Source organism: Lepisma saccharinum, chromosome 16 (assembly GCF_977018435.1).
Source record: "Lepisma saccharinum chromosome 16, izLepSacc3.1, whole genome shotgun sequence".
NCBI lineage: Eukaryota > Metazoa > Arthropoda > Insecta > Zygentoma > Lepismatidae > Lepisma > Lepisma saccharinum.
The window spans coordinates 19,635,459-20,209,360 of NC_139244.1; the positions used below are offsets into that span (position 1 = coordinate 19,635,459).

The window sequence follows — 573,902 nt, forward strand, 5'->3', positions numbered from 1 at the left end:
TAAGAGAACTAAAGCTAGGAAGTCTAACCTAGCAACTTAGGCATTTAACGTAACAATAAAAGCATTCCGACGTGACGTCAGAACGCCAGGTTGCTCTCGCGTTGTGTGATAATGGAGAACCGGTAGGGTCGGCGTTCTAAAGAGGTAATTTCCTAGTTGAAAAACAATCACGTGATTCCTTCCGCGCCAATAGCAGGTTAGTTCCTTCACGGTTGGTAGTAAGTCATATTTTCGAGCGGAAAACCACTTCAGCCACTCAGAGATTTCTATGTCATTGGAACAGACAAACGCCGCAAAAACGCACCCACATATCGTTCGTTCTCCCTGTTCTCTACGCTCCGCGCAACCGTACGACACAGGCTGATAAATTGAATTTTCTTATTGCATCATAAAGTTCGTGGGAACGCTTTGCACGTATCTGCAGGCTGAGAATTAAGGGTTTGTGTTGTGCCAAGCTACATCCGGTTGTACTTGATCGTGTAATACGATGGAAGGCGACAAGAGAAATTCGAAATCAGACACGGAGGAGAATGTAGCTGAGAATCAGGATGGCCACCTGTCAAGTGAAGAGAAACCTAACCTAAATGAGCTAGATATGGATGAAAAGCGACCAACTGAAGATGGGAAATTGCTTCTCGATCAAGACCCAGCATCGGTGAAATTTATTTCTACAGATTCGCAAAATGGAGATGCAAAGATTGATCTTGAAAATGTAAAAGTAGCTTTTGCTGGAATGGGCAAAGACGAATTGATGAAATTTGCCAATGATCCTTTCTGGGTTCGCATGAGATGGTTTCTATTTATTCTATTTTGGCTTCTCTGGGTTGGAATGCTCGCCGGAGCTATAGCAATAATTGTGCTGACTCCAAAATGCCCGGCACCACCCCCACGCGAATGGTGGCAAAAAAGCCCGATGTACAGTGTGTTTGTCAGATCTTTCAAGGATGGAGGACAGGAACAGGATGGAGTGGGTGATTTACAAGGTATGCTGAATTTTATCTGTGCAAATTTGCAATATATCTTAATAGTTTGTGCATGCATGTGTACTTTTTTGTGTTCTCAATAAATAGTCTGATTTTTTTTTTAATAAGGGTCTGGGTAGCCGACAATATCAAACATAATCAAGTAAATTTAAACAATTCGGGGTTGATGTCCACATTTCAATGTTTACAAACCTTCAGTTCAGACTAAGGTCCAAGTTCCTGTTTAGTTCCGAATTTATAATAGTGCACAGGTCATTTTCGCATGGTTCGATTTCTAATTATATGTCTTAACATATACTTAAGAGTCTTGGTGGTTACTTACTGTGCGTTTTCTGTACTTGCTGTGTGTTTTATGGAGAACGATTTTCCCCTCCCGTATACTCCTTAGTCTGTCGTCTTTGATACGACTGCTGCTGCTATCCACTTTATATGCATGGAGTGCAAAGGGTTATTTCGTCACTAAATGCTTTGTTATAGTGGAACCACAGGCAAAAGTACCTGCGCAGACCCGCAACTCTTGTGCATCATCCTCCCACATGGAGGGGAGTGGGGCCTTATGGCCTGAGTTGAACTGATGGAGGGGAAGGTGCACAGAAACTTTTGGTCGCAGGTTCTTTGTGCTTGTTAGGTAGTTCTCTTAGCATTAATAAAATATCCCTAAATTCTGATGTTGCTATGTTAGGTTGGTCAGTTTTAGTGCTCTCAGCATTAAAATAATGACCTTAAGTGCTTTATATACCTGATGTAATATCTGGTCTCGAAAATTAAACTCCCTTCGAACCTCGCATGAAAATCCACAAAAACTCATGCCAGAGTCGACCAGAAACCAAGAACGCCTGCTTGTGCAAGCTGCGTTTCAAATCATAATTTCTCCAGTACCTAATACTTAGCGGGGTGTATACCAGTCTGGAAAAGTCAGGGAAATTTAGTGCGTTTCCGGAAAAGCCAACATTTTTGTTGTGCAATAAAAGTAGGTGTTTGAATAAAGAATAAAAAGGACAGGGAAGAATTTTTTAATTTGTTTGAACAAACTATACTTCAATTTGATATACTAAATATTACCAGTAGTTCCAGAAGAAATTGCATGTAAAATTCTGTAGGAAAAGGTATGTTTTGAACTACTTAATTTCAATTGGAAGTATACTAGAGGAAGTGGCTATTGGCATTTTTAGGGTTGATACATACGTTACTAAATTTTACTATAATTATGCATTATTTAGGTATGAATTTACAATACCGGAAGTATCTCGAATTGCTTTCAAATTTGTCAATACTCGCTTAATTTGGCCTCCTAATCACGAATTTGCAGTTAAAATTTGGCGATCACGTCTAGAAATTGCAAAATAACCTTGTCAATTACTGCTATGATTCTCCATACACTAATATGGAAACCATGTCTTCTGATATGAAGACGTCTTCCTTTCCGCACAATGGTCTTGCTACCGTGTGTTCTGACAGTCATAACACAACGTTGCTCAAGTGTTGTGCAATAAGTGAGACCCATTGCCTGGAGCATTGATTTGCATGTGAGAAAATGGCATCTTGCGTAAAGGTGGAAAACTTGTTTGCCCCACGAACCATTCACCGTTAGGTTAGGTAAGCATAGTTAAAATTAAGGGTCATCGTAAACATAGTTTTGAAACGCTAATCATTGCAACAATGGTTGTTTTCTTCATAAATCAAGGGTGTTTACTCCGTTCACGGACCCACATTTTTCGACCTATTTTGCAATTTCTAGACATGACCACCAAATTTTAACTGCAGATTCGTGATTACGACGCCAAAATTAGTGAGTATGCCGAATTTGAAGGCAATTGAAGATACTTCCAGTATCGTAAATTCGCTTCATTATTTATGATACAATTGATATTTTTCATTAAAAAATCCTTTTTTTACCGTTAGTCAATGCATGGAAAGTATTATGTAAAAACTCACCCCTGATGCCTGTATCCAACAACCAATTTCTAACAATCTCATTATTACTTTCAACTTGGTTTATTGGGATTCTAAGTGTGATGTGTAACTAAAATGTAGTGACTTCTTTCATACACATGTTTTTAAAACATGATTTGCTCTAATTGCTTGTTCTGGAAAAGTCCGGGAATTTTGTTTTTATGAAATTGTAGATACCCTGGGTAACAGTTCAGATTGATTTATGATTTTTTCAAATTTCCTTAGCAGAAAGACTAATTATCTTCGACTTTTGGCAATCATTGTTGGGACATTCCATATCAAATCAACCAATTTTAAAATAATTGGTTGCATGACCATTTTAGAAAAAAAATCATTTTTAGTACATACATACATTTGTACAGGTTTCTAGATATCATAACCAATGTTCAAAAAGAAATTATTGTCTTTAGTTCTCCTGAGGCAACCATTTTTCCAACATGGCACATGGCTTTTTTTGCTCATGTAGCAGTTTATGGAAACGTTAATATCTTAAAAACTGTTAGAGCTAGAGATCTGTCATTTTGAAACTAATAAAACATACTTTCTGTGATATTCAAGTATGTTTTGCTTAAAATTACATCCTAAGTATGAAAATTATGGTGGAAATTTGGGTAACAATAGTTAAAAATTTGGATTTTTAAGTCTGATTTTTTTAATGAAGGAGTTAAGTTTAAGGCTTGAATGTTCATTAACGTGTAGACATACCTGCAGGGTGTCTGTAAATAAAATATCAGTGCTTAGAAATGCACCCCCTTTTTACAGCATGGGTTCAAACATGGCCGTTCATGAAATATTGACTGTTTTTGGGATTAAATATCTCGGATGGGTCCTCTTTAAAAATTCTGAAATTTGGCACAAAGGAACCCTGCATGAACCTAACTCACAGTAAAAATCTCAACTTTTAGATTCAACTCGTTTTGGTCAATATGAGGTAACGTATGTCACCTAATTTGTGACATTGCGAAGTAAGGTTAAGTTACATGTATAGCTACAAAAATTGCATCTTTTTATTTTTAAAGTTGGGTTAAAAAAAGCCTCAGAGTGATGGAGGCCCGCCTCCGCTCCTCTCCGGCTACCCTGCTTTCTCTATAGAGTCCCTGTTTAAGGCATGTTAGAAATTGGCCAGAGTCACCTGCCCCCAAATGAGCCTTATTCTTTTAAATTTGAAGAAATCCGTTTCCAGGATACGGAAAATTTGCCTGAATTTCACAACGCATCCACGACACGTCATATTAGGCATATACCCACAGCCCATTCCTTCTAACGAGTAGCTTACATTCACTGCCACATTTTCGGCATTCCTTTCCTTTCTTCACAATCCCGTGTTCAATTAAATTAAAAAAATCTACTGGATCTTCCACACCTGGTACGAATTTCACCACGCATCCACGACACGTCATGTTTCGTTGCAAATACAGACAGTTCAAAACACTGGATACCCCAATGAACATGAACAAGACACTATCACGATGCGTGATGTACGAAGGTGTACGTGCAAAACTCTATTGTCCGTCCGATAATTAATTTTCAACAAAGAACATGAATTTCCACTATGAAACATTCCCACATCACACAAAACACCTTCCAGATGTTAGACAATGCTACAGGAACTTATTACTGTAAGAAGTTTCTTCTGTAAAAATGAAGAAATGTGTCCTGGGAATATCAGATTAGTACCAAATTTTCATCTCTGGAGAAAGTGGCTCACGTAAAAGCCAGAATGGAAATGATGTCCTTGTGCCACCCAAGAAGGAAATGGATGAAGTGTGTTCTGTTTTCGAAGTATCTCCTATTGCAAAACAGAGGAGGCTGATTGCAGAAAAATTCTTAAGTGATTTTGCTCACAAAACTATTTGGATCATACAAGGAGTGCAAAGGAAACTGGTAAGTTGTGTTCTAGCAAGTATTAGAACTGAAGAACAAGAAGGCACGTGTCACATCTTTGCACAGAGAGTACAATTATTTAATTGAAATGTTTAAATGAAAAATGTAATTAGCAAAAATTATTGCTGAAAAGGTTAGAAACATCAGTTTGATTACTACCACTATTGTGTGGCCGCGGTGGCTCAGTCGGTAACGCGTCTGACTACCATGCTAAATGTCCCGGGTTCGATCCCCGGCTGGTTCAAATCCGGGAACTTTTCTAACGGTGGAAGCGGCCCCGGCGCCTACCCAGCGTCGAATAACATGGGTACCTGGGGGAAACCCTGGGGGGTAAAGGCAGTCAGGGGCGTGATGCTGATCACATCACCCCCACTCACGACCGGATCAAGAAAGTGTGGTGCGTTACCCCCACACCCCCTATACGCCTTCATGGCGTGGTGCTATGCACAGGGGAACACTTTACCTTTTTTACCTTTACCTTTTATACGTGATGAACTGAGAGTTTCTGATCATTTAGTGAGAAGAAGAACTTAGTGAAGGAAAAAGGATTTCTGCATGATTTGACAAAGTAAATCCGTAGGAAACTGTAGCAAATAAATCAATCCCTTTGCAATGCGATTTTGCAGATCCTCACTTGTCATACCTTGTAATTTTAATTTCTGGTAAGTCAAGTATTAAAATCCTATGTTACTATATTTTCTGAAGCTTTTTTTAACCCAACTTTAAAAAGAAAAAAGAAAAGATGCAATTTTTCTAGCTGTACATGCAGCTTAACCTTACTTTGCAATGTCACAAATTAGGTGACATACGTTTCCTCATATTGACCAAAACGAGTTGAATCTAAAAGTTGAGATTTTTACTGTGAGTTACGTTCATGCAGGGTTCCTTTGTGCCAAATTTCAGAATTTTCAATATTTCATGAATGGCCATGTTTGAACCCATGCTGTAAAAAAGGGGTGCATTTCTAAGCACTGATATTTTATTTACAGACACCCTGCAGGTATGTCTACACGTTAATGAACATTTAAGCCTTAGACTAAACCCCTTCATTAAAAAGATCAGACTTAAAAATCCAAATTTTTAACAATTGTTACCCAAATTTCCACCATAATTTTCGTACTTAGGATGCAATTTAAAGCAAAACATACTTGAATATCACAGAGAGTATGTTTCAGATCTCTAGCTCTAACGGTTTTTGAGATATTAAAGTTTCCATAAACTGCTACATGATCAAAGAAAGCCATGCGCCATGTTGGAAAAATGGTTACCCCAGGAGAACTAAAGACAATAAATTTTTTGAAAATTTTTCTGATATCTAGAAACATGTACAAACGTATGTACTAAAAATGATTTTTTTCTAAAATGGTCATGCAACCACCATTGGATGGTTTCGTATGGAATGAACCTACACATAACGATGTTACGATGCTATAATTAAAACAAAATCATTCATTACTTCAGTGTAACATGTTTCCACAACCAAGGAAATAAGAGAAAATGTTAAAGTAAAGGAAATTCCTTCTTTAAGGATGCTAAACCCACCTTCTCCAAGGGTATCAGTTCACTAGTACTATTTACTGTATTCCTTGGAACTTGTAAGTGCTTCTGATTTTTTCCGACATTAGCCTATTTGTCTTTTTCTTCTGGTTGTAATTTTTTTGTAATGTAGTATTACAATGATTCTCTTTTTTGTAGTTCTTTGCTGTGGTGAGAATGACACAAACAGAAGTGTCACAAAGGAATCGGATTATTTTGTACTGGTGTGAAATGTTGAGTTTCTCATTTTATTTCAGGATTGAACGAAAAGTTGGACCATTTCACAAACTTGGAGCTGACAAGCATCAAGCTCTCGCCTATCCTGAAAACTGACAGTCCCAATTCTGATGACAGCATAGTAGACTTCAAAGAAATCAATCCCATTTTTGGAACCCTGGACGATTTTAAGGCTTTGCTGGCCGAAATTAAAGCAAAAGGTAACAAAAATATTTGTGTTTTTCAAATGCATGTTGTATAACTAGGGTATGGAAGGTAAGGATATAAGAATATAACCAATGAGGTTACTTTAGTTAATAAAGCATTAGAATTTTTCATAAATTACAAGAGTTGTGCACTTGTGAAAGTATGTGATTTATTTAAACAACTAAGTTTTGTACTTTTTTTGTTTGCAGCTGTCCGCAGTGTTAGGACTTTGATTCCTTCCTATCTGTTATTATCTGTGACCAGGCACAGACAGCCCCTTATCTCTTTCTCTTTACATTTGAAACAAAGAAAAATATAAATTTTCTATTGTATGGGCCACAAATATTTGATAGCAGGGTAGAAAAATACATGATGCCCAGTTGTCGTGGTGCCTAAGAAATTTCACCTGGTGCCTGAATTTTGAATTGAGTTCTAAAAAAATATACATATTTTAAATATTATAAGTTCACTTACGAACATTCCATTACTGTTTTTTAAAATAAGGAGGACAGTTTGTATTTTTTAATGTTTGCACTGTTAGTAGACTGATTTTAAAATCTGAGGTGATATGGTAGAGTCTTGCATATATTAGAATGCATTGTGTAGTTGTTCATGCTCTTATCGGTAGAGTGTTCTTTAGGAAGACCACTCCAGCGTAAGAATTAATTACTTTTAATTAGAGCTGAGCAGATACCACTTTGAACCGATACTCATACTGATTCTCACCGATACCGATAATAATAATAATCCTTAGCGCGACAGCCCATGAAGGGCCTTGGCTTACCTACCGACTGTCGGTCTCCCTCCCACACTTTCCTTCGTCACCTCCTAAGCGTGGAGATCTTCAACCAGTATTGGAATAGTCGGGGGGTCAGCCCGACGTATCCCCAGCCGTTATAGTAGATCGTCTCGACCGGATTACGCTCACTCACTCGGAGCTCCCCAATTTCCTCACGATGGTGGGTTGCCACCGGCCCTATACGTAGGCCGAATAAATTCCGACCAGAGCCGGATTCCAATCTACGCCGTCCCGCAGGGAACGATCTCAAGACGAGTGAACGCCTTAACCTGCTCGACTACGGAGGAGGACACACCGATACCGATACATTTGAGAATTGCAATAAATGAAAGTTGTTCAATATATTAGTTGCTATTTGTGTCCAAGTGTTCCACTCTTAATAATTTGCATCAATTTTCCAACATTTTTGCTTAAAATATTCAAGAATTACATCAGATTATTAAATTATTTATTTTATTACAAAATTCAGCTTTTTAACACAAAACTGGTGTAAAATAAAAATAAATTCGGATTTTGCCTAATTTCCAGGATAGTTGCACTCCACGAAATTGTCATGAGGCATTTTTGCGGAGTACGTCAAAACCAAAATACCGGAAAAGTATCGGCCGGTATTGGTAAATAAATTCCAAGCGATACTTTCCGATGGCACTCTTCTCTACTTTTAATGCATGTATTAACTAATAAATTAAATGTTTTAAGATTGTATTTCAAAATGTGTAGCTTTGTTAGTTGGATTCATGGCTTAGACTGCTGGTGCCTGAATTATTTTAAGTTTTTCTTACCCATGGTTTATAGCCTAGTTGTATAGTGTTTGAACACCAGAGTACTAACCAAATTTTCTTAACTTTTGACTGCCATTGTAGCATCAAAATCTGAATTGATAGCAAAGACTGATAGAATCCTGCATGTTTTTGTTGTTAGTATGTATAAATTTTGTGGCCGCGGTGGCTCAGTCGGTAACGCGTCTGACTACCATGCTAAAAGTCCCGGGTTCGATCCCCAGCCAGTTCAAATCCGGGAACTTTTGTAACGTTGGAAGCAGCCCCGGTGCCCACCCAGCGTCGAATAACATGGGTACCTGGGGGAAACCCTGGGGGGTAAAGGCGGTCAGGGGCATGATGCTGATCACATCACCCCCACTCAGGACCGGATCAAGAAAGTGTGGGGCGTTACCCCCACACCCCCTATATGCCTTCGTGGCATGGTGCTATGCACAGGGGAGCACTTTACTTATGTATAAATTTTGAGTGGGTGGTTTTATTGCCATGTAAGAAGGCAAGAAAAGCACTTGAGAAATTGGTAACATAAGACTGCAGTCACGGAAAAGTTTTGTCGAAGTCCACTATACATCCAAGACAAGCTAATCAGGACTGGATCTACAGTTAAGAATAGTATCTGAACTACTGTTCTGTGTGCCTCCACTGTGAATCAGACCCCTTGATTTCAAGGGATCTGCATTACCCGTATGTTATTGGGCAACATTTTCGTAATGTACTTTTCACAATATAATTTCTAAAATAACAATATTTCCTGCGACTTAGTTTGCAAATTATTTTCTTCAAACTTGTTCCACAGTCAGAAATTTCATATTGTCTATTCAGTCACATTCATATTAGAATACATAAATACCGTACTTTTCCTTTTAGTGACTAAATGTTCAGGACCGTTGACCCACTGTAATCCCTTGAGAATTACTTTCAATTTTGTTTTAAATCAACAGATTTTCGAATGCAGATAACACAAGTAACAAATATTTGATCCCAAAGTATGGCCCGCAAAAATAAAAACCTATCACTTTGGAGTACTTTTGCTCCTTTTTATTAGTAAAAACTGTTTGCATGCACGCAAAAATAGTGAAAGAACATGTCGGAAATTGCTGTCAACTCCAAAGCTAACACTCCTAACTTAACGTTGTAAAATTTTAGCTACTGTTGTGGAATGTCATGTTGGGTGCTATGTTCACTTGTGTGAAGCCTTCAGGGTGTTCTGCTTCCGTGTAAGGTAACAGTCGCACTGTATTTGACAATAAGACATCTCTGCGAGATAAAAAAACAATGTAAAACATTCATAAACAACATAATCTTCAACCATGCAAAATATTTCACTTTCTCGAGGGGTTACAGTAGGTTAAGGGTACCCCCCAAAAATTTTGATTCAGTGTAATGTTGAATCTCAATGCAGTTTTATTGTTCAAAATGGATTTATTCCATCAAGGTTCATATTTCTAATAACCTAACCAGGAATGTTTTCTCCGATATTACAGGACTCAACCTGTTGCTGAGTTTCACCATCAACCATTCGAGCGATCAGCATCCATGGTTCGAGAAATCCATCAAGAGGGATGGAAATTATTCAGATTACTATGTCTGGGCCAGTGGAAAGGGGACAGATTCAGAAGGAAAGAGAATACCACCTAATAACTGGGTAGGGTAAGAGTACACCTTAGAGGCCCTTGAAGAATGTATGAGGGGATCGCCTAATCAATTTGGCTCTGTAGCATAGAGAGTCTTAACGCTACAAAGGTTTACACATTGACTTTTTTTTTTCTCTACCTCTTGCGGTAATCTCTACAACGAGGCTGAATGATGAACTAATGAAATTGATGAGACAAATGTGAGCATTGTTTTTCAATGTGCTCACATATTAACAGCATTTCATATAATTTTTGATGTTCTTAAATTTAATTTTCATCCAGTGTCAGTCATCTCATTATTTTTCTTAAATTTTGTTGCAGAACATGAAAAAGGTAGTGTAAATACTTTTCATCAGATTCTCAAACATGATTTTTCATTTTTTAACCTAAATAGGAAAGTGGAGATAATTTCCCTCCAGCGAGAAATTAACCTTTTCACTTTTTCCCTCTGGGAGAGTGCAACACTTACAACTACTAAGATGAACAAATATTCATAAGAAAGGAATGTTTATCTTATTATGATATAAATATTAACAGAATCGAGAATAACATTGTAACTAGATGGAAATTAATGGAAATTGCCTAAATACTACTAGCAGTAGGTTACGATTTCCTAATATAAATATGGATTTCTGACATTTGAAATTATGATATTTGCATGGCTGCTCGAGAGCATGAATTTGCAATAATTAGGCATATTAATTTATGCTCTTGACATTTTGAGTTTCAATACATCTATTCATTATTATATTATTAAAAATTAAATTTAAGTACATGAAAAATTACAGGAAAAACTGTCAAGATGTGAACACATTGAAAAATGATGGTCACACAATCACAGTAATACATCCATGACTTATGTTTTACTAAAAAAAAATACAAGGTGGGTGAGAAGTAACAAGGCATTGAAGATTTTCTGTAGTTTTTGTAATATTTAAACAATCTCAATGAAACTTTCTGTACATATACATTATGGAATAGGATTACATATGTGCATACGAATTTTGCAATATTATAATGGCTTGTTATCTTTTCAGTGAGATGACCAAATAGTAGAGTATGCTTCTACACATATTTTGCATTGACCATTGTTGTACATACCATATTTTCTCATGTATAATGCACACTTTTTTCCAAAATTTTTGCCCCCAAAAAGTGTGGTACGTGTTATGCACGGAATAATTTTTTAAATTTTTTTTACGGAACCCTATCATGTTATATATCATTGTAAAGCTTGAATTCTGCAGTTTCTGAATATGGCAACAGCATTCCATTCAAAATGGCAACATTTATTTGCAATGCGGTTGAAATAAGCTCATTACAAAATGAAGGAACGTTCTGATTTTTTTATGTATGAAAAAAAAGATAAGGAAATAGAAAATAATTAAAATGCATTACTGGCCCAATAATATGACATATATTAGGGATGGGACCAATTAATCGGTACTCTATCGGTATCGGCCAATATAGTCATATCGGTTTATCGGTAAAATTACTGATTATTTTACCGATCAGATATATCGATAAATATCTTATAATTTAGTGCAAAATTCTGCCATTTTGTTGTAATTTTTATGGATAATCTCGATGCCCTACTTTTTAAAAAAGTAATTGTCTAAATATTCAACTTCTTTTGCACTGCAGTCGCCTCGAAACACATATTTATTAAGGAGATCAATGAACATTTCAGGTTCTTCAAGAACCATTTCTAATTTATATCGGATCGGTAGAATATTGGTTATCGGTATCTGTAAATTTTATATCGGTACTTTATCGGTATCGGCCAAAATTTCGTATCAGCCCATCCCTAACATATATAGAGTGTGTAAATGCCTTAATGGAGGAAATCTTATGCTGCTAGCTTGAGGGTCCTGAATGTGCCTCCTATAAATGTTTCGTTAGTCATAGAAAAAGTATATGTTTTGAAGTTTTTCTAGAAGTAAAGAGGAAATGAGCAAAACCACTTATAAAAGTTTAAAGACCATGTGCTAAAAATTTTCACTTTGTAATGTAATGTTCTCATCTTGGTCCACATAGCAAAAGGTGGCTCATTGAATTGGAATGATGTCATTCACTGTTGATCGGCATAGCAACAGCTTTACGACCTACAACTAAGAAAGCCATTTCTTGAACCTGAATTGTACTGTGCATTATATACGAGATATAATTATTTGTCACTTTTCCCTATCAAAAACCAGGGTGCACATTATACACATGTAAATACGGTATTAGTTTTATTATTTATTATTATTATATTTAAAAATAGCAACTATTTAGAAGACTGTTCCACTCTGTGTTTTTTTACTTGGGACAGTTGAAATAATTTGATGATTTTATAAAAGTCAAAAAAATAATAATATTGCATTCTAATGCAAAAGAGTCATTTGCAAGCCTTTATTTTTTAAGTACGTTACTAATCTTTGTTTTCTACATTTGTAGGTTAGTTTGCACAATGGTTCAGCCTGGGAATGGAATGAAGAACGCCAGGAGTTTTATTTGCACCAGTTTGGAAGGAATCAACCAGATTTGAATTTCAGAAATCCACATGTTTTAGAAGAATTCAAGGTCAGTTCTTGTGGTATTCTTACTTGCATAGTAGTTATTCAAAAATTCGAATTATTTGCTACCAACAGTTTATTTTTCATTATATTATTGTCAGTGGTGCAATTCTTGTAACAAAAATTAATTTTTTTAGATAATTTCCAAAATCCTGGTTCTGAAATTCTTAGGGTCAAATCTGTTTGTTTTCAGAATTCATAATGATATTGTATGTATTGTACAGAATACGGTACATGTGTATCATAAAGTGTTATAGCTAGAGGCATGCATATTTCGTTTTTGACGAAAACACGAAATATGAAATAACACATTCTAATGTTAATTTTTCATGTTTCTGAAAGGTGTGAGGTGCATTTTTCTACCCTGTTTTGTCACTAAATGATGCCAAATAAACTGCAAAATGTGAAAGACTCTTAAACACGAAATTTACAGTTTATATATCAACGTGACACTTTCTGAAGTCTGAAGTATCCTGAGAGTTATTCAATACACGGAAAATTGAATAATTCTGCTGTAAATATTTGAGAAGCTAAAATGGACTCCTTTATACAGGAATAAACTTAATGGTTTAATGTGCTATTAGAAGGGATATGTTTATTTTGTGTAATAGTGCAGTTTTTAAATCAAATTTGGGATTATATTCACATTTTTTAAAACCAAAATGTCATTTTATATGGTGCTTTTTCATCGCTATAACAGCGAAATTTCATTTCATTTACTGCTTTTGAACCCGAAATTGACTGTTTTTGTACCGAAATTTTGCTTTTTTATTTACCAAAAATATGTGCCTCTAGTTATAGTGAATACTCTGATAACTTGATAACTACATAAATGTACTATTAGAAGGGAAATGTTTAAATGAACGGCCATGAAAATAGGCAGCTGGTTAGAATTGCGCTAGTGCCACATATGGGAAAAGCAAAGCAAAATCGGGACAAAAGTTGCTGATTCCTGTGCACAGGGTTGTGTTGCCTAGTTTGAGCATCAGACTGATCTCTCTCCGGTGCATACAGCTGTCATCCCTGACCTTTCGAGCAAATACTGTCAGTTTGTATCACATGGATTGCAAAGACCAACTCTTAAAGTTCAAATCACCAACCCTGAGACCTTCTGTAAACAAAACCACGTGCATGCAGAAAGCATTGCAAACTCATAGAAGTAAAATAATCCACACAAAAATCCAGCATTGTTACAGGACTCATTACGTAAGGTAAAACAACTGCCAATTTGTAGTATGGGATACGCTGCCGCAAATGGCATCTCACTTTAAACCCAATCAATGCTCTTTCTTTTGTACTTATTGCTTCACCTTTATGGTTAACTCTTTGCACCAGTAATCATTTCCCATAAATTTGGCTTCTTTCTTGCATGCGAATTGAATATATTTTACTTGCATTTTTTTAGACAAAATGATATAACATGCTAATGTATATTTCTAAGGTTTGATATGGATAGGAGTGTATTTTAAATTTGTTTGTAGATTTTATGTAAATTGTATCTTATGTAAATAGAATATATAATGGCCATTAACAGCCATATGCAATGCTGTAAGTCCAATAAAAATATTGATGATGATCAAAATGAGACAAAGAAAGTTCGTAAATTTATTGAGGTTGGAAACTGACAAGCATCCTAATAACGATTTTTGTTCCGCCAAATATAGTGCACTTCGTAAAATAACTTTGTGACATGGCAAGGCAAGATAAGTATTAACATTTTGTAGGAATATGCATTGTAACTTTCAATGAGTGTAGAGATTTGTGTATAATGATACTTTATAACATTGGTTATTTTCTAAAAATAATCATGTGAACAGCAAGGAAGTAGTTCCACTTTCAACATGGCGAGTTCTATGTGTGCGGGAAGGTCTCCTTGTTCAGTGATACATCGAATCGGCGAGACTTTTTGTTTACAGAAGGTCTCAGGGTTGGTGATTTACACTTTACAACAAGATATTTCACACACGGGGTTCTGCTCCGGTGTGACAGCAGCACAAACTTGTGCCACCTGCCTAATTTCATGGCTGTCCGTTTTAGTTTGTGTAATAAGTGTAGTTTTAAAATCAAATTTAAGAGTTATATTCAGCTTTCTAACACCGGAATGCTATTTCATATACTGCTTTTGATCCTGAAATGTGCTCAGTTTTGTACTGAAATCGTGATCTTTTATTCACCATAAATAAATATGGCTCTAGTCGTTACATAACCGAAATTTAATCTATGTGTACAAGATACAATCTTTTTTATCCTGTGTTAACTTTTGACTTGCAGAATATCCTGAGATTCTGGTTGGATATGGGAGTGAGTGGTTTTGAGCTCCACGATACAGAGTATCTCCTAGAGAATCCAAAGCTTACAGATGAATCTGCAGAACTAGGTACACCTGGCTCTGACGACAAGGCATACAGCTACTACGGACACTTGCAGACGTACAACATAAAAGATGAAGAGTCTGGTCTTGTACCACAGGCAATCGGCATTTTGAATGAACTCAAAGGTGTTCTTAGCGGTTACAGTGATGATTCTGGAAAAAGGTATATGAGTTTGCTATTCATACTCTAAGATTATGAGTCTCCCTGATGGCGCAGTGGTAGCGTCGTTGCCTTGTAATCAAGGGGTCCCAGGTTCCATACCCGGTGGAGGCACAAGTGGTTCGGATCCCACTTTAAACTGTAGATCCAGTCCCGATTAGCCTTTCTGTGCATAAAGTGGACTTAAAAAAACAACATCAATCTAAGATTATGAGGGCCTCCCCGATGGCACAGTGGTGGCATCGTTGCCTTGTAATCAAGGGGTCCCGGGTTTGATACCTGGTGGAGTGGTTCGGATGCCACTTTAAACTGTAGGTGGAGTCCCGATTAGCCTTACAGTGCATAAAGTGGACTTAAAATACCAACCATTCTAAGATTATGATTACAATAATGTGTGTGTGTGTTAACCCTTCTGTCCTATCTTTTTTGTTTATTATACACACACGCACAATGGAACCCATTCCAATAAAAATCTGGGTACTTTAATGTTATACGGACTACCTCATTTGTCACTAAGCAATATATCTTTGGAAAGAATCTATATTTTTATCAATTGTTGTGCTATTTCCGTGACACAATTTGAAATATCATATAATAATGTGACAACATGTTTGGTAGCACACTTTCCACTCGTGACGTTCACTTCAACAATATTTATGCTAAGAAAACCTAACCTAACAATGTAGGTATTCCTGTCTGGTGGTGACGCTTTCAATGAGCTTCTCTGAGACTTTTGGGAATGACAATTAACAAAAGGCTAATTGTATGAATTATATATTGTAAACTTTCAAATAGTGTTCCTATTATGTCCATAAGTGTTTCTTTTGCTTTCCCAGAAAACAGACTGTCTGAAATGAGATAGTCTGTACAATACTAAAGTACCAAAATCTGTTTGCACTCTCAAAGTCTGCAAATTTTAGTTATAATTCAACCAAATTTACTACTCACTCTGTTCCATAATTATTGTCCGGTACACCTTTGTTTGTTGTCTCATAATAATTGCCTGATATTCAAACTGTGACATTGGTGTATACAGAAGAAGAACATGAAACAAGGGAATGAGTCATACAACTTTACTACTCAAGGATCAGTACAAATTGGGCTTTCCATCTGCCTCTTTGTCTGTCATTTCTGTACTACCATTTTGGCATACCGGACTATAATTATGGGACAGAGGGAGTACTTAAATACAGTGGGACCTTAGTTTTAAGTTTTTTAAGGGAGAATGGTAAGAAAAACTTAAAATGTGGGGAAACTACAATCTGTTGGTTTTGTTTTCTGCTTTCTTTCTGTTGGTGGAGGAGATTGGAACCATGATGATACCATGAATGTATAATGTAGAAAAATGTAAAACTGAAGTTTCACTGTATCTGCAATTTTGCTTTGAAGTATTTGGATGCATTAGAGATTTTGATATCAAACCAAAGATTAATTAATTTAATATGATTTATTAATTGACTCAGGAGTATGGTGCTGATAACATCATCTCCCAAGAAATGTTTTGGGCCCCTACCTCTACATCCACCAACATGGAGGAACTTTACCAATTAAACTCAAACTGCATACGCATAAGTGACATCAATGTGTTAATTTGAATTTTGCAGGATATTGGCAACCGTAAACAATCTCCCAGTGGAGGACATTCTGGAGTATTACGGCAAAGGAAACGAATCCCGCATTATCGACCTCCCACAGAGTGTGAAACTTATCAACCAATTGGAATCTGGTTTCACTGCAGAAGATCTTAACAATTACATTGCACAATGGTTCGGAACCAATGGTTTTTGGAAGAATGAAGATGAAGGTTTCTGGCCTGCTTGGGTGGTAGGTTTCTATTTATTACTTGAAAAAACAAGTAGTGTTTATTTTGGAACAGGGAAGTGTGTTTTGGGATTTGATAGAGCTGAAAATAATGTAAGATGTTAAATTATGTATATCTGGCCTTTATGCTGGTATTAACAAGGGGTGGAAAATGGTCAGTATAGTCACTTTTTATCTTGGTCTCTGATGGAAAACTGTCAATATAGTCAGTAAAAGTGAGTTTTCTTCTTGGTCTGTAATTTCTCAATTTAAAAAAAGTTTGTAAAGTCTGTATTTTTTGTACTTACTGCAGTTCATAATTTTTTTATGCAGAAATTTCAGTGAAAAATGCAGGCTCAACCAGGACTCAAACACAGGTCTCTAGCAAACTGTGTAATTGTTTTTGTTATTCTTATTGTATTTTGGGGCATTCTTGGTGACATCCCAATACCGTGACTAGCAGATTTTTTCAGTGAAGTTAAAGATAAGGCATTCTTCATAAAAGTTTCCTAACCTAGCAATAATATTGAATATTTGACTCTCCTAAAAAAAATTGTATTCTTGTTTTAGGGATAGGTTTTTTCCTCTGCTTTGTCTTACTAACAATTTATGGACAGTTCATTATTTTTTGAGTGAAAACATTGTTTTATCTTTATAAACAAAAAAAAAAGTTATGCTATGACGGGCTAAGTGAGTGTTGGATGCCACAATTTTTTTTCTTAACGAATACCAGTTTCACTTTTAAAATGCTATTTATCGATAGGTTCTAATTAAATTTGTTGCTAAGTTTGAGTCGTGGACCAATTCATCTTCATGGTAATTTGTAAAAATGTTTAGGTATGCAATTTGTGCTATTTCTGTTACGTTAATACCCAATTTGGGTTATTTATCACTAATCCCAAATAATGAAAACAGGACTATAGTGGTGTAGTTGAGAGTATTATGAAATATTGTTTACTTGTTACAGGTTGGAAATTCCGGAACGTCTCGAGTAGCAAGTAGGTTCTCTCCGGATGTGGTAGATGGATTAAACATGCTAGTGATGATGTTGCCGGGTACCCCAGTGACATATTACGGTGAAGAAATAGGAATGGAAGATACTCAAGTTGATAGCGTCACTGTTCCAACAGTGAAACATGTTTCCAGAGGACCCATGCAGTGGAAGAACACTACAAGTGCAGGTAAATTGAATGTTTGGAGTTAAAATTTAAGCAAAGAATTACATCTCTGTCTTATGGAATTTCATTTTATCACTTCTTTCAAGCATGAAATCCATTAAATTTCTTCTGTGCCTTTTATATACCATGCTCATGTTTTGGACTGATAGTTAGGGAGATGCATATTTTGTTCCTGGGGAAAACATGAATTGTGAGATTGCACACTGTAATGTTTATACAGTATTTGAATTTATTGAAAGGTGTTAGGTGCATTTTCTTACCATATTTTGTCACAAAATTATGCAAAATAGTGTAAAAATTAGAAGTAAATTCTTAGACACAAAATTTAGAGTTCATTCACCAATATGACACTTCAATCTGAATAATCCTACAAGTTATACAAAATCACAGCAGTGGGCAATTTTTTCTGCAAAATTTGAGATGTAAAAATGTGTTTATGAAGTAATATTTTTTTCTGTATGTATGCATTGCTTTCATTGTAGAATTATTTCTCTTGTAGTCTACGGTTATTAGAAGCATAAAAACACAGTTTTCGTTGTGACGTTTCAGGAGAACCCTTCATCAGACATTTATTTTTAGTATGATTAAAGATAGTTACAACAATGGTTAAAAAATTTCAACAAAAAAAAGAATCAGGTATACAATGGATCTTGCAAATGTTACATTGTTGTAATGTAGCAAACAAGCAGTCTGTTTTATTATTATTATTATTTTAGAATCTTTAAAAATTATAAATCCCAAATATCATCAGGCAATTCAAAATCATCATTGGTTTTCTTGATCATCTTTTCACCATAAATATGTACAGTGAAATCTCGATTTCCAGAAGACCAAACTGAAAAAACTTAGATTTTTAGAAGTTTTAATTTCAAAATTGTTTTTAGGTTACCAAACAGTTTGTAATGTACATTTAATGAATACAAAATGAGAAAATCTGTACCGGATGTGGAAACCATAGAAATATATAATATAAGTTGTTGATGTTCATAGGATTATGTAGGACAAACAACAAGGAAAAAGGCAATAAGATGACACGAACATGATTTGGATATTGTAAATTTTAACCCAAGAACTGGTTTCTCAGCTCGCATCCAGAAGCATATGCTTAAAAGGAGAAGGGTTTTATGTTGCAGATGAACACTGGTGAAAATTAAATAATTAAAATGATAATTTAGAATCACTATGGAGTTTTCTTTTTCACAAATGGTGTAGGCCACGATCTTCAAAATTTAATGTAACGGAAAACATCAAGAATCTCTGTAAAAGCAATGATGATTTTGAATTGCCTGATAATATTTGGGATTTATAATTTTTAAAGGTTCTAAAATAATAATAATAAAACACACTGGTTGTTTAAGTTGCTACATTAGAACAATGTTTTGCAAGATCTATTGTATGACTGATTCTTTTTTGTTGAAAATTTTTAACCATTGTTATAACTGTATCTTTAATCATAACTAACTAACTCCCTAGCCTTCTTAAACCCGAAGGTTCATGGCTGCAGCAACACAGGCCTTCCATCTTTCCCTATCTTGAGCAAGTTCTATATACTCTTTTCCATCCCTACCGATTTCCCTTAGGTCCATCTCAACGTTGTCCCTCCATCTTCGTCTTGGCCTTCCTACAGGTCTCTTACCATCAGGTTTCGCAACAAGAATCCTGTAAACTCTTCTTTCCTCTCCCATTCGTGCCACATGGCCTGCCCACCTAAGTCTTCTTGATTTAATCATTCTAATAATATCTGGACATGAATACAAATTATGTAGTTCTAAATTATGTAACCTTCTCCACTCACCTGTCTCCTCATCCCTTTTAGGTCCAGATATTTTCCTAAGGATCTTATTTTCAAATACTCTCAATTTATGTTCCTCTTTCAATGTAAGGGACCAAGTTTCACATCCATATAATACTACAGGCAAAATTACTGTTTTGTATATTTTAACTTTTAGTTTCTTAGATATTAAACGAGGAGACAAAAGTTTATGAAGAGAGAAGTAACATGCATTTCCTGAATTAAGCCTACTTTTTATTTCCTCTTTATATCTTTAAATATCTTTAATCATACTAAATTTAAATGTCTGATGAAGGGAGCTTGTGTTCTCTTGAAACATCACAACAAAAAACTGTGTTTTTATGCTTGTAAGAACCATAGACTAGAAGAGAAATAATATGTATTAATAAACTGAACATACTCCAATAACTACACAATGTGAAAAAACACTACATATGCTGACAAAGCATTCCATGTTTTAGTAAAAAAGACGTGACGTTTTCATCCCTCTATCAGGATCTTCCTCAAGCTTGAAACAAAACTTCCTTTTTTGTTTTTGATTATTTCAAGTTTGAGGAGGATCCAGATAGAGGATTGAAACGTACGTTGTTAAGTGTAGTCTACCTTGGTGAGCATATGTAGTGTTTTTCTGTCATGGAAACAAGGCTTCATGAGGCCAGTTCCGAAAGTCGCACAAGTTGAACACGTTAAACGAGTTATGGTAACTGGCTGTCCCATAAGTGCTTCCGTGCATCTCGTGAAAGAACGAGATTCACCAAACGCACGGGCCAGGAGGCTGGTTTGTTCTGTGGGAATCGTCTGCTGCTTGCAGACCTCGCGCGTGCATGATGACTTCAAACTGCACTAGTTTGGAAAATTTCTTATAATTTTAACAGAGCGAAATGAAGCAACATGCGCAAGATGAGTGTGCCATAACTGTTCTTACAATGGGATTAAAATGAGTAATAGTGTTCACAGCAGAGTTTATTTCTGACAGGACATGCCTTCCTCTAGAAGCCATGTGGAATTATTTTAACACCAAAATACCATTTTATATACAGCTTCTCATTCGGAAATGTGCTCAGATTTTGTATTGAAATCTTGATCATCAACCTCGATTCTACGTTTTCCAAGGGGACCAAACTGAAAGAACTTAAAATCGAGGAAAATTTTATAGCATTGTGCTGTGTTAGGACCATCAAGATTGAATATAATGTAATGTAATGTAAAATCGAGGTACCACTGTATCTTCTAATATTCATCTTTGAGGAATGAAATATACATGTAAGCAAATTACTTTTTCCGCAATAATAACTTGTTTAACTCGGTGAAACTACAAATTCCCATGGGGATGGTTTCGAGGCCCACTGAAATTAATAGAACCATTACAAGTTTTGTGGGGAAAAGTGAGTAATTCACTTAACATGCATTTATTAAATCAATTCATGTCCTCAAGTTTTGAATCTTGAAAACTGAAAATGCAAATATTGCTCATATGACAAGAGAACCAATTCGTAACTCCTAATGTGCTGATTTTTCTTCCTTAGGTTTCTCTGCGAATGAATCCACATGGTTGCCAGTTAATCCAAATTACCGTACAGTCAATGTCGAAAGTCAAACAGGCAAGGATAGTAGTCACCTCACTATATATAAGCAGCTGATGAAACTTCGAGAGTCTCCTTCCTTAACATATGGAGAAACCGAGATGTCAGTTGTCAACGGTTCAGTGTTTGCCTTCACAAGGTATGATTTTTTTAAAAAGGTTTTGTTTATATTTGTGTAATGCTTTTATTTTCAAGGTTTCCAAGAGGGTTGTCCAGATTGGAAAAATTGTATCATTATTCATTAGTTAAAACTAGGAATGAAACAGATTAATCGGTGCTCTATCGGAATCTGCCGATATAAACGTATCGGTAAAATTACCGATTATTTTACCGATCTGGTATATCTATCAATTTCTTATAATTTAGTGCAAATTTCTGCCTTTTTGTTATTTTTATGGGTAATCTCCATGCCCTAATTTTTGAAAAAGTGTATGTCTAAAAATGCAACTTCTTTTTCAGTACAGTCACCTCAAAGCACACATTTATTAAGGAGGTCAATGAGCAATTCAGGTTCTTCAAGGACCATTTGGAATTTTCTATCAGTTTTTTACTGGTATTGTTCAAAATTTCATATCAGACCATGAAATATAAAGTGAAAATGTCCATTATCCAAATTGCTTGCCTGCCCCTAGTTTTCAAATATGGTGCCATGTCATTTTTATGTAATGATAGTGAACAAATCGTTTATGATCAAATTTTAAATAATTTTTTACTATACATCTTAGCTGTAAATAGAAAAGTGTTGATGTAATTTAGTTGGCCAAAGTATAAAACTGTTTTCATATCGCGTAAGTTCCAAATATTTTTTCATACCATACAGTGGTGACAATCACGAAGCGTTAATAGGGCTGAGCAAATACCAACAGACTGTCTCCTGGAGTAGTCTGCAACTTTGCGGAATCTGAATATTCTGGACATTATGCAAAATCCATATTTTTCACTGTTGATGTGAGCAGAAATTGATTTTATGATTAAACGGTTATCTAATGTATAATTCCAATGGATGAAATTATATATTATAATTTATAATTTCTGAACTACTTTGAATTGCTATAATTTTCTAGTATCTCTATTGTCATCAGTGGAAATCTGTAAGAGAACTGGCATTGGTATATGTTCAAAGTAGCATCGACTCAGCACTAGATACTAGACATTCGTTTTACACATTTTGTTCAATATTTGTGATTATTCTTAATTGGTTTAACTTTGTCATACTATGCATTGCCTTATATGTTTCTTTCTGTCTTACTATGCTATTTTCATCGGACATCATAGACTGTGGTAAGGATATCCAAGTGTTAATGGACATAGGAACTGGTAGCAAATAGAATGCTTTCATTCTGTGCAAGCATGGCTGAATAATGCTCTTGCATGTACTGTTTTTAGCTGAACACGTACCATCCTGTTCAGATACCAGTTTATCTGAAAAGAAGCGTATGTATATACATGTAAATCATGGCATAGTCATATTATAATAGTGATCTTTTAATAACAATTTATGGACAAAATAATAGCAAAGTGCTCTGTATGACTAAGCTTTCATCCATTCAGAGTTCAGGTAGACCGGTATAAAAAGATATATACGCCAATAGCAACAAAAGTTGAGTAAGCAAAAATCCTATGTTCTGATAGAAAAGGTAACTTCACACTCGTATATTTAGAGTGTACATGTTATATTCTTCAATATAACACATTTGTGGATATAGGTTACACCCTATTAGCTATTAATTCGTACTGTATCAATATCAACCAATAAAAGCATATAATGTTACTTATCCGATACATGTATAAATAGTTGATATTTGTGTGCACGTTCCTGTGCTTTTGTTATTTTTTTAAGAATACAGTATATAAGTTTTATTCATTACCATAAATTATGGGGTAACCACAAAGAGTAACAGTTCAGTTATATCTAGGCTTGTTGACAAATATAAAATTAGGTTTGTTTGTTGTCAACCACTGGATCTAATGAAATCTTGTACGAGGGTAAGTGAATATATTAGTCGCAACATGGAATAGAAAAAGTTGAAATAGTTACCTGATGAAATGTGGTTTATTTTTCAACATTTAGGCACTTGTCCCAGCATTTCACGAGTCCCTCAAAGCCACAGCAAAGGAGGTTTGTGGTTGGTGTCGTAGCCAGCTGGTACCCTCCTGATGGACCTCCTCCATACCCTGGAACCGTTGGACCTTTGAATGCCTGGACTTTTATTTATTTATTTCCAAATTTTCCTCTTTCGAAAAACCACTGTAATATTCCAAAATGTGAATACGTACTGACTACGTAAGTCTATTAAAGTATTGACAATGTCTAGACAAAAGCAAAAGTGAACCACACGAAAATTTGCCAGAATGCTCTTTAACCCCTTCCCTGTGTAATTTTCCGACAAAATGCTTTCCCCCTTTGTGTACTTTTTTTTCTGAGTTTGCGTCGTAATATTTTTAAGTAGCTACTGCTTCAGCACAATTCATCCGAGTATCATGGTTCATACGTCGTCTATCTCTTCAGAATAGAACAGGCTTTCAAATGGTACCATGCACATGTGTACATCAAATATGAGGAAGGGAAAATCGGGAATAATTAAGGAAATTTCCCTCCGAAAAATCACTTTTGGTAACTTTGGGGCACCCTCAACAGTCTACCTTGAAGAATACTATGGTGTATATGTAATGTGTCCGCCAAGTTTCATTGCAATATCTTCAATAGGTATGAGGGATGAGGGGAAAAAAATATTTTGCAATCCTGTTTGACAATACTATTAGATACTAATCGGGGATAATTTGGGAAATTTCCCTCCAAAAAATCCCTTTAGGTAACTTTGGGGGCACTCTGGACCGGCCCTGGATATAGGTACCCGATTATAATCTAAGTTGAAAAATACTATGGTCTATACGTAATGTGTCCGCCAAGTTTCATTGCAATATCTTCAATAGGTATGAGGAAAAAAATATTTTGCAATCATGTTTGACAATACTATTAGAAACTCAAAAACAAAAAATAAATCGCCAACAGTTCAAATAACGCAACATCAAAGAAGAAAAAAAATGTACATAAAGCAACTGACTAAATGCGGCACACAAACGAACTCACATTTGCACTTTGTCAGCATAACACAAAAATAGTTTCTTTCCTCTGAACTACTACTTCTTCTTATTATTATTTGTCGGCACTGAAAATCGTGACTAAATAAAAGGTCGTTGTTTCTTCAATAGCAAAGCACATGTTTCACCAGCAAAAGACGTATTATTCCGTTCAACACGGTTACTTCAGTCAGATGTTCACGGGCGTAATATTACGCCCAACACAGAATAAGCTATAGTGACCAAGGGTGTAATATTACGCCGAACACAGTGAAGGGGTTAAAGTATTGACAATATCTAGACAAAAGCGAAAGTGAACCACAGGAAAATTCACCAGAATGCTCTTTAAGTAATTCAAAGCTCATGCAATTTATCAATATCAATTTTTCGAAAAGAGAGGATTTTTTGTTTTAAAAAACTGCCTTGGCATTAGCCAAAAATCCAGTTGAGTCTTAATATGTTGGGGAAAGTCAGTAAATTTCCTAGTAACTAGATTGCAGTCGATTTTTAATGTGTCTGACAGCCTAGTCATTAAGAGAACTTAGCAACGTGCTGCACATATATCAGATGCTTATGTCTTCAGGGAATTAGAGAAAAGTTTATGAATATCTTCAGTTCATGCCAAATGTATGCACACATTATTTTAATGCAGAGGTGCTGCTTTTTGTATTTGGTAGCTTTCGTCATGTGAGTAATTGCATACGTAAAGTTTAGTGTTTCCGCAGACTTCGTTAACTGATGTGACGTTGGATGGAGATGGCAGGGCATCACTGCTTTGTTTATTCCCAGGTGGCAGTTACAGTGACACACTACCTTCTCCATCTCAGATGCCCCATCGTCAGTTAATGAAGGCAGGGCCTTTGGAATTAATCAAAAAACATCCAAATTTGCAATGTGGAAACACTGACCTTTACATATGCAATACTACAACTGTGTTTACCGCATCCATCATGAATGTGAACTTTCATTTGTTGCTTGTTTAGTTGCAAACTCCATTGTCTTGATTAGCAGAATGTGATTGAGCATGAATTGTAATTGTTTCAGGTTTTAGCAACTATAGATGGCCATAGTAGATGATAGTAAATAGATGTTTTATCATTTCTGTTGTGCGAATTGTGTGTGATCTTATGTTACACCAGAATGTTGTAACTGCTTTTGTGACTTAGATAAGTCAGTGGTCTATTCATAGCCAGCGAACTTATACATGACGTAGTGATATGCAGGAACTACTTTCATTCGGTGGTGAATGTTTTTGTGGGTTGCATGAGGTATGTCAGGGCCATGGAAAAAATACATACATATTAGAAGACCTGAACTACCAGCTAGAAGAAGATTAGATAACACAGTATAAAGTAAAAAAAGTTAAATCGACTAACATTATTCATTTAACCTCCCCTTGTAGAATGACCAAAACTTAGTATTTTGATTTTAAGATTTGAGATACAAGAAAGAAGGCTGCAATGTTCAGTTTGAAATATAATAGTTTTTACTTTGTTTTATTTGCCATTTCGTCTCTATTTTATGCATGGTCTCATCTTAACGTTAAAGTATTTGGTCTAGGAATTAATTCGTGCGGTTGTTACGCACACATTGAAGCTGTAGTTCAAACACAAAATACATAAATACCTTAAGAAAAATATTGTCCATCGCGAGCCACCACTTTCGCCTATCTGTCAGGCAAGTTACGGATTCTGTGGCGAAAGAAGTCCTCATCCTTTGAAGCGATCCAGTCAGACCCCCATTTTTCGATATCTTCTGAAGAAGTTAACCGCTGTCCAATCAAATCGTTATTCATGCAATCGAACAAGTAGTAGTCCGAAGGAGCAACATCTGGTGAATACGGCGGGTGGGGTAAAACTTCCCATCCGACATTTTCTAAATAGGTTTTGACCGGTTTTGCGACATGTGGACGAGCGTTATCATGTTGAAAAATAAGTTTATCATGTCTGTTCTCCCATTCTGGTCGTTTCCTGGCCAGAGCTTGCTTCAAATGCATTAATTGTCGTCGATAACGTTCTCCATTAATAGTTTCACCCGGTTGCAGCAGCTCATAGTACACCACACCTTTCATATCCCACCATATGCACAGCATAACCTTTGCACAGTGAATATCTCGTTTCGGTTGTGATGGACCTGGTTCAGATGGCTTCACCCAGGCCTTTTTTCGTTTCGGGTTCTCGTAATGGATCTACTTCTCATCGCCAGTAACAATGCGATGCAAAAACCCCTCTCTTTTCTGTCTTTGAAGCAGCAATTCGCAAATGGTTTTTCGTCTTTCAACGTCTCTGTCTTTCAATTCATGTGGAACCTAATGTGACATCTTTTGAATCATTCCCATGGCTTTGAGGCGTTTGGAAACTGTTGTTTGATCAACGCCTAATGCTTCTGCAAGTTCTTCCTGCGTTTGACACGAATCCTGATCGAGCAATGCTCTCAATTCTTCGTCTTCAAATTTTTTTGGCTGTCCAGGTCGCTCTTGGTCTTCCAGGCCGAAATCACCACTTCTAAACCGTGCAAACCACTTCTGATACGTTCGCTCAGCTAGCGCATGGTCACCATACACTTCCACCAAAATACGATGACTTTCGGTAGCACTTTTCTGCATGTTAAAGTAATGAAGCAGAACACCCCGCAAAAACACTTTATCTGGCACGAACTGCGCCATGTTCAGTTGACTACAAAATGCTGTTGTTGACGCGTCAATCAACTGCCCTATACTACGAACGATACGCTCATTACGCCATCTCTTGTCCAGGTGCACAAATTAATTCCTAGACCAAATAATAGTATAGTGAAATTGTTACCTTCATATTATTGAAGCATTATTAAAGTGCATTTTTTGTTTTCCCTACAGGTTCAAACGAGGTTCTCCGGGCTACTTAGTGGCATTCAACCCAAGTACCGAGGATGTCAGTGTAGATTTCTCCAAATTCCGAGGCATATCAGAAGAATTGACTGTTTATGCTTTAAGCCATCATTATGCAAATCTTGCTGCTAGTGGCAAGGAAGTAAAAGTCAAGTTAGTATATTATTTCTAAACAATTTTATATTTTCAAGCATTTAATGCATGTTAAAGTTAGTATACACCAGTATAATAATTTTTATTACTAAGTATTAACTTTGTCTGTGAATTGATCCCTTGATCTTCAACTACATGGTGAACTACAGGTAACCTCTATATCAGGGTTTATTATTTGTTCTAAAAATGTTGCACAATGTAAAGTTGTGCTGACCTCCATGGCAGAATGGTTAGCACAGCATGCTACAACACCAGGGGTCCCCAATTTGAATCTCTGCCTTGACGTGGGTGTTCTATGCAAGTGTCCCTTCATCCATTTCATCACTCATCCTCATCTTTGTGATTAGCCAAAAGTGGATGAAAAGTGAAGTAAAATAAACAAAATCAATCAATCAATGTAAAGTTGTGCTACATGTTTCTTAAACTATATGTATTTGAGATTTTTAGATCTTATAAAGAATTTCTGTAAGACTTATATGGATTGTAAGTCTTAAGGTTGTATATTTTGCTTGTTTAATTTATTATAATTTTGCCAAATTAGCTTCAGGTATCATAGAATTAAGTGTAAAAAAATCATTCACCATCATAAATACTCAAACCACCTTAATTCTCGTGCAGCCAATCTCAATGTAGGCTGGCAAACCATTATTCAAATAGTAAATAACAAAAAAAAATGTTACTTGTCCATCTGGAACAACAGCACAGTATACAAATTTAGGTTACTGAAAATTAAACAGCTGGGTGCACTATTCTCACCAGTTCTGTTGATTTTTACATGAAACTTCTTTAGAAACACCCTGTTCTTTTACTTGGGCCATTACACTAGTATGACGAAGAATAACTCCTACCTCATTTTGAAGTCTAATTGCAATTTGGTGTAAACTCATTCCTCTGTTCTTCAGTGCCATGTCCTTTATCTGCCTTACTTGTACCTCAATTTTGGTCCAATGTTTGTAGGGACAGCATGTTTTAACCTTCCTATGAATTCTTGTTTTTACATTAACACTGCAGTCTCCCAAGATGTAAGCGTTCAATATCCCAGAACAAGCCAAGTGAACTTTGCAAAATGTAGGCTTGCAAGTCCTGATTAGCCTATCTGTGCATAAAGTAAAACAAACTATGACTTGACCACCTAGCAGAATGCCTCTGAATTGTGTATATGTACAAGGGTCGTTCAAGGTTGACCAAGACTTTCGTGCGTAAAATATTAATGAATCAATGTAGCGCTGCATTACTTTGGTAGGACAGACCATGATTCCTTGCAAGTAACCATGATCCTTTGCGACGCATTTGCCGCATGCGCACTAGTGTAAACAAAAATGGCAGCAAGTAGTGTATCTGTTGCTGTGGAACAGCGGTGTATAATGAAATTTGTCGTGAAGGAAAAGGTGAAACCTGCTGAAATTTGGCGTAGACTGCAAGCACAGTATGGTGAACAAACACAGTCATGGGCAAGAGTGTACGAATGGTGTCATAAGGGTTCCCCTCCAACCCAAAAAAAGCAAAGTGCTGCTGTCTGGTGGCAAGATTTTGGGATTCCGAAAAGGCCTGGAATGTTGTCGGAAAATGTCATTCTTCTCCATGACAATGCCAGGCCACACGCGGCCCATTTGACTCAAACAACATTGGCCAACTTGCACTGGGAGGTTTTACCACACAGTCCTCAAAGTCCAGATTTAGCCCCAGTGATTTCCACTTGTAAGGGGCTCTTATAGAGCATTTGGGCAGGATGCACTTCCAGACAGATTAGGAACTCAAGAACGCTGTCCTGCAGTGGTAACGACACCAACCTACTTCTTTCTACGCCAAAGGCACCAAGGAACTTCCGCAACGATGGCAACGGTGTCTGGATGTTCAGGGGGAATACTTTGAAAAACTGACATAGCTTGGTGCTTCTATGTATGTATATTTCCTGTCTAGAAATAAATGTCTTGGTCAACCTTGAACGACCCTTGTAGATTACATGTTCCACATATGCCTTGGAAAATAAAACAGTCCCAAAATATTTCTAACAAGTCTTGTGTACATTTAATTCATCAGTGTATTGATACTAATCCTTTGACTTTATTTTTTCCTCAGATCGTTGGTGCCCACCAATACCGTGCCAGTGCCAGCCAAAGCATCTATTGTCTTCACGTTTGTCCAGAAAAATGAATAGTAATAAATGCACATAAATACATATATAGAACACAATACGGAAAGATAAATCTAGCCAGTAATTGTTCTTTTAATGTTCCATTGAATCAAATGGATTGAGCATTTGAAGTTGTTCAAAAATTTATTTTAAAAAATATATATTTTATTAATTTTTATAATGCATGCGTAATTTTATTGAGTAATATTTTTACACTATGTTGCTTTTCCGCAAGAGAAAGTAAATAGTACTTTTAACTGCCATAAAGACATTCCTTTGCATTGGGTATTGATGGATTTTGTAGGAACCTTTTATGTATGCTTTTGGAAATATATATTGGTGGTGCAAGCAATATGGCTGACTTTCATTGGTTTATTCCCACTGAGGTTATGTTGCAATGATTACAGTACTTGGGTGTGTGTTTTCTGGAAAGCAAACAATTGGTCTTCCCAACTCTCATCAATATTCATTTTTGTGGAATAAATGACGTGGTTGATAATAATTAGATGTAGACCCAAGCAAATTAATAGAATCTCTAAAATTAAGTTTCGCGGAAGAAGTTGGGAACTCTCTTCCGTCTAATTACTATTTTCATTAATATGTTTGGGTGGATTATAAGGTATTAAGGGGAGCCTTGCCAATGATGTAATGAAAATGTCCCAGGTACAATTCCCAGTGGAGGTACATACTGGTTTGACAGTATGACTAAACTCCAGATTTGTAGTATTCTATCAGGTACTTAAGACTGCTACAGTGTTCATAATATTAGTGGTCAAATCTTGATAATTTTAAAGCAAATTTCGAGAATTCGGATATCTGGTAATTATTTATCAGTCATCTGAATATTTAGATTTAATTTAGATTATATCTTGCTTCCAAGAAAGATACAAACTTCTAAATGTAGATATGTCATAACATTTCTTGTCCTATGAATGGGGAGAAATTGCTGCTCTCTTCTGGGTTTTGTTCAGATTACAAAGTACTTTTTTTTATTATTATTTGCTATCCAATCGTAATTTATGTAGCTACAACCACTTTTTGCCTGGTGATACACCTAACTTTTTATTATAATCGAGATTAATATTTAATACCCCTCCTTTTCCCATTCGTGTTAACAGAAGTAATTCTTATATATTCAGTGGAACCTCGATTTTACGTTGAAGAAGCTGAAAAACTTAAAATGGAGGAAAATTTTATAACACTTTGCTATGTTGTGACCATAAAGATTGAATGTGTAATGCAGGAAAATGTAAAATCTTCGTTCTGCTGTGTATGTATGATCACAAATTAATACACCACAGTATTTTTGTAGCTCTTGACGATTAACTTGACACCTTTATCACTTTTATCATTATAGCAAATCAACCTAAGAGTACCGTATTATGTACGGAATAATTCGGACAGCCAACATGAACCCATACAGGGCCATTCCATGATTTGGGACACTTGCATTGATTTTTCATGTTTACGGAACCTTATGTTGTATATCATCGTAAAGCTTAAATTATGCAGTTTCTGAATATGGCAACATTATTCCATTGACGCTAATGTGCAATGCAGTTCAGAAAAAGAAAATAATAATTAAAATGTATTACTGGCCAAATAATAAGATACATATGGAGTATGTATTACTGCCCAAATAATATGATACATATGGAGTATGTAAATGCCGTAATGGAAAAAAATCTTGTGCTGCTAACAGCTGCTGCTCTTCGGGTGGAATTCCTGTCACATGGAATGCATATCAGCAGTATTTGTTTGGCGAGAAATAACAGAAAATAACTTCCTGATCACTGCAAATTCATAACGTAATTTTGAACTCCCTCTCTGCTTTTACAGAATAAATAAGGTGGTTAAAGAATAAAAGCTTTGGGATGATAAACACAGTGAGGAGGTGGCATGGGTTGGTGACTCATTGTATACACAAGATGATATGCTCCCATTGGTCCACATAGCAACAGGTGACTCAGGTGTCATTCGCTCTTGATTGGCATAGCAGCAGCTTTACAACTTACAACTAAGAGAGCCATTTGTTGAACCTGAGCATCCTCGATGGCACAGTGGTAGCGTCGTTGCCTTGTAATCAAGGGGTCCCGGGTTCAATACCTGGTGAAGGCACCTAGTGGTTCGGATCCCACTTTAAACTGTAGGTCCAGTCCCGATTAGCCTTACTGTGCATAAAGATGACTTAAAACACCAAATCAATCAATCTTGAACCTGAATTGTACTGTGCATTATGTACGAGATATAATTGTTTGTCGCTTTTCCCCAATCAAAAACCAGGGTGCACATTATACACGCATAAATACAGTATTTTTGTAAACAAAAGCAGTGCCTACAGGTATAAAATAAGTACCCAGTGGGGAATTTATATGCGCAATCAGTTTAGCACCGCTATTGGGAACTATTTTAACTAACTATTTTTGGCAGCAGTTTGCAATTTGAATAAGTACTGGCATTGACATGTTGAAAATGACACTGGCTCAGTTCTCGTATATAGGTGGATGCGTGAGAATATAAATCTGAAAGCTGTACTATATATACTGGTGAATGAGTAAACTTTTTTTTATACAAAAATTGTATTTAATACTTGCAGTATACTATACAGTTGGCATTTTTCTAATACTATATGTAATACTTGAGGTTATGCTATGGGGTCTTGAAAATCTGGTATAAAATCGAGAACAATTCCATTCTTGCTTCCAAGTGTTACATCTGCTGTTTCAATGCTTGACCTGGAAATACAAAAAAGTTATTTTAGTATTTTTAAATTTAGGGCACTCAAACATGATAATCAGTGCTCTGTGGAACCATTGTTTATATGATATCAGTTAGGCTTGAATTAACTGATTCCCTCAGGATACTGACCGGGTGAGTTCTGGAAAGGTTTCCAAGCTTCCGAGAACTAACGTCACTTCTCTTCTGGGTAGAAGATCTGAATAACCTTTGTGGAAACATTTCCAGAACTCACCAGGTCGATATCATGAAGAGAATCTGTTCATCATTCATAGCCAGGAAAGCCTCAAGACTTATTATATCCATTCATGATATACTGCAAATGTGGTTGCTATGAAACGTATGAATACCAGTGTAATACAGAAGGTTGATCCATCTATATGTGTCAGATTTTAAACCTTCACCCCTGCTCACAGAATCAACCGATCTGAATGATTCAAACAGCAGGTGAAAGCCAAAGGCCTCTAGTATCGCGCCAATTTCGTGTGTGTGTGTGTGTGTGGTGTGTTCATCATGGCTCCCAAGGTGAACCGGTTTTGGGGAGGCTACGTCGTAGCACTTTTCCACGCCAAGTTTTCCGTGACACAGATTCAAAAACAGTGCAGGGAAAATGGATGTGCATTGGGGTTAACGACCATCAAGAACATAATTAATCGACATAAACACCACGATGTTCCAGCACTTCGTTCGCCCACAAAGGGGAGTAGAAAGCGACAGTGTACTGCGTTGACTCCACCTGTAGCTCGGAAGTTGCGCCAAATGGCCCTACAGGAAAACCCTCCTACGCAACGTGTGATGGCAAGACGAGTGCACTTGGCACAGTCAACTGTGAACCGCAACCTACGTGACAAATTAAAGCTCCGGATGGTGTTTAAAAGTCGTGGACACTTCCTCACTGCGGCCCATCGGAGGGAGAGAAAGACTCACTGCAGGCGCCTCTATGAACGCCATCTATCCGGGAAAAGTGGAAGTTTGTTGCCACACTCGATGAAGCATGGATTTATCCGATTGTGGCAAAATTTGACTTCATCCGTCAGTGCAAAGCAAGTTTCGCGAAGGGATTTCTGGTTGTCAGGGGTACTGCTATGAAGGCAAGTTAACGATTCGGCAGGTGCCTAAAAACTGCAAATTCAACTCCGCATTTTATCAGCAACATATCCTCACACCAATTTATACAGACGATCTGACCCGTTTGTATGGAAATGCAATATATCAGGTCCGTGTGCATATAGATAAGGCCTCATCACATACATCTCGTTCTACACAGATTTCTGCAACAAATTGCGGCAGACACCGGCATCCAGGCTATTCCCTTCCAGGACATACCAGTGAAGTCACCTGATGCCAGTCCCATGAATTTTTGCAGGTTTGGCCTATTGAAAAGAGCACTTGCATGTCGTTGTGTCACCACTGTCCGTGGCCTCTGGAAAGCCTGCCCAGGAGGAGTGGCTCAAGATTCCTGTTCCTGTACTTCAACGGAGCCTCCTACAATGGAAGTTACGGTGCAGGGCTATTGCCAGACCCATAGTGCTCACATCGAGGGCAACCGCTGGTGGTCCCGTGGTTTTTCCTAAAGTAGGTGAGACGTCAAAATCTGACACATACAGAAGGTTCAACCTTCTGTATATCTGGAATGAAGATAAAATCTTACACAGATATATCTAAGTCCCAGCTTTGAACCCTGGTTGAGCTGCAATGTTTTCGCAACAACGTCATGGGGAGAAATGGATTTTGTGATTATACGTATTATTATCTCAAGTGAAATTATGAATATTTTAAAATATAAACTGTTGGAATGATATGGTGTATAGTGTCTCAACCTTAAAAGTCAGTATAGAGTAAATAGAGTACTTCCCTCTCCCTCTAATACATGAGTTTTGCCAATACCTCTGTCCTCAACCACCGCTGCATTGCGAGATGTTACAAAATTTACAAAATGTAATAGTAAAAAATTTCAAACAGTGAAATCATTATCCTGTAGAGTATTTTATGCTCTATTTTCTGACGGCATTATATAACCTGTCATAAATTAATGTGATCTGAATTTTTCATAATTATGCAATTTTGCAAAATGCTTAATTTTTTTCTAGTAAATACTTCAAAAGCCATAAATATTAAATCGCTTGAACAACTTCGCCAGTTTTTTTTCTACGGGATCTATGATGTTTGTAGATATGATATTCTTCGCCTGAGTGAATTAATTTGCTTACTAGGAGAGTTTTATATATATACATTGGATATTTTGTATAAATCATCAGACCGTAACACGAAAAAGTTGGTTAGCGAGAAACTTTTCGGTTTGTCGCGATACACATGCAGACCAAGCGAGAAAAGTGTTGACCATTGTTTGAAGTTATTTTTAGAATGCATTGTTACTCCACAGCACCGTTATTTATTCTGCAATTGTAGTTTGTTTATGCGAGCTGTCTCACGTATCAAATTCATTGCGTGCCACCAAGGTTACAATTCAGTTGCAGGCAGGTGCCCCGGTTCGTAGTAAGTACAGTGTGCTTTATTTTTCGTGAAAAATGTATCTTAATGTTTGTTTTTGCATTTATTTAATTTTGTTTATGTAAAGGATACAACATTCAACGAAAGAAGTAACAATAGTTGCGTCGTGTATTACACATATAATGCAAATGTAAAATGGTAAATAGTTACGTCGAAATATAAACATTTACATGCAAAATCTTGAGGTAACTATAGTTTGTTTTTTTCCAAAATGCATCAAATACATAGATTTTGATGATTTCCTATACGATATTAAGGAAGTAAATTTGTCACAATCATTAGCGATTAACAGCGACTGGCAACGCCGCGCTCCATTTAACCCATACTGACTTTTAAGGTTGAGATGCTCTATAGTTCCAATTGAAACCTACATTAAAATGTATAAATACTTGGGGTTGCTTTGAATTGTTGCAAGGATGAGTCAAATGAAATCCTTCATTTGTTTTTTTGTTTCTTAGCTAGTAGATTTCTGTATGTAGGGTTTCTGCATTTTAGCACAGACCTATCGCTGATCTACATATATTTTCAAGTTTGAGTTAGTGCCTTATACCTTAAGAAAAACAAGTCTTTGTGGTCCACGTGCAGTCACACATGAGACACTGTGAAGGCTTTTTCACACATCTGCCTGGGATCTGAAGCCATTGTTGAACTTTCTCCTCCATTAGTACACTTGCTGCACAGAGATATTGAATTTTCATTTGCCAAGAAATTTCTGTAAGTTTTAGGCTGACAGTGGGAAAGAAACCACTCCCATCACTGGTGCAAATGTGTAGAGAAGGTGCCATCTTTAAAATGACATTTTGAAGTTCACTTGATTAGCGTTGCAGCCTTGAGGTTTTTTTGTACATAATAGATCAGAGTGGCTACTCTTTTCTTCCTAGACGTGAAAAATTGCAAATTTTATGAATCCCAAATCCCATTGAATTCATAAATATTTATAAATGCCCTGAGGCAAGTTTTTCACTGTTTAGCTTTTATTTTTATCGAGGAAGGAAAAGGAAACTGCATGGAGAATAAAACAGAATTCTATCAGTCCGTTTGCTTTGTCAGTGTTCTTTGCAGAACAATCTATCTGAAGATTATTGCAAGATAAGATATCTTCAAGTTGATAGTTAAATTTTGAGTTCTCATTAACAATTTTTCATAGATTAGTATATCCCGTAATAGAGAAAACATCTGCTTGTACCCTTGAATTTTTGGAAAGTTCACCTTGAAAACTTGGAATTCTACTTGAATTTTATCATGGTCCTAGAGGGGCCACCCTATAGTTGTTGATACCTCATGTAAATTTGAACTGTATACAGTCCGTCCTACAATTTTTATTGGACATTGAAGATTTTCATTTGACTCTTGTAGTACAATTTCAGATTACTGTCATCAGTATCGGGAATAGGTAGGAATATCAGCACTGGTTCAAAATGGAATCTGATCATTCCTAAATTATTCTTAATTTACGAGGCTTATCAGGAAAATAAAGATTCAAACACATTTGCACGTTAGAGGAAAAATGTGTACCAAAGTTGGCAACACTAACAGTAATCTTGATCCATACGAGGAGGATTGGGAGCGAGTCGTCAGTGCTGGGCTGAGTGTTGTGCGAAGAACACGCATTGGAAATGGCAGCAGCAGTACCGAACTGTGACTAATGTTTTTGCAGGTACAAGGAAAGCATCCATCGTAGAAGAGGGAGATGCATTCCTGGACTCCATAGTGACATGTGATGAAACATGGGTGTTCCACTATACGCCTGAATCCAAGCAGCAGTCACTGCAGTGGCGCCATACCCATTCTCTAAAAGCCAAAAGATTCAAAACCTCACTTTCAACCCGCAAGCTGATGGCAACCATTTTCTGGGATCGCCACGGCATCCTACTGGTGGAATTCATGCCTCCTGGAAGAATGATTAATGCTGAAACCTACTGCCAGATTTTGAAACATCTTCAACATGCAATTCAAAACAAACGGAAGGGCATGTTGCCACGTGGAATCCGCTTTATTCATGACAACTCCCAGCCCCATTCAGCAAATGTCACCAAGGATCTGCTTGCACGTTTTCAATGGGACGTTATTGAACATCCAGCATACAGCCCCGACTTCGCACCCTGCGATTACCATCTGTTCCTGTACCTAAAGAAACATCTTGGTGGGAAACAATTTGACAGGGACAATGAATTCAGGGAAGAAGTCACAACTTGGTTCCAGATGCAGGCGGCAGATTTTTACGATTCTGGGATACAAAAACTTGTTCCGCATTTGAACAAATGTTTGGAAAATGGTAGCAATTATGTGGAGAAATAGCCTCTGTACCAGTGTATCCAATGTAGCTTTAGTTGCGTGTAATACATTTCTTGTATATCTTATTTTTTGTTTGTATCTTTACTTTCCTGACAAGCCTTGTACTATAAGAAATTGAATGTTTTGTAGAATGTACTACAAACTTTACCTGTTTTCAGTGATAACTATTTAAATATTAAAGCCAAGTTACTTGTGAAAAATATAATTTTATTTGCCTGTATGCCAATGACTCAAAACATTCTTTTGTGGCAATGAATAAAATTATATTTTTTTCAAGTATCACAGATTTACGTAAGAGGTGAATAATTATTTACCTATGCAACAGGTTTTGTTTGAAGTCACTACTTAACGTATAGACTTTGCCATATTGTGCCATATGCGGAAAGTCGCTGAAGTCAACTTGCACGTCTTCATCTCCAAAATTAACAGCCACCAAATACCCTGGCAAGCCTTTCTTTACCCTGTAACAGAAAGTCAGTTTTACATTTTAGCTTTCAGGTGGCTTTAAAGGTGATGATTTGTGAATCATGTATGTATAATTTTTGTAAAATATTGAATTGTTTCTTTCTAGTGACATGTCTAAACAGGAAATTTACAGATCTTGATGTACTCTCCAATAATTTTTTTGAACCGATTCTAAGAATTTCTACATCATAAGCATCACAAAATATTTTAAAATGATACAGAAACATTTTCTCATATTTATGAGAAGAAATAGATCTATAAGATTTCAAATCATTACAAGAGAATAACTTCAAAACCACATTTGTTAGGTTTTCTCCTTTCAGCATGATACTGTACTGAATTAAACTTTCCAAAGGTAAAGGTACCCCTTTGTGTGTCAACACATGCCATGAAGGCATATGGGGGTGATGTGGAAGTAGAGAGCTCCACATATTTTTGATCTCAGGCCATAGTTGTGATGATATGATCAGCATCACTTCCTGTCACTTTTATCCCCCAGGTACCCATTTATATGAGGCTGGGTGGGCCTCGGAGCTGCACAGAAACTGGAATGACGGGAAAAATTCCTGTTTCAGATCACCTGCCTTGCAATTCAAACCTGTGTAACTTTCCAAAACTAGATCAAATATTGATTTGTTCTCAATAAATAAATAAAAATAAGGAATGGAATATCGAAATTGGTTTAAATATTAGAATTTTAACAATTCTGATACTGCTTTGAAAATGCTTTTTTTTTCAGACAATGGAAAATGGATTCATCACATCTCTAGTTATATCTCATTCAATGTGAGATTTTTCTTTTCTCATAAATTCTAATCATTTGTTGCTAATCTCAGGCTACTAAATAGAATGAAGCTGATATATATAAAATAATTCAAGCACCAGATATACATATTACCCACAAAAACGGTTCGAAGTTACAGTGGAAACTCGATTTTATGTTTTTCAGGGGACCAAGCCGCAAGAACTTAAAATGCGGGAAAATGTAAAATCTAGGTAAATTTTATAACATTTTGCTGTGTTGGGACCATGAAGATTGTATTATAATGCGAGAAAATGTAAAATCGGGGTTTCACTGTATAGCAAAATGATGAATTTATGAATTTTTCATGCATTTTGTTAGGAAAGGTTAAATAAAAATTATATCTATGGATTTAAAATTACAATTACCTTGTATATGCAAGCACGGTATTGTTTATAACTCTCACGTCCAGAGCACCGTACATGAATGTGTCTGTATTTCTAGCATGGACAAGACGTTTGTAGACTTTTAGGTGACTTCTTTCAATATTCTGTTGCATTTTGACATTCAAAGTTTTGTAGTTTGGATTTACAGGGAGCCAGGTCTCGTTAGCTTCTGAGAAACCTAAAAAATGGAGCAGAAGTTGAAATATACATGCGATATTAGCTCTTTTTCCAACATAAAACTTTTTATTTTTCACTATTTAGTATTACAAGCAGCACATTCCTTGTTTTCACAATTGTTGCCAATTGTAACAATTAAAAGTTATTCAAAAATATTGATTAATAGTGCAAGTATTCCACTGTGACTATATGCGTAAATTTGCCAGAGTTTTCCTTGAAAGTATTCAAAAATTACGTCAGGATATTAACAATACCTGTTATGTATCACAAAGTCCACTTTTTTACATAATGTGGGTGAAAAAGAAATGAAAATTTTCAAAATACCCAATCTCTGGAAAACTTCTGTGTGGGTCTCTCCAGTATCATAGTGGTAACGTCATCACCTTGTAATTAAAGGGTCCCAGGTACTATACCCGGTGGAGGCACATGCCACAGTGGTTCGGATCCTACTTTAAACTGTAGGTCCAGTCCCGATAGACTTTCTGTGCATGAAGTGGACTTGGCAACAACAATTCGAAAACTTTTGCATTTCTTTCCAAAATAAATCTTCCGTACTGATTTACGTAATGCATTCTTCCTATTGATGCTGCATATTCCTGTGGGTATTCCTTTTTAAAATTTTTATTCAGATTCAAACAGTACATACCTGCATTTATGCCATCGCTCCATTGCATTGGTGTTCTTACTGAATCCTGATGTAGGTAACTATAGGCATCCAGTCCAGAATTGTCCTCCGGGTCAGCCTCGTCTGCCAAGAAACTGTCAGCATCTTCCATGCCAATTTCTTCTCCATAGTACGTAACAGGAGTGCCCGGTAGAAGAAGGACAATCATATTAAGGCCGTCTACCAATTCGTGTCCGTAACGAGAAGCCACCCGGCGATTTTCATGGTTTCCAACCTTAAAAAAGTAATGATAGAGGGAAGAATTACAAATTTATGTAGAGAAAACTTGGTTTCAAGTAATGTAAGGTGTATATTTAAATGGTTGTGGTTTTTATTTTTCAATATGTCATTGATAAAATCTTTCATAATAAAATTCATCAGATGTTTGGGGCTTGCTCATTGTTCAGGATTCTGGAAATTGTGAAATGATTTCCTGAAATCAGGATTGGGGCGGTTTTTTTTTTTCTTTTCCTTTTTGTGTGTGCATTCTGAAAATCTGGATCCAACACAACCCTATGGACTTGTCAAAACTTGTGTAATCACACACTTTTTCATCATTTCTCAGGCAAAATCGAATTAGTTTTTTCTTACTGTGCATGTGAGTTGTACGATTTTCAAGTTAGATTCTGAATACTTGAGTAAGTTTTAATTTTAAGGAAGTTTTTTCAGTACAATACAGTGTAGTTGGCTGTTTACATAACATTTCTGCTCCTTCTGTAGGTAAAAGAAATGAGTTTTGATATTTATATATTTGGAATGTAAAAGAACGAAAGTAAGTGAGTCATTTTTAGTAGAGTTCCAGCACTGTAAGAGGGAAGATGGCTACTGGCCAGCCAACCTGTAGGCATGCTGTCTTACAAATTTCAGAAGACTCTTTTTGTGTTGATTCTGCATTTCTGCAAAATAATAACATTTTGGAACTGATTCCAATGCCAACAAGTGTTTCGTCTAACTTCATTGGGTCTGATAATGCAAATGAGAAAATTGTGAAACATTACCAATTATAAAATAATGATCGTGCTCAAATTCTAACCAATTTTGTTCGTGAGAAAAAACATTGTGGCTGGAAATCGATAGAAGGTTGGGGGTGAACAAACAATTTTCTCAAACCATTTCAAGTTCTATGCTGAACCCATTTCGTTTGTTGAGCCATTGTACTCAATTTTGTGGGAAAATTAACAATATTACATAACTGTAGTGAATAAAAAGTACCGCAAGTTTGAAACTCGAAAAGTAGATGCATAATTAAACTGAAAACTACAGCAATAATAATAATAATAAATCCTAGCACAATTTCAGAATTTAAGCAGCACTTATTATCCTCAATCCACACAGCGACAGGGAGGGGGGACAAAATCAAAATTCTTGCAAAATCTACAATATCATCAATGCTATCATCGTACACTTTTATAGGTTCACATTAAAATATTTCATAGTTCTAAGGGGGCAAGGGCCCCTTGCCTTACCTTGTGCATGGGTCTGCAGCTAACATTCTAAATTAAATGGATAGTACAAGCGATATGTATGACTGTAACTGAACACATTTTTCAAACCTTCCTCGGTTTACCCTAACTTCTTCCTACACCCCCAAAGCAACGAGTAAGCCACTGACGTGCTGTCAATAATAAAACAGCAGAATTTTTTACACTAAATTACAGGCTGTCTATAGAAATATCAGATTTGAAAGTAACTTTGTATTTTTTACGTTAAACCATTTGATATTGATTTCAACCAATATTGGAAGAGTATTTGTAAATCACCAGTTTTGATGTTTTTATTTCTATACCATGGATCAATCTAGAAGGTAACTATTCTCGTACTATGTGAATCCTAATCCAATTTATGAGTAAAATAAATAATGGGCATTTATGTGTGTACCCATATCAGTAAAACATTAACACTGATACATCCATATTCAGTGTGGATACTAGGTATATTTAAGTATTGTTTTCCAGTGCTTTCTTCATAGGTAATAAACTTACTACCCAATTGGGCCAGGCACCATCTGGGATGCTGTCTGTCCAGTCTTTGATCACATCATGTAGCTTTTTAGCTGTGATTTGGTCTCCAATTTCCGGAATTAATTCAAAGTTGATTGGTAGTTGAGTCTCATTGCCGTAGTAGGTGACTAGCTGATCCACAGGAAAATCCCCTTCAATCATTAGTGCCCTAAGAGATACAGAAATATATTTGTTATATATATTTTATAATTACCTTGACCATTTTAATATGCTTGTATGTGTGCATGCCACAACTGCTAATCTAAGTTTTGAATGTCAGTTGCTCTAGTCCAAGAAATTGCCACCAGAGATGCTCATCTTAATTTTTACTGAAAAGCTTTTGAGCACATGCAAGCTTGTTCATGTTAAATTGTGTAATGCAGAGATATTAATTTACTATTTGTAGGCTGTAAATGGAGAGATTTGCAGTTTAAATGTTGCAAAATGAAACAAGTGAACAAACAAAGCAAATCTTGCATGTTTTATTTTTAGTTCTACTAATTTTTGGAGGTGGGATTGAATCCCTCCTCCTCTCTTTTAGCACACCCTTGACCAAACTCATTATGTGGAAAGAGAAAAAAAATGTTCCCTACTTTGATTGGTTGGTTCATTTATTTCATGTTGTGTATTTGTACTATTATGTTAATTGCAATGAAGGAGAAGAGTGGGTTATGAGCAGGATGGTTCAAGAAAATAGAGGAAAGCGAATGTTCTTTGTTAAAAGTATCGATCGAAGATTGTTGTTAGTATGGTAAGTTCAACTTATTGTTTAGAGCTCTCTCTCTCTCGTTTCCAGCCAACCTCTGTGAAATAGTGATTATGACAGTATGCAACAGTGCCAGGGGTTTCAGGTTCAAATCCTGGCCTTGGCATGAGTGTACTTTGTGAGTGTCCCTCCATCAATTTTCATCATACCATCACTGATTCTCATGTTTTTAGCTGTAGTAATATGTCGTAAAATTAAATTTAGTATGTTGACCATGGATGTTGCAATGCAAAAAATATAATATCAGGAGTAGGAAGAAATATTCCCTTTCTCAATAATTCAAAATATCACCCTTGTGTTGAAGAATACCATGTTCCAACAAAAGGTTACAAAGTTCTGTGAGTATGACTTCACATGAATATTTATAATTAAATATCACTAACACATAATAACAAAGGTACCTTGTGTCGTCTTCTGTAGAATAGTTGCTGAGGATGCTTTTAAATTCTGCAAGAACATCTAATGCCTTGAACTTATTTATTGATTCAGGGTTATCTGGGTTGTTTCTCTGTAGGGTAGTTGGAACACTTTCTTCTTCTTTAAATAGCTGGGATGCCGAATGAATACAGAATCCATCTACTCCCATTTCGAGCCAAAATCTTAAAATATCCTGTAATCAAAAGAAACAAATCTACTGCATTTTTTCTTATCAGCTAAAATTCAGCTTTATTTGACACAACTACAAATGGTTCTAGTGAGCAAAAACATTTCAAGGCCATAATACTTCATGCAAAATACTAGTTAATTTCATTGCTATTTACCTACATTCAGGGTGTGTACTGGGAATTTCTTGAATTCCAAGAATTATGCATGAATTATTGGCACTAGTAATTTTGTGTGGATTTCTTCACAAATGTGAAAAACCCATGAAATGTAGATATTCATAATGACTTTGATACAGTTGTGTTGCTTTTATTTTTATCTAGGAAGAGAGAATCTTGTTAAAAAGAATCGGTGGCATTTATGGTGGAAAAACCAAACAAAACCTAAATTTTGTAAAAGTTGCTTGCCACATGACTTTACAGTATGCAGTCAAGCAAGTCATGTGATACTGACAACTCTAATTTTTTTCTGATCATCTAATATAGGAACTGCGTAACTCAAGTTATAAAGCAAACAGTTAGTATTATGCTTTGACTTTAGTAATAAGTGGAAGTGGAACGAATTACACCATGGTGAGATTTCATGCAAGGAACTGTTCCAAACTTCTGAGTGTGTAGTTTCATGAATGCAAGTTTGCATATCTACTGCAATTAAACATATATAGATCTCTTATACTTTATTGACCTGATCATAGACGTCCACAGGATTTTTCAAAGGAGGGGCAAGGCAAGGAAATTTTTTTCCAGGGGGCAAAGGAGACATATTTTCCCCATAATAGTGATGCCCCCTCAAAAAAAACACTGCTTCAGTCTGAAATTATCATGTTCCTTCAACACCCTTATAATAATTAACATAAATTACTGTGACTGAAATGAAATGGTGTGTGAAATATATATATTTTCAGGTGGATATTCATGTCCCCCTTTCCAGACTTCATGGACCTGATGTATGCATAATATAAATGTATTGAAAGCAATGATTCCACTTAATTCACAAGTTAAATATGAGCTATGCAATTCCAGTTCACATTCATTCTCCAACCAACTCACACACTGCACATGCACAAGGCTGGCAAGAAAATATGACGAATTACAGTTTGTCCCAACAGGGAGATGATTTATTTCCCTCTAGCTTTGTCAAGGTTTAGATATTCCTTTGAGATGACAAAAATGAAAAAGAAGCAATGTTAACAGCAATTAATTTCAATTATAGCTATTGTTATTAACTTTCCACCTTGATTTTGTGGAAGATACTCCTTAAAAACTGAAATTATAATTTATCTGGATACTTGAATACCAACCCTGTGCATTGTTCTTTACCTTGATTTCATCCAAGACTAAAGGATTTTTTAGATTCAAGTCTGGTTGCTGATCAAGGAATGTATGAAAGTAAAATTCTTCTCTTTCATCATTCCATTTCCAAGCAGGTTGTCCAAATATATTTTGCTGCAGAAAAAAGATAAATATATCAATCACTTATTCTACACTTGGAACAGGTAATAGTTTTTAACGTATGCTTTATACACACACAAAAAAAGAAACAACTATGTTGACAGAAGTACTACAGAAATATAGGTCTTATAAACATAAACTCGAACAGATACATACAGTGACTAGAAATCATTAGTACATCATGAATTTTATGTTTAAAGTCGTTTTCCACAGAGGCAATGAACATCATAAAGTGCAGTAATAGTAAACATATCATTGCATAATTCATTAATTATTTGCACTAATGAAAACTACATGTGTGAAGAATATATCAAATTCACAAAATGACACATTAATGAGGTGAAAAATGTCTTCATACACCTTTGATTAGTTATTGCGCCAATACTTTAATACAATTGAATTCATGATGAAAGTTGTGCGAATTACTCACAAGTTTAATGTATATACAAGGTAGAATCAAAAAGTAAGGTAACAAGTTTTTTTTCCACAGAAACCTTTATGTCGTGGTTGCCTAAACTGTGACAGGGTATACATGACACTGCACACTAACATTCCACATAGTCACCATATTTGTCTAAGCACGTGTTCCAGCGGGTGACCAATGCATCAATGCCACGAGTGAAGAAATCAGTGTCAAGGCTGTCCAACCAGGTTTTCACTGCATCCTGTGCCTCTTGCACTGTGTTGAAGCGTCGTCCTCGAAGATGCTTCTTCATTGATCCGAACAGATGGAAATCGCTGGGTGCAAGATCAGGGCTGTATGCGGAGTGTTCCAAAACCTCCCAGTGGAAACGTGTGACATGGTCACGGGTGAGCTGCGCTGTGTGAGGTCGAGCGTTGTCGTGTAACAACAATACACCCTCCCTGAGTGCTCCAGGTCGTTTCCGACGTATGGCCTCTCTCAATCTGTCCAGTGTCTGGCAGTAGGTCACAGCATTGACAGTGGTACCACGTGGAAGGAATTCCAGGTGAATCACACCAAGGTGGTCCCAAAAGATCGTGGCCATTGTTTTCCTTGCACATCTTACTGTTTTAAACTTTTTGGATGGGGGCCATGATGGATGTTTCCACATCATGGAGGAACGTTTGGATTCCGGTGTCCACAATGGCACAGGTGTCTCATCACCCGTGATGATGCGATACAGAAATGACGACCCTTCTTGTTGATAACGGATCAGGTGGATCAGACTCATGCCCATTCGTCTGCCTTTGTCATAATCAGTGAGATTTCTTGGTACCCAATGTGCATACACTTTGCGGTAGCCAAGCGTGTTGTGCACAATACTGTGCACAGAACCATACGAAATGTTCAGTGCATCTGCAATGTGTTACAGTGTGATTCGCCTATCCTCCCTAATCATTCCCTCCACCTGACAAATGTTCTGGTTGGTAGCTGAAGTTGACGGTCTGCCACTTCGCTGATCATCATTAATGTCAGTCCTACCATTTTCAAACTCCTTACATCAACACCACACTTGTTTCCTGGATAACACGTTGTTTCCATACACTCACAAGTTCCCGATGGATCTCGGTTGGTTTCTTCCCCTTTGCATGCAAAAACCTGATCAGACTTCGCACTTCCACATTTGACCATGTTTCCAGTATCCCTGCCATCTTCGAACTGCGATTCTCTGCAACTGTGTCACCGTGCTGCTCTCTAGCGGTCACCAGGGATACTATCCATCAATACCTACAACACACACAAAAAAAACAGTTACTAGCATATCGTTGTACATTTTCAGGGCACTTGTTACTTAACTTTTTGATTCTACCTTGTATATATATATTATTAACTTATGTTTTGCGAGTATCGAGGTAACTCCTGCAACGTTTCGGGATGCAACTGCTCCCTTCTTCAGGCTGCTCACATTTCATTTAGGTTATGTATAAACCTATGGAGAGTTCAACGTGGTTATGATTTATACATAACCTAAGCATGAGCAGCCTGAAGAAAGGAGCAGTTGCGTCCCGAAACATCGCAGGAGTTAACTCGATACTCACAAAACGTAAGTTAATAATATATATATATAATACAATTTTAATACAATTGGCACTGATATTAATTAGGATACGTAGGATGTACACCATACCTTATTGTTCGGAAGACTTGGTTTTCCATTTATATATCCTGAAGGTGGACTCCATATGTAATAGTCATTGTATGGTTTCTCTTTTTTAATTGATCGCAGAAACCATTCATGCAGATTGCTGGAATGGTTTGGAACAAAATCCATTACTAATTTCATTTCTGCAAAGAGAACAGCCAAAAATCAACTAAATTGTCTGTCTGTGCTCAAGGTAATATTTACTGATGCACAGGCAATTCGTGAAGTGTAATCAATTATGCTTGACCTTAAACTTGTAGAACAAGATCTGATTTTTGTTGCTCTTAGTGAACAAATGCTGCTGAGGTTTTGTGAGTTATTTCTCTGTAGGCATGGAAAATTCATGAAATTTTCAAAAAAGGAAAATTTAAGATCATTATTGTGCTAAATATACTTTTAAACCCATGAAAAATGTCACTACAATCTGCAAATCAATCCCAACATGTAAGAAAGACTCAAGTTGTCATTAATTAAACATACTGTTTATCATAAGTGTGTTCAAAATAATTGGTTTACACTGCTTTATTCATAACTTTTTTTTGACAAATTATTATTCTTTGTCATATAATTACCTTGGGCATTGCATGAACAAATTATTGTAATTTTCCAATATATTTTTATTGCGCATGGCTAATTATCAAATTTATCAATTTCTAAATGTTTGTACTTGCATCACTGGCTTACAAGAGTAAACAGCATGCCATCAACGTATCTGTAATGTTTTCTGTGAAAGCAACTTTACGAGAGTTCAGAATTTTCTACAATAGTTCATGCATTACCCCTTGGATTAAAAAAAAATCATTCTTTCATAATCACACACATATACACTTCAGAGTAGTCCTAAGATGATTGGTATAAAGTTGCATCATCATCTTTATCAATGACTCTCTTTAAAAAAAAAAATTAAAAAAATATGCCACAGCTACACAGTGAAACAGAATGCAACGTAAACGTACTTATTTTTAGGTCATCAGAATACAATATGAAAATTTGATGTTATAACTTCAGAAAAAGAAGATTGAAATTGCTTTGTGTCTTCCATTTGTGAAAATGAGACAATGCTTTGTTCCTGAATTGAAAGTTATGAAATTGGGAAAAGAGGTATTACCTTTCTCTTTCATTGATTGTAGCAGTGACTTGAAGTCATCAAATGTTCCATAAGTAGGATCTATATCCATGTAATTCTCAATCCCATAACCAAAATCCTTTAGTGTTGATTTGTATATAGGAGATAATCTCACAGCTTTTACTCCTAGCTCCTGAATGTAATCAAGTTTTTCTTCTACACCTGTAAGAAATATAAACAGTCAACAAACAAGAGTAATAACTCCATTTCCATTGTTTGTTTTTTTTAAATTTATTTATTTAAGTTTGGGGGACCAACACATTTAGCTGCCCAATTATAGGTCTCCGCTAATTACATTTAAAAGTTACAGCTACAAATATACATGTCACACATATACAAGTAAATTTATGGTTGATTACATTATCAGAATTCAGTAGCGTACGCAGGGTTTCATGAAAGGGGGGGGGGGGTTATATTTAAAACTTTCTCCAAATTTACATTACCATTGTTTTATTATACTTTAATTAAATAATAATACTTATAATTAATTAATTAGTTGAATTACTAGTAATAATACTACTAATACCACTACTACTATTAAGTAGTAGAGATCTACATAAATATAGTATGTATGAAAGAAATAAAACGAAATTAATTTCTAGTAATTCGATTTTTAACAAATTCTAGAGCATTTTTTCTTTCTTTCTACTCAACGAAATGAGACATTTTAAAGGTGAAGAAAATCCATAAAAACAAGAAAATATATTAAAATAAATTGAAATAATCAAAGTACGGAACTCATCCAAGAAGCTGCGGGGGTCTGGTCAGTAGGGCATCTGACAACCATGCGGGAGATCCGAATTCGATTCCCGGAATTGATTGGAATTTTTCGCCACATTAATATCCCCGATAATTCACATCTGGATTGTCTCACTGTTGTTACCAACAAAACATTTTACAATAGTTAAGCTTATTGTCATTTGAATTCAGAAATTCAAACGTGCCGCGAGAAGGCAGACTGGTGACAGTTCTTCTTGCCACCCTAGTCTTTGTCTATACATTAGCCGCTTTCAACGAACCACGAAATTTCTTTAGTTAATGCTCATTGTTCACACAAAAAATAACATTGTTGCAGCCGAGATACAAAACAACTTTTTTGCTCTTTAAAATCATAGTTGACCTTATATATTATTTTCAAGGCATTCACTCTTAAAGACGCGTGTTTGGAATGCTGTGCTTTTCTCCATGCTGCATGGGAATAATAATTCAAATTATTATTATATTATTATTTGTAGTAGTAGTAGTAGTAGTAGTAGTAGTACTGTCGCAGGTCCTTGACAGTGATAAATTGGTCATTTTTATTTTTTCCACAGCATTTTTCATAATATTTCAAAAGCTCAAAGGGGGGGGGTTAAACCCCGTAACCCCCCTTGCATACGCCACTGTCAGAATTTGACATGCTAATATAGAATATGCTCAGTCGAAAAATCACATAATATAAAAATAAAGCAAAGAATTTTTGGTATGTGCAAAAAAAATAAAAAAATAGAAATTCACCACACAAGTATTACAATAAGTGATCATTATTTTTTCTGACAGCAGAATTCAACTAATGGTTGTAGTGGCGAAGCATCCTAAGAGGCCCAGAGGCCGGGCCTACCCTAATATATTTGTCTATTACGGATTATTTTATTACTTATAATTTCATTAAATGAAACTTAATTAAAGAAATCTGAAATTCTAGTTCTTCCGATAATTACCGCAAGTTTCCAACCCTGCCTGGAACTCTATCTGCCCATTCAGCGAGGCCCGCCTGAGAGCGCCTCAGCTGGTCCCATAACAACCTATGTGATTACTCTCAGATATCTAATCGAGACTAGATTAAAGTAGAATCTGAACCAATGGCTCCAAGGGGAATAAAACCTGCTACTTCTTGATTATAAGGCGAGTGCGTTATTCACTACATTATCTTTTACAATCCCTATCTCGACTTTTTTGAACAGTAGATGAGATTCAGGCAATATGTTATCTTAAAAAATTCACAGCCCCCCCCCCCCCCCTGCCAATCCCTGCTCCGTCCTGTGCATACTCTTCCAGAGACAGCACGCTTCGCCACTGAATGGTTACATGTAATATATTCAATATGGAATATGGATATGAGAATATTGTAGTATATTTCGGATGCAATATTATCAGTGCAAATTGATGTATTTTAAAGTTTTACATTGCTTTTCTTCTTGTTTAGGTTAATTGAAATGATGAGGACGAAGGAGCTTTTGAACAAGGAAAATGAGAGTAATACAAAACACTTTTTGAGTCAAGCAACACCTCATTTACAATGAGCTAGCTGGTTGACTCATGATCTTGCCTCTGAAAGTGGGATGGAGTCCTAGACAGCAGTGCTCCAAGTGGAGGGGAAGGAAAATTCATGAAAAGGTATCCCTGTAAATTGTCTTCATTGTCACCATGTTAAACATGCGAGCATCCTCCAGCTATCCCAAGGCTTGAGTAAATATCCCTCGCCCTCATAGTTACTTTCTAGTCCATAGGCTGCTGAGCAGAGCATTGACTTCATCTAATCACCCTCATCGCCAGAAAAGTCTTTGATTTAAGACGTTACAAAGTTTTCTTCAAATAATCTCTCTCACACACACATACACACGTGTGTCCAAGGAGGAGAATGGCCAGTCACAACATGATTGAGCCTCAATGGCCTCAATGGCCTTCCTCTATGAAATCTGCAAGATCTGCATGCTTCCACTAGCAAAACACTATGCACATTTTGAAAATTATTATTATTATTTTTTTTTTTTTCAAAATACTGGTACAACCAGTGTTGTGGCTAGGTGGGGAGAGGGGTACCTATATTGCCATCTTTTCCTGCCTTTGATGTTCTTTTTTTAGGAACACTGATCCAAAATGGGAGGGGGTATAATCCACATCCCCTTGGGCATGCCACTGGTATAACCATGGAACAAGTTGAAGCTATAGAGAGCACATTCATGGTTCATTCGACTTTTCATTTCTTCAGCTTTCTCAAAGCTCTGAACTATTCTCTACCTTAACCCATTTCTGAATTTAAAGCTTCTTGAAAGCTCGGACACAAAAATCTTCACATTGAAAATATGTTAGAAATCTTTTTTTTTTTAATGTAAATATTACTTCCTAATGGAAATTGCATGCTTTTGGAGATAATATTGAATATATGAAAATATATTTTTATTAATGAATCTACTTAACTAACTATTTGCACTTGTCAGACAAATTTTCAGGGTGGTGCCCACGGGGATACTGGCGTAGAATGAGCCATCAAAATTTTGGGGAAGGGGGATTTTTTCCTTAAGGTAATATAAAATTCAAAATATATATAAAAGGAGTTTGCACCGTAGCATCATACTGCAATGTGTGTGATGAGGCAGGAGAGGGGGATTCAGAATACATATCCCTTACTAATTCATTTACTTTAGCTGGTTTCAAGTTACTTTTGCTACTAACTATGTTTTATCCAATAGACATGGCCGTATTTAGAGGGGGGGTTTCTAGGGTTCAAACCCCCCTCCCAAAACATCTGACATGTTGGATTAATGGAAGTTCAGAAACCAAAATCTGTAACTATTTTCAATTTTTTTTTCGAAGCATCACACAAATACAAGGAGACAATGTTGAAACGATAGAGCTAGAATTTTCATACATTTGGAATTCTGAAAGTTGAGTGAAACAGGATTTATTCTCGGAATTGCAGCCCACCCATGACCCCTGCATTTTCATTTATGCTGTCCTCTTTCCAGTTTAGTTCCTGCGTCACAAGGAATATACACTGAAAATTCCCTTATGATTATCCCAAAATTTTCTTTCCAACTTTTAAATTCCCTGTCCGATAAAGTTGAAAATCCCCCTTGATAGGAGTTCAAACCTAGGATCTCCAGTGTCGTAGCGCATTATGCGATTGAGGTTACAATCCATGCACCAGGCTAAGTTTTTAAAGAGAGTAACTGGTTCCACACTTTTCAAAATTCCAAAAATTAAGTTATAAGGTCAAACAACAAAAACTTTAAGACTAAAATTTATATCTAAATTTTAGAGCTTTTTCTTGAATGTATCTTAAAATTTGATAACAAAGTATAATAATTGTGCATTTCAGTACACACTGTACGAAACGTAAAAAAAAGAAAACAAAAACAAAAAAAACTTGTGCTCGATATTCACTCATCTGCTGAATTGAGTAAGCCCCCTTAAGGATATAATAATAATAATAATAATTATTATTATTATTATTTTGGAATAAAATTGTTTTATTATTATGAAATTTTAATTATTATTGTATAATTATTGTTATTATTTCTATTATTCAAATTTCTGGCGACGCCCATGGGAACAATTATGAATGAACCCCCTCCCGAAATTTTTTCTTGCCTACGGCCATGCCAATAGATGAAGAGAAGGAGGAATTTGGAGCGGGTGGCAGGGATGCAGATCAAGGTAAATTGTTCAATGAAGCTAAAATAACATGATTTTCAGTAGGAGGATAGCAGGAAACGCTGTCCTAATTAAATATTCTATGGGGATTATGACTTGACCTGGGAGGGCGGGGGCGGACGCTCTATTGGCTCTGTAGCGGGGAACCCTTGCCAGGGCAGGGGGTACTGTACCCCTTCTAAATATTTGAAGAGGTACAGTCAAGACAAGGACAAAGATAATAGTAGGGAAATTGTCCATCGCTATTTTGATTATTTTGTTTTACCCTGTGTTATTTTAAGGAATGTAATTTTGTTGATTTGAAGCAGGTGTTTTTCTCTACTCCACATTGTGAAAAACAGACTGAATGAAAATTGTGATGGACAATTCGTCTACAGTTTCTTTTGACGTTGGGTGTACAATGTACAGTGGGATACATGAGTATTACCGTGCAAATTGTCCATGACTATTTTCATCAATTTTTCTCTTGTGACGGATTTTTATGTATGCTGGTGCAGAAGTTGTCAACGCCTTGTTTTGAGTTTTCTTTTAATTCTTGAAGCTCTTATTGGGTAAAATAAAGTTCACGAACATGGTGATGGACAATTTGCACGGTAATACTCATGGATCTGTGTACCCTCCAGTTCCTACTACACTTAGCTATTGCCACTTCCGAAAACTGGAGCATAAAACGTGTCGCAGTCGTGACTTTTTTTTTTTTTACGTTCAAACGACCCGTTTGGCTTTAGGCCTACACAAGGCTTCATTCTTTACGTGCAAGGGGTGTGTTCACAGCTGTTGGCAAATCACCCACGTTATCTTTAGCTTCGTAACTTGAGACAGAAGAAACCCTAAAACGCTATCTGCCTGATTAAAAAAAAAAAGCTTTTTTGGCTGATGCAACATTCGCATGAAATTACACCGAATAAACTTGTAATTTTGGGGGTCAGTTTGCATTTGAATTTGAATACAATCTTCGATTACAGGAGGATTGACGACTACTCCTCTATTGAGAATGATGCGATGACCCGCTTTTTTTAGGATGTTTCATTATGTTCGTTTATTGAACTTCTAAATATCTTGGTCTGAGGACGGGGGAGGAGGTAATCGCGTTCCCCCCCATATCTTATTAATCGGCCCATGATAACTATTAGTTAATTAATTCATTAGCACAATGCAGGAGCGCCAAAAAACTAAACTTAACAACTGTTTGGGGGGGGGGGAAGGACAGCGCCGTTTTTTTTAAAAATATATGTCTTTCTTTCCTACTTGTCATTGACCTAGGGTTACCAGACGTCCGGTTTTTTCCGGACATGTCCTACATTTTAGCCTTATGTCCGGTGTCCGGGAGGAATTTGAAAAATATTTTTGAAAAACATTTTGAGCATCATATAATATTAATTAGGAAAATTAAAAAAAGGTAAAGTGCTCCCCTGTGCATAGCACCACGCCATGAAGGCGTATAGGGGGTGTGGGGGTAACGCCCCACACTTTCTTGATCCGGTCGTGAGTGGGGGTGATGTGATCAGCATCACGCCCCTGACCGCCTTTACCTCCCAGGGTTTCCCCCAGGTACCCATGTTATTCGACACTGGGTGGGCGCCGGGGCCGCTTCCAACGTTAGAAAAGTTCCCGGATTTGAACCGGCCGGGGATCGAACCCGGGACCTTTAGCATGATAGTCAGACGCGTTACCGACTGAGCCACCGCGGCCACCATTAATTAATTAGGAAAATACGTAACAAAAAAAAATCATGCAAGTTACAAGTCTACGGACTGCGCTTACAAACTCGATAGTAAAATTTATTTTGATTCAGTCATTGCCCAAAAAAAAAAAAAGTTTGTCCTGCTAGAAAACAAACGATAAAACGGAAGCAATTAATGAACAAAGTTTTGGGACCACTTTCTGATGATGTCACTGTTCAATGCCTAAGCGGAATTTCTTGGCGTTTATACTGATGAAATAAGGTGCTTCCCATTCTTATTCAAAATTTTGATTGTAAAGCAGGGTTATAGAGAACAAAGTTATTCAGGGTGCCTGCCAGTCAAGAGAGTAATGGAAGTCAAGAAAAAGTAAAGAAATCAATAAAAAGGCAATAAATTATTCTTGTGGTCAAGAATTTTTGCTATCACAATGACTGTTTGGTTGATTTAGTTTATTTTACTTCACTTTTTCTGTCTCTTTGGCTAATCGCGAAGATGAGGATGAATGATGGTAAGATAAGATGGAGGAAGGAACAGTTACAAACATATAGGGACAACAGACACAAGCCCCACATAAGATTATACTGTCTGTGAGTCCAGACGCCAAAGGGTACCGGGTTCGATACCCGGTGGAGAATCATAGTGGTTCGGATCCCACTTGAAACTGTAGGTCCAGTCCCGATTAGCCTTACTGTGCACAAAGTGGACTTAAAACACCAACTCAATCAATCAATCCAGATGCCAAAGCCTTGCTAGTCTGCAAAAAACAGTCCAGGATGCATTAGATAATAGATAAAGCAGATCTAATTCTCTTCTTAAATACAGCTTCAGTTTTCATCTAGGGGTTTCCATTATATAAATATTTATTTTCTTAATTACAAATTTCCAACTTTACCTAAGTAGGGTCGAATAAATAAACGTTAAGAAAAACAGGAAAAGGTCTAGAAAAGTCCAGAAAATGTCAACAATTCTGGATGTGTTAATTTGGTAGACACCCTGTTATTGAACTAAAAACTACCCAAGATGAAACTTGGTAATTACGGTAATTGCTGAATATTTGTTTGCCATTACAAGTCATAATGCAAATGTTGAGAGAGTACTTTCATTACCATCTGCACAACAGACTCACAAGAGAAATAACTTTTTTCATAAAGTCTGTAAAATGTTTGGTACTGGTCCCTATAATTTCAAGAGTTTGACTGTCCATTCTAACCTTAATATATTTTGACTAAACCTGAAATTTTGAGAAAAATTGGCTCCTCTGAGAAGTATGACTTAAATCATGTAGTAAGAGGTGCATAAGTTTTGAAATTTTGCATTTATGAATTTATTTTTTAAAACTGAAAAGTGTCATTTTTCAATTACTTTCTAACGTGTTCTATAGAAATATGTATTATTTATTGAGAATGTTTTGTGTCCTACATTTTGACTTAATGTCCTACATTTTGGGACAGCATGTCGTACATTTCCCTTATAGCGATCTGGTAACACCCTAGTCATTGCCAATTTCCTCATTTGTGACTTTCATCGGGTTGTTTTATAACCGACACTATTGACGCTTCTATTTCTACGTGTTGTATGTATGCTTCTTCTTCTAATCCACAGTATAGCGGAATCAAAAGTCCCGCCTTCGAGTCTGGTCTGGGCATGGTGTTCCCTTGCGAGTGACCCTTAATCACTTTCATCTCATCGTCGCGACTATCCAAAAGTTGCAGACAAGCGATGCAAGATATGAAAATGCAAATCGTAATCGACAATAATTTGTTAATTTGCTTCTTTTCTGTGAACAGGAACTCGGTGTTGCACGTTCAAATTTCCACTATCCTCGCCGACCTCCGTGGTGGAGTGGTTAGCCCGGTGTGCTAAGACGCCAGAGGTTACGGGTTCGAACCCAGACCTGGGCATGGGTGTTCTTTGTGAGTGTTTCTTCATTAACCTCATCTTCGCTATTAGCCGAAAGTAGCAGAAATGCGAAGTTAAAAAAAATCCTCACTGAGGTTTTAAGTTATATTTTCCAAATTCGGATATTTACTTCACATCTTTTTGGTAATTTGAGACCGTCAATAACCAGAGCAAAGAGATAAAATAAATATTATCTCCCTTAGTGGTGACGTAACATAAATGTGACCAGCGTGACATTTTAGTAGCAACTAATGTACGTTCCTCTGTATGTAGTGGTCAGACCTTATTCAATAAATCTTGAATCCTTTTCGTGCACATGTGAGAGATTGTCTGATTTGCAACGAAGTGAATTTGTGTCAATTTGTAGTCAGTGTATTTGTTTTAAGAGTATGGTTACTTGATGCTAAAACTGTTAATAACTTTTCCTAATAATGTATAAATGTATTCTTGAATAGTAGAAATATGGAAATATGTGAACCAAATATGGGGTGTACGAGAATTACTAGTAACCTGTTATTCAGTGAAAATGACTAGTGCTACCAAAAGATCTACACCTAAAATGAGAAATTCTTACAGTATCTAGTTAACTATGAAAAAGATGTTTGAAAAGGGCGAGAGCAAAGATAGCATATTTAAAAAACATAAACGGGCTCTTGGAAAGGTAGTCAGGGAACTTGAACGCGAAGAAAGAAGATTGAAACGCCAGGAACAAACTATTCAAGAAGACCTGAAAAGAATGGTAAAAAATAACGAAAATTTGAACGTGGTCAAGATTAGGGCCGGAGATTTGGTGAAAACCCGCCAAGACGCTAGGAAATTCACCCTAATGAAAGCCAACGTCGAAAGCGTCAGTGCAAGAGTAACAGCGTTACAATCTGTGAACGCCATGTCAGCCGCCATGTTCAGTCTCACCAAAGCGTTGCATGCAATGAATGCGAGAATGAAACTTCCTCAAGTACAAGCTATGTTGTCAGAGTTCCAGAGACAAATTCAAATCGCAGACGTGAAACAGAGTATGTTGGATGACGTCATGGACGATAACGAAGCAGAGGATGATCAAGAGAAGGAAGAAATTCTGGCACAGGTATTGGACGAGCTAGGTCTTCAGGTCGAAGAAAAACTTTCTACTTTGCCTCTTGCAGTAAGTGGGGCATCCACAAGTACAAAGGAGCCCAAAGTACCTGTGCAGGATCAAAATGTAGATATTGATGACTATTTGGAAGCCCGTTTAAATAAATTACGCCGCAAGTAAACATATTTGTAAACGCATCGTTGTACAGAAAGTGAATTTGATTTGAACCATGCCAAATCTGCAAAATAAATGTACGGAATAACGGCAAATATAAACCTCTATTAATGCTTAACATACGTTTGTTGGAACGCAATTAACATAAAATGTTAGTGCATGCATACAAACAGGCACGTATCCAGAAATTCTTTTCGGGGGGGGGCTAAACATCATTTTTTTTACAGGGGCATAGATAGAACCTCGCAAAGTTTAAGGTCGATGGTGGCGATTCAGTCCCAAAACGGGGGGGGGGGGGGGGGGAGGCAAGAAAAGTTTACTTTCTCTTGGTAGACAAAGGTTAGCATTAAAAAGCCATAGTGTTGGGCCAAAAATGGAGAGCAACTGTCTCCTAAATCTGCCACTGTTTAAGCGGCTGTTTTTTCCTTCTTTCAGAACGTGATATCGTTACATTTTGTATCACGTGACTCCTCTGTTGCAATGTACGAACGTTGTGTTTGTGCCGAAACGATCTCAGTATGTGTATGTATGTCCGTTTCACGAAGCTGTTATGCAATGAACAATCCATTCGAATGTGTTCTCCCAGGTTTGGATATGATCCTTTATGGCCTTCGAAACTTAACCTTAACAAAAATCCTAATTTTCCATCCTTGTGACTTGGATCTTCAAGATTTAGGAAGAATTCAGACCGAAGGCACACACATGTCGTTTGCAATGAGTGACCCAATCAACAGAAACTTTTCACGCCGTACCGGCACAACAGGCTGCACAAGCCTGTGTTCGATTTGTGAAATCCTCAAGCGACACGTATAGCTTGTAGCTTCGGTGTGAAACCTGGTGGGTCAATCTCATTGTCACCTTGAAACGGCAGCTCATGTTGACCACAGAAGAAAAATATCTTGTCAACCGGTGGTAATGTCCCTTAGTTTTATTCTATCTCCTTTTTTCTGTGCTTGTTAATTAAACAGGCAACATCTTACGGTTGGGCATACACAAGAGATGTGCCATGCAGAAATTTTAGCGGAAAATGCTGACTCCACCAGGCATACCGTGCCATTTCTCTACAGCGACCAAGGAATATATAAGTATTTTACAGTGACAGCAAAAGATCAAGCGAAGCCAAGGGTGACTCGGTAGCTTACTTGGTAGAACAAAGAATGGAACGGTATAAGCTATGCCAGAGACCCGGGTTTTGGAGTCATGGTCGAGCTTGCTTTTTCCGCTAAAATTTCCAGATATGCAAACATCTTCTTGCTTTCTCTTCTCAACATTCATAAAATTTTTGGCCTTCATGGCTGCCCCTCTGTGGTAGTTAGTGTTAGATTGTTTTTTCCAAAACAGTTGACTTAAAAGTCCTTTTTTAACCCACGAAACTCTAGGACTGCATACACGAAACTTGGTCCGGTCACTAATAAATCGTCACTCAAAACTAAGATTTTCAGTCGATCTGTGCAGCTTATTTCCTTTTTTTTTTTTTTTTTTAAAAAAAAAAAAATGATGTTCCAATGCCCATTACTGCTGAAATATTTACTTTAGAGACCTTCGATCTCTTCGGCTCATGGCCCGAAACTAGCAGCACTACACTGTCGGCAATGTCTTCAGCTTTGGACCCGAACTTGTACTAATAGTGGTAGACTTCAGCAATTTCTAGGAAAGTGTGTCACTAGTCCTCTTCCCCCCTCTCCCCCTGAATCTCTACATATATTGACATATAAAACTGTCAATGGATACTGACTGATTACTAATCGACTGTCACACTTACTCGTGAAGTCTTATTGAATTATTCTGCTGTGACAAACTGTGAAATTGAATCCGCATATTTATATCCATATTATATTCTGGAATGTTCCGCACTTTTTTTGTAGTAATGCAACGAATCGCCCGACTCATGGCGCTACCTTTAACAGTGCTTTGTTGTGCAACTTCCAAATGCTGACAAATCTTTAAATAATGCTAAACTTCATTTTGACAACACCGAAAGAGCAAGAAAAGTTTACATACAATACTATCAATAACAGGCTTATCCTTCAGGGTTCTAGAACATTCTCCGCCTTTCCTCGATAATTATATTTCTCCTTAAATTATAATCACAATATTTTATTTCACACACACAAGCCAAAAACCTCATTTTATCTAGTGTAAATTGAAAAATTTCGGAGGGGGCTCGAGCCCCCTGAGCCCCCCCTCTGGATACGTGCCTGCATACAAACCTAAAGCACAGATTAGATATATTTAGATTAACAAGTCTAAAGTAAACTAGCGTAATTAAACTAATGTAAACAATACAAATGTTAATGTGACATTGAACTCGATAAATTGACCTCACCGAACAAAACTTAAGATCAACATCGAAACACCAATAAATCATAGTGTAATATATCAAAGAAGCCTAACCTAACTTATCCAAAACTACCAAACTTAACCCACCGTAAACAAACCTAACCTAACCTAACCAACCTAACATAAAAGAACCTGACCTAATTTAACCAAATCTACCATAATTAATCATAATGCAAATTAATCTAAACAGGTTTGATTGCCTCGTATTTTTTCATGTTCCACAAATGTCCTTGTGGTAAAGCTTTCAAAAGCAAAGTAAGCCATTAGATTGTGTTCCCAATAATATATTTCTATTCCTGCATCTTGCAAAATTACAAAGACAACGAAGAGCAAATTGAAAAATTTGGCTAGTGATGATCTATTCCACTTTTGCATTCGTATTTTTTGTTATTTAGCGTCACCTTTCTTCCATTTTTCGCCTATCACGACGAAATATTTGCATCTTGTCTGAAAAGAAGTCGCCATACACTTATACACAGCCGTAGTTGCCATGCAAGCTCTGTGGCGCCCAAAATAATCCCTTCGCCTTACATTGGACTTTTCTACGCACTTAAACCGTTTCAAACCATTCTAGCTGTTATCCCCCTCCACTTGAATGTACAAAACAGAAATGAATAAACTTACCTTTTAAATCACCAATACCATTGGGAGGAGTTTTTCCATCACGAAAGGAGGGCACAAACAGATGATACAGGGGGCTTTTCTGCCACCAGTCCAATGGCTTGGGTGGGTAACACTTGGGGGAGACGACCACCAAGAAAATAGCAGTGAGAAGAGACAATGTCCACAGAAACCAGTACATAACGATTAAGAATAACCGTAGCCTTCGCCAAAAAGGTTCATTCGCATACTTGATCAGTTCTTCCTTCGTTAGACCCGAGAATGATCGCGTCAAAACTATTTCTGGATACTCCATTTCCAGTTTAACATGTCCGTTTGATATCGCCTTGTTTTCGTCTGTACTCGATTCAGAACTCATGGTGAGTTCGTCTCTGTTTGAATCTTCTGATAGCACCATGCAGAAAAGAACGTCGAGACGCTGCGTGCAGTGAGGATTGAGGGTCTTGCGTCACTGAATATCTTCGTGCGAGAGACCAACTGTTCTGGATTCGCGCCAGTAGTCTACCCCCTTGTGTGGTATTTCTGGACGGAAGCCTTCACCTAGAACCACGTGCTGAGCAAAAGAACATAACTTCCATCCTGCATGGCCTCCATGTTTGGCAGGTTCTATTTGGCTGTCGCGAAGAAAGCCGCGTAACTTCTTCGGATCGAACGTTTAGGCTGACTTTAGTTGCAGTCTTTGAATTATTGACAGAGTGATCGAACCACAATTGATCTGACTTAGAGCACATTGCACACACACTTAATCTTCAAGTGGAATGTTATTTTATTGCGTTTGACGCACCAGCAATGGCGGTGATTAGGGAGGGAGGGAGGGACAGTTGCCCCACTTTTTGTCAGTTTTGCCCCTGCACTATAGCATCTTAATGCTGAGCCTTGTCTGTCAGGAGAAAGTATTGTCCTTGCCCCCTTACTTCTCTAATACACAGCAAGGGGGCTCAAATCTGTGTGTGAAAGTGTTCTCCTGAAGTACATGGTGGAATAAATTTTCAAGAATTGTGCTTACAGATGTTTCAGAACAGTAGAGAAAAAAAATCACACACAAGTGAAGGAGAAAGTGTAGAAGAAAGGAAGAATAAAAGGAAAGACAAAAAGAGGAAATAGAGAAACAGTGGACGAAAAAAAGAGATAAACAGAGGAAGAAAGGGTGAGAACAACTAGAAAGAAGGAAATAAAGAGATCTGCAGAGCAAGTAAGAAAGAGGAAGAAAAGGAGATAATAAGGGAACAGAGGAAGAAAGAGAGACAGACATAGAGAAAAGTGGAGAAGATAGGTTAAAGATAATATTAAATGCTATGAAGACAGGGGCTTAATTCTTTCTACTCAGTTATATTTACTGCGTATCTAGAAATATATTTCGGGATGGGTCCTGTTGCGCTAATCTTGCTTGGTCCTCAAATCTTCTCGCATGAATAATTAAAAATATGGTCTGGATGCTCACAAAGAATCAGGGCCGTATTTAGGATCTGTAGACCCCTAGCCTGAACCTGTTGTGAGGGTCCTACCGGGGAGAAATTTTTTTAAAATAATATTTCAATTGAAAATAATATTTTAATTTTAAAAATAACATTGTAATTTTAAGTGAACATGTTAGGAATTTTTTTTGAAAATAATATTTCAATTGAAAATAATATTTTAATTTTAAGAATAACATATTGTAATTTTAAGTAAACATGTTAGGCAAATGAAAGATAAAAAAAGGAATGTAACAAACAAGCAAATTTTATTTATATTTAATTCAAATACAGTACTTTCCCAAACAATCAGACTTAAAATGAAAGTGGCAGATAATCTTAGTAGCTAATTGGTTTGCGCCTACACTTCATACTAATGAAGCTACTTATAATATCTTCATAACTTAGTTGTCTTAAAATATCACTTGCAATGCTGAGCATAGCCAAAACGTTGAGTCTGTCTTCTAACATGGAGGTTCGAAGCCTGTTTTTGATCAACTTCAATTTTGAAAATGACCTTTCTCCACTGCTGTTTGTGACCATAAGAGAGAGGTACATTCTTAGAGCGACTTCGATATTAGGAAAATAATCTTTGACGTTTTTTTTTCTTTCCTAGGAGGATTTTATACATCCATCTCTTCGACGTATTTTATGATTATAAGAGGGCCCGCACAACAGTATTAAAACAAAGCCATTTCTTATTTTAGTCTATTCAAAATTAAAATTTTTAAACAGTTTTCTCTTGTGATGCGGGTCCATAGGCTGCAGCCTAGATAGCCTGCGCATAAATGCGGCCCTGCAAAGAATAATGAACACCTACTAAGTTAGAAGACCTAGACGTAAACACTTGTTCGAAGTTCACTGATCGAGATTTCAGCTTTAAAAGCAGACTGTGGGTACGCAGTTCTAATGTGCGGAAGTTGGTAACGTTTCCGAGCTTTGTTCTTATTCTTTCAGACCTTTGCTTATTTTCCTCTCTTCACTGGAATCAATGACGCAGTAATCATGACCAGGCTAATGACCTAATCAACAGTGGCGTGCCCAAGGGGAGGTTAATGGGGGTTATAACCCCCCCCCCTTTCGCCCAGTATTCCTAAAGAAAGAACGTCAAAGGTAGGAAAATATGACAAAATGAGGGCTGAATACCAAGAAAAAGTATACATAACCACTCCCTTTCGAAAATCCTGGGCACGTTACTGGGAGCAAGGTAATTTTTTAGGGGACTAGATAGGCATAAACAATACTTTATATATGTAAATATACATAAAATGTGTCCTTCTACGTGCATTTGGGGGGGCAGAAGTGCCTTGCCCCCCTCCCAAAGCCGGCGCCTATGTTGTTGTGTATTTTTATGCTGATGGTTCTTCCTGAATTCAGCCCAGTGCATAATAGGAACTTTGCAAACTTAACACTCTGCTGACAATCGCATGGCGTATTTTAGGGGTTGGGGAGCGTTAAACCCCTCCCGAAACATTCTCGCCATGAAAAATTACTATATTTGCCGGCGTATGCGACATCCCCTTTCTTTGAACACTGAATATTATAATTAATTTACAATATTTCAAAATATACGTGGGTTTACTTTCAAGAAATATCTTCGTAATCAAACTAGGAAAGAATGCATTTTAATCTTCGTCAAAACACAGACATTCATCTCCAGAGCTAAATGAAGAGTCGCTTGAAACCTCTTCTAAACCAGAATCCGAGTCCTCATAGGTACATCAAATAGTCCTCTGTACCTTCCAGTGCATTACTAATGCCACACTTGTTAAATGATTTAGCCACTGTCTTAGTTTCACAGCATCCCATGACCCATTTACAAACTTGTGAAAAACTGTGTAAATCGGTGTGTAAGATGCACCGTTTTTCAGACCTATTTTTTAAAGAAAAAGTGCGTCTTATACATCTGCAAATACGTTAATTATTATAAGTATCATCTTGGAACTGAAAATAAGTTACGAATTATAAACTTTATATTTACCCTTACAATTCATTACATTTTGAATGACAATATTTCTAAAGTACAGTGGGAAACAAGTATTACTAGGTAATTGTCCATTACTGTTTTCAGCCCTCATTTTACTATCTTTTCCTGCCTTGTATGTTATTTTTTAAGAAATGCTGGGCCAAAGGGACGTTATAGCCTGCACCAACCCCTCTTGGGCACGCCACTGGCAGTAGAGGGTGGTTCAACTGCTGAAAAAATATTTCAATGTCATTATAGGTAGGAAAGTAGATCAAAATAATTATATGAACTGTTTTTGTTTCTTTTTAACGAAAATTCAGTCTGAAAAAGGGGGGGTTCTAATCCCCTGGTGACCCCATGAGTATAATATGAACACGAGTGGATGAGCATGTGCGTGTCAATGTTGGAGCTTCCGCTGCCACAACATATCTATTTCATATTTCATATTTCTTATTCCAAATACAATTGTAAATGCGCACAATGACGTCCGGAGAGGAGTCAAGGGGGCCGATGCCTCCTTGGAAAAGGAATGTCAGCCGGCACACACATGATGTAATTTCAGGCACGGTAATTAGCGTTAATTCTAAAAAAAATACAAGTAAAGACTGGTACAGAATGTTGAAGGGGTAGAGTTAACATATTTTCAAGCAGCGGGAACTCTTGTGTTTGATATGTGCAACTGTTGCTCGGTTACTTCTGTCAATTAATGAGTAACGAAGTAATGTTCATTTTACACTTACTTTTCTCTAAGTTTGATGTGGGGCTCTGCTTGTTTACTTAGCTGTGAAATGGTTTCCTTGCTATGTTCCTGCTCTTATGTGAGTGACCCTTGAGATTGGTATTCTTACTCTTGGATTGCTCGATTTGTAGTGTTCAAGTCAGGCCCGTAGCTAGAATTGATCTCCAGGGGGGCTTACGGGTTATCATGGGGCTTTTTAGACCAACTCCATTTTCAATAATTTAATAATAGAGGAGAAGGTCTAAATATGGGCGATGGTTTAAATATGGGTTTTAGAGTTATCAGCGCTCCCGGGTGCTGCAGCTTGCAGAGGCTATGGGAACTGGTTATCTGTCAAGGAAAAAGGTTGCGGTGCCAATTCACAAGAGAAAGTGGTGGTTAGTTTCGGCCTTGGTCGCTGTTATAGAATTGCGACCTCCGAAATTTTTTTTCAGGTATGTTTTAACTCAGCGTTTTCTAAATTCTCATATGCTTTGTATAGGTTATGACATTAGCGGTACATAAAACAAATGTGGGCTTTTATAATGCCATGGGGTAAGGACGGGGCAAACGGACACTCTAAGGATATATTGCAAAATAACTATCAAACTGTTCATTGAAAAATTACAAATATGGTCGATACAGAAAGTGTGAACATTGAGTTAACAAATAGTACAATGTATAATTCAAAATAATGAAGTTGGCTTCCAATTTGTTAAATGAATCAGTGTGTGTAGCAGTGTCCGTTTGCCCCACCATCGCGGGGTAAACAGACATGTGAGAGGGGCAAACGGACACTAGCTCATTTCTGAACTGTCATCATTCTCACAAGAAGAACACTCAAAGTATTGGTCATTTCCATTCGCAACGTACTTTACGTGGAACCAGACAGAACACACTAAGCACTGCACCCAGTGTTGACCCTGCGTGTACACACCGTTGCATACACGGCACACATCTTTTGCGGTGCGTTTAACATGCTTTACCTTTCTTGTTGTTTGATTTGCTGCAGTCAGTTTTTTTCTCTTTGAGGCGAGCGATGAAAGAAGGATCCGCTAATAAGTGCAATTCCCCCGTTTTTCGTTTCCTGTTCGAGGTCCTAGAAGTTGATGGCAAGGGGTTGAGTTCTTGAAAACTTTCTTGGGATGAGGCATCATCGTCTGTCGCTAAAGGTTCTGGTGATCGCTGATCTTGACCATTCACTTCATGGACAGTTCCAGGAATAAATGCGTGCTCAGGCAGGCGTTGTGGATTAAATGGATGTATCCCATACGCATGAAACCCATTTACTGCATTCCCCACTGTGGCCGCACGATTCCAAGCCTCTGCAAAAATGACACCAAAGGCCACTTTATTGATACCTTTCCCCGGATTTCTTCGCACGTAAACTCTACAGCCGTCGTTGTAAAATGTTTTAAGTGACCCAAAGAACGAAACGAACTTTGTGTTTGCTGTGTGGAGGTAAACACAGAAGGTACACGTTATTGGCTAATGCCTTCTCCAGAGTTGGTGGATCTGAACAATGCGATCCGTGTCCATCAAGAATGAGCACTACAGGGCCAGGGGGTTTGATACTAATGAAATGGTCCATAAAATGAGCAAACTCTTCCCATTGCATGTAGCCACTATCCGAAAGAACTATTTTCGTCTCAGGAGACATGCCAATTTCATAGTTCTCATTATAGCTTTGACCCTTCATGATAACAAAAGGAGGCACATACTGGCCAGTTGAAGATACACATGCCATAACACTTACTGTTTCTCCCTTTTCACAATTTGTTTGGCTCACGACTTCTCTTTTGCTCCGTATTGATATGACTCGTTTTGGTTTGTAGATCAGTTGCAAGCCTGTCTCGTCACAGTTGTATATGTTGGCAGGTTTGTCCCACATATTGTGTTCGTCTGGCAACTTTGATAAATTATTGTAAAATATGTTAACATTTGTCTTAGATAGTCATTTAGCGCGAGCATATGACAGAGCCTCTGCAACACGCAAGCTGAGTTCCTTGTGACGAGCTAAAAATCCTTGTATCCAGTTCTTCCCTGCCATTTGTAGATCATTAAACGAGTGTGGCACACCATTTGTATATGCATACCGATATACCAAACTGCGGAGTTCCTTATAGGTCAAACCATATCCTATAGAATGTAGTTTCAGAAGGTGCTCCACCAGTTGTACCTCCACTGCTGGCCAAATTTCGGAATTTGCACGTTGCTACCCACCCGTCTCCGTAAAGTGTTCCGCGGAAAAGACAATGTTCTTTCGGCTGTAGCTAGAGGCATGCCATCTTGTACTGCTTTAACAGCCCTCTGCATATTCTCATCTGTCCAGGAACAGTGGTCTGTGGTTCGTTCACGATGTCGCACCATCCTGTAACAAGGACACATTATTTTAGAAAAGCATACATCTGAAGGGTAATACATGCATTACATACAATTCACACATGCCCTTTCGATTTTGAGTCAAATGTAGATTAGTTGCTGAATTACATAATACCTTATAGTATTTAAATGATATGCACTTTATGCATGTCCGTTTGCCCCAACACAAGCCTGTCCGTTCGCCCCGCCTGTAGCCTTGCGCTTTACATTTTCGAAAAAGCCCACCACTTGGCAGCAGCATGTTGACACAGGCTGTGTATGTCGAGGAAGCAAGCCGTATCCACACTACAAAGCGCAACTTTGGCGGGACCATCATAATCCACGCAATCCTTATGTTCCGCACACAGATTTTTACTGCTCAGGTTTTTGCTAGTACAATTATCCTTACCTGGTCAGGTTTTACGGCTGGATTGGCGTTCTTCTTCAAGATTTCAACCGATGTTCAACACACCTTCTCGCCAATGTTCCGCTTCAAATCACAACGCCAACCGATGCACTGTTGCAAACTTCAACGCCAAATTATTCTAATTTTTCTTAGGGACTGTCCGTTTGCCCCAGTGTCCGTTTGCCCCGTCCTTACCCTGATTTGTTTGTGAAATATGTACCACAGAGAGCGAAAATAAATTGAAGAAGAAAAATAGCGTGATGGTCTAAATATGGGCTATGACATGAGGTCTAATGTTGAGATCACATTTTCAACAAATATTTGGATGTTTCTCTTAATTTCGATTTTTCCCATTCCGCGTGATTTTGAAAACAACAGATTATTCATAAATATGAATTTTATAATGTTTTAGCGATAAATTACTGTTTTCTTAAATTTTCATTGATTTTTGTATTATTGCCACTAGTAGCCCATATTTAGACCACAATTTTGAAATACATCATTTTACCATTTTTTGGAAATTGCTTTTTTTTTTAAAAAAAATGGAGACCTTCTATAATTTAGGATGCTATTACATTTAAGTATATATTTCATATATATGCATTTTAAAGGCAGGTTCTTGATATATTAATTTTTTTTTCTTCGAAAATGACAACATAAAATGCGGGGCACATATTTAGACCTTTTCCTCTATTAAATGAAGGTAAATTATGTGTGTGTGTCGGGGGGAGGGGTCATTAAATATCATACAAATACTACTACATTTTTCTACATCTTTTAAACCATATCTTGAAGTGTTAATTGACTGCTGCTGACATCAGGCACGTATCCAGAGGGGGGGCTTAGGAGGCTCGACCCCCCCCCCCAACGTTTTAGGTTTACACTAGATAAAATGAGGTTTTTGGATTCTTGTGGTGTGAAATAAAATAATGTGACAATAATTTAAGGAGAGAAATAATTATCGAGGCAAGACGGAGAATGTTTTATACCCCTGTTATTGTTAATAGCACGTATCCAAGGTGGGGATGAGGTGGTTCGAGGCCCCCCCCTCTCAGGAAATGTTTCAATTTACACCAGATAAAATTAGATTTTTGGCGTCTTGAATAATGTGAAGATAATAAATTTATAAATCTGAGAGAAATAATTATCGAGACAAGACGGAGACTGTTCTATAACCCTATTATTGTTAATAGAACGTATCAAAGGTGGGGTTGAGGTGGCTCGACCCCCCACCCAAGGATTTTGTTTTACTTTTCACTAGATAAAATTAGGTTTTTGGCTTTTTGAATAATATGATGATGATTTAAGGAGACAGACAATTATCGAGGCAAGACTGAGAATGTTCTATAACCCTGTTGTTGATAATATTGCATGTAAACTTTTCTTGGGCTTTCGGTGTTGTCGCAGCGCACTTGAGCACTATGTAGAGACTTGTCAGCATTTGGAAGCTGCACAACAAAGGTAGCGCCGCACGTAGGACGATTCGTTGTAATTTCTAATCTCTGGAAGGCGGGAGAGGGTACGTTCTTGAATGAGAGAAGGAGTCAACTACTGGCAATATTAACGAATCGTTTTATCTGCGGAACGTTCTAGAATATAATGAGGATATAAATACGCAGTTTCAATTTTTCGGTTGATCTTACAAAGAATCGGTTAATGAGATTTCAGAGGTAAGTGTGAAAATTCATACAGTCGATTAGTGATCAGTCAGCGTCCTCTGGTTGCTTTATAAGACATAGTGATTCGAAAATGAAGACATTGTAGTGCTAGTTCGTTTCGAGGGCCGAAGAGATCAATGCCTCTCTCTCTCTCTCTCTCTCTCTCTCTCTCTCTCTCTCTCTCTCTCTCTCTCTCTCTCTCAATTGAATAATTATTTCAGCAGTACCGGATATTGGAGTGGTTTATTAAAACAGAAATAAGCTGCATAGATCAACTGAAAATCGAAGTTTTGAGTGATGATTTAGTTTTGCCAGAACTAAATTTCGTATATGTTTAAGCCTACTGGGTTCGAAACACATTCAAACACTTAACTTCCATAAAGAGACAGCCGAAAATTTTATGAATGTCGAAAAGAGAAAGCAACAAGATGTTGCATATGTAGACATTTTAGGCGGAAATTGCAGGCTTTATCAGGACTCGAATCAGGGCTCTACCAACTGAGCCACCTAGCCAGCCTTGACTTCAACCGATTTTTCGTTAAAATGTCTCCATAGTACACGTCCTGTGTATATCAAATCGTAAGGTGTTGCCTGTATAGTGAACAAGCACAGAAAATATAGGAGAGAGAAGGAAACTGAGGAGCATTCCCACCGGTTGAGGAGAAAGTTTTTCTTCTGTGGTCAACAAGAGCTACTACTTCGAGGTGACAATGACAGTGGCCTAATACGGGAGATTTCACACCGTGTCGCCTGAGGATTTCACAATTCGAAATTAGGTTTGTGCTGTCTTTTGTGTCGCTACGGTGTGAAACGTTGCTGTTGATTGGCCCATTCCAATCGATATGTATCGCCTGTCCCTTCGGTCTGAAACCTTCCTAAGTCATGAAAATCAAAGTCACAAAGATGGAAAATTAGGGCCTTGTTAAGGTTAGGTGTGAAGGCAGGCAGACGACAGCACCCTAAAGGATCATATCCAAACCTGCAGGAAGAACGCATCTTATTTCAATCTCCAATACCGAATGATAAAAACTTCTGGTGAATTGATTTTAAAAAATGTGTCCGAGTTAAAGAGTGGAGTGCCCAAGATTTTCGAAAGTGAGAAGGGTTACGCATACTATTTTTGGTGGTCAGTCCTGGGCACGTCACTGGAGATAAATGAATAAGCATTTGATCATACTGGGAGACGAAACATATGTTTTGGGAACGGAAGGGTTTTCACTGTGCATTAATTGTTTCGTGATCCAGCCGTATTCGAGAAGACTTCCTTTGTTTCGTGCCGATATATGACAAGACAGCGGAAGCTGTGACAGGCATTTTTGAACACTTGTGAGTGCTAAGGCCTGAATCTGAACAATTTGGTGAGTTTCGGCTTTTATAAGAGCTTAAAAAATGGGAGGACAAGACACGTTAGTGGTGTTCAGGCTCGAATCAGAGAGAAATATTCGAGAGCTGTCTGCGTCCAGTTTGCAACCCACAATTTGAATCTCGCGTTGTCGATTGGATTTTCCATCCCGTGCATGTGTAACAGCTTCGTAAAAACACTCAAAGACACCATAGATGTTTTTATGCCTGATGAGAAGAAATGGACAAACACACATACTGAGATGGTTCCGGCACACAATGTTAATGTATGGAAACAGAGGAGTCGAGTGGTAAAAAATATTCCGATTTCACGTTCTGATTAAAATGACAGCCTTCCAGTGGCGACGATTTAAGGGATTGTTGCTCCCCATTTTTTTGCCTCAACATTATGGCCTCTTAATGTTAAGCCTCGTCTACCAAGAGAAAGTAAACTTTCCTTGCACCGCCCCCTCATTTTGGAACCCAATTGCCACCACTGGTCTTAAACATACAATTGTGAGGTTCTTACTACACCCCTTAAAAAATGGTGTTGAGCCCCCCCCCCCGAAAGGAATTCCTGGATACGTGCCTGACATCGTCCCTTACTACACGCTCCATACTACTTTTGATGATGCAGATATTTATGTCATACAAGAAAAAATGCACAACATTCAATCATAGTGCCTACCATACATTCCACCCCCGGCCGAAGCAATGAAACTCCCCTTCGTTGGAACTTGGAGCTGTTGACCTTTGATGCAGATGAGAAGGGAATTTGCATGATGACATCAAAGTCACAGATTTCTATCTAAACGGGAGGTCGCAACAGGGACAGTGAAGGTACAGATACAGAAGCTCCCCTATGAAGGAGCTTTCTAATGTATAGTGAATCTTCTAAATACTTGCAGCTATTTGGCCTTCAAATCATAAACAAGATGAGAAAATGTGATAGCTGCTGTTCATGTTCTATGCATTTATTAAAGTTGTGAGACCTCTACATTTTCAATCTTTATTGCAAACAAATTACACAAAATAGTTTTACCTAATGTCAAGGGTGCTGATGTCAGTTCCAGGGGCGGGGCTCAGCCCCCCTTGCCCCTGCCTGACTACGGGCCTGGTTCGAGTATTTCTCAGTGTAGTGTGGCTTACTGTACGCAATGATATTTAATTTACAGAACTATCCACCAGGACATCTAGAGGTTTATTCTCTCTATTCCCATAATGTACGTTATGAACCAATATGTTAATTCGAATAATATTAAGGTTGCTGGAAGAAATCTACTAATGTGTATTCACGTGGAGACGAGAGGATAGGTGCTCTCTTGACATGTATTGCTGTGGTGAAATATAGCTGAAAGGTATATAGACACTTGATAACTATTAACTACCAATTAAGGTTACACGCCAAAATTGATAAGCGGTAGCTAAAAAGTTGTGGAATAAGATCTGCTCTAGATTTTCTAGCTGGTTAATACATAATATGAAACTACTTCATCGTGTTATTTCAACGAACTTCACGGCACTGTGGCTAGAACTTGCAAAGAAGAAAGTTCGTACTGATTGGCCGTGTATGCAAAGGCGCATCGTGGTGTGGGTTATGGGGTCAGAACTTCTTCCTCCCTCCCATTTGGACTTAAATATCTTGAAAAATTAAATCGTCATTATTATTATTTCGTTCCATTTTCCCTGGGAATTTAATGTTATCAATAATTGGAAATACAGGAACAATACTAGAAATTATTGGACTTTCAATATTAATTTCAGGATAATGACATTCAAAATGTTTTTTCAGCAGGCTGACTTCGTCTGTTTTGATTGATTTAGTTTATTTACGTCACTTTTCTGTCACTTATGGCCAATCGCGATGATGGAGATTACTGATAATATGAGATGGATGAAAGGACAATCACAAACATTTATGGACAACAATACTACGAACACCAACAGATATTATACTGGCTGTGAGTCCAGACGCCAGAGCAGGCCCGTAGCCAGATTTCTTTGTAGGGGGGCCAAGTCAATCCTAGAGGAGGCAAATTTTTAATATATTGTGTTGCATTGGCAGATATAGAAGGGTACACAGAGGCACTTGCCCCCTCCCCCAAAAGAGATAAGTAACAGAAACTGCAACAAAAAAAAAACTTAGAGCAACATCAAATAGCAATATTTCGATAATGAATGACCTTTCCAGATTGCCAAAGAATATAAAGTTTAACTTAAATAGGCTAATAGGGACTGCATGTAGGCCTACTTGATATTTACGGGTCGATAATGTTAATGGACGATTAATATGTACCAACAGCTTTGGGCCTCTCTGCAGAACTGATTAAGAGAGTCCTTTATAAATCATGCTTCATAATAATTCCCTCTTAGTTTCCAGTATGCAAGATTTTTACGCACAAAGGAATCTAACGAGAATCCAACAACACCATTGTGTTGTGTTATGCAAGAAAAGTCGAATTAATTAAATAATAATGGTTACATATTATCTACACTTTGATGTCTTGTGTAAAAATTTGTAATACATTTTTTGTACTTGCTAAAACATTAAAACATGGGTCCCATAGTCCCCCATAGACTCTATTTCCTTCAAAGGGGAGAGAGACTCTTTCATCACTACATACAATGTTTGCCTACTGGTTACGTTAACCATTTTGCACAATAATGTGTGAATTGTACATGTTTTGACACCTGACAAACAAAGTAATCCCTTGATTGATCAATGACTTCTTGGATTAGTGTCATCATTAATATTTCATATTAAGTTTCATAGAAAGAAATTGTTTTAATAGGGCTCAAATAAGTTTACGGGACGCATGGTATTCTCTTTAACATTTCTTTTTTCACATAGATTGTTTGGCTACCAGGGTCTACTCCCGCCGCACCATAGCTATGGCTCTGAACTTGGACTATAAGAATAGCAGAGAATGCGAGCGAAGCGAGCAAGAAAATTTTACAAAATGTATTTTTATTTGCATAAAATTTGAAATCGAAGGTGGGGGGGGGGGCAATTGCCCCTCTGTGCCCCGTGCACGTGCCCTTGGTCGTCTGGAAGAAAAATGTAAGGAGCACATAGAAACTAAATTCCATCATGAGTACCCAATTGTCCTACTATTCTTAGATTCTCCTAGTCTTGTTTCTTTACTTCAATGTTTGCTTCCCCTAGATTGGACTTCCGTCCAAGGTCGGGGGGGGGGGGGGGCAATGCCCTCTGCCCCCTGTGGTTGCGGCACCGTTTATGAGTGTCTCTTCATCAATTTCACGTCATCACTCATTGTTGCGATTAGCTAGAAGTGGCAGAAAAGCAACGCTAAGTAACAAAAATCGAATATCCTCTCCCTCTTTCTGCCACATGAATCAATTATCAAAAGGTAGACTTGGGAAACAAAAATTTAAGCAGTTCAAAGTCATAGCAACAGATCCAACAAAAACACCCAAACACATTAGGCACCTTTAATACAAGACTACTCAAACTGTCGCAACTGTTCTAGATACTAAAAATTGCAAAATCATTTCCCGAAGTCTGAATCTGGACGGGAATTTTTCCTCCCAATCCTAATACGACATTAGACAGAATCCCATACACCCTAATAAATCACAAAATCAATAAGTGTCTTTGTTATGTTGCTAGAGTAACACATGATATAATTGTAAAGATTAGTGAGAATTCCAGGTAGGAATGTGTTCTGTATTTTTCACAGGCGGCAAAGCAGGCTCTCGGGGGAGACAGCTACGGGCCTTCTCCAGAGCATCGTTAGCCCGCAAAATGCAGTCCGGGGAGGTTGACATCTGGAAAATGTATGGCTTGCTGATGGGAAACTAGGACCGGAAGCAATATTTTATCATAAAATCGATGATACCAGGTCGGGATTCGAACCAGGCCCGTAGCCAGGAATTCTTATTAGGGGGGGCAAAGTCAATCCTAGAGGGGGCAAATTTTTAATATATTGTGTTGCATTGCCAGATATAGCAGGGTAGCACTTGTCCCCCTCCTCCAAAAGTGATATGTAACAGGAAAGGGATGATATCTTGAAACTCCAATGAACAAAAAAAGTTCGAGCAACATCAAATAACAATATTTCGATAATGATTTTCCGGAATACCAAAGAATACAAAGCTAAAGTTTAACATAAATAGCGACTGTATCTACTTTATATTTACGAGTCGAAAAGGTTAATAGACGATTAATATGTACCAACAGTTTTGGGCTTCTCTGCAGAACTGATTAAGGAAGACCTTTATAAATCGTGCTTCATAATGTTTCCCTCTAGTTTCCAGTATGCAAGATTTTTACGCACAAAGGAATCTAACGAAAATCCAACACCACCATTGTGTTGTGTTATGCAAGAAAAATCGAATTAATTAAATAATAATGATTACATTACATCTACACTTTGATGAATTGTGTAAAAATTTGTAATACATTTTTTGTATTACAAGAGGTTAAGGTACGTATCTCCGAGCAGCTTGTTGTAATATAAGCAGAAAGGGTGTAAGTTTCGAATAAGTGGAGGTTTACGGATTTCAGCTGCGTGGCGGCAGTAGCATGCATGTAATACTAGAAAATTTCGCATACCATACGACATACTGTTCCCGCTGTTGTGACGTGATCACCACCTTTGTATGCACATTAGTCCCGCCATGTGGCTGAATTCGAAACTAACATCCCTTCTGCTTATATTACAGCAAGTTGCTCGGAGATACGTACATTAACCTCTTGTGTATAAAGGTTTACTTTTCTGACATCTCAAACGGATCACCCGGTATTTTTCCAACATGTTCAATTTCATATTAGCTAATAATGGAAAACAAGCACACAAACTGTATTTTTGAAAGACAGAATATGCATACGAACTTATTTTTTTTGTACATATGACACATAACTTTCATGTACAACATATATTTTACACATATGCAACATGTTAAGGCTAAATTGTGTACGTATTAAAAGTTTCTTTAATATATATATATATATATATATATATATATATATATTATTTAAATACATTACATGATCAATTCATACGCCAAATTGCCTCTCAGATGTGCTTGCTCCTTTTCCTCAAAAGAATTGTTCGTGCATTTAAGCAGCAACAATCTGAAGTATATATTTGGCCTTACTTCTCTCTCTGGTAATTTAGAATGCATTACAGAGAAGAATCATATTGGATCGAAGCGAGCAGGAAAATCTTTAGATCCAAATATTTGCAAACTGAAAACAATATTGATTTAATAGGGCGCAAATAATTTCACGGGGTGCCATGGCATTCTTTTTAACATTTTTTTTAATCAATTATATCGTTTTGGCTCCCAGGGCTTTAGACTATAAGAAAAGCAGAATCCATACTTGCGAGCGAAGCGAGAAAGAAAATTTTACGAAATGTACTTTTATTTGTATAAAATTCGAAAGCGAGGGGGCAATTGCCCCTCTGTGCCACCTGCAACTGCCCTTGCCCGTCTGGAAGAAAAATTCAAGAAAAACTTGAAAACTAATTCCATCTTGAGTATCAATTTGTACTGCTATTCTTAGATTCTGCTAGTCATGTTTCTTTACTTCAATGTTTGCCCCCCCTAGATTGGACTTCCGACCAAAACTGGGGACGGATAATGCCCCCGCCCCCTGCGGTGGTTGCAGCACTGTTTGTGAGTGTTTTTTTCATCAATTTCACATCATCACTCATTGTCACGATTAGCTCGAAGTGGCAGAAAGACAACGGTAAGTAACAAAAATCAAATATCCACTCCCTCTCTCTACCACATGAATCACTATTACCAATAGGCAGACTTCGGAAACTAAAGATTAAGCAGTTCAAACTTCATAGCAACACATCCAAAAAAAACATCCGAACACATTAGGCACCTTCGATACAAGACTTCTCAAAATGTCACAACTGTTCTAGATACTAAAAATTACGAAATCATTTCCGGAAGTCTGAATCAGGAAGAAATTTTCTCCCCCTAATCCTAGTACGACATTATTCGGAATCCCACACACCTTAATAAATCACAAAATCAATAAGTGTTTTTGTTATGTTGCTAGAGTAATAGAGGATATAATTGTAAAGCTTAGTGAGTATTCCAGGTAGGAATATATTCTGTATTTTTCACAGGGGGGGCAAAGCAGGTTCTCAGGGGGGGCAGTTGCCCCCCTGCCCCCCTCTAGCTACGGGCCTGATTCGAACTCGGGAGCATTTGCGTTGTAGCACGCTGTTTTAATCCTCCGCCGCGGACATCAGCTTTTAGGGGGAAGGGTTGCGAATTCACTGGTGCACCATTCCTTGCTGGTGCACTTTTACTAGATTTCTTCTTGTTTCAGTTTCATAAATGTTTAATTTGCCTGAAGCCCTATTATGTGAACAAGTAAAATATTTGAATGAGGAAGCATGACCTTTTAACAAGAAAAAAACATGCTCCTCGTACATTTCACTGAGCTGACTTTTTTATCTCCATTTTCTACAAAGCCGATTTTCTCAGTTCCTGCTGTGAAGAATACAAAGGTAAACACAGTAAATCTTCTCTTTGCTGCCTGCGCATGTTCGTATTTATGCGAAGCTGCTTGACTATTCCATACGCTGTCGCCATCTGACGAGCAAACTTCGAACAATTTTCGTAGCTACCAACCTAGTCCGCTAAAAACGAACGTTCTGCTTCGCCTGACGTCATATCGCGGCATGTCGTACAGTGATGGCGGACGGATGCTGCGTAAAGGCAGCTCGAAGTCGCCAAAAAAGTCACGAAAATCTGAAGAGCGAACGCCGAAGCCAGAGCCTGAGAATGTGCACAAGAGGAACCTATATTTTGTTTCTTTTCCGGTGATATTTGTGTTTAATATCCTCCGCGCATTAATTTATCAGCTTTTTGTGATTTTTAAATACTTGTATCAGTCAACTTCTCGTGTGGTGGTTCGTTCAAAAACGAAACCTCAGAATGTTGAAATTGTAATACCAGATAGTGACAGTGAAGTGCAGGAATATACACAAGACATGTCACAACTTGAACCAAAGCATCCTACAGGACCGGGGCCAGGAGACCCTCTTTTGGCTAAACAGAAATATCACCATCGTAGGGCATTTGAATATATTTCTAAAGCCTTGAAAATAGACGAGGAGAATGAAGGTAAGTAATTTTTTCCTTTCGTTTTCGAAGGTGCATGGTTAGTAACAAAATTAATGTCTAGTGATGCTAATCGAAGCAATTTATAGTATAAAACTTCTGGAGCGGAAACATTCCATGTGTTATTTCCAGATTTTACGCGAATCAGACTAGCATGACGGGTGGGATGCGTTTGACAGATGATAGTCAATGCTGTCCATGTACACGTGGATTTGATTTTTTTAGTAATCTTTCACAAATGGCATCATGTTTTATGAAAATACTGCCATGCTAGTATACTCATTCTGTCTTGACCAGCAGAGCTTTTGTTTTCAATACAAACCGGATACTAGTATATTTATAATGTCAATTAATTTGATTACGAGGTTACCGCCTTTTTCTTTCTTGGGCATAATGCCGACAATTCATAGTAGCCTAGGAACATGTTCTAAACATCATCTTTTGTTGTGCACTACAGAAAAAAATCCATATAATTTTTCTGGCAAACTGGTAAAAAAATAGCACATGGAATTCAGTTTTTTGACATATTAGTAATATGCCAATAGATTAAATTGTAATTTATCCCATAATTGACACTAAAAATATGAAGTATAAGAAAAATTTAGAGCAGCTTCTAAAGTTGGCCCTGAATGAAATGTCTCTTCAGACCATAAAAATAATCATTCAGGAAAATCAACTTAGGAAGGAACAGGCGATGTGGAAGTCATACAATTTTGGTAAAAAAAAATATGGAAAAATCAAGTGTTTTGTATATGCCACGATTTTAAGTATATAAAAAATCACTTCCTTAAACAGCTTCTAGATGTGAGATAAAAGCCCTGTCTAGTTTGCTGCACTTTTTGACTCGCTTTGCATCGAAGTGTCTAGTTGGTTACACGATGCAACACCGAGTCGTCTAGTTTGTTGATTTGGAGTGAAGTAATGTATTTGGTGTTTGCACTATGTTCTGGGTCGGTGTATATGTGGTGTATGGTCATGTGGTGGGTGCTAACTAATCAAATGAATGTTTAAAGCAGCAGACAGGCATTTGTTGAATCTTCTGAACTTGAACACCGCTTTCAGTCTACTTCGCTGAACATCATTTCCTTGCACCACCCTCACACAGGAATACACCTGTACTACACCGAGTGTCTAAAAGTGCAAGCGAACCAGACTGGGCTACTATATGTAAAATATTTTTGTAGTTTAGTTTTGTTCATTTGTTTTGAACTGTGTTAACTAAACGTTTTTATCTTGAGTAGAAAGTGCAGTTTAACGTTTAAAACTTGGTTACTGGCATGTTGAAAAACTAAATTGCCTGATAAACCTGGAAAAGTCAGGAAATTTGTATTGATAAAATGAGTGGGAAACCAGGGAATGCTTCAAGTAAGTATTAATGGTTCTCTTTCTCATCATTTCTTGTCTTTGCATGGAAATGTTGCAGAAATATTTCATTAATCGTTAAGAATACTTGTGAACAGATTCCACTTTCTGTCTATATATGAATGCCAATTGCCATGGAAAAAAAATTGAAATTAAGGTAGATAACAAAATTTTTGTTTAAAATTCTACAACAAAGACAAAAGAGACTATATCCACATGGCATATAGTTACAGAGTTCTTATTTTTTACATTTGCATCCTCTCTGGGAACCCTGCTCACATCCCCCAAAGTTCTCAATGATTACAGAATGGGTTTTTACATCCCTTTGCACCTACTAATGTGTTCTAAAGTCATAATCTTTATACCCTTCAGTGCACACACAACCATTGCCAGCACCTGTACTACATTTGTAACCTATTTATTTTTAAATAATGGCAGTTTGTAATGCCATGTTTTGCATAGTAGCCAGGAGACTACACTCTATCCCAGGTATCTCTGGAGCAAAGTCACGCATAATGGTACATACGGTGAGACAGCTAGTGGGCGGAGTTAAGCAGTGTGCTGCAAAGGCTGGTAACTGCAGTCCGTTTCCCCCCCCCCCCCCCCCGGAATCCTGTTCCCTCGCACGTGCTCATTGGTTGAACCCTCTCAAGTCGCTTCTTGCTCTGACGCTTTCTTTCGCTCGCTCCAGAGATTCCTGGGGCTACTAAATTGTTTAGCCTTACATGTGTGTGTGTGCGCCTACCCAATAGTATAGTAGTTTGGACATAATTTTCAAAATGTTCCCCAGTCCAGATTAGCTTATTTGATCATGAAATGGACTTACACATTTTCTGATAAATATTCAGGTTATTCTTTTTTTATAAATGCCATTGGCAGCCAATCTACTTTTAGTTTCTACCTTAGTTTTAGGATGACCCTCCACTAGGTGCCATTTGGGTGCACACTATCTGGGGCAGAATATTAAACCATTACCCAATGAATGATGTGTGATACTGTCTATTAGTGAGGGGTTGGGTGCCATGATCTGACCATGTGTGTTTGAGAATGTTCCCTTATCCATTTCATCTAATCATCCTGCATCATCACAATTAGCCAAACGTGCTCGCAAAGCAACAATAAATCAATCAAATGAACCATGTATGTTCATCATTGTTGCGATTAATACAGAGAAATGGCATTGCATCGTAAAATATCTAGAATTAAAAAATATCAAAACATTACTGATGCTCAAAACAAATCTTTGTTTCTCAAAATATAAACTCTGGATATCAATTTACTTCCAAATTTATCATGAAAGTGCTCCACTTTTGGTAGGATATAAACAGCATAGCGTTCCACGTAGATTTTGTCATAAGATTTTTTTGCTATATATTTTTTATTTTGTTACAAACTTCTTGCTAATCCTGAGGAAAGCCTTGGAAACAGAACAACTTGAAAGTTGTTTTTTTTATATTTACATTTTACGCAATCCATTAGTGGTTCATATTTACATGAATTGAATGTATGAAGAATTACATGCATTGTATCATGATGCAGAGCTTATGTTGTCTTTTTTCATTCTTGGCTTGCCACTCGCTCTAAGGTAATTCACAATACTAAGCTACTCAATCAGGTAAGTGGTTACAACAACATGCTTGCTGCTAATACACATGGCCGTATTTAGAGGGGGGGGGGTTTCTAGGGTTCAACCCCCCCCCCCCCCCGAAACATCTGACATGTTGGATTAATGGAAGTTCAGAAACCAAAATCTGTAACTCTCTTCAATTTTTTTTTTCCGAAGCATCACAAAAATACAAGGAGACAATGTTGAAACGATAGAGCTAGAATTTTCATACATTTGGAATTCTGAAAGAGTGGAACAAGGTTTATTCTCGGAATCGCAGCCCACCCGCGACCCCTCCATTTTCACTTCTGCTGTCCTCTTTCCAGTGTACTTCCTGCGTCACAAGGAATATAGACTGAAAATTCTCTTATGATTGTCCCAAAAATCCCTTTCCAACTTTTAAATTCCCTGTCTGATAAAGTCGAAAATCCCCCTTTGATAGGAGTTCAAACCTAGAATCTCCAGTTTCTTAGAGCATTACGTTCGCGATTGAGGTTACAATTGATGCACCAGGCTGTTTTTAAAAAGAATAACTGGTTCCACTTTTTTCAAAATAAAAAAATTAAGTTTTAAGGTCAAACAAAAAAAATTCATGACTAAATTTTCCATCAAAATTTTAGAGCTTTTTCTTGAAGGTATCTTAAAATTTACTAACAAAGCATAATAATTGTGCATTTCAGTACACACTGTACGAAATGGGGGGAAAGCAACCTTGTGCTGGATATTCACTCATCTGCTGGATTGCGTAAGCCCCCTTAAGGATATAATAAATAATTATTATTATTTTGGAATAAAATTGTTTTATTATTATGAAATTTTGATTATTATTGTATAATTATTGTTGTTATTTCTATTATTCAAATTTCCGGCGACACCCATGGGAACAATTATGAATGAACCCCCCCCCCCCTCCGAAAATTTTTCCTGTCTGATACATGTGTGTTTTTGACTGAAAATATATTATTGAGTATTGAATGAACTTGTCCTGCACCATGGCCATGTGGTCTAAAGTGCAATCTTTGGGTTCCGGCTGTGAAACGCATGAAAGTTTGTGTCCCCCGTGTGAAGCAAAACTAAGATTTAAGTGTGTGACCGGGGGCCACCCAGCATGATGAGATAATTAAGGAGCTATGAATGAGTAGTGTAACCGGGTCATATAAAACCTACGGCAAGGACTGGGGTTTGTCATTTTGGCCACATGTCACCCCATAACTGGTTGGATTATCTCCCACCTTTGGTGGCAGTCTGTATGTACATGGCCGTATTTAGAGGGAGGGTTTCTAGGGTTCAAACCCCCCCCGAAACTTCTGACATGTTGGATTAATGGAAGTTCAGAAACCAAAATCTGTAACAAATTTTCAATTTTTTTTCGAAGCATCACAAAAATATATGGAGACAATGTTGAAACGATCGAGCTAGAATTTTCATACATTTGGAATTCTGAAACTTGAGTGAAACAGGATTTAATCTCAGAATCGTAGCCCACCCGCGACCCCTCCATTATCACTTCTGCTATCATCTTTCCAGTGTTGCTCCTGCGTCACAAGGAATATAGACTGAAGATTCCCTTATGATTGTCCCAAAATTCCCTTTCCAGCTTTTAAATTCCCTGTCCGATAAAGTCGAAAATCCCCCTTGATAGGAGTTCAAACCTAGGATCTCCAGTTTTGTAGCGCATTACGTTCGCGATTGAGGTTACAATCTATGCACCAGGCTAAGTTTTTAAAAAGAATAACTGGTTCCACACTTTTCAAAATTCCAAAAATTTAGTTTTAAAGTCAAACAACAAAAACTTTATGACTAAAATTTCCATCTAACTTTTAAAGCTTTTCTCTTGAAGGTATCTAAAGTTTAATGACGAAGTATAATAATTGTGCATTTCAGTACACACTGTATGAAACGTAAAAAGAAAAAAAAAAAGAAACGTGCTGGATATTCACTCATCTGCTGGATTGAGTAAGCCCCCTCAAGGATATAACAATAATATAATAATTATTATTATTATTAGTATTATTATTATGGAATAAAATTGTTTTATTATTATGAAATTTTAATTATTATTGTACAATTATTGTTATTATTCAAATTTCTGGCGACGCCCATGGGAACAATTATGAATGAACCTCCCCGAAATTTTTTTCCTGCCTACGGCCATGTGTATGTAGGCACTGTCACCGTTCCTCAATGGACTGTTACTCCATGGGTTATTATTGAATAATCTTATCCATGTTTGCTTTGAATTTGTTAGTTTTAAAATCAAAAACCATGTGTTATATTTTAATTCTTAATGATCTCCATTTCTGTCTTCAAAATCGCAAATGGTATCCCACTTGTTAATGTGTAGTGTTTGCTGTAAAAAAAAGAGTACACGATTTGGGTACACAAACTACTCAAAGGGGGTATGTGATCAGCTTTGAAGAGAAATATCGATAATACCCACGCAACAATATTTTTGCTGCAGGTGTGTAGAGCAGACTTCTTAGCTTTCTAACTCAACAGGAAAATAAGTGTTTTGGTCACTCACATGTTTTGAAATAAAACTCTCGTTCGAAATCTGTATAATAGACTAAATTTGGAGCCGAATCTCCACTTGAAAGTTTCAAGTGCACAACCAGACATCAAGAAACTGTGTGAGGCTATGCAGTCACTTCCTTCACACTAGAAACTGAGGATTTACAATAAAAATTCCAAAGTTGTGCTTGACAGTTTGTTTACAAACTTAATTTTGTACTTTACTTTTTTCAGTAACTCTGGAAAAATGTGTGAAAATTAGTTTGTGTTTCACATTTCTATTTTTGTGACTAATCATAAAGATTTTAAACTTAGGAACACCCAAGAAAATCACAAACTTAGGATTCTGATGCTTATTTGTTTACAGTCTTTCCACATACAGCCCTGCTCTATTGTAGATTCACTCCTCCAACATATCAAAAACGCCCCACTGAATCAGGCACCCAAAAAAAAAAAAAATCCCCAAACCCATTATTTTGAGAAACCCTATGGTGGAGAGAAGCCACACTGGGCTGCAAGAACAGTTGCATGCTCATATATATCTTAATAGAAAAGACTGGAGAAATAACAAGATGGAACATCTAGATAATATATAAAGGACAACTTTAGCATATTTTAACCATTTCCTCAACATATAAAGCATATTTTTGCTTTTTCGAGGTATAAAACTTTCTTATACACTAACTTCTTTGTGTCGGTCATATGAACTTCCTGAGAAAACAAGATGAATTTCCAGCAACTTATTACCACACCATGAAAAACAACCTTGCATCCTGTATTGTCTACCTGGCTTGTGTGCTGATAACGATTGTAAATTATAGCAATTATAGGATGTGTTTTTATTGGTTCCTAGTCATCGACAATTTACTTCTGACTGTTGGCTGACAATATGCTAGCATTTACATTTGAAGAGGTTCAGTAGCCATGTGTTCATTGCAAATGAAAAAGAAGTTAGTTACTTACTCCTTGGCTGGTACAGCCCCTGAAGGGCCTTGGTCTCTTATCGTAGCACATGGTATTGATATTTGGCATAAAGTTAATAGTTCTTCGGATTTTTGCTTTTTCTTCTGTTTTTTAGTTAAATAGCCCCCCCCACCCCCCCTATGAAGTAAGCAAAGCTACATAAGAGAGAAAATACATGTTATGTTGTTGTTAGGGCGTTCTTTAAGCCCTGCTGAAAGTTCTCTTCTACTGTGTTCAGAATATCAAATATATATAATAATGAATTGTTAAAATCGGGAGGAATTAAAAGTTGAGTTAAGAACAGTACAGAACTATATGAAATATAATACTGAAGAGAATGGTATCACTTGCACTTCTCAGTAGCGTAGCATGGACATTTCGGGTGGGAACGCCAAGTCCGAAGGAAGAGTCGGCCCTTTCTTGCTTAATAATTTACTTATGGTATTAGTCGCCACAGGTATTATTTGCCTGAAGTAAGCTGGGTTTTCAATAAAACATCATCATTGCATGTTTTAGCTAGAAAATTAGATTCCTCACTATGCCACAGATGTTTTGAACTCTGGTGTTCTATACCTTTTTTTATATCTTTCTGCATGACGCAAGTCATTAAAAACCTACCTGAATCACAAGCGTCTCTGCACAACAGTAGACGTCATTGTTGTGGGCGATCCAACTACTGATTGATTTGGTTTATTTTACTTCGCTTTTCTACCACTTTTGGTTAATTGCGAATATGAATATGAGTGATGATATTGATGAAGGGACACTGACAAAGAACACCCGTGCTCACGCCGGGATTCGAACCAGGGACCTCTGTCGTCTTGGCGCACTGTGAAAAGCAGAGTGGATGATCCAAATATCGTACACTCTACTGACGTAACAGTGCCGATTAGTAATTCAGACCACTGTTTATTACATCTTGAGAATGCTGATAAACATTTTAAAATAATTTTCTCCAGAGACCATTCGATATTAAGAGTTTTCAAATGAATGCTAAACATTTCCATTCACACAATATTAAGTAGTTAGATAATAACGAAAAAATACAATAAGAAAATAATAGTTTTGCGGGTTAAGTGGTAGAGCAGCCACAGGCTGAATTTCTACCACGAGGACTTCACCAACTTATTTGACAAAAACTGTGTTCATCTTTTAGTTTCTAATACACATCGCTGTTCGTGCGATAAATTATACAATGGAGTGGCCATTAAGCAGCAGTATATTTGAGATTGGTAAAGTTACGTCAGTCAATATTGCGTATTGTAGCATCACATAGCACGAGTTGCATGAGCGCGAAGAACCAGGTAGGAATTCTGCCGCTGTCGTCTGCTTCAGAAGGCAGGAAGGGTCACATGAACCAATCACGGTAGACCTCTCGTACGCTGGCGTAAGAGAGCCCATTTACGCGCGTGCTGTAGAAATGGAAGCTTTCCCTCCATAAAGGCAGCAAGGAATATAGGAGTCCTGTACGCCGAACCTGCTCGGCGTCCGGCCGGGAAAGGTATTGAAAAGAGATGCTAGAACGAGTGTTGAGAGTGGAGCGTTGCAAGCGGATCGCGAAAAATAGCCATTATAATGCCATGAAGGTCAAACATATATGAAATTAGTCACGTTTTACTTTATAATCACAGCATTTTTGAATTTTAAATCTGGGAACGCCGGGCGTACGGGCGTACTATAACGCTACGCCACTGGTACTTCTACCGTACGTGTACTGTAGTAGTACATTAGATCTGCTGAACACGTTCAGTCTGCGCTTGAAGTGGAAATTTCTAGCTGAGATGTTTGAACCTTGGGGTAGCTGGATGGATGCTCCCATGGTTTAACATGGTCACGGCGAGGCAGCCGGGGGGATGCTTTGCAAAAATTTTGCTAACTGGGGGATATCAACCCCCGCATCCCCATCACTTCGTGCACCGTGTTAGAAAACCATTGGTATAAGTAGATATCAGAGACCTCACTGTTTGCACGCTGCAAACAATATAACTTTGCAGCATTGGAAAACATATTTAGGTCATAAAAATCTTACACACACACACAGATTCTTCTCACATAATTACATTGACTAGCTATTTCATAATGATAGATAAATCTACATTTTATTTGAAATGTCCTGGACAAAGAAAATTAGGCATTGTATTTACTTTTTGATTTATTTGTGACATGTGCAATACCATGGCAACGGAAGTCGGCATCCCCACTTTTAGACCTAATAAATCAATTTTCATTTCGTTCGCAGCCATACATATTTTCCATCCTCCCCCCATCCCTTGCAGGAGCAATTGTTCCCGCCAACGTTTCAGGAAACGCTGCCGATGGCTTCCCCCCCAAAGCCATTGAGGTTCTATCGTTATTGAGCCATTCCGTGTCGCTTGTTTGCTAACCCAATTTCCGCTCAGTCAGCCGGGTTTGCCGCGAGTTCGTGGTCGCTCGAGCTACGAATCAAACCCGCAACTCGCCGAATTACTAGTTTGTCATGCCTTTTTTTTTATGACGTTCCCCAAATTGCGCTCGCAGTTGCACAATCACCAAACTCAGCCATGTGAGCCGAGGCAATCCATATTTGATTAGTGCGAGAAAACCTGCTCCTCTTTATTTGGGCTTCCGCTTGGACTTGTGATGCATAAACGGTAGATTAAATATTAATCTTGGGCTGCATCGGTGGTACGTTTTGTTGGTCGTAGCCTTTCAAGCTATTTTACAGCAGAATTCACGCAGAAAAACTGTGTTCGTAGAGCGCGAATGATCCATTTTTCAGCTGCCGTCCACTAGGTCTATTTGAGTTATATTAGTTTTAGACTCCGTTTTTAGAGCGATCCGTAATATTAGATGCCTCACGGCTGGTATGGCTTGGTAATGTCGATAATGTTATCACAGCTCGCTAAGACTCCAAGGGTCCCGGGTTCGGTTCGAATTCCAGCCCGGGCATTGGTGTTCTATGTGAGTGTTCCTACATCAATTTAATGATATCAGGACTAGGATGTTGATGACCTTAAAATTGCCCCAAAAAAATTGCATTTATGACTTAATAAATTCAAGAAAATGCCCTATAAACTTAGAAAAGTGACCTAAAAATTCTGAAAACAACAAATTTATAAACTACCAAGAGAAATTCAAATTACGAATTAACGTTGCAGTATCTATCACATGTTCATTGCGTAGTACAAGTAAGAAGGTTCACTTTTTGTCTTCTTTTACACTTTACACACACAATGAAAATCATATGCAAATTTTCAAAGCTGAATGATTGTCGGTTGTCGGACAAGATAGCCTTGTACATGGAAAAACTTCTCCAATGTACTTGACTTGAAAAGAACAATATCACTTGCTGTTAAGTCACTTTCAATTCCATGAAGTACAAATTGTTTCCCTGACAAAAATGTCCGATACAGAGCACAAAACTTTGTACCCCTTGTTTTTGAACAACAATCCGTTCGGCGACAATGTATTTACTGATAGAGGGGGAAATCACATTGTTTGAGCTGATTTGTTACACAACAGCTTGTATCAACAATACTGCACAGAATTTCTTTGTTTCTTCAAACACAATCGTTCAGAACTGCGCTGAACGCAATGAGACGAGATCGGGAACCTCTCGCCTTCAAAGGGTTACATTTGCATGTAAAATGCCCCCTTCTTTCACCAAAATGTAGAAAAATGCATAAGATGAGTTTTATAAGGCCGAAAAATGACAAACTGTTTTAAAAAGTTTAAAAAAACTACCTTTACTCCAAAAAGGGTCAAAAAAAGCAAACAAAAGCCCTAACAAAGGCATCCCAATTTATTCACTTACGTGTAAAAGACTTTCCTATCTACTTATGCAATCTGCCTTACCAAAAATAAGACTCATTTGCATCAAAATCCTAGCCCTAATCATCACTCATCCTCATGACACTCAAATGCCACCCCCCCCCTTTCCACGTAGTGCACCCTAAACTAGCGAGGCACTGGCATCTGGACTCTGTGGGACTCAAATTGAGTCGTCTCTGTGTGAATGTCCTTTCATATTATCACCAATTTATCCTCACCATCACCTTCCTCGCGATTAGCCCAAACTGGCAAGTAAGCGAAGTAAAATAAAACGAATATCCTGTCGTCGCACACATTTTTAGTGTATACCGGAAATTAATGGAGACATCTTTTTCCTGATATCAGTTTTCTATGTGATGCCGCTTTTTGGCCTTGAGCCCTCCAATGATGTGATGTTATCCAGGATATATATGCAGCACAGGCTGCCAGGAATGGTTTTACTTTGTATTTACTCTAAAATAAAATACGACTTATCCTTAAATAACCAGGTTAGGTGCCCATTTGTAACGTAAATTTTTCAAACATAATACCGAAGTCACGAATTCTGATACCAGAATCTCTTTCATCAATTCAGATTCCTTGTGTGGGTTTCTTCTGAGACATTTGTCTCTTGTGGGAACGAAATGACACAAAATCTGCGGATTCATCCGTAAGGACGGGTTTTTAAAAAATGCTGGCCAACCGCTTTCTATAACTTGCAGCTATTGTTTCTTCATTAAAGCTTCTCTTGGTCATATTAGTGTTAATGTATTCTTCATGTTGTTTTACAGTCATTTCCTGCGTAGAAATTTATCAGTTTCACTCTTTTCCCGTGTTGGACACATGCCTCGGTAGCTTTCTTTCCTCTTTTACCCCTATCCTTACTTGCTTTCTCTACCAACCATAACAATACATTTGATAGGCTTCCTCTCATTGTTCATCCCTCCATTGTTCACGTCAAAAGAAGGTCGCGCTTGATGCACAAGAGCCGGACCCTGTGGCTGAGTGGTTAGCACATCGCGCTGCGACGCCAGGGGTCCCGGGTTCGAATCCCGCATGGTTCTTTGCGAATGTCCATTCATCAATTTCATCACTCATCCTCATCTTCGCAAATTAGCTAAGAGGCACAAAACGCGAAGTAAAATACAATCAATCAATCAATTGATGCGCAAGTTTTAGTTTTTTTTACACGCCATCTTTATTTCTGCACGATCAATGGCGAATTCATACTTAGATCGCGGTTAATAGGTTCATTGAAGGTTTATTGTTTTAGAACAGTGGTTCTGAACCTTCGTGAGTCTGTGGCTCGCTGAAATTAGTTTTTTAGTCGATGCTCCGGTCCAAAACAATATTACTCGTAAATAACTTTCTATTTTTAACGGTATACGTTAATTAATATGCACCCTTGAAATTTAATATTAATAAATAAATTATATCATCAGTATTAGTTCGATTATGTCTATACCCTGTCCCGGCTAACTGTGGAGTAAGGCCGCGCATAGATAGCGGGGGAAATCGATGGACAGAGCGAAGCTGTACACGCTGCTCAAAGGCTGGTAACTGCAGTCACCCTCTTTCACGCAACACCGTTCCCTCGCGCGTGTTCATTGGTGGAACCGTCTCGCGTCACTACTTGCTCAGAGACTTGTTTTCGTTCGCCTGCTCCACAGTTACCTGGGACAGAGTATAGGCTTGTTGACAAAAATTTGGTTTAAATTAGTTGACAACCACTGGATCCAATGAAATCTTTGTTTCCTCTGGCCGATTCGTTAAATTTATTTGGTAAGTCCTGATTTTCATTAGCATTTCCATTTCGAACACCAAAAGATTACAATTAATCAGAATATTTCCACTTCGATATATCTGTTAAAGAAGGTTGCTGCGCAAAGTATAGTCTACGCGTTTACTTCGTTAACGTCGAAGAACTGAAGAAAGCCGCCGCCACGAACGTGGGTGGGGATAAATAGCGGGCGAGTTGTTTTCGTCCAATCACACTCAACCTTCAACCAATGGGCGCAGCTGTCATTCTGCTCGTCTACTGCACGTGGAGTCTGTCACATGACTGCAAATACGCTGTTGTCGTACTTTGCAACTTCAATGTGGAGACCGTGGGAATTTGGTTGTGCGCGGAGGGTCATGGTGGAACAAGATGTGTGGCAACACTGTGCGTTGAATGTGATTGTTGCAGCTGGTGGGCGTGCTCCGTGGACTTCAATGCCAGCCGGTCGTTAACGTAGCTAGCGCGTCGACTATAAATTGACCGCGGTGCCCGTCCGTCAACCTCCAAATTTAGAGGCGGGAAGCAACGCGCCCCCCAGTTAGATAGTTTGATCGCCCATTTCCTATTTTCGCATTCGAACTCGAAAGGCTATCTTTCCAGGCGGTTGCCAGCTTGGGCTGCAAGTAGTTACACCCTTCCGGACCTTACTGAAAATGGCCTGTACGTCACCCTCCAAATTTGGAGGCTGCAGGGGTAACAGTCTCCTCTCAGCGGCCTGGACTCCTCACCAGCACTGGCGCTGGTGAACGCAGAACGGAGAGGCCATCCTTCCAGATGGTTGCCAGCTTGGGCTGCAAGTCGCAATCTTCAGGAGAACCTCTCCCGGCCACGTATAATCGGACCGCGGCCAGGCTGTTCAGGAACACTGCTTTAGAAGTTTTGAGGGTGGGCGGGAGACACCTTACGTTTTAGCGATCCGCTATTATACCGGCTTTAGACGAAAGCATTTCCTTTAGCATTTCTGCTAGCATAAATGCTATGTAAATGCTTCCAAAAATCTTATAGCAGACAGTATTTTACACGCAAACATTTCATGTAACTTTTCGGCTAGCTTTTACGATTACAATGTATGACATACACCATCTATCATGAGTGCACAGTGTTTACATTTGAAACAACTAAAATATTCTTTCATACGTGTACAGTAAACGTAGTAAAGTATGTATTTAAGCAGCGCCATTGTTTTGCACCTAATAACGTTTTACACGAAACATTATACCTCTCGGTTGAATAGTTATCTGCTTTTAAAAATGTGAAGTGATACATTGTTTACATCTCACGCGGCCGCCATTACAACTAGAGGTCTCTTCTCATTGGTTATGCTAGGAAAAATGCTACGGAAATAGGACGGGTCCTATCCTTGAGAAATGCCATGAAATATGCCATGGCATCTGAAAAGCCATAAGATTTCTCACTTTACACTAGCATTTTGGTCGTGTCATAAATGTTAAGGAAATATACTTACGTCTAAAGCGGGCTTTACTCTTGACATCTTATTACAAAGAGGGTTATCGTTTTTTCATACGTTAAAGGGGAGACCCCCTATGCTGTTATTGATTATTGTTTGTTTTTAAGTGTGGGGTAGAGAGGGGTGCGATCACAATTATATTAATTCGTTCTTAGTATTATTTTAATCCGCCTCGGTGACAGAGTTGGGCATTGCTGTTTATTCGTGAACGTATCAGTTCCATCCAGTCACCATTTATCCATTTCTCCTTTTAATTGATAAGTGAAATTCTCTTGCCAGCGACGACTAACGCCTTCGCCTTGTTTCCAAGAGGTCCCGGGTTTCTCTCCCGGTGGAGGTGTAGTGGTTCGGCTCCCACTTTAAACAGCAGGTCCGGTGCTGATTAGGCTATCTGAGCGTAAGGTGGACTTAAATGCCCATCAAATGTTTCCTGGTCCACCTATGGGACCTGTTGTCGCGTATGAATGTTAGTTCAAACATTAATTTCTCGGGAACCGGTCTTACGGTGGTTTGTTTGCTCACCATCAGGGTTAAGGAAGTGGTGAGGCTATGCTAATTGCGTGTGCAATTTGAAGTTTATGACCTTCGCATAATGTTAGCGGAGCACTCTTGCCCTATCTTCAGTTACAAGTAGTAATGCAGTTTCAAGGTGAAATGTATATAGGTGGGCCTGTTGGACACATTTCGTGTGTTGGAGGTCCTCACCAATTTACATAAAAGGTCAGTTCTTGAGGTTTTTTACCCTTCAAGTAATGATAAGTCAGTGTAAATTAATGCATATGTTGGTTATTAACTGCATGAAACCGTTTATTTTTACTGTTATTCTTCAGAAAGTCAGCCAACCATGTGTTGTCATTACTTTTTTTCAAAATCCAAGAAGATTCCCTACAATATGCTTTGTGTTTAAAAATACACTGTGCGTTTAGATATTTACTTCATAAAACTAGGGTATATTAATTGGCCATGTTAAGATATGTAGAATTGGTAAAGTTATCGTTATTTTACTGATACACCTATATATCCCTATATCGTCTGATACACCCATTGTTTTGTACATACATAAAACCATGGCGGAGCGGTTAGCACAACGTCCTACGACGCCAGGGGTCCCGGGCTCGAATCTCGGCCTGGGCATGCATCAGTTTCATCATATCTTCACTCAAACTTATCGCCGCGATTAGCCAAAAGTGGAAAGAAAGCGACGCTAAATAACAAAAATAAATCCAACACTTTTCAAAATGACATGAAGGCATAGAAGGGGATGTGAAGCAGATCTCCACTTAACACAATCTCGGGCATTTTGTGGAAGTGATGTCATCAGCATATGTATATGCTCAAAACAGCTCTACTGTATGGCACTATTGTTAAACCTTGCAGAAAGAAATAGGATATTCATGTTGGGGGTAGTAATTATTGTGGATCTCGACTGTGAATTCTCCTATTCGTTCCACATCTTTTAAAATGAGTAGAATGCACCCCAGTGACGGATCCAGGAGGGGCAATTTTCCCGCTGAAGTCAATTCAAACCACTAAATAAAAGGTTTTTGCATAAACAATACGTAGCACTGTTTCGTGGTTTACATGGAGTAACCTACACAGGATAAAAATAAGGACACTGGGTCCTTGATATATAGAGGACGTTTGTTATTTTCTTTCATTACCATATGTTTCCGTTGTGATACACCTAACGATATAAAGACACGACAAAAGAGTTGAAACGAAGAAACACATTTTTTTTCTCTAGATTCATGTTGCCCCTGTTGAGCTACGAGAATAAAAAAAATATATGCATAAAGCATTAGGAACGTTGTTTATTTTGATTGGAAATGTAGCTTATTACCAGAAGAACCTAATGCAGAATTGGTAAAAAAATAATAACTTTGATGATTGAGATTGGGTTTTACAATAGACCCTATTTAGAATATATTCATAATAACCACGCATAATGTTTTACATCAATGAAGGCTACAATACTGGGATGTAAATAAAATGTAGATTAAATACCAACGTGAATTGATTTAAATCGGTGATTTTTTGAAAAAAAAAACAACAACAACACTGATTTAAATCACTTTAAAGAAATAATTTATAGAATAATTACATGAGGATTTTGTAGATAATCAGAAGCACTTTTGGTGAAAGTACATTAATGTCCTAATCATTGAATGGGGTTAATTATTAATTAGGCTCTAATAAAGGAAAGGAAACAAAATATATGCACATATTGAAGGTATCAAGTAACTACATGAAATTGTATTTTTATTATTATGTATTACTTTTGTCTTTATTATTACTTATTATTTTGTCTTTTATTATTACTTATTATTTTGTCTTTTGTATTTGTAGTTAATTATTTTGTGTATCTCTTACAAGTATATATGTATTATTTTACTTGTAGCTCACTGCTCCACATGCAGTTTATTATATACAGGGTGTACCAAAAGTCCAATTACCCTCCCCCCTTGAATTGTAGACAAACCTGCAAAATGTTATTTTAACAGCATGCATATGATGTGAGAATGGTGTACCATTAAATCAGACCAATGACCACCATTTGCTCCAAAGGATCTGTGTGCACACCGCCATTTTCATGGCACAGTATTATTCGCCTCCAAGTGCGATGTGAAATCCTCCGTAACATAAGATGTCAGATCTGGATTTCAGGTGGCCATTTTAAGAGAATACCTCAATGATGTGTTCAGATACAAATGTATTGGACGAGGATCGCCAAATTTACCAGCACCTCTAAAATGGCCACCCCAAAGTCCAAATCTGACATCTTGTGATAATGCGCTATGGGGACACATCAAACAGAAAGTCACCCATAATCGTTATCAGACAACTGAGGCACTTCAAGAAGCTGTTCGGAGTGCGTTTGCTTTCCTCACGCCATCCATGTTACGGAGGATTTCACATCGCACCTGGAGGCGAATAATAGTGTGCCATGAAAATGGCGGGGTGCGCACAGATCCTCTGGAGTAAATGGTGGTTATTGGTCTGATTTGATGGTATACCATCCTCTCATCATACGCATGCTGTTAAAATAACATTTTGCAGGTTTGTCTACAATTCAAAGGGGGTAATGGGACTTTTGGTACACCCTGTATGTAACATTACATTGACAAGGGTTAGGTGGCAGAGCAGCCTATAGGCTGAACCTCGCCCGCTTGATAAGGAAATTTATTATTATTACTGATGGGGTGAAGCTCATAGGAAAGGAAATGTAATTTGTAAACTGTAAGCACACTTAAATACTCTTGATTTAAAAATCAATAATTTTTATAGGCAGAAAAGCAAACATTGTGTGCAGAGAAATATTCAAAATACTGATCATGTTAATCTGTAAATAGTGTCATTATCATTAAACTGTAAAGAAACATGGTAGGTGATATTTTGCAAACTATCATTAAAAATATTGCCAAAATTGAGCCACAAGGACTATGAAAAATATTTTGAGTAACAATTATATAGTATTATACATCCAGAATGTTTTATTTTCACTAGAAGAAAAGTTACTGATATGATGTATTATAGTGTCCTTAAGGGGGAGAGGGACAATTTCCCCTAGGTCTTTCCCTGTGCGGCAGCTGCCTAGCACTGTTGCCAGCTTCACTCTTTTGGAGCCAGGTCTGGCTCTTTAGTGCACTCGTTTGGTTGTGAACTGTGGCACCCGCCTCCTACTTCACTATGATGTTCACTGGCCCACAAAGACCAACTTTTGCCATGAGTATCTATATAATTTGCACGTGATGTGATATTGTTGTATTGGCTGCATCGCCCCATCTCCTCTTACCTCCTGAGGTGCTTTTTTATAGCACCGTAGCTGACGTGAAGATGATATAATATTGTTATCCGGGATTCCTTCATTTCCAATTTCATGCAACCATTGGTGGATTGAGATGGGTGATGTCGCCAGATCTAGATGGTGAAAACTAAGAATAACTTGTCATCACTTTAAAGTTAAAGGTAATAGCAGTGCCCCCAACCGTCTAACACCTAAAATTACCCTAGGAGGCACTTTATGCAGCCTTCTTAATCTAGCTCCTTGAAGGTCAACTTTAGCTCTATTTAAGGTGAAATTTAGCTCTCTTATGCACATCGGGTTTGGCAACACTGCCAGGATAGCCGTAGGAGGCAAGGAGAAATGCATTATGCTTATGGGACCATTATTTTATTGGTTCTCTCGAGAATATACAATATCCAAGGGCGTAGAATAGTACATGGACGGAAAAAGAACACGTTGAACTATGTCTTAGTCGTAGGAAAAATCGAAACTTCAATTTGATTAGCCGTAACTTGAAGTTGAAGTTGATTTCCCATAAGGAATACATGGGATATTGTAAATACTTATTGATCATATTTTTCAAACATCGTTTCTAGCTTACTAATCGCCTTAGAAAACTGTTTCCACTTGCAACATGGAGAGAAATTCATACTCTCTTGTATAGTCAAGTTTTTTTTTAGTAGTAGTGCCCATTCCAAAGATATGAAATAAATGCACAACTGGTGCGTAATTGTCACTCTTCCGCTTAACACTCTCAACAAACATTTCCACATTAGGTTCATCAGAAACAGAAGTATGTATATTTAAATATTTTTTTTTTATTTGCTTTAATCGAACTGTTCAAATATTTTAGAGCCGTTTATTAGAAAAGGCCTTTCTACAAAATATATATATATATGGTCCCAAAAACCATACCAGCAATTTTAAGCGTGTTTTCAAAGCATAAAAGTATCGATTTTAATAAAAAAAATGTTTTTTTAAAATTAGAAATCTTGATTTTTTCCACCCTGTTAAATACCCAGTCCGGGCATTTGCAAGGAACGATCGCCCTCACCACGTATCCGCGCCTGGTGCACCCCGCATACAGACAGCACGTGCCGTGTAGTATCGTGCCAAAGCAGGCTGTCAAACTGCCAACGAAAGGGGCTTCTGGCATCCAACCTAATCGTAGAACGGCCTATTCAAACGCAGGGAGCAGCATCCCAAGAAGTACAAAGGGACACGTCTTTTGAAGGGAAGCGGGGGATTTGGAGAAGCGGTATCGAAGTGGCCAACTCCGCAGGAGTCTGGTCCTGTTCCAAGTCAACTGCATTGTGAACCATTCCTCATCGGCTGGAGGCATTATTCTCCAGGAGTTCCAGAAAGCCAGCATTTCCCCATTTAACCTGCGGGCCTCGAGTTGGGGGAATCCGATTTGCATAATGCCTCGCCTTAACTTTCGGCAATGTCTCCGCGGGAGTTTGCATATCATGCGGATGTCACGGTGCCCTCCTACAAGAATTCCGCAAATGTATCTTCTGTTGCAGGCTGCATAATGGAGTTACGGTCATGTGCACTGCGGGGAAACTTACATTGCAACGAGGTGAACATCAACAGATCCACGTGTCTGAGAATTCATGGTGAGGCGGAGATGCTCAGGTGGGTTAAGTGATTGATCACTTGGGATTTGCCATTTTTGTTTGTATTTTAGCCGGGATCTCTGGCTTCGCAGCGCGTTAACGTTAACCGATAGACCATAGAAACTATTCACAACGGTTTTTGTGATGTAGTTCTAGAGGTATAGTCGACGCGCGAGCTTCGTTAACGACCGGCTGGCTTTGGAGTTCACGGAGCACACCCACCAGCTGCAACAATCACATTCAACCACCACTTTGTCCCTCCCGCGCACTAGCACCTTCCCACGGTCTCCGCATTGAAGTTGCTAACTACGGCAACAGCGTATCCGCAGTCATGTGACTGAGACTTCACGTGGAGTATCTGCGTCCATTGACTGAAAGTTGAGTGTGATTGGACGAAAACAACTCGACCGCTGTTTAAACCCACCCATGTTCGTGGCGGCGGCTTCCTTCAGTTCTTGGACGTTAACGAAGTAAACGCCTGGACTATATCAACCACGGTGGCTACTCGCCATCGGGGGTTCCAGGTTTAAATCCTGGTGTCGTTGAGAAAGATTTGTAAAATATGATAAATAGACCTCGGATTTTAGGTGAAAAGCTTATTTTTATTTTACAGACAAATAAGTAACAAGTCCCGTCACCGTTTCATTAAAAAACACGACGACTGACAAAGCTTATAGTGCCAGAGATAACCTGTTTTGCTCGTTAGAACCTATTGTAGGTTTTCCAGGATTTCTGTATCACACAGAGTTGTTTGTTCTGTTTGATGACGAAAAGTTGTATGCCTACATTCTCTCTGTCGATTCCCTCCCTCCAAGTCCATGGTATTTTTTTCTGACCGGAATTAATCTGCGCCACTTGTTGGGTGCATGCTTTACACAGACAATGTGATACCCTGAGAAGTGAATTTCCTAGGTTGATTAACTTAGCACCGTGCTAACCACTCTACCACTGTGGTCGACACCTCATTATTTATTCCAAGACCTGGTTGGCAGCAATGGTGATATTTGGAGAATTCACCTACAACTACAACCGAACTGAATTATCAGTGTGTGATGATTTTTATTTTCTAACACGAAGAGGAAATTTGGACGAGAGAAAAATGGAAAATTTTACACCTTTCCCATTATGCAACACTGCCTCGAGAGCGCTTGTGTATTTTTTTTGTATTTGTTCGCTTCCAAAAATTTTCAGAAATATCCGACTAAACTTTTTTGCTGAAATTCTCGACCTATTTTTCAAAGTTTGGGCAGGACAGGGTGAGACGTGAAATACAGAGCTGGCCTCGCAAGTTGGAAGTGCCAATTTTCCTCGGAGAGTAATAAGCGCTCTCTCGAGAAACTGCATACAATCACGCCCTCTCCCTCCTCCTCAGCTCAGGCGGTCGCAAGGAAATGTTCTTTCTTGCAAGTTAGAAATGTCGACTGCAGTCTCAATCCGAGAGGTGCCGACTCGCAGATTTCCAGCATCTCTTGCGTGGAACTGGTTTTAGGTATCGATCTGCAATGTCAAAGGGTAGCGGCAGGCAGGGAGCCGCGGGGCTTTGGAGGGGAGGGGGCAGATGGTTCCTCAAGGAAGTGAGGTCCTCAAAAGCCCAAGGGCCGACACATCTGGAGAGGAGGAAGAGAGGGAAGCCAGAAATGCGAATGTGAATAAAGGACTCTTTTCCCAAGGAGAGAAGAGGCAGGAATTTGCCCTTCCGACTTCATTTGCATCACCAAGACGGCCGTTTTTCAGAACCACCCCCCTTTGGGGTTTCGCCCAGTGCGCTCCCCCTCATCTCACCATCGACGATTACTTCCCCGCTTGTAACAGATTTTTGTCTATTGAGAGAGGAAGGGGGAGGGTGGCTGTTGAATGTGCTTTTTGAGAGTTTTGATTGCTTGGATCCAACCCATGGCGGAGTGGTTAGCTTAGCGCGCAAGGGGTCCCGGGTTCGAATCCAGGCCTGCGTATTCTTTATTAATGCCCCCCTTCAATTTCATCGTCATTTATCCTCGTCTTCGCAATTTAGCTGAAAGTGGCAGAAAAGCGAAGTAAAATAAACCAAGTCAATCAATGATCTTTTGGCATTGGCATGTGAGGGTCAACTTTCAGCCAAATGCATCGTCGCCATTAGCTTAAGAGGCAGTGGCTGCCGTAAATGTAAAATTGCAAATGTTCACCTCCTTAGTTATTGTATGTAACAGAGAAGTTGCAATAGGTATTGCCTTGAAAAAAAAAATACATATTGATACATTTGCTTCAGAGAGCTGTGGCATATAAATTATGTTTTTACTCAAAATAATAACAGAATTTTGTGCTAAATTACAAGGTATTGTAAATTGCTGGTAATTTTACGATAAAATGATACACCGATATGCCTATATTAGCCGGTACTGATAAGCAGGGAACGGTTTATGTAAATACATATTTATGTATGAAGCTGAAATCAGTTATATTTTGTATTATCTTTGCGCGTCATGTCATATCGACTCGAAAAGTGAATTTTTTATTTTCCATATTTTTACATACTTTATATTAGGATTTGGTTCATATTTTAGTTATTTTTACGTATTATTCCATATTTCAAAACTTTTCTCGACATATACTCCATATTCGCGCAATAACTACATGTCCCCGTGTGACCGAAAGAGTTGGTGAATTTCTTGCAAATAACTAACAAATGAAATACACTCCCATTACTTAGTGCGATATTGAACTCAGTTTTACTCAATATGAACCCATTTTAAAAGACAACAGAAGAAAATTCACGTTCGAACACTTAACAAAACAACAGTAAATGAAAATAAATTTTGTGTTGTTTTACAATTAATGTCAATGTAAGCGTACTGTATTTTATGTAGCTCGTGCAGTGTCTTATATTATTAAAAAGGTAATTTTTTTGCAAATTTAAGTCCATATTTAACTCCATATTTTGGTGAAAATAATTAAATATGTATTACATACGTTTTACTACATATAAATCCGTTCCCTGATTGATAAGGTACGAGGGGCGTTCAGTATGCTCTAATACTAGTCCCCTTCCTCCTTATGTAGAATCATAATTTTTTCATCTGTAGAAAGTAGATATCTTGTGATGACTTTATGCTGAAATGCAAGATGTTTTACCATGTACTTTTTTCTTGGCCGGTGTTGGCAGTAGAGCATCTGTAAGAACGTGGTGAAAATGGAAAATAATTAGGTTCGTGCTGTCCTCAAGTACTTGAAATTGAAAAACCTACAGCCAAAGAAAATTCATGAGGACTTGGTACAAACATTAGGGCAGTCTGCTCCATCATATCCCACCATTGCAAGATGGTGCCATGAGTTCAGCTGTGGCAGACAGTCATGCGAAGATGCCCATGCAGGTGGGCCACCAGTAACAGTGACCACCGAGGAAAACATTGAGAAGCTCCTTGACATGGTTATGGCAGACGGACGAGTCACCATCAGGTATTTAGCAGAGAGTAGAGGGTTGTCAACCGGCACAGTACATAACATCTTAACCGATCATTTGTGTAAGAAGAAAGTTTCGGCACAATGGGTCCCGCGAAACCTGAATGCTGTTCAGAAGAGAAGTAGAGAGAGTGACATGTTCAAGGCAACTTTTGGACATGTATCGCGCAGATCCAGAGGACTTTTTGGCAAGATTTGTGACGGTGGACGAAACATGGGTCCACCACTTTGACTCCGAATCCAAACAAAGCTTCATGCAATGGAAGCACACCAGCTCCCCAACCCCGAAGGAATTTCGTGTTCAACAGTCAGCCAGAGAGGTTATGGTAACTGTATTCTAGGATGCCAAGGGAATACTACTGTTCTATTATCTGGAACATGGAACCACCATTACGGGCCAGTATCATGCTGACGTTATGCCCAAAATGTGAGCTAAAATAAAGAGCAAGAGACGAGGAAAGTTGACACGTGGAGTGTTGCTGCAGCAGGACAATGCTCCCGTTCACAAGTCCGGTGTTGCTATGGCTGCAATTCATACAGCTGGAGTTGAATTGGTGCCTGATCCACCCTATTCACCTGACCTAGTCCCAAGTGACTTCCACTTGTTTCCACATTTGAAGCAGCATCGTGGGCCGATTTTTCGGGATGACAATGCCGTCATGTATGCTGTGAATGCATGGTTGCAGGACCAAGAGGACATCTTCTTCCAACAGGGTATGGAGCGGCGATGGACAAAGTGCATTGAAAGAGCAGGGGACTATGTTGAAAAATAACCATAATTTCATTTCTGTTATATTTTGTTTTCTTGGTATTAGAGCATACTGAACGCCCCATATACCAATTAATCTGTCCAGTGGCGTGACATTTACGGTGGGGATGCAGATCCCGAAAAATTAAGAAAAACCAAGAATTCATTGCTTCTACATGGTACGTTATAATGAAAAAAAATAGCACTCTACCTGATACTGTTTCCATAACGTCTAAGGGAAAGATGAATATTCTGGCGCAGTTGCTCATTTTTTCGAATTTCAGTTGGTCTGTTGTCAAACGTATTTAATGCAACAGACGATCGCGGATGATTGAAACAATTTTCAAGATTTTCACACATTGCAATATTCACAAATCCACTTTGGCACCACGTAGTTCTTTCCGTAATAAATAGTAAACAATGCCAACACTAAAGTTTTTGAAGCAAACAAATAGAAATTCACCCGCCTAAAAAGCAATAACTTTTCACCTCGCAAAGCGCTTGAAAAAGTGTGACCGCGGCCAGCGAGTTTTACCAACTCTATTTGGCGGATGTGTACATGGACATGTTAGCTGTCTTGATAGACCGAACGCTCGGAAACGTTTATCTTCACATAGAATATATCATCCGTATGTCAGTAATCATATTTTTGTGTTTTTCCTGTGTTTTGAAACTTTATGGTTTTGAATGAGTCCGGTCACTGGACCAAAATGATTGTTTTGTGTGTGGCCACTGATGAACCAAAATGTGCTTGGCTGTTGGGCCGAGATGGGTCTGTCTAATTTGTACGATGCACGCCAAAGAAAATGATAGTACTTACTGCGTGTCGCTGTCACAAACCCATACCTCTGGAGTGGAGGACCATATTGAATTCCATAAGGTGATTCGACTCGGATGATTGCAAATGACACTCACTGATAATAACGAGGATATATTGAATAAAACAAAAGATTACATGTATGTACAAACTTGGTGCAATGCAACGCGATGGACGGAATGAAACTACCACGCACACTCGGCCATATTGTCTCGCGAACCGACTGAGCGTCACTCTCTCTCTTTGTTCGAGATTAAACATAAAACAAAACTGAATTCCCCTGACATCTATTGTTAAAAATATCAATTATGACTTGAGACATATTCCCCCCTCTTGGTCAAACAACGTTTGACCAACTAAATTCACTCATCTCCGTCCTTATTGCACTGAGGGAGTGGAACTAGTCTGTGAATCGATCTCTTGAAGATCCCTGAAGCTGTATGCACTGTGGCCACTCGCACTAAGCCGTCTCTTCCTGGCTGGACGCTGGTGACTCTTCCCAATTTCCATGATAGGGGAGGCAAGTGGTCGTCTTTGATAAGAACTATCAAACCTGGTTTGAAGTTTTCTTGTACGCTAGTCCACTTGGAACGTTGCTGAAGACTGTTTAAATACTCCTTGGACCATCGCTGCCAAATGTTTTGATGAAAGCTTTGGAGTCTCTGCCATCTAGACAGTCTATTTCCTGGGAGGTCAGTGAGGTCTGGCTCGGGAAAGGAAGTAAGGGCTGAACCAATGAGAAAATGTCCAGGAGTGAGAGCACTTAAATCTTCAGGATCGTCGGATAAAACAGTCAGAGGCCTTGAATTTAGGCATGCTTCTATTTGTGTGAGCAAAGTTGCAAATTCCTCAAAATTCAATGTTGACTTTCCTACTACTCTGACTAAATGATACTTCATGCAGCGTATTCCACTCTCCCATATTCCTCCGAAATGTGGTGAGTTAGGTGGAATGAAATGCCACTGGAAGGATTCAGAACTCGCGTACTCATGAATATTTTGTGTGAATTCCTGCGACGAAAATAAGCTATGTAGCTCTTCAAGTTCGTTTCTTGCCCCGACGAAATTCTTGCCATTGTCACTGTACAGATTGGCACATTTACCTCTACGAGATGTAAATCTTCGCAAGGCTGCGATAAATGCGTCTGTGGTGAGATCGGAGACGAGCTCTAAATGTATAGCCTTGGTGGCTAGACAAATGAATAAAGCCACGTATGATTTACGATGAACTTTGCTGCGTGGTGAATGCGATTTAAATAGAAAAGGTCCGCAATAGTCTACACCAGAGTTGAGAAATGGCCTTGACGGTGTGACTCTAGGTGAAGGAAGTTGACCCATGAGTTGCTTGGCCGTGGTTGCCTTCAACTTGTAACAAGCGAGGCAATTGTGAATTACTTGCTTGATTGTACGCCTTGCTCGTACAATCCAGTATTGTTGCCTGAGGGATGACAACAATAACTGTGATCCTGCATGAAGCTGTCTCAAATGTTCCGCTTCTATTATAAGCTGTGTCAGGTGACCTTTCGAAGGTAGAATAATTTGATGTTTTGTTTCATACGTCAAATTGCTATTCTTGAGTCTTCCTCCAACGCGAAGAAGGTTGTTGCTGTCCACAAATGGGTGCAGGCTCTTCAATGTGCTGTTGGCTGAAACTTGTTGGTGCCGTTGAAGATCTTGAATTTCAGACTTGTAGCTTGATAGCTGAGCAGTCTTGATGCATGTATGCAATGCTGATTGCATTTCCTTTGTTGAAAGCCTTCCTTTTACTTTGTTGTTGGACTTTCTGCAGTTATGTATGAATCGCTGACAGAAAGCTATCACTCGAGTTAATTTCGATAATTTGGAGAATCGTTCGATTGTTTGCTCAAGCGAACTCTGGCAAATTGATACTGCCGTTATGCTTATTCCCTCCGGTATTTCTACTTTCCTTGGCTGCTGCGTAAGTGGCCAATGATCTTCTGTATCTGTTAACCAATGTGGCCCATGCCACCATAAATGGCTATGTTGTATTGAAGTGGGTTCAATACCTCTTGAGATTATGTCTGCCGGGTTATCTGCTGAAGGAACATGTTTCCAATCGCTAATTTGCGTAATGTCTTGAATCTCTGCTACCCGGTTGGCTACAAAGGTTTTCCATCTGTTGGATGGTGCTGCTAACCATGCCAATACAATTTGTGAGTCCGACCAGAGATGTATCTCGTCTACCTTCAGACGTAAAACTGGTAATACCTTGTGGACTAATCTTGCTAGGAGTAATGATGCACATAATTCAAGACGAGGTAATGTCACCTTCTTGACTGGCGCTACTCGTGATTTAGCACAAAGTAGATTTACTGCTGTTTCGCCTTTATGGTTAGTTGAATGCACATACAAACATGCACCGTAAGCATATTGAGATGCATCTGCAAATCCATGTATCTGGATATTTCTAACTGTTCCATTAATTAGAACAAAACGATTGACTTCAATGTGTTTAATTGCAGGGAGTTGTCTGCGCAACTGTTGCCATTTCTGATTCAAGTCTTGTGGAAGTTCTTCATCCCACTGAACATTGCATGTCCACAATTGTTGAAGAAATGATTTGTATGTAATAACAATTGGAGCGATGAGACCTAAAGGGTCAAATATTGACGCAACGACTGATGCTACCTGTCGTTTAGTGCTTGATATTTCGACGTTATTCGCTACTTCAGAAGCTTTGCTGTTGATCAGTAATTTATCTGCAATAGGATCCCAAGATAAGCCTAAAGTCTTCACTTCTGAATCGTGAAATTCGACTGGAAGCTTCATTTCACGCATGGCTGGTGGAACTGCTTCTAGCACTGTCGTGCTGTTCGAACACCATTTACGCAAAGTAAATCCTCCACGCTGCATAATGTTAATTAATTCTGCCTGAATCTGCAATGCTTCAGCTACGTCTTGTGCTCCGCTCACTACGTCATCAACTAACATGTCTTCCTTGATGATACTACTGATGCGAGGATGCCTGCTGATTTCGCTGTCTGCCAGTTGCTGTAAGCATCTAGTAGCTAGGAATGATGCCGAAGCTGTGCCATATGTAAGCGTTCGTAGCTCAAAAACTTCAATTGGATGCTTGTTGGAGCTTCTCCACAATATTCGCTGTAATGGATTGTCATCTTTTTGCACCTTAATCATTCTATACATTTTCTCTACATCTCCTGTGAATGCTATAGGATGTGTGCGAAATCTTGTCATGATGGAGAATAAATCTTGTTGTATGGTGGGCCCGACCATCAATATGTCATTGAGGCTTTTGCCACTTGTGGTTTTGGCCGATCCGTCGAAAACAACACGGACCTTGGTGGTGGAACTCTGTGGTTTGATTACTGCGTGATGTGGCAAATAGTAGGCTACCCTGTGGTCATGAGACATCGGTAATTGTCCTACAGGCACCATGTGACCTAGCTGTTCATATTCATTCATGAATTCTGTGTAAGGAATCCTTAGTTCCGGTTGATGCTCAAGTCTTTTCTCTATTTGGAGAAATCTCTTGGTGGCATGTTGAAGTGAATCGCCCAATGCTTCTCGACTTTCCTTGAGTGGAAGTCTAACGATGAATTTGCCTGTTTCGTCCCTCACCGTGTTATCACAATAGTGATGCTCACAGCTCATTTCTTCCTTTGTTCTATGCCTGGTATATATCTCCTCAAGGTCCCAAAATCGCTGAAGCTGTAGGTGGAGACTTTCTTCCGTTCGAAGGAAGCATGATATCGATGAATTGTTGCCACTGCATTGTTGTGGAATGCGTCCTGCGACTATCCATCCGAATTCAGTGTTTTGTAGAATCGGCAAATCAGCTGAACGTGTTATGCGATCAGGCTTGAGAATTTCGAAGAAGATCTGGGTGCCTATTAAAAGATCTATCTTCGCTGGCACATCAAATGTCGGATCTGCCAATGTTACATGTCTTGGTATTTTGATTGATGCTCGGTCGACTCGATGTGAAGGTAAGTTGCTTGTGAGCCGCGGCAATATTGAGCATTCAATGTTGGAACGCCATGTGTTTATTCTAGATTGCAACTGAATATCCACCTTGAAGTTTGCTTGCGACTCAGCATTGTTTATGCCTTGAATCGGTAAATGCTGAGGATGTTTCTTCAGTTTGAGACGCTGAACCAACTCTTCAGACGCAAAGTGGCTCTGGGATCCACTGTCTAGCAAGGCTCTACAGTATATCCATTGACCTGCATGATTCTTGACCTTTACTACTGCCGTGGAAAGTAACACGCGTGATGTATGATGCCCTTTGAGTGCACAATAAGAAGCTTGTGGAGTTTGATCTTGATTCTCGTTTTGCGTTGCTTGAGAATTTTCATTCTTGCCTTCTTCCGTAGATTCCTTGCTGGAAAATGACGTTCTTGATATACCATCATTATGCAACAATGTGTTATGCTTGCGTGAACATTTTTTACACGAACCTGCCTTGCAAAGACGCAGTATGTGATTTGGAGATAAGCAGTTCGTGCAGAGTTTATTCCTTCTAACACAATCATACTTCTGTTTGTTAGTCGCGGCAATAAATGATGCACACCTAAAGAGAGCATGCGGCTCTTTACAAAAGAAACAAGAATTCGCACTAGTGGTACTAATGAAAGATTTCGAAAAACCCTTGTTTGATCTTACATTGTAATGTTGAGGTTTGATTGATTGCTTATTTACTTCACTTGGTGCGGGCTGAATGCTTTCCAGCGCTTGACATCGTCTTTCCAAAAACGAAAAGAAATCATCTATGCTGACAAAATCTGTTTCACTATTTTGCAGTTCCCACGCTTTCCTAGTTCCTGAATCTAGCTTAGACACAAAATGCTGAGTGAGTAACATGTCCGCCAAAGGTACATCTGTGTAAAGTGCATTTACTGCATTCAAGTTGCTTGTCGCACATCCCACAAAGGAACGCAATTCCTGAGCACTTTCCTTGCTGACTGCCTTGATGTGCAATATTTCATGAATGTACGATGATGCGATTAGCTTCTTGTTTGAATATCTACTCACTAACAACTTCCAGGCCACTGCGTAGTTTGCCTCCGTGATGGGTAAGTTTTGAATGAGCTTGTACGCCTCGCCCTTGAGCGACGAACGTAGATACTGAAACTTCTGAATGGAAGCGATGTCTTTGTTATTATGTATTAAAGACGTGAAAGTGTCTTCATAGGACAACCAGTGCCGATAATCACCCTCAAACGTTGGCAATTCTATTGTGGGAAGTTTGAGCCGGGTTGCTGTGACATGCGATGTGTTGACAGCATCATGCTCCGCTTGAACCTTATCGTGCTGCGATAATAAAGCTTGCATCCGGGCACTCAACTTGTAGTACGCCGTTTCCAATTCGTCTCTGACGTCATCCTGCGATGAACCAGTTTCAGCTTCTAACTGATCTTGCACTTGCTCAATGTCCACCCAAATGCGAGACAATGCATTGAAACGAGTACGCACTTCTTGAATGTTTCCTTCACTTTCACTGAATTGATTGACGAAAGTTTCCATTCGAGTGATTTTTCCTTTTAATGTCCCTCGTTGTCTAACGAGACGCTGCTGCACTTCGCTCTCACTCATTTTTATGAAGAACACGAAAGGTTATAAAGGAAATAAATGCAAGGAAATGAGCCAGACAAAGTAAAATATACTTACCGACCTCCTGCGCCGTTGTCGTGAAGAAAATGATGCATGAAACGTATCGTCCAGCTGTTTACAATCCTTTGCTGCGAACGACAATGGAGCTGCATTGTTGGCAATATGGCTGCTGTAAGAAACTGTTGTTTCCGCACTGCACTAGCACTTGACCTTGAACTTGAATAGAATGTCACGTAGCTGAAACATCCGGCCCGGAGGACCAAAATGAATGAGTCCGGTCACTGGACCAAAATGATTGTTTTGTGTGTGGCCACTGATGAACCAAAATGTGCTTGGCTGTTGGGCCGAGATGGGTCTGTCTAATTTGTACGATGCACGCCAAAGAAAATGATAGTACTTACTGCGTGTCGCTGTCACAAACCCATACCTCTGGAGTGGAGGACCATATTGAATTCCATAAGGTGATTCGACTCGGATGATTGCAAATGACACTCACTGATAATAACGAGGATATATTGAATAAAACAAAAGATTACATGTATGTACAAACTTGGTGCAATGCAACGCGATGGACGGAATGAAACTACCACGCACACTCGGCCATATTGTCTCGCGAACCGACTGAGCGTCACTCTCTCTCTTTGTTCGAGATTAAACATAAAACAAAACTGAATTCCCCTGACATCTATTGTTAAAAATATCAATTATGACTTGAGACAGGTTTATTTATGAATATAAATTTTAACCAGCTTGGTGGATAATCGCTGACAGTATACAGTACACTTAATCGTGCAGTTCGCAACACTGAGGACATCAGCAGGCTGACCGATGGCAGTCTCTGCTTTCTTCCAGACCTTACGGGTTGGAAAACAAGCTTTGTTTCCACACAACGTCCCCTTCCATTGGATCCCTGAAGGTCGCCGGGGTATTTTTCGGGTTTCTGATGGCATTGGGCGCCTCCAGGATCACTCAGCAACCCAACATTGTTGAGTAGCAAGAACCCTGGAGGCGCTTGCTACCTGGTTGTTGAGAAGGAGCGACCGCGGCTTCACTCAACATAAAATTCTCTCGCTGCCTGCGGTCAACTGTCGTCTGCAAGTCTGTGGTAGTCTGCTTTGCAACATGGCGCGGCGGAATAAGATGCGTGGAGTGAAAAGTATATACTTGCAAGTTTGATTATGTAGCCCAAATGCACCTCTAGGTCGCGCATCCGATAGATTTAAATAGTAATAACTATTTCGCCACTATATTCTCGGAGAATGAGTCATCTGTCAACGGATAATTATGCACTGGCTTCACCTGAGGTATATTTGAAAATTCCAACCGAATAACGCAGTTAAAAAGAAGTAATGAACATTAAGTTTTTTTGGCAAAACGGGTGAGCATGCTCTTGCAAACACGTGTCCAGCTTGAAGTCGAGAGCACCTTTTATATCGCTACCTAAGTTCAGGATTCGAGTTCCGGTATAAACATGGATGTTATTTGATTGATTTAATTCATTTTACTTTGCATTTTTGCCACTTTTGGCTAATCGCGAAGATGAGAATGAGTGATGATATGGTGAAGGAACACTCACAAGGAACAGCATGCCCAGGCCGGGATTCGAATCGGACCCCTGGCGTCGTAGCGCGATGTGTTAATCACTCCGGGATGTTATTGTGAATGTCGAGTACGTGTCCAGCTTCTTTTTGCAAGAAAAAATGGCAACAAGTATCGAGGCTATTTCCTATGTGAAATATATACTTTTTAAGGAAGCGTGATATCAAAAAATGCATCGTTTAGGAAGTGTGATATTTGAAAATCCATTGGAAGGAGGGTGGTATTACAATAACTTAAACGATGATCATGCAAAGTTAATCACTAAGACAACTAAACATATTGTGGCATATTCATGTATAAACGCCAGTTCGTACCTGTTTATTTATATTGCTTTAATTTACATTTTCTTTTGCAGCTACGAAAGCATAATCAGTAATTCATAATTTAAACTATATCAAACATTATTGCGTGAAAACAACGTGATTTCTTATGGACACAACATCGTTATACAATTTTGCACACGTTTTGCAACTTATACTCACTGTTTAACATTTCTGTTCGTAAGCCGACCTCCGTGGCTACCACGCCAGGGTCACAGGTTTGAATCCCAGCCTGGGCGTTCTTTGTGAGTGTCCTTTCATCAATTTCATCATATCATCACTCGTCCTCATCTTCGCGATTAGCCAAAAGTGGCAGTAAAGCGACGATAAAAACAAAATTACTGTTCTTAAATCATATTTATTATTGTCCTATTAACAATGGCAGATTGATTGATTTGTTTTATTTTACTTCGCCTTCGTGCCAGTTTTGGTTAATTTGCAAAGATGGGAATGAGTGATGATATGATGAAATTGATGAAAGGACACTCACAAATATTCATGCCTACCACGGGGGCCTATTAACAATGGTATGAAACTATTTAAGGAATAATGATCTTATTTCAAAGCACATTCTCGAAATTAATCTTTCTTTCACTTATAGTGTAGCGTATGTTATAAGTGTTTTAACAAAGGTTTACAACCAATAAGGTCACACGCACACAAAAAAAAGCAGAGTATTGTGTCGAACTTGCGCTCCTATACGAAAATAATCTTTAATTTAAACATACTTATATATCCTTAAATAAAATTGGCCACAACCTTTCTACACTCAATGTCACTCCTCCATGACCATTACATATTATTTTGGTCGGAGAAAGAAAATTGTAACCACAGAGAATCTGTTGTAGCTAACCAAAGTTCTCAAATCAGGAATATCAAATTTCCCCCAATTGTATCTCTAGTAACAGATCTAGATCTACTCATGCTTTACTTCGAGATTAACCACACACGTTCATTTGTAAAATAGCAACCGATATATATGTCATCATCCATTCATAATCCATGAATTCAACAGCCCAATACGTCCTGCCATTTTCGCTGCAGACGCTACAAGGCAACGCCATACGATTTTCGATTGTTATCGGCTGGAACGTCGCTACTTCTCAACTCTGCATCCAGGAAAGGCCGTAAAACTGTGTGACGTAGCAGGTCAACATTTGCTACCATGTTGAGCGATCCTGGAGGCGCCCATTGTTAGGGTGGTGATACTCCGCAGATGTTTTGTTAACAGACCGCGAGAGGGTGTTGATGACCCCATATCGGAAAAGGACGAACCTTGGACGCTTGCAGGTTCATATTCTGTTGAGGCAACCTAGAAGACAAAAAGTTAAAGAATTAATTTGTAACAGTTATGCTGTGTGCCACCACTGCTGGCCTTTCTATACCGGAGTGCACGCTTATGAATATCTCCCATTCCTAATAAAAGTAATATAAAACAAGGTGAGGATGGTGTGGCTATGAGGAGAAATGGTGGATTCCATTGTAAAGTAAATTTAAAATAGCAGTGAACTGTTTACCAAGTACTCTGAAAAAGAGTATTGTAGAAAATTCAGGGTAAATACATCTGTAGTTTATTGTGAGAACCCTGATATATGCGTTTCGGTTGACATTCCCCTCCCCCTTCCGGACATCTAGTGTGCAAGACTGTTGTAGAAGCACGAAAACCACCTCCGCAGAGGTTTTGACGCACCCCATTCGTTCACCCCCGAGTTTTGAGCTATCGCAGCAACAACTCACGTTGTGCTCTCCTTTGAAGAGTACAGTCACGCTATGCGGCTTTTCGCACACCCGCCTCTGAATAGAGACTTAAGACTGCTTTCTTCATGGTAAGCCTTTTTGTACGTAGGCAACATCCGAGGTAGGAAGATGCTACCAATTAGCTGGATCATCTCAGCCCTTCTCATCTAGACGACTCGCTTCACACTGATGGTAACAGCTGCGACTGGTGATTGCGTGAAGCCACGGTTAACAGTTGAGTACTGCTTTCTCGTCTAGGGAATTGGGGGATGGCTGTTTGGGGGAAGCTTCCCTCGCGAAGCCAATTACCGTTCGATGTTTGCTCCGCTCACGAATAATCATCTCTGAGTGTTGGACGCAGGATGCGGGATAAGCCATGAGATCGTTAACTTGATTGTCGCTGCAGTCTGGGACGGCAACCATAGTGTAAATCTTAATTTGTTTACCGTTTGGCACTCTTCTCTCGTGTTTTATGGAACAGATGCACTGTTTTAGTCATGATCGGGCATAAGGTGTTTTTGTTCCGTTGGCTACACTGTCAAAAACAGTGTTGCTACGTGTTGGCACTCTACTCTCATGTTTTATAGAATAGATGCACTGTTTTAGTCATGGTCGGAGATGTGTGTTTTTGTACGGTTGGCAACACTGCCACACACAGTGTTGTTGTGTGTTCCACTCTGCTATCATGTTTTATAGAATAGATGCACTGTTAGTCATGATCAGGGATAGTGTGTTTTTGTTCCGTTGGCTACACTGACAAAAACTGTGTTCACTCTTTTCTCGTGCTTGATGGAATAGATGCACTGTTTGTCATGGTCGGGCACAGTGGCCGTTGGCTACACTGCCAAACACAGTGATGCTATGTGTTGCACTTTTCAATCATGTTTTATGGAATAGATGCACTGTTTTAGTCATGGTCGGGCACTGTATTTTTGTTCCGTTTCTAACTGCCGAAAACAGTATGTACTGTCATTATTGTCTGTACTTATTCTTCTCCCCTGTGATGACCGTGGAAAAAGAATATCTTACGGCAGTTGCGGATCCAGAGACAGATTTCTGTGCTAATCGAGGCGAAATCTTGTGATTTTTAAAAACATGACACGATTTGGAAGCCTTTCCTTGAACCAGCCTCCTGATGATTGATATTAATGTAGAGTCCCGATAATTCTGGGCGGACGGGACAGATACTACCTCGAAGAAAGAACAATTACTATACAGAATAACCTTCACTGTAAAAAATAACATGCAACCAAATTGCCACCGTGGTGGCAACAGGACAATCCTTTAGGTGTTGAATGCATATTTGGCTTTGTGTAGTGCGTTTTGGAGCTCTCGCGCTGGATCGAACTCGGGACTACTCGCAGCAAAATGGCGGGTTAACCACTCTGCTAAGAAGAGAGCTCTTTTAAAAGCAAATATTGAATATGAAAGTAAAAATAGGGTCTGATTTGAAATATTTTCGTGCACTTTTTTGAAACCTGTACACGCGCGCGCAAATACACACACACATCTATAATTTGAACCTCATCAAATCTCCCTCCCCTCACTTCATGGTGTAATTGTAATGGGCTTATGATACGGGGAGATATTTGGTTGGAAAGTAGAAAATATCCCTCTCCCCGTAGGCATTGTTTGTACTGGTACAAATAAGAATCAACTTGTTCAGTACCGAAGAAAACAGGTTTCCAATTTGGAAATTTAATTAGCTAATTTCAGAGCAGGAAATTCAGTTTCCAGTTAGACGGTGTGCATTGTTAGAATTCGAACGCGTTTCTCGCAGTGCAGTACAAATACGCTGATTCCTCTTGGTGCATTCGAAGGACGGGGGAAAAATGACCTACTTCGGGAAACGAACCAAGTGGCTGCTGCATCGTGGGCATCGATTTTTTAACTAACTGCTACGCACGCATCCCGACTGCTTGGGTTGCCGTGAGAAATATTTTCGCAGAGCTGCAGCGTCTCTTCCTGTTGCGCTAGAAGTTGTATGCAGCCTTGTAATTAGTATTTAATAATAAAGAAAAAACATTAAAAATATGTGTAAGTGCGTTTGTCTTCGTTTCTAGGGATAAAGAAGTTCGAAGATTGTTTTTTGTCCTTAAGTATCGCAACATTATGTTTGCTGTGTGTTGTAATGCTTACCTGTAAAATAGTGTCTGCTATAAAAGTTAGTTATGACTAGAGCCCGGAAGTTTGGCAAAATGCCTCTTTTTATCTACTGCATATATTGATAAAATTTTTCCGGATATACGTTTCTTATGTTGTTTCGAATGTTTTGGAAGACTTTTCATTTTGCCTATTTGGGACCCCACTGCCTATTTTTAATTATAATGCCTTTTTTTGCCTTTTTCAATGAAATTTGACATTTTTTTTAAAAAAAATGTGTATATAAATTATTTTTCTCCCAAAAAACGTTGTTGGCATTTATTTTTCTTCCGTTTATTATGTGAATAATTTTCGCCTTATTTAAGTAATATTGAACTCACGCATGTTTCAACATTGCTGAAGGAGAAAAGTGTGAGAAAAAAGTATTTTATGCTGAGTCAGGATATTGGCTTTCGGTTAACATTTCTTGTGCATGATTGACTGCTGAAGTGGACAGGTTGATTTCGAACACAAAGAAAATATTTCTGAAATCTCCCTCTCAAACCCAAAAATTTCAGGAAGTTGCGATTGAGCTTAGTTTACCTCAGCAACCAGTCTTGACGAGATAGGGAACCTGGATATCAGCAGCTATATATTATGCTAACAACCAGGGCATGAAATTTCAAGTTTGAAGTCAGTCGCCGGACTAAAACCTTTGGTCGCCACTATTTTATATTTATAAATAATAAAAATATGAGCAATTATTAAAAAGAACATACCTTAGGAATTAATGTTTATGTAGCACTGTCGTTCAGCACTGAAGTACCACTTAACAATCGCAACTGCTGGGTCAAACACTGACGGGTGGGGGGGGTGTTCATTTACGGAAACTCTGAGCAAATCATCCAGTGTCTCAGTCTTTAGAGAGTTCCTGTAAATAGTCTTGAGTCTGTTGTAACAGCTGAAACCTCTCACACATGAAGCTGTGCTCACTGCTAAACAGCTCAAAATGTCAAAGTCTGGAGCAAATTGGGGAATCTTGCTGAACACTCCTCACTGTGAATCTTCTCCAGCATCTGATTCAAAGTCAGAGAAGGAAACAAAAGTTTGTATTCTGTCCACTCTGCTAACAGAACATCCATTTTCTCATTATAAATGCTCGGGTTCAAGTACATGTAGAGCTTCTTTATTTCTTCTATCCCAAACTGAAGAATATTTTCTTTGGGAGGCCAACCCAAGTTGTGGAAAACATGCAGAGATGCAATCACATCTGTTGATATAGATTGCAATCTTTCTGTGATGTACACCTTCTCATTGTTAATTAAGTTTCCTCTAACAGTCTGAAACTCTTGCTCTCTATTTTGAATGTTTGTGAGCTGCACATCCCTGATCTTTCCTGAAATGAATGCATGGTCCAAGAAATCTTGTTCGCTTGGTCCAACATTAGATTCCAGGTCAGCCAAAACTGAAATACAGTGTTCAATTCTTATTTTCAGAGATGAAATCAAAAGACTCTTATTTTGTAGTGCCACGCTTAAAGGGTTCAGTTTCATCTAAAAATCCAAAAGGAAGTACAGAAGCTTAACAAATTTAAATTGCTTCAAACTTTTCAGCAAACCCTTTGGTTTAGTACTTTCATTGTCTTTTCCATGGGTCACAACAGCTTTCCATGATTGCAAGAGATCTCTTACAGCACTTTCTTTGCTGGCTAACCACCTAATAGCGTGGATATCATTCAGTTTTAGAATTTCTTCTATAACTTCTGCCGTTTCTCTAAAGAGGTGAAGTCTTTAGCAGAGCCATGATAAAACTGAAAAATATTCCTAATCACGGAATCAAATGCTCTTAAGATATTAACTCCAACACAGCTAACTGCAAACGGTGTGCAAGGCAGTGAATATTTATAATTTTATTACAAATATTTTTCATTTGCACACCCAATCCTGATTTGTGCCCGACCATATTTGCTGCACCATCAGTACCCAAGCCTACAATGTAATACTTGTTTCTGTATTTATTTGAACCTATTGCCCAATCTAAATACTAAATAATCAGTTATGGCTGTGAAGTGACCAGCAGAAGTAGCGTTTGGGAGCTCTATTACTCCTAAAATGTCCTCTTTGATGTAACCATCAATTGCATCCACATATCGAACATACACATTTGCATGCTCGACTGACTATGTATCTGTGGATCCATCAATCAGAAGGCTGATGTATGTACTTTTCTTTATTTTCTCCACTAGATCTAACTTCAAAGTTTCAGCTATGAAATTAATAAATTCTCTGCATTGCTTTTTATTGCCATACTTAGGTAGAACACTCACACTTAATTTACCTGCCAAGGACAACAGATCTGCAAAGTCTTTAAATGGCTTCTCATGTTTAGCTACATAGTATGCTACATTAAATAATTTGTAAGATGGGGTCGGCATTGAGTGGACACGGGGTTTTCAATCGGCTCGCTTTCCAAAACCATGTATCAATGTTGGATTGAGATGTTCGGGCATGTTTGACACACATTTGAAACAACAAAATTTTAGTCGCCAGCCCCAAACTTTTGGTCGCCAATGGCGACCTGGCGACCGGAAATTTCGCGCCCTGCTAACAACCTTCAAAAAATCAGTGAGGTGATCGATGCTCTGCCAGAAAATGAAGCGGCTTCAATTCGTGAAGTGAAAACACTCATGTGCTATTCAAGTTTACTTTTGCACATTATGGTGCATTGCCAGAGACAATTACAATTATAGCATCCATGAAAATCTTCGAGGAATCTATGCAGCAGTAGGTTTTTAACCTATTTTTCCTTTACAGGGATGTAAGAAATAATAAGTTATGTCAGCGTTTAGTTAAAGAACGCAACTGCTGATGAAGTTTTATAGGGCCTAAAAGAACCTATTTTAGGTTTATGCGCCTCGTTTTAGGTTTTTATGTCACACAGAACCATTTGCTTTGTTTGGTCACGAAAAAATTCAATAACCAACGTGTTTGAAACGTACTCTCTGCAGATTTCCCTTCCTGCAAGTCCATTTTGATTTTTTAAAGCTCTAAACAAAGCAAAATGTCTGGTGCCACAGTTACCTGTACACAGGGACGCCGACTTGTCAAAATTATTGAAATAAATTAGTGAATGACTCACTCCCTCCCTTTCTTAAGTTTTGGCCTCAGTGTTCGGAATCTCGTAAAAGCCAATGACTTCCTCAAAAATATCAAAATTTTCATTCACAGTTCGAATACAGAATGTCAATTGTTCACGGATGGATATGTCACGAGTTTAGTCAACCATAATAGCAAAATATTCCAGACTTTTAATATCTGCTACCACGGAGCGCAAAACAGATCTCCCTAATATCAACGACGTTCTGAATGTCATGTGAGAGCCATGCACATCGTCTTTTGAAACTCTTTTTAGTAAAAATGTTAACAATACTCATAATTATATAATTCTTACTTAGTATATAGTAATAACTAGGGCTCGGAAGTTGAGGAAAAATCCTTTTTTTCCCTAGTGTCCGAAGACGAGGCCCAACATAATATATGTTCATTTTGGGTCATTGTAGGCCAGAAAAAGGTGGGTTTTATTTGTCCTTTTTACTTTTTCGGCGTTTTTTGACTTATTGGTCCTTTTTTAGCCTATTTTTAGGTCTTAACGGCTTTTTTTTTGCAACTTCACCTTCTTTCGACTAGGTTTTTACTGACCATTCTCAATTCGAATCATAGTTCATTACCTCTTAAACATCCTTTCTGTATTAAAGAAAAAAAAACAGAAAAAAATATATTTGAACCATCCCTGAAACGAGAGAAAAACATTTTTGGACGACTGAAGCAGGTACGGTACAAGGTCCTTTAACCGTAACTTGTCTGGAAGGTGTAAGTGGCAACTTTGTTGTTTTGAAGCTTTCAGCACGGTGTATACGACCAGACAGCACGCGCCTGAAAAGATCTCAAGTCAGATAAGGAGGTGCCGCGCATATTCAGTAAATATGTAATTAGAACTGAAGTTATTAATTAATTTGGATCACATTTATCCGTCTTTTTTTTCGTTTTTAGGTCCTTTTTGATATTTTTAGGTCTCTTTATAGGTCTTTTTTTTTTGGCAATTTATAGGTCTTCAACTTCCAAGCCCTAGTAATAAGTCATGTGTTTTGCTGTCTCTGGTCATAGCCCCCCCAAAGTTGATGGTTTAGCGGTCTCAGCCCCCCAAAGTTGATGGTCTAGAACATTTCAAATGTGTATTTAAAGTTAAGTTGATGTGGCACAATTCAGAGTAAACTTTACAAGAGAAGCAAAATAATACATTAGATCCTCTTAAGCAGAATTATTTAAAGGCTCTGCCCCCACATCGTTAACACCCCCCAAGCCCCATGGAGTCGGCGCCTATGCCTGTACAATCCAAAGTGGTCTGATCTGTGAGGCCTTGCTCACTTTCGCGTCACTTTGGTGCCTTGTGGCATTCACGCCTTGCAAACTAACATTTCGGCATTGAAGTTTGCACCACCGACTATGTTTTTGTTGAAAGATTATTTTCAGCATCCTCACACAAAATTGCGGAGTTTGACTGTGGATAACATGACAAAAGATTTATGCCTAACTATACGGCGAAGAGTGGATTTTAATAGCAAATTTCTAATGGTAAGTTCTGCCATCGCCGTGGGGTTAGGCAACGCACATAACGTTATGCAAGATAGTGCGTATTTCAAACGGGGCTACTTGAATAAAAGAGAGAACTTTCCTCACCATCTCGTACATAAATTGCAGGAAATTTATGGCAGTCTGTTTAATTTAACCAAACTACAGAATGAACTTTATGTTTGGTATGCTTCCACTGAAGGATCAGAGAAAACACCAATTGAGATTGAAAATTATCTAGTGGGTGGGTTTACGGAAATATATAAATTAGCAGTGTTGATCGCAACAATTCCTTCCACGACATCATCTGTCGAGAGATCGTTCTCATCACTGAAGAGGAGCCACACATTCTGGCGATCTACTCATACTCAGAACCGGATGACGAATTTAAGTCTTATCTCCATCCAGAAAGAATTACTTTCTAAACTGCGAGAAGGGGATAAATGCAAATTTTATGAGGCGATCAGCGCATTTCTCTCTAAAGAAAGAAGAATAGAGCTGGAATTCAAGTAACTATAAGTAATGAGCAGTTGATTTTTCAAAATTTACTTTTTGGAAAGATAAGTGAAGGGTAAGGGGAAAAACCGGGTATGTGCATGTGCATTTTAGCGATTTTTCAATGAACGGGTCATTCTTATGTCCACAGTGTTTTTTTAGGGGTGTTAGGTAGGAGTTCCACCAACCCCTCTGGTTGCAAACTCGTGCGTTAAAAGTTATTGTATTGTAATATTGGTTCACAGATATGAGAGGGGGAGGGGTTAACATTCCTTCTTTGCCAACGCCTGAAGTTCAGGGTCAGGAGACACCACTGCTTTGTGCCACTTTTGGTTCATCTCGAAAGTAAGCATGAATGACGAAATTGATGGGACACTTCACAAAGAGCACACATGCCCAGGCCAGGATTCGAACCCTGGACCTGCTGGCGTCAACCATTGCGCAACGGAGGCCGGCCCCACAATTGAGTTAGAAATTCTGGACATAGCAACTAGTGCATGAATATAATATTCTATTTTGCATGAAAATACATATATTTCACTATTTGATTACAGTCAACACATTCGGCTATTGTGAACTTTATCACTAGTCCTGACCCAAATACATTATCAATTCCGTTTATAGTGAACCTTCAGCTATGGTTTTAGTGAACTGTCAGTGAAATTTCATCCAATCTGTTACTTAAACATAAGTACAGTGCTAGAAACAAACCTACTCATAGTAACTTCAAGAAAATGTTATTTCCTTCCTTCCTTTTTTTTTTTTTTTGTAGCACGCAGATGCACTGAAATGAAGGGAGGGGGCGAGAGCGTGGACTATTGGGGTGGGGTGATGATGAAACATTTGTTCGAGGCGAGGCACAGTCTGTGACCCTCTGCATTGTGGCTGTCAGTTTGTTAGAAGTTTTGCATAGAGTGAAAGCCTCAGGTTTCAGGTTAAGGAGAGACATTTCGGTTTTAGTGAAACTTTAGGATGCAGTGAACCAATTATCTGAAACCGTAGGGGTTCATTATGAGCGGAGTTCATTACACATTTTGCTTTCAGTATTTGGTTATTACATATCGAACTCACTTTGCTAAAGAAAATCCTAGCAAAATTCTGTACGTCGTAAAATTTTGATTGAACTTTGTAGAAAGTTTATACATTTTCATTTTTTGCAATTCTACTAACTGGAATTATTACTTGGATTGAGAGGCGATTATGGAAAGTTAAGTTTCAATATACGAAGCTGAATAGAATTTTCTGTTTTCCAAATATATCCCCACAGAACCCCCACGTAGCCGATTGGTTAGTGCTCCTACCTTTGGTGCAATGGTCCTGGGTTGGAGTTCCAAAGTTTCTGTTTTGATCCATCACCGTGAAGGCATTTGGGGGATCAACTTGAATAAGAAACTGTTGACTCCGTTCGGTCTCGAAAGCCTGAAAGCAGTGGTGATGGAATTCGGACCCCCAGACCATGTCTTATCGGGCGGAAAGCCACCTGCAGGCTTTGGACGTCAAAGGTCTATTGCGCCATTGAATTGTGAGTTCTAGTTAATATACTCTCAAGCAGTGAAATATCAAGAACATTTGTCCTATATCTATAGGGGGGTCGGGGGGAGGGGAATGCAGTTGTGTTGCCACTGGCATTGCATGCACTGTCTACATCACGCACATCTGTCAGAATTGAAGCAGACAACACCTGCTCTTATGAAAGCAGTTTCCTTGTACTGGTTTTAGCATAAAATAACGTTTTTTTTTTTTTAAATGTAGCTGTTCCTTTGTTGATAAGATTTCACTACCTTGGTCAGGGTGGTCAAAAAAGCTGATTTAAATCACTCTAAATAAATAATTGATAGAATAATGTACATATGGATTGTGTAGATATCGGAAACACTTTTGGTGAAAGTACATTACTCTTGTAATCATTTAATGGTGATTATTGGGTTCTAAGATAGGAAAATAAAGGAAATAAAATATATGTACTGGTGGTGCAGGCACGTATTTAGAAATATGTTTCGGGGGGGGGGGGGCGAAGCAAGTGTCTCAGGACTAATAATATTAATAATAATAATATTGTTTATATTAAAATAATTATAAATCAAATTAATACTAATTACAATACATAAATTAATATTATATTATTATTACACGATTAGGTAAAAAGACTGTATAAGAATAGATATAAGAGCGAATATTCATTACGTAGCTTACCTGTAGTTAAGATCGGAATAATTTACATAAAAACAAGTGCCCTGGCAAATGAAATTGTCAAATAGATGAATAATTGAATATTTATGGAATAACAATAATGATGTTACATGTAGTTGGAGAAAAGTTAAGTTTCTGATTAATATTTTATGCATATTATTTTGAGTAGTAGTGTACATTACTTAATTTAGTACTTGGTGAGTCATTCGGGGGGTCCGCACCGAATGCAAATTTAAATATTAGTTTAATATTTAATGATCCATCGCATGAAACTGGTCTCTGCGAGGGAACCGATTCGATACCCGGTGGAGGCACATGGCATAGTTGTTGGGATCCCACTTTAAAATAGAACTTCTGTCCCGAATAGTCTTCATGTGCATAAATTCCCGAAGGAACAGTTCAAAGCCCCGGGTTTTGACGCTAGGAGCATTGCAGATGCCAGACCATATTGCACATGAACATTTTTTTTTGAATTAACACGTTTCGTTAAATTTTTTGAGAGCCAAAAAGTAGTGTTTAATAAAATTGGTAATTTTTGATCTTGGTTTTTGGTAACTTTAAAGAAATATGCACAATTTCTAAGAAACATATTATGTTTGTGAATAATCATTAGTTTGTCGCCCATGTAGACATGCATTCCTTTATCAGAAATGTTTTTTATTTTTATTTTTTGTGTGTGCTAATTTCACTTTAAGTAATTGTTTGTCTTTGTGAGTGGTGTTTTAAATCCACTTTATGCACAGATAGGCTAATTGGGACTCGATGTAATTGAACTGACACACGCATTCATTAGGTCATTTAATTTGGTTTATTTATTATTATTTTGCACTGATATTACAATGCAAAGTACCTTCTTTTTATTGCGATTATTTTACATAACTTTTCTAACTCTTGACCTATTCGCGACGATGAGAGAAACAATTATACATTCTTGTCTTGACCCATGGTTTGAACAGAGGACCTATGGCTTCATAGCGCGTTACGATGACATCTCCGCAAGGGAATCCAGTTCCATCATAAAATAAATTTGCTTCTGTGGTACAGAGAATTTAAGTTCTGTAATCTAATCCTCAGATTAGATCCTAAGATCAAAGTATTTAGAATTGAGAGTTAATAAGTTTAGCTTCCTTTCAGCAAAGCGGCTTCCATCAAAGTTGCCGCAGGCTTTAAGTAAAATCGCATGTAAATTTATTCAAAGCTTTGTTAGTACGCTTCAACTTTACACCTTTCGCTTTACCCGATGTTGACAGTTTCCCAATCTCTCCGATGGAGCTACCGAACGCAGTAAAACAACTTTAGACATGGATAAAGGTAAATTGTGTATCTTACCAGCGTTTCAAAATCAAATGAGCGCATGCAAACAACTTTTTTTCAGAAGCGCTTTCTCTCTGTTATTCGAGCATGGCATCACAATACATTTTTGATGTGAATTTCGTGGAAAAGTAACGGCGTTGGTTATTCTGTTTTGTAAATTAACATTATTGTTGTTAATTTTGTTGTTTGAGGTTCAACTTACATTTAATTTATTTTTTTAATTTTCTAAAAAGGCTTTCTTTACGTACATGGAAATATGAATGCGCACAAAGTATTAATACATTATGCTCGTCTGATATCAAGTTATATGTGGCCGACATCATTCCCCCTTTCTTTCTTTGTCGCTTTTGTTCCAAATTTGATTAATCGCGACGAAGAGGATGAACGATGATATTAAATCGATGTAGGGACATTCACATAGCACGCCCACGCCGGGAGTGGAACCAGGATCCTGGCTTTGTAGCTCGCTGTACTAACCACTACGCCACGGAGGACGGTTTCTTCCTTTGAGGATATCTAAAAAATAACACATGTTAGCATTTAACATACCACACAATTTAACATTCATTTCTGAGAAAACATGCTCACATTACAAACATAATTTTGTCGTGTATGTTTGTTAACTGTCCAGTATTATTCATAATTAACACCTTCGCAGATTTAATAATTAAAATTATTTAATGTACACATGTTACATACCATACATGTTTCCCCATAAAGTTGCATTACTTTCTGAACATACTCTATCAGCAATAACCAACCACTTGTTTCCTTTATTTCAGGTGCAAAGTAGTTTCGAAAACTTTTATTCTCGGTGGCCGAACGCGTGGAGTGCTGGACTCACGATCTAGCCGCAGATGGTCCCAGGTTCGAATCCTGACCTTGGCATGGGTGCTTCTTTGTGAGTGTCTCTTCATCAGTTTTATCTGCCATTCAACCTTATCGTCGCGGTTAGCGAAAAGTGAGAGAAAAGCGACATACATAATACACCCTACCTCCATGGCGTAGTGGTTAGCACAGCGCGCTACGACGCCAGGGGTCCCCGGGTTCGAATCCCGACCTGGGCATGGATGTTCTTTGTGAGTGTCCCATCATCAACTAAGTCATATTGCCACTCGCGCTGGCGATAAAGAATCTAAGGAACACAATTTCTATACCCTACTGGTTCTGGTTTCCAGAATTGACCTTAATAGGCTCCGATTTTCCAGCTCTAAATTGAATACATAACAAAATTCTCTGTCGCATAAAGAGGCTGAACAAATGACAAAAGTTAATAACGCTGTTTTAGTCCCCAGATTAGCGGGATCAACCACAATTAATTACGTAAAAGCTGATAATGTTTGTATTTTTCTTTATACATTTTTACTATGTATTGCACTATATTATATATTGTAAAATTGAACCAATAAATAAGAAATGTAAAGGCGGGGAAACCGAAAAAAAAAATCATGCAACGACATCCTGGTATATTTTAAGGAACCAGGACAATAAGCGCAAACCCTCGAATGTTTGCGGGAGGAGGCGGGCTTACTTCGGGGGTTCCCCCTTCTTTTAATCGCCACTCATCCTTATCTTCGCGATTAAGATTAACCAAAATTGTCAGAAAAAATAAAATAAATTAATCAATCAAAACAAGAACACATTCGTACCAAGAAGAGAAAGACCGCGGCCAACTCGCGAACTAAAGTGGACAGTCATTTGTTTACTCTTGGGCAGTCACCGCAGACGAGAATATTCCTCGGCGCTCGTGCCAGACTTCTCTCGTGTTGCCATACACCCTTGTTCCGTTGTCAAGAATTGTAATAAATTTACATATTACGTATCTCTTTTCACTGCGTACAGGTTTCTCCTTTCATGGTTATACAAGCACTTGATACTGAATAAGGGTGAAGACAATGCGTTGAGAAACTCCGAATATTTTGACAACGCAGGGGCAGGATTACATGGCAAGCAGCTGTTTGCATCGCCCACACCTCCGCTCGCTTAAGATTGAAAATTCGAAAGCAGCTCCAGGGGTTTTTATCTTTTTGCTAGAGCGGTACAAAATCTTAAAATCGTATATCCCTTTTAGCGTAAGAAATTAACATTTCATCCTTTAGATCCCTTGATCTTAGAGGAGAAGACAAAGTTTCTGAACAGAGGCATTAATTTCTTTCTTGCAAGAAATAAGGCGAGGTGGTAGGGGAATCGAGCGTTTAACTTGATGGAAATTCAACGAAAAATGGGGCTAATTACCACAGCTCCTCGAGCGTGCTTGAGGGGTTTAATGGAACACCAGACTGCTTCAAGTGTCATGCATCTGGAATCGATCCTGTGACTGTTCCACCTCATTTTATGCGTGCTCCAACGCCTTGCCGTGACCTCGTTAGTTCTCCACGTGACCCGGTTGAAGCAATCGGTATCTCGGGATTTTTATCTCGTGCATTTGCCTGCGTGATCCTTGTGCCGCGTTACAAAGCAGTTTAGGAAAACAACGGGGATTCTAATGTCGCTTGAAATTGAGCTGCGTTTTTCGAGTACCTCTTGAGAAATCGTAATGAGACATTTTTTCTAATGCTATTTAGGGTCTCGCTGATACTGCTGTTGGGACGTCGTCGCCTTGTAATCAAGGGGTCTCTGTTTCGATTCCTGGTAGGCACAGTCCTGTTCATATAAAGTGGCACATTTTATAGAGAAACAAATGTGAACAGGAGTGTATATGGTGCTTCGGATCCCTTTTTGAACAGATTTCGAGCCTCTTCTGGTCGTGGAGTTCCTTTGTGACCTGCCATTAATTGCATGTAGTCATCATTCTTCCTCATATCTGCGATTAGCCGAAAGAATAGACAAAATGGACCAACAATGGGGGAAATACGAACATAGATATGATTACTATTCACGTAAGGTATTTGGGTTTTGGAAATGCCACATGAGAATGGGATCGACGGAAAAAAAATATCAGTATGTGATAAAATACAGTTTTACAAAGATGTGTATTTTCAAGCAAATCATCACATCAATTAGAAAAATCTCAATATAATGGCATGCTTTCTTGATTGCCAGATTGCAGCAAGATTAGCATTAACGACCTCATAAAATATACTTCCATAAAGTTGTGTACAGTCTGTTATTTTAATTGCTGGAGTTGACAGGTGAATGCAGTGTTACAGTTTGGATGAAAGGTATTTAAGGTCTGTCGCAACTCTTATGGAAGATATCGTCTTGAAAGAAAATAAAGCCAATCCATTTCAACGTGGCTCCAGGAACGTGGAGTTGATGATCGCAGATTTCTTAACAGCTTGTCATCAAGGCCGTTGTTAGCTTTTCCTGTCTGGTTTATGGAAATTTCATGACTAATAGGAATACACACATACTTCCTGTTCTTTAGCATGTTGAAGGTGAATTGGCAGTCGTGGCATATTTTCCGTTATAAGGGGTTTTATGTTACATCAGTTTAATGTTGTACGCTTTTCTATTCTGTGCAAAGAAATCAGTGAAAGGTCGTCGCTCTCCAGTCGCGAAAATTAGAAGCACTTACTGTTATACAATTAATCCATATGCGAGGGATGTCTTAAAAGTAGCATATTTTGATGAAGTTTTCAAAGTACCCACTTGCACATGTACCAAAGTGGTACGAAATAGCGCGTGCGAGATATTTTTAGCCAATTATGGGCGGATGTGACTAGTTTTCTTAACCAATATGTTTTGTTAAAAGGTGCCAAATCGGGACAGTATGGGTGGCGGTCCATTATTGTTCACTCTATCGAATAGTTGTCGTGTAGGCTGTTCGTAGAGTTACATCGTTTGCTTAGCCATTCATTCTTGCCTTAGTGCTTGATTGCATCTTGGGTCCGATCTAGCAACGACTTAGATAAAGTGTGTCCGTTCGAAAAACCACGTTCTCTTACAAAATCAGCCTGTTTAGAATTTTGTCCTGGAGCATTTGTAACAATCTTTGTGTGGGTACGACGTACGCGATACTTCTGAATGTATTGGTAAAAGTTTTCAATGATTGCTTTCGTAGCCCGCTTTATATTCTGTCCAAGAATTTGCCATCTTTTTGGGGGAGGGGGAGAGGGACTTGAGTTTTCCGAAAACGTTCATAAATAACAAATGAGTGGTCACTCGCGGATATGAAATTTCAAGCTCAAAATCTCTCGTCTTTCAATTTTGTGGCACTGAAAATTGATAGATATGATTCCCCGGAATAAACTCGATTTACAGAGGAGCATTCTTGGGAGGGAGTTGAAATGCATCCAACTATGTATTTGTGTTGTTCTTTGTTGGCAAAATTTCAGAAATCAGTCTTTGACAAATCTCGCTGCAGGAGAACTTGGAAGGATGAAGACTTTGTTTTTCTCTTCCGCGAAAGTTCAGAGCCTTTAATGGGCCCCGAATAATGAAGATGGTGGAGAATGAATAAGCAATGTGGGGAAGTTTGCGAAAGGAGTTTTAATCATGTCGTGAAGGGATAGGAAGGAGTTTATTTTCACATCGTAAATATCGCCAGCTGTTAAAATATCGATGAAATTAAATTTGTTTACAATTTTTGTTTTTGAGGCATAGGGCTCCACCAGGGTGCAAAATCATTGAAAACTGGTGGGGGAGGAGAAAGTTCTTAATCTTTAAACCCCCTCCCCCCACAAACATAATGTGCAAATTATACGATATACATATTTTTATACGATATACATATTTGTCATGTTAATAAAAGTAAAAATAAATTATTCAAGTATATCAAGTGGCCCCGGTGGCTCAGTCGGTAACGCGACTGACTACCATGCTAAAGGTCCCGGGTTCGATCCCCGGCCGGTTCAAATCCGGGAACTTTTCTAACGATGGAAGCGGCCCCGGCGCCCACCCAGCGTCGAACAACATGGGTACCTGGGGGAAACCCAGGGGGGGGGGTAAAGGCGGTCAGAGGCGTGATGCTGATCACATCACCCACACTCACGACCGGATCAAGAAAGTGTGGAGCGTTACCCCCACACCCCCTATACGCCTTCATGGCGTGGTGCTATGCTCAGGGGAGCACTTTACCTTTTTTTTTTTTACCTTTTAAGTATATCAATCAGATAGTGTAAAGCAGCTAACTAATTTCTTTAGTAACTGGTTAAAGATGTTAATAAATTATGAAATTGTTGAAGTGGTTTTATTCTGTGTAAGTTTTTATTTTAGTTTCTGATTTTATATTAATATAAATCAATTAGATTTCACAGTTGTTGTTATTTTGCATTCTTGTTTTACTTTTATTGTGCGTATTGATGTAGATTTGTTATGATCTCTTGACAGAGAGAAAGCATTCAATAGTCACAACTACACTAATTTGCTTCTGTTTTCGATATTATTCTTAGTAAATGAAGTATATTTGAAATTAAAAGTAATTACTTATCTTTTGTTTGTTACAACAAAAAGTGTTCCCCGGAATTTTTTGGTGGGGGGATTTTTGAGGCCAACATTGCTGGTGGGGGAAATTGCCCCGTTTCCCCCAGGATTTCGCACCCTGGGCTCCACTGGGCAAAGAACTGTTTGCTTTTCAAGCTTGCTTTTATAGGCTAATTGGTATTCGATCTGCAGCTTACAGTGGGTTGTGAACCACTGTGCAGTGTGCCTCCACCAGGAATCTATTCCGTAAATCTTTAGTTGTAACGTTAGCAACTACTTGATTTATTTAATTGATTCATTGATTTGTATACTTTTACTTCCCTTGGAGAGATAACGTTGAGATGAACCTAAAGGAAATCAGTACGGATCGAAAAGATTGGGTTGATCATGCCCAGGATAGGGACAGCAATAAACCTAGATAGTTGGTTAGTTCTCTACCACTTTTGGCTAATCGCGAAGATTGGGATGAATGAGCAGATGAAATGGACGAGGAAACAATCACAAATACACATGGGCATAGCACAAGCCCCACAGACAACTAAACTTGATATGAGTCCAGATGCCAGAGCCTCGTTAGTCTGCAAATGTAGTCCAGAATGAGGGTGATCCTCGAACCAAGTTGACTTAAGGTGAAGTTACACCAGACGATATAAGTTTTCTGCGATTTGGTAAGATGTGGGTAGAATTTTACAAATATGATTCCATGAATGTATAAATAATGCTGTTCGTAATTGAATTATGACATTTTCAGCTGTTCTATTAGTGTCATTAAAGAGAAAAGTCTGTAATGAATCTTATTGATGCCAAAATGGCTAGTCGGCCATTTTCTTTGCAATGAATGCAATTGAAATCAACAAAATTCAGTCTTTTGATGATGCATAATATTATGTATGCATTCATGCACTCGCGTTTGGGAGAATGTCAGTTGTAGGCTGGCTAATCGCGAACAAATTGGTAACTGAAAGTAATATTCTGTGTGTTAACCTCACCTTAATTGTTCAGCAAAGGCTAACGTGTGTTCTTGCAATATCTCTTCGTCCATACCTACACTCGGAGACAACGAAATTGGAATGATGGTAGGAAGTACGCTGTTATCACGTGGATGTCAGTGAACCTGTCCACAGCAAGATTTATTCGGAGGGGGTTTCGACGATGTTTGTTGTTTTCAGCATCGGTTTCCTGCTCAGCGTTTATTAAATGGTCTTCTTACAATTGCAACGTGAATTCGGCTTGTTAAAAGTCCAGGAACCCATAAATTCTAATAGGTTGAACCTTTTTCCCCGCACAATTTAAATTCGATCCAAGTTGCGTATTGTTTAATTGAAGAAAGGTTTCTGTACCAAATTGCAGATAAAAAGGTTATTTACGGTCCAGAACCCAATTACGCTTGCTGATTTTCTCTCCTGGACAGGAATTGAATTAATTTAAAATTCCTGGACTTTCAAAAACCCTGCTTTGAACTAGTTGTTCCCTTTTTTTCAAATACTCACCATGATTTTTAAAACTGAAATAAATGTAAGAAACCTTACCTCATCAGCTGAAGAGTGGAAAACTAAAACATGAAACATCGGCGCTATTCTGTGCTATGAATTATTTTCGTTAAGGACTGCACATGAAAGAAGAACCCATCCTACAATTGCATCGGGATTTCAAGTAGCTGTGCACTTTGGCACCGTTCCAACCTACTCCTATTGTCTGCTATGGATGGAAATAACTTTTTGCATCGAATCTTCCAGAGAGAGAGAGAGGAAGAGGAGGAGGAGGAAGCGAGCTCCCGGCAAAGCTTGTTGTTTATCTTTTGTCCGCGTAACTTACGGCCTCCGGGTTAGGTCCAGCGGAAGCTGGGTTTACGATCTCGTTAAATGGCAAGCAAGTGATCATCGCGGTATCTGATCAATACGCCCGCCTTTCCTTGGTAATGACTGCACGACATAATGTTAAGTAAAGCACAATTTGTAATGAAGCACAATGATCGTCGTTCATTCATTTACGAACCATTTTTATCACTTGTGAAGTTGACAATGTTGGGTGAGATTGACAATGTTGGGTGAGATTGTACTGTGTGGTTTCAGTATCCAGGTTTTGCAGGCTTGATGACTCTGGCGTGGGAATAGCAAATACATTTAGGGCAGGCAGACAACGTGGGTTCGAGTTTAAAGTCCACTTGATGCACGAAAATGCTGTAGTCTGTGGATCTACACAGTTTAAAGTGCGTTCCGAACAACCATGTGCATTCTCCAGACATTGAACTCGCGACACCTTAATTAAAAGACAACGTTACCACTAAATCATCTGGGAGACCCATGTTCTTCTTGTACATATCGTATAAAATCCCTCGTTTTTTACGATATGTATGCACACACACACACACGAGAGATAGAGGGAGAGAATGGATGAAAGTTCACCGTGCCATAAATATTGTATTGTTGTTATTGCATGAATAGTTAAAAAGATGGTATCTTGCTTCCGTGTAGTTATGGTCGCCAAAATTGGTATGAAAACAACTGTCCTGGCAAGGAAATTAATGATGTAAGCCGCATGACCCCAATTCCTTGCCTTCCAATAAGTTCCAAACGCTGTCCTTCAAAGCCGCATGATCCCAATTCCTTGCCTTCCAATAAGTTGCAAACACTGTCCTTCAAAGCCACATGATCCCAATTCCTTGCCTTCCAATAAGTTCCAAACACTGTCCTTCAAAGCCGCATGATCCCAATTCCTTGCCTTCCAATAAGTTGCAAACACTGTCCTTCAAAGCCACATGATCCCAATTCCTTGCCTTCCAATAAGTTCCAAACACTGTCCTTCAAAGCCGCATCATCCCAATTCCTTGCCTTCCAATAAGTTCCAAACACTGTCCTTCAAAGCCGCATGATCCCAATTCCTTGCCTTCCAATAAGTTCCAAACACTGTCCTTCAAATCCGCATGACCCCAATTCCTTGCCTTCCAATAAGTTACAAACACTGCCCTTCAAAGCCGCATGATCCCAATTCCTTGCCTTCCAATAAGTTCCAAACACTGTCCTTCAAAGCCGCATGATCCCAATTCCTTGCCTTCCAATAAGTTCCAAACACTGTCCTTCAAAGCAGCATGATTCCAATTCCTTATCTTCCAATAAGTTCCAAACACTGTCCTTCAAAGCCGCATGATCCCAATTCCTTGCCTTCCAATAAGTTCCAAACACTGTCCTTCAAAGCCGCATGATCCCAATTCCTTGCCTTCCAATAAGTTCCAAACACTGTCCTTCAAAGCCGCATCATCCCAATTCCTTGCCTTCCAATAAGTTCCAAACACTGTCCTTCAAAGCCGCATGATCCCAATTCCTTGCCTTCCAATAAGTTGCAAACACTGCCCTTCAAATCCGCATGATCCCAATTCCTTGCCTTCCAATAAGTTAAACACTGCCCTTCAAAGCCGCACGATCCCAATTCCTTGCCTTCCAATAAGTTACAAACACTGTCCTTCAAAGCCGCATGATCCCAATTCCTTGCCTTCCAATAAGTTACAAACACTGTCCTTCAAAGCAGCATGATCCCAATTCCTTATCTTCCAATAAGTTGCAAACACTGTCCTTCAAAGCCGCATGATCCCAATTCGTTGCCTTCCAATACGTTGCAGACACTGTCCTTCAAAGCCGCATGATCCCAATTCCTTGCCTTCCAATAATTTCAAACATTGTTCTTCAAAGCGGTATTGTCCCAATTCCTTGCCTTCCAATAAGTTCCAAACACTGTCCTTCAAAGCCGCATGGTCCCAATTCCTTGCCTTCCAATAAGTTCCAAACACTGTCCTTCAAACCCGCATGATACCAATTCCTTGCCTTCCAATAAGTTGCAAACACCGTCCTTCAAAGCCGCATGATGCCAATTCCTTGCCTTCGAATACGTTCCAAACACTGTCCTTCAAAGCCGCATTGTCCCAATTCCTTGCCTTCCAATAAGTTCCAATCACTGTCCTTCAAAGCCGCATGATCCCAATTCCTTGCCTTTAATAAGTTGCAAACACTGTCCTTCAAAGCCGCATGATCCCAATTCCTTGCCTTCCAATAAGTTCCAAACAATGTCCTTCAAATCCGCATGATCCCAATTCCTTGCCTTCCAATAAGTTACAAACACTGCCCTTCAAAGCCGCATGATTCCAATTCCTTCCTTCCAATAAGTTCCAAACACTGTCCTTCAAAGCCGCATCATCCCAATTCCTTGCTTCCAATAAGTTCCAAACACTGTCCTTCAAAGCCGCATCATCCCAATTCCTTGCCTTCCAATAAGTTCCAAACACTGTCCTTCAAAGCCGCATGATCCCAATAACTTGCCTTCCAAAAAGTTCCAAACACTGCCCTTCAAAGCCGCATGATCCCAATTCCTTGCCTTCCAATACGTTGCAGACACTGCCCTTCAAAGCCGCATGATCCCAATTCCTTGCTTTCCAATAAGTTCCAAACATTGTCCTTCAAAGCCGCATTGTCCCAATTCCTTGCCTTCCAATAAGTTCCAAACACTGCCCTTCAAAGCCGCATGGTCCCAATTCCTTGCCTTCCAATAAGTTCCAAACACTGTCCTTCAAAGCCGCATCATCCCAATTCCTTGCCTTCCAATAAGTTCCAAACACTGTCCTTCAAAGCCGCATGATCCCAATAACTTGCCTTCCAATAAGTTCCCAACACTGCCCTTCAAAGCCGCATGACCCCAATTCCTTGCCTTCGAATAAGTTCCAAACACTGTCCTTCAAATCCGCATGATCCCAATTCCTTGCCTTCCAATAGGATCGGCGGAAATAACCTCATTATAGAAGAAATGCCAAACAAGTATATTTTGATCATTTAATTTTAGTACTTTGTGCCCGAAAGTCATAAGAATTCAACCCACTGGTTGCGAAAGGTTGCATAACGAAGGAAAACTGTACTTCTGTATATGGTCTTGTGTAATTCGATGGTTGTATTTATCTTTACGTAAGTCTTTGGCGACATTTACGTTTCCTTGTACGTAAACGCGTGCTCAACCTGTGAGACAGTAGTCGTAGGTTCGATGTCTAGTGGCGATTTTCCTCCCGTTTCTAGAGGTGTATGCATATTTCATACCTAAACTCTACCCTAATTGCGACCGAAGAACACTATTCACGCCGCACTTTGTGATTTGAATATCAAATCTCCTTCCGCAATCGCATAAACTTTATTGTTCTGTATGTCGCATATCTTTATTTGTTGCTGCCGCATCAACCTTTTGCTACACAGAGACCAAGTAAACCAGCGTTTCATGCAAGTGGCCTTTGAATGAGCGTATACCCTGTACCAGCTAAGTGTGGAGCAAGACGGCGCGTCAGAGAAGCGAGGGAAATCGAGGGACCCGAGCGAAGCAGTGCACGCTGCTGGGAAGGCTGGTAACTACAGTCGCTTTCCCCTACTCCATGCAGCCCCGTTCCTTCTCAAGTGTTCATTGGTGGAGCCGTCTCGCGTCACTACCTGCGCAGAGACTTGTTTTCGTTTGCCTGCTCTACAGTTAGCTGGGACAGAGTATGTCATTTAACAGCAAATAAAAGTATTTGTGTAATATACTGTTATGCAGTGTTATGCTGTTGCGATAAGGTGTGCCAGCTGCACGAACGCGACCGAAGAAGCCTTCTGCCTAGCTCACTCCCTCACAACGCTACAGTACCTATGCTCGCTGTTCAGCCCACACATGCATACGCCAGTGCCCTTCCACATTTACAGCGGGTTGACCAGACCTGGTTTAGCAAATAGAAAATTTTCAGTTCACGTCCACCAGTTCCTTTCAGCAGAAAATAACAAAAGAGGCCAGTTTCGTATTCCTGCTGGTGTATTTGGTCAATACGTATGGAATAGCTAATTTATATTTAAGAAGAATCAACATGTTCACTACTTTCGGCTAACTTCAAAACATATTAAATTGAAATAGTAGTTATAATTTATCAGTACTGTGCCTCCCGCGAACCTAAATGGGTAGCGCTCCAGCCTTCGGTAAGAACGGCCCCAGGTTCGATACCTACAGAATGTCGGTGTTGACAATTAATGAGGTATCTGAAGAGAAGCGATCCAGTAAACAGCGGGTATGTGATTCATTCTGCTAACCATGCGTACGGCAGTGAAAGGCCGCTTGCCAGGTGTAGGCTCCCAAGAAGTTGTTCCCTCCACGCAGTTTAATTTTGGTTTATCAGTTCTGTACTTGCACTATGTTGTCAAACCAACAATTTTGCCCCTTCTATCGACTGCCTCTTTTCCAGGGATTTATCCACGCACTTTCAACACTGCACCCAGTTTTCCAACAGGGTCTAATTTATGTTAACTTATTGCTAAATTTACATTTACACGCCCCTAGAAACGTTCTCTAGCTGAAAGGAGTGGAGAGCTTTCAAGAAGAAAAGGAGTAGTGAAGCTAAAACATTAACATAGCGTCGGGCATACATTGCCTGGAAGTTTGAAGATTGTAAAATTGAAATTGCGGAGAGAGAGGAAAGAAAGAAAGTGATGGATTGAAGTAGACTGGAAAACGAGAAAAAGATTGAGGGAAGAAAGATTTCTCTCTCTTTCCCGTTTCTCTTCCGTTCTTATCTCTCTCTTTCTGTTGTATTTCCTGTAGTTTTCGTTCTGTTGACTGCAGGATGTTCCAAAAACAGTCAATTTATCCTCCTCTTTAGTGTAGGGACTACGATTCACATCCATACAAAGTTGCAGGCATAATTACTGTCATGTACACTCCTGTTCACATAAAGTGGCACTCTTATAGGGTTGAACAGGATTCATCTTAACTCACTAACCTATCTTTATACACTACAGAACACTTCCATAAAAATATAACAATTACAAGAGGAAAGGAAAAACAAATCCTATCACCTTCTCCTCCTCCATGCACACGTATTCTAACTGGATATCGATAATATCTTTATGAAAATAAAAGGGGAGACTCATCATCATAGGATGTTTTACTTATATTTTAAAAAAAGTATCTCTTGGTGCATCTATCTATTATGAAGAATGTTCATTTAACTTTGGAAAAATATTAGGTGCGTTTCTCCAAAAGTAGGCAGAAATTACTTCCCCAACGGGTCTTACAAACCAGTCGTATTTAGCGACTTTTTTCTGAAGGTGGCAACTGTGTCGTGTCAACACTGCGAAAGTTCCCTCGCCAGGCCAGGCGAAGACGGGCACGGTGTCTTATGGGCTAACCCCGCCCCCTGCCACTTTGTTCTCGGCTCATGGTGGAAATGTTCCTCGCTGAGACTTCTTCAACCCTCTAGACGTGTGTCAACTTGGTTAGGTCCATGGGCTAGGCCAGCTCTTCCGCGGCACGGACTGTTGCCTCGCGAGGGCACGAAGGAAACAGCTGGCGATGCAGTGAGGAGGTTGGGGCGGTCGTCACGTCAGCTTGACCGATTGCAAGATTCGAATCTCCTTGTCTGTAAACTATCAATGTATTCATTTAACTTTACTTGGCGACGTATGCGTATCTTCTGCGGGTAGTGCCATGGCACGGAGGTTCTACCCCTTAGGCCGCCGCTGCCTGAGTGTACAGCGTGGAAGAGAGGTTGACATTTGGACGCCTTCAACAAGGGACACCTTTAAACCCCGGAAAGATAACGAACAGACAGATACATATAATGCAGTCTATTTCAACCTTGGTACTGTGATCATTAGAGATCGGACTAAAAAATTCAAAATAGGCAAGAAATAGGCACTAAAATAGGCATTAAAAACTTGTACCAAATGAAATACATCATTTTGTATTTAATGTGGACAATATACCCGATTACACATAACAAGATACTTTTATTTTGTCTTCTATCCGACATCACATTTTTCAGTACAATGCAATTTCGAAAACTAGGTAAATAAGCATTCATAGGCATTATACACGAAAATAGGCTAAATGATCTTTTATTTTCAAAGACCCAGCACTCCAACATGATATACAGGGTGTCGCAAAACTCTTTCAACAACGCTTGGGAGCCTGTAGATATCACAAAAACAAGTAACTTTTCCCTATAAAGTTTACCTCGAAAGCGCTTAGTTTCTGCGCTATAAGCGCTTAAAGTCTATCCTGTACGTATGCAACCCAACACAGCAAACGCTTGCTCTGACATATCTACCAGGGGTGCGTGGCAAGGTTGCCACTAGCGTTCCTCGTTTAAGGGAGACAACTTGAAAACAACATATTGGTAGTCTTCCCTGAGCAAAATCCAAAACATTAATGGTACTTGCGATGTTGTAAGAAGCATTGACAGTATTTATAAACTGACGAAGACAAATAATGGGCAGACTGAAATTCAAGATTACTCATTCTAAAATATCTCCATAATTGATTGATTGATTTGGTTTATTTTAATTCGCTTTTCTGCCACCTTTGGCTAATCGCGAAGATGAGGATGATATGATGAAATAACAAATGACACCAATGTCTAGACCAGGATTTAAACCCGAGACACCTGGGGCCGTAGCGAGCTGTGCTAACCACATCAGCACGGAGTGTTTCGTGTATCATTAAATATCAACAATTGCAAGGAACACGTGAGATAGAGGAAATCCACGAACGAACAAATGTAAGCATGATGTGTTTGAGGCCTCGTTTCGAACACGCAGACTGAAATGTAGAAATTTTCAGCGAAAAATGCAGGCTCGACCAGGACTCGAACCCGGGTTATTACAATTTATTTGAAAATTATTCCTATCTGTGCTAGTGTTATTGCTAATCGTGTTGTCTCGTAAGGAAATAATTGCGAGGCTCTTTTAATTTAATGATTGATTGATTCATTGCTTGATTGATTTGCTTTATTTTACTTAGCTGTTTGTGCCACTTTTTTTTGTGCTAATTTACGAAGATGGTGATGAGTGATGATGATATGAATAAATTGATGAATGGACACTCACAAACATACATGCCCAAGCCGGAATTCGAACCCAAGATCCCTAGCTTATTTTAGAAAGCAGTGGCAACCTATAAATTTTACTGACAACTGATATGCATGTAAGAAAAATTATGTGTTTTAAAAATTGGTATCAAGAAAATTCCAACGATTCTTTGCAATACTAGGAACATGCGAATTAAAAACTCCCCCCCCCCTCTCTCTCTCTCTCTTTCTCTTTCTCTCCACTCAAACTGGTTAATCTTGAAAGCTCTATTAAAGAAGTTGTAGGAAGAAATTAATATTGAAAGGAATTACATTGAGTTCGGTGTATACTTACTGCCTGTACTAGTTTGTTCCACACTTCACGATATTGTTTGATATTGGTACATCAAGAGAAATCCTTGTGATTTACACTCTTTTCATGTGTGCGAATTAGTTTTCTCATTTTGTGTGTTTGCTTTGCATTCTTATCATGGAACGTGAAAAAGAATAGTCAAAAAGAAACCATTGAGTGGACGTCGTAAATTGTACATATTTATTATTCATTGTAGTAACTTGATATCAACATTGAAATGTAAGAGTAATATTTTCGGAAGGCACCAAAATGTCAACTTTTAGTTCACCCTGGAAACAACGTTTTGTAGCAAACAACGAGAGTCTGACATCTAGATGAATTTTCGGAATAATTCTTGTGAATTTATATTATTCTCATTGTACGTAATTTTCCTGCACTTTCGGGCAAATAGTAAATACGAGGACAAAAGATCCGGTGACCTTTTTGTCCAGGTAGGGACTCGTGTCCGGAACATTTGGTAGAGAGAGATCATGTGTTGATCACTAAACGTACTCAGTCACCGAAGTGGCTCAAGAATATTCATTCATCTGCAGGAGATTTTTCTTTCTTTTCAGCCTGCTTTTTATAACGAACTCGATTTGCAATAGCGCTAGTTCACAATTTTCTAATAAATAAATTGTAATAACATTACAGTCTGCTTGTTCGAAACGAGGCCTCAAACACATCATGCTTACATTTGTTCGTTCGTGGATTTCCTCTATCTCACGTGTTCCTTGCAATTGTTGATATTGCATGATACACGAAACACTCCGTGCTGATGTGGTTAGCACAGCTCGCTACGGCCCCAGGTGTCTCGGGTTTAAATCCTGGTCTAGACATTGGTGTCATTTGTTATTTCATCATATCATCCTCATCATCGCGATTAGCCAAAGGTGGCAGAAAAGCGAATTAAAATAAACCAAATCAATCAATCAATTATGGAGATATTTTAGAATGAGTAATCTTGAATTTCAGTCTGCCCATTATTTGTCTTCGTCAGTTTATAAATACTGTCAATGCTTCTTACAACATCGCAAGTACCATTAATGTTTTGGATTTTGCTCAGGGAAGACTACCAATATGTTGTTTTCAAGTTGTCTCCCTTAAACGAGGAACGCTAGTGGCAACCTTGCCACGCACCCCTGGTAGATATGTCAGAGCAAGCGTTTGCTGTGTTGGGTTGCATACGTACAGGATAGACTTTAAGCGCTTATAGCGCAGAAACTAAGCGCTTTCGAGGTAAACTTTATAGGGAAAAGTTACTTGTTTTTATGATATCTACCAGCACCCAAGCGTTGTTGAAAGAGTTTTGCGACACCCTGTATATATATATATATATATATATATATATAGTGATAACTTTCAGAGTATGTTGGTGAGGTGTAGTTAATGCGAATCAAAGCACCTTCTCCCGGTGTGCTTTGCATTTGTATTCTGTACGTGTCCTTTGCCATTTGTTAACCTGGTTTCTCTCTTCTCTTTGCAGGTAAGCTAACATCAGAACCGGAGGAAAGTGTACCTTGACGAGTTCATTAGCACCAAGGTGAGTAGCTGGCATTACGGCAGCATCATAGACGTAAGAGCAGTGACGTAACACACGCTGTTGATATTCCAGAGCGTCTGTCCTATTACGACAATCTCTTCAGGATTCTCGTAGCTCTCCGTCATTTTGGTTCTCAGCCAGCTGGTCTTAACTTGTTCCATTTTTCTTGTCCTCTCTTCGTCACGTCCTCGTAGCATGCTGCAGTAGAGTCGCGCGGCGCATGCGCAAAGGTAACATATTGGTTAAAGGTTCGTCTTGTTGCTTCTTTTCTCGACGACCCTTGGATCGATGCGTCCTTGGTCGAGATGAGAAGTTTCCCATCCTTTGCCGCATCTCTCTTTCTTTTTACCATCCAAATTCACCCTCCGTTATCCTTTTTCTTCACTTTATCTTGCTTAGGAAAGCGACGGTGAAGTGTGTTTGATCCCAACAATTTGTCTACACTCTTCTACCCCTCTGGCCGTGCGGATAATCTAGTTCTGGAATTTTGCTTTTCTCCACAGACTTTCTTCTAGACTCGTTTCTTTTCCTTGGAACTTCCTTGGAATTGTTGGAAACAAAAACGTATCCCTGGAGGTTTTATCATGAGATTTGTATTTGCTTTGTTGTCGTGGTAGTAAGTAACTAGGATATTTGTATATTTACTCACATCGTCGCACCGCTAAAACCACGAATCTGCTAAATCTTACTTTGATATAAAAACATTTTAATATTCAATGTCCTGGGGGAAAAAAAAGATTTACATTTGGATAAATGTTGTCATTGGTAATATATGTACCTACTTATTACCGCTAATTAGGTGATATAAATTAGTATAGTAATCTTATCAACAAAAATCATAAAGCATGGTCAGAAACTGCTGTAGGCGTAAGTGTCCAAGTTTCCACATTGGTGCGTCATGTGAAACCAGTTCTTAGTTAAGTTTATACACAGGGTGTGCGAAAAATAACCCAGAGGTTTTGAATTCAAGTCATTTTATTACATTCCGAATCACGTGTATGTAACGTATTTTCTAAAAGTACAATGTTCAAAGTTTCATTATAATTATCTTAGTGTAATTCAATGTGTGCGTCATTTAGAGCCTTACAGACATCAATCTTACAATCCACTTCAGCCCACACTCGGGCAAGCGTGCCTTCAGGGATTTCATCGATGGTTGTGGTTATTCTTTGGCGCAGGTAGTCAAGTGACTGGATTTTATCTTAATGCAGTGTCTTTTACGTAGCTCTAAAAATGAAAAAATAATTGGCGTCAAAGTTGCGGTGGTCAAGAATTTGGACCTGCTCTGGCTATGCATTTTTCTGGAAATCTGTTGCATGACTTCCATGAACAGCTTAGCCTGTATCTACTGCTATCTGGTGAATGTGTGTCGTAAAACTTGCTTGTTGTCGCTTCACGATTACGCTCAAAACACCATTGTATGCTACAACAAAAGTACGGTTCTATTCTTGTGTTTGACCTCCGGAGGTTTTTTTCCGGACATGCTGTGTAAATATTTTCTCATTTTACTCATCTGCTAAATAAGATAGCCAGAAGTCTGCCGTGGTTGATCAAACTGTCACTCATATTACTGCTCTACCAAGAAGAGAAAAACCCTCTTGGGCAGTCGTGGAATTTTTCACCCCTAACCGAGCGAAGGGAGCTGTTTGTCATGCATCTGGCACCTGCGTTACCAAAGTCTGCATCGTCATTATTCGTCAGTGCCGAGTGTTTTCCTTTCGAGGCTAAATTTTGAGCGTATGAACCTAGAAGCTGGCCCTTCTAAGGACCAAGAAGGACATAAAAGTGCCGTCTTAGTGAGAAGGACCTTTCATTGGCCACCATGGACAACAGATCTCACGCGAAGTTCTAAGAAAGAGCACTGTTTTTTGTAACTTCTTGCATTAGAGAGCGAAATACTGGTGATTTTGCATCTCTTCCCTCAACTACTTCTACCTACTTTCGCTGTACTTTCTTCCTTAATCTCGTAGCAGGTTACCCCAACGTAATGTGCAGGTTTATTAAACAGCCTTAGTTAAAAGCCAGCCACTGAAGTTTGTAAAATCGAGACATGCTCCCGGCCATTAGATTTCGGAGTACACTCCCTTCCTATCTCTCTCTGTGGCTGTTACTTCAGTGCAGCTCGGTCGTTTTTTTAATATACAAACGAACCCCAACGTGGCAATATAGTGCCCTGAAGCCTTAGCAGCAATGTAATGAAGTTCAGAGGAGTACGCTGCCAACTTTGTGCCCCGGAGTCTTTTATCAAATTCTGAAAAAAAAATTTGTAACTAATGGCTTCAGGGCAACTCCGCACTCGGGAACCAAAACCTCCCTTACATTTGGATTACAAAGATAAATACACAACTTTTCGAACAAAATCCTCATTAAATTAGTGGTTGCGGATTCGATCTCCGGTGGAAACCTCAACATTTGTGTTGGCTCATCACCTTTAGAGCGGTAGGAGCCATATATTAAAAAAAAAACCACGAAAAAAATCGAAAAAGGTGTAGCCTGTCCCTTTTGCCTTGCACACTGCCATGAAGGCATCACACATTCTGGACCTCGGTCGAGGTATACCGACAAAGGTACCCATTGTATTAGAAGTTGGGTGTACTCCAGGCTAGTTTATGCAGGGACATCGTCCGAAAATAATCCACCTAGAGAGGAACCAACCCGGCACATACAGGGTGATGAAAAAAATCTTGACACTTTCTGAACTTCGTCGAGCTCTCATGAATTGATACGTACTATATAAATGAATGTACGAGTAAATAAAAACTCTGCTTCATATGATGGTCACGGACGATTGATGGATTGGCACAGCCTTCGTGGAAAGTGCCTTAAACTTCCTTGGCACCACAATGTTAGGGTTTATCTTGGAGAACTCAGTGATACAAAACTCGTTTCTACATACGGCGCCATTCTTACTTAAATGAAATGAAACTTCGAAGAGTTTTCCTTTCCATTTCTGTATAGTATGTTACTATATTGCAATTCGTTATGCAGTCGTGGTGTTGTAAATGTGTCATGATGTTTTTGATACACCCTGTTCTTGAAAGAAATAATATTTAATTCTCTAGAAAGCCCAGCGACATTGGGACTCGATGTGCTGACCACACGTCGCTTATTGAAAAGCGTGGCCCTCAAAGTGCCTCTGTGTCATGGAGTTAACTTTTAAAAGTACATTTTATCCTTTTTTTATCCTTGGGATACTATTGCCAACAAATATCAAATTAATGCAATGAAAATTATATATTGATTTGAATTATTTTTCGACAGTTATTGGTATTGGGTTTTCCTTTGTCACACAACACAACGAGAGTGTCTACAGTGCACAAAACAGCTGCACCAGAGTGAGGTAAATGTTACTGGCCGAACTCTCAAGACCAGTGTTAGTACTCGGAGAGGCATTGCTATCATTCTGCTCATGCACGAACTGAAGCGAAGTTGAGTCGGCCGCTCATCATGCTAAATGTAGAATGCACATCATACACTCGCAGACAGAAAGGTGTACTTTAACCCGATAATTGCAGAGCAACCTTAAAATACTTCGCTCTCATGTATTTTCTGTTCTCTTTCTTTCGACTCTTACTGGGAATGAAGGCGTGACAGTCTGATTGACAACTCCCCTAAATGGAATGCGATAATAATTGTTCATAAGGTGAATGCGCCGGCGAAATTTGTAGAAATGCATCACAGCTGATGGATTAAGAGCGTTCTATCTTTCTTCCCTAGCACGGTTTGTGATGGATGAGGACGGATGGAGAATAGTTGCGTGCTTTATGGATACTTCGCACTTGTGCTGCTTTCACGGTAATTCTTTTCAAAGTATCGTTTCAGGCTGATCCTGAGAAATTCCTGGAATAGCAGAAATTGGGGAAATTTCTTTGTTTGAAAGCAGCTTTCACCTTAAAAAATGTCAAGGTTCCCACTGACCTGGAAAACCTAGAGAAGTCAGGGAAATAGAGCCTCTTCACAATTAGCCACAAGTGGCAGAAACGCGAAGTAAGATTAGTTATTCATCCAAAGAAAAGGTCTCCTTGTAACCTTGAAATAGAAAAAGAATCTATAGTAACGAATCTTCTCCGTAAGACTCGCTGACCAGCCAAGGCTGCAGTGCCTGCTTTGTGGTCTGGTTCCTTCACTATATCTAGTCCAGTGCCGAATGTGAAAAGTCGTAAATCTTCTTCCAGTGTACTTGTTTGTCAAGCTGAGGAAACGAATCAAAAGAAAACAGAGACCCTGAAATATAGATAGGATTTGCAACGAACGTGGATGCGTCAGTGTAAAACATTCAGTCGTCTGTAGTGCCCTTAAATTTTAATGACTGCCTTTTGTCTGCACGGCAATAAAATAGGACTCGACAGACAGTGAGCATCGTAAAGTGAACACTCGTAATATATATTATCTTGGAAGAACAATAAGGTCTTAGCATCCAGATTTTGACTTTATGGCGATTGTTTCGTGTCATGAGGATGGCTTTTGTGAATTGCATATCCTGAATTGCCTTTTGTGTCGTCATTGTGTGTGTCTTCCTGCAAATTTAACCCCGAATGTAAAAATGACCGAGCACCACATTCATCTCCTTGCAAGTGGAAGGTTGGAATCTGTAGACTTCTTTCTTGATCGATAGGTGATAAGTGGGTCATGCTTTTCGTTTTAAGGCCGCCACGCTGAACTTTTCGCGTTTTCGAAGATTTCTCTCTTTCTGAAAACCGTCGTAGTTACAAATTCTGAAGAAAAGAAAATCCTCTCAGATTTCATCTTAATATCTCTCTCTCTCTCTCTCTCTCTCTCTCTCTCTCTCTCTCTCTCTCTCTCTCTCTCTCTCTCTCTCTCTCTCTCTCTCTCTCTCTCTCTATATATATATATATATATATATATATATATATATATATACACACACACACACACACATATATACACACACAAAACACAAAGTTTGTGCTTTTGTGTGTTGTGTCCCCAAACAACTCTTTGAACGTTAGTAACAAACTATTAAAGATGAGTGGACTTTTTGTATTTGAAACCTCAATGGATACGTTGAGTGTGTGTGTGCAAATGCGTGTAGGCATTGAGTTAGTTCCGTCATAGGCACAATGAGTAGGCACGTAGGTACATAACAATGTGTACGCCACTAAGCCACAGACACTGGATGACATGAGACATACGATTGGGACTACCTGTACTTCCCTTTCCGTGGAAATCATATCTGGTGTTTGTCGATCTGTTCATCGTTGCAGACAATGTAGCGCTGCTAATGGCGGCCATTATTTTCCCCTTAAATTCCAATAGCGGCTACGGACCTCTTGTTTACTTCTCATTGTAGGCGACGGCAAAGCAAACTTTATTCTTAACGGTACAGCACCGTAAATTTTATGATAAATTCTGTCAGTGAATAGGTACATTAGAATTTATAGAAGCGCCCCCATTGTAACAATTTTTTATCCTTTTGGCGCTGCTTGCTTATCTTGACTGGTGCAACATCTCCGAACCTAATCAATAGCTGAAAGCGATCAAGAAGCTTAATTGCTTTTATTGGACCTAATGGAACGCTAGGTGCATCGCACGAGGCAATAACTAATTAGAGCTGGCGTTGAAGCGGATATTTTCTTCTAGCAATTAAGGCATCTCTCAGCCTTTTCATGGCTGCGGCATTGGCTATTTGACAGAGGTTAATGGACAGACCCTTTTTTTACCCTCTTGAAGCTTACCCTTGACCGTTCTCAAGTGCCTAGAGTTAAGGCTTCCATAAATTTAATAGTAGAGTGGCTAGCAGAAATGATAGCGTTGTTGGAAGAAGGGATTTTGTTTATGTTCTGTAAATGTCTACTTCCAGATATGTGTGTATTTGAAGCACGTGCTCGAAAGGTCGAGCTATAGTATATTACTAGTTTATATACAAGAAAATTCCAGATTGCTAGTACTTATTTTATTGACAGACTACTGCTGGAAATAAGAATGTGCTCTCTGTACACTGTGCAACCATGAACGAGGCTATCCTGCCCGTTAATTGTTCACTTAATGCCCACAACGTAAACGAACATTTTACGTGTATATTTATGTAACGTTACAAGGTGCACTTGCGAGAGCACATGTGTGATGAGTTAGATCGTCTTATTTTTCACCATTATCGGGTGTTGTTTTCTCACGGAAATGCATTCTGAGTGTGTTCTCGATTGCAGTTTCTGCCTGAAGAAAATAAAGAGTATACCTGGATTTGTAGCTGTACGAAGAAGGTTAAAGCAGAATTTGTATCGCGCTTTAACGTGTCTAGAGAAGTTTTGAGACATTTATCAGTCACTATGTTTCAGCCATCACATGTTTTCCAAATATTCCTCCTGACGTTTTACACAATGCCTAATTCTCCAAAACCATTCCTGAAAGCACTGGTGCTACTGAGTTCCATCCACCGTGCATAACTCTTCTTGGTAGGCTGTAACAGTATGTTCAGGTGTAGGAAATCGCTGTCTACCAATTCTTTCCTTCACCATTGGGAACAGTAAACGTCACACGGTGCCAGTTCTGGACTGTAAGGTGGATGCGTAGCCAATTTAACGGAACGCCTTCCAGGAAATTGGTTGTCGCGTTGGCAGAATGCGTTGTCATGGTGCAACAAGTCAAGCTAGTTTTCGAACGCTTTCCCCAGAAAAGATGGCTGTGAAGAATCGTCGACACTGCGGACTAATCCTCTGGACTCCTTCAATAGTACCGTAAGTGAATCTTCTCCACAGCATCATTGTTTCTCACAGTCTTCTTCTTACTTGGCACTATAACTCTGAGTTTTGGCCTGCTCAACACTATTCTTCCATTTAATTCTATCCTGGGCATCCTTCTTCAAATTTGAGATCTTCATTATTCTAATATCATTTCTAACATCACCTTCCCATCTAAATTTAGGTCTACCTACTGGCCTCTTGACAAATGGTTTCCATTTATATTCCATTTCCCACAGTCATTGCTGTCAATGGTCTTTCACTACACTCTTCACTTCAACTGTCAAAAATTTTGAGCTTACTAAAATTCAGCAAATCATCGAAACAGTGTTGCATGCGACGGTGCAATATTGCCAAAACCTCGTGACAACCGTTCCATTGACAGATTGTGGTTTATGCGTACAACTGAATATAGCACATAAGTTTTTATAAATTGTAGTTGAAATCCCATCCAAAGTTAATTTTATTTCTAGCTCTAGCTGTTTTCTAGATGACACTTTGTATAGCCGTGGTCTAGTTCAGCTGTTATGCCTGTCCTGTCGGGCCTCAGAAGTTCATATTTTGGTAATTGGTTTTGACCGGCATTAGTTTTGCCTTCTCGTGTCTGACTGGTGTTTTGGTCACAAGCTGTCATTTCCACACACTTCTCTCTGAAATGCGAGTAACCGAACTCGGGGTGGTCAGTTAAAGCTAATTGCAGGTGGCAGCACGAATGCGCTTGTCAGGCAACTGTATTATATGAAATTGGACGTTTAATTTGTCTGAAAAATTATGATTAATAATCAGGGTTTCAAAACTAGCATTTTAAAGAAAGATGATCATTGACAACAGAAAAGATATCAGAACTCAAAAAACAAAGTTTGCACTGTATTTGTTCGTCATTTACAATTTTCACAATTTAAGTACTCTATTGTTATGAGTTGGTGCGTTAAATAATAATACACAATAATTCTGTACGACTGTACTTTTATTTCATATTTATTGTTAGTAATTGACTTGTAAATGATATCACACTTTTCGACCTGGTTAGTGCCCGACCCTGTGGCCGAGCGGTTAGCACATCGCGCTGTGACGCCAAGGGTCCCGGGTTCGAATCCTGGTCGGGCTTGGTTGTTTGTGAATGTCCATTCATCAATTTCATCCTTTCATCACTCATCCTCATCTTCGCAAATTAGCCAAGAGGCACAAAACGCGAAGTAAAATAAACTAAATCAATCAATCAATCAATCGACCTGGTTAGTGAAAATGATCCTCTTGTTTTAGGTCTACATATAAATCTATCGAGAAGAATAGTATTTTTTAAAAAAGTAACTTATTCTTTGTTTCAGTTACGTAACATCTAAAGGGCATTCATATTTACAGCAATTATAATTTTGAAAATGTTAAAAAATTAGGAGGAAATACATTTGACAATGTCTGTTTAATACGAAGAAAGCACACGTTAACATTAAGTTATTGGAGAGGGCATAGTGTATAATAATAAACATCATATGCATACGACAGTTATTACATTTTTCTGGAGTATTTGGGGAGTTTCTCAGATTCGAACTTCCATCGTTGAATACACATACTCGCAACCAAAAAGTAACATAAAACGTAATATAGAATCTGAAGTTTTGCATTGTGTCTACGGCAGCTGGAAACGTTTCAAATGACATCAATTTTAGTTCTCTTTGCATGAACAAACGCTATTAAGCCCGTTCGAGCTACCCCGCCGTTGCGTTTTAATATATGAATTCGTAGCTTCACAAGAATCTCATTTTCGTGAACTTATGACTTGCTACATTATCTCAAAAGGTGTACGAAACACATTTTATTATCGATTTAGACGAGAAACTCTAATAACGTTTGAATATCAACACTCCATCGCGTTCCAATACAAAGCTACGGGCAAACCAAACGAGAAACGAAATTCTGTAAAGAGACAACGAAGGTGGCGCCGCCAATGGAGAAGTTTGGCAGTGAACAACCCCATTGCTCTTGGGATGCAAAGTCCACGAGAAATAGCTGCTAACCTTTTGCTCGGTTAGGAATTGTACCGAGACGGCTTTGTAATCGAGAAGAGACTGGTTCTTGTTTCACCTAGATACCATCTCTAATAAGATGCATCTCCAACGTAGAACGTAATTCTTGTATTTTTTGGAAGTGAACAGTGCATTGGTGCATCGAGCTGTTAGTAAAAATAAACGGCAACGATATATGTAAGAGCATTTAGATCCTTTCCTTTTTTTGGGGGTGGGGTGGAAAACCGATAAGTAGTATATTTTCGTGTGCCAGAACTGTCACAATCCGGGACCCTATATTTCACAGAACAGGAAGAATGGTAAAGGAAATAAATGGGTGTTTTCCCAATTTCATATCTCATCACACTGCGCTATTATTTGCGAGGGTTTATTTTGGCGGGTCTTGATTGATTGAATTGGTGTTTTAAGTCCACTTTATGCACAGTAAGGCTAATCGGGACTGGACATACAGTTTAAAGTGGGATCCGAACCACTATGATCCTACACCGAGTATCGAACCCAGGACCCCTTGATTACAAGGCGACGACGCTACCACTGCTCCATCGGGAGGCCTTTTCGGCGGGTCTTGAGCAACGCACAGAGGAGTTGATAGGGAATTAGTTGGCCTTCCATTGCCTCTCATATATTTGAAGAAGGAATGCTCAATAAGTAGACGTGGCCAAATAACACTGACTAGCTGAAAAGGGGGTGTACCCTTACAGTCATGTGAGCCGTGACGGTGTGCTTATTGTACGACGCTGCAGATTCAGAGTTCGAAGGTTCGAATCCTGGTTAAAGCATATTTATTCTTGAAATTCGTGCACTCGTGGTCTTAAGAGTTGTAAAAACTATTACAGAGTAATAGTAGATGCTTATATGACTTGCTTGCATTTTCATACTTAGCTCTGAAATTTATCCCCGAGAATCATGGAATTCGTTGTAAAATTCGAATTCCGATATTTCCTATGAGAAATCAACAATCGGGGATCTGGCAGTTCCAACTGGAGGGGTGTAATGGTAAATATTCACAAAAAATATTTTCAAGAAACTGGCATTTTTTCAAAATTGTAGATGTGATGTTGATGGAAATTTGAGACAGGTTTTTGCGTGTGTCAGAGTTGGAGAAGGTACTAAAATAATTTAACGCGTTGTTGCAGGCCAACGAGGCTCTGGCGCCTGGACCCACGTGCAGGATAATCCTCTGTGTGGTTGTGTTGTATGTACTATGTTTGCCCTTGTATGTGCCGAGTGCCTCTTTACAGCCTCAGCTATTAACAAGGATATGGAGATTTTATCCGGAGACAGTATAGTTTGAGTTCTTGTTAAGTAATGAATGAATTAATTTTAGGAATTGATTGAGGACATTTTTTTAACATTCATAATATATTTTCTTGTGGGCCTTGTTCTCAGTTTTGTTTTAGTTAAGGGGCGTATCTTCGTATTTTGTGAAGAGCTGGTGCTGATATGCCCACAATATAAAAATCAGCCAATCAACAAGTATCACGTCTGTTTTCCCAACGTAACTTCGCATGCACAGGTTCAAAACAACACGACGAAGCATGATTCGTCCCATCAAATAAACCTTCCACGTCTAAATGTATCTGAAGAAAGTACGCTAACGAGGCTCTGGTGTCTGGTTTCACTCCCCAGTATAATCCTCTGTCGTGCCTATGTTGCGTCCTGTCCATGCGTGTTTGTGATTCACCACTCATCAGTTTGATCTTATCCCCTTTCATCTTCATCTCCGCGATTAGCCAAAACTGGGAGAAGAGCAAAGTAAAATAAACCATTAAATCGTCCAAGTGTAATTGTAATTTCGGCAACGCGTTACCACAGAATTACTGCGGGGATGCGGTAATCAAATTGGGGGAATTTCCCCCATCCCCCCTTTCAGAACACAACTTTTGATATTTTGACCGCCCCACTTTTTTTGTGTTAAATTTACTGCAGGCACCCGTAAGTCTTTCATAACGTTATAGCCACAAGGGCGATGTAAAATACACATTCTGGTCTTGGGACATGATTAAGAAAACGGGCGTGGGTAATCTTGTGGAACGAACCAGCTTCAGATTGCCGTGTGAAATTTCATTCACGCGAAATGTTCTCCATGTTGATGACTTTCGAAGAGAGCGCCCAGGAGAAAATCGATAAAATCTCCCGTTTAAGCACAGTTTTCGACGCAGCCAACTTTGGCCCGCGGTAAAGGAAACCGGAGAAAAACACACTGTTTGGCTTTCGTCGGAGAGAGCAAGCAAGTTAATTTTTCGCTGTCGAAAAAGAAAACACTCGCGGTTCATGTGCTCCGCCGTAGAAAGACCAAACCGGGACTCTCTCATCGCACAATCAGCAAACACCTTTTTTGTTTTGTTGTGTATGCGTGTGTGGGGTCAAGGCCTGGCCTTCGTCTTCTGACGCAAGCGGCGATTGCTTTCGTTGGTAGCAGCGGCGTCGTCAGGATTAACCATCTAAGCTCTGGGGGTTTTAAGGGGGGGCGATGCGGAATAAAATTTTGAGGGAATGAAATTTTGATTTTGTAAATCAAACTGTTACTGTGGTTACTTCCTCAATTTTTCCTTGCTTTGACAGGATGGCTACTCACCGGGAATTCTGGGTGAATTATTGGCTCCGGAAATTATGCGTGAATTCTGCTTGAATTTTTCTCCGGAGACGTGAAAAATTGCAACTTTTATTAATCCAAATCCCATTGAATTTATGCATTTTTATAAATGCCCTGAGGCAAGTTTTTCACAGTTTATTTTTTATTTTTATCGAGGAAAGTAAAGAAACCTGCGTGGAAAATAGACTTCTCTCAACCCGTTTGGTTTGTTAGTGTCTTTTGCAGAACAATACCTGACAGACGGAAGATACCTTGAAGATGATTAGGTAAATTATAGTCTGAAATTCTCATACAATTAACAATTTTTCGTAGATAATATAAACCGTAACATTGTGACTTGTGTTTGTACATGTATTTCGAGTCTGGGTATGTGAAGTGACAAATTTAAACTCCGCACCTTAAATTAAATATTTTAAATATAGCCTATATACAGTTTAATTTAATTTAATTAAATTAGAATTTTTGGATACATTGGAATCACACACTCCCTTTATATTGTTAATAAATTTGTGTGTGGGTGGTGAGAGGCGGTAATATGCAAGTTAAAATGAGAGAAAACATGTGCTTTTTTAAATCTTGAAATTTTGGAATTATACATGAATTTTATCGGGGTCTTATAGAGTACCCTGTTTGACCACAACAACCACATGTTTTGTAATTTGAGACGAACAAAGCTTGTTTAGGCAGGCAAATGACATATATTGTGTCTTATAAAAGAAGAAACAAGTCTTATCAAAAATAATGACAGAAAGTCAACAGTCCCTGATCGCCTTAAGTACAAAGTATATGCGGCTTCTCTTTCAGATTATTGATATGATTTGTCTGTTGTATGCAGTAACAACGGTCTCACTTTAATACCAAACGTTCGACGCTCAATATGACGACCTGGTTTTAGTAAGTCTTAACGTAATTTATGACAATGCAAGAGGTAATGTTTTCGGTTGAAAATAGGTTTTGAAAAGGGGGTGCGGAAGAAAATTATGGCGTGCGCACCCCCTCCCCTGGCGCTGCCCCTGGTTGGTAGATTAGATTTAGGTCTGTTAATATAAACAATCCATTTTTGGTTAAGCCCGGAAAAATTGGTGTATTTATGTTAAAAGCTAACATTCGTAATCTAAAAACGAAATCAATCCACGATTACGTTAGAAGACGAGTGCTTGACCTAAAAGGTGTTTGGCAAGTGTGCGATAAGTGAGGGCCCCTCCCCCCCAGAAAAGCTACTGGGATAACGTACAAAAAAGTGACGCCAACAATTCTCGAAAGTTTAACACCAGTTCTTTTTCTTTTTAGTAAATCTCTAAAGATGTCAACGTTCTAACCATCGGAGCATAGCGCCAAGTGTGTGTCGAAAATGTACTTTACATAAATGTCCCCTCCCCCCCCCCCCTCTACATTGGCTGACCAGAACAGTTCGACTGAAATATGGGGGATACGGAGAGCGCGCGATCGATACTAGTTCCCTGACTTTCCGCCAGAGGGAAGCTTCATCTCGCGTTTTTTGTCTCTTTTTTTCGCGAACGTCCCGCGCCCGCAATGTCGTGACGTGCGTTTCCTGTTTCCGAGTCCTGTCCGTCACATGAGTTGAAAGGGCTAGCGTACGAGTGAGATTTGCATGGAATTTCTGCTCGTGCGAACTGTAATTAACGGTTGAAGTTTTGTGCGAAGTACCGCGACGTAACGTTCGTCCAGTAATGTTTTCAGGACGTTGTTTAACGTCCGTTAAATCGTTACCGTTAGGGAAGTGTCGCATTGTCACGAATTTTATTTACATACATTTGTCACAAAAATTGTAGAAATATGAATATGTGATTAAAGATCAGCTTACGAAACTGCACAATGATTTGTCCACACACACACACACTAAAATGTCCTCAAGACACCCCTACAGTTTTTTAAGAAAACTATTTTTTTTTTGTTATTTTGGCTCGAATTGTACTCGTACACCCCCCTTGAATACGAACTTACACCCCCAGATGGAAAATTCTATAAACCCCTGATGACTTAGATTGTATACATTGCTTTATTCGTGTTTCCGATGCAATTTTATTTTGAGGGGGACCCCTTAACACAGAGTTCAGAGCTGAAGTCCACTTTATGCTCAGATAGGCTAATCCGGACTGGTCCAACAGTTTAAAGTGTGCCTCCATCGGTGATTTAACCCGGGACCACAATGCGGCGACGTTAGCTACTAGGTATTGGGGAGGTCCAACACATTAGATGTGAAACGCATCGGTTCTCCGTATCCCATTCCCAAGTAGTCGTACTAGTCAGGATTTGTAAAAAAAAAACCGGGTTTTTTCAACCTGGGCCCAGGTGGGTTTAATCTGGTTTAATTGTTTTTTTTTCGGATTTAATTGGGTTTTGTCGAGCTTTTATAAATAAAATGTGAATACATGTAATAATTCACATTTGTAATTGCCGCTCAAACTACCCACTATTATGTAGAACGTAATAGTTGTGTTATTGTAATAATGTATTAATCATGTAATTCTATGCTATTTGGTGTACAAACTGCAGTAACGAATTCATTCAATATTGAGCAAACATAAGTACGTTGCTGTTCTTCAACATACATATTGGAATCTTTTGTCTAAGTACCGGCAGAATCTACAGCTTAATATAGGCCTATGTAACTTCTTAATAAAGATTAAATGTTTGTATTGGTGTACTGAGCTCTGATATTTCATTCTACTTCTTTTCAATATAATGTTGTGCATTTTATATTGCAAAATTAATCTAGAGTTATAATGACAGTCGTGATCGCATGCTAAGAATCTGAAATGCAATCTTCATTAGTATACACCTCTATGACATTCCTTCATTTCAGAAATGACTGAAATACCAAAGTTAATGAAAAGAAAACACTGGGTTTTAAAATAGTTTTTTTCAAGTGGGCCCTGGTTTTTTCGGGGTGGGGCCACCTTGGCGAACCCTGGTACTAGTTCGTGGGATATAACCGAAGAGATACAGGAGATTCAATAATTAGCTTCTCTCGCACTCTTCATACATGTATATACACGCATGTGTACCGTATACGTGTGTTCGCTAGTTCAGTATCAGAGGGAAAAAGAATTAATGACAAGATAGTACGTTGAACGATATTTTATGTGTCATTGTGCTCTTACACAAACCTGCAATTCCTACCTGCTGCTGTTCGGTGGCATTTTCTATTTTGACGATGCATTTAGACCTCTGCATAACTTTTCGAATAATGAAACACTGCTACAGGCTTCGAACGTAGAGTTGATATGTGTAATAAGGCCTACATGTGGTCCATTTGAAAAAGAACCACCACCTTGTTCTGAGGTGACAATATCGTCGGCTCTATGATCAATATTTTTTTTATTATTTTTTTTTTAATTTTTCCTCTCACGTGGTAATATTCCTGCCGAAACGGAACGTCAGTATATACTTACGTCAGTTTTGTTTTCGAAATATCCCTATAGTGGATTTTAGGCGATTCCTGATTTGGTCTTCAGCGTTCCTTTGTGTTCCTTCATCAGTTTCCTGTAATAATTCTTCCTCTTTGTAGCTCGTGGAAGAGAAGAGACGCTAAAATAAAAACACACAATTTGCTGGCCGAATGTTAGTTTAAAATAGATAGGAATTTGTCGTTGCCTTTACTACGTATTTATTATAATCAGTGGTGGTTGTGGGACTATATTGAAAAGCATAGCTCTTGTATTCATTTCTGCATAGTCACTCTCATGGACTTGAGGCATTAAGCATAAACAAGTTCGGCCAGCTTAAACAAATTGCTGATATTAATTATCGCGATTCGATTACAATATAGAAAAGTAAAAAAAGGAAAAAAACAACAAATAATGTTAGTTTGAAAACAAGAAATCTTAAAACAAATTATTGAGATGACAAAGCTAATATCAAAGCATGTGAGAACGCAGAAGACGGGGAAATCGGAACTTGTCAGAACATGTTTTTGTTATAAGCAGTGAATTTATAGCTAAAAAAAATGCAAAGTTGCGATACCAAGAAAATGAATTTCATAATTGTAAACGAAAAACAGCCTGAAGATCATGATTAATTATTTCCACACGATAATGAAAATCTTGCTCCAAGTGAGAAGGAGGAAACAGGATGAATTAGTCTCAAGGAAATGAGTTTGTTTACTTGCAAACATAGCAACAGCCGTGAGGTTTCCTTGTAAATCTCAGAAGCACCTAATTACGAAGAGTTTAGCTTGCCTCGCACAATATTTGCACGACTTGAGATAACATTGTGAAAAAAAAGACAGTGTTTTCCTTGCTACTGATTTCGCTTCGTTCTTTCCGGAGAGAGAACTCCGAGCGGAAGCTGAGGCGATGATAAAGAAGGAAACTCGTCCTGGCAGTGATTGGCAGGTCTTGAAGGCACCGCGCCGCGCTTCCGAATGATATTTTCTTCCTGTTGCGATCTGAAATCCCTCAGGAAGAATTTGTGGGAATTTCGTGTCTTCTCCGTGGATTTCTTGGGAAATAACCCAGGTGTCAATCTCATGGTGTCAGGAGTATGGAGAAGTTTTTCTTGTCACGTACTTGCAGATTAGTATTAAATTCGATTTAAAGAGTTAAGCTGGAAATCAGAGGTATGTTGGTGTGACGTCATCAGAGGTCAGTGTTACGTCATAAACGCCGAGGTGCAGGATATTAGATAGTCTCATTCAGGATGAGACTTTTCAGAATTATTTGTTCTTGATCATCGAATCTAAATGCATATAATATGAAGGACTCCGGGGGTAAAACATGTGGCATTTTGGCCATTATTGAGTTTATTAAGCAGAAAGATTATTAGATTAGATTATTATTCACTGTTTTGCTCCCGAGCCCTTCAATTAAAACACATTGAATCCCATGCTCGTGCTATGCACGAACATCCTGAATACGGCGACTGTCCCATGCACGTGCATAGTGCGGGCAATATTACTTGAATGTTTGGAGTTACGAGGAGCCCCCCTGAGAAAACTCCTATTGGCGCCCTTGAGGGGGGGCAGTTGCCACTTTGTCCCCGTTCTATGCTATACCTTATGTACCAAAGAAAAGTAAATTGCTCTTGCTCCCCCTAGTTTTTGCCGCCCTAGTTTTGGAACCCAATCGCCGCCACTGCTTAGTATTAGAAATACGGACTTTTCATTATATGAAAAACAAGGACTATGTTGAACATCTCTAGCACACGCAAGAATACACCGATTCTAATTGTTTCTTTTTTTATCGTGTAGGCAAGGAAATTGCCTTTATTTTGATGTATACCACATGTATAGTAAGACCCCAAAATAAATTGTTTCACATTGCTGAAAATCACATGAAATGCCCGGGTTTCTGAGTTATTGCCAATTTAAATACCCTGGGATTCAATGTGTTAAGTTCGTTGTAAAACGTCAGTTTTGTTTTGAATTTTATGTAATCTGTTACTAGTTTTGGCTTGTAACTTTTTAATGGCGCGTTTCCGGACTGGTGTTAACCTCATATTGGTACTTGGGTCATTCTCAATCCACCCTGCAAATTTGATTCAAGGGCACCTGTATAGATTTTGAGATATCTCTGATCTAACTACTATCTCCCTATCCTTCTTAAACCCGACAGCCTTAAACACAAGCCTTCCATCTGTTCCTGTCCTTGGCAAGATCAGTCCAGTCTTTTCCATCCTTACCGATTTCCTTTAGGTCCATATCAACGTTATCCCTAAATCTTCGTCCTGGCCTTCCTGCAGGTCTCTTACCACCAGGTTTCCCAACAAGAATCCTTTCCCCTCCCACTTCCATTCTACCTTTCCATTTATTTTCTCTCTATGATCTGTATTGAGATCAACGAACGTGTGAGATATTGGGATGTGAGGCGACACACACCTTTCACCGTACTTGGATGTGATTAGCACCACGCTCCCTTACCCTTAATGCAGATTTCTGGCCGTGGCGACAACGTGAAAGAATTCCTATCACGTCCCGAGGATCGAACGGGGGTCATACGGAGACTGGGGCACATGTAATATGCTTTTGAAATGTTCCTATGGGATTGACGGACTTTTGGGATGACCCATATATCTCGTAGAGACCGGGAAGAGTGGAGAGGAACTGTTGCTCGTAATGGGTGGAAAAGCGAACGCGTCCCTAGCTAAAAGAGCTGTAAGAGGAACGATGGGACATTTCCGAAATTGCTGCAGTAAATTTCGCAGCACGGACAGCGGAAGGATTGCACGAGGGAAAAAAATCTCTTCCAGGAGGGAAAAATCTGGGAAAATTAAAGTCTGTGGAAGATAGGAGGATAGGATTAATGGAAATTGAAATTCCCTTAGGCTCATGGATGATGTTGGGGAGGACTAAAAATTGATCGGTGCCTGCAGGATGCCGGCCGAGATATCCATAGATTTTGGGAAGACAAATCAGTAGCTATTTGAATGAGCCCCTAAAAAAAATTATAAGCCTGCTCTCGACTGGAGAGCGAAATTGGAATTCCTGGATGGAAAATCTGGGTAAGAAAAAGTCACTTGCAGAGTCTCTGGGTAACGTACTTCCAAACTACGTGTAGTTGAAGGCCTGATTCGAACGCCACTTTACTTCAAAGAAGTTCAGAAAGACCAGTTTCCTCCGTTACGGGAGTCAACTATTCGTCAGATGCCCGGACACAAGTAACTATAGTGTGGATGAATGGTGAGCATGGACACATGAACGTACACAGACCAGTAATACGAAAAGGGAAGTGCAATATGACTTCACTGCAAGATTTAACAAAGAGGTCCCGCCGAAACAATCTCACTCAGGACGTGGAGACGAATTATTCGTGTCAAGAAAATGGTGGATGTCATGTTGACGTTCTGGTCAGTAACTTTGTAAATTTTCGTCAGGTGGCGACAAGATATTCTAGGGTGTCGACCAGTCAAGAAAAAGTAGAGAAATCAACAGGTAGGTCAAGAAAGTCAAGAAATTATGCTTGTGGTAAAGAATTTTTGGTATATTTTTTTGACAGTATAGTAAACTTGCATTGTTATATACGCCTACTTGTACTGGGATTTGATAAAATTGAATATTTGGAAATTTATACGTAATTGTATTGAGTAGTGGTTAAGATTTTTGTACTTTATTTCTTAACAATTACATTCTTGTATACATGAAGCTTTGTAAAAATATTAAAGTTATGTGGCGATTCCCCATCCAGGATGAAGTCCGAAGCATTAATTTTTACATGCATTAATAATTAAAGCAAGTCTAAATCAGTTTTAATCATTGAATAAAAATATATTAATATATTTTCTTAATTTCCAATTATACCTAAGATTAAATTAATGTTAAGAGAAAGGAAAGAAACGTCATGAAAAAGTCAAGAATTTGGGATTTGTTATTTTGGTATTCGGATCACCCTGTATCAGGCCTCTATGTGTAACATACATGAGTGTTTTATGATTCCAAACAGTTACCGACACAATCCTTACTCCTCATTCTTGCCACAACACACAGGTGACATGTATGCACCTGCACACACACACACACACACACACAGACATACACTCACTCTCTCTCTCCCTCTCACACAAATGGTTGCATTCTGTTTTTGTAAGCTGTAAAGTTTTAACGGTAGAGCATTCCAAATTTTACAGTAACCCATACTTGATAATGAAGAGTTTAATTGCAAGAAACTGTAGGATGCATCTACCGTGCGTCCATTTCGATCTGCAGCCGAGAGATCGGGAGAAGCGTGGCGGGCGGCGCTGACGGAGATGCCGACATTTGCGGCCTGAAATCCCCGGTTATTTTTATGGACATATGCAGACATTTATATAAATATTGCAAAACGAGCACTAACCTGTGTTATAAGAGTATGGTTTTAATTTTAGTAGCTCAGTGACTGTATGTGCCGATGATTTTGACACGCCCACCTCTTGTGAAACACGGCGTAGAGGTTTGTTTGGAGAACGTTCTAACGCTGCACCAATATCATCGAGTTTTGCTTCGGTTAGAATCCGTCGTTTTTGCTTAGGTGTTTTAAAATTTAACGATACAGTTTCTCGTAATTTAAGGACAAGATGTCTAACCGTATCTCTGTGTGGAGTTGAAACGCATGGGAATTTCTGTACAAATTACCTACACACGTCTCGACACGAGTTTGTTTTCACGTACGTGTCATACATAAAAAATCTTTGTTCTAACGTGAATCTTGCGGCTGGCATTCCAATCGTCTCACTGACACGTCACACATACACACTACAATAACACAAACAAGTAACTGCAAGTAACCAAGAATAACACTCTTGCGCACAGTACGAAATTAACACGCTCTTGGTTTACATTGCTCGCCACTATATTTACAACTCTGTCTTCATCTAGTCGCGAAGGAACAAAAAACTCGAGCTCGGATATTTCGGATTGCAAGGAAGCTCACGAAAACCATTCACTTTTATCAGTTTCGTCTGCAGTGTAATCCTGATACAGTGTTGCACATTCGAAACCTCCAAACGATTCCCATGGCCACAAAACTCTTTCAAGGATATAAACTTAAACAGGACGTTACTGGTCAAAACTATGATTAAAATGCTTTATTATCTGTGGCTCTTAACATCGTTTCTATAGCGTATTTATTTGTGTATATAAGAGCAGAACTTGGATGAATTACAGAAGAACTTTTGCGTGTTATAACACAGGTTAGTGCTCGGTTTGCAATATTTATATAAATGTCTGCATATGTCTATAAAAATAAGCGGGCATTACAGGCCGCAAATGTCGACATCTCCGTCAGCGCCGCCCGCCACGCTTCTCCCGATCTCTCGGCTGCAGATCGAAATGGACGCACGGTACTAGCATCTATTCCCAATAGCGAACATGGATGTAAGCAGAAGTCACTTTTCCATGAAATCTTCATTGGCAGTCCTCCTACTGTAGAAGCACTGGACGGTGGATAATCCCCGATTAACAATGTATGCAAATAAAGAACCATTTCTGACATCAAGGGAAGCAGAATTGACTTTGCCTGTCTTGACTAATAAATTTTATCCTGAAATTCAACCCGCTATGTATGAAGGTTGCTCCTGCGTGGATGTTGTCCGGAAAACATTGAAATTAATTCACAATCCCTGGAAGCGGCTGGCAGGAATTGTTTCGTGTAATAGTTTTGCGAGCCGTGAGAGCGACCATAAATGCTAATCCTGGCGAAGTGGCGCAGGGCCGCCGGGGCAAGAGGGACCGCTCGTTAATGGAGATAAGGGCAAAGTCGTGTTAGTGAAGGGTTATTTGCAGTTTTGAACCTTGATTCTTGCAACAGGAAAGAGCACTTGGCGGGCTCGGTTAGTTATGGCTAGTTTAGTTAATTTTAGTTATTGTGAGCTTTCAGTGTCGGGAGATGCCGCATCACAGGGTATGCTCAAGTCCACCCTGAAATTATCATTCCATTCTGGTAACTTACATAAGATATTTTCATTTAGCATTTTAACGTGATGATTGACACGCATAGGGAAAGTGGAAGATAGAGGTTGAGACGAGGAAAGACAGAAAGAAAATGAAAGCGAAATCTCGAGTGGGGGGGGGGGAGAGAATCAGAATAGTGGCATGGAATTAAACGAGAGATGTTGGAAATATTTGTACGAAAATTGTGCTTGCATCAAATATTACCATAATACCTGTAAATATTATTCGGGAAACAATGCTTTATTCAGTTGTAATTTTATTAAATATGACGTGAAAATTGCTGCATAGTGAACAAGACAGATGAAGTGAATGGCAACAAGGGCTAAATTAATACACGTTAGTCACATATGTTCACGTTTACATCAACACCTGCGCGAAGAAGAACTCTGGTTTACAATCAAGAACTTGTTCAATAAATATAAATTTAGACGTTCATTAACGTTTTAATACACTTTTTTTTCCTTTCGCATCGTAAACCCATTTGGTCAATCCTTTTGACGGGCACAGAATTTCTGCTGGGTCTATCTCTAAACCGCTTTTTCTTCTAAAATTACAATGGCAGTGTAATTGTGCCTGCATCCTAGAGATCCCTCGAATCCCGATATTACCCGCCTCGTTGTGACGTCATCAGGCAATTTTTGAGAAGAAGCGTCAGCTCATCAGGCCGTGATGACACATTTATCCAGATCTACTGCGTAGCTAGGGACGGTGGGGAAATAGAATGAAGAGGCGACGTTCCAGCCGGAATTCGCGGTACTCCCTGCTTGCGTCAGCATTTTCGCGGCATTTTGCGAGCGGAGGATTCCATTCTGGCAAATTACGCCCGTCCCTTAATCCACGTAGCGCCGCTTTACTGTTTCCAGAAGCTTCAAGTGCAGCTTAAGAGGATCTTCTGCCTGGATACTCGGAATGGCTGCCTGCTGACCGGGAATGCCGGGAAGTATTCGGGATTTATTGGCGTCGCGAATTAAAACTTGATTTTTTGTGATAAACGTGAACGATTTCGCGACACGAACGCCCGAAAGAAAACATACAATATCATTCTAATGATAGCATTGAGTTTAGCATTTTTTCACGTGAGCAAAACACTGTTGTAAAGTGGCAATCCCTTCATCAATTTCATCTAATCATCACCCATTCTCATCGTCGCGATTAGCCAAAGGAGGCAGCAAAACGGTGCTAAATAAAGTTACAAATGCGAGAGTAAAACGAGGCATTGTTTATTGAAGAAGTTACATATTTTTTTGACTTAGTCATTGTTATATACGTGCATATAACAACGCTCTTACATATTAATCACCACTTTCATGTATGTATGATTTAGTGCCGAATTGCCAAATAGTTAAAGAATGAATATGAATATATATATATATATATATATATATATATATATATATATATTTATTGGAAGTCAGTTTTTTTGCCTCTTCTGGCGTAATGACACTAATGAAGATGAAAGGTTATTAAGACAAAAATAATGAAGAGAGACTCGTAGTTAAAGTTGTTTAAAGCTATTGTTCAAATGCAATAATCAACGTACTGAACACCCATATGTATGATTGTGTATGTGTGTGTGTAATAATTACTGATTGTTGCTGAAAAGTTTTTAGAAATGTCAGATATTTTATTGCACATTGCATACACAGTTTCACAAGTTTTGCTATTACAAATCCTCAGTGTGATATTCAGTATGGAAGGCGGTTAAAGTATTTTGAAAACCTGCTTATTTTTAATATTATTTCAACTTTTACTTACGTTATAAACTAAATCCAAATGTTGTACTAACTTAATTAAAACATTCCGTTCCAAAATACCAAGCGAACTTTTATGCTGGGGTACAGGTTGCGTTTTATGCTGGGGTACAGATTGCGTGTAACATAGAACAAGAAAAGAAAATGTGTAAAGATTGCAGACAATTTTGTAATAATCTTATCTAGCACATCGAGGAGCTTGTAAAATAAACTTAACACCATTAAGCCTTGTTTCCATGATATGAAAAACTCAATATAATGACCAAGGCAGAAATTTATTTTATTATAAAACATAAACTAAACGTAATGTTTCAACCTTCTAGCAAGGTCTACTTCATATGTTTAGCCTTTTAGGTGAAAGTACAGTTGACAAGGGAATGTTCCAGAACAACTTTCTAATAGTCTGCAGGGGAGTTATGTTTGTGTATATATATCGTCCTGTTTTGTACCTTGTTACATTTGTACTTGGTGCAGAGTCTGAAGAAGACCTTGCTAGAAGGTTGAAACGTTACGTTTAGTTTATGTGTTATAATAAAATAAATTTCTGCCTTGGTCAGCATATTGAGTTTTTCATAAAATAAACTGTTTCTAAAACATACTCTTTTCTTAAATTATTGTTTCTCCTGAAATTCGTGTTGTGGATGGGATTGCTGTTAGTGTTGCCCACGGGACGAGACGGGACAGGCTTTAAAAAATTCGAGACGAGACGAGATTGATCATGTGTCCCTTTGACAAACGAATATTTTCGAGACGAGACAGCATTTCACAGCATTTCCACGAGACGAGACAGGCCAAAGTCTCGTCTCGTGGGCAACACTAATTGCTGTTTTCTAGTCAAGGGTTTAATTTCCGAACAACGAGTTCTGTTTTATTCACTTGAAGCTTTTTTCTCTATCATGGATTTCCATCTTGCCATGTTATTTAATGTCGCCTTTTTAAAATGATTTTTGTCCATGTTAAATATAACATTTACGAACCTTCGTTATACCCCAAGAAAGGAGAGCGTTATTGTAGTCACTTCTTGGGCTGCCTAAATCCTCTCGATCCACAGAATGAATCGTCCTCATTAATAACTGAATGTGCAATTTATGAACACCCCATAGTTCTCCCAAACTCGGAGAAATTTGCAATTTAAAAGCAAATGCCGGATGGGAAGATGCTGTGGGGAGAGCCCGCAGAAACTTCAGACGGCTGCCTGGCAGAGGGGAATTATTAACAGTCCACCCATTTGTGGAAACTTTTGCTTAATCCCTCTTGAAAGGAATGAAGCTGTTTTAAGCCATGTAGAAGGCTTTTGATAATATTTTAAACTTTTTCGTGTTCAAACAATAGGTTTTCTTCTCTCCTGGATTATTTGTAGGAAGCGGCCTGTCTGGCAGTGTATAAATATTGAATATCCTGCGCGTTATGCAACCTAGCCAGGCGTCTGTGAATTCGGGCTGCAGCGAATTAGGATACGCTGAGATGAAAGCACGTAAGGTAATTTTTCATTCTCGGTTTTTTACGACTAAAAACATAAAATGTTATTTGTATAGAAACAGCGCTGATTTATGCTCCCCCCCTCTCTCTCACACACACAACTTGATTAGATTTATCTGTGAACGTGACAGTTTTATTGAAGGCAAAGCAACTACCCGACCTCCACAGCGCAGCGCCCTGCGACGCCAGGGGTCCCGGGTTCGTATCCCGGCGCGAAGCATGGGTGTTCTTTGTGAGTGTCTCATCAGTTTCGTCATCACTCAGCCTAATCTTCGCGATTAGCCAGGAGTGCCATAAAAGCGAAGTAAAATACACCAAATCGAACAGTCAAAAAGCAAAGCAACTGTCTTCAGAACATTAGTATGGCGAGAACTGAAGTTTATTGTGTGTGTTAGTTGTGGGATAGCACTTTCAGAAGACGTCCAAATGTCAACCTCACTTCCACGTAGTACAGCCTTGGACTGCATTCTGCAGACTAACGAGGCTCTGGCTTTCGGGATCCGTAACCAGTATAATCCTCTATGGATTTGGAGCTGTGCGCTCCCCATATCTGTTTCCAATTATCCTTTCATCCATTTCATTCATCCTCATCTTCACAACTAGCCAATAGTGGCAGAAACGCGAAGTAAACTAAACTGAAGCAATCAATCATATTAGTTCTACATAGTAACAGTGGTGCAGTTTTTTCTGACTAGCTCGTTCCTCGTTAATATGTAGTTTATTTTTATCGTTTCGACTTTACTCACACACACACACATATAGATACACACTGTAATGGTCGGTTTGACCATTACTGGTTTTGTATTATTGTATTAATTAATCCTGGCCAGCTACAAGGTGTAGGGTTAAGTAATATGTTTCCATGAGTGTACTTTTATGTTATTACTGGATGCAAGTGTATGTGCTTATTGGATTGTGCTTTACTGGATATTAGATTCCCCTGCTTTTTAGCTTCCCGCTTGGGGGGAGCTAGCTGTCTTTCAAAAGACCGTTGCACTGAAAATTTTCCAGTGCTACGGGTCCACGTTCACGGACGTTTACCCCAACTATAAGAAAATACGAGTTTGGCTTTAGAAAAAAAAACAGTGTTTCCCCATCGATTCGACGACGAGGAACGTCTCCTCGAGTTTAGTCCACTTTTGGTGGCTAGACTGAATATAATAATGTAGCATTCGGTGTAAGCCAACCCCTGTTTCTGTCCCAAGTCCCCCTTAGGAAAAGCTTTGAATATTTGGATATTTCCGTATTGAATAATTGATCCCCAAAAGAAAGAGTGAAGGCGTTAGGAAACGCATTTGTAATGAACGGAATATCATTTAAGCTGAGGGTAGGCCCGCAGAGATAGTTTTGCTAACTCTGCGGTAAAGGAAGTGCCGATGGTGTAAGCCATAGGTGCGCAATTTTGTTGATTTAGAGTTTTGTTAATTTGGTCTATGCAAGACACACATGGAAACGCTATGTAAATATGTAGCAATAAACCAATCTAATCCTACTAGAAATGTTATGAATTGCTGAATTAACTCCAAGAACTACAGTATTGTCCATTTTAAACCAAATATTTATTCACTTTCTGTACCTGTGTAACGAACCAGGGACTAAAAAAATATGAATTTATGTGAAACCCCCCTTTCGTAATTCCGGCGCAAATATAATCTGCTCGGTTGGCACCCAGGGTGAGGTGGAAGGAGAGATTGAAAGGATTTTACAAGGAAGTAATCCAGAGGGCCGGATAGAAACCAGCGATAGGGGGGGGGGGCGATCTTTCACAACACACAGAAAAAGAGGGATATGGAGAGTATCCATTTTTCTATCTTCCAGCCATTTTTTACAAATCCTCTGAAAATAAAGTGTTCCCAACATTATTTTCATCCCTTAAATTTTAGAAAATATATCCTGGAAAATTTGGATTGATAATATCGCTGGGAGTAGCCTGAATAGAGAACGTTATAGACAGTTTTAATATTAGAACTTTCGCTGATTGATGTGTAGGCACTTATCCTTAATGGTGTTGAAAGGCTGAATTCCATCTTGATCTAAAAGCAGTGGAGGTCTTGAGTACTAAAAATGAAGACAGTCCTTTCCTCGTCCCCAGTGAATAAATCGATGCCAAGGGCCCTTGGGGCAAAGACGTCCACCTTGGAAACGGAGGGGAAATGACAGCTACAGAGGGAGATTATGCCCCCTTTCCCCACCATCTCCCCATCCCTCCACCGAATGGTTGCCAAGTGCACTTCCTTATGATCATGGCTGGCGGAGACACACCTTTAAACTGAAACAAATGAGACTAAACTTTGTCTCCCCAATTCCCAAACCAATGATTATGGCTTCCGTGCTCAATACATTTTTTTGTTTGTTTTGCGAGGAAGATATTGCATATTATGTGCTAAATCTACTCTAAAAATTCCAACTGCTGTTATACAGTGATGTCGCTTTCAGTTTAAGTGCTGTGTTAGCACCATTTGGTAAAAGATGTTGCCCCTTGGAAACTGATGCTTCGACTTCGAGACGAGACTTGTAAACGTGGTACTGAGACAAGGTACCTCACATTGCGGATGATATCGAGACAAGACCAGATTTGGCAGAATTTCAGCATCGTCTCGAGTTTCTTTTCTCTAATCTGTCTCGTCTCGATCATAATTCTAAATGCATTTCTTGGTCTCGTCCGTAATTCTAAGTACCTGTCTGAGTCTTCCCTGGAGTTTTAAATGCCAGTCTTGGTCTCGCCTGGAGTTGTAAATACCAGTCTTGGTTTCGCCTGGGGTTCTAAATGCACGTTTTGGTCTCGCCTGGAGTTCTAAATGCACGTCTTGGTCTCGCCAGGAGTTCTAAATGCACGTCTTGGTCTCGCCAGGAGTTCTAAATGCACGTCTTGGTCTCGCCAGGAGTTCTAAATGCACGTCTTGGTCTCGCCAGGATTTCTAAATGCACGTCTTGGTCTCGCCAGGAGTTCTAAATGCACGTCTTGGTCTCGCCAGGATTTCTAAATGCACGTCTTGGTCTCGCCTGGAGTTCTAAATGCACGTCTTGGTCTCGCCAGGAGTTCTAAATGCACGTCTTGGTCTCGCCTGGAGTTCTAAATGCACGTCTTGGTCTCGCCAGGAGTTCTAAATGCACGTCTTGGTCTCGCCAGGAGTTCTAAATGCACGTCTTGGTCTCGCCAGGAGTTCTAAATGCACGTCTTGGTCTCGCCAGGATTTCTAAATGCACGTCTTGGTCTCGCCTGGAGTTCTAAATGCACGTCTTGGTCTCGCCTGGAGTTCTAAATGCACGTCTTGGTCTCGCCAGGAGTTCTAAATGCACGTCTTGGTCTCGCCAGGAGTTCTAAATGCACGTCTTGGTCTCGCCAGGAGTTCTAAATGCACGTCTTGGTCTCGCCAGGAGTTCTAAATGCACGTCTTGGTCTCGCCTGGAGTTCTAAATGCACGTCTTGGTCTCGCCTAGAGTTCTAAATGCACGTCTTGGTATCGCCTAGAGTTCTAAACGCACGTCTTGGTCTCGCCTGGAGCTCTAAATACACGTCTTGGTTTCGCCTGGAGTTCTAAATGCACGTCTTGGTCTCATCGGCAATTCTAAATGCCAGTCTCATCATGCTTCTTTGACGCTAGAGCTCTGTATGTGTGTGTGTGTGTGTGTGTGTGTGTGTGTGTGTGTGTGCAGTATGAAGAACTTGAAAATTATGTACCTGTTACGGAGCGTTCGGTATCGTTTTTTTCTTTTGTTTCTTCCACAATAAGCGTTAATTAATCTGCCAGGGCTTGAAAATTTGCAAACCAACTCCGCTTCAGTTGTTGATGCCACGTCACCGATACCAACGTGACCTTAACGCTGATCCAAATGTCAGCAGGAATCAATGACAAGCTTTCTCCGGCGTTCGTTTTAATTAACCCCGTGCCATGCGGAAAATGTTTTCCCCAGCGCACGAGAAAACACCAATGCGAAGGCTTGAAAAGGCGGCTGGTTTGGCGATGTCCACAAAACGATTGAATTGAAGTCTAATCAGAACATGAGGGTTGTTGCTTCACCCCGAGTGGTATATTAAATGTTCATGTTTCATTACAACATCGATATATTAACATATTAGTTATATCGTTGTACACAAACACTTACACATAGCCTTTCCATCAACATTTATCTAGACGAGTGTTTCTCCACCGCAGGGCCGCGCCCGATACTGGTCCATGCAGCCAGTTATACCGGGCCACGACAGTTCTGAAGTTTGCGACTTGCAGCCCGAGCTGAAAAGATGGCCTTACGGGGTTAACTAGCCATTAGAGGAAATCCTTTCTCGCCAGTGTTGGCGAGGATTCCAAATTTGATTACTTTTTCCTACTGTGTCTTTCTTGAGTTAGGGCCGGAAGAGTGAAGCGACTTTCATCCCGAGCTGGCAACGATCTGGAAAGATGGCCTTACGGAGTTACCTAGCCATTAGAGGAAATCCTTTCTCGCCAGTGTTGGCGAGGATTCCAAATTTGATGATTTTTTCCTACTGGGTCTTTCTTGAGTTAGGGCCGGAAGAGTGAAGCGACTTGCAGCCCGAGCTGGCAACAATCTGGACAGATGGCCTTACGGAGTTAACTAGCCATAAGAGGAAATCCTTTCTCGCCAGTGTTGGCGAGGATTCCAAATTTGATTATTTTTTCGTACTGGGTCTTCCTTGAGTTAGGGTCGGAAGAGTGAAGCGACTTGCAGCCCGAGCTGGTAACCACCTGGAAAGGTGGTGGTTATAACCGGATAACCAGAAATCCTTTCGCGAGAGTGGCGGTGAAAGATCAAACTTGCTAAACGGACATTGCGTTTCTTCCCGCTTCCAAGTCTGGAGGTTGACGAACGGGGATCACATTAATTTAGTGTGTGCATCAATGTTCATTAACAAATATATTGATGTGGATATAGGAATTTTTCGCTGTCCGAAATAGAACATTGCAATGAAAAACAGCACTTAACCGAATTGACAATGGCCAGAGGAAATAAAAATATTCCATTATATCCATTCATTCACAAATTTAAACCAAATATTATATTTGTCAACGAGCCTAGACATAATCTCTATGATTATGTAACAATTTATTATTAATATTAAATTTCAAGGATACATAGTATTTAACGTCTAAAGTTAAATAAAAAATATATTTATGAGTAAAATTATTTGGTTCGGGTCATCGACTTTTAAAGAAAAATGAATTTACCGGACCGCGGGCTCACGAAGGTTCAGAAACACTGCCATAGACGAAGTCATCGACTAACTACCGCAAAGACACTTATCTATCTTTCTTCGCATCTTTTTGTACAAATCGCACTTTTATGTTCATTTGTTTCGCGTTGTTGGTCTCCCAACACGTTTGCCATGCTCCGTTGCGTAACTAAATAACGTAGGGATTAAGGTCCGAAGTTTATGCGTATTTATACGAATATTGCTCTTGGATTACGGCAGTTGCAAATGCTGGAACGCAAATTAGCTTGTGCGCATTTGAAGTGATTCACCTTTCCGGTAGCTCGTCTTGAACTCTCATTGTCAGACCATCCGAGAGTAATATTTGCGAGTGTTAGCTTCACTTTGCAGTCTTGTCTTGCAACACTGCTCTCGCCGGCTTCCGTGGCAGAGTGGTTAACACGCCAGAGGACCCGGGTTCGAATTCTGGCCTCGGCATGGGTGTTCTTGTGAGTGTCCCACACAAAATTTGATCATCTTCACTCATTCTCATCTTCGCGATTAGCCAAAAGTGGCAGAAAAACGAAGTAAAATAAACCAAATTAATTAATCGGTGAAATATTTCGTCTTAGTCGAGCATTTCTCATGCTGCTCCTCTTCACTCTCTCTCCACCCCCTTTTCTCTCATGTGCGGTTTTTCTCATTTCTCCGTCTCTATTATCCGCCTCTTCCTCTAGGTTTCCTTTTCATTTTTCTCGTGTTTGTGCCATGCTTCCTGGCGGAATGGTTAGCACAGCGCGCTACGACGCCAGGGTTCTCGGGTTCGAATCCCGGACTGGGCATGGGTGTTATTTGTGTGTCCCTTCACCAATATCATCATATCACCACTCATCCTCATCTTCACGATTATCCAAAAGTGCAGAAACGCAAAGTAAAACAAACCAAATCGAAATCAGTTTTTTCATATCTTTGTCTCTTTCTCCACGTTTTCCCGTCGCTCTCTCTATCTTTATATTTACATACGTATATCTGTATATTTTTCCATACTTGTCCGTATTTTAGTTGTCCATATCTCTCTCTATCCCCCCCCCCAATCCTAGGTGGTCCTTCACCGTCTTCGCAATCAGCTTTAACCCTTTTCTATTCTCAATTCACCTCCATCCCCAAATGTCACTCCCCAAATCCTCAGCGCTGTTCTTCATATATTTTTTTGACCTTTGTCTTTCGTAGCTTTAGGTGACGTTCCTTTCTGGTGTTCGCCACTGGATCACTACGTCACGGTAGCTACCCAATCTCCCTGTGCGGCGGAGTTATGAGACACTCCTTAATGTTATGCTACACTGAGCATTCTTAGGACGTAACGATTTGAAAAAGAAATAGCTTCTTGCCATTTTTCAAATTGAATATCGCATTTTACCTTTAAACAGTCACTGCAAAATAACAACAATATTCACAAACAAATTCACATTTCATAAGCTGCGGCTTTTCCTTTATAACAGTGTTTTTCACAAAATTAACATCATCTCACGCAACTCAACTTACTTTTTCCTTTTCACGCACTGTTGTCCTGGCAACGGAATCAATAAAAGATTGGAAAGTTCTACAAATGTTTATAAACAGGAAATGACTTCCAATATTGCGTGTAACAAATATACAGCAAAAATTACAAATTTAAATCAACACAAACAACAGTATTGAAACTAACAATTAAATCAAACCGATTTCTGTGAAATTAACAGAAAACAAATAAAATATTACCTATGGCCAAAATAAACAAGGCGTATCATTTATTTGTTGATATAGCCATGTTATTTTAGTGATCCTACATGTCCCAACCATTGTGTTGTGCTTTTGTATACCCACCCGGAGTCTAGCCGTTTAATGGTTTCGTATAACTGCATAATGTAATTTCCTGCAATTATAACCTTTTCTTATTGGTACATATATTTGCGGTGAGGTATAAATAACCCTAATTAGCCCATCTACGCCTTCAGAATTACATTGGGGGTAGGCTGGAAGAGGTACACACATTCTCGGGTGGAAGTAGTACTCCACACATTCTCGGTCTCTGGCAAGTGTAGGTTGTGAAATCCGCACTACACTCATGCCACCTTTGTCGTCTCAGAATTACCCTCAGATACCCAGGATGTCCAAATCCGGTTAAAATCCACCTCGGATAAAATTGTATCCGGATATCGGATATTCTGATGTTCGGACTGTCTGAATATTCGGATTTTCTTAAATGTACGAATATCCGAATGTGTGCATTATCCGGATAGTTTTATCGTTTACCCGGTTTCCTGGGCTATACGCATATTGTTTTATTCGTCATGTCGTAAGCCACTGTATGGATTTTCTACAAACCCATCATACCCGAAATATTCAGATTATCTGGATATTGGAATGATCTGGATGATTTTGTGGTCATAAATATTCGGATTATCTGGATATTGGAATTACCCGGATGATTTTCTGGTCATAAATATTCGGATTATCTGGATATTGGAATTACCCGGATGATTTTCTGGTCATAAATATTCGGATTATCTGGATATTGGAATTACCCGGATGATTTTGTGGTCATAAATATTCGGAGTATCTGGATATTGGAATTACCCGGATGATTTTCTGGTCATAAATATTCGGATTAACTGGTTATTGGAATTATCCGGATGATTTTGTGATCATAAATATTCGGATTATCTGGATATTGGAATTATCCGGATGATTTTCTGGTTATAAATATATTCGGATTATCTGGATATTGGAATTACCCACCACTCGCAGAACTCTAAATGTGTCAATTTACACAAATAAGTGGACTCCAGTATCACATTAAAGTGCATAAACTTTTTGTGCATCGAAATACACACAGGAATGCATCAAGGGGGCACATTTATCAGCTGCTTTCCCTTGAGACGCACTAGAACTGCATCCATTGAAAATATCATGAACAGTCATTTCAGAGAAACCAAAGGAGACGTTTGACAGTGTCGTATGACAGGGTGGGCCCAGTTTTCTCCACGCGGGTATTTTCTGAGAAACCAACCTTGGAAAACCCCACCATAAAACCCACTAAAAATGTTTTTTTTTCTTTTCAAAAAACGTTGTAAATTATTGCTTTAAATAATTGTAAGGTTCTAGAATTGTCAACATTTTCAGAAAATTTGTAAAATAAAAGCTTAGCCAAACTTATAATACTCAAAATAATTAATGTGTTACAAGTCACAATGGTTTTTTTCAGGATATTTTTCTCAAAACAAGCTAGAAATAGACTTTTAACAGAAATAATACGAACATATATCCAAGAAACATAAATCAAGAGGGTCTGAAATATTTAGATAAAACATTTGAACGAACAAAGCTTATAAATTTCAAATGTGGTAGCACTTTAGATATGTCACTTCTCTGTAAGTGCGCAAGCCACATAGTTTCACCTGTGACGATCAACTTTTACAATATTGATTTCCATGAATAAAACATTACAAAGAAGAATTGAATACATTTTATTGAAAGCAGAATAAAGTTAATTATGGTATAATTAAACCAAACACTTTTCAAATGATTAATTTCATTTCTAAAAAATTAGTATGTGTGCAAATATTCTGTTATCTTTCCAATGCCTTCCACTGAGACAGTGACCCCTCCCTCCCTCCAGTTCAGTGCATTGATTGAACGTAATGGGTGGCTTGCCCATATAGGATAAATGTTATTTGTTGTGGTTAGGAGCCCGATGCCCAAGAAGTCTAGCCCTGTTATAATCTACCACGATTTCTTTTTATCTTAAATATAGGGGATGTGGGGTACTCAAGTAAATACATACAATGCATACATATACTTTCATATTTTGACTATTTTTGACATTTTTAAACCTTTTTACAGACTACAATTTCTAGCTTTGTGCATAAAATTTTCAGGATCATTGTGACATTACTTGCACTGTAAATTCACATCGAAACATAATGCACGATTTAGGAGGAGCATGGGTGGAGTGGATGGGCAAAGAAAGACAAGTCATCTATTTAGTGACAACTATAACATGTTTCTGCAGCTAGAAAACTTGACAGACTTCAATGTGACATGTGAGTGAAATTGAACAATATGTTTCAAGATGGTGAATGAAAAACTGATTTTCCTCATGTTGCACGCTCGCTCTATACCATGCTTTTCCCCCAAAATTGTCTATAATGCATTTTCAGAGTATTGTAGATAATCCGTCGGTCCGCAATTTTCCAGGAAAACTTTTAAAATTATAGCTATTTCATAGTTTAATAGAGGAGTGGTGATAAAATCACAAACATACATTTTGCCATAAATGTAAACCTTTTTGAGTTGCAATTTTTCGAGTTACAAGATAACATAAAAGGATTGTTTCATATTGCATTTGAATAAAATTTGTCACCATGTTTAAAGATGGTGGACGACAGACTGATTTACGTGCCTTGCGAGAGGTTGAAGTTAAGTGGTAGAGCAGCCACAGGCTGAACTTTCTAATTCTAAATATTTGAGGTTAGATTTTCGTAGATGAAGAAAACCAAGTCTCAGCTACGTTAGGACATTACTTGAGGTTGAAGTTTTTAATAAAGAAAACTGTAATATAGTGTGTGGTTTCGGAAGGGTCACTAATTTTGAGACCACGATATCTTTAGCAATTTTAGAGCTTTTAAGCTGAAATCATGTCGCAAATAGATACACCCAGGGAATGATTTTATTTTGCATTTGCTGAAAGCATTTCAAGATGGTGGATGAAAAATTGATTTTTCATATTCTGAGGTAGCTCCAAATTCTGATGTCACTGATGTCACTAAACTACATTTTTGGACATTAAGTAAAGATACTTAAATATTTTTGGACATTTCTTAAGCTATGGCTTGACAAATATTTTTTTAACAATATAGTGCGTATATATGTTGGGATCCAAATGCGGACCACCAATGTTTTGTTCATGGGAACTGCTATTTTCATAGCACCCAGATATTTTGGAGGATGGATACGGTACTCCATTTGGATGAAATCAGTCCAAGACAATTAAATGTGTCAGCCATATAATTTTGGCATGGTTAATACACAGAGGAGATATTTAAACTTGAAATATCCACAAAAATAATGGGAAAACACAACTGTGAACAAACTGTATTGAAGCAGATTTAAAAGTGTGTGTGCAGCTACCGTATGTTGTATAGTAGGTAAAGGTAAACTTCCTCGTGCATATCCAGGCTGGCTGCTCACCAGGAATTTCTTGAATTCTGGTAATTATGCCTGAATAATTGGCTCCGTGAGTTCTTCGTGAATTTTTCTCCGTAGACGTGAAAAATTGCAACATTTATAAAATCCATATCCCACCGAGTGCATCCCCGATGGTGCAGTGGTAGCACAGTTTCTTTTAATCAAGGGGTCCCGGGTTCGATACCAGTGGAGGCACATAGTGGTTCAGATCCCACTTTTAACAAGCTCCAGTCCCAATTAGCCTTTCTGTTCATAAAGTGGACTTAAAACACCAACTCAATCAATCAAACCATATCTCATTGAATTTATAAATGCTCTGAAGCAAGTTTTTAACCGATCAATTTTATTTTTATCCAGGAAGGAAAAGAAAGCTACGTGAAAAATAAAATTGAATTCTCTTGTTCCGTTTACTTTCTTAGTGTCCTTTGTAGAACAATTTATATGATAGATGGAAGATGATTGCAAGATAATATATCCTGAAGTTGAATAGGTAAATTTCAGCTTAAAATTCTTATACAATTAACAATTTTTCGTACATTAGTATATTCCGTAACATTAGTAATTGTGTTTGTAGATGTATTTCGAGTCTGAATATGTGAAATCCAAATGTAATCTCCGCACCTTAAATTTAATATTTGAAATATACATATATGCCGTTTATTTGAATTGATTTAGAATTTTTGGATACATTGGAATCACACCGACCCTCTATATAGTGTTAATATATTTGTGTGTGTATGCGTGTGGGTGGTGAGAAACGGTAATACGTAAGATTGAAAAAGAGAAAACATCTTCTGGTGACCTTCAATTTTTGGAAAGTTCACCTTGAAAACTTGGAATTATACTTTGATTTTATCATGGTCCTAGATTGGCCACCGTGATATAGCACCGCACCATGAAGGCACATTCAGGGGATATGGGGGTAGGGCCCGACATATTCTTGAGGTGATGTGATCACAACCAAACTCCGGCTGCCTTTACCCCCCAGAACGCATTGATTTGAGGCTGGGTGATTTCCACATCTGCTTTATGCAGGGACAAGACCGGAAAAATTCCAACCTTAGCTCACCCACCCCAAGATTCGAACCCGGGTCTTCTGCATGGCAGTCAGCCAGCCTGTTTACTTTTTTTACGTAATAAAGTAATACCGCTAAGCAGTATTCTGTATTTTCTCTATTATCATTGGGACAAACATCCACGTCTGAACCCGGGACCCCTGGCATCGCAGCTGCTGTGCCTCTACCACAAAGGTTAACTAAATCACCACAGCTATCGAGCATTAGTGTAGTATTACAATGCGCAACCCTGGGAACTGATCACAGATCTATTAAGTGTACGCCATCCAGCAAGAGTAGAATCAAACTGTTGGTCAAATTTTTCAGAACATAGTATTTTAGATAATTTAATCATTTGTCCCACACTGTGGCTGTGTGGTCATGCTTTGGGCTCTGGCTATGGGACGTGTGCGGGATTGAGTCTCCTTGGGGAAACGTAACAGCTTTTCTCCCGAGATTTCGTCCTGTGTACGAGACTGGTAGCTACGAATGAGTAGCGTAAGTAACCCTGTCATGAAAACCTACGACGACGATTGGGGGTTCGTCGTGCTGACCACACGTCACCCCGTAATTGGTTGTATGATCTCCCACCTCAGAGTAGGATCAGGTGGAATTGCGGCCGTCAGTCGGTAGGTAGGCCTGGGCCCTAAATGGTATGTTGTGGCACGGGTTATGTAAACTAAAAGTTTAATCATTTCAAGGTGTGAGACCTTGATTGTCACTTCTTAACTATGTTAACAAAAAATATTAAATAGTGAACTAAAACAATACAAATTGGATGTTCCAATATATTATTATCAGGGAAAATGTATTTCATTTTTAAAATATATATATTTATAAACATAACATGAAAAAAAAACCCAGTTTTGCCCGGGTTTTATAGGGTTTTATCTATATAAAAAACGAAAAAACCCACCCGGGTTGGTATTTTTTTTTCGAAAAAAAAAACCGGGCAAAATGCCAACCCTGTTGGAAGATGCACCAAAAGTACATCAACATTGATTCAATGCATTTCGAGTTGTGTGCATGATGGGAGGATGAGTGACGCCCAGAGCCATTTGTGCAAGCGTGTTGGTTGAACACAGTACTGATCGGACGCCCGCGATCCTGATTACATTTTGTGAATATGAAATTACATTGTCCGTAACAATTTGTCATGATGTACAGGATATATCCGATATCTCTCGTTAATGCACAACACAATACTGACGTCTGGTAACGAAATTTCAATGTGCTATTTGCCTTCCATTACTACTCAATGCTACATACCGACGGTTCGCTGCCCAAACCGCACACGAGAACGTGAATCCAATATAGCCCCAGGTGTCGGTGTTGCGGCATCTGTTTAACATCCAGATATTGATTTATTCTGTTTGGGGGACGTAGTGGCCCGTTTCCTTGTAAAATTTATCTCCACGGGCAGTTGCTGCAAATGTAGGAATTTACTCGCTTCGGAAAACTAGGAAGTATAGGAGTTTGGCGCGAAATTGTGCTTTTAAAATATTAAATACCGACCCGCAAATAGGAAATTTATAGTTAATGCTGAGCATGAGTTCTAATTGACAGCTCTCGCTGTTATTCAAATGCAACCTGGACTGACATTATACCGTATCGTACCCAAGGCGTTGGGTAGAAGTGACAAGTCTTCTGTTATTCTTAACCTAACAGGAAGCAGACATAGGAATGCTTAATAAGTAATTACTCAAACGTTAGGTTATTGACTTGAGAGGCTGCTGTGGAAGGAGAGGTGGAATCGAGAGGGAGTGAGCGAGATAGAGTAAGGATCGGGGTTCGAGAGAGCAAGGAAGTTGGGGGACGATTATTGAACAGTGCTGCGTGAACAGGAGGGTCAGACATGTGACAATGAAGTTGTTGAGAAGACAATCTGTGGAAATAACCATCATCCAAACGTGAGGCAAGTAAGATCCTTTACCTGGTAATGTCCATATCGATTCAGTCGTGGAGAGTATTACATCCATTTATTGTACATGTCAATTCTCTTGCCATTCCTTTGAACGTAACCTCTCGCATATCTCACTCTTTGGCCAAGCGAGTGATAACTTTCAGGAGATGACTGATGAATAGCTACGCCACCCAAGAGACAACTCAGGGTCTCTGGTTCGATCCCGACGTAGTATTAAGACTGCGTTACGATACAACATCTTGTACATAGGCCTGTTATTGTAACGTTCCACAGTTCAAAAATGGTAGAGGAGGGGTGTGAGGAGGTGTTAAAATCTCCTTCTGAGTGTTGTACAGTCAAAAATATATTGCTGTGGTTAAAGACTTGTTGAAAAACACCTTGAAATTCCTACAACTTTATCTCATCCAGAAAAATAAACTTGCATCGTGTATTGAAGCTTGATTTTTACCATTCCTGGCTTGTCCGCCAAAAAGTAAATACAAATTATGCAATTTTTGATTTTTGGTATTTACCGTCGCTTTCTGCCATTTTTACTACTCGCTACGATGAGTGCTGATGTGAGGATATTGAAGAAGGGGCACTCATAAAGAACACCCATGCTCATGCCCGGATTCGAACCCGTGACCTATAAATCTCTTTAGTCTCTGTTCACTCTTAATTTGGCGCAAACAATGCATATTCTACATTATTCGGTGTTCCCACTGTCCTAGAAAATCTAAAGTTAGGGAGGTTAACGTTACGAGTGAAGAAAAAAGAAAAATGGGATTTGAAAATATTTCCAAAAGATCTGAAAACGTCAGAAAATAAAGTTTTTTTGGTTTTTTTTGTACTTAGCAGGATTTGAGAATGGCAACCTTTTTTCTTGAACTAGCTTCTTGATGGGGTATATTCCATGTAAATATATTTTTATAGTTAATTTTTGGTGCGATTTATTTTGAATATTTCTCGCTTGAGCGGCAAGAAAAGAACATGTTATTTAGCATGTTAATGCATCACAGAATGATCTGGAATTTTATTTTAAAATTGGCGGAGTCGGTTTTTTTTTGGGGGGGGGGGTAAAACGAGTAGGAATCATCCTCTTTCCTGTTCTTTCACGAACCTGAAATTTTGGCAAATTGCAAATTCGTTAGTAAAATGTCAATAAAATTTCAGTGTTGCTACGAATAACTTCATCATAAGATGAATCTCGGTGAGAGAGAGAGACACAATCTCTCTTCCCTCACTCTCCGTTTCATCTTCGGTCGTCGAGTGGACTTTGGAAACTGCAAGACCATGAAAAGAGCCCACTCAGCCCTTCTCGAAATTGGCATACTTGAATGGTTAAGTCAGCAGAGTACCCTTGGAAACTCCACGAGTGGCCTCTGGAGCACTACGCAAACAAACCCCTTCTTCGAGTCCTTACATCTTCCGAAGCCCGTTCAGTTTTTCTTCCAAGTACGCACGTGAATCATAACACGCCAAGTATACACGTGAACGAAGCGATGATTTTGAAATGGACGAAAGCTTTAGACGTTTCTTCCATTATGATTATTATTATTATTATTAGAGGAAAGTCACCAAAACTGACATAGGGGTCCTAAACCGACACACCACTATTTCACAGCCGAGAAGTCCTGACACTTTGCGGTAACAGGGTAAATCTATTCTTCAGGCTTCGAGGATAATGTGCGGCCAGTGAAACGAGCGCCGCTGACTGTTTTATTTTTCTAGAAAGAGATTTTTGTTTTTCGGTGATTTCAATACTTTTGTTTGTCTCTGCATAACACTATATTATTCATACTGGAAGGATGAGTACATTTTTTGTTTTAATAGATCATTATACATAGAATAACGATTCCGAACATGTATTTCTTTCAGTTGTGAAGATGTGGTGTTTGTCAATTTTTGATATACATACGTCAATAATTGGGTTCCCTAAACCGTTGCTCGAGATGACGACATCCTAGATGCTGAATGTATTTTGGCGAAGGACTTTATTCTGAAGATGCCAGTGGTGAAGAATGAATAATGTGTATCAAGTACAATCTTTGGCCTCATGTTCAATGTGCAGGTGCAGAACATGACCTATACGTCTGTATCTTCTGTAAATGACATGCCATTGAGGGCTCAATGGTTCAAAGAAATTGCATTTGTTTCATGATGATTAAAGGAATTGCTTTATTCTCTAATAGAAACCATTTACATATATTTGTTTGTGTTGCTTTGTAATTTAATCCCTTATTTAAACAGGTATGTCGGATTAGGAACGCATTTCCTCAGATGATACCTTTTGTACCTTTTGTGATAAAACTATTGTGAAAAAAAATGTTGTTGTACTAGCTCTTGTTACACAGCCTATACTTAGGCGTGGAATTAATGTACACATTGATGTATTCCACATCGGAACATTCCTTCCCTACTCCGAGTTAAGAGTAAAAAACTAAATGGTATATCGGTTTTGGTGACTTTCCTCCACACCCATCATGTATTAGTTTAGGAAGTAATCAAGATTTCCATTTCCATTTCAATTTTAGAAACGTTCGTCCTTATAATTTAATTCCCAGTGAGTAAAGTTTTTGAAGTAGAAACTCCGTTTCTATCATTACTACTATATAATAAAGAATATTTTAATATTCATCTAGAAACATTGGTCCACTTCGTCGTCGTCAAGGCAAGGGGCCTTTCCGATGGCGCAGTGGTAGCGTCGTCGCTTTGTAATCAAGGAGTTCTGGGTTCGATACTCGGTGGAGGCACATAGTGGTTCCCACTTCAATCTGTAGGTCCAGTCCCGATTAGCCTTACTGTGCATAAAATGGACTTAAACGCCAAATCAATCAATCAATTGTAACCAAGGGGTCCAGAGTTTGATTGCACAGTGGTTCGGATCCCACTTGAAGCTATAGGTCCAGTCTTATCTGTACATAATGTGGACTTAAAACAATTCATGCAATTCAAACCTTGGTCTACTTATCGTACACTTATATTTTGTACGTAAGAGTGCCTCCACGAATTCATTTGTTTTGTATTGTGTACTTACTGTCATTCGAAACCTAGAGATTATTTTCTCAGTGCAATTGAGATGCAGTAACACAGTTGAAAGTGCAGAAGAAAGGAAGACTTCGAACATAATTAAAAATTTGTATTATAAATCTTACACTCAGGAAACTAAATGCATCAGATCTATTTGATGCATCAGATACGCATCTATTGATGCACTAAAGTGTGTTTTTTGGCCTTTGTCAAGAATCAGGTTTACAGGTTGATATATATTTTTTGTATTTCTATGTCGAGTTATTATTTAATGCAGAAATCCTGTATCCTTGTCGATGATGAACTTATGCATTTGGTCCGAGCTACAGACTTCATGCTTTTTTTGTTTCAACCCATGCATTTATTTATTTATGTATATATTTTTTGTTACACTAAAACCGCTTCACAGTGGGAATAATTAGGCCAAATAAACGTGATGGTAAATCATACATACCCAGAATATTACGAGGGTCACTATTTATATTTTGAGCCTAACAATGAACGAACAGGAATTTGGCATTGAAAACTGCTTTATTGTTTTTCGAAGTATTCTCCTTTATGGTCAATACACTTTTGCATTCGTTCGAACCATTTGTCAAAGCAGTTTTTCCAATCTTCTTGAGACACCTCCATAATATGGTTTTTGAACGCATCAACGGCGTCTTCCGCCGACGAAAATCGTTGTCCACACACAATCGGGAACAAGAAGAAGTCATTGGGTGCCAAATCAGGACTGTACGGCGGATGACCCATCAATTCGATTTTTTGACTGTTCATAAAGTCGGTTGTTAGACGAGATGTCTTGATGAAGAATGATCCGACGGCGTTTGTTTGTTTTCCGTATTTGACCGAAGACCTCTGGCAACAAATTGTTGTGTACTATTCAGAGTTGACCGTTCTACGTTCCTCCAAAGGCACAGTTGCCACATGACCAGTTTTCCCGAAAAAACAGGCGACCATTTGTTTCGATGTGCTTGGAGCGCGAACAACTTTTGTTGGATTGGGTTCATCTTGAAACACCCATACAGTCGAATGCTGTTTACGTTCTGGCTCATATGCATATATCCATGATTCGTCACCTGTTACAATCTTATATACGTCTTTTGAAGCACCACGATTGTATTTATTGAGCATTTGTTTGCACCAATTGACGCGAGCGAGCGTCTTTTTGAGTTTTTGTCAAATTGTGTGGGATCCAACGAGAACATACCTTTCTCACAGCTAAATGATCATGTAATATTTTATATATGCAGGTGGAACTAATAACTATGGTTGCCTCAATCTCACAGTATGCCACATGACGATCTTGCAGTATTAGCATCAATGCATCAATGTTTTCTTGAACAACAACTGATTTTGGACGACCTTCGCGAATCTCGTCGGTGAGCGAATGACGGCCACGATTAAATTCGTTAGTATACCAGCGTTTCACAGTGGCAAAGGATGGGGCTTCATCGCCAAATGTGGAAGTAAGTTGATCGATTCACTCTTGTCTTAATAATCCACGTCGAAAATCGTAAAAAATCATCGCACGAAAATGTTCACGAGTTAATTCCATTTTATTGTTGTCGCGCAATCTCCAAGGCAACATAAACAACACAAATGAAGCTATTGACAAAATATTTGAAGTACGTTATGGTCAATAATGCCAGACGATTCCGTGCAAACGTCAAATCGCGCCTAACTTCAATGAGTGTTGCCAAGGCTCAAAATATAAATAGTGGCCCTCGTATGCAGCACATTATTCTGAAAATAATCTTTAGGATTACCGCACAAGAAAAGCTACACTTGTAAGTTAAAGTTCTAATCAGTAATTCCCGGGTTCGATTCGCAGGTTTTAAACTTCTAAATCCTATCGATCTTTGTCTCGAAGGGGGTTCTTGGTTCGAATCCCAGCCTGGGTATGGATGTTCTTTGTGAATGTCCCTTCCATCAATTTCATCACACATCCTCCATCTTCGCGATGAGCCAAAAGTGGCAGAAAAGCAAAGTAAAATAAACCAAATCAATCGGTCTCGAAGGTCAAGTCTCTGTGTTGTCTCGATTTCACAAAGGCCTGTGTCGCAAGTCGCGGTGGCATCCATATCGACCATAGGGTTACGTTTACAGTGTAATGAGCCCTAGTTTTGCCATGTTTTCCTGCCTTTGAGTGCCTTCAGCTTTAGCAATACTGGACAAAAGGAAGAGATTATGACCAACACTGGATTTCATGTCTGTTGGAAACTGGAAGTCTATAATTTCAGAAAGAAAAAAGCGCATGTACCGCGAGAAACAGAAATTTTGCAACAATATTTCATTTGCATATCGACCCAGTTCGCATCTTCTCATGACCGTCCACTTTCTAGTTTCCTGTAAAGAGTAAAAAATTCATATCTCGATGTGTGCGACCTTTTTCCTGTTACGTACATGACTTTCGGTAGGGTACGTTAATTAGAGACTGAACATGTTAGTGCTGAGGTAGCTACAAAGCTGGCACGCGGTTCACCACGTGAAACACAAACATCCCGCGTCTCTTTGATCTCGCGTCCAGGATGAAACGAGGGAGAGAGAGATTTCTCTCTAATGAGCCTGTGGATCCATCATGCATCCGCATATGCAGTTCTTTTTCCCTTCAAACAATTCATATACATGCGTGCGTTCCCTTTCCTTCCAGTTTTTACAAGGTATAAACGTGAAACCAGAGCTAACAAGTTCAGAATTGCAAATTTCCTGGAAATAAGGTTAATTCCTCTTCGTCTGCTTCGTAGAAGAAGCAAGGGTCGGAGACGTTCGCTGCCATCAACGAAGTTTTTCCCAGTTCAAAATGGCCGTGTTTATTTCTCTGGTTTATTGTTGGCTCTTTCGAGACTGCTCTTGTATGTCCTGCGGCGTGATGGATGGGAAAAATGTTTCTCTATTTTCCCTCCAGGAAATTTGCCGGCGTAAGTTCTTCCTGGAAGCAGAAATGAAAATTCCAGCGGCATTGTGTGAAAGTGGAGGCTGACATGCTGGACGAGTTATGGGTGTTCGCTGCCTTGAATTATGTCTGGTTCGCGTTGCTACTTTTTTTTTTTTTTGTTGCAGGATCGATGTACTGAAGGATGATATGATTAAGGTAGCTTTGTTTCCAAATTATCGCCGGTTTGATTTCTGTCACGTGGCATTTTTTTTTTTTTTGCAGAAATTCATTATGTGAAGCTTTTTTTTTTTTTTTGAGAAAAAAAATGTGATGGAATTATCGGCAGTTAAAAATAATGTATTACTTGGTAAACTGTATTTGGTATAAGATGGGATGCACTGAATACTCTTGGATATAGTCCAATTCGACACACAATTTCTTCATGTCAGTTTAGCAAACATTTTTCCGATCTAAAAAGAAGCACATTAGTTGTTATTGATTTGTGTATTACAGACGAAATATTACACTCAAGAAAATTACTACAGCATTGGGAAATACAAAATCCCATCCTCGTCTCCATATACAGTAAGACCTCGTTAAGGACCCCGATAAGCCGGATTTCGCTTAATCCGGACAGGCAAAAGCCAGCAGAATGCAAGGTTTTAAATGTGGCTAGAAGTCAACAAGAGAACTTGAAAGGCAGTCAACCACTGATAAAATTCTGTTTTCCGTAGACTTTGAACTGTACTGTATAGTGTATTTAGACCTATGCCCTTTAAATACACCATAATAAACGTGTTTTTTGCTATAAACTCGTTATACTGTTCTTTTTAGGTTATTTCAGTTAATCCGGACTTCCGTTAAACCGGTCAACTTATCCCCCCATTTGTCCGGATTATCGAGGTTTTACTGTATATATATGTCTGTCGTGTATGAACGCATAGGTTAATTTATGCACACACGTAGATACTTCATAATACAATGATTAACACGAGGATACATAAAAAAGATTTAATACTAAACTTAACAAAACCATTCTTAACATGGCTGGACTTGCAATTTCGTAATCAACAACTTTACAAACAATTGAATGTTGATTCTGATATTATGCACACTGAACAGTAACTGTGTTCGAAGATTCTGCACCGCTATCATTGGTTTCGTTATCTGATGCGCCAACGCGATGATTGGTTTACACAATTTTGTGGACTGAAAAAGAAGGGTGCGACGATTATGCGGTGAAATACAATATAGTGATTTTCATTTAATTTGCATCCACTTCTGTGAGCTGATCGTTATCATGAGTATCAGTGGTTAGATGAAATTACCAGACACACACAAAGGAACACCCGCCGGCCTCCGCTACGACGCCAGGAGTCCCGAGTTCGAATCCCAACCTGGGCATGGTTGTTCTTTGCGAATTTCTTTTCGTCAATATCATCATGTCCGCACTCATCCTCGTCTTCGCGATTAGCTAAAAGTGACAGAAAAGCGAAGTAAGATAAACGAAATATGAATCAATCAATCAACAAGAGAAGATCAGTGTCCAGACCATGATTCGAACCCAGAATCAGCGGCATCGAGATCATGAGCGAACCAAAATGTTTGGTCACCGAGGCGGCAAGTATTATTCAGTCGTCGCTTCTAACGTATGTAAGCATATATTTAAGAAGTGCAGTAACATAATAGTATAATTTCAACAATGCATTTCCCAGAAATCATACATTAATGACTTTTTTAAATAAGGAAGCGTGCGAAATTTCCCTTGAAAGCATGGAACTGTACTTGAATTTTTCTGTGGTCTTATGGTTGCTACCTCTTGAATTATACTAATGCTAGACGGCTGTACGTAAATACATTGCGGGCCTTTTCTTGTTGGAAAAGTACTGACCGCTTAATACGAACAAACGTTGCGTGACTGGAAATTTATGCAGATCTTTTGACTACCTCTCACGTCACATGATATCCTTATCTTTCATCTTTTCGGGTACTTAGCTTTCCTACGTCTGAACTCGACACGCAAAGTTCACGGGCGTCCGAAACAACAAGTTTCTTCTAGAAATAGGGTTGTAGAATTTATATAATACACTATGTTTATACGAGTATATACTCGCAATTTGAAGTATTGCTGTGGTGTTCGATTCATTCGTTCTTTTGTGACCAAATGCAGTAATGCGGGGAATGTTGCTATTTCATTGATTTTTACCGCATTTAGCGGGTGAACACAAGGTTTGGAGGATCGAATCCGAATCCTAGGTTCGTTATTTGAGGTCTTACCTGAATTGAAAACACATTATTACGCATTGTTTCCGTAAAGGATTGTACCTTTTGGAAAACAAATATTCTCGACCCCGTTGTGTTGTACGAGGGATGCGTCTATAACAAAACTCAAGATCATATCTCCAAGTTTTTTGAACAAAGAAACATCGTGATGCGACAGCAGCGAAATTCTCAGGTTCGAATCCCGGTCTGGAGTGTTTCTTCATAAATTTCATGTGATCATTACTCATCCTTATCGTCGCGATTATCCAAAATCAGAAGAAATGCGTCGTAAAATAACAAAACACCTTCTGGTGTATGGTGGTGCCATTTTGCTACATGCTTCTGCACACGGGTAACGTAAGAATAGCAACATGTTCATTCTTTTTTGGACAGTCTGTCTCTTCATTTCTTACATCCATTACCCAAAGCTTCAGGCTCAAATCCATTAACAACTTTCAGTAACTGAAACCACTAGGCGTAGAATACTATAATATGCACTGTCTAAATCCATTCGGAGAAATTTGCAAAGTCCTTTAGGAATAAGATACTCAAATTTTCAGTACCACAATCCATTGAAAATAATGTGCCTGAATGTTGAATGCCAGAATCCATTGATGATAAAACATCAGAATCTTCAAGGCTTTCCAGATGGCTCCATTATTCTGTAATCAAGGGGAGGATTGCACAGTCGTTCTTGACACTTTAATTTCAATTACATGTAGTCCATCTGAGGTCTGAGCATGAGTGTACTTAAACGTTGATTGTGGTTTTTGACTAGAATCTTCAGAGAAACGTGTGCTCGATTCTTGAGAACCAGAATTCATTAGGAATAATAGGTCTATACCGGAATCTGTTTATTTTTACTGGTTTTGCGGAATTTTGATGATTCACACAGCATGAACCCGAGTGTACCGAAATCTTCAAATTTTTAGAACGAGCCAATGGTAACTTGTGTTTGATTTTCTTTGGTTATTTTTCATCGCTTTTCTGCCACTTTCGGCTAATCGCGGCGATGTGGATGAGTGGTGATATAAAGTTGGTGAAGGGGCACTCACAAAGAACACTTACTCGAACTCTGTATCCCCGGCGTCGTGCTAACCATTCCGCCAGGGAGATCGGCTTAAGTTATGTTCCAAACACACTTTTGAAGTTGCTTCATTACAAGGTGAACTGTGCTGACTGGGTCAGGGTAACAATGCATTGTACGCGTCGGAATCTTACAAACAATAATGACAAATGAAATAAAGTTATTGTTATTTTGGGTGGTCGTATTTTTATTAAAGATAAATCACCATATCTGAGAAAATATAATACTAGGAAACAAGTAGCCGAATTCTCAGGCATTTACGAAGTTCATGTGCATTTCTTAATTACTGCAACTAAGTAATGCTATTTTAAATTCATAAAGGGGCAGATTTTAACAGGCCCACACGGTGGAATTTACTTGGTCTGGCTTCCAATCTTTTCCGTGCATGGGAAGTGACAAGAGAAGCTAATTAGGCTGGTGTAATTGGGTTTAAAGTACGTTGCCGCCCTGCGATGTCTCTTGGGACCCAGATTTGATTTCAGTGTATACCAAGAGGGATTTCTGCCGGCACATGTTTCTCGGTCATCAGATTACTTTCATCTGCGTTCATTATGCCCTGCACGTGCGCTGATATTCTCTTCGTACATTTACGAATTCGAGAAATCCCGAATACGGAATAAGTTCATATTACAATGTATATCAAGGTATCATTTGGAGTGTAATAAGATTTTGTGTAGTCTTATCCAGGAGGAATTTATCAAATTGTGGTCCATAGGCTATCCTTTGTTTTGGGCCCTGCCGACTTTATTCTTAAGCCGCGGTAGCTCAGTGGTTAGGGCGTCTGACTACCATGCGAGAGATCCGGGTTCGATCCCGGCGGGGGAGAACCGGGACTTTCTCAACCTGTTCAAGTGGCTCCCCCCCCCAGCGCCGTATAAAGTGGGTACCTGGGGAAAACTGGGGGGTAAAGGCGGCCAGGGGCGTGGTGCTGATCACATCACCCCCAGCTCGGTCGAGATCAAGAAAGTGTGGGGTCCTAACCTCACACCCCTATACGCCTTCATGGCGTGGTGCAAAACACAGGGGAGCACTTTACTTTAACTTTAGTTATTATTATTATTATTATTATTATTAACAGTTTTGTTATCATGGTACTTCACTTCCACTACTTGCACACACACTGTATTAATAAAATTTGTAAACTTTAAAATAGACATACATCTGAGCAAAAATAATTATTCAATAAACTTGGTTTTCGTTTATATGCATTTCGCCACTAATACCACACACACACACCAAAGGAAAGGAAACCGACACTACATTACGGTAGCCACATTGGACGCGAACTGAGGAACAAGGATGTTGATTTCAACCGTCAGTGTCCCTCCACTTGACTTTCAATTGTTTTCATTTAAATTGTTTTAGTTTTTTTCGAGGAACAGTTGTTTATATTCGAGCACGTTGTGTCCTCGCGCGGCGTCCTTTGCAGTCTGCCATACAGACTCGCACTTCAGTTAAAATACAGTAATGAAAATAGAGATATGATGTTAGACGTAATTTAAATGCTAGAAACTCCACCCTTCTACCTTCTTTTATTAAAGAATCAAGAAAAAGAACTTGACATGTTGTTTTATTTTGCATTATCACAATATCAATAAATTTTAATAGTGTATGGTCTTTGTCAACCCTTCAAGCTGTAACCTAGGGTAGCCTAGTGGCAAATCCCCCCTGGTTGTACAGTCAGGGACACTGCCGGCTTGTAATGAATACATTGACTTCCAATGGAATCGTGTCCGTGACTGTACCAAGGAAGCAGAAACAGGACTGATTTCTCAGAGGCTGGTCGTGATATTTCAACCTTTACAACGTTAATACGAAGCAGCTGCTGAAGATTATATGCCATGTGCAGACGAGCGTTATATATAAAACAAGAAACAAGACTAACTGTATTATTTAATCATCACGCGAGAGAGAGGAGAGCTAATAAACAGGAACTCTTCCTCGCTCCCAGTATTGCGGAAGTCTCATAACACGCAGTTAATGGACGAGTAAAATCGTGACGAGCGCCGTCGGAGTAGGCAATGCGCATTTTTAATAGCCGCTAGCGTTTCCCAGTGCTTTAATTTTGAAATGTGTGAGAAGTAAATTTGACGGAGTGAAGACCCATCACTTCTCGTACTAACTTTGTGCATTTACATTGCAGGAAACTAGTCGCAGAGTATGTTTATTGATATGCGTTCATTCCTCCATTGCAAGTTTACCTCGGTTCAATGTTCCTGTTGGAACCAACAGTAAATATCAGCTTAAGGCGAAGAGTGACAGCTCTGCACTAGGTATGCCTTTATTTCAATATCGGCGGAATGGGCACTGCTACTGAAGAAAAAAAAAAAGAAAGAGACGAAACGTAGTCGAAGGAATTTCTCCATGTTTAAGTAGAAGCTGCTTTTTAAGTTGATTATTAAACTATTTGCGATCTGTAAAAGAATATGATGAATAACACTGGTCGACATTTTGAGAAAGAAGTTCGGATGTTTTCAAATCAGTAGGTGTTTATGGAAGTATATTGAATGCTGATCACGGAAATAACATTCATTTTTTCCCATCAAGTCAGAATTTTTCACAACTTCTCAATCAAAATTGTCATATTCGCCATCACATTACATTTATTACATGAAGCAACAAAGGAAAATTTCAGTTGTTTCCAAAAACAATAAGTGATTCTGGAAGTATTTTCAATTCTGATCACGGAAATGACATTCATTTTTTCTTCATCACGGCAGGAATTTTCATAATTTCACAGTCAAAATTCTCATATTCTCCATTACATCACATTTATTACACAACGCAACAAAATATTAAAATTTATACAAGTGAAATTTCTGTTGTTTTCAAACCAATAGGTGATTCCGGAAGTATTTTGAATTCCGATCACGGAAATGACATCAATTTCTTTCCATCACGTCAGGATTTTTCTCCACGTCACTAAGTGCAATCAAAACACCATATTATAGCATTGAGTTTTGGAAATTTTGATGAGGGATTTCGAAAATAAAACTACATAATCAGAGTCCCATCCGTATATTGGGGAAATAATGGAACTACATATTTCAGTGTGAAATTAAGGCATTTAATATATTGCTGTTTTTTTTTTTTTAAAAAAAAACTAGACGTGATGGGTAAAAATGGATTTCATATCTGTAATCAGCATGTTGAAATTATTCAGAAACAACAGTCATCTGCAAGACATCGAAACCCATGTCGACCAGTGCATTTATTTACAGAATCCCATGTATTCATTATGGACAAACAACTTCAAGTTACTACTAATCAAATGGAAGTTTCGATTTTTCCCAACACAAACAAAATCTTCAACGTGTCCTATTTCCCTTTGTTTTTCTACACCGTCCTCTTGGGTATGTCTGAATAAGTCGCATAGTAAAGAATATTTGGTTTAGCTTAATTTGTCAGTGTTACACCCAAGTCTCGTATACTCAACCTCTGTTACTTCTCCATTTTACATAAACCTTTTGAGAAGGCATCCGAAATTCGTCACACTCACATAGTACAGTCAATGGCAAAGATAATGGTAGGCAAATTGTTCACCACACCACTATTTTCATTACTTTTTTATTCTACATCATGTGTTGTTATAAGGAATGAAACTATGTTGGTTCGAAGCAGGCATTGTTCTCTGCTTATTGACGTCATTATTTCAATTCATTGTAATCACATTGTGTAATACAGACCGAATGAAAATGGTGGTGGACAATTCGTCCACTGTTTCTTTCGCCGTTGGGTGTACACACGGTAACTGCAGTCTTACAGGCCAACGAGGCTCTGGCGTCTTGACCTACGGCGTATATAATTCTCTATATGGTTGTGTTTTCAATACACACACACACACACACACACACACACACACACAAAATGTCAATATATTTACTGAATCTCCCTTTACAACTTCAGCTTTTACCATGTTCGAGATTTCAGTCCTCAGAGACTCGTGTTGATTTCATTACGGTAAGGGGCCGGACCCCGTATAATGTGACTGATTCAAATAACCCAGGTAATGACGCACCCAAAAGAGTCTGTACGATCCCTACCAGCGCATTGGAATGTAGCATGTGACCAGGCGGTTTTGGTGGAACTGGAGAACAGCAACAATAGCGTTGTTTGTTCCCCGTCAGTTTCTAGAGAAGTGGAAAAACAATGATCGGATTCTTTCCCTGCCACCCGTTTATCTTGGCTCCTCTTTCAGACCTAAAGGAGATAAATTTGCTAACCACGTTCCCCGAAGCTGGAATGCGGATGACCCGAAAGCGATCGCCAGGCTGCGTGCTTTACTCCCATGTCCGAAACACTCGAGTCTGCTTGGTTGCTCGGTTGGTAACCCACTCGCGTTCTGGAGAGGATGGGTTTTCCGCTCTCCTAAGCCATTCTTTACTTCCCTCGCCTGCTGAAGAAGCGTTCTTTCTTTCCCAACGATCAGGAGCAGGTGACCTGCCTTTTTTTTTCTTTTCCTCTGACGGAAAAAGATTGCCTGGGACTTCTTGCTTCCAAGTCGTCCGTAAATTTAAATGATACTTTGTAGACTCTCTTCTCTGTGTTTGCGTTTTCCTTCTACTGTTGATGTTGGACTGCAACTCTCCTTCGGTTAAATATGAGCAATAGTATTTATTTTCAATTCATTTGGTAACTTCTGTTCGTTAATTATGTCAATTTTTTTTCCTAACATTTATAATTGGGAAGTAAAAGTACTGCGAGGTACTTCAATTGAATGTTGGTTTCACTTTATCAGCCACTAACTGCCTTTTTTTCCCGCCGTAGTAGCACCTACGTTACCTAACTGTCGAACATGTTATAGACAAGGATATTATGTAGAAGATACAATTTACGTTTACAATTAAATGGCTGTCTAAGTACACACACAAATAATAGCTATGGGACTGACAAATCGGTACATGGGCCGATATAGTTTTGTAAAGTAAAAAAGTTTAAATTGACAGTTTATTTTAGTTATCTATAGTTAATTGAAGAGGTTAATGTTCTTGTGGAAATTGGATTGGTAGAATGTCAGTTATCGGTAATCGTACATCGGTACGTACTTCATCGGCATCGGCAAAATGTAGTCACCAGCAATAAAAATGAGACACCTAGATCCTGAAATGCTGGCTTCAGTGTTATGTGTTTTGCCTAACTCCACGGCTATATGAGAACTTGCTATTGAAACGTTAGTATTGAAGTTCGCTCATTGCCCTGGAGTCATTACTTCAGGATCGAAGTGTCCCATTTTTTTTTGCCGGTGACTACATTTCGGTCCATCCCTAATATTTAATGACAGACGTTTAGTGAGAATGGGTGACTGAGGACTGTTAAAATCATATTTGGATTCTACAGCACAATTTTTGTACAACTGCAACGCGATTGGATTTCGATGTAGAGATATCATTTTGAGGTACCAAGGCAGTGTTATCTTTTCTGTGCAGAATTAATTTCCCAGAGATTTTTTTTATGTGGTTATAAGCTTACTATATGTAGATAGATCCATAATTCTTCACTAGCCTGTTACATACTTGTCACTCGACTCTTGCGCGATAACATGTTATGATATTTTAGGTAGTAATATATTGCTGTGGGCAACGAAGGTAAATATAGTGTTTGGATCAAACCATGAACTTCGATAACCTTGTAACTGCACTACAGTATGAGGAAAATTCAACTGGATGTGGATTGTTGCATGGGAAGGGAGAAAACGAACAAATAAGAAATGAAAAGAAACGACAGATCAAGGAAAGTGACAAGGCGAGAGAAATACTTTCTTCTTCTTCCTGCACTCTCGTCCTACCCAGTGTCTGTCTTTATTCATTGCTGAAAAAAATTTATAGTTTTCTTGCCAGCAACTTTTTTTCGGTCGCAATGTGGAGTAGGTCCTACATACTTCGTTCTCCTTTCACTGCGTGGGATTAGTGTCACTGTTGTGGGCAGTATAGTGAATGAGCTGGACAGATTGCCAATTCCTACATCTTGTCCTAGATGCCTTTTGCCGTCTCGTAGGTTCGATAGTATGTAAATGCTTCTTCCATTCTTCAACCGTGTATTTTCAAAGTTTCCTTGTGGTATGAAGAATGAATCGTTCTGGTAGCATTCGTGATCGTGACACCAGCAGCGTTCACAATCTCCCATAGAGAGAGTATCGAGGCGAGACTTGTCGGAGTATTGTCTCGTGAGTGAGGAGTTTCTGTTTCGTCTCTAGTTGTCTCGTTGTTGGTCTCGAATGACAAGCTTCAGTCTAGCCTGGAATCTCGACAACTTTAGCAGCACATACTGCAACGTATCACCGCACCAACTGCCACAGTAAAAAAGGTCATTAATAAAGTTGTTTGTTTGGGAACACGTTTCGACGCTACGAACCCTCGCAAAACACAATTTTAACCTCAATGTATGCAATCACGCTTCACAAGTTCATGGGTGACCTCTAATGGATTAAGTTCGGAATTAAGCTAAACAATATACATTAACTATGATCAGGAAAATATGCACGTAACTTGTCTGAATAAATAGCATAATAGTGCAGTTTTGTTTTTTCCAAATATCATACACTACAGTTTACGAAATTCTCGGTACGAATGACTGTCCCGTTCTAGACCTCGTTTGGTATCGTTCTTCCATTTTAAATGGATCGTCAATAAGCTGGTGAGAATAGACAATCATCAGCAAGCAGGTGGTAATAGACAATCATCAGCAAGCAGGTGGTAATAGACAATCATCAGCAAGCAGGTGGTAATAGACAATCATCAGCAAGCAGGTGGTAATAGACAATCATCAGCAAGCAGGTGGTAATAGAAAATCATCAGCAAGCAGGTGGTAATAGAAAATCATCAGCAAGCAGGTGGTAATAGACAATCATCAGCAAGCAGGTGGTAATAGACAAGCATCAACAAGCAGGTGGTAATAGACAATCATCAGCAAACAGGTGGCAATAGGCAAGCATCAACAAGCATGTGTAAGCATCAATAAGCAATTGATATCCATTTTTGGGGGACAAATGCCTGAAAGAGGCTGTATGATGTGCTAAGTGCACAAGAATATTCAGTAGAAAAGCAAAGTAAAGTCGTCTATTTCAAATGTATTTCCTGAAGATTTCCCCCTTTGATACAAAGAATTAACTGATGTGAAAGTTCATAAACTTCTGTAGTCTGAAACTACTCGAGTGTCATCAGACAGGAAAACCATTTTTGCAGCAGTCGAAAATACAAACGACATTGCAGTAGAAATCGATTTTAGCACCTTTCAAACCGTGACCGTTTCCTGTACATGTTCTTAACGCACGAGACCTGCCAAGAAGCGTGACCGATCAGCCGGGGACATCTCCCGGCTGCAAATGCGAAGGATATGTTCCTCTCGCTGTCATGCGTAAAAAATGGATATATTTATCCCATCTGCATCATCAGGGATGCCACACATTGTAGTGACACCTGTAATTTGGAAGCTGTAACAAATTGCCATATGCAGTTGGGATGTCCAAGGCAGTTACATAAGGACAAGAATCTGATGCAGAGAACAGACTAGAGATGACGTCATTTCCAGCTGCAGCAAATCAGTTTCATCTAATCGTTGTTCAACCTCATCATCGCAATTAGCCAACGGTGGCAGAAAGTAGCTTCTGTGTAAAAAAAATAGTCATTGTCTCGGTCTCGTCTCGAAATATACCCAACATATACAACGCATCATCGCAGAAACCAACATCGTATGGGTTTTAGTTAAACAGTTTTTCTTGACGGTTTTTTGTTTGACGACTCGTTTCAACGCTACTAATCCTCGAAAAACGGGATTTTTTTTTTTACCGGAATGAACATGAAACCACACAAGATGCTCACAGTTGACACTAATGGATTTACTTTTCAAGTACTATATATATATATAAAAAGTGACGTATATTAAATAATCAGATTAGTATCTGCTTGGTATGTGTGAAGATGTTTCACAGTAAAGTGTCTTGCTTTATCTATTTTCAGTATTGTAACAAACTTTCGACATGTGCCACAGGGTGTGTGTGTATATTATCTAAAATTAACCGACAAGGGCAATAGCTGGTGTGAATGTTAGCAGCAATTCCCTTGTCGGGATGTATACATGTATAATAAAATAAAACGAAAAGATCCATTAGGACAATAATATATACTGCTGGACAATGAAAACCGGACACTTTAATATTTGACATCTGAATTGCAATAACAGCTCGCAGGTATATTACAGAATGTTCGGCAGATCATGTAGTACCATATGCACCATTCATAGGCTCGGACTTTGTTTATGCATTCGTACTTAATTCAGTTTCTGCAACATTTAGTTAGCCCTTGTACCAGAGCTTTTATCGACCCATTGCGTTATCACAAAAAATGCAAGTGTCCGGTTTTTTTTTGTCCAGCAGTATAGTTAAAAGAAGCCAGAAGCCATACGCGGCATCATTTTGTGCTGGAGGAAGGCGGGAGCATTTGGTTTGAATTTTTACAAGCCCGTCTCGGACTCTGTACAGTGAAATGCACAAGTATAGCTCGGAAGATTTCCTCTTGTATCCTAAGTTTTTGTAAGGACTGGAATTTTTATGCTAATGCAGAGGTTTGTAGTTTTGTCTCAATTCCTGAAGATCTAATTGCGTACAGCCAACCATAAACATGATGATGGAAAATTTGCTTGGTAATACTTATGCATCCTGCTCTACCTCCCTTGAAATACAGACGCACATACATGTTTATCTTTGTCTGTAGCACATAACTTGTGAGGAGCTTTAGAGAAAACCACACACGTATCTGGCGAAGTTTGGATGATATCGTGACAGGCTTCTAATTGAATTTCCATTATCGATAAGTCAATCTGAACATTGGGTCGGACGTGATTGGTATTGTAGCAAACGCCGCGCTCTTAACGAGGGCAACTGGTGCCCTGAATTCCAATAGAGGACAGCCTAAGGGATGGAGGTTTGGGAGCGTTGATTAACTTTCGCGGTGGGATGTATCGGGCAGTGGGTTTCTGTTTTGTGATCGCAGGTCGCTCACCTAGTACAGTGCGAATGTTTCGCATGGGCTTCAGGGGCGTCGTCGCCGAGTGGGCTTTATGCACAGATAGGCTAATCGAGACTGGATGTAGTTTAATGTGCGATCCGTTCCGAACCACTATGTGCCTTCACCTGTTATCGAACCTGGACACCTTGATTACAAGGCGACGTAATCGGGGATGCCGGATCTGGAAAGAGAATCGGGAACCGAGAAAAGAAACGAAAAATATAAAAATGGAGGAAGAAGATGGAATTAAGGCAGAAAGGAAGAAAGTTTGAATGAATGTAGAAAGGGTAGGAAAGAAGATAAAGAAAATGAAATGTAGAAAGGAGAAGAGAAAGGCAAAGTGGAAAAGAAGATGAGAGAGAAAGAAGGAAAGATATAACTTGACAAGTTTAAAAACAAGACGCTGCAATCCATTGTTTGCGCACCTGATACCACATTTCCCCTCTTCATTCTCCGCGGCGACGTTGGTTCGCAGTGTTGCAACCTGGAGGGAGCGGAATGGTCTGAGAATTTTCAACGAAATTTGAATGTGAAAGGCACGAATTAGTATCCCGTCACCTACGCTACCTATTGATTACGCTAAATTCTAAATACATTTTGATATTTTCCCTTTAAACCTTAAATGAGTTAAGTTATATTAGGGATATTTCTTACCAGCATAAGAAATGTATGAAATAAAACGATAGAAAAATGAAAAATATATAAATGATAGAACTGAGATCACCTTCTAAATATTTTCCAGTTCTCCTTCTTCAGTTTCACTCCCCCACTCATCCGAGTCTGTGTCTATCGATGAATCTGTGTCCGTGTCTGAATCGGCTTCACCAAGCCCAATTATCAGTTCATCTACACGCTCGTCCGTAAGTCCGTCTCTTTCAAAGTAAGAATCTTCAATTTTTTTTTCACGTGTTCACAACATTAGTACAGAATATTCACTAAATAATTTTCCCAGCAATTCTTTTTTTGCGTCCAGTGAATCCTAAATCATTTATAGAAATGAAAGCTGAGACAGGGGGGAGAATAAGGGAAAGGTAGAAAAATAATGAGAAAAACAAAAGGTAGAGAGAGGAGGAAGAGGAATGGTATAGAAGTGAAAGAATAAAGAGAGGGAGGAGGGAAGGCTGAAAGAGAGAAAGAAGATTAGAAAAGATGATAGAGAATGTGTAGCCATGACCATCGAAGTAGAGCTCACTTGAAAATATTTCATCCATCCGAACGAATTTCCTCGGTTGAAGGGGGAGAGAGGTGAGGAAGAGAGTAGAAATAGGGGAAGGAATTGAGAAAAAAAGAAAGGTAAGTGAGAGAGAAGAGAGTTGCGAAAAAGTCTATACTCCATGAGGCCTTAAAAAGATCGCTTCGCGGGCTTGCAGCAGACGACAATATGGGGGTGTGTCTGCGAGAACCAATCAGATCCGTGAATGAGCGAGCCCGGTTACCACAGCTAGCTCGCTGCACCCTTCTGCCACTTGCTACCTCGGCCTGTTTGTTAGGCTGAGGAGCAGACGACACGAGAGTATCGGCAATAGTGTGCGAGCGACGTCTGCTGTTAGCCCGCGAAACGCATTTTCTAAGGCCTCCTGCAGTATAACACCAACAGATTATTGTCAGATTGCATACTGTGCAACTAAAGTTGAGGAGGACCAAGTTGTCACAACACTGCAAACTTCACCATGATTTGATGCACAGTATTTCAAGTTCCGTGTGTACTAATTCACTTTTCTCCCTTCGTCTCCCATTTGTTTTGTCTCTTTGTGTATGTATGTGTGTGAGAGAGTGCAAACTTGACTTCTTGAATTTAATATTTTTGCATCTTATTCAAAATAATTTTCTCTTGCAGGTGAGTTGGTGGACACGATCGTCACTTTTCCTTATCTGGTCACGTAAGTTTGAAAGAACATTTGGTGTATACTCGTGCTCTCCTGTACGAACGAATTTACCTTGGCACATGACTAAAATGTGAAAGCTCATTGAATACTCACACGACGCAACGACATTAATGCAAAATTGTATTTCCTCATCATGTTACATGGTGCATTCATGCATATGCAATATACAAGTGTGTTCCATTGGCCAGTGCATGCGCTATTATAAGTCTCACATTATTAATTCTATATGGATGTACATGCTCTGTGAAGCGAAAGCTGTGCATGTACCGGTAACAATGCCGCTATACCACTGAGCCGAGAAGACTTGTATATATTATTAATCATTATTTTTGTTCAGCACAAGTTTGTTCATCCATGTATTAAAGTGTGACCCTGAACTTAGAGAAACTATAAAAGCCAGATTACCCCGAATTCGACCGTCTTTTTGTTCGTGATTGTGGTCATATCAAGAAGTTCAGAGCTGTGTAGGTCAAGATTGGAGATACTTGTATTACAGGTATGTGTATTCCCGATCAGTGTTGCCACATTTTAAAAATATATCTAAGCACAGGGGTTTTTCTGTATAAGGAAGAGTGAAATTTTGTGTAGGGAGAATATTAAGCTTATTTACAATGTCGTTTTCTGTTAAAGTATTGCGTTAGATTTATGTAAGTAATAATTGCCAGGAAACACAAGGTGATTCAAAAGTACTATCAACATTTCCGTAGCTTATAAATTTCAAACTAGAAGGAAAAGATAAAGTTGCCCATAGAATATGAGAGAGTAACTCAAATACCAACGTCTCGGGTACTGCCACCTTCTCATCTCTCTACAATCCCTAGAACAAGTAGATGAAGAGGCAGTGTTTCTCTACAGACTTAGAACAGTATATACGGCGGAATTTAGTAACTTTTTATTTGATACTGTCAAGTACTATGGTCGTGATATAGAAGTTCAGTTAAGTTTGGCGTATCCTGTTAGTCTATTCCTGGTTTTAATGAATATCCTGAGTGTTTGCTTTTTTTCGCCAGGAATAATGGTTTTGCACTTAATGATATAGTTCGGCAGAAGAAAATTCTTGCTGGAGGAGGCATATACGCTATATACATACATTGCGCTTTGTTTTGTGTAAAATTACGGGTCTCTTAGATGATGTCAGGAGGGAAAATGGTAGGGTAAGAAATATATACTTTCCGAAAAAAAAACACTGTCGCCACCTGTAATCAGATTATGTAACACAAGTTATTGTCAAGGGCATGCATGATGGGATAATATGAAGTATTCATTCTACCATTTTGTATATCCTCCGGACATTGTAATCACGATGTATGTTTTGATGTAAGTCACGATTTAAACACTTACGTACATTTTAATGATCATGTCGGAGATTAATTTACCAACGTCATTTAGAAATATAGAAGAAGAATGTTCCTCTCAAGGTCTGATCCGTACAGGAAAACGTTCCAGCTGTCTTTGTTAGTCCTACCCAGTAAGATTGCAAAATAAGGTGAGTGAGAGCCAGAGGTGGGGCAAATATATGTATATCTCCACCCCCAGTTGATTCGCCACCCCCAGCCCTCCCAGGAAACCAGCCCTCGATATGATTTTCTTTGCGGTATTTTGGTCCTAGACCCAAATCCTGGGCATGGTCGTATTATTTTGTTTCTTATGTTTAATCATGGTTCTTTCTCATCACCGCGATTAATCTAGAGGGGTAGAAAAGTGACGTAAAACAAGAAGACTGTTCTCTAGTGTATTTCCATTTTGCCTATGTTAATAGTGACGATGGAACAAACTCATCCGTACCTTACCCAAGATATATTTAGCTCACTACAGACGCTAGTGGTATTGAGTTTTGCTGAACTTCCATGTGCTGTTGAGTGCCTGTTTTAATAGGGAGACGTAGGGAGAAAAACAGTGGGAAAAGTTTTGAAACTGTGAGACATAGAAGAAAAAAGGTATGGTAACAGGAGGACGCAGCAAGGAAAACAGTGGGACAGGTATAGAAACTTAAATTAAGCAGGAAAGGTACAGAAACAGAAAAACAGTGAGAAAGATATAGGAATAGGGAGACGCAGCAAGAGAAACAGCGAGAAAAACGGTGGAAAAGGTAATATCGTTTCCACATCTAATATCCTCTTTAGAATTATGCCAAGAACAGGCTAGTGTGGTCGGATATTGTGATTGTCGACGACCTATTTCCCTTCAAGGATTAAGGGCTAGAATCGATAATGATAAGGGCTGTTTGATTCATAAGCAATTTCGTACTGTTGTGGTAGCATTGTGCCAATATCTTGTAGTTTCTTGGTGTCGTGTTTCCTTCCCTCTGAACAACTGAAATTGATCAATAACGTAGCCACCGCTTTAGTCTGCATTGAACAACAATTTTCCCTCCCTTCGCTGTTCAATATTTAACAAGGTCTCAAGGATCCCCTGCGAGGAAGTCCTAGAAGGCTTTTGGGAAGCTACGAGGGGGCGATCTTTCCCTTCGTACCTTTACCTACCACCTCGATTCGCTCGCTGACTCATCAACAGAGAGGGAGTCCACCCCCCACGCCCCTTGGTGTCGCGCAGAGGTGTGATAGAAAACCAATCAGACGCCAAAGGGATGGGGACGCCACGTCTGATGATTGCTTCATTGAATTATCTAGTCTACTCTCGCTGCCTTAACGATGGCGGAAGTTTGACAGAGGGGTTGTGGACGAATTGTGACAGTTGCCAGCTGGACTTGCAATTTCCCCACTGGACGATGGGTTTACTATTTATTGATAAGTGCTTTCAAATTCCGCAAACCAAAGCGACATTACCAAATCTTGTCCTGTTCAACATACCGTGACAGTACGGTAACATTGGAGCAGGTTTTGGCCGAACTAACGACTAATGGCCACTAGCGACGTGGTGGTTAGTTTGAATCAGGATAATTGTATCGAAATGACCGACGAATCTTTTTGTTTTTGTTTTTCCACTTTATGCACATGCTAATAGGAACTGGGCCTACAACTTAAAGTGGGATCTAATCATCATGTGCTTCCACTGGGTACCTCTTGATTACAAGGCGACGATGTTACCACTACACCATCAACGAAATGTTACTCTTTGAAAAGCCTTCATTGAAAATAATTATTAATGAGGGTGGAGATAGTGGGTTAATTAGATTTTGAAATATTTTTGTTCGTGCGTATTTTTAATAACGAAAAATTGCAGTTAGCGCTTTGCAATTCTCCTGTAATTTTAGGCAACAGTTTCCTGCCTCCTGATTGTGATAGATATATTGATTGATGTGTCTGATACTTACGATCGTAAATCATAACTTTTCATTGTTCACCATTCAACAATCATAACGCAAGGGGTCGAAAATACAGACCGTACTTCTGGCGTATTCCGTCGATAAGTATGTTTTTTGTACGAATCGGTGGTCTGTGAAACCCGGTCGTACAAGCCCGAGGACTTATTTATGTGTCCGCTCACAATGATATACATTTTGTCCTGTCGTTTTCTGGCCGTGTAAGAGTTAGGCCGAAACCGGATCCAATGTGACCATATCCTGAGCTGTTACATACTGAGGAACAGAATCATTACCATCCTGGAAAAACCGCAGACATATCAAGAAATGTGTCATGTCTACTGTTGACACTGACCAACCAATGGCGATATTTGATATCGAAGTAAGTGAAACAGTGGGAAAGTATAGAAACAGGGGATCGCAGTAAGAGAAACAGAGGGGAAAGTTTAGAAACAGGCAGACTTTAAGAAAGAGAGCCGAAAGATATCGAAACGAGATGTTTCGACATAACGCGTTCATATAGCACGATGGTCGCGGTTGAAAGTGAAAACTCGCCGTGTCATGGCTAGATTCCCATGGCTGGCAATCGGAACCTTGTTGGAGTCGTTCCCAAAGCGATGCTTTCGACCTCGCGGAGTTATTACTGCTTTTGGTCACGGCGTCTGCTCTTGGACATTGCGTTTCCTCTTCCTCGGTGTTACCCACTCTTTCGCTCTTCTGAATTTAGTAGGTAATTTCCGTGTGACGGCCGCTTTTCACAAAGGAAGCGCAACTGGTCGTGGGAACCCAATTCCTAAAGTTGAATACGTTGGCCAACAGTTTCAACGAACTAGAACGTAAGTTCTTTCTATTAATATTCATTTTCACTATATATATTATGCTGTGTGCATATTTAGGAACGACGGCTGGTAAGAGCTACGAATGGGCTGATCCCGCTTTGATCCATATTCGGACACATGGCGAGATATTCGGATATCGGATCCATAACCAGAGAATTCGGTTATCGGATCCATGACCAGAGAATTCGGTTATCGGATCCACGACCAGAGAATTCGGTTATCGGATCCACGACCAGAGAATTCGGTTATCGGATCCATGACTAGAGAATTCGGTTATCGGATCCATGACTAGAGAATTCGGATATCGGATCCATGACTAGAGAATTGGGATATCGGATCCATGACCAGAGAATTGGGATATCGGATCCGTGACCAGAGAATTCGGATATCGGATCCGTGACCAGAGAATTCGGATATCGGATCCGTGACCAGAGAATTCGGATATCGGATCCGTGACCAGAGAATTCGGGTATCGGATCCGTGACCAGAGAATTCGGGTATCGGATCCGTGACCAGAGAATTCGGGTATTGGATTCATAACTAGATGATTCGGGTAACGTATCCTTGACTTGAGGATTCGGTTATCGGATACATGACTATACATTAGAATATCGGATTCAGGAATCAAGATCTGTATTCATGACTAGATTCCGATATCGTATCCATAGTTTTTTCATGTTGAATAGGGATGTTGGCATGATGAGGCTAAATTTACGTCAGATGTCATAGAAGTGCATGCCGATAGACTTTTGGTTCATCCTGTAGCTACTAACACGAACTTTGTTATCCGCCCTTCAACCTTCCCATCCAGATCTCCCTTGCCGCAGCATTTAAGGAACCGATAGAAGGAGTGTTTCCTTAACCACCCATCCCCTTGATGTTTTTTTTTTCACTAATCCGTATCATAGTGAAGTCTATGCAATACATGACGCAGGCGAGGTTTACAAGTCTGCTTGATTTATCCTCGAGACTTCCCTTCTCTGTGTTCTTGTAATCTTCCGATATCTGTCGTAATACTTTACAAAACAGGAGCCCATCATAATCGATCCTATGAAGCAATGTGACTAGTGCATGCTTGTATGATTGGAGGGCCCACCTCGAAGCATTGTAATCCTCCCTCCCTAACATTAGAATTTGAGTAGGGAAGGGGGTTACTGGGACAACGTAGACTCCTGATGTGATCCACTCTGTGCGGCGGACCTTGGTGTCGCATTTTCACTAATTTTCTTATTTGACTCATCATGTAGAATGAAAATGAAAGATAGAAGTTCTCAACGCCCGTTATTTTGCGCAGAGAACGGCGTTATGACCAAGGATATTTTAACACGTCGTTCGTGCGTTTGCTTTATTGCGTATAAGCTCATTCCCTATCTTGCCCCTAGCGTGTAAAAGTCCCGCGTTGGATGCTTGCATACTGATGAGGAAAGCTACTTGGGAAAATACCGATGCGCCCTTCTACTTTCACGATTTCGGAGCGGGGATTCTTGATAGTTTTTAATGCCATTAGTTCGTCTAAGGATTCGTGCTCCAAACAATTGCACTCTTCCAGGAAATGTGTGTAATTTGGAGAGAAGGCAGGACGGGACAGGTAATAAACTTGAGGAATGACTCCCGTGTAAGATCTACCTGCAATTATTCGTGGGATGTGAGGGAAGGGGTTTGCCTTATGCAATTTGCCAAACGACTCTCTAATGTCCTGGTGCTTCTATGTTAGAAAAAGTCTCATTGTCAGGAATGAAAGCAAGTTAGATATCCACTTACGGCGTGTCGAACAGGAATCTGCAATCTGAATTTATTGATTGATTTGGTTTGTTTTACTTCGCTTCTCTGCCACTTTTTGGCTAATCGCGAATATGAGAAGTGATATGATGAACTTGATGAAGGGACAATCCCAAAGAACACCCTGGCCGGGATTCGAACTCTTGAATCCTAGCGTCGTAGCGTCTGCAACCTGAAACATACTTTTTTTTTAAATATTATGTGCAGGCCCAAAAGTTAGTTCACACCACCACTCATTTATAATGCATTTTTGTTATCTGAATTATCGCCCCCCCCCGTATTTTTATTTTAGCCCAAAGCGCTTCAATCAATTATCCTGTGTTGAAGGGCAAGGTTCAGCCTGCGGCTCTTCTGCCACCTAACCTTCTTGCACCCAGAACTCGAAATGGACTCTTGATGCATCAATTGACCCAGATGAAAGTATAATTTTAGTTTCTTTGAAATGATCGTGTCGGGTCTTTTCAAGTGATGCATTTTAGTGCATCTCATGAAACGTAAGATTATAAAAGTATTATTTTATGCATTTCTGTTTATTTTGATGTATCAGAAGTGCATCATTAAAACTTTATGCGCTTTAATTTGTTACTGGAGTAAAAAGTTAAGCATATATGTGTCAGATGATACATTTTTGGGTTCTCTGTATACAGAAGGGTACAACTAGTTTTGAATCGTGAGCAAGATGAGTACTGGAAGTGGGGGTAGGGGAACGTGGGGGGATGTCATCCTCCAGTTAAGAATTTTTTCATAAAGTATCCCCCAGCAATACAACTTCCATAAGCATCTTCCCACCTCACAAAGGAGAGTGTGGCGTGAACGGAGAACCACTGCTCGAAAGATCCTTTTGTCTTGCCTCTTACGAGATGTAAAGATCTTGTTCCGAAATTTTTAGTACTGTTTGGTACTTCGTATGGATAGAGTCGTCCTGAGGGTTGCAATATCTGTAGTGTTGTTATATCCCAAGACATGCCATTGTCGGTTTTAGTGACAATTGATCCATGCCGACACACCCAGGCGAATTGGATGTGCACGCGAGGTGTACATCCTTGAACAATCGAAATATGATAATTAGATAGAAGGAATTGGAAAAGTTTTTAACGAAGGCAACACGAAGACGGAATCAGCTCTGAATCTCTGGAGCTAAGAAGACAAAACTTCCATGAAGAGTACCTCAAGAAAGATTGCGAAGGAGTGGGATGAAGAGAGAGAACTGGAATTACTCCCACTTGGCTTGTTTTATGTCAGAGCTGTGTAAGTTGGCCTTCTTACAAGTTGAGTGATTCGGCATTAGTTTGGAATGAGGTTTTTAAGGGGATTTAAGTTTGTTTTCAGGCCGAGAAATTTTGTTCCGCGCTCCTGATAACGCTGGATGTTGATGTTCATGCACACGCACAAATTCGTTTTCCTAATGCATGGTTCGCCACCTCGGTGGCAGAGATCGAGGGGTGTAATGTTTACCTCTCTTCCACATGGTACATCCCGGACTCATTTGTAGGCGAACGAGTCTCTGGCGCCACAGCCAGGATAATCCTGTGTGAAGCTCGTGTTGCCTCTCGTCCATATGTGTTCGTGATGTTCCTTCATCCATTTCATCACCATTCACCCCCTTCGTCGCGATTATCCAAAAGGTACAGGAAACGACGTAATACACCTTTAACCTCATTCAAATGAAATCGGTGTCCGAGAGCGGTGTCAACTTTCTACCAAGGCCGCCCGCAGGATCTTTTCTCGGTGCATCTGTGCATCTTTCCTCCAGTTAAGAGAATTCTCATAAATATTCCCCACCACTAGGATAATTTGCATGGTCACTTGATCTGCTGTCTTTCACGACACCCCCTCGTCTATGTTTTTACGCTACAATTTCACCATTCGAATTCCGAATATCTCAGGCGTGCAAATACCCCCCACCGGCACCCACTTCCGGGTATACCCGGTTCTCACCGGGTCTGGATATTTTTTGTAACTGGCTAATCCAGATCGGATTTCTTTTTTATCATTCCTAAGCCTGTGCAGATAAAATTTGATGGAGTGAAGAAAACTTTACTTAAAACTGCCCACATAATTGACTCTATGGACTGCGTTTATCCCCCCTCCCTTGTTTCAGATAGCATGAAACTGATGCTGCTTATACCTAGGTAGAATACTAGCTGATTACCCGGCGTTGCCCGGGTATTTTTTCATCCCAATCTTGTATTAGACAGGAAAATAATGAATTCTAACTATAGTGTAAAATGTAACTAATTTTAAATGTGATCGTGAATGTAATCAGTTAGCTTAGCGACTCCGAAAACTATGGATTCGACACTAATCTAGGTCATTTGTGGCATTTTATTTTTCACCCCCATGCCGATATGTGATGAACTTGGAGTTGAACCGTATTGGGAGTGTCACGAAAACTATGGATTCCATTCGCAACACAGCCTGAATGTTAGACAACCCGAGAAACACTATCGTTGTGCAGATTGCATAGAGTCACGGATGTTTGTTAGTGCATAATTTAATATCCGTGGTTCTGGATTATTTTTACATGTCACCCCTCCCCACCCCCACCCCTAGGGGTGCCAGGGGTGTCTTACCCCCACAGTATTTCTTTCCAGATTGCAAGTGATACGCGAACCAAGTTTGGTTGAAATCGCTCCAGGCGTTCGAGAGTTATGCCAGAACAAACAAGTACACACACACACACACACACATACATCCATTTTTATATATATAGATAGATTGCTTACAGACTTCATCTGTCTTCTCAGTGTATCCAGGCAGAAATGTCGCATTATACTACAAACCCTGCAGTGTAACCACCTTGGTTATCAGTATGAGTATATGGACAATTCCGTCCGTATAGCCACACCCTAAAGGATTTTTTTTTTTGAGTGTGTTGAAAATTTTGCTCTATTGCTCATGCAATTTGATACTGAGGTTGAGTATTGTAACTTGTCATATCATTGAGCAATTGTTGCCATTGCGCGCTTTGGAGCGGAAGGATATCAAGAACGAACCACGATTGTTGCGGTTGGCTAGGCGATGCGCATTCGCGCAGGATTCTTATATTTTTGGATTCCGAAGATGCGGCGACCCTAAATCTCGATTAGGGACTGACAGCTTGGGATAAGTTCTCTCCGACCCATGCCAGAGTTCTTCCCGCTTGTGCCGGGAACACATTTCCCGCCCAAGGGATCGATATAGTCGAAATCAGGAGATCTCAGCCCACCCTCCCCCCTACCATCTTCTCATTCATGCTCCCGGGGGTAACTGAGCGCGAAGGCTGCTACCTTTGTGAAAGAAATGTGGATCCTTTCTTTATCTTAAGTTGCTTTCGGTTGTTGGAAGATGGATCAATCTTGTATGAATAAGTAAGATCGGCGATCTCTGACTCTCTCTCTGATATTTGAACCAGGAGGAGCTATTATGGTTGTGGTCCCTTATGGATTTCAAGATGGTGCAATGAGAGGAGTCGCATTTGGATGGAAATGTCGGTGAACGTTTGGAGTTTGGAATTTGATCCTTCTTGGAGAAATGTGAACGTTACGTGATTGCATTTTGAATCACTGCGACTTACTGCGGTGCTTTTTTAAAAAGGCAATCCACAAGATTGTTTGGGTAACTGGGTACGTCCTAGTCTGTCTCATGGAACTCGGGGTCCTGTTGTGGGAGCCCAACCCTTACTTCGTGCCTGACATCATCATCCGAGTGAAACAGGCGTCCTCTGAACGGCTTCTTCAAATGAGCAAAAATATGCTAATCGCTCGGAGCAAGGTCCGGGTAGTATGTTGGATGATGGAGAACTTGCCATCCAAAAACCCGCCGTGCCAGGACGTAAGGGTTGGGCTCCGACAACAGGCATCATGAACCTCGGGATGCGCTGGAATGAAGCCATGAACCTCGGAGGGACCATGTAATATACTTTCATGTGAGTCCGTTTGTATTCGTCTAATAAATACCTGCCGGAATTTTCAGGGTTTTTTAATCACGTTTTACTTCGTAAATCTATATACGCAGGTATAAACATTCACAGTGTGTACAAAACATCAAGATGAGGATCTTTTCTCAGTAAAGTTAATGTTGTAGCCTCGTTTCGGTGCTACGACCCCCTTGAAAAACTATATTTTCTACACTTTTTCTATGTAGCAACGCGTCACAAATTCACTGATACGTCTATTTTATGAAAATATTCTCTCGGAATATCGACCAGGTGAGTTGTGGAAAGGATTCATTCCCTTTCACGTAGTACATCTCGGTACGAGCCTCGGGCGCCTGAACCCATGGTCCGTATAATACTGTAGTTCTTGTGGTTGGCCCTTCGTCCACTTCGTCTTATCGCCATTCATCCCATTGTCGCGATTAGCCAGAAGTGGAAGAAATACGCCGTTAAATAAAGTAAATCAAACAAGCAAGCATGTTTTCGGATAGAAAAAGTAAGTGTCGGTGGCATCGATGAATTTATGCTGCATGGCTGGATATATACGGGATATACCTGAGTGTTCCAAGTTCTCAGATGTATTTGTAAAACTTATGCTTTTTTCAGGCATGATTTCAGACCGAAGCGACAAGCGACACGTGTCGCTTCGGTGTAAATTCTCCGTGTCGCCTACCGCTTCGGTCTGAAATCTCCCATAGCTTAATTTTGACGACTGTCCCGTGTTTTGCAGGTCAGTGAGAACCATGTACAAGCAATAGAAATAAACAAAAAAGCATTAATATCTTATTAGCTATCACAAACAGGAAAAATGTAGACTGCTTATGTCAGATTCTTAGCACTACACCACCATGATCAGGCCCAAGGTCCAGTTTCACGCCTAACATGACCTAAGACCTCGCACAAAGAACAGCCATATGAACTTCCCTGTTATTTGACGCAAAGAAAAATCGCTTTCTGAGCCCAGCCAGGATATTTCCATCACAATGCGCTCTCGGACATATAAAAAAGGCGAAAGCAATAGCTTTTCAACCAATCCCATTTTTTCCCACGTTCCTCCCTCCCTCATTTTTCTACCTCATCCGCAAAATCCACTCTTCTTCAGCGGGGACATGCAAAAGAGACAGTTTTAGCGGAAACACATCACTTCCAGGTTCTTCGGTTCCGATAGGGGAAGCCTGCACTGGAAGAACACACAGAGATGAAACTTCCGAAAGAAAAACTTTTCCAATTCCCGAATGGCAACCAGAGGACAAAAAAAAGAAGGAAAGCAAGGGTGGGAGAGATGGAATTGAACAAGGGTTTCTTTAAATCCCTTCAATATTGCATATTAAGTCTCGAATGAGACTGGTAAAGAAGCACACGGGTCGAAGATACTCGCATTAACCTTTGTGTATCCCCCTTCACTATCCAGCCTCGCACATAACAGTCTTTCTCGAGTTCCGAAGAGCGACGAGAAATAGACTGAAACAAGCAAGGCAATTCAATAAAGAAAACGACCCCTAAAATATAGTTTCTCCCGTTGCCATTGGCAATGTAGCCTACAATTGTTTTCAATGTTAGAAATTCAGCCTCCCCGATGGCGCAGTGGTAGTGTCGTCGCCTTGTAATCAAGGGGTCCCGCGTTCGATTCCCGGTGGAGGCACATAGTGGTTCGAATCCCACTTTAAACTGTAGGTCCAGTCCCAATTAGCCTTACTGTGCATAAAGTGGACTTAAAACACCAACTCAATCAATCAATGTTAGAAATTCGTATTAGGATGTTCAAAATACCTATTTCGAAGATGTGCGAGCAGAAATCCAATAAATGTGTCATTTTTCATTTAGCACTTGTTGTCTATCGGTGAAATGAAATTCTAGTTATAAGCTGAACACACACCCCCCAGTTTTGGAGATGAAAATCTATCAGGAGGTCCCTTTTTTTCTTCATTTCCATAGTTCTACTTATTTAAATCCTTTTTAAGTATGCATTTCTTTATTTTAGTGCAAATATAGTGCACTATAATGGACACCTGTTAAAATATGGGAGGTGAAGAGCGTGGTACTGACCACATCTCCATATGACCGAGATAGAGTGTGTGTGAGGCCCTATCTCCATACTCCTATTTGCCTCTTACTTTCGTTTATATACTGTGTGTGTGTGTGTGTAATTAATTACATGCATGGCCCTCCCCGAGGGCGTTGTGGTAAGGTCGTTGCCTTGTAGTGAAGGGGTCTCGGGTTCGGTACATAGTGGTACGGATCCCACTTTAAACTGTAGGTTCATCCAAATTAGCCTTTGTCTGCATAGAGTTGACTTAGAAATAAACTTCATCAATCAACGTAATTGCATACATTGTATTTTCTGGCAGTGTGCAACGGTACGTCATACCGGCACTTTTATCATAGTTGAGAATAAAATAATATTATAATAACTGAACATACAACAGTAATTTTTATGAATGACTTTTCATGGTGTATCATTTGTCACCATAGCAAACCAACTTATGAAGAATATCGGAATCTTTCTACCTAGAAAAATTACACGTGTATATATGTGTGTGTAACTCCGGTAGTATCTAGAGTGAGAAAAAGATTGCCGAGGCTTTAGGAAGACCTCAGTCAGAAATCTAGGTAGGTGGAACGATAGTAATGTGGGGGGGGGGCAAGACCGGACACCATAATCATTAGATCCTCCTTAAAAGGTAGCAGTTGCCATAGTTCCCAGGGTGCAATGAATCCACCTCCATCCCTCTACCATTACATTGAAAATGGCTTGTTTTTTTCCCCCACTGCACATCTGGGAGATTGTTGTTCTTCCGGTAAAAAGCATCGGAGAAACAGAACAGCGTCAGCCCGTTTATAGAACCAGGAAGTGGGTGATCTATCTGTGATGCTCCGCGTCACCCAAATGAAAAGCCTATCAATCACTATTCGAAACAGAGAGCAGCGCCGCGCTTATCGGATCCACCAGGGAACTTGCACATGCTGCATTTCGTTTGCGATTTACATCCCGTCGGCGTACAAATGGATGGGGAAGTTTGCGTGGCCGGCTTGTGTCAGCCATGTGAATGGGTTGATGTTCAAGTGCCTCCTGCATCGGACGGAAGCTTACAAATGAGTACACTGTGAAAACAATTTCCGTAACGTTACAGTTATGACACCGTAAAATCTACTGGTTGTTCAACGTACCTTCAGTCTACATTTTTTCCATCAAGAAGAGAGAGAGAGAGAGAGAGAGAGAGAGAGAGAGAGAGAGAGAGAGAGAGAGAGAGAAACTGAATCCAAGTTCTAAATTACAAAGGGCGTTCAATACGTTTTGCACAGATGGTTATAATATTTTTATTAGTTGCAATATGGTGATGACATTTTAGGTGAACATACTTTGATCCTTTGGCTAGAAGACCATGTCACTCAATGTAGCCTCCATCTGCAGTGACGCATCTCGTCCAACGTTCTTTCCATGCCTTGAATGCACTTTGGTAAAATTCAGGTGGCCGACTTTTACACCATTGTTTCACACAAGAAATGAGGTAGGTCCTTGTCATTGTCGAATGTTTTTCCCCGCAGGTGGGCCTTCAGACGACCAAACAGGAAGAAATCCGAAGGAGCCAAGTCCGCACTATAGGGAGGCTGAGGGACGACTTCCCATCCCATTTTCATGATTTTTTGCTGTGGCATCATGGCTGTGTGAGGCTTGGCATTGTCATGATGGAGTTACGACGTGCTCTCCAGACCAAGAGACCGGAGCTGCAAGGTAAGGTCATCAAACTTCATCATGACAATGCCAAGCCTCACACAGCCATGATGCCACAGCAAAAAATCATGAAAATGGGATGGGAAGTCGTCCTTCAGCCTCCCTATAGTGCGGACTTGGCTCCTTCGGATTTCTTCCTGTTTGGTCGTCTGAAGGCCCACCTGCGGGGAAAAACATTCGACAATGACAAGGACCTCATTTCTTGTGTGAAACAATGGTGTAAAAGTCGGCCACCTGAATTTTACCAAAGTGCATTCAAGGCATGGAAAGAACGTTGGACGAGATGCGTCACTGCAGATGGAGGCTACATTGAGTGACATGGTCTTCTAGCCAAAGGATCAAAGTATGTTCACCTAAAATGTCATCACCATATTGCAACTAATAAAAATATTATAACCATCTGTGCAAAACTTGTTTGAACGCCCTTTTACAAGTACCATGACAAAAATATTTTACAATGTCTTGTAGAACTGTTGAATAATATTTATTGTAATCGTGAAGGATACAGATTGATACTAAAATGTAAACAATTATTTTTTAATTTTTCTGAATAAATGCTGAATAACGTAGATGACAAGCGCCGCCTTTGGCGTACTCCTCTCTCAAATCCATTTTCCTTTAAGCATATCTTACCCGGCGGAGGCACAAGTGGTTTGGATCCCACTTTAAACTGTAGGTCCAGTCCCGATTAGCCTTACTGTGTATAAAGTGGACTTAAAACAACAAATCAATCCAATCAATTCTTTAAGCATATCGCCCACTGAGACGGAAAGGGGGGGGGGAACGCAGCAACAGAACTTTTGTTGTCTGCTTCCATTGAAATCAAATGGTGTAACGCCCACTATAGCGAAACGCGCGGACCCGAAGAGCAGAATTTCCGTGCCAGATGCCTGCGGGTTTCTAGGGTGGACAATTTCCTTTCGCCGCGACTCCAAATGCCCTCTCGTGTAATTCCGCGTCTCCTCGTTTAGCTCCGGCAAGCGTCATGCTCCCTGTAGCCGAGCATGGAAATTGTTGAACTAGTTGCTTCATGTATAGATTGCTTAAGTCTCGTCTATTTCCAGTCTACACAATTTTCTTCAGTATCTGCATGTTTCATCCCATTCACTCTGTCAAATGCTCTCTCCACATCCTCCATACTCTATACTCGAGACGAGACCGACAAGAGGCCCAGACTGCCAAAGTCGCGTCTCGACATTATCCGTAAGTAAGCCTGAGGCTACATGTAAGGACAGGCCAAAATAGAAATGTATGTTCAACCATGTTGTCCAAAGCACCATTGAGTGGCCATGAACCGGGTGCGGAGATGCGGATTTCACGAGGCAATCACGTTGCGACATGTTTTTCCTTGCTCCGCGTCAGGAATACGAGATTGAAACTTCTAGGGAGTCAAATCGAAGAAAGTTCCCTTGGCCCTGGTTTGCATTGTGGCTGCAAATTCGGCCAGACTTTTCCCTAGGGCGCTTCCATTTGTTGCTCTCGACATCCCCAGGGAGACATCCCCCCTTTCTCCATCTGGAAAAAGGGGAACCCAACCTAGGAACACGAGATGAGGATTGCACTCTTAACATATGATCTACTCCGGAGCTCACGACCTCGTACTTTGCTGTGAAGCGCATCTGGCCTTCGCACAGACTGCAGCGGTAAAGCGGGGAGGAACCAGATTAGGCTGGAAGTGACTGATAAACGACCCTCACGCTTATCTGCATTACAATCTCAAAAGCGTTCGCTTCGAGACGAGATTAGGTGTGTGATATGTCTCGTTCGTGGTCTCGTCTCGGAATACGGTAGTGTTTCCATAATCCGACGTTCCGTGTACCGTATTTCACCAAATAATCGGGCTGGAAGTCGCTTCACCCATCCGACCCTACTAACTAGAGAATGGTCCCACTTTGAAATTCAAATTTGGAGGTACGCAGTCCACAGTCTGCTCTCAGCGGTTTTGATTTATCACCAGCACTGGCAAGAAAGAATTTATCTTTTTCGCTGGTGAACGAAAGACCATCTTTCCAGGCGGTTGCCAGCTCGGGCTACAAGTCGCAAGCTTCAGGAGAACCTCTCGGTTTCGGCGGTTGAGAAACACTGTTCCTGAGCATTCACGTGAATCTACGATTGGTTTTGCGCTGTTGTCTAAATATTCTCAACAGTTGAATAAGCTTACGTAGCCACGAAACTATTCCAAATATATTGATAACAGAGAAAGCAAACTACACGAAGATTCCCGTAAATGCTCTGGAAGGAATTGTAAGCAGATGGATTTTTCTTCTTCAGATTTTGGAATATGATACCTGTTTTTCGAAATAAGAGGAAATTTCGAAAATGGCTTCGCTCTCCCCAGACGAGCCTTAAGGCTGGTTTACATTGGTCGAGTGAGTGGGAGAGTTACTGGCCTGTCTGCTCGACTCGACCCTTCTATGGCGAGTAGCTTTTTACACACTTTCTACTCGACTCCAGCAAAGTGGGACAGTAGCTGCAGTTGTTTGGGGCTCTTTTCACAGAATGAACCCATCGACGTCGTTGTCGATTTAAAAAAAAAAAGTTTCTGTAACAGTTTACACACTTTTTCCAGGAGAAATGAATACAATAATGCACAAGAACATGTCTGGAAATAAAACTAATTTCTTTGATTTTTCTATTTTCGATAATTTTTGGTTGAACGTAAATTCCTTATTTTTAATTTTATTTCTCCTCCGCCAAATACATCAAGTCTCATCTCTTCAACTTCATACACCCGTAGTTTATTTTGTTTGTTCCTATAATCGACACAAATTCCATGGACACTCGCAGACACAACACAACACAGACTCTATACTGTCCTCAGAAAGCGTTTACTCGGTCGAGTCGCTGTCCTCCGTGGACAGCCACTCGATTGTCCTGACTACTGGAGCGAGTACTGGCTCCAGTGCTCTCCGCAGTTGTTTGCACGAGGAGAGTAGCTCGCTTTACCCTATTCGCTCCAGCTACTCGACCAATGTAAACCAGCCTTTAACGACTGTAACTCCCATTTTTAATGATAATGCTACTTAGGGAGCCTTCTCCAAATCTCACGTTACACCACGCCACACAAATTATCCTCGCCCATCTATGGAGGCCGGAGAGTTGAAATTGTGGCGTTGCCCATCCGAGAAACTAACTTTTCACCCATACAAGCCCTTCTCCAGTCCTTTCCCCCCCCCCCCCCTAGTTGTAGACAGGAGCGTGTTGACTTCTGCGGCGGTTGGACATTCCAGCGTTTCCCACTGTTTTTGTCCGACTCGACGGCCACGGAGGAAAGGGAGGGGGTACGTTGTCCACTTCCCTTGTCCCCCCTAACCCCAACCGGGATCAATACGGACCACCCTACATTATCTCTCTGCATTATCCTTCCTTCCCGTGCAGAGCGAAAATTAAACCGGAATCGTATTACACAACAGGGGGAGGGAGGGGGCATTAACTGGAATAGATGTTCATGTCAAAACGTCGCCGCTGGAAATGACCATCGATGTGTATGTGCGGGCAGTAATTATCACCTAGGAACAGAGAGCTCTTGCCAATGAGTGTTTTTAATAGTTGACAGAGTGATAATGACTACGGCTAGGATTTTTATGACTTAGCATTTTTTTTTTTTTGGTAAGGGTGATGTGTTCCCTAAATATATAGAAATTCATATTGTGAAGAAACTAATTGAATTAAGGTGCTTTTCAAGGGCATATTTTGGCATATTTGGCTTTTTCTACATGATGGATTTTCGGTCATATTCAGCATATTTTCGCTTTTTCAAGAAATATACAGTCATTTTCCAAGTGGATTCGTTCTTACTCCCATGCTCACTCCAGGTTTTTTTTTTTTTTTTTGACTGCAGAAAAATCTTTTTCATTTTTAATTGAAAATGTACAGAAAGTATTCATTGTGCATTTCAACTCATCAGGGCCCATAAAGTGAACTATAAGTAGTATGTAGCCTGTATGAAAATATTTCAGCATAAGTTAGATATTGATGTTTGAAACAGTCAAGTTATAAGGGCATATTTTTCAAATTAGAGTGCATATTTTGTAATATTTTAGGTCATAAGAGCATATTTTATTTTGCGTATTTTGGTGATTTTTAGGTCATAAAAATCCTAGCTCTTATAATGACACTATACCGCTCGCAATTCCAGCTGGCGGCTGGGAGACAACGAATCAGCGATCAGTTGAATTCTCTTCGACTGTCATCGGTCATTTTCGGGTCGCAAGGCACCGAAAGTTCCTGGCGGGACGAAACAATTGAGCGTCGGACACACAGCATGTTGCCAAACTTACTGTAAAACGAGAGAGAGAGAGAGTTGATCAACGCAGTTACTGGATAAAAATTGTGCAATAGTATACAAAGCAAGGAAAATTAGTACAAATATAACCAAACACTGCACAAAACAAGCTAATAAAAACTACTGACAAAAACAGACACGCTTGGCAACGTAACGGGAGAGCGATGTTACCCCTACAGCTTCGCAACACCCCCGAAGACGATTCTTGGACAGATAGAGCTATGCAGCAAAACGTATGTCAGCCTCCAGTTCGGCTTTCGATCAGTATAGTATTACCCTCTTTTTGGTGAAGTATAAGTTATTGTTAGCGTGATGCGTTGCGAAACCAAGTATCCTAGGCTCGAATCCTGGACAAGGCATGGATGTCACATTGTGCTTGTTCCTTTGTTCATTTCATCGCTTAGTCATCATCATCGTCGCGATTAACCCATGAGTAGTGATGCAATTCGCTTCTTTACACATTTTTATCCACTGTGCAGTCTAACACATTATTAGATTTTTCTTAAGTATAATTTCCTATTCCTTCGTGTAATTGGTCTTTAATTGTTCTTGGTGAAAATGAAAACTTTTCTAATTAATTTTACAAAACAAAATCAGTGCATCAAAACTGCGCTGTATAAATTGCACAGTAACACTAAATTCGTTGACTGTACGTACAGTGGGATGCATAATTATTACGAAAAAAATTGTATCCATCAGTATTTTTTTCTTCTTTGTTTTAGCCAATGAGAGCTTCAATAATTGGATCAAAGCCCCAAACAAGCAGCTGAAATCCTCTCAACCAGAGGACAAGAGCCCATTGCTTAAAAGCACGTACGGTGCAATGGAAAATTAATGAAATAGTCGCGGACAAATTGCTGAGCATTGCTTCTGCATCTCACTGTACATAGGACGGGTCCTCGCTAGCAAATCTTGGCTTAGGGAATAAGACAATAGCATCACTTGTGAGAATAGCGATATGGAAAAAATAACTCAATATAGATGTATGTACTAAACGCACAGCCATGTAAATAGGCGGCTATGCAGCATTGCGCTGGTGGCATATATGGGAAAGGCAAAGCGAGAGCGGGAGAGAAGTGTTGGTTTCCTCGCACTGTGTGGCAACGTCAACCGGGCTGCCTTGCCTAGTTCGAGCTTCAGACCAACCTCTCTCTGGGACACTTTTGTGTCATCCCTGAACTTGCGAGCAAATACTGTCAGTTTGTATCACATGGATTACAAAGACCAACTCTACAACTATTTCATTCTCTTCAACCTCCGAAAACACGGGGTTGTTCTCCGACGTGGCAACAGCGCGAATTTCTGCCACCCGCCTAATTTCATGGCCGTGTGTCCGAATATAAAAAAACATACGAAACAACTATTCTACAAAGGGAGTTATGAAGTTTTCAGGGTTACGGAAGTGTTGATGACAGCAGAAGTCGAATTCTATGCAATTTAATTTTTAATATCTCCATCGAAATGTTGCAAAAACACAGCATTAAAAGTCCCCTTCGTTTTGTGATTGCCAGACCAGGTCGCTGCTGAAGGTTCTGGATTATGTCTGCCAGGACATGGTTGTTTCATTACATCTGATCTTTGACCGCGATGAACTTTAACGAAGCAGAGAAGCGACGTAATGTTGTTTTACCCTCAGATGTGGAGATTTTAGTCCATAGATGACCTTATAGTTTTAGATGTTGGTAAGAGTTCGATAGCTGCACTAGTTCTACGTAAAAATTGACTGAGGACGCTTTTAACTGACATACTTCATTTCCTTGTTAGGGCTGTATCATCCGCGTATTGTGTGACGGTTCAAGTAGCCTATGTGCTGAAGTAGTCATAATTAAAATTCAACTCTCAAGACTAAAAATATATACTTAGGTACTTTGATTAAATGCGATATGTTCGAGTAGTTTCTGCGCATGAAAGTTTTTGGGTATGAACGCTTCTTCATCGAAGGTGTGGGATCAGCTGTTGTTCTAGAACGACTCTCTTCATTAAAGCTTCATTAGTTATCGCTAGTATCTAAAATAAAAGTAATAAAAACTTGTAGAACAGCTGGCAAACGAAATTGAATTGGCCACTTTTACAGTGGTATTACGTACATTGCGAACTTCTTATGTAAGAAATGAAATTAATTATAAGTTTTCGAGCTCGCTGCAGCTTCTGCGGTGGAAGAAAGATGTGATGTCAGAGTCACAGGTGCTTGTAATCTCTTCAAGTCTTACGAGAGCAATTTTCCCCATGCCATGCGGGTTTCCTGGGTACAGGAGCATTTCGAAACTGGTATTTTTCTTTGTGCGTTAATAGACTCTTCACCATCCATAGCAAGAATGACTTCGGAGACACAATTCCTTCACTGTGTTTGTGAGGGTGTTTACAGGCTACGCTGGGTGGCATGACTTTATCACATGCACTAGATTCCTACGCGCAAGATTACTGCACAGCTGCCTTTATATGATTTCTCACAACCCACAAACATGGGTTTACATTCCATTCTTACAGCGGACAGAGAAGAGACATTTGGGTCAATCCATATGAAGTCATACAACCTGGTTGCTTGACCATTTTTAAAAAAGTTTATTTTTTGTGTGGTGTGAGCCTCATATTTTGACAGTTCAGAACCACTGTTATTTTATTTTTACTATCACCGATTTGAAGATGGCGGGGAATTTTTTTATCATGGCGCGCGTCATTTTCTCCATTCGTAAGCATCAGCGCCAACTTTCTTTTCTCAGCTCTGGTAAGTCCTACAACAATGAGACAAAATCTGTGATGTTAAGCACATTATAGGCTACAATTATATTTCTGTGTAATTTTCTAGTATTATTCCTTCATAATAAATTTTAAGGTTAAAATTGTGTATTTTAATCGCTCAAAATGACATTTTCGGACATTTTTTTGGGGGGGGGGAAGGCAGTTTGTTTGACACTTGAATTTTTTTGTGCAAGTACCTGTGTACCAATAGAGTATGTCAAAATTATTTGAAGCTTGAGACTTTAATCCTTTATTTTCTACAGGGTCATAAACATGTACTTTTTGTTAAAAAAAAAATCCAAGTTCAGGGTTAAATATCTCTGGTGGGCAGTTGTTTAAAAATCTGAAATTTGTACATAATACAGTACTCCATGATAAGTAACTTCAGTAAAAATTTTGAGTTTGAGATTCAATTGGTTTAAGAGATACAAAACTCGTGAAAAATTCAATATTTTGCATTAAATATGGCATGCTTAATTTCATTTCTTATTAACATTTTGCGTTAAAATTCTGCAAACTGTAATTTGGAATGTCAATCAACAACATTACAATCCTGAAATGGATCTACAATAAAATATATATACGAGGGCGTGCTGAAAAGTAAAGCTTCCTACTTTTTTATTTTCTTTGTTACCTTGTAAACGCATTTTGGATTTTGAGCAACCATACATTGCACTTACAAGACTTTCCCGCTTCTCCATTGAAGGTTTCAAACTTCTATCGCCAGGGGGTGCTGAACTATTGCGAGGAAAATGGCAGCATGTAACCATGCAATGTTGGTGAAGCGCCTGAAGTAGCAGTGATCGAGTTTCTAACCACAGAAAATGTGCTACAAATTGAAATTCATCTGAGACTGAAGACATATTATGGGGTTCAATGTGTAGACATCAGCACTTTGCGATCTTGAGTTTATCATGCTCTCAAAGAAAATCCCAGCTGAAGAAATCTCAGCTATGTGAGAGAATGGAGTGAAAGGCCACGAACTGCAACTGATTGAGGTCATCGGAATCGTGTTCAGCTTGGGTTTTCTTTGCGAACATGAACATCCCAAGATCACAAAGTGCTGATGTCTACACATTGATCCCCATAATATGTCTTCAGTCTCAGATGAATTTCAATTTGTAGCACATTTTCTGTGGTTAGAAACTCGATCACTGCTACTTCAGGCGCTTCACCAACATTGCATGGTTACATGCTGCCATTTTCCTCGCAATAGTTCAGCACCCCCTGGCGATAGAAGTTTGAAACCTTCAATGGAGAAGCGGGAAAGTCTTGTAAGTGCAATGTATGGTTGCTCAAAATCCAAAATGCGTTTACAAGGTAACAAAGAAAATAAAAAAGTAGGAAGCTTTACTTTTCAGCACGCCCTCGTATATATATTTTATTGTAGATCCATTTCAGGATTGTAATGTTGTTGATTGACATTCCAAATTACAGTTTGCAGAATTTTAACACAAAATGTTAATAAGAAATGAAATTAAGCATGCCATATTTAATGCAAAATATTGAATTTTTCACGAGTTTTGTATCTCTTAAACCAATTGAATCTCAAACTCAAAATTTTTACTGAAGTTACTTATCATGGAGTACTGTATTATGTACAAATTTCAGATTTTTAAACAACTGCCCACCAGAGATATTTAACCCTGAACTTGGATTTTTTTTTAACAAAAAGTACATGTTTATGACCCTGTAGAAAATAAAGGATTAAAGTCTCAAGCTTCAAATAATTTTGACATACTCTATTGGTACACAGGTACTTGCACAAAAAAATTCAAGTGTCAAACAAACTGCCTTCCCCCCCCCCAAAAAAATGTCCGAAAATGTCATTTTGAGCGATTAAAATACACAATTTTAACCTTAAAATTTATTATGAAGGAATAATATTTAGAAAATTACACAGAAATATAATTGTAGCCTATAATGTGCTTAACATCACAGATTTTGTCTCATTGTTGTAGGACTTACCAGAGCTGAGAAAAGAAAGTTGGCGCTGATGCTTACGAATGGAGAAAATGACGCGCGCCATGATAAAAAAATTCCCCGCCATCTTCAAATCGGTGATAGTAAAAATAAAATAACAGTGGTTCTGAACTGTCAAAATATGAGGCTCACACCACACAAAAAATAAACTTTTTTAAAAATGGTCAAGCAACCAGGTTGTATGACTTCATATGGATTGACCCTTTTGTGAATTCATTTCTAAGGAGTCATTGAGGACGACATAGCCTTGTTTGCCTGTAAAAGTGCAGCTTCCAGGGTGTACCGCGTAAAATCGTGGTTGACATTTGAGTACCTGCCCCGGGTAACAGACGTTTATAGAATAAAGAGGAATACAATGTGTCTAAAAAGTCACAGATTTTGAACGTACATAATTTTTGTACAAAAAGCGATAGAGACATGAACCTTGCCTGTCTATGTGTATGTTTGTAAACATTAAACAAGAAAATTATTATCTACATACGTTCAGTATGGGGGGGAAGTTACTAAGATGTAAAAAAGTTTTTATACGAAGTGAAAACAAGGATGAATAAAAGACAGTTATGGAGTAGCTTCCAATAATTTTCGATGTGTATCCATGGTCTACGTGGGTATTTATCGAATTGTTGAAAGAACAATAAGATTTTAAGCATTTTGTGCATTACAGGACGATTTAAGGGGTTAATTATGACATATTCATAAAAATGTTTTTTTCTTTTTCTTTTCGAAATTACGAGGTGCACTGGCAACATTGGTCGTGTCAGAGGACAGTACCAGGTATGCCAAACATCTGGCTATGTTAATCAATCAATGCAAAGATGAAATAAAAGATTTGAAATTTATCTTTGTCACGTGCCAGTGCCGACAACACAATGAATGTTGCAAGGAGGAATGGTTTCTCGGAATCGACGAGAGATGGCAGCACGCTATATAAAAGGAGCAAAGGCAATTGTAAAAACTTGGAGCGGAGAAGAGGGATTACATATAGTCTAGTAAATTGAGAAATATATAAAAGAAGAGTCTAAATACTATAGAAGAAGTAAATAGAATGGTGTATATAGTAAATTAAGATAATTAAGAACATGCTCATATATGAAACGTTTAGGAAAGTTATTAGGTGAGCAAATGAATTCAGAAATGTATCTCTTTTTATTTTTCTGACGAGGAGAACATCGTCAGTGTTTTGGTTGTTTGTCCCCGGTGACGCTGTGTCAAATTAGACGCCCCGAAGCACTTTTCGGTTGCGCTTTTTCTTAGTCGCACTGGGCCATTGGCAGCGCTTGTTATTAGCGATCCTGGTTATTCCCCTTTGGTCGTTACATAGGAGGTGGCGCTATTGTCAGATTAGACGCCCCTAAAAATCCTCTATAGCTTTGGTTCAATTCTCTACAAGGAATGCAGCATAATGATTTGTCTATATTTTCGAGGAGAGATATGGTAAAGAGAAATATTTGCGATAAATGAGAGAAATAAGACTTTTTGCTGTGGAAAGAATAAATAGAAGAATTTATCGAGAATATAAGAATATCTCGTCGGAATATAGAAGATAATAAGAATTGCTGCTGAAAGAAGAAATAAGAATTGATATGAATAGAGGAAATAAGAAACAGCGATGAATAAAAGGGGATGACTATTTTTTGTAAATAGAAGAAAGAGATTGTCATAAAAGGTAGAAGAAAGAAAAAGAAGATTATCCTTTTACCAAAGAAAAGAAGTGGAAATTGAAGAAAGAAGAAGCCATTCATATATTTTGTCATAGAAGAAATTGATGAAAGAAGAAGAAGCCTTTATTTTATATAGAAGAAATTGATGAAAGAAGAAGAAGAAGCCTTCCTATTACCATAGAGGAGATTGATAAAAGAAGAAGAAGCCTTTTAAAAGAAGAAGAAACCTTTTGATGATAAAAGAAGAAGCAGCCTTTTCGATAATAAAAGAAGAAGAAGCCTTTTAAAAGAAGAAGAAGCCTTTTAAAGGAGGAAGAAGCCTTTTGATGATAAAAGAAGAAGAAGAAGCCCTTTAAAGGAAGAAGAACTTTTCCTATAGAAGAAATAAATAAAAGAAGAAAAGCCGTTTACATAATAAAAGAAGAAAATACCTTTTCGATTATACACACACACATATATATATTCTCTGTATTTTGTATTTGTTATCTGAATATAGATCCGCATTTTACTATATCCTCTTGGCTATAAAACGCTTTCTTATTTGGAATTCTCAAACAAAGAACCTATCCCCCTGAGATTAAGATATCTGTAGCCGTGGTAAATACCCACGAGGGGCGTAGCATCTTTCATAAGACTAACCTACCTAACTTATTTTTTGTATATAGAAATTTGCAGTATTCGAGTGACATGCGAGTCATTTTCAGTGTAGACAGGAAAAATCTGCAATTTCTGCTTTTAAGGCTTCTTTTTTCATTATCTCGTAACAACCCTCGTGATTTTAGAGCTAAGGTTGAAATATGGCTGCCGTATATCATGGCGATGGCGGCTTGAAAGCGAACCACTGCATTGGTCATTACAATTGGAGAACGTCATTGGAACAGATCTCGTCAATGGAGTAATGGGCTCTTGTAACTGGGCCATGTTTACTGGGAACGAAGCCTTCACGTAGCTGTGGAGAGCAGCATGTTGTTTACGATCTGTTGAAAGTTTCAAAGGCAACCTTACCACCTATACGGGTAGGGACTGTAATGAGACGATGTTCGCGCGTCTCGTCTCCTTCAAGACTTAAGGAAATTGCAGAACGCGAATCAAAATTGCTTGTTATGCGTCTTTTTCTGACATACCAAAGGCTTTCAGATAATAATTAATATCAAAAGTAAGTTTTGTGTGTTGTTAATTGCTTAAGAAACTGAATTTTTAAATGTTTTTCGAAAATAATTACGGTTTACAGTTACTTAATAGGCGACGATATGAACCCAAGAAAAACTGTTGAAGATCGTTCAGATCTTATCATGTTATTGTAAAATATTACAACGTAAGTCACACAAAAATTAGCACATTGGTTTTCAACTTTCGTGAAACAGCGGCCCGGTATATATGTTTCTTTTAAAGTCTATTCCAACAATTTTCCTCATAAATACCTTAATTTTTTAACTTTATACATTAATTAATAATATTAACATTAAAACCTAACATGAAATTAAAGATTAATATAAAAATTACATAATGATAGAGTAATAGTTCCATTATGTCTAGGCTTGTTAATAAATCTTAAATTAGGTTTAAATTAAATGTCAACCACTCGTTCTAATTAAATTTTGTTTCTTCAAGCCATCATCATTCAATTAATTTGTTAAGTGCTGATTTTCATTGGCTTTGAACATATAAAATTTTTCGATTAATCATAGGTTTTCCACCTGAAAAATATTTGTTATTGAAAATTTGCTGCACAAACAAAAATGACAAATTTCAGGAGAAGCTCTCGTTGCTGTCCCGCTCTCCGATGGTTAAGGAAGAATGGATTAGCAAGTTAATTAAGATGTCTCGAGAGCAAGCCACAAGTAACTGAAAACATTTGTCTTTCAAATACGATAATTGTTCAAGATACGTTAAAATTGAACACCACCGTGTTTCTCGTGAAATTCTATTCCATTGTGATGACCAATTGACTCCAAGATGGCGGATTTTAAGATGGCCGCCATGTTGATAATATACCGTGAGAAATCCTCTCACTTTCCCCGTGCACGTTTGTTTTATATGCGTCTTTTCTCACTTAACACCCTGTACAGTAGGATCCATGAGAATTACGTGCAAATTGTCCATTACTATTTTCAATAATTTTTCTCTTACATCCTGTGTTTTTAAGCGATGTATTTTTTATGTATGCTGGTGCAGAAGTTGTCAACAGCTTGTTTTGAGTTTTATTTTAATTTTTGGAGCTCTTATTGGGTCATATAAAGTGCACGAACATGGTGATGAACAATTTGCACGGTAATACTAATGGGTTCCACTGTACCTGGGACCACCGACTTCGAAGTTTCGAATCGTGTTACGGTAACCACTACACCAATGAAGACTCTTGAATCCCCCCAATCCCCCCTATTGATAGCTCCATTATTCAAAACCATCACAAAGATGGACATTTGTTACATGTCAGTTTTATTGATGTTCACGTAGCTTTTAAGAGAGCTAGCTTTTTTACAGCGGGATTTCAGAATGAGAAAGCTATATCATGTGACATAACGACAAAATAATCTCAAGAAATGAGGTAACTGTTCTTTCCAATTACGATAGCAATTACCTGTAGAAATAAACGATTTTCGAGTCCCTCTTTCTCTCTCGTAATCGTCTGAAACAAAGAATTAAAGAAGGACTTCCCATGCTTGTCAGAAGATTGCGAAACGCACGACATTAATGCTTATTGTTTTCCGTTGTTACTTCTTCACAGCAGTAAAAGAGGCCAAAGGGGCTTTATTTCCAGTAAGATGGGTTATTACTTATTACCTTCAAATGAAATGTGCTGGCGACAATCCCAGGAGCCGCAAAATCAACTTTCAAAGGGAATCATCGATCTTGTTAACACATCCACGCTTAATTTAATTAGATTATTATTTAATAATTAATTATTATCTCTGTTGATGTCTCGTAATTACTTTCCCCAACACAGTTTGCTCTGTATGAAGTTTCATCCTTAATTATTATGGAACCTGGTGTGATTCTGGGTTTTGTATTTCGTCGGATACAGATTTCAAGATAACTGTGGTACCCTGATAGAAATCGGTGTTTATAAATCGAAATGAGAACGACAGGTTCTCGAGACTTGTGGAGCCCCCTCCGAAATTTTGAGAAAATCTACATTTTCAAATGAAAGCAGAATGGTAGATGCAAATTCGTCTTAAAATGACCCTCCCCCCCCCCCCCCCCGGTTGCCATTTTTGAGAGTGGAAAGTTTTTAATGTACGAAATATCTTATGTATGGCGTCCCCCTAGAAAGCAGCTATGCAATATCCTCCTTTGCAATTCCAGCCCCTCCCGAAAAAAACAAATCCTGCGTACTCCAACAGGACCGGCCTAAACGTTTGCAATTTCATACCAATATATGTTATACCCTCAGAGATTATAAACACGTGTTTATTTTGACGAAGTTGATGAGCGAAATGGAACGCATTCGTCTCTTCAACAAGATTCGAGTGCCTTGATCACAGATTAGCCTTGACTGTTAAATTTGAGAACGCCATGCACCTTTCATATTCTATTTGCAACGGTTCAGCTAAAAAGTCCACATAATTAATTAAGCGCGAGCTATGTAACTAAAGCATTCGTGTCGGTTGAGCCAAGAATATGAATGCGCCCCGGGAGTCCGTTGATGCATTATCGGTCGGAGCATACGGACGGAGCCTTTGAAATTGCTTCTTCTCCCGGGTGACTGTTGCTGAATGCGGGAGGAAGAAGATGGCGCGCACTTTAAGAAAAACCGCTTGACATTTCGCTTTGAAGCGTAAGTAACGGCTGGCTCCACAAAGCCGCTTACCAGACTGTTTAAATGCCTTCCCTTTCATCGTAGCAATTTTTTCTGCTTCGGAGGAAGCACGAAGAAATGATGTTGCGAGTCTTTGGCTTTGCCTTCAATATTTCTGCAAGTGAATCTGGTTGCCAGGAGACGTGTTTTGACTATGTGTTGTTCCCTTTTCGTATGTTCTGCCGTAAATTTAAGAGCGACTGGATCAGTGGTTCTCAACCTTCGTGAACCCGCGGCCCGTAAATTCGATTTTCAAATGTCCATGCACCGATCCGAACAATTTTACTCCTATATATCTTTCTAATTTTTAAAACTTTATGCGTTAATTAATATGTATCCTTGAAATTTCATATTAATGAATAAATTATGTCATAGAGAGTATGACCGCGGTGGCTCAGTCGGTAACACGTCTGACTACCATGCTAAAGATCCCGGGTTCGATCCCCGGCCCGTTCAAATCCGGGAACGTTGGAAGCGGCCCCGGCGCCCACCCAGCGTCGAATAACAAGTATACCTGGGGGGAAACCCTGGGGAGTAAAGGCGGTGAGGGGCGTGATGCTGATCACTTCACCCCCACTCACGACCGGATCAAGAAAGTGTGGGGCGTTACCCCTACATCTCCTATACGCCTTTATGGCTTGGTGCTACGCACAGGGGAGCACTTTACCTTTTTTACATAGAGAGTATTAGTTCCATTATGTCTAGGCTTGTAAATATAACATTTGGTTAAAATTAGTTGACAATGGCTGGGTCTAATTTAATCTTTTAAGTTTCCTCTGGGACAATGGCATTAAATTAATTTGCTAAGTGCTGATTTTCATCCATTTCGGACATCGAATAATTTCAGTTAATCAGAATATTCCCACTTCAGTATATTTGTTAATGAAAATTGCTGCGCAAATTAACTTGACCCTGGTGTCCGTCGATTCACAATCACGGCCATTTGTGGAGTTGATGTGATCAGCACCACCCTCCGGCCACCTTTACCTCTCAGGCTACAGGCTGGGTGAACCCCAGAGCCACTTCATTGAGGGACAAGGCTGGAAAAATTCCCTCCTAAAATCATCGAACCCGGGTCTCCCGTGTGTCGTGGACTCTCTTTCTACACACACGCACACACGAAAGAGCTTTCCATTCACTGGAAGAGGAGACGAAATGTATTGAACCGTGTAATTAACGAGTTCTCGTAGTAGTCGATCTTATCCCCCCTCCTCCCCTTCGACAGCTTTAAACATTAGCAACTTTATTGACTAGCAATTGCGCTCGCTGCCGAACTAAACTGGTTCTCGTCTGCTGAAACTGTCGATGAGAAGAGAGTTCGAAAGCATGAATGCAAAGTGGGTTTTTTGTTGCTAGCAGGTGGAGGCAAGCGTTGAAACTGGGACGAAGAAAACGATAGTTCCAGACAAGGTCTGGGCAGGGAAATTTACGGAGGGAAATTTTCATCGTTGTAGGGAAATGGGGAAAGAAAATTTAGCCGAAGAAAGTAAAATTGGAAGAGGGGGGGGGGAGGATTCCTTGTCCTTTTAGTAAGCATTTTGAAAGGGCTTGATTTTTTTTAAATCAACGTTTTAATACTCACCGGGAATTATGCGTGAATTCTGCTTGAATTTTTCTCCGTAGACGTGAAAAATTTCACCTTTTTAGAATCCCTATTCCATTTAATTTATACATATTTATTAATGCCATGAGGCAAGATTTTCAGTTTATCCTTTATTTTTATCGAGGAAGGAAAAGAGAAGAAAGCTGTGTGGAAAGCAAAACGGAATTCTCTCACTCAGTTTGCTTTGTTAGTGTCTTTTGCAGAACAATCTATCTGAAAGACGGAAGATTATTACAAGATAAAATTTCTTGAAGTTGATTAGTTAAATGTGAGTTTGATATTCTTATACAATCAACAATTTTCGTAGATTACTGTATCAAGTAACATTTGCGACTTGCGTTTGTAGATATATTTCTAGTCTAAGTGTGTGAAATGGAAAATGTAATCTCCACACCTTGAATTAAATATATATACCATTCAATTGAATTGAATTATAATTTTTGGATCGCACAGACCCCTTATATTGTTAATATATTTGTGTGTGGATATGTGTGGGTGCTGATAGACGGTAGTACGTAAATTTGAAATGGAGAAAACACCTACTCGTACCATTGAATATTTGGAAAGTTCGCCTTGAAAGCCGGGAATTATTTTTGAATTTTATCGTGGTCTTAAGAGTGGCCACCCTGATTTAGTGTCTCAAATGGCTGCCCTTTTTCATATAACTGGAGTATATTTATTACATTGCTACATTTTGGTGTTTGTACAACTGTTCAAGAGTTCTGCTTTATGCATCCTATATACGCCGACCTACGTGGCGGGAGTGGTTAGCACCAGGCGCTATGACGCCAGGGGTCCCGGGTTCGAATCCCGCCCTGCACACGGATGTTCTGTGCGAGTGTTCCTAATCATTTTCATCATCAATCATCCCCCTCTTCGCGATTAGCAAAAATTATGAGAGAAAAGCGAAATCAATCAATGAAACCTATATACAGGCAAATAAATACTTTTGGCTACAGCCGGATTGCGCACACTTTTCCGGTTTTATCAGCGGTATCTGATAAGCCGTTGACAAGCTGTCACACTGTACAGGATTGCGCACAAATAAATGAGGCGATGTTGTCAGATGTAAAATGTTCTCAAGCTGTTCTCACTTCTGTTGTGTGTGTTTGTGTGGACTTAAACGTGTTTTTGCAGTCATTAACCTAACCTAACTTTTGGTATGGAGTAAATTGGTATGATTTACTATTTTATTTCTAATTTCTCTCTCTTCTTGTCTAAAGAAGAAAACAGTTTTGCGCACAGACTTTAAAGCTATCAAAGTGGCAACGTTCGATGAAAATCTGTGCGCAAAACAGGTCATTGAGATTTGTGAGCAATCCTGGATCTAAAGTGTGCGCAATTCGGCTGCGGCGATACTTTTCTATGATAAAGTGTTACGGAGAAGATATACACACGAAGTAGCCGTGCAGTAATCAACCACTGGATTTACCGAAAACTAATACATAAAAACTGATATTTGCAGGGTGACTACTCACTGGGAATTCCGGGAATTATGCGTGCATTCTGCGTGAATTTTTCTCCGTAGACGTGAAAAATTGCTACTTCTATTAATGCAAATTCCATTGAATCTATACTTAAGCAAATTTTTATATTTTAGCTTTAATTTTTGTAGAGGAAAGGAAGGAAAGCTGCGTGAAAAAAATTACCGTTTTTTAAAATTGAATTAAAACTTTTGAATACATTGTAATCATACATACCCTTCATATTGTTAATGTGTGTATGTGTGTGGGTGTGAGAGGCGGTAATACGTAAAGTTGAAATAGAGAAAGCACGTGCTTGTACCCTTGAATTTTTCTAAATTTCGCCTTGAAAACCGGGAATTATACTTGAATTTCATTATGGTTCTAGAGTGGCCAACCTGTTTTGATATTGTACCTTTTAAAAATATCATGAAAGTTTGAGATTTTCCTGGCGAACAATAGAGTTATTTAACTTATGATACACTGATATTTACATTCAGAGTTTAGAAGATATTTTCTTTAAGTACAACTTACAATTCATAATGGCGAAGGAAGCCTTTCATAGAAGAATAAGAGAAGTGTGTTTTGTGGACCTTTGAAAATAACTAAGCAAGGGGCTAATGAGACCTGTCCTCAGTTTTGTTAAAGTTTAGGGCAAAAATAGCCTATAGGCTGATGCCCATACTATAGAAATCAATCAATCAAAATGTAACGTTTGATACATTTCTCTGTGTATTTAGGTGTATCAAAAGTACATTAGTAGCAGTTTATATACTTTAATGTGCTACAGGAGTCAACATATTGTGTTAAATGACACGTTTTGTGTTCTCTGTGTGTCTGCTACTTATTATTATAGCTGGTTTCAATTAACGGGAAAAGAGGGAAATATTCCACCTGGCAATTTTGCTCACGGGTTATGGCAACACTGAATCCATTTTGTTCCAAGCTTCCCAATGGACTCTCATGCTTCCGCGAAAACACCTGATAATGCTGAGGTATTTTTTTTTTCTTTTCAACTGCATGCATCTGCATAGGAACGACCGACTGTTAAGCACACAGAATTTCACTCCCAGTTCTCACACGTTCGCACCTGTTTGCGGTCTAGCTGTCCGTGGACTTCTAGCTATTGAACAAGTTTCGTCGTTTTCTCCCTCCTCCCAGAGGGCTGTGCGTGCGATGAAGCGTAAAAAAGAAAGGGAAAATGTGGGTATGTGGGACGGTCGGTGGGTTTGTAAGCCTCTGGGATACCTCCAGGCCGAGCTGTGTTTCCACGAAGCACGGAAAAACGCATTTGCATATTCCCCCTCCTCCAAGAAGCTTGGCAGACGTTCGGGTTACCTACCGTGCGCTCAGTTTTTGCAAATTGCAGATGGTATTGCATGCTCTTTTATTTTTCTAGCTCCTGTAATGCAGAACAAAGCCTGTGGTGTGTAGTTTTCACTGCAAAAACCAGCCACGCACTGCGGGTATGCAGTTATCTCTGTCATTATGAGCATCAGTGAACCTCACGCACAGTATTATCGTCCCTTCGTGATATTTCATATCTTCATTAAAACACATCCACTCATTCACTCGCTCAGTCTGTCTAGCTATCTTGTCCAGACAAAGTGTATAGTCAGATTATTTCCATAACGCCCCCTGCTTACTGCGCGAGTCCATCCAGTGTGCCTACCAAAATAACAAATCCCAAATTCTTGACTTTTTCTGGATCTTTTTTCCTTTTTCTTAACATTTATTTATTCGCCCCCTACTTAGCTATAGTTGCAAAATTAAGAAAATAGATATTTTTATTCAATGAAAAACCCCTCCTGCAAAGAGAAACTGAAGCTGTACTTTAACAAATTATTTAACTTGCTTTTATTATTAATGCATGTAAAAATTAATGCTTCAGACTTCATCCTGTATGGGGAATGGCCACATTATTTAAATTTTTTACAAAACTTCGCGCATACTAGAATGTAATTCCTAAAAGAAACTGAGAACAAATCTTAACCCCAACTCAATACAATTTTAGATTTCCAAATATTTCATTTTAACAAATCCTAATACAAGTGTATAACAATGTAAATTCACTATAATGTAAAAAAATAGCAAAAATTCTTGACCACCAGCATAATTTCTTGACTTTTTCTTGACTGGTAGACACCCTGATCCAGCGAGCCTACCAACAGTTTAGAGCGTGCTCTAATACGTGCTTGGTTGAGATTACGTCAGCGTCTCGCCGGGATCAACGCTAGCGATAGGAGGCTCCGAGAAGTGAAATTCGCACTGAAGCTGCAAATGAAGAACAACCACAGATGTTTCAAAAACAGTCGTACTCTACGCAGAATATTGAAGAAAGGTTTTCCTGTTTCATAGAAACTTACGACCGATACATCGTTGTAAAATCGCATGTACCGTGCCGTTTAGTTCAGAGGACGTCAGAGTGCCACCCGCGTTCGATTCCCGGAGTAGGCATTCTTAGGTAAGAATTTTCTCAATAGTGTCCCTGCATAAAGCAGCTATGGAGCTTACGATCAGTGTGTTCCTGGAGCAACCCTGTGGGGAGGGTGGGGGGGGTGCTATAGGCGACTTGAACGTGAAGCTGATCAAGTAACTTTGACTTCACCTTCACACCTATGTGGCACACGGTTCAATACGCAAGGGATAGCTGCCACCTCGGTGGCCTCATTGTGCAGACTGGGGTCTAAGGGGTACCTTCCACGTCAACCTCACTACCACGCAGTACACCCTGGACTGCATTTTGCAAACAAACGAGGCTCTGGCGACTGGCACTATGGCCAGTATAATTTTGTGTGTGTTGTCCTGTGTTTTGTCTTTGTGTGTGCTGAGTGCCCCTTTACAGCCTCAGCTTTTAACCTAAGTCAGAATATTTTTAGATTTTAGTTGTAATTTGTAATGGTAAGGGGCTGGACCCCGTATAATGTGACGGGTGCAAAATAGCCTAAGTGCTGACGCACCCAAAATTTTAAATTCAAATTCATTGTGCAGACTAACGAGGCTCTGGCGTCTGGACTCACAGCGATATAATTTTCTTTGTGGTTCGTGTTGTGCCGTCCGTATGTGTTTATGATTGTCCATTCTTCCATCTCATCAGCATTCATCCTCATCCCGATTAGCCAAAAGTGACAGAAAGCCGAGGTAAAATAAACTAAATCAAGCAAGCAAGCTCGGTGGTCTTAAGTGGTCGACGTTCGATCTCTCCACCGAAGTATCTAGGTTTGATTCCTAGCGCAGTATCTCTCTATCATGTTTATCTAATTATCTTTCATAATTAGGGAGCGGAAGTTGATGAAATGTCATCTTTTTTCTGACGTCTCGGACACGATGCTCATTAAATATACACAATATTACACTTCGTCTAGAACCCAAAAAAGATCATTTTAAAGTGAATTTTTGCCAATTTTCAGGTTTTAGGTAATTTTCCCATCATTTTTCGCTATATTCGGTGTATTGTTTCGTCATATTTTATCACTTCTTTCATTTTGGTAATATTCTTGAGTCTTTTCACCAAGGTGAACATAGGCGTATATAGATCTCGCAAGATTGTAATTTACAAGGAATGCAGGAAATTAATGCATTTTACACCAATTCATTCAGTGTATACGACTTTTTCATTAAATTGTTTAAAAATTATTCGGTAGTTTCCTTTGGAAATCCTCGTTGCATATTTTGATTGAATGTGCATGTGGTATCATTTGGTGCCTTTTTTTAAAAAAACAAAAACAAAAGAACCAAGATTGCATTTTGTCATCAACTTCCGCTCCCTACTCATCATCATCGCGACTAGTCAAAAGTGGAAGAAAAACGACGTCAAAAACAAATACAAGCGATAGGTTTACTTGTTGAGGAGAGAGAGTGCGTGTCTCTCGTCGCGTCATACTGTCTTGCTGGCAGATTAAGCACGCTATTCTTTGTTCGCCTCTGCAGAGATAACTCGTGGGTAAAGTTCATGTGTTGCCCAACCATTACATCAAGTTTTGCAACGAGGAGTGCAGTTGTATGCCATCCGCCAGATGTTCTTGGCTGAAACATCTCTTGAGCATCTTCCTTGCACTACAACAGAGTTAACTTTTGCCCCAACCCTTCCAGCCGTAGAGATCGAATATAAATAAAGGTGGTGGTAACTCTCATGGCCGTATTTAGAGGGGCGGTTTCTAGGGTTCAAACCCCCCCCGAAACTTCTGACATGTTGGATTAATGGAAGTTCATAAACCAAAATCTGTAACTCATTTTCAAAATTTTTTATGAAGCATCTCAAAAATACAAGGAGACAATGTTGAAACGATCCATCTAGAATTTTCATACATTTGGAATTCTGAAATTTGAGTGAAACAGGATTTATTCTCGAAATCGCAGCCCACCGGCGACTCCTCCATTTTCACTTGTGCTGTCCTCTTTCCAGTGTTCCTGCGTCACAAGGAATATAGACTGAAAATTTCCTCACGATTGTCCCAAAATTTCCTTTCCAACTTTTAAATTCCCTGTCCGATAAAGTCGAAAATCCCCCTTGATAGGAGTTCAAACGTAGGATCTCCACTTTCGTAGCGCATTACATTCGAGACTGAGGTTATACAATCCATGCACCAGGCTAAGTTTTTAAAAAGAATAATTGGTTCCACACTTTTCAAAATTCCAAAAATTAAGTTTTAAGGTCAAACAACAAAAACTTTGACTAAAATTTCTATCTAACTTTTAAAGCTTTTAAAAGGTATCTAAAATTTAATAACAAAGTATAATAATTGTGCATTTCAGTACACACACTACGAAACGTAAAAAAAAAAAAAAAAGCCTTGTGCTGGATCACTCATCTGCTGCATTGAGTAAGCCCCCTCGAGGATATAACAATAATAATTATTATTATTATTGGTATTATTATTATGGAAAATAATTGTTTTATTATTAAATTTTAATTATTATTATATAACTGTTATTATTTCTATTATTCAAATTTCTGGCAACACCCATGAGAACAATTATGAATGAACCCCTCCCGAAATTTTTTTCTGCCTACGGCCATGGTAACTCTGTCAAGAACACTTCCCACAAGGCCTACGAAATATGGCAGTGCAGCCTTGAATGCAACGAGGCCGTGAGTCATCGCTTCTCCTTTACAGGTGTCTAAATGAGAGGTTAAGGTCGTTCGACCTTGTCCAAGTTCCTAGAGTAAACAAGGTACCTGTCCCTTCATGTTGGGATTGTGTCACGTTGTATTCTATAGAGCGACCACAAGGAAAGGATCCTTCGACGAAAAGTCTCCGCGCATCTTTTTTATTCCTCCGTTCAGCTCAGGCCATAAGGAAGCATGCTCCACCTCAACGCGGGAGTACAGTGCACAAAGTCGCGGGTCTGCGCAGGTTTTTTGCATTTAACCTTGAATGCGGCCTTTATTTCCTACACGCAGGTCGGGTCCTGGGTTCGAAGACTGGCATGGGTGTTCTTTGTGAATGCCCCTTTATCAATTGCATCATATTATCACTTATCTTTGATTGATTGATTGCAATTCAAGTTTGTGTGCGTCAGCACTTTGAGCTGTATGCACCCGTCACATTCTACGAGGACCAAGCCCCTTACCATAACTCCTTATCTATGCTAGAAGCTGAGGCTGTAAAGGGGTACACTCAGGCCGTAGATCCAGACGGCAGAGCCTTGTTAGCCTGCCACATTGCAGTTACCGGACTGTACTGGAAGGAAATGGAGCACTCAATCCTTATCGTTGCAATTAGCCAAAAAATGGAAGAATAGCGACGTGAAAGAAACAAATTCGATCATTTTTTTTACCTTGCTGATGTGCCTGGTTTACAATGGATGGACACAAAGTCCGGATAACGGATATCTGGATTTCAATTATCCGATATCCGTTTCGAATGCAACGGATAATCCGAATATCCGGATAGAGCAGATTTGTTGAAGGATTTGTGGAAAATCCGTACAGTGAAATACGAAAATGACGAATAAAAGAATATGTCGATAGCTCGTGAAATGGAAAACGATAAAACTGCCCGGATAATGTACACATTCAGATATCCGAACATTTCGGATAATCCGAATACTCAAAATATCCGATATCCGGATTTGGCTATCCCTAGTTTACATCAACCCGGGTCTTCCCCAGAAACGGCAACTTTGATGGCTTTCATACGTTGCGTCCGAGCGAATAGCATGGTGCGTTCTCGTATGAGAACTCTGATGTGAATGTTTACACCTATTCGAGTTCCACCCGGATGTACAAGAGTTGATCCTTTCAATGCCTACTCTTGGTTACAAGCCAAAGAAGGATGTCACAGCCCACACAACCCTTCTGCATGGAGAATCCATTCAGTATGCTCCAAATATATGAGGTTTACTGAGAAGGGATGTAAAACAAATTAAAAATATATGTTTAGATCTCTCTGTAGTACTTGCTCATCGTATTTTTAATACGTATTTTATGTCCCGGGACTGCGTTTTTCAAGGTTCTGAAGAAAATGACTAGGGCATCACTTGCAAGCCCAGATTTTGAACCAGCAGTCGATTGACTGATTGTTTTCTGTCACGTTTGTCTAATGGCGAAGATGAGGATGAACGATGATGTGATGAAATTGATGAAGGAACACTCACAAAGAACAGCCACAGCAATCGCAAGGATTGTCCACTTCACCTGTGGACATATTCAGGGTTCTATTTTCAGACAGAATTCATTTGCGGTCAAAGAGCGTCTGTGTATTAAATCCCTATAGCCTGGAGCGACTGGCCTTAACCTACTTACAGCTGAAATATTTAAGATAAAGGGCAAAGTTAATAGCTTGTAATTATTCCACTGCTTTAGACTGTCGTCCCTCGTGACCTCTTTCGCTAATGAATTCGCAGCTCTCCTTGTTCCCGAGTTGTTAACCTATTTTTTTTTCTGCTCGGAAACTTAAGAGAGCTTCGTTGTACTCCAGGACATAATCGGAGACCACTCATGTCGGATGCTGGGTACATCAGGTATTGTCGTGTCGTACATGTCTGCGGCTTGATTGAAGGTCACTGTTAGTGGCGCTCATGGCATACTAGTACGTGACGTAGCAATGAAATTAGTTAAAATTCACAAGTGTTCCCCATGCTTATGAGAGGACAACGGATAAGGAAATATAGTAGAGAACAAGTTTACTTTTTGAAAATGTTCCTCCGTGGTTTCGAAACCGTTGAAGCCGGAAGTTCTCGTTCCAGTCTGTCGAGATTTTCCCCCCCAACTCTCGGCCAAAATTCGTCTTTCTGCCAATCTTGATTTTGACACGTATGTCTTCCAGCTCTGGTTGGATAATCTCAGGAAGAGTTTTTCTCATCAGTATCCGTGTTTAAACGATTCTGCGGTTCAACCAGCCCCTCACCAATGAGTGGTACAAGGACTGGCGGAGCATGGTTCTGATCACATCACCTTCAGCGTATCCGAGATCTGGTATGTTTGGATCGCTGCCTCCACACACCTTATGAGCCATCATGGCGGGTGCAATGCAGAGTAGAGAGAACTTTTGACTTATTCATGCGTATAATACCCTTGTGTTAGGTACAAGGTTGCACAGAAAGTATGAGTCTTGTGTGGGGCGAGGGGGCAGTAAATGTATAGTCACAGACAGTTCTGGGTTGTAACCCAGAAGTGTCCGTGACTGTACAACCGCATTCACTGTCAAGTCCAAAGATATATATATTATTTAAAATTGAACTTTTAGGTCCATTTTATCCTTATGTTACGCTAATTGGGACTGTACATACATTCTGAAATGGGATTCGAACCACTGTGCAATGTGCCTCCACTGGGAATCGAATCCAAGCCCCCTTGATTATAAGGCGAAAGCGATACTACTATGCACAAATTAATATAAAAAATACTAAGATGAAAGCTACATTAAATATAATTCCCTAATAACTAGATATAAGGCGAATAACATTTAATTACAAGTAATGATTTTAATAGAAAAATATAACACTTTTACCTTAAAATCAACCTTATTAACTCCTCGCGCTTCGAGAAGAAGAATATTCAATTAAAATGTTATCCTCCCTTTTAAAATAGGTACAATTATTAATATCCTATAATAAAAATTAATATTTCATATATTTAACAAATCCCAACACTGTACTAATAATCTATCACAAAACAATTATTTTTATTAAAATATATAACCGAAGAACATAAAATTCCTTTTCGTATACAACTACAATTTAAAACAAAATAAAATTGTAATTGAACCCCTATCAAAATATGCCGGTTTGCACGACTATCTACTCAATGTAAATGAACATCCTAAGTAATTGATATTTTAAACCAGGCACTTTGAGACCCTCTTCCAATGGACCAGTTAATTTATGTTTTGTCATTATTTTGTCTTCAAGCCGAAAATCATTTGAGGTGAGTATGTGCTGCACGCAGGAGGGATATGGATGTAGTGCATAAAACAGTATTGCCTAGCAAGAAAGTAAAATATACTGTGTGCATATTTTCATCTTCGAAATTGAGAAATCTCTGCTAAAACCCTAGAATTTATGTAAATTTTCATTTGGCGTAGGTGTAGTCAGCGTGATTCGGTTTTCATGAAACAAGGAAATTTCAGCAAAAGTTAATGCACAAGTTCTGTTTCAACTCAAGTTGAACATAACGCGCGTGTAATTTATGCTGAGCTAATTTATCCACCCAGTCCGAATTACAATGTAACGGGTCGAGATGAAAGAGCGGTAGAGGTTGATCGTATTTTGCAATTTGTTTTTTTAATGCGGCAGGGAAGGGCAGATCTGATTGCGGTTTCACGAAGGGGCCGCTGCCATTTACCAGCAGCTTCGTCCGTTTGCGGCGAAGCATCCATCGCGTGGGAAATTGATTTCACACGTGTTTTGCCAAAGTGATCGCGTTAATGTACGGGAAATGTGTGTCTGAGCTGTGTTACACGACCGGTAGCACCGCCGTTGTTGATTCTTGTTCGCGTCCAACGAGTGTGACAATTTTAGTGCGGTTCTTGCTGTTAGCGCTAGTAATAACACATCATACTCTTATATGTGGCGCTGCGCTCGTTCGATAATAGTAATTGACTACATTTATCCAGTATTTTTGATGTGGTAGCAGTTATGTGGAATTTGGAGTTATATAAAGATAAATATTATACCAAATTTACCATAAATTTGATTTTTGTCATATTTTAAGGGTACGTGGGAAGGGGAGCTAAAGAGGTGTTGGGATACGTAATACGTTAGAACAGGTTAGCGCGATGCCAGGGTTCCCTGGTTCTAGTCCCGCCCAGGGCGTGGGTGTTCTTTCTAAGTGTCTCATACTCAATTTCATCATATCACTCATCCACATCGTCGCGATTAGCAATAAAGCATGAGGAAAGCAACATAAAATAACCAAATATATCACCTAATACCTTAGAACAGGGGTTCCCAAAATTTTCGTTTCACGGCACCCTTAGTGTTTCAAGATTTTTCCGCGGCGCCCAAGTCAGAATGTAGGCCTATCTAACAATTGCAAAGCTCGGTTAGTGTGGTTAGGTTGCTTGCCTTAAGTTAAAAAAATAAACCTATATTTTAAATTCAAAAACATTTTATGTGCAAAAAGTGCTTATATATTTGGAACAACCATGTCATTGGTTGAATATATTGGAACATTTCGCGGCACCCCTGTAAACCGGCCATGGCTCCCCAAGGTGCTGCGGTGCACACTTTGGGAACCACTGCCTTAGAACATGGATTGTCAACCTTTTAGAAACCACGGCCCTGTAAATCCTTTTAAACTGGAAACCCGAATCCCAACAATTTTACTCCTAAATACCTTTTTATTTTTTAACATTACATATTAATTGATATGCACCCTTGAAATTAAACATTAATTCATTGCATAATCATAAAGAGTAATAGTTTGATTATTTTCTAGGCTTGTTGACAAATATAAAATTAGTTTAAATTAATTGCCAACTACTGGATCTAATGAAATTTCAGTAGAACCTCGCTGCCTTAGAAGATGGAGGAAGGACTGTATTAATGCATGGAAATAAATTCTGCTTTGTCTTAGAATCAGCTTCATGAGGGAAAGGTACGTATTCCATATGAAAATATTTTTGTTCGTTTATTTTTTAAAAATAAATAAACTTGACACTTGAACTGCAAGTGCGGCGTAACACTTAAAATTTGTCTGGATAATTGTCTGGAAATGTATTTTATAATTGACGTGGGAACTTGGAAGAGTCGGTGTTTGTTTTAACAAAATGAATGGGAACCCTATGCTTTTTTTTTTAACATGGAACGAAACTTAATGTTCCTCCATGCACTAAACGCTCTCCGTTGAGAGCAACTTATTCCTCTCCCACTTTAGCATAATTCCTGCTTGCAAACAACCTACTTTCTTTATTGTCCATGGAATTACATAACATTTTTGTCCAAATTCCGAACAGGCGTGCTCTTTCCGGCCTGGTCTCTAGATTTCCATACGAAGCAAGTGATGAGCATCGAGAGTTAGGTAATATCCCGGATAGTAGGAGTAGTGGCGTGTGTATATCCCACGCATGCGTCACCTATGTGGACGGGTCAAGGCGAACTGGAGAAACTTGTCCCAGCATGCATGGAAGCAGCTTGGATTTTGTGGCTAGTATCCTGCGTAGTGATCCGATTTCCCCGGAAAACAGTGAAGAAGCGATGGAAGTTTAAAAATATGTTCAAAATCCTAAGTTACCGAATTTGAAATGTGTGTGTTGTACTTGCACTGAATAAGCCTGTTTTGTTTTTCACATGCCAAGAGATCCTAAAGCTTATGCTGGTGCTGTTATCATTCAATTAATAACAATTGTTGTTGATTTAGTATATCGTACTTCTCTTTTCTGCCCTTTTGGCTAATCGCGAAGATGAGGATGACTGGTGATTAGATGAGATGAATGAAGCGACACTCACAAACATATAGGGACGACGTAACAGAGGATTATACTGGCTGTGATTTCAGGCGCCATAGCCTCGCTAGTTTGCAAAATGCAGGGTGTACTGTGTGGAAGGGAGGTTGATATTTGCTTGCCATGGGCAAGTGTCACATCTTACTCCCCGCTTAAACAAATATGCTTTATTTTAAATTTGTATTTTTCGTTCTTCGCGTCGTTTTGCCTGCCACATTTCACCAGTCGCGACGATGACTAGTTGAAGTTGATGGTTGGGACATTTACAGTGTAACACCCATGATCAGGCAGAGACTCGAACCCAGGTCTTAAAGCACCGAAATGCCAACCTCTCTTCCACGAAGTACGCCCTGCATTTTGCAGACTAGCTAGGCTCTGGTGTCTGGACTCGCTGGGCTCGTGTTGTGTGCTGTCCTTGTGTGTTTGTGAATGTTCCTTCGTCCATCTTATATCACTTTTCACCCTTATCTTCCCGATTAGCCAAAAGTGGCAGAAAAGGAAAATAAACCAATCAAATAAATGAAACTAGGTAGCTGGCGGCAATGGGTCTGAAAATATTTTCCTCCAAAAACATTACCAAGAAGCTTCGCTCATACATGTACTCTCCTGTTCACACAAAGTGGCACATACTTCAACTGTTCAACCCTATAAAGTGTGCCACTTTATGTGAACAGGGGTGTACATTACACTCTTTGAGTTTTGCGCTTAAGTCCACTTCATGCACAGATTGGCTGATCGGGACTAGAGTTTAAAATTGGATACGAACCGTTGTCTGCCTCCACTGCGTATCGAACCCGGGACGCCTAGATTATAAGGCGACGACGCTACCATTGGGGATGCCTTGGTTCTAAAGGTAATGCTCTCGGATACTCTCTTCTGCATGTTTCGCTACCCTATAACTTTCTTTACATCACCCTTAACGTGCAATGGAGGGAGAAACCATTCAACCGTAGTTTTCCTCTCCCTGTGGCACCCTGTGAAGTAGACGGATGTCTGTTATTGGACCCTGCCCGAAGTTTGGATCGTCGGTCGCAGTTCGCATGTAGATGGTGGCGGATTGTGTTTTTTGGATCGAGGCGTCCATGGAGTTTCCGTCCGTCCCAATTGAAATTCCTCCGAGTCTCGGGAACTTTCCGTACTGCGGAAGAAACGTTGCAAATTCCGGTGTGAGGACGAGCGCTACTTCTCAGCCGGAGAAAGAGAGAGAGGGAGAGAGTCTGTTGAATGCCAAATGAATTTAGTTGCAGAAGTTTTCGCCTCGCTTTGGTGGATATTGCGGAAAAGCGTTCGGGAGAGCGCTATGGATTGCGAAAAGAAGGTTACAGGTTGGAGGGAGAGGGATGCTTGGCACACTGACTTTATTTGCCTTGAAAGAGGAAGAAAAGCACATTTATCACTACATTTTTTTGTTTTCCAGACTTCTGCAAAGAGGAAAATGCATTAATAATTCTTCTCTGTGCCATTGTTTTAGCGTTATGCAGCTTACCTTCTCCCATTTTCATCCTGTATATATTTTTTTTCGCATATCTCGGAACGAGGCTAGAAGAACTAAGAAATGGGATGACATATCCATTTGCTCAAACGGACAGAAGTGACTAGAGGCGAGAACGAGACCACGCCGTTCGGGACTTGAACGAGACCCGAGACCGATATTGAAAAACTTACCTCAACCAAATTTACTTTACTGCTAGACTAATTGATACTGCGAAACGCATCTACCTGATTTTTTTAAAAAAATAGAGAAACCGTATATTTTGTTTAGAGTAAGTATAAACTCAGTTCATCAGTATCAATTTTGAGCTTGTGCTGGATCATCATGATGATGATGATATGTGGTGCACGTGTGTGCATGAGCGTTTCTGGAGCCTAATTGTGGGGGGGGGGTTCGGAGCAAATGTACAATACCGGAAGTATCTCCGATTGCTTTCAAATTCGGCATACTCCCTAATTTTGGCGTCGTAATCACGAATCTGCAGTTAAAAATTGGCGGTCACATCTAGAAAATGCGAAATATGTAGAAATAAGTGGGTCCGTGAACAAAGTAAACACCGGTGATTTATGAAGGAAGGAACAATTTTGTGCAATGATTAGCGTTCCAAAACTATGTTTAAGATTACCCTGAATGGTTCGTAGTGCAAACATGTTTTCACCGTTACGCAAGATGCCATTTTTCTCACATGCAAATCAACACTCCATGGAACAGGTCTCGCTTATTGCACAACACTTGAGCAACGTTGGTAGCAAGACCGTTGTGCGGAGAGGAAGACGTCTTCATATCAGCAAACATGGTTTCCATGTTAGTGTATGGAGAATCATAGCGGTAATTGACAAGGTTATTTTGCAATTTCTAGACGTGACTGCCAATTTTTAACTGCAGATTCGTGATTACGAGGCCAAAATTAGAGAGTATGTCGAATTTGAAAGTAATCAGAGATACTTCCGGTATTGTCAATTTATACCGGTGGGTTCTAACTTGAAGCTTAACTTTGGGAGGCATAATTGAAAATTTTTGCATAAGAAAATAGCGTCGAGGATTGTGTCCTAAATAACTTACGTTTGCGAAATCACAAATATTACCCTATTACGTTTGCTCCTCAGGTTCCAGGAGGTTAACAAAAGCATCCGTAACTAAATTTTAATAAGCTTAAAAATTTGGGGGAGGGCTAGTGCCCACCTTTCCCCAGTCAAGTTACAAGCGTGTGTAGGTTAATATTCCGCTTTCGGAGGGCTCGCAGCGTCAAAACGAGATGTCAGATAGAAAAGCTTCATGATGAAAATTCGTTTGCCTAAATGAGGGCTATAAGGTGTGTGCTGTAATAGGCTCCTATGCTGTTTTTCGATACTCGGGACGAGACCGAGAATGAGACACTCGTCGTGTAAGGCCTCGCCGATAGCGAAGAGATAACGTCGTCGCCTTGTAATCAAGGGGTCTCGGGTTCGATACCTGGTGGAGGCACATTGTGGTCCGGATCCCACTTTAAACTGTAAACCCAGTCCCGGATAGCCAGTATGTGCATAAAGTGGATTTAAAACATAGAAAATAACTCTGTACCATTCCTAATAACCGCTGAAGTATATCTCTTACGCAACACACGTGGCAGCGATCAAACAAGACCTTCGGTAACGTTAAGAGAAAGCAGGAAATTGCATGCGACCAAAGTGTTGACCCTCCTTCGGCAAATAAAGTGACACCGAGAGTGTGCGTTGGAAGAGAGATGTCACTCAGCGTGATGGCTGCTGATGACACGGTCGAATATTGTGCTGGTTCGTTAGTAATTTCATAATGAAAGAGAAACAAAACAACCGTTGGAGATACCTCATGTAAAGTTGTTGTAGTATCTTTGCATTTCATGATTATAGTGCTTCATAATCGGGTTGACTTTCATGGAGATATTTATTATTAACCTAATGAACTTTACGATAGATTGAAATATGTAATGGTTATGTTGTTCTCTTGAATGAAACCAGAACTTCCAGAAATCGTTAGTTGTTACCCCTCCGCATAATGTTTAAAACCGAATATTTTTATTTTTAACGATTTCATCAAAACGATAAAAATTCATCTCTCTTAATCAAATAGGATAGTCAAGAAGAGACAGGCAGCGTGAAGTGACAATGTACGGATTGATTACCATATTTTCTTTCGAAACAATTTCTAGTCTGCACAGTGCGGCAATTTGAAATATTGATTTTTTTGCTCGGTAGGTGGCGCCACTGTGCAAGCGTTCCGTGGTGCGAACAAGTAACTGGTATCTCACAAACAATCGACGCAGAGCTCGTTGACCTTGAGCGACTGCCGCTTGTGGCATTGTTGAATGTGGGCACGTGTCGTGCAAGTGCGTCGTGATTTCAACATGGAACAAAGAGCAAACGTTTTGTGCGCTCTTGGGTAAAACTGCTGCGGAAACGTTTCACATGTTGTAACAAGTCTATAGGGACAATTGTTTATCCTGTACGCGTGTATTTGAATGTCTCGGGCGTTTCAGATAAGGACGGGGGCCAATTGAACACGACGAGCATCCAGGTGAAGCAGGGACGGTGAGAACACCAAACTTGGTGGAGAAAGTGAGGACAATCATTACTGAAGACTTAAATTTCAGACAGACTGTTACTGCTGAATTTTATCTTGAGGTACTGAAACATTTGGTGCAAGGAATAACACGTGTGAGGCCCGAGTATCGGGATGATGGCAGCTGGCGTCTACTTCATGACAGTGCCCCAAGTCACAAGACTGTGATTGCGAAGAACTTTTTGGCGCTAAATCGACTCTGTGTGTTGTCACACCCTCCCTACTCACCGGATCTGGCTCCGTGTGATTATTTTATATTTCCTAAACCAAAATCTGCACTGAAAGGTGCTTTTATGATGTACCAACAATCAAGAAGGCTACAACATGGATTTTAAACAGCGTTACACAAAACGAATTCCAGCAATCCTTCCATGCACTGGTAGGCATTGCGCTACGATGTGTGGATACAGGAGGGTCCTACTTTGAATGATCCCTGGTAAGCAACTTTCTATGAAGATTTATTTTTTACAGCACCAGTCTCGATTTCAAATTGCCGCACCGAGTATACTTTTCTTTTTATTTAAATTTTTAATAACAGCAGTAGGTATTCTACTACAACGTTCTTCAAATTGCTCGTCCATCTTTTTGTCTTGTCTGCTCTGCTCGATGTCTTACGGGAACAAAAGTATACCGACAAGTACGGTAAAAAGTATCGTATGAGCCGAAAACTAGTAGCTGAGCCAGTATCACACTAGTCCAGTCCAAGTCCAACTGGAAAATCTAGCAGAAGATGTAGCCTCGTGTTGATTCAGGTATTTCATCTTTGGTCCAGATGAATGCCTGTTTAGGCATGTTCCACTCCTTTTACTGCAATATTCACCATGGAGGAGCTTCCGTCTTAACTGCTAGAGTGCTACAGATTGGTTGCCTTGAAATCGAGGAAGGTAAGAGTACAGATTGCCGGAAGAACCGATAAAGTTAATAATTAATTCGCCGGCGTGCAGACCCGTACTTTCGGGCGTAATCCTCTTGCGAAACCAAGACGCATCAAGTTGTTGCTTGGAAACGTCTCAGCGGTAACCAGGATATCGACGCCCTCCATTATTAGTTCTCTCCAGGTGACGGCGAAGTGAGCACGGTCTTCAGTTACTTAAAAATCTTCTGTGTGTGTGTGGGGGGGGGAGGGGATTGACGTTTGGAAAATGGATGCAGAGATTGAAAATGTACTTTTGAAACTCGTGGGGGTGATGTTTCCGGAATCATTCACGTGTAGGGTGATGTGAATAACAATAGTCTACACCAGGAGTGGACAAAACTAAAAATAAAGCGCCAGCCCATTTTTCTGAGGAGCCAGCATTTTTTGTATTTGTTTGCAAATATAGCTAAGCTATGAAATGTGATCTTAAAACATTTAATTCATTAATTAATACAAAGTTGTATTAATAATAATCAATAGCCTTCTTAAACCCGAAGGTTCATGGCTTCAGCAACACAGGTCTCCCATCTGTCCCTATCTTGAGCAAGATCTATATACTCTTTTCCATCCCTACCGATTTCCTTTAGGTCTATCTCGAAATATTATATATATATATATTGAGGTGAATATTTTGAGGCGACAGGGCGCTCTGTATTTTTCTGTCCCTGATCTGCACCTATGTATAGATTGATTTGTTAAATTCCACTTTACTTTTCTGCCACTTGTGGCTAACAGCGAAGATGATGATGGATGATGTTACGATGAAATGGATGAAGGGGCACACGGACAGGACCTAACACGAGCCTCATAGAGGATTTTACTGGCTGTGAATCCAGACGCCAAAGCCTCGTTAGTCTGCACAGTTCAGCCCAGGCCGTACCACGTTGTGCTTTATGCCCTATACTCTGTCCCGGGGATCTCTGGAGCTAGCGAACGAGACCATGTCTCTGCGGAAGTAGTGGAGCGGAAAAAGCGACTGCGGCTACCAGCTGTTTGCAGCGACATGTACTTGCTTCGCTCCGCTCATTCGAAGGGGTTCTCCGCCGTTATGCGCGGCCCTGCCTCAGAGATTCCATGCATAGAGCATGGTAGTAGAGAATGCAATTCAATTTGTAGCTCGTTTTAGTACACCTAAAAAAGTAGTTCCGTGACATTATACGAGAGCTGTTCAATAAATAAGGTAGCAATACCTCGTGCGTATACATTTTCGTTACCTTATTTATCGAACAGCCCTCGTATGTACGAAAGATATAGTCGGTGTCGTGGAACGTAAAGTGTATCCTTACTAACAACGTGATACCTCACGGAGTCGTTGTTCAGGAAGAGCGATACGTGTATTCGCAAAATGGGAAAGTGAAAAGCAAGAAAAATGCGAGGAAAATTATTACTAGCAAACCGCAAGTGTTTTTTTGCTCGATTCGTTTCCCCCCACCAGCATTCGTGGATAACAAGGACATGAAAGCTCCCATGCTTACGGATGTGTGAGTTTTCATCCGCCCCTCCCCCCCTCCCGCTTTTCCAGCCATGATCTGTGAGAAATGCAGATGTACCGTGGCAGTTCACCGTGAGATGGAACCACCAGACCGTGGATGTCATCCGTGACCCGACAATCAAGGTCGGGATGACCTTATATCAAATTGTCTCCCTTTCGCCCTTGCAGAGTCCAACATGGCTCTATTGTAAGCGTAAGCATACGTCATAAAGCTAAGCGTAAGCATACACCATAAAGTTGTTCTCTGTGCTACCAGTTAACCACGGATCGGAGGCTGGATGAGCTCCAAACCCACTTTATATGCAGGGGCATTGTCAGGGATTGAAGCCGGATCATCCGTGTGGCAGTCAGACGCCCTACCAACAACTGCAGTTTGTAACAATATGTGACAAACCATATGGTAGCAAAAAAAAAAAAAAGTTTCTCCATTACTGTAATGATTTTTACCTAAACCTCTATACTTTTCAATTCGAAGAGAAACAGTTATTCCACGCAAAATATGTTACTTGGAGGTTGCCTTTTTAACTAGAAAATGTTTTCGTACTCGTCAACAGACCGTTTTGCAGAATTTGCACTATTGCTAATGCTGTTCCGGTGCACATACTGTCAAGCTAATTTCTTCAGTGATTTACAAAATGTATGTTCTTTTGTAGTCCGTCTTTGTGATATATGTAATACATAGGAATATCGATATGTGTTGTTAAGATCAGATATGCCAGTGCCTTTGGAAGCATGGTTCTACATAGTGAACGTTGCCACTTGCGATTCCTGGTCTTAGCGTACCATATCTTTCCCATATGTAGCACCAACGTACTCTTGCCCAGACTCATAACTTCGTGTTCGCCGGCATACATGCTTTTTGTACGAGATTGAGTCCGGTACATTTAGTACTGCATGGATGCTAAATTTGTAGGATGGTGGTAGTATTATTTATATGAATTATTATATTTATTAGGTTTTTATGTTTTATTTCTCAAAGTAGGCATATTGGAATTGTACAGGTTGTCCTAGAAGTTCCCGTACCCCTATTACATATTACTTGCGAACTTTACAGTGCATATTTTGCGTTGTTAATTGTTCGTGCATCCACACATGTTACTAGATGTCCGCTCACATCAGCCATGGCTCAACCGATATAAGAATTCAAGCGAGCATTCTATGTGACCTTCGGAGGAGGGATGTCAATCACAAAAACTAAATCATTCCCAAGCAAGGGAATGTCGGTCAGTTATTGAACACGGTCGCAACAGGATAGATGCAAGTTGGGGTACGGGAACTCTGACACCCTGAATATGTAACCGACCATTCCAATAACAACAAAGTAATCATCTCCCAAGAGCTAGTCGAAGTTTTCGGAATTGAAATTTGTGGTAATGTGTTCAAGGAAGATGTCAAAAGGTCTAAACCCAAAAGCACCGGTTGTGAAAAACCTGTATTTTCATTCCATTAATTTATTGCTATTGCAGTTGAGTATGCACTCCTTCTTTCTCCCTTAAAAAGTTTAGCTGACGTGAAGACAAGGAAATCCAGGGACTTCTTTTGTTAGACAACTCTCCAGTCGAAATCATTCGTGAGCAGCCAAGAGTAACTCTCATGTAACATTATGATTCTCGCACGCTTGGTTAGGCTAAAACTGGACCGGCTGCGGCGTATTGTGGTTAGGTGTTTCGTGAGTGCAGTAAACCATAAGAGCGTCTGCGGTGAATCTGGTCAGATGGCCTGTCGCTTCGATGCTTGCTCTCTGGACCTAAAACACTTGTATTTTCACTCAGGAGATAAGCGGCTTTTCCCCTTGAGAAATTCTGCATTTTTTATCAACACCCGGGAGACCAGGTTTCGACTTTAAAGGAGAGAAGTTCAAAAAGACAAATTCACGCCATCCTCTTTCTCTGTATGTTTTATATATATAAACCACCACTTCTTTTCAACTCTTCCCCTGTTTCTCTCTCTCTCTCTCTCTCTCTCTCTCTCTCTCTCCCCCTCCATGTCATGATTGCCCATTCAACCTATTCACATTGTTTTTTTTTCACCGTCTCTTGCCTCTTTACTTTCACCCCCACCCCACCCCACCCCCATCCAAAGAATATTACTGCTCACTCTATTCCCAGACTATGTGTAGACTTTGCGTCATTACCAAGGCCTCTGTTTCCATACCGTGTAAACACATTCTCGTGCAATTTGTTCTGAATGTTAGTTTCCCTCATTCATGTACTTAGTCTTATCTAACTCTTTAGTTACCACACATCTTAAATTTAGATACATGCATGGTGTTTCCCTTCTTTGTTGGTAGGTATATATTCTGTACAGAACTGCACAGTGCAAGAAAACTTGGAATCAGCAATGTGGGAAGTATTCTGTTTCCTCTGCTAGGACTATATATACTCTCATTGTATGTTGGATCACAAGATATTCTGGGGTTGTTTTCAGTCGTCATTTCTCCTTCCACTCCGTGCTGATCCACAGATACCATAGGTTTCCTTTTTATACTATATTTTTTACTGAATATTAATCCACAAATACCATAGGTTTGATTTTTCTGCTATCATTTGTGCTTCCACTATGTGTTGATCCACAGATACCATGGGTTTCGTTTTTCTGTCAACATATCTTCCATCGTGTGTTAATCCACAAATACGATGGGTTTGATTTTTCGCTGTATCTTCTTCCATGTGTGTTTATCCACAACTAAAATGGGTTTATTTTTTGTTTTTCTTCCATGTATGTTTATCCACAAATACCATGGGTTTTATTATTTTTGGTTTATCTTCTTCCATGTGTGTGTATCCACAAATACCACGGGTTTGATTTTTTGCTGTATCATCATACATATGGTTGTATCCACAAATACCTTGGGCTTGTTTTTTTCCCTGTATCTTCTTCCATGTATGTTTATCCACAAATACTATGGTTTTTCGCTGTATCTTCTTCCATGTGTGTTGATCCACAAATACCATGGGTTTGATTTTTTGCTGTATGTTCTTTCATGTTTGGTTATCCACAAATACTGTACAATGGAATTCATTTTTTGCTTTATTTTCTTCCATGTATGTTATCCACAAATACCGTGGGTTTAATTTTTGCTGTATCTTCTTCCATGTATGTTTATCCACAAATACCGTGGGTTTAATTTTTGCTGTATCTTCTTCCATCGTCTGTTGATACACAAATACCATGAGTTTGAAGTTTTGCTGTATCTTATTCCATTTTTTTGTCCACAAATACCATGGTTTTTCGCTGTATCTTCTTCCATGTCTGTTTATCTACAAATACCCTGGGTTTGATTTTTCGCTGTATCTTCTTTCATGTTTGTTTATCCACAAATGCAATGGGTTTTATTTTTTGCTTTATTTTCTTCCATGTACTGTATGTTTATCCACAAATACCATGGGTTTGAAGTTTTACTGTGTCTTATTCCATGTGTGTGTATCCACAAATACCATTAGTTTGATTTTAAATGTCTTCCACTGTATGTCGCTCCACTGATACAATAAGTTTGATCTTCCTGCTACCATTATTTCTGCTTCTATTGCGTGCTGATTCACAATATACCGCGAGTTTGCAGTTTATGCAATCTGTTTTTACTGTATTGGTTCACAACATACCATGGGCACGTTGTCCATACTGCTAACCACTTTACACGTGTTTTTGTAGAAACCCGCGTTACATTAATATTCTGGTCACCATTGAGCGCAGACAACAAAATTCTTGGAAGTCTTCAACGACTATAAATGATGGGTGAGAAATGTAGCTATAAATGGACGATACGACAGTCTTTGTTTCTGCAGGTGATCACCAACCATTCTATAGTCATTGTCACCTCCATCCAAACCGCTGCAATTCTCCTATATGAGCGTCAATATGTATCAATTCAACACCACTCATGCTAAATATATTCCAATGTTTTGAGATGATGCCTGCGTTATCTTAAGTTTAACGCAGGTTCCAAGGTATTGTCCGTTTCCTGGAGACGGCTCTGATTATTGAGATAGATATTAGCATCCTTTGTCTGTGTGCACGCCGTGATATAATCATCTCTTGATTTAATCCTCCGTGGGAAGTTATGGATTCTTCGTTCTACCTCAAGACACTTGGGCGTTCGATGACAATAAATCTTCCAGCTTCTGGATGCCTTTCTCTTCGCGTTCCAAAGCAGTTTAATAGAGTTGGGGGAAATTTTCATCGCGAGGAAACTTTCAACGAAGATATTTGAGAAGAAAAGTTAGCGTATGATTGTGATCCCCTTCCTGCTTCCCTTTATATTCCCCGGGAGACCCAAAGGAGCTGGGCGGTGGCTGGTCAATTGAAATGATTAATGGCGGGTTTGATTCGAAGCTTCTGATTTTCGAATCTTTGGGGGCTCCCACTCTCTCAGAAGGCGTTGAGAATGACGTCACCACATTTTTCAAAATTATTTTCCCCATTGGGTGGGTTTCGGAATCAAACGGTGGCGATACGTTTGCCGGGCCTATTCGTGAGATCCGCCGCGAGATGAATTGGTGATGTCTATTTAAGAAAGAATGGCGGCGTAAGGTCTATTCTTTCAGTTCTAGAAAACATAATGGAAATTGGCCATGCATTACCCCAGTGGAAGGTTGCTGAAAAGTCTTAGCCCCTTTATTCGTTTTATGTCCCGCCAAGCTTCGTGACGGGAGTGGTTAGCATAACGCGCGACGACACCAGGGATCACGGCTTTGAATCCTGGCCTGGGCATGGGTGTTCTTTGCGAGTCTCTCTTCATCAATTTCATCGCATCATCCTCATCGTCGCGATTAGCCAAAAGTGACGCTAAATGATAAAAATCCAATCAAATCATTTTTTTTACATCCAGAGGCTCCTTGTCGCGATGAGAATAATTAATCATCAATTGAAATAGATCTTTCGTTCCAGTGGTGCACGAACAGGAGGGTACAGAGGTATATAGTATTGTACACTCCTGTTCACATAAAGTGTAACCCCTTATAGGGTTAAACAGTTGAAGTATGCGCTACTTTATCAGAACAAGAGTGCACACTCAATTTTTTTTAAAGGGGTATTCTCCTAAAGTCATCGATTAACATTATACCCCCAGAAAATTTTCTTACAAGTGCGAAGAGAACAGTTGGTAGAAGATTTTAGTTATATAAAACATGTTTTTTTTTCTCACATCTAAAAGCACGAAATTATGGTTCATATTTTTACAAAAATATACAGTATACAACCACGCAACAGGATTCCCAATTGCCACTAATGTATTGAATTTGTAATTATTATAAACAATGTATATGACTTATCTATAAATAATCACAAAGATGTCTGAAGAATTCACAAGTAAAGGAAATTTGGTTTAGGTAAGAAATCAATATACCATAGTAAAGTCTCAAACGAGAGTCTCGATTTTACAAAAATCAGTCTCGTTCTCGTCTCAATTTTTAGAGGCCCTTTTCTATCTCTGTACGATCCCTACTCCAGCGTTATTTTGTGTCCTGTGTCCTCGTATACCCTGTCCCACCTAACTGTGGAGCAAGTCTGCGCATAGCATTGAGTGGCTAGAGCGAAGTAGTACACGCTGCTGGGAAGGCTGGTAACTTCAGTCTCTTTCCCCCAATCCACGCAATTCGGTTCCTCTTACGTGTTCATTGGCGGAGCCGTCTCGCGTCACTACTTGCGCAGAGACTTGTTTTCGTGTGCCTGCTCCACAGTTAGCTGGGACAGAGTATAGAGGGAGAACCCAAATACCTAGGACCGTACACCATCTAAGGGTGCGACAATAGTAATTTGAACCTTTTCATTCAACATTCTTTAAACTTCATCGTGAGAAATCTCTGACACGTTCTCAAGAGATAATTCTCATTTATAATTGTCGATCTGACTGAAAACAGAATAATTCGGATTTTTTCCCATATTTGCCGAAGTATTTCTGGCTCTCCGTGTCAAGTACTTCTTGCATGCAGTTGATTCATAGCTCAGGTATAAGTTTCGCAAGTTCGATTTTATGGATGACACGCTCATAAATCGCCACTAATATACGGTCGCATTATTATTTTGCACGACAGTTATTCAATCGATTTCCGTGGTCAACCGCTGTGACGTAGCAAATTTCATTACATTATGACCAATAGTTTGATTCTTAAGGCCGGTCCACACGCTACGTCTTATAGGTACGTCTTGCTTACGCAGTTGAAAACTGTACATTCCAAGATGTTGCAGTTCCGGTGCGTCTACACGCTACGTCTTGCTGTACAGTTTTCTCTGCTTAGTTCCTCGCAGTCTATTGTTCGTCAAATTTCGCAGTTTGTCTTCCAAAAAGAAGGCAAATTAAACGTGTTAAGAGCACGAGGCGTTCAGGATAGTACAGGCACTGCTACTGAAAACTCGCCATTTTTTCACTTGACGTTACTTCGTGAATTTCGTGCTGAGAAATATTGTGCTTATTTACTTATCACCTAATGTGAATAAATATACCTTCATTGTAAACGTATACTATTATATTAGCACTACCTAAAAACTAAGAGACTATTCCAATAGTTTGCGAAGATTAGTTTTCCTAATTCCGTAGAATACAATGTTCAAAAATCAAAAGTTATCATAAATACCCTTTCTTGATGATTCTCCTTATGAAAAATGTATTTACAATTCAGTTTGCTTAAAAATATTTTCATTACTTTATGCCGCTCTTTTACCTCTTGAATTAATCGCGACGATGAGAATAGATGACGAAGTGATGGGACGAACACAGTGATACGCACATGACCATGGTTCGAACTTGAGACTTTCGGCTTTGTAGCACATTATTCTGACATTAAGGAGATCGGGTAAGGTAAGTTATTAAAACACACTTCCTGCGGGTTTGATACGTAAAAGTATACCACCTTGTTACAATTTGTGGTTTGGCTTATTTTACTTCACTTCCCCGCTATTTTGGCTCATTTCAATGGGAAGGTGTGATGATGGACACTCACAAACACCCATGCCCAAGTCGGGATTCGAACCTGAGACCTCTGGCGTCATTGCGCGATGTGATAACCACTCCGCCACAGACACTAGAGTTGACGAGCTGTATCTTTGCGGGTGAACCTTGCCCAAGCCCGGCTGCGCAGTAACATGGGGGAGGAGCTACCGGCTGCGCGTCATTATCCTTGCGTTCTGTCCTTGCTGTCGACCACCCAAAGGGGGAGTAGGTGGCAACTACATAAACGCATCTCTCTCACACACTGCGCGGAGTAGCCAAGGCCACCGCAAAGATACAGCTCGTCAACTAAGCTAGGCTAATCCGGGCTGGACCTCTAATTTAAAGTGGATTCGAACCACTGATTAATGTGACCCTCCCCCAAGATTGAACTCGGGTCCCCTTGATTATATAGCGACAGACTTACCATGCCGTCATCAGAGACTTCATCGGTTCAGTAAAATCATCCTTATCGTTGCGATTATCCTGGAAAGGCAGAAAAGAATTCACACTATCTCATAGTTTCTTGATCAGTCAAAGATCCAAATAAATGAAAATACCTTAACATTGGCTTGTAAACATTATCATCTCCAGCGCCAGAACGAACCGATTGGTTTATTCACTTTGGCCAACTCTTTTCGGTAAACAGTCCTCATGGAATTTGTTATCCTTACTACTGTATTTCTGTTCGCTGAAGCGTCAACCTCTGTACTTTTGTATTAAGGTCTCATAGGTGTGATTCTTCTTGTCATTGTCGCTGTAGTTCTTTGATTTTACTCTCTACAAACACGGACATTTCTTGTAGAGTTCAATGAACTCCGCTAAAAACTCGCGTGGACACTGACGAAGGTTGGTCATCGTTTTACAAAAACTAAATTTATCAGGAATAAAAGAGAGCAAGATTTTCCAACTCCCGTTAATAGTGTTTCAGCACTAGGGTTGAAGGGAAACTGAGCAACAGGGGGAGCGCAGTCCTTGAGGTTTGCACACATATCTATGCTCTTGGGCTCAGTCTTTGGACGACAATTTCCGCATGTGCGCAGTTCTAAAATTTGCACAGTCTTCCTGTCCACACGCTATGTCTTGCATGCCCAGTTCTGATCTGCGCAAGCAAAACGTACTTTAAGGATGTAGCGTGTGGACCGGCCATTATAAGCGAAAATCAGGTGTATCCAGTTTTCACTTAATCATTTTATCTTCCGACAGTCGGAGCTATTGATTTGATCTTCGTGGTATTGTCAGGTAAATGGGTTTTCATTCGACAATGCATCGGAAGCATCGAGCGTAACGGGTTGGGTCGATTGCTTGTCATTTCAGTCAGGGAGAGAAGAAACAATGGAATGGAAGCGAATTGGAAAGATGAAAGAGGAGCAGGTGTTTTGGACGTCTAAGGATGAGGGTTAGAGGAAGGAAGAATTGTACTGCACAAGATGTACATTTATAACTACTGTGCCGATTTATAGGAACTTAAAAACGCACCATGAATTTATACACACACACACACACACACACACACACACACACACACACACACACACACACACACACACACACACACACATATATATACATACATACAGGGTGTCATTTAAATGGCTCCCACGGGCCACGGAAACGTATAGAGGACGTCAATACAAACAACTTTTCTCAGTAACATTTTTCTCGTTGGTGTATCGTTTCGGCGCTACAGCCGTTCAAAAAAAGCCGGTTTTGCCGCCTGAATGCTGGCAACCACACACAACATTTGATTGCATTTGTGACATCATATCCCGTCGTGAAGCAATGCGTTCCAGGGTTGCCAGGAACATACATATTTTGATATATATATATATAGCCACATTATGTACAGTCACCAGCAATAGAAAATGGGACACTTAAATCCTGAAATACTGCCGCCCCTGCAAAGCGTTATGGGTGTTACCTAACTCTGAGGCGATAGCAGAACTTTTTGTAAAGTTGTTATTGAAGTTTGATCATTGCTGTAAAGTTAGGCAACACACAACACCAACTTATGGCTGGGAAGGCAGCATTTCAAGATCTGGGTGTCCCATTTTTATTGCAGGTTACTGTACATGACTGAAAAGTGGGGGTCATACATTGTCATGTGCCCCCACCGTCCTTTTGTAAGGAAAGTTGGACCAAAAAGAGGGGTTATGTGTCCCACCAACCCTAATCGGTACACCACTGCACAATCATCATCATTTGCATTTTCGTATGTATTTGTAGGAACCTAAATGGGGTTACTTTCCAGTTTTCTGTAGCTGGGATGCCTCATCAGTGTAATGGTCGCATTTATATTCAGGTCTTTACCTTTATTTGTATTTGAAAACACGCTTGGTTCCAAGATCCCCTTTGGTAACTCCGGCCGAAAATGAGGAACAGGAAAGAATTTTCCAAGATCCTTTTCTAGGAAGAACCACCTCTTGTTGGGAGCTTAATGCGATTAAAATCGTGATTTAAGTCATGTTGCCCGAGATTTGTGTTCGTGAGTGAAGCGTATCATTAATGAACAATCTTCCATGAAATTTTCGGTCTCAGGTTTCGTGTTTATGGGTGAAGGTAATGTTTCTTAGGCCGACTACGGAGCTCCCGGAATGGTGGTGTTTCACTTCCACTTTTCGAAAAAGTACAGATGAAATTCCAAAATAAAAAGTTGTCACGTAGTAAGGTACAATTGAGAGATGATAGCAGCATCGATGGTCGAGTTTTCAACACTCATCCTACCAGCAAAGGCCCCGGGTTTGGATCTCACCCTGGGCATGCGGACACTTTGTTGCTTCCTGAAATTTCATCTAATCAGCATCTATCCCTATCGTCACTATTTACCAAAAGTAGCAAAAAATATGAAAAATGCAAGAAAGAACGAACTAGTTGATAAATGACACATTAAGAGAAGCGTAAATATGATCTGTGAATACTGAAGAACATTAAGTAGAATATCTCAAAAATATTTCGGTACGTGTGCAGTATCAGATAGAAACACGCTAGATTCATATCTTGGAGAAAATTTTTTTGAACCCTCAAGTTATGACACCTTGTTAACAAAATTCGATAAAGAAGAACGTAATATTTGAAAAGGGAGAAACTTCGATTTGACAGTGTAAGGTAAAGCAAAATGACAAGAATTATATACATAATTACATTGTACCCCGAAGGAAGAAACTCTTTCAGCCCGGAAGTGAAGAAAATTAATTGTGTTGGTAATCTGTCTGAACAACCCCTTCATTCTCAACTAAGTCCATGTTAGATATTTTTTGCCATTGGAAGGAGAATTTAATTACTCTTATACCCTTGCTAGGAAAATACTTCCCTTAGGGCCAAATCCTCTGCCCCTTTCCTTCCTTCATCTTGGCAGTTATTGGAGAGATTCCCCTTCTGAAGGAACATCTAGTTTTTGCGGAACCTTCAAAGGCTGTGCTTGAAGCTTCTTCAAACTTTTTTCTGAAGTTAGGAATTTCTGTAGTTGCATGACAGAAAGCCTAGTGGGCATTTGGCTATGTTTCTTGTTGCACCCATTCCCGGCACGGACCAGACAAGCGTCACTTCGCATGAGTGATCAAGTTCGACATATCAAAAAAGGTTAGTACTCAGAGTTGTACCTTATTGGATAAGCTACGTACGTATTTTCAGCTTCATTTTGAGTGTGCTTGAGAGTTATTTTTTTATAAACATTGCATTTGTACCGTACGACAGCTATAAGGGTAGTTCTTTTCAAAATAAGAATTTTTAAGTCTGTTTCATCTTTTGATAAAATTGATTCAATTATCATTCACTTGTTTTCTCAAGACTTTTCGAGGAGAGGCTGGTTACTTAAGCCCGTTGAGGGTAATGATTATGAATAGTGAACTGTAGGGCTTAGAAACAGAGGGTCAAGTCGAGGATCCTCCAAGGTTTAGAAGTCGATAAAGTTGTGTATACGTTAACATAAAACTTGGAGAATTTTGGAGTTTTAAGGAGACGAAGCCCTTAAACAGAGTAGGCTGGCTATTGACGGAAAAATGACTGTATGGCACTACTCATGACAGATGCTGTAAAATATGAAAGTATGAATTGTACATAGCTAGCACGTTGCACGTTGCATTTTCTTGAAGTTTTCTTCTAGAAGTACCGTTTCCTTGACTCCCATCTGTTTTAAAGTTGTGGTAGTGGCGTAGTATGATGATCTGGCTTCTGTTACCCCTGCAACTGTCGCTCGAGGTTCGGCGATAAGCTTCTATAATATTTGGGAAATGAAGCGAAACAGTTTCAACAACTTTATGAAAAGTGGTTGTAGCAGTTCAACCTCAATTGCATTATCTTAGCTCACTGGCCTGGTGGTTTAGGACGTAAACATGCGTTTTGCTTCTAAATCAGAACATGTTTGTCATTAACTATAACGCACAGGAGCCATTAACTGTAATCTTGCACAGTAGTGACATCTGTAGTCCGTCCGCGGAACTGGCAGCGTCCGTTTTGCAAATTATTCGAGATATCTTCATAGATAAACAATCTATGGTGAATGTACCTCGCCCTTTTGATTCAAGGCATGCCATTTGAAAGCTACAATAGTGTAGGTAGAACAGATATATATAATAACTAGCTACTGGCCTACTTTCTCCACGTAAATATTTGGGTGGCGTTGTAAGATTGCATGGCCGACGAAGGTGCCTTGAGTAATGTCGAGCAAATGTTAGAGGTTGAAGGTCGTTGTTCTGTGAAGAGATCAGTGACCCTTGGGTACATGGGTAGAAGAACCTTGGAACGAAAGTAACACGAATCCTATTAGTGTGTCGTGCTGGTGGAATTTCCATTGCAAGGAAGCACGCGAAACTAAAATTGGATCATTTGCTTTATGAACTATTCCGAAAGGGGGTAAGGTGATGAAGGGGGGGAGTTGATGGCGTAAAAAAAAATCTGCAAATGTTAGAACAAAAGAAACATGAAAACGCCTTGTGTTTTTCGTGCCATGAGAAATACGACTGCCTCTGAATGTAAGAATAACAAAATCTTCTCATTTAGGATATTTTTTTCGTCTGATTTTATGAAACGTTAAAACGCCCAAATAATGTGAAATTCTGATTTCTTGATCGCTTATTGCCAAGTCAATGTTTAAAAGTTATTTTTGGTTTCAGTGTTGCAGTAACAAAAATGTTTACATTCAGTTTGTATCATTCGAACTTCAAACTTTCCCAAATAAATTGCAATGTTTCAAGGTTATGCAGAAACAATACATACAAAAGACAGTTGTACCACAACTAGATGCAAACTTTTCTACGAGGGTCACTATTTATATTTTGAGCCTTGGCAACATTGATTGAAGTTAGGCGCGATTTCACGTTTGCACGGAATCGTCTGGCATTATTGACCATAACGTACTTCAAATGTTTTGTCAATAGCTTTATTTGTGTTTTTTATGTTGCCTTGGAGATTGCGCAACAACAATAAAATGGAATTAACTCGTGAACATTTTCGTGCGATGATTTTTTACGATTTTTGACGTGGATTATCAATACAAGAGTGCATCGATCAACTTACTTCCACATTTGGCGATGAAACCCCATCCTTTGCCACTGTGAAACGCTGGTATAACGAATTTAATCGTGGCCGCCATTCGCTCACCGACGAGATTCGCGAAGGTCGTCCAAAATCAGTTGTTGTTCAAGAAAACATTGATGCTGTGCAAAACCTAATACTGCAAGATCGTCATGTGACATACTGTGAGATTGAGGCAACCATAGGCATTAGTTCCACCAGCATATATAAAATATTACGTGATCATTTAGCTGTGAGAAAGGTATGTTCTCGTTGGATCCCACACAATTTGACAAAAACTCAAAAAGACGCTCGCGTCAATTGGTGCAAACAAATGCTCAATAAATATAATCGTGGTGCTTCAAAAGACGTATATAAGATTGTAACAGGTGACGAATCATGGATATATGCATATGAGCCGGAACGTAAACAGCAGTCGACTGTATGGGTGTTTCAAGGTGAACCCAATCCAACAAAAGTTGTTCGCGCTCGAAGCACATCGAAACAAATGGTCGCCAGTTTTTTCGGGAAAACTGGTCATGTGGCAACTGTCCTTTTAGAGGAACGTAGAACGGTCAACTCTGAATGGTACACAACAATTTGTTTGCCAGAGGTGTTCGGTCAAATACGGAAAACAAACAAACAAACGCCGTCGGATCATTCTTCATCAAGACAATGCCAGCTGTCCCACATCTCGTCTAACAACCGACTTTATGAACAGTCAAAAAATCGAATTGATTGGCACCCAATGACTTCTTCTTGTTCCCGAATGTCAAGAATAAATTGCGTGGACAACGATTTTCGTAGGCGGAAGACGCCGTTGATGCGTTCAAAAACCATATTATGGAGGTGTCTCAAGAAGATTGGAAAAACTGCTTTGACAAATGGTTCGAACGAATGCAAAAGTGTATTGACCATAAAGGAGAATACTTCGAAAAACAATAAAGCAGTTTTCAATGCCAAATTCCTGTTTTTTCATTGTTAGGCTCAAAATATAAATAGTGACCTCGTATTGTATGTTTTATTATGGAACTTTATACACACGATGTCATTGCATTCATTCTTAACCTATTCGTGCGTAAATAAACTGTAATTCAAATCATATTTCGTTCTTAAGTTTTTTTTGTCAAAAATAGTTATCTTCTTGTAGTACAAAGCGTACTGATGGTTTTAAAAGTGCACAAACTTTTAAGGAAGTGTGCATAATGTGTTCAATATGTGTATATATAATAGAAATTGTAGCTTTCCTGGCGACGTGATTCGAACAAGTGTTCTCGGGTTACTAGCCAGGTTAAATTGAAAATGAGAGCAATGTATGGAAACGTTGGAAGCTAACGCCAATTTAACCTGGCTGGTAACCCAAGAACACTTGTTCGAATGTGTATCTATGTTAGATTGTGTTCTAAGAATGTACAAGAAGTGTAGGACGTATTTGACTTTCTTTCATCTGGTACCTTACTTTTTGAACACCCCCCGTGACATATTATATAGAAGAAAGTGCACCATATTTTATCCACACACACACAAAATTAATAATACGTTCAAACTACGCTAATTTCCCGCATATTCACTGACTGTGACGCCGATATTGTGTTGCGATCCATGACCTACCAATGATGACGTCGCATGTAAACGAAGCGTGTGCGCGCAGGCCTTATTATAAGAATATCGTTCACGGACAGAATATAGTCAATTAAAAGTGCTTCGGGTACTATTATAGTATGGGGTGGGGTGATACCTGTAAATCATATATTTCGCACTTTCTTACATTGCTAACGTACTATTTTGGAATGCGGAACATTTCCTAAGGTGAAATAATGCATTTCTAAGTAAGATAATGTCTATTTCTTACATTTACGAGTACTTACCGTTACTTGTTATTTCGATTCTGTAACACATTATGGCGACAGTGTACTGGTTCATCGCGCGTTGTGCGAGTGTTTTGTCGATTTATGCAGTGCTGCAACCTCGTTCACCGGAAAATACCTACTTTCGTGCCCGGATTTGAAATTATGCTAATACCTCGCAAACCATTGACGTTAGCCCCAAAAACCATTGACGTTAGCCCCAGAAACCATTTTCCGTAAAGTTAGGTTAGGCAAGCATAGTTAAAAAAAATTAAAAATTAAAAATACTAGACACGTCGTGTTCTAGTGAAAACACGGCGAGTTTGAAACACTGACTACGGGATTACGTCATCTATTGTGCTCTCGTGCAGAAAGCAAATGGCGGCAGCACAAACAGCTTGTCGGACAGAGATTTTCGCAGAAAACAACATGTATTCGCATTAAAATGGATCAAAACTACATTCACAAACTTCCACAACGCTACAGAAAACAATTTCCGTAAGTACATTCTCCTGTAAATTTGAAGAAATCCGTCACCCCTATACTATAATGTTACCGTGCTTCGATTACGTAGCAGAAAGTGAGGTAGAGAACCGGGTACGTGCAAGAACCTATTTCAAAGTAGGAAGATTTTATTATTATTATTTAACCCTTTTGTATTGTCGCGTTTTAAAATTTTTGTGATTTTTCATTTAATTTTTATTTTATTTGGGTTTGGGTGGTAGACCAATAGCTGAACATTGTTCAATAATAAAGTGTATTGAATTCAATCGACCCCATATTGAACTTATCATATCGCATGAAACATGAAAGACCCATGCTAAGAAAAAGCACCCTTTTATGTTCTACTAATTGATTAAAACCCAGAGAGAAGCACAATTCTGTTATCCGTTAAGATGAAAGCTATAAAAATTCGCTCAGTGTAACCTACGGAGCGCTCTCGTATTCTCTAGTGAGATCGCCGATGCGTAAAAAAGCCCGTAGTAATGCCTAGCGAGGATTCGTGCTAACAGCATTGATCGATTGACCGATTTCGAAACTCGCCCGTTATTGCTTTCTAGAAGCTAATCGTCTAATGGGTTTACCAATTTCACCGCTGATCGCGACACAAATTAAATTTGGAGTATCTACTGCAAAACAGCCCTCACTTTTTTCTCCCTCCAGGTTCCCTAACAGCCGCTATCCCAGCTGTGTTTCGAATTGGAGACTTGTTGGTGGCACGAGTGTTGTGAACGGAGGAAAAATAAACCTGTATGTGTGTTTAAGCGTGGATTTTAAGCGGCTAAAGGTCAGTATCTCCATCCACTGCAAGAACGAAGTTAATGTAAACAAAACCACGTGACTGAGAAATTTCGTTTCCTGTGTGTTAGTTCTGGTGGTAGCCGCACAACTCATAATACATGGTCCCACAGTGTGGCTACTCACCGGAAATTTCGAGAATTATGCGTGAATTTTTCTTCGTAGACGGTAAAAAAAATTCATTTTATTCATTCATATCCCATTGAATACATACATACGTATTTATAGATGCGCTGAGACAAGTACAGTAAAACCTGTCTATCCCGGAACATGATGGTTCCGAGCAAAATTTTCCTTCTTATACAGGGTTGACTTTAAATACAGTATAGAGCGCTGCAGGAAATAATGGAAAGACAGATTCACCTTTCGCATTACTTACAAGGTAGAGTACTAATGCATGTACGTACATGAATAAAAATGCGATACAGTCGCAATAAGCATAGCAGATATTACAATTATGTAACTACACAACATGTTGGTACACTTTTTACAGTATTGTAAGAACATACATACTTATGTATCTTTTCGAACCCGGGACCCCTGGCGTCGTAGCGCGATGTGGATAGAGAGAAAGAGAAAGATTGAAAGATGGAATAAGAGAGGTGAAGAAAGATTGAGATAAAAGTGAAGGAAAAAGGAAGAAGCAAAGAGAGAGAACAAGAAAAATAGAAAGATGACGAAAGAACCGAGGAGAAATAGACAAAGGTGGAGAAAGAGGGTAAGAGATGAAAGAAAGAAACGGAATCGTAACAGCTGTGAGTATTGTAGCGCATTCTTTCATATCGACAATGTTACCGATAAGCGACTGGCAACAGAGGCGTGTTCCACTTACAGTATTGCATTGTTTTCTTGCGAGCGAAAAAAATAAAGGAAGAAATTTCCGTCTTACTGAGAATAAAAACATCTCGGTCTTTAAATGGTGTTCCGTTTCCGCGTTAAGGTTTCCGCCTTAAGCAGGTCATTTTCAGGTATAAAATCGGTCCGTTCTGGGGACTTTTTTCCCCCCGTATTTACAGGTTTCCTTCTTATAGAGGTTCCGGGATATGCAGTTTTTACTGTATTTCACAGTTTTTAACTTCTATTTTTATTGAGAAAGGAAAAGAAAGCTGCGTGGAAAATAAAACAATTCTCTCAATGCGTTTACTTTGTTAAAAGTCCTTTGGAGAACAATCTATCTGACAGACGGAATATTATTGCTATATAAAATATCTCGAAGTTGATAAGATAAATTTGAGTGTGAAATTCTTATGCAATTAACATTATTTTTTAGATTATTTATAATTTGTAATATTTGTGACTTGTGTTTGTAGGTTATTACGAGTCTGAGTATGTGAAGTGGCAAAGTAAAACTCCTCACCTTAAACTAAATATTTTAAATTTATATACTCTTTCATTGAATTAGAATTTTTTGGATACACTTGAATCTCAGACTTTTTATATTGTTTATATACTTGTGTGTGTGTGTGGTTGATGAGAGGCTGTAATACGTAAGGTTGATATAGAGAAAACACCTACTTGTACCCTTGAACTTTTTGGAAAGTTCACCTTGAAAACCGGGAATTATACTATATTTGACTTTTGCATTACAATTAATGTCATGGAAGCCTAATGCATTTTGAAAGCTAGGCGAGGAGCTTGCTTAATGAATATTGTCATTATCCACACTTTATAAGTCCATATTTAATTCCATATTTTGATTAAAATAAATATATGACACATATCCAACACTTTTTAGTACGTATAAATCCGTTCCCTGCTAACAAACCTGGAAAGGCACGTGACCCCCGCGAGTGATTGGGGGTTATTCAGGCACTGGCCTCTTTCGTGGCGCGCTTTCAATCACCTGTTATGTTCTAAGCCTAAAATAATTTAAATGTGCGGAACATAAGGAATAGGAATTGCGGAATTCTGGGAAGACAACTCGGAGTAGAAGCTATGCAAAATGCACACACCGGAAATTGAAAGCGACCGACTGACCGACCTAAAGTCCTATCGATTGATGCGTAAAGGATACGACCAGTAAATAATTGCCCCAGAGGTTCGATTTTCCTAGTTCGACACGGAGATCAATACAGAACGCATTTAGCAGAAGACTCGGCACAAGCTGCCCTTTATTCGGGCAGAGGGAAAGGGAGAAATTTTCATCCCGAAGCAAGGCATGGCCGTACTCCAGCCGTCATTCACATGAGCAAGTATTGTCTGTGACATGACTTTGACGACCTTCGTGTGCCCAACGGCAGAGGAAACCACAGCAGGAATCACCTACAGGTCAGGAGGAGTGTTGCGTAGGTCATCTCCCCCCCCCGTTCCTGTAAGTGCAGGGGAAAGGGAGGGGCAAGCGGGAGGTTTAAAGTTGGTTTGATCTGGCAACAACAATCAGCGATCGGCTGAAGTCGTTTACTTTCTTGTCCTAGAGTGCCGAACGTTGCTCGCGGTAGGAAACAAACTCGAGGCTGCCAAACTTATTGTATGCCCAGTTTTCTCTCACGCACCGTTGTAAACGCCATGCTCAAGAACAGCGTTGGCAATTTATCACACTTCATTATGAATGCAACAGAATACATTGAGTACTGAACAAAGTTCCTTCATCCATATACTATTCAATTGTAGACGTGTTTTATACATATATAAAAGAAACATTGTGTTTTAATCCTTCCAAACCTGCTCAAGAGTCATGTGGTGAGTTTGTTTGATTTTTTAAAGTCCATTTTGAGCACAGATAGGCTAATCGTGACAGCCTACAGGTTGAAATGGGATCCTAACCACTGTGCAATGTGCCTCCACCGGATATCAAACCCGGGACCCCTTGATTACAAGGCATCCTGTTATGAGTGAAAACAGTGGTCAAAGGGTCTTGGTTCACCGTGTCTCCTTTTTTAATGCACAAACATGGCGTTGTGGAAGTTTTACTTTTGAAGTAAGGAACACATTGATTAATGTAACCAAATCACATAGACAGAAAGAAGAAAAGTTGTAGAGGAACTGACCTTTACGAAAACTGCCGAAAAAGATGTATATTATTAATACACTCCATTTAACTTAATTAAGCAGAGTTATTTATTAATAATAAATTTAAAGATCCACTTACTTCCTTTTTTCCCAATACGTATATACATTTTGACAGGAAATAATGTACATCTTATGTAAAACTATACCTCATCACCTTAACATGCTTCGCCTTGTAATAAAGGTGTCCTGGGTTTGATACCCGGTGAAGGCACATAGTGGTTCGGGTCTCACTTCAAAATGTAGGTCCAGTCCCGATTAGCCTTACTGTGCATAAAGTGGACTTAAAACACCAAATCAACCAACCTCAACATGCTACTTAGTAATAAGTAATCGAATCTTCCGTAGTAATTTAGTAATTACTATAGATTGCTATATTTGTTGTAAGAGAGTGGTTAAAGTGCAAAATTAAAGGGGAAATGAATTTTTAAATGTTGCATACATAAAATCATGTTCTTGTAAGTAATTTCAATGCTACATATACCCTGGATATTAAATGTGTTATTTTTTTGTGTTTCCAGGTCAAAAGGATGTGGCCATTGAATTGTACAAGAAGGGAATAGCGGAATTGGAAAAGGGAATAGCAGTAGAATGTTACGGGAAAGGCGAGGTATGGGAAAGAGCGCAGCGTCTCCAGCAAAAAATGAAGACAAACCTCACAATGGCAAAAGATCGCCTAGATTTCTTAGGTAGAAGAGTGTTAGCAATAGTTTCTAGCTTTAGAGATAAGAATTTAGTGTTCATTTCCTAAGTGTAATGTTTACTGTGTGTGTGGAGCATGCATGTGTTATATGTGTCGACTGATAAAGTACGGAAGTAGAGAGACATTGTAGTGTGAATGTTTAGTGTTTTATATAGCTGCTTCTTCTAGATGCATTGTTACGTAAATATTATTTAATTACATTGTGATGTTGTCGTTTTACTGTTAGTGTATTAGTTTTTCTCAACTCTCAGCATATTCTTATCTTTATAAGTGACGCTGTTGAAGTTGAAAATTATTCTCATTGAAGTTATAAGTGATTTAGTTTTTTATTAAACCATTTCTATCGTGTGATATATATATTTTAATACACTTTTCTGGATTTGGGTTTAGAATCTCACTTAAGACATTGTATTAATTTTCTCATGCATATTTTAACATTTCATGCCAAAAATTGTAATTAACTAACATATGTATGTATGTGTGTGTGTGGCGGGGTTTAATTATCATGGGTGGAAAATAGCCCCCTGTGTTGATACACAATGAATAATAAAAATAATATTCATTGAGATAGAAACCCACAACCTGTCTGTTGTAATTCTTGTATAAGCCAGGATGCTTGTCTTTGTTCTATCATGTTCATCATCATCTTCATTCATGCTGCAACTTGCTACTATAAATATGTAATGTAAAAATTACAGGTAAAGAATATAATACAAGAAAATTTGGTTAGATACATACAAGGTGTTTCTGACTTTCAGGAATGATGGAAGGGGACAAGAACATGAACATGTGATACGGAACCCCGGTCCGGAAACTGTTTTTAGTAGGTAGCAGGTTCTATGTAATCTCTTAATCTTTTATGCCTTATGGGGTGCCTTTGAAAGTGCGGTTAAGGAAACCCTTAATAAGTAATGCCATTGCTACATCATATCTTGTCAAGCCAAAATGAATACATTACAGAAGTTCAAAATGTCATTTCTCAGCTTCGATGCAGACACAGCAGTGGCACAATAAGATCATCTGCTCTAACATCTGTACAGTTGTTCTGATGATACCACAGGTAGGAAGGATTTAGGCCAGGAATTCTTTATCATCCACAGGTGCCTCATAATGAAATATCAAGTTGGGTCAGATCAGGTGAATGTGCTGGCCAAGCAACAGAAGCTCCTATCCCTACCTGCCATTCAGGGGGAAAGTCTCATAAAGACGTTCATGAGCATCAGTTACAATGAGGACTGGACCCCATCATGCTAAACCAAGATGTGCTAATCGACAACAAGTAGAACATGTTGCAGTAACTGAGAAATCTTGACTGGGATCTTTCCGGATCACTTATCACATGTTCGTGTTTTTGAACTCGCCACTGAAAGTCTGAAGCATGTTCATGGAGACACCCTGTATGCGTGTAAATCATCTGGGAAATTAACACAAGGTGCTTGACTGACTAACTTGAATGAGATGGTGTGCATGCAAATATGTATGTGAATATGAGCCAGCACATGTTCATACGTAAAGAAAAACAAATATTCGTCACATTTGGGAAATGGAGTGATTGTCGATTTGGTAATGGATGGTTGGAGTGGGTTCTTTGTTTTCCTGTATGGTATGTCAGCAAGTGTTGTTATTCAAAGGAAACCTGTTATTACTTAAAAGTAGCCCGTATCTCACTGAAATATATGTTTAGCTCTCTATGTATGCTCCGTATAAAGTCAGTATTGCATTCATTTTGCTTATTGATTGATTATGTAAATTTATTTTTACTGATATTTGAAAACTAATCTAAATTAATGTAAAATGTAGTCCTATTTTCAAAACTGGGAAATAGACCAGTCTCCAGTGTAGAGCTTGGAAAGTAGTTATTGTGCTATTTACTGTAAAGATCTAACCCCATAAAAATAACTCAACATTTTCTAATAATATCCAATATGTTTTATTTTTTTTAATGTAGAATTTAAATTTTTTTCGAATCTTTTTTTCTTTTCTTACAATTGTGTTTTTGCTTGCAGGAGTAAGATTGACTTATTTCTTTTTCTGTTTTTAGTAAACCTAGTCCACCTTCAGCAGTTATCAGTGGACACAGAAACATCCGATATTAAAAGATCTAGTAGCAGGGGAAGGATCCATAACTTCCACCCACCCCACAGTCCTCAGCCACGTGTCCATAAAACCTCACACAACACAGAGAAAACCTACACCATGCATTCCTGTATAAACGGAGGATACCCTGCCAGGCAACAGCGTGATAACCGAAATTTGCCTCACTCGCATACCTTTGCCAGCAAGCCTTCTGAAGGTAAATAAAGAGCTGGGAAGATTTGCTTGTAGTTGAGCTTTTAGAAGGATGCCGTTTCTTTTTTTGTTTGAAAGCCATATTCTTTTGCCTGTGGTGCAGTGGTGCCCAATGCTTCAGGAATTCCTTATGCTAATTTTACTTTCTCGTTTTACCTACCTAATGTTTGTTTACCAAATAACAGAATGGCCACGGGAATTTCTGTAAAATTAAGTTTTATATTGGAAAATATAGAGATCACAAACAGGATTCCACCAAATCCATTTCCGATATCCTGTATGGACCTTTAAGTTCAGTAAATTATGAACTGAAATGCCAAAATATTTTGCAATTTTTATTTTTCGTATTTTCTTCTCACTTCACCTTTTTACATCATTCGAGGCCTCCCCGATGGTAATGTCATCACCTTGTAATCAAATGATCCTGCATTTGATATCTGGTGAAGGCACATAGTGATTTGGACCCCACTTGAAACTGTAGGTCCAGTCTCGATTAGCATTTATAAAGTTCAAACTATGTCATTCAAACTCGTACGTAGCTGAATGATTAGGCACACTCTCCATTTGTGTGAGGTGTCCTGTGTTCAATCCCTGGTGTGAGCTTCTAGTGATAACTCAAGAGAATATCATCATTCATCACCAGAAAAGTTTCAAGATTCATTCCATAATAATGTTGTCAAACATAAGAATATTCCATATGTAATAAAATATGTGAGTGGGAAAAATTTGATTGAAAATCCAAAGAAAATATGCTGGGAAGTTTAAAAAATTTTACAATTAGAATCCTGTGGATTGTCCCTTTCCCCAGTTTCTGTGGCCATCCTGAGGTAACCTATTTATTTTTCTTGTAATATTTTTAGTTATAAATATTTGAGCAAAGTTTCACATGCTTTACTCTCCCCATTGATTAGGCAGTATTTCTGATTATTTTACACTGGATTTACAGGTATGAATTTAGTGAGCATGCTGGATTACTAAATCTGCATGAGCTAGAACTTCTTCAACATCATATTTAGAATCCCCTCTTTTATTGCTAAAATGCTATTCTTATTGAAGCCAAAGCCCTTAGATCAACAAATACTATAAGATTGTCTCTTGTCAGAATTCATTAGTGATCTTTACATTTTTGTTTTATCATATACAAGAAAATAATTTATTAATGTTCATAAAACCATAAAGGATATAACTTCTATACATAGTTGAGCTTTATGCTTCAGTTCTATTGTTTTCTGTCTATTTTCGTCAATGTTGTCAAATGCTGGGAAAATGGTGCATTGAGGCTAAGAGAGAATTGATTGGACTCCTGTAAGAAATCTTATAGTTTTATAGGTGTGATTTTAACATACAAGATTATTCCATTTGAATTATTTACCCACCCCTCTCCTCCCTGGAATTATATTAGCGTTATAACCTTCTGCATGGTATAATCCCTATAGATGCCCACTTCTAATAAGTTTTCAAAAGTCAGTGCACCAAGTTAGCCTGAAATTGTTTCTTTTTCATGAGATGCAACCTTGTATTGTATAATGTCGATCAGAAATCAACTTTTGTAGTAACTTGGGGTCTATTTTTTATGGGGGGGGGCAGGGCAGAACATGAACCTTCCAGAAGGTTTAAAAAAGTATCCCTAACATGTATATTTTAATAAAGCTGGAAATGTGGGAGAGGGGGAGTATTTCCCTTGCACCCACCAGGTTACGTCTATACTATAAGCATCCATTTTCTTTGAAAAGTCTCCCACTTCGAGGGGAAAAAAATGCGAATTCGTTAAATAAAATTTTAATGCACCATTCTTACATGTGTAAAATATTGCATTCATACATAAAAGGATAAAAATGAGCACCACTGCAGTGTCAAGCACATAAGATTACTAACATAGATCTTCACATTTGCACCTCATGCATCACTTCTCAGATTTACTAACAACAAAAAATAATCACACATTCTGTTTTGCCAATATGCACACACGCGATTGCTTAAATCATATGCACAATCTGTAAATTATATGTACCTATCTGTGAGCTAATTTGGCTTTTTAATTGCTATTATCGTAACTTAATTTAGAGCATAAATACATTTAGAATATGAATTTCCATAATTATAAAGTATGTTTCATTAACATAATGTGGTATTGGTTTTAGACTAAACAGTTGTTTGTTATCTAAATATTCAGAACCAAGGTGAACATTGTTGTGAATAGTTATTTCGAAGACTTCATAATGTCTATTGAACAAGCTATTCTGAAAGCTTACAGTGTGTGGAATGATAGTGATTACAATGAAGAATTGGTATGTTGGTATAATTGCCAACAATTATCCTGTTTTAATATTTGTTTAAATAACCTTTGATTTTCTTCCACAATTCTGTTTACTTACATGTAATGCAAAATTCAACTATATTCTTCTTTAAATATTAAGTGCCTTGTAAGACAAAACCAGTCAGGTAGTGTGGTACATATATTTATTGTGGAAGTACATATTTCATTCAGGTTCGTTGTAAAAATTAAGCATTTCATATCTGATCAGCACACTATCAGTTACCAGTATTTGGTAATTGTATATATAACCTGTATATATATACACAATAGTCCTTTAAAGCACAATGCCTAACGTGCAGGAGTGCAGCAATCATTGTCACTACTCTCATCTAGTGCCGGCCTCCATGGTGGAGTGGTTAGCACTGATCTTCATGATTAGCCAAAAATGGCAGAAAAGTGAAGTAAAATAAATCAATCAATCAATTCTCGTATCTGGCTCTCCAGACTATAGCAGCTACTTCTTTTTCTGCACTTTCCAAACAGTGTGCGTCTGACTGGTGAAACAAAAATTTCATAAAAACTCACCGAAATCTGGAATGCTTCTACTGCAACAAATGAAAGTTAGATTTTGAAAGAGTGTATATATATATTTCTTTTAAAGAATATCAGTGATAGAGGTGAGATTTTAAATTATAATTCATGAAAATCGCATCCTCTCATCATTTTACATGTTCACTACAAATAAAATTGGTGGTGTTTTCAAAAACAGCAAAAACAACATGTGGAGACTTTCTTGTCAATTGCAGAACAGCATTTAACATGCAAGCGAAGTCCCAGTACTATTTAAGATATCACTAGTATGTCTGCATCCAGTTTATTCATCGGTAGTCTACTGAAATTGATGTGACATACCCTACTCTTAAAATTTTCCTCTCCTTTCAAAAAACTGCTTGATATTCCAAAATCTAAAAAAATTACTTATGCTTAGAACTCCTAGAGCATTCATGTGAATCTTCCTGTGGTTTGCTTTCGCTGTTGCCTATTTCAATAGTTTCGTGGATACTTAAGTCTATTAAATTATTGCTAATATCTAGACAACTATAATCATGAAGGTTCATGTGAATGGTCTAGAAGGAATTCGAAGCACATTTTATTTTCAAATTTTGGAATATCATAGCAGTTTTTTCGAAAAGAGAAGACAATTCGAAAACAGCTGCCCTAGCTCTGGTCAAAGGTTCAGCCAAGCCTTAAGAACCACAAACAAAGCTGTCCTAGCTCTGGCCAAAGGTCCAGCGAAGCCTTAAGAACCACAAACAAAGCTGTCCTAGTTCTGGCCAAAGGTCCAGCGAAGTCTTAAGAACCAGAAACAAAGCTGTCCTAGCTCTGACCAAAGGTTTAGCCAAGCCTTAAGAACCTCAAACAAAGCTGTCCTAGCTCTGACCAAAGGTTTAGCCAAGCCTTAAGAACCACAAACAAAGCTGTCCTAGCTCTGGCCAAAGGTCCAGCGAAGCCTTAAGAACCACAAACAAAGCTGTCCTAGCTCTGACCAAAGATCCAGCGAAGTCTTAAGAACCACAAACAAAGCTGTCTTAGCTCTGGCCAAAGGTCCAGCCAAGTCTTAAGAACCACAAACAAAGCTGCCCTAGCTCTGGTCAAAGGTTCAGCCAAGCCTTAAGAACCACAAACAAAGCTGTCCTTGCTCTGGCCAAAGGTCCAGCGAAGCCTTTAGAACCACAAACAAAGCTGTCCTAGCTCTGACCAAAGGTCCAGCGAAGTCTTAAGAACCAGAAACAAAGCTGTCGTAGCTCTGACCAAAGGTTTAGCCAAGCCTTAAGAACCACAAACAAAGCTGTCTTAGCTCTTGCCAAAGGTCCAGCGAAGTCTTAAGAACCACAAACAAAGCTGCCCTAGCTCTGGTCAAAGGTTCAGCCAAGCCTTAAGAACCACAAACAAAGCTATCCTAGCTCTGGCCAAAGGTCCAGCGAAGCCTTTAGAACCACAAACAAAGCTGTCCTAGCTCTGACCAAAGGTTCAGCGAAGTCTTAAGAACCAGAAACAAAGCTGTCCTAGCTCTGACCAAAGGTTTAGCCAAGCCTTAAGAACCATAAACAAAGCTGTCCTAGCTCTGGCCAAATGTCCAGCGAAGTCTTAAGAACCACAAACAAAGCTACCCTAGCTCTGGTCAAAGGTTCAGCCAAGCCTTAAGAACCACAAACAAAGCTATCCTAGCTCTGACCAAAGGTTTAGCCAAGCCTTAAGAACCACAAACAAAGCTATCCTAGCTATGGCCAAAGGTCCAGTGAAGCCTTAAGAACCACAATCAAAGCTGTCCTAGCTCTGGCCAAAGGTCCAGCGAAGTCTTAAGAACCACAAACAAAGCTATCCTAGCTCTGGCCAAAGGTCCAGTGAAACCTTAAGAACCACAAACAAAGCTGTCCTAGCTCTGGCCAAAGGTCCAGTGAAGACTTAAGAACCACAAACAAAGCTGTCCTAGCTCTGACCAAAGGTCCAGCGAAGTCTTAAGAACCAGAAACAAAGCTGTCGTAGCTCTGACCAAAGGTTTAGCCAAGCCTTAAGAACCACAAACAAAGCTGTCTTAGCTCTTGCCAAAGGTCCAGCGAAGTCTTAAGAACCACAAACAAAGCTGCCCTAGCTCTGGTCAAAGGTTCATCCAAGCCTTAAGAACCACAAACAAAGCTGTCCTAGCTCTGGCCAAAGGTCCAGCGAAGCCTTTAGAACCACAAACAAAGCTGTCCTAGCTCTGACCAAAGGTTCAGCGAAGTCTTAAGAACCAGAAACAAAGCTGTCCTAGCTCTGACCAAAGGTTTAGCCAAGCCTTAAGAACCATAAACAAAGCTGTCCTAGCTCTGGCCAAATGTCCAGAGAAGTCTTAAGAACCACAAACAAAGCTACCCTAGCTCTGGTCAAAGGTTCAGCCAAGCCTTAAGAACCACAAACAAAGCTATCCTAGCTCTGACCAAAGGTTTAGCCAAGCCTTAAGAACCACAAACAAAGCTATCCTAGCTATGGCCAAAGGTCCAGTGAAGCCTTAAGAACCACAATCAAAGCTGTCCTAGCTCTGGCCAAAGGTCCAGCGAAGTCTTAAGAACCACAAACAAAGCTATCCTAGCTCTGGCCAAAGGTCCAGTGAAACCTTAAGAACCACAAACAAAGCTGTCCTAGCTCTGGCCAAAGGTCCAGTGAAGACTTAAGAACCACAAACAAAGCTGTCCTAGCTCTGGCCAAAGGTTTAGCCAAGCCTTAAGAACCACAAACAAAACTGTCCTAGTTCTGGCGGCCAAATGTCCAGCAAAGCCTTAACAACCACAAACAAGACAATGCAATTTTTAGCACCATGTGCACACACACATTGGAGAATTCTGAAATTGCAGTTTCAAGAAGTTTGCCAGTTACCCTCGTCTATCTGGCTGCGAGGGAAGCCTTCTACCTTGACTAGTATTTGTAAAACCTAGATATCTTTATATTTTCCTCAATTAAGACCAATTGTATGCCAAACTGATGTAGGAAATTAAAAATATGAAGAAGAGCGTTTTCCATGTAACATTTTATAAACTTGTACCAACTGTATTTACTTCTATACTTGCTGTATGGCTTAAGTTATTCAATATTCCTTAGGCAGTATCAATACTACGTACTTTTTATGAAAGGTTTTATTCTTGCATGTTTGCCTGCAATTTTCAAATATAAATAGTACATTTGTTTAGCATGAATGGTGCCTGCGCTAGACAGCTTTCATTGTGCATGTATATTAGTTTTGTAGATAAGCATGAAAATGCTTCATATATAAGGCAGAATCAGAAAGTGAAGGCACTTTCAAGGTTAAATGTTTGCCCTAGTATGAAATATATTTACAAAGTGTTAGAAAAGTTGTTTTCCCTAAAAAGTTATGGGAATACTACAACTAAAAAAAGAAGAGATAGTTTATTCAATGTAGTGCAGTAAATCTAACGTTTTGCTGAAAACTGCAACTAAATTACTACAACTAAATTTGCCTTAACTTTTTGATTTTGTTCAGTGTTAACGATAAATGTTGTTGCAGTCATGAAATCAATGTTTCTTACTATTCTAGTAAGTTTTTGTTTTCGTGATAATAGTAATGTGAAATAGATTTTAGAATTTGGAAGTTTAGTTTGCATATTCCCAATGCTGGAGACTAGAAAGTATCTGATAGTGACATTCAAAACATGAATACCTTTCTGTTATTGGTTTTCTTAAACCATACATTTCCCACATGTATACACATGAACATCTGGTATAGACATAAATTATTTGAAAGTACAGCGTGTTCCGTTCAAACCTCCCACATTTCAATTCGTCATTGCTAGAAGGTTATGAAACATAATGGAATGCGAATGATACTAGACGAAAGAGAAACTCAAAGAATTTTATTACCTCGAAGTTCACCGTTCTCTCACTATGCAGTGCTACAATCGCATTAAGCACAATGGAGACTCCGCAGCAGCGTGCACAATCTGTATTCTGGTATGTAGAAACCAAAGAAATTACCGGAGAGAATATGGAGGTGAGCGCACCTGATGGGTAAACCATTAAGGCATGGCGTGCAAAGTTTTTGGCGAATGGAAGTGTTAATAAACAATCCGGAGGTTCTCAGATTGGATATTATTCATGCTACAAACGGTGCACACATAGAGGTGTATTAAAGTTCAGTGTAGAGGTGCATTTGTGTTTAGTGCTTCATGCAATAAAGTTCTTTGAGTTTCTCTAGTACCACTCGCATTCCATTATGTTTCATAACCTTTTAGCAATGACGAATTGAAATGTGGGAGGTTTGAACAGAACACCCTGTATAATAAAAATAGATATGGTTGAACAATCCACCATATAACTTTTTTCTTTCTTTCTTCAGAAACTGATAACTAGTTATATAACATTATATTATTGAATTTAATTCTATTGATCAAGGGAGTCTCTTTTTTATATATTATGGTACCTTCATTGTGTGGTTTGATTTCATTTTTACATTCCGTAACATTATTGCATTTCAATTTTTGCTCCTAGAATATAATAGGTATGTTGAAAAGGCACGATGAAAGAGGTAAGGCAAGAAAATTCTAATGTAAAATGTGCTTCAATCACAAAGCTTCTATTTTGTCAAGTTTGTGTGGCGCATTCCTCAAATTGCAACATACACTATCATGTGCCTACTGCTATATATGCTTATTAGCTGTGCACACTGCATTGTATTAAATTTTGAATTTATCTTTAAGAGCCATTTTAAAAATTTTTAATCACTGTAACTTATTGGTACATTTATAGAGATTTGAAAATAATATTCATTGTTTTCTGTTAAGAGATCAGCACATTGTTCATCATTTAATTTCTCTCCTTTTTCCTTTTGTCATTCATCATATAATTTTTATATTAATTTAGTTATGCTGTGTTAAAAAGACTGGAATATAACTCATATTAACATGTAAATAGATACAGACAATTAGAATTTTGAAAAAAAAAGAAAGACATGAAAGTAGGGATGTGACGAGGCTGAAAATTTACCGATGCCGATGTACTCACCAATAATTAATGGAACCGATGCCGATATTTAACCAATTCCGATCCATAAGATTATTAAACAGAAATGGGATGTTATTTTCAGCATGACAAAAAAAATAATTGCTATGTACATTTCTATTGCATATCATAATGTATGTGGTTATGTGAACCTTTAAGAAGAACACAGATTCTCAAGAGATTTAACATTAGTACGCAAGCAGTTATTTGAAATGCAAAATGAATTCCTGGTCTTAATGTTGGAAATTTACTGCTGCCAGATTCAACTTCAGAAACACGAGTTTTGGAAGCACTTCTGGAAGTAATATATGTCTTCTCTTATCGCAAATCTGTTCAGCAACACCGAGGTCTCATACTGATTCAGCAGCTATGACCAAGTATTTTCTCAGCACTTGCTTCAGGTTTGAATACTAATTTTTGAATTTCCAACACAACAGCATATCCTGGTCACGTGGACTAGTTGGTTCAGCAATGTACTGTTTTATTTCTGATTTTGAGTTAGGTTGATCCTCTGAATGAGAGTTTGCAATAATTTTATTACAAAAACTCTATAATGATGAAGAATCATAAACTAATTTTCAACAAATCTCACAAAACTAAAATATAAAACTTATTAGAAGGTAAAACTAGTATAATATGTACCGGTTTAAATATAGGATTTTTGCCGATGCCAATATGTCAATTTCTGCCGATTTTCATACATCTGCAATTGGCTTCGGCACATCCCTACATGAAAGTAAGAATGTGGAAGACGTTTTGAAAATGCAATAATGTAAACATCAGGATTTCCAAAAAAAAAAAAAAAAAAAAAAAATTGCAAGGTTTCTTTCTACCTGTGCCAATTACTTCCATCTTTTTTTTTAATTTTTGAATTACCTCATGTGTCTTCCTGTCATATTTTGCTAAAGATTTATTTAATTTATGTACTCCATATCCCGTTCAGCGTCACTTGAAATATGCACTTCCTCCAATTTTAACATTCAAATGTATACAGAACAGTTGGTTGGACATATGTAAAAATAACACGTACCCTCAAAATGTCTGCTTTTATTGATTATTATTATTAGTTTATTTTTTCATTTCTATTTGTTAACTTATATTTCACTTTTGTCAAAATTATATTCTTTTCTTGTTTGTTTTTGTATATCTTGGCTTTATTTAGTACTTGCTATTTTCTGATCTTTCTAATCATGTGGTTTGTTTTCTTTTACATTTACTAAGAGTTGTTTATATCATTTATATGTTCAAGGATATAAGGAAAAGAATAGATTTTCCAATCTTGCTTTAATGCTCATTTTAAGATTTTTAAAATTTTTGTTTTGTTTGTACATAGTATTCTATTCTACAATGTTTATAGTATTAGAAAAATTAATATAAGTTTGCAAATAAAGCAAAACTTGTCTTTTGTTATGATAGAGTTTATCATCTGAGATGCTTGTTAGTTACACTGTTATGAGGCTGAAATTTCGTGTTATGTAGATTCACATGCAATCACATTTTTTTGGTTAATCTTAACTTTATAATTTCCAGCAACTGGGAAGAAATTAAATGTTCCAGGCAAGAGGACAGGTGCCATAATGAATAAAAGTCAGACCCTACCTCGGAATATGGGTTCTCGATCTCAGTCGGTTGGCAACCGAGTCAAAGCAGTTGCAACGCCTCCCAGTGTCAAGAGACAGCTTTCGGTAAGTGATTTGGAAATATTTGTTTAATACGTTTAAAGAGCAGCATTGTGTATTTCATAGAAGATTTGTGTTAATCTGTTCATCCAAGTCCCGACTTTCATTTTTCTGATGCAAGATTTTTTTTTTTATAATTTAGGAAAGGTAAAATAAGTAAGTATAAGAGGTACAGCTTCTGTATAAAGCTGAAATAGAGGGAGACCTAAGGGAACATTAAATAAGGCACACACAGGAGATGTAGTAGCGTAGATTTTTCAGCGAAAAATGCAGGCTCGTCCAGGACTCGAACCCGGGTCTCTGGCAATCCGTGCCATTGCTCTACCACTGAGCTACCGAGCCGGCCTGGCTTCACCTGATTTTTCACTGGCGCTGTTTTACCTGTGTGGAATCATCTCTGCAAGTTCTACTGCAACAGGATCTGTTGCCTTTGAAACACTTGACGTAGATGTTGCCTGGTTCCTCCCAGTGGTAGCACTTGCAGAGATGATTCCACACGGGTAAAACAGCGCCAATGAAATATCAGGTGAAGTCGAGCTGGCTCGGTGGCTCAGTGATAGAGCAATGGCACAGATTGCCAGAGACCCGGGTTCGAATCCTGGTCGGTCGAGCCTGCATTTTTCGCTGAAAAATCTACATAACTGAACATGTTAATAAAAGTGGACAAATCACACAAACAGACCTGAAGTAGAGGTATAGTTATAGAAATATCAGATTGGTTAAATTATTGGCAATTTTTACCTGTATAGACTGGTGTAAACGAATCATGTGAAAGCTTAGATTTTACTTCACAAGGTTAGTATTGATATATATCTGGATACTTGGGCTGTAATTATTCTTTATACATTCATAAAAATTGTACTGTTACAAATGTAAATCATAAAATGTAAGGAACAGACCTTCAGTTGATAATATTCATATTTCAGTGAAATGAATAGGCAAACAAGAAAACTTCTGATATGCAAACAATGATTAGAGAATCAAGTTGGTAGAAGTTGGGCTGTAAAAATAATAAGTTTTTCTTATCGATGTAACATTATGCTGAACTATGCAGCAGTAAGAAAAATTTATAGAAATCTATATCAGATAGTTTCATACAGACATTACATTATCATGTTTAACATAATATACTTTAATTCATGCGAGAATTTCATATTTTTGTTTCAATTTTTGTGGAATTGCCCATAGATATACATGAGAAAAGGGTAAAGCTATCCTCAGTACATTGCCACTTCCGTGAAAAGATGTGGAGGTAGAGCCCACACATTCAGTCTCGACCATTTGTAGAGGTGATGTGATCACCACGATGCTCCAGCTGCTTTTACCATCCAGAGTTGCCACCCCCCCAGGTACCAGAGAGCTGCTGCTGAAATCAACCTCAGGTCTCCAGATGGCAGTCGGTTGCTCTACTGACTACATCATCATGCTGAATAATTTTTATTGCATGTGTCTTGTAGGATTTGAGGAATAGATGGATACTTTTGTCTTCTTGCAGGGCCCAAGTAGTTCGCCAGCAAGGAAGCCAGGGGTTGGTATGAGTCCATCGACATCCCGTGCTCCCTCAGCTAAGAAGACACCCTCTCTCAAGGGAGTCGATCCTAAACTTGCTCAAATTATAATGGAAGAAGTTCTGGAGGGAGGTCCTGCTATTTCATGGGAGGATATTGCAGGGCAAGAGGTAAGCTGTGGAAATAGTTCAGTCATGACATGTATTCAGTGCCTCGGAGGAGAATTGTTGTGTAAATTCTCGAGTCGAGCTCGTTACCAGTGCTGATGTATAAGTATTGGCTGACACCAGTGATACCTGAGTTTTATTTACTGATCCTTTTCCAGCACATTTTGATTTTTCATTGGTTCTGCAATAATTTCAAGAGACATTTTCGCAGAGTGTAATTATCCTGGAAGTTATGCAAAATTTGAAGTTTCCATTGATTTTGCACCAATATTATGTGAAAAATTAACTATTTTTTTTTAAATATGTAACAGGTATTTTAATATTCTGTTGTATTTTTAGAATATTTTAAAGTAAAAAAACTGTTTAGTTAATGCTTATAATTGGAGTTATATATTAAAATTGTGAACAACTTTTAAGCATGCATGGGTATCTGTATCAGTAGGCATGAGTTCAAAGTGGTGTCCACTCACCGAGTAAATTATACATATACAGGGTGATTAAAAAAGAATTTAAGGATTTTTAGTGGTATATTTTAGAAACTGTAAATATGTAAATAGCAAATGCATGACACTTTTTACATAGACTCACAAACACTACAAGTTTTATGTACAGATGTTCAATATGTCCTCCACCAGCAGCACAAACAATATCACAGCGGTAATCAAATTCGTCCCAAACTCTGGCAAGCATGTATTTCGTGACTGAAGCCACCGCAGCACTGATTCGATTTTTCAGCTCGTCCAGGTCATTTGGTAGTGGTGGTACATAAACGGTTTCCTTAATGTACCCACAGAGGAAGAAGTCACACGGAGACAAGTCCGGTGACCTTGGAGGCCAGCTGAAAAGTGCCAGGTCTTTAACTGCCTGATGACCAATCCAATGTCTTGGAAGAGTTTCATTAAGGAAAGTGCGCACTTAATGATGCCAGGGGGGATCATGTTGAATCTCTATCATGTTCAATGTTCGCATATGGATTTTGTAGGCCCCAAATTCTTACATTCTGTTTATTAATCTTACCACTAAGGTGGAAAGTAGCCTCGTCACTAAACAGAAGTCTTTTAACATGAAACTGCTATCCTCTTCAACAACTTCCAGTATCTTGCCAGCAAATTCCACTCTTTTTCCCTTGTCCTCATGCTTCAACACCTGTAAAAACTGTAACTTGTATGGCTTCATCACCAAACGACGCCGCAAAAAACTGCACACAGTTGTCTGAGGGAGTTGCAACTCCTGACTTGCACGACATGTTGATTTGGAAGGGCTACGTTGAAAAGACATTTGGATTCTCGCGACATTTTCTTCCAACACATGCAGCCTCCCGGTACTTTTTCCTTTACATATGCAACCAGTGTTTATGAACTGTCTATACCACCTGTGAATGCTCCATTCACTTGGTAACGCAAGTGAAAACATCTTTGCACTGTAATCGCAGAGTTACACTTACCGAACTCGACAACACAGGCTCTGTCCGAAAGGTGCAAAGTACATACTTGAAGTGTGGTTTTGACGGAAGTGACATCACCTAGTACAGTTCGAAAGCGCCAAGAACAGAGGCACGCAAGTACGCAGATCTCAGCACAGATGCTTGGTGACTAGGTCACGTGATATCCACACTCGTTGCTCATTTGTTTTGAATCGCGGAGATAGAAAGCCAGCAACATAGGTTAAATATGCGTTATGGGTCAGCAAGTTTTTGGTTAAAGTTCTACTAATGTGTGGAAATGTATGTGTATGAACATTTGAAAATGCTATGTGATTTCTATAGTTATAAACAAGTGTTTTAAACAAGTGTTTAAAACGCGAGGGAAACAACGTGTCCTCAGTTCTATCTACTGATTGTATTTGGTGCTGCAGTCGAAGTACAATTCGAAAGACTTTCACTTCCAGTCCACGACTTGAAGACCGCACTCCAAGACCATACTCTGAGGATGCTCGCTTCAAGTACGGTCTTGCACCTTTCGCATACGGCCATAGAATGCCTTTTGCTGCTGCGTCGCCATTTCGACTCGAACTGAAATAGCGGGATTGTGAGAGCACAAGTGCTGCACTCGTGATCTAGTGGCAATTGAACGAAACTACGTGATGGTACCTTCCGTCAGAAGCGTTGGACTGTATGTAATCCGAAGAGTAGTTTCAACAGCATACTGGTTTGTAATACATATATTCTTTTTGAATCACAGTGTATATAAGGTGAACTCTTTTTCATTTGAACTGCAAGGGAATACGAAAAAGTTCCAATTATCAAATATTCGAATTAACAACAACATGTATCATTAAAGATGATTTTAAGGGGACTAAACTCCTGTTTGAATTACAGAGTAATTCGAATTATCCAAGTTCAAATTAAAAAGAGTCCACTCTGTACTTCTAATAAAACATAGTACTAGTACAAGTGGAGCAATGATCTTAAAAGATTAGTGAAACTTTTTGTTTTTGACATTAAGGTGTTTTTCACTATCCTCCTCCAAGCTTGGCAAGTTTTTTTTATCGCCATTGTAAGAACTTTTGAGCAATGATATATTCATTACAATCTAGATGCATATCCATAACCAGCCAGGAAAGCTCGGCTCACTAAGATTAAATATAGACGTTTATCACTTTATTGACTAAGAGTTGTAATATTTTCATTCATAGATTGCCAAGCAGGCTCTGCAGGAGATGGTGATATTGCCGTCCCTACGCCCTGAGTTGTTTACAGGGCTCCGTACTCCGTCCCGGGGGTTGCTGCTGTTTGGGCCACCTGGCAATGGGAAGACACTGCTCGCTCGAGCTGTGGCTACAGAATGCAGTGCTACCTTCTTCAGCATTAGCGCCGCCAGCCTCACCTCGAAGTTTGTCGGGGAAGGGGAGAAGTTGGTTCGTGCCTTGTTTGGTGTGGCACGTGACTTACAGGTGAGTGAGTGGGTGAATGCTATCTGCCTTTTTCCACTTGTAGATAGTGTGTTTATTTACAGTACCCCCAAAAATTGTTGCATATTGTGAAAGCATTGTGTGGCACAACGTGCACTTATCACCACCCAGTTCCTGCAGGAGCACAGATTCCATCACATGTCGTGTCCAGCTTATTCCCTAACCTAAACTGCATCAAAAATGCACAGACACTCCTCAATCGTCTCAACCCTCTGATAGCTCACCGAGGCTGGCATAAAGGAATGGGACCTTATTCCTCAAGATACATTGGACAACCTGCTGTGAAGCATGCCATGCCGTGTAGAGAGGTGTATTCGTGTTCGGGGAGCCCATTGGTTCCTGAAGACCAGGAACCAATAAAACCGTGATAGCCATTGGGACTGCTGACACTCATATACACCTCGGTTGTATTGGTTCATTTTGTAACAGTGCTACTGCACACTTTTTTCCTCTTGTTGAATGTAAAACTGTTCTAATTTACAGTAATATAAAAATTACTGCTTTCTGCCTCATTTCTTGGCATATCCCATTCCCTTCTGTAAATATCACATTATGCAAGAATTTTTTTGAGCACGGTAATTATGCACTTTAGTTATTGCTTCCAGCATTTAAATTGACCAATTGCTTGATGAAGCTGATTGCTGTTCAGTGGTATTTGAAACCTTTCCAGTGGGATGTGATTTAAGTAATTTCTATTGAAGTGTGGGAAGTTTATATATAGTATGCCTGTAAGGGTTAGAAAATTTCCAACCAGAGGAAGGGCAATCCCCTGATCGCCATTTACAAATACAATTCCATGCTGGCTTGTTTTGAGGATTTGATTTCATTTATTTTGCTGTGTGTGTCTGACACTAATTGCAAAGATGAGGATGTATGGTGATAAGATGAAGGAGATGAAGGGACAATCACAAACTCATGTGGAAAGCACATAAGGTTAGTCCCACAGAGGATTATACTGAATATAGGTTCAGACACCATAGCCTTGTTAGTCTGCAAAATGCAGTCTAGGGTATATTATGTGGAAGTGAAGTTGACAGTTGTTGGCTTGATGGGCAAGTGTATTAATTTACTTTAAAAAAATATGAAATGGAATTCCATGTTTATATCAATAAAAGCCTTAACAACATTGCACAATATTCCACTAAATTGTAAGATATTTATAGATATATCAGACCAGTAAAATAATCAGTATTTTTTTTTACCCATACAGCGATATGCCTATATTGCCAGATGCCGATATGATACAATACCGATTAATATCTCCCATCCCTAGTATAAGCTGTATAATATGGCACATAACACCATTTTACATTTGTAAGATTGACTGTTTTCAAAAAGAAAAATTGTAAGAATTATGTCTGTTTCTTTCTAATATTACACAATGCAAGTTTTGAGTTTTGATTTTTACAATGCAGTCGGTTGTGACTTAGTGTTGTAAATCTACACACCAGGTTAAGCTGCTATCAAAATTTAATTTCAAGTGATACGTCTAGATGGCAGAGTGATCAATTTGCACACCACAACATTACCACTACTAAAATTAAACAACTAAACTATTTATAGGCTGTAGAAAATGCAGGTTATTTATTTCTGACAAGATTAACATTCCCTGCGAATGAACAAGTTTTGTACTGGCAGTGTCTGAACAAATTCATGCATAATAATAATAATAACATACCAGCAAATAATAATAAGGGACTCTCTCTTATCAGCTGGAGATAAAGAATTTTTTTTTTTTGTAAACCTTATAAATTGTGCATTTTGTATTTATTTTGACATTATTGTTTGCCTTCGTAGAGCAGTGATCCTACAGGGAAATAATTGAATGCATGTTGTTATATTTCTATTTTATGACATCTTTTTTTCTTTCATATAGTAGTAATGAATAATAATAATAACAATATATGTGTTAGTATCATCACATATGAATAACCCATGGCATAACAGCCTGTGAGGGCTAGTACGGGGCGATATGTGGTCAGCACGACAAACCCCCAGTCGTAGCCGTAGGTTCTCATGACTGGATTACGCTACTCATTCGTAGCTCTTGAATTTCCTCAAGATGGTGGGTGGCCACTGGTCCCATACACAGGCCAAAATTTCAGGAGAAATGTTGTTACGCTTCCCCCAGGAGACTCGGAACTGCATGTGTCCCATAGCCGGAACCCAAAGTTTGCACCTTAGACCACACACCCATGGTGCGGGACATCACATATACTGTAACTATTATTATTATTGTGGCGGTTGGTATGTCATATCTTTTGAAATTCATTTTTCAGCCCTCAATCATCTTCATCGATGAAGTTGACTCTTTGTTATCAGAAAGGAGGGAAGGTGAGCATGAAGCAAGCCGGCGGTTGAAGACAGAGTTTCTTGTGGAGTTCGATGGTCTTCCATCTCAACCCGATGAAAAAGTACTCGTCATGGCTGCGACAAACAGGCCTCAGGAACTTGATGAAGCAGCATTAAGGTATGTGTGGGCAATGGACACTTGATTTATCAATACACTATACAATATATATTTACCACTTTCAAAGTTTGGTATTCCCTACTGCCCCACAGTAGACCGAGCATACTAGGTAAGAGCACGAAGGACTCTATTTCTGTAGCAGTGGAATGCTGGCGGGTAGTTTATTTCCAACTGCACATACCTCTCGACAAACGATAGCAACTTTACATAATGTGTTCGCAGGCAGAATAGTATCATGTTTCTGGGACCTAGCATGGCCTGCAAGACCACCCGATGTGACTCCCTGTGATTTTTTTCTCTCTGGGTACCTGAAGGAAGAGCCACATTTTTTCAACACTTATCACTAACTTAGGGACCCTGTAGACTCTTAGAGATAAGTTCAGGCAGTTCCACCTGCAATGCTGATGATGATAAAGATAATTTTGTTCGTCGAGACTGTGTATAGCTACAATATGGAATAGTGACTATGTACTCGATGCAATTTTCGAACAAACAAGATTAAGTTAACAGTGTTGTGTTATGGTGTTACAAGTGGCATTATGTTGTCTATAGTACCACAATCTTACTTTACATTAGCTGTATTTTGTTACTATGAGAAATGTATTAAAAAGGTACATGTATATGGCCGGACTCTGTACATACGGCTTTGTATGATACTCTTACATCAAACATGAAATGAACAACTGTTAGCCCGTCACTCCCCACCTCTTTTAAGTGAAACATAGTGAAATGTAGTCTGAGGTTATGTTTTGTGTTAGTGTTGTTTGTGTCTCAGCACCATAAATCATTTCGAATTGGGATTTTTTTTCCAGAACCAATAATGTCTCACAGTCTTTGCAACCTTTGAATTTTTACCTGCCTTCTTTTTAGGACACACTCTTAGGGAGATTTAATACCAAACCAACAAGTGATGTCACTTGAGGATTTCACTAATTGAATGTAGGGCTGTGCATCCTCTCATGTTGTCATGGTGTGGAACATTGCTGTTGATTGGTTCCTTCCAAAGTAACAATAATAATAATCCGTGCCTTGACAGCCCTAGAAGGGCCTTGTCCTATCTACCGACTGCCAGTCTCCCTCCCACAATCATACCTAGAGATGTGTGGAGTTCTTCAACCAGTAATGGGGTGACATGGGGTCAGCAGGTCGAACCCCCAGTCGTTATAGGAGATTTCCGACACCGGATTACGCTACTCACTCGTAGCTTCCCAATTTTCTCACAATGGTGGGTTGCCACCGGTCCTATACACAGGCCGAAAACTCGACTGAATCCAGGCAGACTCGAACTCATGCCATCCCGCAGTCAGAGCCTAAAGCTCAGCATCTTAGACCACACGGCCACGGAGGAGGACAACATGACATGAGTCATGTGTTCATTTTCACTTCGTTGTGAAATTTTCTTTTGGCTCCAGTAGAGAAAACATACTAACAACAAGCAAAATACTATTTTACAAACTTAAAGTCCTTGGTACAGAAGCTCTCTCGGGGCCTTGGCCTACCAAGCAGCTTTTTCGTTGGCTATTTTCTGGCTTTTGAGACAAGTTCCAGCTACTGCTTCTTTTTCAAGTGGCTTCCTAGTTGTCCTCACAATGCTGGGTCACCGCTGACATTTTGGTGCTCCCACTGGGAATCAACGCAGGACCAGGACCGCCTACAAAAAATGTTAATTGTATAAGAATTTCAAACTCAGATTTACTTCAAGATATTTTATCTTCCGTCTGTCAGATATTGGTCTGCAAAGGACACTAACAAAGTAAACGGATTGATAGAATTTTGTTTTATTTTCCACACAGCTCTTTTTCTTCCTTAAGAAAATACAGCTAAACTGTGAAGAACTTTCGTCAGAACATTAATAAATATGTATAAACTCTGTTGGATTTGGATTAATAAAAGTTGCAATTTTTCACATCTATGGAGAGAAATTCACGGAGAATTCCCATAACCAATAAATCATGCAGAATTCCCATAACCAATAATTCATGCAGAATTTCCATAACCAATAATTCATGCAGAATTCCCATAACCAATAATTCACGCAGAATTCCCATAACCAATAATTCATGCAGAATTCCCATAACCAATAATTCACGCAGAATTCCCATAACCAATAATTCATGCAGAATTCCCGTAACCAATAATTCATGCAGAATTCCCGTAACCAATAATGCATGCAGAATTCCCGTAACCAATAATTCACGCAGAATTCCCATAACCAATAATTCACGCAGAATTCCCGTAACCAATAATTCACGCAGAATTCCCATAACCAATAATTCATGCAGAATTCCCGGTGAGTAGTCACCCTGGTATTGTGCAGCAAATTATTCATATGCGATTCATTCTTCATATCAACAAGTAACTTTGTGAGCACAAGTATAGTATTACAATAATTTGTGGATAATTTTGAAAGTGATGAATACAAATGAAAAATTGGGTTAGAAATTTGCTACTTGGTGGTTATATATACCTGTCTTACAGTTCTTTTGAAATTTTGTTTTTAACGATTGTAGCTAATCAGTATTTTTCAGGAATTTTGAAAACTACTTCATGATTTGTAGAGCCTAATTTAAGATTTTTAGGAACCGAAAAGCACACTTTTTAGAACCTAAATATCCAAGGTCTAATAATGACGCACATTTCTGTCTTGCAGGCGATTTGCAAAACGAATCTACGTTACCCTACCAGATCACCCTACTAGGGTCTTGCTCTTGCGAAAGCTTCTGAGTAAACACAGCAGCCCACTCTCACAGAAGGAACTGCAACAATTGGCAACACTTACAGATGGCTACTCGGGTAGTGATCTCACAGCATTGGCCAAGGATGCTGCCTTGGGACCAATCAGAGGCAAGTATACCATGTTATCATTCTACATCAGTGACAAGGTGTCTGTCTACCTGTGGGGAAAATCTTATTCTGGAAAAATCAACATTTTTCTAGTTGTGCAGTAAAGTAAAGATATGTTCTTGAACAAATAAAAAACGTGACAACCAAAAATTTTATTTGTGGGCAAACCATACTTCTGTTTGATATACTGCTACCGAGTATAGTTTGAGAAGAAATGGATAAAAATACTCTTGTAAAAGAGATATTGTTTTGAAATCTTTTTCATTTAGAAATCGACTACAATAAGTGGTTATTGATATTGACCACCTTTCTGGTGGACTTTTTGGTGGGGAATGCATTTGTTAGATAGTTATCTGGAATAGTATATTACTAAATTTTACTATAATTATGTACTATTTGCACTATAATTATATTTCTTAACCCTTAAAGGACTCGTGTCACAAGCAGCTTTGTCTTGTAGTATGTAACTTTCTTAACGTACTGTAACTTGGATAATGATCGGAGATACATGTTTTGAGTTCTGCATGAGTCTAGAGGTTTGTAATTAACAATTAGTAAAGTTTAATTTCATTGTTACTATTTGAGGGGGGGCGATGTCTGAAAAATTGTGATATTGTGCATGAGGAATTTCAAATTTCCTGCTGTAAACATGCTCGGCGTTAGTGCACCAAAAGTATTAGCAATAACTGCGTTAAATTTTTCCACATCAATGGCAAACATACCAGGCATTATGCGGGTACCTTTTGGAGATTCATGTCCTGGCCTAGCCTGCATGGGGTCCGATGAATTTCAAATTTCGTGCAAAAGAAATTGTTACTTGCCCTTTTTTCATCTTCATCTTCTAACTTATTACGGAAAATTTATTATTTTCCATCAGGATTATAGCCCAAAGTGTAGTGAACAAAATGAGGTATCATTTGTACCTCGAATGTTCTTAGTCCCGGAAATATAAAATTTCATTTAGAAGCATGCAGAATTTCAGTTTCCTACTAAAAACATGCACGGCGTTAGTGCAAATACCTGGAAAAAGGAACTCAGCCCTGATACTCATTTGCTTTCCTCCCCCTACTCAACAGTCAATTATTGTTTAGTTTTTCCCTCATTATTACCTGTACATATGATGTTAATATTCTCAAACCTGGTTTAGTGTAATTATAAATATGAGCATACACAAATTTTTACCAATAATTTAATCAGGAATATGTTGGTTCTTGGTCTAGAAAACATGCAAATGTTGGGAAATGTTGTTTTTTACAAAATTGTGAGTGATGTGTTTATCGTCATTTTGCAAGGCCATGCACTCTTTTGTGGGCAAGTATTACACTCTTGCCAGCATATTTTCTTACATGAAATAACAGGTGTCTGTGTTTACGGGGAAGAAAGAAATAAAATGTGAAAGTGTACTAATACTAATAATACCTGCTCCCTCCCCCTCTCATTTATTTTATCAGTCAGTCATCCACTTTTTATGGCAAATGGAGACAAGTGATGCAACCTAATCAAAATGCAGAGTATACAAGTGCACCAATTTATGGCCAAGATATTGTCATTTCATTTTCATATTTGTAGTTATGTAATGCTACTATCCGTGACAAAAATATTGAGCCCTCGGTTTACGCGCTTGTAAAATTGTACTCCGTGGGAGGAAAACAGTCAAATATACCTCATTGGAAAGCTTCAAGTATCTACTTTTTAATAAGCGTTACTGAAAATTAATCTTAACTTTGTTTTCTTACTATAATGAAAAATTCACTGAAAAGTGTATTTTTTTCCAAATTTCACAAACAAGGAACTTAACACCATACAGTTCATAATCGACTGTACATATAATCTTGAGATTTTGTGTACTTAAAGTTTGATTATTTTTGCACCTCTGTAGAAAAATCAAGTGCATATTTTTACTAGATACTTCAAAAATTGACATTTTAGGGAAACTAGCAAACTTGAAATTCATAATTACAATTTCAATGAAATTGCAATAAACTGTTGATATAACGCATTTGATCAACCAGATGTTTGGCGCGTGTACCTCAAATATGGTTCCAGATATTAATTATTCTTTCACACTCCTAATATGGTAAACGGGTGCATGACGTTTGGCGGGGTACAGCCAATCTCGGACTCCGCGGGCTGCAGGTGACTTCCAAAGTGTTGCCGCTTCGCTGCGAGAATCGCGCAGGTATGTTCCATCGAGCCAATCCAAAGTAATGTCACACCATAAAATAATGAATGAAATATGTCTCATACTGCAAATGGAGTACTGCTGTACTACATTTTTTTCCTAGCTTTTATCTTCATATAAACATCGTCTCCTTCGATACCCGGCGAAGGTACATAGTGGTTCGGATCCCACTTTACACTGTAAGTCCAGTCACAATTAGCCTACTTGTGCATAAAGTGGACTTAAAGAGAGAAAACAACTCAACTCTGCTCTTTATGAACATCACTTTCCCAGTATTATTTTATGTCGCACATTTAAACAGATATATTGAGTGCAACGATGTTCGATGAGGACGATTTGAATTAAGTCTTCTCTGTATACAATAATAACACACCTGCTGTATCCAGCGATTTCATAAGAAAGGGAAACAGATTGAGGTGCGTACTAGCGATAGCAATGCATATAAAAATTATATTAATAAAATTGCGCATTTCAAGCCTTCACGCCAACTAACATTTTAAAATATATTTCGAGCAAAAATGGATGTAAAAATTGTGTTTATCTCGCAAAATTCACTTGATCATCGTGTAGAGTAGTGGTGGTGGTTTCAGCATTTAACATGTTGCTATACATTCCACCTGAAATATTGCTTTTATATTTTGGTCTGTTTCACAGCTGCTACTCTTGTAATAAGCAAGGAGTTGTGGGTTCATTAAGAGAGACAGAAGGACTAAAAACATTAATAAATTTTCAATTAATTTAATGAGTGAAAGGTAAAAGTAAATATAAAATGCTGTTCATAATTGATTCTATTGAACTGGATAATTAAAATAAAAGTCTTGTATATTTCTTCTCACCACACCTTGCAAGAACTTGCCCAATAAAATATTGGGTCGATGCAAATTTTTGTTGTTCCCTTTCTCTTTACATACCTTTTTTACTGTGCTGACGTAACCCCCGTGGACTTGACACCTTGGTTTATGTCTTGAGATGAGTTTCTCCTGGTCGAAATATCCCTTGACACTGACTATCATTTCTTTTGCACCACTATGATATTATCGTCTTGCCATTTTAATGCAACAAAAAAAAAATCACTTCACAGAACCACCATCACTCAATACTGTGCATACGAAGAAACAAGCTAACTTGTGAGAGACAGACTGCCTGGATAGATTGCACGAAATAATTATTATGGCTATGTGGTGTTTCAGCTCATTTCCCATGTCAAATCTGCTTGTACACTGAGTTTAAAGGGCAAGCGGCAACAAGGCTCACTTGCTCTATGTGCATTCTTAGTAACGATGTGAATTGCATGGGAACTGGTTGCCAAGAAAAACAATTCTCTATTGTTTTCAATTCACACAGTGTGAAAGAAGGAGATGTGGAAATTTGATTTTTATTCCACGGCCATCATTTTGATATGCATTTCATGACCATTGGGCTGACATTACCGAGAATACAACATCATAATTAATCATTAATTGTGGCTGTTCCACAGATGATAGTACAATTATATTTGATATTTCCACATAAAGAAGCTTCAATCACAGAAAAAAAATCATATTTTTACGATGGTTTTAGATGAAGCTACACACAGTTGAATTCGACTTATGTAGAAAAAACACAAAAAACTACACTTTTACGAACATTTTTGTCTGAATAGAAAGGAGACAGAGTTAAAATCACTTTGTCTTGCTTTTATCTAAAAGCAGGCACTCGTAGCTTTCCAGTAATGTAATATTTGGCTTTTTTCCTCCCACGGAGTACAATTGTACAAGCATGCAAACCGAGGGCTCAATATTTTTGTCACAGATAGTAGTTTTCCTGATGGCTGAATTTTACTCAAAATCTGTTGCATGCAATATTTAAAACATAACACTCTCTAAACACACACCCATGAAAATAGGTGGCTGGTGCCACATATGGGAAAAGCAAAGTGAGTGGGACAGAAGTCGCTGGTTCCTGTGCACTGTGTTGCAACATCAGCCAGGCTGCATTGCCTAGTTCGAGCGTCAGATTGGCCTCTGTCCAGGGCACTTTTGAGTCCCATTCGATACAGAGCTGGTGATCGTGTGAATTGAAAGTTACAGGCCCCAGAAATGGTGACCCATACCTAAACGTCAAACTGCTCTTCAACTTCTGAACACACAAGAGTTGTGCTCAGACGTGGCAATAGCATGAACTTCTGCCACCTTTCCTAATTTCATGGCCATAAGGCTAATAAAGACTGCATGCACAGTTTATTTCAAATAACGATTTCTCGACCACTAATTGACATATGAGAAGGGAAGTCGTGGGGTGATGATCCTTCACCAAGGATCGAACGTGTGATCCTGTGGTTGCAAGAAGATATCATTCAACGATGCTATTGGTGAGGTCTCGTGCATGGATCTAAAAGATAAAGTAATATTCCTTTTTACCTATAATGGGATGCCATGGAATAGTTGGTTAGGGCACCAATACACGTCTGTCACAGGTTCAATTCCCACTACCATCACATAGATATTTTTTTTTTTTCATCTGAAGACAATGTAATAGTCAAAATGTAGTGTTAGAATAGGCATAAGTAGGGATGGGCCGATAAGAAATTTTGGTCCATAGTGATAAGGTATCGATATGAAATTTACCGATCTCATAACTGATATTCTATCAATTTGATATAAAATTCCAAACTTTAATAAAAGTAGGGCATGGAGATTATATGTTTATATAAAAATTACCAAAAAATGGCAGAATATTGCACTAAATTACAAGATATAGATAGATATATCAGATGGATAAAAGTAACAATAATTTTACCAATACACTGACGCCTATGTTGGCTGATACCAATGGAGTACCGATTATTCTGTCCCATCCCTAGGTATAAGTAAAAGCACTGTTAATACTTCATGCTGAAATTAAATTTGAATTTGTGTTCTGCAGAATTGAATCCGGAAGAAGTTCGATGCTTGGATCCACGCAGTGTTCGAAATATCACTGTGCAAGATTTCACAGAGTCTCTGAAAAGGATTCGCCGCAGTGTTTCGCCATCCAGCTTAGCAGCGTACGAAAAGTGGAATCGAGATTACGGAGATGTTAGCTTGTAAAATACATTCGACAAATATACGAGGAAGAAAGTGGTGGTGATTTTTCTTTTTTTTTTTTTTAAGAGAGGGACCTAATCCAGCAATTTTTTTTTAAGTTGTTAGGTGAAAAGAAACTGTTAAATTTAGATATTTGGAAGAAGTATTGTGTTGTTGTGGAAACAGAATATATATTTATGTACTGCAAAAGTCTCGTTCTAAGACTAATGTTGTGATTTTTATGCATCGGAGGTAAAAGAGAAAGAAACTACATTTGAATGAAAAATAAACGAAATAATGCTTCTTGTTTTATTCCAGTGGTGAACTGAAAATTTAATCAGTTCTACTTAGTGAGACCTTCCTCTCTTGAAGAGAGCCTAGTTTTTATTACGCAGAATGTTATTTTGTGAAGTGTAAAGATTTTGCTTGGCATCATGTCCTTTTGCATATACTCAAGTTTTAAGAAAGAAAGTGATGTGAACGCAAGTTTGTTTTCTATTTCTCGACACAATGTAAGAGGATAAAATTAATTGGATAAAACAGGTTTGGCGTAAATGCTTTTATTCAATTACTCATAGGAAAAAAAAGCTTTTAAGTTAACTTCAGACAAATGCATAATAATAATTTAATGTATAATTTTAAGTGTTGAATTAATTTTTCCCAAATTGTACAACATTCACACGTCTGTTAATTTGAGAGTTTATACTTTCGTTGAGGATATAAACTTGCTCATATTTTCCCAGTGTTTGTGTTTATTTTTAGCTGTGATCACTTACTGTAATGTTATTTACTGATGACAAGTTACTTGTAAAAAACATCATGGGTGATTTGTGTTAATTGTGTTTTAATTGCCTTAATAGATCTGTTTTTGCTACTTTTGTACAGAAGAATCCAAATGTATCTGATTGTAAATTTTGTGATACAAAGATGGTTTACTTTCTAAAGCACCAACAAATGTACATCGATCTATTAGTGTTTTTTCAGCTTGTTGCTGTGATGTAAAATTTTTTAAGAAGCTGCTTTGTAACGGAGTTCTCGTGCTGTTGTTATTAACTTAATGTGTTTATGAATCATGAATGAAAAGGAAATGTGACATGTTTGCAAACAAGAAAATTGATTACAAAATATGCAAGGTGACAAACTGATATATATATATTGAAAATTATGAATCTATTATACCTGAAATTCACATATATTTCAATTTATGTATACATATAATTATTTTTTGTTTGTGATAGCAATTAAGGTTCTTCAAAGTGTCCACATTAGCATGATATTCAAATAGAGCAAGTTTCAAAAAAAAGGTTGGAGTACTTGCATATGATCCTTCTTCAAGAACTTCACAAATCATGTCTATAGGGTTAAATCATTGTTAAAATTAGTGAATGGTAAAAGCATGTAAGAAAATATAAAAAGGAGAATTGCAACTCCAGGCATTCATTCATGTGGTATTGTAGCAGTGAGTAGGAGAATACTTAAGTTAGGAAAAAGGTTTGTTAATATTAGGGCTGAACCAATACCCATAACGGTACTTCTAGTCTTACAGATTCCCACCGATGCTTGAAAATTGTAACAATTAAAAGTTATTCAAAATATGGACTAATATTAGTAGGTGAGTATTACACCCCAATTATAAGAAACAATTTACCAGTTTTGCGTTAAAAAATATTTAAAAAAATTACATCGGAATATTAAAATACCTGCTATGTATTACAAACTACAGTTTTTGTCCCATATTAATTAGAGCTGAGCTGATACCACTTTGAACCGATACTGATACTTGAAATGTGCAATAATAAAAAATTGTTCAAAATATTGATCACTATTGGTGTGTGAATATTCTTCACCAATGAAGTGCATTTAGAAATTTGCTTTAGAATATACAAGAATTACATCAGAATATTAAAAATAGATGTTATGTAATCACAAAATGTAGTTTTTCGTTCAAAATTGGTGCCGAATAAAGAGAAAGTTTGATTTTTGCATAATTTCCAGGATTATTAGACTCCGCGAAAATTTCACGCGACATATTTGCGTACCCCATGGAAGACGAAAATGCCGGAAAAGTATCGGTAGATGAATTCCCACTGATATCGGCTGATACCGATACATCGGCATCGGCTCAGTCCTAATAATGATGTTACAAAATCAAAGGAAACTTAGAATTTTGCATAACTTCCAGGATAATTAAACTCCATAAAAAGTCTCACGATGTTTTTGCAGGCCCCATGAAAGATCAAAATGCCGGAAAAATATTGGCATGTATCAGTAAATCAAATTCAGCCAATACTTTCCGATCCCAATACCACTGATATCAGGCAATACCAATACATCAACGATACCCCAACATTATCTCAGCCCTAATCATATTATATACCCTTTCTTTACCTTATCTTTGTTTAAGAGGAAAGAAGAAAATATATTATGTGTGAAATTTGAGAAACTTTTTGTGCTTAAAAAGAAATCTCTCATACTTGCCCAGTCTTCTTCCTTATGGAATACATGAAAACTGTGCAAGCATGAATATGATAGCATGTTGCAAATAATACAAGAAAAGTAATTCTAGAGAAGCTGTGATTCTGTTCACGAGCATGTGAAAATATTTTTATCCTGGATTTTACATTTTCCTGCATTGTACATTCAATTGAGATGTTCCCAACTGGCAAAATGTTATAGAATTTTCCTCAATTTTGCATTTTTCCGCATTTCAAGTTTTTTCAGCTTGGTACCCCAAAAACGTAAAATCGAGGTTTCACTGTACAGTGTAAGTTAACCATCAAAACTATAACAACCACTACTGTGTGAAGGTTGAATATCACTTGCTGAAATATTGAATATCCTTGTCTTACTGTCCTATGCTTGGGAGTGAAGAAATTCCTGAATACTGCCCACCTCAATTTTTTTTATTCAGGTAAAATTTTCATAAACCATATCTACTAAGAAAAAGAATAATAAAATTGTGCCAATCCTTATAAAATAAATTGAAGAATTATGGCATGAAGGAAAAACTGAATTTGTATGAAACTGAACTTGGCACATTCCAATTTTTATCTTGCTTTGTAACACTACCGTTTAATTTGAATGTGTAAAAATTTCATAGCAATAGTATCCAGTACAAAAGAAATTTACGGGTTCTCTACGAGGTATGGTTATCAGTACATTGCCTTAGAAGTTGCTCATTTCCGTAAATAATAATGGAATGTCGCCGAATAAGGTTTTCTTCATTGATGAGCCATAATTTTTCATAACTTTTCAGTAAGTTGTAATAAAGTACTGGTTTATTTCTTGGATCACTTTCTGTGCATGTTGCTGGACTTCTCTAGGTTTGAATTAAATGGAAATTTTTAATGCCATGGAAGTTTTGTTGTAAATTAGACGGATGTAAAATCACAAACACAAATGTTCGTTGTAAATTAGATGGATGTAAAATCACAAACACAAATGTTCATTGTAAATGAGACGGATGTAAAATCACAAACACAAATGTTTGTTGTAAATTAGACGGATGTAAAATTACAAACACAAATGTTCGTTGTAAATTAGTCAGATGTAAAATAACAAACACAAATGGCTCATTCACCACTTTAATGGATGCAACTAGGCGACTGCTTTGCGACACAAGAAGAAATAACATATTTAAATATTAACTGTACATGGGTAAAGGGTATCTGTATACAGTATTCATAAAAAAATAGCAATTTCAAAACAAGCTATTTATATAAATATTGGAGTGGTATTCTGTCCCAATGCTAGTAAATATACTTAAAAAAAACATTTCATTCATGATTCATCTGTACTTTGTCCTATCAAGATTTCTAGTGACTACAAAAAGCCGGAACTAAAATATTGATGTCATACTTTGTTTTAAAAATCACAATAGACACAGTGGCCATTTTAATGACAGATTCAGGTAACAAGTAGCAGAATGAGATAAAATGTGAGCATAATTGCCGTGTTAAATAATTTCAAATTTGATGTAGTATTGTGGAAATAAATTTTTAGCTACTTTGCCTGCCATTTTTTCTTCTTATCAGAAGACTGTCAATAAGTGTTATAATAGTGATTATGTTCCTAGTATCAGGGATTATTCTTGATAGGAAAAATTGCTTTGTCTTAATCTGCTACTGACAGAGAAGGTGTTTGTATATAATTAGTATGTCTTTGTTTAGAGAAACATTTCATAAATTAAGGAATTGTTTAATTTTTGCTAATATGGAAATAAAATGCAGTTGAACTCCCATTCGTGTGTATTATTATATCATAGCAATTTTATATAGGGTGCTGCTTTCCTGAAGTCTCAAAATGCATGAATCGAACGAAGATAACTGGTCTTGTGAACCTGGTGAAATAAGTTATTTTGGACTTAAGGAACACACTAGGCAAAAGCTTCAATTGCAGTGTTTTGTTTATGAAAGGTTTTTCACATGGTGTTCAGTGGGAGACCAGCCCTTTCGGCAGAAATAAATTCGGCTACGGACATTCATGCTCATTTTAATCACGTGTTTAAAACAGTTAAGGCACACTCATCTTGTGCATGATGCTTCATATCGTTTTCTGTTCAAATTATAATTTATTTTCCGAACTAGTGCAGCTTGAAGCCATCATGCATTTGCAAGTAACACGATTTTCCCCAAACTTGACTGTCTTCATGACAGGACTTGAGGAACGACTATAACTCGTTCAGTGTGTTAAACTCATGCCTACATACGTGTTCTTTCCATGGGAATTTATTATTAACACTTGTAGACCAAGATTTAAAAAATATGTTACTGAAAAGTTAGTAAAAATGTAACAAGGGATGAATATGAGTCTTTGGCATTTGTGCTAAAGCCTGGTTATGTTTTGTCCAGTCTTGCATGATAAGGTAAGTTTGACGAGTAAAACTGACTCAAGACATGCAGCTACTTCATGCTTTCTCTTAGTGTTTCCAAAAATAAAATTTCAGTGTGTGTGTGTGTGTAGAATGGAAAAAAAAATCACTCACTGCTCTCGAGATTGGTTATTTAAGAGGTAAATTCTCAGTCAATTTGTTCCACGAATTACTGCAGGAACATGAGGATTGGCATAATTATTAACGTGGGGATATGGATGCCTACTCTAAGTTATTAACACTAGTAACTCTAGAAAATTGAAAAACAAGACGTTACTTGTCCAAGATCAAGGATACCCAGCACAATATTAAGCAAAGGTTGATCGAGCTTCAAATGTAGCTCCAGCTCATTCGTTCTTCAAGCAGTTGACAAACCTGCTGTCCACACGCAATGTTTAGTTTGATCTGTCTGGCATGATTATGCAACACTGATGACAAAACATTATGTCTAAACCAGGATTAATGTTTTATCAAAGAGCTGTCGAGCCAAACTTGGGTTTCATCTCAAATTGAAAAACTTGGTAACAAAAATTTATGGTGGGCATGGTAAACCTGGGTTAAATATTGTATAGGCTAAATTTCACATTTCTGCATTGCAAATGTAATTGATTTTCCCAATAATTTCAAAGGACCACTGCCTTCATTAAGAAAAGTTATGGTATCTTGGATGCAGATGGTAGGGAGTCACTGGTTTGTTAGATCTTGGGTGGTGGTAGTTTCAACTTTTCCCATCTGGTGGAGCTAGCGAGTCATCTGTGCTTTCTGCTGGCAGACTGGTCTGTTGCTTAGTGTGTTGTTTCCACTTTGGGCAGGTCATAAATGTTGTATGGACAACAAAGTTAGTAGTATTGTGTTTTTTATACACCATATGTTGATACACTTGTAGGTTTAATTGTATCTTCTGCATAAAGAAACAAACTGACGCAGTACTAAGCGAGGTGAGTGTACAGGAGGTCCAAATTTGTTCTGGCTGTTTTTGAAGTGTGCCAGGTCAGGTGTACTTGTCCATTGACTGAGTTTAGTGTTAAGTGCACCATATGCTCCAAGAGGATAATTGGGACTGGATCTACAGTTTAAAGTGAGATCTGAACTCCTCTGAGATTTGCTTTGATGGAGAAAAACTTACTGTGCACTAATAAGTTATTCTAGAAGATAAATTGAAGTTTTTCTTTCCAATATTTTGATCTTCCTTGCTAATTAAAAGCACTGGTAAGTAACAAATTCTTTACTTTTCAGTTTTGGTTGCGCTGCCACAAACAAAATTTCTAAAGCACCATAAAAACTTAATTATAGAATATACTTAATATGTATATAAGGAATTAATGTTTAGTATAGTTATTTGACATAACAATTCAACTTTCCTCTATACATATTTTTCACTAGGAGTTAGCAACTGACAATTGCAGAAAATGCCCACATTGAACTTAACAGCATGATTCTTTATGTTCAACACCACCTTGCATAGAAATTTCTCTTTTATAAGTTCTTTGCATGAACACCCCTGGGAAAAAAAAAGTGTAATGAAGGCTTCACTGCATTCTCTTTGGTTTCTTGAAACATCCGTGACCCATCTCTCTTCATATAGAAATCACAGCAAATGTGATAGCAGATAATGAAAAGCATTACCATATCCTGCTCTCGGTGTTAAATTTTTATTTCCCCAATGGAGAACTATCCAGCTCCCCATGCTTTTCCACTGCACTTATGAAAACAAACTGAAAACGTCCACCCACAATACCCCCTCCTGTCAGTGAAGGGAAGATGCTTTGCATCCGTTCCTAATCCATAGGGTTGCTACTTATGTTGAAAACAGGAAAAGTCTGGGAATTTTGAAGATCTGGAATTGACATGCACATTTTGGAGTCGGCAAGTGAAAACGTTTCCACTTCCTGATTCGGTTCAAAAATATTGTTCAGAAATATATTCCTCTAGTCCTTATTTCTGTAAAAAAAAAGTAAAGTGCTCCCCTGTGCTTAGCACCCACACTTTCTTTATCTGATCGTGAGTGGGGGTGATGTGATCAGCATCATGCCCCTGACTGCCTCTACCCTCAGGCATCCATGTCATTCGATGCTGGGTGGGCACCGGGGTTGCTTCAGTTAGAAAAGTTCCCGGATTTGAACCAGCCGGGGATCGAACCCGGGACCTTTGTCTGGTGCAAAATTATGGTTCCCTTGAATTTCGGTTCTACGCATTCATACAAGCACATCAAAGAAAGCCGACCTCTGTGTTGGGGTGGTCAGCATAGCATGCTACAATGCCATGGGTTTGAATCCCAGCCTGGGCAAGGGTGTTCTTTGCGAGTGTCCATCAGTTTCATCATGTCATCACTCATCCTCATCTTTGCAATTAGCCAACAATGGCAGACAAGCAAAGTAAAATAAACCAAGCCACTCAATCAAAATTTTTTTTAAGGGAATTCAATTATGCTGGTACGAGAGCAGAGTGAACGAGAATAAGGTGGGCAATTTGCCTACTATTATCTTTGCTATCAGCTGCAGATTTATAAGCATTACCAAGCATATTGTCCATTAACACATTTACACTCTGCTTTATGCAATGAGAGCTTCAAGAATTGAAGCAAGCAGAATGCAGGAGAAATATTAATGAAAATAGTAGTGGACAATTTGCTAAGGAATACTTGTGCATCCCACTGCATTACTTTCACACACACAAATATAAACAAGTACTGACCTTTTCTGCAAAAGTGCTAGTCACATCCTAAAACAGAATTGTTGGAAAGTTGGCAGAAACAATGGACAATTACAGGTGAGACTTATGGGAAAAGGTACGATACAATTCAATCACATATACCTAAAGAACCTTCACTCAAGTGCTTTCCTGAACACCCTTGACTTGTTGGGCCCAGAAAATTCATCCGAGTACATATTAATTGACCACTTGTTTCTTTTTTTAAAAAAATTCTTGTTGTGGAGCAATGAGTAATAGAAAAATCCAATCCTAAATTTCACCATTGTCAGAAAAACAAAGGTTGGAAGAATGCATGAATAAAAAATTTTGTCGATGTCAAATGTTATACTCAAAGTCAAATTATGCTATTTTGGTTGCCAAATTATCTCCTCATCCTGCGAACACAAAGATTCTAGATAACAACCAACTGGCAAACAAACTGAAGACAGATTTAACCAGATTTAATAGCAAGAGTTGCCAAGTATAGAGAGAACACAGGAGAAAAAGGACCCATACAGAACCATGTTTCTTTGAACCATACTCACGCATGGAGGGGAGGGGCCGTGTGTATCACACTTCCTTACGGACAGATGTGCAAACGCTTTTGTCTGAAGGTTCCTATGTTTGTGGTCACTCTATAGCATACATACAGTTCTGTGCACAGCTCAATATTACTTGACTAATTAAATGCAACGTATTCAGACTGCAACATGCAGTCTTAGATAATAGCCTGTTTTGTATTTAAAATCCATATTAGCAGCACCAGTTCACATCAGAATACCTTGTGGTGTTCTTTCAACTCCATGATGTGCAGAAAAGAAGTACTCGACTCCTGCATGAAAATAAACACACACCATTGTAAACATTATACACATCAACAAGTAAAGAATACACACATCCGTGTAGCAGGCCAGCTCAGGTTGCAAATCATGCACATGCATTTTAAAATCTGGTGAAAATAGCTCAAAAGCTAGCTTCACCACCTGGTGAAAATAGTCATTCCGTTAAAATATACCAACAAGGGGAATGCAACTGATCTTTTAAGATAAATCCAATCCAAAGTCCAGAAACACTATAACACAAATTTCAACAAGGTTCCTCTGTTTTGTCGAAAATATTCACAAAGATACAATTATTTTTAATGTAATACATGCACCATTCATGTCATGTTTTATTTGTTCTCTAAGGAGAGGATGATCTCAACTGATACATTGCACAAATAAATACACCATAACTACCTTTATTACATTTACTTGACAAATTGTTCTCAGAAAAAAAAAAATGCTGTAATCATAGCACTATTTGTGCACATCAAATTATTATTATTATTACAGGGTGTTCGAATAAACAAAATCCAAGGCTCTATAAAGAAAAAAATACGAGCCTGCAACTTACTGAAAAATGAAGATAATTTTACGAGGCTCAAATTGAAGCAGCTCAGAAAATTCAGTTCTAATTATTAAGGAAGAGAAGTCATATTACCCTCCAGTTTTCTTTTTCAATTTCATGATCATAACTTATCTACTTTAGTTACGTTTGAGGATCAATTCTAACAGTTGCATTCCTGTTACTGCCTTTTTCATGTATTTTCACAGAAAAACCACCATTTCTATTAATTGACACTTGCACAACTAACTGTGTGGCTTTTGTTAATTTGTCCAGTATAACTTTCCCAACAAACTTAAAATTATCAGATTCTATTCCATCTTTCACAAATAACTCTACACCAAATTCATCCTGTTCACCATTAGTTTCATACATTTTGGTTCTCTTCACAGGAAGTGGGGTGAAAGCTGGAATTACACAAAACTTGTCTTTCTCATTAAAAGCTTTTAAGTACACAGGTACAGAAATGGCTGGAACTTCCACAGACAAATGCACTAAGTCTTCAATTCCATGTTTCTTTGGCAAATAACTTGCTTCTTTTGCTGCACCCAAAGCTATAACTTCATCAGGATTTATTCCACTGCATACTTCAGCATTTGGGAAAAGATCACAAATTGTTTGTTGCATCTTAGGTATCTTCAGACTGCCACCACACAAAACCAATGACTTAACACTCTCAAACTTTACATCTGCTTTATCTAACACTTCATAAACTGGCTGTACATAATCATCGATTGCAGAACTCAACAAATTTTCAAATCGAGCTCTTGAAACATTAACACTGAGATCAACACCTTCGTATAATGATTCCACAAAACAATGTGCACTGCTCAGCATTGAAAGAACATGTTTACATGTTTCAGCCGCATTGTACAGTTTCAGCATTGAGCGTTTACTTTCCTCTGGATCTAGTTTCCACTTGTGTCTGAATTCCCCAGCTAGATATTGTGACAGAAGTTTAGTAAATTTGTCTCCACCTAAGCTTTTCTTGTGGATGTAACTCTTGATTGAAAACATGCCATTAACAACCTGTACAACTGTAACATCCATAGAAACACCACCACACCGGTACACAACACAGTGTGAATCACTGGCATCCTTGATTCCTATGCCATATGCCAGCAATGCAGATGCTTGCTCGCTAATCATTTGAACTACACTGAACCCAGCAGCTTCAGCCGATTTTTTAACTGCCTGACGTTTCTCTAGTGTAAAATGATGAGGCACTGTCACAATAGCTCTCAATTCTTCGTCCGATCCCATGGAGCTTATTGCTACAGAATGCAACTTGTGGTACAGCAATCTCGATACGTCCTCTGGAGTAAAAAAACATGTTTTGTTGCCACGTTTTAGTTCGTACTTTACTCTGTCATTTTCTACAACTATTTTATATAAACTTCTGTCAATCATGCACTGCAGCTCTGGATCATCTACGGCCAAACTCAGCACCTTCTTGTTGTGAATGATGGTATTTGCACCATTTCTAACAAGTCCAGATTTTGCAGCTAGACCAACTACGTCTTCAGTCTCGTAGAAAGACACAATAGTAGGAGTTACCCGATCACCGGCATCATTTGCTACAACATCTGTCTTTCCCTCTCGATGCAAGGCTAGGCATGCAGTTGAAGAACCCACATGGACACCAAACGCCGCTGCCATCTTTGTGCTCGATCACAGGCACAGATGCACAGAAACAGATTTACAGATGGACACCGTAAAGCAGTGTTGTCATAACTGATTCATTACAATTACCTAAACGCAACATGGAGCTATGGGGATCTAAATTATTCAACCATTCCATTTACATTCAAATGATTAACTTTCTGATTCTATGGTTCAGATTGTGCATTGTTTTCATTAAGAGGATATACAATTTTTGCAATGAGTTCTCTAAACTACTTTAAACAAAGTTCACTGAGTGAACGCAAATTCAACCAGATTCTTGTTCTGGCAGCAGTGCTTGCATATAATCTGTGATGAGGCCGAGAAACACAGTGTACTGTTAGCATCGTTTATGGACCTCATGTTATTACACATTTAATGTAAATTATTTATGTTATAGATATTTGCTTAATTCTTGTGGACTTCAAAAGTACATAATGGGAGTTCCAGCATTCTTCAGGTGGTTATGTAAGAAGTATCCGTCGGTAATTGTGGATTGTATTGAAGAAAAGGTAAGACCCGGCTCTCGTTGTATTGAACTTGAAACTTATTTTAGTGTATTGTTTTTACATATCCATTCTGGAGATTTACTGAAATAATGAAATAGATAGATTATCATCATACATAGCGTATACCGTCTGCTTACAGTCACTGTCGCTAACCACACCACCGATGGGCCTTGAATTTTTAAGCAAGGCGCCGTCCTCCATGTATGTTTTATCCATAATTGAACCTACCGTCGACAGAACTACGTATTTTTAACATGTATAAAACATTTGGTAACAGTTTCATGCATCGGAGACACATTTCTTCAATTTTACACAAGAAACTACGGTAACATTATCGTATGGGTAAAACGGATTCCTTCAAATTTACAGGAGAAAGTACTTACGGAAATCATTTTCTTGAGCGTTTTAGAAGTTCCTGAATGTAGATTTGATCCATTTTAATGCGAATGCATTTTGTTTTCTGCGAAAATCTCTGTCCGACATGCTGTTTCTGCTCCCCCCATTTGCTTTTTGCATGAGAGTGCAATGTTCCGTGTGTTAAGATGATGCAACCCTGTAGCCAGTGTTTCAGCCTCGCCGTGTTTTCACTAGAACCACCTGTCGAGTTCGGAACAAGCCATTTTTCCCGAATGGGTGTCACTTATCGCACAACATTGTAGCAACATTGTGTTCGGACGTCACAGGAGAGAGCTGTTTTTACAATTTTTCTTTGTATTTATGCTAATGGAACCTAACCTAACCACGTAGGCATTCCTCGTCTGACGTCAATATTCAAGGTTGCAAGATTGTTGTGCGTAAAGGAAGAGAATTAACGAATTACGAAAGAAAGATGGTTCCAACCCGAATGGGTGTCACTTATCGCACAACACTAGCAACATTGTGTTCTGACGTCACAGGAGAGACCTTTTTCATGTTAGGCAATACAAAGGTAACGCGTCTCTTAGCGAAAATATTATTTTTTCTTTGTATTTATGCTAATGGAACGTAACCTAACAGGCCTAACCTAACCACGTAGGCATTCCTCGTCTGACGTCAATATTCAAGTTTGCTAGAGTGTTGTGCGTAAAGGAAGAGCATTAACGAATTGCGAAAAAAAAAAATGGTTCCGAATTGCTGTTTATGGACAATGAACGTGGTAAATCGCAAGGTTATTTTACAAGTTCTACACGTAAATGGGACGTATTAGCATAATTTCAAATAGGGGCACGAAAGTAGATATTTTCCGGTGAACGAGGTTGCACCACTGCATAAATCGACAAAACACTCTCAGAACGCCCCCTAAACCAGTATGCTATCACGGCCATAATGTGTTACAGATTCGAAACAACAAGTAACAGTAAGTACTCGTAAATAGAGAAAATAAACATTATCTTAGTTAGAAATGCATTATTTCGCCTTAAGAAATGTTCCGCAACACGTTAGCAATGTAAAGAAGTCCGAAATATATGATTCGTAGGTGTTTCACCCATACGATAATAGTACCGAAACGACTTACGGAAATGAGTTTCTCCAAGGTTTATAACCTCCGTCGATATATATTCTTCCTAAAACTTCATTCTACAATGCAGCAGAACAATAAATAATCACTTTTCATGTAATAATATTGCGCATTTTGTGAAAATCGACAACATCATGCCGTTGTTTCCAAGATGTACCTGCAGATGGCTCTAGCGTCGGAAGTCACGCGATCTCGCTAGTGGAATCAGGGTTTCCAAACGCGCGATTTTTTCGAGAAACGAGAGTTTTTTTTTTCTTCGAGAAACGGGCGGTTTTTTGTCGAGAAAGGAAAATGGTTTTTCGATGAATTTAGGGGTGAAATGGGTGCTAATGGAACCTAACCTAACAGGCCTAACCTAACCTCGTGTGAATGGTTCGTGGGGCTACCCGTGGATGGTTTTTGGGGCTAACGTCAATGGTTTGTGGGGCTACCCGTGGATGGTTTTTGGGGCTAACGTCAATGGTTTGTGGGGCTAACGTCAATGGTTTGTGGGGCTACCCGTGGATGGCTTTTGGGGCTAACGTCAATGGTTTGTGGGGCTACCCGTGGATGGTTTTTGGGGCTAACGAACAATGTTTCATCGAAATGTACAATTTCCAGACGTGATCCCCGGTTTTTTACAACTTTCATGCACAGTAGAGTTGGAAACTTTGATATTCGAAAACAAAAGAAGCGTTACAATTTGCAAAGCAAGCGATATCGCACCGTGACGTGCTTTCTGTAGCATTAAGGAAAATGGTTTATTTTAGGAGAAAAAGTGTTTGTTTTCGTGCAAAAAGCATATTGGCACCCTCCACTATGTTCCGCAATACATAATTGGTAAGTACAAACCACGAGAAAGACAAAATATCCGATTTAAATGTGTCTCCGATGCATGAAACTGTTAATAAACATTTTTTGAAACAAATACAATTCCAGATATTAAAATGTGCTAGTGCAACAACTTTGGTACAAAATTTCAACCCGAGTTCCGAGATCATTATGGAACACAAACATTTTTCTTTCCATGGTTCGATTTCTATTTATGTCTGTCAACCCATACTTCGGAGTTTAGCGATTTCTTACTGCTTGTTTGCTTGAGAATGGTTTTTCACTTCAGTATACTCCTATATGATTCTTCTCTTCTGCGAAGGTGTTTTGTGGTTAGGTTAGGCGAGTCAAGTTTAGGGCTCTTACTATTGAAATAACCTCTCTGGTACTATTATCGTATGAGGGAAACACCTACTAATCATATATTTCGGACTTCTTTACATTGCTAACGTGTTGCGGAACATTTCTTAAGGCGAAATAATGCATTTCTAACTAAGATAATGTCTATTTTTTCTATTTACGAGTACTTACTGTTACTTGTTGTTTCGAATATGTAACACATTATGGCCGTGATAGCGTACTGGTTTAGGGGGCGTTCTGAGAGTGTTTTGTCGATTTATGCAGTGTTGCAACCTCGTTCACCGGAAAATATCTACTTTCGTGCCCGGATTTGAAATTATGCTAATACGTCCCATTTACGTGTAGAACTTGTAAAATAACCTTGCGATTTACCACGTTCATTGTCCATACACAGCAATTCAGAACCATCTTTCTTTCGCAATTCGTTAATGCTCTTCCTTTACGCACAACAATCTTGCAACCTTGAATATTGACGTCAGACGAGGAATGCCTACGTGGTTAGGTTAGGCCTGTTAGGTTAGGTTCCTTTAGCGTAAATACAAAAAAAAATTAATATTTTCACAAAGAGACGCGTTACCTTGTATTGCCTAACATGAAAAAGGTCTCTCCTGTGACGTCAGAACACAATGTTGCTACAGTGTTGTGTGATAAGTGACACCCATTCGGGTCGGAACCATCTTTCTTTCGCAATTCGTTAATGCTCTTCCTTTACGCACAACAATCTTGCAACCTTTAATATTGACGTCAGACGAGGAATGCCTACGTGGTTAGGTTGGGCCTGTTAGGTTAGGTTCCATTAGCATAAATACAAAGAAAAATTAATATTTTCGCTAAGAGACGCGTTACCTTGTATTGCCTAACATGAAAAAGCTCTCTCCTGTGACGTCAGAACACAATGTTGCAACAGTGTTGTGCAATAAGTGCCATCCATTCGGGGAAAATGGCTTGTTTCGTGGAGCTGCTGTTCTTATGGTAGGGTTACGTTACGTTAAGAAAACATAGTTTATTTCATTTTTTTATCGATTACCATACTTGACCGCCAATTATTACATGCAGATTCGTGATTAGGAGGTCTCAATTAGTGAGTAGGCGAAATTTCATAGCAAAGAGTGGTCCGGTTTTGTAAACGCGTTCCAAAAAAAATTAAAAATACTCGACACGTGGTTCTAGTGAAAACACAGCGAGGCTGAAACACTGGCTACGGGGTTGCATCATCTTAACACACGGAACATTGCACTCTCATGCAGAAAGTAAATGGCGGGAGCAGAAACAGCATGTCGGACAGAGAATTTCGCAGAAAACAACACACATTCACATTAAAATGGATCAAATCTATATTCGGGAACTTCCACAACGCTAAAGAAACTGATTTCCGTAAGTATTTTCTCCTGTAAATTTGAAGGAATTTGTTTCCCTCATACGATAATGTTACCGCTATTAGTATTAGGTCAAATGTTTGTTTCCGCAAAACGTACTTCTTCAATTTTACAGGAGAAAGTACTTACCGAAATGAGTTTATTTATACTTTAGGAAGGCCTTGGAAGTGTGTTTTCCCCTCGCTGAAATTGTTTTGCCAGTAAATCATGTAATTTTCAACATTAATTTCACCCCGATGCAGGAAAGCTGTTCCTTTGATGTCCGTCTACTACGTGAAACAAATTTTTGCGTGCGTAACAACCAATCAGTGTTTCCAAATACGTGGTTTTGTAACTGTGTAACAGTTGTAGAACGTAAATAAACGTGAGTTACTGTTCATCATTTCTGATTACGAACTTGCGACAACATGACGTGAACAGGATCTGTGGTGAAATTGCACGGCGTTGAAGATCCAGTAAAATTTGTAATTCACCATGGAATTGTGAAGGAATTGGAATGTCCAAAAACCCAGATTATATGTTATATTGAAATAACTTATCTTCAATTTTTCTAATTTTAAAAAACAATTTTAACTATGTTTGCCTAACCTAACAGAACCTAACCTTACCTTGACGTAATGGTTCGTGGGGTTTTCGAACCCAAAAAAAAATCTAATTTTAAAAAACAATTTTAACTGTTTGCCTAACCTAACAGAACCTAATCTAACCTTGCCGTGCATGGTTTGTGGGTCTATCCATGCATGGTTCGTGCATTTTTCGAACCTGGAAAGAAATACAAAGTCAGTAACATGAAAGTACGTATTTTTCTATGATGAAGGTTGCAACACTGCATAACCACTGATCATGGACAACACTAGTCAAGATTTCTCCGCCATATCGCGTGTAATGCAAGCAAAAGCGAACAAGAAAAGATACTCTATATGTCTAAAATTGAGATTATTTGCGTGGAAAAAACAAAATGCCATCTTCAAGAATCCTTAGTAACGGAGAATACGTAAGTATCAATGTGAAAAATAAGGGAATTAGAGACGTTTGGTGGTTACTGAAATTTTACCTAGAATTACAATAATTACAAAAATGTCTTCAGCGTTGGCGCAGGACACTTCTTCAAGCCTCGGGTCAGCAGTAGTCTTTGCAATTCCTTGTCAATGGATAGCGGGTATATTTGTGTACCTTTTCCAACTTCAATTTGCCGATAAAGGTCTTTTCGGAACTGGAAACAGTGCTAATTACTTTCCGAAAGCTTCAAATTTACTTTCACAATCATTTCCACTAATCTGCAATTCTGTACCTTTCTTCCATGAGCAAAAAATGACTTGTCAATGGGAAGCATAGGTGCTTGGATAAGGTATTTTTACGTATTTTTTTCGCTGATAAATTGCACGGTACTAATTTACTATTCCACAAACAGATTTCTTGATTTATACACAAAAAACTACTGACGGTAATAAGTTCCTGTAGCATTGTCTAACATCTGGAAGGTTTTTTCTGTCATGTGGGAATGCTTCATAGCGGAAATTCATGTTTTGTATTGAAAATTAATTCTCCGATGGACAATAGCCTTTGGAGCGTATACCTTCGTAGATCATCACGTGTCGTGCTTGTGTTTTGTTGATGTTCATTGGCATGCATTGTTTCCAACCTTCTGTATTTCCAACCAAAAATACAAACATGGAGTGTCGTGGATGCGTGGTGAAATTCGTACCGGGAGCCCCACAAACCATTGACTAATAGCCCCAAAAACCATTCATGGATACCCCACGAACCATTTCCTGCAAGGTTAGGTTAGGTGGTATGACTGAAGATGACTGGACCCCTCTCCGATTTTCTTCATATTTGGCATACTTACTAATTGAGGCCTGGTAATGACGAATCTGAAGTTAAAATTTGTTGGAAACGTCTAGAAATTGCAAAATAATTGCGAACCATTGACGCTAGCCCCACGAACCATTGACATGTGGTTAGGTTAGTTTCAGTTAGGTTAGGCAAACATAGTTAAAATTTGGTGTCGTGGTAGTATCAGGAATACATATATTTGCTTGTGAAACAAAAAATTTCGCGAAAATAGACTGTTTCCATTCCGAAAACTAATCCCTTATTTTGCAATTTCTAGAAGTTTCCGACAACTTTTAACTTCAGATTCGTGATTAGGATGTCTCAGTTAGTGAGTATGCCAGATATGAAGAAAATCGGAGAGGGGTCCGGTCATCTTCAGTCGTTTCAGTTAGGTTAGTCAAGCATAGTTAAAATTTTGTTCGTAAAACAATGCGAAGAAGTAAAAAAAAATTGTGAAAAAAAATAAAATTACATCAGCTTTCTTGACGAGTGTTTTTTGGATTACGAAGGTTGGAAACACTGGATACCGAATGAAAATCGACAAAACACAAGCATGACGTGCGATTATGTATGAGTGTATGCACAAAACTGTGTGCAAGCGAGACAACGTGAATAAAGAAGTACTCGTAATGTGAAAAATTGACATTACTTGCATCAAAAAAATGTGAATACACCTTAAAGAATGTTCCGCGAAGCAGATAGGTAAGAATGGATGTTAAAAGTGACGAAACGAAGAAGTTACAGGTGTGTGTGGAATAGTACATTTTTACCAATTGCACTTTTCGGAACTCCAAACAATGTTATTTACTTTAACCAAGGTTCAAATTTACTGTAACAATAATTTCTACAATTCTTCAATACTTTGTCAGAAATTGAAGAAACATGACACGTTCTCCAAGGTCATAAAGACCACTCAGAGGCACAGCTACAGATTTTTGTCGGGGAGGGGGGTGGAGGCAAGTAGCAGGATAAATGTACCAATAATAAAAATAATAATGGCATTATTGTTATTATTTTTATTATAATTGGCATTTTTACCTGGTATTTTTTCAAAACGTTCAATTTCACATTAGCTAATAATGGAAAAGAAACACAAACTGTATTTTTGAACGACAAAAATGAAAAATATGTTCTTTTTGTATACATGGCATGTATTAAAGAAACATTGAATATATATTATTTAAACGCATTACATAATCAATTCATCCACCTCATTCCAAACCAACAGCAAAAATAATATAAATTGTCTTTTACATGTGTGTGCTTCATTACCGTTTTAACCTTTTGGCACCCAAGGCCATTTTCACATGTAAGCCTCTCGGTACCGAGCTGATTTTGAGCAAAATGCAGAGTTTCAATTAAACGAGAGTAGATCGGAGACTAATTGCCCTGGAGAGATGAGTGATATACCGTTGTACGCGGAATGAACCAGAGATTCAGACTATATGAAATTTATGCATATTCGGCGTATATGTGGCAGGGGGGAGGGGGCTAACTCTCAAAATTCCAAAATTTCGGGGAAAAAAATTGGTTCCCCCACCCTCTCCCCAAGAAAAAAGTACATGACAGTGTCGACATGCACATGGAAATGATCGCTGACATGTAAGGAACACAAAAATATTTGCATTATTATCATATGACCAATGTAACTTGAGTTGTACCCCCAAAAGGAATGGTTGGCACGCCACTGATTCAAGCTTCAAAATGCAGCTGTAACTTGAAATGACTTTAGCTCAGAGACTATTTGCCCTGGAGATATGAATGATATACCGTTGTACGCAGAATGAATCACAGATGCAGACGATATATAATTTATGCTCATTCGGCGTACATATGGAGGGGTAAAGGGGGGAAATCTCCTCAAAAATACTTTTCTTACAAAAAATGGTGTTTCCCCCTCCGCCTCCCCCTCCCCCCGAAAAAAGGTCAAAATGCAAAATTTATGCAAATTTGGCATATATATGGAGGGGGAGGGAGAAAAACCGCAAAAATTATTTTAAAAATTGTCACTTCTCCCAAAAAATGTCCTCGCACTTGGGCACAAAATGACACCTACGCACAACATTCACGAACGAAAAGCTAGAACACAGTAAAAAATGAGCGGCGATTCTTGCAGCTGCTTGAAATTCTATTTTTAGACAATGCAGGGTAACCCCTGTCCCAACTTATGGACACTTGTATCTCGTTCGAGACTCTTGGGCGGCAAAAGATTAATCTCCAGGAAACGTCTCATATTCGTTTATTTTCTTATTTTTCACATTGGTACTTACATATTCTGTGGTACTTACATATTCTGCATTACTGAGGATTCGTGAAGGTGGAATTTGGCTTTTTTCACGCAAATAATCTCAATTTTCCACATATCGAATAATTCTTGATTGTTCATTTTTGCTTGCATTACACGCAATATGACGGAGAAATCTTGACTAACGTTGTCGATGATCAGTGGTTATGCAGTTTTGCAACCTTCTTCATCAAAAAATATCTACTTTCGTGTTACTGATTTTGTATTTTTTTTCCAGGTACTAAAACCCCACGAAACATGTACGGATAGCCCCACACACCATTCATAAATAGCCCCACGAACCATGCACATCAAGGTTAGGCAAACATAGTTTAAATACAGTATGTACCAGTCGACTTATTTGTACACAGATAGTGGAAAAGTGAAAGAGAACAATTGCTTGCTCAAATAATGTGCAGAACATGACAACATGACACATTAAATAAAAATTAAATAAAAATTTAATAAAAATCCCATGACGTTTGATATAAATACAATAATGCAACCCAAGTGTCCATTCTTGCACCTAGAATCACATCACGAGTACTCCAAATAAAAACAGACACAAACTAAAGAATCACAAAATTCCTAATACTTTATTGAATACCCTTTGGCCTTAATGATTGCTTGAAACCCTCGCTTCATAGAACTCACTAGGTTCTGGCATGTCTCTGGGCCAGTGCTCGAAACATTTTCTTCAGAGCCGGGTGCCAGGGGGGGAAAACAATGGCTAATGAAAATAAAATACATCATACATTTGTTTGAGATTTAAATTGCAAGGTACAAACTTACAACTGTGTTGAGAGGCTATGCACTGATGCATTACTGTAGTTTAAGAAATATGGCCAATTTATCAGATTTTTTTATTGCGCTACATGGGAGTCACACTGACATATTCACTGCACATAGTTGATGGCATGTAGAGGATTTATCTGTCGATGCATCCAATATTAAAGTTATATACTTTTGTTCTTGCAGTTCGCTGATTAATTCTTTTCTAAGTACTCGAGCAAAATGTGGGAAGGATGATGACGACAAAGAGTAAGGTATTATTACTGATTCTATGGAATGTGCACAACGTTGATAAGAAAAAATCATTTGCTACTTACACTGCACTGCAATTTGAACTTAAAATCTTCAAAATCCAGTACATACCAATAAAATAAATGGCAACATTACAGCAAAATATCACATTCGCCAGGATGAAATTTTCAGTTGCCATGGCGACTGGGATTTTTCGAGCCCTGCTCTGGGCTGATATTCTCCCACTCTTGCGATACAATCCTCTTGAGCTTCTCTTTGGAAGTTGGAGTATAGTTTTCAACGCTTTTTTCAATATTGCCACAAGTGCTCATCTGATTGCGGAGGAGTGTGCAGCTGTTTTGGAACATTCCAGATGAGCCATCCCTTGTTGATACCCACCGTGGATTTGCTGTCATTGTCTTGTTGGAACGTGTAAACTGGCGACATTGCCATCAATAAAATGAATACCGTATTTACGCGTGTATAGTGCACGTATAATGCACACTCTGGTTTTGGATGGGTAAAAGTGACAAAAAATTATATCTCGTATATAATGCGCAGTACAGTCCAGTTTCAAGAAATAGCTTTCTTAGTTGTAGGTTGTAAATCTGTTGCTATGCTGATCAAGAGTGAATGACGTCATACCTATTCAATTGCTCATTCCTTCTTTTTCAAAATATATACTTTCTCTTTCCATGACTAATGTAACATTTATACGAGGCACATTCAGGACCTTCCAAATAGCAGTTAGTAGCACAAGATTTCTTCCATTAAGGAATTTACACACTCCATGTATGTCATATTATTTGGCCAGTAATACATTTTAATTTTTATTATCTTTTTCCTTGTGTTTTCTTTTCTTTTATCCAAAAAGTACCATAAAAATCAGAACGTTTCTTCATTTTTTGATGAACTTATTTCAACAGCATTTCACATTAGTGTCATTATCTTGTATAGAATACTGTTTCCATATTCAGAAACTGCAGGATTCAAGCTTTACAACGATATAGGGTTCCTTAAACATGAAAAATCAATGCAAGTGTCCCAAAATCATGTAATGACCCTGCACGGTTTCATGTTGGCTGTCTGAATTATTCTGTGCATAATACGCACCACAGTTTTTGGGGGCAAAAATTTTGGAAAAAAGTGTGCATTATACATGAGTAAATATGGTAGTTCCAACCCCTTTCAATGGAGTACATCCCCACGGTAGGAAGAGTATTAGCTACATTGTTATCTTCACATGCCTTCCTTCACACCCTGTAGTCTCATCAGGCCAGATCATATTGTTCCAGAACTCCTGGTCTTTATGCACGTAACAAATTGAAATTGCAGAGCATGATATCTCTATCTGTACAATGCACGATGAACGGTTGAAGTGCTCACTGTGTTTCCTGTTGCATTTTCCACCCATGATCTCAATTTTGGATTAGCCTTAATTTCTCTCACGACCCTATTTCACTCAGAACGCTCTTTAAGAGCAAGATTCACTGTCACACCTTTAAGGTCAGAGCTGAGCTCCTTTCACTTCCCCATTACAAACTGCCCACGTTGACAGGATGATTGAACACATACAGGTAGCAATGGCAGAGTGGCTAGACAGACCTGCATCTGAAGATGTGTGTCATGGTCACTACTCATGACTCATGCGTACGAACAAGAAAGGTACACACATCTATTGTACATACTACCTTTTCGAAGGTCCTCCTTGAATGCTGGACACCTTTTGTTATGATATTTCGCCAACTGACCCTGTGCAGAGGGGTTTCATACAATGTATACAGCCTGTACGAACAAATATGATACATACTGTATATACTTCAATTTAGCCCTTATATATATATGTACTGTTGCCCTTTCACAATGCAGGCTTTACAGGGACAGGAAAAAAATGTAGGTGTAATATAAACAGATTTTGAAACCAATAACTGGACACACTTAAAAAAAAAAATAATCAGTATAAATTCTGAATTTCTGATGAAAAGTTATATAAGACGTAACCGAGTTACTAAAGATGTATCCGCGAAACTTACTTACAAATGTTCTATTAATTTCAGTGGCCTCTGCCACCATCCACTTGGGAACTCGATGCTTTACTGTTAGGTTGACTTCCGGTTCCTGTTGTTGTTTCCTCGACTACCGCTAGGGGTGCTGGTGTAGCCATTTCATCTGCTGCACGTGATGGGTTTGAGGTTTTGTACTAGCGGGAGCCAAACATGATGAGCCTGACCGCTGTCGATGTTCAGCTCGTGCGGAAAGTGCATAATTGCATATGTGTCTTTGATTTTGGTGTCGATTAGGGTGTGTGATGTGTGCCTAACCGAAACTTTTTGGATCCTGTGTTTGTTGAACTTGAGGTACCTTTCTAGTCCGGTAGTGGGTTGGGATTTTTTTGCGTCCGCTAAGTGCTGTTGTATACGATCGTTGACAGATCTGATGGATCTGCCAATGTAGTGTGAGTTGCAGTCACACTGGTCATTGTATACACCTGGGTTGTCTAGTGGGGAAAGGAATGATCTCTTGTGTTTGCTTAGGGCACTGGCTATTTTGTTCATTGGTTTGTGTGCGACTTTTATGTCATATTGTTTCAAGGTCTTGGCTAGGTGGTTGGATGTAGTCTGGTGGTAAGGGAAGGCAATCCATTTAGCTTTATCACTGCTGGCTTGGTGGAGTAGGTTAGGTTGTCGTACTTGCATTTCTGCTTTGCTGCACCATGCAGAGAGTTGATGTACTGTGTATCCATTTTGAAGTCCCGTGTCCATCACTATGGTAACTTTTCCTTCAAATCTTCTTCACTTGAACAGTGCGAGAAGGTTCTTCTGTATAAGTTAAGCCATACATTGGCTTTATGTTGGGGTGGGTGGTTAGAAAGGGAGTGGATAGAGTTATATGTTACCTTGCAGGTCATTCCATCCCAAATCATCCAATGGTGGTTGCATAACCATTCTACAAAATTTTCATTTTTAGGTTTGTACATGTTTCTAGATATCAAAATTAATGTTCGAAAAAAAATTCTGTCCTTGGTTCTCCTGGGGCGGTCATTTTTCCAACATGCTGCATGGCTTTTTTTGCTCATGAAGTAGTTTACAGAAACCTTAATATCTCAACAACCATTAGAGTTAGAGACCTGAAACGAAAATAATTTTGTAGCTAATGAAGCATACTTTCTGTGATAATCAAGTATGTTTTGCTCCAAATTACATCGTAAGTATGAAAATTATGGTGGAAATTTGGGTAACTATAGTTAAAATTGAATTTTTACGGCAGATTTGTTTTAATGAAGGTGTTTAGTCTAAGGCTTGAATTTTTTTTTGTGTGGACCTACCTGCTGGGTGTCTGCAAATAAAATGTCGGTGCTTAGAAATGAACCCCTTTTTTTAACATGGCCATTTATGGAATTTTGACAGTCTTCGGGGTTAAATATCTCAGATGGGTCCTCATGAAAAAATCTGAAATTTGGCATAAAGGAAACCCTGCATGAACCTAACTCACAGTAAAAATATCAACTTTTAGACTCAACTCGTTTGGTCAATATGAGGTAACGTGTGTGTCCTAATTTGCAACATTGGGGAGTAAGGTTAAGCTACATGCATACCTAGAATAATAGTCTTTTTCTTTTTTGAATTTGAGTTAAAAAATTGTCATAATATTGTAACACAGGATTTTAATACTTGACTTACCAGAAATTGAAAATACAAGGTATGAGAACTGAAGATCTGCGAAATCTCAATTCAAACCCACATCCATTTGGTGCGCCATGTTGGAAAAATGGCCACCCCAGGAGAACCAAGGACAGACAAATTTTTCGAACATTGGTTTTGATATCTAGAAACATGTACAAACCAATTTTCTAAAATGGTCATGCAACCAATTATTTTAAAATTGGTTGATTTGACATGAAATGACCCATCAAAAAATCCTTGTGTTCGTTTTTCACTTATTTTCATTGTTTTGTTTTTTCATTTCATATAGCCTCAACAAGTAGGTGACGAAACAATCCCTGTGGATACATCCCAGCCGAATCCTAACAATGTCGAATTTGACAACTTGTATCTTGATATGAATGGTATTATCCACCCTTGTACACATCCAGAAGATAAGTAAGTATCACCCTTAGTAAGTCGTAGTGTACACACAAAGTTACACTTGTTTATGATTTGCATTTCAAAATTGTAGAAATAGGTAAAATTACATTCAGGAACCACTGAATTTCTTTTACGGGTGATGTTTAAAAGCCACCATCTTCTGTTATTAAAATATGGAATAATTGTATGAAGTAAGAAACAAGATTAGCATTCAGAAGCTGCAAAAGGGTCCTTGTTTATCTAGGAATCGTGAAACTTCAGGTAATGTAGAATATGATTGTTGTTTTTGCGAGGAATATAGACTTTTCTCATATCTTTAAACCTTAATTCGATGCAATTGTTGTCATAGAAAAGTAATACTTACTTAAGGTTGTGTTGTTTCGTGTAACTTGAACAATTGTTTTCATATTTCCACTTAAATGATATCCTGTAAACAAGATTTATTGCAAAATAGCAGGAAAAGTCAGGGAATCAGTTTCCCCTGAACAGGGAAATAGAAATATTTATTTGGAAACATTTGTGACAAACAAGCACTCATCTGTAGTGCCTTTGAAACGTTTTTGTGCTGTTCGAATGAGGTTCACGTAGCAGCTGAAAGCATGCCACTTGCCAAGGGAATCTTATGCACATAAATACCTTATTTATTTGACTAGGATTTGTTTCTTATCTTTTTTTCTAATCACTAAAAGTTTTTGGAATGAAATCTCAAACTATCCTCAAACATTGTTAAAATGCAATTCTTAATTTTCAGACCAGCACCTAAGGATGAAGATGAAATGATGGTGGCCATTTTTGAGTGCATCGATCGATTGTTTCGTATTGTGAGGCCGAGGCGTTTGCTGTACATGGCTATAGATGGTGTGGTAAGCATTCCATTTTTTTTTCTTCAAAATTTTCAGATTTTCAACTTGTGATTTTTTTAAATATAATTTGTGCAGCTATATTTTCCAGTAGGTTGATTTTCATATGATGTATTAAGCCTGAATCACACGGAACTGTTTTTCCAGTAGGAATGCCCTAGTTGGCGCTGGACTGGCTACCCATTTGCTAGTTTTCACCTCACACAATACTCGTTACCGTACTTGTCGATAGACTTTTGTTCCCATAAGACATGGTAATCAAAGCATCCCGAACAAGCTTTTTAATAACTCTGGTATGCATAATCAATATATATACACATGAGATTCACAGGATTCATTCACAAATTTTAAAAAAATCAAACATTTAATACACTTGTAATAATAAGGATTCTGCTAATCATATTTGTCATGTACACATCTCATCGCTCTGTATAAATATTTAAATATTAATGAACTGAACACGAATGCACTGCACGTCATTCCTTTCATTTTTTATCGAGAAAGTAACAAAAACAGCCAACATTCGGAAACCACAGACAAAAACTCCCCTTTGCAAACTCACAGATTATCTTTACATGGCCAAACTTTGCTCTGATTGGCTGTTCCTGAGAATCCAGTCGAGGAAAGCAAGTAGCAATTAGAACATGTCCTATTCCTCCAAACCAGTCAAGCAGCCAGCCAGGCAGCCATCACATCCGGGCAGGTAGCCAGTTCAGCGCCAACTATAGTGGAACCACAAGCAAAACAACCTGCGCAGACCCGCGATTCCTGTGCACCGTACTCCCACGAGTAGGGGAGGGGGAGAGTGGACCTTGCTTCTTTATGGCCCGAGGTGGAGGGAAGAAGGGAAAGCTGCGTGGGGACTTTTTGTCCCAAGGTTTTTTTCCTTGTGGTCGATCTATTACTGGGTATCCAGTTCCGTGTGATTTGGCATTAATTTTTCACACATTGTATGGGAATGACAGGAAAGCATTTGCAGAATTGGAATGGGGTGAAAAATCATTGGATGAGCTTTCAGAAGGTAATTTCTTTAATGTTGTGGTCTAAAAAAAAACATGGAATTGTCAATGAATTTTGTTTTTATATTGCCATACTGCCATATTTCTCAATTAATCCATGCTGATTCTGGGAATAGTGCATAATGACTGTGAATTCCCAAGAAACTCACTTGAACCGTAGGCAGCTTTCAGACCAAAATGGGCCGGCTCCTGTGGCGGGGTGGTTACTGTAGCATGCTACGGCGCAGGGCCCCGGTTGTGAATCCCAGCCTGGGCATGTTCTTTGAAAGTGTTTCTTCATTACTCATCCTCATCTTTGCGATTAGCGAGCGATGGGAGAAATGCAAAGTAACAGACTGAGGTGACACAGTGTATTGAGAAAATGACCAATGACACATAAATGACAGCAAGCATGCTCAGCTTGTCAACTCTGTACAAAAAGTTGCATTTATTTCGGGAAGTTCATTTCCAAGTGAGACATTTCACTTGTTACTTCGGTCTGAAAGTTGCCTAAAAATAGCTCATGAATGAAGGAAATGACCGAAGACTACAAAAAATATTATTTGCAGATAAATTTTTAAAATTTTTTTCTTTACCTATTTATGTACATGTTTCGGCTACACAAAAATATGGGCGTTACGTAACACACATTTTAAAACATGTTAATTAATGTCCTATTGATGTACAGGGAAGTAAAGAAAGATTCCAAAATGTACAATCTGAACAACTTGTACAAGATGCAAGACCATTAATAATTCAGTAACACGAGAATTCTTTTAAGCTCCTGTTGAGATAAAGTGGCAATTTTTTTTAACGTCCTAACTATGAACCATGTCATTTCACCTGAAGTGGATTGTATATGTTGTTTGTTTTAGTCCACTTTGTGCTAAAATTGGCTAATCAGGACCAGACAAACAAACAGAACCATTGTGCATGTACCTTTACTTTGGATCCAATCTGGGACCTTTTGATTACAAAGTGACATCTTGGCCACTACACCATCGGGAAGGCCCTGTGCATATTGTTACAGCACATTCTTAAAACTTTGAACAGGAGCCTGTATGGAGAAAATTATCATGTAACATGGAAAATATTCTAATATCCTTTGCTTCTTCCCAGATGTTTCTCAAGATGTTACCAAGAATCCAGTACAATTTGAAACAAATATTACCCTCTTTTCTAGGCACCTCGAGCAAAGATGAACCAGCAGAGGTCTCGCCGTTTCCGTGCATCAAAGGAAGCAGTAGAGAAGATAGATGAAATGGCTAGAATCAGAGAAGACCTTCGCAACAAAGGAGCCTACTTGCCACCAGAAAAGGAGAAGGGCAGCCATTTCGATAGTAATTGCATCACACCGGTAAGTTTGTCGTTTTTGGGATAGAGCGCATGTGTGTGTGTGTGTACATGCGTGAGTTTGTGTTATTTCAAGAAATACATCTGTGAGGATGGATGATAGGTAGAGACTAAAGTGCTGCAATGAGCGTTTCTCGCTCGAGCTGCAAACAGTTTGCCCGGGCAACGCTAGATAGCATGCTGAATTGATAGGACTTACACTTGAGCGAAAAATGCTCGAACGAGCAGAATACTCTCAAAATCTCGAACCCTATTAGTACACGTAATTCCGTCATTTGTCTATGGTAATGGATCCTCAAATATGGATCGTGAAGTAAAGGACGAAGTGAAATTGGAAAATAAGTAAACATAGTCCATCTCCATGTAAAAATGCAGTTTTGTATCTTACAGAGATATGAGAAAACGATATATATGATTATGGGCTAAAACTACCAAGGCTGACATTTTATGTTTCTACGAATATTGTCACATTAAAATGATGTTCAATTGAATGTTATAACTGCATTTTATTATTTCTCAGAATATTATTATCATTTTCCGTAAGTGAACAATGATGTACGCGTGTTTGTTGCACTGAGATATGATATTTGTAATTGCTTAGCATGTGTATCCATTTTACGTTTTGGTCTGTAGATATTGCATACTTTCATACATATTGAATTTTAGCCGTACATAATAATATACAGAATTATTATTTAGAATTGTAATTGCATAGAGTGGTTTCCTTCCGTGTATGGGTTTTATGTTAACAGTGTTGCTTATTAGGCTCTGAAATACGGGGCATTGTCAATCATTCCACTACGAGTGCAGCAGAACGAGCATGAGAGATTCGATCGAGTATTTTTGAGAGAAAGTGGTCCAGTATTAGTCCAGTACTCTAGTAGAAACAGAAACCTGTGCAGTGACCTAGATGTGAACCAGATACTCTTTGCTTTCTCAGCGTAATGTACTATACTTAGAGACACATATTTTTGGTAAATAAAAGTTCAAAATTTCGGTACAAGAACAGAGTCAATTTCGGGTTCAAAAGCGGTAAATAAAATGAAATTTCGCTGTTATAGCGGTGAAAAAGCAGTATATAAAATCACATTTTTTGTTTAAAAATTTGAATATAATCCTAAATTTGATTTAAAAACTGCACTATTACACAAAATAAACATATCCCTTGTAATAGCACATTAAATCATTACCAGAATATTAAGTTTATTCCTGTATAAAGGAGTCCATTTTTGCTTTTCAAATGTTTTTAGCAAAATTAATCAATTTTCCGTGAATTGCATAACTCACAGGATAATTCAGACTTCAGAAAGTGTCACGTCGGTACATAATCGGTAAATTTCATGTTTAAGAGCCTATTTCGCATTTTGCAGTTCATTTCGCATCATTTCGTGACAAAACCGGGTAGGAAAATGCACCCCACACCTTTCAGAAACATGAAAAATTAACATTACAATGTGTTATTTCACATTTTGTGTTTTCGTCAAAAACGAACTATACTCTATCTCATATATCTCATATATCTCTGGAGCGAGCAAATGAAAACTAGTAGTGACAGCTCCACCAATGAACTCGTGTGGGTTACTGCAGTTACCAGCCTTGGGATCAGCTGGAACTGCCTTGAACCAGAGATGTCTGAGGCCGAGTTTAATTCAGCTGGCAGTTTTGTGGTGTAAATTTTTTAAGATATTTTTATGATTTTTCACTTTGCATAATTTGTGTGTGTGCACATACATCCATTGCATGTGTGTCTGTGTGTGTTGATTGATTTGCTTTATTTTACTTCACTTTTATTGGCTCATCCCTAAAGAAAAGTATAATGATTTCCATATTCAATGTGCTTCTGTTTCTTTTAACTTGTCAGGGTACACCTTTCATGGACCGCCTGTCTAAGTGTCTTCATTACTACATTCATGACAGGCTGAACAACGACCCAGGTTGGAAGAATGTCAAGGTAATCCTTTCAGATGCCAATGTTCCCGGAGAAGGAGAGCATAAGATCATGGATTACATAAGGAGACAAAGAGGTTTGTGATTTGAGAGCATTTCGCTGCTAATTATCTTCTTCAGTTACAATATTTTCAGTCATAAGGGTGTCTGCCAGTCAAGAAATTATGCTTCTGGTCAAGAATTTCGTTTTGGCTGTTCTCGTGTGGGTATTATCATTACTCAGGGTGTCTACCAGGCAAGAATGTCAATAAAAGTCGAGAAATTAGGCTTGTGGTCAAGAAATTTTGCTATTTTTTTACAGTAGAGTTAATTTAATTGTTATATACCTGCACTGTGATTTGATAAAATTGAATATTTGGAAATCTAAAATTGTATTTAGTTGTGGTTTTGTTCCCTTTGTTCTTAAGAATTACATTCTTGTATGCTTGACGTTTTGTAAAAATATTAAAGTTATGTGGCCATTCCCCATCCAGGATGAAGTCTGAAGCATTGATTTTTACATGCATTAATAATAAAAGCAAGTTAAATAATTTGTTAAAGTACAGATTCAGTTTTCATCATAACTGGCCTTGTGGTAGGGGTTTTTCATCAAATAGAAATATATATTTTCTTAATTTACAACTTTACCTAATTAAGGGGTGATTAAATAATTATTAAGAAAATGAAAAAGGAAGACAGGTCAAGAAAAAGTCAAGAATTTTGGATTTGTTATTTTGTAGACACCCTGTCAAGTTTACCTGTACCAATGCTTTTGCAAAAGGGGGGGGGGGGACTGTACCATATACACACCAGTCTCGGATTCAGTCCCCCTCCCATTCTCCAGGTTTTTGGATTCATTTTTGAAGACTCAGTTATCACAAAGTTGAACAGAGAAGGAAATTGAAATTCACATGTGGCTCATGGTAGGCTAATTGGAACCTGGTCCTACAGTTTAAATTTTGATCTGAACCACTGCAATATGCCTCACAAATGGATCGAACTCAAGACCCAATCAGAGAATGGGCTGTTCGTTCTTTGTTTATTCATTTTACTTCTCTCAACTGGTCGTTTAGTTTACCGTGACTATGGGAGGAATTATGATAGGGGAGGATCCCTGTAGCAAAGGGATAAAACCAATTAAGTGCTAATGAAGTTTTGTTTATTTTTACTTCAAGTTTACATAAAATACACCGCAAGATTCTTCTGTGTAAGTCATCTTTCATATTGGAGCTTCCATGATACAGTAGTCGACCAGCATCTGAAAATATGCTTGTGTTTTGCATACATCAGATTATATTTGTTTAAATATTGTGTCTAATTTCTCAAAAACTACACACGATATTTACGTTCTGTCTGTTTTGATCTTTAGTATACATACGAAGGTATGACATACAAAACAATACATCCATTGTTACTACTATTAATCAGCGAAGTTTGAAGAAGTCCTTTGCTACTCTTCAATTCCCTTTCTTAATGCTATTTTCCCTTCGTTTCCTTTTGATACCACCATTTTATTACGGGATAGATTTCTTAAACTACTTCATCTTTTTGAAATGAAATAAATTTACAAGGAAGAATGAGTAAAAAGCAAAATGTTAAGCAACATCCGACATTTAAGGATTCAGGGAGACCTGGGGGCAAAGGCCCGATTGTCAAAATTTGCCCTGACCACATGTTAGCACATGGCAGCAATTAACGCGTCATTTCTAGAAAATTATACAGTGTATTTCAGTTCTGTCTTTTTTGTTCATTAGTTTACATATAAAGGTATTATATGCTGTAATTACAAATCAGTACATCGATTATTACTATTATTAACAAATGCCATTTGAGAAAGACCTTTGTTTCCTTTTTGTTACTATGGGATAAATTGAAGATAAATGGCTATAACTGCTGAACTACTGCATATTTTTGAACAATTTAAATTATAAATGTAAGAATGAGTAAAAAGTAACGTTTTAGGTAATATCCTAAAATTAAGGATCCAGGGGGGGGGGAGGCAAAATTTCCGAACAATGTAATTTCCGTTTTTTCGAAAGTTCTAACCCGGTTATTACATATCCTCATAGAGTGGTTTTTCGTTGTGCTTCCCTCCAAATTTGTTCCGTCCAGCATCCATAGGGCCAATTCTAGAAGCTAAATTCCAGACATTGTCCCGAAGCTGGCAACACTGCCACTTTATATAAGGTTATTATTTTTTTTTTACTCTAGAAGTATCCTTCTGATTTCAATGAAACTTTGCAAAGTTTTAGGAATGTACCACCCAGGGTGCGGAATCATTTAAAACTGGTGGGGGGGAAGAAAGATCTTCATCTACAAAACTTCTGTCCCCACAAATATATATATATAAATTAGACAATATACATATTTATAATGTTATTAAAAGTAAAAAATTAATTACTAAATTAAAAATATATTAGTATTATTATTATTAATTACACATAAAGAAAATAATTTGTTACTTTGATATATTATAACGTTGCAAACTTAACTAACGGGTTAAAGATGTTAATAAATTATGAAATACTAGTGGTTTTATTATATTTAAGTTCTTTTAGTTTTTGCTTTATGCCAATATAAATCAATTAGATTTCATAGTTATTATTGTTTTGCATTCTTGTTTTACTTTTGTTGTGTGTATTGATGTAGATTTGTTAATGATCTCTTGAGAGAGAAAAGGCATTGAACACGCACAACTACACTTATTTGTGTGTTTTCGATAATATTCTGAGTAAAGTATACTTGAAATTAAAAGTAATTGCTTATCTTTTGTTTGTTGGAACAAAAACTTCCCCCCCCTGGAAATTTTTGGTGGGGGATTTTGAGGCCAAGATTATTGGTGGGGGAAATCCCCCAGTCCCCCCAGGATTTCGCACCCTGGTATCACCGCTACATACTACATTTTTTCATTCACTTCCTTCTATTGAGGGGGGTACAGGGGTCAACTTTTTTTTAAAAAAAATCAACTTTCTTCTTTACTTCTTCGTTTAATGCTAATTATTGGGAGGTACAATGTAAAAATTTTTATCTCTGCTAAAAGCCCTGTCTTTAGGAAAGAAAACAAAACGAATTTTATATATCTCGCAAAATTAGTTCATGAGTTTCAATTTTTTTGTACTTTGCAGCAAGTTTATAAAGCGCACATTTGAAAATGCGCCAGCATGAGCGAGAATACAGGCACATGAGAAGTCCGGCGGCTAAAGGTTAAAGTGATAATAGAGGCCACCAAGGGATCCTCAAAGAAGGCTTCACACAAAGCATTTTAAGTTTGCTGGAGTAAAAATACATTTATCACAATAAATTTCTTATTGCACTGCCAATCACTTAAAATAATATTGTACTTTTCCATTGACTTTATTTTTGATTAATGGTGGACTTGCTAAAAATACTATGTCAGGAAATTTAAATACAAAGGTCAGTCAAAAGGTAACGCACAATCCACTGTAGCTTGGGAATGGTAAGGAATAGGGAAATGAAATTTTATAGGTAGAATCATTGGTCCTTTGGTCTTTGAAAATGTCACTCAATGTATGATCCATGTTCTTCACTGCACTACAGCCATCTTTGTTTCCATTACACGAATGCACATTCGTAAAACTTTGCAGGTTGGTCTTTACACTACTTTTTCACACGCAATGAGCTCGGTGTCATCTCCAAACTTGTTTCCCATGCAGATGAGCCTTCAGTCGTCCAAACAGATAGAAATCTGATGGCACTAGGTCAGGACTGTATGGGGGGGTTGTGGCACCATCCCAGATGGCCAATCTTCTGAACTGTCAGCATGTGGTCGTGCGTTATCGTGATGCAACTTGATGTTCGTTGCACGTAACTCTGGCCTCTTTGTTCGTGACTACATTATTTAGGTGTTGGTTAGGTGGTAAAGGACCAATGCTTCTCCCTACAAAATTTCATTTCCCTAGTCCTTACCATTCCTGAGCTACAGTGGATTGTGCATTACTTTTTGACTGACCTTTGTATGTAAGTTGTGCTAGCAAATGCACTTAAAATTCATGAAACAACAAGGGAGGGGAAAAATAAAGCCTCAAAAATGTCCTAAAAGCAAATCCCCCCCCAAAAAAAAAAGTGGAAATTTTTTTAGGTTCTAACTGAAGGGTAACAAACTTGATATCAGGTTTAGCATTGTTTTCAAGACTCAGAAAAAAGATGATTCGTCATCAATTTCCGAGCTCTAGTTTTAGTCTTTCGATAGCATGTCAAAAACCTCCAACAAACAAACATGATGAAAATCACCTATGTAACCTGACTTTTTCCTTACAATGTAATATGTATTCAGTGCAAATGTAGTGGAGATTTATGTTGTATTAATGGGTCTCCATTATTATTATTTTATAGCGCAGCCCGACCATGATCCAAACACAAAACATTGCTTGTGTGGAGCTGATGCTGACTTGATTATGTTGGGTCTGGCCACACATGAACCCAACTTTACAATCATCAGGGAAGAGTTTTTACCCAACAAGCCCAGACCCTGTGATATCTGTCGTCAAACAGGTAAGTTCATTATATTGAAATATCTGCATTGATGAATATTTTTGGGATGGGACAGATTAATCGGTACGCTATCGGTATCAGTTGGAATTGATTTACAGATACCAATAAGTTGTAATAGGGGTTTGGTAAATTTACTTTATAGATCTATTTAAAGGTTGCTTTATAATTGGGACCCATTTTTAAAAGTATATAAAATATATTGATGTTGTCTTTAATCCTATTTAATTTTGGAAGCATTTGTCTCCAACTTAAAGTAATTGCCTTCCTTAATATGCAATTTTATTACTCAGAGGAAAAAATAAGTAAATATATTATATAGAACACAATTTTGAGGGGGGGGAAATACTTTTCTGGCATTTTGGTATTTTACAGACCCCCAAGAATACCTTGCAATACTTTTGCGGAGTCTAATACTGGAAATATTGCTAAAGTTTATTTTCATTTGAACCAGTTTTGTGTGAAAAGAACTGGATTTTGAGATAACATGTAATATAACATTCTGTGTAATTCTAAAATGTTTTATTCAAAGATCCTGGTAAATTTATGCATATAATTAAAGTGGAATACTTATACACTAATACTAATCTCTATTTTAAAGAAGTTTTACAGTTTTCAAGCATCAATATTGGTGGGAATTGGTGAGAGTATCGGCATCAGTATCAATGTCGGATGAAAGTGGTATTGACTCAGCCCCACATATAATGTATTGGTTATCGGTAAAATTGCTGATGATTTTACTGATACGATATATCTACAAATATCCTATGATGTAGTACAATATTCTTCCATTTTGTTATAATTTTTATGGACTTCAACTTGTAATATTTATTGCATATTTTTTAAATAATTAAATGTCTAAATATCCAGCTTCCTTTGCATTGCAGTCATCTTGCAACATACACTTACTTACTAATCAGGTAAATGAACAATTAATGTTCTTCAAAAACCATTTGGTAGTTCGTATCGAATTGGTAAAATATTGGTTAACGGTATCGGTAATTATATCAGTACTTTTTCGTTGTTGGCCAAAATTTCATATGGGTCCATCCCTAAAATATTTGAATCTATTTTAATTAGCGACCTTCATTTTTTTTTTTGTTTGTTTCAAAATTCATGTTTTCATGTTAGCACACTTTTCTCCTAATATACCTAAAATTATACATTTGTTGTGGTTTTTAACTAGTATTTTAAATTGTTGGTCATGTGACCTAGGCCTGTTCATGACAATGTCATATGTTGAAAATGATTTTTGGGAACGTTATTATCCATTTTTGCTCGTGCAACAAATAATGATGTTACAGCTCCTGTGTGATGTTAGGCTCGAGCTCTGCCAGAATCATGCTGCTTTGCTCAGTGATGAAAAATTGTGCGAAAAAGCACAGAAAAGTACACACCATAATGTTTGGGGTCAAAATTTTGGAAAGAAATGGCATGTTATTTGTGCATAGATATTAGGCTGAGCCGATGCTGATGCCAATGTATCAGTATTGGAAAGTATCGGTTGGATTTTATTTACCGAGTCTTTTCCGACATTTTGATCATTCATGGAATCTGCAAAATGCCATGGCACTCACTCTTAATTATCCTGGAAGTTATGCAAAATTCGAAGTTTCGAATAATTTTTTTACCAATGCTATATAAAAAAATCTGTATTTTGTAATTACATAGCAGGTATTTTTACATTCTGATGTAATTCTAAAATTTAGCGGATACCAATAAAGTTATTATCATCCTTTACCGTTTCCTGCCTCTGGCTGGGTCGCCATAGAAGTCAAGCCTCTCCATTTTTTCCTGGTCTTCCACCACTCCTCTGTTTTCACAGTGTTCCAATCTTGTCCTCTTCTCCTAACACACTCCACTATCTGCTCTTTCACCGACATCTTGGTCTCCCCCTTGCACTTATTTCCACTCCTTGTGCACTGTAAGCTCTTACTGGTAGTCTTTCTGCATCCATCCTCTTCATGTGTCCGAACCATCTCATCTGTGCCTGATCTATCATGTCCTAAAACTTTACCACTCCCACTGTCTGTCGGATCTCCTCATTCCTTATTCGATCCCTTCTAGTCTTCCCCAATATACTCCTTAAAAATTTAATCTCCACTGCCTGCATCTTTCTTTTATCTTTCTCTGTCATTGTCCAAGTCTCTGCTCCGTACATAATTATTGGCACATAGTATGTGTTATAAATTACCTTGCATTTCATAGTTACATCCCTGTTCCGTATTAATCTTTGAACACTTTGATATAATCCACCACCCTTTTGTCCTCTTCTGTGTACCTCCTCATCTATTCTTCCACCTCTCAATTATGCTTCCTATATATTTGAAACTCTCCACTACCCTCAACTCTTTCGTGTCCATCTTTATTCTTGGTTCATTTTTGGCTCTGTTTCTTGTCATTAGCACCTGACTTTTTTCTGAGCTGAAATTCATTCCTGCTCTTCTGATTTCTTCATTTCAACTATCAAGCTGTCTCTGTAGTACTTCTTCCATGTTTCCCCATATTACTAAGTCACCAGTGAACAACAGGGCCTTCATCTCTTCCTCTCCTGTCTTCTTCCCCACCTCTTCGTTCATTGCATCCATTGTAATTATGAAGAGCAGTGTTGATATAAAATTTACCGGTACAGATAACCAATATTATACCAATTTGATATAAAATTCCAATTTCTATTCCATCTCAATTTTTTTATCAAACACTGGAAAATTTATGCTCATAAATTAATGAATATTTTGAACTTATTTTATTACAAATATGATGCATCGGTATTGGTGGGAATCTGTAAGAATATTGTTACCAGCATGCGTATTGGTTCAAAGTGATACCGGCTCTACCCTAACAAATATGGTGCGGCATTGCATGACACTCTCAATGTCTTTCTTTGTTTGTTCAGGACATGAAATGAAGGATTGCACTGGTCTGGCCAAACCATGTGAAGACAACGACATAGAACCCACTTTTGGTGCAGAACAGCAGTTCATATTTGTCCGCTTGTGTGTACTACGTGAATATCTTGCAAAGGAATTGGACATGCCGAATCTTCCCTTTCCGTATGACCTGGAAAGGGCCATTGACGACTGGGTATTCATGTGTTTTTTTGTAGGAAATGATTTCCTACCACATCTACCCTCATTGGAAATTAGAGAGAACGCTATTGACAGATTGATAAATCTCTATAAGAAGACTGTATACAAGACAGGGGTAAGTGACATTTATGTTTTCTATTGCCTGTTGATGTCATTGGATTTGATTGTGATTACCAGAGACCAGATGTTAAGCACTGAAAGTATTCAAAAGGGTAGGCAGATAGACACTAAAAGTTTGCTACCAAATGAAATACATTTTTCAGTCATGCTCCAAGAGCTAGCTGATTTATGTTTTTGCACGGTTTGTACGTGCTGCGAAGCACAATACTTTTTCATGCAGTTCTAAATTTCACACACTTTGCTAAACAAGATCGATCCATCAGTCAAAAAATGCATAACCAAATTTGTTCAAGAAATTACCCTAGTTTTTAATCTTTGCCCTTCTTTCGGCATGGTGAAGCAACTCTTCAGTAAATGACAACGAGAAACCATGCAACGCTTTCACAACATCCACACGTTTTTGCACTGATTGACAGCTTAAGGAAGGGATAGGGTATTGATGGTGTAGTTTACTTTAACTTGAATAGGCGACTGATATTGTCAAATAGAAGCCACAAATTTGGAAGTTTCAGAAGAAAAAAATTGGGTTGCCGGAATAACATTGGAAATATGAAGTGGATTTTTATGATACAGAGTAAATATTGGCTACTGAATATTTCAATTTTTTTGCAATGCAAAGTTAAGTTCGAAAATCAGGTAAATATACATTATACACATAAATATCCAAAAAAAACATTTTCATGTATGAAAGAAACCCTAACAGCCTGACATGAACTTGCATTAAATAATTTTTATGATATCTGTAACAGTAACAAATAGGCATTTTGCCTAACATCCGATCTAGTCATTACAGTGGCAAAGATAAAAAAGTACTTTAGTATTATACGAACTACCTCATTTCAGACTGTTCTAGCACCCAAAACGACATTCCACAACAGCAACTATAATTTTACGTAGTTAGGTTAGGATTGCTAGGCTTGGTACCAATAGTTATTATCAATTATCAACTTTTTCTTTCGCTTTCCCAGAAAACAGACGGTCTGAAATGAGGTAGTCTGTATAATACTAAAGTACCATAAAAAGTAGCCACCGGCATATTAGTTTTATGAATGCATGGTTCAAAGTAGATGACAATATTAGTAACATTCTTAGAATCATATGTTAGGTAGGTACGTAGAAGAAAAATTATTTTAGAGTTGTGATGGACAATTTGCATCTTAATTTCAGTTGTGTTTAATATTCTAATAATAATAATAATAATAAAAAGAGGTCAGAAGTACTACAGTAGGATTGGAGTCTTGGAGCATGGATGATTCAATCAGGTTCTTCATGGAACATTTAAAATTTACTATTGGTAAATTATTCATAGACTGATGTTGGTGATACTAATGAAGTACTGATCTGAAATTGACCAATAGTTGATATTCTATGGATCCAATATAAAATTAGTACAGCCAGTAATTTATGGTGACTAAAATGGCATTAGTGTTAAAATGGTGAATGTAACTCTAAATTTGATTTTAGAAATTACATTTACTACACAAAATAAGCATTTTTCCTCCTAGTAGTACATTTATGTAGTTGTCAGAGTATTAAGCTTATACCTGCGTAAAGGAGTGCATATTTGCTTCCAAAATCTTTACAGCACAATTAATCCAGTTTTTGTAATTTTGTATAACTTGCAGGATAATTTAGATTTCAGGAAATGTCGTGTTTTTAAATAAACTCGAAGTTTTGTTTTTAAGAGTTTATTTTGCATGTTGCATCATTTTTTGTGACAAGAAAATGGTAGCAAAATGTACCTTATGCCCTTTAAAAACAGGAAAAATGAACATTACAGCATATTACTTTATTTTTCATGTTTCCATCAAAAATTAAATATGCTGCTTTGCCATTCCTCTGCCAGAATTGCTAGTGTTACAAAATGGCAAGTGACCAGCAGAAGGATTATTGTTTGTTGGAGTAAGCAAAATCTGAGTCTATCTCAATGGTTCATAGACATTTCTGCATATGTTTTGGTGGTAATCCACCACACCGGAAGAACATGGGGGCAGTTGCAGCTCACAACTTGCACTGTGAGTGAATTTTCGTGGCCTTCTTGCGAAAAGTTCCCTAATTCTGTTCGCTGACTCATAGGGTACACGCACCTGCTCAATGCTCTTCTTTGTACACACAGACTGAAGTCTCTTCAAATCGTTTGTACCGATGGTTCGTCCAAAACGGTGGTTTACTATCAAAACACATGCAGAAATGTTTTTCCACCATTGTGATCATTAACTCGAACACACAATACGCCTTCTGCTGTTCACTCGCCATTTTGCCACACTAGCGATCCTGGGGGAGGAATGGAAAACCAGCATAAGAGAATACCAAAAAATGTGCTTAGCTTTCACTTGTAAACACCTTAGTTATTCTGTACTAGAAGAAAGCAAGATCAAAATTATGTTATGGATTTGTAGTGCTCAGAAAGTTATTTTCTATTATTTCTCACCCAACAGATACTGCTACAAAACGTCCCGTTTGACAAAAGGTGAATTCTTGAAATTCTGCCAGAACAGCACCGCTTTTCTCAGTGTTGCAAAACATACTGTTACAAAGGGAAGAATCATGGGAAATGGGAATTTCACTTTTAAAGTGTTAACCCAACCTGGTATAGACCGACCACAAGGAAAGGAACCTTCGGCCAAAAGTCTCTGTGCACCTCCCCCCCTCCTCCCCCATTTTTTCGACTTGGACCATCAGGAAGCATGCTCCACTCTGCAGCTCCCCTCTATGCCGGAGTATGATTCATAGCAGTCGTGGGTCTCCTCAGGCTCTTTTGCGTGCTGTTCCACTATAATTTGTATTTGCACCTCTTGATACACACATACATGTTAGATGCAGTGACATAGTGAAAACTTGCATTCTTTCATGTTGGCTGTCTTGACTTATTCCATGCATAATGCGCACCACAGTTTTTGGGGGCACAAAGTTTGCAAAAAAGTGTACATTACACATGAGTAAATACGGTATACATATAACTAGTTATCCATATCCATAAATGTTACATCTGTACCTAATTGCTGTTGGCCTGAATGTCGAATAGATATTTTACAGACTGTATAAAACTTTATATCAAATATTTTTGTGCTGTTTGTTGGTGTATGTGATCATAAAGTGATTTTAATTTTTCAGGGATTTCTGACGGATAGTGGCAATGTGAACTTGGACAGAGTGCAACTGATTATGGCTGACTTGGGTGAAGTAGAAGATGAAATCTTCAAAGAGAGACAAGACAGAGAAATTGCCTTCAGGCAACGAAATAAGGCAAAAAAGAGGAGGATGAGATTAAATGAATTCAAACCACAATGGGTGATGACGAATCAGTTTGCTCCCATGGTATGTCTTAGATTTTAATTGCACGAGAAAGGGTATCGTTCCTTTTTATGATTAGCATTGCTGATTAGTTAATTCCTTACTATACTGATCGCAGGCCCAACTGGCGGCTGACCTACTATCTGTCCACCAATCGTCTTCAGGGGTGTACGTCTCGATGAGTGTCAGCAACCACAGTTGCGAAGTAAAAGAGTTAACATTGCTCTCCCGTTGCAATGTTGCCAAGCGTCTGTCTATTTTTGTAAAAGGGTTAACATTGCTTTCCCATTGCAATGTTGCCAAGTGTATGTCTATTTTTGTCACTTGTTTTTATTAGCTTGTTTGTACAGTGTTTGGATACTATTGTACAACTTTTATCCAGTAATGGCATTGATCAACTCTCTCTCTCCCAAATTTTACAGTACGTTTGGCAACATGCTGTGTATTCGCCACTATTTGTTTCGTCTCGCCAGCCACTTGCGGTTCCTTGTGACACAAAAATGCCAGATGTCAGTTGAAGATAATTCAACTGATTGCTGATTCGTTGTTTCTCAGCCGGCAGCTGGAAATGTCACCAGTATAATGAATAGAGAAAAAAATTATGTAGTAACATTTCAGCTTTACTTATGTATGTAAATACAGGACTTGCAATATTGTGTGGTAGTGTGTATTTTACATTCAAAGTCTAGCCTTTCATTCCGTTAATCTGTGTGGGCAAAGAAGGGATTGGTGATCGAATCCTGTTGTCAATTTTCCACTCGGAGGGGGAGGGTGAACTTCTGTTTTGTCCAAATTCTAAGGACGGCATCATTTAGCGAGAATCGGCTTGGCAACAGTGTGCTTGTTGTCTGATCCTGAGGCAGAAGAATCGGCCTATTCTATCTTTACTGGGAATGCAAGAAGTTCAGTTTGCCCTTCCTGTCCATCAAGGAAGGTGCGACAAATGCAATTTGTAACCCTTCCCCCCCCCAACTTCCACTGACCATGCCTCTTCACTCCCTCCTCTCGCACGAAATCCTAACAGCTGGAAGTTCAAGGTCGCGTGCTGAATGAAACAGTTGCAAAAGCAAGGAAAAAGAGGGAAAAGTTGCATAGTCAACGGAACAGATTTCTGCCAAATTTTAAAACATCGTCACGGCTCGTAAAACGGATAAAGCAGGAAACGGGAGTTAGAGCAAACGTACGATCAAGGTAAACGTCCTATTATTTAACATGGCCTTTTGCCGGGGCCTGACTGGATGACTGGATGAACGTATTAAGCATGAAATCATATAATGCGGGAACGTAAAATCGGGGTTTCACTGTATAATGTAATAGATGTATTTTCCAAGTTTAGTGAATTGGAGTAAACATGATTGCTTACATGTAGTTTTCCAGTGTTTTAGTGTAGATATTTAAAACTGGTACTTTTAGCCTATGACTCATCTGAATACTTTTTTTTCCATTTTCAGCTTCTAATAAGTAACATTTATGTCTATTTTGAAGTCTTGTCACAATCACTTATTACTTTATTTACAAAATCTTACTCATCCTCTGATATATATCCTGTGTCCTGAGCATGTGTGTTTGAGATTGTTCCCTTGTTCCTTTCATTTCATCCTGCATTCTCATGGTCACAACCAGCTGAAAGTGGCCAAAAAGCGACGGTATATAAATCAAACATTCATGCTTTTCATCTTCTCAATGTGTGCAGAGAAATAGTAATGCCACTTAAAAATACCAAAATACAACAATATGAAAAGATTTATTTTTCTCACTACAATCTGTATGGCCCTCAAAATTTAAACTGTGGGACATCAGTTGACTTCTGATGTTGAGGATGAGTGATGAATTAAATGATGGGACAAACACGATGATATGCCCTTGGCTGTGGGCCGTGGCCATATACAGTGAAACCCCGATTTTACATTTTCCCACATTATAGTCAAACTTGATAGCCCCAATGTAACAAAATATTATAATATTTTCCCGCATTTTAAGTTTTTTCAGCTTGGTCCCCTAAAAAACTTATAATTGAGTAATTTACTCTTATACGCTTACTTTTCATTTTTCCGTGCACATTTTCTTCGCGATCGATTTCGCCACCCGTCTGGTGGCTTCGTCAGGCACATACTGTTTTACTGCAGGCAATCTGGTTCCTTCTTCTTCCGCTTGTGCTCGTGGCGGCGCTAGCTGTATCTTTAAATACAATGTATAACTTATGTTCCACTGTATTATTTCAAGGTATAATAAACTTCCTTTTGTTTGTTTGATTTACTTTATTTTACTTCGCCTTTTGTGCCACTTTTGGCTAATTTACAAAGATGGGGATGAGTGATGATATGATGAAATTGTTGAATGGTTACTCACAAACATCCATGCCCTGGATGGGATTCGAACCCGGGACCCCTGGCGTCGTAGCGCAATGTGCTAACCACTCCGCCACGTGGGCCGGCTTCCTTTTGTTGAGCGAGGAACTGAGAATTTCTGAGTTTTAACCAGTGCGAATTACGTCATCCTCAGGAGACTGATGTCGACAAAATAGATCTGGCTACAGTGGGTCTCCACTCTCTGGATGATCTTTTGACGAATTCCTTGCATACAGCTGGATTTTGCAAACATTGTATGAACTATTCATTAGATATATATCACAACCAAAACATCATTTGCTTACCCTCCAAGCAACATAACCTACCCGATGCCCTTTCGAATGCTCATTCACATATGCTCAGAATATTTTAAAGAAAAATAATAGTGCAGAATAACTCTTATGGAGAATTCACACCGAAGAGACACGGGACACGCGTTGCTTGCAAGCGAACCCTCAGTAATCAATGCAACCTTTCGAACCGAAGAGAGACGGCAAGCTGCACATGTCGCTTTCGTGTCTTTCGGACTGGGGCGTTTTCTTAATACCATGCATCGTGTCATCTCAGTTTGTTGTTGTGCAGCGAATGCTTCATTTCAACGAGCTATATTTAGACTAGAAGAGAGGCCAACCCTCATGATGTTTGAACCTCTAATTTGTTGACGTCATAAAGTATCGATATCAAGTTTTTTGATGCAGTTTTCAGTTGTAATTTGCCATCAACATGTGTAAAGAGGCCATGTTTTGGCCATTTACGACTTGACTGCTTTGATTTCAAAAAAACAGCATATGGAGGCACTTTATTCTAAAATAGATCAGTCAGCATGGTAAAGTACTCTAGTGCATGGTTTGTCAACTGCTGGGCCGCAACCCGATACCGTGCACTCGTATCAACCATACTGAGCTGCGAAGGGTTCTGCTGAAAGTGGTTGACAACTATCATAATCCCAATATCATATTTGAGTTGTGAGTTTTCATTTTTTTAAAGTTCATTTTATGCATAAATATACTCATCAGGGCTCGACCTACAATTTAAAGTGGACCCCCGCCACTATGTGGCTACACCGGTTATCGAACCTGGGATCACATAACTGCAAGGAGACGACGTTACCACTTCGTCATCCATATTTTTATATTTGTCAACAATCCTACATGTAATCAAACTATTTTTACTCTTTATGATTATGCCAGAATGTATTTATATATTTATATTTAATTTCATAGGTACATTTTAATTCATGCATAAAATCTTCAATACTGTAAAGGTATTTACAAGGATAATTCTTGGGCTAAGGGCATTGACGTAAAAAAAAAAAAAAAAAAAAAAAAAACGTATTTACTCATGTATAATGTGCATTTTTTTCCAAAATTTTTGCTCCCAAAAACTGTGGTGCGTATTATGCACGGACAGCCAACATGAAACCGTACAAGGTCATTCGTGATTACGGAACCCTATCATGTTATATATCGTTGTAAAGCTTAAATCCTGTAGTTTCCGAATATGGCAACAGCATTCCATTCAAGATGGCGACACTAATGTGAATGCAGTTGAAATAAACTCATCACAAAATGAAGGAACGTTCTGATTTTTATGGTACTTTGGATGAAAGAAAAGATAAGGAAAGAGAAAATAATAATTAAAATGTATTACTGGCCAAATAATATGACATATATGGATTGTGTAAATGCTTTAATGGAAGAAATCTTGTGCTGCTAACTGCTAATTTGAGGGTCCTGAATGTACCTCTTATAAATGTTATGTTAGTCATGAAAAAAAGTACATATTTTGAAGTTTTTTCTTAGAAAAAGTAAAAAAGGAATGAGCAAAACCTTGTATAAAAGTTTGAAGGCCATTTCCCACTATTTTTTACTTTGTAATGTAATGTTCTGTGACACCAAGAAAAGCAGTGCCATTCTGGTGGAATTCAAGAATGCACCTCCCGTCACATGGGATGCGTGTCAGCAGTATTTGTTGGACAAGAGAAAATAGAAAATAACTTCCTGAGCACTGCAAATCCCTAACATAACTTTGATCTAGCCATCTACTATTACAGAATAAATAAGTTGGTTAAAGAGGGAAAGCTTTGGGATGCTAAACACAGTAAGGGAAAGGGGAGGAAGTGGTATGGGTTGGTAACTCATGGCATAAGCAAGTGATATTCTTCTCCTCTTGGTCCACATAGCAACAAGTGATTCATTGAATAGGTATGATGTCATTCACTCTTGATCAGAATAACAATAGCTTTATGACCTGGATTATACTGCGCATTATATACGAGATATAATTGTTTGTCACTTTTCCCTATCAAAAAACAGGGTGTGCATTATACATGCGTAAATACGGTAATACCAGGACATGGTTTCACGAAGGTTGAGAACCATTTCTCTAGTGTTTAGGTATTAGCTTTATTCAGGCTGGAAAGTCTAGCATATACTACAGTTTGAGGTCACCTCATATTATTTCTCAGTTTTCTCGTGCAACATGCCTTTCCCGAGTTTCAATAACTTGCAAAACGATTTATCTTGTTAAGTTGTTTTTTTTTTGGGTGTCTAATAAACTGATTAATGCTATTATATCAGTACCATCATGCGAATTGAGGAAAGAAACAAGTGTCGCTTGCTGCGTGTCACGTGCACCTTGTCTCTTCGGTGTGAATTCTCCCTTAGATTAAGGTTTTGTTTCTTTCCCTTTCCTTGCTATAATATGTAGATGTTTATGTTACAGGCTTTGGGATCCAAAGTGCAGGCAATTAACAACCCTCGACAGGAGGCATTTAAGGGACGTGTGGAGAGTATGCAAGTAAACCAGGCCTTAGAATCCATGTTAAAAGTAGAGGTAAGAATATGTTGGCTATGTCTCTTACCAATGTGATTTCCTTGCCTAGTATAGCTTTTTTGCATTTAATTCCAGTTTGCAAATGCACAGACATTAAAATGATAATATTTTTGCAGATAACAGAATCCTTCCAGCAGACCTTGAATTGGTGGAGTGTGAAATTTAAAATCACGCAGTTTTAACATTAACTGAGATTTACTAGTTACTACACAGTAACGAAAGTATCATCTTCAATGTAAGGGAAATACTAATTTTATATCTCTAGATTTTACATATTCCATCATTGTCACAATAGAAGTAAGTTTACCCAGTTTTTAAATTTTCCCTCCATTTTATATTTTTTCCATGTTGGTCCGCTGAAAGAATGCAATGAAGTTCTCAAAAACTTTACCAACACAAGTTGTTGTGTGTGTGTTTATCTTGGTTTGGTAAATCGAAACATCAGGGAAAATTAAAATAAAAACCACTTAAAATAACTATATTATTTTGCATCTATAAAAAGTAGTTTTGCAAACCTTTAGGAAAAGTTTTATCACTACTAGGGCTGAGCTGATGCCAATTTAAACCCATTCCCACTGATAACGATACCTGAAACTTGATAATTTAAATTTGTTAAAAAAATATTGGTTATTATGTATTTGTGTGTAAGTATTCCACTCTTATTTGTTAAAAACAATAAAAACACACAAACAGCATGATAAATAAAACTTTAGGAGTTCTTCCAAGCTTTCGATTCTGCTGGCAGACACAGAGAGAAGTGCCAGCGGAACTTCAACCGCATCACTTTCGTCATCTCTGGACCAGCCCTGATGATGATTCCGAGATGGAATCGAAAGGTTGGAAGAACTCCTAAAGTGTTTTTTATCGTGCTGTTTGTGTGTTTTTAACAAATATCTTGCTGGCATGTGACGTAAGATGTTTATCACTGTCACTCTAATTAAATGCATGAATTTTCCAACTGTTTTGCATTGAAATAATCAAGAATTTCATCAGATTATTAACTTACATGTCATGTTATTACCAAATTTAGTTGTTTCACACAAAACTGGTGCAAAACAAGAGAAACTGAATTTTACATAATTTCTAGGATTACATGACTGCGAAATTGTCGCAAAGCGTTTTTGCAGAGTCCGTGAAAGACCAAAATGCCAACAAGTATCGGTGAGTAAATTCCAACTGATACTTTCTGATGCCGATACTGGTATGGTACATCGGTATCGGCTTAACCCTAATGACAACAAAATGAAATCAAAATCTTTTGCCAAATATAAAATGTGACATCATGTGAAAGAGAGAATTCTTCATTAATAATAACTGTTAAAACTAACATAATAACAGTAATTCCGTGTAAAACATATTGAACGATCAGAATGGAGCTATGTATGTGTGAACGCACACATTTACCAGTGGAAACACACATGCAAGGCATTAATTTCTTGTTTTTCTTTCAATTTTTTTCAGGGTACGCAGGATTCACAGGGGAACAGAGGTGAAAAGCGCAAGGCATCTGAAATGGGCAATGATTCTGATGATGAAGAGCCTCCCGATGAAGTTAGGCTATGGGAGGATGGCTTTAAGGACAGATACTATGAGAGTAAATTTGACGTCGCCCCAGATAACATTAAGTTCAGATATAATGTTGGTCATGAGTATGTTTACGGTCTGTGTTGGGTGCTGAAGTATTATTACCAGGTTAGTTCATGCATTAACCATATTAATTTTATATAAGAGAATATGTTGCAAGCTTCTTTGTATGTAAACTTTCATACATGTGGTGTCATAATATTTTGTTACCACATGCTATGTTAATCGTAATGTATGATATCTACTAAGGATGGATAATATGAAATTTTGGGCGATTCCGAGAAAGTAACGATATTAAATTTACCGATACCAACAACCGATATTCTACCAATCAGATATAAAATTCCACGTGGTCCTTGAATTGTTCATTAACCTCCTTAACACATTCGGGTCTGGCCTCATAATACAGCATTTTTACCTCTGGACTGCGGTTTTTGGTTGTTTTTCAAAAAATCATAGAAAAAACATTTTTAATTTGTTTTTATTTACCACACATTTCTTGAATCTACAAAACTTCCTCTTTTCAATGAACAAAAATTTGTTAAATTTTCTTTTCATTTTCAGACATATTTGAATATTTTTTTCAGCAATGTTTTGTGAAAAGAAAAAAGTACAACATTTTAACAAATGTTAATATAGAGATATTCGTAATCTGGAAATTTCAATAATTAACTACATAAACTATCAATACATCTTTTAATTCTTGCATAAGAAAACTTCTTATGTGCACATAACAAAAAATAATTACAAATTACAGGTAATTAGCTTTTGTATGAAAAAGTGGCTGCAGGACAGGACCAGACATGTATCAGTTGGTTCTGCGTCATCTGTAAAAATTAAACAAATAAATAAATAAAATAAATTTTCATTTGAGATACACTATACAAAATAATAAATGGAAAAACTAAAAATACATCAGTGCATGTAGGAGAATTAAGCAAGAGACAAGATGAATAGACCCAAAAAAATTACCTCTTCTCACTTCATTCATAAAATACTAAGAGTTTACAACACTGTTTATATTGTCAACAATTAATTATTAGGAATATAACCTACCTTCCAAATCTTCAAATTGATTTGCATCATCAAAATCGTCGCTAACTTTAAACTCTGAGGCAGAATCCTCATGCAGAATTTCCGCTATGCAGTCTGGATCTAACGACGCCATTCTAAACAATTCAACTTACATCAACCTGACAACAAACAGTCGCAGGTGCGAGATAAAAATAACACATGAGTCACCTAGCGGTCGGAATTTCAACAGATCGGCTTGAATGAACATGCACATGAGACGAAGTATGAGCATAGCCCGTAGTTCAATCGGCAAAGCGATCGCATACCGCAGGATGGGCCATGCCCGTTGTGAGACCCCAATGTGTTAATAAATGTATCTTGTCAGATGACTGCATTGGAAAAGAAGCTGCATATTTAAACATTTATTTACAAATTACATGCTTTTCATTCCAACTTGCAAGAATTTGTATTTTTCATTCTCTCCTCAGGGTTGTGCTTCATGGAAGTGGTATTTTCCATATCATTATGCTCCGTTTGCTTCAGACTTTTTGAATATAGGAGAGTTGTCTTCAGAGTTTGAGAAAGGAACACAACCAGTAAGTACATGATTATAGCTACACTCTTATTCATCAGCAAGTTGTAATTTTAATTATTAAGTTATTTTTAGATGTCAGTTGCATATTCCTTGAAATCATATATACTGCTGGACAAAAAAAACCGGACACTTGCATTTTTTGTGATAACGCATAAATTCTGATTCGAAGGCTAAGTAAATGTTGCAGAAACTGAATTAAGTACGAATGCATAAACAAAGTTCGGACCTATGAATGGTGCATATGGTACTACATGATCTGCCAAACATTCTGTAATATATCATTGCAATTCAGATGTCAAATATTAAGGTGTCCGGTTTTTTTTGTCCAGCAGTATAATTAAATTTGCTTCTATGAATGTATCCGAGCAGAAAGTGCACTTAAAACAAGCTTTGGCTGTGAAATAAAATACAATAAATACTACAAAAGTACTACAAATGGTATCTTCTTTGTTCATCATCTGTTTCAATTATCACCATGCTTATTAAAGACCCTAAGCAGTTCAAATTTCAAACGTTAGTGATAAATTACCTTATTTACTCATGTATAATGTGCATTTTTTCCCAAATTTTTGCACCCAAAAACTTTGGTGCGTATTATACACGGAATATTTTTTTTCATGTTTACAGAAACCTATGATGTTATATATCGTTGTAAAGCTTGAATTCTGTAGTTTCTGAATATAACAACAGCAATCTATTCAAGATGGTGACACTAATGTGAATGCAGTTGAAATAAACTCATCACAAAATGAAGGAACGTTTTGATTTTTGTGGTACTTTGGATGAAAGAAAAGATAAGGAAAAAGAAAATATAATTAAAATGTATTACTGGCCAAATAATATGACATATATGGATTGTGTAAATGCTTTAATGAAATAAATCTTGTTCTGCTAACTGCTAGTTTGACGGTCCTGAATGGGCCTCTTATAAATGTTACTTCAGTCATGGAAAAAGTATATATTTTGAAGGGTGTTTTTTTTTTTTTTTAGAAAATGTAGAGAAAACTAGCAAAACCACACACAAAAGTTTGAAGGCCTTTTTTTCCACGATTTTTCACTTTGTAATATAATGTTCTGCAACACAAAAAAAGCAGTGCTGTTCTGGCAGACTTCGAGCATACACCTCCCATCACATGGGATGTGTATCAGCGGTATTTGACAGGTGAGAAATAACAGAAAATAACTTCCTGAGTACTGCAAATCCATAACATAATTTTGATCTTCCTTTCTACTATTACAGAATAAATAAGGGGGTTAAAGAGTGAAAGCTTTGGGATGCTGAACACAGTGGAGGGAGAGGGGGGGGTGGCTTGGGTTGGTGACTTACAGTTTACACAAGAGGATATTCTCCTCTTGGTCCACATAGCAACAGACGACTCATTGAATAGGTATGATGGCATAGCAACAGCTTTTTGACCTAGAACTAAGAAAGCCATTTCTTGAGCCTGGATTATACTGCGCATTATACAAGAGATAAAACTTTTTGTCACTTTTTCCCATCAAAAACGCTTTATACACGTGTAAATATGGCAACAGGTTATTTAAAAAAAAAGTTTAAGAATGCAAATCCTTATTTCCACCCAAACATAAACTTAATGATTCCTGATAAAGTTGAAATATTGATGTATATGATGAAGAAGGAAGCGATAATTTGTAAACTATATTTTACATCTGATATAAGTGTGTTGAATTTTAATTTTTTTGAGACGCTGTTCTTTTTGAATCATTGTCATAATTTCTCTTGCTAATAGACTTGTGTCTTTTTGTAACATATTTACACTTATATCATCCTTTCTCTTATACAGTTCCATCCATTAGAACAGTTGATGAGTGTATTCCCAGCTGCTAGTCGATCGCATGTTCCTGAGCCATGGGCGGAACTCATGACTGACCCCGTAAGTATAATTGAATAATCTGTATATAGTGTTGCATTATGGTTAGTGACCCTAAATTTCATTTAAAAACTACACTTTTTACACATAAACATTTCTCCTTCTAATTGTACATTTAGGAATAGGATGGACAGATGTGACATTTTTAGCAGAACTATATGGCATACACTTTTAGAAGGAACATGAGTTCAGCCAATATGCGGGTGATGGAAATTAGTGGGACTTGGACAGTCAGGTTCAGAATGTCTTGCTCCATCTTCTGATGAACCTTAATTTATGAAAAGTTCTTGAGTGCAAGAAAAATGCAGAACATGGGATTTAACTTGCGCACCGCAGTCTCCTAACTGTACAATGTTGTACTCCTGCCATAGGCTGGTCACCAAGGACACGCTCTATGTGGCCCTGCCTGATATTGCTTCTAAAAATGCACGTCGTATAATAAAAAAATTACCAACAGCAATAACTGATGTTTAGAGGCAATAAAATTCTTTTTCGGCGAAATATGAAATAACACATTGTAATGTTCATTTTTTCATGTTTCAGAAAGGTGTGAGGTGCATTTTCCTACCTTGTTTTGCCACGAAATGATGCGAAATGAACTGCAAAGTGTGAAATATTCTCTTGAAAACAAAATTTACTGTTTATTTACAGACGCAACACTTTCAGAAGTTCAAATTATCCTGCAAGTTTTGCAATGCATGGAAAATTGATTAATTTTGCTGTAAATATTTGAGAAGCAAATATGGATCCTTTATACAGGAATAAACTTATTACTAGAGCCCGGATTTATAACACAATCAAACAGTAAAATAAGCAAGTTAATAAGCACAAAAGATGAAGCAAATAAGCATAAACAAATGCATGAAAATCTGAAAAAATATTTGTTTATTAGATCTATTACCTTATTCAAAGCTGTTACTGTATGTAAGGAAGGTCATCTTGAAATTGTCTTGTATGAAGCTCCTGCGTCTGTCAGTGAAGAATAATTTGTACAGTGAAAATGTTCTTTCCACGTCGCATGATGTCACAGGCACATGTGAAAAACACCACAGTTCTTCTTCGCTATTCCTCTTCAATGTCTGTTTCTTCACCACAAATCTTTTTACAAATTTGACATAGTGTTTTGTAGCCTGGATTTTTTAGTAACACCTGACTGAGCTTGTCGGATGGAATTTTACTAACACCGTGATTTTCTGAAGCCAACGTTACTGAAATTTCATCAATCAGAGAAAGCGAATGTTGCAATGGATTATTTTGAGCTTCCAACTGTGTTATAATATCAGGTCATTTGCGAAAACGATTATGGATGTACTGTATCTTTTCTTGGATGCTGTTTTTTGCAAAACATTCCTGGGCTGTCACAATGCTGACTGCATCTTCTGCATTTAAGGTATACACAACTGTTTTCACTTCATTAAAATGTTTCACGTAGTATGACACAGCCTCTAACCACGAACCCCATCGAGTTAAAACTGGCTCAGGAGGTAAAGGCAAATTTGGAAGCAGTTCACAAAATTTTTGGATTCTAATCGGCGACTTTACAAAATCTTTCTTCACACTGGAGACAAGAAGATCCACATCTTTATAATTGCTTCTAACAGTTTCAGTGACCCAATGTAAATTTTGAGCAGGGCACATCAGGTGAACTAATTTAGGGTAAAGAACTTTTAATCCAGCTCCCGCTTTAGCAATATATGGAGCAGCATTACTGAGAAATAACAATACATTGTCATATCGTACTTCTTCTGACCACAAGAAAGCTAACGAGTCATTGAAAAGTTTTGCAACAGTGGAATTTGGTCAAGTATTTGTATGTTAAGAAGAAATGAACAGCTTTCATAGCACCAACCACAGCACTACACACATACTGTCCTGCTGCATCTGTGGTTTCATCTATAGAAATCCATATGTTTTCATGCTTCAGTTCATCCCGAATATTACGAATTACATCTTGAAAACACTGTGGTACATAGTTTTTGCGCAATGTGGATTCATCTGGCACCCTTTGTTTGTGTATTTTTCTAAAAACTTACGAAGCTGCGCATTATTCAATTTCCTCAACGGAATGTCGGCACTCACTAATGCTAAACACAAGTCTTTGGAAAATGTATCACTTGTTCACCTACATTGCTTGTAATCAGTTGCTGATTTAACTTTGATTTCTTCTTAAGCCTTTCCTTATGCCGTGTTGTATTAATATGCTGCGTAATGTCTTTTTTTTTTCTTTCTTTTTTCGTTCTTTTTTTTTGGGGCAGAAACACCCTTTTCACACACCAAACAAAATAACACATTGCCGTCCCCTCTAAAAAATATTATTTCCAAACTAGTTTCCGTATTTGCGTAACAATGCTGATTGAGATGTTTTTGTGGGTGGCATTACTTAACTTAATTACAGCACCGAAACAACGCGTGATCCTCAACTAACACAATGCAATGCATTACGCAACTCTGCAACTGGATGAGCTATCAGCTATTGATCTCGTCATCCCGATGCCGTCGTGTGATTGAAATAGGATTGAAATATGACAGATTTGGGTAAATCAAAATCATAAAATAAGCGAGCATAACAGTTTCCTGTAGAAATAAGCATTTATAAGCATTTTCAACCTTAGTTAAAAAGCTCATCAAGGTATGTAATACGAAGTATAACCTTTCTCCTTAAGATTAAAAGTCTGGAAAAGAATATGCATTTCACTTACAAATTCGGGCTCTACTTGTTACTCTGGTAACTACATAAATGCACTGTTAGAAGCCAGTGGCGTATGCTGGGTTCAAGACCTGGGCTATCTCATCATATCATAGTATTTGAATGGACAGATATTGGGGGGGGGGTCTCTTTTCCGTTCATTTGTATATTCGTTCTTATATTGAAGTGATGTGACATTGTGATTATAAATATACACTTCACAAATAATTATGAAAATGTATATTGTATCATTGAGAAAAAAAAATAAGGAAAGTATTTCATACTTAAATAAATACGGAGAAACTAGTACTCACTTTTATCCGCGAAGCTGTTTTTTCTTCTTTTTCGATTAATTTCAGTGGCCACTGCCACCATCCTCGTTGGAACTTGCTGCGCTGTTGCTTGGCGTGCGTCTTTTGTTCGTAGTTCTCTGGCTGCCGTTAGGTGCGCTGCTAGGTGCGCTGTGCATCTTGGTGCGTCGTCTGCTATTTCCGGGCGATAACTGCTGCAGTAGTGGAATCCAAGTATGGTGCGCTTGCCCGCTATCGATGTTTAGTTCGTGCGGGAAGTGCATTATGGCGTGCGTTTCCTTGATTTTGGTGTCTATGAGCGTGTGGGCAGTGTGTTTGACTCGAACCTTTTGAATTTTATGGCTATTGTATTTGATATGTCTAGCAAGACCAGTAGTGGGTTGGGCTTTTTTCGCATCTGCTAGGTGCTGTTGGATTCTTTCATTGACAGATCTGATGGACCTGCCGATGTAATGAGCCTTGCATTCACACTCTGCATCATATACACCTGGGTTGTCAAGGGGGGAGAGGAAATACCGTTTGTGCTTGTTCAGTTTATCAGTTATTTTGGAGTTGGGTTTGTGCGCTACTTTGATGCCAAATGGGAGAAGGGCTTTGGCTATGCGGTTGGAAGTGGTGGGATGGTAGGGGAAGGCAAACCATTTATATTGGTCGCTGGGGGTTGGTTGTGGCTGGGTTGCTTGTGGCTGGGTTGATTGTGGTAGGTTAGGGTGTCTGACCTGTATTTCCGCCTTACTGCACCAAGTGGAAAGTTGTGATTCAGTGTAGCCATGTTTCAGGGCTATTTCTGTGATGGTGGCTATCTCCTCTCGTAGATCATCTTCTTTGCCACAGTAGGAGAAGGCTCTTCGATAAAAGTTTAGCCACACATTGGCTTTTTGCTTAGGGGGATGGCTAGAGAGAGCATGTATGTACTGGTTGCCTGCATCCGGTTTTCTGTAGACGGTGGTTGTGAATTTGTTAAGTGCACGGCTGATGGTGATGTCCAGGAAGTTGATTTTACCAAGTTTTTCATGCTCTACGGTGAAGTTGAGCCTGGGGTGGATGTTATTTAGTTTGTTCACTAGGAGGTTGAGTTCTTCTGCCTTTTTGTCTACAAATATTGTGTCGTCCGCGTATCTTCCATATCGGATGTGTTGTAGTTCTGGAGTGTGGAGTATCTCTTTTTCAGCCAGGTGCATGACGATGTTGGCTAAAGGAGCTGATAGCGGGTTGCCCATCGCAAGGCCCTCGGAAAGTTTGAAGATAAATTCTACAACCAATCCGAGGGCCTTGCGATGGGCAACCCGCTATCAGCTCCTTTAGCCAACATCGTCATGCACCTGGCTGAAAAAGAGATACTCCACACTCCAGAACTACAACACATCCGATATGGAAGATACGCGGACGACACAATAGTTGTATACAAAAAGGCAGAAGAACTCAACCTCCTAGTGAACAAACTAAATAACATCCACCCCAGGCTCAACTTCACCGTAGAGCACGAAAAACTTGGTAAAATCAACTTCCTGGACATCACCATCAGCCGTGCACTTAACAAATTCACAACCACCGTCTACAGAAAACCGGATGCAGGCAACCAGTACATACATGCTCTCTCTAGCCATCCCCCTAAGCAAAAAGCCAATGTGTGGCTAAACTTTTATCGAAGAGCCTTCTCCTACTGTGGCAAAGAAGATGATCTACGAGAGGAGATAGCCACCATCACAGAAATAGCCCTGAAACATGGCTACACTGAATCACAACTTTCCACTTGGTGCAGTAAGGCGGAAATACAGGTCAGACACCCTAACCTACCACAATCAACCCAGCCACAAGCAACCCAGCCACAACCAACCCCCAGCGACCAATATAAATGGTTTGCCTTCCCCTACCATCCCACCACTTCCAACCGCATAGCCAAAGCCCTTCTCCCATTTGGCATCAAAGTAGCGCACAAACCCAACTCCAAAATAACTGATAAACTGAACAAGCACAAACGGTATTTCCTCTCCCCCCTTGACAACCCAGGTGTATATGATGCAGAGTGTGAATGCAAGGCTCATTACATCGGCAGGTCCATCAGATCTGTCAATGAAAGAATCCAACAGCACCTAGCAGATGCGAAAAAAGCCCAACCCACTACTGGTCTTGCTAGACATATCAAATACAATAGCCATAAAATTCAAAAGGTTCGAGTCAAACACACTGCCCACACGCTCATAGACACCAAAATCAAGGAAACGCACGCCATAATGCACTTCCCGCACGAACTAAACATCGATAGCGGGCAAGCGCACCATACTTGGATTCCACTACTGCAGCAGTTATCGCCCGGAAATAGCAGACGACGCACCAAGATGCACAGCGCACCTAGCAGCGCACCTAACGGCAGCCAGAGAACTACGAACAAAAGACGCACGCCAAGCAACAGCGCAGCAAGTTCCAACGAGGATGGTGGCAGTGGCCACTGAAATTAATCGAAAAAGAAGAAAAAACAGCTTCGCGGATAAAAGTGAGTACTAGTTTCTCCGTATTTATATACTACCGCGTCTCTCTTTTCCCAATCATGAATATTTCATACTTATTTATAAAAAATAAGGGCCCATATTTTGAAATATTTATGCAGATCTACTTGCGAAAATAAAATATAACACATAATATATAATAAACTTCTTACCTTTAAAACTTCATTTCAATAGGAACTCAATTCTTCTCTTCTTCTGGGTAAATTTCAATGCCACATTTTCATAAAATGTGTTTCTTCGGACCACTCTCATTTTCAGAAGAACACTTCTTGATAGATAGAACAGGTAAATTGTTAAGCCTGACTTGCCTTTGTGTGACTCTGAGATATGACTTGATCCTCTTGAGCACCGAAAAACTTCTTTCAACCGTAGCAGTTGTAGACGGAAATGTTAATACCAGTTCTTCTAATTTGTACACTTCACTATACACTAGGGATGGGCCAATATGAAATTTTGGCCGATACCAATAAAGTACCAATATAAAATTTACAGATGCCGATAACCGATATTCTATCCGATATAAAATTAGAAATGGTCCTTGAAGAACCTGAAATGTTCATTGATCTCCTTAATAAATATGTGTTTTGAGGCAACTGCAGTGCAAAAGAAGTTGAATATTTAGACAATTACTTTTTTTAAAAGTAGATCTTCGAGATTATCCATAAAAATTACAACAAAATGGCAGAATTTTGCACTAAATTATAAGATATTTATCGGTATATCGGATCGGTAAAATAATCGGTAATTTTACCGATACACTAATATGCCTATATCGGCCGATACCGATAGAGTACCGATTAATCGGTCCCATCCCTACTATACACTAGGTCCAAATTATTGAGTTTCATGTAATTTGTAATTTCATTCACTGATTTTTCCTGAAACTCATCGATAGTATAAAGCACACTCAGTTCATTTTTGAGACGAATCATATTGAAATTTGAAGTTCTGATTTAAGATTTTGAGGGAAGCTTGCACGAAATGTATAAAACTTGCTTGAATGCAATAAAAACGAATTTAATATCTTTTTGGGAATCAAATCTCGGTTTTATCTGAAGCATCAGTGTGTCCAGAATTTCGTTAAAAATACGCTGGTGTTTTGAACGGTGATCATTTTTCTGTTTTGTTAATCTTGGCTCGTATTCTTGATCCTCGTCTTCAGAATAACTTGTAGCTTGTGCCCATAGAAGATCGAAATCTTCGTCTCTAATTTTCTGCAATGTAGCATAGAATTCGTTGACTTTTCTGTAAATGCCCATTCATTTATTTTGCAATATATCGAACAGAACGTCAGAAAATGCAAATATTTTGTTCAAAATGGTAAGAAGGAATTTAGTGTCAAACTTGCACAGAAAGAAAACAAAACCTAAAGAAATATTCACTTCTTCGCGCGTCCAATCATTGGATTCCTCTTCCATTGATGAAAAGAACTTGATAAGATGTTTTTTGTATTCTTTTAACAGTATTCACAAGCCCTTGTTTAGGCCACTCCCGGCAGCTTCTTCTCCATGAAGTTTTTGAGAGCATTTGTACGGACTGTAGAATGTAAAGAAAACTAGGGATTCTTGACAAAACATTGAAAAACCTAGCACATTCTGATATGCAATTTGTAGATTTTGACAATACCAAATTCAACTTATGATTATAGCAATGAATAAAAATTGCTGATGGATACTTATTCTTTACAAAGTCCTGAAATCCAGATACATGACCAGCCCTAACAGCTGCTCTGTCAAAAGTTTGAGCTACAAGTTTATTTGAACAATCTAAATCATCAACAACCTTCATTACGTGTTGGAACAATCCTTGTGCTGTTCGGTCTGAACTGACGTCTGCGAAGTGTAAAAAATGCTCCTGACATTTTCCTTCACCATCGACAAATCGTATAACTGTCGATAACTGACTTTTATTTGTTATGTCAGTTGTCTCATCAAGTAATATTGCAACAAAGGTTGCATTTGATCTTTCTGATTTTATTTTGTCTGTAATTACACTAGCTATTGCATCAATTAAATCATTTTTTATTACCGGCAACGTTCTCCTAAAATATGACGCAGTTTTTAAATGTCTAGCTATTGCAGGATCGTAAGTTGCTAAAAATTGCAAAAGTTCTATGTACATTCCTTTATTTTGAGAGCCCTCAGACTCATTGTGACCCCTAAATGCACATTCTTGCTTTCCTAGAAATGCTACTGCATCAATTAATCGTCTTAAAATAATTATATTTTCCTTCACTTTTTCGTTATGCAAGCTATCGGCAATCTTCTTTTCCAAATTCAGTGAATGATCAATTCTTTGCAAGCCGAAAATCTGTAATGCAGTAAACGCTTGTATATGATTATGTGATGTTTGATGTTTTTCACAAGCCATTACGAAATAATTTAAATTATTAAACCCTGTCTTACTCCAAGGACTTCCATCGGTGGAAAAAAGCAAACATGGCCAGCAGTACAATTTATTAGCTGTACTCGACCCAGTTAGCCAAGGGTATTTTGTATAGTTAGCTTGATGAAAACATCTAATATATACTATGTTCTTTTCTTTCTGCTCAACTTTAAGCTGTGGAAGGGATGGCTGAGACCTACCTATTTTCAAGATTTGTTGCTTATCCTCATACGGAAGTCGAACAAATGTTGTTGTCAATAGATCCTTAATTATGTCACTCATCACTAAACAACACAACACAACACAAAAATATAATTCATGTACAAACTGACCACAATACACGCATGACCCGCGCACTAAGGAAACAAACTTCATTCAATATTCACGGACGCGATTTTCAATCGAACTACCCTACTTGCCTCTGCCCTCTGTCAATCGGTTGTTTTTAGATGCAATCATAGTTCCGGTGAGCTAACAAATCTCCCGAACTTCTGGTCACCATTGTAATGCAGGTATTCTGGTTGTTTCAGAGGTCAACGGCCTCTTGTCGTGCTCGTTTGCAAGTGTTTGGAAAGTGATGTCCTTGGCCCAGAGGGAAGTTTCTGTCGTCAGCAAACATTTTCCCCTCTTAGTTTCACTCCAAAATCCCACCCTTGTAGGGAAGATGCCATGCTGGGAATAATGAGTTTGCAACACTGACGGTTTCATAGCAAGAAGACTGCCAAGCTCAACGCACGCAGCTCCCTGCGGATTTCGAAGAAAGCGGGCAAGATAGCCTACTCCCAGTGTAACAACATCTAAGAAATAAGCGTGCCAACTCCTGAAACGCCATCATCTTCTCATTGGAATGAACAATATATGCATATTTTGTGATCAATTTGTTTTCTTCTGTTCTGAGCCTGGACTTCGCAGATAGCGTAGATAGCCTGGAATATATGCCTCTGTTAGAAGCGATATGTTTATTTTGTGTAATAAGTGCAGTTTTTAAATCAAATTTTGGATTATATTCACAATTTTCAAACCAAAATGTCATTTTTACATACGCTTTTGATCTGATTTTTCATCGCTATAACACAGAAATTTTATTTTATTTACCGCTTTTGAACCCGAAATTGATTCTATTCTTGTACTGAAATTTTCCTTTTTTATTTACCAAAAATATGTACCTCTACTGCCACGGTGGCTCAGTCGGTAACACGTCTGACTACCATGCTCAAGGTTACGGGTTCGATCCCCGGCCGGTTCAAATCCGGGAACTTTTCTAATGGTGGAAGTGCCCCCGGCACCCACCCAGCATCGAATAACATGGGTACCTGGGGGAAACCCTGGGGGGTAAAGGCTGATCACATCACCCCACTCACGACCGGATCAAGAAAGTGTGGGGCGTTACCCCCACACCACCTATACGCCTTCATGGCGTGGTGCTATGCACAGGGGAACACTTTACCTTTTTTTTATCTACTGATATTCTGTTAATACATAAAAAAATTGCAAATTTTCCTTGAAGAACGTGACTGGATCATTAACTTTGTTAATTAATATCTCTAACCAAGCCACCACAATTGATTTCACCTTTGAAAAAGAAGCTGATATTTATAGTTCCTTTACTGAATCAGGACATCTGAATTATATGTTTGTGTTCATTAAAATTATAACAAAATAGCAGAATTTTACACTAAATTAGAGCCTAATAAATATGTTCTAGTGGTAAAATTATCGGTAATTGTACTGATAAACCAATGTGCCTATATTGCCTGATACCGGTAAAGTGTCCCATCCCTAATTAATATGCAAGGTGCGTTTCAAAAGTAAGTGTCCTTGGTCAGATCATGCTTGCGCAGCAGGTGTTGTTTGATTTTTGTGTTACAGTGAGTAATGATTATAGCTGAGAAAATAAACAATCCTGCAGTAATGAGTGAAGAAAAAGTATAACAGTGGTGTGGAGAGAATATGGAAGGCTGTAGGAATGTTCAATTGTTCAGAATAGGGCTGAAATAATGCTGATGTATCGGAATTGCCCTATACTAATGGTACTGGTATTGGCAAGTATCGGTAGGATTTTATTTACCGATACCAGCCAATATTTTTCCAGTGTTTTGGTCTTTCTGTGCCTACAAGAAAGTCGCACAACACTTTTATGGAGTCTAATTATTAGAGCTGAGCCGATACCACTCTGAAGGGATACTGATACCGATGCTGATACTTGAAAATTGCAATAATTAAAAATTCTTCAAAATATTTATCAATATTGGTGTGCAAATAATATTCGCCAATTATATGCATGAATTTGCCATTAAATATGCTTTTTATTTTTCAAGAATTGCATAATAGTAATAATAAAATAAATGTTATGTAATAAAGAATTAGTTTTTTTTTCATAATTTGTGCAATATAAAAAGAAATTTTGAATTGTGAAAATGTCGGTCGGCATTTTTTGGGGACCGGATGAAAGACCAATATGCTGGAAAAGTATCTGCTGGTATCGGTAGATAAATTCCAACCGATACTTTTCGATACTGATGCATCGGTATCGGCTCAGCCCTACTAATTATCTTGGAAGTTATGCAAAATTTGGAGTTTCCATTTATTTTGCACCAGTTTTGTTGAAAACTGCATTTTGCGGTTCATAACAGAACTCTGGTAAATTGATGCTTATAATATTAAAAAAAAAATGAAAAACTTTAATTTGTTACAATGTTCCATTGGTGCAAATCTGTAATAGTATCGTCATTGACATGTGTATCTATTCAAAGTAGTATTGGCCTTCAGACCATCGACATTGTTCAGCAATGTGAATACCAAATTGCAAGAAAATTACCCAAATGACATCTGCAGGCACATTTTTCGACCCCTACAAGAGAGAGAGAGAGAGAGAGAGAGAGAAGGGAGACAATTTCTTTCCCCCCATATTGTGACTGTAGTCCAAACAATTTATGTATTGGTGTCATTCACATTCACCAAAAGCAACAAAGTTCAAGCAATTTTCATCTTCACAAAAGATCATGGCAACTGTTCTGAGGCCATTAGTGTTTATGTATGTTGTTTTGGTGTTTTTCTGTAAACAAATGGACCTTACTTGTGAAATGCACCTTGTATATTTCAACCATTATGGTATTTATGTACTACCAATTCAATTGTTGTCTTGTTTTATGCTGTTTACAGTGGTTTCTGTTTTTTCCAGTTCTCGCCAATCATTGACTTTTACCCAGAAGATTTTAAAATTGACTTAAATGGGAAGAAATTTGCATGGCAAGGTGTTGCACTTCTTCCATTTGTTGAAGAGAAGAGGCTATTTAAAGCTTTGAAACCTTATTATGGCAGATTGACAGCAGCTGAAAGTAAGTGATTAAAGTCTCTACATTATTTTTGCTAATAATTGAGCTCATGTTGGTGCTTTATTGTGCATTCAGACCCAGGGTAAATAATGTGAAACTTCTTATGTATAATATGTGTTAAATATACAGTGTAATTCAAAACTTTACACAGTTATTATGACATTACTATTTATGATAGAAAATCAGACAAGACATCAATATAGAGGAGGACTCTGGAAATTTGACTCACATTATGAAGGTTCAACATGGGAACCACGTGTAACGTAGAAAGGTCCAAACGATAATCAAGTACTTGCTATGCACGAGACAGCAAGTCATTGTTAACGGTTTCGAAGGCACTAACAATTTGCAGTACTACCGAAATGCATGCGGAAATGTCTCTGCTGTGATTGAATCAGTTCCAACATACAATATGCCTTCTACACTGCCGATCCTGCTGGAGCATCAGCTAAGCAGAATAAGCCCGCTAAGTGGGGATAAATCTTCCAGAGTTTTTATTTATATTGATGCCTTCTCTGACTTTCTATCATAAATAGTAACATCATAATGACTGTGTAAAGTTGCACTTTTCATTTTCAAGTTTCATTTTGAATTACCCTGTATAATGTGCAACAGGGGCAATTCCAATACCGCTTTGTAGCAATGCTGGTGTTTAATCATTGTAGAAATGTAAATTTATGCAGATCCTGATTCCCAGGTTAATGCCCCTTCATGAAGTTACTCTAAAACTCATCCAGCCTCTAATCCATTGGAATAGTTTGAGATTGTGTTTGAAAATATTAGGAAATTGAGTGAAATTTATTGTGGCAAAAGTAGCGGGAATGTTGTCCACCATGTAAAATGTGATGGCCATATCCTTTTAAGTTTTTGTAAAGTTAAATACTACAAGAATATAAAAATGTCGGAGTACTTATGTACACCACATGTTCTATACATCTTTCAGTTTTTTTATTCTTTTCACAAGCTGCACATCTCGCCACGATGCTAGAGGTCCGAGGTTCGAATCCCTGCCTCTGCATGGGTGTTCTTTGTGAGTGTCCTTTCATCAATTTCATCACATTATCACTCATCATCATCATCTTCACAATGAATGATGCAGTGATGATGAAATTGTTGTATACACCCATGAAGAATATCCATACCTGGGACCCCTGCCGCCGTAGCATGATGTGCTAACCACTCTGCCACAGAGGCTGGCTATAGAAAAAAATATTGAATGTCAATCAACGGCCTTCTGTGAATGGGTGAGTCACCGAAATACCGGGATGTTCAAAGAAATGTATACAGACTTTAAAATGGAATAGCTGCTATATTATTGTGAGTATTACAACAATACTAAGGGAAAGGTTACGACATAGAGACAGTTTCTGCTTGCAATTACAATAAGTGCTCAAACTGCAACCACCAGCCCGCAAACACCTTTGCACACGATGCTGTACATTTCTGATGACATCTTCAAGAGTAGCCACAGGAATTGCTGCACAAGCCATTTCAATTTCATGGGGGTGGCCTCCCCGGTGGCGCAGTGGTAGCGTCCTCGCCTTGTAATCAAGGGGTCTTGGGTTCGATACCTGGTGGAGGCACATAGTGGTTCAGATCCCAGTTTAAACTGTAGGTCCCATCCCGATTAGCCTTATTCTGCATAAAGTGGACTTAAAATGCTTAAAACCGTAACTCAAATCATTCAGTTTCATGGCGTAGGTCCATTACTGCACACTACGTCCTTGACGGTCCCCCAGAAATAAGAATCTAGGGAGGTAAATCAGGCAAACTTCCAATACCACTTCAGTGTTTTTTCGTGCCTCAAATGACAGCTGTTTTTGCACCATCACTGCACTTCTCCACTTATTGCATCACATCGCATTCCGCAGCTCATTGCGTCACTGAACACTAACGCTATCTGTTGTTGTTTCTGAATGATAGTACTACACATTGAACCCATAGCCAATGTGAATTGAAGCGTATCACATGTATGGCATGCTATTAAAGTGTGTATACATTTTTTTGAACACCCCGGTAGATAGGGAAATTAAGCTCTTTTTCACAAGTTACATAAAATCACTATATATTTGTGTAAGAATTTAAATTTTGTATTTTTGTTTCTATGATAGCAGTTTTTAAAAATACTATTTAGCTGTCCAGATACTAGGAGCAATCATGTTAAAGAAGTAAGCAATGCCCCAATGTTACAGTAGGAGCTGCATGACATAGAGTAAAGTTTACAATGATTTTCTATGTATTCACTCACATTCTCTCATGGAATCTTCTTTCAAATATCTTGTCATGGTTCATTTTCAGGAAAGAGAAATATACGAGGAGAGAATAAACTGTACATCAACAAAGCACATAAGGGGTATAAGTTCTTCGCAGCATTGTATGAAAATGGCACAAATCATTCAGAGGAAATACCCATTGATGGTTCACTGTATGAGGGAATGCGTGGGACTGTGTTGCTGTCAGACATTTGTGTACCTCAAGGAGAGTAAGTGCACTAAATTTCTTTATATACTTTTGTTACAAATGAAGTTTAGGAAGGTTTCTAGTGATAAGAAATCAATCATGCCATGAATTTTCTTCACAAATGACAAAAACCTGTGGTATCAGGTAATTCAGAAATTGATGAAGATTGTGGTGTACACCGCATGTTCCGCTTAGAAGGATGGAGAAATAATTGGTAATTTGAAGTGTAAATAATAGTTTATTAACACACTTTTTGCATACCTTGATGTAGAAACTCTCCAAGTTTAGGAAAATGGTCGCTGCAACTCGATGTGTGCACCTTGAGTTGCCCTGCAGTCATCTAAATGGTCCACATTCTTACTGTCGCGTCTGTTGCTCTACTGAATAGTGCCAGGCTTGTTTCCTCGTTACACATTGACATGCATGCGAAAGCACATGTATTCACTATTGGTGTGTAAACTCTGCGAGTTTCTGCATCTTGAAAAATCATAACTATTTCTTCCTCTGTGAGCATTTATTTCTCGATCCCTAGAAGCGGACCTCCTCAATGGCACAGTGGTAGCGTCATCTCCGTGTAATCAAGGAGTCCCAGGTTCGATACCCAGTGGAGGCACACAGTGGTTTGGATCCCACTTTAAACTGTAGGTCCAGTCCTGGTTAGCCTTAGTGTGCATAAAGTGGACTTAGAAACACCAAATCAATTAGTCAATCATTTGGTCCCTGTAAGCGGAGCATGCTGTATTGTTTAGGTTATTTTGCTGTTATTTTTACTTAGTGGAAGTAGAAGATATTGTCTAAAGATTCATAGGTTATTTTAAACAAATCCCATTGTGTATAAACAGCCAATTGGGAGCGAAGAACCGGCAAGTAGTTTTTCATTGGGTAAATGCATGGTCATATTCCATCATGGCCGTTTTCTGGTTTCCAAAGCTGTAGTGTGTTACAAGTAGGCTCCACAATTGTGTTTCACAATGCTGTATCAACAACGAAATTTCAGTGTTCCACCAGGGATTGAACCCAGGACCAATTTCACCAAATGCAAGAGCTGTAACCATTAGGCCATGTGGGAGCTCTCATAGGTTATTTTTGGTATAAAATAGAAGTAGACACTACCAAATCTACCATATCAATTTTTTATCAAAATTTTACTAGACTTGGTGACACTCTTCATCACTTTAATCATGCTCAAGTTGTTGTGGAAACAGATCTTACTGTAAAATTAAAATTGTTTAAGGTGTTTTAATTTTCTAAAATATTATTTTGTATAACATTTCTCACTCTGCATTGTTATTGTGAACAATATGTTTACCTTCCCGTGAAATTCATTAGTGCAGTTTTCATGTTGATACGGATGTATGGACAAAAAGCTGTTCACAAACAAGAGTATAATAATAACAGTTAATTGTAACCTTGAAATTTTGAAAATTCCACCTTGAAAACCTGAAATTGTACATGTCAGTTGTTTGAAAATCCCTGACAACTATCAGTATCTGAGAAACGAATAAAAGCACCAAGACAAAATTTTCCCAGGCTGGTAAATCTATGAAGCAGAAACCCAGTGTAGTGTGAATTATCTCAACCATTCTGTGTGTGGGGACAACACTTGACATTAGGACAGTCAGGTGTTGAAGAGGACTTTGATAATATTTATGACTCGTTCTTATTTTTCTTTAATAAGAAATGAAAAAAATAATTTAATTGAGACCAGATTGTGGAAACTGTCATCTGTCCACAAACAATGAAACAAATCAGTTTGTGTTGATACATGTTTAGAAAACGTAAAGTGGGCAATTTCAATACTGTCTGGCGTATTGCAGGCAGAGCATTTAAATCGTTGCTTGAGGGTTTGTGATTTTTGACAGTTTAAATTGTAATTTGTGTTATTTTATTTTTCAGATCACTGGAATCACCAGTAGGTGATCTTCTTCCAGTTGAAGATAATCGTGTTTTATGGTGAGTAAAAAAAAAGCCAGTTCATCACAAAAATCTCATTTTGGTTTATTGGTTGATGCAAATAAACTGTAATAAACCCACAAAAAGTCTTCTGGGGTCTAGAATTCCACAGACATGTTTTAGCAGGTGTATTCAGACTATGAGCAGAGTTACTATACTGAGCTCATAATATTAGCAATTACGTATATAGCCCTGTAGATGTGAAATCTGAACACTTTGCAAGGCCAGTAATGAGAGTTTTCCAGCAAGTAGTAGCATAAAAGAGTTTATTTTCCTCATAAATTATGTGAAAAGGGGGTAGAAGTCTGTGCTAAAGCATTTGTTTGGAACAAACTATTTGAAATGTTTTTCAACACCGTCAATTTCACATTAGCAAATAATGGAAAACTAGCACACAAACTGTATTTTTGAATGGCAGAAAATGAATGATACTCGTAAATGCATTCTGAAGATACACGTGTAACTTTCATGTACAACATATGTTTTACACATAATATGCAACATGGAGCAACATAAAATAAGAAAATATATATGCAACAATCTAACACTAAATTGTGTATGTATTCAAAGCTGCTTCAATACAAATATACAACACACATTATTTTAAATACATTACATTACAGAAAACAAAAATTTTTAGATCGAATTTTTGCAATTGAAAGCAACATTGATTTAATAGGGTGCAAATAATTTCACTGGATGCCATGGCATTCTCTCTTTTACAACTTTTTCATTTAGATCATCCAGCGCCCATTTTTATCTACCAAAAATATGTGCCTCTACTAACTTCATATTGAAGGAACTCTCCAATGGCTTAGTGGTAACGACCTTCAGCTTGTAATCAAGGAGACCTGGGTTTAACACACAGTAGTTCAGATCCCACTTTAAACTGTAGATCCAGTCCTGATTAATATATCCTTTCATGGTGTTGGTAATAATAATTAGGGCTCGGATTTTTAGGTGCTAAAAATCAGAAAAATATTTATTTTTTATGTGCTCAAAATATGGAAAATATTTACACTTTATGTACTTAAACATGGAAAATATGCATTTTTATGTGCTAAAAATGTTGAAAATTTCTGCTTAAAACAGCTCTACTCACCAGATGAAATTAGCATGTTTTGCTGAAAAATGGTGAATTACAATACACCACAACTGTCATCTTCAAATTGTCCATTACAAAGGACTGACGATTGTCTCGAAACAGTGCCTTATACTGCGAAAATGTTCGTTCTACATCACATGAAGTCAACCTCGCATACTTAAGGCATCATATTTCACTCACACTTAAATATCCAATATTGTCTTCCTGTTCACCGTCCAATACATTCGAAATGTTACACATCATTTTAAAGCCGGAATTTTTTGCCATGACATCTTGGAGTTTTCTGCGAAGCAATTGTGCCTTTGGTCCATTAAGTTTGTTGAGCTTGCTCTCCACTTCACGAACTTCTTTAACTGCTTTTGACAAAGGAATGTCCGTTGCTTCCAGTTTCTTGATCGTATTACATAGGAAACTCAAATTTGCAGAAATATAAGCCAGGTCATTTCTTAATGTAGAGTCACTCAACATACCTTGAAGAATTTCAATTGAAGAAGCATCATCTTTATTCAGTCCATTAACAACAGATGAAAATTCTTCAAAATTTTCTGCATAGTATGCAACAGCATTAAGCCATGTTCCCCACCGCGTAACTACAGGTGTGGGTGGCAACGGTGTTTGGGGATTTTCCTTTTTGAAGATTTCAATTCTTGTTGGCGATTTCACAAACACCTTTTTTCCATTTGAAATCAATTTATCTACATTAGGATATACATTTCTGATTTCTTCACATACCCTATGCAATCCATGAACAATGCACGTAACATGAGTCATTTTAGGATAACTGACTGCAAGACCTTCTGCTGCTTTCTTCATATATGCTGCAGCATCTGTGAGCAAAAGTAAAACATTGTCGAACTTCACCCCACTTGGCCACAATATCTGCATGGCTTCATTGAACAATCTAGCAATTGTAACATGATTTGTGGCACACAGTTCTTGGCACGTTAAAAGAAAAGATTTACTTGAAATTGTTTCATCATTTTTCAATAACCCAACAACTACATTTCCCACTTTCCTACCACTTGAGTCCGTACTTTCATCTATGTTGACCCAGATTTTTTCATTCTCACAGATATCACGAATTTTCTGCATCGTTTCTGCGTAACACTTTGGGAGGTAACATTTCCTTAAAGTAGACTCATCTGGGGTGTCGATGTTTGTGTATTTGCCTAAAAAATTTCGCAGCTGAGGATGATTCACCTTATAAAGTGGTATGTCAGCAGAAACAAAAGCCATACACAAATCCGCACAATAACGAGAAAACTTGGATGGTTCTTGGGACGAACTTGGGATGGGGTCACCAATAAGGGATTGTTTGCTTTTCACACGCACAGCTGCAGCAATATGTTTACTGCCATTCACATGTTGGGTTACCTGAGATCGCTGTTCTGCTGTTATGGCTTTTCCACAGGGCTGACAAAAGAGTAGCTTTCCATCAGTGGTAAATGTGTTCTTGAATTAAGCAACATATTGCTGCAAACGATAGCTTGGTGCAGATTTCACTTTCGGCATTTTCAAACACACACACACTTACAGAAAACTCGCACCTTTCGAACGAAACACACTAGTGCTTCTCCCACGCAATACCACGCCAAGCAAATACTGTGGAACAATCTGTCCACTACTGAAAGTTGAGCTTACGTTTTACCTTTCAGTATGGACAATGCGTTACATCCAGACTGGATACTGTTGCCAGGTCTTGCAGAAATTTTTCCCTCTCTAAGATGAGAAAATAAATACAGCGACTATAAAAAAAAAACCTTTTGATTTTTTTCTGGGAAATCTTAAAAAGATAAGAAAATTTAAGTAGATACGAAATTTTATGTGAAATTTTTGGGACAAAACATTCATTTTATGCATTTATGAGCGAATATTAAGAAATATGTATTTACATAAAAAAAATTGGAAAATATGTTTTTTTATGTGAAATAAAATTTGATATATAGACTCCTGTTAGTATGATCGGAATTTGTAACTCACTTACGAGGTCATATCTACTCGCAGAAAAAATATTTATTTACCTAAAAATCCGAGCCCTAATAATAATAATAAAAAAAGAAATATTTAAAATATGCTATCATCTCTAGACTGGAACCAGTGCTTTCATATTTCCACTCTAGAAATACAGTGGAGCCTCAGTTAAATGTTTTTTCAAGGAATTATCCAATAACTTACCCACATTATAATCTGGAAAACATTTAGTTTCATTGGGAGCATAGACAAATGGTTTAGTGGTAACAGTCAACTTGTAATCAAGAGTTACAGAGTTTGATACCCTAGTTAACTATATTAGCCTGTAAAATTAACATAAAAAACAGGTAGAAGCGTATAATTCAGGAAAAATTGTAAAACCGGGATTATGCTGTAAACAGATTATAGAATATTTACATTTGTTATACCATAGTTATTGTTTTATTATTATTATTATTATTATTATTATTATTATTTTTTATATATTATTCTTGTTACATATGTGTGTGTGCTTCTCATTTGTTAATTTCTATTTTTCTCTGTTGATATCCTGATTTAAAATGGATTCTCTCTGTATTCAGGATTTCTCAAATAAATAAATAAAGTTATTTGGAAATACCTGGAATAGTCTGGTAATTTTCTTACTGGGAAGTTATTTTCCTTTGATGCACTGCCCAATGAATAATTATTTTTTGTTTTAAATGTTTGTGGGAGCTATAGTTTAACTTCATACATCTTGTAGGGTGATTTCAATTTACACACACATACGTTTATTGTTGACTTTATACTTTAAACATCCCTTATTTCTGACATCAGTACCAGTATATCTTTTCCAGTAGATGAGATCTTTGCAAGATAATTCAGAAGAGTGTTGCCATTTGTAACTTTGTCTTCTTTTACAGTATCAGCTTCAGGGATCCAAAGTATCCAGACACCTTTGTGTTTCCCGCAAGGAAGTTAGTTGGAGCTGAGTAAGTACAATGAGATGTTTCTTTCTTTGTAAGTATACGTGGTCTGTCCATAAAGTTTCCAGTCAGGTAATATGAAATACAGTATATGTTTATTAAAGAAGATACAGTCATGGACATTTGTGGGTTGTAACAATTCCGTTAATTTACAATGGGATTGGTACAACCCAGAACTGTTCGTGGTTTTACAAGATACAAGACATATTGTACATAGGATAATAATGCCTCAGTTCCAAGTGGGCACCTTCGGACCCCACACACTTCTCCCAGCATATCTTTGTTGAACGTCCATTATCCATGGCTGCCAGGTTGCATCTAGGCTGCACAAACAGTTCTTGCTTTATTAACAAGGGCAGGCATTTTTTCAGGACAGATCAGATATTACAAGGGTCAAATGAAAACCTTAGAACTTCAATAAAATTTGTAGGGCAGACTGTATACGGCTCATATTTACATGAGGTATCAACTGTTATTTACAAAATGACCTCAAGGCTATTTACAAAATGACCTCAAGGCTACAACACTAATCAAGTGAGCTTCAGAATGCCATTTTTGTTATTTTAAAGATGGCGCCTCCTCTACACACTTGCACCAGGGAAGAGGAGTGGTTTCTTGCCATCTGTCAGCCTAATATGAGGGCTATTTTTTTTTCAACCTCCGATGGTGCCACCAGGAGACCCGTGAAGCGCTAGGAAGCGGGGCATCAAGCAGCGTGATTGGCATCCACCCTGCCACTACCACCACCACTGCCAAGGCTAACGCTTCAGTTGAAGCTGAGCGACGGGCACGTAGACATGTCTGCTACAATCGACTCTCCTGCCAAGTGCGAGGTGCGTAGTGTGATACGATTTCTACAGGCAGATGGGCACAATACAGCAGAAATTCACCGTCGAATGAGCTGTATGCTGGACAGGCATGCTGCTTGCCGACTGCATGTTGCTGCATCAATGCAAGACCTTCTTCAACGAATCCACTTGGAAGTGGTTGATCACCCTCCCTACCTCCCAGACCTGGTGTCATGACTTCCCACCTTTTCCACACCAATGCGGAGCTTCGGCAGACCTGGCTCAACAGACAGGCGGCACTTTTCTTTGCAGAGGGTATTGGATAGCTGGTGCATCGGTACGATAAATGTCTGAATCTTCTTGCCGATTACGTTGAAAAGTAGATTATATGTGTACGTAACTTTTGCCAATAAACCCATTTTGCTATTCACTGTGGTTATGATTTCATGCCCTATCGGAGGTTGAAAGAAAATAGCCCTCGTACTTACAGAAATTTCTCTTCAGATAAAAATTCAATATCTCTGTGTATGGTCAACATACCAACAAGTTTACTAATGGAGAAGAAAGTTCGACAATGGTTTGCATGCAGATGGATTAAAAATGCCTTCGCATTGGCTCATAAGTGACTGCACGTGGACCCCAAAGACATTCTTCTTCAAGTATACAGGCACTAACTCGAAGTTAAGAGAAATGTAGATCAGCAATAGCTAAAGTGCAGCAACCCTACACACAAAAATCTACTAGATAAGAAACAAAAACAGTTAAGGCTTTCATTTGATTCTCCCTTGTATGTAGAATTACAATAAAACATGAAAGTGGGGTCAATAAAAAGAGTGAGAGAGACTATTTACTTCAAGTACCCTATAAAACCATGTGCTGTAAATATCACAAAATAATAAACAATATAGCACACTTCTAGTGGCTGAAAAAACCAAAGCATATTAGCATTTTGGCCTGAACCACCATGGGTCTTCCTAAGAACAGGAGTTAAAACTTCAGTGCTGTAAATAACCATAGTTATATGCAGTCTCGATACACACACCATAAAGAACCTGAAACAACATGCTTCCTATGTTCTTGTTTGCTTCATCACAACTAAACGATTGACATCAAAGTGAGGCCAGAATCATTGTGTGTCTTGCATAAACAGGAAGTGGAAATATGCAACAAAGATTTATAGGAAACATAACTATTTTTTGTATGTGTATTTCTAGTCTTGCCTTCTGTGGATGCCTTTTTTGGTTGTTGTTTTTTTCTCTAAGGATTTAATTTTAGAGTTGTTGAACATGTTATTTTTAAATTTATGAATATTTATTTTACTATGAGTTTCTACAAGTACAGGGACTGGCAGAAAAAGCTGACAGTTTTGAAATGTGTATATAAATATAACAGTTAATGTAATGCAAGGTTTAATAATCAAAATTGCTACAAAAGATAATTGACATTTACAGTGCTTACATTAATTTTTCTTTGTTGTGAAAATTGTGTGTGATAAATGATAAACCTCCATTACTTACACATTCATGTAGCCTTGCCTTTAAGTTGGACGTCGCCCTCATTCGGAATTGCCGCTATTTCATTGTGAATAACTAACTTGAGATCACCAATTGTGTGAGGTTTTTTAACATACACTTTTGATTTGAGGTAGCCCCAGAGGAAATAACCTCACATCATCAGATCCAGGGAGTGAGGAGACTAGGAAACATCACCATTTCTTGACACTACACGTCCAGGAAACATTTCCCGGATCATGGTCATTGAGATTCTTTTCAGACTTGACCCTGTCTCAATAAAAGTTCGGACCCAAAGCAGTATCGTATTGCAACTGGGTACATGGCCGTGATGATCGAATGGAACTCCCTTCTAAACCATCGTTGGGTTTGGACAACGGACTTACCATTTTTAAAATATGCTTCTAACACAAAAGCATTGAGTCACCCAGTCCTCTGCTCCATCTTAACTGAAATGGCATTGAGCGACGAAGTCATTGGGCACTCCCTCCACACTGCCGTTGAAAGATCTCACACAACAATCCAATTGTGTCAAAGATAAACACCATTTTTGAACATTTGAACAACAATTGGTATTTCGCAACGAAATAGCGGCAATTCCGAATGAGGGCGATGTCCAGCTTAAAATCAAGGCTACATGAATGTGTAAGGAATGGTCATTATTTGTCAGACACAATTTTCTAAACAAAGAAAAATTAATGTAAGCACTGTAAATGGCAAATATTTTTGTAGCAATTTTGATTATTAAACCTTGCATTACATTAATTGTTTTATTTATACACACGTTTCAAAACCGTCCCTGTATAACAATATCAGGATACACATAATAAATTTCATACTTGTATTGTTTCTTTAAGGGATCCTCCAAAAGTCCTAAAACCAGAGGATCTGTCCAGGGCCGATTCCAGAGCCTGGAGGCCTCAAATTGGAATGGCTCCATCCACACAACGAGGTTATCTTGGGGCACCTGGGCATAGGATGCTTGAGTAAGTAGACATTTTGTACCTTGTAGAGGGTGTCACAGAAAATCTATACCGTACCCCAGAGGTCTTCAACTCGTCAGACAGTGTGGATCACATTAACGATTTCAGTGTCCCTGTACTACGGTATTGAGAACTTTATGTTAAGTACAGATTTTTTCAAACAGACATGGGCCATGGGTTGAAGACCCCTGCCGTACACACTTTGAATAACTATAAAGGCAATGTTTGTTAAGATATGTCCAAGTTTTATGATCTAAATTAATGCAAACAAGCTGAGATTTAAGTTATTGGAGGTGTTGAAAATTATGGCAGTTCTGGTCCATTCACTGCTGGTAATATGGATTAGTGAAATTAAACATCACTAATGATTTTCCTTGTTGTGGAGGCACATTCTCTTTCTGTTCTTACTTTTGAGTCTGTGATATTTGCACTTTAAGGTGGTGTGATTAATATTAGGGATGCCACAAAATCCAGATAATGGGAATTCAAATTATCCTATATCCAGATAATCTAAATAGAACAGATTTGATGAAGGATATCTGGAAAATATGCACAGTGAAATACGAAAATGACGAATAAAAGAATATTTGGAAAGGCCGTAAAATTGATAAACAATAAAACTGTCCAGATAATGCACACATTCAGATAATTCAAATATCTGGATAATTCAGAGAATTTGGATATTTCAATAATCCAGATATCAGAATATCCGATATGTGGATATTTGAAATCCGGATACAAAATTTTCCAATATCCGGATTTGGTCATCCCTAATAGATATAAGTCATCTGCCCACTTGTTATCTGCAGTGGGTTCGGCAGATATATCCATCCTCAACATTCTCTGACTCATATCTCCTTTGTATGGCAAGCTATGGATCTTCTTCTTTCATTATTAAGTTAATTTGCATTTCCGCCATAGGATGTCACTCCACAGAAGCTCCAGAGTATTTAACTTGGCATAATCACCACGAGATGGGGACACTGTTTCCATGTGCTTGTGTTTATCTTGTAGTCCCACCACCTCTATTTTTTTAGATTTTTCAACTGTTTGAAAATAAATTACATGGTTCCCTAGGATCTTCACAATATTTCTGTATTACTTTTGTTCATAAAAACATAAATGTAATGTAATTAGGAGGCAAAATGCACTTGAGCATATCAGGTGCCATCTTTGAATGAGTCTCATTCGAGACACTCATGCCAGTGACAGTGTACAATTAGTTGGTAATGATGGTAATTATTATATTTAATATAGAATTGCACCTCTACAAACAAAAAAGCATTAATAAAGAAGTTATGGATTTTGTGAGTTTTAGTGAATGATAAAATATATGTGACACACTCATGCAATAATTGGTTATTATTTTTTTATTAATGATAGTAATTTTTGTAATTATTATAATTAATAAATAACTGCACATATATAATCAGCAAAGGAAGCAGTGATTGAATAATAAAATGGTTTCTTGAATTTTAGTGATTAGAAAAAAAAAGTGTGGACCTGAGATCCATCCCCTGGTATGTAAGTTTCTTGTACAGCACGGGTAAGCTATGGTTAAAACTATACTTGTAGTCCTGATGAGCTCATTTGACCATGAAATGGACTTAAAACAAGCTTTTACATGTTTGTGTCTCAATTTGAATGTTGTTGTCATAAAATATGAAACAAATATTAATATCAAAATATTCGATGTTTCGGGACAATTAAAAGTCTTTACTGTTCACAACATACATGCAGAAGTGTGTGTGTTACATGAATGTAACTGAACTTTGAGACAGAAGCGAAAACGTGGCTCTTGGAAACCAACCCTTAGAAGTAAATGCAGCCTTTCGAACCGAAGCAACATAAGCTGCAAGTGTCGCTTGTCACTTGGTCAGTACCGTTTTCTCAGGGAACTTTCAGACCGAAGCAACAAGTGACACAGACCCCCAGTAATCCATTCAACCTTTTGACCCGAAGTGCGACAACTAGAGAAACATGTCACTTGCATGTTGCTTGGACTATACTGTTTTCTCAATGACGTGCATCGTGCCGCTTCAGTCTGTGAATGTTTTGCTTTATACTGAATGAAACTCAGAATTGCCTATTAGGCCAGTCGGGGGTCCAATAAGGAGAAAAATTGGGGAAGGCTGGAGCAGGTTTTGTTGTCTTCAAGAGAGGGTTCTTGGCAACGTACTAGTTTTGCACCCCTCTACCACCCCGGAGTTGGCCACGGTGGCTCAGTCGGTAACGCGTCTGACTACCATGCTAAAGGTCCCGGGTTCGATCCCCGGTCGGTTCAAATCCGGGAAATTTTCTAACGATGGAAGCGGCCCCGGCGCCCACCCAGCGTCGAATAACATGGGTACCTGGGGGGTAAAGGTGGTCAGGGGCGTGATGCTGATCACATCACCCCCACACTCGACCGGATCAAGAAAGTGTGGGGCGTTACCCCACACCCCCTATACGCCTTCATGGCGTGGTGCTAAGCATAGGGGAGCACTTTACCTTTTTTTTTTACCTGAATGAGACTATGTTGCTTGTCATCCGTGACTTCTGTCTGGAAGCTCCTTCAATAGCACGCATCATGTCGCCTCAGTCTTGTTTGTGCATGCGTGGTGGATGCTGGCTTAGACTGAAGGGCCACTTGTCACTTCAATGTGACACCCCCCACTGCCATGTGTTACTTCGGTCTGAATATTCTTTCTCTATACTTAACAAGATTGTTAGCTACTTCATCAGAGATTAAGATTTAGTTTAGCCTGCAAATCACAGAGAACAAATTGCAAGTATTGTTGTTGGAAAAAGCGTGCTTTTTTATGTAAGGTACCTTTCATAATCATGAATGGGCCTCTGGAGTGGAATAAAGTAAATGCTGTTGCCTTGTAATAAGAAGGGATCTGAGGTTCAATCCTTGTGGAGGCAGAGTGCTTCGGATCTCATTTCAAACTGTAGGTTCAGTCCTGATTTCTTAATTTTTTTTTCCGGGCCTCAAAAAAGGTCCGTTGCACCCAGAGGTTGGCGACTAATTTAAATCTAATTTTATATTTGACAGCAAGTCTATACATTATTGAACTATGATTATGCCATAGTTGGTATACAGTATTAATATTAATTAAGGGTGCATATTAATTTCCATATAAACTTTACAGATCAGAAATGTATTTATGAGTGAATTGTTTTGGTTCAGGGCATCAACTTGTAAAGGAATAAATTTACTGGGCTGTGGTCTTGCGAAGGTTGAGAACCACTGCAACAAGCAGCCAAAATACATCACGGCACAAGTTGCTCCGTGACCAGGTTTAGCTGCCATTTAATCAAATTATGCATGATGTACTGGAAAGCCAGAATACAAATATATTTTACTGAAACACAAAATTTAATGAAAAGAGATTTGATACTAGATTTTCAAAAGCTAGAGCAGTATTTTCTTTTTTGCTTCATGTATGTGTTCATGTAAAAAACATACAAAACTACTCTAGTTATGTGAATATGTTTATACTACATAGATATATTTTTTCTTTTTTCCTTTTTCAATATTTCAATATTAAAATTTTTTTGTAAACATGGTCAAGTGGAAGAAAAGGCTCCACAGCCTTAACTTTGCCGTGTAAAAGAAGATGAAATAAATAAATAAAAAAAATATATTTAATAAGCCTACCAAAATATGAAGATCACACTCAGAAAGAACAGCCCATTCAAAAAAGCTAGCTTTCTTGAAAACACTGTTTATATCTAGCTACCAATTTCATATTGTAAATTGTATTTTATATTTAGAATTGAGTGTCTATTTTACAGTAGGGAGATAAACAAAAACCATGCAACAGGAAGATACTGCAAACTCCTGTATTCTAATTGATTTGAGACACTTTTGTGAAAAAAAGCCATTTTTTTTACCACTTCAAACTCTAGTAATAAGTAAGGTTTAAATAGAAGAAATATTTGCCTGTACCTTTGCATTTTTAGCCATGAATTTCACCACTATTGTCCTTACCTGTAGGAGAGCCACCATTCAAATTAGTTGCATTTGCATGCTAGACAAGTCACATCGTCACCTGCAGTAAAGGAAAGCAAACTATAAAAATTAATTGAGACACTTAGGGCTACTGTACAATGTTTGAATTATAAAACTTTGTTTCTGGTTAAAATCGTTAGGTGCTAAAAATTATTGTAATATGCTGTTCATTGGGATAAGGAATGATAAATGTATAGTGCAGCGAATGTACGATCTTTTGTCTTTGATTAATAAATTGTTTTCTTTCAGTCGTCAAATGGCTGGTGCAGGGATGTACAGCAATGTGCCCCCTCCTCTCATGAATGACCGGCGTGGTGGTGGAGGTGAGTACAATATGCATGAATTCTTTATTGTAGTGTCATATTTCTGATGGGCTGTTTGTACTAAAGTACATTTTCTTCAACAATTCTTACATGATTTGATGATCCCATTGTTTGTTTTGTGTGTCTAGGAAGAAGAATGTTTGAATAATTTTAACATGATAACAACTTTCAAGATTGAAAACTTGTTGATTAGCGAAAAATGCATACTTATTTTTCTTTAAAAAATTTTAAGTGAACTCTCAATCGGTCTCAGGTGAGCACCACGCTCACTGTCAATTTCAGTGAAGTGCTGCCATTTTATCAGAATGACAGCTGATTTTAGTGTCGCAAGTGACTTGATCACATTCTAATGAGATGGCGTAAATTGCAGTATATGAGAGACCATTCTTGTGGAAGGAGTGTTGTCAGCGAGTGCAGAGCTCACCAACTGATTACGTTACATTTTTTTCAAAATTTACATTTGTGCATTATTGAGTCAATAAGTCTACGCTGTTTCTAGTGAATTTTCATACGTGTATGTTTTTGTCATGTTAATAGAAAATACAAAAAGTGCTGATTTGTGTAGCACAGATGGAAATGCCCCAGAGTTCTGCAAGGCAGCTTTGAGGAGCATGCGCTTTTTGTTAGCACTGAGATTTGTTCGCTTCGACAATGTGTTATGCTGTTTTAAAACAAATAAACATTTTGAAACAAAAATGCAAGAAAGGAGAAGGTATATAATGAACAAATTATTAGAAATTCCCAAAAAAACTTTAAAAATTTAAATTAGGGAAAAATTTAAATTAGGGATGGGACCAATTAATCGGTACTCTATCGGTATCGGCCGATATAGGCATATCGGTGTATCGGTTTATCGGTAAAATTACCGATTATTTTACCGATCCGATATATCGATTATTATCTGATACTTTAGTGCAAAATTCTGCCATTTTGTTGTAATTTTTATGGATAATATCCATGCCCTACTTCCTAAAAAAGTAAATGTCTAAATATGCAATTTATCTTGCACTGCAGTCACCTTGAAACACACATTTATTAAAGAGGTCAGTGAACCTTTCAGGTTTTTCAAGGACCATTTCTAATTTTATATCGGATCGGTAGAATATCGGTTATCGGTATCGGTAAAATTTATATCGGTACTTTATCGGTATCGGCCAAAATTTCATATCGACCCATCCCTAATTTAAATGCAGTGAAATATGCCTGAAAAGCAAGGTTGACCAACAAGGTGACTAAAGTGAGCACTGTGCTCATCTGCGATCAGCCCCAGGGTTAAGAGATGTGCTTTTTCTCAAGAAAAATTCTATGTAGTAGTACATATCCTGAATGTGTCATATACGATAATATACAGCTCCATGCTGGGAGAAACTAGTCACCGTTGACATCATCAGTGTTTCAAAGGCAACAGATCCCATTTCAATAGTACTGACATACAAACCAAGGGGTTGCTCAGTTGATAAAAGAATTCACATGGTATACCAGAGACATGATTTCAAGTTCTTTGTAAATCCTGCAGTTTTTTACTTAAATTGTTGAGGTGTAAGAGGTGACCTTTGCCAGGTACTCAAAAAGTCAACCTTACTTCCACGTAGTTCATCCCAGCTCTAGCATCTCGACATACGGCCAGTAAAATCCTCTAGGGCTGTGTTTTGTCCGGATATGTGTTAGTTTCCATTTACAGCCTCAGCTTTTGACCTAGTAAGGAGATTTTATACCCGTCCCAGCTAACTGTAGAGCAGGGCTGTGCATAGCGGCAGAGGAGGAGGGAAATCGAGTGGTGAAAGTGCAGCACTGCCAACCGTAGGATCCTGACCATACATGTACAGAATTTTCATGGCATGTCCAGACCCTTCTGTATGCTAAATGTACAGCTTGTCAAAATTTGCACTTGCTGTTCTATCCCTAATATTCACCTAAGAAATTCTAAAACCAAGCGAACGGACTTGGAGACAAAAATACGGTCTTTTTGTCATGTGCGTATGGTATTATCATTTTTCAAAAGTTTGCAACGCTGACATAGTGAAGCAGGGAAAGCGGTTAACTCCAGTTATGCAATCCTGTTTCTCTCACCGTTCATTGGTGGAGACGTCTTATGTCACTACTGGTGCAGAGATTTTTTCTTGTTCGTCTGGTCTACAGTTAGCTGGTACAGGGGTTAGTTTTCAGACACATATGTTGATTTTATCTATGGGTTGGCCTGCAACCATGGGCATCGCCAGAATTTTTTGCAGGGGGGGGGGTCGGGCAAATTATGAAAGTTGAATAGTAGAAAATTAATAAGTATTAGAGAACCACGGATATAAATGTTATTATACAATAATAAATATTATAAACTAAAAAATAAATTTTATTTGAAATAATAATAATTAATATTATTATTATATAAATGGGGAGGCTCGATCCACCAAACGAGTGAACACCAGGAGAACTTTTTTCCATTATTTCTTTTGCATTTTATGCAGTTAGTATCTGAAATGCATTTTGATATTAACTTTTGCACGTCTCGTTCAAGAAAAGGCTTTAAATGTTGGGGGATTATGTTTTCATAAAGTTTGTTGTGTGACCTCTCACCTACAACTGTAATTCTTAGAGTTTTGAAAACTGCAGAACCAACTATTCTTTGTATGAAATGGTAAAATATAACCTTGTTCGTTTATTTTTCATTCAATGTTTTCCATCCAATGCATTTTAACTTTGATTATTCTCTTTGAATACTAACTAAATGAACTTTATTTCTATTCTTAACAATAAGAGTAACAAACTTTCAACTTTCTTGTATCTTTAAATAAACAATGTCAATTTCCAGGGGTGGTCCACCGACCCATTCGACCCCCTTTCCCGACGTCCATCCCTGTAACTCATAATTTTTATTTCAACCAGTCAATTTACTTAAATTTTTAGATAGTATATCTCATGTTTGCCCCAAGTCATAATGGATTGATTGCTTAGTGTGAGAAATACTGTGCTGATTAAATGTAAGAGTTGAATAACAATTATTCAATTTTGAAGACCAAAATCTAAGCAAGGTGGAATTGATTTTATTATGTAACTGCATTGGTACTATTCAGAAGCTGACATATTCATATTCTGAACATTGAAATAATTTTAATTTTGCCATTAATTTCTTCAGTGTTTGTAGAATTGTCATTTTGTGCAAAACTGTAAGGACATCCAATGTGCATCACATGACAGTTCCTGAATCCTGTTTGTTATTAATGCCATGACTACGTGTTTGGTGTGAAAATTGGCCATTTCCATCACGTTTATGATATTCCTTGGTTCTAAATGTAGTTTACAGTTAACAAACCACGTAGGAAGTTATTTAAGGGTCTAGAAGCTTGTTATAATAATGAAGGTTGAATGTATCTTTTATGATGCAGTCAGTAATTTTTATAAATGGATAAAGTACTTCATCCAGTTTGAAGTAGAAAGAGTTTATCCATCTGAGGGAGCGTACATCTATATTTTGGGGGTGTAAGGGTAAGTTTAGAGCTGATAATGACCAAATATTTTGGTGGGTGGGTGCTGGGTGTGTGTGCATAAATCACTGTGAAATATGACATAACCTTACTTTTGATTCCAGTTTCTTTACACAAAATTTTATATTGCAGTTTTGTAAGTAGACAAATCGAGATCATTAATATCAAACTATTATTTTATTTGCATTTGACACCACAACTATATTTATTTGATATTGATAGGTCACTATAGTATCTATCAAATATTACTGTCAGTTGTTTGACTCTCATTGTCACACAGACAGACAAATCAATGAAGATATTAAACATACTATTGTGAAGAAATATAGTACCTCTTGAGTCCATGAAATTTCTTATATTAGCTGTTCTTTTTTGTGAGTTATCAAGAGCCATCAAAATGATTTGATTGTTGACAAACAGACCAATGAGAATATTTTAACGAAAGAAGTTGTTACTTGATATAAATCTCTCAGTTTACAAAGTTACATGTTTGTGCCTTTTGTTCGATATGTCGTTTGTTCACTGTTGATTGCTCGGTTTCAATGCCTTTTTATGTTGGGTAGTTTTTGTGTAGTCAATAGAAATCCATTGAGTTCGATATAAAATATTAATTGATGTGATTTTTTTTTTTAATCGCCAGACTTTATATTTATATTTGAATCGTTTCAAAGATATCACAAGTAAAAGTAATTATTGACATTTGATTATTTTACCATCATAGGCTACGGGCTGGCAAGTCGATATAATTTACATCATTTTAATTTCACATTTGGTAGGTCTAATTTTAGAAAATGTCCAATTTTTTTGTTTGCTAGTATCAAGATATTGGCAGGACACTTTAGATCAATTGTTGTCCTTCATAGCCAGACAGATGTTACTGTGAAGCTAAATTATATTGCCTCAAGCTGATTCTTATTAGGGCAATCCTTTGCGCAACAGCCCTGAAGGGCCTTGGCTTACCTACCGACTGCCGGTCTCCCTTCCATGCTTTCCTTCGTCACCTCTAAGCGTGGAGATCTGCAACCAGTATTGGGATAGTCAGGGGGTAAGCCCGATGTATCCCCAGCCATTATAGTAGGTTTCCAGGACTGGATTACGCTTGCTCATTCGAAGCTCCCCAATTTCCTCACGATGGTGGGTTGCCACCGGCCCTATACGTAGACCAGAGCCGGATTCGAACCTACACCGTCCCGCAGCGAACGATCTTAAGATGAGTGAACACCTTAACCCGCTCGGCTACGGAGGAAGACTATTAGGGCAATCAGTCCACCTAAGTTTGTCTTTATATCATTGCTAGTTTCTGAGAGACTGATAGTTGACACAGACAAATGGGCAGACATGACTGGTGCACAAGGGTACTTTCATTCATCTTCACTACTAAATACCTTAAAACTGGTTTTGAAAACCATAGTCCGATTTAAGAAATGTCTTTATCGAAGAAACGATTTTCATTATTCATAAAAGGAAACAGTTTTGACATCACTACTATGGACTTTCCAAAATTTAAGAACAAACCCGTCCTTCAAACATGATGATGCAATATGTTCCATAAGTAATTGATTAGCAGGTTGGAGGCCACCCTCAAGATGTCGAGTTCCAAGCAGTATTGCCACATGAAGGGAAATTTCCCTTTATGAAGGGAAATTCGAACCAAATTTTAAACGAAATGAGATGAAAAATACCAAAATTCCATGGAAATTTTAAGACACCAAACTCAAAAATAGTACAGATTAGTGCAGATTATGTACTATTTATTACTATTATATTTAAAGGTTTTTAGTGAAGGGAAAACTGAGTGCAAAAAGGGAAATTTTGCTCCTTGGAAAGGGAAATTATCCCATCAGATTGTGGCAACACTGGTTCCAAGCTCATGATCAGATGCAGAGATCATTTGAGGTAGAAGCTGGATTTCGTTAGGAGGCTGAGGCTGTAGACTGAGTAGGAGTTCAGGGCTGGGGTTATGCCACTACTCTTTTCCCCACAGTAGTGTCCTTACCACATTCCTCCTCTTACCAAAACCACAACACACGGTTGATATTCGAAAACATTGTCAGATCTTTTCCCTCTCAGCAACCAGCCCTCCTCAGGGTATGGTCACTGCATCGCCCAGCAGCATTTATATAAGTAAGGGTTGAAGACACGAAGGTTAAAAAAGAAAGGGACTGAGCCAAATCTTTTGCGACTCGAAAAATCCCAAGGGAGCAAGGGAAGAACGTCACCTGTGCCTGTTTATCCTTTTTTTGATGATTGCATGTTTTAACCAGCATTGTACAGGGTGGCCCAAAAAAGGTAACCAAAATGTAGAACTGTTGTATTATGTGTTCGGTTACCTTTTTTGGGCCACCCTGTATTTCATTTAGGGCTGAGTCTATACCAATTTGAATTGATACTTATACCGATGCTTGAAAATTGTAACAATTAATTCATAATTTGGAGAACAGACACGCGGTAGTAGATAAATACGGAGAAACTAGTACTCACTTTATCCACGAAACTGTTATTTTATTTTTTGTTCTATTAATTTCAGTGCCCATTGCCACCATCCTCGTTGGAACTTATTGTACTGTTGCTTGGCATTCTTCTATTGTTCGTAGTTCTCCAGCCGCCGCTAGGTGCGCTGTTGCTAGCTGTACATCTGTGTCTGTGTCGTCTGCTATTTCCCGGCACTAACTGTTGTAGTAGGAGATGTTTAGCTCATGTGGGAAGTGCATTATGGCATGTGTCTCCTTGATTTTGGTGTCTACGAGTGTGTGAGTGGTGTGCTTCACTTGTACCTTTTGTATTTTATGGCTATTGTATTTGATGTGTTTAGCAAGACCAGTAGCGGGTTGGGCTTTCTTTGCATCCGTTAGGTGTTGTCGTATTCTTTCATTGGCATCAGATGGACCTGCCGATGTAATGTGCCTTGCACTCGCACTCTGCATCATACACCTGGGTTATCAAGGGGAGAGAGGAAGTACCTTTTGTGTTTGTTTAGTTTATCAGCTATTTTGGCATTGGGTTTGTGCCCTACTTTGATGCCATAGGGGAGAAGGTCTTTGGATATGTAGTTGGGTGTGGTGGGATGGTAGGGGAAGGCAAACTACTTATATTTGCCGTTGGAGGTTCATTGTGGCTGGGTAGGGTACCTGACCTGTATTTCCGCTTTACTGCACCAAGTGGAAAGTTCTTTTCTGCAACAGTAGGAGAAGGCTCTTCTAGGGGGTGGCTGGAAAGAGCGTGTATGTACTGGTTGCATGCATCCGGTTTTCTGTAGACAGTGGGTATGAATTTGTTAAGTGTGCGGCTGATGATGATGTCTAGGAAGTTAATCTTGCCATGTTTCTCTTGTTCTACGGTGAAGTTGAGCCTGGGGTGGATGCTATTTAGTTTTTTCACAAGAAGGTTGATCTCTTCTGCCTTTTTGTATATGACTATCGTGCTGTCTGCGTACCTTCCATATCGGATGTATTGCAGTTCTGGAGTGTGGAGTATCTCTTTTTCAGCCATGTGCATGACTATGTTGGCTAAAGGAGCTGATAACAGATTGCCCATGGCAATTCTGTTTACAGTCAACTGTACAAAGGGCACTAGGAAAGTTTTGCAATACGTCTTACATTTTCACAATCTTTCAAAGTATCTTACACCACACTCTATGCACTTCTTCAATCTTCGAAACCAGTCGCTGAAGCAGCTCTTCCACTTCTCCTGAGGGAGCTGGGCACACTCCTCATCCCATGCCCTTAGAAGGTCTTCGTCATTGGCAAACAGTCTCCCTTTGAGCCTGTTCTTCACGTGAGGAAACAATGCGAAATCACATGGAGCGAGATCTGGACTGTAGGAAGGAAGCGCCATCACATTCATCCCTGAACCTGCCAAATAATTGGTGCAGACTTTGGAGTGGTGTGCAGGAGCGTTGTCATGGTGTGATGAAAAAACCACGTGTCGAGCCTTGAGCATGGACGAATGTTTCTGAGTGCTTGAACAATTCTGGGCAGGCATTCCTCAGTGTACCACTTCCCTGTGACTGTCTTCTGTGTTTCCAGCACCACGTGCTCCACAACCCCCCTATCGGTGAAGAACATGCACACCATTCTGTTTTTCACAGATTGTGATTTTCGCACTGACATTGGTGTGTCTTAGTCTTCAAATACCCAGACTTTGTTAGTGAGCACGTCATAATAGTAAAGCCAGGTTTTGTCACCTGTTACAATACCTTTAACTTAGGGTGATGTCCCGTTTTCAAACTTCTTCAGCATTTTCCAACACCATGAAACACGTCGTAGCATCTGCTCATCTGTTAAGGCATGGGGTACCCAAGGGGAACAAACTTTTCTAACTTGAAGATGGTTGTGCAGAGTGGCATGAATTGCAGGTGCAGGAATATTCAAACACTCCTCTATTTGGCCATAGGTCACATGCCTGTCTACCTCTAGCATCTCCTTGGTGACAGACGAGGCTGGGCGTCCCTCCCTTGGAGCATCTTCCACGCTGAAATTTCCTATTTTGAACTCCTGCTACAACCTGAATATAGTTGTACAATGAGGACAATAATCTCCTAGCACAGGTGCCATATCTTCCAAGCACTGATCAACACTTAAACCACGTTCAAAGTTGTAACGCAAAATTTGCACGGTATTCTGCCTTTGACCAGGTCGACATCTTGCCTACCTCTTACTGCCACAGCTCAGTGGGAACTAGCAGCCAGAGCTCGTCCTTCCACCTATGGTGCAGGTTAGAACCTGTCTCAACACGCGTGAACTTGTGGCAACGAGAAACCATTGGTTGCGTCACATTGCAAAACTTTCCTAGTGCCCTTCGTATTTCAAGTGAATGCAGAGCTAGGTCTATAGGAATTGAATTGTACATGTCCACTATGTCAGTGCTAGCTAATTTCGCACTGTCAGCTTGTATACTATTGACATCACTAGATTTTTAGCGTTGGCACTGTTGCGGAACACACATGTTTGTTTGTGGTTGAATTGGGATATTTTGTTTTAAAGCCAGTTTGTTAGGTGCACTGTAGGGTGATTGAAGCCAGCTATTATAAGGCTCATGGGGATTCCTGGTTTGTGTGTCTGGGAATGCCATAGGCAATTACAGGCGAAGGGTGGAGGTTGAAAAGGAATTTGTGGTCTTGTTCACAGAGTATAACACTAGATTTCATTGCATTTTTCACAATTCTATTGTACCTGTCTGTGGGGTCCTTTGTGATGAGATGACACTGTACAAGTCACTTTCTTAGCATAATCGCCTACAAACTGGTTGGTTTTGTCTTATTTCAGACACCAGCAGTCATTGATGTTGATGCAAAAATTAGAGAGGACGGAAGTGATTTTCTGGTGCACTGGGTTAGGTTTCCTGGTTTCACTGCTTGTTATCACTTTTTGGACAATTCCGGCTGCTGATGTTTGGATGTTTTCTGAATCTTTGTGTTTGGGGGCGAAACAAGCTCCTTTTTCTGCCGCTCATATGAGGTCAAGCTTGAGGAGGTTACTGTCTTGCATGTTAAACTTATCGCCATATGCAAGGTGTTCCTTGAATTTGAGTTGTTCAAAATACTGACTAATATTAGTGAGTGAGGATTGCACTCCAATTGTAAGCATCAAAAAAAGTGTTCCCCTGTGCTTAGCACCACGCCATGAAGGGGGTATAGGGGGTAACGCCTCACACTTTCTTGATCCGGTCGTGAGTGGGGGTGATGTGATCAGCATCACGCCCCTGACCGCCTTTACCCCCAGGTACCCATGTTATTCGACGCTGGGTGGGCGCCGGGGCCGCTTCCATCGTTAGAAAAGTTCCCGGATTTGAACCGACCGGGGATCGAACCCGGGACCTTTAGCATGGTAGTCAGACGTGTTACCGACTGAGCCACCGCGGCCTTGTAAGCATCAAGTTACCAGAGTTTTGTTTAAAATATTCTATGGATATTTTATGCTGATATGATATTTTATCTGATAAAGTGCCAATATAAAATTTACCGATACCAGTAACTGATATTCCACCGATCTGATATAAAATTTCAAATGTTCATTGAGGAACCTGAATGGTGTCTGGCCTCCTTATGTTACAGGGTGACTGCAATGCAAAATAAGCCACATATTTAGACATTTACTTTTTTATAAAGTAGTGCATGGAGATTACCCTTAAAAATTGTAACAAAATGGCAGAATATTGCCCAAGATATTTGTGTATATATATTAGATCGGTAAAATTACCCATTCACATAGTATTGGTGCAAAATCCATTGAAACGTCGAATTTTGCAGACCCGACGAAAGACTAAAATGCCAGAAAAGTACTGTATATGTAAATAGAATGCAACTGATAATTTCCAATGCAGATATGGTTCTAATTTCATTCTTTACATAACTCTTCAAAAAGACACGTGAAATTGTGTCAAAATGTTGAGTAATAAAGTTTAGTCACTACAAAGAAAAATTATAGTTTTAGTCAGTGCAGGCTGGCAGAACATTTACACACTAACCAAAGGGAGCGTAGCATTTTTCTGTGTTAGAAGCCTTGAGGAACATCACTAAGGTAAAATTTCTCCTGACGATATGTTTGTCTTGTAGAGAAAAATTTATATTGCACTCACTGCATCCCTCATTATGTGTGAAACAAAACCAAAGTTATGCCACGCAGAGCGATGTCCGTTGAACTATGAAACTGTGGACGTCACTGTGAGTCAGGGCATGCTTGTTAGCATGGTCCACGTACATCTTTGCTCCGTTGAATAAAGATCTGTAGGACATCGGTTTCGCAATGTAAATTGACAACGGTGATGAATTTTGAAAACAGATGCAAAAGAACTTCAAAACGATACCAATATTGTATTTGTAGGACTACCTGATATTACGAAAAAGTTGTTTCACAAAATTGATAAGAACAGTTTTTGACCAATTTTTAAAATCTGAAAAATAAGAATTGTGTTTCAAACTTTTCTGCCTGCAGGTACTAAAATTTCATCATGATCGGAACACCCGTTTCTTATTTACAGAATTGCAAGAGAGCCATCGTTTGAAAACTCAAGAAAAACGGGCACTTTTTTTATTCTAAGGACGAAAATGAATAGAAAACGTACTCGAAAAAAATGGTTAGCATGGATTAACGCAGAATTGAATAAGCTAAAGTTTGATGTAATTCTGCGATAGCTCAGTCCTTAGGGCGTCTGTCTACCATGCGAGAGTGGTTAGTTACCTGGAGGAAGACAGATCCCATAGCCACTTCGAAGTTTTGACAGACCTTCCATTATTTACAAGCAAGAATAGTAGCAAGCCATAGCTATAGAGCGACCACAAGGAAAAAAAACCTTGGACGAAAGTCTCCGCGCAGCTTTCCCTTCAGCTCGGGCCATAAGCAAGCATGGTCCACTCTCCCCCTCCCCTCCTCGTGGGAGTAAGGTGAACAGGAGTCGCGGGTCTGCGCAGGTTTCTTTGGTTGTGGTTCCACTATACCACAATGCCCAAAATGCAACTCCGCACGTGAGAAGAGATTGAGTTTCGTTTTGGGTGTATGCAGAGTTACGAACGGGTCCACGCATTGAAATTTAGTAAATTCGAAAATGAACTTCAGTGTCTGTTCTTTCGTATTATATTTGTTTTGTTCTCGTGGGTCAAATTGCCTCGTCGTACAAAAAACCTTTGTCAAAAAACAATTCACGATTCCCACACACAGAACAACACTGTATGGAAATTCCTTAATAGTCACTGCAATAAAATAATGGAATGAACTCCCCCCGCCACTGACTTCAGGGGAGCTCCACCCTGCAACACAAAAAATAAACCTAAAGCAGCATCTACTGTCCAAACAATAGTGCCTGGTTTTGTCTTTTCTGTAATGAATGGGAATTAGATATTGGTTTTACTTTTATATCTGTCATAATTGTATTCTAATTGTGGTCTTAGTCTCTGTACCTTCATTACATTAATGGTTTATATTATAAGTATGAATGTTTTATTTTTCTACTGCAACAGTGATTTTCAGAAAGTGTAAAGTGTGGGTTTGTTGTAAGAACGGGCCCCGAGGCCTAAACACGCTCTCTCAATTTATTATAAATAAATTTTGTGTGAACCCCCGGAGTTCTTTTGTAGACACCGAGGCCGTGTCCGAAAGGTGCAAGCAGGCCCGTAGCCAGAATTGATCTCCGGGGGGGCTTTGTAAATCAACTCCATTTTTCAAAAATTAACAGTGTTAAATTAAGATAAATTATGTGTGTGGAGGAGGAGGGTCATTAAGTTACACTAAGTTTAAAAATATGACACAAATGCTACATTTTTTCTATCTTTTAAAATATCACTTGAAGTGTTAATTGGCTGCTACTGAAATCATCCCTTACTACACACTCCATACTCGTTTGATGATACAGATATCACACAACAAAAAAGGGGCATATTCAATCATAGTGACTAGCGTACATTCCACTCCCTGGCAGAATCAATAAAACTCCCCTTCGTTCCCAAAACTTTGACGAAGATGCGGAGGGAAATGGCATAATGACATCAAAGTCACAGATTTCTGTATAAATGGGAGGTTGCACCAGGGGCAACGAAGGTACAGATAAAGAAGCTCCCCTGTGAGGGAACTTTCTGAAGTCTAGAGAAGAGAATCTCCTAAATACTTGCCGCTACTAGACTTCTTATGATGAACGAATGTAATAGCTGCTGTTCATGCTCCCTGAATTTATCCTTCACCAGAGTTGTGAGCAAAATAATATCGGCTGTCTACATTATTCACTCTTCACTGCAAACAAATTACACACAATAGTTTTACCTAAGTCAAGGGGGCTGACCTCAGTGCCAGGGGGGCTGACGGTAGTTCCAGGGGGGGCTCAGCCCCCCCTGGCCCCTGCCTGGCTACGGGCCTGGGTGCAAGACCGTACTTGAAGCGAGCATCCTCCGAGAATGGTCTTGAAGTCGTGGACTGGAAGTGAAAGTGTTTCGAATTGCACTTCGACTGCAGCGCCAAATACGATCAGTAGATAAAACTGAGTACTCATTGTTTTCCCCACGTTTTCAACACTTGTTTTTCACCATAGAAATCACATAGCATTTTCAAATGTTCGTACACATACATTTCTACAAATTATAAGAACTTTTAACCAACAACTTGCTGGTCCATAACGTAGGAACCTGTGTTGTTGGCTTTCTACCTCCGTGATTTTAAACAAATGAACAACGAGTGTGGAAATCACGTGACCTAGTCCGCTCCCGTCTGTACTGCAAGCTGTGCACTAGCGTACTTCTGTTCTTGGCGCTTTCGAACTGCACTAGGTGACGTCACTTCCGCTAAGACCATACTTCAAGTCCGTACTTTGTACCTTTCGGACAGAGCCCGAGTATTGCTTGCTTCTTTTGTTTTTTTAGAGACGATTTCATTTCTCTCCCCAGTAATTAGGATTTCACACTCAAGGGTTCAGCACTCTACAATACTCGATAAGAACGTGCAAGTAAACAGCAATTCCAGGTTCATGATTTTCTATGATTTTTAAAAATAATTTTTGTTGAAATTTAATATAATTACCATTCATGCGCACGTGATCATACATATTTCCCCCTAGTGGTGCACTTTAGTAGATTGAACCGAATCACCACCATTATTCCTTTTTCATAGTCGTGCGGAATTGAACAATTAGCTAATTAATGTAATTACTCCCGGCCTTTGTATTTACCTATTTACCCAGTGCGTTCCGGACAGTGGCGGAGGGCAGGGGGGGCAGCCGTTTGCTTTTTAATTGTGAAAAAGCATGACCCGAGAGCCACGCATGCATAACCTTGCGCTTCAATGTTGCTTTAATTACGCCGAACTCATTAAAAAAAAAGCGCGTTTTCAAGTGCGTGACGCACGTGCCGTCGCCGTGGCAACCGAACGGTGGCTTTAAACAATTAGGTTTGATTGTTGTTTGATTGTTGACATGTATGTTGTACCGTCCGAGCGATACAGAGTCATAGGGGCGGAGATTTGGTTCCGAGTTTTATTTAAGGGGAAACGGGGTTGGTAGGAGTATTGACCGCGCGGGGGAGAAGGGGGGCTCTTTGTTCAGCGGCCGCCATCCGTAATTAGGGGAGACGACCCCCCATTGTCGGCGCGTCACATCCTTGTCAGCTCCTGCTGTTTGGCTAATTTTCCTGGGTCTCGCCCCCTCCCCTTCCCCCAACCCCCCTCTGCCCCCGGCGCTCCCTCCAGATTGGGTTCCAGGGAGTCCAGGCAGTGCTCCTCGACGGCCTCCAATTAATCAAATTGTCGTAGTGTGTGTCGGAGCGAGGCGAAAAAGCCTTCGGGCGCCGAGGCTGGGGGCGGGGGGTAAACACCCGCACGCGGTTGGCAGGAGTCGAGAGAGATCATTGATTTAAAGTGGAAGTCTCGGCTCTGTCCACACCTGGTTTCCAGTCAGCTCGATCAAATGGCATTCTTCTCCAGTGCGGAAGGAACAGTCCAAGAAAAGCGGAAATGCGATCATTGAGAGATATAGGAGACAACTCACTGCCCTCGTCTTGTGATACCAAGACGAGACGAGACTTACCAATCCTATCTCATGTGTGAGGTCCGTCTCGATCTCAGTTCGAATCTCGTTCGATACCCGATGGAGGCACATAGTGGTTCGGATCCCACTTTAAACTGTAGGTCCAGTCCCGATTAGTCTTACTGTGCATAAAGTGGACTTTAAACACAAACTCAATCAATCAATCGGTTCGAATCTCGAATAACAATATAGTCCGGCCACGTTATCTCCCTGCCCCCATTCACAGTGCAGAACGGTTATTATTATTATTTTTTATTTTTTTACAAAATCCTGTTTTCCAGCTGGCTGTTTCGGGAAGGAGGTATTGTAAATTTGCCGCTTGTTGCCCAAACAGGGGGTAGCGGCCTAATTGGTTGTTCGACCGCAAGTTTCTTCGTAGTAAACGCGGCAACAGAGAGTCACTTCCGTTAAGGCGGTCCCCGCGGCGCGACTTAGCTTGACCGGACTTTCGTGCTGAAGAGAGGATTTTGCTCGAGTGCCAAATACTTCGCACGGAGGACGCTAGATAGCGTACAGTTCATTGAACCATCCAGCTTAACTGGGGGAGCAGGAAAAGGTATTAAAGTCCTTGCCTTGACTCATTTTCGCACAACAGGTCGGTAGATGCCGGGGTTTGCCCCGATTTGATACCTTCCTGGAGATGAGTCCTTCTCGAAAAGGTATTTAAAGTTTGAAGTCCCTAGAAAGCGTACGGAATCGATAGCTTCTTCACTCAATGAACACACAAACAATCGGTATACGTTCGAAGCTCAGTAGTACACGTATAACCGTAATTTGTCTGTGGCAGTGGGCCCTCAAATATGGACTCTAAGGTGAAAGACGCGGCGAAAATGAAACTTAAGTAAGCGTAGTGTTATCTTCGTGTTAATATGTAGTTTAGCCTATCTCTCGACTTGCGCTCCTATATAGAGGCCATTGAAGGAAACTGCTCCCCGTGACGTTTTTTCTGTTCAACGCATCGTTTCGACGCTACGATCACTCGGAAAATACATTTTCCCCCAGATGTGTTCATGTTTAATCTACCTCCCTCACACACTTCTATTTCGTTATTGTGAATTGTTTTCAGCAGTTTTGAACAAAGTTCATTGATTTGGGATGTAAGGGGGACACTCAAATTTCAACCTCCCTTCCACGTACTAGACCCTGGACTGCATTTTTCAGGCTAACGAGGCTCGTGCTGTCCATTTGTGTTTGACCAATCACCCATCTCATCTTATCACTATTTATCCCCATCGTTACGATTAGCCATAGGTGGAAGAAATGCGACTTTAAATAAACCAAGTCAATCAACCAGCTTCATTGATTTGAATAGTATGCAAGGTTTATGTTTATTATTAAGCTAAATCGTTATAAAGTATTATGTAAAAAGTTATTTTCAAGTACCTGGGTAACCCAGAAAAAATGGGTAGTTTTGTTTGGCGCAATGAACTGGAGCCCTCATCATTCATGTTCGCTGTCGCGATTAGCCTAATGAGGGTGAAAGGGTGCGTTACATAAGCATGCCTGAAGACAGGCGACATGCCCAAAACGACAGAACGGCATAATCTTGAACACTCGCTTCCAATTTGCTCATGTAGCGTAGCTAAATATTCTATCAAAAAGTGTCAGGATGTCGACCAGTCAAGAAAAAGTGAGGAAATAAACAAGTAGGTCAATAAGTCAAGAAATTATAATGAAGGTCAAGAATTTTTGGTCTCACAATGACTGATTGATTGATTTAGTTTCTTTTACTTCACTTTTCTGTCCCTTTGGCTAATCGCGAAGATGATGATGAACGTGTACTTTTACCAAAGGAGCAAAAATTATTACTGGCTATGAGTCCAGGATGCATTAATAGATAAAGCAATACTAATTCTCTTGTTAAATACATCTTTTGGTAGGGGTGTTTCGTTAAATAAGTATTTATTTTCTTAATTACTTATTTCCAACTTTACCTAGGTAGGGGTCGAATAAATATAGGGTAAGAAAAACAAGAAAAAGTCAAGACTTTTTTTTATTATTTTAGTAGACGTTCTGTCCGTGGAGTCACTATGCATAGTCACGAGAAATATGAATGGATTCGATGCCTCGACATGTGATACAGTCAAACACTTTGTGCGAAGAAATTGGCCTTTGGCTGTGAAGAAATCCTGCAATTTCTCAGAGTACTAGAGTAGTGAAGTTCGTCATCCATCATTGAATGCGGAGGATCTCCCACGGTAGTTGGATATCACCCATTCGTTCCACTTGATTCTTTTTTAGCACTTGTGCACGTACGAGAACAAGTCACGTTGCGTACCAAAGTGCAAACGAAGGCTACGTTATTTTGGATCTGTGCAGATAATGTTTGATCTTGCTTTTACATAACATCTTAGTCGTGGTGTCCATTACTGAAACGTGATGGCGCATTCGGAGCGAGATGTTCTCGATCTGGGGCAGCGTTATTTGCATCTCGTGGCTGGACATCGTGTATCGTGCAAACGAATAGTAATTGCCGAATCAAAATGCGGATGTTTTGCATGAAGCGACCCGTGCCATTTAGTCGACAGAAGGAACTGGTGTGAATTATCAGTGCAGGCAGAACCATGGGTTCGCTTTACTCATTAGCAGCGAACGGATTTATATGTAAATACATATTTATGTATGAAGGTGAAATCAGTTATATTTTGTATTATCTTTGCGCATTTAGACTCGAAAAATTCCGTTTTCATTATCCATATTCGCACATCCCATTGGGTATTGGCTCATATTTCACATATTTTAGTTATTTTTACATATTATTTCCATATTTCAGAACATTTGTCAACATATGTACCATGTTCGTGCAGTAACTACAAGTACCCGTGTGACCGAAAGAGTTGGGTGAATCACTGACAATTTTACTCCTCCAAACTGTTTCCTTTTGCTATTGTAAAACACTTGAAATTCCTGTTTATTTACAATTATTGTCAACAATAGAGAATGAGGGCTCAGGCATGGACTCCGCAACAAAATTTTGTTTTTCATTGTTTTGGGGCCTCCCCGATGGCGCAGTGGTAGCGTCGTCGCCTTGTAATCAAGGGGTCCCGAGTTCGATACCCGGTGGAGGCACATAGTGGTTCGGATCCCACTTTAAATTGTAGGTCCAGTCCCGATTAGCCTTACTGTGCATAAAGTGGACTTAAAACACCAAATCAACCAACCAATCATTGTTTTGGAAACGGAAAATGAAACACATTTTGCGTTGTTTTACAATTAACGTTAATGTAAGCGTGCTGTATTTTATATGGCTCGTGTAGTGTCTTATATTATTAAAAAGTCAATTTTTTAGAATTTTAAGTCCATATTTAACTCCATATTTTGGTGAAAATAACTAAATATGTATTTACATATTTAGCACATTTGTACTACATATAAATCCGTTCCCTGCTCTTTAGCATACATCTTTTGGTACAATGCGTATACATTATGCTTTCGTTTCGTTATATTTATGTAATTTGGCCATAATTCCACTGAGCTTATTGATACCTGTCTTTTATCAAAATCAAAGTCAATGCAGGAGTTCGATTGGACAGGAATTGAAGTATCGAATAAATCCTTTCCTATGTGAAAGTCTCAACAATGCTCGTTTCTGTTTTGTTGCGACGGTCTATAATTATGGACGTGAAGTTTTAGTTTTATTCTCCCCTAAAATTGCTATTTTTTATTGCAATTCGGTGTTATTTTTCGCGGTTTAGAGCAATATTCGGTGTTACTAATTTAAAATCGGTGTTGCTTTTACATGCGTTTTTACTGTTTCTTCTATACTCAGTTCTGGAAAATTGGGACAGTTTAGTTTTAATGACAAATATATTAATGGTTACGTTTGAGAGAAATGACCAAATTTCTTGCATTTCGAAAACTATTTAATCTCAAGGGCCACTAAATAAACACTAAACCACCAAACTGCAATAAATAAAGCATGACAATCTCTTTTGAATCGAACTTTCACCAGCTAAGCTAGAAATAGCAGAATACATAGAGCTTCAGGTTCTCTCTCTTTGAACAGAAGAAGTGATATCCCCTGTTTATATTGCATATTTCCCTGCCTTTTTTTCGCGTTAAAGTTCAACATTCGCTGTTTTTTCTGAAAAATGACATAATTCGCGTCATTTTGCGATTCAGAAACCCAGCAAATTTGCCACCTCAACCTACACAAATACATTCTAGAAACTTTATTGTGCTTTCCTCAACTTGTCGGTGTTATCGTTAAAACAAAAACATCACGTCCCTCTATAATCGTTCTGTTATATTTCAGTTTTAAACATGGAGAGAAAGAAAAAAAAAAGGGAATTATTGCTTTTTGGTTTTTTATGTATTTTTCCAAGTTTTTCATTTTTTAGTGTAATTAACAGTATAATGAAAGTTATTACCCAAAATGTCTCAATTGACACAAATATGCAACACATTTAAGTGCATCAAAATACACACAAAAACGAATCGAAGGGTACACACTGGCCTCAACAAGTACTCCGGCAGTTTGTTTCTTTATACAGCATATTTGCAGAAGATACAATTCAATCTATAGGTGTATCAATGTACGCTGTATAAAACACAACTTATTACTAACTTCGTTGACCCTGTACGTTTATCAATGCTGTTCGGTTTTTGTGGATAGGTTTCCGCCTGATAGACCATGAGTCAAGGGCGCACGCAGGAAGTGCCCCCCCCCCCCGAGATTTCTCGAAAGAGTTAAAGAACTTTGAATGTTGAAATTGTAGCGATATTTTGTAACAAAAAAATATTGTTTTCTGTGACTTACAGGAAGTAAGTTACAGCAACTATTATTATTATTTTTTGAAGTAGGGTTACATTTAAGCTTACAGTCTATTTTACACTTAGCATCCAACTATAAAAGTAGCTTTTTGTCCTTCATGAATTAATATATTAAATATCCAGTTATGCAAATTCTATATAAATACACAGAATATGGAAATTACAAATGTATGCAATTTTTTTAAAAAAAACATAAGTAGTAGTAGTGGTAATAATAATAATAGCCACAAAAAATAATACCAATAATAATAATAATAAAAGTTTCTAATAACTGCCCCCGCTGAGAAAAAAATCCGGCGGGCACACTTGCCATCAGTGTTTCCTTTTTTCAGTGTAGGATAAATATCCGCCCTGGAATTTTAAACGTAGTTCAGCGACCTCTGGTGTTTTCGGGTGCAAGAGCTCGGAATCTGAATCCACCTGTCTCCTTGTTTTCCCGCTTTCTGTGCAGGTGGACGTGGCCGAGTGAAGACGTTGCGGCCTAATGGATGTGACAGATCTCCTCCCGTTGCCATAACAGGGGCCGCAATTACCCACATCCTGGCCAGGACCCTCCCGCGGCCCCATGCTGAGAGATCCCACGGTCAACCCCGCCCAGCCTTGGGTCAGCTTACAGTCGGGTCTTTGTATCGTTTTCATGGGCACCGAATGGACGGGTTTCAGGTTTCAACGAGGTGTCAACTTGGGTGTTGAATGCTGTTGGATTAGTAGCTACACCTGCTGAATCCATCAGATTCCACCACAAACAGGGGCTGGTGCAAGCGGTGGATTTTAGGAATTGTGGGTAACTGCTAACGATGAGCTACAATGGCGTCGATGAGAACGATGGAAGTGAATTACGGGCCGGAAATCTACAGAATGAATGTGTGTGTTCTGCCATTGCACTTGTAAGTAGAAATAAATCTTCCTCTTCCTTCGTACTACCCTTAGTTGTTCTTTTAAATTCATCCAACAACGGTGTTTCCATAAAAACCGAAGCAACAGCCGAAACTGCAGAGAAAAGAGCAACTGTAGCCTCCATTTTGAAACAATTTGTGATGAAAATTCGAACGTTAAGTGGTGGAATAGGCGATGGCGTCAACTGAAGCTTCAGCCCTTAAAATCCGAAGGTACTGTTCGCTCGCATTTCCAGCTGGCGGTTGGGAAACAACGAATCAACGGTCGGTTGAATTCTCTTCGATTGACATCGGGCATTTTCGTGTCACAAGGCACCCGAACGTTGCTGGCGGGACGAAACAAATGAGCATTGGATACACATGTTGCCAAACGTACTGTAAAATGGGGAGAGGAGTTGATCAGCGCCGTAACTGGATAAAGGTTGTATAATAGTACACAAAATATCCTAACACTACAAAGAAGCTAATAAAAAACAACTGTCAAAAACAGACGTACTCTTGGCAACGTTGTAACGGGAGAGCGATGTTACCCCTACATATTTTACTTTGCAACTGAGGTCTTTGACACTCATAGAGCCACACACTCCCGATGACGATTGGTGGACAGACAGAGAGCTAGTATGTCGGTCGCCAGTTAGGCCTGCGATCAGTATAGTAGCAGTGACGTATGCTGAGTTCAAAATCCTGGCTATCTTACAAAACCGCAGTATACGAATCTAGAAAAATGTGATTGGAATTTGGAGGCAATGCCAGGCAATTCCCTTTTCGACCTTAAAATTCCATGTTTTACATATATTTACTTAACTGTTGCAAAAAATCGGCCTCCTCCTATTCAGTGTGGCAACAAAATGTGGTAGGAAATGCACATTTTTATGTTTCCCCTTCTTTGTAATATTTCGGCTCCAGGATGCCTCGTTCCTGGTAAAATTCCGTGCTAGGAACACGTTCAAAGAGAAGCGAAGCCTAGCCCTCGGTATAACTGCATGTTGTGGACTTGTGGCACTTCACAACTTTTTAATAAAGTCAGGACAGGTTGCCAACTCCTCACATTCCATTACATCCAGTCGTTGTGAACTTTTTTAAACCAAGTCAAGAAGCCTAGACCTAGGCTCGAACTAATTCTCTCTGTGCTTGTGCCATAAATTATTTATTAGTATTAAATTCCAATTAAATTAACGTAGAAAGTTTAAAAAGTAAAAGAAAGCTATTTACAAGTTGTTTTTTTTGGAATCTGGGCATCGACTTTTAGAGAACGAATTTACCGGGCCGCGGGCTCACAAATGTTGAGAAACACTGTCCTAAGAGGCCTTAATGGTTTCTATGCGTTGTGAAAGTTTGTGCTGAGTCTCGCTGTATATGTTTGTTTATGATTAGGGCTCGGATGACCTAAAAAATGTTAAAAAATTAGTACCTAAAAATAATTTTGCTCTTTAAACCAAAACTTAAGTTTTGCATAAATTACTAGAGACTGGTAGTATAACTCGATAAAATCCGTTTTTTGGTTGTTTAAACTACCGAAGCAAAGGAGAAAAAGCATTTAAGTGCTACTGTAGGTTGTTTTTTTTTTACTTCAAGGTTATATAAAATACACTTTTCCATTGATCGTATTTTTGCCGGCCCCCGTGGCGGAGTGGTTATCACATCGCGCTACGACGCCAGGGGTCCCGGGTTCGAATCCTGGCCTGGGCATGGATGTTTGTGAGTGTCCATTCACAAAACGCTGTGAAATAAAGCAAATAGAAAAAAAAACATTGACCGTATTTTCGATTAATGGCAAACTTGCTAAAAAAAAGACTATTTCATGAAAAATAGATATGTAAGTTATGTCAGCAAATGTATTTAAAATTCACGAAACAACAGGAAAAGAGGAAAATATACCTCAAGATTGAAGAAAAATGCAATAAAACCGGCAAGAAATACTGAAAAATGACCTAAATGCCGAGAAAAGCAAAATAAAATCAATGTTTTCTGGTTGTAACTGAAGGGAAACTGGCTGATATCACGTTTAGCATTGTTTTCAAGGCTCAGAAAATAAAGATGATTTTTCATTAACTTCCGACCCCTATTTATGATATATTTCGAGACGATACCAAGGATTCACCTTCGAGACGGAGACGAGACATTACCAAGTCTCCACTGGTTTTGGCTGTTCTCGTGAGGGTATTGTCATTACTCAAGGTGTCTACCAGGCAAGAATGTCAATAAAAAGTCGAGAAATTATGCTTGTGGTCAAGAATTTTTGCTATTTTTTACAGTATAGTGAATTTACATTGTTATATACCTGTTGGTTGATTTGATGATTTAAGTTCTTTATGCACAGTAAGGCTAATCGGAACTGGACCTACAGTTTAAAGTGGGATCCGAACCACTTGTTCCTCCATCGGGTATCGAACCCGGGACATCTTGATTACATTTGTTATATACCTGTACTGGGATTTGATAAAATTGAATATTTGGAAATCTAAAATTGTATTGAGTTGTGGTTAAGATTTGTTCATTTGTTTCTTAAGAATTACATTCATGTCAAGACCGTATATTCTAGGCTATCTGCGAAGCCTGAAGTCTAGAGAATAAAATACAGGAGAAAAATCAATCAGGAATTGTAAATAATATTATTCATATCAGTGAGATGATGCTGATTCTGGAGTTGGCAACCTGATTTCTTATGTGTTGGCAACCTGATTTCCTATGAGTTGGCAACCTGATTTCCTATGAGTTGGCAACCTGATTTCCTATGAGTTGGCAACCTGATTTCCTATGAGTTGGCTACCTGATTTCCTATGAGTTGGCAACCTGATTTCCTATGAGTTGGCAACCTGATTTCCTATGAGTTGGCAACCTGATTTCCTATGAGTTGGCAACCTGATTTCCTATGAGTTGGCAACCTGATTTCCTATGAGTTGGCAACCTGATTTCCTATGAGTTGGCAACCCGATTTCCTATGAGTTGGCAACCCGATTTCCTATGAGTTGGCAACCCGATTTCCTATGAGTTGGCAACCCGATTTCCTATGAGTTGGCAACCCGATTTCCTATGAGTTGGCAACCCGATTTGCTATGAGTTGGCAACCTGATTTCCTATGAGTTGGCAACCTGATTTCCTATGAGTTGGCAACCCGATTTCTTAGAGTTGCCAACCTGATTTCTTAGTAGTTAATTAACTTATTTCTATTCATAGCCTAGGACCACATGACATTGTGAGATAGCCCAGATCTTGGACTCAGTATACACCACTGATTCATGTACGCTTTAAGTTTTGTAAAACTATTAAATAGGGGGTTTTCATTGAATAAAAATATCTTAGTCTTAATTTCCAACTATACCTAAGTAGGGGTCAAGAATTTTGGTAAAGCCCAATACGCGAAATCTTGTGCGTGTTCGACTCCGCACGGTTCGGCATCATATTGAATGGGACGAACCTGGCCTGTCAACGTTGACAGCCTCGGTGACACATGGCCCCGCCTGACATGGATGTGCTAATGCGAGGCCCCCGGGATGTGTAATTACAGAGGTCGCGACGTGTGCCGGGGGTTGCGGTCACATGCCAATCACGTGGCCACTCTGTTTGCATTTTTCGGTGTACTCTGAACCCTAATGCAATAATTAGTGTGCCGTTCGATACTGCGCGTTCAATTGACCCGCGAGAGGTCTCTGGCAGGTGGCGCAAAGAGATGAGGAAAGAAGGTGCAACCAGCGTGAAATGTGAACGGTTATTTATATAGTTTTAAGGCTGGACGTAATGAATTTATAAGTAGCAGTTAAGGAACAATTGAACGTTTGGCCTACGCCAGCGAAGCCGTTTTCGAAGTTTCCTCCTTTTGAAAAACAGCTATGCAGACACGTATCTAGAAATATGTTACGGGGGGGATCCGAACCAAGTGTCTCAGGAATAGTAATAATAATAATAATAATGTTTAATTTAAAATAATTAAATTCAATCAAATTAATAGCGGCCTCCCCGATGGCGTAGTGGTAACGTCGTCACCTTGTAATCAAGGGGTCCCGGCTTCGATACCCTTTGAAGGCACATGGCCCAGTGGTTCGGATCCCACTTTAAACTGTAGGTGCAGTCGCGATTAGTTTTCCTGTGCATAAAGTGGACTTAAAACAACAAATAAATCAAATTAATACTAATTAAAATATATAAATTAATAATTATTATTACACGAATAGGTAAAAAGACTGTATGAGAATAGAGATATAACAGCGGATATTCATTACTTAGCTTACCTCAAGTTAAGATCGGAAAAGTTTACATAAACACAAGTGCCCTGGCAATGAAATTAATGTCAAATATATGAATAATTGAATATTTATCGAATAATAAAAATTATGTTACATGTAGTTGGAGAAAAGTAAGTTTCTGATTAATATTTTAAGCATATTATTTTGAGTAGTAGTGTACATAAATCTTCTTTCTAATGCCATTCAAAGCCCTATGATCCCAATATAATCTTTGCCTTCTAAAAAGTTCGAGGAAATTAATAACCATAGATTATACAACAAATGTTAATATTTTCATTACTTAATTTCCCCCCTTAAATATGTCCTTCCTGTCCTTCAAAGCCGTATGATCCCAATATAATCCTTGTCTTCCAATACGTTCAGAGGAAATTATACAACAAATGCTAAACGAGTATATTTTAATTTAATTTTCGTACTTAACAAGTCTTTCGGGTGCGGAAAGGGGGGGGGGGTCTGAACCCCAAAATACGTCCTTTCTGTTCTTCAAAGTCGTATGATCCCAATATAATCCTTGTCTTCCAATAAGTTCAGAGGAAATTATACAACAAAGCCTAAACGAATATATTCTTCATTACTTAATTTTAGTACTTGATAAGTCTTTCGGGGGGGGGAGTCAGGACCCCCTGGGCACACCACCCTAAATACGTCCTTGCCGCTATGATATTCCATCTGCTTAGAAGTCCTTGTAGAGCATTCACGTGAATCTTCATGTGGTTTCCTTTCGCGGCTACGTAAGCCCATTAAACTATTACGACTTGATAACAATTTCGTTTTGACGCCTCGGTTCGACGCTACGAGCCCTCAAAAACGCTTTATCCTGAATATATATATGCAACCACTGAATTTCCACTAATGGATGAACTTCGAAGTCTTCCAAGTTGTGGTATGAAATTTTATAAGCTCCCCCCCCCCTTTGTTTCGATGTATCATTCACCAGTGTAACTTTTGCAAATTAAAAATACATGGCCGTTTGAAATCGGATGAATAATTTTAAATTGCAGCTTGCGGTAATATATTTCTAATTGAAGCTGTGTTTTTGTAACATGGTGAAAATATAGTTCTTTACAGGTTGAGTGTATTGCTCTTAGGCCAAGAACCCCTGACTTAAGCGGATTCCTCTTTCTCCAAGAACCATAATCGAAAATCTTTTTGACAGCTCAACAATTGAAAGAACGTTTTTACCTGAGAGGATGGGGGAATTACGGTATTGCGAGCACAACACGGCCTCCAAACCGACAATCATTCCTTTCACGGAAGCCAGGGGCAGACACTTGAAAAGGACACAAAATATACTCTGCTCGCTCCATTACAAACCAATGCGGTGTGCAGTTTATCGACAATTAGCGATTTCGGGCAGGGGACACGATAAACGCAACATCCTCTGTCGCCCATCCCACACCATTCGGAGTTACGCTAGCAGAATTAATCGACGCGGTGTATCGAGACGGACGATCGGGGGGGAACCCGTTTTGGCGGGGGCTGCCTCCCTCCACGACAATCTGGATCAACAATCAGCATGTTGCTTTCCCCCCGCGAAGAATGGTTTTCCGGGAGAGATGTCCCGTAAGTGGTTGACCATCTGTCGCGTAGGGTTTTTGCAAAGGCAGCGAAACAACGCTTACGATAAGGGTCTGGTCCATGTTAGGTTCAACGCGCCTTTCATGGCCCTCGTTGGATCCGGGGCCCAGAGTTTCATCTGGGTTCTTTCCAGCACTACCTTACTTTTGCCCGCATTCATACGGAAATTGAGAAGCTTGCTGTTTAGTTAAGTTTAGCAAGGTCATTGCTAGGCCTCACTATTAGGTGTATCCCTGACAAACTCTAGGTTAAAGTGACCGTACCGTATTAGCCAAGACAGTCCCTTTTCTTTAGTCTCTGTCCCGTAATTTGAACGTAAAACGGGACGCCCAAATGTGCTTTTTTGTGGCAGTGACTTATCGGTAGGGAGACAAGTTTATGGTAAATAAAAACTGAGGAGAGCGGTAAAAAAAATGTTAGATCAGCGGTATGTACCAGCGGTGGAAAAAACAAAATTGGCACACACTTTTTCATTATGAGAGGAAACAACATACAAATGAGCTACAAATTGATAAACTACTTCATTTTTATATACTGTACACATACACAAGTACTTAGCTGTCCAACCGAAAAGAAAACATCAACACAAAATCACTTCATTTCTAAATTTCATATCTCAAGTGATTTATTCATTGTATGTATTTAAAGGATATCCTTGCTCTCCAACAAATAAAATAATCACTACTGCACATACACAAACACATGTTGAAAATCACATGATGATAAACAAAATTCATTCATGACTGAACACAAATGACACCATTGTTTCCCTTGATGTGCGGGAACAGACTAATCTTATCGCTGCTACAGCTAGCAAGTTCAATGAAACTGGAAGTTGAGTAGACATTCGGGGGAAGAAAGGAATGCAGCTTGACAGGGAGCGAAGTTTTCGAACTGAGATTATGTGCATGGGAAATATTAATTTGCATCGTCTTCCTGATGTGATCGAAGATAAAACGTTCTTCAGCTGCAAGTGGTAGGAAACTTTAGGCAAACGTTTCGTTACAAATCTACAGTTTGCGGGTACAACCTCGATTGCCGGTTTCTGGGTGTTTTCTACTTAATTTGAAGATATTTCACGGTTATTTCGTGGAAAAACACACATTTCGCATTACTTCGCGAATAAAACTCATGCATATTTCATCATTGGAGGTGTAGTTACGTGCCGAATGTTCAAAATTGCATCTTTTTTTCACATTTCGCGATTTCGCGCATCGCGAAAATTCAATGTCCCTACTTATCGGCAAAGAATTACTGCAACAATACACCTATTACAGTAAAACCTCGTTAATCCGGACAGACAAAAGGCAAAAAAAGCAGAATGCAAGGTTTTAAATGTGGCTAGAAGTCAAGAAGAGAACTTCCCAAAGAAAAGGCAGTCAACAACTGATGAAATTCTGTTTCCCGCAGACTTTGTACTGTATTGTATAGTGTATTGAGGCCTATGCCCTTTAAATACACCATAATAAACGTGTTTTGTTCCTATAAACTGAGCTTTAAGGCACTTTCTACTGTTCTTTTAGGTTATTTTACTTAATCCGAACTTTCGTTAAACAGGTCAACTTATCCTCCCCATTAGTCAGGATTAACGAGGTTTTACTGTACTATGAACTGTGGCATAGTAACATTCAGTCATTCACATCTGACTACAACGCTGTTTATATTAGAGGTTTATCAGCTAAGCTATCTCCGAAGTCCACTATCTATACTACAGAAGAAAAGAAGTATTAGAAAATGCGCATAAAATTGTTCATTTAAAAAAATATGATTTTGTGGTGCTTCAGGAGTTGGAAACCTGATTTCTTATGAGTTGGCAACCTATCCGGGCTTCATCAAGAAGTTTCCAAATATCACATGTTCCCCTGCTCCCCCATTCTGGCCGCTTAAAACGCTGTTATTCCTAGTGTTAGCCTTCGTCTTTCTTGGAAAGCAGTGTTGTTGTTTTTTTCCCAGGAAAGGGAAATTTTTTGGAGCCAAAAAACTACAGGAAAGAGGAAACGGGAGAAAAACTGAGAATGTGCAACTCCCCGTCAACAGTGTGTTCCAGCTACCATAGTTTGTTGCCAGATTGAATATAAAGAGGCCGGCTTTTTCCACAGTTAAGTAAATATATACACAGAGGGAAATTTTACTGTTGAAAAGGGAATTATTGGCATTGTTCAAAAATCCCAAAAGCGATTTTAAAAAAAGTTACCTACTCTTCTAGCACATTTTTGCCCATTCGAACACCACGGTATTGTGTGATAGCCCAGGTTTTGAACCCATCAAACGCCACTGAGGTTTATTTACTTATTTAATTTGTTTTCAAACCTAAATATTTCTGACCAAACAGTGTTGTCCCTTTTTCCTTCAGGAAAAGAAAATATGAAAAGTGTCCCGTTTTGTTGTGTTAAAAATTCGGTCACCTTATTACAGGTCCCTGCCCTCTTGGTTTGGTTTATTTTACTTCGCTTTTCCGCCACTTTTGGCTAATCGTGAAGATGAGGATGAGTGATGTTTTGATAAAATTGATGAAGGGGCACTCATAAAGAACATCCATGCCCAGGATGGGATCCGAACCTGGGATCCCTGGCGTGGTAGCGCCATGAGGTCGGCTGGTTCCTGTCAAGTTTTTTAGTCTGATTTATCTGCGAAAGCTATGACGGTGTATATGCACACACTCTCCCAGAGTGGGTGATTTCAGATAGAATTTTTTTCTCAGCAATGTCCCTGCATGAAGCAGCTCTGGAGTTCACCGAGCCACTAGTAAATAGGTACCTTTGGAGGAGGATAAATGCTCACGGAGCGCGGTGCTGATCACGTCACCTCCACAAAAAGTCCGCCATTGTCAGTGTGTTGGGCTCTACCAACAATTCCCCCACATGACTTCATGACATATTGCAATGTGCAGAAGGTTGCTCCACCTCTCTGTATATTTACAGGGTGATTCAAAAGTCCGGTACCATGGTTTAGTGCACGTAGCGAAAAATTGGGAGTTGTTGGAAATATGCGGATTTCATCTAAAGGGCTTGAACTGCACTGATGAGGCTGTACGCTGGTACCGTACGAACCTCAGTGGTATATTCTTCGTTCGGAATACCGTACTGTACTGGGCAAATTAAGAGTTGATGACGATAAAATAAGAAACCATACCTTTTCAGTGTCATTTCTCTGAGAGTCATTATTTGACCCAACTACTTAAGGGTAACATAGTATGAACCTTTGAGCAGCAAGTACAATAGCAACGGGTTAAGATATCCTGTTTATCACCTGGAATCAGTTCCAGACCTCTGGAAAGGAGACCATCTGGTTCCAGAACCGTTAATTGTGCAAGGAAGTAGAAAGAGCGAGAGAGAGAGAGAGGTATTGATATTTATACAGTTACTCCGTGTTTATAGTAGACCACAATTTCAATTACGTTGTTAATAAAACAGTAGTCCCAGGGCACACAATATTAACAACCATTAAGAGTAGGTGTCTTTGAAGTACGCAGCAATATTCATACACTGAACTTCTCCTCTAATGGGCTGCTTTGTACACCGAGAAATGTTCCGTAATGTCCATCACGTAATACGCTTCGTGTTTTGCTTGATAAACGTTGAGAAAAGTGGTTAGCAAATTCGGAGGCTAGTTTTGTTTGCTTACACTTTGCATGCCTCGAACCGGCTGACGTGGTCCTGGGAGTATTTGCTTTGTGGGCGAGGAATCGTCTCTTCATTTCGGGGTAAGAGGTTTGTTGCGCAGCTCTTGAGGATGCTTGTGCGACTGGCAGCAACTGTTGTGTGTGGAGAAGCTGAAAAAAAAGAAGCGGTGGTATTTTTTTTCGGTAGCTTCTGGTCATGCATGCCACGCAGTATAATCCTAAGTAGTCGTATAGCGTGTGTGAGTTTTTGCTCCTTCCCCCCCCCCTCCCCCCGATTGTGGACGGAAAGAACGTTAAGGAGGGGTCCTCAAGGTCTTCCAATGTGGTCAGCTCCGTGCGTTTGATGTTGCACGTTTCGTTCTTGGATCTATTGCTCGTGGGCGTGTGCACCTCTTCTGGCTCTGAAACAGTGAGAGTGAGATAATGTTATGAATAAATTATGTTATTGATTGTTAATATTCGGTCGCCGTGGTGGCTGGGAGCTCTGCGTGCTCTATTGACAACCTCGATACCGAAGGTTCTAGGTTCGTGCCCAGCCAAAGTGTCATTCATTGTCACCATTTTGATTAGAGTTAGGAAATCGACGTTAAATTTCCAAATACGAACAAACTGCTTAGAGTCCCCTCTGTGGCCGAGCGCGTTGACTGTTCGACTCACGACAAAGCCCAGGTTCGAGTCCTGATGTGGGGATGAATATTCCTTTGTGTGTCCTATTCATTCTCATCGTCGCCATTACCATAATGAGGCAGCTATACGACGTAAAATAAAGTACGAAAAATTCAAATACAAACGCGTTTGTATCGCATTCATTAATTTGCTATTGGATGGAATACTGTCCAACGCCTTCCCCTGTCTTCTTCTATGGGAAATTTCTAACTGGTATGAAGGGAGTACCCATCTTCCCCCAGACCAATGGCGCATTCATCCCTGATCGTCATAATCCCCATATAATTAAGACAGCGCGTCTAGTACTATTCTATTACTGAAAGTCGCCTTTTTTCCTGTACTGAACACTTTACTTGATCTGTCTCAAATTATCCCTTTTCTTCATCTAACGGATAATAGCCTATATGCTGCGCCTAGTAGCAAAAGATACTTAGAATCAGCTAAAGTAAATGAATTACTAAGGAAATATATTCTGATTCCGCCTCATCGCATATATTGCAGCATGATGCCTAGGTGTAAACATTTTTTTACAAATATTTTAGAAAAAATTAAGATCCCCGTCCTTTAATTTCTGATGACGCTGTTCGCACCGTTATCCTGTGGGCACCCCTAGAAGCAACTCTTAAGTTTCGTACAATGAGATGATAATGCAGTAATTTCCCCTCAAAACACTGTTTCAGTTTTAGGTTACCGCGTCCCTCCATTTACCTGTGCCAGTCTTACTTGTAATTATCCCCTGTGCTTTGCACAACGCCATGAAGGCGAATAGGGGGTGTAAAGTTAGGGCCCCACACTTTCTTGATCACGGTCGAATGTGGGGATGATGTGATCAGCACCACTACCCTGGACGCCTTCACTCCTCAGAGTTTCCTCCAGGTACCCACGTTATATGATGCTGGGTGGGCGCCGGAACCTCTTGAACAGGTGGATCCTCCGGGGATCGAACCCGGTTCTCTCGCATGGTAGACAGACGTACTTGTAATTGTCGGTTCTTTGAAATTATTAAGCACGATCACTGCGACAAAAATGAAATTTTACGTCAAATATATAATTTTAATCTAATATTCGTTCTCTGGGAAGGGGATGGTCTCCGTGTTGACGCTCACACTTACTGTCACTTATGGTTACAGTAACTGTACTACATGAAATGACCCGTTGGATTGTATCGCAAATCAACAAGAATGAAGAAAGAAAAAAAAGAAGATTCTTTTTTGCAGCGAATAAGAAGAAAAGGACAAAGCCATGTGTGTGTGTGTGCACTGGGGCTAATTAAATTTATACAACGTCCAAGACATAAACAGAAGTGACTTTCCGCTCATCTGCAGTCTCATGGCGGTTGCAACATCGGCATATTTATTCATCCCACACGACTGTGTAATTTTTCTCCACGATGATGCAGCTATATGTGCTTTACAAAAGCACGGGATGGGAGCGGTCGCCCACCCAAGAGAGAGAAGCGTTGTGTTTGCTTTGAGCTGACTAGTTGACAAGAGGCCTTGCACGACAGTCGCCAATATTTGAGCAAGCCACCGCGCGGGCTGGATTCAGGTGCCTGTCCTACATCCCCCAACACTCGTCTCCACTTACGCACCTGACCGTGTTTCTCGAGAATGCTTCCGCCATGAGCAGCAAATGACGGACACTTTCTTCTTTTTCTGAAAAAGAAAAATATGCAGCATTCTTCCGCAGGTAGAACACGATTTTTCTCCATGAATTTAGATCCTCAAGCAGTGATGTTCCTGGACCACCGAAGGGAAATTTCCCTCTCGTGTTCCAACAATTTCCCCCTTTTCAAACTCTTAAGATTCCCTCGTTCACAAACAATAAATACACTAAGAAAATGGTTTATCTCGAGATTTCGATCTGGGGGAGGGCTATAAATTCACATTTAGCACCAAATTAGGCTTTTGTGAATAGTTTTATAAGTCTTGTACAGGGCAAACGAAGTTAGTAATAAGTAGGGCTGAGCCGATACCGCTCTTACCGATTCCCACCGATAGTGATACTTTGAAATATGAAATAATTAAAATTTGTTCAAAATATTGATGAATATTGGTGTGTAAATATTCTTCTCCAATTTTATGCATCAATTTACCAAGAAATTTGCTTTAGATTATTCAAGAAGAATATGTTAACGTAATTTAAAAAATACAGTTTTCGTGCAAAATTTGGGCAAAATAAAATGAAAGTGAATTTTGCATAATTTCCAGGATAATTAGTCTCCGCGAAAATGTCACGCGGCATTTTTGAAGACCCCGTGAAAGACCAATATGCCGGAAAAGTATCGGCTGGTATCGGTAGATGAATATCAGTATCGGCTCAGCCCTAGTAATAAGGTGTATTTTATACAACGTATATTGATACACCTGTAAATTGAATTATACCAGGTGTTCCGTTCAAATCTCCCTAATTTCAATTAATCGTAGAAAAGAAAGTATGAATGATAGAGCAATGAAATTTCAGAGAATTGAAGAAAAACTCATAAATTTTATTTTCCACACACTAATACAAATCCATATGTGCCCCATTGGTAGTCTGTATTCAACTTCTTGCCATGTCCTCTCCAACGTGTCCCCTGTTACTGTTGCAATCGGATCACGTATGCGGGTTCGTAACTCTGGGATGTTATTCACTGCAGTCGCAAACACACGAATTGCCTAGATGCCTGGCGGATGGATTTACTCGGCCTTCTCTGAAACCCCGCTCGAATTTCTTCTACCTTTTCTTCCGACACACAACGGCGAGCTCCAGATTGTTTTAGGACACTGCCGGTTGTTTGAAACTTACTAAACCAGAGCCTAATTGATTTAGCATTAGGTGCAACTCCTCTGTACACTGAAATTTCGTTGTTGAACAGTCGCCGTTTTTATTTATGCGACCGTGGCGCTGCGTAGTGAGCAAACGGACAACTTCAAGTCATGAAAACAAAATTGGAAGATCTGGTTTTTCATTTGGTGTTACAGTTATTTCACAATTCATCGTACTTCGTTCACAGTAATTAATTGAAATTAGGGAGATTTGAACGGAACACTCTGTATCTTCTGCATATACGTTGTATAAAGAAACAAACTGATGGAGTACTAATTGAGGTGAGTGTACTTGTATTAATACTTTTATAAATCTTATATCATAATTACGGCTCGGAAGTTGACCTAAAAAATCTCCAAAAAAATTACTTATAGAATAGTATTATTTTAAAATAATCTAAAAACGGTAAAAATGAACTAATAATAATTTTCGCTTTTAAAACGAAAGCTTGGTTTTTTCTTTCATAAATTTCAAGGTAGTAGTTGAATAATTAGACAAAACTCGTTGTTTGGTGTTTTAAACTACTCAAGCAATTAAACAATTAAGTGCTATTGTAGTTTTCGGTATTTTAAAGATTTTTTTTGTTGAAGTCCTTTACTTCCTTTCAGAGTTGGCCTTGCACAATATAGTAGTAGGTCAGCATCTGAAAATACAGTTGTTTCGCGTACATCATAGTATATATATTTTTATTGTGACTAAAACTGCAGATTAAAGCGATTATAGTGGCCAGAACATCAAAGTTTCACTTAAAGTATTTTAAGTGCTGAAGGGAAAATAAATGTATCACAATTAATTGTTTATCCATTGACCGTAATTTCGATTAATGGCGAGCTTGAAAGAAGACCATGTCAGGAAATTTAAATACGTAAATTATGCTAGCAAGTGCATTTAAAATTCACGAAACATTAAGGCTAGAAGTAAAAATAAACCTCAAAAATGAAGAAAAGTGCAATAAAAACGACAAAAACTACTGAAAATAACCTAAAATAAAAAAAAGGTCGAATTTTTTTTAAAAATTGCAAAATTAAAACAATGTTTTCTGGTTCTAACTTAAGGAAAACGGACTGATATCAGGTTTAGCATTGTTTTCAAGGTTCAGAAAAAAATATGATTTTTCTTCAAGTTCAAAGTCCTAATTATAATTCATTTCCTTTTTTTCCCTTTCCTGTAATTTTCGGCTCCAAAATTTCCCGTTGCTAGGTATATTCCCTACTGGGAACGTCCCTGTCCTCAAGTGAGCAGGAAAATTTTTGAGCCCATTCTCTTCGTGAAGAGCAAAGTTAACGCTACCGAGTATCTAGTAGCTTGGGAACACGTAACGGGGTCACCTGTTCCACCTCTCTCAGTATTGGCACCTGGCGCTTGAAGTACGGATCGATGTGTTCCATGTCTTCTCTAGATCCTTCAGTGTCTTCAGCGCATTCTCTTTTAAAATGAAGTGCTGCTGCTTTGTGTGTGTTGAACTGTCAACCTTCCTTCGTCCGCTCACTCTGTTCTACGCACCATAGAAACGACAAATCAGCTGTACCAACATAGACGAAATAATTATATGTGGATCCAAGTCTTTACGTCTGTCTTAATAAGAGTTTCAGGTGGCCGTGGTCGACTTTCGATCTCGTCACTAAGTTCTCGGGTTCGAGTCCCCCACCTGGCCCCACTCACCCTTATAGTCGCGATTAGCCAAAAGGGGCAGAAAAGTAAAGTTGCAATAGTTTGTGGTGGAGGCACTTTCTGAAGACACCCAAACGTAGCACACCCTGGACTGTATTTTGCACACTAACGATGCTTCAATTTTATCATGGTCCTAGAGTTGCAACCCTGGGTGTATAAGAAATGTCCAGTGGGGAGAAATTCCTAGAGCAACACACCAGTTTCGGTATTGATTTACATATTTGAAAAATCCTGAATACAGATAATATCTATTTTATATCAGGATGTCAACAAGGAGAAAAAGAAATTAACAAATGAGAAGCACAGAAACACACACACATATATGAAAACAATAACAACTAGGTCACAAGAAATATTAATTGCTCTTCAGCTGCTTGATTCACGCCGTTCTGAAAGCCTGCTTGGATAGATGGAAGCCTGGAGGATCGTATAATGAATTGTACCTGGTTTGTAGCCTATACAGAAGTGATCTTTGTTCTAGGGGTAGCCTTGAAACTTTTGAGTATAAAAAGTTGTTTTATTTGCTGTTTGTACGTTGGATCCATATGTGAAGAAATGGCAAGGGTTCGTTAGTAAAATGTAATCTGAAGCTTGACGGTACGTAATACATCTCCTGCACGTGTAATGGCTACTTACAGAACATGAATCCCCGTTATGTCTTTATCAACCCCTAATTCGTTTCATGACTGGAGCACACGTAATGTTAATTTTTAGTTCCTAACCACTGGCCCAAGTGCGTTAGGTCCATCGTGCCAGACCCTTGTCCGTTTACCAAGCAGTTCTCCGTTTAGGAAGTGTGGAGAACTCTGGTGACTGTGTGATCGTTTACTTACTCCTAAGAATTTGCTGTTGCCTGTTTGCTGGACACTTCACGTTGTGTTGCGGTGGCTGTTGAACGAACACTCGACTCTTAAGCCACTTTCTTGCAATCGTACGAGGGAAGAGCAAAGAGTATAGACTACGCAACAATTGAATGTGGTCATCCCAAAATGCGACCTCCTGCTCCTCGTGGTTCTAAGTTGAAGTTCTGCGAATTACGTTTACCTCAAGTTTTCCCACCGTGTATCTCCATACATGCCATTTCATGTTCTCTGTGCTTTGCAGTCATATTATTTAGTAGTAATAGTATTGAATAACGAACTGAGATGCAAAAAAATACCTTTCTAAATTTTGTCGCATCATAACTATTGAACGCATTGAATTAATTTTTCGAATTATAATTTTTAAAGTAAGGGTTATTGTTGATTTAATTTTAAGTAGACTTTATGCACAAACAGGCTAATCGAGACTGGGCATACGGTTTAAAGTTGTATCCAAACCACTATGTGTGTCCGCCGGGTATCGAACTCGGGACCCCTTTACTACAAGCAAGTTCTATTGTTGTACTCTCTTTTCATGTGATTGTTTTGAACTCTTAATTTTCATTAATTTTTGCGTGCTTTATATTTCTCTAAACAGCATAGATTTTTTTTAATGTGTTCGCAATAATAAACATGGCATTTTAAATATTGCGCTGTTGCTAGCCGAATATTAAAATTTGCAGCAATATGTCAGAGTTTAACACTTGAGCAGTCTTTAGGAAGGTCACTTCGGCGCAAGAATTAATTACTTTTAATCAAATCTTGTATTAATTAATGAATTAAATAATTTAAGATCACATTATAGCTTACCTTAGAAGAAAAATGCTGGCACCTGAGAAAGAGGGGCTGGCGTCTGAATTATTTCTAGTTTTGTCTACCCTGGATCATTCTTGTAGCTAATTTGAGATACTGAAAGTTTATTACTGGCCGTGCCTCTCGGGAGGAGCCACTCTCTGCCCCGACCCCCCACCCCCACACCGTATTTCAAGGAGTAGACAGTACAGGGTGATTCATGAGATCATGAAACGTTTTAGAAATTCACTTCAAAGAAACTAAGCAACGGGTAGTGGTAATTCTGATGCCGATAGAAAGACAAATTCTCAAAGTTTTTGTAGGAAACCGCACGAGCTCATAGTTACCATGGTTTGCCGCTAGGAGGCAGTACTTGCAAATGTAAGTTTTGAGTTTGAGTTTTTTTTATGCACAGAAGGGCTAACGGGACTGGACCTACACACAGGAAAGTAAATGCATCATCTGAAACAAGAAATGCATAAAATCTGCAGCTGAGACCAAATTTTTAAGTGCATCTCGACAGAAAAAAGATACTCACTTGCATCTTATGATGCACTCTTGATGTTATCTTTACGATATAAAAAAAAATCATCAAACTGTAAACTTGTTATTTCGCAGTGATCATAAAACACACTTTAGTGCACGAATTGATGCTTTTCTGATGCATCAGTAGATATGATGCATATTTGGGGCATTCCATTGTCACGAGTGGGACACCAAGACTACATTCTTGATACTAAAGTATCTTTTCTACTGATAGTTAAGCAACATTTTTCTTACAGTTTCTGTGCAATAAAATATGAAACTTGTAGCTGTTGATTAAACATAACTACCCTTAAAGTACTTTCCCAGATTTGTAGCCATGTGTCACGGGTGGAACAGACGAAACACTGCCGCTTAACTTAATAATGAAAAATAAATTATTTAAGTAAGACAAAGAGAGAAGATAATTTACTTTTGAATATTCTAGTGGAGTTGAGGAGGAGGGGGATGTAACAGTTAAAGGAGAAATTAATTGCTTTTTGGTGCCGCGGGTGGGACGTAATCAGGGTGGCTACTCACCAGGAATTCCGGGAATTATGCGTGAATTCTACTTGAATTTTTCTCCGTAGACGTGGAAAATTACAACTTTTTTTTTTTTAATCCAAATCCTATTCACATTATATGCAAATAAAAATTAATTGCGTAAAATTTTCTTGCTCCCTTCGCTCGGAATTCCTCCTTTTCTTAGTGTTATCAAGTTTATAACCAGCGGCGGGAGTCTGCCCTCGGCGCCGAACTATCTAAATGAAAAAAAATGTTGTAAAATTGATTGATTGATTTGTGGTTTTTAAGTCCACTTTATGCACAGAAAAGGCTAATCGGGACTGGACCTACAGTTTAAAGTGTGATCCGAACTACTTTGCCATGTGTTGAAAGAATAATTGAAAGCGTGTGTTAGAATACCAAAGCTTTAGCACTAACTTCTACCCCCTTTTTGCAAAATTTACGAGGATAATAACGTCTGATACTACTACTAATAATAATAATAACAACAACAACAACAATGTTGGTCCCCGCTGGTTCGAATCCCGGCTTAGGCATGGATGTTTGTGACTGTCCATTCATCAATTTCATCATATCACTCATCCCCATCTTCGCAAATTAGCCAAACGTGGCACAAGAAGCGAAGTAAAATAAAACAAATCAATAACAATAATATTATTAGCACTATTATTAGTAGTAGTAGTACGTTTATCCTGGCACTTTCTCCCCGCCCGCTCAGACAAAATTTCCTGGTTGCGCCTTGAAAACTGGGGAATATACTTAATTTTTATCATGTTCCTAGAGTAGCGACCCTGGTAATGCAAAACACAAGTAAATCAAAAAATTAAAATATACGAACAATATGTAAAATACCTTCTACCTTCTAACTTAAAAGTTACAGCATTGCATTTAATTTAAATTGAGGTTCAGGTGCCCTTTCACATGGAATGCCTTATTTTGTTTTCTGTGTGTATAGTTTGAAGTGGGATCCGAACAACTATGTGCCTCCACCTGGTATCGTACCCGGCGCTAAGTAAACGGAGGTCGGTGGTTACGTTTTGAGACAAAAGGCCACTGTTCTACAGTGGTGTCGGGTTGCTGTTGTAGGGTCCAGCACCATTGCACCTGACCTTCAGAGAAGACGTCTCTCCATCTGCCCCACATCTCCCAGCTCCTCTGAGTCACTGCCACTCTCCAACGAGATAACGGTTCCAAACCGGCTTGTTGCATTACAAAAATAAAACAAAACAACAAAAAAGCAGGGTGAGTGGCCGGTGACTTTAAAGGAGATCGTTTTAAGAAAAATGATTATAAACGGGGCACCTCACATGCAAATGCACCTAAGGCCGTGAGTGCTCTCCAAACAGACAATCCAATATATGGCATCATCCTCTCAGCTTTCTTCGCTGAAGTAACCCTCCATGGGCAGAAGCATCCTTTCCCCACCTAAACACACTATACATTACCCGTAGGGGCACACAGGAAGCACTCGTGTGCGAGGATGATGGCCTGGGAGCACCCTTCAGCCATCTTCCAGAGGTGCAGCATGTGCGATTGAACGAGAGCTTCCGTGTCTAGTAGCCACTTCAGAAGAATCTCGCCCAGATACACCTGAAGGGCCCTTCTTATCTTTTGACGTGACATTCTAATTGCATGTCTTATCTCGCGGCCAAACAACTACACGTCCACTTTGCCTTGTCGGAGATCTCGTTGTGGTCAGCTCCGCTCTGCGGTGATTCCATGCGGATTTTTGCACTGATGATTCGTCACTGTGCAGGTGTCTTCACTTTTTGCATGTGTGAGCTGACTGTGTGGAGAGCATGTGTCCATTTTAAATGTGCAAAAGACGCGAAAAGAAAAAAGTTGGTCTTGTGAGCAAAGAAACATCAGGACCATTGGCATGTCCCTCCACGACATGCCTCAGTTAAAACCGCTGTACTTTACAGTTAAATAACCATGTCTGAGATTGGCACAAGAAATTAATATTTTGTTGGACGTTTGTCAGTTACTTTTACAAACATGAAAGATTCTTATTTTATTTCTTTCTGTTAAATTACATCGCCTTCTATTCCCTGGATTAATGGATGAATGATGAAGTGGATGTCAGAACAACCACAACAGTACATCTATGCCTTACCGACGGTTCGTGGAACATCTGCCTTCGTAGGACGTTAGGCTGGCTACTGCATACACAGTGGCCTGTTTTCATGAAATGGAAATGCAGTGTGGAAGTCGAGCACTACATGATGAACACATTGGTTTGGGAAGACTGATATACACAAGTACATACTACACTCATACATGCACATGTGTGTGTACTTGTGAAGATTATTCTTCCCACATAAAGAATACCAGGAGCGTACGTATATTCTAGGCTAGCTAGGCGAACTGTGAAGCCTAGAGAGTGAAATGCAGAAAGAGAACTAGCTTAGAAATTGTAAAAAAGGTGATGATTTCGATTCTGAAGTTAGCAATCTGATTTCTTAGAAGTTGGCAACCTGATTTCTTAGTAGGTGGCAACCTGATTCCTTAAAAGTTTTGCAACCTATCTGCCGTTCTCGAGTTAATTATACTATCATCCTTCCTTCATAGCCTAGGCCACGTGTTGTTGTGAGATAGTTCATATCTTAGACTCAGCATACGCCACTGAAGAAGAAAGTAATGGAAATCCGTAAGCGAACTCAAATTTAAAAAAAAAATTAAAAAATCGGGTGACCTGTATTTTTCTACCACTGAAATGAACTGAAGTTGGTTTAATGCAGTTATATATGTTTTTCTTTTCGCACAACGTTGATATAGGGGAAACTCCACTCAAGGGAAAACTGAAAGAATCATGCGTTACATTTAAATATTGGGTGCTGAAATGATGACTCACGCATGCGTATCCTTGGTCTTGAAAAGAGTGCTTGAGAATTAATTGGCAGAATGCCACCAATCTGCGTCAGAAACGAAGACGCCCGGGAGTTTCCGAATTCACAAAGTGCCTGATTGACTCACCTGTAATGCACCCGTCTTGGCGAGGATGCATAGAGGAACGGCGGAACAGAAGTGTTCTCCAGGGCCTGGAGTGCGCGGTGAGTCACGTGGTGAATTTGTTTCGGGAAATTCTCTTTTCAATTAGACCCGGCTTTCGTCGCGCCATCCGACACGTTGGAGGGCGGGACTTGAGCACGCTCCTGGCTTCATTACTCGACGTCGTTAGCGCGGGAATATCACTAATCACTTTTCGTTAAAACTGATCCATACTTTCTCGTAGTCAAGTGCGCGAATCTGTTGCGGAGGGATGGAAGAAATTGCATGCAGAACCTGCTTTTCGAAGTGGTGGTGTGGGAATTTCAAACAAGTTCCGACTCTATAGATTGCTTGCTCATCTCTTTGGAGTTTAGACCCATTGCTAGCGTGATTTCCATTCCATACGGGACTTAAAAACCACAATTTTTCGGAAATTTATATGTAGAAATTGAATACAAGCGTGTCTGTGCACATATAAATACTCTCCCTAAAATAATATTGCAACTCCTCGACGCTAACTTTACCCATCAATTAGTGCAGTAATTATGAGTGTTTGTATTTTTGCTATTTTTTGTCGCTCAGATGTAAGTATGGGTACAAGGCGCTGTAGTATGGGTATTCTCTGTGAGCATCCCTTATCAGTTTTATCTAATCACCACTCCTCATCGCCACAAGTTGCAGAGAAACGACGTAAATAACAAAAATAGAAGTTTTTTTATGTCGCATTTCAGCCCCTTTGGCTAATCGCAACTATGAGAATGAGTGATTTAGATGAAATTGGTGAAAGCACGCCCAGGCCAAGAATTGAATCCGGGAACTTGATTGGCGAGATCAACGAGCCAGCAGTTATGAATAAAGTCGATGGTTGTGAGAAATATATATTTATATGAATTTTACAAAGGTGAAAAATTATTAATACTGTTATTTCACAAATGCTTTAATTTGTTAATTTTATTATTTTTAAATATTACCAACAGACACTTGTTATTTCATTACAAATAAATAGCAGTATTAGTGACAATTTAAAGCATGAAGAAAGAGAATTACTGTCCTGAAAATTGTTTGCAATATTATGAGAAACCAATTATGCTGCGGGGAAGGGAGTTGCAACTCTTCCAGTCCCCGTGTTCGTTATTGACTGAGATACCACTCATGATAATATTTAATCCCAGTAAATTCATTGTTTGGTATGTATAAACAGATACACTTATTTCATATTCTGAAAATAAAATGAAACAGTGCCATGGAAAGAGATTTTGATAGTTAAATGAAATAACTGCATGGGAACCTGTCCCGGGTATAGTGGGGCTCAGGCCTTTCCCTCTCTTCTGGCTCCTATTTAGCCATTTGCTTCATAAGAAAGCAGTAATGGAATGATATTCATGGTCAAGCGTGGTGCATCATCACAAAAGCTTAATACGCTTTAATGTGTTATTGCTTATGGAACCCAATAAGTGCATTTTTAAAACGCCACTTCACACTTTGGTTTCTGTGCTTATACAGGGTGATTCTCGCTAGGAACGAACCTCCGTGGCGGAGTGGCTAGCACAGCGTGCTTCGACGCCAGGAGTCCTAGTTCAAATCTCAGTCACGGCATGTGTGTTCTTTGTGAGTGTCCATTCATCATATCATCACTCATCCCTATCTTTGCAAATTAGCCAAAAGAGGCACAGAAAGCGAAGTAAAATAAAGCAAATCAATCAATCGACCCAAAGATTTCTCAATAACTTAAATTTTTGTATGGTTTCCTATGAAAATTTACAGTTGTCTAGAGAAGCAGAACCATCACCATCACACCCCTTGAGAGCGACCATGTTATTTCTGCCATTCCCGATGTCTCACGAGGGCATGTTTTCGCCGATTTGCAGCCTTGCATACATAAGTAATTGGATGCTGGAGGAGGTCACTTTCAACGTGTGTTCTAGGCAGACCTTACTTCGTAACATACAAGATACGTAAGTACGTGTAGATTCTCTTTTTTGTAGCTGATCAGTGGTGATTCATTCATCTTGATTTTTTTTTTTAACCACTGTATTAAATCTTTAAGTACCTACGTTTCGGAGACTGATTTTGTCTCCGTCGTCAAGGTAGTGTGTTATATCTAACAAATCATTGTTCAGTCCCAGGACACATGATGTGTGTTTGGGGACGGCGCCTAATATGGAGTAAATTCTCATAGGGAACCATACAAAAAGTAAAAAGTTATTTGAGTAATGTTTGGGTTTGTTATCTTGAAGACCTGTGCATCTGCTGGGGATATCTCTATTTTTTGTTCCGTGCAGGATATCATCAGAATTTTGGTTGGAAAATACATCGTGAAGTCATTAAATATGAAAGCTCCAAGCGGAAGCGAAAATACAGCTTCAAAAATAACCGCAGGAGCCTGTTCTACAAGGAAGCAGAAATTCGCTAAAGATGTTCACAGTGAGGTAAACAAAATATGTTCTGCCTTTCATAAGAAGGGGGAATACAAGATAGGGTGGGGCATTAGTTCAAAGAGAGATAGTAATTCTTTGAAACATTTGGGTCGCACACCATGCCAACGGTCATTAGTATTTCATTGTGTAGAAGGGAAGACCGAGTGCGAGTCAGAAGATGAAATCTTGTGAATAGTGCCTAACTCAACCCTCCCCACCAACCAGAACACTCAAGTACTTGCGATTACAGTAGACGAGCCACTGTATCCCAAAGTTAAAACCTGTGCAAGCGAGAGGGAAGGGGGCGCAGAAAGCTTCCTAAAAGCCATTAGACTCCGGAGCCCCAAAAGAGAGACGAATGAAGGCCTTGTTAAACAACCCTCACGGAAAAGATCGCGAGTTGTTAACATCTCCCTATTCCATCGATATTTTTTTTAGAGCACTCCACACGTTCTTATGTGTGCTTCCCCTTCTCCCTGGCGAAAAAACCGGAGGTTTCTGAAAAGGGGGGGAGAAGGAGGGGGCTCCTCCCTCGCGGAAAATGAAGTACGGGGAACTGTTCCGATGCCTTTCAATATCCCCGTGCATTCCCGCGCAGCATAGCTTACAAATTTAATTGTCGTCTGTTGGCTTCACTCAATAGGCACTCGTGTATTAATTGCCAAGGTTGGTGAATTGGAGGGTTCGTTCACATGCCGGTGCAGCATCCACAAGGAGCACGAAGATGAATTCATCTCTCTCTCTCTCCCTCTACGGTTGTTGTTTGTGATCCACGTTTCTCCCCTTTTCTCGCTTTCGATGCCATCATCCGTTGGATTGTTTGCGATTTCTTCTGTGGCTCTTGCGGATTTCTTTGTGGATAGGAACTGAACTGTTGTGCAACTCCTTTCAGACTTTTGTTCAAGAGCTGAGTTAACTGAAAGCCTTACCGTAACCTACCAGTGAACAGTTTGATTAGGGAACGGTACAAAAATATATTTAATTATTGTAATCAAAATATGGAATTATGTGGACTTAAATTATGAAAATTGTCAATTTTTATTCAACAAGCGACTCACCCAGCTTAATGAAATGCATGTGGGTGATTTTACAATGAGGAGACGCTTTTGACTTGCTAAAAACTGTGAAGCGTGTTGCTTCGATCTGAAAGCTCTTACAGTATCACATATGCTATTTGTTAAATGCATACGTAGACAGTGCCCAGGATTTCGAAAGGGGGGAGGGTACGTATATTTTTTTTTAGTAATCAGGCCTAATTTGGCAACCTCTTCCGGCCTACATCATTATATATTTTTTTTGGGAATACTGCCCCAAAGGGAGGGGCGGTATGACCTCCACATGACCCCTTGGGCACGCCATTGTACGAGGGTTGGGGAGTAAGTCATGGCAACCCAGTAATAATTCGACAATCGAAGGATGTATTAAAAATTTGTTATATACAACTGAAAGAGTATCCATTATGGATATTTTGTTGGTAGAAATCATGAAAGAAACCCAAGCAACCCTGTACACATGTATTAATGTACAAGTTACAAAAACCTGTCTGGCCCTGTGACATACACATGTTACAAAAACTTGTCTGATTATGACAAACCTTTCGAAGGTTTTCATATTATTTATAGTTCACAAACTATAAAATAGATTAATATGAAGACTTGAACATCAACCAGTCAGCTTATAGTTATAGTTTTAACATGGAAGTTAACAAATTTAGAAAATTTCTCACACATTACAACACAAAAAAAATAATTTCCAAAGGAACCCTTTACCGTCCCATTATGAAATTTTGCACACAAATAGTCAATTGTTGTCTTCAAATTTTAAAAAATTATGAAAAATTGTAAATTTCAAGTAACACAGTCATGTTTCATTTCAAATTAAAGCTCATTAAAAGCAGAAGAGAATGACACCAATTTGAGCTCTCTAGGTCAAAATGTCGTCAAATTTTGGGATTTTTGCTTTTTTGAAAGTCAATAACTCAAAAACTATGAGCTCAAAAAATCTTAAATTTGGCAGATTTTGTCCTGTAGGTACCATGAATAAACAAAAAAAAACTTAAAAATCTGAATCCTAAAGGTTCAAAAATATTTTTTTATTGGTTGATATGACCCGTAGGTGAAACACACCTATATACGAAATATATACTTTTAGGTTGGCATTCATTTCCCATGAGAGCTTTGCCCCCTTGCTCCCCTTCCGGACGTCCATGCTGCCAAGGATGATTTAACCTCCCCCTCCAATGATAATACAGTATCAGATTTTGTAATGTATAATTGTTCATGAGGCAAGCCCCTGGTTCTTGCTTTGAAAGTAACACGTCTAACTATTGAAACTGATAGTGTATAACCAGCTTATTATCAAGATATATCCAACAATAGCTACAAAGAGTATTATGTTCATAATTTAATGCAAAAGCCTACAAGACGAGAAGTCTGCATTATTACAAAGCTTTTCTTTTCGGGAGTTATATACTCCAAGAAATGTAAATTTAAATATTCAGTATGTAATAACAACTTCAGTGTTTGTTTTTAAGCCCAATTTATGCACATTTAGATTTGAAATACAGGGTGACCCCCAAAATTGTGAACCGAAATACCGACTACTAAATACTTTGTTGCCTCTTTTGAATCACCCTGTATTAGAATTTATTTTATTACGAGGCTTCAGTGAAATCATATTGTTTCGCAATTAGCCTATCTGGGCGTACAAAGAAAAAATAAACTTTGGCAACACTGAACTTCCCATGAGCTTCCATTTTATCTTGGTTTTGAAGCAGACTTTCTTCGGATCGTTTCTCTTAATCCATTTCATTTTCAACTCCATCAGTCTTCTAAGGAATTATCGAAGTCGACCGTCAAAACCCCACGTTTTTCAATTCTCCCTCCCCACCCTTCTCGTCCTCTGCCTAGACGTTCGCATTTGGATTTTTTTTATTTGCTGTCCCTCTCCAATCCCAAGCGATATTGCACACACAGAGAAAAGAATTCCTCGATAGCTCTAACAAAATGCAGAGTACTTGATCATGCCCTTCTCTGCGTACTTCTTCGCCACGAGGGTGCTTGGTTTACGCTAAGTGAGAGGAGAGAGTTTCTGCAGTGTTGCTAACTCATGTAGAAAAATGTCCCTAGTATTTGCTTTCTGGAGGGACCAACGAACTACACGTATTTGACGTGGATACCTGGCGCTTAACTTTCATGAACCTGCGACTAGTAAATTCGTGTTGTTTTTCTTAATTCGATGCCCCGATCGCAACAATTTTCCTCGTAAATAGCTTTCTAATTTATTAACTTTACATGTTAATTAATATATACCCTTGAAATTTAATATAAATAAATAAATTTTTGCATAGAGCATTAGTTAGATGATGTCTAGGCTTGTTGACAAATATAAATTTTGTTTTAAAATTACTTTACAACAATGGAATCCTTTAGTTCGCTCGGGCCTAATTACCAGTCACCCTCATCGCTGCGATTACATCACAAGCCAAAATTCGTTAATTGACTCAAGCATATTTACTTCAATAACACATGGAAGTGCATAAACTGATAATGATGTAGTTTTGGTGCATTAAAATGCACAGAAAATGCATCAATTGACACACAGAAAACGCATTCGCATTGGGACCAATCACGATCACTTCATGTTGTAACTGGCCATTTACAACTAGAGCTGAAATGGTAGGGCAGCTTTGATATAGACTAAGCTTAACCAGATAGGTTGGCTATCCAATATCAAAGTCCTTTGTCAAAGGTCCGCCTCATGTAGGGGCAACACAATTTGTGTTGATGTGTCAGGGAATCGTGCTTTCAAATGGAAATCTCTTAAAGCGCCATCCCGATAGCATAGTGACTATAGAGCGTCTCAACCTTAAAAGTCGGTATGGGTTAAATGGAGCGCGCCGTTGCCAGATCAACAAACGGAGTCGCATCGAGTCGCTGTTAGTGTTGCCCACGGGACGAGACGGGACAGGCTTTTAAAAATTCGAGACGAGACGAGATTGACCGTGTGTCATAAGACAAACGAATATTTTCGAGACGAGACAGCATTTCCACGAGACGAGACAGGCCAAAGTCTCGTCTCGTGGGCAACACTAGTCGCTGTTAATCACTAATGATTGCGACAAATTTACTTCCTTAATATCACATAGAAAATCATCAAAATCTATGTATTTGATGCATTTTGGAAAAAAAAAACTGTAGTTACCTCAAGATTTGCATGTAAAGTTTATATTTCGACGTAACTATTTACCATTTTACATTTGCATTATATGTGTAATACACGACGTAACAATTGTTACTTCTTTCGTTGAATGTTGTATCCTTTACATAAACAGAATTAAATAAATGCAAAAACAAACATTAAGATACATTTTTTACGAAAAATAAAGCACATTGCACTTCCTACGAACCGGGGTACCTGCCTGCAAAGAAATGTAATCTTGGTGACGCGCAATGAATTTGATACGCGAGACAGCCCGCATAAACAAACTACGATTGCAGAATAAATAACGGTGCTGTGGAGTAACAATGCACTCTAAAAATAACTTCAAACAATGGTCAACACTTTTCTTGCTTGTTCTGCATGTGTATCGCGACAAACCGAAAAGTTTCTCGCTAACCAACTTTTTCGTGTTACGGTCTGGTGATTTATACAAAATATCCAATGTGTATATATAGCTATATAACTCTCCTAGTAAGCAAATTAATTCACTCAGGCGAAGAATATCATATCTACAAACATCATAGATCCCGTAGGAAAAAAAACTGGCGAAGTTGTTCAAGCGGTTTAATATTTATGGCTTTTGAAGTATTTACTAGAAAAAAATCAGCGTTTTGCAAAATTGCATAATTATGAAAAATGCAGATCACATGAATTTATCACAGGTTATTTAATGCCGTCAGTAAATAGAGCAGAAAAACTCTACAGGATAATGATTTCACTGTTTGAAATTTTTGACTTTTACATTTTGTAAATTTTGTTACATCTCGCAACGCAGCGGTGGTAGAGAAGGACAGACAGAGCTATTGGGAAAACTCACGTATTAGAGAGAGAGAGGGAAGTACTCCATTTACTTCCATACTGACTTTTAAGGTTGAGAGACACTATAGTACCGTCGCCTTGTAAACAACGGGTTCCGGTGGATGCACATTGGACAGTTGTTCGGATCCCACTTTTAAGCGTAGGCCCAATCCCGATTAGCCCATCCACGTAAAGTGTATCCATGCACAGCCTGGGACTGCCAATTCAGAATAATAAAAATCCCTGTAGGGAACCGGCCTAATGCGGAGTTGTACATAAGAACGTGACTGACTCGAACTGACTTCTTCTGAGAAGGACAATACTGAGACGAAATCGAGATGATAACTCGATTATAAGTATCGAGACAAGGCAGACCTGTTCGTATGTTTGGCAAATTTATTATGTATTGTACAGGGTGCCCCCGAAAAAGGTTACCGAAAATATTTAGTCATCTTTTTTCTGCCGCCCTGTATTTCAAAATCAAAAGTACTTCATTGTGCCACTTATTCAGACATAATCTGATTTCTAGCTCCGTCATTTATTATAAGGTCACATCTTATTTATCGTGATTGTGCCAGCTGTGAACTGCATAGGATAATATTCCTTTAGTTCGAGGGTCCGTAGCGTCGAAAGGAGGCGTCACACAAGTTTTCTCCCTTGAATTACTTATTCACTGTGAAAGTTGGTGCAGTTGGGTACTGTATATGCCTACTAAGCTGGCAAAGTATGGTTAAAAAAATCCCTATGCTTGGTGACATTCCCTAACGGCTGGTAACGCTGAGATTGTAGAGCCAAGAGGCGTTTCATCTGAGCTTGGCCTGTCTGTGCTAATCTCTCGGTTGCGCCGAACGGTACAGCGCAAGGTGGCCCTTGCAATGGAAGCCAGAGGGAAAAGAGAGGGAGGGAGGTAGTCCGTTCTCAACCCGTAAGCTCTTGTAATCTGAACTGCAGCCGTTTTTAAGGCCCACTTTATTGCCGTATTTTAAATTCATGATGAAGCGTGGGCCTCTAGAAGAGCGATGTGCGTTTGCACTGCATGTCAACCTTCTGGTCGGTAGAGTGTGTGCTACCTCTTATGGCGCGTACGGAGGCTTCGAGAGAACTGCTAGAGGGTTTTGCTATTTATTTTTCTCTTTCAGAAAGTCAACAGGCTTTCAACTCCTGTTTAGGCATACTCATCTTAGCGCGCGACAATAATTACCGGTGTCGCATACACTTGCCACTCTACCGAGGCCTCTGAGATGGATATAGTCTAGGGCTGAACCGATACATTAACCGATTCCCACCGATACCGATGCTTGAAAATTCTAACAATTAAAAGCATTTGAAAATGTTGATTAATATTAGTGGGTGAGCATTCCGTTCCAATGACAAGCACCAATTTGCCAGCTTTGTTTTAAAATATTCCAAAAACAATTACCCCAGTACAGTAAAGTACCTGTTGTGTAATCAAGAATGGAGGTTTTTTCACATAATATTGATGGAAAATGAATGGAAACTTCGAATTTTGCCTAACTTCCAGGATAAGTAGACTGCTAAAGTGTCTCGCAGTTTTTTTGCGGATCGCGCGAACGATTAAAATCTAATATAATCCTCCTTCAAATATCAGTTCTCCGTCATCCCTTCACAAGACCCCTGAGAAGGCTATATCCCCTACCTTTACATATAAAATCTCTCGTCCACCTAGCACTCCCTCAACTTTTCGATCTCGCCACTGAAGTTTCCGGGTTCGAGTCCCGGGCTGGGCATTGGTGTTCTCTGTGAGCGTCGCTTCATCAGTTTCATCAAATTATCATTCCTTCTCATCGTCGCGATTAGGCTAAAGTGGCAGAAAATCCATCTTGAATAGTACAAATACACAGCTCCGTGTCCTGTCCATGACTGTGTGTGATTGTCCCTTCGTAAGTTTTTTTTTAATCTCCAGTCATTCTCATCGTCGCGAATCTTCTAAAAGTAAGGAATCACCCCTCCTCGAGACGTCAAAAGAGATGATCGTCTGCTCCTCCTTGGCAACTGAAATTAAACGATCACCCGCGCCGAGACATCCAAAACTAACAATTAAGGCAAGAGTAAATGGCAATTCCCTTTTCGTATCTAAAACTAAGTCATCACACCCTGAATACGATATTTAAAATTAACAATAAACCAACTGGGCGAGAGCTGAAAGAGCCCAAAGTCACACGCCGATTGGACCACCGCGACTCTGTTGGTTTGTTTACCGACTTTATTATTTTCTTTGGATTTACCAACGGCCATCCATTTCTTGTTTTCTGGTCTTTTCCCCATAGTAATTTTTACCGTCGGCACTTTTTTGCATTCAACACTGGAGAGCCTTGCTAACCGTGAGGTTCAAATCTTGGACCGTAAGCTAATCACGCCCCATGAGGAAATTTTAGACATATGAAAGAGTTAGAAATGATTATGTGAAAGCTGTGATACTGAGCACACGATCATTGCACGAGGGTTTGTTATTATGGCGAGCATAAAAAAAAATTGCCACGAAATTTAAAAAATGTAAATAATGCAGTTCTCTGGACCCAACAAGACTAAAAAAAATGACTAGTAACATTCGTAAGTACTAGGAAACAATTTTCGGATTATACACGAACATAAACTGCATTAATCAGCAATAAAAGACAAACCTTTCATAATACATCGAGCTACGTATACTCTGCAATGTAAAGTTATTGGATTTCTGAACTCAGGTTGATAAAGTAGCTCTCCCCGCAAATTCATGTGTGTGTGTGTGTGTTGCGGGGGAGGCTCATATACGTACAAGAATCACTAAAATGCAAGTATACAGTTCATGTACATATTCGCAGTTTTGACGGGTTGAAAGGGTGGCCACACAAGTTTTTAGGGTTTATTTTTATTTGGGTTCGAGGGACCTTACCACGATTTCGTTATGATAAGCTTATATATTTGGCTTGGAGGAGTTTTCTTCCAATTTCGAGTTAGTCTTTCTTTCCATCCTTCCTTTCTTTCGGAGAGAAAAAGGATTTTATTATTCTCCATGCCTACAGATATGGCGTGTCATCTTGCATCTTCATCGGTTGACCGAATTCTCACAAGACTTCCTTTACTTTGTGCAAGTTTCAGAACATCTTTTACTGGTTAGGTACCACTTTTAAAAACCTTAGTCAACAGCCAAACAGCATAATTATGAACTTACCTATGGCGCATCAACCAATAGTTTTACTTTTAAAAAATATGGTTTTGGTTTTAAATGTGATCCTACGTGCATTAAAAGCTGGTTAATCCGAGAATCTGAATTTTCCGGCACAATTTTTACTAAATATTAAAATACACACAAAACATTTTCTCTCGAGCGTACGTAGGTGATACAACTGATTTAACATTGTTAACGTAATATATGCTGTAACTCTATTATCAATATTATTTAGTATATTGTCAGTTTGAACTGCGGTGGGCCAATCGTGAGGGGGTCTGACTTCCACCCGGGAGACCTTGGTTCGATTCCCGAGGTGGGTAATTGGAATGTTCTCTGCCTTGTCCCTGCATAAACCGACTCTGTTCTTCATCTAATACTTGGGTATTCGAAGGGGGTGGGTAAAGGCGGCCGGAGTTTGCTGCTGATCATCTCCAAAAATGACCAATATCTAGAGACACGGGGAACTTCATCTTACCTTGCAAAAAAAAATCAAATAAACAGTGCTAAGCTGAAAATTGGTGGAGAATTGCTTCAGACCTCTGAATAACACATTAAAAATTCACCAAAATCCTATTTCTGCGTCGACGCAAAACTGGCCTTCAAACTACCTCTGACATCATGTATGGCTATACTTATAAATATAATGTAATCGTTACCATTACTCGTAGGAACTTGAAACCAATGGCAAGAGAGAAATATGTACAGAAATTTTAACCTGAAAATTCTGTAACTATGTGCGCTTTCAAAAACAATGTGGTTATATAAGGAAAATAAAGCCTATATGTGTGTGAGTAGTTTGCAACTTGTTTTAAGAAATCATCTTTCCGTGTGGATGCATGCATGAAAAATCATAATATCGTCAACTGTGTGTCAAAATTATACTGTGTTATGCAACCTGCACTTGGAGGGACCATTTGCATCCCCCTTTTTAGTTTTCTTGATATTTCCTATGGATGAATTGATACAAGTTTGTTGAGTTTGTTCGTAAGCCCACTATTTATACACAAAGACTAATCGGGACTGGACCTACAGTTTAAAGTGAACCGAATCACTGAGCAATGTGCTTCCACGGGGTATAAACCCGGAACTCTTTGGAATTTTAGATAAAAAGTTTTCTTCGAACAATGAGAATAGTGCATATATCCAGCTATCCATAAAAATGAAATTAAATCAATGAAATCAGATTCAATAAAACGTCAAACTGAAATAGAAGGGTTCATTTCCGATGGACAATAATAGTTTTTCGATACTGCCCAGCCTTGCTAGTCATCAGAGAGAGTATCTTTATTGTATTATTTTAGATTAATACATCCACACATACCGAGCGAGCACATTGGCTTGCGTTTCATGGTGAGTTTTTTTTTCCGTAAGCGTTTCGCTCCTGCGCCACTACCGCCAGCTGCCGTTCAGAAGTGGAAACACCTGGTACGAGCGCGGAGAACTCAAGTGGCCGCTCCAACAATCAATACGTTAGGCCGTCTCATGGGCGTCCCGGAGAAAATGTATCAGAACAAAGTAACCAGTTGAGAATTGAAAGGGAACAGAGGTTGATGATTTCGTTGTTCCCGAACGCGGGGGGGTTAAAACTATGCAGGGAAGTGGGGAGGGCGTGGAATGCCTGTTTGAAACCTTGTTGCATTCAAAAGTGACGTCTTTTTTTTCTGTAGTCTGTGAAATGTTCTCGCCATTTGGTGGACGTAGAACTTGTAGAAGTGTTCTTTGGCTGTTACATGAATTAAAATGCACAATAAATGTCTCTCGTCCCTCGCATGTGCATTATCTGTTTTTCTTCTTTTAAGTTTATGCAATACAGGGTGTTTCAAAAGTCACGGAACCATAATTTTCATCGATAATATCGTGAACATCGTGAGATTTACACCATTTTTGTGTCTTGAAGCTTCCTTTGGCGTATTTTTAATGCTTTATAACGTAAATATATTCAATGCAGGAAGCTCCGAGAATTCATTAATGAAGCGAATTGGAGAGATTTTTTTCCAGGATACTAATTTCGGTAGAGAAGAGATGTGGAAATTCCTTGGGAGGGTCATGATTGCAATTTTAGTGACTGGTATCCTGCTAATCTTTGGTTTGCGAACCAAATCGTGCAACGTTTGTAACCTTGAATTAAAAAAAAGTAAAACTACATTAGCACTTAATTGCTTTTTCTCTTTGCTTCAGCAGTTCAAACCACCAAACAACGGGCTTTATCAAATTATTCAACTACTCACTTGAAATTTATGAAAAAATCAGGCTCTCGTTTTTAATGAAAAATATTTTGGGGTAATTTTTTTACCATTTTTAGGTCATAACTTCCGAAACCTACTTATGATTGTTCAAAAACTCCCGTTCGTGCCTTTTGTTCAAAAACTCCCGTTCGTGCCTTAAATACCCCGATTCGTTGGATAAGGTTTTGAAATCCCTTGACGAGTTCAAACACGAGACCTCTGGCTTCATAGCGCGTTATACTACCTCCCAAGCCGTCGGTATAGTGTGTAGATTTAACCTATATTCGGCCCCGTAAATCTCATGTTTATATAGGGTGAGGCAGTCAAATGGGAAGAATTAAAAAAATCACAAAAAATAGAGAAAGCAAATATTAGTTAATTTTTTTACATGAATGTACTGTACATGAGTTGAATTGCTAGTGTACTTGAAAAATGTTCATTTTTTTGTAATATGTTGTCAGTAAGATGGCCCTAGGTTTTGAACACATTGGCGGAGTCTCAGAGTAAATCCGCCCATGGCGTTATGCTGACATATTGGTAACCTTTTTCCTGCCTGTCCTCAGACGAAACAGTCTTCCAGCAAGATGGTGCAACTAGCTGTACTGCCAGAGTGTGTATGGATATGCTTAGACTCGCATTTCATGGTCGTCTCATCAGGACATTCGGCGATATTCCGTGGCCAGCCCGTTCACCTGATTTGACGGCTCCTGACTTTTTCCTTTGGGGTTACCTCAAATCCAAAGCATTCCAGGACAACCCTCCAAGAAACAGGGATAATTTGAAGGAGTGAATTCGGCAAGAGATCACAACATTCCGTTGGAGATGCTACGAAGCGTCATGGTCGGATTTACTCTGTGACTCCGACAATGTGTGCAACACGTAGGATGCCATCTTACTGACATCATATTAAAAAATTAACATTTTTCAGGTACAGTAGTAATTTCAACTCTTGTACAGTACATTCATGTTCAAAAATTAACTAATATTTGTTCTCTCCATGTTTTGTGATTTTTTTTAAAATCTTCCCGTTTGACTGCCTCACCCTATATTATAAATGCTTAGTGGCTGAATATAATGAGCATCCGAACGTTTTTTTTTCTGTTTACATTGAATTGTGTAACAAGAAAGCGGGCATTTTGCAGACGAACGAGGCTCTGACGCGTGAACTCACAGCCAGTGTAATCCTCTGTGGGGCTCTTGTATCTTCCCTATATGTTTGTGACTGACCATTCATCCTCATCTTCGCGATTAGCCAAAAGTGACAGAAGAGCGAAGTAAAATAAACGAAATCAAGCAGACAAGAAATTGGGAAATGTATGCAAGAGATGTAGACAAGTGAAACGCCAGCAGGGGACTTTGCTGTTATCTGTAACCCTTGCCACGAACCTTGCTGGTGACATTCTATAGAAGTAATTTCGATTTAAGCTCAAGTTGCCGCAGGCCATCGCAAGACTTGGCGTTCCCGGAAAGACATCTTGTTTTTGATGCTCTGAGGAGGAGAGCGCGTGATCAATTATTTCTTTGAAGAACGGTCAGCGCCGTCACGAGGCTGGTCCTTTGATGGTGACCAGCATCCTCGGGCCAGGACTGTCCGAGACAGATGAGATTGACCACATCACCTCTCCCCTCTCTTTCTTTGGGAGAAGATGCACTTTCAACGGTTAGCGGAGCGCTAAATTAGTTTGCCGGACTGTTGGGGATCACATTCATTCTACGGCTTGGTTTCATGTTCTGCTCAAGAAACTGGACGAACGTGTCCGATTCTTCTAAACTTTTCTCTATCAACAGAAATATCTGCTTGTCTTATTATTATAGCTAAGTATTTATATACCCCATCAGCATTGTGACATTGAGAGAAGTTTTGAAGTCTGTGGTCTGTACACCTCTGCTAGTGTCGGCTTATTTAACTTTAAATGCAGTTTTTTTTTTCCATCATTTTATTTCATCGTCCTTCTTCTGTTCTATTGCAATGTTATGTACTCATATTTACAGTACTACTAAACATTTTTTTTTGCCTGTGACGGGTGTGACATGTAGGATTAATGAACAATGTAAAGGCTATGAAAATTATCATAAATAGATTCTTCACACTAAGGTTTTTGTCCGAAATGAAGTAAGTTACTTCAGAGCTTAACATATAGAAACAACAAATGGAACAATTGGAACGAAATTTGAATTATTTTAGTCTTCTTATGGTATAATACTGTATCATAATGAAACTAAATTAAGTAGAAACACCACACATAAAATCCAATTTCTACCATAAAAACTAATAGGTTTAAAACAATATGTTACTTGAAACCCTTGATTGTATTAATAATTCCAAGGTCTGTATAGTTTTCCCTTTAATTTCATACATAACAAGTGATCCTTAGAATAAAAATGAATTAACCTTGTTTGTCCACTTCCACATGGAATGGCTCATATACACCTTTTATAATTCGAAATGCAGCTCAGTTATATACGCATCCATTTTTTTCTGGCAATACACCGTACTAGCACCTTGTTATAGGTGAGAATAAAACTGAGCATTTTATTTCAAAATGAAATGTATGTGTTTAACTATACGATCATTTAATGTACCACAGGATTTTGTTTCTTGCAAACCAAAACAATAAGAAACCGATTTGAAGAGTACAAGAACCTTTCTTTCCAGGGGAAAAAGAAACACTGGTTGTAGGTAATTAATCTGTAGGTAGATCTGGAAAGCTTGTCACTCCAGTGACATTTATATTTTCTTATTATTCTGGTGTTTCAATATTTCCATATTATTCTGCGTGGAAATCGTTAATTGCTTGGAAACTATGTAGTTTCCACTCGTAGGTCTTCAATGGGGCATACCTCTTCTTTTTGAAGTACAATCGAACTCTCGTATTAATTGTAAATTGTACCTTGAAACATGTACATGCAGAGGTAGGGAGGTCACGTGTTGAGGATGTTCAAGTGAATACCGTGACTGCTTTTGAAAGAGGGAAAAAATGGCGCTTGTCAGTGAAAGATGTACCCAGAGCAATTGATTCTCAGGAGTTATGAAGGACAAGTGTCGTATCCGCGTTTGGGAGATTTCGAGCATCGTTGGAACATTTTCCTCTCCCCTCCCCCCCTACGTGTTGTCAACCTTTTTTAAACTTCACGGTGTTCATTTCGTAGCTCCCCCTTTTTTATTCGAGAGCACAAGATTCAAAAAAGAGAGGGGGCGAGATTGGTTAGCTGAAATAAACGCAAGTAGCGTTTTATTTTCGCTTATGAATTTTCAGAAAGCGAGCATCCAATTTGCGCCGGTTTGAAACATTCATGAATCCCTTGTTTGTCTTTCACAGGGTACAGAAAAAAAGAAGTTGAAGAGGGCTGACGAAGATTCGAAATCGGGAGTGACGAACGAGCGTCATATTAAATTGATATTCTTCCGGCAGGGGGCGTGCGCTTGACAACGCCGCGCGGGACAAATGGGGCCCGTAATCTCCATTGTGCGAACCGTTCAGGATGTAATCGGGCAGGCCGCCGCCGGTTGAATGCGGCAGTATCCTCGCTTTAGCAAACAGCCCGCGCGTCGGGGTATAATTGGGTGTCTCCCGGACTTGACACCTACAGATCGTGAGGATCAGTATATGTCAAAAACAGGCGGGAGAGCTTTTTGTGCATGGATACATCGCCCCGGACGGCCCCTGGTAGCCAGATAACGTTATTGTAGTCCGTGATGAGATGCGGTAGGGCTCTGTTATGAGTAACGCTGTTTTTTTCTCTTTTGCATACACTTCCTGTCGCTGGCGCTAGAATGCAAATGCCAATTCTTGTGAAGATTTGCGATGCCTTTCAGATATTATTCCTTATTATGAAAACAGCAGAATTACATTTGTTGTGTTATGCTGTGAAAATACGAAACGAGACATGAAACTGAATCCTTCCCAATGAAAGTGAACCAAGTTGACTTTAAAAATGCATTATATCTTTTCTGTACTGTTTCACTGATGAGCAGCGCCGTAATTTTATAAAATTACGCCTCCTTTTTCAATAATTCTCTGAATGTTGGTGGCAATGCTTCTACATCAGCATGCAATATTGCTTGGACATTACCCATTGAGGAAGAGGAGAGGGAGTAGTTGATTAGAGCAGCGGATTTTGTAGTAAAATCACAGGTCCGGCAAAATAAATTTGTTCACCTGAAGAGAAGAGGTGCTCTCTCGAAACACAGTGTTAGAATTAGTATATTTTAAGGCACTAGACAATGGATAATGTCCAATAATCATGCAGGAGCCCCGGGTTCGAATCCTTGCCTGGACATGGGTGTTTGTGTGTGTCTTTTCATCACTCATCCCTATCTTCGCAAATTAGCCAAAAGTGGCACAAAAGCGAAGTAAAATAAAGCAAATCAATCAATCCAATAATCATGCTTGCATACTGTTTTTTTTGTATGTAGCCAAGTAAAAATTACAAGTGTGTGGGAATTACACGCATGAATTTCATGTTACATATTTAAGATTGTATTACATATTTTCTGTTTAGAATGCATCTTTATACATACGAGTAATATGCAGTATTTGCGTCACTTCTTTCATTTTCATTGACTAATGCGATTTCTCTAAAACATTCTGTAGATTTTATCGGATTATTGCAGTCCTGTGAGTGTGACTATGCTTGTTTTGTCTGTAGTACCATTTTCTGTTCGTAATTTAATTTTTACATACTATATTCCAGTTTTCGTAATGTATTTCTGATTTTCTGTCACTGATGACGATGACGCTTGTGGCAGAACCAAGTCGTGTCTTCCCGGGATTCGAACCCCGAAACTCGCGCTGTCGAATCACCAGTGGCAGTGCATAACTGCATTGAAAGACACCACTCCATAGATCGGTAAGGTGTGAAACAGGACACAAAAATTTCGCTCAATATCCTCCATTCTTCCGAAGCAACAGGGTTGATGGGATTTCTCGCCGACACTGCTAATTCCTCTCTTCAGTGGGAGAAAGATGGCGACGTTCGCAGTCAGCTCTGAAAAGAGAAAAATGGGCTTTCCGCAACGCACGCATTGAAGATTACGCAGCGTACGATGCTGGCTGCGACGTATCCATTGTGAGGGACGTGATTACCTCGCCTTTGCTTACACAATAAGAGGCGATGTGGGGACTTTCTGCTTCGCGTACCACGGCACTGTGTATCGTTTCCGGTCGATTGCTGGTGGGCAACTCTTTCTCCGGGATTTTCCGGCGAGGTTGCTTCTCGAGTGGGATTTGCTCCTTCCCGATGCACCCGGAAGTGCGTCATACAGCTGCTGGACACACTGCGAGCGCCACCATCTTGGATGCGTGTGATGCGGAACCAGTTTGCTGCTTCTGTGCGTGCTTGTTTTTTGCAGCATTCCGAGCCACGTGAAGGCAAAATTTCCTTTTTGCAAGGAAATACAGACCGAATTTCATTTTAGGCTTTATAAAGTGATGATTTAGCCTTTTTAGGATTTTTTACCTACCCGTATTTTTATTGAAATCAATCATAAATCATTGCATTTACATGAACATCAATACTGCAAACACATTTACCTTCACATATTACATGTTTACTAAACTTAAAGCATACAAGAAACACAGTTTTTAGAAAATACGGAAAATAATAAAAATTTAAAACGTGTTATTGTTGAGCTATTTCTTTTGTAATTCCAGCTTTGCTTTCCTTTTTTTCTCAATACCTTTCCCTTCTCTCATTTCCATTTCCCCTTTTGTGTGTGTGTGTGTGTGTAAGAGAGAGAGAGAGAGAGAGAGGGGGGGGGGTAGAATACGTTTTCATATTGCCGTACAGTTAACAATGTGTTCACTCTGATGAAACAAAACAAGGTTTCAGCATTTTTATTTTTTTTTTACATTTAGCTGAAAAGTTCAGTTTAGCCTTTTTTAGGATCTATAGGATTCGTGTATTTCATTAAGAAATGGCTAAAACGAAAATATATGTTAGAATAGTGACGTTACGAAGTAAGGAATAAAGTAGGTTAAAACCTGAGAATCCGGGCCGTAGACATCAGATTCAGTAATAGTTATTTCCAGTCTATTGAGTCTAAACTTTTCATGTCTTTAAATTTCCGCTTTGTTTATTTCAGGACACTTTTCTGTAGCTTCGGTTGATAGCGACGGTGAGGATTTATGAAATGGGTTCGAACTAGGGATGGCCATAAAAATCCAGATAACGGATATCAAATTGTCCAGTATTGTCCGATACAACAGATAATCCGGATAGAACAGATTTCTTGAAGGATTTGTGGATAATACGTACAGTGAAATACGAAAGTGACGATTGAAAGAATGATGATAGGTTTAAGTGTTCGGAATTGTTCCTATTTTCCTTTCCTCGGACAAACTTTTAACTTTTCCAACCGTTATCATCGCTGCTAGGAGATGGTAGCAGTGTTTTAGCAAATGTTTTTAGCTTTTTGAGAAGAGCTGGCTTCTTACACTGTTGCTGAGTAAATTTTGAGTCTCCTTGCCTTATTAATGCTGTGTGTGTTCTGCGCATGTCGCTTTCCAACCTTGCATTTTAATCCATTCTCAAGGCTCTCTTTACACCCCTTTTTTTAACTATAAGGTAAGGGTTTTAGATGAGATGATTTTTCCTGGCATATTTTCAAGGGTGCGAATTGGCCATATGTACCGACGCACCCCAAATTTTAATTCGTTTATTCAGTCCATCAATTTAACATTTTTGATACATGCATAAATGTTTCAATTAACACGTTAATATAATTTATAGGTCTATGTGTAAATTATCTAATATTGTATTGTTACTATTACATGCATAGGTAAAGAAACGGTATAAAAATAGAGGTACGCAGTTGACGAGAAGTAAATATCCTGATTAATATTTTATGCATGTTATTAAATTAGTAGTGTGCATAAATATTTCGGAAGTCCGAACCCCTCCCCCACCTAAATATGTCATTTGTTAGTGCCAACACGCCACAGCTCTGATTAGGAAGCAATGTTGCTAAAAGAGTTTTTTGACAATAATGTCCCGGGAATGTCTGGAGCAAGGTCGCGCATAACGCTAGAGAAGGGAAGAAAGCGAGTGGGCGGAGCGAAGCAATACACGCTGTTTCAAAGGTTGGTAGCTGCAGTCCCTTTTCCCCCTCCACACAATCTTGTTCACTTGTATTGTGTTCATTCGTCGAGCCCTCTCGAGTCACTACTTGTGCAGAAACTTGCTTTCGTTCGCTCCATAGATTCCCGAGATTGAGTATACATATATATCTCTTGTTTGGACAGTTTCGTTACTGTAAAATTAGGCCCTATAAATACCGGAAATGTTCACAAATCAGGGAAAAGTTCAGCATGTCCTCTGGTATCACGAGACCCGGTCACCAATAACAGTGCAGAGGAACTTTCAAATGTACAGAATTCTTTCGTCTAGAATATCTGCCATCAATAAGTTGGAATTAAAAAATGGAATTTATCTTCATTCCCAAATCCTGTCAGGTCCAAGAAACATTGTATGGAAAGATGCCACCCGATGTCAAGAGCATTAATTCCGGATTCCTTGGCACTGACACTGCTACACTACAGCCACATTACTGAAACCTGCAACAAATAAAGTTGGTTAGTTTTCCAACATTTTGGCACCACTTTCACATCTCTACATTGCATATAGCGGATATGAATAAAGTTTGTAATCAGGGAAAGACTTCTGGGACACCCGGTGTATCATCATTGATCACAACGGGTTACGGAAACAATATGGCAATTCAAGACTGTGGTTGCTTTTCTAGCTCGTAAAGTAGCACCAAAGATGGTTGATGCGAAATCAGGATCAGTTCTCTCGTCGAGCTATAATTCACGTTGAAGAGGAAACAATTCATTTCTTGAGAAGACGTTGTTAGGGTGTTGGAATAAAGCACGAACCGCCGCCCGGGCTGAAATTTAATTTGCCTGTTTGTCTGACGAGTGTGAACAAAGGGGAGAGAAAAGAAACGGAGTAGATTTGCGGTGCCTTTTGCGACGGCTTTACGTAATTGATTAGTCTCCAGAAAAGTTGTGATTTGAGGGAAAGTACTTCCTCTGTGTATTGATGGACTTGTCGAGTGTTTTCGGGAATATTCGTAAAAGCATTCGGAGCACTTGGGAAACATTAAAGAGCGCTTCAAGGCCCATGAAGGAAGGTTTGAGAAGCACACACAAGTGAGCTGGAGTGTTTTCCCCCGAGTGTCGCGCGGTTTCAGCTCCAAGGTATAGAAGCGCAGCCAAGCAGTTCTGCTTCTTAGTGCTCGCGAAAGTGAGTAACTAAGGGACGAAGAAAATGACGTGTCCGAGCAACGGTAAATTGAATGAAAGCTGAGCATCCATAAGTCGAAGATTACCGCATCACGAAGTTTGCTGCGGGGGTTGAGGGCGGGCTGGAGGCGGCAGTCGGATTGGATTTATTAAGATGAGCTGTGTTCTGTTTAGCTTGCAGGGTTTCTCACGTGTTTCAAACGTTGACTGGATTTTTATTTCCTTCTTTATAGTTTATTCTGTATCCATCATTATTTTTTCTTCTTCTTTTCCATCCCCTTCTGCCATTAAAGGTCGGGTTTCATCATCCACTTCCTGTACACTTTTCGGTCCAAGGCTAGTTTTCGGACTTCTGGCATTGTTTTCCCTTTCTTCTTCCCTATCTTTTCCACATACTCTTCCCATTGAACTCTTGGTCGTCCTCTTCCCTTCTGGTATGGCCTCCAGCACCTGTCTAGGCTTGTGATCCTCCTCTATTCTTGTAACATGTCCAAACCATTGCAGTGCCTTTCTCTCTATTGATTACAATAGTGGTGTTTGCTGTAACTGGTCTCTAATGGTGGTATTCCTAATCCTATCTCTTCTAGTCTTTCCTACTGCTTTTCGTAGGTATCTCATCTCTGCTGCTTGAAATCTGCTATTATGTTTTGGTAATAATGTTAAGCGCTCTGTTCCATACAGCAATGTGGGAATGTAGATTGTCTTGTAAATCATCGTTTGTTCACTTATTTCCTGTTTACCAATTAAAGTGTTGTTGAGTTGATACATTATATTTTTTTAGTTGTGTAAATGAGCTGACCTCCATGGTGGTGGTGGTGGATTGGTTAGCACACAGCACTACTACTCCACCCTCGTTTGAGTCCTGGCTTGGGGGGTGTTCTTTATGAGTGTCCAATCTCATTACTTATCCTCATCGTCGGTACTAGCCAAAAGTGGAAGAAGAGCGGCACTAAATAGAAAAAAATGAAAATGTGTAAATGTAGTAAGGATACACTTTTCTTCAGAGGTTTAAGGGCTGTCCCTTCCACGTAGTATACCCAAATAGCAACTACCTCCATTCCACATGGTACACCCTGGACTGCATTTTGCAGACTAACGAAGCTCTGGAGTCTGGACTCACGGCCAGTGTAATCCTCTGTTGGGCTCGTGTTGTGTCGTCCCTGTGTGTTTGTCCCTTCATCATTACATCTCGTCACCATTCAGCCTCATCTTCCCGATTAGCCAAATATGTCAGAAAAGGGAAGTTGGTTGGTTGATTTAGGGTTTTAAGTCCACTTTATGCACAGTAAGGCTAATCGGAACTGGGCCTACAGTTTAAAGTGGAATCCGAACCACTTGTGCCTCCACCGGGTATCGAACAGAAAAGGGAAGTAAAACTTAATCAATCAGTACTTTTCTTCCTCAGCAAATGGCCCACTCATTCTTTGTAAACTTACGAACCTTTGCAATTATAGGTTTTTCTTTATATGCTTAGATCCGCTTTGCACCCAAGCATTTTCTTTACTCCGTGACCACAACATTTCCATTGTTTTGGAGTCCGTTCTGCAGCTACTACTTTTGTAATTCGCTACTCAGGCCCTTCCTGATCTACAACCTATTCTTTGTGTACTCATAACGAACTTTTCCCTTTGTGTATCCACAACCCTTTACGACACAGTTTTCTTTCTATGCAGACTTTTTTGCAACTTTTTTTTTCAAATTCCTTTGCAGTTACAACTTTTCTTAGTATCGAGACGAGACTTGGCTTTTCACAGACATAATTAAGGCAAAACCTTTTCTTGACCCCCCTTTTTTATTTTTGGTGCCGCGTTTCGACACAACGAGCACTCGTAAACGGGACTTTATATGCAACCACGCAACACAGTCTCTCAATTGCCACTAATGGGGTGGCTTTGCAATTGCTACAAACAAAATATATGGCATCTTTTAATGATCAGGTAAATACAGTTTAGTAAGCCTCAATCTCTTTTCTTTTTTTTACAATCTCGTCTCTGTATCATCCCGGTCTCCTTTGCAACCATATCTTGTGTGTTTGTATACTCAGTCTTCTTTGCAACCACATTCTATTCTCAGTCTTCTTTGCAGCCACACATTGTATTCTCTGTCTCCTTTGCAACCATATTTTTTGTCTTCGTATCGTCTTCTTTGCAACCAACTACGTGCACATCGCGCTGCGACGCTAAGGGTCCCGGGTTCGAATTCCGCTCGGGTTTGGTTGTTTGTGAATGTCCATTCATCAATTTCATCACTCATCCCCATCTTCGCAAATTCGCCAAGAGGAACAATACGCGAAGTAAAATAAACTAAATCAATCAATCAATAAAAACGTTCAACTACGTAAGAAAGTACGATTTTCAACACAAACTTAGTTTTTTTTTTTAAATGCAAACCCCATTTTATTTTCAGTTCATTTAAAAGTACGGAAAAATCGTTAAGAATGTTGTTTGTTACATTGTAATACGTGAAGTGGTTCTCAAGTAATGGTAACGTGAAGTTGACTCTTTTAACAAAACATTCTCACAAGTTGATTCGTATGTCGTAACATACATATCCCCCTTTTGACATCATTTGTGTATCATAACAAACATGTTACGCCTCTGCATAGTACGCGTTGAGCCTAGGAAAGTTGTTACATGCCAACAACTGCGGGTTGCAGTAAAATGTATAGGCTTTGACAAATTATCTAAAAGGTTTTGATAAATCTTTGAGTTAACAAATATTTGTACATTACATTAAAAAGTATCAATTTTAAACATTCCGCCATGAGTTACGTTCATAAAGGTTAGTACATTAACATATTTCTAATATTTTTATTTGCGTTCATTCATTTACGTCATAATATTTAGTACATCGGAACAATCAACTCTTCGCGTTTGGTCAAGAGAACTCTAAGTTATATACTTTGCATCTTGTACATTTTTATTTATTTATTTAAATTGAATTAACAAATTTATGAAATAAAGCAAAGACCTAACAAAGTACACTGATTAACCAGACGTTTGTACGTACGTCAGAACTGTTGCTAAGATAATAGTATTTTCAAACTGAAAAAGGCGAGATGATACTTATCTGTGGCGAGTGTAGGAAAAATGCAGCACAAGCGTGCAGGCTGTATACACGACGGCACTTGCATAGTGGGGATGCACCTTGTGCGCTCAACTTCACGTTACAATTACATGAGAACCACTTGACGTATTACAATGTAACAAACGCCATTCTTAATGATTTTTTCGTACTTTCAAATGAGCTAAGAATAAAATGGGGTTTCCATTTTTTTTTTAAAAAAAAAACTAAGTTTGCGTTGAAAACCATATTATCTTACTTGGCTGAACGTATTGTGTCCATTAATTTCATTAGCCCCTCTCATACCAATATATCTGCGAAAGCAGTTTTTCAATATTTATTGTTGTTTACGAAATATTTCCGGTGGTAATTTTAGGTGACTCACCCTATATATATATATATATATATATATATATATATATATATATATATATATATATATATATATATTTAATATTGTGACTAATTTTACTTTAAAACTACAGATGAAAGCGAAAATAGTAGCCAGCAAGGGAACCTCGCAGTGTGCCCCACCCAAAGTATTTTAAGTTTGGTGGAGGAAAAATAATTCTACCAGAATGAAGTATTTAATCCATTTCCAAATAAAATTGTGCTTTTGCATTGACCTTATTTTGCAGTTATGGCGAACTTGCTAAAAAGGAGCATGTCAGGAAATTCAAATATGTAATTTATGGTAGTACATTTATTTCTTCGACCTCCCCAATGGCGCAGTGGTAGCGTCGTCGCCTTGCAATCAAAAGGTCCCAGGGTTCGATACCCGGTGGAGGCACATAGTGGTTCGGATCCCACTATAACTGTAGCTCCAGTCCCAATTAGCCTTACAGTGCGTAAAAGTTGACTTAAAACATCAACTCAATCAATAAATGAATCAAATGTATTTATATTTCACGAAACAACAGTGGAGGAGAAGAACAGAGCTTTGGCTCCAATTACAATAGGTTTACATAGATTAAAACTCATTCAAAAATTACAATTTCATCAATACAAAACAAAAGAAGAAGAAAGAAAGACAGCAAAATACACCAATCATTGCGTAAATAATACTAGCTCAAATTTTATACAAAACCTAAATCTAAAAATGACATTTACAGAAGTATATCAATGTGTGTTCCAAAAGATAATTTGTTATTTAATGTTACTTCCAGGTCATTTGTCTGATTTACTCTTTGTAATGCATGATTATTCATTGTATACTGATAAATATTAGGTTTGGTTTGCCTGGAAAAAGTTATTGTTAAAGTTTAATTTATTTTCGATGCTCCATCTTTGTGCATTTAGCAAGTCTTTTTGCAAATTGAGTGCACCGTTTGGATCTATTATTACTTGATACAATTTTAAATCATCAGCAAAAAGTAAACATTTTGAGTATTTAAAAATGATGGGTAATGAGGAAAATGCAACAAAAACGGCAATAAACACTGAAAAATTATCTAAAAGCCAAAAAAGGCCGAAAAATACAAAAAAAGAAGCAAAATAAAAGTAATGTTTTCTGGTTATAACTGTATGGAAACGGACTGCTATCAGATTTACTATTGTTTTCAAGGCCCAGAAAAAAAATCAAAGCCGTAGTGATCACCGAGCATGTCGCATAAAAGTTTGCAGGTTTGCTGTTTCAGAAGTTCCGTCTCGGTAACCATCCGCAATATTATCTGGGTTTTTCCATCAGCATACATAAGACAAGCATAAGTTCCTTTCGCTCACCGATTCAGATGCGAACTTGACGCGTACTTACTGAGATTCACCACATCAACGAGAACAATGAACGCTCTGAGCTATTGTCACGAGACGTGTAGGGAGAGAGAGAGGACAACTGCATTGCCTCGGTGAGGGAAGTTTTTGGAAGGCTTCATGAAGACGGACCGTGCTCCTTCGCTTGAGAATATTGGCGAGGCATAAGGAAAGAGGGAACAACGGAATTCGAGAGATGGAAGCGAGGGAGGTTCGAACGGACTTGGGGGGGAGGGTCTCCCCCTTGCGCCCCCCGCATGTCTGGAGTCAACTGTTCTGTTCATTTTCTGAAAAAAGAAAAGAAAAACGTCCACAAGTACCCTTGACCTTCTGCCACTCATCTCAAGGGCCGGCCCAGCCCCATGATTTGTCCACTGGCTCCCGTTGCCACGGCAACGAACCTTGGGGAACTCCTCAAGAGAGTGTTGCCATGACGACCGTTCCTCTTAAACCCCACCAAAAATGTTGCAAGGAGAACCGAGCCTTATACGTTGCGAGGTTGGGGAGGGGGGCATAAGAGGCGTCTCCCCACATGGGGTAAGGGCTGGAGATGGTTTTATGTGGTGTTTGCAGTGCATGGGGGGAGGGGGTTGTCAAGAAACAGAGGGAATTCGTGTGTGTGTATGTGCGTGCGGAAAAATTTTCATCCCGGCACAAAAGTGTCGGAACAGATGCTGGAGCGTTAGAGACTGCGGGATAAAAAGGCAGGAAAAAATGAAAAAGTCTTATCTCCCACACGTGTGTGGTACCAGAATATGAAGCATAAAAGAGAAACGAAACGGTCCGAATATTTTTTTTGTGGATGCACATTTTCCACGGACGAGAAAGCATTGAAGATGTTCTGACTGCGGGAGGTCCCCTTTGTAATTCTCGTCTTGGGATTCTGCAGAAAGAAGTTTTCCGGGGACCGTGCTATGTCATTCAGAGTCCTTGATGTTGGTCTTGGTTTGCCATTCTTTGCTGGATTTTCGAGGGTCAGCGACTATGGCCCATTGTTTCGGATAGGTTAGGAGCTTAAGTGCCTGCAGCAAGGCTTCGGCCGGTGTGTTCGTTGACTTCACGTAGGCCGTTCCTTTTCATGTGGACACTTGAAAGCGTCCGGGTGCAAACTCGCTAAAATTTACGCTCCGATGGTTGCAATCACAACTTTATATTGATTGCTATCGGCTTGTAATCGAGGGTTTTCGGATTCGAATCGGGGTCAACCCAAACCTAGATCTTGACCACGCCACGCAGGTTCTTGCTAGTCAGGGTAGGGGGTATCCTAATGCAACCGTCATGTCCGTCGGTATCAGCTTCCAATATTTAGGAAACTACTAGAGAATGATTGATTTAGTTGGTGTTTTAAGTCCACTTTATGCACAGTAAGGCTAATCGGGACTGGACCTACAGTGCCACTACGTGCCAACTCAATGGCGTAGTGATCAAGAGGTTTGAGTTCGATCCCCAGTGGAGGCACATTGCACACTGATTTGGATCGCACTTTATACTCTCTGTTCAGTCCCGTTTAGGCTATCTGAGCATAAAGCGGACTGAAAACGAATTTTTGACTAATAGGTCGATTAATGAGATGCATATTGGCACCTTCCATTAGACATAACCAACCAACCCCAATTGCTTATCTCCTTGTGATCAAAGGGTGTTTGTTTCGATTCCCTGTTGCAGTGGTTTTGATCTCGCGTAAAAATATACGTCTAGCCGGATTACTTTATTTGTTGAAGTGAAAGGATCGTGAACTCTGGTATCTCAAAAATTACTCCATGAAATTCAGTAGTTTTTAAAATTTGTTTCGATATGTATTTTTTGGGATGTGAGGGAAGACCTCTGAAAACGCCCAAATGTCAGCATCTATTCCACGTATACACGCTGCTAAATTGCATTTATCCAGGCCAACGAGGCACTGGCGTCTGGGCGCACAGTCAGTACGATTGTGTGTTCTGTGTTTTGTGCATACATATGCTAAGTACTCCTTTAGAGCCTCGACGTATAAATAACCTGGGTATGGATATTGTTGTCATCAGAAATAAGTTTTGTTTTTGATTATGATAAGGGACTTGCCCCCGTATAACATGATGGGGCATAAGTGCTGACGCACCCACAATTTTAATTTCAATACAGAACCAAAGATTTCGTAGACCGTGTCTGTGATTTATTCATAACGAGATCACAACCGATCTCCGTGGCGAAATGGTTACCTTAACTCGTTACGAAGCCAGAGATCCCAGGATCAAGCCCTGGTAAGGCGTACATGTTCCATTGTGTACGTCTCCGCCCGTTTAATAAGATCACCCTAACGCTCTAGAGAGCCATAAAATCTAGGTTCTGACCCTGATTAAGGTATGGTTGGGTGTATCATTGTGTTTGTCCCAGGCTGGATATAAATCATGATTTTTATTTTAAAAAATCATTTTTGATGTTTTTTTTATTAATATCGATTTAAAGAAAGAACACGCTTAAAATGTTTTTATGGTTTTTTTCTGGTAAACGGTTCTGTAAAATATTTGAACAGTTTGAATAAAACAAATAAATAATTATATGTAAATATACATTTTTGTCTTTCTGATACTGTATATATCAATTTACTATGGAAATGTTTGTTGAGTGTGTTAATGAAACTATAAAAATTTCAGTAACTTTTCTTCTAGTGACAATATAACATTCTGGATGTATAATACTATATAATTGTAACTTAAAATATTTTTTATAGTCTTTGTAGCTGAGTTTTGGCAACTTTTTTAACGATAGTTTGCAAAGTATCAGCTACCATGTTTATTTACAGTTTACAGTTCCTTTGATATGAGCTTCACCCCATCTTAGAGCCTATTAAATGATTAGGATATTAATGTACTTTCACTAAAAGTGATTCCGAAATCTGCAAATCCCTTATGTACATTATTCTATTAATGATTTTTTTTCAAGTGATTTAAATCAGATTTTTTTAAAAAAAAAATCACCTGATTTAAATCAATCCACATTCTTTTGTCCCATCACCACTTTTTAGTCCATCCTTGTTCATCGTCACGAATAGCCCAAGACGTATAAAAGCGACGTAAAATAACTGAAATAGAAAGAGAGGGCGAGATTGTACCAGCTCCCGTCTGCGTGCAATCCTGGTTCGAATCCTAGCTTGGGCATGGATGTTTCTTTTTGACTCAGTTCCATCTAAACCCCCATTCAGTCTCATCGTCGCGATTATGTAAATGCAGCAGAAAAAAACACATGCAGACAAATTCAATACACATAAAGGGACTTGAATGTAGCAACATAAATTCAACAAAAGCTTTTACACGTGACGTATCACTGCTTCTCGCTCACTGAAAACTAATTGTGTATGTAACGCTCGAAGTTATCGGAAGTACAATTGAAACGACATTGGTGGCATTGTGAGACCGTTCTGCAATCATCACCATATGAACGTTTGTTGGAGCCGCAAAACGTTGAGAAGCAAGAGCAATATAGGGCTTGAAAGCCGAAGACAAGATTGTACCTCTGGTTACACGGAGGGCGAAGGAAATTTGCTTTTGTAGTCGTCCTCTCCGGGAGCCTAGCGGAGGAGAAGGCTAAGCTGGGACGCAAACACAGGGCTCATCTCGCCAGCTCAGCCAAGACTTTAATTATCGGGAATTGGATCCAGGGAGGGCGTGTGTTTGTTCAGGGATCAAGGCGGTTCCCGTGGGAATCCCCTAACGTCCACAAATCGGCGGTTGCTGCTGGAATTCTTGGCGAACACTGCCCGGGTAATGCATATACTGTGCTGCAAGATGGATACGCTATGGTAACCCCAAGCGTCGACTGTAATTATTGAGTTCTGGTCTCCCTAGAGGTACAGTGTTAACGTCGTCGGGTTCGATACTCGGTGAAGGCACACAGTAATTCGGATACCACTTTAGACTGTACGCCCAGTCCCGATTAACGTATCAGTGCTCACTGTGGACAGAGCAAGAGTTCAAAACTGAATTCTGAGACCAGAGGTTCATTTTCAAAACATACGTTACCAACGGTTAGAGAGCTGTTCGTTCATATCAACTCTCCAGGATAACCATTACCAGTGCGAAGTTAGAGATCGCTTAGTTCATTGAACTCTGCAGCCAAACTATTGCCGAATTTGGGTGGAGCAGGGAAAGTCCTTGCCGTGACTCATTCTCACCCAACAGGTCAGTAGGTGCCAGGGCTTGCCCCGATTTGATACCTTCCTGGAGATGAGGCCTGCTTGAGAAAGAAAAGGTTCTTAAAGGTTCATCTTCAAAGCAGTGTGCTATGCAGTGGCTTGCTTTTCTGCCTCTTAGGTTGATTGCAACGCTGAGGATGAGGTAGATGACGGGGGCATACGCAGTGATCCAGTACTCGAACCTGGGACTTCTGGGTATCCACTCCACGACCTTAATCCGTACACTGTTATTACATTTACCATAATATTTACAATACTCTACCATTAAAATACAACAGCAGTAGTGTAATTGATGATACTATTGGAGCGAGAAAGTATGAACCCCCCTCTGGCAGATTTGCCTACACTTAAAACTTGCTCAACATGCCCATATGAGCTTTTTGCTCAAGTGTGGAACCCCGTCTAATCCAAGATTTTTGTAAAAAAGCCCTCGGGAATTTCCTGAGAAAGTATGACCCCCTCAGATTGATTTGCCTACACTTACAAAAGGCACTTCTGTGAGATTGTTGTCCATAAACCTGTCAAAAATATGCCCTTCTTGATATTTTTTTTGCCCACACCTAAAACTACGCCACCGTCACCCACCGTACGTTGAAACGTTGTAGCCAGGCTCGGGTCAGAAAGGGGCAGAACTTTTTCTTATTTTTTAACTTTGAATATTTTATGATGTACAAAGATAGATAATAATTGTGAATTGCAGTTGTGTACACCATTAATACGAATCGTTAAATTACATTAATTAGATAACTATGTATGGCCGTTAATGCTTTTAAGACTGTCATGTTTTTTACTGTAGCTGAATGGCAGCGGAAATTGACGGTCTTAAACCGTCATTCTCCAATATATATTTTTTTACGGTTTTGGTGCCACGTGAAGGGAAATTTATCTTTTTGCATGGGAATTCGGACCAAATTTTACGCGAAGTAGGAAATTCGTTGGAAAATAACAGAGTTTCAGAGAAATTTGAAGACATCAGAGTCAATATTAGGCTCAAGTTTCATGTCCATAATTTGTTTGCTGTTCTTATGCAGTATACCACAAGAATTTCCCTTCGCCGTGGCAGCTGGATCAACTTGATTGCTTCAAGGCCACATGTGTCCAACCCTGTTCTCTTATCGCGCGGGGAATGAGACTGGGTGAACCCCAGAATCGCTCTATGTCGGAACAAGATCTGAAAAAAATCCCAAGCTTCAGATCTCCCGAGTATAGCGACATAAAGTAACATCAATAAGTCTTACCGTCCCTGTGCAAAATAATAATTTGTTTATGCAAATAAATCATTAACGAGTACTGCAAAGAACGGATGAGGCACTTCATAACAGGCAACTCCCTGGCATTGGTTTGCTTTTCATCATTGCGCTGTCCCTCTGCCAGTATGGGTGGAGTAAAGAGCAGGGAAGCCGCTCTCAGCTTATCGAAGCTGCATGTGTATTTAGGGAACCTCCTCCTTTTATCGGTTTCCAATATTTAAGTTCGCGGAATTCCAATCTGGTTAATGGATATTCCGGTGTTTGTAGAAGCCCCAATCATGTTGTAGTGACTGGAAAGGAGAAAACAGTTTCACTCGAATTTTTCCCCGCCGTTTGTTCGTCTTTCTTTCATAGCTTCTTAGTTCGTGAGCTGATTAGCTAATAGCATGGATTCGCTATAAGTTCAAATTTTGAGTCGAACATGCAAGGTCTAAATAAGGTTGCTGGAGTATTATAAATAGGGCTCGGAAGTGAGGAAAAATCCTTTTTTTTTTCGTCCGAAGACGAGGCCCAACATAATATATGTTCATTTTGGGTCATTGTAGGCCAGAAAAAGGTGGGGTTTATTTGTCCTTTTTCGCCTTTTTTTTTAGGTCTTAACGGTTTTTTTTTTTTTTTTTGCGACTTCACCTTCTTTCGACTACGTTTTTACTGCCCATTCTCAATTCGAAACATCATCAGTTCATCACCTCTTAAACATGCTTTCTGTAGTAAAGAAATAATAAAAACAGAAATAAATATATATATTTGAACCAACCCTGAAAAGAGAGAAAAACATTTTTGGACGACTGAAGCAGGTACGGTACAAGGTCCTTTAACCGTAACTTGTCTGGAAGGTCGCGCTGTTAAGTAGCAACTTTCTCTTGTTTTGAAGCTTTTAGCACGGTGTATAAGACCAGACAGCACGCGCCAGCAAAGATCTCGAGTCAGATAAGGAGGTTCCGCGCATATTCATTAAATATGTAATTAAAACTGGTTATTAATTAATTTGGATCACATTTATACGTTTTTTTTATATTATTAGGTCTTTTTTGGCAATTTATAGGTCTTGAACTTCCGACCCCTAATTATAAATATTGAAATTCATGCATGCTGTTTATCTATAAGTTTGATACATTGATACATAAAAATGATACTTTCATTCCTGTTGCAATTAACCTTCGGTTTATGGAATGCCTGGGAGTGAATTAGATGCATACTTTGGAATGTTGGTGTTAATTTGTCGCACTAGGATACCAGGGGTCCCTACTTCGAATCCCAACCTTAGCAGTGATGTTCTTTGTGTCTCTTCATTAATTTCATATCACTCATCCACGTCGTTGCGATTAGCCAAAAGTGGCAGCAAGCGACGGTAAACAACAAGAATACAAATATTCCAGATTTGTGTACATAATTTCACTCAGAACAATGTTTCCTCCGAAGTTCCTCGGTTCAAATCCCGGCGTGTGCATAGCTGTTCTTTATATGAGTGCATCTTCATCATTTCCTCATCGTAGCGATTAACCAAAATTGGCAGAGAAGAAACGCTAAATAACATAAAGTGCACACCGAAATAAGTAGCCTTGCAAAATAACTGTATCGTGTTATTTGTAGAACATGAGTTTGAATCCGTCTCTCCTAGCTCTGCCGGGGTGCAAGGGATGGCCTGTTGAGAAGGCACCCACCCAAAATTCAACCTTCCACGTAGTACATCCCGGAAACTGCAGTGTTGGAGACCAATGTGAAGACTGGCGCTTGCACCCACAGTTTTTGTGTGTGTCTTCCTATCTTCTCATCATTCATCTCTATTGTCGCCATGATATTGTCACCATTCATCCCTATTGTCGCTATCACTATGAAGGCACTGGGCTTTACCTTTCCGCTCAAACCATGCAAACTTCACCACATGTAATATAGTGGTATCCACAGATATTGTTCGGCAAATTGTCCATCACCATTTTCATTAGTTTTTCATTTGTCTGCTGGTACACAGATTTGTCAGAACCTTAGGCCTATTTGAAATTAGTTTTTTCAGTTCTTGAATCTCTCATTGCATAAAACAAAGGGAATATACATGGTGATGGACAATTTGCTTGGTAGTATTTATGCATCCCACTCTACCATGCATACATATTTTCTATCGTATTCGAAATTTTGCAGTCAAGAAAGGTACGAACCCCCGAGGCAAAATATCGACGTTTTACCGGTTATTTTGTGCCACGTGGTTCCATACTTCAAAATTTTTGGGTGCGTCGACACATTTGGCCATTTTGCACGCTTCAGAAGACACAAGGGTCGAAACGAGACTGAAATGACCAAAAAACCTGCTGTATGGTGTGATTTTTTTTGTTTGTGAAAATTATATGTATTACTATTCCATTATGAGTTAGGCCTATACAATAATTCCTTTCGTTCTAGGCTATGGAAACAACCGCAGAAGTTGGGATGGAAACAACGCGAGACCTTATTCTGGTCATCAGCGATCCAACACTTGGGACACATCGAGGTAAGTAGCTTATATTTTAATGTTTCTCTTGGCTCTTGTGTAGTTTTTCTCCTTCACTATAGTCGTTTTCACGTTCAGAAGACACAATGGGCTCTTATGGGCAATGCTTTTCTTATGGGAAATACGACCGCGCTGTTGTGAAATTTCGGGATTTACAAATTTAGCTTAAGTAAGATCGGTACCTGCAGTTTTGCAGGAAATTTTGTAGAGAATACGATGGTGAACACAATAAACTGGTAACTTGCTTACATAATTTTAGATAAATTAAAAACGTAAATTTTCTGTGAAAACACAATTTTTACATTGTTTTCATTCCTAACGTTGAAACATGCCGTAAAATTGAAGCATTCATTATTAAAAAAATTGACACTGTTTTTTAATTGTCATAGGTGACGGTGGTACTCAGAATTTATCAATACCTTAAAGAATATTTGCATTAAAAAATATTCAAATAAAGTATGTGGAGATTTTTTATATTCGTGCAGTAGAAAATGTCGTCGCTGGCCAGTTTTTGTTCTGTAATTCCAAGTAAAAACTTCCAGCGACAAAGTTGTGGAGAAAATAATGAAATTATTTTTTATAACCACTCAAAGGTTCCCAAAAATATTACTTCCATGCATTTGGAGTTTCTTTTTAACCCGAACCGCGTGCGAAGTAAGGAGACGTTGTCTGGCCATCTTGAGCTGACTCGCCGCAGCATTCCGGCTAATCACCACCAAGTTTTCGAGTTGTTATTTTATTTCCATTCAGTAAAAATATGAACTTCATGCAGCTTGTTCTAATAGAATTGAAATTACTTAAATTTAATAATTGACAATTATTTCCAATGCTGCTGTTGTGAGCAACATTAGTGCTGTCGCAAATACACGTTGTTTTTGTTTACATTACTGTCGACATTAATACTGAAATGAAGATCACCTTTCAGTTTCCAACGTACACATAAATTCATAGACACCATATTAACCTTTGAAAGGCTTTCCAACACGTGACAAAATATGGGGCTTCAAGATAGAAATATGACATGCCTTGCTTGAGTCATTCACGTCTTATCAGTTCACGTGGGCCATAACTCATTTGTTTGTTTGGGTTGCAACTTGAATCTAACCCATGTGCCAGGTTCCCCTTACTTGAGTGAGAGATCTGCTTTGGTCTGTTTAGACTTTTTCCCTCTCTCGAAAAAGTGTTTTCAGTTGTGTGAGCTCTCAGTGATTTTTACTTTTTTAAGTGATTTCTGAAGTGTCATATTCGTGCATTACACTCGCGCGAGTAGTGATCGCAATGGATCATAGTAAAAAGGGTAACTGTAACGTTCACAGTATAATATTAATATTAATAATTACATATAATTATCATTATATATACAAAATATGTAACACCTTCATTGTGAAGGAAGGACATCATTTCCCGGCGACATGAACCAGCGCTGTATTGGCAACACTGTGCGGTTTCTCCATAAGCGTCGTTGTGTCTTATGAACGTGAAAACGACTTTAGTTTGTCGCTAACTGCTCACTGATGTAACTTATGCAGAATACATATTCACTACTAAACAGACGAACAGTATTTTCCAGCAACAGTGTACACGTGTGCAAATACATTGCAAGTCCAAAATAAATAGTCGAGCACGATGGCGTAGTGGTAACGTGGTCGCCTTGTAAGCAAGGGGTCCCGGGTACGATACCCGATGTACGAACAGTGGTTTGGATCCCACTGTAAACTGTAGGCCGAGTCGCGATGAGCTTATCTTTTGCATAAAGTGGACTTGAAACAAAATATCAAACTCAAATAGTCGAGCTACATAGTAGTTAGTTTGCATCCATTGCAACGTTTCAGTAGCAGGTTCAAAAATAACTTTTCGTGAAGGACGGACTATGGGCGTCTCATTTAAATTGGATTCAGTTTTTAGAGCCTTAGATATTGCTCCATTCGAAAATTTTACAGGAACGCTCTATTGTGACAATTTTGGACGCCGGGTATTTATTTATCCCAATCTTCTATTAGACAGGAAAATAATGAATTCTAACTATAGTGTAAAATGTAACTAATTTTATTTATAGGTATTGAGAAGTATAAGTACAAATTATAAAGTAATCAAACGTCTCGAACACGTGGAGCAATTTCAACCAAACTTGGTACACATATGAAAATTGCAATCGTGAATGTCACCAATTAGCTTAGCGACTCCGAAAACTATGGATACGACACTAATGTAGGTAATTTTTGACATTTTATTTTTCACCCCCTCTCACCCCCCATTCCGATAGGTGATGAACTTGGAGTTGAACGGTATTGCGAGTGTAACTGTTCATCTTAGCGACCCCGAAAACGATGGATTCCACACTAATATCGGTCGTTTTCGATTATTTTTGCATGTCACCCCTTCCCACCCCGTCCCCTAGGGCTGCCAGGGGTGTCTTACCCCAACAGTATTTCTTTCCAGATTGTAAGTCATAAGTGTACCAATTTTGGTTGAAATCGCTCCAGGCGTTAGAGAGTTATGCCGGATCAAACATGCATACATTTATACACACATACATCCATTTTTATATATTAGATAGATTTTGGAACTGTTGATCTCCTTATTTACGTACTATGTGACAGTGACAAACCGTTCACTGAATACAATGTGGTTGTTTGGAAAAAGTAACGCAGACTGTCGCATATTCGTTTCTCTCATTACTTGAACTGCCATTGAGACAAGAGCTAAGTAATTCGACACTCAATAAACCAGCATCTGGGATGGGTGTTTTTTATTGTCTTTCGACAATTTCAACAGTCCCATCCTCATCGTCAAACTTAGGCCTAAACTAAGAAGTAGATATGGGACGTTTGTGTATTTTTCCTTATTTTGATTCACTTTAGGCTAATCGCCACCTAAAGTTTTGCAGTTTCGAGACACGGATGTTCTTTGTGAGTGTCAAGCAGTTTCTGGAAAACTCAGGGAAATTTGCTTTTTTCTGGAAAAGTCATGGAAATGTCAAGAAAATTTCTTGTTTTTCTGGAAAAATCAAAATTTTTGTAGTAGTGAAAAAAAAATAGATTTTTGAAGAAAAAAATTGAGAAGCGAGAAATTTTAGATATGTTGTAAACAAACTATAAAGTAGGAAATGGGGTCACGTTTTGAACCATAGTCATTTATAACTCGACTACAGTAGCCTATGTGACTAGTGGAATTATTTACCACTTCCTTGTTTATTTATTTTTATTTATTTATTTATTGTTGGAGAGGGTGGTGGACGTTTGTTAGAATGTTATTAGCATTGATACGTATATTACTCAATTGTATCATAATTATATAATTGTTATGATTATTTTTTAAATTATTTATTCATCATTAGTCAATACATAGTAAGTATCACATAAAAGCTCACCCCCGATACTTTCTTGCTTCTCTCTCCGTTCTCGTTGTTACGTTTACATGTGAAGCGAATATTCTAAAACTTGGTGAGATGTGTTTAGCTGAAATATAGTTACCTACTTCCAGCCATGTTCATGTTCACTAATTGCCCTAATGATTTTTGTTTTTACGAAATTGTAGACACCCTGTCTTATACAGTAATTCATCCTGGCCGTCGTGATTAGCCAAAATGGACAGAATTGCGACGCTAAAGCCGCGTTCACACCGGGTGTGCTAACACTTGTTACCAACAAATGTTGGTAACATTTCGAAAAACGCTTGTGAATTTGTTATCAACATCTCATGTTAGCAACAGAGTTGCCGTGTTGTCAACAGAAAATTACTTATCGACAAGAAGTCGGTAAAGATCAAAGAATCAACACATGTTAACGGAGTCTCTTAGATGTTAGCAAGAATTCCCCCGCTCCCCTTCCCTCCACCATCACCCGATCGTTTCGTGCAAGGTTTGTTTTGTTGTGTAATTTATCATGGAAAATCTTTTGAGTGAGATGGAGTGGTCAAGGGATCAAGTGCTGAACTTAGTTGAATTGTTCCGCGAGAAGCTTGTCCTTTGGGACCAAACTTGTCGAAAACACTTCCTTCCTGGGTATCCTATGGATGTCCCCTGGACGGACATATGGATATCCAGGGGATGTCCTATGGATGTCTACTGGACATTCCGGAACATCCTACGGATATCCAGAATTTCCGCACGAATATCCAGAAGATATCTCCTGGATATTTGTGTGCTGTATGGGTCAGCACCCCTAGATGATTAATCCTGGCGCCGCCGCTGTCCCTCACACTCGACCTCTTGTAGCCAACTGGGGTCATGCAGCCAAAATGTTAGCAAAAGTTATTAACAAAAATGAAGTCAAACTAGTGTTCTGGTTACCAACATTTGTTGCCAACCTCTGTTGTTAACCGTGTTGGTAACAAAAAGTTCACAACATTTGTTGCTAGCATTCGGTGTAAACGCGGCTTTAGTAACATTAATACGAACAAATACAGAAGAACAGACGGAAAATTTGGTGGCGTTTTATTGGTAATGGAGCACTCAACGCTCTTGGCCATCGATTCAGAGAAAGGCGACGTGAAATACCAAAAAATACAAAGTATTTACGTGTCCATGGACATGTGCTTGGATCTTGAAAAAAAAACACACACACACAAACACACACACGCACACACATATACAGTGTTTCCGATGGCGATATCGCAGTTCCGGCAGTGTCTGTGGAAGTTGAGGAACGTAGAAATCCCACAATATCGCCATTGGAAACTTCACAGAAGACATGCTTGAGAAGGTTTGGCAAGAAAGAAAGTACAGCCTGGACATCTGTCGTGTTACACGTTAGGCGCACATTGAATACCTGTGTGAAACTGCAAATATTCCTCTTTCAAACGGTGCTAATATCATGTATTTCTGTTCATTATTGGTGAAAATATAGTCTCACAAAATCAGATTTATGAACATCAGAGTTGTGCAGTTTTGGTTGATTCAAACCTTACCAGGATGGTTTGACCTGATTAAGGCAACATCGACGTTCACGCAGTTACAAAGGCAGAGAAGAGGAAAGGTGGGGAGGGACGGGTGTGCATATTCCTCCCCTTTCCAAAACAAACACGCGAACACAAATCGTGCGCTCTGGGTGCTTGTGCGCAGGGCCCCCGCTGTTTACACCGCTGATAATTAAGCAAGCAGGCAGCAGCCCAGTATCGACTAATCTCGCATATATCGACTGCCGGAAAGTTGGGGCGCATGCGGAAGTCCCCGCCCACGTCTTGCAAACTTGTGACGGCGTTTGTTTGCAAGTCACGTGAAATGATTCCCTTGGAAGCACATCCAGCAATCGTGCTAGATGAAGCTTTCTGGACTGCATTAATCTTTCCAGTCATTGCCAGGGAGAGCTTTTATATGTAGGTACTGAAGACTTGCGAAATAGGCACCAAGATGGTGGAAAGACTTTTGCCTTCTGTGTCACTTTTCTGTTACTTTTGGCCAATGCAATGATGGTTTGATGACACTGCTGAAATGACACTCGTAAAGCAAGAGATTTTCCTTCAAATAATATTAAAGCTTTATTTGTACTCACTGCCGGATCTACTCATATAAATCGTATCGGACAACGGACCAACGTTCACTTCTCTCGAATTTCGTAACTTCTGCCTTAAGAATGGCATCAAACATGTTACTTCACCGCCTTATCACAGCCCTAGCAACGGCTTAGCCGAGCGATACGTTCGTACTGTCAAAACCGCTCTTGTTGATTTGCTACATGAAATCTTACTTGTCGGTATCCGTGTCGATAAAGTCATCCTGACGATACGATTAGAATCCTTCAAATCCTCTGTTCACCGTCCACAGCGCCAAATTGATAGGTTCGAGTGAAGGACATGGTAATGTAGATTAATATAAGTTGCACAAGATAAAAACCAGATGGTGAACAGGACTTATGTCCGGAACATTCAAGTACATTGAAACATGATACAGCAAGATTACACAGAATACATCTGCTTATGATTTCTCTTCTTCTGGCCGTTAAGACCAAGCCTTGTAGCCATACGCTTAATACCTGGACCGTATCATATAATGTAGGGTTTGTACTCAATAATCTCATACAATAACCGTATGCAGAGCAAAAAAAGAAAAGACGACCTGGATTTGTCACTCATTATAAGTTGCCTAATGTGCAGTATGTTTTCGGTTAGTAGCTTCTGTTTAATACTCCCTGCCACAAACTAACTAAACACTAACTTCTTCCTAACCGCAAGTTATCTTCCCTAGCTTGTGGTGCTGGACTACTAGTTGAGACTGCCCTTCCAGTCACGGACACTTTGGAGTTGTAACGGTCCCATTGACTTTCAATAGCAGGGTGCGAAATCATTTAAGACTAGTGGGGGGAGAAAGATCTTAATCTACAATCCCCTCTCCCCACAAACATACATATAAATTATACAATATACATATTTATAATGTTATTAAAAGTAAAAATAAATTACTAAATTAAAAGTATATTATAAAGTAGCAAACTACGTCCTTTACTAACTGGTTAAAGATCTTAATAAATTATGAAATAGTTGAAGTGGTTTTATTATGTGTAAGTTTTTATTAAGTTTTTGCTTTGTTAATAAATCAGTTAGATTTCATAGTTGTTATTGTTTTGCATTCCTGTTTTACTTTTATTTTGCGTATTGATGTATATTTGTTAACGATCTCTTGAGAGAGAAAAAGCATTGAACACTCACAACTACACTCATTTGTGTATGTAGGCCTACATTCTGACTTGGGCGCCGCGGAAAAATCTTGACACACTACGGGCGCCGTGAAACGAAAAGGTTTGGGAACCTCTGTCCTAGGGCAAGTTTTCCCCCTGTAAACTAAACCTGTAAACCTGCCCTAGGATATTTTTATCGAGGGGCTAAGAACGTCCGGGGTTTAAAATGTGCTGTTACACTGCCTCTGATTGATTGAATTTGAAATTTTGGGTGCGTCAGCACTTACGCTATTTTGCACTAGGGATGGCGGATCCGCCAGGATCCGGATCCAAAAGTTACGGATCTGGGTCCGGATCGGAGAGTTTCGTATCGCAATCCCATTATAATATTACCACACCTTAAAAGGTATTATGATTACAAAGAATTTTTTCATTAGTTAGTCCTTCAAGATTTTTTCAAGTGTTTCAAACCTTTAACATATTTAACAAGAGAGAGATGTTATACAAAATTATACAATTGTTCTAGAGTTAGAGTTTTACAAATTAAATTAAAACATTATAATATAAGCAGTGTTATATAATTACAAAGTGTAAGACTAACAAGGGAGGTTATCTAAGTGTCCCCCTCCGATTTCCATGAAACTTGGCAGGTGTATAGAGGGGTCCAAAGGAAGAAATACGTGTTTTTTTGTTTCAGCTAAAAACTGTTTTAGGGGGCAAAACCCGCCTCAAATGTCAAGATGAGGACAAATTTACGTGGGGATCTGACCCCTGTGTCCCCCTCCGATTTCCATAAAATTTGGCAGGTGTATAGAGGGGCCCTATACCCCCTGTTTCTTCCTATGCCATTTTTACGTGGTTTCGGGGTCAGATCCCCACTTCGATTTCTCCTCATCTTGACATTTGAGGGGAGGGGGGTTGCCCCCTAAAACAGTTTTTTTAGCCGAAACACAAAAACACGTACTTCTTCCTTTATACACCTGCCAAGTTTCATGGAAATCGGAGGGGGAAACTTAGACCTCCCTTGTAAGTGTACGAGGGTCACTATTTATATTTTGAGCCTTGGCAACACTGATTGAAGTTAGGCGCGATTTGACGTTTGCACGGAATCGTCTGGCATTATTGACCATAACGTACTTCAAATGTTTTGTCAATAGCTTGATTTGTGTTGTTTATATTGCCTTGGAGATTGCGAGATTGCGCGACAACAATAAAATGGAATTAACTCGTGAACATTTTCGTGCGATGATTTTTTACGATTTTCGACGTGGATTATCAAGACAAGAGTGCATCGATCAACTTACTTCCACATTTGGCGAAGAAGCCCCATCCTTTGCCACTGTGAAACGCTGGTATAACGAATTTAATCGTGGCCGCCATTCGCTCACCGACGAGATTCGCGAAGGTCGTCCAAAATCAGTTGTTGTTCAAGAAAACATTGATGCTGTTCAAAACCTAATACTGCAAGATCGTCATGTGACATACTGTGAGATTGAGGCAACCATAGGCATAAGTTCCACCAGCATATATAAAATATTACATGATCATTTAGCTGTGAGGAAGGTACGTTCTCGTTGGATCCCACACAATTTGACAAAAACTCAAAAAGACGTTCACGTCAATTGGTGCAAACAAATGCTCAATAAATACAATCGTGGTGCTTCAAAAGACGTATATAAGATTGTAACAGGTGACGAATCATGGATATATGCATGTGAGCCGGAACGTAAACAGCAGTCGACTGTATGGGTGTTTCAAGATGAACCCAATCCAACAAAAGTTGTTCGCGCTCGAAGCACATCGAAACAAATGGTCGCCTGTTTTTTCGGGAAAACTGGGCATGTGGCAACTGTGCCTTTAGAGGAACGTAGAACGGTCAACTCTGAATGGTACACAACAATTTGTTTGCCAGAGGTCTTCGGTCAAATACGGAAAACAAACAAACGCCGTCGGATCATTCTTCATCAAGACAATGCCAGCTGTCACACATCTCGTCTAACAACCGACTTTATGAACAGTCAAAAAATCGAATTGATGGGTCATCCGCCGTACAGTCCTGATTTGGCACCCAATGACTTCTTCTTGTTCCCGAATGTCAAGAATGAATTGCGTGGACAACGATTTTCGTCGGCGGAAGACGCCGTTGATGCGTTCAAAAACCATATTATGGAGGTGTCTCAAGAAGATTGGAAAAACTGCTTTGACAAATGGTTCGAACGAATGCAAAAGTGTATAGGCTCAAAATATAAATAGTGACCCTCGTATTAATTACAAATCGCGCGCACACACTATATATATATATATATATATAAGCAGGTAACAATATTTTATAAACACATTCTTACTTTCCAAAGAAGCGCTCATGTGGGATGGCAAAACGGATCCGCCAGGATCCGGATCTGGCCATCCGTATTTTGCACCCGTCAGATTGTACGGGGTTCAGCCCCTTACCGTAACTAAAACCACGTAACTGTAATGTCTGAGGACTAAAATATTCTTATTTGGATTAAAAGCTGAGGCTGTAAAGGGTCACTCAGCACACATAAGGACAAAATACAGGACAACACACACTCAGTCCTACAAAGGATTATACTGGAAGTGAGGTTTGACAATTCTGTGTATAAAACCCCACCGGCTCTGATCAGAAGAAAAGTAAAATCCTAAATCCTCGATCGTCTTTTACCACAGCCGTGGATGATCTGCAGTGGCGAAATCCATCCAGTGTTGAGATTAAAAATCCCTAGCCTTTCAGTGCACAAAAAACGCACTCGAACGTGCTGAAGGATCTGCCGTCTCCCGGGCCATGCTTTACCAAGGAAAATCCCTCCATTTGCAACAGATACCAACAGTAGATAATGACTTGCGCAAGAGAGTTGGCCTTATTTAGCCACTCCCTCCGAAACCGTTCTCTGTGCCCCCCCTTCCCTTTCCGGAGGACCCGTATAACTCTTCCAGCCATCCGGAAAATCGCACTCGGCAACACTGTGTGTTCTCCAATCATTCCCTCCTGTTGTTTTGTCAGGTACATGGAAATGGAATTTGCTTAATTTGCATCGAATGGCCCGGGGAATAGAGGCCCGTGTTTAGACAGGCTGATCAAATTGAATTGAGTCGTCCAGCTGGATGAATGGCGTCACTCTAATTTATAGGATACTCCCAAAAGAGCTTTGATGGAACGAATGCAGGGGGTAGGTGGGGGGATGTAGCCGTAAGTCGCTTTTAGGGAGCGCGTCCCTCCTGTTACTTCTAATCAGCTCTGTAACAACACAAAAAAGGGCAATTTTGCTGTAGTTGTGTGTATTTATTCGGTCGGTGCAATATTTGATCTCGAAAATTAGATCGACCTGGTTTTATTTTAGTACTTGAATCTGCATCGAGCCAGCAAAACATTGCATTCCACTGCGCAAATTAATATATGCGTAAACAAGCACGTCGAGTTGACTTTTTTTTACGAAAATTAGCAGATGGATGAGCCTATATTGGAGAGGTGGACGCATTATGGCCACTGGCGTACGATAGTTGTGTGCAAGGGCTAGCGTTCCAGCAGAAAATATCAACAAAACTGACCAATAAGGTTATTTTTTTCTCCAAATAAACTTTGTATGTGTTACTGAGAGTGGAATTCGGACGCGAGTCTCCCGTGTGGCATTCACACGCCCTACCAAGCGAAGCACAATGTTTTTTTTAATAGATTGATTGACTTGATTTGTTTTACTGCGCTTCACTGCCATATTTGGATAATTGCGAAAATGAGAATGAATGGTGATAACACGCAAGGACAGCACACATCACGAGCCCCATGTAGAATTATATTGGTCGTGAGTCCAGGGTGTACAATGTGAAGAGAGGCTGGTTGACCTGTGGGTGTCTTACACCACTGCTTTTCGAATAGAACAAAGGATTTTGTAATGATGATGGGCAAATATGTAGAACAAAGGTATTTTTTTAAGAATGACAAAATAAAGTATCAAGATCTTTATTTATTATACATTTTAATTGTGTCAACGTGTGTCACTTTGTACGCGACCATTGTTTTCATCTCGTCATCACAACATTGGTTTACTTAGTTTAAAATTACAGTGATGGACAAAAGTAATCATACAGTGGAACTGAAAGGAAGAAAGGACGAATTGCAGCAGCTAGGAATGCAATAAGGAAGTCAAAACTGTTAATGCTTTACCATGTATGCACCAAACGATATATTGACAACAAAAATAAATATCAGATGCTGATTGTAGAAAAATAAAATACAAAACATTCTCAATACCGGCTTCTTTGGCTGGACAAAAGTATTCATACACCAACATAAAAGTTCACTTTCAAGAAAAGAAAGAAAGAAATACCATGTCGTCATAATTTAGTATGCATTCCTCTGTTATGGAGAATAGCTGTCAGTCTCTCTTGCATAGAATGAACAAGAGGCGTGGTTATTTCAGATGTAATATTGTGCCGCTCATGCAAAATGATCTCTTTCAGTCTATTCTTGCTTGTTATGTCATGTTTTCGGAGTCTGGTTTCCAAATGGCTCCAAAGATGTTCAATGGGGTTAAGGTTGGGGGACTGAGGTGGAGTTTTGAGTGTGTGGGGAGTATTATATAACAACCAAAGGCAGACAATCTCAGCCGTATGTTTAGGGTCGTTGTCCTGCTGGAAGTAAACATCATTCCCAAGACCCAAATGATCGAATCTCTGCTGCAAATTGTTCTTCAGAATATCCAAATAGACAAATCGATCCATAGTTCCCTCAATAAAGACGAGTTCTCCAACACCTGAGGCTGACATACAGCCCCAGACTATAACGCCACCACCTCCATGTTTAACTGTGGCCAAGAGATTTCGAGACTCAAGCTCAGTATTGGGCTATCTCCACACCAAAATTCTACTATGGATAATATTGAATAAACTCTCGTCCGTAAACAACACTTTATCCCAGAAGTCCAAACTTTTACTCACATACTCCTTTGCAAATGTTAATCTGGCCTTCTTGTTCTTCTTACTGATGTATGGCTCCCTTCTAGGTACCCTAGCTCTGTACCCTGCTCGGTTGAAAAGCCTTCTAATACTTCTTGAGGACACTTGTTTTCCCAGGTGTTCGTGAACATGTGCCGACACTGCTGACGATGTTAATTTTGGGTTTTTCTTGATCATTCTCAACAGTCCTTGTTTCTCTCTCGAAGTAAGTTTCTGAGGACGCCCATCCCTTTCCCTATTTATCAGCACTTTTGTGTCTTTATATCGTTTGATGACACTTTGCACAGTCGCACGACTTCTCCCAACTATGTCTGCGATTTCAGAATATGATTTCTTATTGTGGTATAATGATATCATAATTCTCCTCTCTTCGATCGTGGTTTCCTTCCCTTTGCGGCCCATTTGACTTCCTGCAGCACGCCAACACCAAACCAACCGCTTCCTTACACAGGTGCAAGTGCAGTAAACACATATCTGGCACTGAATGATGGAAACGGTTGTTTCACGAACTTTTTTGGGGGTTTATAACCTGGCGTATGAATACTTATGACCATCCAGAAAGCAGCTTATCTAAGGATTACCTACATTTCTCATGACAATTTCAATTGTATGCACACAATTGCTTTGCGTTTCTATTCTTGCCATTCCAATGGAGCATATGTGCTACAGACTTGACTTGCCTTTACGGTCTTCTTTGTATAATAACATGTTTCATTCAGACAATGCCTTTGTATGAATACTTATGTCCATGACTGTATATAATTTACGTCTAATCATAAAAAATTGCAAACCCATATATTATACTGCCTACACAAACTCCTCGCCCAGAAAGAATAGAAGAAAAGCAATTTTCGTATACTTATGAAACCACAAATAAAAGACATTAGTAATGTAAACATTCTTGAAGTCTTTTTGTTACATTATAAAGTTACACGCGTCAATCGTGGCCTTCAGAATGAAACAAGTTCCCGCGATTTGGGAATATGGCTTGGTTTCTGTATCATCGCATGCCTTTATTTGGTTACTGTGTCGCTCGCACGCGGCCCGTGCAGCTGCTGGAAACACATCTCTTGTCGGCGAAATCGGATGCGCGTAATCCCTCAAATGTAATGGTGCCGTGCGATGAGCGCACACTTCCTGAATTACCTTTAAACGACCGTATATCGAGCGTGCACATATTTTGCTCCACAAAATAGTCCAGGAATTTTGTTAATTTTAAATCCTGTGGCGCGCTCTCCCGAGGCAGGCTTCGTCGACTTTTTCTGTCGGTATCAACGCCATGTTTTCTTTCTTTGTACTCTTTTGCTAAGCCTAGTTGCTGTATCTGCCTCCAAAGACACTGGTTAAAATGATAATTACAACCGAACACAAAAGTCTGTGGGATCACATCTCTGATCGTCTGTATCACCGCTATCTGAAAGTCCAATTTAACGGTTTTCGGAGACAAACCCCAATGTTTTAACGCTGTAAAAAGTTGCACATACGTCGATTTCTTCTTATCCTCCAGTAAGACGTACACCGCTGGAAAAAGGTTTCTTTCTCTGAACTTCCACAATCAGCGTTCATTGTATAAATCTGTTGAAACTGTTTAGAACAGCTTTTGAATGTGCCGTCTAAGAAGAAAGAGTCTCCGAATTGTAATAACTTTCTGTCACTGTCACTTCCAAACACGATACATTTCTTTCCATTATCCAGAGTTATGTCGCACATAAGGAAGCTCGTCCCGTTGGAAAGTCGGATTTTGCGTAGTTCCCAGTGCTTTTCTGAGTTCCTGGCACAGATTGCCTTTCACGTTTTCGTATGTAGGAACTTGGGTCACCAATTCGTATCCCCTGGTGATCAGTTTTCCAAACTCTTGCTTGTAGATGGCGTTGACTGGCGTCGAAAGGTTCTTTCTGGCTCTTTTCTGCACTTATACTTGGCTTTTTCTACTTCCGACTCAGCAACGTTTGGCACAAATTGATGAGATGTCAATTCCAAAACATCGTTGTTCGATTATGTTTTCACTGAACCCTTGCACTTGAGTTGCCGTTCCTTCGCACACCGCCAGTGGATAATGTTCTCTGTTTGACGGCCAAAACGGTACCGATGTAGACTAGAAGACTAGGTTTACTCTTGGAAGTGGTACAGTAGAAGAGGTGAGACAAGAAACTCTCCCACCGATGTGCTGGATCGGAAACGCGGCAAGCGCATGCGCGAACTTCCCCTATCGTGCACACAGGCAGGGTTGCCGAACGTCTTAATGTTGTGTGAGCATCGAGAAACAATGCGATCGACTTGCCTGTCTTCATTTAAAGTGTGTGTTTGTTTTGTGTGCAGTGTACTTGCTAGCATGGAAGCTTGCAGTTCAGAGAAAGCAAGTAAACTCGGTGGACGGAAAGTAATCCACAGCCAAGGGCGAGAAATTGTATATAATGTCAATGCATTTATGAAAGACCAGGGAGTTCGTATGTCCGAAAACCAATTGCAAAGGAGGGTGGCTCGCGCATGTGGTGTTTCCTTCAGCAGTGTGAGAAGAATTGTACTAATAGAAAGTAAAGCATGCACTACGTTGAAGAAACACTTTCATACGCCCCATAGAACACGATCTCGCCGAAAAAACAAAAGTCATATAGACGAGTTCGATAAGTGTGTTGTTAGGCGTGTTGTGCACGAATTTCACCTTACGGACGGGGAAGGTATCCGAAGGGTTTTGAAACAAAGAATAGAGTTCCAAGGCAGTGTCTGGTGTGTGCGGAAGATAATACGTGACCTAGAGTTTAAGTGGGAAAAGCAGAAAATAATAGACAATTGCTTATAGAAAAGGACGAAATAAGAAGTTTACGTTCATCGTACCTCAAAGCCATAAAAATCTTTCGTCGACAAGGACGACCCATTGTTTACGTTGACGGACTTATTTTCACAACTCGACAACAAAGAAAGAAGCTTGGGTGGATGGAACCGCGGCTGCCGTCAAAGCACCGGTGTCTAAAGGGCAACGTGTAATTGTTGTACATGCTGGAGGTTAAGTTCAAATCTGGAAAATCTTTTGGCGATTAATACCACAAATTTGACACCAAACAGTGTTGTTGTTGTTGACAACGCCTCATGCCATAACGTACAAATAAATCCTGCGACTTTTTCCTCCTCCCGAAAAGACATTATGATTCATTCAGTGGCTCGTTCAAAACAACACCCCCTTTGACGCACACCAGAATTGTATTCCTTGGTGAAAATTAACAAACCCCGTTTGAAGATGTTCAAAATTGATTCCATCTTAGCAGAACGCGGTCATTCAGTTGTATGTTTACCACCATACCACTCAGATCGTCTTGCTTAGTTTTCTTGTGTTCTCGTTCTGCGTAGACATTTGACCCGTATGCACTGCCAACCCTGCTTCTGTGCGTCCTTCCCCTACGTATGGCTTGGGCGTGAGGCCGCGAGGAGTTTCTTGTCTTACCTATTCTACTGTAATTACTTCCATTTGAAAGAAAAAACTGCACAAAAACAAAGCGCTCTGAACCACGACTTTCTCACTTCAAATACTTTGCAAAGAATGAACCCACTTTACAAATTTAATTCTCCTCCTTGCCTGCATCTTGAATATGCTAGGGTGATGACTCAAGTTATGTGACCTTCACGTGCGCTCGATTTACGGCTTCTTTTCTGTGTGCGCTTCACGCACGTAATCAATCTAATTGCTTAGATTTATTTTAATTAAAATATTTCACAATTACAAGTAAATTAATCACGTACTTTTGTCTCAGAAGATGTTGGAAATATTTTCCTTGTACTGGCACACGTTTTTCACATCTTTTGAGAAAGTCCCTTTAAAAATCCGCTTAGCTCACACTTCTGCATGAGTTTGTCTTCACTTAAGAATCGTACATAAAAATTATTTGTTCTAAAGTGTACTTATGTTGCGACTTTATAACAACACTTATAGGTTGTTGTAATGCCCTATATAAATAAGAGAATATGAGGCTACAGTGTTTTATATTAGACCTAGAGTTTGGAAAATGTCTATGTTTAATTTTATCTTTAAGCTAAAAGCAGCCCTTAAGTACAGTATTGTATATATATATATATATTTTTTCTTTCACAGAAACTTTTCAGATGGCAATCGGGGAAGATCGAGTTACAACAGAGCGGTAAGTAGTGTAATTGAAGTTATTAAATTGCATGTATTGTAAATGTTGTTCATTGTGTGCATGTGTTTGTGTTGCCAGCCATAAAATGCTGCTTTATTGAGCACAGAATGTACTTATTTGAATGTTGCTTTTAGCCATGTAAATTGTTATGTGATAGAAACTGATGCACATGGTGCTTCGAATGTCCTGTTACTCCCAGTGGGCCTATTTAAGTTTGTTCCCTTCATTCAGATGGCTGACACAAGTAAATATAGTGTGGATGATCACCATGTGTATGAACACGTCCACAGACGAGTAAAACAATAAGGAAAGTGCAATTTGACTTCATTGCAAGATCTAACAGACACACCCAACCGTGACCGACAATAATGTCACACGGAACATGCAGTCCAATCATTGTGTCAAGAAAATGGTGAAAGTCACACTGACCTTCTGGATCGGTAACTTTTGTAAATTGTTCTGCAGGGGGTAACTAGACATTCGGACCATCCTGTATATTCAGAAATATCAGTACATGGATTGTTCCTAGATCAGTGTTCAAGGTTGGGAGATGTCAGTCCCCCAAGTATGATAATTTGCATAAAGAAGTCCTATCCAGGAATTTCCACTTGAAGTACTGTTGCGGATACTACTCATTATCTGGTGTTTATTGTAGTTTAATTAGGTATCATTTTTAATTTCTCGTGTTCAATTAATGTAATTTTTTAAGTCACTGATTTGTCTTGCTGAGCCAAAGAAATTTTTGTGTAAATTCACATACAAGAAGAACAAATTTTAATTGAAAATGTTTGCGCACATGCATGAGGAACAGTGGTTTTGATCTAAATCTTTAAGACGAATAGTGATGGATGTTGTCAGCAAATTAGGACTTCTAAATGTTTCTACTAAAATATCAAAAATTTTTGTTTGTCGTGTGATATTTTTCGTGGCATTATATGTATTATGTAATACAAAGTGAAAGAGAAGATGGTTCAAGATTTTTGTCAGGGTTTCCATGACCTATAAGTTTCAAATTGAACATAACAAAATAAAGCTGTGTACAGAATATGAAAAGAGTAACTCCAAAAACTTTATTTATTGATGCCTGGGAGATGACATCATACTTCAAAAATAGATACTGTTGCTTGTTTATTGTAACTCTTTATTTCACATTTAGGGTCATACCTTGCCTTAGACTCCTCCATAACACCTTTCTATAGCTAAAGCAATTTTGTGGCAAGTAAGATCTTTAAGTAGGCAGTATGCAAATTAACAGGGTAGGACAAAGGACTAAGTATCCATTTGTAGCTCCAAGGGGTAATGGTTAGCACAGTGTACTACAAGGACAGTAAGTATCTGCTGTTATTGGTTTAAAAACTCCAATTATGTTAATAAATTTAATGCAAGAATGTTATAAGATGGTAAAATCTGCATTATTGCAAACCTTCTCATATTAGATCCTTGCATAAGAAAATGAAGTTATGGACTGTGTTTTCAAAAATCCACAGCTAAATTTGTTGCAGAACATTATAATAACTGATAATAATTGCAATTACAATTCATTGAAAATTTAAAACCAACATATACCAACTGTGGAATAGCGATCACCCAGAAAAGCATGTACTTTTTAATATTTTGTCATAGTGATTGGTAATAATGATGATGATGGGCATGTCATGTTTACACTACTTGATTCAGCAGTGGCTAGCAACCGCCACCCAACACCAAATCAAAAAGTTCAGTTCCCACACTGGAAGTTATTCCTTTATATTCTGTAAGCAGCTTCACCTTGCTGCATCTGGATTGAAAACAATAGGCCAAGGTAAAGGATCACCAACATCAATTTTGAATCACCTTGTAGGTCATATGTATGTTTATCCTTCGTGAGAGACTCGATAATATACCATGTTGCATTCATCTCCAGGGATTGGGTTATGGTAGGAACAGTGGAGATGGGTCACAAGATTCCTACCAAGGGTCTGGAAACTCTTTCCGTGGTTCAAGGGGCTCGTATGGAGGTTCAAGAGGCTCGTATGGAGATTCAAGGGGCTCATATCAAGGTTCAGGTGGCTCGTATGGTGGTTCAAGAGGCTCGTATGGAGGTTCAAGAGGCTCGTATGGAGGTTCAAGAGGCTCGTATGGTGGTTCAAGGGGCTCATATCAAGATTCAAGGAGCTCATATCAAGGTTCAAGAGGCTCGAGAGGAGGAGGTTGGTACGGCGGTGGTGGAAACTTCTAAGTATGAATGTTTTTCTTATCATTTAGATAGCACCACACTCAACTTTTGGATAACTTTAATTTCACATTGGACACGTGAATGGAATAAGTTCACTCAGCTTGAAACATTTTTTTTTTTTTTTTAACAAACCTGATGATCGGGAGCATTTTATAATAGGGCGACTGTTACTTCTGTAGGTTTACCCACATGGTAACTAAATGTACTACTTTGACAAACCAAGGACATTTGTTATTGTATAAAGGACATGTACCTGAATGTTACACTATGAACTTTTGTGACATGCATAGTGTTTTATACATTTCATGACATAATGCACTGTGAAAGGAAAAGTACCTTGTAATATTTATCTCCATCTACTCTGCATAGTGTTGGTTCACGTTCAAGACATATGCATATATGAGTGTGAAATGTTTACTGCGTAAGTCCATTGTATTTTGTTATGATGTTCCATACAGTGCTATATATTCATTTATCATTTTCATCCTTGACATTAAGTGAATTGATCCATCAGTAAGTAATTCAGGGACCATTATATTATATGTAGTATGTATATTGAGTAATAAATAGTAATCATGAGTGTTGCATATAAAAAAAATCTGGTTAGATATATGGAAAAAATGCAGCATAGGTCTTCTTATTGTCATTAAATTCAAATTTTAATTTCAGTGAGCTGTCTGAAATGTTGCTTGGATTTTTTGTGTTAAATCCAGACACATAATTTATGATTATTATTTTGCACAAAATAATGTTTCTATTGTTCATTTAATATAAATATATATATCTCATTCACCTCGAATTACATTAGTTTTTTTAAAAAAAAATGAATATGAATAGCTTTTATTTTACTTATTGTAAAATAATTTTCTCTTAATGAAATAATTTGCAGTGTGGTATTCTTGACACGCTTGATTTGTTGAGTGTGTAAACCAGTTTTTTGAGAAATTTTGTAGCAGCTGTTAGGTTTGCATGTTACCAGCATTAATACACTGTGATGTACTGGAAGAACATGCTGTAATTACTTTGTCTCTTTCATTGAGGGCATTTCTGATGAGAATATGAAGAATGGTTAAATAGATTCTATAAAGTAAATTGGGTTGATATTTTGCTTTGATAATGACCTGTTGTTATTATTGTTTTGCATTTTAATGCAAATCGTAAACTTCCAGCAACTGAACATCTTAAATACAAGTGAATTTGTTTCTTATTATTCAGTTTAGCCTCAAAAAAAAACATTGGCAGTGTCAAAAACATGTAACATACCTCTTTTTACATCCTGCCATTAAAAATATTTGTATGTAGTAATATTTCTCACTAAGTAGATATAAAATCATCAAATACGTGTTCTTCATTCTTTAAGGGCAACAATTTTCATATGATATTGATGGTGGTACAATTTCTAGGATCCATCTCTATCTTGGTAATTTAAATTGCTTTTCTATTTTTTGGCATAATTGCACCAAACCTAGAATCTCAACTGAGCCATAATTGTTATGGGGGGATATCTATTACAAGATACTCTTTAAATATGAAAAGGTACATCTAAATTCACCTACTATAATATAGAAATTTCAAAGTGATGATATAATCATCATTGTAAATTTAATGCCCAATATAATTATTTGTAATGACAGACATTTCCCCCCATTTTTTTTAATAATGCGAAATTTTAAATTTGTTTCTAAACTTATAGTAATATATTAAACATGATTTGAGTCCCTTTTACTTTGTGACATGATATCAGATTGCGACATACCACTTAATTGTTAACGTTTGCAAAATTAGTATAATTCAAACTTACCCCAAGAACAGGGAAAAGTAAAATTTGTGTTTGTGTGAAAGGGTAACGTAAGGAAACGTAACATGAAATTTGAACCCACAATTCAATATCATGCAAGAATGTTATCAGCACTAAATTGGAAAATTGTACATATGAGTTACACATGTATAATGTATTTGAAAGATTGTAAATGATAAAGAAAACAACCAATATATAAGTTGCATATAGATAAGAAATATCTTAAGGTTCATTGTTAAAGTGTGTCTGAATGTGTTACATTGTAACATTATTTTATAATATTCTGTAGTGTAGAGAACCTAAGAAAACGTGTATGAGAAAATATGGATGGATTTTTTTTAGAGAAACAATACTTTGTTTATAAAACAAATGATTTCCACAATATATGTGTTTCATTGATACCTTTCTGCATGTTTAGTAGTAATAGGAAAATAATTTATGTTTGAAGTTTGTTTGTTTAATAACATTTAGGGGAGTGTTCCTTTCCAACATATGTTTGTGACAGTAATCTATGTTGGAAAATATATAATACTGTTGAATGTAAGGACTCATGTATAGTATATGTAGCATCATTACCTTAAGTCTCCGAAACTTTCACTGTGTACGTACATGAAAGGAGAGTAAACTTCAAGCTCTTGATTTACAAGAAGGAATTGCTGATGTTCGTGACTGGCTGAGGAGAATAAACATGTCTTCGCTGCAGAAAGAAATGCATTCTGGATTGTCTGGTCCTAAAATAGGGACTGGATGCACAGATGCTTAGATACCACATTTATAAACAATTTCTATATAACTTCGAAAATCTTTAAAACTTCAAGATGCAAATATTATATTATTTTTGTTTGATTTAAGAGCCATATGATCCTTAAATCCATCACTGATTTCAGCAAATTACTTTTTTGAAATTGTGTAGCTTTTTGAAGAACCAAGGTGATGTTCAAAATTCTGACGAAAAGCCTGAACGGCCAAGGAGATATTATATATAATCCCAAAGTGCTTCAGCTAGTTTGGGTATATTGCAATTTCAAGTCGATGAAAGGACCAAGGATCCTGCCACTGATACAAAATCGGCTATGTAATAGTATCAAAAATAATATAGTAATAATGACCATTATTATCTCATTTTAAAAACTCTTTTACTGTAACCACCAAATTAGTGAATTCAGGATGCAACTGCATTTCCCTATTTCATGTTGTTCATGTCAAAATGTTAATTTACTGAAGTAAATGGTCATTCTAGTAACGACTTTTACCTGCTTCAAAAATCAGTTTTGAAAGTTAAGGAAACATTTTAGTTGTGAAGTTTATCATGTCTGGCCTTTCACATAAAAATCCATTTGTTACAATTTGAAAACAAAATCCTTCGTATTAAGGCTCAGCTTAAACTTTCTCACAGGACCTAGGTACATGACCTATGTTTGACACTTAGTCCGGAGACCGAAGTCCCTTTCCTAGGTGCCGGGCCCAGCTAAACGGTTTTATTCCAGGGTACGTGTGACCGGATCGGTTTTTACCCCCGACGAATAGCCGACTCGTGCATAAAGTGACGTTGAATAATAATAATAATAATAATCAATAATAATAATAATAATCAGTAATAATAATAATGAAGTAGATAATAATAATAATTGATGTTAGCCCGCAGAAATGCTTTGCTGACTTAACGTTGAACTAAAATATAAATACCCATAGTTATGAGGATTAGTATACTATTGGTATAAACACAAATCATAGTCAAACATAGATAACAAAAATGTATATTATATAACACACAAAAAAATACCTATTACACAACCCCTCGCTATCGCTCAGCATTCACGCACTCATTCAAACTTCAGGGGAAAGATTACATTAAGATAAATACATTGGCCCTTTTTTAGACACCATGCAATATTTAGTTTTTCTTATGAATATTAAACTGCGCCCGAAGACGTTAATGTGCTTGGAATTAAAGATACTAAACTTTCATCTGCGCGTGCTCATTACATTCTGCCAACGGGCATGACACGTAAACTTTGATATTTTTGCAATTTATCAAAGTATTTAAATAATTGTTGTAGAATTATCACTAATGCGCCTTGGAACTTCAATCCATCACTGATATCAACTGCAAGGCATACATGTTTACAGAATAAAAAATGAAGACACTGATGTATGAATATATTAGAAATAGCACGAAGTTAATTTACCTCCTCACTTAGCAAACTTGAGAGGTGATCTCTGCAGTTTTAAACAAATATTTACCGAGTAAAGCATATAAGGTGACATAAATAAAAATATTACTCAACAGCTCGGCGCAGAGCGTGGAAAACAACAGTATGCTGTGAATATATCTTCCGAATTAGCAATTGTCGTGAAATTTAGATGATGTTGGCAAGAAATTTAATCAATACCTTTGCGACTTTTAACTTTAAATACTGGTATCTTTTCGTCCGACGGCCGATCTTTGGAGTCTTGGGTAGGTGATCACTCACACATATGGAAAATTAACAGTATAGTATACTATACCATCTCGGCGTTCTAGACGTTCCAGCAACGTTTACCGTAGTCCTCTAAACGGCGGCGTGACGTCAATCCGCGGTCCTCCTTGCGACACTAACACTTCCCCACGCTACTTCTTTGTAGCGGCACTTCGCAATATTCTTGGACACACCTTCCTTCTACGCTTCGACATCACGGCGATAATCTTGTCGGCCTCGTAATGGAGCGATTAATTGCTTCGCATCGTCTCTCTCTCTCTCTCTCTGGAGGGGACGGCGAAAAGGGGCGAAGTTTCTTTACCGGGGGTATTCGTGGATTCTCTCTGCTAATCTTACGCGAGACGTCGGCGTCATCTCAAGACGCAGTATGGGTCGCTTCGTCTCTCAATCTTCTCTTCTAGACGGTAGGTCTAAGTGACGGCTGGTGTCGCTTCATCTTCCCATTCCTCTCTCTTTTTCACTCCCTAGAATTCTCGTCGGCGTCGAAGTACTCAGGATGCTGATTCGACTGGCGGCTTTCGGCGGTATCATAACATGGCTTCTAATCGGGCTGTGGGCGTCATTTGTGGCGATGTGGCTTTTGTGGCGGCGTTTGTGACGTCGCGACGCTGAGCGATGATCTGCTGCGTTGTCGGCTTCATGCAGGCTAGGAAGACCCCCTTCTCTTGTGATTAGCCCGCCATAGTGGTATTAATGTTCCTCTTCACAAAACGAATAACACGAATCCAGTGCACAGGTCACTAATTACCACTGCGTATTTATACAACTAGTCACTGTCACTCAATCACGCAGGGTAAAATACACGGCGCGATAGAAAAAGACAAAGTCCCGAATCTTTACTCCGACTGTCGCAGAGGTGTTGTCGGTTCAGAAACTGGCGGTAGACTGTAGACTGTTAAGACAACTTGAAATTTCGAATTCAACAGACTGACTTTTAGGCGCGGAAATCTGACGTTACGACGTTGGTGGTCAAGCGTCCCTTTTTTGCTTGGTCCAGCTTCTTCAAGCGCACGTGTTGCGTTAGAATGGGGTGAAAAGAATAGTTCTACCCTCATCCGGTACGTAACGTGTTCCTCCAGTAATTGGCCTCCCACGTGGACTTTCCTATCGCCAAATGCACAAAAGTCGCTCAAAAATAGTGAAAGATTTATCACAGCACATTGTTAGTTCCGAGCTCCTACGACCGAAAGGGGGAAAAGTTGACAAAAGCAGAGAAACACAAAAGGTTCAGAAACGTGGTGTTTTTCTACCGAAGCTTCAAGAGGATACGAAGGTTACAGAAAAATATAAAATAATGAAAACCTAGGATATAGAATAATAAAAACGTAGGTGACAAAAACTGATTGTCATAACTTTGACCAAAGATAGGGCAGGTTTTTTTTAGAATATTCCTCTGCTTTCAAAAAAACTTCCATGATATTCCAAAATCAGAAAAATTACATATGCTTGGAATTCCTTCTAGACCATTCACATTATTCTTCATGTAGAGTCATTTCGCTGTTGACTAGATATTTTCAATGGTTTCATGACTACGTAAGTCTATTTAACTATTGCTAATATCTAGACCACACCGAAAGCAAACCTCATAAAGTTTCACGTAAATGCTCCAGAAGTAATTCTAAGAATATGTAATTTTTCAGATTTTGGAACATCATAGCAGTTTTTCTAAAGGAGAGGGATTTTCGAAAATTGTGGGCCTCGCGGTGGCCAAAGGTCCATCCAGTCGACCCTTAAGTGGTAAGATACAGGGATGAAATCGAGAATAGACTTGGCAATCTCGGTCTCGTCTTGAAATATATAGGATAAGCTACATATGTAGTGTGTTTAAACACACACATTTCCACAGAGTATAGAATTTAAGGCAAGCAACTCACTCTCTAATATTCCTAAGTCAACAAGTTTATAGGTGCAACAATATATATGATTTTTACCTGTCACTATCCTGGGAAGATAATCCACTCTTGACCTTACCGTACCCTTCAGATCCATCATAAGGCTCGGCTGGACTTTTGGCTGACGCAAGGGCAGCTGTATTCGAATTTTCCTCTCCTTCGAAAGACTGCTAGGATATTTCAAAATCTGAAAAATTACATATTCTTAGAATTCCTTCTAGAGCATTCACGTGAATATTCGTGTGGTTTGCTTTCGCTGTTCTCATATTATGAATAGTTTCATTTCTACATAAAATAACCCGTGGCTCGACAGCCCTTGAAGGGCCTAGGCAGATCTCCCGACTGCCTACCTAGAGGTGTGGAGATCTTCAACCGATAATGGGGTGACGTGGGGTCAGCATGTCGAACACCCAGCCATTATAGGATATTTCCAAGACCAGGTTATGCTACTCACTCGTAGCTCCCCAATTTCCTCATGATGGTGGGTTGCCACCGGTCCTCTACACAGGCCAAGAACCCACGCGGACTCGAACGCATGCCATCCCGCAGCCCAAAGCACAGCACCTGAGACCGCACGGCCACGGAGGAGGACCATTTCTACGTAAGTCCAGGAAACTATTGATAATATCTAGACAACAGCAATAGCAAACCTCACGAATAGATATCATCAATAGTTTCATTTCTACGTAAGTCTATGAAACTATTGATAATATCTAGACAATAGCAAACCTCACAAATAGATATTATCAATAGTTTCATTTCTACGTAAGTCTATGAAACTATTGATAGGCAACAGCAATAGCAAACCTCATGAATTGATATTATCAATAGTTTCATTTCTATGCAAATCTATGAAACTATTGATAATACCTAGATAACAGCGAAAGTAAACCTCACGAATAGATATTATCAATAGCCTAGTTCCATTTCTACATAAGTGTTTGAAACTATTGATAATATCTAGACAACAATGAAAGCAAACCACACAGATATTCACAAGAATCCTCTAGAACAGTGGTTTCCAACTTCAAAAGGTCCGAGGGCCAAAATTATATCCAGCAGTTGATTGGCGGGCCGCATTTTTTTTGGGGGGGGGGGGATTAAAAATTACAAAGATTGTAAGTACTGAACAGAAAATTGAGGCCGATATGCTTCTTTCATCAAAGTTGGAATGTTCACTTCAATTTCTGTATTTGAAAGTCTCAGGTGAAGCAGTGAAGAATCTGCCAGTCGGCTTCTGTAGCGGTTCTTGATGAACTTCATTGAAAAAAAAAAAAACACTTTCACACGTGTATGTACTGCCGAACATCGATGTCATTATTTGCCCAAAACTGCGAAGGTTTGGAAAGCGTTCCTTTGAAAGGTATTCGAAAAACTCTGGCCCCTTTTCTTGCCTAGCTTGAAGGAAATCGCCTTGCAAATCACAATTCAAGTAGGAGAGAAAAGCTTCTTGTTCTTCGATATAAACGCCAAGTTAATATTTGCACTGAAGTCAGAAAAGTCCAGTGTTTCTTCATCTTCTGCTAGCCGCCAACAGGTTGGAGAATGGACCGGGTTATTCCTCTCCAAAGTAACGTTGAAAATCATCAGTTTATTACGATTCCCTACAATTCCGCATAGCGAAGAGGTGGGAAGCGGGCAAGTTCATTCTGCATAGCGAAGGGGTTGAATGCATGGTGTGAAGAGAACGTTACGTCACTTTAGATTCTTATGATCATTATTAACTGCAAAATCAATTCTACCTGTGATATTGTCTATCTTCACAGAGCTTCCGTTCATTTAACAGCAAAAATAGAACGTATTTTAATAAAATTACATGAAATTAATGTATTTTGCAAACAGGCTTCGCGGGCCGCAAAAAAAAGGCATCGCGGGCCGCCAGTTGGAAACCCCTGCTCTAGAAGGAATTATAAGGATATTTCAGATTTTGGAATAACCTAGCAGTTTTTCAACAGGAGAGGATAATTCGAAAACTGCTGCCCTTGAGTTGGCTGAAGGTCCAGCCGAGCCTTAATATTGCCATTCTATCTTCGTCTTGGCCTTCCAAATATTTTTCTTCAAATCTTATTTGCAGAAACGTAATTTATGTTCCTCTTTTAGTGTAAAGGATCATGTTTGACATCATACAAATCCACAAGCATAATTACTGTTTTGTAGAGTAAGATGGATAAATATTAACAAGCAAATTGTCAATCACTAAGTTCATTCTCTCTGTTTTATGCAATGAGAGCTTCAAGAATTGAAACAAAACTCAAAACTTGCAGCTAACAACCTCTTCATCGACATGTGTAGAAATCCAGTCCTTAAAAACATGTAGAGTACAAGAGAAAAATTAGTGAGAATAATCATAGGTAATTTGCAGAGCAATGCTTGTGTATCCCTCTATACATTTTTAACCTTGGCATCCCTTAGCATGCCAATGTGCTATTTTTTATTTTTTATATTTTGAAGTACAAAGATTTGTAAATCACAAAAATCAATGAATTGGTCGAGGTAACACCAATACAACCACCTTGTAAAAATCGAGATGAATCCGAGACTTTCGTATGATATTTTAAAATATGTACCTGAACCAAAATTACTTTACCATGCAACTTCTTCAGACATACCAAGTGGACATCTACCTGATTATTTATAGATCAGTCATATATTTTGTTTATAAAAATTACAAAAGTCAATCAGATAATGGTAATTGTGAGCTTGTGCTGTGTTGTTGCTCATTCACGACTTGGGATAAAATCCACTTTTTCGAGGGTTCATAGTATCGAAACGAATCGTCGAACAGAAAAACGTTATCTAGAAAAGTTGTCTTAATTACCTCTATGCGCTGTGAAAGTTTGCGAGGTGACACGCTGTAGCTACGTGTTGTTCATAATACTTAGTCCAAAGCAAGTTCGTGACGTGCGTTTTCAACTCGAGAGGAGAACGAGGTAGGCATTTAGAATTTGAGACGACAAACTGTCAAGCTCGTCTCGATAGCATTCCTACTTGGAACGAACTATTCTCTCCAATCTGTAATATATCCTAAATACCATCCTAAAATGCTTACTTGGACTAAAGGAACGCTTATTTATCTATTTTTCTTACTGGCTGGGATCGAGCGCTGACCTCCGATGCCCCCCCCCCCTCCCCTGTCGTCGCCGTTACCTTCAATAAATTTAATATAGCTGTGTAGCAGAAACATTGGTAAAAATTTACTATTCCACAAACACATGTAACTTCTTTGTTTCGTCATTTTTAACATTCGTACTTACCTATCTGCTTCGCGGAACATTCTTTAAGGTGTATTCACGTTTTTTAGATGAAAGCAATTTCAATTTTTCACATTACGAGTACTTCTTTCTTTTCGTTTTTTCGCTTCCAGAAGACACAATATGGCGCGTACACCTTCGTAGATCATCGCGCGTCGTTCTTGTGTTTTGTCGATTTTCATTGGGTATGCAGTGTTTCCAACCTTCTTAACCCAAAAAAATACATAGTTAAAATGCGTTGAACCATTGACGATAGCCCCAAGACACATTACGTAAGGTTAGGTTAGGTTTAGTTAGGTTAGGCAAACAGTTAAAATTCGTGTAACTAGTTAGGTTAGGTTTAATTAGGGTAGTTAACTATGTTTGCCTAACCTAACGTGATGTTTCTTGTGGCTATCGTGAATGGTTCAACGGATTTTAACTGTTTGTATTTTTGGTTGGAAACACTGCATACCCAATGAACATCGACAAAACACAAGCACGACGCGCGATGATCTATGAAGGGGTACGCGCCAAAGGCTATTATATTGGGGCCTCCCCGATGGTGCAGTGGTAGCGTCGTCGCCTTGTAATCAAGGGGTTCCGGGTTCGATACCCGGTGGAAGCACATAGTGGTTCGGATTCCACTTTAAACTGTAGGTCCAGTCCCGATTAGCCTTACTGTGCATAAAGTGGACTTAAAGTACTAAATCAACCAAATCAATCAATTATATTGTGCGTCGGAGAATTAATTTTCAACAAAAAGCATGAATTTCCGCTATGATACATTCCCACATGACAGAAAACACCTTGCAGATGTTACACAATGCTACAGGAACTTATTACCGTAATTAGTTTCTTCTGTAAAAATGAAGAAATCTGTGTGGGTGATAGTAAATATTTACCCTCATTATAACTTACTTCCCATTTATTGTGCAGTTGAAAGAACTGGATATCTGAAGTAAAGGGATAAGATAATGCACCTGCTAACACTGATGCTTAACGATTCAAAGTAGGAAGTGTGTGCACTGTGGAGGAAAATTGTGTATTTTTGTCAAAATACGATTTTTTTGTGTTATGTACTGAGAGATGTATTTGTCAAAGATATTTAAATAGTGGCACGGAATTGTCGAAAACTACATAGAATCCACAAATTACACGATGACAAACACTCGTGCATATCGAGACTGCTTGTTGGTGACTGCATTTCTGCTACACGTTACGCTTTAGCTGCAGTTATTTTGTGCTACGCCATTTGGTAAGTACCTTCTTTACTGACAGTATTTTTCTTTGATTCGTTTCGTTTTGTTGTTAACTGATATGATCCTGAAGGACGAAATAAAGTGTCCTTGTACTGGCAACATTTCCACCCCCTTCCCCTAAACGCATTTTACAGAACTATGTCAGCAAATTAGAAACCTGTATATTCGAGCACGTCACAAAATTATGTTTCACTACTTTAGTTTATTAATCTTCTGAAGATTAAGTTGTTTATGAATGTTTGAAGCTCGCGGAAATGTGTTGTGAATATAGTACGTTTCTTACCTTACCGAGAAGTAGAACAGCCCGAACGCTTCGCGCAAGTCAATATAGCACCCAACACGACATTCCACAACATCTGCTATAATTTTACGTTGTTATATTTGGTGTTGATAGCAATTTCCAACGTGTTCTTTCGCTATTTTAGTGTGCATACAAACTGTTTTTACTTGTAAAAATCGGCGAAAGTTCTCCGAAATTGTAGGATTTCACTTACGCGGGTCATACTTTGGCTCAATTATTTGTGTTTTCCGCGCACTGGAACCAATTTTATATTACGTAAAACATCGAAATATGGTGATTAATAAAAAATTACACAATTATCGAGGGAGTACAGTACGTTAACGGCCCCGTTACAAGTATTAAAGCTTATCGAGATTTTAACATACCGGAATCTACTGGTAAAGGATTTCACGATTATTTAACACAGCATTCTAATCATAGGAAAGTTTTTTTTGCTTTCTCCAGAGCAATGATGATATCATTATCAATACCGTAGCCTGACCATGCAGCTGAGCTGAATTTCGTACATAGTGAAACGTTAGGCGTAAGTGTAGAAAAAGAAACTGCCTGTCCCTGTGCAGTTTATGTCTGTTACAACATGCAACATTTATTACGCTTTCATTTATCTAAGAATAACCTGTAGACTTCCCAGACTTGTCATGCCTTTCCCAACGAATCTTCTGCTGTAAAGCAACATGTTAATCCACGAGTTCTTATCTTTTGTCAGTGTGTCGCGAAGAATTTCGTTTGGCAAATCAAGCCTGGTTTCGTTGCAACACGTAGTTCTGTTTTTTAACACACTACGAGGGCCACTATTTATATTTTGAGCCTTGGCAACACTGATTGAAGTTAGGCGCGATTTGACGTTTGCACGGAATCGTCTGGCATTATTGACCATAACGTACTTCAAATGTTTTGTCAATAGCTTCATTTGTGTTGTTTATGTTGCCTTGGAGATTGCGCGACAACAATAAAATGGAATTAACTCGTGAACATTTTCGTGCGATGATTTTTTACGATTTTCGACGTGGATTATCAAGACAAGAGTGCATCGATCAACTTACTTCCACATTTGGCGATGAAGCCCCATCCTTTGCCACTGTGAAACGCTGGTATAACGAATTTAATCGTGGCCGCCATTCGCTCACCGACGAGATTCGCGAAGGTCGTCGAAAATCAGTTGTTGTTCAAAAAAACATTGATGCTGTGCAAAACCTAATACTGCAAGATCATCATGTGACATACTGAGATTGAGGCAACCATAGGCATTAGTTCCACCAGCATATATAAAATATTACATGATCATTTAGCTGTGAGAAAGGTATGTTCTCGTTGGAACCCACACAATTTGACAAAAACTCAAAAAGACGCTCGCGTCAATTGGTGCAAACAAATGCTCAAAAAATACAAAAAGACGTATATAAGATTGTAACAGGTGACGAATCGGATATATGCATATGAGCCGGAACGTAAACAGCAGTCGACTGTATGGGTGTTTCAAGATGAACCCAATCCAACAAAAGTTGTTCGCGGCTCAATAAATACAAAAAAACGTATATAAGATTGTAACAGGTGACGAATCGGATATATGCATATGAGCCGGATCGTAAACAGCAGTCGACTGTATGGGTGTTTCAAGATGAACCCAATCCAACAAAAGTTGTTCGCGCTCGAAGCACATCGAAACAAATGGTTGCCTGTTATTTCGGTAAAACTGGTCATGTGGCAACTGTGCCTTTAGAGGAACGTAGAACGGTCAACTCTGAATGGTACACAACAATTTTTTTGCCAGAGGTCTTCGGTCAAATACGGAAAACAAACAAACGCCGTCAGATCATTCTTCATCAAGACAATGCCAGCTGTTACACATCTCGTCTAACAACCGACTTTATGAACAGTCAAAAAATCGAATTGATGGTTCATCCGCCGTACAGTCCTGATTTGGCACCCAATGACTTCTTCTTGTTCCCGAATGTCAAGAATAAATTGCGTGGACAACGATTTTCGTCGGCGGAAGACGCCGTTGATGCGTTCAAAAACCATATTATGGAGGTGTCTCAAGAAGATTGGAAAAACTGCTTTGACAAATGGTTCGAACGAATGCAAAAGTGTATTGACCATAAAGGAGAATACTTCGAAAAACAATAAAGCAGTTTTCAATGCCAAATTCCTGTTTTTTCATTGTTAGGCTCAAAATATAAATAGTGACCCTCGTACTTTGGAACGGTTACTTTTCGTAACAACTGATCCTGGCAGATTGTTATGCAATTGTATTTACCCCTGTTAACATTAGCGTGGAGCAATTGTCGTGTGTGACACTTACAGTAAGACATTAACAGCTCGTTTCTGCAAAATTTTCGTCAGTAGTTTACACTCGAAGGGAATATTTGCAGAAAATTGACTGCACACTTACTAATATTGTGTAAAAGTTAGGTGTATCTTTCCAAGATAGACCTTTGATGTGTACACCTAATAAATGAATTCACTGTTGCCAACTATTGTCAGCATTGTGCTTGCTGGTGAAAGTCAACACGTCAAACATTCACGCAACAGTATGTTCTGAAAAGAAACACTTGCTCGCAAATTCTATTAGAAATCACAGAGCGAATTTACAATACCGGAATTATCTTCAATTGCTTTCAAATTCGGCATACTCTGTAATTTTGGCCTCGTAATCACTATGCTTGCCTAACCTAACCTAACCTTACCGTGAATGGTTCGTGGGGCAAACATGTTTTCCACCTTTACGCAAGATTCCATTTTCTCACATGCGAATCAACGCTCTCACTTATTGCACATCAGTTGAGCAACGTTGGTAGCAAGACCGTTGTGCGGAAAGGAAGACGTTTTCATATCGTTTCCATGTTAGAGTATGGAGAATCATAGCGGTAATTGACAAGGTTATTTTGCAATTTCTAGACGTGACCGCCAAATTTTAAATGCAGATTCGTGATTACGAGGCCAAAATTAGTGAGTATGCCGAATTTGAAAACAATAGGAGATACTTCCGGTATTGTAAATTCATACCGAAATGACGCATATTTATATTGTTACTGATTGATTGATAGCTATAAAACTTTTGGATGTGTCGGCACTTAGGCCATTTGAACCTGTCACGTTATAATGGGTCCAGACCCTTATCGTAACTAAAATAACGCATATGTCTGAGGACTAAGATATCCTTACTCGTGTTAAAAGCTGAAGCTGTAAAGGGACACTTAGCACAGTAAGGACAAAAGACAGTCGTACAGACTACGGAGGACAAATAGGCCGTACGTCCAGACATCAAAGCCTCGGTGGCCTCCAACATTGCAGTTACCGGAATGTTCTACGTGGAAGTAGGGTTGACTTTTCGATGCCTTCTCAAAATCGCTCCTATATTGTGTTATGGATTTGTGTCTGCAGTGTTTTTAAAATACGATACGGTTTGCGGTGCTCTTCGAAAACCAACACGAAAAAACTTATTCTTTCGCTTATTTTGTGACGATTATCTATCTAGCTCTTAGGTTAATCGCGACGATGAGAGATGATGGACATACATAATGAGACATGCATGATTTCGAACCCATGACCCCTGGATTATGGCACATCACAAGTTCAAAATCCTTTCCAGTTTTAAAATTTATGTGAGAACTGGAATGTTTTTCAAATGGGAATGTCTTTCTTTGACGATGAAGTGTTGCACGCCGTTTCAAGTAGTAGAAATCAAGTTGCCTACGCTGAAAAGTTAGCTAATTTTTATTGTTTTTGCTAGTCACGCGCGTCGAAAAGGGGGAGGGGCCCACGCACCAATAATCCAGAAACAAAAACTGTGTATGCACTACACTAGTATTTATCATTGGTTTGGTTTGCTTTATTTTATTTCGCTTTTTGTGCCACTTTTGGCTAATTTGCGAAGATGGGGATGAGTGATGATATGATGAAATCGATGAATAGACACTCACAAACATCCATGCCCAGGCCAGGATTCGAATCCGGGACCCCTGACTAGTATTTATGAGAAAGATAAGGTTCCATTCTCACAATTTTGCCTTGAACTTAACATTTTGGATACTTACGTACAGTCTTAAAATTGCCGTTGTTGGTGGACGTTGAAACACACTCCAAAATTCCTATAATCTATATTCCTCATTTGGTAGGCAAGCTAGGTAAATGTAAATATCAAGATTCAATAAATGCACTGTGCAAGGTTGTTTTTCAGTATGTGGTGGAAGCAGGCCCGTAGCCAGAATTTTATTTCGGTGGGGGGTGGATTCATCCCTTATCAGCAGCCGACATCTAAAAGCGAAAAAGTGAGGGGTAGAAGCTCTGAAGATGAATTTCTTCTTAGTATATTACAACTTATTACACAAGATGTTTAATCTTGCTAAGGAAGTAAAATTAATTACCACTGTAAACTATTAAAATTGTCTTTTGCAGTACTTCAGAGGGGGGGAATCTTCATCTCCAGACCCACCCTGGCTACGTGCCTGGGTGTAAGTTGTATAAATTTTAGTGTGTACAGAAGAATTTGAACTCCCTTGAAGCTCAAGATAGGCCAATGGATTTCATTCAGGTGGACTCTTGATTTGTTCTTGCATTGATCGAATTAACATGCGAGTAAGATGAAGCGTGTTACTGTCCACGCTCCAAGTAGTTGTGATAGTCGAAGATAGGGTTGCCAGACGTCCCGTATATACGGGATTGTACCCTTTTTTAAAGAAATGTCCCAGTGTCCCGGAAAATGTTATCGGGACGCCCATTTGTCCCGTATTTAGCTAAAGAAAAAACGAATTCAAATTTCAAAATCATTTTATACAACAAGAAATTAATGGCAATTCATAACTAACCTAATTGGATACCAATTACCACTCAAACCTCATATTAACATTGGCGTAGAACTGCTCATTGTCGATATGTCGAATAATAAGCGACTCACGACTGGCAAAGGCAGTTCTGGTTCTAATACAGCTATCACTTGTTTCGTGGTCAACGGAATCAGAGTGGAGTGGATAATATTCAGGGCTTAGGTGATGTAAAAAGTTTTCTTTTATTTCGTCATGCCAAAAAGAAAGTGTTCTTATAGTAGTGATTATTCTAAAGAAAGGTTCTCGTAATGGACGCCCTTGTAATCAAGGGATCCCGGGTTCAATACCCGCTGGATGCACATAGTGGTTCGGATCCCACTTTAAACTGTAGGTCCAGTCCCGATTAGCCTTACTGTGCATAAAGTGAACTTAACACACCAAATCAATCAATCAAATCTTAAAGCGCGCCAAGTGTTCATTCAAATATTAATATATTTTGTCAAAATGTTAAAAATTCGGCATTAACAATGCTTTAAACTGCAATTGATTTTGTAATGTGTTATGAAAATAAATGTAACTATATCCGTGTCTATATGTACAGTTTTTATTTTATTTTAGAAATCTGGCAAACCTAGTCGAGGATAGCCACTCGGTCGAGTACATCCCTCCCCGTTTTTCTCACTTGCGAGTTCTGCTGCCCACTTGCCGAATTGAAACAGGTTCGCGAGAGTTGTGTAGACTGGATGTCGCCTGTTACGAGCGCCTTCGAATCTCCACCATAAAGTTTATGGATCTGTAAAGCACACGAGTAAGGCGGGAAAACGTGTCATACGCCAGAGTGCAATTAAAGTTTCAAAAAATTCAGTTCGTATATTTATGTACTTTAATCTAGAGGCGTATGGTCATTGTTGCTGAATTTCATTCAATTCATTTAGGAAAAAACGCACAACCGTAGCATACATATTTATTATTATTCCTATTATTATGAGGCCATTGACCACAAAGACACTGGCGTTCTGATAGAGCAACAGCAGCTCCCGAAATTTTGAGAAAAACGAAACTTTCACATGAAAGCGGCAAAGAACTTGGAGATGCCCCCATTACAATTTTTGTCTTTGAACAACCTTTGAAACGAAATTAACCTTAAAAATACTTTAAGTGTTAAAGAAGACGTTTATTGTAGGTGTGTGTTCAATAACTACACAATGACATCAAAATATCATTAATCTCTTAGCTTGAATCGCTACATGATTTTGTAATATATTTATTATATGCAGAAGTAACTTCAATTAATTCTTGTCAACAATATATCCAATTCTTTTTAAAACAAATAACTGCGCATCTGATGGAGGTATATAGTGGTTCAGATCCCACTTTAAACTGTAGGTGCAGTCCTGATTAGCCTTTCTTTGAATAAAGTGTAATTAAAAATAGCCACGCTTATGTGATCAGAATTAAAGTTTTGCCTCTAATTAAGGGGGCGCCCCCTGGACCACGAGGTCTTAAACTCAGCTCCAACATGTTGCCACTTGTTAAAGGAGGAAGCGCTTGGTAATTCCCTTGAGAAACTGTCGTCAATACACTTAAAAGGTTCTGACTCTATTGGATGCTACTTATAACTATTACATCAATAGTGACGTAATATTTGCTGAGGTTTTGGGCAGGGAAATCGGTTATTACAACATGCCCATTAATCAGCAAGAATTCCAAAGAAGCTTACGATCACTGTGTCAACTCGTTGGTTCGTGCTCTGAAAATAATGCTCGGTTATTTGCATTGCGTTCCTCGCTTCTGTCTTACGCAGAATATCTTACTCGTGTGTCGTAAAATATGGATAGGATATTACCAGTTGCGTTGCCATCTTTTCGTGTACGCTAAGATCAGTAGATCTGAATTCACTGCGCCATTTTTGTCCATGAGTGCTTCAAAATGTCGCTGTAGAAATTGCACACTGCTACCAAATTCGTTGACTGTATACGATGTTCTCTTTTATTCGGAACACTACTAGCAGTTACATCTTACGATCGGATGTTTAGAGAAAATCTTATTTTGCGACAATTTTCTGAGCATTAAATCGACTAAAGCAATAAATAGGGCCCGAAATTTTATGTAATTATACTTCTTTTTCCCCCTTTGCATGTAGGCAAGCAAATATTCCAAATGTCGGCGAATTACGATGTTAGGAACGATACATGTGAATTTAATGTTACATATTTTGAGGTTTATTACATATTTCCCTTTTTATCTTGCATATTTTTACATATTTGAACCATGTTTCTGGTTTTTGATTGATTCGATTTATCTTGCTTCACTTTTCTGCCACGTCTGGCTATGCGAAGATGAAGATGAGTGATGATACTATGAAATTGGTTAAGGCACAAAGAAACACCCATGTCAGGGTCAGGATTCGAATCCAGAACCTCTTTATTAACCACGTTATTAATTTATCCGATTATGAATTTTCCAATCTAATTTAGCACATTATAATTTCATTATTTCAGGATAATTTCTTAAAATATAATAATAATATTGGGAAATGAATTTAATATAATTGCATTTTATAGTGCCAGAGTACTAAAAAAAAGCACAGAAATGAAACGCATGTTAGACATAATGTACATACATATTTGTACATATTTTTGCGATAGTTTCTACATATATTTCGCCTATTTTGGCTTTTAGAAATCCGGGCTCCAGTTATGACCCCTCCGTATGGTACACCACTATGATCGGATGTTAAAAAGAAATCTTATATTGCGTCAATTTTCTGAGCGTTGAGCATTAAAAAGACTAAAGTAATATTTTTTTTAAAAAAAATGAAAAGTAATTTGGTTCCGCCCTGTAAGTGACAAAGAGAGTGTCATCACACATTTTAAAGTTTTTTGCAAATCGCCACATGAACTTTGAGTTGATTAGTTTTCAGTCCACGCTAGATATTTCTTTATTATCTTAGCTTGTAGAGAAATTGATTGGGAAATTGCGTCGTGGTGAAGACACGCACTAAAACACAACTGCATAGTATGATTCAAAAACACACTACTGCACACTTATACAGATACGTAATATAGAGCTTCAAGACTGAAAGAAAACCCCAAACAAGCTGTTGACGAGTGATGCACCAGCATACTTAAAAATTCAGTCCTTAAAAACAAGAAGTAGCCTATTCATAGTCATGGACAATTTAGCCATACTTGTATATCCCACTGTACAATAATGAAACCCCGGGTTCGATTCTCGCTGGAGGCACATACTGGCTCGGATGACACTTTAAACTGTTCGTCCAATCCCTTTTGAACCTTTCTGTGCATAAAGTGTATTTAAAAACTCATAATGAAACCAAATTTATTGTAAAAGACGCATGCATTTTCGGTAAGGCTTCGTATAAAATCTCTCGTTACGCTGCATAATCATAATTTGGAGATTTTAAAATTAGTATTTTAAATAGAAATTGTGTTATCGCGTTTAGGCAAAAAATTACCAATAACAATAAATTATATGCTTTGTCTAGGACCTGTAACATTGTCCGTTTATAAATGGTGTACGCTAAAACGCAAGTCACATGGGATTCTGTTTATGGCTAACGTTTTTGTCACCTTGCGACGATTTCATCCACGATTCGATGTGTTTGTGCAACGGACGTGAAATAACTGTTGCACAGTATACAAGGGAAGCTTACACACCTGAACAAGCTCAGATTAACATCTCGAACCAACGTTTTCCATCGAGTGTTGTGGGAACCGGGGCTCGCCCTGCATTTTCCCATCCGAAATTCCTCCGCACTCGATTCGATGGCTTGATGGATGGAGCCGAGGGCAAATGTTCCGGTCGCGAACTCGCTGTGGGGCAAAGTTGCGGCAAAGTGTCACGACGGGTGGGTCATTGATTTATACATGGGGGAGGGGATCCCCCTATATGGGCACGGCGGGAGTGCAAGTTGCGGACAATTTGCACTCGGGTGGTCTCTAATGATCATCATGGATGCAAACCAAACCTCCTCCCCCCTTTTCATCTGTGCAGAGAAGTGGACGAAATCTTCGTCATATGGGAAACGGATGATAAAAAAATAAGATTTGATGTTTTTTGCATCGTAACAGCTCATCTCGAACGATCGAGTTCATTTTTTTTTGCAACAAATTTTCCAATCACCCGTTAGCAGGATTATGCTAATTTATTTTATTGATTAGGCCAAATCTTTGTTTTGTATTTGCGTGTATTTAACTCATATAACATATTTCGTAATTAACATTCTCAAGTTGTTCAAAGACAAAAATTGTTTATTTTAAGGGAAGTTTGAATTTATCACTACGGCTTTCTTTTGAAAATTATGATTTTTTTTCAACTTTTCAAGAGGAGCTGTAGTCCCATCAACTCCCCCTGCGCGTCTCAAAGCATGGAGTGGTTGGTTAACGTTCCGGATTTACAGTAAATCACATCACATGTCCTTCTAGGTAAAGTAGATGATAGTTGTTTCCCTGAGGAGAAAAGTGTTCTCGAAATGTAATGTCAGAATACAGTGAGTGTAAAAAGTATTGTACACCTCGAATTTTCAATTTATAACAGGTATTTCCCAGTTAATTGGACCACACGACTTTAAACTGTGATAGAAGGTAATGCTATTGTTCGACTTGTATATAATGTTTAAGCCAATGAAAATGCATATAGGAGAAAATAATATTCGTGTTAAGTATTACTTATCTCCATAGATATGCAGAAATTCCAGACCAGTTTCCTTCCATGGTTGTTTAAGTTCGTTGCAAGTAAAGCTTAGAGCAAAGTGTCAAATCAGGATCTAAGATGATTAAATCGAGGTGTCCGAAATATCAAATTAAGTTCAAAAGTACAATCCAGAATCGATTGTTTTGAAGCAACTAATACTACAAAAAAGTGGTCGGTATTTGTAGTCGAATGAGACTAACGTTACCCATAAGCCTAAGCCTCGCGACAGGTCAAGTTTGCAGCAAGTTTTATGTATTAATCCACGCGAGAACGGCGCTCACCATCTCCCGTGCCAATCTTGCCTCAACCGTCGAGCTGTTCATGTCACAGGCAGCGAGAAAATCGGCAGTATTGCAGCGGAACTATATTCTGCGCGCGTTTGGGTCTACATGTGTGAAATGTTGCTGCAAACTTAACCTGTCGCGGGGCTTAGGGTACAATGATGTCAAGGACCCGTGAGTTGGCGGTAGAAAAATACATAGTTTATGAATTTAGGATTAAAAATAATCAAAGTATGATAAGAAATTTCAGCAGAATATCATGCATCATGCGGCTACCATATTGTTGGGAAGATTTCCGGAAACTATTAATTTATTAATTTAGTTTATTTTGCTTTCACTTTCTGCCACTTACACAAACCCCGAAGAAGATTATACTGGCTGTGAGCCCCCAGACGCCAGAGCCTCGTTAGTCTGCACAAAGCAGTCCCAAGGTGTACAGTCACGTATTTAGAAATATGTTTCGGGGGGGGTCCGAACCAAGTGTCTCAATAATAATAATTATTATAATGTTTTAATTTAAATAATTGCATTAAATCAAATTAATACTAATTACAACATATAAATTAATATTGTATTATTACATGAATAGGTAAAGAGACTGTATAAGAATAAAGATATAACAGCATAGGGTAAAGACCCCGAATATGAGACCCTTTTGGTAGAATTCGATTTACTTGTTAATTAAAACATAAACGATTGATGTTTTTTTAAAAATATATTTTGTAGGGAGTCTATTTCATGATACAAGGTATTGGAATATAAAAATAAGTAACAACCATAAATTATAAACAAAAAAACGAACACAAGTGCTACTGAGCTATTTTTATAGGGGGTACCGAATAAGAGACCCCGACCTTGTTTGGGTTATATGAATCATTTGAATCTTTGAACTAAATTATTTTTTAAATAAATGAACTAAGTTATTTTCTTACCCAACTATAAGTGAAACGATATTATTTTTACACCATGTTTAAAAAGATTAGGCTATTCTAAAAAAGAAACTGACTTATTTTTACCATGCTAAAAATACAAAACAAAATGTTCCTTCTATGCTATCCTAGTAGCTGTCCTGGTGTCACCAAAATTGGTTCACTTCAAATGAAACTGTGAAAAGACCTACATTGTATTACACATGAAGTAACTACCTGGTAGAAACGAAGTTCATCATGCGTTTACTTTTGAGTTTTGCACATGGAACACACAAATGTGTCATCTGCACCACAATGAGCATGAGCCCACTTGTAACAACGTGTGCACTTTACCCACTCTTCACCACATTGATCTTTGGAATACGATGAACCACAAAATACACATTCTGTATCATATTCATCTTCATCTGATTCTAAACTGTCAGACGATTCTGCTAATGAGAAAGATTCTTCCGACTCATCTGTGGATTCTTCACATTTCTATGATGCAACCTTCCTCTTCTTACGTGAAGTAGAACGCGAGTAATCTGATTGCTGCTTTTTGTTTACCTCAGTAGGCTTCCTACTGTGAGTGCCTGTAACACCCCTACCAAACAGGTTCTTCTTCACTTCCTTCTTACATTTCTTCGAATTATCTGCAAGTCTTTTTTTGTATGGTGTTGTTGTTATAACTACTGGTTGATACACTACGCGAGATTTCCCGGAGTTGGTAAGAGATGGGCTATCTAGTGTGGGCAGTGGCTCAATGTCTTCTGGCATTACAATGGCATCGTCCTCAGGGGGTGGTACTGTTGAAGACTGCGTAGCCTGAATAGGACTGCTTTCAGGCTCCTGTTCCTGTTCAAGTTGGCCTAACCTGTGGCAGCTTGGTTGGGGATCCACGTAACTTTTGGGTAGTTCAACTGACTGGCCTGTTACATTCCTCTTTTCTTTTTAGAGATGACAGAGTGTATTGCAAAATCTTCATCACGAAAAATGTATATATTACAAGGGAATAAACCAGTCTTTCGAAATACATTAACAGATGTTTCCATGGTAGCAGCTCTGTTCTATGCACCTGACAATATTCTGGCAATTTTAGTTATTTTTAGTGGATTTCCTGGATTCTGATGCAACCATGTTTCAACTATTTGCGCGAAAAAATGTTTTGAAGGGAAACATGAAACCTACGTCTAGAGGCTGGATTTTATGCGTCGAGACATTAGAAACATTTTGTTCTTTCGCTTTTTAAATCACTGCTATATTTCTTACGTGGGAGTAGTGACTGTCTATAACCAGAAGCACAGGTTCTTGGTAACATAATTGCAACGTAACTCCCAAATTAGGAAAAGCAATGATGAAAATCAACGTAAAATATTAGATATATTTTGTGACTCCTAATATGAGACCCTTCATTATTATAGTAGTCCTATTATGAGACCGGTCTCATATGTTGAACCTCTTCCAGGTCTCATAATAGGACCTTCGCAGGGTAAACAAATGAACAACGCTATATCTCTTACAAGTGGACGAAAACTAGCAACTAATTACATGGTACAACACACACACTCACCACTACGAAACACAGTAAAAAGGGGATCAGTAAGAAATTACCTTATCCATTTTCAACAGCTAATTTCCAAACTGCAGCAAAATTTCCACGAGCACGCATTCTTTTTCACATTCGCTGCGTCACCAACTCTACACACAAGGAGCTCACGTGACTTCCAGTGCTATGGCGCGATTCCTCCTTGTGTTTCAGCTTCTTTCCGCTGGGGTGCAGCTCTTTGTTTACGAGATACATGGGGGTCTCATTTTAGGTGCCTATCCTCATATTCGGGGTCTTTACCCTATATTCATTATGTAGCTTACCTGTATTAAGTTCGGAATAATCTATATAAAAACAAGTGCTCTGGCAATGAAATTAATGCCAAATACATGAAGAATTGAATATTTATTGAATAACAAAAACAATGTTAGATGCAGTTCGAGAAAAGTAAAGTTTCTGATTAATATTTTATGCACATTATTATGAGTGTATAAATCTTTGTAATGTCATTGAAAACAGTATGATCCCAATATAATCTTTGCCTTCCAATAAGCTCAGAAGAGATTAATGACCATCGATTATACAACAAATGTTAAACAAGCATATTTTCATTATTTAATTTTAGTGCTAGGTATCCATGTCGAGATCAGGCAATCGTGAAACGTTTCCCATGTGTATGTATATCCCTTAAACTCAGCAAATCATGGGAGAAAGTCAAAAGGAAAAAGCCATACCGTGCGAAATCAAGATAAAGAATTTATCTTGAAAAGAAAGCTTCATACATCGGATGATTGCTCTATTAAACCCTAACCCTTTCTGTACATATTTTCGCTTCCTTTCTTCCATATCCTTAGGCACATTCTGCTTCCAGAACACAGCGACCTCTATGATTGTCTTTTCACTTCCGTTGGCGGTATTTTCCGATTCACTGAAGCATGTGGTCGACTGGTTATTGATGTGAGGACTAGCAGCGAAAAGTGGAGGGGGTTACCCCATCACCCTCCTAGGGTCCGACTCTCACACTCGTGAGACAATAAAGGCTGGATCACCCCTGTGTGGTCTCCGCTATCAGATGGGGTAGGTCTTGTCAAATAAGGCGTTCCTAGCTAAAAACCCACCGGCGTAGTCGATGAAACACACGTCAATTGATCCGTTCAAAATCGGGCTCTTTGTCGCTGACAACTGGGTGCTATTCAGTCGACCCCCTTGCGAAAGGGGAGCTATTATACTTGGGGCATATATACTGCAATTAACGTTGTGGATTGGGGGTAAAGATTAACCAGTTTTCGCCGTTAAAGTCGGATTGCATTTGTCGCTTGTCAGTTACCCGCTTGTTCGTGTCAGGGCTGAAACAGGCATGAAGTTTTCAGGCTATGTCATCAGGCTCAGGTTTTTCTTATTTGATAGCGGACACCACAAAGCAATTCATAATTCTATGAAATCACTTCATTGTGAATATTTTAATCCAATCCCATGTCTAGACTCTTACATTTTGTGTATAAAATGTCACATACGTAACGCTGGAATACCCCAATATCATTTTGTTTAGTGCCCAATTTTATTTTCTACTCACAACTCATGCTTCATAACAAGCGCTTATTGTATATGCTTTAGAAGTACCACCAGTAAAAAATGTCTAGCTGCTGTAATAGCTTAGAAAATAACATTTAACTATTTTGGGTCATTTCTCAGTTTCAACAATCTCCAATGGACAGTAAAAATACCTAAATTTTTTACCTCTGGCATTTTACTCATCTCATTAGTAATTTTACGTATCTCTTTACAATGCTGCCCACATAAAGTGGCACATTTTATTGGGTTGAACAATTTAAATATGTGCTACTTTATCTGAACAGGAGTGTACTGAAATTAATTATTATAACACATGACATCAATGACCTAATTTTTTTTTCTGATTGACATGGAATAAATCATCCATTACTATGCTCTTGCTCTAAATTATTCTAAAAATGCTGATCGTACCACTACCTGGTAAACACTAAGGTCCACACGGGCGGAAAGAATGCTTAAGGAGTGCTTAGCGTTTCAGCACTCTTTAAGCATTGGTTGTTATGGCAGAAGGAAGTAATAGGATCGGCCACACGGACTGACTAGCCTGCGAACGCTGAACGTCTGCCGCATTGCGTAAGCATCGCCCATAGCGGACAAAGTGCGGAACGAAGACTGGGCTGACTGATTGCGTCTTATGGTATCGTCCACACGAGCGGAACGTCTGCTGGGCTGAATGATCACGTCACGCGCTTTGTGCATTGTTTCACACCACGCGGTGCTGAGTTCTAGCGTTGTGTTTCTGATAAACATTGTTTTTGCAAGTGAAGATGGGTGATCTTCATATCAGAGATTTATATAAAGGTGTAAATGAATTTAGAAAGGGGTGGCAACTTAAAGTAAACTTGATAAAAGATAAAGACGGTGATTTTCTAGCTGACCCAAGCGATATTCTAAATAGATGGAAGAACTACTTTAATGACCTTTTAAATGTCCATGTAGGAGATAAATCAGAAGTGAATGAAGTACACACAGCAGAACCTTTAGTTCCAGAACCTAACTTGACTGAAGTTAAAGATGCTATTAAAAGGCTAAAGAATAACAACGCACCTGGCATTGATTTAATACCAGCTGAGTTAATTAAATATGGTGGAAATTCGTTAATATGTCAAATTCATAAATTAATTTGTTTAATATGGAATAAAGAAGAAATACCTCAACAGTGGAAAGAATCCATAATTGTTCCTGTGTTTAAAGAAAGGTGATAAAATGAACTGCAATAATTACCGTGGAATTTCTCTACTCTCAACAACATATAAAATATTATCTAACATTATTTTAAGAAGACTAACCCCATATGCTAATGAAATTATAGGTGATTATCAATGTGGATTTAAACGTAACAGATCAACTACAGATCAAATTTTTCACATCAGACAGACACTTGAAAAAAGTGGGAATATAATCCATCAGCTATTCATTGATTTCAAAAAAGCATATGATTCGGTCAAAAGAGATAAATTATATACCATATTAGTTGAGTTTGGAATACCTAAGAAGATTGTTGGTATGATAAAAGTATGCACCAGTGAAACAGAAAGTAAAATTCGTGTAGGTATTAATGTGTCTGACAAATTTACAATTCATGATGGGTTAAAACAAGGAGATGCATTATCTCCATTACTCTTTAATTTTGCCTTAGAATATGCTGTTAGGAAGGTAAAAAATACTAAAGAAGGACTAAAATTAAATGGTATGACTCAGTTGTTAGCATATGCAGATGATGTAGACTTATTAGGGGATGATATAAATACAATTAAGAATAATGCTAAAATATTTTTCAAAACTGCTAAAGAGATATAGGTTTGGAAGTTAACAAAGAGAAAACTAAATATATGCATACAAGCCGAAACCAAGTGTTACGTAATAATCAAAATCTAATTATTGATAACAACTCGTTTGAACCAGTTTCCAAATTCAAATACTTAGGAGTAATATTAACAAATGAAAATTATATTAAAGAGGAAATAAAAAGTAGGCTTAATTCAGGAAATGCATGTTACTTCTCTCTTCTCGTTTAATATCTAAGAAACTAAAAGTTAAAATATACAAAACAGTAATTTTGCCTGTAGTATTATATGGGTGTGAAACTTGGTCCCTTACATTGAAAGAGGAACACAAATTAAGAGTATTTGAAAATAAGATCGTTAGGAAAATATTTGGACCTAAAAGGGATGAGGAGACAGGTGAGTGGAGAAGGTTACATAATTTAGAACTACATAATTTGTATTCATGTCCAAATATTATTAGAATAATTAAATCAAGAAGACTTAGGTGGGCAGGCCACGTGGCACGAATGGGAGAGGAAAGAGGAGTTTACAGGATTCTTGTTGGGAAACCTGATGGTAAGAGACTTGTAGGAAGGCCAAGACGAAGATGGAGGGTCAACGTTGAGATGGACCTAAAGGAAATCGGTAGGGATGGAAAAGAGTATATAGATCTTGCTCAAGATAGGGAAAGATGGAAGGCCTGTGTTGCAGCAGCCATGAACCTTCGGGTTTAAGAAGGCTAGAGAGTTAGTTAGTTAGTTAGAAGATGGGTGATCTAGATATAGATAAATTAGACACAGAAGTATTTATTATGGAAGTGGAAAGGAGGCAATGTATTTGGGATATTAGGTGTGAGGAATATAAAGACAGAAACAGAAAAGATTCGGCGTGGAATGAAATTTGCTGTACTTTGTTACCAAACTTCCCAGAGCTTTCAGTAGTTGTACAACGAACCACTCATCTTTGGTTTATTCACAAGTACATGCTTCCCGTCTATTGCTTTTGTTGATTGAAGAAAGCACTGGCTCTGTAGAGTGTCCCATATTGCACGACAAACTGTTCAGATGCAGAGAGGAAATCTGTTGGTAAGTCATGACTCATGAACGAGAGCTTATTCATGACACATGGCATGCAAACAAATTAATCCGGATGAGTAATTAAAAAAAAGTTAAAATATCTCAAAATACACCGACATAAAAGCCATTCCCATCTTCCAAAAAGGAAAGGTGTTCAACATTTTTGTTTTGGTGAAAATGTCATTTTTTAAATGTTTAAATTTTTCTAAACCAGTTTACGAAAAATAACCAAAACGTCGAGTTCTGGTGATTTCTTGTCAGGATGTTGTGCAATCTCTAACAGTACTTTATATCCCTACAGTACTGCTTTGTCCGTTTGCACTGTTATTGCAGTGGCGTACGCAAGAGGGGTTACCGTTACCCCCCCCTTGAGCTTTTGAAATAATATGGAAAAGGCTGTAGAAAAAATTAAAAATGGCTACTAATTTTTTATAGTCAAAGATCTGCGACAGTAATAATAATTATAATAATTTGAATTATTATTCCCATGCAGCATGGAGAAAAACATAACATTCCAAACACAATCTAAGCGGCCGTAAAGTTCAATTGTGCAATTTTCTTGCAAAAAGTCGCGTAGCGATTCTCGCGAGAATTGTGAAAATTCCTTGCTTCGTCGCAGTGTGCCGACCTTATTGCAAACGTTCTTCCCGGTACTGATTTCACATCCCCTTGTGAACTCTAAAGTTATGCTGAGTCTACATCCACATCATTAAATAATGTTGAAGAAGTGCTTTGTGAATCACCTAGAAGTAATAAACGTGTTGGAATATCTATAAGCTTACTTTTGAACGAAAACATAGACTCAGTGGAATTTAGCAACATGTATTCTCGCGCTTCATCATCATCCTGGGTGAGTTCCATAGGTAAAGGTAATATAAATTTCCCCGTGCATATAGCACCGTGCCATGAAGGCACACGTAGTGTGGTGGGCCCACACATTCTCGATGTAGGCCATTTTGCAGGGGATGTGATCAGCACCATGTTCCGGCAGCTTTATCCCCCAGGGTTGCTCTCAGGTACCCATTGCTATGAGGCTGGGTGCGGAGACAAAGCTGGATAAATTCCAACCAATTCCGGGAATCGAACCCGGATCTCCCACGAGGTTGTCAGACTAGACCACCGCGGCTCCTTGAATGAGTTTCATATTTTGATTATTCAATAAATTTAATATATTTGCTTGTTTTTATGGATTTTCTTCACACTTAAAATGTCTCACCTATCATATACAAATAACCGTTGACTAGCGTAAGAAAGAAACAAAAAAAATGTAATTTTGTTATATTGCTTTCATAAATATATTTATGTAGATCTCTACTACTTAATAATAGTAGTGATATAAGTAGTAACAGCAGCTGCATTAGTAGTATTATTAGTAGTAATTAAACTAATTAATTAATTATAAGTATTATTAATTAATTATTAAAGTCCAATAAAACAATAGTAATGTGAATTTGTAGAAACGTTTCGAAATAACCCCCCCCCCCCTTGATGAAATCCTGCGTACGCTACTGTGTTATTGAACTGCTAATTCCACTCCAACAATATTAGAATCATCCATTGTTCATCTAACAATGACGAACCAATTTATTGTTGCCATGGTTTAGAGAAGATTTTGCAAAGTTTGTGCTACGATATGAGAGGTAACATTATGTATATTACTTTTTACTTGTAGTAGTTATCCATATGTCTGTTTTCATACTAATCCGCCATGTTGACATTTGGTGAATTTTCCCAGTAAGTTAGGAGAAATTGCCTAAGAAAGCTAGTAGATGGCGCAATAGTGCAACGAACATAATTTCTGAAACCCTCTTGAGTTGTTTACACAAAATCACTCTTAGATATGAACCTTTTGCTGAGATACGTCAAGGATTCACTGGGCTTCTCCTTCTGAAGCTTCTCCTTTTCATTTACAAGTTCCATCTTCTCGTTTCTTTCCTCCTACAACTTTTATTTCAGCGTCTCCACCACCTTGTCCTCCAAGGTTCCAAAGGTCTTCAGGTCATCCACTTGGCGTCTCAGTTCATTCATTTCATTGTTGGCAGTTTTCAAGCTGTTATTGTCCTTCATCAATCCCTCTATCTTCTGCTGCAGACAAATGATCTTATTTTCCAGTCTTTTGTTGAGTTTCTTGATATACTATTGCGTGACGTTTGAAACACTGCATATTAGGTTTCTCACTTGAGTATAAAAAGAATGCTTCGTAACGACCTTTTAACATCGCCGTCGAGTTAGGCAACACACATAACGCCATGCGGCCTAGCGAGCATTTCAGGATCTAGGTGTTCCATTTTTTTTTGCCGGTGGCTGTGAAGTGCATGCAGACATGCGGTGCCATATATCCGTTCATGCCATTGGTTCATAACATCCACCTGAGTGTTCGTCCTATACCATGTGGCCTGCGTGATATAGAATGGTGGAAAGATATATTACCCCAGAGTGGTTTAATACCAGTAACCTGTGGTAAAAGTTTTTTCTTGCCCACTGTACATAGCTTCAATATTTTAAAATATTATTTCAATAACAAAAAAGTGAAGTATTGCCGTCAGTTATTTATGAAATACTCACATCAAGTTATAAGGAATAAATATTTATAAAATTACTTACACAGTTCATAAGGAGAGCTACAAATTAATACCTTTGAAAATGTAAAGTTTTCATCGTTGCCATTTTTTTTTCAAAATAATCAACAAATGTAACTAATTCAATTATGTTGCTCACAGAGGTCAAGCTCTTGAGTTCATATTAAATAACCCAGAATGAAAATAATTTCATTTACAATCCCCAAAGCAATTCCTTTGGTAACAGTAAACAACATTGACGCATGCAATACTTTCACATATTTAGCAGGTAGCTTCATATGCTCAGCAAGGAACCCATTTATAAACAAGAACTTCGACTTTGGTGCATGGGCGGTGGGAGGGCCCACATGTATTCAGGAACTTCAACTATCCTACATGTGAGATGAAGAGCTCATTTGTAGCTAAGAACTTCAACTATGGTGCATGGGCGGTGGGAGGACCCACATGTATTCAGGAACTTCAACTATCCTACATGTGAGATGAAGAGCTCATTTGTAGCTAAGAACTTCAACTATGGTGCATGGGCGGTGGGAGGACCCACATGTATTCAGGAACTTCAACTATCCTACATGAGAGACGAAGAGCCCATTTGTAGCTAAGAACTTCAACTATGGTGCATGGGCGGTGGGAGGACCCACATGTATTCAGGAACTTCAACTATGGTGCATGGGCGGTGGGAGGGCCCACATGTATTCAGGAACTTCAACTATCCTACATGTGAGATGAAGAGCTCATTTGTAGCTAGGAACTTCAACTATGGTGAATGGGTGGTGGGAGGACCCACATGTATTCAGGAACTTCAACTATCCTACATGAGAGACGAAGAGCCCATTTGCAGATAGGAACTTCAACTATGGTGAATGGGCGGTGGGAGGACCCACATGTATTCAGGAACTTCAACTATCCTACATGAGAGACGAAGAGCCGATTTGTAGCTAAGAACTTCAACTATGGTGCTTGGGCGGAGGGAGGACCCACATGTATTCAGGAACTTCAACTATCCTACATGTGAGATGAAGAGCTCATTTGTAGCTAAGAACTTCAACTATGGTGCATGGGCGGTGGGAGGGCCCACATGTATTCAGGAACTTCAACTATCCTACATGAGAGACGAAGAGCCCATTTGTAGCTAAGAACTTCAACTATGGTGCATGGGCGGTGGGAGGACCCACATGTATTCAGGAACTTCAACTATGGTGCATGGGCGGTGGGAGGGCCCACATGTATTCAGGAACTTCAACTATCCTACATGTGAGATGAAGAGCTCATTTGTAGCTAGGAACTTCAACTATGGTGCATGGGTGGTGGGAGGACCCACATGTATTCAGGAACTTCAACTATCCTACATGAGAGACGAAGAGCCCATTTGCAGATAGGAACTTCAACTATGGTGAATGGGCGGTGGGAGGACCCACATGTATTCAGGAACTTCAACTATCCTACATGAGAGACGAAGAGCCGATTTGTAGCTAAGAACTTCAACTATGGTGCTTGGGCGGAGGGAGGACCCACATGTATTCAGGAACTTCAACTATCCTACATGTGAGATGAAGAGCTCATTTGTAGCTAAGAACTTCAACTATGGTGCATGGGCGGTGGGAGGACCCACATGTATTCAGGAACTTCAACTATCCTACATGAGAGACGAAGAGCCCATTTGTAGCTAAGAACTTCAACTATGGTGCTTGGGCGGTGGGAGGACCCACATGTATTCAGGAACTTCAACTATCCTACATGTGAGATGAAGAGCTCATTTGTAGCTAAGAACTTCAACTATGGTGCATGGGCGGTGGGAGGACCCACATGTATTCAGGAACTTCAACTATCCTACATGTGAGATGAAGAGCTCATTTGTAGCTAAGAACTTCAACTATGGTGCATGGGCGGTGGGAGGACCCACATGTATTCAGGAACTTCAACTATCCTACATGTGAGATGAAGAGCTCATTTGTAGCTAAGAACTTCAACTATGGTGCATGGGCGGTGGGAGGGCCCACATGTATTCAGGAACTTCAACTATCCTACATGTGAGATGAAGAGCTCATTTGTAGCTAAGAACTTCAACTATGGTGCATGGGCGGTGGGAGGACCCACATGTATTCAGGAACTTCAACTATCCTACATGAGAGACGAAGAGCCCATTTGCATATAGGAACTTCAACTATGGTGAATGGGCGGTGGGAGGACCCACATGTATTCAGGAACTTCAACTATCCTACATGAGAGATGAAGAGCCCATTTGCAGATACAAACTTCGACTATGGTGCATGGGCGGTGGGAGGACCCACATGTATTCAGGAACTTCAACTATCCTAGATGAGAGACGAAGAGCCCATTTGTAGCTAAGAACTTCGACTATGGTGCATGGGCGGTGGGAGGGCCACACGTATTCAGGAACTTCAAGTATCCTACATGAGAGACGAAGAGCCCATTTGTAGCTAAGAACTTCGACTATGGTGCATGGGCGGTGGGAGGACCCACATGTATTCAGGAACTTCAACTATCCTACATGGGAGATGAAGAGCCCATTTGCAGATAAGAACTTCAACTATGGTGCATGAGCTGTGGGAGGGCCACATGTATTCAGGAACTTCAACTATCTTACATGTGAGATGAAGAGCCCATTTGTAGCTAAGAACTTCGACTATGGTGCATGGGCGGTGGGAGGACCCACATGTATTCAGGAACTTCGACTATCCCAGATTGACATTCAACAGACTATATGAAAGAAATAATTACGACTTTGACGGATGATATGAGTACGAGTATTGTACTAAGAGCTTTGCTACATGTTGAAGTGGTTTATGAAGTACTGAAAATATGTGCAAATTTGGAGGAAATACCATTGTAAAATCAATTATGAAATAAATCTTAGAATTAACTTAATTGACAATAGGCCTAATGTACGTACAAAATACTGAATATTGTGTGGAAATTGTTTATGTGATCTTTAGTGAATTAGGTTAGATTTCTATCTGCTTGAAATTTTCATAGGGAAAAGGACCACCTTGGGTACCTCGGGTTACGTATATAGTTTCAGGATTTGGTGCAGCAATTTGAGGGTTTTGTAAAGATTTAGGTACATCACTGATTTAATGCATAAATATACGAAGGTCACATTACACCCTGTTTAATTAACTTAAATTAATTTTCACTATGTTTTGTGCAGTTCTGGCACCTCATCAATAGCACATTTTCTCATATCTTCGTCATGCTTAACTTTTGGACACTACTGTACATACAGGATGTCTCAAAAGTAACTCCGAGGTTTGCAGTTGAATTAACTTTTAGGTTTGTTGAAGCAGAGATGTATATGGCACGTACGTAAAGTCTATTTCGAAATTACAATGTCGCAAATCTTATCATCCGTGAATAAGTCGATGTATGCACAATTTAGAGCTCTACATACACAAATCGGAATCCTACATCAACTAGGGGTGGAGACGGTCTTGACTTTCTGTGTCCCTTCATCAATTTCATCACATCATCACTCATTTTCATCGTCACGATTAGTCAAAAGTGGCAGAGAAGGGGCGCTGAATAACAAAAATCAAGTCAAATCATTGTTTCGCGCCATGACTGCTCTTGTGAAAGCTGCTGTATGGTGGATAGCAACCTGGACTGGGTGTGATCTAAGTTGCAATTCATTTTGTTGTCGTCCAAACGGTTCTCAGTACTTACACAAAACTCGCGACATTATACTTTGATAGCATATGCAATATATATGAATGGCTTATTGCAGAAAGGGACCTGAGTCACATTTTTGAGGTATCGGAGTTAATTTTTTCATCTCCACTGTGTCTAGCAGCATACTGCAGGGGGGTGCATTGAGGGTTGCAAAATTAACTATTCATTATGTTGAATATTTGAGCCAACAACGGCACATTTCTTTCTTACACTATTAATATTATACGATTTTTCATTGTTTTTCTCAGAATTGTCCAAAGTGACTCAGGTCCCTTTCTGCAATAAGCCATTCATATATATCTACGTACTTTAACAAAACTATAAATTCGCCATTGTTTGAATTGAATCGTGTACTGTCTAAACAGTAATGAAAGACTGGAATTAGTTTCGATGTGTGTCCTGTCTTCACTACAACTGCAAATAAGCAATTGGGTTGCAGTTTCCACACCCTTGTGTAGCTCTTCCTAACAGCGTTATCTCGAATGAAATTACGGAATAGGAGCTTTATCAGCCGAATTAGTTCAGGAATCCCGGTCACGTGTATAACACGAAATCGTGCGAAATGGGACCTCAAGTGTTGCCAATGCGCACAATAGCCACCAACATCTGAAAAGCACCGGGTGGGCTAAACTCGAAGATTAATTTGATAAGGAAGGACCTTCACTTCGAATGTGAACGGCTGTAGTGCTAAATCTTGTGTCAGAAAATATACTTACGGGAGGGACGCCATTTCCTACAGCGTGACAGATGGAATTATTACGAATAAGAAACTGATATATTTCTGAAACTACAGTGAAACTTCGTTAATCCGGACCCCGATAAGCCGGACTTCGCTTAAGGCGAAGAGGGACAATTACGCACCAGGCATGCATTTATTCCAATATCGTCGGAATGAGCAATGCTACTAAAAAGATCTCCGCCAGAAATGAAGAGTATGAATTTCTCCCCATGTGGCAAGTGGAAGCGGTTTCCTAAGTTGATTATTAAGCCTTATACGATTTTTGAAAAATATGATGAATTAGTATTTACCGAATCCCATGTATTCCTTATGGGACATCTACTTCAACTTCAAGTTACGGCTCATCAAATGGGAGTTTCGACTTTTCCTACTACTATGACATAGTTCAACGTGTCCTTTTTCCGTCCATGTACTTTTCTATGTCATTGGATGTTTGATATTCCTGAGAGAACGAATAAAATAATGGTCCCATAAGCCTAGTGCATTTCACCTTGCATCCTACGGCCATCCTGGCAGTGTTGCCAAACCTGATGTGATTAATAGAGCTAAATTTCACCATTAATATAGCTAAAGAGGACTTTCAAGGAGCTAGATTAACGAAGGCTGCATAAAGTGCCTACTAGGGTAATTTTAGTTGTCAGAGGGGTGGGGGTGCTGCTATTACCGTTAGCTTTAAAGTGATGGCAATTTATTCTTAGTTTTCACGGCCTAGATTTGGCGGCATCACCCATCTCAATAATCCAATGATGTTAATATAAAATCGAAAATAAAGGGTTCCCGGATAACAAAATTGTCATCTTCATCTTAGCCACAGCGCTATATATAAAAATACATGGGGAGGAAAGAAGAGGTGGGTGACGCAGCCTATAATATCACCTCACGTGCAAAATGTACACTCATGGCAAAAGTTGGTATTTATGGGCCGGAGCCAGTGGTGGCATCATAGTGGGGCAGAGGGCGGGTGCCAGAGTTCACAGTCAAACGAGTGAACTAAAGAGCCAGATCTGGCTCCAAAAGAGCGAAGTTGGCAACAGTGATCAGCAGCTGCCCCAGCGAGAAACACCTAAAGTCCATTTTTTTCCACTACGAAGTGGATGTAAACAAAAGCACGTGTTCTAGAGAAAGCCAGTGCAGCCCTATTGGTGGATTCTGGCAGTAGTCCCTCCGCAGACCTTTTGCACCCTGATAGATAGTCCATTCAATGCCGTCTTGAAACTAGAGTAATAGAGCATTGGATGCCGGTGAAAGCATTTACTAGCCTTATCCTTGCTTATGAATCCATAACCATTCTTTAGTAAAGCACCTACGGTGACATTTACTCATTCAAATTAACGAAATTCCCGCTACCTGTCCGTCACTCTGTGTTGTGCAGTGTTGCAAATTCGCAATATTAAGTAAAGTCTACAATCTTGAAACACCGGACTAGACAGAATCAGAAAACATGATTTAGACTGACAGTGACTGACATGGGAATCTCTAGATTACACACGTGTTGATGTATATACCACAAACACGCACACACTACTTTCAACTTCATGCGTTTTATCTAGAATGGTAAAATCAACACACTGCAAAAGATTGTAGCGAAACCTTTGAGAAAGCCAAAGTGCTTGGTGCAAATACAACCAGTGATGCTTAAAATCGTACGGAATGTTACTTTAGCATTTATTAAATTATCCACCTACGCTTCCTTTCCTTTACTTCCCACATAAAACATGCTCAGATTTCAGGAACCCGAATTCCCCCAGCTTGTCAAAGAAAAATGCCAGATGCATACACTGGCAACTGCTTCCAAGAAGGAATTTGTAGAGGGCGGGGACACAAGCTTTTGGCGTTACAGATGGGCAAACCTTGCCATTCAGTGTTGCTACCCGACCTTTATAGAAACATCGTTACAATTCGGTAATATTCCAAAGCTGTTATCGTATCTAATTGCTATATAGCCAACTTCGCAACTACAAAGTTTTATTAATGTTCCAACACGGGTGTACGTAATAAGCACTTCACATTTCTTGTATCTAATTCATAAGGGAAAAAATAACATAGTTGGAGACACTACTTCCCGTGGTCAAGAATCTTCCGAAACACTGCTACCCTCAACCACACGGCTATTTATAGCTTTTCTCCCCTCGACCCTGCAAAACCTGCCCTCCTCTCCGTTGCCGTGTGGTGGTTCTCTATCTCGAGATTTTGCGTAGTGTTTATAGGTTGTAAGTATCATTGAATGTTGATGTGGCTTGAACAGCAAGTGTTACAAAACATCTACATTTGAAACCTTGAACAAGTGGCGATACCAAAATTGCGGTGAATCCAGAGTATTGTGTTGAATCGTTAACTTCTGAACAGGTGTCTTAAAAACAAGCATTTATGCGGTCCGCCAGGAAATTCAGCCGAACAAAAACGCGGATGGCACATTTTAGCCGATTTTGGACTTGCTGCCGTCAGCAGGAAAGTGGATGTTTTTTTTTCTTCATGGATATGAGTTTGTCTACGCTGGTTAAATTATTGCATGATTCATTTGGTTTATTTTACTTCGCATTTCTGCCACACTTGGCTAATCGCAGGGATGAGGATGAGTGATGATATGGTGAAATTGATGAAATAACACTCACAAAAAAACATCCATGCCCAGGCCAAGATTCAAACTCAGGACTCCTGGCGTCGTAGCGCACAGTGATAACCACTCCGCTACAACGGCCAGCTGTGTGAATTCTTCTTACATGGTATATTACCATTGACGAGAACTGACATCGTTGGTAAGTGTTTACCTCTATTTTATTATATTTTCTTCATCTCTCGTATTTACAACAGTGTTCATTTTAAAAACTAATATTTGCACATTTTTAAAAGTCACTCTAGTTTCGAAACGTTGTGGAAAATACTGACACCACGTGCGCTGGGAGGGAGGGGCAAGTGCTGGCGAATAGAAAGTGGGCACCGCGCGCATTAATACATATTTCGGTAACTTGTTGGCCACACCTACTTCGTTTTAAAGCTGGAAACAGAATAGGGGAAATTGTCCCTCCTCGCCTTAATCCGGACAGGAAAATAATAATAATAAAAAAAACAACAGAATACAAGGTTTTAAATGTGGCTAGAAGTCAACAAGAGAACTTCCCAAAGAAAAGGCAGTCAACCACTGATAAAATTATCTTTCCCGCAGACTTTGTGCTGTACTGTATAGTGTATTTAGGCCTATGCCCTTTAAATACAACATAATAAACGTGTTTTGTTGCTATAAACGGAGTTTTAATGCACTTTCTACTGTTCGTGTTAGGTTATTTCAGTTAATCCGGACTTTCGTTAAACCGATCAAGTTATCCCACCATTAGTTCGGATTAACGAGGTTTTACTGTATTGTATTTTCGATTAAGGAAACTCGTCAAGTTTCAGCACATCTCCACATGTCCACCTTTGGTGTCTGCCCTGACAAATATCAAGACTGTTATCTATCTCTTGCTAAGTGTTTATTCTCTGTTGAAGGCCATGTAAACCCAGTTTTTGTGTGTTCGGGAATATTTTGTGTGATGAAGTTGGGATGCCCTCTCAAATTTGAAAGACAGAGACACTAATCGGAGATTGAAATTCAGCAAACCAAAAATAGCATTGAACTTTCTGTCGCACTGCGAAAGCCGTCATTTTAGTCCATATGTTTAGCCACGTGTCGCACTCTCACCATACGTAGTTTTTTATTTTTTTTGCAGTGTTAAAGCTTGGGCTGTCACAAATATAGATAACAATCATTATTGGTTCCGGAGATATTTTCAATTGTTATTTGCATACGTCCGTGGCAGAGTGGTTAGCACAGGACGCCAGGGTTCCCGGGTTCGAATCACGGCCTAGGCTTGACTGAGTGTCCCTTTGTCAATTTCACCATATCACCACTCATCTTCAGCTTCGCGAGCCAGAAGTGACAGAAAAGCGAAGTAAAATGCACCAAATCAAACCAATTGTTTGCACCCAGCAAACCATGCGTACCGTCACAAAAACTAATATCATGGAGTGGATATATATTTTTCTAGCAATAATAAACCCTGATGCAAGTCAGTGCGTGAAACATCTGGTGTAGACCAATACATTTTAGGTTTTTATTTGCTTCAACACGATGCAGCTCGAAAAGAATACACAGAGGTGCATGAAAAGAGAGAGAGAGATAAATTTTCCCCATTCTCCCTTTTTTCCCCCCTATTCAATCAATTCCGAACAAAACCTCCCATGGATTTGGGTAATTTGACGATCCGGGAGTAAATCAAATTTTCCCTGTTTCCCTCCCCCTTCCCTTACTCCCCTCCCACTTAATTTCATCAACGCAGATTACCCTCGTACAAAAAAAAGTGAAGGCGTTCACTTTTATCAGGTTTTATCGGCACAATTTTTTATCCTCTCTGTAATGATTTTCGCCTCCATTTTTCGGTACCGTTTTGCTGAGACTTAACTCGAGGACGTGCGTGACCTTTTTTTTTTAACATTGGGAAGAGAGCATTATACCGTATCTAAAAACATGACCACACATGCACAGTATGATTTTGTAAAATTCCTAGTTTAAGAAAATCCAGAATTTATGGCGCATCTGATATTCTCTGGAAATTATAAATTCCACTGCGACATCCCCAAATATACACATCATCCGTGTACATACTGATCCTGTTCGTACCCAAGGGGAGGGGGGCAAACCGGCCATGCCCCCTTCGAGCTGTATAATATTTTAGTATTAACCTAGTATTTTCCCTGACATAGGCATGCAATATCTCGTGTGAAAGAGCACTTCAAGGCTTTTCCAACGCCGTCTGAATCACTTCTATATGTACCCTGATTGCCGAAATATTATAACTTAAATTTAGTAAAATGTTTTAAAAAATGGTCAAGGCCGCACATTTTGGACCCTTGTAATTTCGCAAGTACAAAATATATGGATCTGCAACTCTGCATATTTTCCTACCTCAGGTAACCCTTCCAGTATGCCAAATTTCAAATCTATCTTGATTTGACATGGAATGGCTCAAATATCTATATTTGTATTTTCCTTACTTTACGTCCCGTTTCTGCGACTTTTTGGCTAATTTCGACGACGAGTGATAATTGGACGAAACCGATAAAGGTGCACTCACAAGTAACATGTCTATCCATACCTGTTTATAAAAGGTCTTAAAACTCTTGTAAACAGCAATTGTTTGTTATTTTGCGCCACTTGACAGTGGCATATTTCAGTAGATACCTTGGGGGGGGGGGAGTCAGTATTACACTACTGAGATAAACTTCCAAATATATTTGGATAAAAATAAATTTATACTTACATATTCAGTTTATGGATGGCAGCAAAATTTAAAAGTAATTCTATGATCTTGAAGGCCATGGAGATATGGTACAATACTTCAGTAATGTGCACAAATTAATGCACAGTTATTGAATTTGAAAACATGTAGGCTAATAAATGTTATGAGTCTTTCTTAACTTGTTAATGAGAATTCTTAGTAATGATTCGGTCTAATACAATTCGGCTCCGGTACCCTTTTCTACACCCTCGATTTTTCGCACATTTCAAATATTCTCGTTACAAAAATTAGTTCTTCATAATAAACAATGTTTCTAAATAGCGCGGAATGTAATTTTTTAGATCTACGTGCTACGAAACTTACGTTTTTTAAGAAATTAAAATTCCTTGCGTAAAGTTAAAAAAGGTTTTTCAGAACTTTATGATGGCGAATGATGCATTCATGTCACAGGCACAAGTCTGAAGAGTTCGGATCATGGATTCATGTCACAGTCGTACGTCTGATTTTCTTCTTTTTCTTCTTATGATTGACTTGTGCAATGGGAACATTTGCTTAGCAGTTGGCAACCTGAATTCTTAGGAGTTGGCAACCTGAATTCCTAGGAGTTAGCAACCTGAATTCTTAAGAGTTGGCAACCTGAATTCTTAGGAGTTGGCAACCTGAAGTTTTATAAGTTTGCAACCTGACAACCGTTGGGATGGCAAAGTGGCTTCCTTGAAGACGTCAGGAATGAGCCTATAGTATTTTCTCATCCTCCATAACCTAGGACCAGGTGTCATACTGAGCTGGTCCAGGTTTTAGACTCAGCATACGCCACTGTATTGGCGACATCTCTTATCCTTAAGCAATGTTGACATTATATAGCTGATGACGTGATCGCAGCTCCACCCTGGTGTATTTGAACTCCTTCCCGCCTCCTGCATTTAGCCAAACCTCCCTTAACGGAAAAATAATCCGTTTCGCGTGTTTGGAAGTCCACTTTGTGGCGCAAGTGGGGTTTCTATTTGCCGTGAGCATGATCTCAGCTACTTTACAGGTGTGTTAGAGGTTTTTCTTGAACAACGAAGTAGCGCTTGACACTGGTAGCTGGAGAGAGTGTTTAGTGTCCGTTGGAGTAGGCCTGAGACTCTCATTTAGCCCGCCAGATGACTCTTCATGGTGTCACGCCGGCAGTCGACGATTCCAAGAGTGACCCTCGAACGGAGAGAGCGAAAGTTTTTTCTTTTTCTTCTTCTTTTCTCTCTCTCTCTCTCTCTCTCTTCTCCCCCTCTCTTCCATCGTCCCACGTCGAATGGAAGTGAAGAGAGAGAGAGAGAGAGACTGTTGTGTCTTCATCTGCCAGCGCCATCTCTCGTTCGGAAATTCGTTTTGCGAGAACCAGGAAACCAGCGACCTCTATTTTCTTCCCCCCTCCGCCAAAAGAGTGGAATCGGCAGTTCTCTTTATTGGGAAATGGAGGAAATCTCGTTAACCTAAAATACATGTGCAGCGTGGAGGATATGTTTAACATGATACCGGAGAAATGCCGGTATCCGATTGGCTGCAAGTTCCCCCTGGAGTATTTGTTCAAGCCAATTGTATCCACTTTTACCCAAATGTTATTAGTTTTTCTTCTTCTTCTTTTCTCTCCCTTGCTTTCCACGCTTCTGCTTGGCAGGGCTGTGCAGTGTTGCCAACTCCAGGGTGGCAAAATGTTCCTGTCTATTGAAACTTAATCCTGTGAACTTCAGTTCTTAATTATTGCTTTTTATGTTTCTCTTAAGTACACACTTGCTTTATCGCAGCGGTAATATTCTCATTCCATAAGCATATAGTTTTCCGCTGTGGACTTGTAAAATTAAGAATTATCCAATTTCATTCCAGATGGCAGGTAGCCCTACAAGGAAGGCGCGAGGAGGGTGCTCGCATCCACAAATGTCCTCCAGCAATAATAAACTAAAATATACTCCGTGACGTAAACATCCCCTTTCGCATCGAGTCCATTCGCTACTGTTCCCTGGCTTTCATAACCAGGGCCTCCTACTGCTTCTTTTCAAAGAGAAGGATCGAACCCAGGACATCTCGCACCAAAGGTGAGAGCACTAACCATTTGGTTACGCGGGAGCCCTAGCCATAATAATAATATCATGAAAGAAACTTATATGTCACCTATTCACAGGTAAAATGATGTGCTTCGATTTTAGGGAAGAGCTGCTGCTTCTTTTCTTGGCTCACGTCGCCTTCTTTAAGCGATTTCTAGCCAGAGGTGCCGAATACTGATTTTATATCTTTTTTCTTGTTCCGAACATATTGATCTGTGTGTTTATTCACTTTCCTCAGGAAATAATATTCTCCGGTAATCACTTATTCAATTATTCACCGTCCTGTTCATAAGGCATCTCGAGGGTTTGTGGTTTATTTTGGTATCAATTGTTCTGGGGCTTATGTGTATATTGGAGAGAGTATCATGTTCAAACTGTTCGTTCAGTTGTGTTTAGCCGTAACTACGCTTTTTTCCCTATCATTCAAGAACGACTTCTTACTTGTAATTTAGCTATGAAATTACGTTTGTCGAGTCGGAGTACCACGCGGGAGACGCGCGGGTTCGATTCCCGTGGGTAATTGTAGGTGGGAATGGTAAGGTAAGCAAGCCGATGAAGCATAGTACTGATCACATCACTTCTATTCTACAGTGCTGTTGATGGAGACTGTGTGGGACCCATATCTCCGAACTCCAGCCGATGTAACTCCATGGCGCGGTATAGTACCCTTACGTTGTTTCATTTCACATTATGTGCATTGATTATAAGGCCAATACGAGATTTGCATATAAGCAAGCATTCTTTTTCTGATAAGAATGGTTCCGATACTCTTCAACTTGGAATTGGAAAATTTGCCTACTTCTAGCTTTTGGCCAAATTTCAGTTTTAGTACCTATTAATTCGTGTTTTCTTCCTCTCTTCTTCATAATTTTTTTCAATGTTTTCCCTCTCATTTTCTGTCGGTTTTCTTTACTCTTTCACTCTATCGATCTTCTGCTATTTCTCTCCCTCTTCCTGCCTATTTTCTTTAAAATTTCTCATTTTTTTACTCACTCATTTCCATTTTCTCTCTTCCCCTCTTCTCTCTGGTTTATCTACATTTTTCTCCTCTCTCTCACACCCTCTTTCTTTCATTTTCTTATTTCTCTTTCACTTCCCTGTTTCTCTCTCTCTGTCTGCATGTGCGTGTTGTCTGGTTTCTTCATTTCTCGTTTTCTGTCTCTCGCTTGTTTCCCTTCTCTCCCCCCCCTCTCTCTCTGGGGCTTCTTTAATTCTCGTCCTTTCATTCTCCACAGCTCCTTGATTCGTTCTTTTTTTCCATAACACTTCATTCTTATGATGACATGTAATCATGATGTCAATATATCTAACATTATGATGGATATTTTTAGATTTTAACACCCGCTGGAAAATTTCCGACTGGCACTAATGTAGAAGTACGCAAAATGTGGTAGCTATGTTCATAAATGCTCACGCACATACACACACATACTTTCCTTATAATAAAACGTTATTACTTTATTCACACATATAAAAGGCGTACCTTTGCGTACCACCAGAAAAAAAAGCAACGATGAGGAAACTGGTTAAATAGACTATTGGGGAACTGAAGTGATAAGTCTGTGCTTTTCCCAAGATTCAAACCTGGGACGTTGCGCAGATCACTCTGCCATAATGGTCGGTATTAAAATATTATTGTAACTATGTATGAGATAATGAATAATGTAAATCTTGTCAAGTAAATACGAGTGTGGACTTGTTTCAATAAGCAAGGAAAAATAAGGATGAAATCTTGAGAAAGTGAAAATTTTCTAATGAACTGGGGGGGGGGGATTAAGTACTAAATGGAAACCCACCTTGAAATGACCCGATTACCAATTTTGTCTTTAAACCTCTTTTAAAACGAAGGTTTAATAGTAGTCATGAAATATTTTATAGTGTATGAAGCCCACTCCCTTGAACGCAGCTATGTAATATCCACCTTTACATGCCTTTTTTTTTCGAATTTGATACTACTTTTATTCCATTCCCATTAATATTCCCTCTGGAATGTGTTCGTTTCATTCCGTTGAATTTAATTCGTTTCTATGAGGCTTGCAAAAAGGAGAAAAGTTTCAAGGTACCGGTTTTGGTTCCAGTTATCGTGAGTTGGCAACACTGACGAATGCAATGTGTACCGAGCGCGGCGGGGAGGGGAAACGATGCAACACTGACGGGGCGGGGAGGGAGATCGACAGGTGCGCGCGCATCCAGCGTGTTAACTTGCGCGCCACCCGCTACGTCGATTGACCGCCGAACAGGCTTCACCGGCCACTGAGCTTGAAGGCAGAATAAAAAAAAAAAAGAAAAGAAGGAAAAATCGACATTGTTCAATCCATCGCCGCCCGTAGGGTTGCTATCGTCACCCCATTTAGTCTCCAGGAATAATTTATCTCTGCATTTGTTAAGCAGGGATTCATGTGGGGGAGGGGGGTGCCATTCTACAAGCTCAGCGCTTGATACGATCGGAATCCGCGGCATGTTTTTGTGCTTCGATAGGCTAGCGGAAGCAGCTAGCGAGCTTATCTCTGTTACCTAAAGAGCATTCGTTAACCTTTTATGTAGACTCAATTGTTCAGAAGGGAACGCACACAACTAAGGTTTATCTAAAGCAAGCTTCCCCTATTCTTAAAATAAACTGAAGCGCGCATGGGCGTCGTAAGAGGTATTTGTATGGGGAAGAAATTACATTGATACAAAATTGAATACCTAGTTGTCAGGATTAAAGTTGGCTAAATGTCTTTGGAAGCGAATCCAGATTTGAACAAAGACGTTTATATTCTGTGACTTTGTTGTTTAGCTATGTCAATTGAGAGTTGGCTAAATGTTCTAGGAAGCAAAGCTAGATTTGAACAAAGAGATTTATATTCTGTGACTTTGTTGTTTATATGGTAGATTTGTCAGGATTAAAGTTGGCTAAATGTTCTAGGAAACGAGGTCAGATTTGAACAAAGAGGTTTATATTCTGTAACTTTGTTGATTAATTTGTGAAGCAATGGTGTATATCTTGCAGACTGTAACACATCTCTATTTTAAAAAAAAGAATTGGCATGACGATCAATTGAAGTAATATAGATCTACATGCGATCATGTGGCATTATTATAAGAAAATAATATGTCTAAACTTATTTTTATTGGTTTTTTTTATTATTATTGTCATATCTTGTGAAGTAGCCTATATTAGTCGATATTCCTGATGCGTGAATATCCGGAACAACGTTTTTCTTTATTTTTTTAAACATCCAACTGAAGTGCGTGGTTATTCTATTTTGTTATTAACTTTTACATACTTCGTTCAAGAAAAATATTTCATGGTTGTCGGCAGTAGGATACGCAGGATTTTACCAAGGGGTTATTTCTAAAACTTTCTCCAAATTCACATTACCATTGTTTTATTATACTTTAATTCAATAATAATACTTATCATTAATTAGCTGAATTACTTTTAATAATAGACTAATACCACTACTACTATTAAGTAGTAGAGATCTACATAAATTTAGTATTTATGAAAGCAATAGAACGAAATTACCTTCTAATCATTCGATTTTTATCAAATTGTGGGAGCATTTTCTTGTTTCTTTGTTACGAGGTAATTGTCTGGTAAACGAGGTGAGACATTTTAAGTGTGAAGAAAATCCATAAAAACAAGAAAATATATTAAAATAAATTGAAATAATCAAAGTATGGAACTTATCCAAGGAGCTGCGGTGGTCTGGTCGGTAGAGCGTCTGACAACCACGCGGGAGATCCGGGTTCGATTCCCGAAATTGGTTGGAGTTTTTCCGGCTTCTTCCCCGCATAAATTTTCCCGATAATTCACATCCGGATTGTCTCGCTGTTCTTGCCAACAAAACATTTATCAATAGTTAAGCTTATTGTCGTTTGAATCATTGTCTAGTTAACAAAGAGAGACATTCAAAAGTGCTGCGGTAAACAATGGGAAGGCGAACTGGTTACTGTATTCTTGTCCGCCTCCTTTGTCTATAGCCTACATTAGCCGAACGAACCAAGAACTTTCTTTAGGCCTAGTTAATTCTCATTGTTCACACACAAAAAAAAAATACATGTTCATTGATCAGTGGCGTACGTAGAGGGGTGGCTGATGGGGGTTACAGCCCCTACCGAAATTTTGAGAAAATCAGAATTTTCAAATAAAAATCCGTTAAGAACTTAAAAAAATAAAAATGTGTAAATGCGAAACCTCTTTTAAAGTGAGTCCCGATTACCATTTTTGTCCTTGAATGCAATTTTAATCGACTGAAATGCTCCAAAAATACGAAATATTTTATTAGGGCTATGCATACTGCCCTCCAAAACGAAGCCATGTGCTATCCACATTTACTATTACAGCCCCTCCCGAAAAAAAAATCCTGCGTACGCCAGTGTATTGAACATTGTTGCAACTGAGATACAAAACAACTTTTTTCTCTTTTAAATCATAGTTGCCCTCATATTTTATTTTCAAGAATTCGTGTTTATTTTCAAGGCATCACTCTGAAAGACACGTGTGTTTGGAATGCTGTGCTATTCTCCATGCTGCATGGAAATAATAATTCAATTATTATTATTATTAGTAGTAGTAGTAGTTGTAGTAGTAATAGTAATAGTATTGTCCCAGATCTTTGACTGTGATAAATTGGCCATTTAATTTTTTTTCCACAGAACTTTTCATAATATTTCACAAGCTCAAGGGCGAAGGGTCAAACCCCGTAACCCCCCCCCCCCGCTAACGCCACTGGTTGTGGGAGGAAATTTTTATTATGTAGTCTTAGATTGTGTCAGGGGCATAAACAGAACTTATTTTCGGGGGGTACAATTTAGACCCCAACGTGTATTGGAAAATTGTTTGAGGGGAAAAGTAGACGTCTACTAAAATAACAACGCATCTGTATCTGTATGTCAAATATGACTACATTCATAAAAATATTTATCTTGCCACAATATTATCGACCATACGCGTACAACTTTAACAAAGCAGTATTCTATGGTCAAAATGTGGTAAATTTAGCGCCACATACTAAAAACAATGTAAAATGCTAAATTTGCATTATTTCAATGAATTTCAGGCAACAATTAACGCCCTTTCGGTGTTATCGCCATTGCGAAAAATAAGGTCGCGTCAGTAACAGTTAATGTCTTTTTTTAATTTATCAGAACAAAATTAATAAAAAATGACAACTTTTGTTTCTGTAAGAATTGCATTGTAGAGCAGTAAAATTTCAGGAGGAATCCTGGCGCTGTAAACTCAATGTTACAGTCAAATATTTAACCAACAACTGAAATACACAAGGGTGTTAAACTGTCTGGCAAAATTTTTAAACAATCTTGGTAAATAAGGTGCAGAATAGTCTAAACGACGACTGTAAAGTTGGTAATAAATTGTATGGTGAATGTATTGATGGGTTGCGAACACTTAAGGCGTCTCTCGCACATGAGTCGTCAGCTCTAAGGTCAGCGTATTGATTATGATTATTAAGGTGGGATTCGAGCCACTTTGCACTGCGACAACGACGATGAAATTAACGAAGAGATATTCTCAAAGAACATGCCGGATCCTGAACACAGATCCTATCTTGGCGGTATCTTGAGTTGACAGCCTAGCACATTCTTCCCTCGAGGCGGCTATTGTAAAATCCATGATGTGTATGAAATCACATATATACAGTTACAATATTTCGTGCCAATAGCGATGGACAATGTTCCTGGTAATATCTGCATCCAGGGACATACTGGGACTGTCAAGAAGGTTTTGCACCAAGTGCGGATTCAACGAACTGAAAATTTAAATACACTCTTAAAATACAGGGTGTCCGAATTTAAACGCCCTAATTTCAAATTCTTAGGCTATATTAAACATAATATACAGGCAAGAGCAGTGTGGTAGGTGGTATATGGTAGGCTTAGCTGTGGAAATTTTGAACAAGTAACGAATAGTACGGATTCGTTTATTTTGTATCGTTCCAGGGGGTAAAAAGTGAAAATGACAACCAATGCTGAAAAAACGCATGGTGGTACGCAGAATTGGGATCCATTATTGTAAGAAATCCGTTCGTACACAAAATCTGGGAGAGCAATCTCACGTGACGCCGTACGAACGGATTTCTTGGGACTTCGTGCAAATGCATCTGCAGCGCTGAACATTTTTCCTATGATGTTGGTGATCGGCCACCCCCATGCCTCTTAGCGACAGATCCTGTCTCTAGAAACGCTGCTTTCCACGCCTTGATTCTCTTGGCATTGGGAAGGTCTCTGTGATACTCTGCACGAAACCGTCGTTGAACTGCAATAATGGATCCCAATTCTGCTTACCACCACACAGTTTGCGCTTTTTCAGCATTGGTTGTCATTTTCACTTTTCACCCCCTGGAACGATACAAAATAAACGAATCCTTACTATTCATTACCTATTTAAAATTTCCACAGCTCTATATATATAGAGCTTAAGCTATCATATACCACCTACCTCACTGTTCTTGCCTGTATATTAGGTTTAATATAAGTATTTGAAATTAGGGCGTTTCAATTCGGACACCCTGTATATGGAACTGAGTTCCTACCAAAAGTTGCGTAACATCCTAATTGGTGTAAATACACACCTAATTGAGTGTAAAAGGCCTCCATACTTCGTGTGGTTTAACAATAAGATGGCTAGTATAATCCTATATATTGGACTTATGTTGTGTGCTATTTGTACGTGTTTTTCATTGCCCCATCATCCACTTCTTCTTATCATCTTCGAAGTTAGCCAAAAGTGGCAGAAACGCGAATTAAAAATAAATAAAATCATAATATTCTGGGTTTCATTTGTCATTTTTTGTAATGAATAGGATTTTTATAAAATTAGAATCTAAAATTTAGTACCTTATTTAAAACCATAGATACATGGAATTGTTAAAGTGCCTTTCACCAACAATTGAATTAGGAATAATATGAACACCAAAAGGAATTTCACCATTCAACCCAATACAAGTACCACTATTAAATACAGCAATTCTATAGCTGTATACTAGCTTCAGGAGTGACAGTAACTCTTCACCTGTTACATATAAAAAAATTACATTACTCACTGCTAAATTGTGGAAATACAATTAAAAAGAATGTACATCTAAATATCAGGGCATGGTGCCAAGTAGAACATAGCTACACATATCACCAGGGATCAAAGGGTTAAAAGGCGATTTTGGGGGGGGAAATAACATGAAATGATGATAAAGTAATATCGAAATATTCGACTTTCTAACTATAAGTTTATGACCTTAACCTCAGTCCTGATTTTTTTTTAATAACTCCAAAAAAATCCTTTTGGCTGAAATATAGCTATAAGAGGTGCTCTGGTTACAAAAACAACAAATTTTATTTTTTCTGAAAACAAATCCGTACATTTTTGGCATGTACATCATCATGTACATTTGGTCTTAAGTGTTGTATTCAGTAGTAATAAAACAAATATCTTGGTTATCTATTGGCATTATGAAAAAAATTTACTACATGAACTGGGGTACAATTTGCTTTGTTACGTGTAAAAATACACATACACCTATATATGTACCTATACCTATACACCTATATACCTATATACTCCTATATGTGTGTGTGTGTGTGAATATATATATATATATATATAATAAATATATATATATATATATATATATATATAATACAGTAATAATAAAACAAATATCTTGGTTATCTATTGGCATTATGCAAAAGGTTTACTATATGAACTGGTGTACAATTTGTTCTATATTTACTTGTCTTACATCTTTGATACATGTAAGTTTTTGTGAAAAGACACTTGAACTTTGTAGAACTTTCTATTGAATTGAACCTCAATAAGTTTACTTAAAATTACGAAATCTACTTCCTGTCAAATGAAGTAAAGCATTTTATATATATATATATATATATATATATATATATATATATATATATATATATATATATTATACATGTGTATGTGCTTTTTACGTGTATCAAAGATGTAGGCTAACACAAGAAAATATAGAACAAATTGTACACCAGTTCATATAGTAAGTCTTTTGCATAATGCCAATAGATAACCAAGATATTTGTTTTATTATTACTGTATTATATATATATATATATATATATATATATATATATATATATATATATATATATATATATATAGGTGTATGTGTATTTTTACATGTAACAAAGCACTAAAAGATATTGAAAATTTGACAAGAGTGGGTTTGAAAAGTTTTTGTGTACATATATAATTTGTGCAGTAAATATTTGTGTCAAATGCGTACAGCTCATTTCATTCACATGTGTTGATTATGTAAAACGTATTATTATTGCATCCTTATTCTGCAAAATGTAACTATTGCCACCTAATAGCCTTGTTTGTAACACTCAATAACAATATTGTGTTCTTTAGAACAAGCATTGTTGCGATTAACAACTGGTTGCTGCAAAGAAACACGAAAATATGCATTGTACTTTTGCAGCATCTCAGACTGAATGTACATAATCATGTACATTGATATTTGTACACTCATCACATCAACAGCTGCAAGGTTATAATGGTTATTTGCGACATGAATGTTTTATCTGATATTATTATGTCGATTATAATCCAAAACGATCTAAATCTACCTCACAGTGAAACAAAATGTCGTCAGCTCTTCCCGCCATCATTGCTATTTACTCTCTATTTACTATCGGTGATACCAGGTGGCAGTAGCTTAGCGATTTCTCAGGAGACGAAATGTACAAAATCATGCGGAAACAGAATCAAATGCTGAAACATTCGCCATCACGAATTAAAAAAATAACAAAAGTGATGTACATGATCGTGCACAAAGGGTCGGAAGGGATGAAAACTCAATTGAATCGATTTTCACTTGTTTCTTCCAAAAACAACAAACCGGAAGACTTGAAGCGGGGAATCACTGGTCGAGATGAGAATCTTCGTTATACATACCGCCATGCTCGACTGGGCCATTGGAGTATCTCGGTGAAACTCGAGTGTAACAAGATAAACGTTTTAGAGTCGCCGTCCCATCATTGACCGACCTTATATGGATTTAGGTGCCTCTCAAACGCACGAGGGTCATCTAGCGATACCAGCGCCACGCTTAGCAGTGTTCTTCACGAAGGGAAAAGTGCACTCGGTGGCAATAGTAGTCACTCTTAAACGCATAAGAGCTCTGAGTCGGCGGACGTAAACACTCTGGCCGCGAGAGGGAAGCAGCAATTTGCTCAATCTCTTCTCGGCGCCATGCAAAAGTTTTGACAGGCCGGGGCGGCAAGGCAAAGGCACCTGGCGTGAATGCCGATTCTTGAAAGGGAAAGGGGGCGGAGGCTAATATCCAGAAATATATTTCGGAGGAGGGGAGATCCCAAGCATCTCAGAAATACTATTAATATTTAAGTTAAGATAATTATATTATAAATAAATTAAATTAAAATATGTAAATTAATTAATATTGTAATGTTATTATTACAGTAGCCGCGGTGGTATAGTCGGTAGGGCGTCTGACTGCCACGCGGGAGACCCGGGTTTGATTCCCGGAGTGGTTAATCTAAGGTCGGAATTTTTTCGGCCTTGTCCCTGCTGAGTCTCACCGAGCCTCAAATCAATGGGTACCTGGGAACAACCCTGAGGGGGTAATGGATGCCGGAGCGTGGTGCTGATCACATCACCTCCAAAATGTCCGAGATCGAGAATGTGCGGGGCCCTATCCCCCTAACCCATGATTATTGCACGGTGCTATATGCACGGGAAACTTTACCTTTGTTATTATTACACGAATGGCTTAAAAACAACAATATAAGAATAGAGATATAACAGCTATCTGGTTTTATTCGTGTAGTTAAGATCGCCAAAATGTGTATAAAAACAACTGCCTAGCAAGGAAATTAATGTCAAATAGATAAAGAATTGAATATTTATTGAATAACAAAAAAAACTATTAGATCCAATTGACGAAAAGTAAAGTTTCTGATTAATATTTTATGTTCATTATCATTACTTAAGTGGTAGTGCATAAATCTTCTTTGACACTGTCCTTCAAGGCCATATGATCCCAATAGAATCCTTGCCTTCCAATAAGTTCAAAGGAAATTAATAACCATCGATTATACAACAAATGCTCAAAATATTTTCATTATTTAATTTTAGAACTTGGAAAGTCTTTCGGGGTCTCCGGACCTCCTCTAAATATCTGAAATAATAATAATAATAATAAATAAATGTGAAAATATCTTCAAAGAACCAGTGTTGAAGAAAATAACAGGAAGGCTGTTTTTATAATACAGGAGGATGAGTGGATTCAGAAGCCATTTTGATTAATACTGAGGAAAACGTGAAAGGGGTGCCCGAGTAATAAACTGTAAATATATTATTCTTTATTTATCCACAGAGAAATTCCAGATTCGAATTTCGACCCTGGCACTTCGAGGCTTATCCCTGTATCAATTCCATTCATGTATTCTTCATTCTCATCGCCATGATTAGCCTAATGAGGCAGACAGGCGACGCGAAACAAGAAAAATACAAAGTATAGCTGTATTTCTAGTCCTACTCCATTCTACAATAATTACAGTAATGAAAGGCAAGAAAAATAACATAATGAAATTCATACATAATAGTCATGTGTAGTTGTGTAGTATGTCGCAAGGTTAATCCCCGTGTGGAATTGGTGAGGGGCAGAACATATAAGAAATTGGAAAGAAAAACATACGTATGTGCGTGTGAATTGAACGTAGCCCTACATATGAAATTGTTCTTACAAAATCTTACACATATAGAAGTCAAATGTAATTCATTCGAATCAATGTGTATAACTGCTACATCGAGATGAAATATTGGCATCCCAATGTTTTTAAGCATATAGCATTGGGTGTGAACTTCTGTAAGGGAACCTTACATGTTAGTGTAAGAGTATATACCCTGTTCCAGCTAGCTGTGGAGCAAGGCCGCGTTAGCATCAGAGAAGCGAGGGTAATCTATTGGCCAGAGCGAAGCAGAAGACACTGATGGGAAGGCTGGTAACTTCAGTCGCTTTCCCCCACTCCACGCAATTCTGTCCCTCTCACGTCTTCATTGGTGAAGCCGTCTGCGTCAGTACTTGCGCAGAGACTTCAATTCGTTCGCCTGCTCCACAGTTACCTGGGACAGGGTGTAGTTTCCGGGACGATTTTGGAAACAGTTGTATGTTTTTTTTTTATTGTGGCTGTAATTCGTAATTTTATGCTTTATTTTGAGACCCAAATTATCCTCGAAGTGGGAGTTTGCTAAGTATTAAATAGTGTCTCTAGCAAGATAGTGTCCTCTTTCCCCCGTACATACCCTTTTTTTTATAACACCATTAAGCCTTGTTTCCATGATTATGAAAAACTAAATATGCTGACCAAGGCAGTAATTTATTTTATTAAAAACATAAACTAAACGTAACGTTTCAACTTTCTAGCAAGGTCTTCTTCGGACTCTGTATCAAGTACAAGTGCCAGGTGTTTAGACTTTTGTACTTGATACAGAGTCTGAAGAAGACCTTGCTAGAAGGTTGAAACGTTACGTTTAGTTTATGTTTTTAATAAAATAAATTACTGTCTTGGTCAGCATATTTAGTTTTTCCTTTTTTTTAGATAATAATAAGGCATGCGGGAAAATGTCCCTCTTGCTATGTAAATAGCTAAACACTGAAAGAAAGGATACATGGATACAGTGAGGAGTGCGTTTGCAAAGTTGTTTTTCAGGATAAGGTCGACCTCCGTGGCGTAGTGGTTAGCACAGCGCGCTACGACGCCAGGGGTCCCGGGTTCGATTCCCGTCCTGGGCATGGGTGTTCTTTGAAAGTGTCCCTTCATCAATTTCATCATATCATCATTAATCTTAGCGATTAGCCAAAAAGGGGGCCTACCCCATGGCGTAGTGGTAACGTCGTCGCCTTGTAATCAAGGGATCCCGGGTTCGATACCCGGTGGAGCAAATCAAACAACTTCAACAAGTATTCAGAATAGTGTGCGAGTTGCAGGAATTTGGTAGTGTTTCTGGGCTGTTCTCTCCTCAGTGTACCCATGTACGTCTTTCTTGCACTATTTACTTGCTGAGGGAGAGAACGGACTTGAACCTTCGACCGTCGACGTCCTAGGCCGCAGTTCTACCTGCTTTATGTTCGTTATAGAGGTGCCAGTATAGAACGACATGGTAGAACCTAACCTGTTCGGTTAACTTAAGTAACCAATATGGTAGGTCCCGACTTGTTTCCCCAACACATCGAAGCATTCAGCTACGAACGTACTTATTTACATCCCATTCCCATCGCGAGAAGTGTTTGTGTTTGAGCAAAGGTCTCCCCCCGGTAGACCGTTCTGCAAGAAGGGATATCTCAATGTGTTCATAAGATGGGCGCAAGAATGACGATTAAAAGATTATAAAAAGAGAGACCACGAGAGCACTCACCATCCTGTAGCAACTCTGGACACTTTGACGGAGGAGGAAAGGGGGGAGGAGGGGTCCCTGCGAGATACCCTCACCTGGAGTACCTCGGGTCTCCTCGTCCGGGATTGTGTTTGAAGAGCCCCTGGGCGCAATTCCCTACGCTGGAGACGACGTCAACTGTGACAGCCACTAGAGGTCTCTGAGCTCGGGGGTAATACGGAAAGAAAACACTCCACGTTCTCCAGCATTCACATTGGAGGACCTCTTCCTAGCACCAATAGACGGGTTCTTTGTGATCGCCAGACCCTGAGGCTATTGTCCGCATTGTAATTGGGGCCTGAATTTAGGTAGACCTCGCCACAATATACTCAAGTGTGGAATACGAAGGGGAAAAGAGAAGAAAGAGGAATATGTCTGGATTAAAAGATTCCCCACTCTCTACTCAAAGGCTCCCCCAACTTACTCTTCAAATGAAATTTGTTTCAGTAGCGACAACGGCGCGGAGGGGCTGTTTTTGTTTTCTTTGAGCTCCCTCAACCCCCCCTTTTTTTTTTAGTTACGAACTCCTACGTTCGGCAAATACGCACCCATGTCGCATCTGCATGCGTGAATATGCGTGCGCCAGTGTTTGGTGTCGCTGCTTTTGTGCGTATAGGTCCGTTGGGATGCTGCACCCGTTTGGGAACCACGCGAAACCGACCGCCGCGGTGTAGTGGGTAGCAATACGCGCTGTACGCACTGTTCGAATTCCTGGTAAGGGTATGGTCACATTGAATCCGGTTTCGACCGAACTTTTTTAGTCTCACCCTATAGCCGGAAGTATTTCTTTTAACATTTTTTCTAAGCATAAATACTTCCAAATTTCTTTTTCGACGTTACTTTATATGGAAGCATTTCACGTTACATTACGTTTAACGATGCGAAACGTGCAGAGCACGTTAGATAATATATACAGCACGAAAGGCGTACGAGTTACGTGGTTTTAATTTAATAACAAACAAATTTAAAGAGAAAGATGTGTAATTTAAAAGAAAAAACGGTTATTCAGTTGACGAGATATCGTGTAAACAAACTACAACTCTACACATTTATTTTAGAAAAACGTAAAATCTAACGAACATATTAAGTATTTCTGCCCATGCCAGGTGTTTAACAATTGAAATAACTTGTTTATTCTCCCATGCGTGCATTGTATGCGCTATAAAGTGCGTATTTAAGCAGTGCCATTGATTTGTACCTAACACCTTTTTAGAGAAAGCGTTATTACTCTCGGTTGAATAGTTATCGGCTTTTATATCTGTGAAGTGATACGCCTTTTACATCTCACTCAGCCGCCATTACATGTGCACTCGTGACCTAGAGCTCTCTTCTGATTGGTTATGCTTCGGAAATAGAACCGATTTTGTCCTTGAGAAATGCCAAGAGATTTTTCACTTTACACAGTACCTTTTTGGTTATGGCATAAAAATGCAAAGCGAAATGCTTTCGTATAAAGCCGGCCTTAGACTGGCGTAAAAGGCAGTATACGGTAAAAGAACAACGCCATGTATAAACATGTGAGTGGTCACACTGGCACCCAGCTACACTCAGAGAACTAAATGCATCATATCGATTGATACACCAGAATGCATCGATTGATGCACTAAAGTATATTTTATGGCTTCTTCAATGAAACAGATTCACATTTAATGTATTTTGGTGCATTTTTGTATGTCGTGAAAGAAACACCAAAGTGCATAATTTGATTCAAGTGAGAACTTATAGTCGAGATGCACTTCAGTGCATTAGTTGATGCGTTTTGATGCACCAGAATGCATCATTTTCGATGATGCATTTAAACGTTTGGTCTGAGCTACATAAACTCTGTAGCTCAGACCATACGTTTAAGTGCATCATCCAAGAGATGCAGGAAGGTGCATCAAGGAACATCAACTGATGCATTGAAGTGCATCTTGACTGAAAGGAATCCTCACTTGAATCAAATGCACTTTGGTGTTTCTTTCACGACATACAAAAATGCACCCAAATGAATCAAATGTGAATCTGATTCTTTGAAGAAGTCATAAAACACACTTTAGTGCATGAATACATTCTGGTGCATCAATCGATATGATGCATATAGGTTTCTGTGTGACTCTGGCATTCACGGACGTGTTTCACCGACCAACGATTCGAACCAAATCATTTTGCTTTTTGTTCGAATTCCCCAGAAATGTAGTGCGATCTTTATGCTGGACTTCTTGCAGTGTTTGGGTGGCAATACTCTACAAGAAAAAAAAATATTGACTTTGTGTACGAATGTAAACCATTAGAGACATCAAGAATCTGTAGCCATGACACTGTGGCGTAAAATTAATTTTTCAATATTAAAAGTACCAGGGGTGGTGCGGGATAGGTTCGTAACGTCTGAAATTATTCGCAATTCCTAGACCAAGTCAGAATTTTTCTAGACCGGAAATATTCGAAATCTCCCGAGAGTGTGAAAATCTCGAATTATGATTGTTTTTGTTCTTGTGGAATAAAGACGGCTAATTTCAAGAAATGTCTAACACTTACTAACCAGTGTCTGTTATCTTTAAAGAATATATGGCTGCTCCAATTAACCAATGTCTGAATCTAGTAACCTCCATTCCATCATATCGTCAAAAGAAAGGGTGTTTAAATGGTGTTAGAAGGAAAGCCCTCGGCATATATCTTGAACTTGGAGCAATCAATGAATTACGTACGACGTTCTCCGAATCCCAGGTTTCTGGCTGTAATTACCATTTCAACCAGAGCACCTGGCGGAAAGTTCAGAATATAGGCCTCGCCGAAGAATACCTTCACAATAAAGATGTACACCGCCATGTTAGGATGTGTAGTGCACTAGCATTAGTACCCAGAAGCCGTGTTGATGAAGGTTGTATTATACAGTATGTTTCATAAATCAATGGAAACAATGAACTGCTTCTAAAGTGTCAATCTGTTACCTCGGGAATTGCTCGTATCTATCCAGAATTAGTTTTATCAAAAATTTCATGTCATGCAACTTCTATGTTTACACCCACAAAGACAAACACGAACATGAACCCTGCCAATGTAGTACTTGAGGACCGTGAATGGGGGAAGTCCTCCAAACTGCAGAGAACATTCCAAGAAATTCACTTGCGTTTTAATACTTTTTGCGCTCGGACAAAGTCGTGGAGGAGACCCGCTTGAGTGTCCCACGCATCGCCCTTGTTCCCTGCCCTTGTAAGGGCCCGCAGAAGGAAAGAAAAGGGCGCTCGGTTCCTCTGAGTGCGTTGCTTGAAGGACCCTGCTTTTCGACTGGGAGACCGCAAGCAGAGTGGTCTTCCCGGAGTGGACTCTTGCGGGGAAGGGCTTTCCTTTTTTTAGGCGTGCAACTCTACTTGAGCACACTGCGTTTGGACGGTGTTGCTACTTAGCAAGTTTTGTCACTAGCTTTTGCTACTATAATAGTCTTGCCCATTTTTATTTCTTATTCTAATATTTTTACGTGGACTCATTTTTTTGTGGTAAGGTCATGGCTACAAGATTTCCCTACAGTCTTGCCCCACTTTCTTTTCTGCCATTTTCTTCCTCAATTCCGCTCCCATCTCTTTCTTACCCCCTTTTTCTTCTTTCATCTGTTTCTTTTTCTGTCTTTCTACCTCTATTTCTGTAATTTTTTATCTCTCTTCTTTTCTCTATCATCGTCCTCTCAATTATTTTCCTCTCATTCTTTCTTTCTTCCTATTCTCTCTCTCTGTCTCTCTCTCTCTTTTATTTTATATTTTATCATATCCTTCATTCTCTCTCCTGTTTCATATGTCTCCATTTTCTTCCTCTCATTCTATACATCCCCTTCTTCTTCTATCTTTCATTCTATATTCTCCCTTCTCCTTCTTTGACTTTCTCGCATTCAACATTTCCGTTCTTTCTTTCTTTCTCTTTCCTGCTTCCCCTGTGTTTATCTCTCTCTCTTTTTCGTTCTGCATTTTCCTTCTTTCTTTCTTCTCCTCTGATTTATTCTCTTGCGTTTCTCACTACTATATCTCTCCCTCTTTTCTTTCCCTGTTTCTCTATCTCTTCATATCTTTCATTCAATTTCCATTTTTTCTCTCTCTCCCATATTTCTTTTCTATTCCTGTTTCTCTACCTATCCCTTCATTCCTCTTTCCATAACTTTCTCCCCCGATGACTCAGTGGTAGCGTCATCGCCTTGTAATCAAGGTGTCCCTGGTTCGCTACGCGGTAGAGGCACATGGCATAGTCGTTCGGATCCCACTTTAATCTGTAGGTCCAGTCGCAATTAACCTTTCTGTGCATAAAGTGGACTCATAACAACAATTCAACCAATCCATCACTTTCTCTCTTCTTATTTCTGCTTCTGTCCTTACATCTCTCTGTCTGATTCTCGCTTTTCTACAAATGATTGACAAATGTTTTATGTAGCCTATTTGGTAACGATTAGATATAGCAGAAACACATTTCTTGAAATTTACAGGAGAAAAGACTATAAAGTACTTACGGAATTTAGTTCTTCTGGACTTTCTGAAGCTGGGAAAAGTGTTTTTTCGAATTGTGCAAGTTATTCGGCCTGCAAATAAGGTATTTTTCGACATTCATGTATCTCCGTTGCACAATAGCTCGTGCCACTATTACCGTCGACTACGTGAATCAAATGTTCCGTGCGTTCGATTACGTAATCCCCTGTCAGTGTAGCAACCACGCGGTAGTTTTACAAGATGACGTGCGAGCGGGATTTTTTTTTTCAATTCAATTTTCTATGTTTGCCTAACCTAACTGAACCTAACCTAACCTTCCGTGAATGGTTTGTGGATCAATTTTCGCTTAAAAACCTTTTGTGAATAGTTTGTGCGGCATTTATCGGTTCATAAGTTTGGAAACACTGCATATCAGCTGATGATAGACAACGTGAGTCAAAATTTGGCCGCCAATTAGAAACGACCAATAAATACTTATAATGTTAAAAATAACGCTTTTTTTCATTGACAAAAAAGTAATCCCTAGTTGAAAAATCTTCGCTATGCATATGAGGTAAGTAGAAATGAATTTTATTTAAAAATAAACGAGTTAAATGTGTTTCCGCTATATCTAACTAGTACCACCTATTTGGGTGGGCAGGAGTGAAAGAAGAGGCTATTTCGTGGTGGGCTATAGCACGCATTGGCCCATCTGGTGGTAATGCCACTGGTCTTCAAGTTCTGCTGGCGAGATCATCATGCGGATGGTACCGAGACCGAGGTAACAGCTTATACAGCCGTGATTTCCAGCCTTTTTTTGCTCACGGCGCACTATACTATGTATGTAGTGAGATCCCGAGGCACACTAACGTACGAGATAGCCAGAGTGCGAGTGGTGACTGCAGTTCGACTTGGCAACAACACAGCTTGCCTTCACAAGTCAGTTGTTTGCAAGCTGGCAGTCTTAACATCTTTTCGGAATCTTCAGAATGAACCACCAAACTTTCTCTGGAGAAAGAGGAGCAGCTCGCAGAACTTCAGACAGACCGAACACTTCAACTGCAATATGGTGAATTACCACTTACCAAGTTTTGGATGTTAGCAAAGAATGAGTACCCAGCAATAGCAGCGGAAGCCGTTAATACCCTGTTATATTTTTCAACCACCTACTTGTGAGAACTTGGCTTTTCGGCTCTAACAAACATCAAAAACAAGAAGCGGGAGAGACTTCTCTCAGTTGAACAGGAAATGCGTTTGTGTTTGTCTTCAAGTACACAACGAATTGAACTTTTGTGTAAGAAGCAACAAGCTCAAGTGTCTCATTAATAATTCAAATGTTTTTCTTTAAGGCTTTAGCTTAGCTGTTAGCAAATACATCACCTGTAAAATAAGTTGATTTCTTGAATATTATTTAAATTTATCTTGAATATTATTCACTTGTTCTGTACGTAACAATAAATTATTGTGTTATTGAGCGAAATTATTTTAATAATTTTTACCAGCAATATCACAAAGTGTACGAAGTTTTGCGGCACACACGTTGGGAACCACTGCCCAACAGGGTGGACCGAAAGTACCACACCATAGGCGTATGACGATAAATGTGAAATGTTTGAGATTTCTTCTTGCAGGTGAACCATGTTGACTACCGAAGAGCGCGTAGAAGTCATTCTGCTATGTGGACGCGAAGGCTACACCCACAGAGACGTCTACGGTTGAGTTTTGACAATAATGGCCAACACATTAAACAAATATTGTAATCCAGCCTATGGTGCGGGACTTTTGGGCCACCCTGTACTTCCAAATTTCAAGGTCCAGTCTCGATTAGCTCATCTGTGCATAAATTAGACTTGAAAACAAAATGTCAAATGTCAGAGAAGAGACGCACTTAAGAGTTAGACGCTTTTTTTTGTCTCAGAGTTGGGCAAAATAAATTTTTCAAGTACACACTATTACTTATGTGGACATATTGGTACTGGGTATAGAAAAAGAAATAGAACATCTTTTTTAACTGTAAACAGCAAAAGTTGTAGTACTTGTAGCAACGAAACTGTGAATGCTGCAAAATAACACTAAAGAGTGAACGGGTTATGACTTTTTTCATTAGTCACGAGGCAATCTCGTTTTTTAATTTGCTAACGGCGTTAATATCAGTTCCAGAAACTATGAGTTAAGGTGACGTGTTATACAACTCAAAATGTGCCAATTGACACAAATGACTCTAGTGACACATTAAAGAGTATACAATGCTGTTGATGCACTTTTGTGGTGTTAAAATACACAGCGAAGTTTCCGTGTTCGGGACCTGGCGTGGGCATGGAAGTTGTTTGTGAGTGTCCCTTCATTTCACTTACCTCATCGTCGCGATTAGTATAAGTGGAAGTGAGGCGACGCTAAGTAACAAGAATAAAAAATCAAATATATTTTGAATTTATTTTTAGAAATAAATTGGTTAGAATTAGAGTGTGTATTGCTCCGGGTAAATAATTTTGAAGCCACCGCGGTAGCTCAGTCGACATCCGTGTGGCGGAGTGGTTAGCACAGCTCGCTACAACGCCAGGGGTTCCGGGTTCGAGGGGTAAGACATGGGTATTTGTGTTTGTCTGTCCTGAGAAAAATCGAGAAAATAGTCCAATTCATATGAGTGACAGTCGCGTGAATGATGGGAAATACTTCCGCATAGGGCTATTCCTTTTTACAAAAATATAAGTCGTTAGGGCGTCTGGCTACCATGCGAGAGACCCGGGTTCGATCTCCGGCGGAGGAGATTCGGTATTTTTTCCACCTATTCAAGCGGCTCCGGCGCTCACTCAGCCTCGTATAAAGTGGGTACCTGGAGGAAAATCTGGGGGGTAAAGGCGGCCAGGGGCGTGGTGCTGATCACATCACCCCAACCTTCGTCCGTGGTCAAGAAAGTGTGGGGTCCGAACTCCACACCCCCTTCATATACACCTTCATGCCGTGGTGCAAAGCACAGAGGAGCACTTTACTTCTCTTTTTTTTGCCACCGTAAGAAATTATTTCTAGGTTCTTTTCCAACTAATGACATTGCAACACTGCCGCTTCCTTTTTCTTCAAATCCGAATGATTCCTTCCGTCCCACGGGCCGACGTGGATCTGCAAGTGCGTGCGAGCCCCGCACTTGATGAACTTCACGGAGTTTGCGGACGAAGAGCACCATCCACTCCGCGAGTGTTCCTCCGGTTCTTCTTAACCCAACGGGCTCTCCAGCGGTCGCAAAGGGCCTGCCTGGCCCAACGATCCACATGAAAGGGCCGGGCGGCCAGCCCTTTTAACATGGAGAAGACGGCTTCCACAACCGCTCTCAGAAAAACTTGACGAAGACCCGTGAGAACAGAGTATGGGCTCATTGGGCACTTGACTGTTCTTCACGGATCACTTGGTTGTGAGTCCCTGCGTTAGTTGTGAGAGCCAAGTGACAAAACGGAGTCGATTTGTCTCCCCCCGTCTACCCTATTCCAGGATTTAATTGATCGTCATTATACTCTAAGTACGTTGCTGCTTATTGTCGGTACTCTCCTTTGCTCCCTTCCTCTTATATCCCTTCTAGATCTTTCTTAAGCCTTTGACATCCACATATCTGGAAGGAGGACCCTGGTTGGGATATAATTAAGCCGAAATCTGTGAAGTAGATTCCCACAGAACAGACGGACAATGAGAAATGGACCACAGCTTATGCCTTCATGGTATATCAAAGATTGTAGGTGGCGATCGTTGTCTTCATATAGAAGATCAAGTAAAAATCTGAAGACCTATAGTCTCTACGGGTGTGCGGGGGACGGAAATTACTTTAATCCCGATGTTCGGGACGATAAATATTCGAAAGTTTCCCACACTGTGGAAATCTCGAATTCTACACGCCGTTTTTCGCATTTCTGGAATAAAAGAAGTTTCAGACACAATGCAGAAAACATAAGACAATTAAACCACTTTTCAACATAACTATTTGGAATTTCGCGATTGTTCAGAATCCCGAAAAATAGGGAAAACATTTCCCGAAGTCGGGATCGGGACGAGAATTAATTTTTCCCGATTCCAGTACCGACTTTTCGGGATCCCGCACACCCCTAACCTGAAGAGAAAGATGTGATGCATTTAGTTGTCTGTGGGTGAGTCATTCATTTTAACGCTTGCCAGTGTGTGCAACTTTTATGCAGCCGATCGCCGTGGCGGGGTAGTTACGACGCCAGGGGGCCCGGGTTCGAACCCCGGCCTTCATCATGTCATCCCTCATTCTTTGGTGGCGTCGTCGCCTTGTAATCAAGGGTGGTTCGGATCCCACTTTAGACTGTAGGTCAAGTCCCGATTAGCCTTTCTGTGCATAAAGTGGACTTAAAACAACAATTCAATCAATCAACCAATCATCCTTCATTCTTGTTAAATTTAAACTACACTGTCTTCAATAAAACACTTAATTTATAAAATAATAATTTCTTGCAACTGTACAACATGTGCACCATTTCTTTACAATTCATAACAACAAAGTCACAGAATATAAACTGTTAGGTGAAATCCGGCCTAGACATTTAGCCATCTTTATGCTCTTAATAATCCTCATCGTTGCGATTAGCCAAAAGTTGATAGAATAGCGGCGAAAAATAACTTAATCAACCGATCAAGCTTTTATGGATTTTTTTACGTTAATTATTTCTTGCGTGTGTGAGTTTCCTGTTGCTTGTTCAAATATCCTAGCCAATCCCAGACATAACAATGAATTAACTTACCCAAGGTACGAAATTTGACCCTTTAAGTTCCAAGGGAGTCGGATGACGACGACACTTGGTTCTTCGGCGACCTCCAATAGCCCAGGAGGTCGATCGCAAATCATTCGAACCCCCGACCTGCAGGGAAGGAAGCCCTTCCTCTTTTCAAGGTTCTCGACTGCGAAGTTACAACTTCTCCCGGAGATCTTCAGGAGAACCAATCACGGGTCCAAGTAGATCTCGACTTTCAATTGTCACTTTTGAATCGCAGTCGAGAGACGGTGGATGAGGAGGAATGTTTCTCGAGTCGGCGAAAAGATCAAGGAGACCCACGAGGAGGAGATGAAAATGTTCTCTCCGCCTGGGAGGGCTCTCGTATGAATCATCCCGAGAGGCAATAATCGGATAACTTCTTCACACTTCTCCTAACTCTTCATGTTCGAGTTCTCGTCCCCCCCCCCCCTCTCCTTCTTCTTGGTTCTTCGGCCGTGTCTTAAGAACACTGTTGGGGTTTGTCAGGTTCTCTTGTCGCAAGATGCCTGGAATTCTTGCATGTCTTTTTAGGAAGCTTTCAGACCGAAGCGACAAGTGTCGCTTGGCAACGATCCTTCAGAAATAAATACAACTTTTCGTACCGAAGCGACACAAACTCACGTATCGCTCGAACTGGGCCGTCTTCTCAATGGCTTCTTGCATCGTGTCGCTCTCAGTCTGTTGTTTGCGCACAAAGTCTGTATAATCCTATATTTAAGTGACCCTCCACAAGGTTTGAACCAGTGGCGCAACCACAGGGGAGGCAGGATGGAAATCAATTCTGGGGGGGGGGGGGCGAGCAAACATGGAAGTACAAAAATCAAGATTAGCAGAATCTAAGAGTTGCAGGACAAAAGGATACTCAAGATGGAATTAGTTTTCACGTATTTCTTGCAATTTTTTCTTCCATACGGCCAAGATCACCTGCAGGGGTGCTGTTAAACTATAGAAGCATCCCCCAGCTAACAATTTGCCACTTCAGGCCCTGATAATTGATTGATTTGATTTATTTATCTTTGTTTTTCTGCCACTTTTCACCAATTACGAACATATACATAAATAACACCCCACTCCCATCCCCACATACACACTACCAACTCGGCTTTTAATGAAGCCCTACGGATTCAGATAATTGGTTCACTTTGTCCAAAGTTCACTAAAATAAGAAATGTCTTTCCTTAACCTACATTGATATGATTAGTGATAGGAAATAGCTATACGATAAAAGTATGCAATAATAAAATTCTTGTAGATATTAATATGTCTGACAAATTTACAATTCATGGTGGGTTAGAACAAAGAGATGCATTATCTCCATTGCTATTTAATTTTGCCTTAGAATATGCTGTTAGGAAGGTAAAAGAAACTAATGAAGGACTAAACGGTCTGACTTAGTTGTTAGCATATTCAGATGAATTAGACTTACTAGGGGATGATATAAATACAATTATGAATAATGCTCAAATATTTATAGAAGCAGCTAAAGAGATAGGTTTGGAAGTTAGCACAGAGAAAACTATGCTTGCAGGCCGAAACCAAGTGTTAGGAAATTATCAAAATTTAATTATTGATAACTCGTTTGAATCAGTTTCCAAATTCTAGTACTTAGGGGTAATACTAGCAAATTAAAATGATATTAAAGAGGAAATAAAAAGCAGGCTTAATTCATGAAATGTATGTTACTTTTCTGTTCGTAAACTTTTATTTTATCGTATAATATCTAAGAAACTAAATGTTAAAATATACACTGCAGTAATCTTGCCTGTAGTATTTATATGGATGTGAAACTTGGTCCTTTACATTGAAAGAGAAACGTAAATTAAATTGAAAATAAAATCCTTAGGAAAATCTTTGGACCTAAAAGGGATGAGGAGACAGGTGAGTGCAGAAGGTTACATAATTTAGAACTACATAATTTGTATTCATGTCCAGATGTAATATTAGAATAATTGAATCAAGAAGACTTAGATGGACATAACATGTAGCATGAATGGGAGAGGAAATAAGAGTTTACAGAACTCTTGTTGGGAAACCTGATGGTAAGAGACCTGTAGGAAGGCCAAGACGAAGGTGGAGGAATAACGTTGAGATGGACCTGAAGGAAATTTGTAAGGATGGAAAAAGATTGGATTGATCTTGCCCAGGATAGAGACAGATGGAAGGCTTGTGTTGTTGCAGTCATAAACCTTTGGGTTTAAGAAGGCTAGAGAGTTAGTTAATTAATATTTATCAAATACAGTACAGTAGAAATAAAAAGGCACCAGAATATAAGACAACTGAATTCATTTTACAGACGCATTGCAAAAAATGATCATCTACTGTGTTTCCATCTCGACAGCATACTTTACTCGGATTCCAATCGCATCCTCCTCACATGCATGCGAGCTGAAAAACTGGGCGCTTTATCATGCATCGCTGAACGCAACATATTGTGTCCCTTAAACCATGAAAGACGCAAGGACAGAGACGCACGTGTGCAAGGTCGATTTACGCCGCCATGAAAATTCCCTTTCTTGGTCACAAAAGCCTCGCATCCATCCAATTTCGTACGTCAATCAGGGAGGAGACGGGAGTAGCTTACCTGCATACTCCACCGTTTTATTGGATTCCGGCCCATTATCTCATGTTGCCGCTGCCTCGAAACAGCGTTGTCCCGTTTATTACATCCCCCCTCGCTTCTGCGCTTGCTGTCTTTACTGCTCATCTAGTTATGCGCCACCTGATTCTTGCCCCCCTTCCCCGCATGATAATCTATTGCAAGCAAGTGTTGCCAACTGTGAGAAGTTTTCACTACATGATGTGGAAAGTACACTTTTGTTTGCTCTGCGTGCTACCGAAACAAAAGAAGGTAGTGAAACCCCTTTCTTCAAGTCTTCCAGTTAATACAAGAAGGTTTGTGTTGAAATGCTGTACTGAACGAAAATACAATGATAATTTTTCATGGACATCTCATTTTTAGGTTCATTAGATCCGAAGTTCGTAAGGTCTTTAGGCTAAGACCAGTGACTTACAATCTTTGGAATTCTAACTGTAACTACCTACTTCTAAAAGTAAGTGTAACTGTATCAGCTACTCTTTTTTGTACAAGTAACGTTATCAACAGTTACTTCTACAGTTATTTTGCGTCACTGAAATTATTAAATTGGAAGAATTTTGTAACGTGGGGGAAGAGCTAAACTTGACAATTCTGCTGCTCTTCTCTGGATGCTAAGGTGAAAGGATTTTCATGGAATCGCATAGGGCAATTCTTCGCATTCTAAATATAGAACATCTATGCACTTCATTACAATTGAAGGGCTCTGGTGTAAAACATGGCAAGTGACATTTTGGTCATTTTTGAGTTACAAAGTAAAATGTGCTTTCCTTCAATTTTCGAGTGAAATTGCCATGTCGTACAATTTGCATTGGACGCAGGGAAGCCTTCTGAAATTGGTAAAAACAACACAAAGACAATTTATGTACAGTATAGCTTCTAATACCTAGGCTTTTTTCTTAATGAACTCGGAAATGACCAAAATGTCACTTAACATGTGTTACACCCGACCCCTTCAATAAATTTCAATTGAGAGCGAATTACAATCATGCTTTAGCACATTTCTCAAATCTTTTCTCTCCCATATTTTTCTATACTGCTCTTTGGGCGATGGCTTCTAAAACTTTCCAGGATTGACTCTGTCCTCAGCTTTTTCCTCGCTATTGCATACCTTCTCTGAAACATCTTCATAAACGCAGATATTGTGCTTATTTTGATCACCTAGCATCATCACACATTCGTCGCGAACATACAAGCATGAACTTTTTGCATAAAATTATGACTGATACAATTAAAACAGAATTGCTAATAAATCATTTTAAAATCTACGAGTACCCATACCACCAAAGATCCTTCACACTCTATAACCTTTCCCGCATAATAACCTGACACCAAATGTCGTCATTTTCTTGTCAAAACACAGTTTCTGATAGTCGTTAAGAATGTATGTGTTAACTTTTTCAGGTTTTTCTGTGACACCCTGTATTGCTTTTGTTTTGTTGCCGTTTTCTTAGTTTCAGTATAAAGTGGCCATTCGGTACTGTACCTGAAACTTTAAATAAACAAATTTATTGTGTTCCAACTGCTTGCGTATTTATATCTACGTAACGTTGGACTTCTCCAGCAGAATTGAAAATGTTTATTCAAAGTTAAAAATAGATTTGATTGATTTCGTTCATATTACCTCGCTTTTATGTTGCACTTTTGGCTAATCGCGAAGATAAGGATGAGTAATGATGTGATGAAATTGATGAAGGGACACTCACAAAGAATACCCAGGCCGGGATTCGAAGAAGGGAGCCTTGGAGTTGTAGCGCGCTGTGCTAACAACTCCGCCACGGAAGTCGGCAAGTGAAAACCGGAATTGAAAGTGTGGAAAAGGGGATTTTGAGGTGGGGAAATGGTAGTTCGCGACCTTAAAGTAAAAAGGTTCCATCTGCCAAGTCGTAATATTCTCAGAGCTAGTTAGATTTGACTCTGTGCACAGGGAAAACTTATTATTCCAACCAGTTGTGCCTTTGGCATTTGTATAGTGATCCCTCCCTCTCTAATATATACAGGAAAATTAATGAAGAAATATTACTAATGTTCAGGTATTACAACGACGAATTTTCAGTTAGAACCTTTTTTACTCAAAAAGTAACGTTTCAGTTGAGAGTAAAACGGTTATCTATTAATAATTCAATTTTTTTGTAAATAAAGAAAGGTGAGGAAATTAGATATATTCTAGTTGTTCTATATTCTGCATGAACTATGTACATGCTAAAGTAAATAAGATGTAAAAGGTGCTCCAGAGTACAAAATAATACAAATTGTTTCATCCAATACTAATTACGTAAGTGTGTGAAGATTGGATTTTGAAATAATGTTTAATAGAAAGTATTGACATGTGAGTCAGTTGAAAAAAGTAAACATGTTGTAAATAGTGTTGCAGTATATAATCCCAGTGGAAACACAAAACGTTCATTTTAACATAACATGCTTACTGCATATCCTTGTGATAAGAAAATGAAAAGTATTTGTACTCATTGAGAGTATATATCGCTTATTGACAAGACAATAAAGAAATGGGGGGGGGGGGAAAGTATCTTATATGTTTCTCTTTAGCACCGTAGCAAAGTAACGTTGGTCCACAGCCGGCATCCACTTCATCATAAAAGTGACATCTGACACTTTTTCTTTACTTAATTCCTTCCTCTGTTGGAGGTTCCGATAGATGGATACATAGGAGATGAACGTTGTGCCATTTGTCTGGTAGTCAGAAAACCGGAAACAAAGCAGATAGAACTGTTTACCCCAACTTAAAACCTCATTTGCAGATAGTATTTTTTTACCCCGTTGATTTCTTCGAAACTAATATACTTCGAAGTAGGGATGTGACGAAGCTGAAAATTTACCGATGCCGATGTACTCACCGATAATTTTTGGAACCGATACCGATGCCGATATTTAACCGATTCCGATACATAAGATTATTAAACAGAAATGGGATGTTATTTTCAGCATGACAAAAATAAATTTACTATGTACATTTCTATTGCATATCATATGTATATACATATATATTCTCAAGAGATGCGAATGTACATTTGCATCTACAAAATGTTATGTGAGCCTTTAAGAAGAACATGGATTCTCAAGAGATTAAACATTAGTACACAATCAGTTCTTTGAAATGCAAAATGAATTCCTGTTATGTCAGATTCAACTTCAGAAACACGAGATTTGGAAGCACTTCAGGAAGTAACCTACTTCTTCTCGTATCGCAAATCTGTTCAGCAACACTGAATACTGATGCAACAGGTATGCCCAAGTATTTTCTCAGCACTTGCTTCAGGTTTGAATATTCATTTTTGAATTTCCAATACAACAGCAGATCCTGGTTCAGCAATGTACAGAATGTATTTCCGATTTATAGTTAGGTTGATCCTCTGAATGAGTTTGCAATAATTTTATTACAAAAACTCTACAATAATGACGAATCATAACCAAATTTTAAATAAATCTTACAAAACTAGAATATAAAATTATTGGAAGGTAAAAACTCTAGTATAATCTGTACCGGTTTAAATATCGGATTTTTACCGATACCGATGCCGATGTGTCAATTTCGGTCGATTTTCATACGTCTGTAATCGGTTTCGGCACATCCCTACTTCGAAGCATGATCTTTGAGGAGTACGAAGAATGTAAACCAATGGTCTGTTTAAGGTCACAAACTCATTTTCGCACAAAAGTGCAGGCAGAACCTTTTTAGTTTAAGGTCACGAGTTGTATCCATTACGTAAACTAAAATCTTTATCTGGAAAGAACACTGCCTTAAACTATGAATAGGATGAATACATGGAGCTCATGGTGAGGAAATGCACATGCTTACTCTAGTTGTTCGTCCATCCAGTTCGCACCCTCATCGGCTTGGTGGAGGTAAAGGCGGAAATACGTGACATCAAATAACAAAATAAAAAATCTTCCTAACTCAAGTGCAGCAGGATTTCCCCCCTCTTTATACTTACCGCGTACACTTGTTTACACATTTGGAGCGTAAATGTTAAAAAAAAAATGGATATAAAAAATCGTGTACAACCTGGAAACAAGATCTGCACAAGAGCAACAACTCGTCACGAGAGTTTGTTGTCCAGAATGACGGTGGAAAATATTTGAAAAAACTGCTTGCAATTTCAGTAAATACTCCTGGGTATATTGTCAAACAACCAGGGCAGGAAGGGCCCAAGTGGCGCTAGGTGATAACAGATTACCCGGATTCAGGCATCCTTGTTTTTTTTTCTGTCTCCCTCGATTAAGAGTTAGGCAAACTCGCCGACTGTTTGTCTTGCATTTTTCTCTTTGCGCGGAACGGCCGCGCGGAATGACCTGACACACGAAAAATGGCTGATTATTCTCGTTATTATTTGTTTTTCTGTCTCCCTTCTCCTCCTCTCTCGAGAAGATCGTGATGCTGAGACACTGCCGGGTCCATTGGCGATGTTGTGGACCGCAGCTTTCGCCCAGGTGATCCCGTTTTTCGTTTCACGGACTACTTGATTTCGTGATGCCGTAAAGCCATCTTCTCTAATAGAGTTCCGTGTCTACCCTAGCAGAGACGAAGACTTCGCAATTTTTCAGCGGATTCGTTATTTGCTCTTGTAACATATTAGTCCGTAAGTAGGTTTGCAAACTTGTCGATTGCGGAAGTACAACTCTCTCTCGCACTCATCTGTGCATTGGCGCGTTTATTTTCCTAGCATTCTGTGTCGTACCTTTCGTGTAACCTCGCTGCGAGCCTAGTAATTGTTGTTACTGACACGCTCGACCCTTCTGCGCAGGTCTACGAGGTTCCTGCGCACGCATTTACGCTAATTGATATTCTGCGCAGGCGCAATAAGCTACTGCGCATATATACCAGGCGCCTTCGAACTGGCGGGTGGAGAGCAACGAATCAGCGATCTGTTCAGTTGTGTTCGGCTGTCATCGTTTACTTCCGTGTTCCAGAATGCCGAACGCCGCTCGCGGCGGAGGCAAACATATTGTGAGCACATAATTTTCTCCTGCCGCGGTTGTACCCACAAGGGTGAATCAAGGACCTTATTACGAATGGAAAATAGCGGTTGAAGAACTTTGGTAACGTGAAAATTCAACAACAAGCAAAACTTTGCAGCGTTTCCTTGGGGGAACCGATGTTGTTCCTAGAACGTTCACATCGCAACTAGTATTGCCAGGAAGACGATTCGCAGATAGAAATAGCAGGTCGGGAATTTAGTTTATAATTTAGTGACGTTATATAGCTCTTCCCACCCATAACTTCCAATGCGCTATGATGCGAGGGATTTCGGGTTCGAATTATGGCCTGGGCATGGATGTTCCTTGTGAGTTCCCCTTCATCAATTTCTTCATGTCATCACTCATCCTCATCGTCGCAATTAGTCGAAAGGGGCAAAATGCGAACCAAAATATCAAAAATGAAATGGGATTCTTGGTTATAATAATGGAACGTAGCTGGCCAACGAATGTAGCAATAACATGTTTATTGTTAATCTAATTAGTTAAGATTCGGCTGACATTCGGGCGACGTCAGAAAAGCCGATGAGAGGGGACTGCTCCCCCCATTCCAAGTTTAAATTTTATCGGTTGGGCCTTTCTCGAGTCAGAGACGGAAGGGTGAAGCTACTTGCAGCTCTATAGTGGAACCACAAGCAAAGAAACTCGCGACTCCTGTGCACCGTACTCCCGCGTGCAGGGGAGGGGGACAGTGGACCATGCTTCCTTATGGCCCGAGCTGAACGGAAGAAGGGAAAGATGCGCGGGGACTTTTCGTCCAAGGTTTTTTTTTTGCTTGTGGTCGCTCTATAGATGGCAACCACTTGGAAAGATGACCTTTCGTTCGGCGTTCACCAGCGATAAGACGAAAACTACCTCGCCAGTTCTGGTGAGAAATCAAAGCGGATACTACCTTGCCATGTGTGTTTATGTATTGTGCCTATTTTGCGTCACTTTTCTGCCTCCGTAGGCTAATCGCGACGATGTGAATGGATTATAATTGTGTGAAATTGATGAAGAGATATCTACTTCGAAGACACTCCCGCACTGCAGGCAGGACTTGAACCCGCAACCTTTGCTGTCCGACCACTCACCGTGTGCGCCCTCTGAGTCGCAATAATAAATATTCAGTAAACATACGATCACATGTTGATTATGGGGTGAGAACTGAATAAAAGTCATCCAACCCCAGGAAGATGGTAATTGGTCCGCCACTGCTCACGATTGGCCGCGCTTTAATAACTGCTTTAAAAAGTTAATACCAGGAGCGACTTTACAGGAGCATTAGTTGGCAACACTGCCAGCATACCACCTGTAATCGAGTATGGAATTTCATTAGATGGGATTTGCGAACGACGGCGATTATGTACCTGCCCTCCACCTTTAGAGGTGGGGGAGGTCGGATTATGAGGGGAAGGGGGAGGAATTCGAACTCTCATTATATTAACTGCCCTTTTTCCCTCACCCTCTCTGGCCGTTAAGCTGAGCAAATCTTTTACCGGGAGGTTACGTTCGACAACCAAAACATCCGGATGACGCACGAGAGATCAACTGTTTCCAGCGGCGAAGGATTAGCAAAGAGAAAGAACGCAGAATTATAATTCGGCAAGGGGGATACTATTGTCTTCTTCCGATGGCTCGATTCGCAATTGTTTCCCGCGAAGCATTTTTGTCCGTTGCCATATGAGCCTTGAGATAAGAGGCACGAGGGTTCTTGCAATGTGAACATTATAATTTTTAATCGAATAATGTCAGTATGTAGCCATCTCGTAATTGGAGAAGCTGGAAGATGATGCTCCGGTGCATTCTCGTCTCGTCTCGAATATCGATATGCCGACCTTCGTGGCGGAGTGGTTAGCACAGCGCGTTTCGACGCCAGGTGCCCCGGGCTCCAATCCCGCCCTCGGGCATGGGTAATCTTTGTAAGTGTCCCTTTATTAATTTAATTATATCATCACTCACACAGGACCAGCCCCTCTGAAAGTTTGAGAAAATAAACATTTTCGAATAAAAGCAGTGAAGAAGCAATTCCACCTTAAAATGGTCCTCGATTTCCATTTTTTCGAGTAGAAAGTTCTAAAAATACGAACTATCTTATTGTGTCGCCCCCATAGAAGGCAGCTATGTACTATGCACCTTTACAATTCCAGCCCCTCCCCCCCAAAAAAATCCTGTGTACGCCACTGATCACTTGATTCTGATCTTCGTGAAAGCAAAGTAAAATAAACCAAATCGATCAATCGAATATCAATGAAATAAGTAGCACTGTAAACACATTGACCCTAATTTTGCCCTAAAAATCACAGGGAGAAATGCATACAGTGATGGCACCGTAAATTTACATCTATTTCACCTTTTAAAGAAAAGATAAGTGCAGAAATAACAAGCGAACCCATAAGCACAGGACAATCAATGCCTCAGCGTTCATCGCCTTTCATTTATTTTTATGTAGTGCTCTCTAGTGGCAGTAATTTAAACTAGTTGTTGCTTGAATATCTACATTTATGTACTTCTGCATAAAATATATTAGATTTTACAGAGCACCCCTCACAATAACAATAAACATTTTACAGTAGTTCTACAAGAGACCGCACTGTGAATTACTTGTTGTCATCTGTTATGTATCTTACTGTAGTTGTAATTTAGAAATTGGATTCAGAGTTTTAAGTTTCTCTTATTAACGGTGAAAATACTGTAGAACAAACTTAGTGCTGTGTTAGCAAAATGTTGCACTCATTGTATGATTTTAGGGTCCCTCACTATCCTCTCCTTCCGCAAGAATTTTTCTCTGTCGTCTTAACTGGATGCTCTCTATTCCATAAATGTATGGTGCTGTACGATGTAACCTGTGTGAAATGTACACACAACGGCAAAGATAATTGTCCGTGGCTATTTTCGTTCTTTTTATTCAACATCCTGTATTGTTTTTTAAAGAAATGTTCGAAGAAGATGTATTCATTTCAATTCACGATCATAACACTGATTGATGAAAATCATGATTGACAGTTCGCCTATTATTACTTTTGTCTATGGGTGTACAGGAATGTTAACGTCGCCTGAAAGAAACCTTATTCGTGCAATTTCCAATCGAAAAATCCTTGTGGAGCGTCTGATTCGAAGCAGTTACCTGGAACGTTTTCTTCTGGTAAATTACTGCATGTACTTGTGTCCGGAGTTGTCAATAAACATGTCCGTCAACTGTGTCAATCGCACGCACGCCGGCGGTGAACCTACTTTGCAAAAATCCTCCGCTGGCGGCTCCGACAAAGGCAAGGAACGCTGCGAGAGGGTGACAATCGATTATGCGATGCAGATCTGGCCCGGCCGAGGACTTCGGACAGGCCGGCCGCATGCATTGATTTCTGATAGTTTGCGCGTCCTTCTCTTTCGAGGGTGAGAGGGGGGCGACGAGATGGAAAAGAAAGTTCGTCGCTAGTTTTTGACAGCGTCTTTCTCGTTTCTCGGACACTCACCCTAATCCAAACAAGCTTTCAATAGACGGGGATGCGGGAAGAAATGCATTCACTTTCCCTTCATAACGAGGAGTGGTTTCTTCGAGAAGTCCTTTTCAGTTCGACGTATTGGAAATCCTAAACCCCCTCCCCCCTTTTGATGTGGTTGTTATTCTAAACGAATGCCCACCCGCCATTGTCCAGTTTTAGTTAGGTTGAATTTACTGCTTGTTGTCGCTTTTCAATTAGATTTGCCTCCAGTAAAGTAACTCCTCTTCCTTTACGTAGGTCGTGAAGTAGTTTGTGCTAGCAATTGCCGATCTATACTCTGTCCCAGGAATGTATGAAGCAAGCGAACCAAAACGAGTCCTTTGCGCAAATAATGACTCGAGCAATGAACTGGTTACAGGGAAAGATGGGACATTTAGGTAGCAACGCGATTGCACCTACCGGCAGTCTGCAGCAGCGCGCATTGCTTCGCTCCGCACACTCGCTTTCTTCCCTTCTGTACAGCTATGCGCGGCCTTGCTCCACAGATTTGTGGGACAGAGTATAGAAACCGAAGAAATATCGGCGATGGGATTCGATGTGCAGACTCTGCGCCACTCAGTGACTGCTTGAAATGCCTTCGCCCTCCAAGTGATATTGTGTTTCTTAGTTTAATATTGTTTTATTATTCTAGCAGCTAAAAACAAACTGAAGTATGTTACTATAATATTTTATTATTTTATAATATATACCCTATAAAATTTCAATATATAGTTTACTTCATTGTAGTATGTGCCCATATCTTAGTATAAAAGAGAGTTTATCCTCACTCTCATGACGTAATCACCAGAGCCCGGATTTGAATGTAATTACATATTCCATTCCTTTCTAGAGCACTCCCTGACATTCGCTACGAGACTCGGCGGCAAGCGGCCCGGCGTCAGCGTTTGTCTTTCCCGGTGAACGGGGTCCGCGACAGTCGCACGCTACAGTCTATTTTCATCGCTCTCCCTGCCTTCGCTCTCTTTCCCTTTCTGTTGACGTCGCAGACTGACGCCAGTATAATCCTCCCTCGGAAGTTGTGTTGTGTTGTGTCGTGTCCGTGTGTTGAGGATTGTGGCTTAATATGGCACCACAAATGTTTACATTACAACAAAGGATTTATCTTGTCGAGTGTTACTTCGGAAAGAGGAATTGTGGAGAAGTGCGACGACGTTTTGCAACAAAAAATTCTGGTGTTTTCATTCCTCATAGGACCACTATATTAAACTTCGTAACAAAGTTTAGAGTAATTGTCAGTTCTGAATAAAAGTGGAAAGGAAAACCCACGTGTACTTACTGAGGAAAAACTCGATGAGATAGGACAAAGGTTAGAATAGTCTCCTCGGAAATCTATCCGCCGCCCATCACAAGAAACGGGTGTTTCAAAAACCACAGCATTTAAAGCCGCTAAAATTCTCAAATCTAAAAATAAAAAAATCTAAAAAATAAAGTATACAAAGACAATCCGCACACCATCCGTGAGTTAAAAGAGGGCATTGTACGAGAAATCAGGAGAATTACAGTAGACGAACTTGCACGTGTAAATGCCAATTTCCTTCGGAGATGCCAGGAATGTGTTGCAGCAGAGGGACATCATTTTCAACACCTTCTGTAGTCAAGCTTAGTACACAATATGAAAACTGTAATTTTAATAGCCGACTCTAGCGACTGTCGCGGACCCCGTTCACCGGGAAATACAAGCTCTGACGCCGGGCCGCTTGCCGCCGAGTCTCGTAGCGAATGTCAGGGAATGCTCTGTAGATATATACCTTGAAAAGGAAATTGTTAACGAATTATATAACTGGGTTCATTTTACATAAGTTTTATGTTACATATTTTTACATATTTGCCAGGATATTACATGTTTTACGTATTTGCTAATTTACTTTACATAAAACAACATATTTCGGTAATATTTTTCTCTCTTGATCATTTCCACTATATTTATGATCTCAAAAACATGATGAAGAAAATTTGTAGCTCATGCGATGTCATAGAAATATGCTGGAGTTTCTTCCCCCTCCTCTTTCTGGTTACGCATTTTCGTTCCGCTGTTAGGTTTAGGCAAAGCATCTAGAAAGTTGGCTTCGGTGGACAAGAAAGCTACCTACCTGTACGTAGCGAGTTACATATGTTCGCTTGTACAAAAAGTACACAAGTAGCTATGTATCTAGTGGTTCACTCTGTAACAAAACATAAGTAAGTCCTGTATGCATTAACTCTTCTTGAATCTGCCCATACATTTACATATTCTACAATAATTTGCGATATGAAAAATAATTAATAGTTGACAAAATTGGTTTCTGAAATATATACACGTTGCTGTGCTTTTTTGAGTTTATATATTTGATAGAAATTCTAATTTGAACAACTTATGTCCTTAAAATTATGTTGAATATGTTCAAATGAAATAAATATCTAGCAGAATTCTTGAAATTGCTTGGATACTCGATTATTATTAATACGTTTTACATATTCTGTGATACTACATATTTAGCTACATATTCTTTTGATATTACATATTTAGGTATATAGTTTATGTTACATATTTATGTACATATTTTGTACTTTGATATTACATAAAAATCCGAGGTCTAGTAATCCCCCCACAAGAAGATGATTTTTCCTAAATTGAACTCCTATACACGGAAAACGAAATGCATCAAATCAAATTTATTTGAGTGTTCTTTTGGCCATTTCCAGAAATGAGGTTAACAGTGTGATGTATTTTTGCAAAATGGGTATTTCTATGTCGATCTCAACTTAAAGACATCAATTGATGCGTTTTTTTATGCACCTTCCTGCACCTTTCTCGATGATGCACTTATACATTTGGTTTTGGTCGTATTGATGTATTTACTTTTTTGTGTGTAAGGAGAGAAATGAACCTAGAAACATGAAAATACTTATATTGTAAACAACAGATGGGACAGTGGTCCCTCCAAAACTTCTACGTGTTTCACCAAAATTTTCCGTGACTAAGAGGAAAATTTACATTCATATAAAAATTCTTCACCTTATTTACTTAGAAGGTAAAGGCACCCCCTGTGCATGTGCGCAGCACACATGCCAGGAAAGCATGTTTATATAATTAATTGGAACACAACAGGCGCATGTCCAATTATAGTGTTCAATATTGTATGACACCATTACATAAACATGAACATAACTAACTAACTCTCTAGCCTTCTTGAACCCGAAGATTCATGGCTGCAGCAACACAGGCCTTCGATCTGTCCCTATCCTGAGCAAGATCTTATATACACTTTTCCATCCCTACCGATTTCCTTTAGGTCCATCTCAACATTATCCCTCGATCTTCGTCTTGGTCTTCCTACTGGTCTCTTACCATCAGGTTTCCCAACAAGAATCCTGTGAACTCTTCTTTCCTCTCCCATTCGTGCCACATGGCCTGCCCACCTAAGTCTTCTTGATTTAATCATTCTAATAATATCTGGACATGAATACAAATTATGTAGTTCTAAATTATGTAACCTTCTCCACTCACCTGTCTCTTCGTCCCTTTTAGGCCCAAATATTTTCCTAAGGATCTTATTTTCAAATACTCTCAATTTATGTTCCTCTTTCAATGTAAGGGATCAAGTTTCGCATTCATATAATATTACAGGTAAAATTACTGTTTTGTATATTTTAACTTTTAGTTTCTTAGATATTAAACGAGAAGACAAAAGTTTATGAAGAGAGAAGTAACATGCATTTCCTGAAATGTACAAAGTACAGCGTATTCTAAGAAAGAGTACGTAATAATATGTAAACAAGAACATAATTAAGATATTTAACAAAAAAATATGAATGATGTAATATACAATTTACATTTGATAACAATTGTGAATAGAATTTAATTATAACATTATAGAGACGAGAGAAACAGAGATGTAATGCAATGAAAATGAAACAAAACTGAGGGATTAAACATTACAAGTTAATTGGAAACTAAAATTCTAGGAACAGGACAAAGCATACAAAAATTTAATGAATAGAACTTAAGTTACAGATACATCTAAATTGGTCTAAATGGGGTGGTGTGGATGTAGAGCTCCATATATTCTTGACCTCTGCCATAGTTGGGAGGATGTGATCAGCATCACGCCCGGCCGCCTTTACCCTCCAGGGTTGCCCCCAGGTACATACCCATTGGGTGGACCTCATAGCGCGCAGAAAAAGGGAAATGAGTAGAAATTTTCCTGGTCCAGTATAGATTGCAAATAGTTTTATCTTCTTAGCTATTGTACTTGTAGGGACACACAAGATATAATTTATATCACACACGCGCACACACAATTTTGACTCTACAGATACATCAGCCCAGCTACGTCTCTATACTGAGAGGACTTCACCATGGCATTCATTAGACGAAATGTCGGACTGGTAACTAAATAAGAATCACTAGGGAACGGAAGTTGATGACCTAAAAAATATAGTTATATGACCTATAGAATGTCCTAAAAAATAGGAAAAAATGACGTAAAAAATGCAAAAAAATGACCATTACATTTGATAGTTTCAGGTTCAAAATTGAAAGGAAAAGGATATTAAACAAAATACAATCTTGCTTTTAAAAAAAGGCAGCAAATGATACCACATGCACATTCAACTAACATATGCAACGAGGATTTCCAATGGAATCAACCGAATAATTTTAAAACAATTTAATGAAAAAGTCGTATACACTGAATGATTTGGTGTAAAATGCATTAATTTCCTGAATCTTTGCCTGGTGATTTAGTGTGGTGTGTTTCTGCGGCACTGTAAAGAAATATCAATTATCACGATCAACGTAAGACATCTTTTGTTTAAAAATTTAACAAATTGTATAAAAAAAATAGGGAACCAAAATGAGGGACGCATCCGGGAAAGAGTTCATAGACACGCCCCCTAGGAAAAAGTACTTCGGGAAAGTAATTTTTAACATCAGAAATTGTTTGAAATATCTGAGTTTGCCCCAGATGGGCACCTGGTGGTTTCCCCCGACAAAACAAAGACTGTCACCAGTTCAGCATTTCTTTTGCTCGTAAATTGCAATCCTGCGAGATATGTATATATACCTATGATCACCATGGTGAAAAGACTCAAGAATATTACCAAAATGAAAGAAGTGACAAAATATGACGAGACAATACACCGAATATTGCGAAGAATGACGGGAAAATGCCGAAAATCGGGGGAAATGACCTAAAATGACCTAATATTGTGTATATTTAATGGGCATCGTGATGTCAGAAAAAAATATGACATTTCATCAACTTCCGCTCCCTAATAATCACCTTTCCGCTTTATCTGATTGATTCCTGCCCCAACCTTCATTGAAGTCTTATCGTCAACCTTTGCCTTTTGTCGCGAGGGCCTTCCCTAGCCACAGTTCGTGCTTCCGCGACCGTCCGTGCTACAGACTCTTCCCGCCCCTCTTCCACAATACCACTAACAAACAAAGAGCAGGGAACGGGGTGGGGGAGACCCCCATTATTATCTCCAACCGGAGAAGACAAAGGAGGGTGCCTCGTGCTATTATAATGTCACGTCTTGTGGTTATTCAATACTAATCGTCAGATTAGGGTTTTGCGAGCGTGCTCGCTCATCGCTTTGTAACTTCCAAGCTTTTTTCCTACTCCTTTTTCTTTTTAGCTTTCTCCCCCCCCCTTTTCGCGTTTAATCATCCCCCCCTCTCTCTCTTATTTCCAGGAAGCGGATAGATTTACCGAACGGTTCCACAGTCAATAGTTTCACCCTTGCGGATCGGGTTTCTGCAAGAGCTAGCTGCCTTTAGCAAACGATAGGGTGTGAAAAGAATCAACCTTGAAAAAGGTGTCCACGCGTAGGATACGTTCCGCTTTCCGTCTGTTTCTTGTACGTTTCTTTTTTTACTGCAGGGTGAACGAAAATTGTCATTCACTTTCATGATGACGATATACTGCTCGCATTTCCAGCTGGAGGCTGGGAAACAACGAATCAGCGATCAGTTGAATTATCTTCGACTGACATCGGGCATTTTCATGTCACAAGGCACCGAATGTTGCTGGCGGGTTGAAACAATTGAACGTCGGATACGCAGCATGTTGCCAAACGTACTGTAAAACGGGGGAGAGAGTTGATCAGCCCAAACATTGTACAAACAAGTTAATATAAACAACTGACAAAAACAAGACGTACACTTGGCAACGTTGTAACGGAAGAACGATGTTACCCCTACAGCTTTTACTTTGCAACTGAGGTTGTTGACACTCATCGAACCACACACTCCCGATGAGGATTGGTGGGCAGATAGAGCTAGCTATGCAGGAAAAGTAGGTTTTGCAGTTCGGTCTTGAAGTCGTGGACTGGAAGCGAGAGTGCACTTCGACTTCAGCACCAAATACGATCAGTAGATAAAACTAATAACATATTGTTTTTTCTGCGTTACAAAAACTTTACTTCCATTGTAATGTATAATCATCTTTCGAAAAATAAAGTGACCAGACTCGTGCGTTCTTCGCAATTTCCTTGCCGAATTTAATTCAGTGTTATCCTCCATGCCAGTGTTATATCAATCAATTCTGTTTTCCCTGATTTATTTACAAATTTCATTTTGTTGATTCCACGGGGTGGAAACACATGGAAACTTTTCACTTGTTCTTTGACCCATAAACCGATTTTGAGCCAAAAACTGAACAGTAGACGTTTCGCACATCCTCCATGCTTTGAACGACTTCAACACAACATAGTGTCCTACATAGCTACAGTAGTTCCTGAACATCTCACTAGATGGCATATCGGATAAGTTTAATCGCGAATAGGAACGCCATCTTCGCAACTTAATGTAAAATCAATTTAAAATCTTGCACAATTTTTTATCTTTGACCATCGCTTTACAGGCAATGATCAAGATAAGAATTGAGATTCGAATAAATTGTATTCTATTTCATTATGTCAAATCCAAATATGGAATTCTTCTCTTGAAGAGGCTTTACCACATTTCCTCTGACCTAGAAGGAAATGTGGTAAAGAGGTGCTGTGGACGTTATGCAAAGTGCGCAACCATTGCGAATAATTAATGATGATTCCATTAGAAATTTCCTACGAACGGACGGGGAAAGGGTTGGAAGGGATTTCGTGCAGCGCACCGCAAAGCACGTTTCTGTCTCCTCAGGAACCCCCTCCGTTCCCCTCTCTCTCCTCTTATTCTGCTATATTTCGATTTTATGAATTAAATATAAACCAGGGTTGCCAGGAGATATAAAATTATTGAGTTCACAAGGTAGTATTTTCAGACTTGCTCTCAGATCATGCAACAAATTCCCTGACTCTCTCTCTCACACACATATATACATATACATACACGCACACGCACTCAATCATAAGGAATGCAGCCTCAATAATGGACAAGTAAAGTACTAACGTGCTCCAATTCTTCTCGGATCATTTATATAGCCTGCAAGTGCTTCTTAAAAAAGTTCATACCTATGTGATTTTCTAGAATATCTAAGGTAACAGAATAATACTACAGAGTGTCCGAAAAGTCACGCAACACGGTGTTTACGACCGTATAACGGAATAGCTAAACGGAATGAGAAGAAATGCTTTCTGCCAAGAGAATGCCCCGTATATTGGGAAAATTTTGAGAGACAAACATATTTAAGAACATGCATGTTTTAATAACAAATAAGCAAAGTGTTGCCAAAGGCGGAAAAAATATATTTGCAAATCGTGTTTATTGATGCACAGAACTCACTGAGGTAAATTATTGCAACATTTCACAGTACCAACGAACAATTTGGATGGCCATCTATTGAATTTGACAGAAAAAGAACTTTGACGAAGTTTCAAAAACATTGCACTAGGGAATAAATGGGCTGTTCCTAAATATTACGAGGGACACTGGCAACACTGTTGCTGTCACGTGTCACTAACAGACGTGTTTCACCTCAGGCTATCACACTAAGGCACTTTTAACGACAAAGGAGAAAGTTGGTTATTCTCGAACATATGCAATAAGTTACACACACCTTGCAAGCCTGAAATGTGGGTATCCCTACAAATTAAAGAACTCGCTCTCTCATTTTCTCTCTGGAGTCTATAGGTTCGAATTGAATTTCTTCTACCAGCAACCTTGCTGTCCCAGCGCTGTACCTTATTCGGTCGACTAACGATCCAGCCACTGAGGGTTTTATGTACGAGTCCTGGCTTTGGCATCGAGGATAGAAAAACTACAAGTAATACAGGCACCAGCCTCTTTGCCTCAGGAGCCAGCGTTTTTTCTTTCTCGCAAATATGATCTAAGATAGCCATGAATCGAACTAAGATAAAGCTAAATTTTGAAATATGGTCTTAAAACATTGAATTTATTAATTAATACAAGATTGCAATAAAAGTAATTAATTCTTGCATCCAAGCGGCCTTTCTAAAGAAGACTCAGCTGGTAACAGCATGAATAACTATGCAATACATTTTAATAATGACTGACTGTACCATATCGCTGCAGATTTTAAAACTCGACTAGCAACAGTGAAAAATATTATACTGTAGGCTACTCATTATTTGAAAAAAAGATAATGAAAATTTCCATATATACCGTACCACCTCCCGGAAATGTTCTCTTTGATTACAACGCCACCTCTCGGAAATGTTCTGTTTTGTAAACAAAGAGCAAACTTCGGACCGCGCAAGGAATAAAGCCCTCGGTGTTTACAAAATGCAATCAATGACGGCTTGTAACCACACATTCGCACACATTATTAGCATTTTACCAACTAGGACGACGTTACAAACAATGAAGTCAGTGGCGGCTTGTAATCACACATTCGCGATTATCTCGAAAACGGCTCGTTTGCAGGCAGACCCATGTTTACTGATACTTTTTTGCTTCTATTATCGCGTACTTTCACCTGTGTCAGTTTGCGCTATTACTTACGAGACACCCTGTATATATAACTGAATTTGAAAAGTCAGGCGCCAGGTGAAAATTTTCAGGCGTCATGGCAACCGAGAGCCCTGTACTTTTCTACCTCTGGGCATATGTATTTCTTTGTATCTCTTATGTATCTTCATCAATTTCTTGTTCTCACATTGTCATGATTAGTCAAAAGTGGAAGATATACAATATATGATGAACACAAACATTGGGAATTCTTAGTTTTGAGTTTTAAGTTCACTTTTATGCCCAGAGAGGCTAAACCAGGCGCGGATCCACGGGGGGGGGGGGGGCGATAGGGGCGATCGCCCCTCCCAACTGCCAGGGTTTTTGGATATTATTCTGCCTAATATTTTTGAAGACTCCAATGTTCTGTCTTATATCAACAAGTTCAACTAGCTTGAGGCTATTTTTCTTCTTAAATAAATAGTAATACCCACTTTACGTTCATGGTAGGGTACAGTTTAATTTTGGATCCGAACCATTGTACAATATGCCTCAAAAGGGGATCGAATCCAATATATTTTTGTTTTCTCTGTTCATTCACTTCACTCCTCATACCTGATCGTTCAGTGTGTAGCGGGAACGGAGTGAATTATGATAAAGACACAATAATAAGAATAACCATCTATTCCAACTCTAGATCCCATGTATGTACCTTCAATCTCTAGAATATGGAAGTCCAGCTTGGTTCGTGTTTACAGTATATTGGTTATATAAAACAGTGCAAATGCAGGTTAGAATTTATTCTCGGCGAGGTCAGACACGACTATTATTCGCCCCTCCCAACTGGAACTTCTGGATCCGCCAGTGGGCTAATCGGGACTGGAACTACAGTTTAAAGTTGGGTTCGAGTCACTTGATTCCAAGGCTGCGACGTTACCACTACGCCATCTGGGAGGCCTCAGGAATTGAAACCATTATGGCAGTCTGCACAAACATCTGTTTTATTTGTGGAGTATCGTTAAAACTTAGCTTCTCTCCACCCTGATAATAGAAGTATGCGTTCTTGTTTTTTCCGTTGAAATCGATGAAGTGGGTGGAGTATTGTAAGTACACCGGCTGAAAACTGTCGCAAACGTGCATCATTTATTTGTGGCTGTCAAGCTTTGCTGCGCATAGACTCGCAACAACCGTACATCCTTACGTAGCCTGGTCCAATTAACACAACTCTTAAGGAAACTGACAGATCCACTTCATTCCCCCCTAGCAGACCCTGCGGACAGGCGATGAAGCAAGGGACCGTTTGAATTCTCACTGCATCGCCCTGGACAGTGTTGTAACAGTTCCTATATCAAATTCTTGGTTTGTTGTAAAAAGGAATCCTGTTTTGCTGTAAACTGTAAGTTTCTTATTTTAAAGAAAATGCTCCGTGTTCCTGCCACTTTTGACTAATATCGACGATGACATTTGTGAATGGAGCAAAGAAACGCCCATGGCCATACCAGGACTCGAACTGGGGACCATCGGTGGCGATACGAGAATGCAGCGCTCCGCCACAGATGCAACTGGTGCATAATACTATCCTTCTTTCTTTTAACTATAGTATCTTCTGTTCGTTTACATTGATACTCCTTGTTTTTAAGGCATTTTCCGTTTTGTCACCATACTCATTGGGATATAGGATTGACCGTTGCGCTACAAACGTTCCTGTTTTGCTATAAGAATTCCCAGTTGTCCGCTGTAGGCTCGACAATATGTGTGTGTGTGTACGAATATAGGTATATCATTTAAAGTAAAATTTCCATCTATATATATAAAAATGGATGTATGTGTATACTGTATGTATGTATGTATGTTTGTTCCGGCATAACTCTCGAACGCCTAGAGCAATTTCAACCAAACTTGGTACACATATGACTTACAATCTGGAAAGAAATACTGTGGGGTTAAGATACCCCTGGCACCCCTAGGGGTGGGGGTGAGAAGGGGTGACATGTAAAAATAATCGAAAACGACCGATATTAGTGTGGAATCCATAGCTTTCGGTGTCGCTAAGATGAATAATGACACTCCCAATGCCGTTCAATTTATTTATTTTTGCTGCTGGAGGTGATACTAAAAATGTTGTTTAGAATCAAGTTTTGAGTTAAATTAATATTATAGGAAGGCCTGTGTTGCTGCAGCCATGAACCTTCAGGTTTAAGAAGGCTAGAGAGTTAGCTAGTTAGTGAATTTGTAAGATATTTTACTTTATAATTTATATACTGTACGAGGGTCACTATTTATATTTTGAGCCTAACAATGAAAAAACAGGAATTTGGCATTGAAAACGGCTTTATTGTTTTTCGAAGTATTCTCCTTTATGGTCAATACACTTTTGCATTCGTTCGAACCATTTGTCAAAGCAGTTTTTCCAATCTTCTTGAGACACCTCCATAATATGGTTTTTGAACGCATCAACGGCGTCTTCCGCCGACGAAAATCGTTGTCCACGCAATTTATTCTTGACATTCGGGAACAAGAAGAAGTCATTGGGTGCCAAATCAGGACTGTACGGCGGATGACCCATCAATTCGATTTTTTGACTGTTCATAAAGTCGGTTGTTAGACGAGATGTGTGACAGCTGGCATTGTCTTGATGAAGAATGATCCGACGGCGTTTGTTTGTTTTCCGTATTTGACCGAAGACCTCTGGCAAACAAATTGCTGTGTACCATTCAGAGTTGACCGTTCTACGTTCCTCTAAAGGCACAGTTGCCACATGACCAGTTTTCCCGAAAAAACAGGCGACCATTTGTTTCGATGTGCTTGGAGCGCGAACAACTTTTGTTGGATTGGGTTCATCTTGAAACACCCATACAGTCGACTGCTGTTTACGTTCCGGCTCATATGCATATATCCATGATTCGTCACCTATTACAATCTTATATACGTCTTTTGAAGCACCACGATTGTATTTATTGAGCATTTGTTTGCACCAATTGAGTTTTTGTCAAATTGTGTGGGATCCAACAAGAACATACCTTTCTCACAGCTAAATGATCATGTAATATTTTATATATGCTGGTGGAACTAATGCCTATGGTTGCCTCAATCTCACAGTATGTCACATGACGATCTTGCAGTATTAGTTTTTGAACAGCATCAATGTTTTTTTGAACAACAACTGATTTTGGACGACCTTCGCGAATCTCGTCGATGAGCGAATGGCGGCCACGATTAAATTCGTTATACCAGCGTTTCACAGTGGCAAAGGATGGGGCTTCATCGCCAAATGTGAAGTAAGTTGATCGATGCACTCTTGTCTTGATAATCCACATCGAAAATCGTAAAAAATCATCGCACGAAAATGTTCACGAGTTAATTCCATTTTATTGTTGTCGCGCAATCTCCAAGGCAACATAAACAACATAAATGAAGCTATTGACAAAACATTTGAAGTACGTTATGGTCAATAATGCCGGACGATTCCATGCAAACGTCAAATCGCGCCTAACTTCAATCAGTGTTGCCAAGGCTCAAAATATAAATAGTGACCCTCGTACTTATACTTTTAAATACATGTAAATAAAATTAGTTACATTTTACACTATAGTTATAATTCATTATTTTCCCATCTAATAGAAGATCGGGATAAATAAATACCGGGTAATCAGCTAGTAACCTATAAATGCCAATAACAATGCAGTATTCACAAATAAATTGAAGTTTGCTATTTTTTAAAAAAATATGGCTACATTGAAAATAGTTTTTTAACGGGTATTTAGGAAGATATATACAATTCCAGGGCAGATACAGCTATAAGCCGTATTGCATCATTTTGCACTTATTTTTTTTAAAAAATCATTCCCTTAATAAGCTCTGAGAGTAAGATCAAGTAAGGTAGTAGTGAAATAGGTTTACGGTGGCGGGTGGTTTGAATTCCATTCGATAGGGTGATGACAGACACAAAAGAAACCAATGCCTTGATCTGTCAAATAAATACTTTCCACGGCAGCATCTTGTGTCTGTTAAATTATTTGAAGGGGTACAACTCACCCCCGTACTACCCTTCCTGGGCCACTCTGTTTAATTTTGTGACACGTAATATTTAACATGTCAAATCTCCTACTCTCCACCGAAAAGAACTTATACTGTACATTTTCGCGTTTCGCGGGAAAATCCGTACCACTAGCAACACTGCTAATGTAAATTACGAACAACCACCCACACAGTTTCTAGTCTTAGCCATTTTTTCCTTCTGTTTCCTGTTTCTTTCTCTTTTTTTAATGTATACCTGTGCATTGTTCATTCAGTCCCTCGGTTCTCTTGCTGTGTGTACTTCTTCACCTGTGCTGTGTGTATTATTCTCTTATCTGCGTGTTCATCAACTCATGGTTTATAGCGGATCGTTGCTAATTCCAGTCATCGAGTCTGTCATTTGTGGTGAATGGAAGTTCAATCGAATAAAGAGAAACACTACATCCACCACTTAATTGTGGTCCAGGTATTTACAGCTGCTCCGGTCGTCTCCTGGGACAAAGGACCCGTGTCAGGGAAGATGACACCCTTCCCCGTGCAGAGAAGAGCGTGGTGTTCTGTTGTCGGGAAGGAATGGTGCCAAATTAGCTTCCGTTATGGAATGTTTTTTAGTTTCCTTTATGGGCAGCGAGAGGCCTCCCGCATCGTCCGCCATCTTGGGGAGAGAAAAGTCTAGCAGTGTTGCACACCGTGAAATCGCAATAGCCAAAGTGGAATCGAAGGTTTTGTAAATAAATACATGAACTCTTGAATTATGGCTCATATTCCTTATGTAGCCGCCTTCCGTGGTCGGGCTCGTTGAATGGTGAGGTCATGGGACTAACTTTGGAGTGGGGTTAGAATCGAACTTGGGAGCTAACTTTGGGGGCAAGAATCGAACTTGGGAGCTAACTTGGTGGGGCAGAATCGAACCTCTGAGCTAACTATGGTGGCCAGAATCAAACTTGTGACCTAATTTTGGTGGACAGAATCAAACTTAGGAGCTAACTTTGGGGGCTAGAATCAAACTTGGGAGTTAACTTCGAGGGCAAAAATCGAACTTGAGAGCTAACTTGCAGAGAGGGGCAGAATCGAACTTGGGACTTACCTTTGAGGGCAGAATCAAACTTGGGAGTTAACTTTCAGGGCAAGAATCAAACTTGGGAGCTTACTTTGTGGGCCAGAATCGAACTTGGGAGTTAACTTTCAGGGAAAGAATCGAACTTGGGAATTAACTTTATGGGCCAGAATCAAACTTGGGAGTTAACTTTGAGGACAGAATCGAATTTGGGGCATAATTTGAAGGAGGAGGAGGCAATCAAATAGTGTTTCATACCATAAAAATAGAGTTTAGGTTTAGTTTTCTAAATAGCTGCTAATTTGCAAAATCATAACAATTACTTTTCATTACTTTGATTCTCAGGTCCCAGGAAGTTAACAAGTTAACAGGAAGAAAATATTGCTAAGTTATAGACTTTTGAAGGAAATATTTCTGCATTTACGCTAATCAAAACTGGAATTGCCTCGATGGACTCCAGCGAAGAATTGAACCCATGTCTCTTGAATGCTAAACTGAAGGAGGCTCAATCATTACAGAGTTCAAATCTGTCAATACTGAATGGTTTCCACAATGTCCATCAATATTAAAAGGATGCCACTACTACATCCTCAACTGCCCATCAGCATTGTTGACGATTGGTAAAGCTTCTTGAGAACCTCCTGACCAGTTGAAAATTCTTACGGCGTTGATGTTCCTGCAGAAGTACTATCAGAGGTGGCAACACTATCACGGTGCGCTCATCAATGGCACCTCACACGTTAGTGCCATTGTTACCCCCGATGACTTGTGGTCTTTGGTAACTCCAGAAGCTCTCCTGGAGAAGCCCATGGAATCCGCGACGCGCTGTCTGGCCTGACAGCGAGACTTCACACTATCCTCGGGAATTGCCACCCATTCGACGGTATCAAAACGGTCCTTATTCCCCCCCCCCCCCGTTCTCCTTTTTTTTCTCCAAAACGTGCCAAGTCCGCGATGAAAGCCTCTGGCATTCAGCACAGAAGCTCGGTTGTGTCGCTGCCCACTTCCATGAATGAAGCAGTTACGGCTGTGGTATTTCCTTTGTTGCAGGACCTCCCCTGTAGTTAATACCTTGGTCGTGTCAGGTTCCTGACACCTGCAAGGAGCTGATCGCCGTGATCTTGTCAACCTGACCATGGAGGAATCTGTAGGAAGACCTCTCTCGCGCCCTCAACCTGTCAACCTCTTCGGGGAGGCAGAACGCATTGTCCGATCGCTGCGGTCAAAACGTTGGCTTGAAATCGTCTGTTCATTGAGCAAACAAAAAAGCATCGGAGGGACTTCCTGCGGTAATTATATCGTCACCTTTCCTGATTGACGTTGCTGTTCGCGGACTTCCAAGCTGCCAAAACACTGGCTTCTGCACGTTTTGTTTACGGGTGGTTGGGTCGAGCTTATATTGAAGGTTCTGCGCCAGGTGAAGTGGGCCAAGTGAATTTGGAAATACGAACGTAAGTTGCCCGGTGCTCTTTAGTAACATGTGGAAGTTATGTACCCAGTCCCTAATGCCTTGAAACATTTTTTTTAGGTTTGCGGAGTCATTGTCATCATCGAGAGATCCGTAGGTCTAATCTCGGTCTGGTATGGCTGTTTCTTTTATGAGTTTACCTTCATTAAGAATCCTTATCGTTGCGATTAGCCAAATGGCAGGAAACAACCCAATATAAGAAAGATGAACAAAAAAGGAGTCTTATTTCAACCTGAGTTTCGGTCACCACCACTATGGTTCCATCATTATTTCCTTCACTGTAAGAAATGTGTGTGCGGGCTGCAAGGGGAGATCTTATGAGAATTCGCTCACAAGTAAACCTCTCTTCCTACACCCCTGGCTGCACTTTTGCAGGCTGACGAGGCTCTGGTGCCCTGACCCACAGTCAGGATAATCCTCTGTGGAACTTATTTGTGATTGTTCCTTTGTAACGATAAAGCTGGATTTTGCGTCGTTTCTATAGCTTTCGTTCAGCGGGAAACAATTCCTTTTCAGGTTTTATTAATACTGCGTATTCAATAAAAATTACATTTATTAAAGAATAACCTTTAGTAAACAATTATAACATTTAAAGTGCAAGGCCGCTGAGTTCCCGCTTGTCCTCAGTTTATAAAAGTGAACTTAATACAAGGATTAAAGCGGCACTTTGGATTGTATTAAAAAAATAAAATTCTGTAGCTACACACTCTTGTAATGATTGAGTTAAAAATAATTACTGAATATTACTACAATTACTTACATAACCAAAGGCTAGCCTGTTTTGAGATCCCTACCTTTGTTCTGAATAGAGCTTTTCCTTCACCCTTTTTGTGACAACCACCTTAATCACTGAAAACGAGAGCTCTCTTTATTATCAAAGTAATCACGTTTCACTTTAGCACTAAGTTTTTCACTTCACTTTCCTTTCTGCGAACTCGGATCCAATTAGAAGAAAACTCTCTGGAACAGCTGACAAAATCTCTTCGAGATGATCATGTCATCAGATCAGACCCATGCTTCTGGTGGGCACACGTTTCCATCTTCCTCACTGCAGCTTCCGGACCGACCAACTTGGAACCAACTATTTACGTGGATTCCGAAAACTGCTCGTAAAAGCGAACTAATGAAAGGATTCAAAGTTTCTTTAGTCAATGCGAGCGCATTTGCCGACTTCACGCGAAGAAAACTGCGCAGCCTTCCAAAGACTTCCCACGCTCACTCACCAACTGACACTACTGTTTCCCGCGAGACCTAGTCCATTTTTAGCAGGGGTGTTTATAGTTCTTCACTTTAGTCTTTTCGGACAACTTAACAATCCGTCACACCTTTATCCATCTCATGTCAATTCATCCTCATCGTTGCGATTGCAGTGTAAGGGGCGATTCTTTCTCAAGACATCCAAATGTCAACCTCACTTCCACGTAGTACACCCTGGACCACAGGCGCCGACTTGGGGGGGGGGGGGGCAAGGCAAGGCCCCCAAAATCCACGTAGAAGGACACATTTTATGTATATTTACATACATAAAGTATTGTTTATGCCGATCTTGCCCCACCCACCTCAAATTTATCTTAAGTTGGTGCCTCTGCCCTGGGCTTCATTTTGAAGACTAACGAGTCTCTGGACTCCAGATACATGACCAGTATAACCCTCTATTTCATCTTATCACTATTCATCATCATCCTCGTAATTAGCCAAAAGTGACAGAACTAGAAGATATCAACTACGTTGACAGTAAAAGTGGTGGCAACTTCGTACCCATCATAATTAGTGTAACAAGACACCTAATCCATTCTTAAATGCTTCTTTGTGGATGGACGATATCGAAAATTTGATATCGCGATATATCGTCAAGATTTTTTTTTCCGTATCGTGATATCGGCGATATAACGTATCCACGATATATATCGCCAAATATCGTGACGATATATCGCTGACACGATATATATATTGCTAAAATATCGTGACGATATATCACCAACACGATATATATCGTTAAAATATCGTGACGATATATCGCCGACACGATATAAATCGCCAAACTATCGTGACGATATATCGTCTAGAGTGTGCGTCAAATCTCCTGCATATGGCGATAGCCAATAGCAGCGCACTGCAGCGGTGCCATGTCGAAATCTCGCACGGAAAAGAGACAGCGTGGTTGAGCGAGACGCCTGGTCACGAAACTAGGCAACGCCGCACGTTTGTGATTCGCTGGTTCAAGGCCATATGCAGGAGATTGACGCGCACTCTAATTGATATCGCCTGGACGATATTTTTTTCAATATCGCTATATATCGTCTGGACGATATATCGCGCAACACTAGCTTCTATACGTCCTGCTGCTTAACAGCCAATAATGTAACAAGATATCAAAGATAGTGCTATGAGTGTCGAAAGGTAAAACTGAGAAGAAATCATGTGTGCTGTGGATAGTACACATTTGCACTGAAGGAAGACAAACTCTTAGTACCCCCCAAATAAAATTGTTAGCACGCCATTGACTGTCACCGTCACTTGTGGATTATAAAGCGCTGTAGTAAGGGAATGGCCAAAATTGTAAAGCATCACTTTCCAATACCTATTCCCTTTAAAAGGTTGTACAAAGGAAAGAAAGGAAAATTCAAATGTGCAGAAAATTGCAGGAGTGGATGTCTGCCTAGGGCATTGTTGGGCTGTCTCGGCATTGAAACTTTCCCCACAGCACCGGATAATATACTGTTTCCGTTTCTACTCATTGATCTAATATAGCCACCCCTCGGATGTCACCGAAAACTCACCCTTCCTCCCCCCTTCTCCTGGGACTCCCCCCAGCCTAATGTTGACAGAGGAAACCGACACCGTCCCCTTTCAAGGATACATTTGAGTTTCTTCTTATGAGGCGGCTCCGCGGGGCGCATCCAAATGCAGTTTCGATGCTCTCAGAGTCAATAGATTGCTAATCGATGTGTGGGTGGACAGTTGGTATGTAGCAGCCAAGTTGGTGGGTCCTGGAACAGACATGTGAGAAGGGGATGGGGTTGTTCTTGGAGTTACCGTGAGCCATTTTTGTTGACTTGGTGGTGTGAGTGTCGTGAAGGGACATCAAATGAGGTAGGGGTTGGATATTTTATGCGAGAATGGGGCGGTAATGGTATCATATTAACTTGCTACTTTATCTAGCTGGACCTTCATTTGTCTTTTCTTGTAACCAAGGTTGTGACGCTGGGAGAGTAGAGTAGCAGTGGCGGCGATTTGGTTTCAAAACCGGGGGAACTGGGGGGCAAAGACAGTATATTTCTCTTTGTAGATAAGGTTTAGCATAGTTCTGGGGCAAACATGGCGAAAAGTGGGGGCAACTGCCCCCCCTTCACCCCCTAATCGCCGCCACTGAGTAGCATTATCAACAATTACAACAAAAGTGCTTCTCTTTTAAATAACACTCAAATGAGTTATAAAACTCCTAGCACGAAGTGCGCCATGACGCCAGGATCCCTGGTTCGAACTCCGACCTGGGCACGAGTGTTCTTTGTGAGTGTGTCTTCATCAATTTCTTCATATGATCCCTTATCCTCATCTTACCGATTAGCCAAAAGTGGCTGCAAAGCGAAGTAAAATAAACCAATAAATCAAAAAAACTTCTGTTTTCACCATTTATCAACATTAATAAAGTAAGCAAGAAGTTCTGGTAACTTTCTCATAAGACTTGCTCTTACTTATTCTCACACATTAGAACAAGTCACAACTTCTGCTGCTTATTCTAACATCTCTCATCAGCATTATAAGAAGAAACTTCTGCTATTTATTCTCGTATCATTTATCAACATTAATAAAATGAGCAAGAACTTCTAATATCATTCTCATGCGACTCTTGAAAGTTAGAATTACTCTTACTTATTCACACACTTCTTATTCACATTAGAAGTCACAACTTCTTCTACTTATACCTCTTATCAGAACTAAAAGAAGATAGAACTTATCTTATTTATTCTCATATCTAAAATAATTCTCAACAATGAAACAAGCAGGGAGTTCTAACACTGAAGTCTCAAACCTCAACACTAAAATATAGCCAACTCCGCTTATACGAGGGGCGATCAGGTTGCTCCGACCCTAACATAGAAGGAATGACGTCACGATTGATTTTTTATTTTGTTATTGTTTAGTGATCCTTTATATGCTTTCAATCTGAATTGCAAGTCTAAGTAACGTACAGTTTTCTTTTTACAGGGGTTTAACTGAGTGAAGTTGTGTCAATGTGCCAGAATGGAGAAAACTGAGGTGAGAGCTGTGATTAAATATTTTGTGAAGAAGAAGTGGACGGTATCCGAAATTCATGAGGACTTGGTGGATACATTAGGGGACAGTGCTCCTTCATACAATATGGTGAAGAGATGGTGTCGTGAATTTAATTGTGGGAGAGAGTCGTGTGAGGATGAACATGCAGGTGGAGCACCAAAAACTGTCATGACGACCGAAAACATTAACAAAGTCCACGATATCGTGCTGAAGGATCGTCGAGTCACTATCCGTCATGTTGCTGATATGTGTGGCCTGTCATATGGCACTGTGCAAAACATAATTACCCAGGAATTGCAAATGAAAAAAATTGCTGCAAGATTGGTCCGTCGAAACCTCACCCCAGATCAGAAGCGCACCCGAGTGCTCATCAGTCAAGAACTTCTTGCCAAGTTTCGTGCTGATATAGACGATTTTCTTGCCCGATTTGTAACTATGGATGAAACATGGGTCCATCACTTCGACCCAGAAACAAAATCACAAAGCATGGAGTGGAAACACCCACATTCTCCACCAACGAAGAAGTTCAAGGTGCAAACGTCAGCCAAGAAGGTGATGGCCTCAATTTTCTAGGACTGCAAGGGTGTCCTTCTTGTGGACTATCTACAAAGCGGCCAAACCATCACTGGCACATACTACAGTGACCTAATCAAGAAATTACGTGATTCCATCAAGAAAAAGAGGCGTGGGATGTTGACCCGTGGTGTGCTCCTTCACCAGGACAATGCACCTGTCCACACCTCACGCATTGCGAGGGCCGCTATCGCAGATGCATCGTTCGAATTGCTGCCCCACCCACCCTATTCCCCAGATTTGGCCCCCAGTGATTTCCATTTGTTCAAACATTTGAAGAATGACATTCGTGGGCAAAAATTTTCTGATGATTCTGAGGTGGTAAGGGCTGTGGACTCATGGTTGGAGGACCAGTCGGAAGATTTTTTTTTGCAAGGTATCCAGGCGTTGGAGCACCGATGGGAGAAGTGCATTGGAATTGCAGGGGAGTATGTTGAAAAATAAAAATAAAATTGAAACTCTATTGCCGCTCTTTCTATGTTAGGGTCAGAGCAACCTGATCGCCCCTCGTAATGAGCCCCTACGGAATCAGCTAATTCGTTCACTATATCCAAAACTCACTAAATCCGAAATTCCTTCATTTAACCTTGCGTTTAAGATGAATTAAAAGACCAAAGGCAGAAGTAGTTTGACTGACAAAGAATCTATTCATGAAACAACATATCAAAGTACAGTATCAAACATAAAGTCAGTTTTTGGTATTACACTCTTAATTTACTGAACCCTGAAAAGTGTTATATGTGGCTTCTTAAGGAATGCTGTTTTAATTAATATTTACTTCATGTCTTTCAAGTTAATAAAAAGGTTTGTTTTGAAAAACTGTACTGTATACGAAAGTTGCTAAACAATATTACTATCTTTTTCATGGTTCACAAAAACCAAAGTTGAGGGTTTATAAGACATGTAAAAACGAGTAGCAGATGTTCTGTATTATTTTATTGTTCATAAGAGATGTAAAAATGTATGGGAGAAGATCTATATTCTTTTCTGCTGATAAGAGGTGTGAAACTCGGGAGAAATTGTGCATTATTTTCAGTGATGTGCCGTAGACTATAAGTTTACGTCTACATGCGTTGTCTACGCGTAATCTACACGAAGTTTACATTGACTTATATTTTACATAGTCTACCGTACACAATGCAAACAACAGGGAAGAAAGAAATCCCAGTGGTCTTTGAAAGATAAAGTATTTTTTTCTTCAAACATGTCGATAATCTGGGCCTATAACCAACTTAAGACCATCCGACGTAATCAAAGTTATCGAATTCTCACTAACGAGGGGAAAAGGGACTACCGGAAGAAAAACAAATGGCAGCCATATTGAAAACTGACATTATTTTTTACACTGACAAAAGGGAAGGCTATTTTTTGTTGTCTTATTACTGCATAGGGGAAGTGCATGTGTCTCTAAAGCAGATTTTTCCACGTGTGAAATGGTGAAAATAGAAGTAAAACTAATCTTGTCATTCTACGGACATCGCATTTTTTTTTTTTGGTATGTCGCGACAAGTTCATTTTGCAGTTCAATTAATACGTAGTGAATTGGTTGAACGTAAATAAATACTTAAAACACTTATTTCTGGACAGTGGAATACTTCACGCTCTCTATGTCCACCTGCTGATGCTGGTTGCTGCTTCTAGAACGATGCACGTAGAATGTAGACAATCGTTGTTTACGCGTAGACGCACATCACTGATTATTTTACAGTTAATAAGATGTGTGAAAATATGTAGGAGAAGATTTGTATTATTTTCTGATGATAAGAGGTGTGAAAAAGATTATGATGTTATGTATTATTTTACTGTTGATAAGAGGTGTGAAAATGATTGTGAGAAGTTCTGTATTATTTTACTGTTGATAAGAGGTCTGAAAATGAGTGTGAGAAGTTTTGTATTATTTTAGTGCTTGTGAAAGATGTGAAACTGAGAAGTTATGTACTCTTTTACTGTTGATAAAACGTGTGAAAATGAGTAGGAAAAGCTCTGTATTCATTTACTGTTGATAATGGATGTGGAAGTGAGTGGGAGAAGTTCTGTATTCTTTACTGGTTTATAAAATGTGTGAAAATTAGTATGGAAATCTCTGTGTTCTTTTACTGTTTATAAGAGGCGTGGAAGTGAGAAGTTCTGTATTCCTTTACTGTTGATAAAATGTGTGAAAATGAGCATGAATAGTTCTGCATTCTTTTACTGTTGATAACAAGTGTGGAAGTGAGTAGGAGAAGTTCTGTATTATTTTACTGCTTACAAGAAGGTGTGAAACTGAGAAGTTCTGCACGCTGTTGATAAAATGTGTTAAAATGAGTATGAAAAGCTCTGTATTCTTTTACTGTTGATAATAGATGTGGAAGTGAGTGAGAGAAGTTCTGTATTCTTTTACTGTTTATAAGAGGCGTGGAAGTGCGAAGTTCTGTATTCTTTTACTGTTGATAAAATATGTGAGAATGAGCATGAAGAACTCAGTATTATTTTACTGTTGATAAGAGGTCTGGAAGTGAGTAGGAAAAGTTCTGTATTCTTAATAGATCTGAGAATGTGCAGCAGCTCTGTCTGCACAAGAAATCTCGAGCTTGAAACAAAGAGCATAGGGGCCGTGGCGTGATGTTAATCCATCGGTTACTTCGGCTGGTGCTGCTTGGTTTGTGATCCTCGTAAAACTCAGTAGCGAGTAAAAGTTAATAAATCCAGGCGACAGACCAGTGTCACTGGCATTCACCGGTTCTTCGCCATCAATAAATATTTTGTCACCCTTGTCGTAGCCACGATTTGGACACGGCCAGGCCTGCCAAGTCCAGGGGTCCCGCTCAATACAGCCGGGAATAAAAGGGACGGCGGGTGGGGAGAGCGGAAGGGATATCTCCTGGTCCTGACAGGCGCCCCCATCTCCTCGTAGGGAGCGTGAAAGCGTGGAGTGTAAAGGGGGGACCACAAGTGGACAGGGGGACCGGGGGGGGAAAGGGGCAGGGGTCGATTGAAGACGATTCGTTCTGTAAAACCAGGGGCGTGAGGAATTCAGGGGTGGAGGAAAAGAAATGCGTGCTATCCAACCGCAGTTTTGTGTCGACTTGAATTGATGTCTCCCTGGCTTACGTATTGTTGAGTTGAAGCGGACATTCTCCAAGACGGAATTCGGGGAATGTAAAGTTTCTATTGTTCATGATGGAAATTGTGTTTGTTGCAGAGGCCATGTGCACAACTTACAATTACATGTTTATGCCAGTGGCAGATACAGAAATTACTGTTGGAAGGGGCGGATTTCAGAGTCGGGTAGCTACCTCACCGAACCTATAATTGCACTGTTTTATATAAACAATAGCTATATTATTGTACACATTGTTATCCTTTGGCGTAGCAACATATTGCGAGTTCAGAGTGCAAAGCCCAGATCCTTTCTTTAAAATTCACATCTCAAAGTGCATATATACAAAATCTTCAGGCATACGTCAGCAAAGTAGCTATTATGAATTTTTGATACCGTGTTTCTTCGAATTTCAGGCGCACCTTTTTCTCGGGTCTTTCATCTTGAAAATTTAGGTGAACCTTGGATTCGATGGCGTATTGATCAATGTATGTATAAACAGGGGTAGAGAAAACAGGACGCCTGAAAACTTTCACCTGCTGCCTGAATTTTCAAATTCAGTGCTAAAGATTTTTTTTTTTAATATTTCTAGTTTGCTTATGGAAATTTCCATTACCTTTTTTTTTAAAAAAATAACCAGCACACAGTATGCGCTTTTTAATGTTCGTGTGTTTTCTGTATCACGTGTAACATTACATCATAATAATAAACATTCCATTACATTTCTTTCACTGTTGCTAGCCGAATATGGCGATATGGTAGAGGCGGCCATATATTAGAATTATTAGATAGTTTTTCATGTTGTTACCAGTTGAGCCTTCTTGAGGAAGGCCACCCTCGCGCAAGAATTAATTACTTTTAATCCAATCCGATTAATAAATTAAATGTTTTAAGATCATATTTCAAAATGTGTAGGTTTATCTTAGTTGAATTCATGGCTTTCTTAGACTGAATTTGCAAATAAGAAAAAGAGCTGGGGGCTGGCGCCTTAATTCTAACCCTGTGGATAAATATACCATGATATTAGTGTAATATAGAGTGAAGTACGTATTTGCAAATTTCAGTAATCAAGTTTTCTCCTCGATGTTTTATCGAAATGCAAGTATTGGTAAAAAAAACAAAAAAAAAAAAACACCCTTAACGAAATTTTGTTTCCGTTAAATTTGTTGCGTTACAACAATCAACATTTCAGAACAAAGAGTCAGTCTATTTTTAGTAGTGAGCTCTGTGATTTGTTTTTATGCTGGTGTTCCTGTAAATAGGTGGGCAGTGAGCCAGATTTTGGAAAGTGCACATCAAACGGACATTAAAATGGAGAGACGGAAACATCACCCATATGATGCAGCACATGAAGTTATTTTGTGTGCTGAGGAATTTGGAAACTGTGAATCCGGTCGACCATTTACCGTAAGTGAAGTGTCCGTTCGTCGTTGGAGACGTCAGCAACTGCAATCTGATCTGTCGTTATCAGCCTCTCTCTTATACATGGGAAGAAGTGGTACAGTCTCCTGACGTGGAGACTGTTAGTCCATTCTTCCTTCCACTCCTGGATGATCTGGAAGTTAATTTTGCAATGGTAGGGGCATATCTGACAATTACTTTGTAAATTCTCTCTTCTTGGCCTTCCATGCACCAGTATATGGAGGTTCTGTGCTTGATTATTTGGTCTTTATTTGTGATTATGTTATTTTTGTTACGTATGTTGTATATTTTAAGTAGTCTACTCAGATTGGTCCGTCGAAAGAAACTATCGCGTTGTAGATTATGAATATGTACAGGTTTATAAGCGACATAGGGAGTCATAAATGTATTCGAACCTATTGCTACCAATTCATTTATTACAGGCTCAGCTTTTGAAGTTACGTAATCCAGTCATCGTTGCATTCCTCTTAATTTCACACCTAGATATTTAGCTTCGTTTACTCTTCTAAGATTTTTCTCTGGGTTTTATCTGTGGGTGTTTATTAGCATTCAGCTTACCCTTTAGGATTATAAAGTGGGTCTTCTGGGTGGCAATCGTCAATTTCGCCGTATCACACAATCCTCGAGAGAGTTCATCGCAATACTGGTCTATCTTTCCAACTCTGTTCTTGAATTATCTTCCATAACAATTATTACGTGATCTGCAGTCAATTGTGCTTTTGATCTCGGAAATATTGCCTAATTTCTTGAGAAACAGCTCCAAGTTTAGATTCCACAATTCGGGACCTAGAATGGATCCTTGCGTTGTTGATTTTGAGGCCGTGAAGTTAGACATCTGATGTGCTTTCCATCTGATATGGTTCGTGAGCAATCTATGTCTCTCAAGGTCCTGAAAAGATGGGGCCAACTAGCGTCGGTACAGGTAGATGTTAGTTCAAAGCCTCACAACGCCGTCAACGTCTCTACCATCTGTGAGGGCCTCTTTTTTTCAGTTGGAAGAGGGACGCAAGGCCATTTGTACCTTACAGCCTTGCGCCGGAGAACCAATTGCAATCGACTTGGTATATCGGTTGCAAATAGACTCGATATAAATAAAGTTGATTGCATCTGTGTATAACAAGATCTCGCTTTCATGTCCACAGCGATCTCTTATAATACACCATTCTTCTTTTTGAGTCTGCAAATACGGACATGTTTAAATCTAAGGTAATACAAATTGCACAAAGCACTGAAATACATATCACTCAACCTAACCTACAAGCTTAAGGAATTATTTCGCAGACCCAAAAGGAAGAATCGTTAGTGGTGCTACATTATATACCTACTATCTGCATACTTACATACGGGCTACCAAGACTGACTTCATTACATACCTACATTTGCCTGAAGTGAGATGGAAACATCTCAGGGATTACTGTTATTACTGTAATTGTACTGTGGTACGCTGGCCAAGTTCACCCTAGCATAACAACAGTGAATGCTGTCCAAACCTAGGACTTTCCAGACCCGGCCACATTCCAGAGCAGACGAACTCGTACTAGCTTGGAAAACCTCATCTACTATCACACCTAGTATAGGGCCACCAACGCAGAGGCAGGCCCATTGTCCTAGGTGGAACTTCCACGAGGTCTCCTACCAAACGGTAGGGAAAAACCTTATCGGGAGAGGTCCTACAGTTTTTCTTGCCATCCAATTAACAAGAATCCATGAGATATAGGGTAGAAACGTAACGTATAAAGTGATTTTAAATATATATATATATATATACACACACACGCGTTTATATACAGGGTGTTCCAAAATGAATATCGGGGTTTCAATTAAGTGTATCCTCTATTACATATACATTACAGAAATGAAACATACCTTAAAAGGAAAGGTAACTCAAACAGTTTTTGTTTCTACTTCGCAGGTGATGTTTCGTAACTCCGCCGCAGCACGGCGCTAGTAGTAAAGATGGAGATGACTCCTGAGCGTAACGCCTTCTGTGTCTTGGAATTCGCAAGGTGTAACTCAGCAATTGGAGTGCAACGTGCTTTTCGGCGGGAATATGGATGTGATCCCCCATCGGATAACAACATCCGAAGATGGTACAACCAATTTAAGAATACGGGATGCCTGTGCAAAGGGAAGAGCTCCGGAAGACCACGTCTACCAGATGATAAAGTGGAACAGGTCAGAGCAAGTTTCGGTCGGAGTCCCAGGAAATCTAATAAGGCGGGCGAGTCGAGAACTGTCAATGCCGTCCACGACTGTTTGGAGGGTGTTACGAAAGAGACTGCACATGAGGCCGTACATCTGTTACAGGCCCTAAAGCCTGAAGATAATGTGACCCGTGCCAACTTCTGCGAAAATGTGCTGGACATGGAATATGATTTTCTTACACGTGTGATCTTTAGTGATGAAGCCTCATTTCATCTTAGTGGACGAGTGAATACGCATAATGTGAATATTTGGGGGTCTGAAAATCCACACCAAACAGTGCAGCACATGAGGGATTTGCCAAAAGTGAATGTCTTTTGTGCTCTACCCAAAGAACAAGTGTATGGACCTTTCTTCTTTTTGGAAAACACTATCACTGGTTCTGCTTATTTGGACATGCTCCAACAATGGTTCTACCCTCAACTGGATCGTGAGCAAAAATGGAACATCATCTGGCAACATCCCCCTCACTTTCATCGTGAAGTACGGAATTGGTTGAATGCTGTTTTTCACCAACGATGGATTGGTCGTCGTTGTGAGGATGACGTGGCTCTTCTGCAATGGCCCCCAAGATCTCCCGACCTCACCCCCTTCGATTTCTTTTTGTGGGGGTTTGTAGAGGATAGTGTATACGTGCCACAGCTACCTGCCGACCTCCCTGAATTGCGACGCAGGATTGATGCAGCTGTGGAGTCTGTTACACCAGACATGCTAGCTTCAGTGTGGGAAGAAATTGCCTACAGACTAGATATGTGCCGTGTCACAAGGGGATCCCACATTGAACACTTGTAACTTGTGACAAAAAACTGTTTGAGTTAATCTTCCTTTTAAGGTATGTTTCATTTCTGTATTGTATCTGTCGAATATATATATATATATATATAAACTGTCTTGGTTAGCAACTATTGTATGTTTAATATGGAAACAAGGCATAATCGTGTTACAGAAAGAATCCAAGTTACTTCATGAAAATCCTGTGTGTTATATTTTGTAAGCACAAAATATAACACACAGGATATAACTAGTAGATAAAATAGCAGATAAAGAGAATAACTAGCATTCATTCTGCAATCCGAGCTGTATACAGCAGCGGTGATGCGATGATGAGATTCTATGAGCTCACTAGGCGTCCAGGCGTCATCTAACTGAAATGTGGTTGGAAGGCTTTGGCACTCTAAGACCTGTTGGCCACAGGGTTTATCTATTTTACAGACAAACACCTTTGAACATATATAGCATTAATAAGGGTCCCTAGTTCGAATGCCGATCTGGGAATGGGTGTTCTTTGTAACTGTCCCATCATCTTCATCTTCGCGAGTAGCCAAAAGTGACAGAAAAGCGAAGTAAAATAAGCCAAATCAACGTCACATTAACACTTCGGTTCGGGGACCGAGTGTGTTAAGTGGCCGACTTTCGACCTTGCCACAGGAGTTCTCTTGTTCTAATCTCGATGTGGGCATGGGTGTCCTTGTAAGTGTCTTTCCTTAATTTAATCACATCATCACTAAATTCGCATCGTCGCTATTATCCAGAAATTACAGGAAAGCGACTGAAAATAATAAAATTCAAAAACTTACGTACTATCCTGCAGCTGCCAGCATCTCTCCGCTTTTGAATGGAAATCCGATGTTGAAGCTTTAGTGCAATATAATTCTTATGCGTGTCTGGTCGTCAATTATTGGAAGTAGTTTCATAGCTACTCTAACGAGCTTCAACAATGAACAATAACTGTTGCATATTAAACACAAAACAGCACTGTTGTGCTGTTTTGTGTTAGGCCACGTTCACTTACAAATAATCTAGAATGTAAAAGAAATAGTTTCGAACTTATGGAAAGTAAATATTGAAACTGAACGTGAAGTTAGTAACTCTCTGGACTTAGCTAATTTTACTTTCTTTAATATAGCCATTTTGACATCGTTGCTCTTTACCTCTATTAGTTCATTTTGAATTTCAGAACGTGGATAATTATTATGAATCTCATTTTATTGTGTACGTTGAAATGTTTTTGTGGTACTCGGTCATATTTCGGAGAAAAAAAATCACCAAATCTGTGAAGTTTCCTGAATTTTCTGTCGTGTATAATGTTTCTCGATGTTCTCGAACCTCTAAATTATGAGAAGTCAAAAATTGTGTTTATGCTTATCAACCTTTGTAAGAGAACGTTTCATTGATGTGGTTTGGCTTCCTGAATATTCTAAAATCAGGCGGCTACCACCCGGTTTATTTAAAATACTAAATAGTTGACGTATTCATTCGAATTGTAATGCTTCACTAGAATTTATAACCGGTTAAAAACATAATTTTGTAGTTTTATTGCCCACAAAAGTTAGCCCTTTCCATCTATTTTTCTCACCTCTATTTATTATTTTTTTTTAAAAAAAATAATAAGCTCATGGGAGGCGAGGCCCCTTCGCCCCTTTGCTACGCCTCTGTTGTTATCATAATTCCTCCCATTGTCACGGTAAACTAAAGATCAGTAATGAGGAGTAAAAATAATAAACAAAGAAATTAAAACGCATTCTCTGCAGTGGTCTCAGGTCCGATTCCCTGTAAAGGCACCTTGTAGACTCGTTCTGATCCAAATTAAAACTGTAGGTCAAGTTCCGATTAGCCTATCATGAGAATACAGTGGACTTCTCGAGCCTGTTAAACGTGGTGATGAAAATACAGAACGAATGAGTCTTGAATATTATTAGGCATTCCGAAAACATGGAAGGGGCGATGGCCCCTTTTGCCCTCCCCGTGGATCCGCGCCTGGTTTACGCACAGGTACTTTCTACGCCGAAATCTTACCACAATATCAATTCACTCTCAGGAATGTATTATTTGAAATTATAGAGATAAATTGTATAAGAAATGTTTGTAATCTTTATTTCTCCAAAAGCTCTATTTTATTTTAGATGTGCCGTGTTTGTGACTTTGTTCTAACTATTCGGCATACTCTTGTTGAATGTGCGGAATGTAATTTCCTCGGACAAAATTTTAATCTTCCCAGCTGGTCTCTTCCACCGTGTGTGAGGAAGCTTTTAATACCTTCTGACTTTTTTTTCATCTTGTCTTGTGAAGGTCTTTTTACAACCTTAGCAGTTTTTTACACCCCTTGTTTTAAATTTTCAAGTAAGAATTTTAGGTAAGGGGATATTTCCCCGCATACATTGAAGGGTGCAAAATTGCCTAACAATTGTAATCAATGAACAAAACATTGGTTGCAATAGATTACCTCACGAGGAAGACGATCTCCTCTCAATAAATATTCTTTCGCAGAACTTCACTGTTAAACCAGGTTTTATTGTTAGACTTGTCGTCCAGTTAACATGTGAATATTTTTTGAATCCGCAGAAATTATCCAATCCTTTTTGTGCGTGTGTGTTTGTCATGTACGAGTTTCCGCGTAGCCTAATGTTAGCGCTCTCCGCTATGGGGCAACCTGTCCCAGGGTCAATTACCCCTGGGAAATCCAAAATTTCATTGCTGACACAGGATCCTGATTACAAATGGGAGCTGCTAGAAAACAATGATATTGAACTCGATATCTCGAAATCCAAAAAAGAACATCAGCAACCGGATGCACTGACCGCACGTCACCCAGTGACACAGGCCTTGATACTCAACGGTTTGTCTGCGCTAAGGGGTTTGTTTGTTTTGTTTTCCCATACATGCGTGTGTACACTCATACACTAACACATGTGGTTCGGATCCCACTTTAAAACCGACCTCCGTGGTAGGTTGGTTAGCACAGAGCGCTACGATGCCAGAGTTATACCGGGTTCGAATCCCGGCCTGAGCATGGGTGTTGTTTGTGATTGTCCCTTCATGAATTTTGTCATAACATAATGAGGCAGAAAAGCGAGAAGTTTAGTAGCAATCATCAAATCAAATAATATAGTCTTTAACTGTAACAGTACGTATATTTTGAGAAGAGGCAATGTATTTCCTCTTTTGTGAAAGAACACTGATTTAGAATAGTTATTGCTTAATACTTCACTTTATTTTTTCCCAACATACGATGTACGAGTATGTTAAATTTGGATCAAGAAGCTCTAGGTTCGAATCCCAGACATGTGGGCTATAAAGATCCAGTGTCCTTTCTTTACTGTCGTGTCGATTAACTTGAAATACAAATACATGAGAAAAACAACAGAAAAACAGAGCACCAACATAAAAATACAAATCGAGCAACTCTTTCCGGAGGATCGTTTGAGATAATGAAAGACCCTTGCTTCTCAGGGACTCATGCTTTATAACGACAATGAAACATAACCTCTTTTTCCAGTTACCTTCCCGAGGAGAAGTGCTTATTTAAGCGTTTCTGAAGTGGGATAAAATTGAGCCACAGAAGTAGGTTTTGTTCCTCAAGGCAATAAGAATACGACTGTCGACTCCAAGGAAACAGCTTGTAAACTCCACCGAACACACTTGAAAAACCTTTCTGAGGCTTTTCTGAGCCACCAGCCTCCTTTTGCCTTCGAGAGATATTGAATACGCAAGTTGCAAATTGAGGATTTTTGCATGATTCCATCGAAGCGTCTTGGCTTCCTTTCTTAACCAACCTCTCCATATAGTTCTGATACCCGAGATGAAGCAAACGGAAATATAATACTCTTTCTTACGATCAAGTCCATCGCCTTTCTATCTTAAATTATCATCAGGGTCTATGTAAATTGAGAGAAAGTGATGGACAAATTCAAAACATTCCGTTGTTCAACAAAACTAAATTGTTTATTTAACTTAATTGTTTATTGAAAGAAACCTCATGCTCATAAGTGATTTATTTACCATCAACAGAGGAAAGGATTCTCCAATTACAGTGGCAGTAAAATATAAATGGAAAGTAAAATATAAATATGTGATAGGAAAGCATTATATATACATAAAGGTTATACTGGCATATACAAATACACGATTACTTTTAATGTAACTGACATTATAATATTGAAAACATAGACAACACTTTACAGTTATTATTATGTAGCAAGAAAGTCCAGCTTTGCATTTAACTTATAAATTTGTACCTATGTATTTTGTATATGTATTTTAGTTATTAGGCTACTTTGCGTCACTTTTCTGCCACTAATGTTTAATCCAATGATATTTATACCTGCGTAATCGATTTCTATACCAACATATTGATAACATTCATCCTAGTTACAAATGGCACCAAAACCTTCACGTTTAATGTTGAGTTCACATTAAAATAGCTATTTTATTTTTAAAGGTTTGAAGAGTAAAATTTTGACTAACGTTGTATTTGTAACACATCTTAAGAAAATATCAATTTCAATCTAAGCGTCAACAGTGTATAACTTATTAGGCAACAAACTTCCAATTGACATTTCCGAAGTTTAACAGTATATTATACTTCAAATTTGTCATATCTACCGTCCATTTTAACATTGTATTCATAAATTTAATTAAAGCCTTTTAACGTGACTTGGGTCAGGCCTTATATTGACCTACGACATTTCAATCATTGTTACAAACATTTATAACAAGCTATCTGAAAGTAATGTATGAAAGCCTTTAATGACTTAAATTATCATATCTTTATCTTGAATGTGTGTATCTCCACGGCATAAGAGCTGCAATTATTTTTACGTATAAAATTTAATTCAATTTATGAGTCATTATAAAAAAATACATAGACGTGCAGTATAGATATTTACAACATTGATTTCTTTTTTCCATCATCGAGAGGAAGAAAAGAATAATTCTAGGTTGTTCGGGAAAAAGCACGTAAGTCAAAGGACGAGATTTTATAGCAGGCAGTAATTAATGCTTATTCTTTTAATAGCAAACATTACAGACATGATATAAATGTTGGATAATCAATGTTTAGAATCTTTACACATGCCCGATATAAAATTATACTTATTATATGTTCTTCAATTGATTTAATGTGACTTAAAAGAACGTAACAAAACATTGCAGTTTGTGACTTAGGTGCCTTTTCCAGAACACCTCCTATAATTCTTTCCTGAAGGATAGTCGATGTTATATTTTGCTGAATCGTTTTGTTCCTTAAGATCCTTAAACAATGTGGGGATCTCCTCAAACCTGGAGGGGGGAAACGGGATCGGATTCTTAATAAGAAGGGATTAAAATCACCAAGTGCTGAGTTGGTAGAAACATGTTCTATCATCGCTGCCCTTCAAATAAACATTTTTTCTGCTGTGTAAGCGGTTTTTTATTAACCTCTTCTCGTTGAAGCAGCTAATATTATGGTTGGCATTAATGCTTTCTTGTGTCAAGAAAAGAAAAGGAGGATTGCATTTAGCGTTCTCAGAAAATAATGATGAAACAGCTTAATTCTGTGTATGACGTATGTTGCTTTGTCTTTTCTCAGTCAAAAAGTTTGTCGAAGTTTGTTTTAAGCGCACTTCATGCACAGATAAGCTAATCGGGACTGGACCTACAGTTGAAAGTGGGATCCGAACGACTATGCGCTTCCTCCGGGGATCAAACTCGGAACTTCTTGATTACTGTGTTTCCTCAGTGTGGTGTAACTAGTATATGTCTCGTCTCGTCTATAGAAAATATTAGCTTGTATCGTCTCGTCTCGTAAAAGTAATTTAGGATATATCATGGCCAGGATTTTCGAAAGGGATTGGTTACGTATACTATTTTTGGTAGTCATCCCTCATTTTGCCAACTTTCCCTACATTCGACATTATTTTCTTTTTTAGGAATACTGGGCCATAGGGGGGGGGTTATAACCACCACCAACCCCCCTTGGGCACGCCACTGATCATGCCAACAAAAGTTCCCCACTGTATCGTGAGAACAAGTAAGGTTCGTTAGTCATAAGGACATTAATATTTTCAATATACTTTGTTGGTTACCGATAGCTAGGTAATTTATGGAATCTGCTTTCGTTCATTTAGGGAGTTTTAAGACCGAAACGACACGCGACAAGCCTCAAGGCGGTTTGCACCGAAATGACGAGCAACACAAGCTCCTATAGTTCTGTAGTCTACCATCAGACTGAGGCGACACGGGTCGCACAGGCCTGCGTTCGATTGGTGGAATCCTCAAGTAACACATGTTGCTTGTCTCTTTGGTGTAAAATCCCCATAAGGGGGTTTTCATACCGAAACGACACGTGAAGGGAGACAAGCGGCACACGCCGCAAACATTCACCCCGCATACGCTACCAAAAGACCGAGGAGACGAGACTTTTCATGAACCGTTACTTCTCGTCTCGAAAACGGTATTCAGTCTCGTCTCGTCTCATTTTTTAAAATATCTGTTTCGTCTTGTGTTTCGCCTCGTTTTCGAGATGAGACGGGAAATGTCTCGTTTCGTGAGCAACACCCCCAAAGGGCTGTCTGCATCATTACCATGGTAATGATAATGCTTCCGTAGCGTTGTAAGGAGGGGGAGGGAGTGACCTTGGAAGGCACTCAAATATCAACCTCTCTTCCACTTAGTTTAGCTTACGAGGATCTGGCGCCTGGATATACAGTCAGGATAATCCTCTGTGGTATGTGATTGTCCCTTCATCCATCATATCTCATCACCAATCACGCCCATCGTCGCGATTAACCATAAAATGGAAGAAAGGCGACGCTAAATGAACTATGAAATCAAACCATGACGTACTATCGCTTTTAATACTTTTTCTGAGCCTCCCTAATGGAGTAAAGGTCATCTTGCAATCAAGATGTCCAGGGTTCGATCCAGGAGTGCTCACAGGAAAAAGGGGGGATTATGGCGCTGACTGCGCCATTGAGATTTTTTTGGGGGATTTTTTCCCCTTCAAATAATATAAAATTCAACATTTATATATATTTTACAAAATATATGTACACATTTTACACCTTAAATGCACCATATTTAATCCATTAGATGAAGAAAATAAAATGTTTAAGAGTATTATCGAAAGGGGGGGGGGGAGAAATATCTAACTCTAGGTCTTAGATTATGGTGGGTATTTTAGTTAGAGGGGGATTGAGCATTAAATTGAGGTGGTATCCAATTCTTGTGTATTACTATTGTCTTAGACTGTTACAGAAATTCTGGTGTGGAGACTGAGAATTTTTTTTTTTTTTTGGAGGAGGCAATATCCACTCTTCAATATCAACAGTAAGTCTAAAATTGGCATGGAAATTTTGGTGGTGGGATTGAGTATTAGTGTTGTCCACGGGACGAGACGGGACAGGCTTTGAAAAATTCGAGACGAGACGAGATTGACCATGTGTCATGAGACAAACGAATATTTTCGAGACGAGACAGCATTTCCACGAGACTTCCACGAGACGAGACAGGCCAAAGTCTCGTCTCGTGGGCAACACTATTGAGTATTCAATTTGAAGGGGGAGATAGAAAGCTCTTGATAAAGTTTTAAATCTTAGATTGTCAAGGGATTTCTGTAGTGAAGAGAGAGTTCGAACATTAAATTTTGGAGATTGTATTTAGCGATATGAGAAGCTGGAAAGAGAAGCTGGAAAATACTAAATATCTCAGAATCCTAAGAAAGTACTGACACTTCATTAAATTAATATTCTTGAAAGTCTGCAAAGAAATGGATATAAAAAATTTTCTTTCTAGCTTCGCTCGCAAACTTATGTTGTAAGGATGCGTATTTGGCGCTTTACTGAGGCGAATCTGATGTTTTATGCTAGTAACTGCATTACAAAACATAAGCGATATTCTCAATATTCATTAATAACATAACTTTTTAGATATAGTATATAGCTTAGTGTTGGTATATTGCTTAATTTAAGGCAAGTGCATCTTTTGGAACAGAACTATATCGAATCCACATTTCTAACTTCTTGTCACAGGAAAATTTTACTTTGACAAGTTAAATTTGCACTGAAGATAAAATCCACGTAATTATAGTTATGGGTTACTAAAATAATTATATTTACCCCAAGGAAACGAAGGGTTGGGGTGAGTTCTTTGAAAAAGGAACCGTATTATATTATCGCCCTGAGTTTAAGAATTTCTAGCTAGGGTTCTGTAATGTCTCGTGAAACAATAATTGAATCGGTCATACAGTTGGAGCATGTTATTTGGTTTGCCAAGGTTGAATTTTCTATCTTTATCTTAAGTTGTGTAACAATTTGTGTTAAATACTCAAATTGTGAGTTTTATAAACCCACTCACAAACACTATTTATATGCATATTTACATAATTTAAATATTTAAACATTTAACCAATCAATATGCTAACTTTAAGTTTTTCGAAAATCGAACAATTAAAAAATATGGACAGTTTAACATGGTATTTCATTCAAATAGTCATAAATTATTAATTCATCCAAATTATTTTTGGTTGATTAAGATGAGTGATTTTAGGGACTGTCTGAGTGATGGGCACCTTGATTACGGAGGAGGGGCAGATCAAATATAGTGTTCAGTAAAGCTAAGGGAAAAGTTACTTTCGGCAGACACGCTACGTAATTAAATGCTTTGTGGGGATTACGATATGGTTTGAGGGCGCGAGCGATATGATTTGGGGGGGGGGACGTATGACATGATTTTAAGGGGGATGCGTCATAGGCCTTGGTGGTGGATGGGCACCTCTGGTTCGATCCCTGGTGGAAGCACAACTGGTTCTCATCCTGACTTTAAACTGTAAATTGTACTCGAAACTTACTTTTACTGTAATATGTTTTCCAAAAGAAAAAATAATGCTAGTGGCAACGGTGAATGTGTACAGCATAGCTGCATATATACAGGATAGAAAGTGCCACATTTTGAGAGATCGTAGCGTCGACATCGAAACTGCTAGTCACACACACACACACACACACACACGTACACAAATATATATACAAGTTAAAGTCAATTAAATAATCTCTTAAAAGAGAATTTTATGCATCCTTCGTGAAGAATTGCATGTAGACTCCCTCTCGAACTAAAACGTCCTTCTTATTTACCATCTGGAGTGTGTTAATCTTGTCAAAACAGTTCCATATTTTTTGCCTTGGAAATGGTATTCATTATAATTTCCTTACGCACAAATTTTTATCACGCAGGATGTATTTCATATGATTTTGCATAAGGAGACGCTATGAAGTTAAGAATAGGCTAAAATTGCCATCTTCATTGATGTTACGTTTACCGTGCCATGTGTTGAGAGACAGTAAACTTTTTTCTATCTTGAATCTACTTTTATCCAATGGTGTATTTATTCAAGGAACATAGGCATGCAGACGTGCAGTACACCTACTGCAAGCTTTCACTCTGTACCTCTGAAGAAAAACACAAGGTTTGCCTATTGAGCAACTCAACGATACCTGAAGAGTGTTGGCTTTTATTGTTTTTGAATTCCTTTCTGTTGCCATATGGAGGACAATCGACAGACTGTTGTTTCCTTTTGGGGCGTCGACGTTTTCGCCTGCCTTTCAAAAATGACGTTTTGTCACCTGGGGGACACTCCCACATCAACTTCCCCCCTTCCCCCCACCAAAAACGGCCGTTTCCCTTCATGACTATGAATGATCGCCCGTCCCGGATCCGAACTTGCGAACAAAAAAAAAAAGAAAGAAGAAAAAAAAGTCCAATTGCGAGGGGAAAACGACAGGTTTTGTAAACAGAAAGTTCGAGCCATTCATTATTCATAGCTACCAGTCGTTTGGAATGCGTACATGACATGCTGGACGAATTGTGAAATTATTTCCTTGTGTAAGCTGTTGGAAGTACAAAGTAAGTTCCATATTTGACTGCAGTCTGTGCGTTAAATAGATTGCCTCTGAACAAAAAAAAAAGAGCTATGTTTGTGTGTGAGCATGGCCATTAGTGTGCATTTCCACCACAAAATATTTAAATTAACTTTTGTGTTAGATCGAACATAATTGCTGATCCGTCACCATATTGTAGCTCTGACCTGGCAACAGTGGCGCTAGTATCGATAATGTTAAGCTCGGAGATGCCTGTAGTAGCTATAGCCTATTTTCCAAGGGCACAAGTACCTCGTTGTAAGAACTCGCCATGTTCATTTCGAATGTGGGACCTTGTTAAGTGTTGCAATAAAGTGTTTATGTATGTGCAGTAACATGTTCTAAACATTTTTCCCCTAGGCATTCGAAATCGAATCGCGAAATGAACCGAATTTGGCATAAAACGCGAGTTCGTGAATTCAAAACATTTTTTATTCAAGAAACAAAAAGTACCGCATAAATTCAACATTTAATGTGTTTTTAGGTTTACACCTAATCTTTCTGGTGTGTGTTATAAACATTAAATATAGTTACTATGATGTTTGTTCAACTGTTGTTTCTCATAAATTGAATTTAAAGCGTCATTAATCATGCGGATGGAGGAGATATTTTAGGATTCTTCTGGGCTTCCTAGCTCCTCTCATTCTAGAAGCATGGCGAGGGCACGAAAGTTTTCGCGCATGAGCATTTCCACCTCCATGCTCGCTTTCTACATGGAGGAGCAAATATGAAAAGAGAGCCCCGTTTGCGATCTCGTTAGGCAGTTCAACATATGCAACCCTCACATACACGTTAAAAAAAATGAAAACAAACTGCTCCATCAGCGTATCCTTCCTCGTTTGATACCTCCAAAGTCTTCGATTTGCTGCTGCTCTCTCTTTCTCTTTTTTCGGAAAAAGAAGTAATAAAAAGTCGCTGACGTGCTAGTTTGCAGCCTTTCCGAAATGAGGGAGTGAATGGAGCGGGGGTTGGGGGGGAAGGGTCCTCAGAAGAGCTTCAATTTCAACGACGGCTCATGTTTGCTGAGATTAAGGGGATCGCATCAGAGCGAAATGAACAGAAGATTCCGAAAGATGGCGTTGGCGTCTAGGAGCGATTTTCACCCCCTTTCACGGCCCCCGCCGTGTATATAATGGCAGCGGGAACCGTGTCCTAATGACGTTTGAATGTTAATGACGCCTTAAGGACCTCGTAATGACTTCGGCTTACAAGCGATAAAAACGTGTTTCTTCGTCGATTTCGCTGAAATCCCCCCCATCTCTTTCGCCCTTCGAACATAATGCGAAGGGCATTTTGCATTTCAAAGAAGACGCCGTTGAGTGAAATTCATCCATTTTTCTTCTCCCAGCGGCTCTCCCTATCGCGTTTTTTTTTGTCTTGTAGACATTTTAGTGATGGTTCCACATCTTCAGCTCGCAAAGGAATCGCTTACTTCATATTCATAATTCCATTGCAAACCGCGGTCACAGCTAAATTTGCCACAGCAAGGAAATAATATGGTGAAAATATCTTGTCGTTTTCTCCGAGTTCAAGATTTGCCTCTCGTGGAGATCGACAGTAGGGCATCGCCCTGAAAGCAACACGATGGCGCTTGCTTGAATCACCATTCTTTGTATCCCCAGGCTGAAGATGGACACGAGACAAGTAACGTCATCCTACGTAAGAGTTTAAAACCATCTTCAATCTTCATTAAGGCTTTATATTGAATTGCTCAATTGGTTACATCTGATATGTGACATAAATAATGAAAGTAATCAGTGCATTATGTATGTGTATATAATTACATGCACATTACTGAACAGCAAAGGTGAACCCTTACATACCCTCAATTTTTACAAATTTCCAGATGTGCTCAGTTGAAAAGTCCCATAATCAGTGAAAACAATATTATATGTGTTTAGTTACAGAACCTTAGAAACAATATATGCAATTTTCCAGAAGTGTTCAGTTGAAAAGTCCCAAAATCAATTAAAACAATTCTTAGATTTGTTCAGTTATATAGCATCAACATCAGTGTGTGCAATTTTCCAAATATGCTCAGTTGTAGAATCCCATAATCACTAACTAACTAACTCTCTAGCCTTCTTAAACCCGAAGGTTCATGGCTGCAGCAACACAGGCCTTCCATCTGTCCCTATCCTGAGCAAGATCTATATACTCTTTTCCATCCCTACCAATTTCCTTTAGGTCCATCTCAACATTATCCCTCCATCTTCGTCTTGGTCTTTCTAGTGGTCTCTTACCATCACGTTTCCCAACGAGAATCCTGTAAACTCATCTTTCCTCTCCCATTCGTGCCACATGGCCTGCCCACCTAAGTCTTCTTGATTTAATCATTATAATGATATCTGGACAGACATGAATATAAATTATGTACTTCTAAATTATGCAACCTTCTCCACTCACCTGTCTTCTCATCAGTTTTAGGCTCAAATATTTTCCCAAAGATCTTATTTTCAAATACTCCCAATTTATGTTCCTCTTTCAATGTAAGGGACCAAGTTTCGCATCCATATAATATTACAGGCAAAATTACTGTTTTGTATATATCCCATAATCAGTGAAAAACAATTTTTAGATGTGTTGTGCAGGAGCATACATTTTACGCTAGCCAGGCTATGCGTCAAGTCCAAAACCAAAAATACTAAAATACAGAGGAGTTGTACATCACCTTATTCACTCTCTGTGTTTTCCGAAATGCAAGTGACATGAATGTAAGTAAACAAATTAAAGTATTGAAGATACTCTAATAACTCAGGTTGACAATTTCATATGAATAATACTATTTCTTTCATTTTGCACCCTGCGTTTGATTGACGTTTCATTGTCTGTGAAGATGGATCAATAATAATAATTTCATTTTTGTGATTGCTGACTTCAAGGTCACTTCCCTTCAAAAATCCCAAAACATGCATTTTTTTCCATTCTATTGTGAGATATACCTAGTCTTGGTCTTAGCATACGCCAGTGATCATTTATAGAGC

At 38.9% G+C, this 573,902-nt stretch overlaps 5 protein-coding genes across 7 annotated transcripts; 3 read left to right on the forward strand and 2 right to left on the reverse strand.

Moving 5' to 3' along the window:
• The first annotated feature begins 272 nt into the window (after positions 1–272).
• On the forward strand, positions 273–30,021 carry LOC146000317 (maltase A3-like). Its single transcript, XM_083137827.1, has 10 exons — positions 273–983; positions 6,614–6,793; positions 9,842–10,002; positions 12,431–12,556; positions 14,821–15,083; positions 16,685–16,904; positions 17,848–18,061; positions 21,377–21,572; positions 27,369–27,533; positions 29,613–30,021. The coding sequence occupies exons 1-10, from the start codon at positions 488–490 to the stop codon at positions 29,689–29,691; spliced, it is 2,100 nt and encodes a 699-aa protein (XP_082993953.1). The 5' UTR covers positions 273–487; the 3' UTR covers positions 29,692–30,021.
• A 2,223-nt stretch (positions 30,022–32,244) lies between these two features.
• LOC146000318 (salivary alpha-glucosidase-like) lies at positions 32,245–60,409 on the reverse strand. 2 transcript variants are annotated; one of them, XM_083137829.1, is made up of 10 exons: positions 59,965–60,409; positions 47,737–47,916; positions 46,614–46,771; positions 44,392–44,517; positions 42,871–43,079; positions 41,689–41,872; positions 39,686–39,938; positions 38,845–39,040; positions 37,524–37,670; positions 32,245–32,402 (listed from the first exon to the last, which is right to left on the reverse strand). In XM_083137829.1, exons 1-10 carry the CDS (start codon positions 60,356–60,358, stop codon positions 32,312–32,314), a joined length of 1,938 nt encoding a protein of 645 aa, XP_082993955.1. In that variant the 5' UTR covers positions 60,359–60,409; the 3' UTR covers positions 32,245–32,311. The 2 variants fall into 2 exon arrangements, with proteins under 2 accessions (XP_082993955.1, XP_082993954.1); XM_083137828.1 differs by having other exon boundaries at positions 41,686–41,872.
• Positions 60,410–76,506: 16,097 nt separating this feature from the next.
• spas (spastin) lies at positions 76,507–290,534 on the forward strand. 2 transcript variants are annotated; one of them, XM_083137830.1, is made up of 9 exons: positions 76,509–76,981; positions 261,860–262,027; positions 264,083–264,334; positions 273,668–273,822; positions 275,312–275,494; positions 278,126–278,383; positions 280,681–280,871; positions 283,522–283,715; positions 288,802–290,534. In XM_083137830.1, the coding sequence occupies exons 1-9, from the start codon at positions 76,537–76,539 to the stop codon at positions 288,963–288,965; spliced, it is 2,010 nt and encodes a 669-aa protein (XP_082993956.1). In that variant the 5' UTR covers positions 76,509–76,536; the 3' UTR covers positions 288,966–290,534. The 2 variants fall into 2 exon arrangements, with proteins under 2 accessions (XP_082993957.1, XP_082993956.1); XM_083137831.1 differs by lacking the exon at positions 264,083–264,334 and having other exon boundaries at positions 76,507–76,981.
• Positions 290,535–297,492: 6,958 nt separating this feature from the next.
• Positions 297,493–299,571, reverse strand: LOC146000320 (heat shock 70 kDa protein 14-like). Its single transcript, XM_083137832.1, has one exon. It carries the CDS (start codon positions 299,545–299,547, stop codon positions 298,033–298,035), a length of 1,515 nt encoding a protein of 504 aa, XP_082993958.1. The 5' UTR covers positions 299,548–299,571; the 3' UTR covers positions 297,493–298,032.
• A 306-nt stretch (positions 299,572–299,877) lies between these two features.
• Rat1 (5'-3' exoribonuclease 2 Rat1) lies at positions 299,878–460,859 on the forward strand. The gene is made up of 21 exons (XM_083137833.1): positions 299,878–300,062; positions 313,219–313,346; positions 314,083–314,194; positions 316,373–316,546; positions 318,404–318,566; positions 322,822–322,980; positions 325,874–326,181; positions 329,301–329,504; positions 334,553–334,663; positions 336,125–336,355; positions 337,750–337,857; positions 339,662–339,751; positions 350,819–350,975; positions 353,271–353,454; positions 355,329–355,385; positions 359,364–359,432; positions 362,583–362,711; positions 366,955–367,028; positions 440,662–440,749; positions 456,419–456,464; positions 458,368–460,859. The coding sequence occupies exons 1-21, from the start codon at positions 299,988–299,990 to the stop codon at positions 458,680–458,682; spliced, it is 2,982 nt and encodes a 993-aa protein (XP_082993959.1). The 5' UTR covers positions 299,878–299,987; the 3' UTR covers positions 458,683–460,859.
• The last annotated feature ends 113,043 nt before the right edge of the window (positions 460,860–573,902 follow it).

What these genes read in the sequence shown, in the direction of transcription:
- LOC146000317 (XM_083137827.1), top strand. Translation starts at nt 488, where the DNA reads ATGGAAGGCGACAAGAGAAATTCGAAATCAGACACGGAGGAGAATGTA. An exon ending in ATGTTTTAGAAGAATTCAAG is followed by an intron (nt 12,557 to 14,820) that starts GTCAGTTCTTGT and finishes TTTGACTTGCAG; the next exon opens with AATATCCTGAGATTCTGGTT. An exon ending in GAAGAACACTACAAGTGCAG is followed by an intron (nt 18,062 to 21,376) that starts GTAAATTGAATG and finishes TTTCTTCCTTAG; the next exon opens with GTTTCTCTGCGAATGAATCC.
- LOC146000318 (XM_083137828.1), bottom strand. Translation starts at nt 60,358, where the DNA reads ATGGTGCTATCAGAAGATTCAAACAGAGACGAACTCACCATGAGTTCT. An exon ending in ACAATCAATGAAAGAGAAAG is followed by an intron (nt 46,772 to 47,736) that starts GTAATACCTCTT and finishes TTCTCTTTGCAG; the next exon opens with AAATGAAATTAGTAATGGAT. An exon ending in TCTACAGAAGACGACACAAG is followed by an intron (nt 41,873 to 42,870) that starts GTACCTTTGTTA and finishes TGTATCTCTTAG; the next exon opens with GGCACTAATGATTGAAGGGG.
- spas (XM_083137830.1), top strand. Translation starts at nt 76,537, where the DNA reads ATGTCGTACAGTGATGGCGGACGGATGCTGCGTAAAGGCAGCTCGAAG. An exon ending in AATAGACGAGGAGAATGAAG is followed by an intron (nt 76,982 to 261,859) that starts GTAAGTAATTTT and finishes TTGTGTTTCCAG; the next exon opens with GTCAAAAGGATGTGGCCATT. An exon ending in GTGTCAAGAGACAGCTTTCG is followed by an intron (nt 273,823 to 275,311) that starts GTAAGTGATTTG and finishes GTCTTCTTGCAG; the next exon opens with GGCCCAAGTAGTTCGCCAGC.
- LOC146000320 (XM_083137832.1), bottom strand. Translation starts at nt 299,547, where the DNA reads ATGGCAGCGGCGTTTGGTGTCCATGTGGGTTCTTCAACTGCATGCCTA.
- Rat1 (XM_083137833.1), top strand. Translation starts at nt 299,988, where the DNA reads ATGGGAGTTCCAGCATTCTTCAGGTGGTTATGTAAGAAGTATCCGTCG. An exon ending in ATAGTAATTGCATCACACCG is followed by an intron (nt 316,547 to 318,403) that starts GTAAGTTTGTCG and finishes TTAACTTGTCAG; the next exon opens with GGTACACCTTTCATGGACCG. An exon ending in AATCCATGTTAAAAGTAGAG is followed by an intron (nt 334,664 to 336,124) that starts GTAAGAATATGT and finishes AATTTTTTTCAG; the next exon opens with GGTACGCAGGATTCACAGGG.